Source organism: Anomaloglossus baeobatrachus, chromosome 1, assembly GCF_048569485.1.
Source record: "Anomaloglossus baeobatrachus isolate aAnoBae1 chromosome 1, aAnoBae1.hap1, whole genome shotgun sequence".
NCBI classification, from domain to species: Eukaryota; Metazoa; Chordata; class Amphibia; order Anura; family Aromobatidae; genus Anomaloglossus; species Anomaloglossus baeobatrachus.
In genome coordinates, this window is record NC_134353.1 from 693,284,658 (window position 1) to 693,719,383 (window position 434,726).

General features: G+C 48.0%; 2 protein-coding genes across 7 annotated transcripts; one reads left to right on the top strand and one right to left on the bottom strand.

The window, feature by feature from the left end:
* The first annotated feature begins 45,416 nt into the window (after positions 1-45,416).
* Positions 45,417-59,749, top strand: PRKAB1 (protein kinase AMP-activated non-catalytic subunit beta 1). Its single transcript, XM_075320230.1, has 7 exons — positions 45,417-45,591; positions 53,381-53,547; positions 54,390-54,483; positions 56,746-56,860; positions 57,159-57,292; positions 58,816-58,884; positions 58,960-59,749. The coding sequence occupies exons 1-7, from the start codon at positions 45,448-45,450 to the stop codon at positions 59,035-59,037; spliced, it is 801 nt and encodes a 266-aa protein (XP_075176345.1). The 5' UTR covers positions 45,417-45,447; the 3' UTR covers positions 59,038-59,749.
* Positions 59,750-72,398: 12,649 nt separating this feature from the next.
* CIT (citron rho-interacting serine/threonine kinase) lies at positions 72,399-376,398 on the bottom strand. 6 transcript variants are annotated; one of them, XM_075320246.1, is made up of 48 exons: positions 376,303-376,398; positions 371,602-371,749; positions 369,054-369,229; positions 343,921-344,022; positions 338,296-338,438; positions 334,934-335,027; positions 334,647-334,850; positions 334,394-334,547; positions 310,148-310,331; positions 307,677-307,782; positions 306,806-306,949; positions 276,319-276,438; positions 275,894-276,064; positions 253,886-253,939; positions 252,472-252,525; positions 240,086-240,226; positions 239,674-239,799; positions 239,229-239,324; positions 238,351-238,467; positions 237,708-237,817; positions 237,420-237,594; positions 222,843-223,040; positions 222,703-222,756; positions 201,941-202,138; positions 200,139-200,332; positions 199,309-199,356; positions 182,474-182,609; positions 162,874-162,978; positions 162,657-162,797; positions 162,472-162,579; positions 162,198-162,360; positions 160,342-160,506; positions 160,055-160,192; positions 159,751-159,931; positions 140,120-140,211; positions 139,856-139,960; positions 137,789-137,958; positions 131,998-132,078; positions 128,411-128,546; positions 119,952-120,091; positions 112,702-112,794; positions 109,578-109,686; positions 107,891-108,019; positions 107,709-107,789; positions 107,418-107,496; positions 107,161-107,340; positions 89,980-90,280; positions 72,399-73,420 (listed from the first exon to the last, which is right to left on the bottom strand). In XM_075320246.1, the coding sequence occupies exons 1-48, from the start codon at positions 376,396-376,398 to the stop codon at positions 73,397-73,399; spliced, it is 6,264 nt and encodes a 2,087-aa protein (XP_075176361.1). In that variant the 3' UTR covers positions 72,399-73,396. The 6 variants fall into 6 exon arrangements, with proteins under 6 accessions (XP_075176361.1, XP_075176380.1, XP_075176409.1 ...); XM_075320265.1 differs by lacking the exon at positions 199,309-199,356; XM_075320256.1 differs by lacking the exon at positions 72,399-73,420 and having other exon boundaries at positions 89,971-90,280.
* Positions 376,399-434,726: the final 58,328 nt, after the last annotated feature.

The following is a 434,726-nucleotide window of genomic DNA, read 5'->3' on the forward strand; positions in this document are numbered from 1 at the left end:
CTCAATATAATCCATTTATAGATAAATTATATCCCACAGTGAAAAGACAAGAACCAACTCGTAAAACAAAGGAAACATATTGCTTGGTCAACATAGAATACAAATCTACCATATGAGGCTATGTTAAAACTAGCCTTCAGGCTTAGTTTGGGCCTATGTTTCCAGGAGACCATAACAAGACAGCCTAAGAAATCCTTACTAGTAAAAAAAGAACAAATTAAAGGGTTTGTCCATGTTATCTTTATTTTAGCAAATGTTATGTGTACATGATTTTGTGGCACTTAGCAATACATAATTACTGGTTCTCCTCCTGTACTCGTTAGCGCAGCCTTTGTTAAAGGCTGCAGAGCTCTCTTGTAAACAAAATGGCTGCTGATTGAGGAGCATGTGACCAGGTAAAACCATAAGCCTCCTCCAATTATAACAGCTTTCTCATGTAAAGTGTTTTTTAATTGGACAAAGCTGTTAGATAGTTCTTGTAACATGCACCTTTGCCCGCAGCCATTTGTGTAGACAGGTGAGCTGTGAAATGTGTGACTAAGATAGGGTTAACAATTGAGGAGAACCTGCAGTATTTTTTTTCGTATTAGTAACTGCCACAAAATAATGTAACCAGTGGCATACTGCTAATAGCAGCAGATCAAGCACAAGTGGCCATTATGGGGCCCATGAGGTGGGGGAGACTGGTGCCAGCATTAGCATTTGGGCACTCCTTGCCCAGCATCACACTTTCCACTGATCGGAATTATGGATTCCAATATAGTTGAAAACATTGATAGAACAGAGAGCCGTCAGCTACCTCCTCCATCATTCTCCCTGTGTGTTTGACATCTCAGCGAGCACAATGATGTCACTGCATTGCGCTGGCTGCACAAAGCTGAACAGAGCTTCAGGTAGAGCAGAGTATATATTCATATATTCTTAATAAATGAGTACACTATGGGCCATTATACTATTTGGACCGCTATGTGGAGGAGGCATTATATTGTTTGGAGGGTTGGTAAGGTCCATTATACTCTTTGGAAGGCTATGTAGTGGCCATTATAATATTTGGAGGGATATGTGGGGGCCATTAAAATATTTGGAGGGCTATGTGGGGAAAATTATATGGTTAAAGGGCTATAGTAGGGCCGTTATTCAATGTGGGGGCCATTGCACTGTTTACAGGGCTTTTGGGAAGGCCATTATACTGTTTGGATTATTATAAGGGGGTCAATATAAGATTTGGAGGGTTATGTGAGTGCCATTATAATATTTGAAGGGCTATTTGGGGGCCATTATACAATGTAGAGACCATTATACTGTTTACAAAGTTGTGTTCTGTAGGGGTCATCATATGGTGCATGTGGAGGAATATAATGTGCTGGAATCATACTGTGGGGGCTACATTTGTTAGCTTCATCCTTTATGAGGGCCATAAAAGGAGTATCTTAATGCGTGGGAACACGAAGGGACTTTAATAGAACGAAAATGACTTTGTAAGGGTTGCAATGTTGTGAGATATGCTCTTTTGTGACCCCTCTACATATTATCATTTTTTTGTGGGAGACCAATTAAGACTTCTTCTATTGGTCCCCTTGATTTCTATGTATGACACTGCATACAACCCAACACATCCGGACAAAGATTTTAATAAGTCTTGTTGTGTGGACTCTGCCTTATACTCCCATTCATTGATATTATCCTTATCTTAAAATTCAAAGCCAGTATTAGATTTATTTTTAGCTACATAGAAGGGACTTTCCTAGGATAAGGTTTGCAAGCATATTCAGCCAAGTCATAAAAAATAAAAGAGCAGGTGACACAGAAAGAAAGTCTGCTGTAAAGAAGAAGGCATTGCCCCCTGAGTTATTCAAGAGGGGAAAATAAAATAAATTGGTATACCCTAAGATCTGTGTATCTGCACATGTATAGGAGGTTCCAGGATTGTACAAGATCAAAATTCTACATAAGAATCATGTTGTCTCAAATCAACCACACGCAAACATACAAGATGACAGGTGGGAGACAAGGCGCTCTATTACGCCACTATAGAAAACCATTTACTGAATTTCATACTTTTCAAACAGTGTCTCGAAACTTTTTAAAAAATCTGCTTAAGACAGAATAACTTTATATGAATGTCTAAGGAAAGAGCGTGAGATGTTCTTGTAAGTTTTCCCACTTGTTATGAACATGGACAGATGGTCAGGTTAAAGTGCTGGCCTCAGCTCGTACTTAGATTAGCAACCTGCCACTCGGTTCAAGACAGCTGCATTTTGCAAGGCTGCAGTGTTTCTGTATTCGGATATGTAACTCTAGATGGGGACTTCTAAATATACGTTTTTTCATTTCTCACTCGTAAAAGTGTTTTCATTTAAAAATACACAGTTAATGATGATAACACTTACAAAAACACAGGCTGTATGGACAAACTGAACTGTGATGATGTTACCTTCGCATATGACATAAAATCTGGAGGAGGAATTTAAAGATGTATAGAAAGGGGAGCTTTGTTAGATTCTTCCCTAGTATTCTGTTCAATGCATTCAAGACTATTCACTACAGCATCTCCTACTCCAGCTCAATTCATCAATTCTTAGAAAATCCCTGAATAGGACACCCATGCCATTACTTTCTATAAATGTGAATGCCATTGTTTCATTGGAAAAAACTGAAGCTGAGGGTGTGCTTGAAAAAGATGAGTCAACCAGTAATTGTCTATACATATGTAATCGCTGAAAAGGGTGAAGACATATAAAGTGAATACATACAAGAGAAGACATACAAAGAATGCAAAATGGGCATAGAATATAGAGACTATATGTGAAAATAATGCTGAAAGTTTATTTTAAAGGAGCTCCCTTTTTTATTTATTTTTTTTAGGGAATACCGGAAAAGTGTTTAACCCCTTCCTGACATTGAATGTACTGGGTACAGTTGTGATCACTGCCGGGTACTCGGCTTGGCTTATGTGACAGCCGATCCCCAGCTCTCACAGCCAGGGACAGTCCCCGCGCTGTCCCTGGCTGTTTAATCCCCTAAATTCCGCAAATGATATTTAGGAGATTGGGAAAGGGATTGCGCTCCTTCTCCCCTTCAATTGGTGCCACTGCAATGTAATCACAAGGGACTGATGGTTGCCATGGTGACCTGAGGTAGTCATGACGATCTACGAGGTCACCAAACTACGGAAAGCATCTGGGATCATGCCAGGAATATGATCCCAGGTGCTTCTGTCAGTATAATTTATTGCACTTATCGTGCCTTGCAATAGAGTATAGTTGTGATCAGAGTAACAAAAGGGAATGTCCCACTTAGAAACTAAGTAAAAAAGTATATTTGTGTACAAAAAAAAGTCCACATATTTGGTATCATCACGTTCATAACAACATGATCTATAAAACTGTAACACTAGTTAACCCCTTCAGGGAATGAAGTAAAAAAAATACATACAAAACTAGCAAAAACATGTCTTTCATCATACACTTGACAAAAAAGTAGAGTTAAATACCATCAAAAAGACATATAACAATAAATATTGTACCAATGAAAACAGCATCTTGTTCCGAAAAAAAAGAATCCACTATACAACTCTGTCAGCAACACAATAAAAAAGCTATAGCCCTCAGAATACAGCAATGCAAAAACATTTTTTTTCTAAAAAATAGTTTTTAACCCCATCACCCCTGGCCAATTTTCCGTATTTTTTTCGCTATCTTATTCCAAGAGCCGTAACTTGTTTATTTTTCAGTCAATCTTGCCATGTGAGGGCTTTGTTTTTGCGAAAAGAGTTGCACTTTTAAATTAAACCATACGTTTTAACATATAGTGTACTGAAAAATGGTGATAAAATTCCAAATGCGTACAAAAATGCAAAAACAAATGCGAATTCACGATTTGTTTTGAGATATTTTATTCACTGTTCACTATATGGTAAAAATAATGTGTTGGTGTGATGCCTCAGGTCAGTGCAAGTGTATAGGTTTACTTTTATCTAAGGGGTTAAAAAAGAAAAAATCAGAAGTTTGTCCAAAAAAAGTGGTGCACGTTTTGCCCCATTTTCCGTGACTCGTAGCATTCTCATTTTTAGAGATCTATTGCTCAGTGATGGCTTATTTTTTGCGTCTTGAGCTGAGGTTTTTAACTGTACCATTTTTGCGCAGATGCTATGTTTTGATCACCTATTATTGCATTTTGAGTAAAATTTGCGGCTACCAAAAAACTTAATTTTAGCATTTAGAATTTTTTTCCTCTACACCGTGTACCGATCAGATTAATTGATTTGATATTTTGATAGATTGGGCATTTCTGAACGCGGCGATACCAAATGTGTGTATACTTGTGATTTTTTTTTTAACCCTTTAATTTTCAATGGGGCAAAAAAGGGTGATTTAAACTTTTAGGTTTTTTTATTTAATTTTTCAAAACATTTTTTTTACTTTTTTTTTAAATTTGACTAGTCTCCCTAGATCGGGAGAAATGTTCATCTCTTCTAACCTACAGTACTCGGCTGCTGGTTACAGGACATGAGTCATGTGAGCTACAAGAGTCATCACATGACCCTGTGCTACCATAACAACCATCCGATCCACGTGATCACATCACGTGACTTCCGGTGGCGGGCGGTGAGTAAACATTTACCGTGATCGCCATTAAAATGGCGCTGTCACTTTTTGACAGCGCCATTTAAGGGGTTAACAGGTAAGGGTGAATAGCGATTCCACTCATGCCTGCAAGGCACACATGTCAGCTGTACAAATCAGCTGACATGTGCGCGGGTCCCCATCGGCTGCCCGCAATAGCCAGTGGGGATTAATACTATGACCGCTAGGATGTAACTTTACTGCCCGCGATCGTTAAGGGATTAAAAGCGGCAAAACATAAATGACTATATAAATGTGGTATCTCTGTATTCAAACTGAGCTGAAGAATAAAACTGTCTTATCCCTTTTTTGAAACGGTGAACGGAGTAACAAAAAAAACCCGAAAAACCAAACCATTTCTGAATTGCGCTTTCTTCATAATTCTACCTCACAAAAAAGCAGACTAGAAACCAATCAAAAAATAGCATGTGGCTCAAAATGGTACCTTAGAAACTCCAACTCACAACACAAAAAACAAGTACTCACATGACTCTATCGGCAGAAAAATAAAAACTATAGCCTTCAATATTTGGTGATGCAAAAAACCTTCATTTTGTAAAAAAGCATTTTTAGTGTATTAGTAGCCAAACCTAAAAATACTATATAAACCTGGTATCATTGTAGTTGTAATGATCTGAGGAATAAGGCCACCTAATTACTTATACCGCAAGGTGAACATCATAAAAAAATAAAGCCAATTCTTTAACTGTTGTTGATTTGTGTATTCTGTTTCTCAAAGATGGCAATACAGCACAGCTCACATTTATTCTGCGCTCTACGCTGAGTGCTTACACTGGGGATTACGTGTAAATCTCTGAAAAACATGATTCAGACAAAATTCCCAAAGGAACAGAGGAGGAGGCAGAGGAAGTCATTTTGAACTCCCATCTGGCTTGTGATTCGGCAGTGTCTATCATTTTATATGTGCACTAAAGTGCGGTCATCAACACTTTTGTTCAACTTTGAAAAAACAAACACCAAAGAGCAGAGGCCACATGGAGACAAGAGTAAAGGGTGCTTTACACGCTGCAACATAGCTAGCGATTGCTAGCGATGTCGCAAGCGATAGCACCCGCCCCAGTCGTTTGTGCGACATGTGGTGATTGCTGCCATAGCGAACAATATCGCTACGGCAGCGTCACACGCACATACCTGTTCCGCGACATCGCTGTTGCTGCCGAACAATCCCTCTTCGGGGGAGGTCCGTTGAGCGTCACAGCGGCGTCACAAAACGGACGCCCAATAGAAGAGGAGGGGAGGAGATGAGCGGTCGGAAAATGCCGCCCACCTCCTTCCTTCCTCCTTTCCGATGGACGCAGGTAGGATGACGTTCGTCGTTCCTGCGGTGTCACACACAGCGATGTGTGGTGCCGCAGGAAAGACGAACAACCTGTGGAATAAAACACAACACCAACGACATTATGATTTGGAGCGACATGTCAACGATCAACAATTTTTGCCGTGTTTGCGATAGTTGATCGTTGCTCCTAGCTGTCACAAGCTGTGATGTCGCTAACGACGCCGGATGTGCGTCACAAACATCGTGACCCCGATGATATATCGTTAGCGATGTCACAGCATGTAAAGCACCCTTAAATCTGCTGCCTCATAATAGTGAATGGATGCGTTGTGGGTTTCACCTGAATCACGTATTTCGGATATGTAGATGGAAACCCTGATGTAAGTGCTCAGCATAAAGCACAGGATGAATGTGAACTGATCCAAAATTGACACCAAATAGTATGCAACCCAACCCAGAAAAACACAAGTCCCCACTCAGGTCCATCATCTTTTAACGAAAATATAGGGGGCTTCCACATAACTGGCAGCACAAAGGCTCTAGAAAAATGCTATCCCCCATCCCCTTCAAAAAGAAATCATAAATCATATACTGTACATCACAACTGACACTGGGACTGATGTACATACATCACAGGAGGGTCTGGAGGCATATACATCACATAGGAGATGCTAGGACTGCTGTATATATATATATATATATATATATTACAGGAGATGCCCCAGCCCCTCTTGTGATGTATATGCCCCTAGCGTCTCCACTGTGATGTATATACCACCAGCCCCTCCTGTAATTTGTATGACACAGCCCCTCCTGTGATGTATATGCCCCAGCCCCTCATGTGATGTATATGCCCCCAGTGTCTCCTTTGATGTGTATACTCCAGCCCGCCTGTGATATATACATTACAGGAGACGCTGGGGGTATATACATTACAGGAGACAATGGGGCATATATAATCACAGGAGGGGCTGAGAGCATATACATTACTGGAGGGGCTGAGCATACACATCACTGGAGGGGTTGGGAGCATATACGTCACAAATGAGGCTGAGGGCATATACAGTCATATGATAAAGTTTGGGCACCCCTATTAATGTTAACCTTTTTTCTTTATAACACTTTGAGTTTTTGCAACAGCTATTTCAGTTTCATATATCTAATAACTGATGGACTGAGTAATATTTCTGGATTGAAATGAGGTTTATTATGCTAACAGAAAATGTGCAATCCACATTTAAACAAAATTTGACCAGTGCAAAAGTCAAAAGTATGGGCACCCTTATCAATTTCTTGATTTGAACACTCCTAACTAGTCCATCAGTTATTATTAGATATATGAAACTGAAATAGCTGTTGCAAAAACCCAAATTGTTATAAAGAAAAAAGGTTAACATTAATAATGGTGCCCAAACTTTTTCATATGACTGTATATAGCACCAAGGAGAGTGTTGGAGTGCTGCGTCATATGACAGCCTCCAAAATCAACCGGCCTCAACCAAACAGATATTTTGGGATGATGTAACTTCTGACTGTACATCGCTGGGAGGCATAGATATGGCTTTGGGGTACAGACAGCATTTGGGGGGAACATGCATGACTGCAGGGGCGCAGACAGCACTGGGGGGCACAGACAGCACTGGGGGGGCACAGACAGCACTGGGAGACACGGACAGCACTAGGGGGGGCACGAACAACACTAGGGGGAAAGGGGGAAACGGACAACACATGCAAAGCACAGACATCGCACCGGGGGCGCAGACAGCATGGGGGGAGCATGAGCATCACTGGGGGGCACAGCCCTGGGGTAGTGGGGGGAACACAGCCCTAGGGAAGAGGGGCAGCACACAACCCTGGGGGATAGGTGACACACAGCCCTGGGGGATAGGGGACACACAGCCCTGGTGGAGCGGGCACAGAGGGAGTGGGCACACGGCACCTGGGAAACGGGCACATAACACAGTTGGGAGCGGGCACAGCAGTGGGAGCGCGCACATTGGTAGCGGGCACACAGCACAGTGGGAGCGTGCACGGGGGAGCTGGCACGCAGCACAGGGGAGCAAGCATGGGGGAGCGAGCACGGGGGGAGTGCGCACACAACACAGTGGGAGTGTGTACAAGGGGAGCGGCCACACAGAACGGGAGATTGCTCACATATCACAGCGGGAGCAGGTACACAGAGTTGAAGCCGTGAAACTGCTGCTGGTCTTCTGTGGGACGGGGCGAAGAGTGCTAACCCCGCCCACAAAATAAGTCCTGAGCACACAGAAGTCTAAACTTTAGCTTTGCTCCTAAGACATTCCTTGGGGTGTACCCATTTTTTCAACATGGTCTGAAAATAATTTGATTGGAAATTTACTTATTTGCATGTGTAAAATAACATCTTGTTTGCAATCAATGCCACAAATTTGAGACAGTTATTTGTAGCATTTTATCCCATAGAAAATGTTGTGTTGAGCAATTTGTTGACTATTCATACTCGCTATGCTGTTAGCGAGTACTGTCTGCTACCACATATTTGTTCCGAGTAGCGGGCGCAATGTAAGTCAATGGGAAATACTTGCTAAGTAGCGAGTAACCCGAAAGCCATACTATTCGTGCGAGTAGCGAATAGTATGGCTTTCGGGTTACTCACTACTTAGCAAGTATTTCCCATTGACTTACATTGCGCTTGCTGCTCGTAACGAATATGCAGACAGTACTCTCTATAAGCATAGTGAGTACAAATAGTCAACTACTCGCTGAACACTATTGATTATGAAAGGAAATTAAAGATTTTCTGACAAATCTGTTGGGATGTACTTATTTATGTTGAGCACTGTATATGTAGCAATCAGTAATGAATAGGGGATAACTTACAAAAGACGTATAAACACTTTAGAAGGATTGTCCACTACGGAACCACCCCTTTTCAACGGACTCAAGGTGCATAATAAAGCCTTCAATATTCTGTTAGAGTGGACTTCTACTCTGATGGAATATGGAAGATTGCAGCAGATCAGTTGCCACTGGTTGACTGCAACAGTCCTGTTGCCTGGGGGTATACCACTGACATTTGAAGAACAATACAGTTCCCAGAGGTGTGTAGTTTTATTTCATCATACACTTTATGGCTGTTCAGAATGTGTTTTTCAGTCGTGGATAAACCTTTCAGCTATGTTCCACTGAATATTTTAATATTTTGAAAACACCACTACATCAAGTAAAGCCTAAAAGTGTTAAAACAATTAAAATAATGTTAACCATTCCATTATCATAAGTTACTTTATGATTAATGTGCTGCCATACAAGATGGTGTAATGACTGGCAACCACCTAGTGTAGAGTTAAAAGGATTAAAACTAAAACATGTCCAGTATCTTAAGACTCTAGTCTCAAATTCTGAAGCCAAGTATGCACTTGGGAAAGTAGCACTGTGCCATCAAATAGCAATAAAAGCTAAAGCTATCACTAATCCAATCAGTTATAAGCAATAACATGGGGAAATAGCAATTACTGTATATCAGCAATATTAGTCATTAAACAGCAGAACTTAACACAAGTTGTTTTATAGTCTCATAAATAAAGCTTAATAAGTGAATTGTAAAAACATATACTTCTGTGTCATATACAGTATATGGCCCTTATTTATGAAGAGTGAATAAAATACAAATTGTTCATGGCATCCAAAACTCAGATTTCATGTCTTAACCCCCTTCACAAAATGTGACGTAACTGTACGTCATGATCAGGAAGGGGTTCCCGCCCAGCAAAATGACTTACAGTTACATCATGGCCATCATGTGGGCACATAAGTTGTGCCCGCACACTCTTGCCAGCAGCTTGGCTTAAGTGATACCTAAGCTTTGGTTGTCACAGTCAGAGCCGATGGTCGCACCATTCCTGGCTGTTTGAACCCCCTAAGTGGTACTATTAATAGCGATCGCAGCATTTAGGAGGCCAGGGAGGAGGCTACCTCTCTCACCCGAACGGCACCCAGGTGACATAATTGAGGATTGCCAATGGTAGACATGGCAACTGGAGGTCAAATAATGACCTATGGGTCTTCCATCTACGTAGTGTGTTAGAAAATACCAGGAGCATTGTCAAAAGGCATTCTTACAGTGTAAAACCTCATTCACACATCAGTATTTTTGCATCAGTATTTGGATGCCAAAGCCAGGAATGGAACTTACAGAGAAAAACTATAATTGAAAGATTACCTGTTCTATGCTTTGGAGACACTCGTGGTTTTGCCATACAAATACTGATGAAACACTGATCAAAAATATTTACTTCTGAATGAGGCCTAAATCTGACAGGTGTAATGCACTGCAATGCAAGTGCATTGCAATGCATCATACCAGTGATCTGAGCAATTAGAGTCCCAAAGAGGGAAAGAAAGGAATTAAAAAAAAATAAAATCACAAAATAAAGAACAAAAAAAAAAATAAAAAAAATTATACCATATGTATATTTATGTAAAATAAAAAACAAAAAAAGTACACAACTTATATCGCAGCATCCAGAATTATTCAATCTATGAAACGCTCACACTACTTAAACACTTCAGTGAAAAATAAAAAATATGGAAAAACATATGCTTTTTCATCATACTGCTAGAAAAAAGTGCAATAAAACACAATCAAAAAGTCAAATGTAAATTAAAATGTTATTGCTGAAAATGTCATCTTTTTCCCAAACCACATGTCAGTAAAAATAAAAAAGCTATAGCTCTGAAAATATAGCGATGCAAAAAACATTTTTTTTTCTATCAAATTGATCTTTATTGTGTATAAGCAGCAAAACTTAAAAAAAAATATATAAATGTGGTATCGCTGTAATTATACAGACACAAAGAATTAAGCCATTGCATTACTTTTACCACACTGTGAAAGGCGTAAAAAAACATTCCTAAATTGCTGGTTTTTGTTCATTTGGCCTCCTAAAAATCAGAATAGAAAGCGATTAAAAAATGTTACGTGGCCAAAAATTATACAAATAACTACAACTCATCCCGCAAAAATCAAGCCCTCACATGACTCTGTAGGTAGAAATATAGACAAATTATAGCTCTGAAAATATGGCAATGCAAAAACATTTTTTGTGTGTAATAGTAGCTAGTTAAAAACCCATATAAATCTTTCATAGCTGAAAGATTCAACGATCGCAAAAAAGGTAAAAATCGTTGGTTTTGGAGAGGTCATTTATTTACCAAAAATCGTTGTATGTGCAGTAACGAGGTTGCTCCTTGTTCCTGCGGCAGCACACATCGCTATGTGTGACACCGCAGGAACGAGGAACATCTCCTTACCTGCGGGCGCTGGCAATGATGAAAGAAGGAGGTGGGCGGGATGCTACTTTCCGCTCATCTCCACCCCTCCGCTTCTATTGGGCGGCCGCTAAGTGACGTCGCTATGACGCCGAACGAACCGCCCCCTTAGAAAGGAGGCGGTTCGCCGGTCACAGCGACGTCGCTAGGCAGGTAAGTATGTGTGACTGTTCCTAGCAATGTTGTGCGCCACGGGCAGCGATGTGCCCGTGACGCACAACCAACGGGGGCGGGTACGCCCACTAGCGATCTCGCTAGCGAGATCGCAGCATGTAAAGTACCCTTTAGGCTTGGCTCACATTTATCCTGCACTTCACACTGAGGACTAAAGGCCCCGTCACACTCAACGACGTATCTAACGATATATCGCCGGGGTCACAGATTCCGTGATGCACATCCGTCATCGTTAGCGACGTCGTTGCGTGTGACACCAACGGACGGCCATTAACGATCAAAAATACTCACCTTATCGTTGATCGTTGACACGTCGTTCATTTTCATAAAATCGTTGATTGTTGAGGACACAGGTTGTTCGTCGTTCCCGAAGCAGCACACATCGCTACATGTCAAACCTTGGGAACAACAAACTACAGCTTACCTGCGGCCGCTGGCAATGAGGAAGGAAGAAGGTGGGCGGGATGTTACGGCTGCTTATCTCCGCCCCTCCGCTTCTATTGGGCGGCCGCTGTGACGCCGCACGAACCGCCCCATTAGAAAGGAGGCGGTTTGCTGGCAACAGCGACATCGCTAGGCAGGTAAGTCCGTGTGATGACTCCTAACAATATTGTGCACCACGGGCAGCGATTTGCCCGTAATGCACAAACGACGGGGGCGGGTGCTTTCACCAGTGATATCGCTAGCGATATCGCTGCGTGTAAAGCCCCCTTTACACTGGGGTTTCCATGTAAACCTCTAAATCATGTGATTGAAACAAGTCCCTTGGTGGAACATTCATTATAATGCGTCACAATGAGTCTTTTTGGACCCTCTCTGGCCTATGATCCAGCAGTGTCCGTCTTTTTAAATGTGCATAAAAGCATGGTCAACCACAGATTTGTGCATTTATGAAAAAGAAGAACACTGCTGAACAGAGGCTAGACAGAGTCCAAAGTAAAGGGTCCTTTACACGCTGCAATATCGGTACCGATATCGCTAGCGAGCATGCCCGCCCCCCGTCGGTTGTGCGTCACGTGCACATCGCTGCCCATGGCACACAACATCACTAGGAACAGTCACACATACTTACCTGCCTAGCGACGTAGCTGTGACCGGCGAACCGCCTCCTTTCTAAGGGGGCGGTTCGTTCGGTGTCATAGCGACGTCACTAAGCGGTCGCCCACTAGAAGCGGAGGGACGGAGATGAGTGGGACGTAACATCCTGCCCACCTCCTTCCTTCCTCATTGCCGGCGGCCGCAGGTAAGGAGATGTTCCACGTTCCTGCGGTGCCACACATAGCAATGCTTGCTGCCGCAGGAACGAGGAACAACCTTGTTACTGCACATACAAAGATTTTTGGTAAATAAACGACCTCTCCAAAACCAACGATTTTTACCTCATTTGCGATCGTTGAAGGTCGCTCATACGTGTCACACGCTGCGATTTCGCTAACGACGCCGGATGTGCGTCACAAACACCATGACCCCAACGATATATCGTTAGAGATGTCGCAGCGTGTAAATGGCCCTTAACTCTGCTGTCACATTATATTTGTTGAATTTCTCAGGGGTATCATTTGAATAACGTCATTTGGAGATTTAAGGCCACTTTACACGCTGCGATATCGTGACCGATATCGCTAGCGTGGGTACCTGCCCCCATCGGTTGTGCGACACGGGCAAATCGCTGCCCATGGTGCACAAAATCGCGCAGACCCGTCATACTAATTACCTGCCTAGCAACGTCGCTGTGACCGGCGAACCGCCTCCTTTCTAAGGGGGCGGTTTGTTCAGCGTCACAGCGACGTTACAGCAGCGTCACTGAACCGCCGCCCAATAGAAGCGGAGGGGCAGAGATGAGCGGGACGAACATCCCGCCCACCTCCTTCCTTCCGCATTGCGGGCGGGATGCAGGTAAGATGAGGTTCCTCGTTCCTGCGGTGTCACATGGAGCGATGTGTGCTGCCGCAGGAGCGACGAACTACATCGTTACTGCAGCCGCAACGATATTCAAGAATGGACCCCATGTCACCAATGAGTGATTTTGCACGATTTTGCGACGATGCAAAATCGTTCATATGTGTCACACGCAACGGCATCGCTAAAGCGACCGGATGTGCGTCACAAATTCCGTGACCCCAACGAGATCGCTTGAGCGATGTCGCAGCGTGTAAAGCGGCCTTTAGATGGAAACCATGATGGATGTGCTCGGTGTAAAGCACAGTATAAATGTGCTTCAAACTTTTATGTAAAATGTTTGCAATAAAAGCTTCAACTCAATCCAGAAAGAAAACAAGTCCCCAATCTTGGTCCATGATCTGTCAATGGAAATATATGCAGTTTTCACGTTACTGGTACCACAAAGACTCTGGAAAAGCGTAATGGCTCCCGCCAAAAAAAAGTCCAGCAAAATCTGCACTCTCAAATCCAAATGCCTCCCTCCATTCTGAGCCCCACAGTGTGCCTAAACCATATTTAGCATCCACGTATTTGGCATTTCTGTACCATTGAGAGCCCAGACATGAGCTGGCACAACGTACAATCGCTATAGTATACTGGAGAGTACAATGTAGGGGCACTACAATGGCAGATTTGCAATTTTCATTCAGCAAAATCCATTGTTGCTTGTTTCTGGAAAACTCCCATAAGGGGGCTTTACACTCTGCGACATCGCTAGCGTTCGCACCCACCCCCGTCGTTTGTGCGTCACAGGCAAATCGTTGCCCGTGGCGGAGTAACTCGCTACTTCCCGTCACACATACTTACCTTCCTAAGGCTATGTGCGCACGTTGCGTTCTATTCCGCAGCAAGTAAGTCACTGCATGTGCGTCTCAGAACTCAGCCGAAAAAGCTGCGTTCTGAGACGCATTCGGCAGAACGTAACGTGCGCACATTCCTGGAGAATTCATGTGTTCTGCATGCTTGCTCTGCCATAGACAGAGTGGAAAAAGCATCCAGAACGCACATTTTTGACAGTGCGGTCCCACTAGGCTCTGCAGCATCCCCATAGACTTTCAGCAGAGCCGAGTGGGACCGCACTGTCAAAAAGAGCATAGCTGGCTTTGAGACAGAGCCGCACGATCAGAATGAACTTGGATGAACTTCACCCGACTTTATTGTGATCGCGCGGCTCTGTGCGTGTGTCGCGGCTTGATTTGCGGTCACACGTGAAGGACTCACCTGTGATCGCAAATCCCCTGAGTGACTGCAGTGAGCCGCGTGATCAGCTGTGCTTTCACTCACGTTACTCGCAGCCACAGCTGCAGTCCTCCACCTGAGAGCGGTGGCCGCGAGTAACCTCAGTGACAGCACAGCTGATAGTGCGACTCACTTCAGTTGCTGCATGGAGCTCACAGGAGCGGCGGTGTTCTACTGCCGCTCCTGTCAGCTTCCAATGTAGCAGAGCTGAAAGCGTCGTGGGACCTTGCGTGGATTACGTTGGACCTGAAGGTGTTTTTGAGGGGTTAATAAAGTGGTGAAAGAGGGTGTTTTTTTGTCTTTCATTACAAATAAAGGATTTTTTGGATGTGTGTTTATTTTCTTTAACTTACAGGTTAATCATGGAAGGGATCTCGGGGAGACGCCTGCCCTGATTAACCTAGGACTTAGTGGCAGCTATGAGCTGCTGCCATTAACTCCTTATTACCCCGTTTGCCACCGCACCAGGGCAATTTGGGATGAGCCGGGTAAAGTCCCGGGACTGTTGCATCTAATGGATGCGGCAATTCCGGGCGGCTGCTGGCTGATATTGTTAGGCTGGGGGGCTCCCCATAACGTGGAGCTCCCCATCCTGAGAATACCATCCTTCAGCTGTGTGGCTTTACCCTGGCTAGTATCCAATATGGGGGGACCGCACGTCTGTTTTTTTTAATTATTTTTTTTTTTTTACTGCTCGATATAGACACGCCCACCGGCGGCTGTGATTGGTTGCAGTGAGAAAACTGTCACTCAGCGTGGGGGCGTGTCTGACTGCAACCAATCATAGGCGCTGGTGGGCAGGGGAAGCAGGGAATACGAGATGGATTAATGAGCGGCCGGCATTTTCAAAAGAGAAGCCGCCACAGTGTGAACGCCGTGCGGCACCGCGAAGGTGATCGTGGATCGGTGAGTATGAAAGAGGGGGTGAGAGGGAGAGACCAACATGGACAGAGAGAGAGATAGAGACATAGAGAGAGAAAGAGACCGACCGACAGAGAGAGAGAGACAGAAAGACCTGCCTTTGTTATTTAAAAAAAACATGTGGATCGCAACAATAATGCAGTGCAAACGCACTGCTTAACATTTTGGCAGTGTTTTTCTACAACTCATTGATTTCAATGGGTGTAGAATGCTGCAAAAATGGATAAAAGAATTGACATGCTGCTTTTCTAAACGCAGAGATTTTGTCAAATTTTTGACAATCAAAACGCTGCGTTTCAAAAAGCATCGTGCACACAGATTTTGCATGATTCTCATAGACTTTGCTGGGGAAGCACAATGCGTGCATTTTGTCAATGAGACAGTGCAGTTGTAAACGCACCCAAAACGCAGAAAAAAACGCCACGTGCGCACATGGCCTAACGACGTCGCTGTGGCCGGTGAATAGCCTCCTTTCTAAGGGGGCGGTTCGTGCGGCGTCACAGCGACATCACACTGCAAGCATCCAATTGAAGCGGAGGGGCGGAGAGCAGCCGCAGGAAATTCACGCCCATCTCGTTGCCGGAGGATGCAGGTACGGTGTTGTTCATCGTTCCTGGGGTGTCACACGTAGCGATGTGTGCTGCCTCAGGAACGATGAATAACCTGCATCCAGAACAAGGAACGATATTTGGGAAATTGACGACGTGTCAACGATCAACGATTTGGTGAGTATTTTAAATTGTTAGCAGTCGCTCGTATGTGTTACACGCAACGACGTCGCTAACAAGGCCGGATGTGCGTCACGAATTCCGTGACCCCAACAACATCTTGTTAGTGATGTCGTTGCGTGTAAAGCCCCCTATAGAGTCAAATCATCACTACACCTGTAGATAAGTTCCCAAAGGAGAGTGATTTCCAAAGTGCGGATATATGAGAGGGGTTCTACTGTACTGGCACCTGGGTGCCCTGTATATAGAGTCTGCAAATTTTTGCAAAACCTGTTCAGCAGAAATTTTGTGACAAAGTTTGCCATTTTTACCCATTTACTCATGTTTAAATCTGAGATTAAAACAACATTTTTGTAGTAAAAATGTAATTATTTTTTCTTCACTGCCCGATAGTATAAATTTATGTGACACACCTGTAGTGTCAATATGATCACTGCACCACTAGATGAATTCATTGAGAGATGTAGTTAGTAAAATTAGATAACTTACCTGTACTGTAGACAAATTACTCACCAAAAGCGCAGCTACAAAACAAAGCCAAAAAAAAGCAGCAAAACCTGCTTTTTGGAAGCAGCTTTTTTACTGCCAAGAGAGGTTTTGCTGCAGAAAAAAAGCAGCAAAAAAAGCAATCTAGGAACATACCTTAAATGTATATATAAAACTTTATTGCATGTCCGTTAAAATATTTCCATCATGAATTCAGGGGAAAATACAAGTAGGAGGACGCGTTTCGAACATTATAGTTCTTAATCTGTCTTTAATCAGAGACAGATTAAGAACTATAATGTTCGAAACGCGTCCTCCTACTTGTATTTTCCCCTGAATTCATGATGGAAATATTTTAACGGACATGCAAAAAAGTTTCAAGTTTTAACCTATTTCTGGATCTGGTTGCTGTAAAACATTTTTTCTTCAAGCCGTTGCTAGGAGTTTGCCTACCTCCCTTCCTTTGCACGGTCCGGATTTGATCTCAGAGCAGGTGAGCGGGGTCTCCCCCTCTTTTCTATGGTACTCTTAAATGTATATATGGTATTTTAAGAAAAAAAAATAACTTAAATTAACTAAACAAGTCAGTGGCTATGTCAAAAACTAATTGAATTCCATTGAGGCTGTTTGGTGGCATAACAAAAACTGCTATGTTCTACAACAGATCTGTCTAAAATTTAATTATAAGTAGTGCTGGACGGACTCGCAGATAACCAGGACCAGTGGACCTAACAGGATAAAAAAAAAAAATCCTGTTCCGGTCGGGAATTGATTTTCTCAGTGTTTGTGTTTATTTCTTTTAATTTATAGATCAGTAATCAGGGGGTTCTATAGATGCCTCCCATTATTAATCTAGTGCTTAGTGGCAGCTGTGAGCTGCCATTAACTACTTATTACCCCGATTGCCACCGCACCAGGGCAATTGGGAAGAGACGGGTAAAGTGTCACATCTAATGGGCGGCTGCAGGTTGCTATTTTTAAACTGCGGGAGCCCAATAAGCACAGGTCTCTCTAGCTTGAGAATACCAGCCCCCCGCAGCAGGGCTGTAGAGTCGGAGTCAAAGGAGTCGGAGTCGGAGCTCATTTTGGTGGAGTCGGAGTCGGTATAAAATGCAGCGACTCCGACTCCTAAAATATATAATAAATTGGGGACAGTAGTGCAATGCAGAATGTGCTGAATATTTTTTCATAGGAATTTGGGAAAGTTATGAAATGTCCTATAAATGTCTGTTCTATTCCTGATCTAAGGCTACATTCACACACAGCGTTTTTGCTGCGTTTTTTGAGGATACGTTTTTCAGCTGCAAAAACAGATCAGCTTTTTAAAAAACCGCATCATCTGAAAGGTTTCTGAGCTCATAAATAATGCTTTCAATAGCAAAAGCACATTAGAAAACCGCCAAACTGACATGCTCATTCTTTGTGAGGATCTGTTTTTGAGCACAAAAACGGATCCTCACAAAACGATGTGTCTGAATGTCCTATCTTGAAACCCATTGCCTTTGCTGGGATGCCCAGAGTCACTGCATTTCACTGAATTATTTTGCCATCAATGTTCGATATTTTTGTGACAAGAAAGAAAATTGTTACCAAGTCACTGGCAGTAAAAGATACTAAAGCTCATCACACCAGCCAGTTTCTACAGGCCTTAGTGGAAAAAGTTCTGCAAGATTACGGACTCAAAAAATAACAGGTTCTTACTATTGTAACGGACAATGCTTCAAACATGATAACTACAATTAAACTGATGAATGAGAGTAATGAACAACAGCTAGAAGAAAATTTAGGATTTATTATGTGTGAGATGGAAGGCCACAGTGCTGTTCATGTAACTGAGAAACAAACAGATATTACAACAGAAGAACAGCAAAATGATACTTTAGGATTAGATGATCTTGTTAAAGCTGCTTCAAAACACTTTTGTATTCATCACATGTGCTGTGTTCTGCACACGCAGCAGCTGGCAATAAGAGATAGTCTGCAAGAGGGACCCCGATTTCACAAATCCGGCTTTTCGCCGGTTTGGTGCATGTGGCGCACTCCAGTACAGTGTATACAGTACAGTGGCAGCGCGACAAACGCCGGTCACATGCTGTCATGTGACCCGGAAGTCGCGGCGCTGCCACTGTATTGTATCGTGCTCTACTGGCGTGCGTCGCTTCCGCCAAACCAGCGAAAAGCGGGATGTGTGAAACTGGGCGGACATGCTGGAAATCTGATTGGAAAAGTGAGGATATTGGTTATTACCGCCAGAACCCCTAAAATTGATTCCATCTTGAAGAGACGTGCTGGGAAAGGGGCAATTGTTGATCAAGCCACTCGGTGAGGCAGCACTTACTTAATTACTGAGCGATTGCTTGAACTAAAATAATTTCTTATAGATATGGTGAACCCTCAAGTAACCTTAAATGAAGGTGAATGGGCACAGGTGGCTGAATTGAAGGAATTGCTTAATCACCCATTTACTGTGACTAAAAAATTACAAGCTGAGGATTTAACTCCTGGCATTTTCATAAGGGAGTGTAAGAACTTGCTATTTTGCCTGTCCCAAAGAGGAGGTTTAATCCCAGATAGCATTTCTGCTTCAATGAAATGGAGAGAGACACAGCTATTGGAAAATAAAATCCTTCTGGAAGCTGTTTATGTGGACCCAAGTCATCGTATACTGCTTGAGGATCAACAGCTTACTAAAGGAAAATAAGCTTTGAGTGAGGTAGCAGTTAGGATGAGCGGCTACAGGACTGCCAGGCTCAAGAGGACTTGGGGCCTGACAGTGCTACTGCTGCCATATCTTCATTCTCATCAGATGAGGAGTTTAACTTTGACAAGTATTTGGATGACATGGAGCAGGCAAAGCGTTGCCGCAAGGAAAACGATTTCACTCCGTCTCCTATAGCAAGCAGAACTGTTTTTTGCCACTTACATAGTGTATTAGGCCTAAAACACACTTCCGCAAAAAAAACGTACGTGTCTTACGGTCCATTTTTCGGGTCCGTGTTTTTAGTTTTTTATGGGCGTTTCTCCGGTACGTATGACATCCGTGTTGATGGCGTATGCTGTCCGTGTGTGCGTGTGGAATGACCGCGTGTGCGTGTGGCATGAACGTGCATGTGTACGTGGAATGTCCGTGTTTGTGATGCACAATGTCGTTTATAGATGTCGGCTGACAGCAGACAGAGTTGCGCGATGAGAATGAACTCGGGTGAACTTCACCCGACTTCATTGTCATGCCGTGGCTCTGTCTGTGTCGCGTCCTGATTAGCGGTCACCTGTGCAGGATTCACCGGTGACCGCTAATCCCCTGAGTGACTGAAGTGAGCAGCCCTCTCTCATACTCACCGATCCCCGATCTCCGTTGCGGCGCTGCTCAGCTGTTAGAAAAACTCCGGCGGATTTAACTATTTTGAAAAAGCCGGCCGCTCATCAATCAATCTCGTATTCCCTGCTTTCCCCGCCCACAGGCGCCTGTGATTGGTTGCAGTCAGACACGCCCCCCACACTGAGTGACAGCTGTGTCACTGCACCCAATCACAGCAGCCGGTGGGCGTGTCTATACTGTGCAGTAAAATAAATAAATAAATAAATGAGTGTGGTCCCCCACAATTTTAATACCAGCCAGACAAAGCCATACGGCTGAAGGCTGGTATTCTCAGGATGGGGAGCCCCACGTTATGGGGAGCCCCCCAGCCTAGCAATATCAGTCAGCAGCCGCCCAGAATTGCCGCATACATTATATGCGACAGTTCTGGGACAGTACCGGGCTCTTTCCGATTTGCCCTGGTGCGTTGGCAATCGGGATAATAAGGAGTTAATGGCAGCAACCCATAGCTGCCACTAAATCCTAGATTAATCATGGCAGGCGTCTCCCCGAGATACCTTCCATGAGTAATCAGTAAGTTACAGTAAATAAACACACACACCCGAAAAAATCCTTTATTTGCAATAAAAAACACAAACACATACCCTCGTTCACCACTTTATTAAGCACGAAAAACCCCTCCATGTCCGCGTAATCCACGGAGGTTTAGCGTCGCATACAGCTCTGCTACATGGAGGTGACAGGAGCTGCAGAAGACTCCGCCGCTCCTGTCACTTCCACGCAGCAACTGAAGACAGCCGCGCGATCAGCTGAGCTGTCACTGAGGTAACTCGCGGCCACCGCTGGATCCTCCAACTGTGACAGCAAGTCGCCCGAGTGACAGCGATGTAGTTACAGGTGACTTGCTGTCACAGTTGGAGGATCCAGCGGTGGCCGCGAGTTACCTCAGTGACAGCTCAGCCGTATGGCTTTATCTGGCTGGTATTAAAATTGTGGGGGACCACACGCCGTGTTTTTTTAATTATTTATTTATTTTACTGCACAGTATAGACACGCCCACCGGCTGCTGTGATTGGTGCAGTGACACAGCTGTCACTCAGCGTGGGGGGCGTGTCTGACTGCAACCAATCACAGGCGCCTGTGGGTGGGGAAAGCAGGGAATACGAGATTGATTAATGAGCGGCCGGCTTTTTCAAAGTAATTGTTGCCGCGCATTCTCTGCACAGCTGTTCTTCGCAGCGCTGGTGATCGGGGAGCGGTAAGTATGAGCCGGGGGAAGAAACAGACCGAGCGCCAATGTAAGTATGACTGAGAACATCATGAAAAAAGGTAAGTAAATTGAATTTAACAAAAAAAAAAAAAACCAACATCGTTCGTTTAAAAACGCACACGGACGAAACGTGCTGAACACGGACATACTCCGTGTGCGGTCCGTGCAGGCACGGACCCATAGACTTTAGCGGGTCCGTGCCTGCGTGATGCCGGCCAAAAACGGACATGTTGTCCGTGTCGAAAAGCGCACACACGTACTTACCACACGAACACATATAACAATAATACACTATGTAAGTGGCAAAAAACAGTTTTCAACAAAAACATACTAAATAATAATATTTAGTATATTGCTTATATTTAAATGAAAAATTTATTGTAGTACAATGTGAACATTTAATCATTTTTATGATACAATAATCAAGATATTTAGATAGAGAGAAACATTGGACTGCACTCGGATGTTATCCCAGTGCAGTGCGATATACGCACAGGCTGACAATGGAGGAGATGGGGGGGATCAGGGCCGGCGTCAGCACGCGGCATACCCGGGCAAATGCCGGGGCCATGGAGAGCTGGGGGGGCCCACTCGGCCTCGTCAGTTCTGCTGCCCCCGGGCCGAGTTCCGGGGACAGCAGTCCTTGGCACTGGAAGCTGTGGCTGCCGGCCCTTTAAGGCCCTCAGACCACAGCGTTCACTGTGTTCTCCTGCATTGAGCATCATCTGTGGGCGGAGCTACCGCCCGGCGTCCTGCTCGGTCGCACAGATGAAGGAGTCACAGTGCCAGCCAGCGACCCCCAGCACATCGCTTCCCTCCAGCGCTGTGTGGGCCCCATCTGCACCGTGACCTGATCAGTATGTGGGACATCACTCCCTCCCCGCCCCTCCCTGTCCCCCCGTGCATGTGTGGGCCCCGCAGAGCCGCGTGTGTGGCCCCCGGAGCCGCGTGTGTGGGCCCCGCAGAGCCGCGTGTGTGGCCCCCGGAGCCGCGTGTGTGGGCCCCGCAGAGCCGCGTGTGTGGGCCCCGCAGAGCCGCGTGTGTGGGCCCCGCAGAGCCGCGTGTGTGGCCCCCGGAGCCGCGTGTGTGGGCCCCGCAGAGCCGCGTGTGTGGGCCCCGCAGAGCAAGGTGTGTGTTTGTATGTATGTATGTATATATGCAGCAGAGCAGTATGCGTGTCTATATGTATGTATATATTCAGAAGAGCAGTATGCGTGTCTGTATGTATGTATGTATATATGCAGCAGAGCAGTATGCGTGTCTATATGTATGTATATATGCAGAAGAGCAGTATGCGTGTCTGTATGTATGTATGTATATATGCAGCAGAGCAGTATGCGTGTCTATATGTATGTATGCATGCAGCAGAGCAGTATGCGTGTCTATATGTATATATGCAGCAGAGCAGTATGCGTGTCTATATGTATGTATGCATGCAGCAGAGCAGTATGCGTGTCTATATGTATATATGCAGAAGAGCAGTATGCGTGTCTATATGTATGTATATATGCAGCAGAGCAGTATGCGTGTCTATATGTATGTATATATGCAGCAGAGCAGTATGCGTGTCTGTATGTATGTATGTATATATGCAGCAGAGCAGTATGCGTGTCTATATGTATGTATATATGCAGCAGAGCAGTATGCGTTTCTATATGTATGTATATATGCAGCAGAGCAGTATGCGTGTCTATATGTATGTATATATGCAGCAGAGCAGTATGCGTGTCTGTATGTATGTATGTATATATGCAGCAGAGCAGTATGTGTGTCTATATGTATGTATATATGCAGCAGAGCAGTATGCGTGTCTGTATGTATGTATGTATATATATATGCAGCAGAGCAGTATGCGTGTCCTTATGTATGTATATATGCAGCAGAGCAGTATGCGTGTCTGTATGTATGTATGTATATATGCAGCAGAGCAGTATGCGTGTCTATATGTATGTATATATGCAGCAGAGCAGTATGCGTGTCTATATGTATGTATATATGCAGCAGAGCAGTATGCGTGTCTATGTATATATGCAGCAGAGCAGTATGCGTGTCTGTATGCATGTATGTATATATGCAGCAGAGCAGTATGCGTGTCTATATGTATATATATATGCAGCAGAGCAGTATGCGTGTCTGTATGTATGTATGTATATATGCAGCAGAGCAGTATGCGTGTCTGTATGTATGTATATATATATGCAGCAGAGCAGTATGCGTGTCTATATGTATGTATATATATATATGCAGCAGAGCAGTATGTGTGTCTGTATGTATGTATGCAGCAGAGCAGTGTGTGTCTGTCTATATGTATGTCTGCAGCAGAGCAGTGTGTGTGTGTGTCTGTATGTATGTATGCATGCATGCAGCAGAGCAGTATGTGTGTGTCTGTCTATATGTATGTATGTAGCAGAGCAGTGTGTCTGTGTCTGTCTATATGTATGTATGTATGCATGCAGAGCAGTATGTGTGTGTCTGTATGTATGTATGTAGCAGAGCAGTATGTGTGTGTCTGTATGTATGTAGCAGAGCAGTATGTGTGTGTCTGTATGTATGTATGTAGCAGAGCAGTATGTGTGTGTCTGTATGTATGTAGCAGAGCAGTATGTGTGTGTCTGTCTATATGTATGTATGCAGCATAGCAGTGTGTCTCTGTATGTATGCATGTATGATGTGTATCTATGTATGTCAGTGTATATGACTGTATAGATTTGTCTGTTTATATGTATTTTTGTGAGTTTGTCTTTAAATATGTATATGTACGTGTATGTATCTATGTATGTGTGTGTGTCTGCGTGTTTATGGGGCCCACTGGGACTCTTCCGCCCGGGGCCCACAAAAACCTGGAGCCGGCCCTGGGGGGGATTAACCCCTCCCTCTCCTCTGCAGCGCCTGCTCTCAGCTTCACATCTGTGACCCGATTGCAAGATCGGACCACAGTCGCATGACACTCGGCTCACGCTCGCAGCAGAAACTGAGCTGAGGGTCATTAACAAATCACATTTGATGCTCTCACATCGGATGCCCTAATGTGTCTGCAACCTTAGCAACAGTTACTGGAATAGTGATGAAGATCTCCAGTGCTGTGGCTCTATCGGGATAGGAATCTTTTAGTCCATTCTTGTATATGAACATAAGCAGATCTTCAGATGTAGCAGTTTTAATATTTGTGTTTAAATTCAGTGTGTGATTTTTAAAACTCTCCACTTCTAAGATTATTTCATCTTTATCAAGATCCTTTTGATATATCTGGGCTAATTTCATGGTCTGTTCCTTGAGCTCTTCTGTTGTTTATGAGTTAAATTGAGGTCTGGAGAGCACAGTCTGGGAAGACAGCCGTTAAGAGGAATCTACAACCCACCCCTATGTACACATCTTGAAACTTTCAGATGATAAAAAGCTCCTAGTATTTCCAAGTGAATTCTCACAACATATGGCCTTTATCACTCACTGCAAATCCAAGGGACTATGAGCCACAAAACTCTCCCTCTTCTATAAGACATACTGCAAAAGTGATTTATTTGAGAATACTAGTAAGGTCTTATATTCTGTGACCACCATAATCTATATACCCAGGGTGGATTTCCTCATTATCACTACCCCTGCACCAACAACTTTTAAGAGAAAATTATCTCTGAAAAACTAATTCTTCTTTGAATGGAGTGTGACTTGGCGTGAAGAAGGCCTATGTCTGGGCCGAAACGTCCCTTAGTCCCTCCCACTTGCATTATTTGTAAATAAATACACCAACATTTTTGCATAAGAAAAAACGAATCTGTTGATTTCTTTACTTCTACCTATCTTGATGAGAGTGCAGTGTTTTGAATTAAAATTCTATAGTCCGGACCTTGGTCCCCTCACTAGCACCTCAAACTACCCCTTACTTGTCACAGTGTTCACACCATTTATACTTTTAACATGGGTCATAGCAGTCAATGCCAAAATTAGAATCTCCATGAAATGAAACTATCAAATAGCATTCAGTTCCTCTTGTAGACAATGTGTTGTGCTGCTACAACAAGGTCGGGCATCTAAATCAATCAAGTGATCTTCAGTGGTCTTATTTGTAGTGGCGTCTGCAGTCTGTCTTGTTTCATGCTCCACCACAGTATTACTTTCTTGACTTTCATGCTCAGAGTTTCTTTTAACACTCACATTTCCTCTGTTTCCATCTAAAATATATCAAACATAAAAAATAAACAGTTGCAAGTCGAGTCACATTATTATAACTACAACAAACACCTACAATGTGATGGTCCTTTGGACCTATTATTTTTGCATTTTGATTCACTGCATGTTGTTTCTAGAAATGTATCAATAAAAATAGACTGGACATGAAAAACAGTCTCTGAATCAATGGGTTATGTTTAGAGTTATTACCTCTTAAAGCGACACTCATCAGAATTGTAAAATTTGGCCTAGTTAGGCAGGTGAAAACAGGCTTGGGGATGAAGGGGTTAAAGAAGGGGTTAAAGAGAATCTATCACTAGGATTTTGCTACCCCATTTGCGAGCAGCATGATGTAAAGGCAGAGATCCTGATAACAGCAATGTATCACTTACATGGCTATTGGTTCAGCTTTGATAAAATCATTTATACAGCCCCTAGCAAAAATTATGGACTCACCTGGCTCTGAGGATGTTCATTCAGTTGTTTACTTTTGTTTAAAAAAAAGCAGATCACAGACGTGGCACAAAACTAAAGTAATTTCAAATGGCAACTTTCTGGCTTTAAAAAACACAAAAAAAATCATGAAAACATAATGTGCTAGCCAGTAATGGTTACTTTTCTAGACCAAACAGGGGGAAAAATTATGGAATCACTCAATTATGAGGAAAAAATTATGGAATCACCCTGTAAATTTTCATTCCCAAAACGAATACCTGCATCAGATAAGATCTGCTTGTTAGTCTGCATCTAAAAAGGAGAGATCACACCTTGAAGAGCTGTTGCACCAAGTGGACTGACATGAATCATGGCTCCAACACAAGAGATCTCAATTGAAACAAAGGAGAGAATTATCAAACTCTTAAAAAAGGTTAAATTATTACGCAATGTTGCAAAAGATGTTGGTTGTTCACAGTCAGCTGTGTCTAAAATCTGGACCAAATACAAACAACATGGGAAGGTTGTTAAAGGCAAACATACTGGTAGACCAAGGAAGACATCAAAGCGTCAAGCCAGGAAACTTAAAGCAATATGTCTCCAAAGGAGGAAATTCACAACAAAACAAATATGGAACGAATGGGAGGAAACTGGAGTCAATGTCTGTGACCGAACTGTAAGAAACCGCCTAAAGGAAATGGGATTTACATACAGAAAAACTAAACAAAAGCCATCATTAATACCTAAAGAGAAAAAAACAAGGTTACAATGGGCTAAGGAAAAGCAATCGTGGACTGTGGATGACTGGATGAAATTCATAGTCAGTGATGAATCGCGAATCTGCATTGGGCAAGGTGATGATGCTAGAATTTTGTTTGGTGTTGTTCCAATGAGATTTATAAAGATGAGTGCCTGAAGAGAACAAGTAAATTTCCACAGTCATTGATGATATGGGGCTGCATGTCAGGTAAATGCACTGGTGAGATGGCTGTCATTACATCTTCAAAAAATGCCCACGTTTACATTGAAATTTTGGACACTTTTCTTATCCCATCAATTGAAAGGATGTGTGGGGATGATAAAATCATTGATCAAGATGATAATGCATCCTGCCATAGAGCAAAAACTGTGAAAACATTCCTTGAAAGAAGACACACAAGGTCTATGTCATGGCCTGAAAATAGTCCGGATCTCAATCTAATTGAAAATCTTTAGTGGAAGTTGAAGAAAATGGTCCATGACAAGGCTCCAACCTGCAAAGCTGATCTGGCAACAGCAATCAGAGAAAGTTGGAGCCAGATTGATGAAGAGTACTGTTTGTCACTCATTAAGTCCATGCCTCAGAGACTGCAAGCTGTTATAAAAGCCAAAGGTGGTGCAACAAAATACTAGTGATGTATTGGAGTGTTTTTTTGTTTGTTTTTCATGATTCCGTAATTTTTTCCTTATAATTGAGTGATTCCATAATTTTTTCCCCTGTTTGGTCTTGAAAGGTAACCGTTACTGGCTAGCACATTATGTTTTCATGATTTTTTTTGGTGTTTCTTAAAGCCAGAAAGTTGCCATTTGAAATTACTTTAGTTTTGTGCCATGTCTGTGATCTGCTTTTTTTAAACAAAAGTAAACAACTGAATGAACATCCTCAGAGCAAGGTGAGTCCATAATTTTTGCCAGGGGTTTTATTTGCAGAAGATCTACCAGTTCACTCAATGCTTACCTCTTTATTACACTGGCCACACCACTGATTGGCAGCCTTTTGTGTACACTGTGCACAGGCAAAAAGTTCAGTGATGGGGTAAAGTTATATAGAGCTTATGAATATGGAGGACTAAATGGCAGGTTTACTAATACTCTAGTGATAATTGCCACATTGTCGTGTCTGTAAAATTCTGTAAAAATAAAAAAAGAAATGCTACATATTAGTAGACACAATAAACAAAAAAATAGCAAACCCCAAATTATGTTATTTTTGGTTACCATACCTGTAAAAGGAAGAAAAAGGTAATACAATAACCATACTATAATTATTCCCACAGCACAGATGTGTATACAGTATATATATACATTTATATATATACAGTATATATATATATATATATATATATATATATATATATATATATATATATATATATTCCCACAGGTATATTTTCTCTGATGCTATTACTTTATCTGGTGTATCCTATGCACATGCAAACTCACAACACTTTGTTATAATAGTAAAGTATAACAAGTTTATACACTAACAAGTTAACGCTTAATTAACAATATAATATTAGTACATGTCAATCCATGTATAAATCAATATGAAAAGCATATACTAAATTATACACAATTACAATACAGGAAAACACAAGTAAATAATACCTTCACTAATGCACTATTAAACCCACACCAAATAATTTACCACCCACATTGGCTAAAACACTCACACCATTACAGCCCACCTAACACTATCCCTATATGGTTACAGGTAAAGTACAGAGGTTTTCATACTCAGCCATGCTTCCTGTTGGTCCCAGAGCAATAAATTCAGATACATGGTATATTTGTCTACCTACATATACTGTATATTATGTACCAACAATTCCTGTCACGATTTTCTGTACAGAGCATCTCACAGGCCTGAAGATGCTCTGCGGCGCTTACAGATCTGACAGTGTGTTGTGCAGAGCATCTTGTCTTTAGAGATGCTCTGTGACACTTACAGATCTGGCAGTGTGTCTATTCCTTGTGCAGAGCATCTTGCCCTTGAAAATTCTCTGTGGCGCCGTCCTTGATAATGAACCAGCAGCTTGGTCACTATACTGGAGTCCAGGTTGGTTCTGGAGGTGCTGGTTACTCAGCTGTTCCATCTTCCGGGTAATTGCTCAGGTTTCTTTACTGAGCATGCTCCCTAAACCTCTGCCAGTTGTATTCTCTGGCTCTGCTGTGTCGCCATACTTTGTGTGTCTGCTCGTGTGTCTGATCTTGGTATTCTGACCCCAGAGTGTTATTGGACTTCGCTCTGCCTGCTCCCTATTCCCATCATGCATTCCTATCTTGGACCCCGGACCATTATCTGACCACGTCTCTGCTTGCTCCCTTTTACTACTACGTGCTCTTCTGGTATTGTGACCCTCGGATTGTGCCCTGACTACGTCTCGGTTTACCCCTTCTGATTATACGTGACCTCCTGTTACCAGACCCCGGATCTCCTGACTATGATTCGGTTCATGTGAGCCCATAAGGTAGTGACAAGCATTACACTTCCCTTCTACAATACCTCTCTAAAAAAAGAAATAAAAAAATGAAGAAAATGATATGTAGTCCAAATTGGTAGTAATAAAATTATCACCTCGTCACACAAAAATCAAGACTTCAAACAGCTCAATTAACCCCTTCACGACCGCGGGCAGTAAAATTACGTCCTATTTTAACGTGACTTAACGACCAGGGACGTAATTTTACGGCCTAAACTTCATTTGATTGCCGTGGCCATAGCAACGGCTTTCAAATGATGTCCCCTGCTGTTTCTTACAGCAGGGGACCTTTGCCTGACCCCAGGGGGGGTGGCATCACCACCCCCCATAGGTGATCGATGTGATTGGCTGTTCAAATCTGAACCGCCAACCACATCGTTCGCACTAATTTCGGCAAAAATAATGCCCGAATTAGTGCGATACTGTGAGATCCTGCTATGATCTATTGTAGCAGCTACAGCAGATCATAGCCGGATCTCTAACATGTCGCCCCCAGCCCCTGCAGCACTGATTGGAGCGATCGTGCTATGACGCGCAATCGCTCCAATCAGTGTGCAGTGGGGCGGTCTGATCTGCGGGTGGCCGCCCTCCCCAGGCCTGTCCTGGTCTGGGGACCCTCCCCCAACATGTCTGCAGCGTGGAGTGGCTGGTACTTTTGGTACCATGCCCCCGCTGCTGCTGCCGCCGCCTCTGATGTCACCGCCGCTCCTGCTCCAATGGTAAGTATTCCGCTCCCTGCGCGCTCCCGTGAAGGCCCCTGCGTGCTCCCGTGAAGGCCCCTGCGCGCTCCTGTGAAGGCCCCTGCCCGTGCCCCCCCCCCCGATCTGCCCCCCTACGCCCCAATCTGCCCCCCGGCATCCCGATCTGCTACCCACGCGATCTGCCTGCTTCCTCTGTCATCTCAATTCTGCTTCCAAGGTTCCTTCCTTCTGCCTTTGCTTCTCCGCCCCCTCTGCCCCCCCCTCCTCCCCCCCCCCTCCCCATCCCCCTCTGCCCCCCCCCCGACGTCCTCTTACCTGCCTTCACGGGTCGTCCGAGGTCTTCACTGGCCCGATCACATCTGCCTCCATCGCTGGGTCCTTCTGCTGATCTGTCCAACGTCCTGCCTGCTGCTGGTGTAAAGCTGTCTATCTCACTGCCTTCTTGTTCCTCTGCAGCTCTTCTGGCCAGTGATCCTCTTGGTACTGTGAGTATAACTTTTTTTTTTTCTTGTATCCTGTCCATTTTTACACTTCATACGTTCGTGCGTCCCGCCAAACGCTGATCAGGGATGCAGATAACGGATCTGCATCCATGGTCAGTTTTTGGCGTGATTTTTTTCCGTATTCACGACGCTTTTTGTATCGCATCCGTCCGTGCGTCCCGCCGAGCGCTGATCAGGGATGCACATAACGGATCGGCATCCCTGCTCAATTTTTGGCGTGACTTTTTTCCGTATTTGCGATGCTTTTTGTATCGCATCCGTCCGTGCGTCCCGCCAAGCGCTGATCAGGGATGCACATAACGGATCTGCATCCCTGCTCAATTTTTGGCGTGACCTTTTTTTTTTCCGTATCCCCAACGCTTTTTGTATCTCATCCGACCGTGCGTCCTGCAGCGGCCGATCAGTGCACTGCGTCTGTGTGTTTGAAAAGTCAAATGGCGTTCCTTCTCTTCTGAACCCCACCATGTGCCCAAACAATTACTTTCCACCACATATGAGGTATCTGCGTACTCAGGAAAAATTGCACAATACGTTCTATGGCGCAGTTTTTCCTGATACCGTTGTAAAAAAAAAAAAGCTACCTGGTTGATACAAAAATTTTGTGGTTAAAAAAAAATAATATTTTTCACGGTTCAACGTTATCAACTTCTGTGGAGCCCCTGGGGGTACAAGGGGCTCACCAAACATCTAGATAAATTCCTTGAGGGGTCTAGTTCCGAAATGGGGTAATTTGTGGGGGAGCTCCACTCTTTAGGCACCATAGGGGGTCTCCAAACGTCACATGGCGTCCGCTAATGATTCCAACCAATTTTGCTGTCAAATGGCACTCCTTCTCTCCTGAGCCCCGCCATGCGCCCAAACAATTACTTTACACCACATATGAGGTATCTGCGTACTCAGGAGAAATTGCACAATACGTTTTATGGTGCATTTTTTCCAGATACCCTTGTGGAAAAAAAAGCTACCTGGTTCAAGTGACAGTTTTGTGGTGAAAAAAAAAAATTGTATTCATGGCTCAACATTATCAACTTCTGTGGAGCCCCTTAGGGCTCGCTAAACATCTAGATAAACTCCTTGAGGGGTCTAGTTTCCAAAATTGGGTCACTTATGGGGGAGCTCCACTGTTTAGGCACCATAGGGGGTCTCCAAAACGTGACATGGCGTCCGCTAATGATTCCAACCAATTTTGCTGTCAAATGGCGCTCCTTCTCTTCTGAGCCCCGCCATGCGCCCAAACAATTACTTTCCACCACATATAAGGTATCTGCGTACTCAGGAAAAAATGCACTATAAATTTTATGGTGAATTTTTTGCTGATACCCTTGTGAAAAAAAAACTATCTAGTTGAAGCAACAGTTTTGTGGTAAAAATTTTTTTTTTTCTTTTCATAGCTCAACGTTATAAACTTCTGTGAAGCCCCCAGGTGTTCAAAGTGCTCACCAAACATGTAGAAAAAATATTTGAGGGCTCTAGTTTCCAAAATGGGGTCATTTGTGGGGGAGCTCCACTGTTTAGGCACCTCAGGGGGTCTTCAAACCCGACATGGCGTCCCCTAATGAGTGCAGCTAATTTTACACTCAAAAATTCAAATGGCGCTCCTTGCCTTCCGAGCACTGCCGTGTGTCCAAACATTTGATTTCCACCACATATGAGGTATCTGCGTACTCAGGAGAAAATGCACAATACATTTTATGGTGCATTTTTTCCTGATACCCTTGTGGAAAAAAAGCTACCTAGTTGAAGCAACCGTTTTGTGGTAAAAAAAAAATGTTTTCTTTTCACGGCTCAACGTTCTAAACTTCTGTGAAGCCCCCAGGTGTTCAAAGTGCTCACCAAACATCTAGAAAAATTATTTGAGGGTTCTACTTTCCAAAATGGGGTCACTTGTGGGGGAGCTCCATTGTTTAGGCACCTCAGGGGCTCTTCAAACCCGACATGGCGTCCTCTAATGAGTGCAGCTAATTTTGCACTCAAAAATTCAAATGGCGCTCCTTGCCTTCCGAGCACTGCCGTGTGTCCAAACATTTGATTTCCACCACATATGAGGTATCTGCGTACTCAGGAGAAAATGCACAATACATTTTATGGTGCATTTTTTCCTGATACCCTTGTGGAAAAAAAAGCTACCTAGTTGAAGCAACCGTTTTGTGGTAAAAAAAAAAAAATTCTTTTCACAGCTCAACGTTATAAACTTCTGTGAAGCCCCCAGGTGTTCAAAGTGCTCACCAAACATCTAGAAAAATTATTTGAGGGCTCTAGTTTCCAAAATGGGGTCACTTGTGGGAGAGCTCCATTGTTTAGGCACCTCAGGGGGTCTTCAAACCTGACATGGCGTCCGCTAATGAGTGCAGCTAATTTTGCGTTCAAAAATTCAAATGGCGCTCCTTCCCTTCCGAGCTCCGCTGTGCGCCCAAACAATTGATTTTTACCACATATGAGGTATCAGCGTACTCAGGAGAAAATGCACAATAAATTGTAGGGTGCACTTTCTCTTTTCTCCCTTGTGAAAATGAAAATTTTATGGCTAAAGTAACATTTTTGTGTTAAAAAGTAAAATTTTCATTTTTTCCTTCCACATTGCTTTGATTCCTGTGAAGCACCTAAAGGGTTAATAAACTTCTTGGATGTGGTTTTGAGCAGAGTGAGGGGTGCAGTTTTTAGAATGGGGTCACTTTTGGGTATTTTCTGTCACCTAGGTCTCTCAAAGTCACTTCAAATGTGATGTGGTCCCTAAAAAAAATTATTTTCTAAATTTTGTTGGAAAAATGAGAAATCGCTGATGACTTTTGACCCCTCCTAACTTCCTAACGAAAAAAAATTTTGTTTCGAAAATTGCGCTGATGTAAAGTAGATAAGTGGGAAAGTTTATTTAGTAACTATTATGTGTGACATATCTCTCAGATTTATGGGCATAAATTTTCAAAGTTTGAAAATTGCAAAATTTTTGCAAAATTTCCTAAATTTTCACAAATAAACGCAAAAATTATCGGTTTAAATTTACCACTGACATGAAGTACAATATGTCACGAAAAAACAATCTCAGAATCGCCAGGATCCGTTGAAGCGTTCCAGAGTTATAACCTGTCAAAGTGACACTGGTCAGAATTGCAAAAAATGGCCCGGTCATTAGGGTGTTTTAGTGGCCGGGGGTGAAGGGGGTTAATATTGTTGGAAAAAAATTATGATATAGTGGGGATATCAGAGACATGGCTGGATGAGAGCTATGACTGGGCTGTTAATTTACAGGGTTATAGCCTATTCAGGAATGACCGTACAAATAAGCGAGGGGGAGGTGTGTGTCTATATGTAAAATCATCCTTAAAACCCATCCTGCGTGACAACATATGTGAGGGTACTGAGAATGTAGAGTCCCTATGGGTGGAGATAAGGGGGGGGAGAATGAATAATAAAATACTGATAGGGGTGTGTTATAAGACGCCGAATATTATGGAAGAGGTAGAGAATCTCCTCATGAAGCAAATTGATAAAGCAGCGAGTCTCGGAGAGGTAATTATTATGGGGGACATTAACTATCCTGATATAAATTGGGGAACAGAAACTTGCAGTTCCAGCAAAGGAAATAGATTTTTGATAACAATGAAAGATAATTACCTTTCACAAATGGTACAGGACCCCACAAGAGGGGGAGCACTACTAGACCTTGTACTAACCAATAGGCCAGACCGCATATTAAATATACAAGTTGGGGGTTACTTGGGGAATAGTGATCACAAAATAATAAGTTTTCATGTATTCTTTAGTAAGATGTATAGTAGAGGGGCTACAGGGACACTAAACTTCAGGAAAGCAAATTTTAAACGGTTGAGAGATGATCTTAGTGCAATAAACTGGGATGATGTACTAAGTAATAAAAGTACACAAAGCAAATGGGAGACTTTTATGAGCATCCTGAATAGGGCTTGTGCAGAAAATATATGCTATGGGAACAAACATGCTAGAAATAGGAGGAAACCCCTATGGCTAAATAGAGCTGTAAGGGAAGCAATAAAAGAAAAACAGAAAGCCTTAAAAGAATTAAAGAGGGTAGGTAGTGATGAGGCATTATATAATTATAGAAAATTAAATAAAATATGTAAAAAGCAAATTAAGTTAGCTAAGTTTGAGACAGAGAGACTCATTGCGAGAGAAAGTAAAAATAATCCTAAAATATTCTTTAACTACATAAACAGTAAAAAACGGAAAAGCGATAGTGTTGGCCCCCTTAAAAATAGTCTTGGTGAAATGGTTGAGGGGGATGAGGGTAAAGCCAACCTGCTGAATTACTTTTTTTCTACGGTTTTTATACAAGAAAATGCCATGGCAGATGACATGACCAGTGATACCATAAATTCACCCTTGAATATTACCTGTTTAAACCAGCAGGAAGTAAGCCGCCGCCTCAAAATCACTAAGGTTGACAAATCTCTGGGCCCGGATGGCATACACCCCAGAGTACTACAGCAATTGAGTTCTGTGATAGATAGACCATTATTTTTAATCTACACAGATTCCTTAATAACAGGGTCGGTACTGCAGGACTGGCGCATAGCAAATGTGGTGCCAATATTCAAAAAGGGGACAAAAACTGAGCTGGGAAATTATAGGCCGGTAAGTTTAACCTCTACAGTTGGTAAAATCCTTGAGGGTTTCTTGAGAGATGCTATACTGGAGTATCTCAAGAAAAATAACCTTATGACAGAGTATCAACATGGGTTTATGAGGGATCGATCCTGTCAAACTAATTTGATCAGCTTCTATGAAGAGGTAAGTTCAAGCCTGGACCAGGGAAATGCAGTGGATGTTGTGTATATGGACTTTTCAAAAGCTTTTGATACGGTGCCACACAAAAGGTTGGTACATAAAATGAGAATAATGGGGATAGGGGAAAATATGTGTAACTGGGTTAAAAACTGGCTCAGTGATAGGAAACAAAGGGTGGTTATTAATGGTACATACTCGGACTGGGTCTCAGTTCATAGTGGGGTACCACAGGGGTCAGTATTGGGCCCGCTTCTTTTCAACATATTTATTAATGACCTTGTTGGGGGCATGCAGAGTAGAATTTCAATATTTGCAGATGAAACTAAACTCTGCAGGGTAATCAATACAGAGGAGGATAATTTTATATTACAGGGACATTTATGTAAATTGGAGGATTGGGCTGAGAAGTGGCAATTGAAGTTTAATGTAGATAAATGTAAGGTCATGCACTTGGGTAGAGGAAATAAAATTTATAATTATGTACTTAATTGTAGAACACTGGGTAAAACAGACAGAAAAAGACGGGTGTGTGGGTGGATGGTAAAATTCACTTTAGTGGACAGTGTCAGGCAACTGCTGCCAGGGCTAATAATATAATGGGATGTATTAAAAGAGGTATAAGTGTTCATGAAAAAAATATAGTTCTACCTCTGTATAAGTCACTAGTGCGACCGCACTTAGAATACTGTGTACAATTCTGGTCACCGATATATAAGGACATAGCTGAACTGGAGAGGGTGCAGAGAAGAGCGACCAAGATTATTAGAGGAATGGGTGGGCTGCAATACCAAGACCGGTTATTAAACTTTGGGTTATTTTGTTTGGAAAAACGAAGGCTTAGAGGGGATCTAATCACAATGTATAAATATATGAGGGGACAGTACAGAGACCTTTCCAAAGATCTTTTTACACCTAGGCCTGCGACTGGAACACGGGGGCATCCGCTACGTCTTGAGGAAAGAAGGTTTAATCATAATCACAGACGAGGATTCTTTACTGTACGAGCAGTGAGACTATGCAACTCTCTGCCGCATGATGTTGTAATGAGTGATTCACTACTAACATTTAAGCAGAGCCTGGATGCCTTTCTTGAAAAATGTAATATTACCAGTTATGTATATTAGATTTTATGACAGGGTGTTGATCCAGGGAACTAGTCTGATTGCCGGATGTGGAGTCAGGAAGGATTTTTTTTCCCCATTGGAACTTGTTTGCCACATTGTTTTTTTTTTGCCTTCCTCTGGATCAACATGTTAGGCTACGGGTTGAACTAGATGGACTTAGGGCAGCTTTGCACGTTGCAACATCGCACGTGCGATCTCGGTGGGGTCAAATCGAAAGTGACGCACATCCGGTGTCACTTTCGACATTGTAGTGTGCAAATCCTAGATGATACGATTAACGAGCGCAAAAGCGTCGTTATCGTATCATCGGTGCAGGCTCCGACTTTTTCATAATTATGCTGCCGCGACAGGTCCGATGTTGTTCCTCGTTCCTGCGGCAGCACACATTGCTGTGTGTGAAGCCGCAGGAGCAAGGAACATCTCCTTACCTGCCGCCGGCGGCTATACGGAAGGAAGGAGGTGGGCGGGATGTTTACATCCTGCTCATCTCCGCCCCTCCGCCGCTATTGGCCGCCTGCCGTGTGACATCGCTATGACGCCGCACGACCCGCCCCCTTAGGAAGGAGGCGGGTCGCCGGCCAGAGCGACGGTCGCAGGGCAGGTGAGTGCATGTGAAGCTGGCGTAGCGATAATTTTCGCTACGCCAGCTATCACAAGATATCGTACCTGCGACGGGGGCGGGGACTATCGCGTGCGACATCGCAGCATCGGCTTGCGATGTCGCAACGTGCAAAGCCCGCCTTAGAGTTTCCCTTCAACCTTAAAAACTATGATATGATACTATGATGGAAAAATAAAAAACATCACATCTTGGAAAGAGGTGATATAAACCAAAAGTTTATTTTTTACAAATTTCTGAATATTTTTCACAAGTTAAACAAAAGAAAACCTATCCACATTTGCTATCACCATAACCAGACAGTCCTTAAAAGTCAGATTGCCGGGTTACTTTTACCGTACAATGAATGCCATAAAAACAAAATCCCAAAAATGATGGCAGAATTATATATTTTTCACCATCTCATCCCACTTGGAAATTTTTCTCTGTTTTTCAGTACGCTATAAGGTACAATGGACGGTGTCATGTAAAGGTAGAACTCCTGCTGCGAAATGTCATACAATAAGGCTGCTTTCACACATCCGGTTTGAGCCGTGCGGCTCAATCCGGCTGTGAAACCTATGCAACGGATGCGGTGAAAACACCGCATCCTTTGCATAAGTTTTTTACATGCGGCCCGTCCGGTTTTTGCCGCTTGCAGCATGCTACTGAGCATGCGCAGTGGCAAAAACCGCATGCGGCAGACGGATGCGGTTTTTGCCGCATCCGGTATCCATAGGGATGCATTGGGAAAAGTGCCGCATCGGCCGGATGCGGCGCGATGCGTTTTTTTTTGCCGCACAAAAAAAGTGCCAGGCAACGTTTCATCTGCTTGCCGCATCGGTAAATCTGCCGCATGTGTCAAGAACCAACAAAAGGCCATGCGGCACAATGCGGCACTAATTACAGTCTATGCAGGAAAAACGCAATCGGCAGCAAAAAAAAAAACGGTTGCGTTTTTCCTGCAAAGTGCCGGATTGTGCGGCATAGCAAAAATCGGAGGTGTGAAAGCAGCCTTAAGTAGACAGAAAAATTTAAAAAAAAAGTTATGGGTCTTGGAAGATGTAGAAGGAAAATTACAAACATAAAGATGAAAAGATGAAAATTCCCTGTGCAGGAAAGTGATAAAACATGATTTCAAGGCATGTTTATCTTGTTTATCTTCAGTTAGTCTATCTACACACCTACCATTAAAGGGGTGATTCACACATTTTTTTTATTTTCTCTATGAGTGTAACTTACTATTTCCTGTCTCTACTTAATTGGCTTCTATTTCCAGTTCTGGCACTGAGTGGCGCAATCCTGAACGCTCAGTGCCGGTCACATGACCCCCTGGTGCTGTGGCCGCTGGTATCCGCTGACATCCCGTCAAGTTCTGGGCTCTCAGACTTGACGTTACATCAGGGGTTGCCAGCGCCTCTCACACTGATTGACTGAGCTGTGGGCGGTGATTACCGTACGTCACAACCCAGCATCGAGGGGAGGATCCGTAGGATGGTACAGTGTGGGAGGTGAAGAGCGCTTAGCATCCAGCAGATTTGTGAGGTACGGGGTGTGAGTATGGAGTACAGGGAGGGTTTCTTCAGCTGACCCCCCCTGTTGCGCAAGTATCTGATCGCACTATCCAGCACAGCCGCCTGCTGTGCTCAGCTGTCAGGTAGTGTGATCCTGTACTCCCATGAGCAATACAGGTGATCGGACGCAGCAAGAGACTGACAAGTTGGTGACATGCAGCACAGAATGTGTCAGAACAAAGCATGTCACCAACTTGCTCTGCTCTGTCACCTGTCGTGCTGCATGTCACCAAGTTACTGCACACTGTGACTTGTTCTGCTGCATGGGACCAACTTTCTCCACTCTGTCACCTGCACAACAAGTCACAGAGTGGAGCAAGTTAGTGACATGCAGCACAGCATGTGACAGAGCACCTCTCTTCCCTCTCTCTTCCATCTCATCTCTTTTCCCTCTCTCTCTTCCCTCTCTCTCTCTTTTACCTCTCCCTCTCTTTTCCCTCTCTTCTCTGTTCACCCTCTCTTCTCTCTTTTCCCTGTCTCTCTTCCCTCTCTTTTTCTTCCTTCTCCCTCTCTTCCCTCCCTCTCCCTTCCCTCTTTCTCTCTCTTCCCTCTCGTTCTCATCCCTCTCCCCTCCCTCTCTTCTCTCTTTCCCCTCTCTTTTCCTCTCTTTCCTCTCTCTCTCTTCCCACTCTCTTTCTCTTCCCTCTCTCTCTCTCTCTCTCCCCGCTCGCTCTCTCCTGGCATGGTCAGTACAGAAATCTCTCTCTCAGACAGAAGACCAGGATCATGCAGGGGTGAGAGGGAGTAATAAAGATGGAGTCCCTAAGTGTGTCTGTGTATTTATTTCTAATAAAGTATTTTTTTTCTGTGTGATGTCTTTTTTTAACACTTTACTGGAGATTCTTAATGGCCAGGTCAAACTTGACCTGACATTAAGAATCTCGGGCTTTATACCAGCTGGTAAAATAAAGCTGGTATTAACCCCTTATTACCCAGCGTGCCATTCGGCACCAGGGCTGCTGGAAGAGTTGGATACAGCGCCAGAAGATGACACTTCGATTAAAGCGCCATTTTCTGGGGCAGTTGTGGACTGCAATTTGCAGTGGTGGGCCCAGAAAGCTTGGGCCACCCTGTTCTGAAAATTCCAATCTCCAACTCCCTAGTTGTACCTGATTGGACACAAAAAATGGGTGAAGCCCACGTTGTTGATTTTTTTTATTTTATTATTTCATGAAATTCATGAAATAATTAAAAAAAGGGCTTCCCTATATTTTGGGTTCCCAACCGGGTACAAATAGGCAGCTTGGGGTTGGGGGCAGCCCGTACCTGCCTGCTGTATCTGGCTAGCATACAAAAAATATGGCGAAGCCCATACATAATTTTCTTTTTTTTAGTTTTTGGGCAAAAAACTTAAAAAAAAGGGCATCCCTAGATTTTCCATTGCCAGTGAAGGTAACACCAAGCAGTGGGGGTTAGCAGCCAGTAGCTGCTTGGGTTACCATTAGCAATAGAAAATGCAGCGGCAGCCCATGCATTTTTTAAAACGTTACGTGTTTGGGGTTTTGTTTTTTTTATTATTTAATGAATTTTTAAAAAAAAAATCCACATGGGCTTCACCCATTGAGCACCCGAGCATTTTACTGCTCACTCATTCATCCCTACTCCTGACCACACAGCCAGTAGAACAAGTAATCAGATCAGCTGACTCCAGTGTCGGACGATTACTTGTTCTGTATCCCCCTGCATCCATCGCAGCGTGTGCGGGCTGTGAGATCAGGAGTTCAGCTGACTCCCGATCAGCTGACTCCAGTGCTGGCCGATAAATTCTGTGTCCTGCTGCATCCATCGCAGCAGGCATAAAAAGTAGAAGTAGAAGGATCTGGTAAAATAACAATTGCAGTTGCATGCATTGCACATTCAATGCACAGGATCCGGTCATATGCTGTTTGCGGTTTTTTTGCCTACAGGCAAAAAAACGCTGATGTGAAAGTAACCTGCAAAATGCATGCCACACAGATGATACAGACGACACATGTAGACTAGGAAAGAGGGGGAAAAAGTAATCTCATGACCCCATCATTTTTTTTCCCCCAGTTATTTATTTTTTTCACATGTTGCACCGGCTAATCATAATTTCTGTACACACACCACACACACACACTGTATATACACACAACACACACACACACACACACACACACACACACACACACACTCTATGAACTATATCAGAACAAGCAGAAGATAGACGCTTTCTTCCCCTGGTTGTGCAGATCTTGGAGCTGCTGCTGTCACTGATGTAATTTCTCTCAGTGCTTCCATAACATGCAGACACAGTGAAGACGGCATGGAGGAGTCTTTGGGTGGAGAGCTGAGTGGGTGTATTAGATACAGTCCTACAGCCCACGCAAAGAATTATGGAAGTTGTAGGAACTGAACCCAGGAAGTCAGGAGGGAGATTAACCCCTTCAGAGCTGGAGCCTACAATGAGGATGTGCTGCTAGAGCACGATAAAAGGTAATATTGCTGACATAACATAATAGATGTGTGGAGAGGCACATAATAGCAAGACGTATGAGAAAAAAATAATCAGTTTTGGTAACTGGACAACTTCTTTAAGGAGGGGTAACTGCCTAATGAAACACATTGCTACAGCATTAAAGAAATTAATCCATGAAAATTTTTCAAAAAAACCCCTTCGCTGTTTCAGCATTGATTTTCTGTTCCTATTGTAGCTATTGATTATTACTAGCTACAAATATCCTGTGTAAGCAGATTTGGTAATCTCTCATCGTACATTGGTCCAAGAGAGCAAATGATGTTTATATCATTAAAAGAAGATATTGTTAATCAGTTATTAATCCTCTTAGCAGATCAGCTCAAGTCAGAACTCTGCTTCCAGGATGATAATTCTTGTATTGATTCAGACTAATGAGATTTTAGTCCTTGCATGATTGTGTGACATAGACAACTGTGTTTTTCTTTTTGTGAAGGCATTTTTTTGAGATTAACACAAAATATGTGAGGAAAATGTAATATCATATTGGAGTTGCAGCTTTTTTTTTAATTTTTGGTACCATTACTTTTTTTAATCAAAAGTGTGGTTTGTTAAATTACACTATTTTCATTAATTACAAATGTAATACCGCGCCATATAATCTCTGATTTGTATAGGGCCATGTCATGATACCCATAGACTTGTAACGGCGACTAATACATCTCCTTATATATTTGATTTCATTCACAGGATGCTCCACCAGATGCCATATTATGCAATAATTTCTTAAAAATGATCTTTGCAGACCATTATATGGTGAACAATTGGGATATGTAAAGGCACACATACAAAACAGAGAAAAGGGTGCTGACTTAGCTCAACGTTTATTGCAGGCATGTGTGACCATCTCAACTCTCTCTTGGCAGATGATGTTTGGGGTGAAGGGATTTTAGTGCACAATCTTTTTGTTTGGCTTAGATGTGGAAAAATAAACACAGGATAAAAACATGTTTCTCGTGTGTTTTCGGACACGCATCGAAAATGCATGTAATCAGCACATAAGTCTATCAATAAAGCTTTGTCAAAACCAAATACCAAGAAGTATAAAAAACAAAGCTGCTTAGTTTAAAACATGACTTACCAACAGGAGACAAAGAAATGAGATTAAAAAACATAAAAAATGCATGTAATAAAACACAAGTGACCTAATTTAAAAAATATATGTAGAAATGGTGCAGAAATCCTGTAACATCAAAAACTCACCAAAAGCTCATTGGAATGTAACCTCGTGGTTCTATAGTATATGGGGACTCCAGTGAAAATGAAACACCCAACTGCAGAGCTGTAGACTTGACGGCAGCATCACAGACAATGCCAGACACTGGGAAGAGCAGCGAAGACTCGCCAATGGACCCGGGGAGGACGACTACAGTGCCATCTGTTATTTTTAATCCCTTAACGACCGCAGGCCGGAACATTACGTCCTAAGCCATATAGGTGTAATCACCTGCGGTTGCTGTGGGCAGCCGGCGGTGATTCCTGCACGGTAGCTGATTTGAACAGCTGACGTGTGCCTCACTGGCACGGGTGCATCAGTTCGCGTCTGTTAACCCCTTAAATCATACTGTGACAGAGCCATTTAAATGCCCGTCACGGTAAATCTTCACTCACCCGACTCCATCGTTGGCCCTGTGACGTGATCACTGTGAGCCGATGGTTGCCATGGTAGCACAGAGTCATGTGATGACTCTTGTAGCTCACATGACTCACTTCCTAGCTCACCCGGCCAAGTGCTGCCTGCAACAAGTGGTAAGTATGTGCCGCCCCGGCGCAGACCGGGGTGCTCGGATCCGGGGTGGTCGTGGTTCGAGGCGTCCAGACCCGGGCTCGGCTAACACTCTGATCCTTGGAAAGGGGATATTTACAGGGGAGAAGTTCGTGACGCCACCTGCGGGTTGCGGTAATGGGAGTACCACCGCTGCTGGAAGGAGTACCAGGGCAGATGGTGTGGAGCAGCAAGGTGTCAGTCCATCCACAGGTAGGGAAGGCCCCAGCCTCTGGGGATTTTTGGTGGGATGTTTGGGAGCACAGAGTGCAGGGGGGACCAGGTTACTCACTGTGGGTAGTCGTGGTGCAGGATGAGGATTATAAAGCAGACACTCACACTGAGGATAAACCAAAGGCTCTGTGCATCACAGTCTCTACAAGGGAGCCCGTCCAGGTGTCCGCTCCCACCGGTGTCACTTGATAGTCCAGACTCTGCCTCCATGCACAATTTTAGTTGTCTGTTGTGGCCCCTTGGCATGAAGCTGTTGGGGCCCCGCTACTTGTGTGTAGGGCAGCTGTGCTCTTGATGGCTGGCACTTGTGATTTCAATTGGGCTGTTTTTTATGGAGAACCCTATCCCCCGAGTTGTGGTGATGCCTTCAATCTCTGAGCTCTTAGGGAAGTTCATGAAGATACTCTCCCTCCCAGGTTAATTATCAGGATGGATAAACCTGATCCCGAACTAGGGCCCTGTACCCCGCCATGCTCGGTATCGGTCAGTTCATTTGGGGTTCTGATGCCGACAGTCCTCCTAGACTATGTCCGTCGCACCTTTTCCAATGTCACTGCCACCGGTCCCAGACTCCTGTGGTCCCAGACCACCGTCTGCGATCCAACCTTGGTCTCGCTCCCCGGGAGCTACTACTCCAGCTCCTCACTCTTTAAGGGCTACTACTGAACTCTCCTCCTCTTCAGCTCCCCCCAGGAGCTACCACTCCAGCTCCTCTCCTGCTGAGAGCTGACTCTAAACTGACTTCCTCCCTCCCACCAGTCTGCCTGACCCCTAGGTGGGTGGCCCTACTCCAGCTTGACCATCCCACTGGTGTGTCTGACAGGTTTGATGTGAGGTGTGGTTGGGATTTGTAGTGCTGATGGTGTGTGACACTGGTTATTGGTAACCTAGAACCATGGGGGTTGGGTCCTGCACCCTGGGAGACAGGATGCAGTTCCCTCTAGCACCCTGATACAGTCAGGGGCGCTGCAAGTATTTCTGGTGACCATAGCTGTGTAGCTGTGATCAACAGAAATGAATGAGCAATCAGACTGCTGATCTTTATAGTACTCTAGGGGAACAAGTAACATAAAAAAAAGTAAAAAAAAAAAGGTTCAAAAAATTTAAAAAAAGAAAAAAAACCTAAAAGTTAAAATCACACCATATTCGCCCCATTGAAAATTAAAGGGTTAAAAAAAAAATATACACACACATTTGGTATCACCGCGTTCATAAATGGCTAATCTATAAAAATATCAAATCAATTAATCTGATCAGTAAACGGCGTAGCGGGAAAAAAAAATTGAAATGCCCAAAATTACATTTTTTGGTCGTTGCAAATTTTTTGCAAAATGCAATAACAGGTGATCAAAACATACGATCTGCGCAAAAATGGTACCATTAAAAACGTCAGCTTGAGAAAATAAGCCATCACTGAGCCATAGATCCCAAAAAATGAGAATGTTATGGATCGCGGAAAATGGCGCAAAAAGTGCGCCCCTTTTCTTTTTCAAACTTCTGAATTTTTTTAACCTTTTAGATAAAAGTAAAGCTATACGTGTTTGGTGTCTATGAACTCGCACCGACCTGAGACGTCACACCGTCACATCAGTTTTACCATATAGTGAACACGGTGAATAAAATATCCCAAAAACAATCATGCAATCGCATTTTTTTCCCAATTTTTCCACACTTGGAATTTATTTGCCTTTTTCCAGTACACTATATGGTAAAACTTATGGTTTCATTTAAAAGTGGAACTCATCCCACAAACAACAAGCCCTTATATATGGCAAGATTGACAGAAAGCAAAAAACTCCGAAAAACTGAAAATCGGCCGGGGGTGAAGGGATTAAAACAAAATGCAGTGAGAGAATAGCTGGGACCGAGCCCGCGCTTTCGGCTAGTCAGACAGGAGGTCCCCAGTGGCTTCTCCCCTCCCACTGCCCTGACAGTCCTCTCCCTGCCTGCGTGTATAGGGCGAGACCTGGAGTCTAGGGAGCGGGCAGGAATCTACCAGGGACCCTCCTGTCTGACTGGCCTACAGGTGGTCTACAGCTATTGAGGTATAAAAGCTGCAGCGTTGCAGTCATGGCTGACATCGTACATTGTGTGCGTTACATGCTGCTCCTGTAGGTGTCAGTTGTCGAATTCGCTTTAAACTGAATAATCATTAGACGCCAACTGGTGTCTGGAGGTAAAACAATAATTACCATAGCAGTCATACATGACCTAAAAGATGGACTTTGGCACATTTCTCAGTACACAGTGTGCTGGTTGCCTGGATACAGAGCCATGTCCACCCCGGTGACTACTGAGGGCACACATAAGCATGGTGACTGTACACGTGACTGGAGCGCTGTCAGCTGCTGACGTCACCGCGCTAATATAAGACCGGCCAGCTCTGGCGCCCCCCGCACAGTCGCAGCGCAAGCATACCCAGCGGCAAAGAGGCGTGAACCGCACTGCGTTCCACCGCCTGCACCGGAAACCGGAGGCGGAAGCCGGCAGCACCATAAACAAAGTCCTCAGCGTAGTTTGTCCTGCTGAGAACATGGGGAACACCAGCAGCGAGCGACCTGGACCCCTGAAGGGGCGAAGGGACAGCGGCGGGGGCCCAACAAAGGGGGAGGACCGAGCCAAAATACTAATGGACAGTCCGGAGGACGCGGACATGTACCCGGCAGAGGAGAGCAAGGTGACAGCTGTGTGTGGGCAGCAGAGGCCTGGTGATGACAGCTGGTACCGGCCGACAGTGACAGGCACAGACAGCTGGCAGCCAGGGAGCTGATGTCCTGACCGCACACGGCGCTATGCTGGCACTATGGCTGCCAGGGGGCAATGCACCTAATTTGGGCAGCCTGGTCCTACTAGTAGCAGGGCAAAGTGCTCCACTATGGCTGCAAGGGGGCAATGCACCTAACTTGGGCAGCCTGGTCCTACTAGTAGCAGGGCAAAGTGCTCCACTATGGCTGTCAGTGGGCAATGCACCCAGTGTGGACAGCCTGGTCCTACTAGTAACCAACTGTGCCCCACTATGGCTGCCAGGAAGCAATGCACCCAGTGTGGACAGCCTGGTCCTACTAGTAACCAGCTATGCCAAATGCCCCACTATGGCTGCCAGGGAGCAATGCACCCAGTGTGGACAGCCTTGTCCTATTAGTAACCAACTGTGCCCCACTATGGCTGCCAAGAAGCAATGCACCCAGTGTGGACAGCCTGGTCCTACTAGTAGCAGGGCAAAATGCCCCACTATGGCTGCCAGGGGGCAATGCACCTAGTGTGGACAGCCTGGTCCTACTAGTAACCAGCTATGCCAAATGCCCCACTATGGCTGCCAGGGAGCAATGCACCTAGTGTGGAAGGCCTGGTCCTACTAGTAACCAGCTGTGCCCCACTATGGCTGCTAGGGGGCAAGGCACCTAGTGTGGGCTGCATGGTCCTAATAGTAGCCAGGTGGGCAAAGTTTCCCTGTGGCAGCTGCTGATCTGATTGTAGCAATGGCCTCAGTATAATGTACACTATATCGGGCCTGTGAGTCCTATGATGCTGCTATATTGAACAGCACAATCCAGTGTACTGCTCTGCACAGTATAAACCTGATGTTCATGCCTAGTGGAGACCAAGCTGGCATCTTTTGGGTTAATAGGGCTCCATGGATGTGTATAAAGAATGTCTCGGGAGATTAGCTCATATACTCTGCCAATGCGATGCCATTTGACTTTAGCCGTGAACCATACCTCAAAGAAGGAGATGGAATGGTGAAGTGGAGGACAATCCTCCATATACAGGATCCTGTATAAAACTTCCGATAAGGAGATAACAAGGTCTGTGGGTGGCACAATATCAAGAGTGTATGACTACATAAGTTGTACAACCGCTATAGGAAAACTACAATGGCGGAGAACTAGACTGCAAAATATACAGTTTATTGTGTGTAAGACCCGGACAATCTCACTAAACTCAGTCAAAATGGAACTTGTGGTATACAATAGAGGCAGGTGTGCTAACGCTCCACCCCAGTTGTAAGTCCCATGCACAATGTCTAGATATTGGAGATCTGTAAAGCATGAACCCATTAGAATCAAAATTATACCGACTGTATACAAGAGGCCAAAGCAGATAAGCAAACAGGGGAGTGGGGCATTTTGGCCCCACACTTTCACCTCTGGTTGGGACCGTCATCACTACCATTCTTTAACCAAATACTGTATGAGCCTAAAGGCCCTGTCACACACACAGATAAATCTGCGGCAGATCTGTGGTTGCAGTGAAATTGTGGACAATCAGTGTCAGGTTTGTGGCTGTGTACAAATGGAACAATATGTCCATGATTTCACTGCAACCACAGATCTGCCAAAGATGTATCTGTGTGTGACGGGGCCTTTAGGGCACGCTCACACGAGCGTGAAAAACGGACGAGTGCAATGCGAGAAAATCTTCCCCTGCACTCTGACCTATGTTAGTCAATGAGGGAGAGCAGTTGGTCATCTTTTCTCACATCCAGATTTTGGATGCGAGAAAAGTCGCAACATGCTGCGATTTTCTGCGAGAGCCGTATTCACTTGAATGGGTGCGAGAGAAACATCTCACTGCATTCGGATGTTATCCCAGTGCAGTGTGATATACGCACAGGCTCACAATGGAGTGGAGGAGATGGGGTGGATTTAACTCCTCACTCTCCTCCGCAGCGCCCGCCCTCAGTTTCACAATCATATGACACTCTGCTCAGGCTCTGCTGTGGGGGTCATTGGCATATCGCGTCCGTTGCTCTCGCATCGGATGCCATACGTTCGTGTGAGTCCAGCCTAAAAAAGTTTATCCTAGCTTGGGACGAAAGTCTGCAGGTATTTTAGAACTGTAGACTGCTAAATTGTGATAGTGTGCCTTGTAAACCCCATGTTCTTCAGGGGTGAGCTGAGGGTCATGACTTGTGTGCACAAGTGGCAACTAGACTCATCCAGCTTGTCCTTGTTATCTTCTATTGCGAGAAGCTGAACTCCTCTAGTTAGCACTTGTCTGCAAGTATGCAAATCGGATACATAAGGTCACATGACCAAGCAATATTTGGGTAATAGTGACAGTGTGTGCATCACACTCTGTAGTTATATAGGTGACAACAGATTTTTGCCCCAAAGTTGGACAACCTCTTTACAAACCTAGATAACCACTCCAGCGGAGTTTTTTTTGTTTTTTTTCCCTCCAGTCCTGGTGTGGTGTTTTTTAATTTAAGGTTCCTGCCCCTGGTCTTTTACTTACCCGATGACGTCTTCACATTTTACTAATGGCAATCTGTTCCCGTGGCACCATCTTATGACCACAACGTCGGACTGGCCAAAAGCCAGAAGTTACATCACAAGCTCTTAATGCAAGTCTGTGAGGCAGAATCGGGTTCTCATAGACTTGTATTGCGTTATGACCTCCGGCGTGCTCCATGAAACACTGGTGCAGTAGGCAGGTCAGAGACCGACAGGAGCCGTGCTGAGAACAGATGAAGACGTCGGCAGGGGACTAGATGAGTAGGATCAGGGAACTTGTTGGATTTAAAGCACCACTCCACCATTAAAATAAAAACCACTGGAGTGGTGCTTTCAATGGCTTCCATTACAGGAATGTAGGTGCTCCTGCCCCAGCGTTTGCTATGTAATGTGTAATGCTTGAGTTCTATAAATGTTACTTTAGCAGTGATACATTTGTCACTTTCAGGAGATATGCAGCTTAATATACATAAAGTTGAAACCAGAAGTTTCCATCCACTCTCTCTAAATACAATTCTGCAGGTTTTTCTCTACACTCTCTATAAAGACACATATGCATGTTTTCTCACTATCTCACATGAAATCAGAATAAACGTTTCCTGTTTTAGGTCAATTAGAAACCAAAATTATTTATATTTTCCAAGTGCCAGAATGAGAGTGTTTCAAGGCATTTTAGTACTTTATAATGGCAGTATATCCCCTAACAATCTGTCTAGATCAGGGGTGGGCAATTAATTTTCCCATGGGGCCGCATGAGAAATTGGGATTGGTTTAGAGGGCCGGACTAATATAATTAACTCAGTTCTACCCAATATACTACATTACTACACCCCCTCCATATACTACACCTGTATTAACCTACATCACTACACCCCCCATATACACCTGTATTATACTACACCCCCTCCATATACCTGTAATATACTACACCCCCATATACACCTGTATTATACTACACCACTATATAATACACCTCCGATATACTACATCATTACACCCCTATATACTACACCTGTAATATACTACATCACTACACCCCATATACTACACCTGTAATATACTACACCTCCATATAGTACACCTGTAATATACTACACCTCCATATAGCACACCTGTAATATACTACACCTCCATATAGTACACCTGTAATATACTACATCACTACACCCCATATACTACACCTGTAATATAGTACACCCCCATATAGTACACCTGTAATATACTACATCACTACACCCCTATATAGCACACCTGTAATATACTACACCTCCATATAGCACACCTGTAATATACTACACCCCCATATGTCACACACCCTGCTCCCCATACAACCTGCACCCCCCAGATCACACACACTACACCCCGATATGTCACACACCCTGCCCACATATCTCACCCTGCCTGTACCCCAACTTACCCCTCTCAAACACTCTGCACCCCTTCACATCCTTCTGTCAGTCTGCAGCCCTCATATGCCACTCACCCTGCAACTCCATCTTCCCTCATATGCCACTCACCCTGCAACTCCATCTTCCCTTATATGCCACTCACCCTGCAACTCCATCTTCCCACATATGCCACTCACCCTGCAACTCCATCTTCCCACATATGCCACTCACCCTGCAACTCCATCTTCCCACATATGCCACTCACCCTGCAACTCCATCTTCCCTCATATGCCACTCACCCTGCAGCCCCCCTCCCCCTCATGTCCCCTCTTTTCTCATTACCAGTCATCATGTGTCCACATCTCCTTCAGGATTTAGTATCTTTGCTTTCTGCCCGGCATCCTGTGTCTCCTCCCACACAGTCACATGGGCGTGACGTCATCGCAGGTCCTGCAGTGCAGGATGAATTATTCCGTCTGCTGTGCTGCTCCTTCTCCTGCCGGGCGGGAACTTTGAAATGACACACGCAGCGCAGTACTGACAACGTCCGAGCGCGCGCGTGTGTCACTGACAATTAGTGCCGGCAGGGAACAGAGGAAAGACTCCTGCGTTCCGCTGCCTGCACTTACTGTGCAGACCTGCAGGATCTCTCCCTGCTCGGAACGCTGCAGCCCGGCTCCACTGCATCGGCTGAAGACGGGCGGGCCGGTCACAGAGAGTAGGCGGGCCGGATGTGGCCCGCGGGCCGCCCCTTGCCCAGGTCTGGTCTAAATAGAAAATATGTGAATTCCATGAGTGGCCATGATTATATTAAAGGTAGTGATGAGCGAGCACTACCATACTCTGTACTGGTAACGACCAGTTGGATGTTTGGATGGGCGCAACTCAAGCATAATGGAAGTCAATGGGGAACTCTAGCATTTTTCCGGGAAATATTCCAGAACAGTGCTCAAGTTCCCCATTGACTTCCATTATACTCTCGGTACATGAGTCTCACCCATCCAAGCATTCAACTGTTCTTCACGAGACCAAAGCATGGCAGTGTGCACTCATCATAACTGAAAACCATCCTATGTAAATGCCTTGTTTTACTTATGTACCGATAATCTAATCGCTTATATTGTATTTTGCAATACCACAGTATTACAATACATTGGCTATAAAAAAGGCCCCTTGTTAAAATGTCATGTTAAAAATAGTCATTCCAAGAAGAATAATTTCAGAACTTTTTCCACCTTTGTCAGCCATAATCTGTACAAATCCATAAAAAAACAAATATATTTTTGGGTGGAAAAAAAAATATATAAAAAACTCAAATGTGGTTGCATAAATATGCACACCCTTAAACAAATACTTTGTTGATGTACCCTTTGAATTTCTGACCACAGTCAGCCTTTTTGGGTAGGAGTCACAGCACGGCACATCCAGAATTGGCAATCTTTGCCCCTTCTTCTTTGCAGTATCATCAAATCCATCAGATTGAGGGCATCTCCTGTGTACAGCGCCCTCTTCAGGTCACCCACTGATTTTCCTAATGGAGTTAGGCCCGGTCAGGAAAATCCTACTAAAACGGCTAAACTTTATATGGGGTTAGTGAAAATCCCTTTATGGAAGCTGTGTACTGACTGACATGAGTGTTAAAGGGAACCTGTCATCAGAAATTTAGCTATAAACCTAAAAGTTTCCCCCTCTGCAGCTCCTGGGCTGCATTCTAGCAAGGTTCTTGTACTTTTTGTGGCCCCTTTTAAACAAAATTAAATACTTTTATAAACTTGTATCTTTTGCTATGTAAATTTTGTAAATCGTCCATGGGGGCGGGCTCTCTGCTGACCGTTGCTGTTCCTCCAGCAGATTTACGCCGCCCCCCACGCTCCATTTCATCAATCAGGACGCCGCCCACTGCGCCCGAGGTGCCGCCCACGCCAGGATCGCTGGTGACGTGTGTCACAAGCACGAGATTATGGGCGGCGCTGTGATTGCATCGTAAGTGCCCACCCATAATCTCGTGGACGCGCTTTCCCCCACTGCCTCCAGCGTTCTGCGCAAGCGGTCGCCGGCCAAATGACCCAACGTCACCTCTTTCCCATCTTACCGTGCAGCAGGGCAAGATGGGAAAGAGGTGACGTCGGGTCATCTGGCCAGCAAGCGCTTGCGCAGAACGCTGGAGGAAGAGGGGAAAGTGCGGTCACGAGGTTATGGGCGGCACTTGCTGATGACACTCAGTGTCGCCCATAACCTCGTGCCTGCGCAAAACGTCACCAGCGGTCACACATGCACACAGTGCACAGTCCCGCTACAGTCGCACAGCGCATGCGCGGCCCCAGGGGCGGCGTCCTGAGATATGAAATTCAGTGTTGGGGGGCGGCGTAAATCTGCTGGAGGAACAGCAACGGTCAGCAGAGAGCCCGCCCCCATGGACGATTTACAAAATTTACATAGCAAAAGATACAAGTTTATAAAGTATTTATTTTGGTTTAAAAGGGGCCACAAAAAGTACAGGAACCTTGCTAGAATGCAGCCCAGGAGCTGCAGAGGGGGAAACTTTTAGGTTTATAGCTAAATTTCTGATGACAGGTTCCCTTTAAGGCTCGCTCACACTAGCATATAACACAGCACAGTGCCATCCAATATTTTCTTATATTTTTTTTTTTTCTCCTAATGCTGATTTGACATGAAAAAACAATCGCAGTGATTTTTATTTTTTTTTCCCATGGCAAAAACCTTGCATTTTAACAGGAATGTGTAGCATTATATCCACTGTATATAGTCAAAATATCTGACCTCGGATGTTGTAGTAACCTATTGGTACCCCTCAATCACATCACGGGGGCCCAATCAGAACTGGTATGAGCTTCAGAAATTATCAGCAGTGTTTCAATGGTTAACAGCCATGGCCAAAGATTGGCTCTGCCTGTGGCTGTTGGAGACGATCCTGGCTATATAATAGTCTGTGTCTGCTGTGTGTGGAGGGTTCTTAAGGCCCTGTCACACACAGATAAATCTACGGCAGATCTGTGGTTGCAGTGAAATTGTGGACCATCAGTGCCAGGTTTGTGGCTGTGTACAAATGGAACAATATGTCCATGATTTCACTGCAACCACACATCTGCCAAAGATTTATCTGTGTGTGACGGGGCCTTAAGCTCCTGTGCCCACCCAAACACATGTGCACCCCTTCAAAGAACATTTAATTCCCATCCTAATGTAGGGAGGGGTTAATCTATACTGCCTCAGAGCAATATAGGAGCTCCGTTTAAACTTGGTAGTGTGCTGACCACAAGCTGGTGGACTGTTTCCCATAGCAACAAGCAGAACTTTGAATTCAGCTCCGAACTATAAATGTGAGCACTAAATGTAACAATGTAACTGTAAATGGCTTGTAATATACTTACCCTAATTATTTTGCACCGTCACTTCCAGTTCTATTCAAATGAATTACGGTAGATAAATGTTGTCCATAGAGCGGTCATTTCATGAGTGTTGGCTTATCCCCGCTGTCCGACACGTAATGCTACTTTGTAAGCAGTCATTATTTTTATCTGCAAAATGAATGAATTTCTACAGCTGTATTGTAATAGCCTTATGTATTGGGCACTGTATTCTGCTCTTCGCTCTCCCGAGTCATCACTGATTGCCCTTCATGTTTATTCTCACCAGTGTCAGAGGTCATAAAACTGTGGCCTGAAGAGCTTATTTAATGATGGCTGTTAGGCTATGACTTTATTATAGAGCTACTTGTGCTTGTTTATGCTTAAGGAAGTAACCAGTGATCAAAGGGATAGATATAGTAATACCCATGTATGTGTCAGATATTCTGCTAAAACCGATGTTCTTGTTGCAGGCACCGCTGGAGAAGGACGAGTTTCTAGCGTGGCAGCATGACTTAGAAGTGAATGATAAAGCTCCGACACAGGCTCGGCCAACTGTGTTTCGCTGGACCGGCGGTGGGAAAGAAATTTACCTATCTGGGTCCTTTAATAATTGGGGGAAGATCCCTCTCATAAGAAGGTAAATCACTCACTATTAGATGTTCTCTTCCATTGGAGTATATCCCGTATGTAAATAGACAAAAAAATGGAGATTTGTTTTTTTTAGTCTATGGAACATTTGCACAAGCCCGGATAGAGAAGGCCACGGACACCTTGCATCATTTTTATGATTTTTTTTTTTTTCATAATAGTTGCATGTGTTTTGTGGTAACTTATTAATTTAATATTTAATAAAGTTTAGCTTGGATTCTAATGCTGAGACGGCTGCCAGTCAGTGTCAGGATGGCTGTACTGGCCTACCTCTATGACTGAAAGCCCAAGGCTCCTGGGAGGAGTGAAGTTAATGCCCTCCTGGCAGCGGAGCTCTGTGCGGGCACCAGGCAGCTTCAGAGCACTATTAACCTGTAGACTAACGCCAGCTCTACCCTCACCTACTCTATCCTCACCTATCCCTTGTAGACTGTGAGCCCTCGCGGGCAGGCACCTCTATCCTCCTGTACCAGTCTGTGCCTTGTATTGTTTGATTGTTCTTGTCCCTATTATGTATACCCCTTTCCACATGAAAAAGAGCCATGGAATTGATGGCGCTATAATAATAAATAATAATAAAAATATTTGCAGGTTAATAGCGTTTTATTACAGGTTCCGCTAAAGAATGTGTAGTAAAATAAACCTATTTAAATAGAAGCTTTTTAGAAATCCTTGTCATATATTGTGACGTTATTCGCACTAAGCTGGGCACTAACAATTGGATAATTGTGGTATTTTCCAATATGTAGAATGTTTTTTTCCATCCTTGTAATTTTGACTGCCGCTATAGAAATGTATTACTTCATCTAATTCGCCTTTACTATGTTCCAGCCACAACAACTTTGTAGCAATATTAGACCTGCCAGAAGGTGACCACCAGTACAAGTTTTTTGTTGATGGCCAGTGGACACATGACCCTGCTGAGGTAATTGCATAAAGTCCTTTCAGTTTAGACAAGTATAGCAGAACTATTGGTCAGTGCTTATACAATAAACGTTTGCTATGTTGTTTTTTGGGGTTTTTTTGCACTTGGGGTACTTGGAAAAGAATTCTAATGGCCATATGGACTATAAAGCTGACATCCGTAGCGTTTGTTTTAATGCTGACAGTACCTGCTCTGCAGATCTCCCCCCTCCCTTCTGGGACATCACATTACAGGTCAGGGGAGTGAGGCCTGCTCCTGGCTGCTAGTAATGGCCAGCTCCCTGATGACATCTCCTTCCATGCAGTCCGAGATCAGAGGGCATGGCAAGAGCCTATAGTTATTCCATCTGTGTTCTGCCTGCCCATGCACTCTTGCATCTTCTGTGCAAGCAGCTATCCAATGTCCCTGTGCTGAGATAATCTTGTATGTGCCCCTGCTATGTACTGTGTAATGGCCGTGTCTGACTGTACAGGAACATGGTCTGACTATACCACATCTCTTGGACTGGGGAGGACTCAAAAGAGAATAAACACATTACTGCACACAATCACAGCTGATTCTTTTGATGAGGTAAAACTTTTCCCTGCCTGTTTTAAATCAAAGAAATATTTGCGATTTCATGCTGTAATGTCTTTACTCTCTTGTGCCCTTTCCTGCCCAGGAGATGTGGTATGATCAAACTATGTCCCTGTACAGTCAGACACGGCCATTACACAGTACATAGAAGGGACACCTATATAAGATTCTCACCACGGGTTTTTTTTTTTTTTTTATTTTAAACATCCAATTGTGGAAATTATTATTCTAAGATCTATTGGTTTAAAATAAACTTTTTTTCATGTGAAAACCACTTTAAAGTGGCATTCTTATCTCCATGATTCTATCTTAATATGTATAATATATTAAAACATTAATAATAGTAGTAACTACCGCCAATTAGAAAGGTAGTATAGTTCTCTTGATTAGCTATGTCTCTTACCTAATGTGCAGGGCATTACGGTAGCTTAGGGTACTTTCACACTTGCGTTAATTACCTTGTGGCGCAATCTGCCCTTTTGGGAAAACAGCGGAATCCCATAGACTTGTATGGCTGACTGATTGTGCCAAAAGTACCTGTGTTGCTTCCGCTGGCCGACGCTGCGTTGCTTCCGCCGGGCGGAAGGAATGCAGAATGTAATTTTTTTTTAGCGGTGGAATCCTTTATTTTTCACTGCGCATGCTCATCTATTTTTTATTTTATTTATTTTTTTTTTTTTTTTAAATCACAGAAACTTTATTTTGTCTTTTGGTGGCCGAACGTTCAGCTGAGCGTCGGGCAGCCGGCTTTCGAGAGCGCTCGGCTGAGCGTCGGGCAGCCGGCTTTCGAGAGCGCTCGGCTGAGCGTCGGGCAGCCAGCTTTCGAGAGCGCTCGGCTGAGCGTCGGGCAGCCGGCTTTCGAGAGCGCTCGGCTGAGCGCCGGCTTTCGAGAGCGCTCGGCTGAGCGCCGGGCAGCCGGGTGATCAGCTGATCGTTCACAATAGTCTGCTGCCGGTAAAACTGTAAAGGAGAAAAAAAAAAAAAAAGCTTTCCGTTGTTTTGTACGATCCGTTGCATCCGTTGTGCCATGATATGCAACGCATCCGTTGTATTCGTCACACAACGCAATGCAACGGATGCCTTTCAACGTAAGTGTGAAACTAGCCTTCGTTATCCATGGTTACGACCACTCATTTAGTGACCGTTACCAGTGCTTGTAATTATGGATACCTAAGCTACTGTAATGCGCTGAGGTAAGAGATGGCTAATCAGGAGAATTACACTACACTTCTAATTGGAGGTATTTGCTTATTACATCTACTTCATATTAGGATTGGATCTTGTATAGGACTACCCCTTTACGGTCTCCTGCTCCTATACTATGCTGTGCACATGGACTGTGTAAAACATGATGGGTTCCCCATTTCATTATGGAGGTCCACCCCTCTAGAAGACTGATACAGACTGCGATTGTTGACTTAGAGGGGTGTCACTGTAACTAGTTTCTGTTCCCAGAGGACAGGTGGAGTGGACAAAGAGGGAGAGAAAGCTAAATATGCAAGCCATGTAGAGTAAGCTGACAGATGGTGAAACATTAGGCTAGTCAGTGCAAACTTGCCAAAATGAACCAAATATCTCCTACTGCATGAGCCTTTTTGATAGATTTGGCACATTTTAAGACCGTCTAATCATAAGAGATGTAGTAAATGGGCCCAAATGTTTGCTTTTTGTTTGTATCTTTTGTAGCCGGTAATAACTAGCCAGCTTGGCACAATAAACAATGTTATTACTGTGAAGAAAACAGACTTTGAAGTATTTGATGCCTTAATGGTGGATTCTCAGAAAGGCTCCGATGTATCAGGTAGGTCTCTTGTTATAAACACTAACAAATCCCATTTTCTTGTGTACCTGAGGAATCTTCTTTGTATATTACTACATATGAGTATTTGAAGTCCAGTGTTCTCATTTGTGGGGTTGTTTTTGTGTTGTGTTTTTTTTTTTTTGTTTTTTTTTTTTTTTTTAATAAAGAAAATTGGGCTGAGCACTGCTCTATAACATGCATTTAGCAAATTGCTTCTTTATTTATAATGCCCAATGAGTTTGACTTTTTCTGTTACCCAGTTTTTGTTCTCCTATTTATTTGGTTTCTGCTTCCCTAGAGCTGTCCAGCTCCCCGCCGGGTCCATATCTGCAAGATCCATATAGCTGCAAGCAAGAAGAACGCAACAAATCCCCTCCCATCCTCCCCCCTCATCTACTACAAGTTATCCTTAACAAAGACACTGGCATTTCTGTAAGTATGTCTTTTACCTATACTTTATATATTCATTTCAGTAATAAAATTCTTTGTTAAACACATTGAGAATGGATTGAGAATCTGTACTTGTTACCCTTACCTAAAATCATATCGTACAGTTAGACCCTAAAACGGTCAGGTAATGATTACAATTGCTGTGGCTGCCTACAGAATGTGTGAGACTTATCACAGCCTGGAAAATGGAATAGTTGCCCACGGGGATCATTTTATTGCCAAAGTCAAAATAAATAAATATACGCCCCAAATCACAGCATGCTTTATTCAGGCTCCATCACGTGCTGTTTTCATCATCAAGAAGAGTTTAAAGGGGTGGTATCATTCCAATTTCCTATCCTAATATGTACTAGGTGTAAATAATATTGTCAAATATCTCCAATTATAAATGTACTGTAGTTCTCCTGATATGACAATGTGTCTTTACTCATGTGCAGGGCACTGCAGCTTGGGTATCCATGGTTATGACCATAAGTAACTGTCACTGGATGAGTAGATAACACCATGGATACCTATGCTGCAATGCCCCACACATGAGGCAAGACACATGGCTATATCAGGAGAACTATACTACATTTCTAATCGGAGATATTTGCTAATAATAATAGGAATAATAAATTAATTATTATTATTACTACATATTGGGATAGGATTTTGGAGATGGCAGGTGCATGCTTAAAGGATTATTCCCATCAAACTGGCATACTCAAGAGTTAACCTAATGGGTGTTCAGGGTATAACCAGAAATTGGTGTACTCTAAAATTTATTTGACAGCATAAGGAATGCCCAGTTTGCTAGCCCATCTCCAGGAAGGAGTCTCTGTGGAATAGCCTTATATTTAAAGGATACAAGTGGGATTGGATTTTATTGGTGTAAAATATGTGGCTTAAGCAAATTGCTATGTGCCCACGGGGAAAGTGTCCGGTGGATTTGCTGCGGTCATTCTGCATTGAGGATACAGTACCATGGCTTCGGCACTACATCCTCAATACAGAACAAGTGCTGGAGTGATCGGTGAGTTCATAATTACCTCCATCACGCAGCACTTCACTCTCCGACTCCGGCCGTATCTGCACTGTGCAGAAGGTGGGCGGGCCTGAACTAGCTTCGGCTGTCACATGACCGGAGCTCGTGCAGACCCCGCCCACCTCCTTCCTGTTCCTGGCTTTACCACGCTCCTCTGCACCGGAGGAAGTGACTCCGGTGTGTGCTATTAAGGCAGGTAAGTATGGGGCCCTGCGGAGAAATCCGCAGGAATAATTCACATGTTGCAGATTTTTCGGCAGGGAAATTTGCATTATTTCCGCTGCGGAAAAAAACGCAGCATGGGCACAGCACTCCCCAAAATGCCATAGAAATGGCTGGGGAATTGCTGTACTGCGGATTTTTGAAAAAAAATCGCGGTAAATTCTGCAAATTTTCCGCAGGGTGGGCAACATAGCATTAGTGTTAGCAGCTCTGACTGCTGATTTATTTTTTTACCCTATATATCTCTATTTTCCAGTGTGATCCAGCTTTGCTTCCGGAACCAAACCATGTTATGTTAAATCACCTGTATGCCCTTTCCATCAAGGTAAATATATTTATACCAGTGTGTTGAAGATGCCCAGACAAGACAACTGTACATCTGTGTCTTTATCTCTTCCAGGATGGCGTGATGGTGCTAAGTGCTACTCACCGTTACAAGAAGAAATATGTCACCACATTGCTGTACAAGCCAATATGAGCTGCTTCTATAGACTATTCTTCTATTTACACCTTTTTTTCCAATTTATTTTTTTTAAAATATTAAATTTTTGAAAACTCCGATACACCTGTCACTATTGTGTTGAGCTGTGATAGTCCACAATCCAGATCTATTGACCGTAGTGGACATGGTTTTCCTAATTCTTCACACTTCACTGAGGAAAATGAAAGTATTGCCAAATAGTAGATAACTGTCGCCTGGCATGTAGGGCTTTTACTGGAATAATGGCCCTACAGATCGCCTCTGTCATTGTCACTCTACAAATTAAAAATCCAAAGACCTGTGTTCCATGTTAGATTTACTAGTACTCCTCCTATTAAACAAGAATAACCTTTTATGCAGGATACACTAAGGACACGTCCAGCCCCATGCATGTGTATCTGATTGTGTGCCGCAGGTCTATAATGCACAGGATAGAAATGTAATTCCTATTTTTTCTTCCATATACTTTGTTTTGCTGTACAGTGTATTTATCTATACTTAGGATTTTCTTTTAAAAGTGTATAAACATATAAAACACTTAGATGTTTGTAGTTTTGTGTGTACACATACTTTGACCCTTACTGGGCTTAGGCATTTAACCTTTTAATGATATAGCCTATTTAGGACGTATCAATGCAGCCTTACATATTTAAAAAAGAAAAAAAAGTTTCAGAATTTAAGTAAATTTGTGTTTTATTTTTTATTTAAATATTTGAACCCTTGAGGCCTCATTCACACATCAGTATTTTTGATCAGTATATGTATAACAAAAGGAAGGTCTCCAAAACAGAAAAAGTGTCAATGTTTCAATTCTAGTTTTCATCTGTGAGCTCCACGCCTGGCTTTGGCATACTAACACTGATGGGAAAAATAAGTGACTGAGGTCTAAAATAGAGGGGTCATATCACACAAAATGCCGTGGAAATTTTGCTTTGGAAAACCTGCGGCTTTAGCTGGATTTTCCAGATAAATCTGCAGGTTTTAGCATGTACAAACACTCCCCATGTTATCCTATGGGACATGTGGAGTGTCTGTGTCCACGTTGCGGAATGTGCGACTGCAGAAAATGTTGCGGATATCCCGCAGCCACACATCACTGCATGTCAATTATTCCTGCGGATGGTCCCATGCTTACCTGCCTTGATAGCAGACACCCGGTTACTTTCCCTCGGTGCACAGGAGGCTGGAGTGCTGTGGATCCATGGGCAGGAAGGAGGTGGTGGGTGGGGTCATGTGACAGCCAGACCTAGTTTAGGCCCGCCTACCTTCTCCTGCACAGTGTAGAGATGCTGACAGACGCCGGAGAGAAGTGCTGTGTGATGGAGGTAATTATATGAACTCCCTGATCATTGCAGCACTTGTTCTGCATTGAGGATGCAGTGCTGAAGCCATGGTACTGTTATCCTCAATGCAGAATTACCGCAGTATATCCCGCAACTAAACTGCAGCATTGAAACAAACAAAGTTGTGCTGCGGTTTTCTGGGAGCTTCTGCGGATATAACCACAGGACATGCCCCCGTGGGCACATAGCCTAAGATTTCTGCCCATACTCTTATACTTGCCCTCTGGCATCTTCATTATAATATAATTCCACAGCGCTTTTCATACAATGGCAACACTGTCCCCATTGGGGCTCACAATCTAAGTTCCCTATCAGTATAATTTTGGAGTGTGGGAGGAAACCGGAGAACTCCAAGGAAACCCATGCAAACACGAGGAGAACATACAAAATCCTTGCAGATGGTGTTCTTGGTGGGATTTGAGGTCAGGACCCCAGACCTTTTTACAGATACTGCTGTGATTTCACGATGCTGACAGCAACTTCTGCTTGGTCAGAAATTGTCACAAGCTGTCAATGCAAGTCTTGCATTGAATAGTCCCCTTCCAGCATGAAACACTTGAGCAGCCAGCAGGTGACAAACTGCAGAAGACTGTCCTGAGTGGCGCACATAGAAGGTGGCATGTAAGTATAAGAGTAGGGTCAAGAAACTTTTATTAAATGCATCACTCGAGCGGTTAAAGAAAAAAAACACACACTGGAGTGGTGCTTTAACCCCTTCCCAACACTGGACATATCTGTACATCCAAGTTCACGTCAACTCTGTATGATCTGATCAGCTGACATGTGTAGATAACAGGCATGGGTGAATCAGAGATTGAGATTTAATGCATAGTATTCCCCTGTGAAGTGATTGTGGGGTGCCAATGGGTTGTTATGACAATTGGGGTGGGGGTGAGAGGGGGATGTCAACTATTGACTTCTGTCAATGTCATGATGTAGTTCCTGTTAAAATAAACTGTCATTCATGGGGGATTACTCAGATATTTTAAAAACTACATTTCTCAAAGTATTCAAATAAATGAGTTTAAAGGGAACTTGTCACCAGTTTTTTCCCTATAAGCTGCAGCAACCACGAGTGGGCTCTTACAAAGAGCATTCTAACAGGCTGTATCTAAGAGCCTAGGCCGCTGTGTACAACATAAACACTTTATAATACTCGCCTAAACCGGTCGCTGCGGTGGATGTGGCTCAGAGGGGTGTCTTCGTCCTCTGGTGCTGGCGCTGCCTCTTTTGGCCATCTTTGTCGCCGCCTCAGTCATCGTCCTGAGGCCGCGGTGCATGATGCGTCCGACGTCATACACACTTCCTGGCATTCAGGTCCTGAGCAGGCGCACTTTGATCTGCCCTGAGCAGGTCAAATCAAAGTATTGTAGTGCAGGACCGGTGAGTGTGTATGACGTACGTACACACGTCATGCACTCAGGCTTCAGAAAGAGGACGAAGATGGCCAAAAGGCGGTGCCGGCACCCGAGGATGAAGATTCCCATCTGAGCCGCAGCAACCGGTTTATGTATTATAAAGTGTTTATGTTCTACACAGCGGCCTGGGCTCTTATATACAGCATGTTAGAATGCTGTATATAAGAGCCCACTGGTGGTGGCTGCAGCTTAGGCCCCTTTCACACGTCAGTGATTCTGGTACGTTTGTGCTCTTTTTTTTAAAACTTACCAGAATCACTGACATACGCAGACCCATTATAATCAATGGGTCTGCTCACACATCAGTGATTTTTCACTGAACGTGTCTCCATGCACCCTTGGCCGTGAGTCTGCACGGAGACATGTCAGTTTTTGTCTCGCATCTCTGATGACCCACGGACCACACTATGGTGTGATCCGTGACACACTTACAAGAAAATCACGGACATATTAACTATTCAAAATTTTCAACTTACCTTGCCTGCGATTCGCTCTGCAGCCTCCGCTCTCGGCAGCTCCTGCCTGGCTCATGAATATTCATGAAAGCAGGAACTGCCGCCCAGGAAGTAGGTGCTGAGAGTGGTGGGCGGACGCTTGAGACCAGAGGAGATCAGCAGCAGTGAAGGCAGCTGAGTAATGTCCATATGCAATCACGGATTGCACATGGACAAACCCATGTGTGCCGTGAATCACAGAACATGGAGGGACATGTGCGTGTTTTACATGTCAGTGAAGAACGTCAGTATTTTTCACTGCCGTGTGAAACGGGCCTTATAGGGTAAAAAAAAAACTGGTGACAGGTTTCCTTTAAGATTACATACATATTGATTGCTAAATTCATCATTTGTGGAGGGGGATTTTTTTTTTTTTTTGTCACTTTCCTTTTTCTTGTTATATTCACTGGTATTTTCTGGGCCAAATTCATCAAAATGGCACATGAATTTTGTGCAACATTAAAACGGGTCTTGATTCTCTAACAATTAGTGTCTTTTACAACCAAACCATTGCATGTTTTACAAAATTTGCTAACATTTCTGGTAGATAAAATCACTCAAGAAGAGGGACAAGTACATTTGCAACGTTTTGAAAAAATCGCAACTGATGAACCAGGTAAAAACATCTGGCAACCCAAACCTTGCCCACTGTGGCAAACAAAAAAACAAGACATACATACACCTAGGTTATACAATAGACTTTAGAAGAAGATACAAATAGATTAATTTGATACAAATAAAATAGTCTTTGCCCTGGTTTTTGCTTTTTAACAGATTGTTTTTGTTTTGCATGAAAACTGTGCAAATCTTCCTAGAAATATTAGTAGTTTATGCTCCAAATACTCGGTGTACATATTTCTTAATCCTTCAGGTGGTTCCCAGGAATTAATACAAACGCAAAATGACATTTTAAAGTATCTTTAATCCTGGTTTTCCTGTAAGACAGTAGGTAATGAGGGAGAAACTAAACTCTATATTTAATGCTCTGATTCTACATAAATATACTATATGTGGCCACAGTTTGCAACTTGACTCAAAACATACAGGCCTTGGAAATAGGGATATTATATAGATTTTGGGATTCATTTTTCTTAAAACATTTTCCTGGCACCGTTTTCACTTGACCTTGAGGTGCCAAAACTTAAAAATCCTCCAACGTATCCCATTTTGGTAACCACACTCCTGAGTGTTTCACCAGTGGTGTAGTCAGCGTTTTGACCCTCCTAATTGTGTTTTTTGATTTTTTTTTTTTCCCTCTCTAACGTTTATTTAGACGTAGGAAAATAAAACAAAAAAATATTTTCAAATTATTGTATAGATTGCAGTCACATTTTAAAATTTTCCTAAGGACAGTAGACTAAAAAGCACTCCTGAGCACATCCATACTGGCTTTTGGAGCAATGACCGTCGAACAGTGGAGACCCCAGTGTAACCTTATTTTGTAAACTACACCCTTCAAGCGGAAGATTTAGATGTTTAGAAAGTGTTTTGATACAATAATTCAGAATTTAATGCAAATTTAGAACTTTCTATAAAAGTTGTAAATAGGTCGTGCCCAAATTGTGCCACCAGAGCCACTTGCCTCATAAATTGTTAGGCACATGCTCCTGGCTGTGACAATAGCCCTCATTTGATCATAAGCTACTGCTTGGATTCACAGGAGAGCTCAGAACTGAAGGACCTAATTTGCAACAATGGTTAAAGGTGCAATGTCACATATAGTGGTGCTGGTACAGTGGAAGCTCTCAAAAATAGTGTTGAGCGAATCCGAACTGTAAAAATCCGGATCCGCACGGTTTCAGCGTCGTATCCGGGTCCGACCCGGACGCGGGAATCTGGCTACATGATGCGGATCTGGGGTTTTTTTTTTCTCTCAGATTATTAGAAGTCCGCTCAACTCTACTCAAGAAGTAAGCACATTTTGTAAATGGCACATCTCAAAGCTTTGATTTAAAGGAGCACGTTCTTAGAATGTTCAAATAAGATATTTTTTTTAATTGGATGCAAAAACAAATTACCTAATTTTTCCTCAGACATGCCAGATGTGTGGTCCGACTGTGTATTAGATACTTCCGCAGATGCGGTGGTAAAGTTGTGTACTAATTTCAAATGGAAATTTTGTGCAGTAACATTTTTGGTGTACAAGTTATGTAGTAAACATTTAAGCTATATTTAGGTATTAAAAGTTTTGACCTAAAATTTTATGGATGTGGGATTACAGTAAATAAATTGTGCAAAAAGAATTTTGGAAGCTACATGAAAAAGATCTAAATATAAAATTTCTGTCATCAGTTCTAAAACATTCCCACATGTAATGTCCTGGTTTGGAGGGGCACGTCACTCTGATGTGATATCTTTTATCATCTTACTTTTAAAAAAAACATACTTTGCAGCATTTTTTATTCTTTCTTTCTTTCTTTATGGTTTGGGGAGTTTCTCCTGAGTTTCCCTGGTACATTATGTATAGCCCAAAATATCAGGGCCTTTCTAGCGACTTTTTTATACCGCAGAAAATTTCCCTGCTGACCAGCATATCAAAATTGTACATATGGATTGTACCGTGTGATCTGCATGATTTATAGTGCTGGCCAAAAGTATTGGCGCCCCTGCAATTCTGTCAGATAATACTCAGTTTCTTCTTGAAAATGATTGCAATCACAAATTCTTTGGTATTATCTTCATTTATTTTGCTTGCAATGAAAAAACACAGAATGAAACAAAAATCAAATCATTGATCATTTCACACAACTCCAAAAATGGGCCAGACAAAAGTATTTGCACCCTAAGCCTAATACTTGGTTGCACAACCTTTAGCCAAAATAACTGCAAACAACCACTTCCGGTAACCATCAATGAATTTCTTACAATGCTCTGCTGGATTTTAGACCATTGTTCTTTGGCAAACTGCTCCAGGTCCCTGAGATTTGAAGGGTGCCTTCTCCAAACTGCCATTTTGAGATGCCTCCACAGGTGTTCTATGGGATTCAGGTCTGGACTCATTGCTGGCCACTTTAGTAGTGCATAGTGCTTTCTATCAAACCATTTTCTAGTGCTTTTTGAAGTGTGTTTTGGGTAATTGTCCTGGTGGAAGATCCAAGACCTCTGAGGAAAACCCAGCTTTCTCCCACTGGGCCCTACATTATGCTGCAAAATTTGTTGGTAGTCTTCAGACTTCATAATGCCATGCACACGGTCAAGCAGTCCAGTGCCAGAGGCAGCAAAGCAACCCCAAAACATCAGGGAACCTCCGCCATGTTTGACTGTAGGGACCGTGTTCTTTTCTTTGAATGCCTTTTTTTTTTTCCTGTAAACTATGTTGATGGCTTTTCCCAAAAAGCTCTACTTTTGTCTCATCTGACCAAAGAACATTATTCCAAAATGTTTTAGGCTTTCTCAGGTAAGTTTTGGCAAACTCCAGCCTGGCTTTTTTATGTCTCGGGGTAAGAAGTGGAGTCTTCCTGGGTATCCTACCATACAGTCCCTTTTCATTCAGACACCGACGGATAGTATGGGTTGACACTGTTGTACCCTCGAACTGCAGGGCAGCTTGAACTGGTTTGGATGTTAGTCGAGGTTCTTTATTCACCATCCGCACAATCTTGCGTTGAAATCTCACGTCAATTTTTCTTTTCCTTCCACATCTAGGGAGGTTAGCCACAGTGCCATGGGCTTTAAACTTCTTGATGACACTGCGCACCGTAGACACAGGAACTTTCAGGTCTTTGGAGATGGACTTGTAGCCTTGAGATTGCTCATGCTTCCTCACAATTTGGATTCTCAAGTCCTCAGACAATTCTTTGGTCTTCTTTCTTTTCTGCATGCTCAATGTGGTACACACAAGGACACAGGACAGAGGTTGAGTCAGCTTTAATCCATGTTAACTGGCTGCAAGTGTGATTTAGTTATTGCCAACACCTGTTAGGTGCCACAGGTAAGTTACAAGTGCTGTTAATTACACAAATTTGAAAAATCATGTGATGCTTATCTAACAGTGCCAATACTTTTGTCCACCCCATTTTTTATGTTTGGTGTGGAATTATATCCAATTTGGCTTTATGACAATTTTTTTTTTTCTTCATTGAAGACAAATTAAATGAAGATAATACCAAAGAATTTGTGATTGCAATCATTTTCAAGAAGAAACTGAGTATTATCTGGCAGAATTGCAGGGGTGCCAATACTTTTGGCCAGCACTGTACAAGCGCCTTATACCAGACTCTAGTATCTAATATTGTAATCCTGAATGCACAAAGGCTTGAGGTCTTCTGTGCTAGTACCCTGGATTAGGGTTATGAGTGGTTAAGCAAAGGATGTCTCAAACTTGTCCTGGAGACAACAGTACTTGGTATCTGCATAAAGAGGTTATCTACTACTTTTACATTGATGGCCTATCCTTAGGATAGGTTATCAATGTCTGTCTGGCTGGAGTCCAACACCCCGCACCCGTGCCGTTCAACTGTTGTCGGTGCTGGCAGCAGGTGACCAGAAATGCGCTTTTCTGGTGATACTCAATCTTCTGGTAGCGGCGGGTACTGCACATACTCTTCCTATTGATTGGAATAGTAGGCAGATGTGCAGTACGCGGCCATAACTGCTATCAACAGACAGTACAGCTCCATCAACAGACAGTACAGCTCCAGAACTGAGCATTTCCTGTTGCTGCCGCCACCACCAAAATCAAGAACAGCTGCAGAGGTGTTGGGTGTCGCATCCCGAACGATCAGACGTGGATAAACTATTCTAAGGATAGGCCATCAATGTAAAAGTAGTGGATCCCCTCTTCAATGTCCTGCTCTCACTCCTGGTAAGTCTTTGCCCTCACAGTGACCTAGGGTGGCTTTGGCAGAGCTGGTCAATAGCAATGGGCATGCCGGCCCATCAAATTCATCAATAGTGCTGGTGTTTTTTACTCCAGAAATGTTACTCTCTTCTTTGATTGTAGTAATAGTTCAGATGAGATGCAAGGAGGCGCACACTGGTGCGGACTTCAGAATATCTTAAGGAATCAGGGCTATTGTCTCTAAATTAATCCTTGGAATTGCCATGCAGTACATTGTTGAATATAATAAATCCTTGCTATAATAGACAAGTCTTGGTAAGCTTTTTAACCAGCCCTATATTGAGCAAAATGTTCCAAAATATCTGAATATCTACAACTGTAACATATCCACGTATGGGATTTAGCTTATATAGATGTGCGGTTTTGGGATAGAAATTACTATTTGGTTAGGCTGCCATTAGTTCAACTTGCTCATGTGTAAAACAGATTTGAAAAGTGTCTATTTCTTGGAACCGAGTATTGTCAATTTGAATATTTGGCCTTCCCAAAAAATTCAGGGAAATTAAACTGATCATTTGTTCAGGGATGGGGCCCAAATGGGTCTCTTTGGGCCGACAGTGATGTCTGGAGAAGCGTCATCAAGGTCTATTCACACTCAGGTAGCTGTGTATAGGTGTGTGTTTGCTGTTGTTAAAGCACAAACTCTCCAAACACAATTTGTGGTTATTGAAGATTCTGCTCCAAAAACTCAGTGTGAAGCACCTTGGCAATGAATTTCTGTAGATAAAATTTCAGTTGAACTTTAGAAAAAATCTTGCTACAAAAAATATTTGGTCTAATTTACAAATCGGACACAAAAATGATCAGTCACCATTCAGCCTCAATGATGCAACGGAATTTTTATATATTTTTTTCTATAGCTTTACAAGTAAAAACAAAGCGCGTATGAAAACCTGTAATAAAATCCTGCTTGAACAATCAATGACAGCGGTCAACGATCAGACTTGTGTATGCAAAAAATTAAAAAAAAACTTTTTATACACCTTTGAAAAGAATGCATAATCCCAAAAAAAACTGATGCAAGGGCATGAATTTGTATCACTAATAAAAGTAAACTACGCTTTCATTTTATAAAAAAACAAAAAACGAAGGAAAGTTCAATCAGGATGGTGGATTTTCAGCCTAGTATAGTGGGTGTCAATGTGATGACTGACAGAACTATCATAGCAATTGCAGGTGAGTGACATCTGTGAATTCCTCGGTAATTCAGATTGGCTGTTGTCCTGAACAGCAACCAATCAAAAGCCGGCTGTCGTGACTGTTTTATAAACAGCATGTGTAATGACTGACCAATCAGGGACTATTGTTCGGCAGGTGGCCGTTTAGCAGTTATGGCTGCCATCTCCCTGCCCGTGACAAAATAGTACTTTATTTGTAGGAAGTGGATAACAACTAGTAGTTCTGAAGTTAAACGAAAAACATGAAAATGAAATATTAAGACTTTTCTCTAATATATATCATTAGCACAGTGACATAGGTTTAACTTTCTCTTTTTTTTGGAAGATACCGGTTCTATGCAGGATCTGAATAAATAAATAAATCCTGTACTCCGATCTGGCCAGGATATCATAGGGACAGAGTAAATCATCGGTTTCTTCATTGAGTTGAGCGAAGTACAGACTGATTAATTTATCAATGCAATCCAATTGGTGAAGCATAAAGCGTGAGGGAATTTTTCACACGCCAGGAGCTTGTACTTTATTTCAAAATATTGTCAGTTATCACAATTTTATGAAATGCCTCTATGTATTATACAGCCGAGTTAAAGGAGGGGAGATCTACTGTAGCTGCTTCTACTGGGGTCCAGAAAAGGACATTTAGATGCATCTAAAGGGTAATCTGCAAAAGAAATAAAGAGCTGCTTTTACAGGGTTATTCTGCATCTCTCAGTATATAAACACAGTGCCCAGAGAGACCACAATGAACAGACACTGCCATGATTTATCTATTATTCTGCTTCTAGCTCCATCTGCTGTACCATAATAAACAGGAATCCATCATACATTATTGCTTATGTAACTACATTCCGCATAAAGAGAGTAACTCAGAAGTCACCCGTGTTCTCTTGCAACCTTCAGTAATATCCTTCAGTTCAGAAGCAGGAAGCCTCTCACTGCGTCAGAATTGTGATATTTTATACATACAGTGCCTACAAGTAGTATTCAACCCCCTACAGATTTAGCAGGTTTACACATTCGGAATTAACTTGGCATTGTGACATTTGGACTGTAGATCAGCCTGGAAGTGTGAAATGCACTGCAGCAAAAAAGAATGTTATTTCTTTTTTTTTTTTTTTTTTTTTTTTAAATTGTGAAAAGTTTATTCAGAGGGTCATTTATTATTCAACCCCTCAAACCACAAGAATTCTGTTTGGTTCCCCTAAAGTATTAAGGAGTATTTCAGCCACAAAGAACAATGAGCTTCACATGTTTGGATTAATTATCTCTTTTTCCAGCCTTTTCTGACTAGTTAAGACCCTCCCCAAACTTGTGAACAGCACTCATACTTGGTCAACATGGGAAAGACAAAGCAGCATTCCAAGGCCATCAGAGACAAGATCGTGGAGGGTCACAACGCTGGCAAGGGGTACAAAACCCTTTCCAAGGAGTTGGGCCTACCTCTCTCCACTGTTGGGAGCATCATCCGGAAGTGGAAGGCTTAAGGAACTACTGTTAGCCTTCCACGGCCTGGACAGCCTTTGAAAGTTTCCACCCGTGCCGAGGCCAGGCTTGTCCGAAGAGTCAAGGCTAACCCAAGGACAACAAGGAAGGAGCTCCGGGAAAATCTCATGGCAGTGGGGACATTGGTTTCAGTCAATACCATAAGTAACGTACTCCACCGCAATGGTCTCCGTTCCAGACGAGCCCGTAAGGTACCTTTACTTTCAAAGCGTCATGTCAAGGCTCGTCTACAGTTTGCTCATGATCACTTGGAGGACTCTGAGACAGACTGGTTCAAGGTTCTCTGGTCTGATGAGACCAAGATCGAGATCTTTGGTGCCAACCACACATGTGACGTTTGGAGACTGGATGGCACTGCATACGACCCCAAGAATACCATCCCTACAGTCAAGCATGGTGGTGGCAGCATCATGCTGTGGGGCTGTTTCTCAGCCTAGGGGCCTGGCCATCTGGTCCGCATCCATGGGAAGATGGATAGCACAGCCTTCCTGGAGATTTTGGCCAAGAACCTCCGCTCCTCCATCAAGGATCTTAAGATGGGTCGTCATTTCATCTTCCAACAAGACAACGACCCAAAGCACACAGCCAAGAAAACCAAGGCCTGGTTCAAGAGGGAAAAAATCAAGGTTTTGCAGTGGCCTAGTCAGTCTCCTGACCTTAACCCAATTGAAAACTTGTGGAAGGAGCTCAAGATTAAAGTCCACATGAGACACCCAAAGAACCTAGATAACTTGGAGAAGATCTGCATGGAGGAGTGGGCCAAGATAACTCCAGAGACCTGTGCCGGCCTGATCAGGTCTTATAAAAGACGATTATTAGCTGTAATTGCAAACAAGGGTTATTCCACAAAATATTAAACCTAGGGGTTGAATAATAATTGACCCACACTTTTATGTTGAAAATTTATTAAAATTTAACTGAGCAACATAACTTGTTGGTTTGTAAGATTTATGCATCTGTTGTTAAATCCTGCTCTTGTTTGAAGTTTGCAGGCTCTGACTTATTTGCATTTTATCAAACCTGCTAAATCTGCAGGGGGTTGAATACTACTTGTAGGCACTGTATATAAGTATATACATAATATACACATACATATACAGTATATACATACACCCAGAAACACACACCAATATCTTGCTGTTAAAGGGATCCTGTCACCAGGTTTTTCCCTTATATCCTGTGGCCACCACCAATAAGCTATTATATACAGTATTCTAGAATTTATACTCACCTAGGGGGTGGTCCAGTCCAATAGTTGTCACTGCTCTCGGGTCCAGCTGCGTCCTCCTTCCCAGCCCCATGTGGTTGACGCGTCCTACGTCATCCACACAGGTCGCCATTGCGCTCTTGTACACTTTGATCTGCCCTGCTCAAAGAATTGTAGCACGCATGATCGGGCGGTCTTTGACCTTTCTTCGCGCCTGCGCATTACAGTACTTTGCTCTGCAAGAGCAGATCAAAGTGCACATGCACACGAGCATAATGACATATCATCCACACGGGGCTAGGAAAGAGAACGGAGACTGCACATGATGGACGAGGCGCCGGATTCAGAGCAGTAACACTCATTGGACCCGACTGCCCCCAAGTGAGTACAATAAAGGTCTTTTTTATGTTCTACAGAGCGCCCTGGGTTCATATATACAGTTTTCTAGAATGCTGTATGTAAGAGCTTACTGGTGGTGGGCGAAGGTTATAAAGGAAAAATCTATCGACAGATTCCCTTTAAGTTTGATATTGTGAAAAAAGGTGGGGGAATGCTGTCAATCCATGTAAAAAAAAAAAATCTCACTCTTCGTTGTATATCTTACTTATTATGTTCAGTGCTCATGGTTGCTATAATGTTCAAGAACAAAGATTTCCTCTCGTCAATGTATGGGTGCAAGGTATACAGATCCAGTGGTCTCTATGTAAGAATTTGATGACATGGGTGTCCCTAACTTGTGTGGATTTTGAGAAAGTATATTTTGAGTGATGTAAGATGCACAATCAAAATCCATCCCCATTTACTTTTGCTGAGGACAACTTCTCCACATCTTAGCAGCATAGTTTGATAGTGAAAAGGCAGATTGTGCTTGTGAACCCATTAACCACATTGCACATTTTTGATATTTTTTTTTGCTTCAGTATCAACCTTGGTCCCTGAGTGTTCTCAGTGATTAGACTATTCTAAAGCTAAATGTGCATGATATCACAGAAATCTCGGCATTTTGGCAACTTAATGTATCATCCTGGCACAGATAAACATTTTCTATGCCAAACAGAAGATCTCTACTTCGTGATGCTGAATCATGGGAAATGAATGGCCAGATTAGAAATTTTCCATGTTGACGAAGTACCGATTTCTTAAATGTAAAACCCGTGCAGGACGTCTTTTCAGAAACCTCGAATATTTTCCCTCAGGCCAATTATTAATTTAAGTTAGTGCATTTATTCTTTTTTTTTTCTTAGCAAAGAGCAGCAAAGCATAATAAAAATCAAGCAATCCACACTTTACAATCACCCTGGACGCTCATACATCAATGGATAGGACTGCTGTCCTCGCCTGCTTGTGCCCTCCACACAATTCACAAAAGGCAAAATTCAAAAATGCACAATTTACCTTAAAAAAGTAGAAACATATTCAATTTTATGAATATAAACTTTGTGGTAAAGTATATACAATCCTCATTTATAGGTAAGGAAGCATTGGAAGGGACAGACATCTCCAGTAAATTTTGACAGGGCATTACCCAATTAATTCCATTAGCCTTACCCAATTAAACATATTGTTACATGGACTTCAATCAAGAGGCTTCCAAGGTGATCCATCTTTCATGCAGTTATGCATAATAGAGAAACAGAAATATATAGATACAGATATATGTACATATTCAAAGTCCAGCTTACCACATATACACATGTTATCAGAAGTGGGCAGATTACAAACTTTCTCAATCGAAAAATGAGAATCCAATATAAGATCTTGATCATTGACACCTAGAAAATATTTAGCACCTTTTCAGACAATTTTCCCCTGGCACATTAATGTGATGGTTTTAGAAAGCAAGTTTTGACTTGTAAGTGAGGTAGCAAAAGCGTTAGGAAGTAAGCAGAACAGAAACATCACATAGTAACTGGTGAATAAATACGGGTTTGTATAGTGCCATTGTGTGAAAGCATTGGCTTTGCTGTGCCGGTACCCATGATGCTAGAATTAATGCAGAGCTCCAGAAACAATACTTAGCATTATGTAAAGCGGAAAGGAGCTCTCGTCTCAAATGTTCAATTTACAACATTCATTTTTGCATTTAGCAAATGTAACCGAACCCTCTACATTGGTTGTATGTTGCAGAGGGGCAAAACTGACCTATTACTGTAACAAAAAACAACGAAAAATGCAGTATGGAGGAAGAAAAGGAAAACTTGCTAGAAGTATGAGAGGCAGAGCTGCAGTTGGTTAGTGATCTTCACATAGCACAAAAGAGTTCTGGTCTGCTACAAACAATCAGAATAGAAAAAGCATATGTCTGTGGAAACCAGACATAAAGACATTCCACCATATTGTGTCATTTATCTGTTGCTGGAGTGTCCTGGTCATTTACACTGAAGACTGGTCCCAAACCTGAAAAAACACAAAAGATGAGATGAGATTAGATGAGAATGTCAGATTTTATCTTCTTATTGGCCACCATAGACCAAATGTAGCCATAGACTAGGATTGGACAACAATGTAAAAAGGGGCTCTCCCATATAATCCTAAAAAAAAACCAAAACAAATTGAGCCACAAACTATTTATATGCACTTTGCAGATGTAGATTTTTCAAAGACAAGTTTATTTATTTTACTTACCGTATTTTTCCGCTTTATAAGACGCACCTGATTATAAGACGCACCCCCAAATTTGGTGAAGGAATAGAGAATTTTTTAATAAATGGGGTCCGTCTTATAATGCCAGTGTCCGTCTAACAAATCATATAGGGTATATGTCCTTCATAGCCCCCCCCATCCTAAAATTAGCCCCCTTAATCTGGATATGGCCACCTTATATTGACTATAGCCCCCTTGTGCTGGCACACGTCCCCCAGTGATGCCACATGTCCCCTATGGCTGGCCCACGTCCACTGTGGCTAGCCCACAACCCACTGTGGCTGGCACACGGCCCCCTGTGGCTGGCACACGGCCCCCTGTGGCTGGCACACGGCACCCTGTGGCTGGCACACGGCACCCTGTGTTAGATATCGCCCCCATGCTGCTGCTTTTAGTAAAATAAACGTTTTCCTTACCTTCTCCAGCACTGTCCTGTCTCGTGACTCCCTCCTTGGGGTTGAGCTCCGGCCTCCTGCATTTCCTGGTTCTCGGCGGTCATGTGATCGGCACGGCAGAGTGATATCATCTCTGCGTGCATGATCACAGCAGCAGGAGGGAGACCGGGAGATCAGCGCTGGAGGAGGTGAGTAAAGAGTGTTTTATTTTACTATGGGCAGCAGCATGGGGGCCATAGCTAACACAGGGGGGGCATGTGCGATCAAAGGAGGGCGCAGGCAGAAATAATATGCCCCGCTGCCCCAGCCCATCGCCACGGTGCGGTTTCAGCACCATGGTGATGGACAGCGGCTGTGCATATTATATGAGTGAGAGCAGGAGATCAAACGCTGCCGCCCGCAGCTATCACCAGCCCCCAGCAGAGCTCCAGAGCTGCCCCCACCTCCCCTGGACTCTGTAGTGTATGTATATATATATATATATATATATACACACGGGGGGGGGTGTATATTCGGATTATAAGACGCACCCCTTACTTTCCCCAAAAATTTGGGGGAACAAAAGTGCGTCTTATAAAGCGAAAAATACGGTACATAGTGCTAATTCCAGAGCACTTCATAGACATGATCACCACTGTCTCCATTGGGGCTCACAATCTAAATTCCCTATCAGTATGTCTTTGGAGCATGGGAGGAAACCAGAAAATCTGGAGGAAACCCACACAAACACGGGGAGAACATACAACCTCCTTGCACATGTTGCCCTTGGTTGAATTTGAACCAAGGACCCCAGTGCTGCAAGACTGCAGTGCTAACCACTGAGAAACCAGTGTTTGAGTTGAAACATAAATGAGGTTGTAGATCTGAAGCCTCTGTCACTTCAGCTCTATTCACCATCCAGCACTGGCTCCTCCTACTAGACTGATGGCTTCATTCCCTGGATTCACACGGCATAAAGGCTATCAGTAATGGAGGAACACGATGGCAATGCAAAGTTATTGCTGGATTGGTCTTTGAAAGAGCTAAACTGACATGTAAATAATTTGGGAAGTAAAATCCTACTGTTAGATTCCCTTTAACGTGCATGATAACCAACCCCATACCGCTGAATATACCCCATGACATACACAGTTCACAGACTAACTTAAGTTAGAGAATGGGATAAAATAGTCCCACCATCAGCGCCCAGTTAACACTTTTACATCTGGCAGCTGCCACTGAGCAGATATTAAAGACTTAAAAAACTAGGGGAGAATAAAGTATGTCCACTAATCTACTGTGGTCCACAGTGAGCCTGTTGGGGGTCCAGCATGACAGCTACCACTCACATGTTTGTCAACACATGCAGATAGACAGTTTAAAGATCAGCTGCTTCTAAATTACTGCCTACAAGGTGACTACATACAAAAAATATACAAAAACACAAAGCCACTGCACTTTTCCTGCTTTACCCATGGATCACACATTTACAGCAGGGGTTTTATATGTTTCTTTGACACTTTTTCATATTCACTCCCCCTGCTGACCAATACTGGGAATTGTAAAATGACAATTTAGTTGTTTTGCATCAGTCACAATCCGTTTTGTGACTGATGTGACTGATGCATTGGAGATTGTGGTACAACTGATGGGACGGATCCGTTAAAAAAACTGATCCGATATGAAATAGCAGATATACTTGGAGCTACCGTCTCTAGTAAAATTAGTGCCATACGCTAGTTACACAGACATGGCTTTGCGGGTCTTTTATAGAGCGTACATATCACCTCTGGTTCGGTCCAGAATGTCATCTACAATATACGCTTGCGTGTGGTCTGGAAAAAGCTACACTATACCATCAGTTTTGGAAATGCACGCAAATTTTGGAGCTGTGGAAACAAGCACATCTGAGAATTCAAAGCACATACAAGATTAAATTCCAGTTAACCCCTCAATTGGCCATCTTTAACATCCTAGGGGAGACTCAGCAAAGTATCCCCAGGGGAACAAAGGCGGCACTCTCTATTTGGGCAGCAGCCACTAGGAAAAGCATTTTACACCAACGGATAAACTCGAATCCCCCAACTATGGCATTGGATGACACTAAAATCAAACTTCTGTTTAAAATGGAGAGATTGGAGACACTGACAAACAAGGAAAAATTGACCAGGAAATTTTTTGAAACATGGAGTCCATACATCCAGACACTCCCCATAGACACTAAAAATAGCCTTAGATCACAATTTGAAAATACCTCATGGTACCTGCGAGAGGTCATTGGAGGGCACAACCCAATATCATAAAGATCTAGGTTTGGAGAGAGGACACGCAGAGGTGGGATGGGGGGAGGTCGGGAGGGGGATTGGTATTTGAGCAGATAAACTACAAAATTGCAGATAATGTAACATAATTATAATGTATTGTATTATATCATTATTGATTATATGTTTTTGTTATTAAAATCTAATAAAAAAGGTTAAAAAAAACAACTGATCCGTTGTGGCAGTTTGTACCAGAATCCAGCTGTGGCCGCGGGTAACCTGAGTGACGTCACCGCTGACAGCACGACTCACTTCAGTTGCTCAGTGGAGCTCACAGCGAGCGGCGGTGCTCTCCCGCTTCCGATGTAGCAGAGCTGAAAGCGTCGTGGGACCTCGTGTAGATTACGTCGGACCTAGAGTGGTATTTGGGGATTAATAAAATGGTGAAAAAGGGTGATTTGTCTAATTTCAAATAAAGGATTTTTCGGTGTTTGTTTTTATTTACTTTCACTACAGATTAATCATGGGGGGGTGTCTCAGACGCCTGACATGATTAACCTAGGACTTAGTGGCAGCTATGGACTGCCATTAACTCCTTATTACCCCAATTTCCACCCCACCAGGGCAATTCACCATGAGCCGGGTACACTCCCGGGACTGTCGCATCTAATGGATACGGCAATTTCGGGTGGCTGCTGGCTGATATTTCTTTATCGTTCCTTTGGGAGACCCAGATCATGGGTGTTTAGCTTCTGCCTCCGGAGGACACACAAAGTACTACACTTAAAAGTGTAACTCCTCCCTCTGAGCTTATACACCCCCTGGTAGCCAGTCCTAGCCAGTTTATTGCTTTGTGTCAGGAGGCATACATCCACACATGCATTCTCATCTGATTTGTTTGACTTTTGGAAAGAGTTTGAAGAAAAGCGGGTCCATGTCTGGACTCCCGGCATGTCCCTTCTCACCCCACTGTGTCGGCGGTGTTGTTAAGGTTGATTTACAAGGCTGCAGCCTTACATGCCGCGCTCCTTCACCATCCCTTCTGGGCTCTGGCTTGAAGTGGGAGCCAGCACGGTCTCCATGCCTGGCAGGAGTCCGGTCTCCATCCACAGCCCCTTGAGGATTCTGTTGGACCGGAGCACTCATCCCCAGAGACATGGCCCTGCGTCTCAGCAGCTAAGTACCTGAGACATTTACGTTGGGGGTCCCGGTTCTTTATTGTAAGGGGAGAGTATGCTGTATGTGATTGTTTTAACTTTTCTGGCGGGTTCTCTAGCTTTTGCCTGAGAACCGCGCCGATGGTGCCTGCTTGTCGGCCTCGCCGCTTAAATTTAGGCCCCGGCTTCGCCGGAGGCCTAGTTTCATTTTCCTGCCCTCGCATGTCACTCATGCAGAGAGACAGGTTCGGCTCCTCCCGGCGGCCGTTCTACACAGGGGAGGAACACTCCCCACTGCTGGGGCGTCCCTCCTTCCCTGCAGGTCTCTATAGCCCTCCAGTTCCCGCTCTTTTATAGGAACGCCCTCTTCTCAGGCAGAGTGCACTCTGCTCTGGGACATCCTGCATTCTGCATCTCTGCTGAGGTGCTGCGACTGGGGGACCGGGCTTCGGGATCTGGAGGGCACACAACACCGCGCTCAGCGTCTGGTAAGCCACAGCCGGTCTCCGGTTGTGGACCTCTGTATATTCTCCCTGGGGTTCATTCTCTGCAAAGCCCCCACTCCAGCAGCATGTCTCACACAAGGAGCAAGGCTCCAAAGCTTTATTCTGCATGCACTGCATGTAAGCTCCTGCTGCCTGAGCCGAGCACCTATCCACATTGTGATGTCTGCTCTAACTTGGCGGTGCCACAGCCTGGAGTCTCACCCCCAGTGGTCTCTCAGGCCGCTGCTGCACCTGTGACTGAACCCCCGGCCTGGGTAGAGTCCTTTTCTAGGTCCATATCCCAGTCATTTGCTGAGTCCATGGGACTTTTGTCCAGGACTTTGATGAATATGCAACAGCCTCCCTCACAGGGTGCCTCTAATACTCTTGACAGAGGACTCCTATCCTCTGACCTCCGTCCATCGCAGATCACGGAGGATTCATCATCTGATCCCAGACCCCGTCCTTCTAAGAGAAGGCGCAGGGTTTCCTCCCCCTCCCCATCCCACGGCTCTGTCTCAAGAGCTGACTCTCAAGATGAGGAGGATGCCCTCACTGGGGGCTCGGAGGCTATGTATCCCATCGATTTCTCTGAGGGTGACTCAGATCTTAGTGATTTGATTGCTTCTTTTAATTCTGTGCTGGATTTCAATCCGCCAGTGTCAGAGGAGCAACTCTCTTTGGCAGAAAAACATCAGTTTACCTCGCCTAAGAGAGTGAAGAGTGTGTTCTTTAACCACTCCAGTTTTCAGACCGCTGTGACCAAACCCAGGGCCTGCCCTGACAAACGCTTTCCAAAGCGTGGTTCTGATGACCGGTTTCCATTTCCACCTGAGGTGGTCATGGAGTGGTCTCACTCCCCAAAGGTAGACCCTCCGGTGTCTAGGCTATCAGCCCGAACCGTTGTGTCGGTGGCTGACGGCACCTCACTTAAGGATTCCACTGACCGTCAGATTGACCTTCTGGCCAAATCTGTGTATGAAGCTGCGGGGGCCGCGTTTTCCCCGACTTTTGCAGCAGTGTGGGCTCTCAAAGCCATCTCTGATTCTCTAGAGGAGATGGATTCCCTCACCAAGGAATCTATGCCTGAGATGGTTACCTTAACTGCTCAGGCTTCAGCTTTTTCATCTTATGCCATGTCTGCCATGCTAGAGGCTGCTCACCGCACTGCGGTGGCTTCAGCTAATTCTCTTGTTATCCGCAGGATTTTGTGGCTTCGAGAGTGGAAGGCAGATGCTTCTTCCAAGAAGTTTCTTGCTGGGCTCCCTTTTGCTGGTTCACGGCTGTTTGGTGAACAGCTGGATGAAATCATTAAAGAAGCTACTGGCGGGAAGAGTACTTCCATGCCACAAACCAAGACCAGGAAACCCGCCCAGGGTAGGAATCAATCGAGGTTTCGTTCCTTTCGTTCCTCCAACTGGTCATCCTCTAAGCCTTTCGCCTCGTCCGCTAACTCAGCCAAGGATCAGAAATCCAACTGGCGCCCAAAAGCGCGTCCGCAGAAGACCACAGGAGGTGCTGCCACTAAGGCAGCCTCCTCGTGACTCTCTGCCCGCTCCGGCAACGTCCTTAGTCGGTGGCAGGCTCTCCCACTTTGGCGACGCTTGGTTAAAGCAAGTCTCCGATCAGTGGGTGAGAGACATCATATCTCACGGCTACAGGATAGAATTCTCTTCCAGCCCTCCAAACAGATTTTTTCTCTCAACTCCCCCCTGCTCCAAGGCCGCCGCCTTCTCGCAGGCCGTGGCGTCCTTGCAGGCAAACGGAGTGACTGTCCCAGTTCCCGCTCAGGAACGGTTTAGAGGTTTTTACTCAAATCTCTTCCTAGTTCCAAAAAAGGATGGTACCTTCCGGCCCATCCTGGATCTCAAGCTTCTCAACAAGCATGTCCGGGTGTGGCATTTTCACATGGAGTCTCTGCGATCAGTCATTGCCTCTATGACCCAAGGGGAGTTCCTGGCGTCCATCGACATCAGAGATGCCTATCTGCATGTGCCAATCGCAGTGTCACATCAGCGTTGGTTACGTTTTGCGATAGGAGAGGATCATTTCCAATTCGTGGCTCTCCCCTTCGGGTTAGCCACGGCCCCTCGGGTATTCACCAAGGTCATGGCGGCAGTGATTGCGGTCCTGCACCTCCAGGGGTTAGCAGTGCTTCCTTATCTGGACGACCTTCTGGTCAAGGGTACATCCAGCGCAGACTGTCAGCGGAGTGTTTCGCTCACTCTCGCCACCCTAGCCCAATTCGGGTGGATTGTCAATCTTCCCAAATCCACTCTGACTCCGACCCAGAGTCTCACGTACCTAGGGATGCAGTTCGAGACTTTGCCGGCACTTGTGAAGTTGCCCTTAATCAAACAGCAGTCTCTCCGGCTAGCGGTGCGCTCTCTCCTGAGGCCCCGCCGTTATTCCCTCAGGTGCCTGATGCAGGTGCTGGGTCAAATGGTGGCCTCCATGGAGGCGGTTCCCTTTGCCCAGTTCCATCTGCGTCCTCTGCAGCTGGACATTCTCCGCTGTTGGTACAAGCGGCCTTCCTCCTTACAGAGGTTAGTGGCTCTGTCGCCACGGACCAGGAGCTCTCTTCAGTGATGGCTTCGACCCCTCTCCCTGTCCCAAGGGCGCTCCTTCCTGACTCCGTCCTGGGTGATTCTCACCACGGATGCCAGCCTATTCGGCTGGGGAGCGGTACATCTCCACCACAGAGCACAGGGCACTTGCACTCCGTCCGAGTCAGCCCTTTCAATCAATGTGCTGGAAACCAGAGCTGTGCTTCTAGCTCTCCTAGCCTTTCACCACCTGTTGGCGGGCAGGCACATTCGAGTCCAGTCAGACAACGCGACAGCGGTTGCCTACATCAATCACCAAGGCGGGACACGCAGCCGCCTGGCAATGTTGGAGGTCCAACGCATTCTTCAATGGGCAGAGGACTCCAAGTCCACCATATCCGCAGTCCACATTCCTGGCATAGAAAACTGGGAGGCAGATTATCTCAGCCGTCAATCCGTGGACGGTGGCGAGTGGTCCCTGCACCCGGCAGTGTTTCAGTCAATCTGCCGCAAGTGGGCACTCCGGACGTGGACCTAATGGCATCCCGTCACAACAACAAGGTTCCGGTTTACGTGGCTCGCTCCCACGATCCTCAGGCCTTCGCCGCGGACGCTCTGGTTCAAGACTGGTCCCAGTTTCCTCTGTCCTACGTGTTTCCCCCTCTAGCTCTCTTGCCCAGAGTCCTGCGCAAGATCAGAATGGAGGGCCGTCGAGTCATCCTCATTGCACCGGACTGGCCCAGGTGAGCTTGGTATCCGGACCTGCTCCAACTGTCCGTGGAGATGCCGTGGCATCTTCCGGACCGTCCAGACCTGCTCTCGCAAGGTCCGTTTTTCCACACGAATTCTGCGGCACTCAAATTGACGGCGTGGCTCTTGAGTCCTAGATTTTGACGGCTTCTGGTATTCCTCCTGAAGTCATCTCCACTATGACTCTGGCCCGTAAGTCTTCCTCCGTCAAGATCTATCACAGGACTTGGAAAATTTTCCTGTCCTGGTGTCGCTCTTCCGGCCATTCTCCTTGGCCATTCTCGTTGCCGACCCTTCTGTCTTTTTTACAGTCCGGTCTGCAGCTAGGACTGTCCCTCAACTCTCTCAAGGGACAAGTCTCAGCTCTATCAGTGCTGTTCCAGCGGCGTCTCGCCCAGCTGGCTCAGGTCCGCACCTTCATGCAAGGTGCGTCTCACATCATTCCGCCTTATCGGCGGCCCTTGGATCCCTGGGACCTTAACTTGGTCCTCACGGTATTGTAGAAACCCCCTTTCGAGCCCCTTAGGGAGGTTTCTTTGTATCGTCTTTCTCAAAAGGTGGCCTTTCTAGTTGCCATAACTTCTCTCAGGAGAGTCTGATTTGGCTGCGCTCTCCTCGGAGTCACCTTTTTTGGTTTTTCACCAAGACAAAGTAGTTCTCCGTCCGACCCCGGACTTTCTTCCTAAGGTGGTCTCTCCCTTCCACCTTAACCAGGATATTTCCTTGCCTTTCTTCTGTCCGGCCCCTGTTCATCGCTTTGAGAAAGCGCTGCATACTCTAGATCTGGTGCGTGCTCTCCGGATTTATGTGTCTCGCACCGCTGCGCTTAGGCGGTGCACCTCTCTTTTTGTGCTAACCACAGGGCGGCGCAAGGGTCTCTCTGCTTCTAAGCCGACCTTGGCCCGTTGGATTAGATCGACCATTTCGGACGCCTACCAGAGTACTCAGGTGCCTCCCCCGCCGGGGATCAAAGCACACTCGACCAGAGTTGTCGGTGCCTCTTGGGCTTTTAGGCACCACGCTACGGCTCAACAAGTCTGTCAGGCTGCCACTTGGACTAGCCTACATACCTTTTCGAAGCACTACCAAGTGCATGCTCATGCTTCGGCAGATGCGAGCTTGGGCAGACGCATCCTTCAGGCGGCTGTCGCCCATTTGTGAAGTTAGGCTCCGCCTACTTCTTAGTTTTTTCTGTTTATTCCCACCCAGGGACAGCTTTGGAACGTCCCATGCTCTCGGTCTCCCAAAGGAACGATAAAGAAAAAGAGAATTTTGTTACTTACCGTAAATTCTTTTTCTTATAGTTCCGTATTGGGAGACCCAGCTCCCCTCCCTGTTGCCTGTTGGCAATTTTCTTGTTCCGTGTGTTATCACCGACTGTTGTCGTGGACAGAGTCTCCGGTTGTTCCGGTTCTTACTCGGTTCTACTTGTGGGTGGCTATTCTCCTTCAGCTTTTGCACTAAACTGGCTAGGACTGGCTACCAGGGGGTGTATAAGCTCAGAGGGAGGAGCTACACTTTTAAGTGTAGTACTTTGTGTGTCCTCCAGAGGCAGAAGCTAAACACCCATGGTCTGGGTCTCCCAATACGGAACTATAAGAAAAAGAATTTACGGTAAGTAACAAAATTCTCTTTTTTTAGGCTGGGGGGCTCCCCAAAACGTGGGGCTCCCTAACCTGAGAATACCAGCCCTCAGCTGTGTGGCTTTACTTTCCCTGGTATCAAAGGGGGGACCACACGCTATTTTTTTTAATTAATTATTTATTTATTGTACTGCATGATATAGAGCCGCCCACCGGTGGCTGTGGTTGGTTTCAGTGAGACAGCGTGAGGGCGCGTCTGAATGCAACCAATCATAGGCGCCGGTGGGCAGGGGAAGCAGTGAATGCGAGATGGAATAATGAGCGGCCGGCGTTTTCAAAAGCAGGAATAGCTGCCGGAGCAGTGTGACAGCCGTGCAGCGCCATGCCGGTTATCGGTGAGTATGAGAGAGGGGGTGAGAGGGAGAGAACGACCGACAGAGAGACCGAGAGAGAGACCGACAGAGAGAGACCAACAGACAGAGAGATCAACCGACAGACAGAGAGAGAAAGATACATTATATTTTCTAACCAGAAAGGAATATACACATCTGAGCATGCTCTGTTGCTAAAAGACGGAACCGTCATCGAAATCCGTCATTTGACAGATTGGACGGATTCAGGCGCCCATAGGCTTCCATTATAACCAACGACGGATGACGATGGAATCCTGCGCACTGCGTTTTTACACGCTACAAAAAAAACGTTACATTCTGCGTTGCTTCCGCCTGGCGGTCAGTCATTCCATGACTAATCAGTCTCATAGCGGATGCAACAAAGGGCCATCAGTCGCAATCCATCCTTAATACAAGTCTATGGGGAAAAACCGGAATCCTGATAATATTTTGCAGGATACCATATTTCTTCAAGGCAACCGATTGTGACTGATGTAAAACAATGAAAGTGTGAAAGCAGCCTTACCAATGGGGAAAGAAAAAAAAGTTAAATATTTCCTAATTACATTAATAAATGGATGATGCATTGCTTTTAAAGGGGTCACCTGGGCTGAAAAAATAATGTGACAGGAACTGAGCCCACATCTTTGTCAGCAGATGATGGCTGTAATATTCAGCCATCATCTGCTTTCTTGGCCGCGAGTGGAGAGGAGCCCCACCCACGGCTGTTAACCTGTTAAATGCCAATTTAATTCCCTGACAGTGGCATTTACAGCTCAACAACTAAAAGTCATTTTTGTAATTGTGTTAATTGGGTTTTGTTAAAAATGGTCAAGTATGTCATATGTGTTACCGGCAATGTGTAAAAACAGGCATTCTATAGAATACCTAGGCAATGTATACAATGGGTCGTGAAAGTATGAAATACATCAGATGTTCATACATTTCCTAGTCATTCTATAGAATACATAAATGACAAACAGGCGGAGTGTAGAATACTACAGGGGTGGTCCATCCAAAAGTATGTGTCAGGAATGACACTTCTGATTCCTTTTTTTTTTTCCCAGCAAAGATATCCTGTTGTTCATTTTGCATTTCTTCTTTCGTGTTTTTGACTGTTTGCTACTAAAGATTAATAGTCAGGAATGACACTTCTGTTTCTTTGTGTTTTTCTCAGTAAAGATATCATTCATTTAGGATTTCTTCTTTCATTAGTGTTTTTTACTGTTTGTTACTTTTTTCTTTAGTTTTTTGACTATTTGTTACTAAAGACTTTTCCAATCTGGGCACCTAGACATTTTATGCAATGGCTAACTTTTCCAGCCTTGGCATTATATCAGACTTTGCCCTGAGCAGTTCTTGTCAATCTTAAATAATACCTAGACATTTTATGTAATGCCTAGGAAAAGTATAGAACAACACAGATATTTCATACCTTGCCTGAAAACGACAGGGATTGTATACATTGCCTAGATATTCTATAGAATGCCGGGTTTTCATACATTGCCTTTAATATATGCATATACTATCATATATTGTCAGCAGGGGTGTTTAGTTAAATGTCCAATCGGAGATAGCTTGATTTATAGTCCCTTCTCACTGCTCTCATTAACACTTAAAAAGTTGACTTCCATTTTATTTATTCCAGTTGTTTTATTTGGTTGTAATAGATGTCAGCCTAGATTTGCATTCAGCATAGCAGAGAGATACAGACTGGTCAGATTCACCGAACAGGACTGATCAGCCTACAGTGTATTGGAAAACATGTAGCATGAAAATTACAAATAGTTGAACAACAGCCTCATTTGAAATCAATTGTAGAAATTACCTCCAATGATGTCCATATCCGTAAATGAAGTGGAAAATAGACTGAACAATATGTAGCAATATAAAACATATTCCCAGCCATCTAATAGGAGAGGATCACAAAAGGATCAAGGTACTTAATGCTTCCATATAAAAATGTGAAAGTGCATCTTGAAAAAGAACTTTCATTATTTTTTTTCCCCCATTAAATGTGTGTATATGTGTATGGTGTGCAGTGTGATTGTATTAATATGCTCAACTACTGCCTCTTTCACAAGGAGATCCAGCGCTGTTCTGCTCCTCTTCAGAGGAACCTCACCACAAATTCAGACTATGCGGCTCACTGTGGTTACCACAGACTAATTTCAGGGACGTTGGTCCCCACGTGTTATCCCGGCCCCCGGCGACTTATCTTCCTGGTAGGTGCTCTGCCTTCTGGCTACACTTTGTATTATCTTGGTCTCTTTGGCCGCACTTACTCTTCTGAGCTTTTTCCTACCTGTGAGTCATTATAATTTTGATATGTCTGCCGTTACTCAGTAGAGACCTGTTCTCCTGAATCAATGCCTGGGACACGTGGGGTTTTCCCCTCCAGCACTAATTCACTTGGTCCTATATTATGTATGTATGCCTGTAATCTGATTTCCCTGCAGCATCAATAATAAAATAATTTTGTATATTCATAATTATGACTTGTGTGGGTATATTTGCTATTTGGCAAGTTTAAAGACTCTTCTTCTTTGGTTTTATGTGGCTCACTATGCTGTCTGTGTGAGCCAGAATTCTAATTTACAATGTACCCTATGGAGCCTGGTTCAGATGCTGATAGGCTTACAGTGTGTAAGCCACTTCTGAGTCACACAGAGCTTACTGTGACTTGGAGAGTCTGCAGAGCGATGATGTCACTGAAAAGAGGAGCAGAACGGTGATGGATCCTGGCGAAAGCGACTGTAGGCCAGAATATTAATACACTCACAGTACACACCATCCTTTAACTTCCTGACAGTGAGAAACACACCTGCCGCTACTGATTCATGACTAGAGCTGATCGAACGCCCAAAAATCCAGGACCGGCGGATCAGTGCCAGATTTTAAAAAGAGTCCGATCCGCTCCGGAATCCGGTGCCCATATAAGTCAATGGAGACCGGAATCCGGAGATTAAAAACGTTTGTGGAGGGGATCATTTTAAAGAAAAGCAATATCTGTACTCTGAAATGTCCTTACAAGCTGGATATCTGTCAGTCCTAATTATTGCATATGAGAAAACTGGCTACAAATGTCCCTTATTGCCATCTATGTATATTAGATTACCATTTGACCATCAAGTACAGAAGTATGGGCTTTATTGTAAGTATAGAAGTAAGCGCTTTATTGTAAGGATAGTAGTATGCGCTTTATTGTATGTATAGAATTGTGCTCTTTATTATAAGGATAGAAGTATGCACTTTATTGTAAGGATAGAAGTATGCACTTTATTGTAAGGATAGAAGTATGCGCTTTATTGTAAGGACGGAAGTATGCACTTTATTGTGAGGATGGAAGTATGCGCTTTATTGTGAGGATGGAAGTATGCGCTTTATTGTAAGGATAGAAGTATGCGCTTCATTGTAAGGATAGAAGTATGCGCTTTATTGTGAGGATGGAAGTATGCGCTTTATTGTAAGGATAGAAGTATGCCTTTTATTGTAAGGATGGAAGTATGCGCTTTATTGTGAGGATGGAAGTATGCGTTTTATTGTAAGGATGGAAGTATGCGCTTTATTGTAAGGATAGAATTATGCGCTTTATTGTAAGGATAGAATTATGCGCTTTATTGTAAGGATGGAAGTATGCACTTTATTGTATGAATAGAAGTATGCGCTTTATTGTAAGGCTAGTAGTATGCGCTTTATTGTAAGGATAGAAGTATGCGCTTTATTGTAAGGATAGAAGTATGTGCTTTATTGTAAGTACAGAAATATGTACTTTATTGTAAGCATAGAAGTGTGCACTTTATTGTAAGAATAGAAGTATGCGCTTTATTGTAAGGATAGAAGTATGCACTTTATTGAATGTATAGAAATGTGTGCTTTATTGTATGAATAAAAGTATGCGCTTTATTGTGTGTATAGAAATGTGTGCTTTATTGTATATATAGAAGTATGCGCTTTATTGTATATATAGAAGTATGAACTTTATTGTATATACAGTGCCTACAAGTAGTATTCAACCCCCTGCAGATTTAGCAGGTTTGATAAGATGCAAATAAGTCAGAGCCTGCAAACTTCAAACAAGAGCAGGATTTATTAACAGATGCATAAATCTTACAAACCAACAAGTTATGTTGCTCAGTTAAATTTTAATAAATTTTCAACATAAAAGTGTGGGTCAATTATTATTCAACCCCTAGGTTTAATATTTTGTGGAATAACCCTTGTTTGCAATTACAGCTAATAATCGTCTTTTATAAGACCTGATCAGGCCGGCACAGGTCTCTGGAGTTATCTTGGCCCACTCCTCGATGCAGATCTTCTCCAAGTTATCTAGGTTCTTTGGGTGTCTCATGTGGACTTTAATCTTGAGCTCCTTCCACAAGTTTTCAATTGGGTTAAGGTCAGGAGACTGACTAGGCCACTGCAACACCTTGATTTTTTCCCTCTTGAACCAGTCCTTGGTTTTCTTGGCTGTGTGCTTTGGGTCATTGTCTTGTTGGAAGATGAAATCACGACCCATCTTAAGATCCTTGATGGAGGAGCGGAGGTTCTTCGCCAAAATCTCCAGATAGGCCGTGCTATCCATCTTCCCATGGATGCGGACCAGATGGCCAGGCCCCTTGGCTGAGAAACAGCCCCACAGCATGATGCTGCCACCACCATGCTTGACTGTAGGGATGGTATTCTTGGGGTCGTATGCAGTGCCATCCAGTCTCCAAACGTCACGTGTGTGGTTGGCACCAAAGATCTCGATCTTGGTCTCATCAGACCAGAGAACCTTGAACCAGTCTGTCTCAGAGTCCTCCAAGTGATCATGAGCAAACTGTAGACGAGCCTTGACATGACGCTTTGAAAGTAAAGGTACCTTACGGGCTCGTCTGGAACGGAGACCATTGCGGTGGAGTACGTTACTTATGGTATTGACTGAAACCAATGTCCCCACTGCCATGAGATCTTCCCGGAGCTCCTTCCTTGTTGTCCTTGGGTTAGCCTTGACTCTTCGGACAAGCCTGGCCTCGGCACGGGTGGAAACTTTCAAAGGCTGTCCAGGCCGTGGAAGGCTAACAGTAGTTCCATAAGCCTTCCACTTCCGGATGATGCTCCCAACAGTGGAGACAGGTAGGCCCAACTCCTTTGAAAGGGTTTTGTACCCCTTGCCAGTCTTGTGACCCTCCACGATCTTGTCTCTGATGGCCTTGGAATGCTCCTTTGTCTTTCCCATGTTGATCAAGTATGAGTGCTGTTCACAAGTTTGGGGAGGGTCTTAATTAGTCAGAAAAGGCTGGAAAAAGAGATAATTAATCCAAACATGTGAAGCTCATTGTTCTTTGTGCCTGAAATACTTCTTAATACTTTAGGGGAACCAAACAGAATTCTTCTGGTTTGAGGGGTTGAATAATAAATGACCCTCTGAATAAACTTTTCACAATTTAAAAAAAAAAATAAAAAAAGAAATAACATTCTTTTTTGCTGCAGTGCATTTCACACTTCCAGGCTGATCTACAGTCCAAATGTCACAATGCCAAGTTAATTCCGAATGTGTACACCTGCTAAATCTGCAGGGGGTTTGAATACTACTTGTAGGCACTGTATAGAAGTATGCACTTTATTGTAGGTATAGAAGTATGCGCTTTATGTATATATAGAAGTATGCACTTTATTGTATATATAGAAGTATGCACTTTATTGTAGGTATAGAAGTATGCACTTTATGTATATATAGAAGTATGTGCTTTATTGTAGGTAGAGAAGTATGCGCTTTATGTATATATAGAAGTATGCGCTTTATTGTAAGTACAGAAGTATGTGCTTTATTGTATATATAGAAGTATGCGCTTTATTGTATATATAGAAGTATGCACTTTATTGTATATATAGAAGTATGCGCTTTATTGTATATATAGAAGTATGCGCTTTATTGTATATATAGAAGTATGCGCTTTATTGTATATATAGAAGCATGCACTTTATTGTATATATAGAAGTATGCGCTTTATTGTATATATAGAAGCATGCACTTTATTGTATATATAGAGGTATGCACTTTATTGTAGGTATAGAAGTATGCGCTTTATTGTATATATAGAAGTATGCGCTTTATTGTAAGTACAGAAGTATGTGCTTTATTGTATATATTGTATATATAGAAGTATGCACTTTATTGTATATATAGAAGTATGCGCTTTATTGTATATATAGAAGTATGCACTTTATTGTAGGTATAGAAGTATTCGCTTTATGTATATATAGAAGTATGCGCTTTATTGTAAGTACAGAAGTATGTGCTTTATTGTATATATAGAAGTATGCGCTTTATTTTATATATAGAAGTATGCACTTTATTGTAGGTATAGAAGTATGCGCTTTATTGTAGGTATAGAAGTATGCGTTTTATGTATATATAGAAGTATGCGCTTTATTGTAAGTACAGAAGTATGTACTTTATTGTATATATAGAAGTATGCGCTTTATTGTATATATAGAAGTATGCGCTTTAATGTATATATAGAAGTATGCGATTTATTGTATATATAGAGGTATGCACTTTATTGTAGGTACAGAAGTATGTGCTTTATTGTATATATAGAAGTATGCGCTTTATTGTAAGTACAGAAGTATGTGCTTTATTGTATATATAGAAGTATACGCTTTATTGTATATATAGAAGTATGCACTTTATTGTAGGTATAGAAGTATGTGCTTTATTGTATATATAGAAGTATGCGCTTTATTGTAAGTACAGAAGTATGTGCTTTATTAGAATACCTTATTGACTTGAGAAAGTGGAGTTCTTACACCTCCTGCAGGTACACGACCTCTGCTGCTATCTTCAAATAGTCTTCCAGGTGATCTTTCTCTTCTGGTGCTTAATAATCTTCCAGGAGACTTTTCTCTTTCCAGGGGTCGGCCCGGAGACTTGTCCCTGCGTATCTCTGTCCTTCCTTCTCGATAACGATGTGGTGTACTAGGTTCACGAACCAGACCTTGAACTTCCCCTGGTACAGGACTGGCTGCTATTCTTTTCGTTATATGATCATTGTAAGAAGGAGGGCCTCTCTTATTTGGACTGCCACACAAGAAAAAAAAATTGTTAGTTTACTTTAAATAGCTTTTTCAGAGAATTGCAAGGTACATATGGGATCACACAATTTACCTCACTATGGGACCCCCCCCACCGCCCTACCCCACGGCTCTCTAATTTATATCAATTGAAGGGGTTCAAGAACTGACGTCTAAGGGGGTGATTAGGTTCTCTCTTATTTTGATGGGCGATCTGTTTAAGAACGTCTCTCAATTGCAATGCGAATTTGGAATACCTCAATCTGAATTTTATAAATACCTCCAGCTACGGCATGATTATCAGGCAGTAGTGTTCATTCTTAGGCTATGTTCACACAGGACATTTTTACAGCGTTTTTTTCCTGACAAAAACCTGATCTTGTGGCAGGATGTCTCCTGGGAGTCATCTGCGATTTTGGTGCGGTCTTTGTACCGTTTTTTTCTGTGATATCAATACCGGCAGGGGTTCAAGAGTACCCGAATGCTGGGCTTAGTCGGGATCTGGCACTCGGGTAGTAAAAAAAAAAGTAGAAAGAAAAAAAAAGTAAAGCAAGTCCGCTATACTTACCAGTCTCTGGTAGATGCTAGAGTGTATGGGCTCCTTCCAGGTATGATGTCATTCAACAGGCCCCTATCACATAGGGGGCAGGGTGTCGAAGCATGATTGTAGTGGAAGGGAGAAAACATCACCAAGCTTACTAATCAAGCCATTCACACCCACTAACCCAGCTAGCCACGCCCATTAACCTGGAAGGAGCCCATACATGCTAGGCTCAACTGTATTTGCTCCCGCGGCCCCTCCTACGTCCGGAGCTGATCATTGGCCTCATGCATATTTACTGCTCCCACCCCCACCGGAGTCTGTGGGTCTATGATACAGTAAAAAATAAAAAAAAAAAAAAAAATGACGTAGGGTCTGCCCATATTTTGATACCCACCACATATAAAGCCCACTGCTACAAGCTGGAGCCCCCAGCCGTGCACTTATCTTTGCTGTGTTTCAAAATAAGGGGGACCCCATGCTGTTTTTTAATTATTTAAATAAATAATTAATTAAAAAAAACAGCATGTGGTCCCCCTCAATGTTGATACCCAGCCAAGATAAAACCCACAGCTGGGGGCTCATATTCTCAGGCTGGGGAGACCCAGCCTAAAAATATCAGCCTGCATCTATTAGATGCGACAATCCCAGCACTTTACCCGGCTCTTCCCGAATTAACCTTGTGTGGTGGCAATCGGGTTAATATCAGGGGTTAATCGCAGCTCATAGCTGCGATTAAGCCCTAGATTGGTAATGGCAGGCATCTGAGACATCCCCCATCACCAATCTGTAATAAATGAAAAAAAATAAACACAAACAACGAAAAAATCCTTTATTTGAAATAAAATACAAAAAGCCCCCTCTTTCACCACTTTATTAACCCCATAATCACCCCTGCAGGCCTGACGTAATCCACACGAGGTTCCATGGCGATTCAGCTCTGCTACATCTGAAGATCACAGCAAGAGCCATAGAACAGGACTGCCCGCTGTGAGCTCCAGAGAATGAATCACAATGAAGCACGATCAGCGGTCACTTCACTCAGGTGATTCCGGGTCACAGCTGGCGATACCTGTGACTGTAAATAGTCTAAGTGAGGTCACCGCTGAATGAGCAGCTCACTCATTCTCTACACTAGAACCGCAGAACAGGTCTGTGATTGGTTGCAGTTAGATGCTGGGAGTGCGTCTGACTGCAACCAATCACAGATGAAAGCAGTAAATATGGAATGAGCAGGGAAGTGGAGTAGCCGCAAGAGCATACAGCCACACCGGTGATTTGGTAAATATAGTGCGCCTACTACAATACCCCTATCCCCACCACCATTTTTAAGTGCCGGTCAGATACCCTGGATCAATTCCGGGCCTAACCGGGGTTTTTGTTAACCCGGTTAGACCCGCTAATCCAGGGTATCTGCAAGTCTACCTGTCACTAGGTTGAAAAACCATGGCAAAACGCTGAAAACAATTGACATGTTCATTCTTTTCAGAACAGAGCAAAACTGGAGGTATTTCACAAAACAGTCAGGAAAAAATCCTGACGTGTTTGTATGTGTGTGCATGAGATTTCAGAAATCTCATAGACTTTGCTGGGACTGTAAAAAGCAGCATTTTATTAGCATGGATTTGCATAAAACCAAGGCAAATCTGTAGCTAAAAAAACACTGCAAAAATGCCCAGTGTGAACATAGCCTTAATGGCAGTGTACCCAAAAATGTCATAATACAGAGGATAGCGTCCTCACATAGCTCCGCAGATCTGATCCCAGTACTCTACAGTGTCCCAATGGACCTGGTTTTAGACAGACATCCAATTTCTTCAAAAGAAAAGTGAAGGCCATTGGCAAGAAATTTTGGAGAGAGTTCCCCGTTGTTCCTAAGTGAATCCCACAGATTATCTCAGGTGTATGTGCTGCACTAAGAATATACAAAACTCCTGAATTCCTATTTGGCATAGGGCTCGATTAAATCCTTTCTGTACTTGATGTAAAGTACACTAAGCTAATCTGCTGCATATGATGTGGTCCTGTTCCAATCTGTAGCCCTTTTGGAAAATGGTGTTAATAGTTCTTAACACAGTGTATTCAATGAACATTCACCCTACACCTTGGTGTGTGTATTGGGGTATATTAAGGATCTACTGTATGTACAGATGATCATGGCACATCCTCCATGATGTTTACAGCCAGGAAGTAATAACAACCCAATATTGGATATCAGAACAGGCACTACAATTCCAGAATTTATAAATAAAGTTAACTGGCTATAGACCTTGGAAAGTGGTATATACTTGAAGAGAAATACCATTACTAAGTTTGAGAAGATATGGATTTTTTGGGTTAGTGGTTTGGGTTTAGCATCTAGAGAGTTACAGAGATATCATCTAGGTTTCTTCTGATCAATATTAATGTTTGATCTTACAGAAACGTGTGCATAGCATTAAATATTGTCTCTTCTGAGGGGCCCCTCTTAAATCAATTGTAATACTCTGAAATGAATGTAGGCACCTTCTGTTTATATATAAGACATTATCACTGGAAATTCTATTTTCTTTGTCGCTCCATTGGGAGACCCAGACAATTGGGGTGTATAGCTTCTGCCTCTGGAGGCCACACAAAGTATTACACTTTTAAAAAAGTGTAACCCCTCCCCTCTGCCTAGACACCCTCCCGTGGACCACGGGCTCCTCAGTTTTATGCTTTGTGTGGAAGGAGGCACACATCCACTCATGCATTCTCATACATAGTTATGTCGGATGGAAGAAAAGAGGACCCCGATGGGGTCCCCGGCATGTTCCCTTCTCACCCCACTATGTCGGCGGTGTTGTTAAGGTTGAGGTACGCATTGCGGGTACGGAGGCTGGAGCCACATGCCGTCTCCTTCACCATCCCTTATGCGGCTCTGGGAGAAGTGGGATCCTAAGCGGTCATCCATGAGCTGGGACCGTGCTCCATCCGCAGCCCCTGGTGGAACCTGCCGGATCGGAGCTTCTTCACCCCCAGGGACCGGGCCCTGCAACTGGAAGGTACTCTGTGTCCCCATGTGGGGACTGTACTGAGAGGGTCGCACCTTATCCCCGGAAGCCGCGGTAGTTCCGTCCGTTGTCTTTTCGGCGGACTTCCGCGCCGACCGTGCCTGCTTGTCGGGCACGGCCTTAAATTTAGTCCCCGGCTTCGCCGCGGCCTAGTCGCGAAAAATCCCGCCCCCGAGCCTGCCTGTCAGTGGTTAGGGCGGGATTGCCGACATGACGTCGGCTTTGAGGGCTGGAGCATCTTGCATGTTTCCCTCCCCCCTCGTTGACCACTGTGGGGACTCCAGATTCCCACTCTTTGCTAGCGCCGCCCCCCCTCCCTGAGAGCTCCGGCGGCCATTTTTTAGCATTCTGCCGGTGGATGCTACTCAGCAGCAAAGCTCTGCAGCTGGAGGACACACTCCGCTCGTTAGCGGTTGGTAAGCCACACCGGTCACCCGGTGCTGGTCCCCCTAGGGTGCCGGGATATATATATAATAGATATATATATCTGTTCGGAAAAGCTGTATACCCTTTTCCTATATACCCTCAGTGGTCACTCTCCTAAGAGACAACAGCATGTCGTCCACAAGGAGCAAAGCTACTAAGGCACAGATTTTTTTCGCTGCCTGTACCCCTTGTGGGGCTATGTTGCCTGCGGGATCCACCTACCCTCACTGTGATCAATGCTCGACTCCTGCCACGCTTGCTCAGCCGGAGCCTAGGGCACTTGTGGGCCCCTCGGCTCATGTAGATCCCCCTGCTCCCACTGAACAGGCTGCAGGGACAGAGTCACCGTCGTTGGCCTCTTTCGCTGAGAAACTCTCTTAGTCACTTTCTCAGTCCATTGCACAGTCTATGGACAAATGGTCATCTAAGCTCCTTGAGGCTTTGCAGTCCAGACCGGGCCCTTCACAGGCCCCGACCCCTGTTAGTTTGTCTCCTCCAGGCCCTTCTCAGTCCGCGCCGCAGCGCGCTCCCAGGATAGCCCCTAGGCCCAAGGCGGAGGACTCCTGCCTGGACCGCAGCCCCAGACCGGCTAAGCGGCCTCGCTGGGACTCTTCCCCGGCCTCCTCACGCTGCTCTGGATCCCAGCTTGAGGACTCTCAGGACGACGAGGCGGACGTGGGAGCTCAGGGCTCTGACCCTGACTTCGCCCTTAACCTTGATACCCCTGAGGGGGACGCCTTAGTAAATGATCTTATCTCGTCCATCAACCAGGTGTTGGATCTCTCACCACCGCCTCCTCCTGCAGAGGAGTCGGCTTCTCAGCAGGAGAAACACCAATTTCGATTCCCCAAACGTACGCGCAATACGTTTTTTGATCACTCTAACTTCAGGGACGCTGTCCAGAAGCCCAGAGCGGTTCCGGACAAGCGCTTTGCGCTCACTGACACGCGTTATCCCTTTCCACCTGAAGTCGTTAAGGGCTGGGCACACTCTCCCAAGGTGGATCCTCCAGTCTCTAGATTGGCTGCTAGGTCCGTTGTGTCTGTTGCCGATGGCTCATCCCTGAAGGATGCCACTGACAGACAGATAGATCTCTTGGTGAAGTCTATTTATGAGGCCACGGGCGCGTCTTTCGCTCCGGCCTTTGCGGCCGTGTGGGCTCTCCAAGCAATCTTGGCATGTCTGACTGAGATTAATGCTGTCACGCGGAACTCTGCTCCACGTTTCGTCCTTGACCTCTCAGGCATCAGCTTTTTCGTCCTACTCCATGAACGCCGTCCTGGACTCCGCTAGCCGTACGGCTGTAGCATCCGCTAACTCCGTGGCAGTCCGCAGGGCCATGTGGCTGCGCAAATGTAAAGCAGACTCTGCTTCCAAAAGGTTCTTAACTGGTTTGCCTTTTTCTGGCGACCGTTTGTTTGGCGAACGGTTGGATGAGATTATTAAGGAATCCTCGGGAAAGGACTCCTCCTTACCCCAGTCCAAACCTAAGAGACCTCAGCAGAGAAAAATCCAATCGAGGTTTCGGTCCTTTCATCCCTCTGCCAAGCCCCAATCCTCTTTGTCCAACCGGCCGGAGAAAGGCCAGAGGAATTCCTATGCGTGGCGGTCCAAGTCACGCCCCCAAAAGGCCGCAGGAGGCACTGCCTCCAAGACGGCCTCCTCATGACTCTCGGCCTCATCTAGCCACATCCTCGGTCGGTGGCAGGCTCTCCCGCTTTGGCGACGCCTGGTGGCCACACGTTCAAGACCGATGAGTGAGAGACATTCTGTCTCATGGTTACAGGATAGAGTTCAGCTCTCGACCTACGGCTCGTTTCTTCAGAACCTCCCCACCCCCGCACAGGCCGACGCACTTTTTCAGGCAGTGGACGCTCTAAAGATAGATGGAGTTGTGATTCCCGTTCCCCTTCAGGAACGTGGTCGCGGTTTTTACTCCAACTTGTTCGTGGTGCCAAAAAAGGACGGGTCATTCCGTCCCGTTCTGGACCTCAAGCTGCTCAACAGACATGTGAGAACCAGACGATTTCGGATGGAATCTCTCCGCTCGGTCATCGCCTCGATGTCACAAGGAGACTTCCTAGCATCGATCGACATCAAGGATGCTTATCTCCATGTGCCGATCGCACCCGAACATCAACGTTTCCTGCGTTTCGCCATCGGGGACGAACACCTCCAGTTCGTCGCATTGCCCTTCGGCCTGGCGACAGCCCCACGGGTTTTCACCAAAGTCATGGCATCCGTCGTGGCGGTCCTGCACTCTCAGGGCCACTTGGTGATCCCCTACTTGGACGATCTCCTAGTCAGGGCTCCTTCTCGGGTGGCGTGTCAACGAAGTCTTTCCGTCACTCTGGAGACTCTCCAGCAGTTCGGGTGGATCATCAATTTCCCGAAATCCAAGTTGACGCCGACCCAATCACTGACTTACCTCGGGATGGAGTTTCATACCCAGTCAGCGTTAGTCAAGCTACCGCGGGACAAACAGCTTTCTCTGCAAGCGGGGGTGCAATCACTTCTTCGGAGTCAGTCACACCCCTTAAGGCGCCTCATACACTTCCTGGGGAAGATGGTTGCAGCTATGGAAGCAGTGCCGTTCGCGCAATTCCATCTACGGCCACTCCAATGGGACATTCTTCGCAAATGGGACAAAAGTTCGGCTTCCCTCGACAAGAGCATCTCTCTTTCCCTTGCAACCAAAACATCACTTCAGTGGTGGCTCCTACCCACATCTCTGTCTCGGGGAAAATCCTTCCTACCTCCAACCTGGGCCGTGGTCACCACGGACGCGAGCCTGTCAGGTTGGGGAGCGGTTTTTCTCCACCACAGGGCTTAGGGAACCTAGAATCCAATAGAATCGTCCCTTCAGATCAATATCCTGGAGATAAGGGCAGTATATCTAGCCCTATTGGCTTTCCATCGGTGGCTGGAGGGCAGGAAGATCCGAATCCAGTCGGACAACGCCACTGCCGTCGCCTACATCAACCACCAAGGCGGCACTCGCAGTCGTCAAGCCTTCCAGGAAGTCCGGCGAATTCTGCAGTGGGTGGAAGTCACAGGCTCCACCATCTCCGCAGTTCACATCCCGGGCGTAGAAAACTGGGAAGCAGATTTTCTCAGTCGTCAGGGCATGGACGCGGGGGAATGGTCCCTTCACCCAGACGTGTTTCGAGAGATCTGTCGCCGCTGGGGAACGCCGGACGTCGACCTCATGGCGTCACGACACAACAACAAGGTCCCGGCCTTCATGGCTCGGTCTCAGGATCACAGAGCTCTGGCAGCGGACGCCTTGGTCCAGGATTGGTCGCAGTTTCGACTGCCATACGTGTTTCCCCCTCTGACGATGCTGCCCAGGGTACTACGCAAGATCCGGTCCGAATGCCGTCGTGCCATTCTCGTCGCTCCAGACTGGCCGAGGCGGTCGTGGTATCCGGATCTGTGGCATCTCACGGTGGGTCAACCGTGGGCACTTCCAGATCGCCCAGACTTGCTGTCACAAGGCCCGTTTTTCCATCTGAATTCTGTGGCCCTCAACCTGACTGTGTGGCCATTAAGTCCTGGCTCCTAGCGTCTTCAGGGTTATCTCAGGATGTCATTGCCACCATGAGACAAGCCAGGAAGCCTACGTCCGCCAAGATCTATTACAGGTCTTGGCAAATCTTCTTATCCTGGTGCTCTGATAACGGTTTTCCTCCATGGCCGTTTGCCTTACCCACATTCCTTTCATTCCTACAATCTGGAATGGACAAGGGTTTGTCCCTCGGCTCTCTCAAGGGCCAAGTTTCGGCGCTCTCCGTGTTTCTTCAAAAGCGTCTAGCCAGGCTTCCGCAGGTCCGCACGTTCCTGCAGGGGGTTTGCCACATGGTTCCACCTTACAAACGTCCGTTGGAACCTTGGGATCTTAACAGGGTCCTGACGGCTCTTCAAAAGCCGCCTTTTGAGCCGCTGCGGGATGTCTCTCTCTCCCGTCTTTCTCAGAAGGTGGCCTTCCTGGTGGCAGTCACATCACTTCGGAGAGTGTCTGAGCTTGCAGCGCTGTCATGCAAAGCTCCCTTCCTGGTTTTTCACCAGGATAAGGTGGTTCTGCGTCCTGTCCCGGAATTTCTCCCTAAGGTGGTATCCCCTTTTCATCTCAATCAGGATATCTCCTTGCCTTCCTTTTGCCCTAATCCAATTCACCAGTGTGAAAAGGATTTGCACTCTTTGGATCTAGTGAGAGCACTCCGGCTCTACGTGTCTCGCACGGCGCCCCTGCGCCGTTCAGACGCGCTCTTTGTCCTTGTCGCCGGCCAGCGCAAGGGCTCTAAGGCCTCCAAGTCAACCTTGGCTCGGTGGATCAAGGAACCGATTCTCAAGGCCTACCGTACTTCTGGGCTTCCGCTCCCTTCAGGGTTGAAAGCCCATTCTACCAGAGCCGTAGGTGCGTCCTGGGCATTGCGGCACTGGGCGACGGCTCAGTAGGTGTGTCAGGCAGCTACGTGGTCTAGTCTGCACACTTTCACGAAGCACTATCAAGTGCATACCTATGCTTCGGCAGACGCCAGTCTAGGTAGGCGAGTCCTCCAGGCGGCGGTTGCCCACCTGTAAGAGGGGGCCGTTTTCGGCTCTTTCTATTGAGGTATTGTTTTACCCACCCAGGGACTGCTCTTGGACGTCCCAATTGTCTGGGTCTCCCAATGGAGCGACAAAGAAAAAGGGAATTTTGTTTACTTACCGTAAATTCCTTTTCTTCTAGCTCCTATTGGGAGACCCAGCACCCACCCCTGTGCCCTTCGGGCTTGTTTTTCTTTTGTGTACACATGTTGTTGATGTTGATTTGTTCTTTGGGTTCATGGTCTTCAGTTCTCCGAACATCCTTCGGATTGAATTTACCCTAGACCAATTTATAAGTTTTCTCCTTCCTGCTTTTGCACCAAAACTGAGGAGCCCGTGGTCCACGGGAGGGTGTATAGGCAGAGGGGAGGGGTTACACTTTTTTAAAAGTGTAATACTTTGTGTGGCCTCCAGAGGCAGAAGCTATACAACGCAATTGTCTGGGTCTCACAATAGGAGCTAGAAGAAAAGGAATTTACGGTAAGTAAACAAAATTCCCTTTTTCTCCGAACTGTGAAATATCTTTTGTAATTGACATAGCATGTTGCTTTATGCTGGGGGAGGGGTTAGAACTAGGAGTTCTTGTGTTTTTTTATGTATTATCCTTAATTTTTGAAAATCTCAATAAAATAAGTGCGCGCACAAAAACAATTATGTAAATACATCCTTTTCTCCTTTTTCCTTGTTGTCCCTATAGGGGTTGAAGCTTTGACTAGACTGCTGCTCCTACAGGTGTCTTAGCACAACTTGAAAACTCCAGCTCTGAAAAGTCTATTTCGTAAACTCTGCCCTAAAGCAGTCCACTGGCGGTGTCAGAAAACCATTGGAACATATCTACACATTTGGAAATGTGAACAAAAATAATCCCTCGTAGTCCCACATTCAGGAGCTCTTCAATGAGATTTGTTGGGCCATGGTAGTATTCCCTAAACATATTTTCTTGTTACCAAGATCATTCTCTAGAAACCAATGGAGACACCTCAGGACTATAGCAAAATCTCCAACCCTACTTCTCTGGATGTCAACAACTCACCTTTTAATTACACTTTGGTCATCACAGCTGGCTTGAATGGACAAGCTATCCCACTTAGTGATGTATGTACCCACCAGTTTGGGAAACAATGCCAACCTTGGAGAGATTTTTCTGCAAACAAATCCTATAGCTTCAATTGGTCAAATTACATCTTCTCCGGTTTCTAAAGGCCGAGTCACACACAACGACTTACCAGCGATCCCGAAAACGATGCGACCTGATAGAAATCGCAGGTAAGTCGCTGGGAGGTCGCACAGTCAGATCTTACCAGCGATGCAGGAACGATACACGTCGCAGTAGCGACCTGTATAACGATCTCAGCAGTCACTGTGACCCTGTCACACAGTGTCAAACACAGCGATGTGTCTTGCCCAGCAGGACATCGCCTTTGAAGAAAATGGCCTGGACCATTCTGCAACGACTAGAGATCTCACAGCAGGGGCCTGATCGCTGGTAGGTGTCACACATAACAAGATCGCTAACAGGATCGCTACTGCATCACAGAAACCGTGACTCAGGTGCGATCTCGCTAGCGATCTCGTTATGTGTGACGGTACCTTTAGCCACACTCCCACATGTGCACAAACAATTCCCTTTTAGGCCCCTTTCACACATCAGTTTTTTGCTGTCAGTCACAATCCGTTGGCTCCACGTATCCATCGCAGATTGTGGGAAAACTGATGCGACTGATCCGTTTTTCGATGGATCCATCTGGCTGGCAAATTTGATTACTAAATAATAAATTGGAGCATGCTCAGCTAAAAAAAAAAAAAAAACTAAATCCGTCACCGGATTCTGTCATTTCATGGATTACGACAGATCCTGCGCCCATAGGCTTCTATTCTACCAAACGACGGACAGTGACAGATCCGTCGCCGTCAGATTTTTCGACGTAGACAAAAAACGTTACTTTGTCTGTTGTTTCCGAAAAACGGATGAAACGTGAGGCCATTCGTCACAATCCTTTGCTAATACAAGTCGATGAGAAAAAAACGGATCCAGCGGCATCAGTCACCGGATCAATTTTTTTCAAAATTCGACGGATTGTAACTGACGGCAAAGAAGGGAATTTTGTTACTTACCGTAAATTCCTTTTCTTCTAGCTCTTATTGGGAGACCCAGACGATTGGGGGTATAGCTACGCACTACACTAAAAAGTGCAAGGCCCCTCCCCTTCTGGCTATACCCCCCCGTGGTATCACGGGTACTCCAGTTTTAGTGCCAAAGCAAGAAGGAGGAAGCCAATAACTGGTTTAAACAAATTAACTCCGAGAAACATCGGAGAACCGAAAAAACCGTTCAACATGAACAACATGTGTACCCGCAAACCACAAAAAAATCCCGAAGGACAACAGGGCGGGTGCTGGGTCTCCCAATAAGAGCTAGAAGAAAAGGAATTTACGGTAAGTAACAAAATTCCCTTCTTCTTCAGCGCTCTATTGGGAGACCCAGACGATTGGGACGTCCAAAAGCTGTCCCTGGGTGGGTAAAGAAATACCTCATGTTAGAGCTGCAAAAAAACAGCCCTCCCCTACGGGGATGTCACTGCCGCCTGCAGGACTCTTCTACCTAAGCTGGCATCCGCCGAAGCATAGGTATGCACCTGATAATGCTTGGTGAAAGTGTGCAGACTGGACCAGGTTGCTGCCTGGCACACCTGTTGAGCCGAAGCCTGGTGTCGTAATGCCCAGGACGCACCCACGGCTCTGGTTGAGTGGGCTTTTAGCCCTGAAGGAACCGGAAGCCCCGCAGAGTGGTAGGCCTCTAGAATTGGTTCTTTGATCCATCGAGCCAGGGTGGCTTTAGAAGCCTGCAATCCCTTGCGCGGACCAGCGACAAGGACAAAAAGAGCATCGGAACGGCGCATGGGCGCCCTTCGGGAAATGTAGATTCTGAGTGCTCTCACCAGATCTAGCAAACGTAAGTCCTTTTCATACCGGTGAACCGGATGAGGGTAAAAGGAAGGCAAGGATATATCCTGATTAAGATGAAACGAGGATACGACCTTAGGGAGAAACTCCGGAATGGGGCGCAGCACTACCTTGTCCTGGTGGAACACCAGGAAAGGAGCCTTGGATGACAAAGCTGCCAGCTCAGACACTCGCCGAAGCGATGTGATCGCGACAAGAAACGCCACTTTCTGTGACAGGCGAGAAAAGGAAACGTCCTTTAGAGGCTCGAAGGGCGGCTTTTGCAGAGCAACAAGTACTCTGTTCAGATCCCATGGATCTAACGGCCGCTTGTACGGGGGCACAATATGACAGACCCCCTGTAGGAACGTGCGCACCTTAGGAAGACGTGCTAGACGCTTCTGAAAAAACACCGACAGTGCCGAGGGAGCTGAGCGACAAGCCCTTTTCCAACCCCGATTGCAGGAAGGAAAGAAAGGTGGGCAATGCAAATGGCCAAGGGGATACTCTCTGAGCAGAGCACCAAGATAAGAAAATCTTCCACGTTCTGTGGTAGATCTTAGCAGACGTTGACTTCCTAGCTTGTCTCATTGTGGCTACGACTCCTTGAGATAATCCTGCAGACGCTAGGATCCAGGACTCAATGGCCACACAGTCAGGTTCAGGGCCGCAGAATTCTGATGGAAAAACGGCCCTTGGGACAGTAAGTCTGGTCGGTCTGGCAGTGACCACGGTCGACCGACCGTGAGATGCCACAGATCCGGATACCACGATCTCCTCGGCCAGTCTGGGGCGACGAGTATGACGCGGCTGCAATCGGATCTGATCTTGCGTAACACTCTGGGCAAGAGTGCCAGAGGTGGAAAGACGTATGGGAGCCGGAACTGCGACCAATCTTGAACCAATGCGTCTGCCGCCAGAGCTCTTTGATCGCGCGACCTCGCCATGAATGCCGGAACCTTGTTGTTGTGCCGGGACGCCATTAGGTCGACGTCCGGCACTCCCCATCGGCGACAGATTTCCTGAAACACGTCCGGGTGAAGGGACCATTCCCCTGCGTCCATGCCCTGGCGACTGAGGAAGTCTGCTTCCCAGTTTTCTACGCCGGGGATGTGAACTGCGGATATGGTGGAGGCCGTGGCTTCCACCCACATCAGAATCCGCCGGACTTCCTGGAAGGCTTGCCGACTGCGTGTCCCCCCTTGGTGGTTGATGTATGCCACCGCTGTGGAGTTGTCCGACTGAATTCGGATCTGCCTTCCTTCCAGCCACTGCTGGAAGGCTAGTAGGGCAAGATACACTGCTCTGATTTCCAGAACATTGATCTGAAGGGTGGACTCCTGCGGAGTCCACGTCCCCTGAGCCCTGTGGTGGAGAAACACTGCTCCCCACCCTGACAGACTCGCATCTGTCGTGACCACTGCCCAGGATGGGGGCAGGAAGGATCTTCCCTGAGACAATGAGGTGGGAAGGAGCCACCATTGTAGAGAGTCCTTGGCCGTCTGGGAAAGAGAGACTTTCCTGTCCAGGGACGTTGACTTCCCGTCCCATTGGCGGAGAATGTCCCATTGAAGTGGGCGCAGATGAAACTGCGCAAAGGGAACTGCTTCCATGGCTGCCACCATCTTCCCGAGGAAGTGCATGAGGCGCCGTAAGGGGTGCGACTGGCCCTGAAGGAGGGATTGCACCCCTGTCTGTAGTGACCGCTGCTTGTTCAGCGGAAGCTTCACTCTCGCTGCTCGAGTATGGAACTCCATGCCAAGATACGTTAGTGACTGTGTCGGAGACAGATTCGACTTTGGAAAGTTGATGATCCATCCGAACGTCTGTAGAGTCTCCAGCGTAGCATGTAGACTGAGTTGGCATGCCTCTTGAGAGGGTGCCTTGACAAGTAGATCGTCTAGGTAAGGGATCACCGAGTGTCCCTGAGAGTGCAAGACCGCTACCACTGCCGCCATGACCTTGGTGAAAACCCGTGGGGCTGTCGCCAGACCGAATGGCAGAGCTACGAACTGAAGATGTTCGTTTCCTATCACAAAACGTAGAAAACGTTGATGTTCTGTAGCAATTGGCACATGGAGATAAGCATCTTTGATGTCTATTGAGGCAAGGAAGTCTCCTTGAGACATTGAGGCCACGACAGAGCGGAGGGTTTCCATCCGGAACCGCCTGGCGTGCACATGTTTGTTGAGCAGCTTTAGATCCAGAACAGGACGGAACGAGCCGTCCTTTTTTGGAACCACAAAGAGATTGGAGTAAAACCCTCTCCCTTGTTCCTGAGGCGGTACAGGAACCACTACTCCTTCCGCTCTTAGGGAGTCCACCGCCTGCAGCAGGGCATCTGCTCGGTCTGGATGTGGTGAGGTTCTGAAGAACCGAGCTGGAGGACGAGAACTGAACTCGATTCTGTACCCGCGAGACAAAATGTCTGTCACCCACCGGTCTTTGACCTGTGACATCCAAATGTCGGAAAAGCGGGAGAGCCTGCCCCCGACCGGAGATGCGGAGGGGGGGAGCTGGAAGTCATGAGGTAGCCGCTTTGGAAGCGGTTCCTCCGTTTGCTTTCTTGGGGCGCGCGTGAGCCCGCCAGGAATCTGAGCTTCTTTGCGTCCTCTGAGTCCCTTTGGACGAGGAGAATTGTGTCTTGCCCGAACCTCGAAAGGACTGAAACCTCTGCTGCCATTTTTTCTGCTGAGGTTTGCTTGATCTGGGCTGGGGCAAAGAAGAGTCTTTACCCTTGGACTGTTTAATGATGTCAGCCAATGGCTCGCCAAACAGTCTATCTCTAGATAAAGGCAGGCTGGTTAAACATTTTTTGGAACCAGCATCTGCTTTCCAGTCCTTTAACCACAAGGCTCTGCGCAAAACTACCGAATTGGCGGACGCCATTGAGGTGCGGCTGGTAGATTCTAGTACCGCATTGATAGCGTAAGACGCAAACGCGGACATCTGCGAGGTAAGGGACGCCACTTGCGGCACCGCTGGATGTAAGATAGCATCCACTTTTGCTAACCCTGCTGAAATAGCTTGGAGTGCCCATACGGCTGCGAATGCTGGAGCAAACGACGCGCCGATAGCTTCATAGACAGATTTTAACCAGAGGTCCATCTGTCTGTCATTGGCATGCTTAAGTGAAGCGCCATCCTCCACTGCAACTATGGATCTAGCTGCAAGTTTGGAAATCGGGGGGTCAACTTTAGGACACTGGGTCCAGCGCTTGACCACATCAGGGGGGAAAGGAAAACGTGTATCCTTAGAACGTTTAGAGAAACGCCTTTCTGGATGAGCGTCGTGTTTCTGGATTGATTCTCTGAAGTCAGAGTGATCCAAGAAAGCACTTAATTTACGCTTGGGATAGAGAAAACGAAACTTCTCCTGCTCTGCAGCTGCCTCCTCTGCAGAAGGGGCTGGGGGAGAAATATCCAACAGTCTATTGATGGCTGAGATAAGCTCGTTTACCATGGCGTCCCCATCCGGGGTATCCAGATTGAGAGGGGTTCCAGGATAAGACTCCTGATCACTCTCATCAGACGCATCACAGAGCGACTGATTGCGCTGAGACCCTGAGCAGTGTGATGACGTTGAGGGTCTTTCCCAGCGAGCTCGCTTAGGGTGGCTGGGGCTATCATCTGAGTCAAAATACTCAGCCTGTGAAGCTGGGGACCCCCTTGCAGTCTGGATTAAATCCAACTGAGGGGGATTAGAGGACAGAGACCTCGCCGTGTCCATAGACTGAGCCCCAGGCATGGATTGCAAAGTTTCAAGGATTTTTGCCATAGTCACAGACATATTATCAGCAAAAACTGCAAAGTCTGTCCCTGACACCGGGGCAGGACTTACAGGTGTCTCAGCCTGGGTCACTATCTCTCCTGACTCCGGCTGGCGAAGCAGCACCGGATCTGAGCATTGCACACAATGGGGGTCCTTGGAGCCTGCTGGTAGAGCAGCCCCACATGCAGCACACGCAGTGTACACAGCCCTAGCCTTGGCAGCCTTGCGTTTTGTGGATGACATGTTGCTGCCTCCTCAGAGCGATCTGGGTATACAGCCAGGAAGCGACCTCACAGTGCAAGCAATAAGGAAATATATATATATATGTCCAGTGACACAGTACACTAATACACACTGAGGCACTAGAGGGGCCAGCTGAAAAGCCGCTTACCGCCCGCTTAAGAGCGGGTGTGTGATCTCCAAAGCCCCCTAGTCCAGGTCTCCCAGAGCCCTGCGTCCTTCCTCCAGCCAGACATGCATGTAATGGCTGCCGGCGTCCTGAGAGAGGAGGGGGGGCGGGCCCTGGGCGTTCCTGGCTAAGAGCGGGAAGCCTGCTTCCCTCTGTGCCTAGTGAGAGGGCTGGAGCATGTAAATCAGGCTCCAGCCCTCGTCGCTGCCGTGAAACAGCGTCTCTCCCCTACCCTGATTGACAGGGTGGGGGCGGGAACGAATCGGAGCTGCCGGCGTCCTAGGCCGCAAAAGCCGGGGACTCGATTTATAAACGCCACCGCCGTAAAAGCGCGGTCGGCGTGTCCCCGGCGAACTAAAAGTCACAGCAGCGCCGCCGGTCCAGCGGGGGTCGGCGCTGCGTTCCCACAATACAGAAAAAAGTCCCCCAGTTAAACTGTAGGAACACTAGCTCTAGCGTTACGGTCCCCGGCGCACTACAACACCCAGCCAGCCCGGAGTGTGTCTGTGCCTGCCGGGGACACAGAGTACCTGTATGATGCAGGGCCTTGTCCCTGATGGTACTCCTGCTCGGCATCCACCAGGTGCTATGGGTCTGTGGATGGAGCCCGGCGTCAGAGCTTTGAGGCCGGCAGGATCCCACTTCCACAGAGCCCTACAAGGGGATGTGGAAGGAAAACAGCATGTGGGGCTCCAGCCCCTGTACCAGCAATAGGTACCTCAACCTTACAACACCATCTACGGGTGAGAAGGGAGCATGCTGGGGGCCCTATATGGGCCCTCTTTTCTTCCATCCGAAATAGTCAGCAGCTACTGCTGACTAAAATCTGTGGAGCTATGCATGGAATGTCTGACCTCCTTCGCACAAAGCTTGAAAACTGGAGTACCCGTGATACCACGGGGGGGTATAGCCAGAAGGGGAGGGGCCTTGCACTTTTTAGTGTAGTGCGTAGCTATACCCCCAATCGTCTGGGTCTCCCAATAGAGCGCTGAAGAAAAACTGATGTGTGAACGGAGTCTAGGTCATCAACCCACTCATCTGATAACCGCAGGCTAATCACAGTAAGGGACTGGACTCAAATTGAGGACAGCAAACTGAACTTATGCATCAAGTCCCATGAGGCTTTAGATGCTTGTGCTCTTTCTATATAGCTGTTGTAAGAAAAGAAAACCCACCTCCGTGTAGTGGAAGGGGCTCGATGGAGATCACTTGCATTGTCTTTCACCAGATTGCCCTTACAGCAGATCACTCGGAGTTTGTCCTGGTACACTGATGCCAAATAAATGGCGCCAGAAGAGATGGCTGGTCCCAAATAACGTGGGTTTGGAATATCCAAATGAGCCCTGGCTGGGGCACTGCAATATGAAATTATGATAGATTACAATGACACATTATTATTGAAATAATGTTTTGGATAAGGGAAAGGACTTACCCAAGAGCAGCGCGTCCCTGAATCTCCACAACTTCCAAGGAGTTAAAATGAGTCACAAATAAGTAAGGTTCCCGGTATGCTAAAAAGCAAACAAAAGAGAAAACCCGAATGCTTTAAAATTAAGAGGTTTTTTTCCTTTCGCAGGCTCCAGACAATGATTATTATGTGATAAATTCTAATGAAATCTAAGAAAATCATAGCAAAGCAGTAAATGCTACTAAGAATTCTGCTGTACTTTGTTTTTTACCAGCCTTCAAAACAAACCTATCAACACGTTACTAATAAACCTACCAAAAGCAAGAGGCAGTCGGCTCCATTTTAGATCATCAGTTCTACTCCGTCTTCCATACGAGTCGACAAAAACACCGAACTCTACAAGATGAAATTAAAGACTGTGTTTCTTCCATTCTAGAATACTCGCTGCACGATACGTCAAAAGTAATAAAAAAAAATATTAAAAATCAGGTTGTTACCATGGAAACACAGTAAGTACTCTTCCCTCTGTCCTGTGCTGTTCACCTGCATTATGGCAATAGGGAAACTATTGGATGAGGAGGCAAACACAGCAGAGGCCAAGGAATGGTCATTTTTATCCAGAAATTCTAGAGAAAAAAAAAAACAATAAAACAAAACCAGTGAATCAGTGTTTACATTAATATTGCTTTACATCAGATTGGATCACGGAGCTGCGGAATATGTTGGTGCTATTTAAGCAAGCATGATTGTAGGCCTCCCAGGTATTTTGACATAATATAAACTCACCCCTTATATGGTTTGAACTCTACATGAATAGTTTGCAAGTGTATCTTAAAGCACCATTACGACTGATCTTTTACATATATATTTCACGGCCTGAGTGGTACACTAATTTACGTTCCCTACCTGTACTAGAATACTTACGGCCGCCGTCTTTTGCCATTCTTGGCACCGCTCCGGTCCTGTACTGCCAATTGTGACTAGCTGGATTGCTCCAGTGTTTGCTGAGCTGCGGACCAAAAGCCCCTTTTCAATATAAATCAATGGAGCCAAAACGAGGCCATCATAGACTTCTAATCAGAACTTTTCACTGTTAGCTCTGACTTCTAGTCAGTCAAGAGCTACAATCAAAAAATGGCGGACCAGGACCAGAACGGCACCAGTAAGATCCGAAAATGGCAACTGATAAGTATGTTCTTTAATAGGGGCAGGAAACAGACATTAGGGATACCACTGTGGCGAAGAAATAAAAACTAAAAACACAAGTGGTGCATCGTCTAGAGTTGAGATTTTATATATGAATTATGTTACTAATACTAGTTACTATGAATCACTCTTTTTGTCATTTGTTATTCTAAGAACATTCTGTTCCAAAACCGGTTACCCTCAGACATTTCTGGACTCATTTAATTGAAGCACCACTCATGCAGCTTTTTATTTCAGGAGGTTTTTCTTAAATCTAAATCAGCTCCCCCCTGTATTACACTAAACTTCCAACATCTCCATCTGTTTTCAGCACACTCCAGTCGGTCTACAACACTTTGTGACCTGTCGGCAGCTCCGGTATTTCAAGGAGTGCATCAGACGTCACAAATCAATACAACTCTATATGAATCTTGTTCTGGCTCTCAGAGTTGTATTGGGCGCTTGTGACATAACTTCTAATTTCAAGCCTGGTTAGAAGTTACAGTTACAAGATGGCGCAGCGGGACCGGAGCACTTCCGAGAAAGGTGAAAACGTAGGGGATTTGCATTTCAAGAAACCTTGCCTTATAGCACACAAATAATCACATTATTGTTCCATAATCTCCATATGAAAAAGTATGCCTGCACACATACATATTAATTTGTTTAATTAGTGGCCAACATACGAAACCCTAGGCCAGTGTTTCCCAACCATGGACCACCAGAAGAGAGCACCTAAACTTTTACAGCCAGGATAGCTAATGGCTATACCTGCTTAAGGATGCAAGGCAAGAGTCAGGATTTGTAAAACACAATAATCTAAAAATGTGTTATCTTCTCCCCACGCCACTTTTTCTTGTGGTTGGTATAGGGCTACAGGATTCCCCAGATGTAAAAAGAATTATTCAGTAGGTCCCCCACCGTAATACGGTTGAAAACTAGCATTGTTGGAGTTAATTTACTTTGCAACTCTTAATTAGTCACCATGTAATTTCTCACCCTCCAGAGTGTATTGCTTCATCTCAATCTCATAGAATTTGTTGGTTCCAATAATGATACTGTAGCCAGTAAAATAGATACAACTGCAGGGCTCCGATGTCTCAATCTCCTGCATTATGACGAAATTAAAAATGTTAGGCAAGAATTGGTAAAGCAGTTGAAAAGGATACAAACTTTCTAAAAGTGTTTAAAAGCAGGGAATATGCACAAATTACTTTTGATCGCTGAAATATTTTGTCACTGCATCAGACGCCGGGCAATACACATGATCAGAAGTCCTGGCACTTCTGGTCATGTGTACTAGACCTCTTTGAAGCCGGGATGCGTACACCCGGCTTCATACTGCGCACTGCCCGGCGTCTCATGTGGTGACAACGGACACAAGTACATGTGTTACCGCTTATGATGTTAGGCAATGGCCATTGAATAGCATGTTAGCACGCCCCTGTGGGCGGATTAGTCGCGGGGATATAACGCCCCTGCGACTAGTCGCTGGCCTCATTAAAGCATATAAAAAATTCTGCTTTGAATTTAGCCAATTTCTGTCCTGCCTGACTACTGTCATGAATGAAGGCAGACTTATACCACATATACAAACAGGTTTGTAAAAATCTTAAAATTTATGTTCAATGAAGGAGCAGTTGTGTGAAATAGTTGTTTCTGGATTCTTCCCTATTTTAATAGAACCACTATAGTGGAATAGGTAAAGCGAGTTTGGAGTTTTTTTTAATCCCTTGATATAGAGTTATAACATTACACAAACACTGGTCCAAGGGACTGAAGATATACCTAATCCCATAGATTTTATTACTCCTTGGACCTCCCCTAATGTTTTAGTACTCCTTGGACCTCCCCTAATGTTTTAGTACTCCTTGGAACTCCCCTAATGTTTTAGTACTCTGGGACCTCTCCTAATGTTTTATTACTCCTTGGACCTCCCCTAATGTTTTAGTACTCCTTGGACCTCCCCTAATGTTTTAGTACTCCTTGGACCTCCCCTAATGTTTTAGTACTCCTTGGACCTCCCCTAATTTTTTAGTACTCCTTGGACCTCCCCTAATGTTTTAGTACTCCTTGGACCTCCCCTAATGTTTTAGTACTCCTTGGACCTCCCCTAATGTTTTAGTACTCCTTGGACCTCCCCTAATGTTTTAGTACTCCTTGGACCTCTCCTAATGTTTTAGTACTCCTTGGACCTCCCCTAATGTTTTAGTACTCCTTGGACCTCTCCTAATGTTTTAGTACTCCTTGGACCTCCCCTAATGTTTTAGTACTCTGGGACCTCTCCTAATGTTTTAGTACTCCTTGGACCTCCCCTAATGTTTTAGTACTCCTTGGACCTCCCCTAATGTTTTAGTACTCCTTGGACCTCCCCTAATGTTTTAGTACTCCTTGGACCTCCCCTAATGTTTTAGTACTCCTTGGACCTCCCCTAATGTTTTAGTACTCCTTGGACCTCCCCTAATGTTTTAGTACTCCTTGGACCTCCCCTAATGTTTTAGTACTCCTTGGACCTCCCCTAATGTTTTAGTACTCCTTGGACCTCTCCTAATGTTTTAGTACTCCTTGGACCTCCCCTAATGTTTTAGTACTCCTTGGACCTCTCCTAATGTTTTAGTACTCCTTGGACCTCCCCTAATGTTTTAGTACTCCTTGGACCTCCCCTAATTATTATTTTCTAAGTTTAACTCTTTATTATTTTGTAATTGTAGGGAGGGTACCATCTTTTACAAATTGACTTATATAATGTCACATATTACTTTCTGCATGTATTACATATCTGTTTTGATTATATTATCCTTTGCCACTCAGTTATTTTTTTTTTAAAAACGTATTGTTTCTTGTATTTAATTTGACACTTACAATACCTCCTCTTCAAGGGGTTTTATCACCAGGTTTTTGCTGCCTAATCGGAGATCATCATGATACTAGGGGCAGAGACTGTTTCCAGGGATGTCACTTACTGGGCGGTTTGCTGTAGTTTTTAGGAATCGTTGGCAAAATGCCCGTCAGAGGGTAAGGTGGAGGATGAGCAGGTCACAATGGCAACAAGGCTCTGTATAGCCCTTTCCTTCTCTTCTATTGATGTTACCTATTTATCGATTGTATTTTGGTGCATACATCTAGCGTATTTATCTTTGTTTAATTATTCATTATTTATTGTGCATTTGCACTTTATTAGTCCCACACATACATACATATGCATATAGATTCAATTTTTGGTAGGATAACTTTGTTATGTACTTTGCACTTTTTTATGGTCATTATATATGTACCAATATCAAGCATCAGTTGAAATTGTGAATGGATTTATCATCTAATTATTTATTTTGCACTATTTGCTAGGTCATTTTTATTGTATCTGAGCGCTATGCGCCTCCACCTCCATTTACAGCAGCGGCTGTAACCGTGCCACCACACTGGCAGCGGGTACAAGCATTAGATGTCAGTTCTGGGGCCGCAGTTCACTATATACAGAGTGGTGTCTGAAAGTGCACCTGTGCTACCCCTATGATAGAGAACCCAAGGCTGCTGGGAGGAATAAAGTTAATTTACTCCCGGCAGTATCGTTCTCTGTGTGGGCGCCAAGCAGCTTCAGAATGTTGTTAACGTGCAGACTCTCTTATATCTGTAGGATAATAGTGTTTGTTTTTTTACCTGACAGGTTCCTTTTAAATATTCTCGAAATTCTTCTGTTCTCAACAAAGACTAAATTCACATTTCTGTTCAGACATTGGGTTTCTGCATTACATTTAAAGGAACAGACTATTGTAATTCATGTGCATGATTCGCCTTCCGTTCTAAAGACTTACACAAAACAGAACCCTGACTGCCCTCATAATAATCACTGCTTCCCTTTACATCAGTAATGCAACAAATCTGTTTCTCCATCGGGTACCCAGAAACAGAATGTGCACACAAAAATGTGAACTTTGAAAGCGCCAACCTATCAATTTCCCCCGAGGGAGCATCCATTTTAATTTTAAAGTGATTGGTGCATGATCTAAAATGACTATATCCAAATATGGGATGATGATGATAATAATAATAATAATCTTTATATCTAATACCTCAAATACAAGAGGACACCAATAAGGGAGAGCAACATAAAATGAGCACATACCTTTCTTATGCAGAATTTGCTGAGGTTTTCGTTGTATCGCAATATCACGACTTTATTTAGCATGGCAGCACAAATGCATAATCCATTCTCAATCTAGAACAATACAGAAGTGTTACTAATATTACTTATATGCCTACATACATTTCTTCCTTAGTTTTCCATTAATAACTAGAGTTATATAGCAGGAGACTGATGGTATAATGGAGGCAACATTAACACACCTAATGACGTCCACGCTATAAATGTGGCCATGGTGTAATAGAGGAGGAAAAAAAAGCAAGACACCAATACCTGAGCAATACTTGGTTTTGCTCGGGTATTCGTGTCGCTCTCTGCTGCACCATACTATCCCATGGAAATATATCCTAAGTTTCTTCTAAGTTGCACATGTTCAATACTGATTGAAAATCCAAAAACCCAAATAAAGGAGTGTTCAAACAGTGTTTTTTTGCATCATGTTCCTTTCATATGAAAAACACAGAGTGTTTGCAGGAAAAACTCTGCTTACGTTGTGCAATTTTACCCTAGCACTGGACGCCAATATCAGGACATCTGAACCTGTCCTGAGTTTTATAATCTGGTGTGTCTTATAAATCAAAAAGAAGGGAATTTTGTTTACTTACCGTAAATTCCTTTTCTTCTAGCTCTAATTGGGAGACCCAGACAATTGGGGTGTATAGGCTATGCCTCCGGAGGCCGCACAAAGTATTACACTCAAAAGTGTTAAGCCCCTCCCCTTCTGCCTATACACCCCCCGTGCTCCCACGGGCTCCTCAGTTTTGGTGCAAAAGCAAGAAGGAGGAAAAAGAATTAAAAACTGGTTTAAAGTAACTTCAATCCGAAGGAATATCGGAGAACTGAAACCATTCAACATGAACAACATGTGTACACAAAAAAACAGGGGCGGGTGCTGGGTCTCCCAATTAGAGCTAGAAGAAAAGGAATTTACGGTAAGTAAACAAAATTCCCTTCTTCTTTGTCGCTCTATTGGGAGACCCAGACAATTGGGACGTCCAAAAGCAGTCCCTGGGTGGGTAAAATAATACCTCGTAAGAGAGCCGTAAAATGGCCCTTTCCTACAGGTGGGCAACCGCCGCCTGAAGGACTCGTCTACCTAGGCTGGCATCCGCCGAAGCATAGGTATGCACCTGATAGTGCTTCGTGAAAGTGTGCAGGCTCGACCAGGTAGCCGCCTGACACACCTGCTGAGCCGTAGCCTGGTGCCTCAAAGCCCAGGACGCGCCCACGGCTCTGGTAGAATGGGCCTTCAGCCCTGAGGGAACCGGAAGCCCAGCCGAACGGTAAGCTTCGATAATTGGCTCCTTGATCCACCGAGCCAGGGTTGATTTGGAAGCCTGTGACCCTTTACGCTGGCCAGCGACAAGGACAAAGAGTGCATCCGAGCGGCGCAGGGGCGCCGTACGAGAAATGTAGAGTCTGAGTGCTCTCACCAAATCTAACAAGTGCAAATCCTTTTCACATTGGTGAACTGGATGAGGATAAAAAGAAGGTAAGGAAATATCCTGATTGAGATGAAAGGGGGATACCACCTTAGGGAGAAATTCCGGAACCGGACGTAGAACCACCTTGTCCTGGTGAAACACCAGGAAAGGGGCTTGGCACGACAACGCTACTAGCCCAGACACTCTCCGAAGGGAAGTGACTGCTACTAGAAAAAACCACTTTCTGCGAAAGTCGTGAGAGGGAAATATCTCTCATTGGCTCGAATGGTGGTTTCTGAAGAACCATCAGCACCCTGTTTAGATCCCAGGGTTATAACTGCCGCTTGTAAGGTGGAACTATGTGACAAACCCCCTGCAGGAACGTGCGTACCTGTGGAAGTCTGGCTAGGCGCTTCTGGAAAAACACAGAGAGCGCTGAGACTTGTCCCTTAAGGGAGCCGAGCGACAAACCCTTTTCCAGTCCAGATTGAAGGAAGGACAGAAAAGTAGGTAATGCAAATGGCCAGGGAGAAAAACCCTGAGCAGAGCACGACAGAAAAATTTTCCACGTCCTGTGATAGATCTTGGCGGACGTTGGTTTCCTAGCCTGTCTCATAGTGGCAATGACGTCTTGAGATAACCCTGGAGACGCTAGGATCCAGGACTCAATGGCCACACAGTCAGGTTGAGGGCCGCAGAATTCAGATGGAAAAACGGCCCTTGAGATAGCAAGTCTGTTCGGTCTGGTAGTGCCCACGGTTGGCTGACCGTGAGATGCCACAGATCCGGGTACCACGACCTCCTCGGCCAGTCTGGAGCGACGAGGATGGCGCGGCGGCAGTCGGCCCTGATCTTGCGTAACACTCTGGGCAACAGTGCCAGCGGAGGAAACACATAAGGGAGCTGAAACTGCGACCAATCCTGAACTAAGGCGACTGCCGCCATAGCTCTGGGATCTTGAGACCGTGCCATGAACATTGGTACCTTGTTGTTGTGCCGGGACGCCATGAGGTCGACGTCCGGCACCCCCCAGTGGCAACAGATCTCCTGAAACACGTCCGGGTGAAGGGACCATTCCCCTGCGTCCATGCCCTGGCGACTGAGATAATCTGCTTCCCAGTTTTCCACGCCTGGGATGTGAACTGCGGATATGGTGGAGGCCGTGGCTCCCACCCACATCAAAATCCGCCGGACTTCCTGGAAGGCTTGCCGGCTGCGTGTGCCGCCTTGGTGGTTGATGTATGCCACCGCTGTGGAATTGTCCGACTGAATTCGGATCTGCTTGCCTTCCAGCCACTGCTGGAACGCTTTCAGGGCAAGATACACTGCCCGTATTTCCAGAACATTGATCTGAAGCGAGGACTCTTGCTGGGTCCACGTACCCTGAGCCCTGTGGTGGAGAAAAACCGCTCCCCACCCTGACAGACTCGCGTCCGTCGTGACTACTTCCCAGGATGGGGGTAGGAAGGATTTCCCCTTCGATAATGAAGTGGGAAGAAGCCACCACCGAAGGGAAGCTTTGGTCGCCTGAGAGAGGGAGACGGTCCTGTCGAGGGACGTCGACTACCTGTCCCATTTGCGTAGGATGTCCCATTGAAGGGGACGCAGGTGAAACTGCGCGAAAGGGACTGCCTCCATTGCTGCCCCCATCTTCCCCAGGAAGTGCATGAAGCGCCTCAAGGGGTGTGACTGGCCTTGAAGGAGAGATTGTACCCCTTTCTGTAGTGACTGCTGCTTGATCAGCGGAAGCTTCACTATCGCTGAGAGGGTATGAAACTCCATGCCAAGATACGTCAGTGATTGGGCCGGTGTCAGATTTGACTTTGAAAAATTGATGATCCACCCGAAACCCTGGAGAGTCTCCAGGGTAGCGTCGAGGCTGCGTTGGCATGCCTCTTGAGAGGTGCCTTGATTAGCAGATCGTCCAAGTACGGGATCACCGAGTAACCCTGCGAGTGTAGGAGCGCTACTACAGTAGCCATAACCTTGGTAAAAACCCGTGGGGCTGTTGCCAGGCCGAACGGCAGTGCCACGAGTTGCAGTTGTTCGTTTCCTATGGCGAAGCGCAAGAAGCGCTGGTGTTCTGGAGCAATCGGTACGTGGAGATAAGCATCTTTGATATCGATCGATGCAAGGAAATCTCCTTGGGACATTGAAGCGATGACGGAGCGGAGGGATTCCATCCTGAACCGTCTGGCTTTTACGTGTTTGTTGAGCAGTTTCAGGTCCAGGACCGGGCAGAAAGACCCGTCCTTCTTTGGGACTACAAACAAGTTGGAGTAAAAACCGTGGCTCTGTTGCTGGAGAGGAACAGGGACCACCACTCCTTCTACCTTCAGAGTGCCCAGCGCCTGCAGAAGAGCCTCGGCTCGCTCGGGAGGCGGGGATGACCTGAAGAATCGAGTCGGGGGACGAGAGGTGAACTCTATCTTGTAACCGTGAGACAGAATGTCTCTCACCCAGCGGTCTTTTATTTGTGGCAGCCAGGTGTCGCAAAAGCGGGAGAGCCTGCCACCGACCGAGGATGCTGCTAGAGGAGGTCGAAAGTCATGAGGAAGCCGCTTTGTTAGCGGCGCCTCCGGTGGTCTTTTTAGGACGTGACTTAGACCGCCATGCATCAGAGTTCCTTTGTTCTTTCTGAGACCTTTTGGACGAGGAGAATTGGGACCTGCCCTCGCCCCGAAAGGACCGAAACCTCGACTGCCCTCTCCTCTGTTGGGGTATGTTCTGTTTGGGCTGGGGTAAGGATGTATCCTTTCCCTTGGATTGTTTGATGATTTCATCCAAACGCTCGCCAAACAGCCTGTCGCCAGAAATTGGCAAACTGGTTAAGCGCTTTTTGGAAGCAGAATCTGCCTTCCATTCCCGTAGCCACAAGGCCCTGCGGAGTACCACCGAATTGGCGGCCGCAACCGCCGTACGGCTCGCAGAGTCCAGGACAGCATTAATAGCGTAAGACGCAAATGCCGAGGTCTGGGTGGTAATGGATGCCACTTGTGGCGCGGACGTGCATGTGGCTGCTTCAATTTGCGCTTGACCTGCTGAGATAGCTTGTAGCGCCCATACGGCTGCGAATGCTGGGGCAAAAGAAGCTCCGATAGCTTCATAGATGGATTTCAACCAGAGCTCCATCTGCCTGTCAGTGGCATCTTTGAGCGAGGCCCCATCTTCCACTGCAAGTATGGATCTAGCCGCCAGTCTGGAGATTGGAGGATCCACTTTGGGACACTGAGTCCAACCTTTAACCACGTCAGGGGAAAAAGGATACCGTGTATCCTTAAGGCGCTTAGAAAAAACGCTTATCTGGACAAGCATGGTGATTCTGGACTGCCTCTCTGAAATCAGAGTGGTCTAGAAACATACTCGGTGTACGTTTGGGGAACCTGAAACGGAATTTCTCCTGCTGAGAAGCTGACTCCTCCGCCGGAGGAGTTGAGGGAGAAATATCCAGCATTTGATTGATGGACGCAATAAGATCGTTCACTATGGCGTCCCCGTCTGGAGTATTAAGATTGAGAGCGCCCTCAGGATCAGAATCCTGATCAGCTGTCTCCGCATCATCAACCAGAGATTCCCCCCGCTGAGACCCTGAACAATATGATGTCGAGGGAAATTCTAAGCGAGCCCGCTTAGTCGGTCTGGGACTGGGGTCTAAGACAGAACCCTCAGCCTGGGGTGTATGAGATACCCCGGGAGGACATTGTTGGTCCAACTGAGGGGGGCCAGGGAACAATGATTCAACAGAGTCCCTTTGCTGAGATACCGGCCTGGACTGCAAGGCTTCTAGTATCTTAGCCATAGTCTCAGAGAGGTTTGCAAACTCAGTCCCCGTCACCTGGACAGTGTCAACAGGTGGCTCCCCCTGGGCCCCTCTTAGCAGAGGCTCTGGCTGAAGAAGTGCCACAGGGGCCGAACATTGTACACAATGAGGGTCAGTGGGACCTGCCGGCAGCGTACAAGCGGCGCAGGCAGCATAATAAGCCTGTATTTTGGCACCCCTGCCTTTGTGGGCGCCATGCTATTGTTTTCCCTGAGTAACACAATAGGGTATATAGCCAGAATGAACTGTGCTCATACAGTGAAAGAGTATACTATAAACAAATAATGTATCAATACACTACAGCACCATGGGGCTAGCACCAACAGGTGCTGCTTACCACCCGCTTTAAAGCGGTTGTGAGGCCACCAGAGACCGTGTCTGGGTCTCCCAGGGTTTGTCCCTCTCTGCAGCGTCGGAGGAGCTGACAGGAATGGCTGCGGCGTCCTGACGAGAGGAGGGAGCCGTGGGCGTGGCCGAGAAAGTGCGGGAACTGGTGCTCACACTGTGTACAGTGAGGGGGGTGGAGAATGGAAATCATACTCCAGCCATCAGTGCTGCTCGTTCCGTGCAGCGTCCCGCCCTTCCCCTGCCTGTCAGGGCTGGGGGCGGGAGAAAGGAAACTAGGCCGCAAGAAAGCCGGGGACTCGAGTATAAGCGTGGCCGCCGTAAAAGCGCGGCCCGCCGAAGTCCCCGGCGAACTACAAGTCCCAGCCGTGCCGCAGTTTCCCATGGCAGCGGCGGTTAGCGCGGTAGCCCCTACATATAAACACACTCAGCGACGCTGAGTGTGTAATGGCACAGTTTAACCCGGTCAGCGCCGCGGTCCCCGGTGCACTAGCACACCCAGCAAAGCTGAGGTGTTGCCGTGCGCGGTCCCCACAGGGATACAGAGTACCTTCAAGTAGCAGGGCCATGTCCCTGAACGGTACCCGGCTCCTATCCAGCAGGCTCCACAGGAGTTGTGGATGAAGCACGGTCTCAGTGCCTGGAGACCGATAGGATCCCACTTCGCCCAGAGCCCTGAGGGGGATGGGGAAGGAAAACAGCATGTGGGCTCCAGCCTCCGTACCCGCAATGGATACCTCAACCTTAACAACACCGCCGACAAGAGTGGGGTGAGAAGGGAGCATGCTGGGGGCCCTATATGGGCCCACTTTTCTTCCATCCGACCTGGTCAGCAGCTGCTGCTGACCAATCTGTGGAGCTATGTGTGCAGGTCTGCCTCCTTCGCACAAAGCAATAAAACTGAGGAGCCCGTGGGAGCACGGGGGGTGTATAGGCAGAAGGGGAGGGGCTTAACACTTGAGTGTAATACTTTGTGCGGCCTCCGGAGGCATAGCCTATACACCCCAATTGTCTGGGTCTCCCAATAGAGCGACAAAGAAATATGGTATATTATTATTCTTAGAAGTACTACAGATCTATACCACCTTCTAGCTCGTCTCCGGTAATTTTCATACTGTACACACTGTATGGAAACTTCTTTTATACATGACTGTTTCGACAGCAGCATGTTTAGTACCCCATCACTATTAAGATGTGCAAGTGGTTTGGCGTGTTATAAAGAAAAAAATAAATCTAGCAAAAAATTTCCTTCCACCACCATTAAAAATTTTTTTACAAGCAGGAGATATGGGCAAGTAGGTGTGATATTACTGCAGTGAGCATTTATACAGGAGGTGAAGGGTAGTAATAAACTGAAAAAAGGTACTGACTTCTAAAAATCTATCTATATAAAAAATAAAATGAAAAGATATTTAACTTGTATCGTTAGTATGGGGCTGATACAAAAAAAAAAACAACAAAAAAACCCACCTCACTGACCACCCTGATCCTTCAACAGGCGAAGTGCCCCACTCTCAGAGTTATAAGGGCATGTTTTTAGTCTTCTCCACTAGATTTAGTAATGTCAAGCTTGTACACACAAGATGACAAGGCAATTATATCGAAAAACATAAAAAAAGGTCCTATAAAAAATTGTCACTTACCTTTCCAGCAGCAAATAGATGACAGCCTTTAACAGCCTCAAACACTGTGAGAGCAACCTCTGGCTGTGCCGGCAGGTGGGCCTGGGCCAGAGACTGCTTCACTTTCTTCACATCAATTAAGCACAATGCACGCTCTTCTCCTACGAACAAATGGAACATTCAAGAGTTAAATAAGTTGCTGGTTATCGATACTTGCAACGCAAAACAAGTAATGGGAGTGGGGGATGCTTGTAGGGGTTTTTCACTACTTTAATAGTGATCATTTAACAGTTGGATGGGTGATCAATACCAATCCAATAGGGGTCTGACATCAAGCACCCCCAGTGATCAGCAACAGTCAGAGGCCGGATATAGGTACATGGAGAAGAACCGCATAATAGTAACCGGCAGCAGCCTCTAAACAGTGTATAAGAGAGGGTGCCCACAAAATACTTGACCTAACCACCCATTTACTAATGATGGTTGAGTCTGTTGGGGTTTTGTGTAGACAAGACTTCTTCTGTGTAGACAATTCATTTAACCTTGATTAGGTAACTATCCCTTCAAAAGGCAACCAGGTCTGTGAATTACAGATGGATACTGCCTTATAAATCAGGTGTAGACCCCCAGGAAATACTAAATTGATGGAACAGAAGACCGCAACTGGGCACTTGCAACAGCCGAAATTGAAGATGGACTCAATAAAAAGTCCATCTTTGGTCTGGGAGCATCTCTAACCTTAGTGCATCTGCTCCTTTCCTGTAGCAATTGGTTGTGACAGACAAGTAGAAAGCAAGTTATATACTACTTATATTGTGGTCTTTAATGGCAAAGTCTCATCACTTGTAATCAAAATCCAGTAAGTGCAGATTTTATTGACAGTTATCATGGTGACCAATTTAACAGTCAATAGCTGTGATCCTCATGTTGAGCAACCAAAGATACCATGTAGCCCTAGTGTTACTCTTGAGAGGGTTATCCAGGACTATTTAATTTCTATTTTATTATGGACTACCTGCTAATTACCTGTCTGTTGTGCCCGGCGCCAATCTCTGCTGACACAGAGCAGACAAAACGCTCCTGCTGGCGAGTCGGCGGCATCCTCTGACATCACGTCAAATTAAAAAGGTCCGTGGCGCCTCGGTCAGGTGTCTTAACACGGATAATAGCCAGATATCCTTCCGGGAAGGACCTAGCCAAGGAGTGGCTCTTAGTAGGAGACCACCATAACCACCATATTAAGTGGCCCTTTTAGTCAATATCCAACTCTTGACGAGTTTAAAGATATGACAAGGGAAATACCAAGGCCAGGTATCCATCCACAGACACCTGTTTCGTGGTATTGCCCCTCATCCGTGTGGAGTAGGATCCTGGCCAGATGGTAGCAATGCCTAGTAGACCAGCAAGACAAAACAATCTCTGATCTCAGGGAGACCAGCCAGAGAAAACATTGCCGGCAGCCAGCGAAGGCGCTCAACACAGTGAAATCCTAGGTGCATTGCCCCCTGGAAGTATGCAAATCAAAGAAGGGAATTTTGTTTACTTACCGTAAATTCCTTTTCTTCTAGCTCCAATTGGGAGACCCAGACAGTGGGTGTATAGCTACTGCCTCTGGAGGCCGCACAAAGAACTACACTTAAAAGTGTAAGGCCCCTCCCCTTCTGGCTATACACCCTCCCGTAGGAGTACGGATTCCTCAGTTTTAGTACCAAAGCAAGGAGGAGGAAAGCCAATAACAGTTTCAAAAACAAATTCAATCCGATAACAAGATCGGAGAACTTAAGAAACAACATGAACAACATGTGCACCCGAAAAACGAAACCCTAAGAACAAATAGGGCGGGTGCTGGGTCTCCCAATTGGAGCTAGAAGAAAAGGAATTTACGGTAAGTAAACAAAATTCCCTTCTTCTTTTTCGCTCCTAATTGGGAGACCCAGACAGTGGGACGTCCAAAAGCAGTCCCTGGGTGGGTAAAAAGATACCACATGAACGGGCTGTCAGACAGCCTCTTCCTACAGGTGGGCCACCGCCGCCTGAAGGACCTGTCTACCTAGGCTGGCATCTGCCGAAGCGTAGGTATGCACTTGATAGTGTTTGGTAAACGTGTGCAGACTCGACCAGGTAGCCGCCTGGCACACTTGCTGAGCCGTAGCCTGATGCCGCAATGCCCAGGACGCACCCACGGCTCTGGTAGAATGGGCCTTCAGTCCAGATGGAATCGGAAGCCCAGCAGAACGGTATGTGTGAAGAATTGGTTCCTTGATCCACCGCGCAAGGGTGGATTTGGAAGCTTGCGATCCCTTATGCTGACCAGCGACTAGGACAAAGAGCGCATCAGAACGGCGTAGAGGCGCCGTGCGAGAAATGTAAATCCTCAGTGCTCTCACCAGGTCCAACATATGTAAACCCTTTTCAAATTGGTGAACTGGATGCGGACACAAAGATGGCAAAGTGATATCCTGATTGAGATGAAAGGAAGAAACCACCTTGGGAGAAAACTCCGGAATTGGACGCAGTACTACCTTGTCTTGGTGAAACACCAGGAAGGGAGATTTGCAAGATAACGCCGCTAGCTCGGACACTCTTCGAAGAGACGTGACCGCCACAAGAAAAACTACTTTTTGAGAAAGCCGAGAAAGGGAAACCTCTTTCAAAGGCTCGAAAGGCGGCTTCTGGAGAGCAATGAGAACCTTGTTCAGATCCCAGGGTTCCAATGGCCGTTTGTAAGGAGGAACGATATGACAAACTCCTTGGAGAAAAGTGCGTACTTTAGAAAGCCGTGCCAAGCGCTTCTGAAAGAATACGGATAGCGCGGAGACTTGACCCTTAAGCGAGCTAAGCGACAAACCTTTTTCCAACCCAGACTGTAGGAAGGAAAGAAAAATTGGCAATGCAAATGGCCAGGGAGAAAACCCTTGAGCCAAGCACCACGCTAAGAATATCTTCCACGTCCTGTGATAGATCTTAGCTGAGGATGGTTTTCTAGCCTGTCTCATTGTGGCAACAACTTCATGAGATAAACCTGAGGCCGCTAGGATCCAGGACTCAATGGCCACACAGTCAGGTTCAGGGCCGCAGAATTCAGATGGAAAAACGGCCCTTGAGACAGCAAATCTGGACGGTTTGGTAGTGTCCACGGTTGGCCTACCGTGAGATGCCACAGATCCGGGTACCACGACCTTCTTGGCCAATCTGGAGCGACGAGTATGGCTCGATGGCAGTCGGACTTGATTTTCCGGAGAACTCTGGGTAACAATGCTAGAGGTGGGAACACATAGGGGAGTCGGAATTGCGACCAATCCTGAACCAAGGCGTCTGCCGCCAGCGCTCGGTGATCGTGAGACCGTGCCATGAAAACTGGGACCTTGTTGTTGTGCCGTGACGCCATCAGATCGACGTCCGGCGTCCCCCAGCGGCAACAGATCTGTTGAAACACGTCCGGGTGAAGGGACCATTCTCCTGCGTCCATGCCCTGGCGACTGAGAAAGTCTGCTTCCCAGTTTTCCACGCCTGGGATGTGAACTGCGGATATGGTGGACGCTCTGCTTTCCACCCACGTCAAAATCCGCTGGACTTCTTGAAAAGCTTGGCGACTGCGTGTTCCCCCTTGGTGGTTGATGTATGCCACCGCCGTGGAATTGTCCGACTGAATCCGAATCTGCTTGCCTTCCAGCCATTGTTGGAAGGCTCGCAGGGCAAGATAGATTGCTCTGATTTCCAGAACATTGATCTGCAGGGTGGACTCTTCCTGAGTCCACGTCCCCTGAGCCCTGTGGTGGAGAAACACCGCTCCCCACCCTGATAGGCTCGCATCCGTCGTGACCACTGCCCAGGACGGGGGAAGGAACGACTTTCCCTGTGACAATGAGGTGGGGAGAAGCCACCAACGCAGAGAGTCCTTGGCAGTTTGAGAGAGGGAGACAGTCCTGTCGAGGGACGTCGATTTCCCATCCCATTGGCGTAGAATGTCCCATTGTAGAGGGCGCAGATGAAACTGCGCGAACGGGACTGCCTCCATTGCTGCTACCATCTTTCCTAGGAAATGCATGAGGCGCCTCAGTGAGTGCGACTGGCTCTGAAGGAGAGATTGCACTCCAGTCCGTAGCGAGCACTGCTTGTCCAGTGGAAGCCTCACTATCGCTGAGAGAGTATGAAACTCCATGCCAAGATAAGTCAGAGATTGGGTCGGGGTTAGATGAGACTTTGGAAAGTTGATAATCCACCCGAAACTCTGGAGAGTGTCTAGTGCCACCTTCAGACTGTGTTGGCATGCCTCTTGAGAGGGTGCCTTTATAAGCAGGTCGTCTAGATACGGGATGACCGAGTGACCCTGCGAGTGCAGAACAGCTACTACTGCTGCCATGACTTTGGTGAAGACCCGGGGGGCTGTTGCCAGACCGAAAGGTAACGCTACGAACTGTAGGTGTTCGTCGTGTATGACGAAGCGTAGGAAACGCTGATGCTCTGGTGCAATCGGCACGTGGAGATACGCATCTTTGATGTCTATTGATGCTAGAAAATCTCCTTGAGACATTGAGGCTATGACGGAGCGTAGGGATTCCATCCGGAACCTCCTGACTTTTACGTGTCTGTTGAGCAACTTTAGATCCAGGACGGGTCGATACGATCCGTCCTTTTTTGGGACCACAAACAGATTGGAGTAAAAACCGTGACCTTGTTCCTGAAGAGGGACGGAGGTCACCACTCCTTCCGCCTTTAGAGCGGCCACCGCCTGCAACAGAGCATCGGCTCGGTCTGGTGGTGGAGAAGTTCTGAAGAAACGAGTTGGCGGACGAGAACTGAACTCTATCCTGTACCCGTGAGACAGAATATCCCTCACCCAACGGTCTTTGACGCGTGACAGCCAAATGTCGCCAAAGTGGGAAAGCCTCCCACCGACCGCGGGTGTGGGAATCGGAGACCGCAAGTCAGGAGGACGCCGTCTTGGCAACGGTTCCTCCGGCTGTCCTTTTTGGGCGTGACTGAGACCTCCAAGAATCTGAGCGTCTCTGGTCTTTTTGAGTCTTTTTTGACGAGGCGAATTGGGACCTGCCCGGTCCTCGAAAGGACCGATAACCAGACTGACCCTTCCTCTGTTGGGGTTTGTTTTGTCTGTGTTGCGGTAAGGATGAGTCCTTACCCTTGGAGTGTTTGATGATTTCATCCAAACGCTCTCCAAACAATCGGTCACGAGAAAAAGGCAAATTGGTTAAGCACTTCTTGGAATGAGAATCTGCTTTCCAATGTCTCAACCACAGGGCCCTACGCAAAACAACGGAGTTGGCTGATGCCACTGCCGTGCGGCTTGTAGCGTCAAGAACAGCATTAATCGCGTACGACGCGAATGCCGCCATTTGCGAGGTCAATGGTGCTACCTGCGGGGCAAATGCACGTGTGACTGAGTCGACTCGCGCAAGCCCGGCTGAGATAGCTTGGAGTGCCCATACGGCCGCAAAAGAAGGCGCTAATGACGCTCCAATCGCTTCATATATGGATTTCAGCCAGAGCTCCATCTGCCTGTCAGTGGCATCTTTAAGTGCCGCTCCATCTTCAACTGCAACCAAGGATCTAGCTGCAAGCCTGGAAATTGGAGGATCCACTTTTGGACACTGGGTCCAACCCTTGACCACCTCAGGGGGAAAAGGGTAGCGTGTATCTTTAAGCCGTTTAGGAAAACGCCTTTCAGGATAAGCGTGGGGTTTCTGGATTGCGTCTCTAAAGTCAGCGTGGTCCAGAAAAGTGCTTAATGTACGCTTAGGGTACCTGAAATGGATTCTCTCGTGCTGCGAAGCTGACTCCTCTACAAGAGGAGCTGGTGGGGAAATATTTAACATCTTATTAATGTTAAATATAAGATCATTAACTATGGCGTCACCATCTGGTGTATCTAGATTGAGAGCGGTCCCAGGATCAGAATCCTGATCAGTTACGTCCGCCTCATCACCCATAGATTCATCTCGCTGGGATCCTGACCATTGAGATGAATGTGAAGGCCCGTCATAGCGAGCCCGCTTAGGCTGCCCGGGGCCATCGTCCGAGTCAGAGTCTTCACCCTGAGGTGTATATGCCCGTCCCGGAGCTTGGAGCTGAGGGGGACCAGGGGGCAATGATTGCACAGTGTCCGTGGCCTGAAGTATAGGCCTAGCTCGCAATGTGTCAAGAATTTGTGACATAGTGAGAGACATTCTGTCAGCAAAAGCTGCAAACTCAGTTCCTGTCACCTGGACAGCATTCACAGGTGGTACACCCTGGGTCACGTCCAGCAGAGGTCCCGACTGTGCAAGCGCCGCAGGGGCCGAGCACTGCACACAATGGGGGTCCGTGGAGCCTGCTGGTAGAAAAGTCCCACATGCGGTGCAGGAAGCATATAATGTCTGTGCCTTGGCACCCTTGCGTTTTACGGACGACATGCTGCTGGCTCTCTGCAATGTGAGAGAGTCTATAGCCAAAGGGCGACCAGCGCTATGTAATACCAAGTATTTGTAGAAACAAAATACTAAGAATACTACTGGCACAAGAGGGGGTGAGCCCTGAGGGCTGCTTACCGCCCGCTGAATAGCGGGTAAGAGGCGCAGAATTCCTTGTCTGGGTCTCCCCGGCTCCCCTCTGCAGCTCAGCGTGTCAGCAGGAATGGCTGCCGGTGTCTGTGGAGAGGGGCGGTCCGTGGGAGTTCCCAAACAAAAGTGCGGGAAACAGTGTCCCCTCTGTGCCGATTGTGAGGGCTGGAGTATGTAAAAACGACTCAAGCCCTCGGCGCTGATGCACTGGCCAGCGTCCCGCCCCTCTCCTGACTGGCAGGTCTGGGGGCGGGAACGAACGGAAGCAGGCCGCAAAAAGCCGGGGACTCGAGTTATCAGCGCGGCCGCCGTAAAAGCGCGGGCCGCGCTGAAGTCCCCGGCGCACCACAAGTGCCAGCCGCGCCGCAGTCCCAGCGGCCGGCGTGACCGATTTCCAGAAGTGGCCAGCGTCCCGCCCCTCTCCTGACTGGCAGGTCTGGGGGCGGGAACGAACGGAAGCAGGCCGCAAAAGCCGGGGACTCGAGTTATCAGCGCGGCCGCCGTAAAAGCGCGGGCCGCGCTGAAGTCCCCGGCGCACCACAAGTGCCAGCCGCGCCGCAGTCCCAGCGGCCGGCGCGACCGATTCCCAGAAGTGTGCCTGCTTCAGCGAAGCTGAATGAGGCCATGGCACAAGCGCCGTAGCGCTGATGTCCCCCGGCGCACTACAACACCCAGCATGCTGCGGTGTGAGCGCCAAATGCACGGGGACACAGAGTACCTTGAGGAAGCAGGGCCATGTCCCTGATGTACTCCGCTCCATCCAGCATCTTCTCCAGGGGCTGTAGATGGAGCACGGTCTCAGTGCCTGGAGACCAGTAAATCCCACTTCACCCAGAGCCCTGTAAAAAGGGATGGGGAAGGAATCAGCATGTGGGCTCCTGCCGCCGTACCCGCAATGGGTACCTCAACCTTACAAACACCTCCGACATACAGTGGGGTGAGAAGGGAGCATGCTGGGAGCCCTGTATGGGCCCTCTTTTCTTCCATCCGACATAGTCAGCAGCTGCTGCTGACTAAAAACAATGGAGCTATGCGTGCGTGTCTGACCTCCTGCGCACAAAGCTAAAACTGAGGAATCCGTACTCCTACGGGAGGGTGTATAGCCAGAAGGGGAGGGGCCTTACACTTTTAAGTGTAGTTCTTTGTGCGGCCTCCAGAGGCAGTAGCTATACACCCACTGTCTGGGTCTCCCAATTAGGAGCGAAAAAGAAAAGGTCCGTGGAGCCTCTGTTAGGAGTCTCGACATGGAAAATAGCCAGATATCCCTCCGGGAAGGACCTAGCCAAGGAGTGGCTCTTTTTAGAAGACCACCATAACCATCATATTAAGTGGCCCTTTTAGTCAATATCTGGTTCTTGACGAGTTTAAAGATATGACATCACGTCGGCAGAGTAGCAACTTCTCTTACGCTCTGCTCTGTTGAAATGGGGCAGATGAGACACAGAAGCAGTCAGTGACCGCACTCAGCCAGCGCCAAGTAGAACCGGCTGGTCTTTAGCAGCTATCTGCCTGTTACTTTTTAGGCCTATGGTAAGAAAAAATCTGGATAACCCCTTTACTCAAAACATTGAAGATAAAACGGATCTGTCTCAAGATGTTAAAATACATACTGCATACATTAATAAATCTTAGACCTAGTGAGGCTGGTGCACTTACTTTGACAATCCATGCCTAAATGGCAAAATAATCCTATTAAGAATAATCTTTCAAAATAGATTATAAAACCATTCTGACAGAGCTTTTCAATGTAAGAACACCAGTCTCAACAGGTCTTTGAGCTTTATGTAATAAGTGCAGTTTGTATTGGGAACCTAAAAAGAATTGCAACCAGATTTGAGGATATTCTTTTTTTTTTTTCTATTTGGAAGGTAAATAGCAGGATCAAAAATCTTTACATATCTATTTTTTGAATTGTGCAGCTACCTGCTATAAGTAGGAGTTTCTCCAGCTCTTTCACGATATGAACTTGGAACACTGCCCCGACTCCAGGAATGTGAGTGAGAGAATTCTTTAACACATTCAGAGCATACAGGCCTTCCTCGGCTCCGACCAGAACTATCTGCATGAAAAGAAGAAAAGCACAGTCTATGATGTATAATGTATGTCAATATCTTTATATGTATGTAAATACGACTATATATGATATTAGTCTGATTGGTGTAGTATATGCAAGCAAGCCACAGAGTACATAAAACGGAGGTCAGAGAACACATAATACAGTGAGGTTACTGCTTTAGAAGAGAGTATAATGTACAGTATATCACAAGAGAGTCCTTTTTGATGGGTTAACACTGAAAATATGACACTTTGATACAATGTAAAGTAGTCAGTGTCCTGCTTTAAAACAATGTAGATAATTCAACACACAACCATTAATGTCTAAACCGCTGGCAACAAATGCAAATACACCCCTAAATGAAAATTGCCAATTTGTGACCATTTAGCAATTTTCTGGAACCATGTCCTGTGGTCTAATGAGATCAAAATACACTTATTCAGTTCAGATAGTTTCAAGTGTGTGTTGCGGTAACCAGGTGAGGAGTAGAAAGATAAGTGCTTGTTGCCTACAATCAAGCATGGTGGTGGGAGTGTCACGGTCAGGGGCTGCCGGCTGTGGGAAGCTACAGTTTATTGATGGATCTATGAATACCAATTTGTACTGGGACATAGTGAAGTAGAGCATGATTCCCCCCCCCCCCCCCCTTCGGACACTGGACCGCAGGACAATATTCCAACAGGATAACGACCACAAACACACCATGAAGATGACCACTGCCTTGCTAAAGAAACTGAAGGTAAAAGTGCTGAACTGGCCAAGCATGTCTCCATACCTAAACCCTATTGAGCATTTGTGGGGCATCCTCAAAAGGAAGGTGGAGAAGCACAAGGTCTCTAACATTCACAAGCTCTGTGATGGAAAGAGAAATAAAAGAGGATTCCAGTGGCTCCTGGGAAGTTCTAATGAAATCCATGCCCAAGAGAGTTAAGGTATTGCTTGAAAATAATAGTGGCCTCACAAAATATTATCACATTGGACACAATTTGGCCATTTTCACTTAGGGGTGTACTTACTTTTGTTGCCAGCGTTTTTTGCAATAATGGCTGTGTGTTCAGTTATTTAGAGGACACAAGAAATGTACACTGTTATACAAACTGTACACTGACTACTTTACATTGTATCAAAGTGTCATATCTTCAGTGTTGTCCCATGAAAAGATAGAATAGAATATGTACAAACTTGTGAGGGATGTACTTACTGTGTATATAAATATATATATACCATGTTTCCCCGAAAATAAGACCTCCCCCGAAAATAAGCCCTCCCAGGAGTTTTCAGGGAAGCTTTAATATAAGACATCCCCTGAAAATAAGACCTAGTCGCCGTCAATAATGAAGTGTCATGCAGCGGTGAAAAAGTTAAAAACACTGCAGGACACTTCATTATAGGCAGCCGGCACCTCCAGAAGAGAGAAGACAGAAGAAAGAAGACCCCCGATCATACTTACCAGACGCCGACCGGAAGCAGGTGAGCGCATCAAGGTATCAAGGTCCTGCAGCGGAACACACACACACACACACACACACACACACACACACACACTATAAATTGCATCCACACACTCACCACATCCAGCAATATCGCTTGCTTCTCAGCGGCGATACTGTGCATGCAGTGATCTTCCAGGACCTGCCAAGGATCACATGGCCGGAAGCATGTGGTATCTCCAGATTTTGTGAGTGTGTGCGCGCGTATGTGCGATATTGTGAGTGTGTGTGTGTGTGAGTGTATGCGATCAGATGTGTGTGTGTATGCTGTCTGATGTGTGAGAGTGTGTGTGTGTGTGTGTGTGAATGTATGCGATTGGATCTGTGAGTGTCGGCAGGAGGCCGAGGAGGACGGCGTGCAGCACATCTGCTGGGCCCACCCACCGGAGAGCACAGGGAGAAGTGATGTGTGTGCGATTGTGTGTGTGTGTGTGTATATATATGCTGTCTGATGTGTGACTGTGTTTTAATGTGTGAGTGTCGGCCAGACGCAGGGGAGCACAGCTGCAGGGAGATCATAGGGCGAACTGATGTGTGTGTGTGTGTGTGTGTGAGAGAGAGAGAGAGATCTGACGTGTGTGTGTGTGCGCGTGATCTGATGTCAGCTAGATGCAGGGGAGGCATGCAATGTACCTGCTGGGAGTTCACAGGAGGATCTGGGAGCCATACAGACGCCTGGGGCTGGTAAGTATGACGATCCTGGGATGGGGGGACCTGCTTTTTGTGGGGCAAAAAAAATATAAGACAGTGTCTTATTTTCGGAGAAACAGGGTGTGTGTGTGTGTGTGTGTGTGTGTGTGTGTGTATATATGTTACATCTCGTGGCTCTCCTCTTGCAAGGAATGAGGTGGTCCCCCATTCCTTGTCTGCCGCGAGCCCTCCTGCTCAGCAGCGCCAAAGGCCTGGGAGACTGCAGGAGTTTCCTCCTCCTAGATGCAGCAGAAGGGTGACACCTAGTGGTTTACTCCTTGTAAGGAATGGAGTGGTCTCCCATCCCTTGCCTGCCACGTGCCCTCCTGCTCGGCATCGCAGAGGGTCGGAGTGGTTGCACAGTGTGCAAAGGATAGATGCTCAGGGAAGCAGCAAGACTTCCCTTAGCTCTGCACATTGTGAAACCGAAGATCCCGCCTTTATGACCCAGAGGCAGGAGGTTGAGCATGTGCCCCACGTGACGTCTTCTGATTCGCTCACTGGTATCACACGGCCAGATAACGAGGCTGGTGATGTGCTGAATCCTGACTGGCCGGGCCAGGACGTCACAGATCATGATTGGGTCACATCCGTCTCGCGCCCGCCCTTGGCTGGAGCTACATCTCCTTAAAAACCCCTCCTGCCATCATGGCGGCGCGCGACCGTCCTTCTATGTTTGGATGTCTGGCAGCGTGCTGCCACGCCACTGTACAGACGTCATTGTATTTTGCAGGTCTCGCCCCTGCCTTGCTGCTCCGGCAGTATTCCGTTTAACAGGCTGTGTTCCTGTCCCAGGTGAGCTCCTTGAATCTCTGTCGGACTCACCTGGTTTCTGAAGCACACGTGCGTGGGCACCTCTGTGCTACCCTCGTGCCATATTCCTGTGACTCCCGCTGGCACACGTGCGTAGGCACCTCTGTGCGTCCCCGTGCAACAGGTACACCGAGTTGTGAGCCCCGTGCCATACAACCCTCACGGGTTAGGGCGGATAGGTGTACGCAGATCGTCTGTGACATTCCAGACGATCGCTAGCAGCAACCCGCTCACTCTTCTCCCACCATAGCAGCGGTCCCTTACACCGCACAGTGGACCTTGACCGGCGGAAGCTGTCCATATACCATCTTGGCACGCTTCCCCGGGTCCCCCTCGTAACATATATACACATTATATAAATATATATATATATATATATATATATATATATAGTTATTCCTTACTATAAGTGCATGATTTGTCTGGATCAGTGTGTCAGAAATGACTGGATTCACACCTACCTGCTCTGTTAGAGGTATAGTGCAGTTTATGTCCAGCCGATCCTCTCCTTCCAGTTTTAAAAGGGAATTTCCAAGCAATTTCTGTGATCGTAAAGGGAAATAAAGAGACATTAAGTCCACAGAATGCCATGATCTAAGTTTACATATATACTGTGCCTGTGTAATGCAAATAATATCATTCAAGAATGAAATTTAAAGAAAAAAAAAACTTCCATGCTACTTTCACATTAAATATTTCACCAATAGGGTGGGACACAAAGTGACAGTGACACATAAGGAGAGTGAGTAACGCAGCAGCTAGTGTAACGAGAGGTAACAAACACAACAGACTTGTTTCAAGACCATCTGTGTGATAATTACCTTTTCTACAAAACATGTCACCTCCAAAATACTCATCCTGATGTCATGAAAAGAGCAACATACAGTTACATACTAAACTTATACAAGGGGGGCAGCAATTAGAAACAATCACAAATCTATGCCGTCTAGATATACAGAGACTGTACAGTTGTGGCAGCCATTCAAATAATTGCTGCAGTGTAGGACATACTGCCGACAGTCTTTGTGCCGCCATAAAAATACTTCTCAGAGGCTTTATCGGGATAAGTGTGTTAGAGGGCAGTGTTTGACCTATTGTGTGGAGACTTAAAGTGTTAAACTGAGGTTTAGTCTGCACCACAAAAAAAGGGCCAATTTTTATTTTTTCCCCAAAAAGTACCAATTGTTAATGGGAAGTGTTTTATATTGCATCTTCATTTCCACTTATTGGAATAGCTGCCATACTAGACACATCAGATGGACAAGCAAAGGAATGGGAAAAACAGACTCCTTTCAGCCATTTCTGTGGCAGCTGAGTGAAATTAATTACAGCACTATTTTAGTGGTTTTATTTTATTTTTATTTTACCGCTGGAGTGTGGGCTTTAAATCTAAGTCCCCTGACCCGTCTCATACTCACTTGTCGCAGTCTTCATCTATTTCCAGTGTTACTCCGGTCGGTCTCTGTTGGTTTGTTACCTGTTGGCAGGTCCAGTGTTTCATGGAGAGCACTAGAGGTCACAAATCAATACAAGTCTATGAGAGCCTCATTCTGAATCTTATAGATCTATATTGAGTGCTTGAGACGTAACTACTGACTTCCGGACAGTCAGACGTTATGGGCACAAGATGGCGCTGCGGGACCGGAGTTATAAAAAATTTTAAAAAAAAAGTAGACGCTGCCAGAGGTTGAGTATCGGAACAGATCAGGGGACTTAGATTTAAAGCACCACTCCAAGGCTAAAATAAAAAATAAAAAACAACAATGCTGAAATGATGCTTTAATAACTACATCTTTCACATAAATTACGCCATGTACAAGGGGTGTTACGTGATTAGAGCTTTTGGTCCATGGGCTCTGTCTTATATTCATTAGCTTTGCCCTGCTGATTGTTTCTAAAGTTATACATTCTATACATTTGTCAGCAATTTCAGAATGTGAGAATATAATTTGATTACTAGACACACTTGATGTTCAGCAGTCAGTGTAGTGCCAAAACTCCTAGGGGGTGAAACAGCGGTCCTGCCTAACTGAAAAGCATGCATTATAGAACTAAGAAACTAGCTTTTACAACCAGACACACTGAAGGGAATCTATCAGCAGGTTTTTGCTACGTCATCTGAGAGCAACATAATATAGGCAAAGAGATTCTGAATCCAATGATGTATCACTTAGATTACTGGGTGCAGCCGTTCTGACATAATCAGAGCTTAGGTTTAGCAAAGCAGCAGAGCTGATCGAGCTGTCCTGCCCACACCAGGCTCTCAATAGAGATTGTACATTGATAGTGAGGTCTCAATCACAGGAGGAGCCGTGTCGGACTGCCCCTCCTCTGATTGAGACCTCCTGACTTTGTAGGCCAGTAATGATAATCAGCAGGTGATAAAGACTGTAGTTTAAGTAAACAGCACACAGCCTGATGAGAGGCATAGTTGACTGTTTTGGTTTTTTTTTAACTCCTACAGCATGCTGTTCTCAGGTTACATATCAAAAAGCTGCTGACAGATTCCATTTAGGACCTATGGACACCTTTTTTTGTTTTATTTCATGCTTTTAAACATTTTTTACTTTAGAAAGGCTCATCAATTAACCTTCATTAAAAGTACAATAATTGGCGATAAAAATAACAGGCTATAGAATATGCTTACATTTAATATTAAACTTTTTTTTTTTTGACATTTGTTTTTTGTTAATTTGCTGATTTTGTTTTCAATAAAGATAATTTGATTCCAGTTTTGGCTATTTACTCTATGTTCTTTATAGTTTTTTGTTAATATTAAACTTGTTGCCAGCTTTATGTTTATTTGAAAACATACAGTATAATGGAAATATGGGTGCAGCTTACTAATGCAGTATATAGTTCTAGTAAATCAGTGACGGTTTTACTTTGGTAAGCCAGCCGTCCTTGTTAGTACATCTTTCTCCATCTGCCATGTGCCCCTCCAATCCTGGACATGGCCACTGATGAAGGGGTATCTATTTTGACAGATCCAAAAACACCTCTATTGAAAAACACTGTGAATGGGAAAATAGAGCATGCGCAGTGTTCTTCAGTGGCGGGCACTGATAAAAGTGTCTGGTCACATGTCCCTCCATCTGTGACTTTGTCCAAGGTGGGCAGTCTATGAAGCTGGTGCTAACAGTGGGCATGTCTTCACAAAGCAGCTATCTTTTAGTATGCTGAACATATTCGGATTCCTAACGCAGTTAATGAAATGTTATAAGTGGCTCACCTCATACCCACATATTGCTTATACCACTGGAGCTTTTTCCAAATAACAGGAACATCTAATGTGCAGCACACAAACACTCAACTCCGTATATTTACATTTATGCAGAAAGTAATCAATTTATTGTTACTATGTTTCATAGATTACACCTATGTAAAATATTGACAAAAATAGAACGATTTTGTATAGAACTGAATTATACACTTTATTTCAACTGCACATCTAACCCACTACAGTGGATTATAACGCAGTACTTCCCCTCATACACCGTGCATACAGCATGGTGTGTGAGGCTCCCCATAGCTCAGTAACCCGGGGTTGTCATGGTGATGACCCAAGGTTACTATGGCACCGATCGGGAACCTGTGTTCGCATTCCTGGGACCCAATCGCTAGGGACAGGTAAGTGACCGTCTCCCTACCTCTTGAATGCTGTGATTGCACTGATCGCAGCATTCAGGGGGTTAAACTACCGGGTGCGGTGAGGGCACCGTTCCGGGCAGTGAGAGCCGAGTCCCGGCTGTAACATCACCCAGAGATCCAGCGGCGATCTCATGGTACAGCACCCGAACCCCCACGATAACCATGCCTAAAAAAGAATCAGAAACTGGTTATTTTTCATAACCAGCCAAGGTACAGCAGACAGCAGAGGGTTGTAGCCCGCAGCTGCTGCTGTTCCTGTGTAATCCCCCACCCCCCCCAAAAAAAAAACCACAGCTGGCCAAGCTGGCTATCCCTCTATCGAGCTAGTCTATTTTATTCTATATGTTCTTTCTTATTATCTATTCTATATGTTCTCTCCACCTATCTATTCTTTCTATCTAATTTTCTATCTATCCATTTATTCTAGCTATCCATCAAATATCCTATTCTATAATTTTTTTTCCTTTAAAAAATGCATTAACTAAAACACGGCAAAAACGCAGGAAAACGCATGCATTTTTACCGCGTTTTTTATGTCAAACGTAGTGTTTATAGTTGTTAACGTCTGCTAGAGGGTGCAGTTTTGCTGTCAAACCTAAAACGCAGCGTGCGCATTTTTTTTTCTTTAAAAAATAGATAAGGAATAAGCAATTTCTTGGAAATCTAGCCTGTTTTTGGACTTTTGAAAGTCCCGTATACTGTGGATTAGATCAATTTGTCCTGTGAGTATAGAGTATATCATCTCTGCAGAACAGTGAAAAAAAACACTGCTGGTGAGCAGTGGTGCCGAGACAACAAAGATGAAACAGTATAGGTACAATTGTTCTATTAACACATTCAATGTCTTTGGGCAAAGTGTAGGAAGGAATCATCAAGGTCTTCAATAGCTGCTTTGTGGCAACATGGGACCAATGAAATATTATCAGCCCCAAATCGTGCAGCTAGATGATCGACTAGTATGGTATGTTAATGGGAATCTGTCACCAGATTTTTGCCACCTAATGTGAAAGCAGCATAATGTAGAGACAGAGACCCTAATTCCAGCAATGTGTCACTTACTGGGCTGTTTAGTGTAGTTTTGATAAAATCACTGTTTAAGCAGTAGATTATCATTAGAGGGCTACTTGGCATTCTGCAGGTAGTCCAGCATATTCATGAGCTCTGTATAACTGCTAGATCTGCAGCAGAGAAAACATTGATTTTATCAAAATGACAGCAAACAGCGCAGTAAGTGACACATCGCTGGAATCAGGGTCCGAGACAAATGTACCACTAGTCCTAAAGGGACAAGGCTTAGAAGTTGGGTGGAATTTCCCCCATTCCAGAAGAAGTTCCTGCCGATACTGAGGGGAGCAGTGTGATCCACCATGCATCGACAGCTCAGTGGTTAGCACTTCCCTACAATACGTAAAACGTGTCGGCTGCAAGGTGGGTGAACATCAGCTATGTAATCTTTTATAACAAGTACTTACCTAATTGCTTTGTTACCTTATGATGATGTGTAATTAGCTGTAGTTATTTTGTGCTATATGGCCATGGGAATTGTATTCATGATGTGCAATACTGGTTAATGTGCAATACCTTATGTGCAATATTACTTGATGTGCAATATATAGATATTTAAAAGAGAGATATATTGATTCATAGTTCCCAGGGCGTCGGGCACTAAACATGATAAAGCGCTGGGGACACGGCGCTGACAGTGTCACTGAAAGCAAGTGTGAAACTTTCTTGTTCCTTGCCTTATTGAACTGGACACTGAATCGGCTGGATTATCAGGTGATTACGTAGCTGGGCACAGGAGGCGGGGGAGGGAGACTACGGAGTGTGTGGGAGGGGGTGGGGGAAGAGGGGGGAGGGAACTCATCGCACTATACCTACCCACTAAGCAGCAGGGCGGCATCATGCAGTGGCTGATTTGCATGTCAACAAGGTCCTGCCCCTGTTGACATGAAATGATCGGAAGCAGCAAAATTGCGGCAGGAGCGGTCACATGACCACTCTGAGCCGGGGGAGGGGGCTGTCAGCAGGGCAGGTAAGTGCTCTCTATCTACTTACCTGCCCCAATGTAGCCCAATAGGGAAAGAACAAAAAAAGGCAAAATAAGCCGGATAACCCCTTTAGGTTTTCCAGTCATGACTGTTGGTGAGGTTTCCAATGACCATTACAATGAAAATGTGTATCAGCGCAGAAACAAATATCTCCTACTATTCAAAAGATTGCCTGAAATTTGTTTAGTTTTTTAATCATAGGTAAAACAGATCCATGTGGAATATGTTGAATCGATCCAATCCATACATTTATTGATATGTTAACCTGTCTTGAGGGAAGTTACTGAGTAATCTGAAAGAGCATCAGTCTCACTAATAATTCCCTATTAACAACAGCAATATTAATCAGCGTTTTCCACAACTTTGAAGGCGGAATTGTCTTTAAACGTAGGGGCAGAATTTCATAGTGTTTTAGCTGGTAAATAAAATGACACAAATAATCATTCTAAACATGACAAACATGGCAAAAGTGGTAAGAACAAAAAATACATAAATGCACATATACATTTCTTTTTAAATGCTATTTTTTCATTGTGATTCTTTTACTTACAGCATCAGCTTCTGCTTTCTCTCTGGACACTCTCCCACCAGCAACCACCGACTCCAAGGCATTGACCCAGCGCTGCTTATCAGGAAAAGTAGGCGCTAACAAGTAAAGAGTGCGTCCCGGCCAGCAAGTAGTATGCGGGTGAGACTCCACCTTCATCACGTATGGCACATCTGTTAGAGCAGTGTAACAACTGTTAAACCACAAGCTGGTGTATGACCCAGGATTACAGGCCAGCGTAATATGCTTTCTACAAGTAGATTTACAATTCTTCTCTGGCTATAGCTGGACATTTTCAGAAAAAACTACCCTAAAGGCCACTTTACACATGGAGATAAATCTGTGGCAGATCTGTGGTTGCAGTGAAATTGTGGACAATCAGTGCCAGGTTTGTGGCTGTGTACAAATGGAACAATATGTCCATGATGTCACTGCAACCACAGATCTGCCAAAGATTTATCTCTGTGTGTAAAGTGGCCTTTAGGCTATGTGCCATGCCCATGGGTAGGTATGGCTGCAGGTTTCCCACAGCTGATCCCCGGAATCCGCGGCTATCCATAGCTGCAGGATTCCAGCGAAATAGCTGCGGTAAACCTGCGGACCTTCGTGAGACTTACCTGCGGAAGTCCCGGCCTCTATCTCCATAGTGGAGGGCCGGGATTACCACAGGTAATTCTGCAGGAATATTTGACATGCAGTTACGTGCGGCTGCGGGACATCCGCAGCATATTCCGCAGCCGCACATACCACAGCATGGACACAGTACTCCCCATGTCCCATAGGATAACATGGGGAGTGTCTGTACTTGCTGAAAAATGCAGATTTATCTAGAAAATCCAGATAAATACGCAGGCTTGCGTGACATAATATCATGTGAGCCCCAGGAGAATGAATACCGACACAACAGGAATGGCACCAGCATCAAGAGTTGAGTATAAGTGTTATATCTTATGAGGGACAAACATACTGCACCGCCCCTGGCGTGAAACACTTTAAATCCTACGATCAATAACGATTTAGAAGATTGATGGAGGGAGTGTGCTCGCTTTACCGAACCATCATTCAACCCCTGGGACGCGATCACAAGAACCTGATTGTTACAGCTAAAATAGTGGGAACCCTGAACAATATTTTGGTACACATCCAACTCTACGGTCCTTATCTCCTGTTACTATTGTAAAAATGAAAAATTTGGGGCTAAAGCATAATTTTTGTGGGAAATACATTTTTCATTTAATTGTTTCTACTCTGTTTTCATTGCGGTGAAGAACCTGAGGGTCAACAAACTTACAAAATGTGGTTTTGAATACCTTGATGGGTGCACTTTTTAAAAAGGCGTCACTTTTAGGCATTTTTTTTGACATATAGACTCCTAAAAGTCACTTCAAATCTGAAGTTGTCCCTAATTAAATAGAGTTTGTTGGAAAACTTGCTGATAAACTTTAAACCATTCTACTTTTTTAACAAAAAAAAAACTGATGTAAAGAAGACATGTGGTAAGTGTTATTATTTTTAGTGCTATGCCTATCTGTTTAAGGGTTCACTCACATCTGCGTATAAAAAAATGTGGTCCTATTTTCATACAAAAAAGTTGGACGAGTGCTATGCAAGTGTGCGATTATTTTCGCGCCTAGCATCCGTATGACATGCATTTTTTGTCTCATCAACTATTATTCTACTGTCAATTACAAGAGCACTTACAGTGTTCTTTGCTACACAATTGTCCTTTACCTGAAAAAAAAGGACGGCATACGAATGGTCTGTGTACCGTCTACTTTTTTCTCCACACATAGACTTACAAAATGTTTTAAGCGATTATTGCATGCTGCCATTTTTTCCGCAGGCCAAAGACAGCTGAGGAAAAAAAAAAATGCAGATCGGCACTACTTTACTGTTTAACACTGGTGCGAGTGCAATCTGATTTTTTTATTGTTTTATTATATATATGCAGATGTGAATGCTTACAGGCAGAAAAATTAACAAAAAATAGTGATTTATTTTTCAAAATTTTCATCAAATCAGATCTATAGATGATCTTCGGCACTTTAGTTTTAGATTTTAGTTCCTCACCTGATTTTGCAGTATTCACAAGTTCTGTGGATCCCACAGCTCCATGAACAGTTACATCACCATCAGGAAGACAGAGCTCAAACTCCTCCACAGGTCGCTGTCCTCCTGTGGACAAGAACTCAAAGAGTCAACTTAACTGAAAGACTAAATAGAACAGTAAGCCTGACCGGTGTATAGACAGTGTAAAGAATCGACGGCAGTGCCTTACATGTGAGAGATCAAACGCTCAGCATTCTTTATTAAAAAATGTAATCCAATGAATACCTTCTTTGACTTCATTATCGTGGATTAGTATCTTAGATCCCTCCAGCACAATGTATTTTCTGTCCCAACCTTGTTGCCCACGTTTGTTGTTCCTTAAAAAATGAAATTGCACATAAAAGAAAATGCTTAGATATCAAGGATAAGAACTTATATCTGTTTATTTAGCACACTGAAGACAAAATCAGAGAAAAACTCAACCAAGGCACAGATGTCTATTAGGCTCCTGCCAAAAGCAAGATCTAATAGGCTGTCTGTCAGTTTTACATTGACAGACAAAATGAAAACCAACATAAAAACAAAAACCTCATTCCAATATTATTCCTTTTTTTATGTTTATTTGGCCTCCATCCTCCCCCCAAAAAACAATAATGGTCAATAAATTGTATGTGTGGACTAGTCCGGCAAAAAACCCCATAAAAACAAGCCTTTGTACAGCTCCAATTATTAAAACGTAAGAATTGAAACGTGTCTTCAAATACAACCATTTAATAATTATCTAATAGGGAATGTGTAATTAGATTTTTGCTACCGTATGTAGTCTGACAGCTGCATGATGTAGGATCAGAGACCCTGATTCCAGTAAAGTTACATAGTTACTTAGGTTGAAAAAAGACCTAGGTCCATCTAGTTCAACCTTCCTCCACCAGTTCTACATTTGGTCACTAAGTCATTTATAACCAACAATGTTGTGTGTACTGAGGAAATCATCCAGCCCCTTTTTAAAAGCTGTTCTATATCTGCCATTACTACCACTTGTGGTAGGGCATTCCACAGTCTGACTGCTCTAACTGTAAAGAACCCTTTCCTATTTAGCTACCGGAATCGCTTTTCTTCCACTCGCAGTGTATGCCCCCTGGTCCTTAGTACTGTCTTTGGAAGAAATAAGTTATGTGCCAGTCCTTTATATTGTCCACACATGTATTTATACATATAAATGAGATCTCCTCTGAGACATCTTTTTTCTAAGCTAAACATATCTAACTTTTTCAACCTGTCATCACATGGGAGGCCTCCATTCCTTGTAGTAGTCTAGTTGCCCGCCTTTGAACTGACTAACTTCTGAATGTCCTTTTTAAAATGTGGAGCCCAAAACTGGATCCCATATTGCAGATGTAGCCTTACAAGTTTACTGGGTGCCGTAGTTGTGACAGAATTAAAGTTTCTCTGACGCCCTCATTGGAGGACACAGGACCACGGGTGTTATGCTGCCTATCCATAGGAGGACACTAAATAGATGCAAAAGCATAGCTCCTCCTCTGCAGTATACACCCCCTGGCCGGGCCAGGCAACCTCAGTTTTAGCTTAGTGTCTGTAGGAGGCACTTCCTTTCAAGGTTTGTTATTTTTTGAGAGCAACGGTTTCCTTTTGGGACCGATCTCCCACTACCATCAATGGGCGGGAACGTGGAGTATCGCCTCCACGTACCCCCTCCTGCGACGCTGGATCCTGGGCTGGACGACGGGTTCCACAGACACCGATTTTCCAAAGCCCAGGGTAGAGGCCTGTGCCTCTATAGCCCAATTCCTCAGCCCCTCTTTGCAGGCTCTGAGTTGAATATGGCACCGGTGTGACCGGACACAGCAGGCTGACTCTGCTATTTTCACTGCCTGGACGGAAGCAGTGTTTTAAGGTGAGATCCCCCCTGACTGGTTTAGCAGACAAAGGGAGAAAAGACACTGCAGGGAAGGCTCTCAGGACATTTAAGGAGGAGAGCCCCAAGGATCCTGCACACACAGTATTAACTTTTCTCTAGCTTGCTGGCTGGAGGAGGGGGGAAGTCACTCCTGTTTGCAGAAAGTCCTGCAGATAATTTCCAGGTGGCAGGGGGAGAGCCCAGGGCTCAGGGATTCACGCTGTTTTTGCGCTGTTTATTTGCTCTAACAGAAAAGCCGGCTGATAACCACCAGTGACAAGCTGTGTGCTCACTGGAGGGAGAGGGAGGAAAACTATCAGAAGCTCCCTTCCCGACGTTTTTTACTACCCACAGCAGGGGGGGGGCACACTGACTTCATCTTCGCGCTCTTTTAGCGCTAAGCGCCGCCCCCAGTGGGCGTGATAAGCCGTGCCCCCCCAGGAAAGGGTGCGAAGATCTCCATAAAGCTTAATCCTTCCTGAGGACAGGACCATCGGCTGATTCTGGTGAGGTGCTTGCTTCACTTGTAGCTCTGCTGAGCATTGCTCCCCCTCCTGGCATACTCCGATTAGGAACATGCAGAATTCTAAGGGAAATAAGAGTGCTAAGGCCCACATTATTCAGCCTGCACTGCCTGCCACGCTGAGCTACCACGTAAGCACACCTCTTCTCTCTACGAGTCCTGTGCCACTATAGCCCCCAAGACCCCCCCGCCACCACCACCGCAACCGCAGCCCAGAGCCTAGGGCTCCCATCCCACCGGAATGGGCACGGTTTCTGTCCCAATCCATGGAAAAACTGTCACAGAACCTGGTGCTGGCTATGCAATGTCGTCCTCCACACCCTTCTGGGTCCCTGGACGGAATGCAGCCTGAGGATACCCCTATGGAGGATCCTTCTGAGGTAATCCGGGCACAAGCTTCACCGGTTGCAGGGATCAGGAAAAGAGCACACGGCCGGGTGTCTCCAGCGGGCTCTCCCTCGGGAGCACACAGGGCAGGCTCTCACACACGCTCCATGGCTTCTGAAGAGCTGGAGGAGGGAGAATGCTGTTTGTACCAGGATGATTCCTTGATTCACCCTCTCCAGATGATCAAACTGCAATAGACTCCCTTATAGCAGCAATCAACCAAACTCTGCATGTGGAGGATCCCCCATCCACTACCACTGACCATGCGGTCTCATTGCCGCTGCGGCGGAGTACCTTATGCAGGCCTCCATGGACGCTGCTACCTGCGCAGCGTTTGCCGCCTCAAATACCATAGCCATCCGTAGACCTCTCTGGCTCCGACAATGGCGAGTGGACTCTGCCTCCAAGAAGTCTCTCACGGGCCTTACCTTTTTTCCAGACCAATTGTTTGGCAAACGTCTGGACAAGCTCATTTCTGACGCCACGGGAGGAAAGAGTACCTCCCTCCCCCAGCTGAAGACCAGGACGTCCTTCACCAGACATCCACAGTCCTCATTCCGCTCCTTTCGGAACTCATTTGGTTGGTCGACATCCCGTGCTGTCCCCGCCACCAGCCGCGGACTACGCAGGGACCGAAGTTCTCAGCTCTCCCTGAAACCCACTTCGTCATGGCAGCCTAGACCGAAACAGTCCAGGACTAGGGAGACTCGGCCACGACGTTTTCCTCCCTCATGACTCCTTCGACGCCCCGTAAGACACACTCATTGTAGGAGGTCGACTGCGGCTCTTTCATCACATCTGGGCTGCCGCCTCAGACGACAAATGGGTGCGAGACTTTGTGTCTTCCGGTTACCACATACAATTTCGGACCCGACCCCCGAGTCGGTTCTTTCTCTCAAACCCCCCAAAGACTCCAAAATGACGCAAAGCTTTTTTCTCAGCAATCCACTCGCTCCAAACAGCAGGAGTGATAATACCTGTCCCAGACGACGAGACGTTCGGGGGTTTTTATTCCAACCTCTTTGTGGTCCCCCATCCTGGACCTCAAACACCTAAACAAACATGTACACGTACGGAGATTCAGAATGGAGTCCCTAAGGTCCATTATTGCATCCATGGTCGGAGGGGAATTCCTCGCATCCATAGACATCAAGGACGCGTACCTGCACATACCCATCGCCCCAGATCACCAAAAGTTCCCCCGCTTCACAATTCAGGACTCCCACTTTCAATTCGTAGCTCTACCCTTCGGCCTTGCCACCCACCAAGGGTCTTCACTAAAGTCATGGCGGCCGCCATGAGCGTCCTTCACGCCAGGGGAGTAGTCGTTCTCCCTTACTTGGACGACCTCCTCATCAAGGCCCCCTCCTTCCGCGACTGCTCAACCAGCGTACAGATCACTGTGGACACCCTATCCCGCTTAGGGTGGCTAGTGAATCTGGACAAATCATCCCCGATCCCATCACGATCCATCACCTTCCTGGGCATGTCCCTGGACACCCGTCGGGGCTTGATCCTTCTCCCTCAGGACAAGGCGATCGCTCTTCAACGAGCGGTACGCTGCCTTCTACGTCCTCCGTCTCGCTCCATTCGATTCAGCATGAAAGTGCTCGGCAGGATGGTGGCGGCTATGGAAGCAGTACCCTTTGCTCAACTGCACCTCCGCCCACTGCAGCTAGCCCTTCTAGCGGCCTGGGACAAGAGCCCCTTCTCCCTGGACAGACATCTTCACCTGACACCTTCAGTCAGGTACGCACTCCGCTGGTGCCTTCGGTCCTCATCCCTATCGAAGGGGAGATCTTTTCTCCCAGTGAACTGGCTGGTCCTGACCACGGACGCCAGCCTCCTAGGCTGGGGAGCAGTGTACCGGCACCACACTGCTCAAGGACGTTGGACGCCCCAGGAGTCTTTCCTACCCATAAACATCCTGGAACTCCGCGCGATCTTCCTCGCGCTCAGAGCGTTCTGCCCTCTGCTAGCGGCTCGTCAGATTCAAATCCAATCTGACAATGCAACAGCTGTAGCCTATATCAATCGTCAGGGGGGCACCCGCAGCAACGCGGCTTATCTCGAGGCCCACAAGATCCTCAGCTGGGCCGAATCGACGGGGTCAGTGATATCAGTGGTAGTGTGGTACACATACCGGGGGTAGAGAACTGGGCAGCAGACTTTCTAAGTCGCCATGGCCTGGCCGCCGGAGAATGGTCTCTCCACCCAGATGTGTTTCTACACATCTGCACTCGCTGGGGCACACCAGACGTGGACCTAATGGCCTCAAGGTTGAATGCAAAGGTACCCGCTTTCATAGCCAGGTCACGCGACCCGCAGTCCATCGGCGCGGATGCTCTAGTCTGCTCCTGGCACCACTTCCGCCTGCCTTACATATTTCCACCTCTACCCCTACTGCCACGGGTAATCAGGAAGATCAAGGCAGAGGGAGTCCCGGTGATACTGATAGCACCGGACTGGCCCAGGCGCGCCTGGTACACCGAATTAGTACAAATGCTCGCAAGACGCACCGTGGCGCCTTCCAGACATCCCAGACTTGCTGACCCAAGGGCTCATTTCCCATCAGAACTCCAGAGCCCTGAAGCTGACTGCATGGCCATTGAGACCTGGGTATTAACAAGAGCGGGATTCTCCCCCGCAGTTATTTCCACCATGATCAGCGCCCGAAAGCCTGCTTCATCCCGCATTTACCACCGTACGTGGAAAATCTTCCTTTCATGGTGCAGGGAAACTAACGTCCAGCCTATGCCTCTGGCCATCCCCAGAATTCTCGACTTTCTACAGTCTGGCTTGCAAGCGGGGTTGGCTCTCAGTTCCCTTAAAGGGCAGGTCTCAGCGCTCTTAATCTTCTACCAATGCCGCCTGGCTCAAAAACCGCAAGTCAAGACCTTCCTCCAGGGCGTTTCCCGTCTAGTTCCCCCGTACAAACGGCCGCTGGAACCATGGGACCTCAACCTCGTTCTGGACGGTCTCCAGAGGTGTCCCTTGCTCTTCTGTCCTGGAAGGTAACATTCCTGGTGGCAATTACGTCCATCAGACGGGTTTCGGAGCTAGCAGCACTCTCTTGCCGCGAGCCTTTTCTGATCTTTCACCAGGACAAGGTGGTTCTGCGCCCCCTTCCAGATTTCCTTCCAAAGGTTCTTACCCCGTTTCATTTGAGCGAGGACATTGTTCTGCCTTCCTTTTGTCCACACCCGGTTCATAGGGTGGAAAAGTCTCTGCATTCGTTAGACCTCGTCAGAGCTCTCAGATATTACATATTCAGGACAGCCCCCTTTAAAAAAACGGACTCTTTGTTCGTCATTCCTGAGGGGCCTAAGAAGGGACAGGCAGCTTCAAAGGCGACTCTGGCTCGCTGGATTCGCTCTGCGATCCAGGAAGTCTACCGCTTGCAACTCAAGCCCATTCCTAGTGGGCTGCGGGCTCATTCCACGCGAGCAGTTGGCTCTTCGTGGGCCATTCGGCATCAGGCTTCAGTGGAACAGGTGTGTAAGGCTGCGACCTGGTCTAGCCTACATACGTTTTCAAAGTATTACAGCGTCCATACCCAGGTTTCAACTGAGGCAAATCTGGGTAGGAAAATTCTGCAAACGGCAGTAGAGCACCTCTCTCAGTAGGCGCTCCAGGCTGTTTGGGACTGGTTCCTAGTCCTTGGGTTGTGTTGTCTTCTTTTATTTTTCCCACCCATGGACTGCTTTAGGACATCCAATGGTCCTGTGTCCCCCAATGAGGTGTCAGAGAAAAACGGATTTTAATGTACTCACCGTAAAATCGTTTTCTCTTAGCCATCATTGGGGGACACAGCACCCACCCTGTTGCCCTGTTGGGCCTTGGTTCTCTCAGTACCTTATTTGGTTATGACTCTTCTTTTCTCATGTTCCTCTGTTGAGATAAGTTTTTACTGTTTTTTCTCCTACTCCTTGTGTACTAAAACTGAGGTTGCCTGGCCAGGGGGTGTATACTGCAGAAGAGGAGCTATGCTTTTGCATCTACTTAGTGTCCTCCTATGGATAGGCAGCATAACACCCGTGGTCCTGTGTCCCCCAAAGATGGCTAAGAGAAAACGATTTTACGGTGAGTACACAAAAGAAGGGAATTTTGTTTACTTACCGTAAATTCCTTTTCTTCTAGCTCCTATTGGGAGACCCAGACAATTGGGTGTATAGCTTCTGCCTCCGGAGGCCACACAAAGTATTACACTTTAAAAAGTGTAACCCCTCCCCTCTGCCTATACACCCTCCCGTGCATCACGGGCTCCTCAGTTTTGGTGCAAAAGCAGGAAGGAGGAAAGTTATAAATTGGTCTAAGGTAAATTCAATCCGAAGGATGTTCGGAGAACTGAAACCATGAACCAAAAGAACAATTCAACATGAACAACATGTGTACACAAAAGAACAACAGCCCGAAGGGAACAGGGGCAGGTGCTGGGTCTCCCAATAGGAGCTAGAAGAAAAGGAATTTACGGTAAGTAAACAAAATTCCCTTCTTCTTTGTCGCTCCATTGGGAGACCCAGACAATTGGGACGTCCAAAAGCAGTCCCTGGGTGGGTAAAAGAATACCCCAATAAAAAAAGCCGACAACGGCTCCCTCTTACAGGTGGGCAACCGCCGCCTGAAGGACTCGCCTACCTAGGCTGGCATCTGCCGAAGCATAGGCATGCACCTGATAGTGTTTCGTGAAAGTGTGCAGACTCGACCAGGTAGCCGCCTGACACACCTGCTGAGCCGTAGCCTGGTGCCGCAATGCCCAGGATGCACCCACGGCTCTGGTAGAATGGGCTTTCAGCCCTGCAGGAATCGGAAGCCCAGAAGAACGGTAGGCTTCAAGAATCGGTTCCTTGATCCACCGAGCCAAGGTTGACTTGGAAGCCTGCGACCCCTTACGCTGGCCAGCGAAAAGGACAAAGAGCGCATCAGAACGGCGCAGGGGCGCCGTGCGAGAAATGTAGAGCCGGAGTGCTCTCACTAGATCTAACAAATGCAACTCCTTTTCACATTGGTGAACTGGATGAGGACAAAAAGAAGGTAAGGAGATATCCTGATTGAGATGAAAAGGGGATACCACCTTAGGGAGAAATTCCGGGACCGGACGCAGAACCACCTTATCCTGGTGAAAAACCAGTAAGGGGGCTTTGCATGACAGCGCTGCCAACTCCGACACTTTACGGAGCGATGTGATTGCCACTAGAAAGACCACCTTCTGCGAAAGACGTGAAAGGGAGACATCCCGCAGTGGCTCGAAAGGTGGTTTCTGAAGAGCCTTTAGCGCTCTGTTAAAATCCCATGGTTCCAGCGGCCTCTTGTAAGGTGGGACTATGTGGCAAACTCCCTGCAGGAACGTGCGGACCTGCGGAAGCCTGGCTAGACGCTTTTGAAAAAATACGGGTAGCGCCGATACTTGTCCCTTGAGAGAGCCGAGAGACAACCCCTTGTCCATTCCGGATTGAAGGAAAGAAAGAAAAGTGGGTAAGGCAAACGGCCAGGGGGTAAAACCCTGATCAGAGCACCAGGATAAGAAGATCCTCCAAGTCCTATGATAGATCTTGGCGGACGTTGGTTTCCTGGTCTGTCTCATAGTGGCAATGACATCTTGAGATAAGCCTGAGGACGCTAGGAGCCAGGACTCAATGGCCACACAGTCAGGTTGAGGGCCGCAGAATTCAGATGGAAAAATGGCCCTTGAGACAGCAAGTCTGGTCGGTCTGGGAGTGCCCACGGTTGACCCACCGTGAGGTGCCACAGATCCGGGTACCACGACCTCCTCGGCCAGTCTGGAGCGACGAGGATGGCGCGGCGGCAGTCGGACTTGATCTTGCGTAACACTCTGGGCAGCATTGCCAGAGGAGGAAATACATAAGGCAGTCGAAACTGCGACCAATCCTGAACTTGAAGGGAGGACTCTGTCGGAGTCCAGGTTCCCTGAGCCCTGTGGTGGAGAAAAACCGCTCCCCACCCTGACAGACTCGCGTCCGTCGTGACCACAGCCCAGGATGGGGGCAGGAAGGATTTTCCCTTCGACAGAGAAGTGGGAAGAAGCCACCACTGAAGAGAGGTTTTGGCTGCCAGAGAAAGGGAGACGTTCCTGTCTAGGGACGTCGACCTCCTGTCCCATTTGCGGAGAATGTCCCATTGGAGTGGACGCAGATGAAACTGCGCGAAGGGGACTGCCTCCATCGCTGCCACCATCTCCCCCAGGAAGTGCATGAGGCGCCTCAAGGGGTGTGACTGGGCCCGAATGAGAGAGTGCACCCCAGCTTGCAGCGAACGCTGTTTGTCCAGCGGAAGCTTGACTATCGCTGAGAGAGTATGAAACTCCATCCCGAGGTAAGTCAGTGATTGGGCCGGAGTCAATTTTGACTTTCGGAAATTGATGATCCACCCGAACCTCTGGAGAGTCTCCAGAGCTACGGCCAGGCTGTGTTGACATGCCACCTGGGAGGGTGCCTTGACCAGGAGATCGTCTAAGTAAGGGATCACCGAGTGGCCCTGAGAGTGCAGGACTGCCACAACGGATGCCATGACCTTGGTGAAGACCCGTGGGGCTGTCGCCAGGCCGAAAGGCAGTGCCACAAACTGAAGGTGTTCGTCCCCAATGGCGAAACGCAGGAAGCGTTGATGCTCTGGTGCGATCGGCACATGGAGATAGGCATCCCTGATGTCGATTGATGCTAGGAAGTCTCCTTGTGACATCGAAGCGATGACAGAGCGGAGGGATTCTATGCGAAACCGTCTGGTTCTCACATGTCTGTTGAGCAATTTGAGGTCCAAAACGGGACGGAATGATCCGTCCTTCTTTGGCACCACGAACAGGTTGGAGTAAAAACCGCGACCACGTTCCTGAAGGGGAACGGGGATCACAACTCCTTCTGTCTTCAGAGTGTCCAACGCCTGAGTAAGTGCATCGGCTCGCTCGGGGGGCGGAGATGTTCTGAAGAAACGAGTCGGAGGACGAGAGCAAAACTCTATCCTGTAACCGTGAGACAGAATGTCTCTCACCCATCGGTCTTGGACATGTGGCCACCAGGCGTCGCCAAAGCGGGAGAGCCTGCCACCGACCGAGGATGCGGTTTGTGGAGGCTGAAAGTCATGAGGAGGCCGCCTTGGAGACGGTGCCTCCGGCGGTCTTTGGAGGACGTGACTTAGACCTCCATGCAGAAGAGTTCCTCTGGCTCTTCTGTGGCCTGTTGGACGAGAATGATTGGGATCTGGCTGAGGGCCGAAAGGACCGAAACCTCGCCTGAATTTTCCGTTGCTGAGGTCTTTTTGGCTTGGATTGGGGTAAGGACGAGTCCTTTCCCTTAGATTGCTTAATAATTTCATCCAATTGCTCGCCAAACAATCGGTCGCCAGAAAAAGGCAAACCGGTCAAGAACTTCTTGGAAGCAGAGTCTGCCTTCCATTCGCGTAGCCACATGGCCCTGCGGACTGCCACCGAATTGGCGGATGCTACCGCTGTACGGCTAGCAGAGTCCAGGACGGCGTTCATGGCGTAGGACGAAAAAGCCGACGCCTGAGAAGTCAAGGACGCTACTTGCGGAGCAGAGGTACTTGTGACCGTATTAATCTCAGACAGACAAGCTGAGATAGCTTGGAGTGCCCACACGGCTGCAAAGGCCGGGGCGAAAGACGCGCCTGTGGCTTCAAAGATGGATTTCATTAGGAGCTCTATCTGCCTGTCAGTGGCATCCTTGAGCGATGAACCGTCAGCCACTGCTACTACGGATCTAGATGCCAGTCTAGAGACTGGAGGATCCACCTTGGGACATTGAGCCCAACCCTTGACTACGTCAGAGAGGAAGGGGTAACGTGTGTCATTAAGGCGCTTAGAAAAGCGCTTGTCCGGAAAAGCTCTGTGCTTCTGGACAGCATCTCTGAAGTTAGAGTGATCGAAAAAAGCACTCCGTGTACGTTTGGGAAACCTAAACTGGTGTTTCTCCTGCTGTGAAGCCGACTCCTCCACAGGTAGAGGCGGGGGAGATAGATCTAGCACCTGGTTGATTGACGCTATAAGGTCATTTACTATGGCGTCCCCTTCAGGTGTATCAAGATTGAGAGCAACGTCAGGGTCAGAGCCCTGGGCTGCGACCTCTGCCTCATCCTCCAGAGAGTCCTCAAGCTGAGACCCCGAACAGCGTGATGAAGTCGGGGAAGATTCCCAGCGAGCCCGCTTAGCCGGTCTGGGACTGCGGTCTGTGCCGGAGTCCTCCACGTGATACCTAGGGGCCACCCCAGGAGCATGCTGCGGCGCAGACCGAGATGGGCCTGGGGGCGATGACCCCGCAGTGCCCGGGGCCTGTGTAAGGGCCGGTCTGGACTGTAAGGCTTCTAGTATCTTAGCAGACCATTTGTCCATAGACTGAGCCATGGATTGTGAAAGTGACTCAGAGAGTTTCTCAGCTAAAACTGCAAACTCTGTCCCTGCCGCCTGGACAGGGGAGGCCGGCGGTTCTACCTGGGCCGAGGGTCCCACCAGTGCCCGAGGCTCTGGCTGAGCGAGTGCCACAGGGCCCGAGCATTGCTCACAGTGAGGGTAGGTGGAACCTGCAGGTAGCATAGCCGCACAAGAGGTACAGGTTGCAAAATAACCCTGTGTCTTGGTACCCTTGCTCCTTGTGACCGACATGCTGTTCTCTCCTAGGAGAGTAATCTCTGAGGGTATATAGCCAAGGGCTAAACACTGCGGCCGAACCTAGAAAATGTATACAAATATAATATATATATATATACAGTTCGGCACCCTAGGGGGACCAGTACCGGGTGACCGGTGTGGCTTACCGACCGCCCAGAGCGGTGTGTGTCCACCAGATTCCCTGCCTTGGGTCTCCCAGAGCTGCAGCCAGAAGTCCTCCACCGGCAGAATGTGTTTAAAACATGGCTGCCGGCGTTCCAAGGGGAGGAGGGAGCCGTGGGCGTGATCAATAAAGTGCGGGAATCTGGTGCCCCAGAGTGATGAGTGAGGGGGGAGGAGGACACTAAAGTATGCTCCAGCCCTCACAGTCGACGTCAGGCCGACCGTCCCGCCCTTACTCCTGACTGGCAGGCCCGGGGGCGGGAGTTTAATGCATTAGGCCGCAAAAGCCGGGGACTAAATTTAATACCGCGGCCAGCAAGCAGGCGCGGTCGGCGCGGTAGTCCCGGTCGTCACACAAAAACAGCAGCCGCTGCAGCGTCTGAGACCAAGTGCTCCATGCACCGTCCCCAAGGGGACACAGAGTACCTTTATGATGCAGGGCCTGTCCCTGATGATACTCAGTCTCCTGTCCGTCAGAATCCCACAGGGGCTGCGGAGGGAGCCCGGCCCCAGTGCCTGGATGACCGGTTAGGATCCCACTTCTCCCAGAGCCTCTAAGGGATGGGGAAGGAAAACGGCATGTGGCTCCAGCCTTTGTACCCGCAATGGGTACCTCAACCTTAACAGCACCGCCGACTTAGTGGGGTGAGAAGGGAGCATGCCGGGGGCCCTGGGGCCCTCTTTTCTTCCATCCGATATAATCAGCAGCTGCTGCTGACTAAAATGTGGAGCTTGAGTGAATGTGTGCCTCCTTCAACACAAAGCACAAAACTGAGGAGCCCGTGATGCACGGGAGGGTGTATAGGCAGAGGGGAGGGGTTACACTTTTTAAAGTGTAATACTTTGTGTGGCCTCCGGAGGCAGAAGCTATACACCCAATTGTCTGGGTCTCCCAATGGAGCGACAAAGAAATCCGTTTTTTTTCTGCTGCAGGTTTTGCAGAATTTTGAACTAGTTATAATCTTGAATGATGAGCGAGTGTGGTCACCACTGCTCGATACTCGATCGAGCATCTGGGTGCTTGGATACACGCGTTATTCAGCTGAGTATTGCCAGTGCTCGGATGTTTCATTTGTGAAACATCGAATACAAAGTGCCGGCTCACTTAAGTGAATGATGGGACCCAACACCCCACTGAGAGTCACTTGCAGTGTCTGAATGGCTCTAATTGTGGGTAAGAATGTAGTAAATCGCCCTCCAAAAAAAACCCGCCCTCTCTTCCCTGGAAATGGGAGGATAGCCGGGCTGCTGAATTATTGACTTCCATTATACGCATTACTCGAGTTGAGCCCGTGAAAGTGTCCAACCTGCTCGACTCGAGTAAAGAGCATTCAAGCATCGCAGTGTTCACTCATCATTACGAGCACCGAGCATGGTAGTGCTCACTCATTACTAATAATCTCCTGCTAATTAAACACATAATTTATTGAAACATAAACACACAGCACAGTTAGTTACACATCCCTAGAATCTCAGATCTTACACCATACTGCTGTCATGTGATCTGGATCACTTGGCTCCACTCATCAAAAAAGAACCGGCTCTTTTGGATCCCTATTAATTTTGAGCTCAGTACATTTTTATTATTATTATTTATTACATCTATTTAAGATTAAATAAACGATGACGAAAGTCATCCCACCTGTGACCGTCACCCTGCCTACTTGCAGCAGGCCAATGAAATTGATGAGCAGGAGGGGTTTTATTCAGGTAGGCGGGGTTTTAGTCACCAAATACTGCTATTTTACCCCCAATTAGAGAGCTATTCAGAGACTTTAGCCCCGACAGGGGTGCTGGTTTCCATCGTTGCCAGCAGGAAGTCGGCTTTGACTTGGATCGGTCACTAATGACCCTTTACTAGTGCAGACAAATTCCCTTTAAAAAATAAAAAGTCTTAAGAAGACATTCACGGTACAAAGTTTATTCCATATCTTGAATGTTTGATAGATGCAGGTCCTACTTCTGGGACCTATTTATCTCCAGAGTAGGAGTCTCCCATCTATCCTAGCAAGGCAGCCATCTATCTCTGCATGTAGATACAAAATGAATGGAGATATGGCGGCACATTTCTTTACCTCACGCCATTCACTTCTATGCGAGTCACAAGGTCAGCTGGTCTTAAAGAGAACCTGATTGCGTATATATACTGCCCAAACCACAGACTGCATATATCAGACATCAGCCGTATAATTTCAATTATGTATTTTTGATGCTGCTGTACTTCAGAGAAATATGTATTTTAAAAGGAACCAAGCCACATGGGAGACAAGTTGAAGAGGCCAGTCGCTGGTGGCTTCTCTCTGCTCACTGCCAAATGACTGACAGGTCTGTCCTTATACACATATGCAGGGAGGGACGCATCATTCAATCAAGGGGAGATGGTGGGAAGAAGCTGCCGGGAATCGACCTGTCCAACTAATTTCCCATGCGGTTCTGTCCCTGAAAGGCTTTGAAAAAGAGAATTTTGTTTACTTACCGTAAATTCTTTTTCTTATATTTCCGTATTGGGAGACCCAGACAATGGGTGTTTAGCTTCTGCCTCCGGAGGACACACAAAGTACTACACTTAAAAGTGTAGCTCCTCCCTCTGAGCTTATACACCCCCTGGTGAGCAGACCCAGCCAGTTTAGTGCAAAAGCTGAAGGAGAATAGCCACCCACAAGTAGAACAGAACAAGAGCCGAAACAACCGGAGACTCTGTCCACGACAACAGCCGGTGATAACACGCGGAACAAGATATTGCCAACAGGAAACAGGGAGGGTGCTGGGTCTCCCAATACGGAACTATAAGAAAAAGAATTTACGGTAAGTAAACAAAATTCTCTTTTTCTTTATCGTTCCTATGGGAGTTCCAGACAATGGGACGTCTCAAAGCAGTCCATGGGTGGGAGTAAACAGAAAAACTAAGAAGTAGGCGGAGCCTAACTTCACAAATGGGCGACAGCCGCCTGAAGGATGCGTCTGCCCAAGCTCGCATCTGCCGAAGCATGAGCATGCACTTGGTAGTGCTTTGAAAAGGTATGCAGGCTAGTCCAAGTGGCAGCCTAACAGACTTGTTGAGCCGTAGCCTGGTGCCTGAAAGCCCAAGAGGCACCGACAGCTCTGGTCGAGTGTGCCTTGATCCCCGGCGGGGGAGGCACCTGAGAACACTGGTAGGCATCCGAAATGGTCGACCTAATCCAACGGGCTAAGGTCGGCTTAGAAGCAGAGAGGCCCTTGCGCCGACCTGTGGTTAGCACAAAAAGAGAAGTGCACCGCCTAAGAGCAGCAATGCGAGACACATAGATCCGGAGAGCACGCACCAGATCCAGAGTATGCAACGCTTTTTCAAAGCGATGAACAGGAGCCGGACAAAAGGAAGGTAGGGTAATGTCCTGGTTAAGGTGAAAAGGAGAGACCACCTTAGGAAGAAAGTCCGGAGTCGGACGGAGAACCACCTTGTCTTGATGAAAAACCAAAAAAGGTGACTCCGAAGAGAGCGCAGCCAAATCGGAGACTCTCCTGAGGGAAGTTATGGCCACTAGAAAGACCACCTTCTGTGAAAGACGAAACAAAGAAACCTCCCTAAGAGGCTCAAAGGGGGGTTTCTGCAAAACCGTGAGAACCAAATTGAGGTCCCAGGGATCCAAGGGCCGCCGGTAAGGTGGAATGATGTGAGACGCGCCCTGCATGAAGGTGCGGACCTGAGCCAGCCGGGCGATATGCCACTGGAACAGCACTGACAGAGCCGAGACTTGTCCCTTGAGAGAGTTGAGGGACAGTCCCAGCTGCAGACCAGACTGTAGAAAGGACAGAAGGGTCGGCAAGGAAAAAGGCCAAGGAGGATGGCCGGAAGAGCGACACCAGGACAGGAAAATTTTCCAAGTCCTGTGATAGATCTTGGCGGAGGAAGACTTACGGGCCCGAGTCATAGTGGAGATGACTTCAGGAGGGATACCAGAAGCCGTCAAGATCCAGGACTCAAGAGCCACGCCGTCAATCTGAGAGCCGCAGAATTCAGGCGGAAAAACGGACCTTGTGAGAGAAGGTCTGGACGGTCCGGAAGTTGCCACGGCACCTCTACGGACAGAAGGAGCAGGTCTGGGTACCAAGCTCGCCTGGGCCAGTTCGGAGCAATTAGAATGACTCGACGGCCCTCCACTCTGATCTTGCGCAGGACTCTGGGCAAGGGAGCTAGAGGGGGGAAACACGTAGGACAGACGAAACTGGGACCAGTCTTGAACCAGGGCGTCCGCGGCGAATGCCTGAGGATCGTGGGAGCGAGCCACGTAAACGGGAACTTTGTTGTTGTGACGGGATGCCATTAGGTCCACGTCCGGAGTGCCCCATTTGCGGCAGATTGACTGAAAAACTGCCGGGTGCAGGGACTACTCGCCACTGTCCACGATTTGACGGCTGAGATAATCTGCCTCCCAGTTTTCCACGCCTGGAATGTGGACTGCGGATATGGTGGACTTGGAGTCCTCCGCCCATTGAAGGATGCGCTGTACCTCCAACATCGCCAGGCGGCTGCGTGTCCCGCCTTGGTGATTGATGTAGGCAACCGCTGTCGCGTTGTCTGACTAGACTCGGATGTGTTTGCCCGCCAACAGGTGGTGAAAAGCTAGGAGAGCCAGAAGCACGGCTCTGGTTTCCAGCACATTGATCGAAAGGGCTGACTCGGACGGAGTCCAAGTGCCCTGCGCCCGGTGGTGGAGACATACCGCTCCCCAGCCGGTTAGACTGGCATCCGTGGTGAGGATCACCCAGGACGGGGCCAGAAAGGAGCGCCCCTGAGACAGAGAGAGGGGCCGAAGCCACCACTGAAGAGAGCTCCTGGTCTGTGGCGACAGAGCCACTAACCTGTGCAAGGAGGAAGGCCGCTTGTCCCAACAACGGAGAATGTCCAGCTGCAGGGGACGCAGATGGAACTGGGCAAAGGGAACAGCCTCCATTGACGCTACCATCTGACCCAGCACCTGCATCAGGCGCCTGAGGGAATAACGGCGGGGCCTCAGCAGAGAGCGCACCGCTAGCTGGAGAGACTGCTGTTTGACTAAGGGCAACTTCACAAGTGCCGGCAGAGTCTCGAACTGCATCCCTAGGTACGTGAGACTCTGGGTCGGAGTCAGAGTGGATTTGGGAAGATTGACAAGCCACCCGAATTGGGCTAGAGTGGCGAGAGTGAGCGAGACACACCGCTGACAGTCTACGCTGGATAAATCCTTGACTAGAAGGTCGTCCAGGTAAGGGATCACTGCCAACCCCTGTAGGTGCAGGAACGCAATCACTGCTGCCATGACCTTTGTGAATACCCGAGGAGCTGTGGCCAACCCGAAGGGGAGAGCCACGAATTGGAAATGTTCCTCTCCGATTGCAAAACGTAGCCAACACTGGTGTGAAACTGCAATTGGCACATGCAGATAGGCATCTCTGATGTCGATGGATGCCAGGAAATCCCCTTGGGTCATTGAGGCAATGACTGATCGCAGAGACTCCATGCGAAAATGCCGCACCTGAACATGCTTGTTGAGAAGCTTGAGATCCAGGATGGGCCGGAAGGAACCGTCCTTTTTGGGGACTAGGAAGAGATTTGAGTAGAAACCTCTGAACCGTTCCCGGGCGGGAACCGGTACAATTACTCCGTTGGCCTGCAAGGATGCCACGGCCTGAGAGAAGGCGGCGGCCTTGGAGCAGGGGGGAGTTGACAGAAAAAATCTGTTTGGCGGGCTGGAAGAGAATTCTATCCTGTAGCCATGGGAGATGATATCCCGCACCCACTGATCGGAGACGTGTTGAAACCACGCGTCGCCAAAGTGGGAGAGCCTGCCACCGACTAAGGATGTTGCTGGCGCGGACAGATAGTCACGAGGAGGCTGCCTTGGCGGCAGCACCTCCTGCGGTCTTTTGTGGACGCGCTTTTGGGCGCCAGTTGGATTTCTGGTCCTTGGCTGAGTTAGTGGACGAGGCCGAGGGCTTAGAGGACGACCAGTTGGAGTAACGAAAGGAACGAAACCTCGACTGATTCCTGCCCTGGACAGGTTTCCTGGTTTTGGTTTGTGGCATGGAAGTACTCTTCCCGCCAGTAGCTTCCTTAATAATTTCATCCAGCTGTTCACCGAACAGCCGGGACCCAGCAATAGGGAGTCCAGCAAGGTACTTCTTTGAAGAAGCATCTGCCTTCCACTCTCGAAGCCACAAGATCCTGCGGATAGCGAGGGAATTAGCCGAAGCCACCGCAGTGCGGTGAGAAGCCTCCAGCATGGCAGACATGGCATAGGATGAAAAAGCTGAAGCTTGGGAAGTTAAGGTAACCATTTCGGGCATAGATTCTCTGGTGAGGGAATGCATCTCCTCTAGAGAAGCAGAGATGGCTTTGAGAGCCCACACTGCTGCAAAAGTCGGGGAGAACGAGGCCCCTGCCGCTTCATATACAGATTTGGCCAGAAGGTCAATCTGGCGGTCAGTGGAATCCTTAAGAGAGGTGCCATCAGCCACCGATACAATGGTCCGGGCTGAGAGTCTAGACACCGGGGGATCTACCTTTGGGGAATGAGCCCACTCCTTGACCAAATCACTAACATCTGAGTCACTTTTGGACAGATCAATGGGGTACATGGAGTTAACCTCCGAGGCCCCCGTAAAGGCATCCTCCTCGTCCTGCGAGTCAGCTCCTGAATCAGAGCCGCGGGACGAGGAAGGAGAGGGAACCCTGCGTCTCTTCTTAGAAGGACGGGGTCTGGGACCAGATGATGAATCCTCTGTGAGCTCCGGTCCTGAGAGACCCCTAGCAGCAGAGGCACCCTGTGAAGGGGACTGATGCATGTTCAGCAAAGTCCTGGACAGAAGTCCCATGGACTCAGCAAAAGACTGGGAGATAGACCTAGAAAAGGATTCTACCCAAGCCGGGGGTTCAGCCACAGGAGCAGGAGCAGCCTGAGAGACCACTGGGGGTGAGACTCCAGGCTGAGGCACCGCCATGTTAGAGCAGGCATTACAATGTGGATAGGTGCTCGGTTCAGGCAGTAGGAGCTTACATGCAGTGCATACTGAATACAGCTTTGGAGCCTTGCTCCTCGTGTGAGACATGCTGCTGGAGTGGGGGCTCTGCCAGAGAATGAACCCCAGAGAGTATAATCAGAGGTCCACAACCGGAGACCGGTTGTGGCTTACCAGACCGCTGGAGCGGTGTTGTGTGCCCTCCAGATCCCGAAGCCCGGACCCCCAAGCACAGCACCTCAGCAGGGATGCTGCAGACCAGCGCTGCAATGACTGACAGTCATCGCAGGGAAAACACTGAGAAAATGGCCGCCGGAGCGAAGAGAGGGGGCGGGACTTGCTTGAGAGCGGGATCTGGAGGGCCATAGAGACCTACAGGGGAGGGGACATACACTGCAGTAAGGAGCGTCCCTCCCCTGTGCAGAACGGCCGCCGGGCGGAGCCGAGTCTTTCCCTCTGCATGAGTGACATGCGAGGGCAGTGAAAGCGAAACTAGGCCTCCGGCGAAGCCGGGGCCTAAATTTGAGCGGTGCGGCCGGCGCGCAGGCACCATCGGCGCGCTTCTCAGGCGAAAGCCAGAGAACCCGCCGGAAATGTCATAAAACACAATCAGCACACTCTTCCACAACAATAAAGTACAGGGACCCCAATATATAAACGTCTCAGGTACTTAGCTTGCTGAGACGCAGGGTTCCAAGTCCCTGGGGATGAGTGCTCCGTCCAGCAGGATCCTGAAGGGCTGCGGATGGAGACCGGTCTCCTGCCAAGCATGAAGAACCGTGTTGGCTCCCCCTTCAAGCCAGAGCCCAGGAGGGATGGTGAAGGAGCGCGGAATCTAAGGCTCCAGCCTTGGAATCAACCTTAACAACACCGCCGACACAGTGGGGTGAGAAGGGACATGCCGGGAGTCCAGACTTGGACCCGCTTTTCTTCAAACTCTTTCCAAAAATCAAAAAATCAGATGAGAATGCATGTGTGGATGTATGCCTCCTGAACACAAAGCAATAAACTGGCTAGATCTGGTTCTCCAGGGGGTGTATAAGCTCAGAGGGAGGAGCTACACTTTTGAGTGTAGTACTTTGTGTGTCCTCCGGAGGCAGAAGCTAAACACCCATTGTCTGGGTCTCCCATAGGAACGATAAAGAAAGTATAGTATACTCTGGCACTGCAGCATTTCAGAGCCAACGATACATAGCTGAAATGATACAGTCAGTGGATCGAGCAGAATATATCAGCTGTCAGGTCCTCATTAATTTCAGGACCACATCCCATTAGATGGATATTACAGTCAGCACTTGAGTGTGACATACCTTGGGATCTTCATCCAGCCTTCCAAGCGAAGAGTACCAGTCACGTCCTTCATTTGCATTCCAGGGGAATTCATCTTCTCTCTACAGAAGGCTTCGGTGAAATGTGTCGCATATTCTGCAGGGAGGCCACATGTAGCTGGGAGGCAGGAGGAACACTTTGGGTGACACATGACCTGACATTCTTATAGAAAAACAAATAAAAATGGATATTAAAAATTCTGCTCAGAAAGTGACGAGTGTGTTTATAAGCCCTTACCAATGTCACATGTGTTATGGTCATGTGAGATATTAAAATTCTTCTTACCTAAACACTTCGCTCCCTGGCGCCCAAAATGCACAGTGTCCAGGCATACAGAACATTTGGCTGCCCGCATAGTAAGACCAACGTTAAATCTGTGCGGAATATTATGATGCATTCGTTCTTTAAGGCGACGACTAAATTCTGCAGAAACCAAAATAAAAGAGGAAGTGGTTTTTGTCAATGATAAACGATATTTCAGTCAGTCCAAGTCAGATAAATCCAGCTGGAAAATAAGAGACTAGACAGTCGTCATGAGCAGCTACTGGCACATTTACTACACGCGTTTTCACCTTCAGGAGCAGAGGATTCTTTCCTACGACTGGACTGAGGAGCCAGTAAGCTGACAGCATTTGGCTGGTGCTCTGGAGACCTGACCAGTGCAGACATAATAATCTGCTGCCTTGCTGTTCCCGGTGTAGATGGAAGAGGATGATCAACCACTTTTAGATGTGCAGCTGCAAATTAGAGGAAAATGCATACTAAAACTCCATCCACAAAAATAAAACTATATGCAGTTATCAGAATATATGCTCTACAGACATATGAATAGGTAGACCTCTATAGGTATTAGAGACAGTTCAGTGACAACTTCACGGAATTTAAAGAAGTTTAAAACAGGAAATAAGCTACCGGGTTTCCTTGAAAATAAGCCCTACCCCGAAAATAAGCCCTAGCAGGAATTTTCAGCCTTTTCGGTGTAAAGGCCGCTTTACACGCTACGATTTATCTAACTATCTCATGAGCGACGTTACACACCCAGATCATAGTTAAGATTTGCCGAGATCGCACATAGGTCGTTTATTAGTGGTCACACGTAACGATCGTACAAGCGACACAAAATCGTTCAGCGATATATCGTTTGACCAAGGCCATCGTGTGGATGTTGTTCGTAGTTTGCAGGGTGTCAAACGTACCAATATGTCGGCTGTGATCCAAATGACGAATAATATTTTGAAAATGAACGACGTGTTAGCGATCAGCGATTTTCAACCTATTTGCGATTGTTCGGAGTCGCACGTAGGTATCTCACGCAATGCCGTCGCTAACGATGCCGGATGTGCATCACGGAAACCGTGACCCCGCCGACATATCGTCAGATAAATCGTAGCGTGTAACGCCGCCTTAAGGCTTAAATATAAACCCTACCCCAAAACTAAGCCCTAGTCACAGTTCACAAATGAAGTGTCCATGCAGCTAAAAAAGTTAAAGAATACTGCAGGACACTTCATTATAGAAAGAAGACACCCCCCAAAAGAGAGAAGAAAGAAGACCCCGCAATCATACTCACCTGACGCCGAACGGGAGGACCTACAGTGGAACGTATCAAGGACCTTCGGTGGAACGCACAACACATCAGATCACACACACACACACACATCAGATCACACACACCAGATTGCGTGCACAAACACACACCAGATCGCTCTCACACACACACAAACATATCAGATAGCACACACACATCAGATTGCACACCCATACATCAGAATGCTCGCACACACAAACAAATCAGATCGCACACACAATCACACATCGATGCGTTCCACCGTAGGTCCTCGCACTCCACTGCACTGCGTTCCAGGTGTCCCTGCCAGCTGGAAGCAATAGGTATCATCGTATGTTGTGTGTGAATGTGTGTGCGATCTGATGTGTGATTGTGTGTGCGATCTGATGTGTGTGTGATTTGACGTGTGTCTATATATGAGTGTGTGTGATCTGATGTATGCGAGTGTCTGTCAGAAGCAGGGGGGACAGCTGTGTAGTATACCTGCTAGGAGCGCCAACGAAGATCGCAGGAGAACCTGGGAGCACTGATGACGTTCGGGGTCTGGTAAGTATGATTCTCTTGGGAAGGAGGGTCTGCTTTTTTGGGGAGGTAAACGTACTCCCAATCCCGAAAATAAGCTCTAGTGCATTTTTCAGGGCAAAAAATATACGAGAGTGTCTTATTTTCAGGGAAACAAGGTAGCAGACCTCAGCCTGCATGTTTGGGAAAATTCCCGCTGAGACTCTGTTCTCTAATTTTCCTCTCTCCAGCCCTTACTTTGAGACAATGGCTTTGACCCCATTTGCTACGTTGGCTTTGGTTATACATTATGGAAGCTGAGAAAGCTCCTACTAATCAATGAGGAATGACCAGTCTTACCTTCCTCCCTGGCAGACCGCAACTCTATCCTTGTCTTTTGAAGTGCTTCTTCGAGTTCCGCTGATCGGGCCTTTTCTTTCTCTAGTGCCACCTTTAACTCATTGTACTGCAACGGTATCTGTGAGGTTTGATTGGGGTCATCCCTACGCCTGCCAAATAAACCCTGCAACACAGGCAACTATTTTTGTAAAAATACTTCAATTTGATAAAAAAACATCCTAAAAGTATATGTTTAGTGAATGTTTAGTGAAGGATATTGTACACAAATGCTCACCTTTTTCTTCTTAGATGGTTGATCCATTTTTGCTTGTAAGAAGTCAATGAGTTTAGTTTGTTGAGATATGGTGCCTTCCATCTTGACTTTTTCATGAGAGTAGAGAGCCTAAGGGATGAAATACCACATGTTTTCCACCAGAGGATTAACTATGATAGCCTCATACTACGCCACAAAATCCTTACCTGCATGTTCTCCAGCTGATATTCTAAATCACTTCTTTCTGTCTTCAGCAAGTCTGCTCGGTCCAAAGCTTCCTGAAGTCCTTGAGTCAAACGAAAGATGTGATTCTTTTGAAGGTCCATTTGTTGCTGAAGTTTAGCTTGCTGCTCACAGAAAACACAACATTTTAATAGTCTGAAAACTAAGTTTCAGAGATGCATACAGAGATAGGCCTCATACCTCTTCAAGGAGTCGCTGCTTCAATTCACGTTCAGTCTCAAGTTTCTGCTGCAAACTGCGTGCATTCATTTCCAGCATTGCGTGTTTCTTCTCCAGATCATTTAGCTGTGTGATTGATGAAATTGTTAGTTTTATTCTCTGAGTTTAAGAAAATACTTAAATTGATATATTAATGTTATTGGGGTGGCCATTCACATTAGATGAACCAGTCAACCATTTAATATGAGCATGAGTGATTTCAGCATGCTCCATCCTGGTGTGGAGGAATAGCAGTTGGCCGATGGCTATCCAATTTGTATGGCCACCTCCATATAGTGTAATTGTGTAATAAAATACAGTGAAAACATTGGTATAAGGTTTCCAGTATATTTACATAATTGGCGATATGTAGACATTGTTCAGTATCTCGGTGACGTTTTCCACAGTTACTTGGCTGCAGCCACCTGTGGGTCTGCACTCTTGGCCCATCTTATGTATTGTCATTTTAGAAACTAAGTAGAATCGGTGCTCTGATCTCCCCTACCGTGTTTTTCCAAAAATAAGACCTCCCCAAAAATAAACTCCAGCAGGAATTTTCAGCATTTTCGATGTAAGGCTTAAATATAAGCCCTACCCCGAAAGTAAGCCCTAGTCGCAGTTCAATAATGAGGTGTCCATGTAGCTAAAAAATTTAACGAATACTGCAGGACATTTCATTACAGAAAGCAGAAAACTCCAAAAGAGAAGAAAGAAGACCCCATGATCATACTCACCAGATGCCAAACGAGACGATCTGCAGTGGAACGCACACCCACATGCATCAGATCGCACACACGCTCACCACATCCGGCGATACCGATTGCTTTTGGCTGGCAGAGAAACCTGGAACACATGTGGTGGAACACATAGAGGATCTGCGAGTCATACATGTGTTCCACCGCAGGACCTTGCACTCCACTGCACTGCGTCCCAGGTTCCTCTGCTGGCTAGAAGCAATCTGTATCGCCAGATGTGCTGAGTGAGGGTGTGTGTGCAATCTGATGTGTGTCTGTGTATGAGTGTGATTGTGTATGAGATCTGATGTATGTGAGTGTCGGCCAGAAGCAGGGGAGAATCACGTACAGAATGACGTCCGGGTCTGGTATGATTCTCCTGGGGAGGGTGATCTGCTTTTGTATGGGGGGGGGGGATTAACTTACCCCCAAATATGTTTCCCCAAGAATAAGACCTACCCGAAAATAAGCCCCAGCACTTAGTTCGAGCAAAAAAATATATAAGACAGGGTATTATTTTTGGAAAAACACAGTAGTTGTAAAGAAATCTTGCTTAATGAGCGGTTTGATTTTGGCCCTTTGTCAGATAAAAAAATAATTTCTTGATAGGGACGCACAATGGCAACAAAGTTCAGATATAACTTTCCTTAAAAAAAAAAAAAGAACCACCTAATGCTATAAGCTCTAATGATTTCACTCTGTCAACGTAGCCAAAAGATTTCGCTCTATTTTAGCCTTTCTTCAGACTTGGGGCTGAGGGTGACAACAGGACTATCAAATAAATGCAACGGCGCTGTATACAAAAGTATTGACACATTGAAAGCATTTTTTAAAGAGGACCTTTACTGGAAAATAGTATGTAATAGTGGCTGCAGTGTGGAATATTTTTTATTGTTTTGCCTCTTCCTTGAAGAGATATTATCAAAGTATTTGGCCTGTAATAAGTTAATTTTCACTAATCCAAGTGGGTGTAATCAGAGTCCACACTGGGGCCGTGCAGGCAGCAACACAAAGGAAAGAAGATCATGCCCCCCCTCCCCCACCACCACCATTGCTTAGACCAATATTCTCAGTACGTGACATGTAATGATACAGATATAACCATAAGCAAAGAGATTTGAGTCTTTGACACAAAAGTTTTATGCAAAAATTATCAAACATGTTCTATTAATATTTTCCCACACATTTAAAAGGACACATACCAGTTTCAGTGTGATCAAACAACCTAGAAAGGGGTAACCCCAACCCTGGAGACATACATTATATGGTACAAATTCAGATCAATGAAAAAAGAGGTACATACAATCCTAGTAATGTAACTTGGCTAATGAAGGGAATTTTGTTTACTTACCGTAAATTCCTTTTCTTCTAGCTCTAATTGGGAGACCAAGACAATTGGGTGTATAGGCTATGCCTCCGGAGGCCGCACAAAGTATTACACTTAAAAGTGTTAAGCCCCTCCCCTTCTGCCTATACACCCCCCGTGCTCCCACGGGCTCCTCAGTTTTGGTGCAAAAGCAAGAAGGAGGAAAAAGAATTATAAACTGGTTTAAAGTAACTTCAATCCGAAGGAATATCGGAGAACTGAAACCATTCAACATGAACAACATGTGTACACAAAAAAACAGGGGCGGGTGCTGGGTCTCCCAATTAGAGCTAGAAGAAAAGGAATTTACGGTAAGTAAACAAAATTCCCTTCTTCTTTGTCGCTCTATTGGGAGACCCAGACAATTGGGACGTCCAAAAGCAGTCCCTGGGTGGGTAAAATAATACCTCGTAAGAGAGCCGTAAAACGGCCTCTTCCTACAGGTGGGCAACCGCCGCCTGAAGGACTCGTCGACCTAGGCTGGCATCCGCCGAAGCATAGGTATGCACCTGATAGTGCTTCGTGAAAGTGTGCAGGCTCGACCAGGTAGCCGCCTGACACACCTGCTGAGCCGTAGCCTGGTGCCTCAAAGCCCAGGACGCGCCCACGGCTCTGGTAGAATGGGCCTTCAGCCCTGAGGGAACCGGAAGCCCAGCCGAACGGTAAGCTTCGATAATTGGCTCCTTGATCCACCGAGCCAGGGTTGATTTGGAAGCCTGTGACCCTTTACGCTGGCCAGCGACAAGGACAAAGAGTGCATCCGAGCGGCGCAGGGGCGCCGAACGAGAAATGTAGAGTCTGAGTGCTCTCACCAGATCTAACAAGTGCAAATCCTTTTCACATTGGTGAACTGGATGAGGACAAAAAGAAGGTAAGGAGATATCCTGATTGAGATGAAAGGGGGATACCACCTTAGGGAGAAATTCCGGAACCGGACGCAGAACCACCTTGTCCTGGTGAAACACCAGGAAAGGGGCTTTGCATGACAGAGCTGCCAGCTCAGACACTCTCCGAAGTGAAGTGACTGCTACTAGGAAAACCACTTTCTGCGAAAGGCGTGAGAGAGAAATATCCCTCATTGGCTCGAATGGTGGTTTCTGAAGAACCATCAGCACCCTGTTCAGATCCCAGGGTTCTAACGGACGCTTGTAAGGAGGGACGATGTGACAAACCCCCTGCAGGAACGTGCGTACCTGTGGAAGTCTGGCTAGGCCCTTCTGGAAAAACACAGAGAGCGCTGAGACTTGTCCCTTAAGGGAGCTGAGCGACAAACCCTTTTCCAGTCCAGATTGAAGGAAGGAAAGAAAAGTGGGCAAGGCAAAAGGCCAGGGAGAAATACCCTGAGCAGAGCACCACGACAGGAAAATTTTCCACGTCCTGTGGTAGATCTTGGCGGACGTTGGTTTCCTAGCTTGTCTCATAGTGGCAATGACGTCTTGAGATAACCCTGAAGACGCTAGGATCCAGGACTCAATGGCCACACAGTCAGGTTGAGGGCTGCAGAATTCAGATGGAAAAACGGCCCTTGAGATAGCAAGTCTGGTCGGTCTGGTAGTGCCCACGGTTGGCCGACCGTGAGATGCCACAGATCCGGGTACCACGACCGCCTCGGCCAGTCTGGAGCGACGAGGATGACGCGGCGGCAGTCGGCCCTGATCTTGCGTAACACTCTGGGCAACAGTGCCAGCGGAGGAAACACATAAGGGAGCTGAAACTGCGACCAATCCTGAACTAAGGCGTCTGCCGCCAGAGCTCTGGGATCTTGAGACCGTGCCATGAACATTGGTACCTTGTTGTTGTGCCGGGACGCCATGAGGTCGACGTCCGGCACCCCCCAGCGGCAACAGATCTCCTGAAACACGTCCGGGTGAAGGGACCATTCCCCTGCGTCCATGCCCTGGCGACTGAGATAATCTGCTTCCCAGTTTTCCACGCCTGGGATGTGAACTGCAGAGATGGTGGAGGCCGTGGCTTCCACCCACATCAAAATCCGCCGGACTTCCTGGAAGGCTTGCCGACTGCGTGTGCCGCCTTGGTGGTTGATGTATGCCACCGCTGTGGAATTGTCCGACTGAATTCTGATCTGCTTGCCTTCCAGCCACTGCTGGAACGCTTTCAGGGCAAGATACACTGCCCGTATTTCCAGAACATTGATCTGAAGCGAGGACTCTTGCTGGGTCCACGTACCCTGAGCCCTGTGGTGGAGAAAAACCGCTCCCCACCCTGACAGACTCGCGTCCGTCGTGACCACCTCCCAGGATGGGGGTAGGAAGGATTTCCCTTTCGATAATGAAGTGGGAAGAAGCCACCACCGAAGGGAAGATTTGGTCGCCTGCGAGAGGGAGACGTTCCTGTCGAGGGACGTCGGCTTCCTGTCCCATTTGCGTAGGATGTCCCATTGAAGAGGACGCAGGTGAAACTGCGCGAAAGGAACTGCCTCCATTGCTGCCACCATCTTCCCCAGGAAGTGCATGAGGCGCCTCAAGGTGTGTGACCGACCTTGAAGGAGAGATTGTACCCCTGTCTGAAGTGACCGCTGCTTGATCAGCAGAAGCTTCACTATCGCTGAGAGGGTATGAAACTCCATGCCAAGGTATGTCAGCGATTGGGCCGGTGTCAGATTTGACTTTGAAAAATTGATGATCCACCCGAAACTCTGGAGAGTCTCCAGGGTAGCGTCGAGGCTGTGTTGGCATGCCTCTAGAGAGGGTGCCTTGATCAACAGATCATCCAAGTACGGGATCACCGAGTGACCCTGAGAGTGGAGGACCGCTACTACAGTAGCCATAACCTTGGTGAAAACCCGTGGGGCTGTTGCCAGGCCGAACGGCAGTGCCACGAACTGTAGGTGTTCGTTTCCTATGGCGAAGCGCAAGAAGCGCTGGTGCTCTGGAGCAATCGGTACGTGGAGATAAGCATCTTTGATATCGATCGATGCAAGGAAATCTCCCTGGGACATTGAGGCGATGACGGAGCGGAGGGATTCCATCCGGAACCGCCTGGTCTTTACGTGTTTGTTGAGAAGTTTCAGGTCCAGGACAGGTCGGAAAGACCCGTCCTTCTTTGGGACCACAAACAAGTTGGAGTAAAAACCGTGGCCCTGTTGCTGAAGAGGAACAGGGACCACCACTCCTTCTGCCTTCAGAGTGCCCAGCGCCTGCAGAAGAGCCTCGGCTCGCTCGGGAGGCGGGGATGACCTGAAGAATCGAGTCGGGGGACGAGAGGTGAACTCTATCTTGTAACCGTGAGACAGAATGTCTCTCACCCAACGGTCTTTTACCCGTGGCAGCCAGGTGTCGCAAAAGCGGGAGAGCCTGCCACCGACCGAGGATGCGGAGTGAGGATGTCGAAAGTCATGAGGAAGCCGCTTTGGTAGCGGCACCTCCGGTGGTCTTTTTAGGACGTGACTTAGACCGCCATGCATCAGAGTTCCTTTGATCTTTCTGAGGCCTTTTGGACGAGGAGAATTGAGACCTGCCCGCGCCCCGAAAGGACCGACACCTCGACTGCCCCTTCCTCTGTTGGGGTATGTTCGGTTTGGGCTGGGGTAAGGATGTATCCCTTCCCTTGGATTGTTTGCTGATTTCATCCAAACGCTCGCCAAACAATCGGCCGCCAGAAATTGGCAAACTGGTTAAGCGCTTTTTGGAAGCAGAATCTGCCTTCCATTCCCGTAGCCACAAGGCCCTGCGGAGTACCACCGAATTGGCGGCTGCAACCGCCGTACGGCTCGCAGAGTCCAGGACAGCATTAATAGCGTAAGACGCAAATGCCGACGTCTGAGTGGTTATGGACGCCACCTGTGGCGCGGACGTGCGTGTGGCTGCGTCAATTTGCGCTTGACCTGCTGAGATAGCTTGTAGCGCCCATACGGCTGCGAATGCTGGGGCAAAAGAAGCGCCGATAGCTTCATAGATGGATTTCAACCAGAGCTCCATCTGTCTGTCAGTGGCATCTTTGAGTGAAGCCCCATCTTCCACTGCACGTATGGATCTAGCTGCCAGTCTGGAGATTGGAGGATCCACTTTGGGACACTGAGCCCAACTTTTGACCACGTCAGGGGGAAAGGGATAACGTGTATCCTTAAGGCGATTAGAAAAACGCTTATCTGGACAAGCATGGTGATTCTGGACTGCCTCTCTGAAATCAGAGTGGTCCAGAAACATACTCGGTGTACGCTTGGGAAACCTGAAACGGAATTTCTCCTGCTGGGAAGCTGACTCCTCCACCGGAGGAGCTGAGGGAGAAATATCCAACATACGATTGATGGACGCAATAAGGTCGTTCACTATGGCGTCCCCGTCCGGAGTATCAAGATTGAGAGCGGCCTCAGGATCAGAATCCTGATCAGCTGTCTCCGCATCATCAACCAGAGATTCCCCCCTCTGAGACCCTGCACAATATGATGATGTCGAGGGAAAATCTAAGCGAGCTCGCTTAGTCGGTCTGGGGCTGGGGTCTGTGTCAGAACCCTCAGCCTGGGATCCATGAGATACCCCGGGAGGACATTGTTGGTCCAGCTGAGGTGGGCCAGGGAACAAAGATTCAACAGAGTCCCTGTGCTGAGATACCGGTCTGGACTGCAAGGCTTCTAGTATCTTAGCCATAGTCTCAGAGAGTTTTGCAAACTCCGTCCCTGTCACCTGAACAGTGTCAGCAGGTGGCTCCCCCTGGGCCCCCCCTAGCAGAGGCTCTGGCTGAGCAAGTGCCACAGAGGCCGAAGAGTGTACACAATGAGGGTCAGTGGAACCTGTCGGTAGCGGGGTCGTACATGCGGCGCAGGCAACATAATAAGCCTGTGTTTTGGCACCCCTGCCTTTCGTGGGCGCCATGCTATTATCTTCCCTGAGCAACACAATAGGGTATATAGCCAGAAATCAACTGTGCACTATACAGTGTAAAATAAACATATAATGTTACACTACTGCACAATGGGGCTAGCACCACAGGTGCTGCTTACCACCCGCTTAAAGCGGTTGTGAGGCCACCAGAGTCCCTGCCTGAGTCTCCCAGACTTTGTCCCCCTCTGCAGCATCCGAGGAGCTGACAGGAATGTCCTGAGGAGAGGAGGGAGCCGTGGGCGTGACCCAGAAAGAGCGGGAACTGGTGCCTGCACTGTGCACAGTGAGGGGAGTGGAGTATGTAAAGCATGCTCCAGCCCTCAGTGCTGCTCGTTCTGTGCAGCGTCCCGCCCTTCCCCTGCCTGTCAGGGCTGTGGGCGGGAGGAAAGGAAACTAGGCCGCAAAAAGCCGGGGACTCTAGTAATAAACGCGGCCGCCGTAAAAGCGCGGCCGGCGTGAAAGTCCCCGGCGCACTACAAGTCCCAGCCGCGCCGCAGTGTTTCCATGGCCGCGGCGGTCTAGTGCGGCAGTCCCTATACATAAACACACTCAGCAACGCTGAGTGTGTAATGGCACATATTAACCCGGTCAGCGCCGTGGTCCCCGGTGCACTAGCACACCCAGCAATGCTGGAGTGTTGCTGTGCGCGGTCCCCACGGGGACACAGAGTACCTCCAAGTAGCAGGGCCATGTCCCTGAACGATACCCGGCTCCTATCCAGCAGGCTCCACAGGAGTTGTGGATGAAGCACGGTCTCAGTGCCTGGAGACCGATAGGATCCCACTTCCACCAGAGCCCTGAGGGGGATGGGGAAGGAAAACAGCATGTGGGCTCCAGCCTCCATACCCGCAATGGATACCTCAACCTTACAACACCACCGACAAGAGTGGGGTGAGAAGGGAGCATGCTGGGGGCTCTATATGGGCCCACTTTTCTTCCATCCGACATGGTCAGCAGCTGCTGCTGACCAATCTGTGGAGCTGTGCGTGCGTGTCTGACCTCCTTCGCACAAAGCAAAAAACTGAGGAGCCCGTGGGAGCACGGGGGGTGTATAGGCAGAAGGGGAGGGGCTTAACACTTTTAAGTGTAATACTTTGTGCGGCCTCCGGAGGCATAGCCTATACACCCAAATGTCTGGGTCTCCCAATAGAGCGACAAAGAAAAATAATAATTAGACCCTCATAGTTATGGATGTTAAATAATCTATGATTGCAGAGCCCCAGATATATCAGTTCATCATAAAAGGTAAAAGTATTTCATGAACCAAAAACTTTGTATGTATGTATCTGTTCACCTATGCTTAAGGCAGGATAAATTCTACCTCCGCTTAGTAGAATGTGAGGGGAACCACCCACAAATACAGCTGAACAATATTGCCCACAATGTAATGGCAAGTATAGTCACAACATATAAAAATTGGTGCTGAAAAATAACCCCATTATATCATAGAGGTAACAATCTAGAGGGAAAAGAAGGGAATTTTGTTTACTTACCGTAAATTCCTTTTCTTCTAGCTCCAATTGGGAGACCCAGACAATTGGGTGTATAGGCTATGCCTCCGGAGGCCGCACAAAGTATTACACTAAAAGTGTAAAGCCCCTCCCCTTCTGCCTATACACCCCCCGTGCTCCCACGGGCTCCTCAGTTTTGGTGCAAAAGCAAGAAGGAGGAAAAAAATTATAAACTGGTTTAAAGTAAATTCAATCCGAAGGAATATCGGAGAACTGAAACCATTCAACATGAACAAAATGTGTACACAAAAAAACAGGGGCAGGTGCTGGGTCTCCCAATTGGAGCTAGAAGAAAAGGAATTTACGGTAAGTAAAAAAAAATTCCCTTCTTCTTTGTCGCTCCATTGGGAGACCCAGACAATTGGGACGTCCAAAAGCAGTCCCTGGGTGGGTAAATAATACCTCATAATAGAGCCGGAACGGCTCCATCCTACAGGTGGGCAACCGCCGCCTGAAGGACTCGCCTACCTAGGCTGGCATCTGCCGAAGCATAGGTATGCACCTGATAGTGTTTCGTGAAAGTGTGCAGGCTCGACCAGGTAGCCGCCTGACACACCTGCTGAGCCGTAGCCTGGTGCCTCAAAGACCAGGACGCACCCACGGCTCTGGTAGAATGGGCCTTCAGCCCTGAGGGAACCGGAAGCCCAGCAGAACGGTAAGCTTCGAGAATTGGTTCCTTGATCCACCGAGCCAGGGTTGATTTGGAAGCCTGTGACCCTTTACGCTGGCCAGCGACAAGGACAAAGAGTGCATCTGAGCGGCGCAGGGGCGCCGTACGAGAAATGTAGAGTCTGAGTGCTCTCACCAGATCTAACAAGTGCAAATCCTTTTCACATTGGTGAACTGGATGAGGACAAAAAGAGGGTAAGGAGATATCCTGATTGAGATGAAAGGGGGATACCACCTTAGGGAGAAATTCCGGAACCGGACGCAGAACCACCTTGTCCTGGTGAAACACCAGGAAGGGGGCTTTGCATGACAGAGCTGCCAGCTCAGACACTCTCTGAAGTGAAGTGACTGCTACAAGGAAAACCACTTTCTGCGAAAGGCGTGCGAGAGAAATATCCCTCATTGGCTCGAACGGTGGTTTCTGAAGAACCATCAGCATCCTGTTCAGATCCCAGGGTTCCAACGGACGTTTGTAAGGAGGGACGATGTGACAAACCCCCTGCAGGAACGTGCGTACCTGTGGAAGTCTGGCCAGGCGCTTCTGAAAAAACACAGAGAGCGCAGAGACTTGTCCCTTAAGGGAGCCGAGTGACAAACCCTTTTCCAATCCGGACTGAAGAAAGGACAGAAAAGTGGGCAATGCAAATGGCCAGGGAGAAAAACCCCCAGCAGAGCACCACGACAGGAATATTTTCCACGTCCTGTGGTAGATCTTGGCGGACGTTGGTTTCCTGGCCTGTCTCATAGTGGCAATGACCTCTTGAGATAATCCTGAAGACGCTAAGATCCAGGACTCAATGGCCACACAGTCAGGTTGAGGGCCGCAGAATTCAGATGGAAAAACGGCCCTTGAGACAGTAAGTCTGGTCGGTCTGGCAGTGCCCACGGTTGGCCGACCGTGAGATGCCACAGATCCGGGTACCACGACCTCCTCGGCCAGTCTGGAGCAACGAGGATGGCGCGGCGGCAGTCGGCCCTGATCTTGCGTAACACTCTGGGCAATAGTGCCAGCGGAGGAAACACATAAGGGAGTTGAAACTGCGACCAATCTTGAACTAAGGCGTCTGCCGCCAGAGCTCTGTGATCGTGAGAACGTGCCATGAATGCCGTGACCTTGTTGTTGTGCCGGGACGCCATTAGGTCGACGTCCGGCATCCCACAGCGGCAACAGATCTCCTGAAACACGTCCGGGTGAAGGGACCATTCCCCTGCGTCCATGCCCTGGCGGCTGAGAAAATCTGCTTCCCAGTTTTCCACGCCTGGGATGTGAACTGCGGAGATGGTGGAGGCCGTGGCTTCCACCCACATCAAAATCCGCCGGACTTCCTGAAAGGCTTGCCGACTGCGTGTCCCTCCTTGGTGGTTGATGTAAGCCACCGCGGTGGAGTTGTCCGACTGAATTCGGATCTGCTTGCCTTCCAGCCACTGCTGGAACGCTTTCAGGGCAAGATACACTGCCCTGATCTCCAGAACATTGATCTGAAGTGAGGACTCTTGCTGGGTCCACGCACCCTGAGCCCTGTGGTGGAGAAAGACCGCTCCCCACCCTGACAGACTCGCGTCCGTCGTGACCACCGCCCAGGATGGGGGTAGGAAGGATTTCCCCTTCGATAATGAAGTGGGAAGAAGCCACCACCGAAGGGAAGCTTTGGTTGCCTGAGAGAGGGAGACATTCCTGTCGAGGGACGTCGGCTTCCTGTCCCATTTGCGTAGGATGTCCCATTGAAGAGGACGCAGGTGAAACTGCGCGAAAGGGACTGCCTCCATTGCTGCCACCATCTTCCCCAGGAAGTGCATGAGGCGCCTCAAGGGGTGTGACTGACCTTGAAGGAGAGATTGCACCCCCGTCTGTAGTGAACGCTGCTTGTTCAGCGGAAGCTTCACTATCGCTGAGAGGGTATGAAACTCCATGCCAAGATATGTCAGCGATTGGGCCGGTGACAGATTTGACTTTGGAAAATTGATGATCCACCCGAAACTCTGGAGAGTCTCCAGAGTAGCGGTGAGGCTGTGCTGGCATGCCTCTTGAGAGGGAGCCTTGACCAGCAGATCGTCTAAGTAAGGGATCACCGAGTGACCCTGAGAGTGGAGGACCGCAACTACTGCAGCCATGACCTTGGTGAAAACCCGTGGGGCTGTCGCCAGGCCGAACGGCAGTGCCACGAACTGAAGGTGTTCGTCTCCTATGGCGAAGCGCAGGAAGTGCTGATGCTCTGGAGCAATCGGTACGTGGAGATAAGCATCTTTGATATCGATCGATGCAAGGAAATCTCCTTGGGACATTGAGGCGATGACGGAGCGGAGGGATTCCATCCGGAACCGCCTGGTCTTTACGTGTTTGTTGAGCAGTTTTAGGTCCAGGACAGGACGGAAAGACCCGTCCTTCTTTGGAACCACAAACAGGTTGGAGTAAAAACCGTGACCCTGTTGCTGAAGAGGAACAGGGACCACCACTCCTTGTGCCTTCAGAGTGCCCAGCGCCTGCAGAAGAGCATCGGCTCGCTCGGGAGGCGGAGATGTTCTGAAAAATCGAGTCGGAGGACGAGAGCTGAACTCTATCCTGTAACCGTGAGACAGAATGTCTCTCACCCAACGGTCTTTTACCTGTGGCAGCCAAATGTCGGAAAAGCGGGAGAGCCTGCCACCGACCGAGGATGCGGTGTGAGGAGGCCGTAAGTCATGAGGAAGCCGCCTTGGTAGCGGCACCTCCGGCGGTCTTTTTAGGGCGTGACTTAGACCGCCATAGATCGGAGTTCCTCTGATCCTTCTGAGGCCTTTTGGACGAGGAGAATTGGGACCTGCCCGTACCCCGAAAGGACCGAAACCTCGACTGTCCCCTCCTCTGTTGGGGTAATTTTGGTTTGGCCTGGGGTAAGGATGTTTCCTTTCCCTTGGATTGTTTGATGATTTCATCCAGCCTCTCACCAAACAAACGGTCGCCAGAAAATGGCAAACCGGTTAAGCACTTTTTGGAAGCCGAATCTGCCTTCCATTCCCGTAGCCACAAGGCCCTGCGGATTGCCACCGAATTGTCGGCTGCAACCGCCGTACGGCTCGCAGAGTCCAGGACAGCATTAATAGCGTAGGACGCAAATGCCGACGTTTGAGAAGTTATGGACGCCACTTGCGGCGCAGACGTACGTGTGAGTGCGTCAATTTGCGCTTGACCCGCTGAAATAGCTTGGAGTGCCCATACGGCTGCGAATGCTGGAGCAAAAGACGCGCCGATAGCTTCATAGATGGATTTCAACCAGAGCTCCATCTGTCTGTCAGTGGCATCCTTGAGCGAAGCCCCATCTCCAACTGCAACTATGGATCTAGCCGCCAGTCTGGAGATTGGAGGATCCACCTTGGGACACTGAGTCCAGCCCTTGACCACGTCAGGGGGGAAGGGATAACGTGTATCCTTAAGGCGCTTGGAAAAACGCTTATCTGGACAAACTCGGTGTTTCTGGACTGCCTCTCTGAAGTCGGAGTGATCCAGAAACATACTCGTTGTACGCTTGGGGAACCTGAAACGGAATTTCTCCTGCTGAGAGGCGGACTCCTCCACTGGAGGAGCCGAGGGAGAAATATCCAACATTTGATTTATGGACGCGATAAGATCATTCACTATGGCGTCACCATCAGGAGTATCAAGGTTGAGAGCGGCCTCAGGATCAGAATCCTGATCAGCTACCCCCGCTTCATCATACAGAGAGTCCTCCCTCTGAGACCCTGAACAATGTGATGAGGTCGAGGGGATTTCCCAGCGAGCTCGCTTAGGCGGTCTGGGGCTGCGGTCCGTGTCAGAGACCTCACCCTGGGATCTATGAGACACCCCGGGGGAACATTGTTGTTCCAACTGGGGGGAACATTGTTGTTCCAACTAAGGGGAACCAGGGGGCAATGATTCCACAGTGGCCATGGTCTGAGATACCGGTCTGGACTGCAAGGCTTCTAGAATCTTAGCCATAGTCTCAGAAAGTCTTTCAGTAAAAACTGTAAACTCCGTCCCTGTCACCTGGACAGTGTTAGCAGGTGGTTCCCCCTGGGCCCCCCTTAGCAGAGGCTCCGGCTGAGTAAGTGCCACAGGGGCCGAGCAGTGCACACAATGAGGGTCAGTGGGACCTGCCGGTAGCGAGGTCGTACATGCGGCGCAGGCAGCATAGTAAGCCTGTGTTTTGGCACCCCTGCTTCTTGTGGGCGCCATGCTGTTGTCTCCCCTGAGCAACACAATAGGGTATATAGCCAGAATCAACCGTGCACCATACAGTGTAAAGTATAGCCTATAAACATATAATCTATAACTACACTTCTGCACAAGTGGGGCCAGCACCTCAGGTGCTGCTTACCGCCCGCTTAAAGCGGTTATGTGGCCACCAGAATCCCTGCCTGGGTCTCCCAGAGCTTGTCTCCCCTCTGCAGCGTCAGAGGAGCTGACAGGAATGGCTGCCAGCGTCCTGAGGAGAGGAGGGAGCCGTGGGCGTGACCCAGAAAGTGCGGGAACTGGTGCCCCACTGTGCACAGTGAGGGGGGTGGAGTATGCAAAGCATGCTCCAGCCCTCAGTGCTGCCGTCCTGTACAGCGTCCCGCCCTTCCCCTGACTGGCAGGCCTGGGGGCGGGAGGAAAAAGAGACTAGGCCGCAAAAGCCGGGGACTCGAGTTATAAGCGTGGCCGCCGTATAAGCGCGGTCGGCGCGGAAGTCCCCTGGCGCACTAACAGTCCCAGCCGCGCCGCAGTGATAACAATGGCAGCGGCGGTCAGCGCGGTAGTCCCCATACACTAACACACTCAGCGACGCTGCAGTGTGTAATGGCACAAACGCGGTCAGCGCCGCGGTCCCCGGTGCACTAGCACGCCCAGCAATGCTGGAGTGTTGCTGTGCGCGGTCCCCACGGGGACACAGAGTACCTCAAAGTAGCAGGGCCATGTCCCTGAACGATACTCGGCTCCTATCCAGCAGAGTCCACAGGAGCTGTGGATGGAGCACGGTCTCAGTGCCTGGAGACCGATTAGGATCCCACTTCACCCAGAGCCCTAGGGGGGATGGGGAAGGAAAACAGCATGTGGGCTTCAGCCTCCGTACCCGCAATAGATACCTCAACCTTAACAACACCGCCGACAAGAGTGGGGTGAGAAGGGAGCATGCTGGGGGCCCTGTTAAGGGCCCTCTTTTCTTCCATCCGACATAGTCAGCAGCTGCTGCTGACAAGCTGTGGAGCTATGCGTGCATGTCTGCCTCCTTCGCACAAAGCAAAAAACTGAGGAGCCCGTGGGAGCACGGGGGGTGTATAGGCAGAAGGGGAGGGGCTTTACACTTTTAGTGTAATACTTTGTGCGGCCTCCGGAGGCATAGCCTATACACCCAATTGTCTGGGTCTCCCAATGGAGCGACAAAGAAAGAGTCAGGCTTTCATTTAACATATAAACAGAGCTGTGCTTATCATTAACTGCTATGAGGCATACTGACTGCTGCATGCACGGCTCATCATTGGGCGATCAGCCTCATACATGCTAATCATACAAAATAATGTGCTATACTACAAGGGACATCTATCATGCATGACCTTGTCAAATAAACAAGGTCATGCACCCTATGCGCATTTTTCACTGCGGCTTCTTCAGGGAACGGCATGTAATGATACAGCTCTGATCTCCTGGTCTAATCTCTTGCATGAGTCATTGTGGGGGAAAGGCAAGGGCAGCTGAGGTTAGCTGTGACACATTACAATCCCTTCTGTAAAAATCTAAGAGCTCACAGTGTCAGTGTCACACTTCTATCTATTGTGTTCAACTTGGAATTGCTCTGCAGTGAGATCAGGGCTGTTATTACATATCACACAGGAGTAACCTGCCTGTTCTGGACGCCTCTTGTGTGAGATATAATGACAGCCTGCTCTAATCTCAATGCAGAGCGATTAGACATTAAGCACAAAAAGCATAAGGGAGATACTGTGACTTTGAACTCTCATTTCCGGAAAGGCAGTGTGGGGAAGAGGCAGAAAAGCAAAGGTGACTATGCGATAAAAGGAGGAGCATTAATAGAAGAGTTTGTAATGCGACACAGTTAAACTCAGCTGCACTGCCCCATCTCCCACACTGACTCATGCAGCAGGTTAAACCAAGAAATCGGGACAGTTATGATTAGTCAGCAGCATGCAGAGGCAAGACACACATGCACCCAGGTAAAAACCATCTGATAGTACCCACTTGCACTTAATGAACATTATCATTAGGGGCCAAATACTTTGAAGGCTAATATCTCCACAACGGCAAGTTGAAGTATTAGTTAAGAAAAAAATCAGTTTTATTCTGCTCTACAGACCCTAATCTATCTTGTGTCCAGCTGAGCATGAAATATTTGGTGAAAGGTCCTTTTTAACTCATATTCACTTACTGTTGCATGAAAACAATTTTTAGTATATTTTAGACCATGTGGCTTCTACATTCTCTATAACTAACAGTACAAAGCGGTCTGCAGAATGAGTTAAAGGGGTACTCCGATCTTTTGATAAAAGTCTGCAGTCACTCTATAACTGCAGACTTTTGAATCCTGCCAGCACGTGGTGTGCATATAGTCAGGATTTATCAGTACTGCCGGTGAGAGCAAGTGATCACAAGTATGCGAGTCACATACTTCCAGTCACATTGCAACTAGACGTTCCCGACTTCTTTCAATTTATTACAGGTTAGCACGTGGCACAGCTGCAGTCCTCTGCTAAACTATTGTCTAAGCAGATTTATGACCACATCGAAGTTCAACTTTCAATGCGTTATATCAATTTGGAGAGATTGATAAGAACACAAGGCATACAAAGCCTGAGGAGCTCACTGACTGAATGATTGCTAACTAGGGCTGAGCAGATCCGGACTGTAAGAGTCCGGATCCACGCGGTTTCAATGATATCTAGGTGCCGTACCCGGGCGCGGGATTCCGGGTGCACGATCCGGATTCGGCAAATAAAGTAAAAATAAATAAAACATCAAAAAGGTGTCAGTTTCATACTTACCGAGACTCGGTGTCATGGCGGCATACTGCTTCCGGGTCGCGCATTCACTACCTGTACTGTGCACGCACTCACACAGCTTTCCGTGTTTTCCCCGCCCACCGGCCGTCCTCTCGTCTGTGATTGGTTGCAGGCTGACACGCCCCCCCCCAGCCTGTGACAGTCTCTGCTACGGTCATCGCTTATTGCGGCTCAGTCATAGGTTACACTCAGAGCTGGCAGTCTTCTCTATGGCTGCTCGCTCTGAGATGTAGCAGTGCTGGATGTGTCATCGTGGGACGTCGTGTGGATTACGGCGGACCTGGATGGCTGTGTTTGGGGGTTATTAAAGTGGTGAAGGAGGGCGCATTTTGTACTTTATTTCAAATAAAGGATTTTTCCCTGTGTCTTGTTTATTTACTGTTATTTACAGGTTGGTGATGCAGGTATCTGATAGACGCCTGTGCCATCGCAAACCTAGGGTTTAGTAGCAGCTGTGCGCCGCTATTAACCCCTGCTATTACCCCGATTGCCACCGCACTAGGGCAATCGAGAAGAGACGGTATTGCACCGGGATTGTCACATCTAATAGATGTGGCAATACCGGTCGGCTGCGGGCTGAGAATATACCAGCCCCCAGCCGGCATTATCATGGCTGGGGATGAAAACTGGGGGGACCGCATGTCGTTTTGGTTTTTTTTAAATTATTTATTTAAATAAAAAAAAAAAGCCGCATGAGAGGGACTCCCATGAGTCTGACATCGCAGCACAGCCACACACTTCTGACAGGAGCATGCATGTGTTTCTAGGTACATGCACCCTCATGCTCAGAGAATGGCAGGCTGTGTCGGGTGATGTCATGCTTGGCAGACCCGCACGAGTCTGACATCACCGGCACAGCAGCACTCTTCTGACTGGCGCGTGCATGTGTTTCTAGGTACATGCACGCTCATGTTCAGAGAACGACAGGCTGTAAAAAGAAAAAAAAATCCTGCCAGCAGGTGGAAATTTGGTGCAGACTATTTCAGCACCAAATGTGCACCTCCTGGCAAAAAACTGCGGCAATAATCACGGAAAAATAACCGCGGCAAAAACCGCAGCAAAAAAATGCGTCAAAACACCGCAGTTGTAGATTGGATGCAGGAATATAGTGTAAAAATTTCAGCAACAAATTTGCATCTCTTGGCCAAAAAAACTGCTATTTTTCTGCTAGGAGATGCAGGTCTGTGAACTCAGAGACCTCCACCTGAGGTCAGGTTACCTGCAATCACAGATGAAGGACCGTGGAAACCTCCAGCTGTGACCGCAAATGACCTGAGTGACGTCACCACTCAATGCACAGCTCATTCATTCTCTGGAGCTTACAGATAGCGGTCAGTCATGCCTCTCTCTGTGATATTCAAATGTAGCAGAGCTAAAGTGGCATGGGACCTCCTGTGGATTACGTCGGACCTGGAGGGGTGTGTTGGGAGTTAATAAAGTGGTGAAGGAGGGGGTGTTTGTACTTTATTTCAAATAAAGGATTTTTCTCTGTGTCTTGTGTATTTTTCATTTATTTACAGGTTGTGATGCAGGTATCTGATAGACGCCTGTGCTATCAGAACCTAGGGTCTAGTAGCAGCTGTGCGCCGCTATTAACCCCTTCTATTACCCCGATTGGTACCGCATCAGGCCACCGGGAAGAGCCAGTATCGCACTGGGATTGTCACATCTAATAGATGTGGCAATACCGGGTGGCTGCGGGCTGGAATACCAGCCCTCAGTCGGCGTTATCTTGGCTGAAGATGAAAATTAGGGGGAACCGCACGTCATTTTTGTTTTAAAATTTATTTAAATGAAAAAAAAAGGCTGCATGCGGTTTCACCGGAATCACACATGCGAGAGACTCGCGAGAGACTCGCGCGAGTCTGCCATGGCATCACCTGGCAAAGCCTTGCACGTGTGACTGAATATACAGCACAGATACAGCCCGACAGCTGGGGCTGCAGCTGCGAGCTTTATTTATACTGCCGATTGTTTATTTTTTACCACCATGCTGAAGGGCAGAAACTTGCACTGCTTTCCCCGCACATCGGCCATCCTGGCGTCTGTGATTGGTTGCAGTCAGCTGCCACGCTTCCACTCAGGGTGGGGGCGCGTCTAGCTACAACCAACTACACGCGCCGGTGGGTGGGCAAAACAATGAATATTGAATTGTCGGCTCCAGAAGGGAATAGCATGACCTGGAAGGAGTGTGAGTATGCCGCGCTCGCTCCTACCCACCTATCCCCTCCACAAATGTTTTTAACCTCCGGATTTTGGTCCCCATTGACTTATATGGGCACCAGATTCCGGAGCGGATCGGACTCTTTAAAATCTGGCAGTGATCCGCCGGTACCGAATTTTTGGACGTTCGATCAGCTCTATTGCTAACTCATTCTGCTGTTTACTGTGATTAGTGATGAGCGGACCCAAGGAAGTTTGGTTTGGCAAGTTCATCTCTGAACTCAAACTGTTTTGTTTTGGGGTTTTTTTTGTAAGGTCTGTTTGGTACGAACACGGGACCCCAGGTTCGCTCATCTCTAAGGCTGCTTTCACACTACGTCTCTTTAACATGCGTCCTGAACGTTTTTTAACGCAAAAACGGATCCAGTGCAAATGCGTTTTCAATTCAATGCATTTGCAATGGACTCGCGTTAACATGCGTTCACCTGCGTTTGCGTGCGTTATAGTGAGGATCCAGCGACTTGCAGTTTTTTAACATCTTTCAAAAACGCTACTCGTAGCGTTTTTGAGCTGCGTCCAACTTTTGCAAATTGCTGGATCCTGACTAAACAGCACGCAAACGCATGTGAACGCTGGCGTGCTGATAGGCAGGATCCTGCTTGCTCTACTGAGCATGCCCAGAAGCCAGCCTCCGTGATCAGTCTATCTCTCTCCTACCTCTCTGTCTCTCTCCCCCTCCCTCTCCCCCACCTGAGAGCTGCAGACACTCGTAACCAAGGTAAATATCGGGTAACCACTTAACTTAGTTACCCGATGTTTACGTTGGTAACGTGTGCAGGGAGCCCGGCTCCTAGCAGCTGCAGACGCTTGTAACCAAAGTAAATATCGGGTATCCAAGCAAGTATACCCGATGTTTACCTTGGTTACGAGCCTCGCAGCTGTCAGATGCCGGCTCCCAGTCTGGCACGTTTAGTTCCCCTCACTCCCGATCACATGACTCCAATGCCCGCCCCTAAACATCCAGTGACAGGATCCGGCAAAATAAGACATGCGTTTGCATGCATTTTTTGCTGTAAAAGCAGGATCCGCTTTTGCAGCAAAAAACCGTTCAGGACGCATGTTAAAAAGATGTAGTGTGAAAGCAGCCTAACTGTGATATACATAGGCTGCAGAAGTATATTAAACCCTATAGTAAAAATCATTTGTAGACAAAAATAATACATTTAAGTAACAAAATAAAGCTTCTAATCCTACCATCATACATAATTTCCAACATATGGTACTGACCTTATCGGATAGGCTCTCAGTCTTGAGTTTTTGATCTTTAAGCGCTTGTTGAAGAGCCAATATCTCTGCCTTATGTTCTTTAACTGCCAGTTCCACCATCTGACGAGATTCTGTACTGCGTTGGTCAGCCCGAGCTCTGGAAATACAGAGAAATAAGTACTACAAATCAATAGACCAAAGTTTCAGTGCATCATGACTGAACCTTGTGACCCATTTAGTTATAATTGCCTTCAGTAATGTTCACTAATAAACACATTAGGCTTGATTTATTAAAACTGGCATTTTCTGTGTCAGTCTCAATCAAGGCACCACTAGACTGAAATGTGTCTCAATTTGGCGGAGCTGGCTGGGACTGGCAAAAAAAGGAAAAAAAATGTTGAGAAACTGAGTTGCACAAAAATTAGGGATGTTTTATGCACGATAACTGGCAAAAACACCTTGATGACTCATGAGCTAAGTATAATAAAACATATTGCACATCGAAATAGTGCAAAAAATGATTTGTAAATGTTTGCCCCATACTTGATACTGTATTTTACAAGTGCTACTGTTGGAGACAATTTAAAACAACGATTTTTGGTTTGGATCTGAAAGCCATATGGGGACAATTGCTAATGTTGCTGGAATGACTGGAAATACATAGTCACTAATTGTATCAATATAAAAGGTCTTATTGAGCCATACATAATGACAAGTTTTATTCACATCTGTGGCCAAGGTGACTTTAAGTTTCAGCACAGAGATGATCTATGACCCTTCTTTTTTTTTCAATCACAATCATTTCTTGCATAATTTACTTTACTGGTCTGATGAGTGACCCAATTGGGGCAATGGTCCTAACTATAATGGTGGACTATGTGTATGACCTGGTTTGTACAGGTACAAAATGTATACCAGATCCTCCAAGTAAAGAGAATTGGGTTCTTTGGGCCGAAGAAACAAACCCAAAATACTACTTAGACACACATTGATTTATAAAAAAAAAAAGTGAAGGAAAAGTATAAAGGGAAAAGGAGCCTTGGTATAGGGGAGATCGTTCAGCTGTAACCGCTAGATGCAAGAGCTCCAGCAGCAGGGCTCCTGAATTCAGCTAAAGGCAGGGGACCTGCTTAAATAAAAGGGCACGACTAGATTAGGAGGATTTCTAGTAACATAGCTGCAAGTGAAAGCACAGAAACAAAAGCGACTTATAAAGATAGATCTTAATTAATTCCTAATTAGAAATAAATCTCCACAATAGTTTCCTTAAAGCAGACGATTTTTGAATACATAAAAGCCACCAGAATAAGATAATTAAGGACATATACAACAATTATGTAAGCAGATGACAATGGTGTTGATACATGACAAGTTATTGGGAACATAGCTTAAAAAATGGTTACAATTGCTAAAACGTGAAACAATTCATGGTGCATTAAAACAAAAAGTGGAAGGATGGAAGGATCTGTCCTTTGGGATACATTTCACTTTAAGATGTTCACAAAGGAGGGAAGATACAAAGAGGTAATTGGTAATAAGCAAGGCGCACTATGATGTGCCTTACTCAGGAGGAAGTGCAAAAGCTTCTTAAAAGATGAAGAACAATAAATCTCCCTGCCCAGATGGCACATGCCTGATTGGTTTCCAGCAATTAGGTTTTGTAATACATAACACCGTGACCCATGTTCCTTAAATTTAAGCACCCACTGATGGAAGTTCAAGAGATGCCTGGTATTAAAGGGGATGTCCCACAATTAAATATTCAATTTCTATGTTATATTATGAAAAAAAAATAAGTTTGAATCATTTTTCAATAATTCATCTGTCTCTAGATTTTATATAAATATATATTTAAGCATGTGTACATAAAATTTATCTAAATAAGTGTGTGTGTGTGTGTGTGTGTGTGTGTGTGTATATATATACAGTATATGTATATACATATATACACAGTATATCACAAAAGTGCAAACACCCTCACATACTTGTATATATTTTCTTATATCTTTCCATGAGGTAACACTGAAGATATGACACTGATACAATGTAAAGTAGTCAGTGTACACCTTGTATAAGGCTATGTGCGCACGTTGCGTAAATACATGCAGTTACGCTGCGCTTTGTAGCACAGCGTAACTGCATGCGTCCTGCGTCCCCTGCACAGTCTATGGAGATTGTGCAGGGGCCGTGCGCACGTGGCGTTTTAGAGCGCAGCGCTTCGGCTACTGCCGAAGCGCTGCGTTCTAAGAAGTGACATGTCACTTCTTTCCTGCGCTTTGCCGGCAGCCCCTGCTCTGTCTATGGCAGGAGCTGCAGGCAGAGCGCATGGAATCGGCTTTTTTTTTTTTTTCACTACGGACATTTCTGCAGCGATTTAAAGCGCACATGTGCTCTTCAGATCGCTGCAGAAATTTCTGCAGTGACTGTACGCAACGTGCGCACATAGCCTAACTGTGTAAATTTGGTGCCCTCTAAATAACTGAACACAGCCATTAATGGCTAAACTGGCTAAACCGCTGCCAACAAAAGTAAGTACATTTTTCCTGAACCGATGTCATTTGATTCATTGAAGTTCAACATGGCACAAAATTCTCTGAGGGTCTGAAAAAAGAAAGAATTGTTGCTCTACAAACAGATGGCTTAAGGCCCTGTCACACACACAGTGATAAATCTGCGGCAGATCTGTGGTTGCAGTGAAATTGTGGACAATCAGTGCCAGGTTTGTGGCTGTGTACAAATGGAACAATATGTCCATGATTTCACTGCAACCACAGATCTGCCAAAGATTTATCTCTGTGTGTAAAGTGGCCTTTAGGCTATAAGAAGATTGCCAACACCTGGAAAATGAGCTGCAGCATGGTGGCCGAGACCAAGAAAGACCACAAACAGATTGCTGAAGACAAGCAGACTAAGGACATGGATTACTAGAACTATGTCCTGTGGTCTGACGAGACAAAGATAAACTTATTTGGTTCACCTAGTATCAAGCGTGTGTGGCAACAACCAAGGGAGGAGTACAAAGACAAGTGCATCTTGCCTACAGTCAAACATGGTGGTGGGAGTGTCATGGTTTGAGGTTGCATGAGTGCTGCCGGCTGTGGGGAGCTACAGTTCATTGAGGGAAACACGAATGCCAACACGTACTGTGATATATTGAAGAACAGAATGATCCCCTCCCTTTGAAAACTGGGCCATAGAGCAGTATTCCAACATAACGCATATGTGGGGCATCCTCAAACGGTAGGTGGAAGAGCAAATGGTCTCTAACATACACCAGCTCCGTGATGTCATCATGTAAGAGGATCCTGTGAAGCTCTAGTGAACTCCATGCCCAAGAGAGTTAAGGCAGTGCTTGAAAATAATGGTGGCCACACAAAATATTGACACTTTGGACAAAATTTGACCATTTTCACTTTGGGCTGTACTCATTTTTGTTGCCAGCGGTGTAAACAATAATGGCTGTGTGTTGAGTTAGAGGGCACAGAAAATGTACACTATTATACAAGCTGTACACTGACTTCATTGTATCAAAGTGTAATATCTGTTGTGTTGTCCAATGAAAAGGTATAATAAAATACTTACAAAAATGTGACGTATGTATTCACTCTTGTGATATACTGTATATACACATTTATTTATTAACAACCCAAGTTTAAAAAAAAGTTGGGAAGCTATATAAAATGTAAAGAAAGCAAGAATGGGCAGCACAGTGGCTCAGTGGTTAGCACTGCAGTCTTGCAGCACTGGGGTCCTGGGTTCACATCCAAGAAGAACATTTGCAAGGAGTTTGTATGTTATCCTAGTGTTTGCATTGATTTCCTCCCATATTCCAAAGACATACTGATAGGAAATTTAGATTATGAGCGCCAATGGGGACAGTGATGATCATGTCTATAAAGCGCTGTGGAATCAATAGCACTATATAATTGAGTAAAATAAATGATATATGAATCGCTTATAACCATACTTTATTCACAACAAAGCATAGAACACATCAGAAGGTGAAAGATAGACAATATCCAATTTATTTGAAGAAAACAACAAGTCCCTAATGGCAGCAACACATCTCAAAAAAAGTTGTGAGAGTTAACAGAAGGCTGGAAAAGTAAGTAGTACCAATATAAAAAGGATCAAGAGTTAGTTAAGAATTAAGTCATATGATGGAGTCTAAATAAAGCATGTTAGATAGGCTCTATAGAGAGGCTCTTAGATAGAGTCTCTCAGAAGCAAAGATGGTTAGAGGGTCACTAATCTGTGAACAACTGCATCTTGTTGAGGAACTAAAAAAAAATAAAAAAATAAAAAGTTGGTCAACTTAAAATAGCAACGACTTTGAATATCCCACCATCTACAGAACATAATATCATAGGATTCAAAGATTTTGGAAAAATCCCATGTGCACAAGGGACAAGAGTAGATGCTATGCAGTACTGGATGTTTATGAGCTATGGGTCCATAGGCAGCTCTGCATTTACAAAAGCAAAGATTTGGAGGCGGCGCGCAATGTGAGCGGTTGTGTGTCCGATGAGCTATGTGCAGTGATCCTTATTTTATCCTAATATAGCCCTTATCTTTGCATGGTGGATGGATGAGGTATCAGGTACCCGATCAAGTCCTGCTACTGCCATCGGGTTCCCCGACACTACAAAGTCCAACATGAAGAGGGGAAAAGACAACTGAAGGTCAGGATCGTGAGGCACCAACCTAGGCTCCATAGCAAAAACAAGCCGGGTGGGTGAGCAGCAGAGGGAGGTTGCTGTCAGATTTGAAATTTGACAGAGTGGAGGGGGATAACGGCGAATAATAAGGGTTTCCTCTTGAGGCAGTCTTATTATGAAGAGGGAGAAAGGGAGGGCCATATGATAGCTATGATAACTAGGGCACAACAAAACCATTATCTGTTAGTGCCATAAAAAGTTAGTCTGGAAATTTATTGACCTCGCCCCCGGATATACTCGCCGTACCTCTAAGATGTGACCAAAGAGTTAAGTTCTTGATGGTTTTCTTTTCCCTCTCTCTCCCCCTCACGAATAGACTCCCAGTATTTACAGTAGATGACCCTCTTTCGTTGGAGGCATTGGACGAAGCAAAGGGTTCCTTATCAAATAAAAAATCCCCAGAAGAGGATGTACTCCCAGTGAAAAACTACAAAAAAAACAAAGTGAGCTCCTCCACCCACAATTGTTAGAGGTTTTTAATAAGGTATTACAAAAGGGTAGACTACCGCAATCAATGAATGAAGCCAACATTGTAGTAATCCCAAAAGAAGGGAAGAATCCGCTACTTCCGGAATCCTATTGCTCGATCACATTACTTAACCCTTTTCACGACTGGCTGATTTTGCGCTTTCCGTTTTTTTTTCGCCATTATTCTTCCGAGAGACGTAACTTTTTTATTCTTCAGTCAATATGGTCATGTGAGGGCTCATTTTTTGTGGAACAAGCTGTACTTTTAAATGAAACCATGAGCTTTACCATATAGTGTACTGGAAAACTGCAAACCATTCAAAATGCGGGAAAAATTGCAAAAAAAAAAAAAAATGCGATAGCACTATTGGTTTTGAAATATTTTATTCACTGTGTTCATTATATGGTAAAACTGATGTGTGGGTGTGATTCCTCAGGTTGGTACGAGATTGTAGACACCAAACATGTATAGCTTTACTTTTATCTAAGGGGGTTAAAAAAAAAAAAATTGTCCGAAAAAAGTGGCGTACATTTTACGTCATATCACGTGACCCATAGCGTTCTCAATTTTCGTGATCTATGGCTCAGTGATGGCTTATTGTTTCTGTCTCAGGCTCACGTTTTTAACGGTACCACTTTCACGCAGATGCTACATTTTGATCGACTGTTATTGCATTGTGGCGCCCAAAAAACGTAACTTTGGCATGGGAATTTTCTTGCCGCTACGCCGTTTAATAGTCTGATTGACTGATTTTACATTTTGATAAATCGGGCACTTCTGAACGCGGCGATACCAAATGTGTGTACATTTTTTTTATTTTTTTAACCCTTTAAATTTTCAATGGGGCGAAGGGGAGGTGATTTGAACTTTTTTTATTTTTAAAACTTTTTTTTTTATTTTACTAGGTCCCCTAGGGGGCTATATGGATCAGCTGTCTGATCGTTCTTCCATATCTGCTGATCACAGCTACACAGCTGTGAAAGCAGATATGCTCAGGTCCTCTCTCACCCAGCTCTCAGCCGTGTGAGACAAGAAGTGAGGCATGTGAGCTACAGGAGTCATCACATGACCCTGTGCTACCATGACAACCACTCGAAGTCACATGATCATGTCACGTGACTTCCAGTATCAGCAGTAAGTAAACGTTTACTGTGATCACGATTATAATGAAGCTGTCACTTATTGACAGTGCCATTTAAGGGGTTAAACGGCACGGGCGGATAACGATTCCGCTCGTACCTAGCAGGTACACATGTCAGCTGTATAAATCAGCTGAGATGTGCGCCGATCTTCCTCTGTTGCCAGCAGCAGCGGGAGATTAACACTATGACCGCTAGGACATAATTTTACCGCCCGCGGTCGTTAAGGGGTTAAAATTGACATGAAGAAAATGGTGATAACACTTATCATTCATAAAGATGAGGCTGGCTTTATGCTAAACTTGTCAGCGGCAGTTGATATTAGCAGACTATTTCCAAATCATCAACTTTCCGTTAAGAGTAGTGTTGAGCGGACCCGAACTGTAAAAATCCGGATCCGCGCGGTTTCAGTGTCCGATCCGGGTCTGATCCGGACCTGGGAATCCGGCTGCACGATCCGGATCCGTGTTCTTGTTTCTGTTCCTTCTTCTTCTGTTTCTTCTTCTTCTGTTCTCTCTCTCGTCCCCGGATTCCACTCCCCATTGACATATATGGGGCCGAACTCTGGATCAGATCCGGACTTCTTACTCTACCCGCCGGGTATCCGCCGGACCCGGATTTTTGACTATCCGCTCAGCTCTAGTTAAGAGTCAACAGTACGAGGGGCTGCTGATAAGTCTTTGGCTTTGTGATCTTTTTTTTGTTTCTATGGTAACGAATGTTACATCACATGAAAGCCTTATGTGTCTAATATATGTTTTCAAAATTTTGTGTTTGTTCCTTATGGCAATAGTGTTCTACGCACGCGGGAAAACAAAATGGCGGAGTCTAATGCGATATTTACAGCAAGTGAGAGAAGAGGAGTGATAAAATTCTTGTTTCTGCAAGGAAAGTCCACGAAGGATATTCATGGTGAGATGTCGCAGACATTGTTGGATCAATGCCCTTCATATTCCACAGTTAAGAACTGGGTTGCCAAATTTAAAATGGGCCACTTCAGCACCAATAATGAGGAACGTCCTGGACGACCAAGAGTGGTTGTTGTTCCAGAGATCGTCGATGCTGTGCACAACCTCACACTGGAGAATCAACGAATTTCAGCTAAAGCAATAAAGCATCATGGGGATTTCCCGTGAACGTGTTGGTGTCATTATTCATGAACATTTGGACATGAGGAAGCTATCTGCAAAGTGGGTCCCCAAATGTTTGACAACAGATCAGAGAAGCAGACGAGTGAAAACTTCCCGGTCCATTTGTCAGCATTTCGAGACTGATAAGAACTTACTAGATAGACTGGTCACTATGGATGAGACCTGGATGAATTTGTATGACCCTGAAAACAAGGAGCAGTCAAAAGAGTGGAGACACAGTGGCTATCCTCGTCCAAAGAAGTTCAAGGTGCAAAAATCTGCCACTAAGGTGATGGCGTCTGTGTTCTGGGATAAGGAGGGCATGCTGCTAGTGGACTGCCTTCAAAAGGGTTCCACCATCAATGCAAGGTATTACATTGAACTTTTGGACCAATTGAAGGTCCAAAGACTTATCAGCAGCCCCTCATATAAGGCAATAGCATCCATTGATGGAGCCAAGGGTTTTGAGTGGAAATAGGCCTGTCTACGGCATATATTATTTCATATGGGGTTTGTGGAGAAATTTATTTCATGGAATAGGCTTCTGTACTCTTGCTCATGAGGCAAAGATCCAGGTTAACAACTTTAAGTCAGAATAATCACGCTGCACAGAGGTCGAAGACACGGATGCTCTTGGTCCCCGCTGTTTGCCACTACTATGGAGTCGTTAGCTGTGGCGATCCATCTTTCTTCAGAAATTCAGGGTTTCCCATATTGGAAACATCAGGAAAAAATTGCATTATATGCAGATGATGGATAATTGGCCGGTATCGTTGGCTGCAGCCATGAACATTATTAACAAATATGGTTCTCTGTCTTATGACAGTGGGAAACAAACCTAATCAGTCAATAGCTGCAGGACAACTTAAAGATAATAAGTAAAAGCATTTTGGATTGCAAATCTCTTAACATTGAGCCCTAGCTAAATATTAAACTCAAACAACGGTGGTAGGGAGAGCAAATTTATTTAAGATGATCTTCATGCCACAAATTATTTATGAAATAATGCACCAATATGAGTCCCTCTATGGATTTTTCTTATAAGATGGGATTGGGTTGGGGTGAGATAGAGGTGGGATGGATTTCTTTATATTGTTTATTTTTTTTCTTTTCAGAAAATGTTTAATAAAAATGATTAAAAAAAAACTACAAAGATTTGGTGGTGCAAATCACTGCATTGGCTCAGGAATAATACCAGAATTTGTTGTCTGTGAATACAGTTCACAAACAATCCACAAATTGAAGTATTATACAAAGAAGAAGCCATGGTCTTAGGCAAATTGGAAAACTGTTCTGCGGTCAGATGAATCAAAGAAGGGAATTTTGTTTACTTACCGTAAATTCCTTTTCTTCTAGCTCCAATTGGGAGACCCAGACAATTGGGTGTATAGGCTATGCCTCCGGAGGCCGCACAAAGTATTACACTAAAAGTGTAAAGCCCCTCCCCTTCTGCCTATACACCCCCCGTGCTCCCACGGGCTCCTCAGTTTTGGTGCAAAAGCAAGAAGGAGGAAAAGAATTATAAACTGGTTTAAAGTAAAATCAATCCGAAGGAATATCGGAGAACTGAAACCATTCAACATGAACAACATGTGTACACACAAAAAAACAGGGGCGGGTGCTGGGTCTCCCAATTGGAGCTAGAAGAAAAGGAATTTACGGTAAGTAAACAAAATTCCCTTCTTCTTTGTCGCTCCATTGGGAGACCCAGACAATTGGGACGTCCAAAAGCAGTCCCTGGGTGGGTAAAATAATACCTCGTGATAGAGCCGTAAAACGGCCCCTTCCTACAGGTGGGCAACCGCCGCCTGAAGGACTCGTCTACCTAGGCTGGCATCCGCCGAAGCATAGGTATGCACCTGATAGTGTTTCGTGAAAGTGTGCAGGCTCGACCAGGTAGCCACCTGACACACCTGCTGAGCCGTAGCCTGGTGCCTCAAAGCCCAGGACGCACCCACGGCTCTGGTAGAATGGGCCTTCAGCCCTGAGGGAACCGGAAGCCCAGCAGAACGGTAAGCTTCGAGAATTGGTTCCTTGATCCACCGAGCCAGGGTTGATTTGGAAGCCTGTGACCCTTTACGCTGGCCAGCGACAAGGACAAAAAGTGCATCCGAGCGGCGCAGGGGCGCCATCCGAGAAATGTAGAGCCTGAGTGCTCTCACCAGATCTAACAAGTGCAAATCCTTTTCACATTGGTGAACCGGATGAGGACAAAAAGAAGGTAAGGAGATATCCTGATTGAGATGAAAGGGGGATACCACTTTAGGGAGAAATTCCGGAACCGGACGCAGAACCACCTTGTCCTGGTGAAACACCAGGAAAGGGGCTTTGCATGACAGCGCTGCTAGCTGAGACACTCTCCGAAGTGAAGTGACTGCTACTAGAAAAACCACTTTCTGCGAAAGGCGTGAGAGAGAAATATCTCTCATTGGCTCGAATGGTGGTTTCTGAAGAACCATCAGCACCCTGTTCAGATCCCAGGGTTCTAATGGCCGCTTGTAAGGAGGAACGATGTGACAAACCCCCTGCAGGAACGTGCGTACCTGTGGAAGTCTGGCTAGGCGCTTCTGGAAAAACACAGAGAGCGCTGAGACTTGTCCCTTAAGGGAGCCGAGCGACAAACCCTTTTCCAGTCCAGATTGAAGGAAGGACAGAAAAGTGGGCAAGGCAAAAGGCCAGGGAGAAAAACCCCGAGCAGAGCACCACGACAGGAAAATTTTCCACGTCCTGTGGTAGATCTTGGCGGACGTTGGTTTCCTAGCCTGTCTCATAGTGGCAATGACGTCTTGAGATAACCCTGAAGACGCTAGGATCCAGGACTCAATGGCCACACAGTCAGGTTGAGGGCCGCAGAATTCAGATGGAAAAACGGCCCTTGAGATAGCAAGTCTGGTCGGTCTGGTAGTGCCCATGGTTGGCCGACCGTGAGATGCCACAGATCCGGGTACCACGACCGCCTCGGCCAGTCTGGAGCGACGAGGATGACGCGGCGGCAGTCGGCCCTGATCTTGCGTAACACTCTGGGCAACAGTGCCAACGGAGGAAACACATAAGGGAGCTGAAACTGCGACCAATCCTGAACTAAGGCGTCTGCCGCCAGAGCTCTGGGATCTAGAGACCGTGCCATGAACGTCGGTACCTTGTTGTTGTGCCGGGACGCCATGAGGTCGACGTCCGGCACCCCCCAGCGGCAACAGATCTCCTGAAACACGTCCAGGTGAAGGGACCATACCCCTGCGTCCATGCCCTGGCGACTGAGATAATCTGCTTCCCAGTTTTCCACGCCTGGGATGTGAACTGCAGAGATGGTGGAGGCCGTGGCTTCCACCCACATCAAAATCCGCCGGACTTCCTGGAAGGCTTGCCGACTGCGTGTGCCGCCTTGGTGGTTGATGTATGCCACCGCTGTGGAATTGTCCGACTGAATTCGGATCTGCTTGCCTTCCAGCCACTGCTGGAACGCTTTCAGGGCAAGATACACTGCCCGTATTTCCAGAACATTGATCTGAAGCGAGGACTCTTGCTGGGTCCACGTACCCTGAGCCCTGTGGTGGAGAAAAACCGCTCCCCATCCTGACAGACTCGCGTCCGTCGTGACCACCTCCCAGGATGGGGGTAGGAAGGATTTCCCCTTCGATAATGAAGTGGGAAGAAGCCACCACCGAAGGGAAGCTTTGGTCGCCTGAGAGAGGGAGACGTTCCTGTCGAGGGACGTCGGCTTCCTGTCCCATTTGCGTAGGATGTCCCATTGAAGAGGACGCAGGTGAAACTGCGCGAAAGGGACTGCCTCCATTGCTGCCACCATCTTCCCCAGGAAGTGCATGAGGCGCCTCAAGGGGTGTGACTGGCCTTGAAGGAGAGATTGTACCCCTTTCTGTAGTGACCGCTGCTTGATCAGCGGAAGCTTCACTATCGCTGAGAGGGTATGAAACTCCATGCCAAGGTATGTCAGCGATTGGGCCGGTGTCAGATTTGACTTTGAAAAATTGATGATCCACCCGAAACTCTGGAGAGTCTCCAGGGTAGCGTCGAGGCTGTGTTGGCATGCCTCTTGAGAGGGTGCCTTGATCAACAGATCGTCCAAGTACGGGATCACCGAGTGACCCTGAGAGTGGAGGACCGCTACTACAGTAGCCATGACCTTGGTGAAAACCCGTGGGGCTGTTGCCAAGCCGAACGGCAGTGCCACGAACTGCAGGTGTTCGTTTTCTATGGCGAAGCGCAAGAAGCGCTGGTGCTCTGGAGCAATCGGTACGTGGAGATAAGCATCTTTGATATCGATCGATGCAAGGAAATCTCCTTGGGACATTGAGGCGATGACGGAGCGGAGGGATTCCATCCGGAACCGCCTGGTCTTTACGTGTTTGTTGAGAAGTTTCAGGTCCAGGACAGGACGGAAAGACCCGTCCTTCTTTGGGACCACAAACAAGTTGGAGTAAAAACCGTGGCCCTGTTGCTGAAGAGGACCAGCTCCTTCTGCCTTCAGAGTGCCCAGCGCCTGCAGAAGAGCCTCGGCTCGCTCGGGAGGCGGGGATGACCTGAAGAATCGAGTCGGGGGACGAGAGGTGAACTCTATTTTGTAACCGTGAGACAGAATGTCTCTCACCCAACGGTCTTTTACCCGTGGCAGCCAGGTGTCGCAAAAGCGGGAGAGCCTGCCACCGACCGAAGATGCGGAGTGAGGAGGCCGAAAGTCACGAGGAGGCCGCTTTGGTAGCGGCACCTCCGGTGGTCTTTTTAGGACGTGACTTAGACCGCCATGCATCAGAGTTCCTTTGATCTTTCTGAGGCCTTTTGGACGAGGAGAATTGGGACCTGCCTGCGCTCCGAAAGGACCGAAACCTCGACTGCCCCCTCCTCTGTTGGGGTATGTTCGGTTTGGGCTGGGGTAAGGATGTATCCTTTCCCTTGGATTGTTTGATGATTTCATCCAAACGCTCGCCAAACAATCGGTCGCCAGAAATTGGCAAACTGGTTAAGCGCTTTTTGGAAGCAGAATCTGCCTTCCATTCCCGTAGCCACAAGGCCCTGCGTAGTACCACCGAATTGGCGGCTGCAACCGCCGTACGGCTCGCAGAGTCCAGGACAGCATTAATAGCGTAAGACGCAAATGCCGACGTCTGAGTGGTTATGGACGCCACCTGTGGCGCGGACGTGCGTGTGGCTGCGTCAATTTGCGCTTGACCTGCTGAGATAGCTTGTAGCGCCCATACGGCTGCGAATGCTGGGGCAAAAGAAGCGCCGATAGCTTCATAGATGGATTTCAACCAGAGCTCCATCTGCCTGTCAGTGGCATCTTTGAGTGACGCCCCATCTTCCACTACAAGTATGGATCTAGCCGCCAGTCTGGAGATTGGAGGATCCACTTTGGGACACTGAGCCCAACTTTTGACCACGTCAGGGGGAAAGGGATAACGTGTATCCTTAAGGCGCTTAGAAAAACGCTTATCTGGACAAGCATGGTGATTCTGGACTGCCTCTCTGAAATCAGAGTGGTCCAGAAACATACTCGGTGTACGCTTGGGAAACCTGAAACGGAATTTCTCCTGCTGAGAAGCCGACTCCTCCGCCGGAGGAGCTGAGGGAGAAATATCCAGCATTAGATTGATGGACGCAATAAGATCGTTCACTATGGCGTCCCCGTCAGGAGTATCAAGATTGAGAGCGGCCTCAGGATCAGAATCCTGATCAACTGTCTCCGCTTCATCAACCAGAGATTCCCCCCTCTGAGACCCTGCACAATATGATGATGTCGAGGGAAATTATAAGCGAGCTCGCTTAGTCGGCCTGGGGCTGGGGTCTGTGTCAGAACCCTCAGCCTGGGACCCATGAGATACCCCGGGAGGACATTGTTGGTCCAACTGAGGTGGGCCAGGGAACAAAGATTCAACAGAGTCCCTGTGCTGAGATACCGGCCTGGACTGCAAGGCTTCTAGTATCTTAGCCATAGTCTCAGAGAGTTTTGCAAACTCCGTCCCCGTCACCTGGACAGTGTCAGCAGGTGGCTCCCCCTGGGCCCCTCTTAGCAGAGGCTCTGGCTGAGTAAGTGCCACAGGGGCCGAACAGTGCACACAATGAGGGTCAGTGGAACCTGCCGGTAGCGGGGTCGTACATGCGGCGCAGGCAGCATAAAAAGCCTGTGTTTTGGCACCCCTGCCTTTCGTGGGCGCCATGCTATTATCTTCCCTGAGCAACACAATAGGGTATATAGCCAGAAATCAACTGTGCACCATACAGTGTAAAATATATATACCATAAACATATAATGTTACACTACTGCACAATGGGGCTAGCACCACAGGTGCTGCTTACCACCCGCTTAAAGCGGTTGTGAGGCCACCAGAGTCCCTGCCTGGGTCTCCCAGACTTTGTCCCCCTCTGGAGCGTCCGAGGAGCTGACAGGAATGGCTGCCGGCGTCCTGAGGAGAGGAGGGAGCCGTGGGCGTGACCCAGAAAGTGCGGGAACTGGTGCCCGCACTGTGCACAGTGAGGAGGGTGGAGTATGCAAAGCATGCTCCAGCCCTCAGTGCTGCTCGTTCTGTGCAGCGTCCCGCCCTTCCCCTGCCTGTCAGGGCTGGGGGTGGGACGAAAGGAAACTAGGCCGCAAAAAGCCGGGGACTCTAGTAATAAACGCGGCCGCCGTAAAAGCGCGGCCGGCGTGGAAGTCCCCGGCGCACTACAAGTCCCAGCCGCGCCGCGGTGTTTCCATGGCAGCGGCGGTCAGTGCGGCAGTCCCTATACATAAACACACTCAGCAACGCTGAGTGTGTAATGGCACATATTAACCCGGTCAGCGCCGCGGTCCCCGGTGCACTAGCACACCCAGCAAAGCTGGAGTGTTGCTGTGCGCTGTCCCCACAGGGATACAGAGTACCTCCAAGTAGCAGGGCCATGTCCCTGAACGATACCCGGCTCCTATCCAGCAGGCTCCACAGGAGTTGTGGATGAAGCACGGTCTCAGTGCCTGGAGACCGATAGGATCCCACTTCACCCAGAGCCCTGAGGGGGATGGGGAAGGAAAAACAGCATGTGGGCTCCAGCCTCCGTACCCGCAATGGATACCTCAACCTTAACTACACCGCCGACAAGAGTGGGGTGAGAAGGGAGCATGCTGGGGGCCCTATATGGGCCCACTTTTCTTCCATCCGATATAGTCAGCAGCTGCTGCTGACCAATCTGTGGAGCTGTGCGTGCATGTCTGCCTCCTTCGCACAAAGCAAAAAACTGAGGAGCCCGTGGGAGCACGGGGGGTGTATAGGCAGAAGGGGAGGGGCTTTACACTTTTAGTGTAATACTTTGTGCAGCCTCCGGAGGCATAGCCTATACACCCAATTGTCTGGGTCTCCCAATGGAGCGACAAAGAAATTTTAAATTCTTTATAGGAACAATGGACAAGGTACCATGGGGACTCAGGAGGAGAAGGACCATCCAGCTTGTTATCAACATACAGTTGAAAATCCTGCATCTCTGATGGTATGGGGCTGCATTAGTGCCCATGGCATAAGCAGCTTACATATCTTGGAAAGGAATATCAACGCTGAGTATAATCTAGAGGTATCATATGCTCCATTCCATATATCTATTTCAGGGAAGGTCTTGCATATTTTAGCAAGATAATACTAAGGGCGCTCTCACACATCCGGCTTTTCGCCAGTTTGCCGCTTCCGGCACATGCCAGGACAGTGTATATAGTACAGTGGCAGCGCTGTAACTTCCGGGTCACATGCTCCGGTCACATGACAGCACGTGACCGGAGCTTGTCGCGCTGCCACTGTACTGTATACACTGTACCGGTGTGCGCCGGAACCGGCGAAAAGCCGGATGTGTGAGAGCGCCCTAAAACACATACTGCATCCATCACCACAGCAGACTTTGTTCAGGTGATGAGCAGGCTGCCTGTAGTCCAGACCTTCCACCAAAAAATCATTTGATGTGTAATGAAACAAAGATGACCCAGGACTATTGAGCTGCTAGAATCCTACATCAGACAAGAACGGGACAACATTTCTCACCCAGAACTTCAGCAACTGCTCTACTCGTTTTCCAGATGATCTAAAAAGAGGGAATGCTACACAATGGTAGATATGACCTGACCAAACATTTTTAAGATGTGTTGCTGCCATCAATTTCTAAATGGGTTTATTTTTTCAAATGAAATGAAAGAATATCTAAATTCCATCTTCTGATCTGTTTTCAGTTGTGAATAAAATGTGGCTCAAAGAGATGTACAAGTCATTGCATTCTTAACATTTTATACAGCATCCCAACAGTTTTGAAAACAGGGTTGAGTATGTACATAAATATTCCGTACCATGCAAAAGTTTTAGGCAGGTGTGGGATAAATGCTGCAAAGTAATAATGCTTTAAAAAAATGGAAGTGTAATAGTTTATTTTTATCAATTGACAAAATGCTAAGTGAATGAACAAATGAGAACTCTAATGTTGAGGTGTGTGTGATAATTCAGGTAATCTGACTAAGCTACTGGAAATTCTGAGCGGAAATAGAAGCTATACCATGGGCAGCTTTAATCACACAGACTAAAATATGATCAGACTGGTTGTCTTGTATACCAGTACCATTCTTTATACCAAGCATATTATTGCAGTACCTTATCCCAAGTATGCAAATGCAACATACAAGAATCACATTGGATTCCCAGTAAATTAGTGACATTTGATCAGTAAAATATCACATTTCTCCACATTCCTTCAAAACTGCCAAGAAAAACTTGTGAAGGAAATAGAACATGAATTTTCACAGAATCCAAATTTAGCTTATGTGATATACTGAATATCAATTTTGCCTTTCATCAGTGACGATCCACAAACGTTATGGCCTGTAATACAAGGTTTGTTCTCTTTCAATCCTATATACATATAGGTTTTGGTTATGCAGCTCTGTTTGTTGCACCTTTATGTATGACTAAAGCTCTATTAACTTCACGTTGAGTCTATGATTTAAATAAATATTTAATACAAAAGAGAACTAGTAACTATATAACATTCCAATCAGCTTCTAAAGGAACAAAGTGTAAGCATATAAAGTGGCAAAAAAAGACAAAATATATGTCTCAATTGCCAAACATCCTATGAATAGAGTTTTATCCGGTTTGGACAATTGGGAAACATAGGAACCACTGACAAAAAAAACCAAAAACTACAGAATCGGTTTGAATGGTCTGGATTGGATTTTTGCTAGTATTTCCTACATGATACTCTGAAATATCCATTTGTACATTTGATGATGATGTTAATGCTAAAATGGTAAAGTAAAACAACAGGAAGTCTTATGGTATGTATGAAAAGGTTGGCTCCAGGAACAGCAGTGCTGGTATCAAATAATAAAATGTAAATTCTGGTGTCCATTTTTTTTATAGAAAAAGGAAAAAAAGACAAGTACCTATTTAGCCCAGAGCCTGTAAGATGTTGTCTCTCCGCTTGGCGCCAACTGCGGTACAGAGCAGGAGACACTGAACGTTATGAGCCAATAATAACCTCACAGAATTATCATCTTCCTGCTTTTACAGTCTGAATACACATCACTTTCAATCCCGTCTGCTACTGAGTTGTGACTGCTAATAAATCAAAGAAGGCCACCAATAAAAGTCACTGGTCTAGACATATACGGATGTTAAAAGAAATCCCTGCCACCTAATCCACTTATTTTGACAGATAAAAGTAGCGAAGAAACCAAGCATGCATGAAAAATGCTCCCGTACCCGGTGTACACCCAACATTACAAGCCCAAACTGCAGCTATTAGTGTAAAAGAACGGATCAAGAAGCTAGTGACTCCTTGGGTTGGACATTGTAAAAAAACAAAAATATACCCCAGGATAACTGAAATAAGCATTTTACAACATATGCTCATGTTAAAGGGGTTGTCCAGCCACAAAGCAGGAAGTAGAGGGACCATCCGAATCCAGGAGAGCACTGGAAAACAATATTAACGGTAGGGGATTAGTTAGTATTACTTTTATTTTATTTTATACCCTCCAGCATTTGGGGGGAAAGTTTTGAGAAGCCGGAGAACCCCTTTGAGGTGTATGGAAGGTGCTTCGAATTCTAATAGCCTACGATGAACGGGAGCAGGATGTCACCAATGATGCAAACAAAGATCAGCACGTTTTCATAGAGATTATTGCGCTACAAATAAGCCGAATGTCCAGTGATACAAAGTCTATGCATAGCACAAACAGCAAGACTTAAGAGAGAAGTATTGAGGCTTTACCTGCCCTGCTTTTCAGTGTCCAGAAGTCTTTGCACTTCTCGGAGTCTACACTCAAACTGCGTCTTCTCGTCTTCTAGTGCACTCCTCCAGCTCTCCCACTGACGTTCCTTTTCTAAGAGCTCATCATTCAGTGCCTCTAGATCCATTACCTGCTCCTCCAGCATTGTGCATGTGGTTTTAAGAGCTTCCATGGTCTGTAACGATTACAGCACAACTTTTCAAATTATTTTCACAAATCCTAATTGATAAGGTAAAGGCCTTACTGTCTATGGGTGCCTATATGGTGTAAAAACCTAAAATAAAATGTGTGCTAAAACGGTGAAGTTATTATGGGAGGGTCCTTTGTTTGGGCCCTCATTATTTGGCTGTAGTAAAGGGCGGTTATCCTGCACATCTCTCTCTTTTTGTTGGATCGGATACCCTTTCTCCAAGAGCTCATTCTGTAGGGTTTTTTTTCACGTATGAGATAAATGATCCTACTTTCATCAATGATTTTGTTCTGTTTCATCTGGTTTTCTTGGATGACAAAAAAAAAAAAAATAAATAAATAATAATAAATAAAAAAAAAAATGTTTCTCCAGCTTCTCCTATCTAGCAGTCCTTGAAAACAGACAGCGCTCGAATGGCATCGGATTGCTGTCCAATTTTTTCGGACCCATAGACTTGCATTGCCAATTTTCATACAACACTTGTGTGAAAATATAAAATGCGATTTGTGTGGCTCAATGAGTCTGCAAAAAAAACAGACATGTTAACAGCCCCATAGACTATACTAAGTACGAGCTCTGTCCATTAAGAACACACATGGAACTCATACGCGAAAAACAGATTTCAGAATGTGCCCTAACAATGTAATGTTTTGTTTTCCCTGTGGTAGAAATAGCAAGGGTTCTCCATAGATTACTGCAAACCATTGGGGTCCCAAGAGAGCCAACACTTTAAAATTACATTATCACCTTTCCAGCAAGGAAAGATGGGGCTAAGTGGAGAACCCCTTTAAAAAGAAGCCGCAAATATTTTCTTGAAATATTACCCATAAAAGTATTTTTTGCTGCACATACAGTAATATTAGGCAGAAAGGTCCTAAGTGGTTTCTTTTCTAGTGAACTCCCAGTCTGTGCAGACAGAATAAAAGCTGCTACAAACACAGAAACAATGCCTTAGGCTAGAGACACACGGCATGAAAATCGGTGCGAGTGGAGTGCGATAAAACATTGCATTCCACTCGGACCAATATTAGCCTATGTGTCAGCGCACATGAGCGATTATTTTCTCAGCCCTAATCGGACTGTAATGCGATCCTTGTTTCTCTCGCATCCATTCAAGTGTATGGGGCGATAGAAAAATCGCACTGCACTCGCGGTACACCGGTTTACCGCGAGTGAAGGGCGAGAATGGCAATAGCCGGCTACGGAGAAGAGAGGGAGATAAATCCCTCCCCTCCTCAGTGCCAGCCCCCCCCCCCGCAGCTGAGGTCCGCTCACACGATCGGACCTCAGTCACAGGGACACTCGCATGACACTCGGCTCTGCTGTACTTCCAGCGTGAGCAGAGTGTCATGCGAGGGGATCGCCGTAATCCTCGTGTGGCCCAAGCCTTACACTAAATATCATCAACTTAAATTACAGGCAAAAAGTTTATAGATATTTCCATTTCTGATACAGAATGTACCATGTTTACGGCAGCACCTCGCTGTTAAGAATGACACCTTCCTATCACAAAAAATTAATATAAGGCAAAGTAAGAGAAGTAAATATGTGTTACTGCATTGTCCACGAAGCGAAGAAATGAGAAAACTCCACCTGTTTCTGACTAGTAAGCTGCATCTCCCGCTCCGTGATTTCTCTCCTTAGGTGGTCCACTTCACTCCGCAGTTGTATTATTTCCTCCGCAGCTCCAGAGACCTCATTCAGCTGTTTGGTTAAGTAGAAGTTTTGATTGTTCAGCTCGGCATTTTCTTCACTCATACGGTTCAGCTGATCTTCAAGGTCCGTAAGAACCTGCAGATAAAAGAGTATTCAGGGCTGTATCTCAGTGTGGCCACTAAATAAGAAGTTGGGCGTTTTTCCATTTGTCAAATCTTTACACTGCAGAAATATTTTTAGTGTTTCGCATAGATTTTTATAATAGAGACAAAAAAACGCTATGGAGATGCCCTCTTCTTCACAGATAACTACTTTCGTACATATGTGAAATGTGGAATGTTGGTGTCATGTGCAGAATCATTTAGCAGTTCTCTGAAATACACCACAGATTTCAAACTCAGAATAAAAGATGGATTTTACACATGCGCTTTGGATCATTTTTAAGTACGGTTACGAATTTGTTTAAAAACAAAAAAAAAGAGAATTTTGTTACTTACCGTAAATTCTTTTTCTTATAGTTCCGTCTTGGGAGACCCAGACCTTGGGTGTTTAGCTTCTGCCTCCGGAGGACACACAAAGTACTACACCTAAAAGTGTAGCTCCTCCCTCTGAGCCTATACACCCCCTGGTGAGCCAGTCACAGCCAGTTTAGTGCAAAAGCTGAAGGAGAATAGCCACCCACAAGTAGAACAGAGCAAGAGCCGGAACAACCGGAGACTCTGTCCACGACAACAGCCGGTGAAAACACGCGGAACAAGGAAATTGTCAACAGGTAACAGGGAGGGTGCTGGGTCTCCCAAGACGGAACTATAAGAAAAAGAATTTACGGTAAGTAAACAAAATTCTCTTTTTCTTTATCGTTCCTTTGGGAGACCCAGCCCTTGGGACGTTCCAAAGCAGTCCCTGGGTGGGAAATAAACAGAAAAACTAAGAAGTAGGCAGAACCTAACTTCACAAATGGGCGACCGCCGCCTGAAGGATGCGTCTGCCCAAGCTCGCATCTGCCGAAGCATGAGCATGCACTTGGTAGTGCTTCAAGAAGGTATGCAGGCTAGCCCAAGTGGCAGCCTGACAGACTTGTTGAGCCGTAGCCTGGTGCCTAAAAGCCCAAGAGGCACCGACAGCTCTGGTCGAGTGTGCTTTGATCCCCGGCGGGGGAGGCGCCTGCGTACTCTGGTAGGCGTCCGAGATGGTTGACCTAATCCAACGGGCTAAGGTCGGCTTAGAAGCAGGGAGGCCCTTGCGCCGACCTGTGGTTAGCACAAAAAGAAAAGTGCACCGCCTAAGCGCAGCGGTGCGAGACACATAGATCCGGAGAGCACGCACCAGATCTAGAGTATGTAGAGCTTTTTCAAAGCGATGAACAGGGGCCGGACAGAAGGAAGGTAAGGTAATGTCCTGGTTAAGGTGGAAAGGAGAGACCACCTTAGGATGGAAGTCCGGAGTCGGACGGAGAACCACCTTGTCTTGATGAAAGACTAAAAAAGGTGACTCCGAGGAGAGCGCAGCCAAATCAGAGACTCTCCTGAGAGAAGTTATGGCAACCAGAAAGGCCACTTTCTGTGAAAGACGGTACAAAGAAACCTCCCTAAGAGGCTCAAAGGGGGGTTTCTGCAAGACCGTGAGAACCAAGTTAAGGTCCCAGGGGTCCAAGGGCCGCCGGTAAGGCGGAATGATGTGAGACGCGCCCTGCATGAAGGTGCGGACCTGAGCCAGCCGAGCGAGACGCCGCTGGAACAGAACTGACAGAGCCGAAACTTGTCCCTTGAGAGAGTTGAGGGACAGTCCTAGCTGCAGACCGGACTGTAGAAAAGACAGAAGGGTCGGCAAGGAGAATGGCCAAGGAGGATGGCTGGTAGAGCGACACCAGGACAGGAAAATTTTCCAAGTCCTGTGATAGATCTTAGAGGAGGAAGACTTACGGGCCCGAGTCATAGTGGAGATGACTTCAGGGGGAATACCAGAAGCCGTCAAAATCAAGGACTCAAAAGCCACGCCATCAATTTGAGAGCCGCAGAATTTGGGCGGAAAAACGGACCTTGCGAGAGTAGGTCTGGACGGTCCGGGAGATGCCACGGTATCTCTACGGACAGTTGGAGCAGGTCCGGATACCAAGCTCGCCTGGGCCAGTCCGGTGCAATGAGGATGACTCGACGACCCTCCATTCTGATCTTGCGCAGGACTCTGGGCAAGAGAGCTAGAGGGGGAAACACGTAGGACAGACGAAACTGGGACCAGTCCTGAACCAGAGCGTCCGCGGCGAAGGCCTGAGGATCGTGGGAGCGAGCCACGTAAACAGGAACTTTGTTGTTGTGACGGGATGAAATTAGGTCCACGTCCAGAGTGCCCCATTTGCGGCCGATCGACTGAAATACTGCCGTGTGCAGGGACCACTCGCCACCGTCCACGCTTAGACGGCTGAGATAATCTGCCTCCCAGTTGTCCATGCCTGGGATGTGGACTGCGGATATGGTGGACCTGGAGTCCTCCGCCCATTGAAGAATGCGTTGTACCTCCATCATTGCCAGGCGGCTGCGTGTCCCGCCTTGATGGTTGATGTAGGCAACCGCTGTCGCGTTGTCTGACTGGACTCGAATGTGCCTGTCCGCCATCAGGTGGTGAAATGCTAGGAGAGCTAGAAGCACGGCTCTGGTTTCCAGCACATTGATTGAAAGGGCTGACTCGGACGGAGTCCAAGTGCCCTGTGCTCTGTGGTGGAGACATACCGCTCCCCAGCCGGATAGACTGGCATCCGTGGTGAGAATCACCCAGGACGGGGCCAGGAAGGAGCGCCCTTGGGACAGGGAGATGGGCCGAAGCCACCACTGAAGAGAGCTCTTGGTCCGTGGCGACAGAGCCACTGACTTGTGTAAGGAGGAAGGCCGCTTGTCCCAACAGCGGAGAATGTCCAGCTGCAGGGGGCGCAGATGGAACTGGGCAAAGGGAACAGCCTCCATGGACGCCACCATTTGACCCAGCACCTGCATCAGACGCCTGAGGGTATAACGGCGGGGCCTCAGGAGAGAGCGCACCGCCAACCGGAGTGACAGCTGTTTGCCTAAGGGCAACTTCACAAGTGCCGGCAGAGTCTCGAACTGCATCCCTAGGTACGTGAAACTCTGGGTCGGAGTCAGAGTGGATTTGGGAAGATTGACAAGCCACCCGAATTGAGCTAGAGTGGCGAGAGTGAGCGAGACACTCCGCTGACAGTCTGCGCTGGATGGAGCCTTGACTAGAAGGTCGTCCAGGTAGGAGAGCACTGCCAACCTCTGGAGGTGCAGAACTGCAATCACTGCTGCCATGACCTTGGTGAATACCTGAGGTGCCGTGGCTAACCCGAAGGGGAGAGCCACGAATTGGAAATGATCTTCTCCTATTGCAAAGCGTAGCCAACGCTGGTGTGAAACTGCAATTGGCACATGTAGATAGGCATCTCTGATGTCGATGGACGCCAGGAAATCCCCTTGGGTCATTGAGGCAATGACTGATCGCAGAGACTCCATGCGAAAGTGCCGCACCCGAACATGCTTGTTGAGAAGCTTGAGATCCAGGATGGGCCGTAAGGTACCGTCCTTTTTGGGAACCAGGAAGAGGTTGGAGTAAAAACCTCTGAACCGTTCCCGGGCGGGAACTGGTACAATTACTCCGTTGGCCTGCAAGGCTGCCATGGCCTGTGAGAAGGCGGCGGCCATGGAGCAGGGGGGAGTTGAGAGAAAAAATCTGTTTGGCGGGCTGGAAGAGAATTCTATCCTGTAGCCGTGAGAAATGATATCTCTCACCCACTGATCTGAGACCTGTTGAAACCAAGCGTCGCCAAAGTGGTAGAGCCTGCCACCGACTAAGGACGTTGTTGGAGCGGGCAGAGAGTCACGAGGAGGCTGCCTTAGTGGCAGGACCTCCTGCGGTCTTCTGTGGACGCGCTCTTGAGCGCCAGCTGGATTTCTGGTCCTTAGCTGAGTTAGTGGATGAGGCGGAGGGCTTAGAGAACGACCAGTTGGAGGAACGAAAGGAGCGAAACCTTGACTGAATCCTACCCTGGGCAGGTTTCCTGGTCTTGGTTTGTGGCATGGAAGTACTCTTCCCGCCAGTAGCCTCTTTAATAATTTCATCGGGCTGTTCACCGAACAGCCGGGAACCAGCAAAAGGGAGCCCAGCAAGGTACTTCTTTGAAGAAGTATCTGCCTTCCACTCTCGAAGCCACAAGATCCTGCAGATAACGAGGGAATTAGCCGAAGCCACCGCAGTGCGGTGAGAAGCCTCTAGCATGGCAGACATGGCATAAGAAGAAAAAGCTGAAGCTTGAGAAGTTAAGGCAACCATCTCGGGCATAGATTCCCTGATGAGGGAATGCATCTCCTCTAGAGAAGCAGAGATGGCTTTGAGGGCCCACACTGCTGCAAAAGTTGGGGAAAACGCGGCCCCCGCCGCTTCATACACGGATTTGGCCAGAAGGTCAATCTGACGGTCAGTGGCATCCTTAAGGGAAGTGCCATCAGCCACCGACACAACGGTCCAGGCTGAGAGCCTAGACACCGGAGGGTCTACCTTTGGGGAGTGAGCCCACTCCTTGACCACCTCAGGTGGAAAGGGAAAACGGTCATCAGAACCACGCTTTGGGAAGCGTTTGTCAGGACAGGCCCTGGATTTGGTCACAGCGGTCTAAAACTGGAGTGGTTAAAGAACACACTCTTTACTCTCTTAGGCGAGGTAAACTGGTGCTTTCCTGTCAGAGAGGGTTGCTCCTCTGATACTGGAGGGTTGAGATCCAGTACAGAATTAATGGAAGCAATCAAGTCACTAAATTCTGAGTCACCCTCGGAAAGATCAATGGGGCACATGGAGTTAGCCTCCGAGCCCCCTGTAAAGGCATCCTCCTCATCCTGCGAGTCCTCAACCCTTGAATCAGAGCCGCGGGATGAGGGGGGAGAGGAAACCCTGCAGCGCCTATTAGGAGGACGGGGTCTGTGCCCTGATGATGAATCCTCTGTGAGCTCCAGTGGACGGAGGTCAGAGGATAGGGATCCTAAAGGACCCTTAGAAAGAGCATTAGAGGCACCCTGTGAAGGGGGCTGATGCATATTCAGCAAAGTCCTGGACAGAAGTCCCATGGACTCAGCAAATGACTGGGAGATAGACCTAGAGAAGGACTCTACCCAGGCCGGGGGTTCAGCCACAGGTGCAGAAGTAGCTTGAGAGACCACTGGGGGTGAGACTCCAGGCTGAGGCACCTCCAAGTTAGAGCAGATATCACAATGTGGATAGGTGCTCGGTTCAGGCAGCAGGAGCTTACATGCAGCGCATGCAGTATAAAGCTTTGGAGCCTTGCTCCTCGTGTGAGACATGCTGCTGGAGTGGGAAAAACAGCTTCTACAAAGAGAATGAACCCCAGGGAGTATATTCAGAGGTCCACAACCAGAGACCGGCTGTGGCTTACCAGACCGCCGGAAGCGGTGTTGTGTGCCCTCCAGATCCCGAAGCCCGGACCCCCAATGCACAGCACCTCAGCAGGCATGCAGAGTGCAGGATGTCCCAGCGCAGAGTGAACCCTGTCCAAGAAAATGGCCGCCGGAGCGAAGAGAGGGGGCGGGACGGGGGCGTCCCTGTAGGAAAGCGGGATCTGGAGGGCCATAGAGGCCTGCAGGGGGGGGAAGTCACGCACAAGCAGTGAGGAGTGTCCCTCCCCTGTGCAGGACGGCCGCCGGGAGGAGCCGTGCCTGTCCCTCTGCATGAATGACATGCGAGGGCAGGTAACAGAAACTAGGCTTCCGGCGAAGCCGGGGCCTAAATTTGAGCAGCGAGGCCGACGCGCAGGCACCATCGGCGCGGATCTCGGGCGAAAAGCCAGAAGACCCGCCGGAAATGTCAAAACAAATACAGCAAACACACTCTCCCCACACAATAAAGGACAGGGACCCCCAACATATGAACATCTCAGGTACTTAGCTGCTGAGACGCAGGGCCAGGTCCCTGGGGATGAGTGCTCCGGTCCAGCAGGATCCTCAAGGGGCTGTGGACGGAGACCGCTCTCCTGCCAGGCATGGAGACCGTGCTGGCTCCCACTTCAATCCAGAGCCCAGGAGGGATGGTGAAGGAGCACGGCATGTAAGGCTCCAGCCTTGGAAATCAACCGTACAACACCAACGACACAGTGGGGTGAGAAGGGATATGCCGGGAGTCCAGACGTGGACCCGGACTTCTTCAATCTTTTTCCAAAAAAAAAAATCATATGAGAATGCATGTGTGGATGTATGTTCTCCTGAACACAAAGCGATAAACTGGCTGTGACTGGCTCACCAGGGGGTGTATAGGCTCAGAGGGAGGAGCTACACTTTTAGGTGTAGTACTTTGTGTGTCCTCCGGAGGCAGAAGCTAAACACCCAAAGTCTGGGTCTCCCAAAGGAACGTAAAAGAAATAGCAAATACGTTAAAAAAAAAAAAAAAAAACATTTTGGCAGAAAGAAGCAAATTATGAGACCAGCAAAGATGAGCAGCGGCTTGCAGGCTACATTCACATTGTGCTGCTTTGCTGGGGATTACCTATGCTAATGTATCAAGAGATTGCTAATGATTTTGTTAAAGAGTGGCATGAAATGTAATCATAACAAAAGAACACGCTAAAGAAAGAACGTTCTGGGACCAAGATAAGGAACCGCTGTGAAAAAGTGATCATGTCATTTATAAATGTGCACGTACTCCGCACTCCTGCATGTTGCAATACTGCACGAGCAAACAAAGAGGTCAACCAGTGATTAAGCAACTAAGGATAGGCTCTTTATAGGCATCAATCTGACGCTCGTAATCATTTTCCAAAGGATAGGCGATAAAATGTGCAATCAGTGGGTGACCCAATCACTAAGACAGGGCCCCAAGGGAATGGAGCGAACGTCAGGAGGATTAGGGATCAGGACTTCTGTTTTAGTGATTGTTGGGATATCAGCTGTGTGAAAATCCCTTAAAAAGGTAATCTGTACCAGCGTGATTGCATCTAAGTTTCTCTCACTCTCAAAAGCCGCTGAATTTCAGAGAAAACATAGTTTGAAAAGCCAGCCAAGGGCCATTGGAAGAGATGAGGGTAATTTAGAGTGGCCCCCAGCTATCTTCTCCCTGTCTTGCTTTAGGTGATTGACAGGTAAAGCCATATGTACATCGAAGAGCTGTGTCAATCACCTGGAGCAGTGCAGCCAGGAAGAAGAGGTACCAGACTAATCACGTCTTTCCTATAGACCCTGAGCTGCTTTTCAAACTATGTTTTCTCTGCAAAAAGTGTAAAATGAAGATCGGAAAATTCCACTTCTAAAATCCAAATTTTTTATTGAAGATCCATAGTAAAGATCCATTAAAACATAGCAAGAACACATCATCTCTGACGCGCTTCCAATTCTCAAATTACGCCCTCAGTCATAGAAATCTCATCAGAGATGATATGTTCTTGCTAAACAGAACATGTTTTAATGGATTTTTACTATGGACCTTCAATAAAGAATTTGGATTTTAGAAGTGGAATTACCCCATCTTCATTTTTCTCTTCATTTTGCATAATATACTGCGGACAGCGGTAAAGTGGGATACACAAAAAGAAGGGAATTTTGTTTACTTACCGTAAATTCCTTTTCTTCTAGCTCCTATTGGGAGACCCAGACAATTGAGACAATTGGGTGTATAGCTTCTGCCTCCGGAGGCCACACAAGAAGGGAATTTTGTTACTTACCGTAAATTCCTTTTCTTCTAGCTCTTATTGGGAGACCCAGACGATTGGGGTATAGCTACTGCCCTCCGGAGGCCACACAAAGCACTACACTAAAAAGTGCAAGGCCCCTCCCCCTCTGGCTATACCCCCCCGTGGTATCACGGGTTCTCCAGTTTTAGTGCCAAAGCAAGAAGGAGGAAGCCAATAACTGGTTTAAACAAATTAACTCCGAATAACGTCGGAGAACTGAAAAACCGTTCAACATGAACAACATGTGTACCCGCAAACAACCAAGAAATCCCGAAGGACAACAGGGCGGGTGCTGGGTCTCCCAATAAGAGCTAGAAGAAAAGGAATTTACGGTAAGTAACAAAATTCCCTTCTTCTTCAGCGCTCTATTGGGAGACCCAGACGATTGGGACGTCCAAAAGCTGTCCCTGGGTGGGTAAAGAGATACCTCATGTTAGAGCTGCAAAACAGCCCTCCCCTACGGGGATGTCACTGCCGCCTGCAGGACTCTTCTACCTAAGCTGGCATCCGCCGAAGCATAGGTATGCACCTGATAATGTTTGGTGAAAGTGTGCAGACTCGACCAGGTAGCTGCCTGGCACACCTGTTGAGCCGAAGCCTGGTGTCGTAGCGCCCAGGACGCACTCACGGCTCTGGTTGAATGGGCTTTCAGCCCTGAAAGAACCGGAAGCCCTGCAAAACGGTAGGCTTCCAGAATTGGTTCTTTGATCCATCGAGCCAGGGTGGCTTTAGAAGCCTGCAACCTCTTGCGCGTACCAGCGACAAGGGCATCGGAACGGCGTACAGGCGCCGTGCGTGAAATGTAGATTCTGAGTGCTCTCACCAGATCTAGCAAACGTAAATCATTCTCATACCGGTGAACCGGATGAGTGCAAAAGGACGGTAAGGAGATATCCTGATTAAGATGAAACGAGGATACTACCTTAGGGAGAAACTCCGGAATGATGCGCAGCACTACCTTGTCCTGGTGAAACACCAGGAAGGGAGCCTTGGATGACAGAGCTGCCAGCTCAGACACTCGCCGAAGCGATGTGATCGCAACGAGAAACGCCACCTTCTGTGACAGGCGAGAAAAGGAAACTTCCTTCAGAGGCTCGAAAGGCGGCTTCTGGAGAGCAACTAGAACCCTGTTCAGATCCCATGGATCCAACGGCCGCTTGTACGGGGGTACGATATGACAAACCCCCTGCGGGAACGTGCGCACCTTAGAAAGACGTGCTAGACGCTTCTGAAAAAACACGGATAGTGCTGAGACTTGCCCTTTGAGGGAGTCTAGCGACAAGCCCTTTTCTAACTCCTATTGTAGGAAGGAAAGAAAGATAGGCAATGCAAATGGCCAGGGAGACACTCCCTGAGTAGAGCACCAGATTAAGAAAACCTTCCACGTTCTGTGGTAGATCTTAGCAGACGTGGGCTTCCTAGCCTGTCTCATGGTGGCAACGACCCCTTGGGATAATCCTGAAGACGCTAGGATCCAGGACACACAAGCCACACAGTCAGGTCCAGGGCCGCAGAATTCCGATGGAGAAAACGGCCCTTGAGACAGTAAGTCTGGTCGGTCTGGTAGTGACCCCGGTCGGCCGACCGTGAGATGCCACAGATCCGGGTACCACGATCTCCTCGGCCAGTCTGGTGCGACGAGTATGACGCGGCTGCAATCGGATCTGATTTTTGCGCAGTACTCTGGGCAAGAGTGCCAGAGGTGGAAACACATATGTGAGCCGGAACTGCGACCAATCTTGCACTAAGGCGTCTGCCGCCAGAGCTCTGTGATCGCGCGATCGTGCCATAAATGCCGGGACCTTGTTGGTGTGCCGAGACGCCATTAGGTCGACGTCCGGCCCCCCCCAGCGGCAACAGATTTCCTGAAACACGTGCGGGTGAAGGGACCATTCCCCCGCGTCCATGCCCTGGCGACTGAGGAAGTCTGCTTCCCAGTTTTCTACGCCCGGGATGTGAACTGCGGATATGGTGGATGCTGTGTCCTCCACCCACATGAGGATTCGCCGGACTTCCTGGAAGGCTGCTGACTGCGTGTCCCTCCTTGGTGGTTGATGTATGCCACCGCTGTGGAGATGTCCGACTGGATTCGGATCTGCTCCCTTCTAGCCACTTTTGGAAAGCTAATAGGGTAAGATACCCTGCCCCGATTTCCAGCACATCGAACTGAAGGGTGGACTCCTGCTGAGTCCACGTCCCCTGAGCCATGTGGCGGAGACAAACTGCTCCCCACCCTGACAGACTCGTATCTGTCGTGACCACTGCCCAGGATGGGGGCTATGGCAATGAGGTGGGAATAAGCCACTATTGCAGAGAGTCCTCGGCCGTCAGGGAAAGGGAGACTTCCCGTCCAGGGAGGTTGACTGCCCATCCCATTGGCGGAGAATGTCCCATTGCCGTTGGCACAGATGAAACTGCGCAAAGAGAACTGCCTCGATGGCTGCCACCATCTTCCTTAGGAAGTGCATGAGGCGCCTTAAGGGGTGCGACTGGCCTTGAAGGAGAGACTGCACCTCTGTCCGCAGTGAACGCTGCTGGTTCAGCGGAAGCTTCACTATGGCTGATAGAGTATGAAACTCCATGCCGAGATACGTTAGTGATTGAGTCGGAGACAGATTTGACCTTGCCAAATTGATGATCCACCCGAAAGTCTGGAGAGTCTCCAGCGTAACATTCAGGCTGCGTTGGCATGCCTCGAGGGAGGTTGCTTTGACGAGTAGATCGTCCAAGTACGGAATCACCGGGTGTCCGTGAGAGTGCAAGACTGCTACCACTGCTGCCATGACCTTGGTGCCCACCCGTGGGGCTGTCGCCAGACTGAATGGCAGAGCTACGAACAGAAGATGTTCGTCTCCTATCACAAAACGTAGAAAACGTTGGTGCTCCGTAGCAATTGGCACGTGGAGATAGGCATCTTTGATGTCTGTTGAGGCAAGGAAGTCTCCTCGAGACATTGAGGCAATGACGGATCGGAGGGATCCCATCCGGAACCGCCTGGCGTTCGCATGCTCGTTGAGCAGTTTCAGAACCAGAACAGGACGGAAGGAACCGTCCATTTTTGGAGCCACAAAGAGATTGGAGTACAAACCCTCGCCCTCGTTCCTGAGGGGGGACAGGGATCACCACTCCTTCTGCTCTTAGAGCGTCCACCGCCTGCAGCAGGGCATCTGCTCGGTGGAGAGGTGGGGCCGTTCTGAAGAATGGAGTCGGAGGACGAGAACAGAACACTGTCCTGTGCACGTGAGCACAATGTCCGTCACCCACCGGTCTGTGACCTGTGGCAGCTAAATGTCGCCAAAGGCGGGGGAGTCTGCCATCAACCGCGGATGCGGAGAGAGAGAGAGAGAGCTGAGAGTCCTGAGGAGACCGCCTTGGTAGCGGTTCCTCCGACTGCCTTCCTTGGGCGAGATTGAGCCCGGCCGGAATCTGAGCCCGTCTGAGGTTTTGTAGCCCTTTTGCACGAGGACAATTGGGACCTGCCGGAGCTTGGGAAGGACCGAAACCTCGACTGTACTTTTAGGACAGCATTAACAGGGTAAGTCGCAGTGCAGACATTGCGGGGTTACGGACGCCTCTGCGGTACAGATGTCCCTGCTCAAGGTCAGCTGCGCAAGAACAGCAGAAAAGGTTAGGTTGCCAATACGGCTGTGGATGCCGGAGCAACCGACACGCCGATAGGCTCCTAGACAGATTTCAACCAGAGTCCATCTGTCTGTGAATGGCATCTTGAAGTGAAGCCCCATCTCCAGTGCAACTATGGCTCTATATGCAAGCCTGGAGATTGGAGAATCCACCTTTGGACCCTGGGTCCAGCGCTGACCACGTCAGGGGAAAAAAGGGATAACGTGTATCCTAAAAACGTTTGGAGAAGACGCTTATCTGGTAAGCGTGGTGTTCCTGGACTGCTTCTCTGAAGTCAGCGTGGCCAGAAAAATACTCAATATCTGCGTGAGACACTGAAAAGGAACTTCTCCTGTTCGTCTCCTATCTCCACTGGGGGAGCTGAGGGAGAAAGATCCAACCTTCCATTGATGGACGGTATAGGATCATTCCGTATGGCGTTACCACCCGGTGTATCCGGATTGAGAGCGATGTCAGTATCAAAGCCCTGAAGAGCTGCCTTTTGTTCAAGTAGATTGCCCATGGGTGCAAGTCTCTATATTATGACTACTCCGTCCCTGTCCATGGACAGGGTTGACAGGAAGTTTCTTTGGCCACAACTAGTAGAGCCCCGGCAGACGAAGTGCTAGAGACCCCGGCAGACGACGTGCTACAGGGGAGCATGCACACAATGGGACGGTGTCATGAACAGCATCCCATGTAGTAAAAACAGCACTGAAATCTGTGTTGCTTTTTAGCCGCTGCCGACTAGCTATCTAGAAGTATATAGCCAAGATTGGTGACCGTACATTGCAATGTATAGCATACAGGCATAAAGTACAAATGACCACTGCAGCACAAGCAATACAAGCAGCATAGAAGCCTGTGCCCTGGCACCCCTGCTCTTCTGCTGCTGTATACTAGTCATCTAGGGGAATATAGCCCAGAAGAGTGACCCTACAGTGCAATGTATAGCATACAAGCACAAGTACAAATGAACACTGCAGCACATGCAATCCAAGCAGCATAGAAGCCTGTGCCCTGGCACCTCTGCTCTTCTGCTGCTGTAGACTGGTCATCTAGGGGAATATAGCCCAGAAGAGTGACCATACAGTGCAATGTATAGCATACAAGCACAAGTACAAATGCACACTGCAGCCCATGCAATACAAGCAGCATAGAAAAAAACCTGTGCCCCAGCACCCTTGGTTTTCTGCTGCTGTAGTCTAGCCATTCCAGAAGAATATAGCTAAGACTAGCGACTGTACAGTGCAATGTATAGCATATCAGCATAAACACAAATGAACACCTCAGTCGTGCAAAACAAGCAGCCTAGAAAGCCTGTGCTTTAGCACACCTGCTTTCCTGCTGCTGATGTGTCGCTCCCCAAGCGGGCATATAGCGACCTATGTAGTTAAAAACAACACATGTATACACTGCAGTTATATCGTGGTCAGCACTATGTGTGCCTCTTACCGCCCGCCTATAAGCGGGTGTATGATCGCCACTGTCCTGCCTTGGTGCCCCGAGCTCTGCAGTAATGGCTGCCGGCTTCTTCCCCAGCTCGTGTGAGTAGGGGCGGGCCGTGGGCGTGCCCCCAAGGCAGAGCGGGAATCCGGCGTCCGACAGAGTGCAGTGAGAGGGCTGGAGCATGTAAAAAGGCTCCAGCCCTCGGCGCTGCTGATTGCTCAGCGCCTGTCCCCTTCCCTGAGTGACAGGGAGGGGGCGGGAACGAAGCGGCACTAGGCCGCAGAAGCCGGGGACTGGAGTTATAAGCGCCGCCGCCGTAAAAGCGCGGTCGGCGCCCAGTCCCCGGCGAACTACAAGTCCCAGCCGCGCCGCCGCTCCCGGAGCGTCCGGCGCGGTAGTTCCCAAAACACAAAGTCACTCAGCAAAGCTGCAGTGACTGTAACCCTTTACTGTCCCCGGCGCACTAGCACACCCAGCAAGTCTGGAGTGTGCTGTGCCTGTGTGTACGGGGACACAGAGTACCTGTAATGGTGCAGGGCCATGTCCCTGAACGGTACTCCAGCTCCGTATCCAGCAGGTTCAAATGGGTCTGTGGATGGAGCCCGGCGTCAGAGCTTTGAGGCCGGCAGGATCCCACTTCCTCAGAGCCCCTCAGGGGGATGTGGAAGGAAAGCAGCATGTGGGCTCCAGCCTCCGTACCAGCAATAGGTACCTCAACCTTACAACACCATCCAGGGGTGAGAAGGGAGCATGCTGGGAGCCCTATATGGGCCCTCTTTTCTTCCATCCGAAATAGTCAGCAGCTACTGCTGACTAAAATCTGTGGAGCTATGCGTGGATGTCTGACCTCCTTCGCACACAAAGCTAAAACTGGAGAACCCGTGATACCACGGGGGGGTATAGCCAGAGGGGGAGGGGCCTTGCACTTTTTAGTGTAGTGCTTTGTGTGGCCTCCGGAGGGCAGTAGCTATACCCCAATCGTCTGGGTCTCCCAATAGAGCGCTGAAGAAAGTATTACACTTTAAAAAGTGTAACCCCTCCCCTCTGCCTATACACCCCCCCGTGCATCACGGGCTCCTCAGTTTTGGTGCAAAAGCAGGAAGGAGGATACTTATAAATTGGTCTAAGGTAAATTCAATCCGAAGGATGTTCGGAGAACTGAAAACCATGAACCAAAAGAACAATTCAACATGAACAACATGTGTACACAAAAGAACAACAGCCCGAAGGGAACAGAGGCAGGTGCTGGGTCTCCCAATAGGAGCTAGAAGAAAAGGAATTTACGGTAAGTAAACAAAATTCCCTTCTTCTTTGTCGCTCCATTGGGAGACCCAGACAATTGGGACGTCCAAAAGCAGTCCCTGGGTGGGTAAAAGAATACCCTGAGAAAAAGAGCCAACAACGGCCCTCCTCTTACAGGTGGGCAACCGCCGCCTGAAGGACTAGCCTACCTAGACTGGCATCCGCCGAAGCATAGGTATGCACCTGATAGTGTTTCGTGAAAGTGTGCAGACTAGACTAGGTAGCTGCCTGACACACCTGCTGAGCCGTCGCCCGGTGCCGCAATGCCCAGGACGCACCCACGGCTCTGGTAGAATGGGCTTTCAGCCCTGAAGGAATCGGAAGCCAAGAAGAACGGTAGGCTTCAAAAATCGGTTCCTTGATCCACCGAGCCAAGGTTGACTTGGAAGCCTGCGACCCCTTACGCTGGCCAGCGACAAGGACAAAGAGCGCATCAGAACGGCGCAGTGGCGTCGTGCGAGACACGTAGATCCGGAGTGCTCTCACTAGATCTAACAAATGCAAATCCTTTTCACATTGGTGAATTGGATGAGGGCAAAATGAAGGTAAGGAAATATCCTGATTGAGATGAAAAGGGGACACCACTTTGGGGAGAAAGTCCGGGACCGGACGCAGAACCACCTTATCCTGGTGAAATACCAGGAAGGGGGCTTTGCATGACAGCGCTGCAAGCTCTGACACTCTTCGGAGTGATGTGACTGCCACTAGAAATGCCACCTTCTGCGAAAGACGTGATAGAGAGACATCCTTCAGCGGCTCGAAAGGTGGTTTCTGAAGAGCCCGCAGAACCCTGTTGAGATCCCAGGGTTCCAGTGGACGCTTGTAAGGTGGAACTATGTGGCAAGCTCCCTGCAGGAACGTGCGGACCTGCGGAAGCCTGGCTAGACGCTTTTGAAAGAACACGGAAAGCGCCGAGACTTGTCCCTTGAGAGAGCCGAGAGACAAACCCTTGTCCATTCCAGATTGAAGGAAGGAAAGAAACGTGGGTAAGGCAAACGGCCAGGGGGTAAACCCCTTATCAGAGCACCAGGCTAAGAAGATCCTCCAAGCCCTGTGATAGATCTTGGCTGACGTTGGTTTCCTGGCCTGCCTCATAGTGGCAATGACCTCTTGAGATAACCCTGAGGACGCTAGGAGCCAGGACTCAATGGCCACACAGTCAGGTTGAGGGCCGCAGAATTCAGATGGAAAAATGGCCCTTTAGACAGCAAGTCTGGTCGGTCTGGGAGCGCCCACGGTTGACCCACCGTGAGGTGCCACAAGTCCGGGTACCACGACCTCCTCGGCCAGTCTGGAGCGACGAGGATGGCGCGGCGGCAGTCGGACCTGATCTTGCGCAACACTCTGGGCAGCATTGCCAGAGGAGGGAATACATAAGGCAGTCTCAAACTGCGACCAATCCTGAACTAAGGCGTCCGCCGCCAGAGCTCTGTGATCCTGAGACCATGCCATGAATGCCGGGACTTTGTTGTTGTGCCGAGACGCCATTAGATCGACGTCCGGCGTTCCCCAGCGACAACAGATCTCTTGAAACACGTCCGGGTGGAGAGACCATTCCCCTGCGTCCATGCCCTGGCGACTGAGAAAGTCTGCTTCCCAGTTTTCTACGCCTGGGATGTGAACCGCGGAGATGGTGGAGGCTGTGGCCTCCGCCCACAGCAGAATCCGCCGAACTTCTTGGAAGGCTTGACGACTGCGAGTGCCGCCCTGGTGGTTGATGTACGCGACCGCCGTGGCGTTGTCCGACTGTATGCGGATCTGCCTGCCCTCCAGCCACCGATGGAACGCTTTTAGGGCTAAATACACTGCCCTTATTTCCAGAACATTGATCTGAAGGGAGGACTCTGTCGGAGACCAGGTTCCCTGAGCCTTGTGGTGGAGAAAAACCGCTCCCCACCCTGACAGACTCGCGTCCGTCGTGACCACAGCCCAGGATGGGGGCAGGAAAGATTTTCCCTTCGACAGGGAAGTGGGAAGAAGCCACCACTGAAGAGAGGTCTTGGCTGCCAGAGAAAGAGAGACGTTCCTGTCTAAGGATGTCGACCTCTTGTCCCATTTGCTGAGAATGTCCCATTGGAGTGGACGCAGATGAAACTGCGCAAAGGGAACTGCCTCCATTGCTGCCACCATCTTCCCCAGGAAGTGCATGAGGCGCTTCAAGGGGTGTGACTGGGCCCGAAGGAGAGATTGCACCCCTGTTTGCAGCGAACGCTGTTTGTCCAGCGCTAGCTTGACTATCGCTGAGAGAGTATGAAACTCCATCCCGTGGTAAGTCAGTGATTGGGTCGGAGTCAATTTTGACTTTGGGAAATTGATGATCCACCCGAACCTCTGGAGCGTCTCCAGAGCCACGGTCAGACTGTGTTGGCATGCCACCCGGGAGGGTGCCTTGACTAGGAGATCGTCTAAGTAAGGGATCACTGAGTGGCCCTGAGAATGTAGGACCGCCACCACGGATGCCATGACCTTGGTGAAGACCCGTGGGGCTGTCGCCAGGCCGAAAGGCAGTGCCACAAACTGAAGGTGTTCGTCCCCAATGGCGAAACGCAGGAAGCGTTGATGCTCTGGAGCGATCGGCACGTGGAGATAGGCATCCCTGATGTCGATTGATGCCAGGAAGTCTCCTTGGGACATCGAAGCGATGACAGAGCGGAGGGACTCACATGTCTGTTGAGCAATTTGAGGTCCAAAACGGGACGGAATGAACCGTCCTTTTTTGGTACCACGAACAGGTTCGAGTAAAAGCCGCAACCATGTTCCTGAAGGGGAACGGGGATCACAACTCCTTCTGTCTTCAGAGTGTCCACCGCCTGAAAAAGTGCAACGGTTCGCTCGGGGGGCGGAGATGTTCTGAAAAAACGAGTCGGAGGACGAGAGCTGAACTCTATCCTGTAACCGTGAGACAGAATGTCCCTCACCCATCGGTCTTGGACATGTGGCCACCAGGCGTCGCAAAAGCGGGAGAGCCTGCCACCGACCGAGGATGCGGTTTGGGGAGGCCGAAAGTCATGAGGAGGCCGCCTTGGAGACGGTGCCTCCGGCGGTCTTTGGAGGACGTGACTTAGACCGCCATGCAGAAGAGTTTCTCTGGCTCTTCTGTGGCCTGTTGGATGATGAGGATTGGGACCTGGCTGAGGGCCGAAAGGACCGAAACCTCGCTTGAATTTTTCGTTGCTGAGGTCTCTTTGGTTTGGGCTGGGGTAAGGACGAGTCCTTTCCCTTGGATTGCTTAATAATTTCATCCAATTGTTCGCCAAACAATCGGTCACCAGAAAAGGGCAAACCGGTCAAGAACTTCTTGGAAGCAGAGTCTGCCTTCCATTCGCGTAGCCACATGGCCCTGCGGACTGCCACCGAATTGGCGGATGCTACCGCTGTATGGCTAGCCGAGTCCAGGACAGCATTCATGGCGTAGGATGAAAATACCGACGCCTGAGACGTTAAAGACGCTACTTGCGGAGCAGAGGTACGGGTGACCGCATTAATCTCAGACAGACAAGCTGAGATAGCCTGGAGTGCCCACACTGCTGCAAAGGCTGGGGCAAAGGACGCGCCTATGGCTTCATAGATGGATTTCATTAGGAGCTCTATCTGCCTGTCCGTGGCATCCTTGAGCGTTGAACCGTCAGCCACTGCTACTACGGATCTAGCCGCCAGTCGAGAGACTGGAGGATCCACCTTGGGACATTGAGCCCAACCCTTAACTACGTCAGGGGGGAAGGGGTAACGTGTGTCATTAAGGCGCTTAGTAAAGCGCTTGTCCGGGAAAGCCCTGTGCTTCTGGACAGCATCTTTGAACTTCGAGTGATCGAAGAAAAAACTCCGAGTACGTTTGGGAAACCTAAATTGGTGTTTCTCCTGCTGTGCTGCCGACTCCTCTATAGGTAGAGCTGGGGGAGAAAGATCTAGCACCTGGTTGATGGACGCTATAAGGTCATTTACTATGGCGTCCCCTTCAGGTGTATCAAGATTGAGAGCAACGTCAGGGTCAGAGTCCTGGGCTGCGACCTCCGCCTCATGCTCTAGAGAGTCCTCAAGCTGAGACCCCGAACAGCGTGATGAAGTCGGGGAAGATTCTAAGCGAGCCCGCTTAGCCGGTCTGGGACTGCGGTCCGTGCCGGAGTCCTCCACGTAATAACTAGAGGCCACCCCAGGAGCACGCTTCGTCGCAGACCGAGAGGGGCCTGGGGGCGATCCCGCAGTGCCCGGGGCCTGTGTAAGGGCCGGTCTGGGCTGCAAAGCTTCTAGTATCTTAGCAGACCATTTGTCCATAGACTGAGCCATGGATTGTGAAAGTGACTCAGAGAGTTTCTCAGCAAAAGCTGCAAACTCTGTCCCTGCCGCCTGGACAGGGGAAGCCGGCGGTTCTACCTGGGCCGAGGGTCCCACCAGTGCCCCAGGCTCCGGCTGAGCGAGTGCCACATGGCCCGAGCATTGCTCACAGTGAGGGTAGGTGGAACCTGCAGGTAGCATAGCCGCACAAGAGGTACAGGTTGCAAAATAACCCTGTGTCTTGGCACCCTTGCTCCTTGTGAACGACATGCTGTAGTCTCCCAGGAGAGTGATCACTGAGGGATATATAGCCACAAGCTAACAGTACAGCCGAACCGAGAAAATGTATACAATATAATATATATATATACAGTTCAGCACTCTAGGGGGCCCAGCACCGGTGGGAAGAGGCCACCTGGCTTACCGACCGCTCAAGCAGTGTGTGGCCACCAGATTCCCTGCCTCGGGTCTCCCAGAGGTGCTGCCAGAAGTCCTCCACCGGCAGAATGTGCTTAAAACATGGCCGTCGGCGTTCACAGGGGAGGAGGGAGCCGTGGGCGTAACCACAAAAGTGCGGGAATCTGGTGCCCCAGAGTGAATAGTGAGGGGGGCGGAGGACAGCCAAGTGTGCTCCAGCCCTCACTGTCGGCGTCAGACCGACCGTCCCGCCCTTCCCCCTGACTGGCAGGCCCGGGGGCGGGAGTTTAAGGCACTAGGCCGCAAAAGCCGGGGACTAAAGTTAAAAACCGCGGCCGGCAAGCAGGCGCGGTCGGCGCGGTAGTCCCGGTCTCATACCAACAGCGCAGTCGCTGCAGCGTCTGAGGTCAAGGTGTTCCAAACACCGTCCCCAAGGGGACACAGAGTACCTGTAGATGCAGGGCCCTGTCCCTGATGATACTCAGTCTCCTGTCCGACAGAATCCCACAGGGGCTGCGGAGGGAGCCCGGTCCCAGTGCCTGGATGACCGGATAGGATCCCACTTCTCCCAGAGCCCCTAAGGGATGGGGAAGGAAAACGGCATGTGGCTCCGGCCTGTGTACCCGCAATGGGTACCTCAACCTTAACAACACCGCCGACTTAGTGGGGTGAGAAGGGAGCATGCCGGGAGCCCTGTTAGGGCCCTCTTTTCTTCCATCCGATATAATCAGCAGCTGCTGCTGACTAAAAATGGGAGCATGAGTGCATGTGTGCCTCCTTCAACACAAAGCATAAAACTGAGGAGCCCGTGATGCACGGGGGGGTGTATAGGCAGAGGGGAGGGGTTACACTTTTTAAAGTGTAATACTTTGTGTGGCCTCCGGAGGCAGAAGCTATACACCCAATTGTCTTAATTGTCTGGGTCTCCCAATGGAGCGACAAAGAAAAAAACTACTAATAACCTCATACAAGGTGGTGAGTACATTCACATTTGTGTTCTCTGAGACGCCCCGGTGTTTTACAGTAAAATATACTAGGTTGCAATTGTGTGTTCAGGCAGCATGACTAGTTACAGTTTCGCTTTAAAACTAAAAAAAAAAAAAACACAAAAAAAACCCAAACACACAGGGTACTTATCGAGAACAATTAAACTGTCCGTGCACCAGAAAATAAAAACTGGGACACATAGTAAATTTATAGGATGGCAAATCAGCTCCCATTTTCAGAGAATTCACAGAACTGGGGTAAAAAGGTTCAAAATGTGTGTGCCAAATTCATCCAACAATTGTTTAAAGGGAACCTGCCATGTGAAAAAAAATGCTATTAACCTGCAGATATGGGGTTAATCTGCAGGTTAATAGAGTTCTGACACCCTGCGGCCATTGCATTGGAAACCCTGCTGCTTTTAGTCATAGACGTGCGACCGCAGCAGTTTCCGTCACCATTGCGGCAATGACTGACAGCCGGATCTGCACTGATGCAATGTTGAGCTGGCTGTCAGTTAGTGACAAGAGTTTGGTTACAGCCGCCGTTCACTATGCACTGACAGAAACAGGGCCAGCCATGCATCTATGACTGAAAGGCCAAGGCTGCCAGGAGACATAAAAATTATTTCCTCCCGGCAGCGGAGTGTGGTGGCTGCACGACATCTAGATGCCATTAACCTGCAGACTAAGCCCAATATCTGCAGGTTAATAGGGGTTTTTTTTCATAAAAGGTTCCCTTTAATACCAGAATACTGCCATAGCAGTTAAGACATATATTCCCCTGGGTTTAGTGTTTCCATTAACAGGTAAATATGGCTGCCTTTAAAATAAAATAAAAAAAGTATGTTTTGATACTGCTATAATTGAGCCATCACAATACAGTTATAAAGTTTAGTCATTAATAGAAGAGATCACTTAAAATGATCACCACTCACTGAGCAGCTGTCCCGTAAGGTATCAAATTTGCGCTGGATCTCATCTCTGTGCGACTGAAAAGGGGGAAAAAAATGAATTACAAAGTTATATTGAATTTTCCAGTAAATTAAAAGCCATCACGTCTGGGGGTTTATTGTACCCTTAAGGCTTGTATTTCCTCCTCAGCTTCTGCAGTGGTGTCCTCTAATTCAGTTTTTGCTTGGTGCAGCTGGCTTTCTAGAGCAGAACGTGCTGACTGTAAAGAGGCAATTTGGGATTCCCTTTCCTGTAAAGTCAGCTGCAGCTCGGTTAACTGCCTCTTCAACTCAAGCTTCTGCTCTTCATGTTCCAGACTAATCTACATGAGAAAGTAGAATTATCATCAGACGTGTAAGACACAACATGCTTCTTACATCAGTACTGGGGAAATAGTAGATTGCGATAGTCGAAATTAGCGACAGCAAAGTAACGAACCCTAAAACTCTTCCGCAAAGTCATTCTGACACAAGGCCTTGCCTTTTTCACCGGGCATTTTTACGCCTTCGTTCAATATTCCATATCTTCCAAGAGCCAAAACTTTTATGTGATGGTTTATTTGTTTAGTGTTTTTTGCGGGATGAGTTGTAGTTTTGAATGACACAATTCATTTTACCATGCAGTGTACTGGAAAACGGGGAACAAATTCTAAAGTATTCATTGTGCGGCGAAAATGACTTAACGTGATTCTCCAAGTCACTAAAATTACTGCGATATCAAACATAGTTTTATTTAAGTTGTGAAAAAAAACTTGCAAAAAAAAGAAAAGAAAAACGATTGTGTCGCCATGTTCCGAGACCTGTTTTCATAGTTTATGACTTTTTTTTTCTCTCTATGTGGCATATAACCATCAGATTAATTAATTTTGATAGGATAGACTTTTATGAACACAGGAATACTAAATATTTTTTTTTTTTATTTTAATTATTTTATTTTAACATATGGAATTTTTTTTTTTTTTTATTTCTGTTAGAGAATTTTAACCAGTGATCACCCTATCGCTTATTCCTAATGAAATACTTTAGTATTATTAAATCATGGTCTCCTATGAATGCCAGACAGACGTTGGTCTTCACTGGAGCATCGGTAGGTCAGGCATGAATGGGGGGTGTTCAGCAGATTCCCGGCTGTCAGAGCAGCCCATCGACAATCCACAATTCTGTTGCAAAGGAGGCCGATGGGATTCTAGAAGGACGCACCTCCCGATATGTGTGCACTAAATGCTGCTGCCAGAGACTGAGGTTATATCTGCCAGCAATGATGCATTCTCAACTCCTGCGCCTGCATTAAATGAGGACACCTGACATATGATGTTCATGTATGTCATATTTCAGTAAAGGATTAATGGCAGTGTATCATCATGACAAATCTGCTTTAATATTTTATCAAATGGAGAAGCAAATTATAGTACATTTGTATATCTCCTAAAGCTGGACATACAGTACATAGGACACATGGCGGACGAAGGTCCATTCATCAGCTATCTAGCATAAATCACTCATATGTATGCGTACTCAGCTCAGTTGACCATGCATGTATTTTCTATGGGGAGAGAGGAAATAGTAAACTGCAAAACACCAGTGAAAGTGGCTTATAGTCCCTAAAAAAAGGACAAAAAGTATCAGGCATTGAATTTCCAAGCCCCCTATGCTTCTTTCTCTCTTTCTCTCCTGACATCATTTGTCGGAGAGTCGGGAGGCCCACATACACATCAGAGAAAGCATATGTTTCCTCTGGAGTACAGGACTCATAACTGTTTTTTGCAGTATTCCCGCTTTGCAGCTGGTGTACAAATGGCATAATAATGTTTTGTGCATTTTCATATAAGGCTAGAGCCACACGAGCGCAAAAGCATTGGAAGCGATATGCTAATGATGCTCGGCTCGGGGTCTGCTGCGAGCGTTAGCTGAGTGTCATTATACTGTGATCTGTTCCTGCAATCAGATCACAGCTGTGGAAAAGAGGGAGTGAGCTGTGGAGGAGAGAGGGATTGATCTCGCCATCTCTTCCATTGTCAGCCTGTGCGTATATTGCACTGCATTTGGATGTCATTCGAGTGCAGCCCAATGTTTCACTCGCACCCATAGACTTGCATGAGTGAATATGGCTCTCGCATACACTTGTAGCATGCTGCAATTGCTTTCTCTGTGCGATTTCCCCTGAGAAAAAAAATTGCAAATGGGAACTGCCTGGTAGAGCAACATTGCTCCAAATGGAATATGATTTTTATTGCATTCCAGTCTTCCGATTTTACTTGCCGTGTGTCCTAGGCCTAATGGCTCAGTTCAGGAGACATGCCATGATTCTATGATGCCAGTATACATCCTACTCTAGTGACAGATCCGATTTAATTGAAAAAGGAAACTTATAAATAAGAGAACAGTATAAGCAGCAGCTCAGACAAGAGCAAAAAAAATGGAATCAGATCACTACAACTTAATTCCTATAAAAGACTTGTATTCAACAATGGTAATAACACTAAAAAGCAAATTTTTTTACATGAGATCTCACTGTTTGCTGGAAAAAGAAGAAGGGAATTTTGTTTACTTACCGTAAATTCCTTTTCTTCTAGCTCCTATTGGGAGACCCAGACAATTGGGTGTATAGCTTCTGCCTCCGGAGGCCACACAAAGTATTACACTTTAAAAGTGTAACCCCTCCCCTCTGCTATACACCCTCCTGTGCATCACGGGCTCCTCAGTTTTTGTGCAAAAGCAGGAAGGAGGAAACTTATAAATTGGTCTAAGGTAAATTCAATCCGAAGGATGTTCGGAGAACTGAAAACCATGAACCAAAAGAACAATTCAACATGAACAACATGTGTACACAAAAGAACAACAGCCCGAAGGGAACAGGGGCGGGTGCTGGGTCTCCCAATAGGAGCTAGAAGAAAAGGAATTTACGGTAAGTAAACAAAATTCCCTTTTCTTTGTCGCTCCATTGGGAGACCCAGACAATTGGGACGTCCAAAAGCAGTCCCTGGGTGGGTAAAAGAATACCTCGATAAAAAGAGCCGAAACGACCCCCTCTTACAGGTGGGCAACCGCCGCCTGAAGGACTCGCCTACCTAGACTGGCGTCTGCCGAAGCATAGGTATGCACCTGATAGTGTTTCGTGAAAGTGTGAAGACTAGACCAGGTAGCTGCCTGACACACCTGCTGAGCCGTAGCCCGGTGCCGCAATGCCCAGGACGCACCCACGGCTCTGGTAGAATGGGCTTTCAGCCCCGAAGGAAGCGGAAGCCCAGAAGAACAATAGGCTTCAAGAATCGGTTCCTTGATCCACCGAGCCAAGGTTGACTTGGAAGCCTGCGAACCCTTACGCTGGCCAGCGACAAGGACAAAGAGCGCATCTGAACGGCGCAGGGGCGCCGTGCGAGACACGTAGAACCGGAGTGCTCTCACTAGATCTAATGAGTGCAAATCCTTTTCACATTGGTGAATTGGATTAGGGCAAAATGAAGATAAGGAGATATCCTGATTGAGATGAAAAGGAGATACCACCTTAGGGAGAAATTCCGGAACAGGACGCAGAACCACCTTATCCTGGTGAAAAACCAGGAAGGGGGCTTTGCATGACAAAGCTGCCAGCTCCGACACTCTACGGAGTGATGTAACTGCCACTAGAAATGCCACCTTCTGCGAAAGACGTGATAAAGAGACATCCCGCAGCGGCTCGAAAGGTGGTTTCTGAAGAGCCGTTAGCACCCTGTTAAGATCCCAGGGTTCCAGCGGACGCTTGTAAGGTGGGACTATGTGGCAAACTCCCTGCAGGAACGCGCGGACCTGCGGAAGCCTGACCAGACGCTTTTGAAAAAATACGGATAGCGCCGAGACTTGTCCCTTGAGAGAACCGAGTGACAAACCCTTGTCCATTCCGGATTGAAGGAATGAAAGAAAAGTGGGTAAGGCAAAAGGCCAGGGAGTAAAACCATTATCAGAACACCAGGATAAGAAGATCCTCCAAGACCTGTAATAGATCTTGGCGGACGTTGGTTTCCTGGCCTGTCTCATGGTGGCAATGACATCCTGAGATAACCCTGAAGACGCTAGGAGCCAGGACTCAATGGCCAACACAGTCAGGTTGAGGGCCGCAGAATTCAGATGGAAAAACGGCCCTTGTGACAGCAAGTCTGGGCGGTCTGGAAGCGCCCACGGTTGACCCACCGTGAGATGCCACAGATCCGGGTACCACGACCGCCTCGGCCAATCTGGAGCGACGAGAATGGCGCGACGGCAGTCGGACCTGATCTTGCGCAACACTCTGGGCACCATCGCCAGAGGAGGAAATACATAAGGCAGTCGAAACTGCGACCAATCCTGAACTAATGCGTCCGCCGCCAGAGCTCTGTGATCTTGAGACCGGGCCATGAATGCCGGGACTTTGTGGTTGTGCTGTGACGCCATAAGATCGACGTCCGGCGTTCCCCAGCGGCGACAGATCTCTCGAAACACGTCTGGGTGAAGAGACCATTCCCCCGCGTCCATGCCCTGACGACTGAGAAAATCTGCTTCCCAGTTTTCTACGCCCGGGATGTGAACTGCGGAGATGGTGGAGGCTGTGGCTTCCACCCACAGCAGAATCCGCCGGACTTCCTGGAAGGCTTGACGACTGCGAGTGCCGCCTTGGTGGTTGATGTATGCGACGGCAGTGGCGTTGTCCGACTGGATACGGATCTGCCTGCCCTCCAGCCACCGATGAAAGGCCAATAGGGCTAGATACACTGCCCTTATCTCCAGAATATTGATCTGAAGGGATGACTCTACCGGAGTCCAGGTTCCCTGAGCCCTGTGGTGGAGGAAAACCGCTCCCCACCCTGACAGGCTCGCGTCCGTGGTGACCACAGCCCAGGTTGGGGGTAGGAAGGATTTTCCTTGCGATAGAGAATTGGGAAGGAGCCACCACAGAAGGGACGTCTTGGTTGCAAGGGAAGAAGGGAATTTTGTTACTTACCGTAAATTCCTTTTCTTCTAGCTCCTATTGGGAGACCCAGACGATTGGGTGTATAGCTACTGCCTCCGGAGGCCACACAAAGCATTACACTAAAAAGTGTAAGGCCCCTCCCCTTCTGGCTATACACCCCCAGTGGGATCACTGGCTCACCAGTTTTAGTGCAAAAGCAAGAAGGAGGAAAGCCAATAACTTGGTTAAACAAATTCACTCCGAGTAACATCGGAGAACTGAAAAACCGTTCAACATGAACAACATGTGTACCCGAAAAAAACCCAAAAATCCCGAAGGACAACAGGGCGGGTGCTGGGTCTCCCAATAGGAGCTAGAAGAAAAGGAATTTACGGTAAGTAACAAAATTCCCTTCTTCTTCGGCGCTCCATTGGGAGACCCAGACGATTGGGACGTCCAAAAGCTGTCCCTGGGTGGGTAAAGAAATACCTCATGTTAGAGCTGCGAAGACAGCCCTCCCCTACGGGGAGGCAACTGCCGCCTGCAGGACTCTTCTACCTAGGCTGGCGTCCGCCGAAGCATAGGTATGCACCTGATAATGTTTGGTGAAAGTGTGCAGACTCGACCAGGAAGCTGCCTGGCACACCTGTTGAGCCGTAGCCTGGTGTCGCAATGCCCAGGACGCACCCATGGCTCTGGTAGAATGGGCCTTCAGCCCTGATGGAACCGGAAGCCCAGCAGAACGGTAGGCTTCAAGAATTGGTTCTTTGATCCATCGAGCCAGGGTGGCCTTAGAAGCCTGCGACCCTTTGCGCTTACCAGCGACAAGGACAAAGAGTGCGTCCGAACGGCGCAGGGGCGCCGTGCGGGAAATGTAGATTCTGAGTGCTCTCACCAGATCTAACAAATGTAAATCCTTCTCATACCGATGAACTGCATGAGGACAAAACGAAGGCAAAGAGATATCCTGATTAAGATGAAAAGAGGATACCACCTTCGGGAGAAACTCCTGAATGGGGCGCAGCACTACCTTGTCCTGGTGGAAGACCAGGAAGGGAGCCTTGGAAGACAGCGCTGCTAGCTCAGACACTCTCCGAAGAGATGTGATCGCTACCAGAAAAGCCACTTTCTGTGATAGTCTAGAAAGTGAAACCTCCCTCAGAGGCTCGAAGGGCGGCTTCTGGAGGGCAACTAGTACCCTGTTCAGATCCCATGGATCTAACGGCCGCTTGTACGGGGGTACAATATGACAAACCCCCTGCAGGAACGTGCGCACCTTAGGAAGTCGTGCTAGACGCTTCTGAAAAAAGACGGATAGCGCCGAGACTTGCCCTTTAAGGGAGCCGAGCGACAAACCTTTTTCTAACCCAGATTGCAGGAAAGAAAGAAAGGTAGGCAATGCATATGGCCAGGGAGACACTCCCTGAGCAGAGCACCAGGATAAGAATATCCTCCACGTTCTGTGGTAGATCTTAGCGGACGTGGGCTTCCTAGCCTGTGTCATGGTGGCAACGACCCCTTGGGATAATCCTGAAGACCCTAGGATCCAGGACTCAATGGCCACACAGTCAGGTTCAGGGCCGCAGAATTCCGATGGAAAAAACGGCCCTTGGGACAGTAAGTCTGGTCGGTCTGGTAGTGCCCACGGTTGGCCGACCGTGAGATGCCACAGATCCGGATACCACGCCCTCCTTGGCCAGTCTGGGGCGACGAGTATGACGCGGCTGCAGTCGGATCTGATCTTGCGTAGCACTCTGGGCAAGAGTGCCAGAGGTGGAAACACATAAGGGAGCCGGAACTGCGACCAATCTTGCACTAAGGCGTCTGCCGCCAGAGCTCTGTGATCGCGGGACCGTGCTATGAAGGTTGGGACCTTGTTGTTGTGCCTGGACGCCATTAGGTCGACGTCCGGCCTTCCCCAGCGGCTACAGATTTCCTGAAACACGTCCGGGTGAAGGGACCATTCCCCTGCGTCCATGCCCTGGCGGCTGAGGAAGTCTGCTTCCCAGTTTTCTACGCCGGGGATGTGAACTGCGGATACGGTGGAGGCTGTGGCTTCCACCCACATCATAATCCGCCGGACTTTCTGGAAGGCTTGCCGACTGCGTGTCCCCCCTTGGTGATTGATGTATGCCACCGCTGTGGAGTTGTCCGATTGAATTCGGATCTGCTTCCCTTCCAGCCACTGTTGGAAGGCTAGTAGGGCAAGATACACTGCTCTGATTTCCAGAACATTGATCTGAAGGGTGGACTCCTGCTGAGTCCACGTACCCTGAGCCCTGTGGTGGAGAAACACTGCTCCCCACCCTGACAGACTCGCGTCTGTCGTGACTACCGCCCAAGACGGTGGTAGGAAGGATCTTCCCTGTGATAATGAGGTGGGAAGAAGCCACCATTGCAGAGAGTCCTTGGCCGTCTGTGAAAGGGATACTTTCCTGTTCAGGGATGTTGACTTCCCGTCCCATTGGCGGAGAATGTCCCAATAAAGAGGACGCAGATGAAACTGCGCAAACGGAACCGCCTGCATTGCCGCCACCATCTTCCCGAGGAAGTGCATGAGGCGTCTTAAGGAGTGCGACTGACCGTAACGGAGAGTCTGCACCCCGGTCTGTAGTGACCGCTGCTTGTCCAGCGGAAGCTTCACTAGCGCTGAGAGGGTATGAAACACCATGCCAAGATACGTTAGTGATTGGGTCGGTGACAGGTTTGACTTTGAGAAGTTGATGATCCACCCGACCGTCTGGAGAGTCTCTAGCGCAACATTCAGGCTGAGTTGGCATGCCTCTTGAGAGGGTGCCTTGACAAGTAGATCGTCCAAGTAAGGGATCACAGAGTGTCCCTGTGAGTGCAAGACTGCTACCACTGCCGCCATGACCTTGGTGAACACCCGTGGGGCTGTCGCCAGACCAAATGGCAGAGCTACGAACTGGAGATGTTCGTCTCCTATCACAAACGTAGAAAACGTTGGTGCTCTGTAGCAATCGGCACGTGGAGATAAGCATCTTTGATGTCTATTGATGCTAGGAAATTTCCTTGAGACATCGAGGCAATGACGGAGCGGAGGGTTTCATCCGGAGCCGCCTGGCCTCCACGTGCTTGTTGAGCAGTTTTGGGTCCAGAACGGAACGGAAAGACCCGTCCTTTTTTGGCACCACAACCAGATTGGAGGAAAACCGTGTCTTGTTCCTGAAGAGGAACAGGGATTACCACTCCTTCTGCCTGCAGAAGAGCATCGGCTCGGTGGGGAGGTGGGGACGTTCTGAAGAATCGAGTCGGAGGACGAGAACAGAACTCTGTCCTGTGCACGTGGGCACAATGTCCCTCACCCACCGGTCTGTGACCTGTGGCAGCTAAATGTCGCCAAGGCGAGCGAGTCTGCCATCAACCGCGGATGCGGAGAGATGAGAGAGCTGAGAGTCATGAGGAGACCGCCTTGGTAGCGGTTCCTCCGGCTGCCTTCCTTGGGCGTGATTGAGCCCCCGGAAGCTGAGCCCCTCTGAGGCTTTTCAGCTCTTTTGGACGAGGACAATTGGGACCTGCCCGAGCTTGGGAAGGACCGAAACCTCGACTGTCCTTCCAGGACAGCATCATTAGGGTAAGTCGCAATGCAGACATTGCGAGGTTACGGACGCCCCTGCGGCACAAATGTACATATGCTCAAGACCAGCTGTGCAAGAACAGCTGAAAAGCTTAGGGTTCCCATACGGCTGTAAATGCCGGAGCAACCGACACGCCGATAGCCTCATAGACAGATTTCAACCAGAGTCCATCTGTCTGGCATCTTTAAGTGAAGTCCCATCTCCACTGCAACTATGCTCTAGCCGCAAGCCTGGAGATTGGAGAATCCACCCTTGGACCCTGGGTCCCGCGCTTGACCACGTCAGGGGGAAAAGGATAACGTGTATCCTTAATACGTTTGGAGAAAACGCTTATCTGGTAAGCGTGGTGTTCCTGGACTGCTTCTCTGAAGTCAGCGTGGCCAGAAAAATACTCAATATACGTTTGAGCTACTGAAATGGGACTTCTCCTGCTGTGAAGCTGACTCCTCCGCTGGGGGAGCTGAGGGAGAAAGATCCAACATTCCATTGATGGACGCTATAGGATCATTCCTTATGGCGTCACCATCCGGTGTATCCGGATTGAGAGCGGTGTCAGGATCAAAGTCCTGATGAGCTACGTCTGCCTCATCATACAGAGAGCCTCCTGGGACCCCCCCGGAGCACCGATTTTATTCCAAATGAGGGTGGCCAGGGAGCAATGATCCAGATTGCCCATGGCCTGTCCGGACTGCAAGTCTCTATCCCATTGCAACTCCATCCCTGTCCTTGGACAGGGTTGACAGGTGGTTCCTTTGGCCACGTCTAGTAGAGACCCCGGCTGACCAAGTGCTACAGGGGAGCATTGCACACAATGGGGTTCAGTGCCGTGGAACAGTATCACATGCAGTAAAAACAGCATCGAAAGCCTGTGTTGCTTATATGCTGCTGCCGGCTAGCCATCTAGGATATAGAGCCAAGAATGGCGACCGTACAGTGCAATGTATAGCATACAAGCATAAAGTACAAATGAACACTGCAGCACATGCAATACAAGCAGCATAGAAAGCCTGTGCCTTGGCACCCCTGCTTTTCTGCTGCTGTAGACTAGCCATCTAGGGGAATATAGCCCAGAATAGCGACCATACAGTGCAATGTATAACATACAAGCATAAGTACAAATGAACACTGCAACCCCTGCAATACAAGCAGCATAGAAAAAACCTGTGCCTCAGCACCCTTGCTTTTCTGCTGCTGTAGTCTAGTCATTCTAGGCGAAAATAGCCCAGACTAGCGACCGTACAGTGCAGTGTATAGCATACAAGCATAAATACACATGAACATTTCAGTACATGCAATACAAGCAGCATGGAAAGCCTGTGCCTTAGCACCCTTGCTTTCCTGCTGCTGATGTGTCGCCATCTAAGAGGGCATATAGCCAAAAATAGCGACCTATGCAGTGTAAGCATAAAACACAAATGGACAACTGCGGTATTTAGTGGGTTCAGCACTTCAGGTGCCGCTTACCGCCCGCCTATAAGCGGGTGTGTGGTCGCCCTAGTCCTGTGCCTGGTTGCCCAGAGTCCGATCTCTCAGCTCGGACTGCAGGAATGGCTGCCGGCGTCCTTCTCCAGCTCGTGTGGGTAGAGGCGGGCCGTGGGCGTGCCCCCAAGTCAGAGCGGGAAACCGGCGTCCCACAGTGTCCAGTGAGAGGGCTGGAGCATGTAAATAAGGCTCCAGCCCTCGGCGCTGCTGATTGTACAGCGTCTCTCCCCTACCCTGATTGACAGGGTGGGGGCGGGAACGAAGCGGAGCTAGGCCGCAAAAGCCGGGGACTGGATTTATAAGCGCCGCCGCCGTAAAAGCGCGGTCGGCGCTAAGTCCCCGGCGCACTACAAGTCCCAGCCGCGCCGCCGCTCCCGGAGCGTCCGGCGCGGTAGTTCCCCATACATAAAGTCACTCAGCTAGGCTGCAGTGACTGTAACCCTTTACTGTCCCCGGCGCACTAGCACACCCAGCAAGTCTGGAGTGTGCTGTGCCTGTGTGTACGGGGACACAGAGTACCTGAATGGTGCAGGGCCATGTCCCTGAACGGTACCCAGCTCCGTATCCAGCAGGTTCAATGGGTCTGTGGATGGAGCCCGGCCTCAGGGCTTTGGGGCCGGTAAGATCCCACTTCCTCAGAGCCCCTCAGGGGGATTGGGAAGGAAAACAGCATGTGGGCTCCAGCCGCCGTACCAGCAATAGGTACCTCAACCTTACAAACCACCAGCGGGGTGAGAAGGGAGCATGCTGGGGGCCCTATATGGGCCCTCTTTTCTTCCATCCGATATAGTCAGCAGCTATTGCTGACTAAACAGTGGAGCTATGCGTGGATGTCTGACCTCCTTCGCACAAAGCAGAAAACTGGTGAGCCAGTGATCCCACTGGGGGTGTATAGCCAGAAGGGGAGGGGCCTTACACTTTTTAGTGTAATGCTTTGTGTGGCCTCCGGAGGCAGTAGCTATACACCCAATCGTCTGGGTCTCCCAATGGAGCGCCGAAGAAAGCGAGACGTTCCTGTCGAGGGAAGTCGACCTCCTGTCCCATTTGCGGAGAATGTCCCACTGGAGTGGCCGCAGATGGAATTGCGCGAAGGGCACTGCCTCCATCGCTGCCACCATCTTCCCCAGGAAGTGCATGAGGCGCCTTAAGGGGTGACTGACCCAGAAGAAGTGATTGCACCCCTGCCTGCAGAGAAAGCCGTTTGTCCAGCGGTAGCTTGACTACCGCTGACTGTGTATGAAACTCCATCCCGAGGTAAGTCAGTGATTGGGTCGGTGTCAACTTGGATTTTGGGAAGTTGATGATCCACCCGAACTGCTGGAGAGTCGCCAGAGCTACGGTAAGGCTGTTTTGACACGCCACCTGAGAAGGTGCCCTGACTAGGAGATCGTCTAAGTAGGGAATCACCGAGTGGTCCTGAGAGTGTAGGACCGCCACAACGGATGCCATGACCTTGGTGAACACCCGTGGGGCTGTCGCTAGGCCGAAAGGCAATGCCACGAACTGAAGGTGTTCGTCCCCGATGGCGAAACGCAAGAAGCGTTGATGTTCGGGTGCGATCGGCACATGGAGATAAGCATCCTTGATGTCGATCGATGGTAGGAAGTCTCCTTGTGACATCGATGCGATGACCGAGCGGAGAGATTACATCCGAAACCGTCTGGTGCTCACATGTCTGTTGAGTAGTTTGAGGTCCAGAACGGGACGGAATGAACCGTCCTTCTTTGGCACCACGAACAAGTTGGAGTAAAAGCCGCGACCATGTTCCTGAGGGGGAACAGGGATCACAACTCCTCCTGTCTTCAGAGCGTCCACCGCCTGAAAAAGTGCGTCGGCCCGATCGGGGGGCGGAGAGGTTCTGAAGAAACGAGTCGGAGGACGAGATCTGAACTCTATCCTGTAACCGTGAGACAGAATGTCTCTCACCCATCGATCTTGAACATGTGGCCACCAGGCGTCGCAAAAGCGGGAGAGCCTGCCACCGACCGAGGATGCGGTTCGGGGATGCCGAGAGTCATGAAGAGGCCGCCTTGGAGGCATTGCCTCCGGCGGCTTTTTGGGGGCGTGACTTAGCCCGCCACGCATAGGAGTTCCTCTGGCCTTTCTCCGGCCTGCTGGACGAAGAGGATTGGGGCTTGGCGGAGGGACGAAAGGACCGAAACCTCGATTGTATTTTCCGTTGCTGAGGTCTCTTAGGTTTGGATTGGGGTAAGGATGAGTCCTTTCCCTTGGATTCCTTAATAATCTCATCCAAACGTTCGCCAAACAATCGGTCGCCAGAAAACGGCAAACCGGTTAAAAATCTCTTGGAAGCCGAGTCTGCCTTCCATTCGCGCAGCCACATGGCCCTGCGGACTGCCACAGAATTAGCGAATGCCACCGCTGTACGGATAGCAGAGTCTAGGACTGCGTTCATGGCGTAGGAAGAAAAAGCTGACGCCTGAGAAGTCAAAGACGCAACCTGCGGAGCAGAATTACGTGTGACCGCATTAATCTCAGCCAGACAAGCTGAGATAGCTTGGAGTGCCCACACGGCTGCAAAAGCCGGGGCAAAAGACGCGCCCGTGGCTTCATAGATGGATTTCACCAGGAGCTCTATCTGCCTGTCAGTGGCATCTTTTAGCGATGAGCCATCTGCAACCGATACCACAGATCTAGCCGCCAATCTAGAGACTGGAGGATCCACCTTGGGACATTGAGCCCAACCCTTAACTACGTCAGAGGGGAAGGGGTAACGTGTGTCAGTAAGGCGCTTAGTAAAGCGCTTGTCCGGAACCGCTCTGGGCTTCTGGACAGCATCTCTGAAGTTAGAGTGATCGAAAAACGCACTCCGTGTACGTTTAGGGAACCAAAACTGGTGTTTCTCCTGCTGAGAAGTCGACTCCTCTACAGGTGGAGGCGGGGGAGATAGATCTAACACCTGGTTGATGGACGACATAAGGTCATTTACTAAGGCGTCCCCTTCAGGTGTATCAAGATTGAGAGCAACGTCAGGGTCAGAGCCCTGAGCTGCGACATCCGCCTCGTCCTCCAGAGAGTCCTCAAGCTGGGACCCCGAGCAGCGTGAAGAAGTCGGGGAAGATTCCCAGCGAGCCCGCTTAGCCGGTCTGGGAGTGTGGTCCGGGCAGGAGTCCTCCACGTGAGACCTAGGGCCCCCCCTGGGAGCGCGCTGCGGCGCGGACCGAGAGGGGCCTGGAGGCGACGATCCAACAGGGCCCGGGGCCTGTGTAAGGACCGGTCTGGACTGCAAAGCTTCTAGCAGCTTGGCAGACCATTTGTCCATAGACTGAGCCATGGATTGTGAAAGTGACTCAGAGAGTTTCTCAGCAAAAACGGCAAACTCTGTCCCTGCCGCCTGGACAGGGGGAGCAGGGGGGTCTACCTGAGCCGAGGGGCCCACTAGTGACCGAGGCTCCGGCTGAGCAAGCAAAACAGGGGTCGAGCATTGCTCACAGTGAGGGTAGGTGGAACCCGCAGGTAACATAGCCGCACAAGAGGTACAGGTCGCAAAAAAACCCTGTGCCTTAGCACCCTTGCTCCTTGTGGACGACATGCTGTTGTCTCCTAGGAGAGTGATAACTGAGGGTATATGGGAAAGGGTATATAGCCCGACCGAACAGAAGTATATATATATATATAATACGTAACTATTCCGGCACCCTAAGGGGACCAGCACCGGGTGACCGGTGTGGCTTACCGACCGCTAAAAAGCGGAGTGTGTGTCCTCCAGATTCCCTTCCTTAGGCCTCCCAGAGTTGCAGAGCTCTTTCCTGGTAATCCTCCACCGGCAGAATGCCAAAAAAATGGCTGCCGGAGCTCTCTGGGGAGGAGTGGAGCCGTGGGCGGCGCTAGAAAAGTGCGGGAATCTGGGGTCCCCACAGTGATCAGTGAGGGGGGAGGAAACATACAGGATGCTCCGGCCCTCACATCCGACGTCAGGTCGGCAGTCCTGCCCTTACCCCTGACAGGCAGGCCCGGGGGCGGGAGTTTTGCTACTAGGCCGCAATGAAGCCGGGGACTAAATTTAAGACCGCGGCCGACAAGCAGGCGCGGTCGGCGCGGAAGTCCGCCGGTCTTCACAAATCAGCAGCTGCTGCAGCGTCCGGGAAGAAGGCGCTCCATGCACAGCCCCCATGGGGACACAGAGTACCTTAGCGATGCAGGGCCCGGTCCCTGAGGATGAATAGACTCCTGTCCGGCAGATTCCCACAGGGGCTGCGGAGGGAGCACGGTCCCATGTAAATGGATGACCGGTCAGGATCCCACTTCTCCCAGAGCCGCTAAGGGATGGTGAAGGAAAACGGCATGAGGCTCCGGCCTTTGTACCCGCAATGGGTACCTCAACCTTAACAGCACCGCCGACGTAGTGGGGTGAGAAGGGAACATGCCGGGGGCCCCGTGGGGGCCCACTTTTCTTCCAACCGATATAACTAATATGAGAATGTATGAGTGGATGTGTGCCTCCTTCCACACAAAGCATAAAACTGAGGAGCCCGTGATGCACGGGAGGGTGTATAGGCAGAGGGGAGGGGTTACACTTTTTAAAGTGTAATACTTTGTGTGGCCTCCGGAGGCAGAAGCTATACACCCAATTGTCTGGGTCTCCCAATGGAGCGACAAAGAAACATCTGTTAGAAAGCTAGTGACAACTTTTTAAAATCATTAAACTCAGATTTACAGTTGACCACAAGATATGAATTCCGTAATATTTTCCTTACTTCTCGTAATCTTGTCTCTAGTTCCAGGAGTCGGTTCTTATCAGTGTGGTCCTGGTTATTAATCCGCTCTAATTGTTCTTCAAGCTTCTGGTTCTGGGCCTCGATTTTTCCAGCCTGAGTCTCTAGGTAAAATTTTTGCTGCCTTAGTTCGGATATCATCTCCTCCTGGGCTTTCCTAAAAGCACAAATAAAGACCAAATTTGGAAAACACGACAAACCATTTCCGGTATTGAACCAGCATGTGCTTTTGGCTCAGCCAAACACGAGCCTGGTACATCAGATACTCACATATTTCTCTGAGTGAATAAGCTGCTATTTGCTGCTAGTTTATTAGCTTCGGACAGTTCTGCTAATCTTTGTTCTAAAGACTTGATCTTTGACTCCAAAGCATTGATCATCTGGAAGATGTAAGGAATCATAAATTACCCATTTAACATTAGCTGAATGGTTTTTCGGATAAAGCCCATTTTAAAGGCTTTTGTACACATGGCACCCTTTACAGGCGGATTCCGCAAGCAGCAAAAAGTGCTCCATAAAACGAACATAAAACACAACAATGTAAAAACAACACACATGTTCAATCTTATCTCAATTCTTTTAACCACTGCAGGGTTCGGAAACCCTGAAATGGTTAAAGGAAATGACTTTATTCTATGGGCGGTTTACGCTGGGAAGCTGCGTCTCTCTATACTTAACAGTATAAAGTAAGTGACGCCTGCTGCGAAGCACCACAAGAACCGCGGCAAAGCCACATCAGGAAAACAACATTTTTTTGGACCAGGCTTCACCTGGGAAAACTAAGCAGCTGCACCAGCATCTACGACTGTGTGAACATAACCTAATTGGTACTAGTCTCTTTTTTTCACATTTAATTTATCAAATGTTTAATATTTTTACATAATAAGCATAAAAACATTTCTGTAGCACATACTGCTTTCTGTTCACTTAGGATTCTGCTCTTCTCACACATTTCTTCCTCATTTTTGACACGCAACTGCTCAAGAGATTCATTTTCCTCCAAATCCTTCTTAATTTGTGCTTCAAGACTCTATAAACGTTAAAAAGAAAAAACAAACCACTAGTTAACAATACATAGACAACTAAATAAATGTGTCAAAGGCATATAAGTACAAATGAATGGATAGTAAGATGTTTAAAGGGAACCTTTCACCAGTTTTTTGCTCCCCCATCTAAGTGCAGCATAATGTAGAGACTGAGACCCTGATTCCAGTGATGTGTCACTTACTGAGCTGCTTGCGGTCATTTTGCTAGAATCACTGTTTTCTCTTCTGCAGATCTAACAGTTCTCTGAATACTGAGCTCTGTATAATCCTGCCTATACCACTGATTGGCTAATCTCTGTGTACACTATGCATAGGCAGAAAGCTGCCAATCAGTGGTGTTGGTGGGGTTATATAGAGCTTATGAATATGCTAGACTTTCTGGCAGCAGGTTTACTAGCCCTCTATCAATAATTTCCTAATAATAAAACAGTTTGTTATCAAAACTACACTAAGCTGCCCAATAAGTGACATCACTGGAATCAGGGTCTCTGTCTCTACATTATACTGCTCTCAGATTAGGTAGCAAAAACCTGGTGACAGATTCCCTTTAAGGCTTAGTTCAAAACAAGAACAGTAGAAGTAAGGTTTAATATTGACAGCTGCAAAGAAACGGTAGGTTGGTTTATCAGTTGTCATTGTGTTTATTATTTCTTGCAGGTTTTAGGGACGGGAGTTTATCTTATGCATTTATTCTTTTTAGCTTTTAAGACATAACTAAAAGTTATTGATAGAAAGATTTATTTACTCTGACTTTATCCTCATAGACTTGTTCGTTTTGCTTCAGATGAACATCCAAATGTTGGGCTCCCATTTGGGCCTCTCTGTATTTTTCTTCAAGTTCCTAGGGAAGAATACATACACAAACGGTTCAACCAGTACAAAGTAAAAAGAGTTCATACTCTAAAGCTGGCCACACACATTAGATTGAAGTAGGTTAATAGTTAAGCAACTGGTCAACATACTAGGTTCAATGACACATGGTGACGATGTATCAAGAAGGTTCTTTCCATAAAAGAACTTTCACATCCAAGTGACTATTAAACAGAAATATTAAACAGAAATGCCAGTGTATCACCAGTTGGTAAAAATGTTCTTTTTTGGTAAATTTCACCCAGTGAACACTGGACAAAATCATCTGTTTTGATCAATTATAGATAATGTGCATGGCCACCTTAAGGCTCTGACTATACCATTATTTTATCAGCCATCTGTTGAATTTGTTGAGATTTGGTCTGAATGTCTTCCTTTAACTTGTTTTCTCTGCGCTCCACATTCTCCAGTCTCCTAACCTGGTTTTCCAAGGAATGACGTTTCTCCTAAAATCGAAAACACAATTACAGGTTGTGAAGCAGATCCTGCACACAAGGACAAATGTGGTCCCTAAAAATGCTCGACATCCTACAGAGAAATAAGGAAAAATAAATGAGGTCTACCAACCAAATAATCACTTCCAATACCAATAGCATATGTAATATGAGCCTTTAAATTTTATGACATTCTGAGGATCCGGACACCAATCTCTATATTAAAAAAAAAAAAAAAAAAAAAAAAAAGGACTTTGGGAAAGAGAAAGTAAAACAAATCAATGGACAAAGGACCCACCTCAGCCTCAAGCAATTTTTTCTTTATTCCGTCATTTGAATCCTCGCGATTTTTAAGCTTCTCCAGATCTTTCTCTGCTCGTTCTTTAGCCTGACGGATGTTTTGGAGTAGTTCAGTAGCTTCAGAACTGGCCTTTACTGCCTGGGGACACAGAAAATATTGACTGAAACAAACTACACAACGTTTCATGGCTTCGAATAGGAGCAAAACCACTGTGTGCAATGAGATCTGTAACCTTGCTGTTGGGAAAGAAGACATAGTGATTGGACGTCAATACAAAGATCAACTAACATTTTTCTCCTTACTATACATGTCAAATGTACTGTATATATTTTCAGATAGAAATAATTTCTGTACCTGGCATTCATTAAAAATGTTACCACCTCCTGAAGGCCGCTACATTATTTTGGAAGCTTCACTTTGCACCTGTCCTCTAAATCTTGGTGATATTTAGGCCCCAAATTCCACTCAAATGCTGTTTCTGCAGTTTATGGCACAGTTGAAAAAATGGGTGCTCAATAAGGATTCAAACCCATCAATAAAAAAGAAGAACTTGGCACTCCAAATATGGAATTTTTTTCACAGGCAGTCCAGAAAAATTATAATGTTTCAACCCCTATATTTGGGTCTTCATCAGACACCATAGATTCTTGTACAGGATATGGCTTTAAGATGGAGAAACTCTCAAACGTCACTATGAGAATTAAAAAAAAAAAAAAAGACTGCTGTGATGGTGCACTGTAGTAAAGCGTCTTACACTGTTAGGCTATGTGCCCACAAGAGATTGCTCCTGCGGATTTTGCCGCGGAAAACCTAAGTATTTAACTGGATTTTCCAGATAAATCCGGAGGTTTCAGCAAGTACAGACACTCCCCATGTTATCCTATGGGACATGGGGAGTGTCTGTGTCCATGCTGTGAAATGTGGGACTGCGGAATATGCTGCGGATGTCCCGCAGCCGCACATAACTGCATGTCAATTATTCCTGCGGATTTACCTGCGGAAATCCCGGCGCTCCACTATGGAGATAGAGGCCGGGACTTCCACAGGTAATCCGCCGGAATGTCCGCAGGTTTACCGCAGATATTTTGCTGGAATCCAGCAGCTAAAAATAGCTGCGGATTCCGGCGAGCAGCGCGGGAAACCTGCAATTACCTGCGGATATATCCGCAGGTGCAAGCTCCCATGGGCACATAGCCTTAGAGGGAACTCCTCCGTTAGGTTCTTGAGATAATATGAAACCTCAAACACTACAATTCTCCTCATATGGAAGACTTTAATCTCCAACTCTCTGATTTTCGGATTTCATGATCAGGCTTTCACTAAGGGAAAAATTGTCATTCTCCATGTCTCTGCTAGTGACCAAATTCCATTAAGAGATTAGATCTTAGATACTATACGATCCAATAGCGTGGTTCAGTAGCACACCAGTCACTTTAAAACTAAAAGTGCCATCCAAACTGGTCATTGGAGACTCAATGAGTTTTTAATAAATCCTTGAGAGACTCCTTAGGTAACCTGAGGCCGGTGTCCACATGGAGTAATGAGGAAAAAGAAGGTGAAGAACCAGCATCATATAAAATTCAGAGTTTCTTTTTTATTTCATCATTTAAAATCAGGGGAAAAAAGAGGGATACACCACCTCCAATAAAAACGTAACTCACAAGACGCGTTTGGAACACAGTGTTCTTGATCACTTTTTTCCCCTGATTTTAAATAATGAAATAAAGAAGAAACTCTGAATTTTATATGATGCTGGTTCGTCACCTTCTTTTTTCCTCATTACTCCATGTGGACCCCAGCCACAGGTTTCCTTACACCTGCTTACTGGAACCCGCTGGGCCTTTCTGGACTTCTGAAGTGGTGAGCCGATACATAAACACTATTTTCATTTCTCTTTAGGTAACCACCTTAAAATGAAAATCACTTTGATCAAAATAAGGGGTTTTGTTACATCACTGGGTATGCTTCAGGAACTAAATGAAGGGAATTTTGTTTACTTACCGTAAATTCCTTTTCTTCTAGCTCCAATTGGGAGACCCAGACAATTGGGTGTATAGCTATGCCTCCGGAGGCCGCACAAAGTATTACACTAAAAGTGTAAAGCCCCTCCCCTTCTGCCTATACACCCCCCGTGCTCCCACGGGCTCCTCAGTTTTGGTGCAAAAGCAAGAAGGAGGAAAAAATTATAAACTGGTTTAAAGTAAATTCAATCCGAAGGAATATCGGAGAACTGAAACCATTCAACATGAACAACATGTGTACACAAAAAAACAGGGGCGGGTGCTGGGTCTCCCAATTGGAGCTAGAAGAAAAGGAATTTACGGTAAGTAAACAAAATTCCCTTCTTCTTTGTCGCTCCATTGGGAGACCCAGACAAATGGGACGTCCAAAAGCAGTCCCTGGGTGGGTAAAATAATACCTCGTAATAGAGCCGTAAAACGGCCCCTTCCTACAGGTGGGCAACCGCCGCCTGAAGGACTCGTCTACCTAGGCTGGCATCTGCCGAAGCATAGGTATGCACCTGATAGTGTTTCGTGAAAGTGTGCAGGCTCGACCAGGTAGCCGCCTGACACACCTGCTGAGCCGTAGCCTGGTGCCTCAAAGCCCAGGATGCACCCACGGCTCTGGTAGAATGGGCCTTCAGCCCTGAGGGAACCGGAAGCCCAGCAGAACGGTAAGCTTCGAGAATTGGTTCCTTGATCCACCGAGCCAGGGTTGATTTGGAAGCCTGTGACCCTTTACGCTGGCCAGCGACAAGGACAAAGAGTGCATCCGAGCGGCGCAGGGGCGCCGTATGAGAAATGTAGAGTCTGAGTGCTCTCACCAGATCTAACAAGTGCAAATCCTTTTCACATTGGTGAACTGGATGAGGACAAAAAGAGGGTAAGGAGATATCCTGATTGAGATGAAAGGGGGATACCACCTTAGGGAGAAATTCCGGAACCGGACGCAGAACCACCTTGTCCTGGTGAAACACCAGGAAAGGGGCTTTGCACGACAACGCTGCTAGCTCAGACACTCTCCGAAGTGAAGTGACTGCTACTAGGAAAACCACTTTCTGCGAAAGGCGTGAGAGAGAAATATCTCTCATTGGCTCGAATGGTGGTTTCTGAAGAACCATCAGCACCCTGTTCAGATCCCAGGGTTCTAACGGACGCTTGTAAGGAGAGACGATGTGACAAACCCCCTGCAGGAACGTGCGTACCTGTGGAAGTCTGGCTAGGCGCTTCTGGAAAAACACAGAGAGCGCTGAGACTTGTCCCTAAAGGGAGCCGAGCGACAAACCCTTTTCCAGTCCAGATTGAAGGAAGGACAGAAAAGTGGGCAAGGCAAATGGCCAGGGAGAAAAACCCTGAGCAGAGCACCACGACAGGAAAATTTTCCACGTCCTGTGGTAGATCTTGGCGGACGTTGGTTTCCTAGCCTGTCTCATAGTGGCAATGACCTCTTGAGATAATCCTGAAGACGCTAGGATCCAGGACTCAATGGCCACACAGTCAGGTTGAGGGCCGCAGAATTTCAGATGGAAAAACGGCCCTTGAGACAGCAAGTCTGGTCGGTCTGGTAGTGCCCACGGTTGGCCGACCGTGAGATGCCACAGATCCGGGTACCACGACCTCCTCGGCCAGTCTGGAGCGACGAGGATGACGCGGCGGCAGTCGGCCCTGATCTTGCGTAACACTCTGGGCAACAGTGCCAGCGGAGGAAACACATAAGGGAGTTGTCCGACTGAATTCGGATCTGCTTGCCTTCCAGCCACTGCTGGAACGCTTTTAGGGCCAGATACACTGCCCTGATCTTCAGAACATTGATCTGAAGCGAGGACTCTTGCTGAGTCCACGTACCCTGAGCCCTGTGGTGGAGAAAAACTGCTCCCCACCCTGACAGACTCGCGTCCGTCGTGACCACCGCCCAGGATGGGGGTAGGAAGGATTTCCCCTTCGATAAAGAAGTGGGAAGAAGCCACCACCGAAGGGAAGCTTTGGTTGCCTGAGAGAGGCAGACGTTCCTGTCGAGGGACGTCGGTTTCCTGTCCCATTTGCGTAGGATGTCCCATTGAAGAGGACGCAGGTGAAACTGCGCGAAAGGGACTGCCTCCATTGCTGCCACCATCTTCCCCAGGAAGTGCATGAGGCGCCTCAAGGGGTGTGACTGACCTTGAAGGAGAGATTGCACCCCCGTCTGTAGTGAACGCTGCTTGTTCAGCGGAAGCTTCACTATCGCTGAGAGGGTATGAAACTCCATGCCAAGATATGTCAGCGATTGGGCCGGTGTCAGATTTGACTTTGGAAAATTGATGATCCACCCGAAACTCTGGAGAGTCTCCAGAGTAGTGTCGAGGCTGTGCTGGCATGCCTCTTGGGAGGGAGCCTTGACCAGCAGATCGTCTAAGTAAGGGATCACCGAGTGACCCTGGCAGTGGAGGACCGCGACTACTGTAGCCATGACCTTGGTGAAAACCCGGGGGGCTGTCGCCAGGCCGAACGGCAGTGCCACGAACTGGAGATGTTCGTCTCCTATGGCGAAGCGCAGGAAGCGCTGATGCTCTGGAGCAATCGGAACGTGAAGATAAGCATCTTTGATATCGATCGATGCAAGGAAATCTCCTTGGGACATTGAGGCGATGACGGAGCGGAGGGATTCCATCCGGAACCGCCTGGTCTTTACGTGTTTGTTGAGCAGTTTTAGGTCCAGGACAGGACGGAAAGACCCGTCCTTCTTTGGAACCACAAACAGGTTGGAGTAAAAACCGTGACCCTGTTGCTGAAGAGGAACAGGGATCACCACTCCTTCTACCTTCAGAGTGTCCAACGCCTGCAGAAGAGCATCGGCTCTTTCGGGGGGCGGAGATGTTCTGAAGAATCGAGTCGGAGGACGAGAGCTGAACTCTATCCTGTAACCGTGAGACAGAATGTCTCTCACCCATCGGTCTTTTACCTGTGGCAGCCAGGTGTCGCAAAAGCGGGATAGCCTGCCACCGACCAAGGATGCGGTGTGAGGAGGCCGAAAGTCATGAGGAAGCCGCCTTGGTAGCGGCACCTCCGGCGGTCTTTTTAGGGCGTGACTTAGACCGCCATGAATCGGAGTTCCTCTGATCCTTCTGAGGCCTTTTGGACGAGGAGAATTGGGCTCTGCCCGTACCCTGAAAGGACCGAAACCTCGACTGTCCCCTCCTCTGTTGGGGTAATTTTGGTTTGGCCTGGGGTAAGGAAGTTTCCTTTCCCTTGGATTGTTTTATGATTTCATCCAATCTCTCACCAAACAAACGGTCGCCAGAAAATGGCAAACCGATTAAGCACTTTTTGGCAATCGAATCTGCCTTCCATTCCCGTAGCCACAAGGCCCTGCGTAATGCCACCGAATTGTCGGCTGCAACCGCCGTACGGCTCGCAGAGTCCAGGATAGCATTAATAGCGTAGGACGCAATGCCGACGTTTGAGAGGTTATGGAAGCCACTTGCGGCGCAGACGTACGTGTGAGTGCGTCAATTTGGGCTTGACCCGCTGAGATAGCTTGGAGTGCCCATACTGCTGCGAATGCTGGAGCGAAAGACGCGCCGATAGCCTCATAGATGGATTTCAACCAGAGCTCCATCTGTCTGGCAGTGGCATCCTTGAGTGAAGCCCCATCTTCAACTGCAACTATGGATCTAGCCGCCAGTCTGGAGATTGGAGGATCCACCTTGGGACACTGAGTCCAGCCCTTGACCACGTCAGGGGGGAAGGGATAACGTGTATCCTTAAGGCGCTTGGAAAAACGCTTATCTGGACAAACTCGGTGTTTCTGGACTGCGTCTCTGAAGTCGGAGTGATCCAGAAACATACTCGCTGTACGCTTGGGGAACCTGAAACGGAACTTCTCCTGCTGAGAAGCTGACTCCTCTGCCGGAGGAGCTGAGGGAGAAATATCCAACATCTTATTTATGGACGCAATAAGATCATTCACTATGGCGTCCCCATCAGGAGTATCAAGGTTGAGAGCGGCCTCAGGATCAGAATCCTGATAAGCTACCTCCGCTTCATCATACAGAGAGTCATCTCTCTGAGACCCTGAACAATGTGATGAGGTCGAGGGGATTTCCAAGCGAGCTCGCTTAGGCGGTCTGGGACTGCGGTCCGTGTCAGAGACCTCACCCTGGGATCTATGAGACACTCCGGGGAGACATTGTTGTTCCAACTGAGGGGGACTAGGGGGCAGTGATTCCACAGTGCCCATGGTCTGAGATACCGGTCTGGACTGCAAAGCTTCTAGTATTTTAGCCATAGTCTCAGAAAGTCTGTCAGTAAAAACTGCAAACTCCGTCCCTGTCACCTGGACAGTGTTAGCTGGTTGTTCCCCCTGGGCCACCCTTAGCAGAGGCTCCGGCTGAGTAAGTGCCACAGGGGCCGAACAGTGCATACAATGAGGGTCAGTGGAACCTGCCGGTAGCGAGGTTGTACATGCGGCGCAGGCAGCATAGTAAGCCTGTGTTTTGGCACCCCTGCTTCTTGTGGGCACCATAATGTTGTCTCCTTTGAGCAACACAACAGGGTATATAGCCAGAAATCAACTGTGCACCATACAGTGTAAAGTATAGCCTGTAAACATATAAACTATAATCACACTTCTGCACAAGTGGGGCCAGCACCTCAGGTGCTGCTTACCGCCCGCTTAAAGCGGTTGTGTGGCCACCAGAATCCCTGCCTGGGTCCCCCAGAGTTTGTCTCCCCTCTGCAGCGTCCTAGGAGCTGACAGGAATGGCTGCCGGCGTCCTGAGGAGAGGAGGGAGCCGTGGGCGTGACCCAGAAAGTGCGGGAGCTGGTGCCTCACTGTGCACAGTGAGGGGGGTGGAGTATGCAAAGCATGCTCCAGCCCTCAGTGCTGCCGTGCTGTACAGCGTCCCGCCCTACCCCTGACTGGCAGGGCTGGGGGCGGGAAGAGAGAGAGACTAGGCCCAAAAGCCGGGGACTCGAGTTATAAGCGCGGCCGCCGTATAAGCGCGGCCGGCGCAGAGTCTCCGGCGCACTAACAGTCCCAGCCGCGCCTCAGTAAAAACAATGGCAGCGGCGGTCAGCGCGGTAGTCCCCATACACAAACACACTCAGCGACGCTGCAGTGTATAATGGCACAAACGCGGTCAGCGCCGCGGTCCCCGGTGCACTAGCACACCCAGCAATGCTGGAGTGTTGCTGTGCGCGGTCCCCACGGGGACACAGAGTACCTTAAAGTAGCAGGGCCATGTCCCTGAACGATACCCGGCTCCTATCCAGCAGGCTCCTCAGGAGTTGTGGATGAAGCACGGTCTCAGTGCCTGGAGACCGATAGGATCCCACTTCACCCAGAGCCCTAAGGGGGATGGGGAAGGAAAACAGCATGTGGGCTCCAGCCTCCGTACCCGCAATGGATACCTCAACCTTAACAACACCGCCGACAAGAGTGGGGTGAGAAGGGAGCATGCTGGGGGCTCTATATGGGCCCACTTTTCTTCCATCCGACATAGTCAGCAGCTGCTGCTGACCAATCTGTGGAGCTGTGCGTGCATGTCTGCCTCCTTCGCACAAAGCATAAAAACTGAGGAGCCCGTGGGAGCACGGGGGGTGTATAGGCAGAAGGGGAGGGGCTTTACACTTTTAGTGTAATACTTTGTGCGGCCTCCGGAGGCATAGCCTATACACCCATTTGTCTGGGTCTCCCAATGGAGCGACAAAGAAAAGGCGGTTATGCATGGTCACTGTATTGCAGGGAGTCCTGGCTTAACAAAAAGGACGCAAATAGGAGAAGGGCGATTCTACTATCACAATTATGGATGCTAGAGACCAAAATTGCTACTAATCTCATTTTTACCACACTCCAGGCAGTTAAGGGGTTAACTTAAAAAATTAGCTCTACAGAAAAATTGACAAACTGTTGCTGTAGTCTACAAAAAGGTTAAATAGAGCACACACCATCTTAGCTTAACTACTTTAAGCACAAATTGTAAGCATCACCACTCAAACCCTAAAGAACACATCTAGTCACCTACTCTATCACCCATCTGAGCTCTCTTTCACTAATAATACTCCAAACTATACAATATGCCCTATACTTTACCAATCGATGCCTGTAAAATACTCTGCTATATGATTATCAGTCCCGGCTTGACCTCCCCAAATTGCAAGCCAAAGGTGTGGCTTCCTTGAATACGTCTACCTCTAAAGATGACGACTTAACTAATCTAGAACGCCTTACTATACGGAAAACCCCAGGCCCAGATGGTTTTAATTTTCTATATTATAAAACCTATTCCGGTTTCAGGTTACAAAACAAAATACATACCTTACAAACAAAACTTCCAATTGCAATGAAAAGCAAAAACCTCAGATCCAAATCCAACAGAGCCTACTGCACAATTTACAAGACTTTAAAGGATCAGATGCTAACTTGTTGATGTTAGATACTGTTGGATACTTCGGAGGTGTTGTGGAGTTCATGCTTCGACTTATTCATACTATTTTGGGAGCAGAGAGGGGTGATCTATATATTAAACACATGGCTTAAAGGGAACCGGTCATCAGAAATTTAGCTATAAAGCTAAAAGTTCCCCCCCCTGCAGCTCCTGGGCTGCATTCTAGGAAGCTTCCTATACTTCTTGTGGCCCCTTTTAGACCAAAATAAACACTTTGTAAACTTGTACCTTTTCTAATGCAAATTTCGTAAATCTTCCATGGGGGCGGGCTGCCTGGGGTCCGTTGCTGTCCTCCAGCAGATTTACGCCCCCCCCCCGAACGCTGAATTTCAAAGCTCAGGACGCCGCCCCTGGGTGCCCGTGGTCCCGCGCATGCGCTGTTCCACTGTAGCGGTGCCGTGCACTGTGTGCACATGTGACCGCTGGTGACGCTTTGCGTGGGCACAAGGTTATGGGCGGCGCTGTGAGTGTCATCAGCAAGTGCCGCCCATAACCTCGTGACTGCACTTTCCCCTATTACTCCAGCGTTATGCGCAAACGCTCGCTGGCCAGATGACCGGACGTCACCTCTTTCCCATCCTGCTCAGCAGCAGGTGACGTCCGGTCATCTGGCCAGCGAGCGCTTGCGCATAACGCTGGAGTAATAGGGGAAAGTGCGGTCACGAGGTTATGGGCGGCACTTGCTGATGACACTCACAGCGCCGCCCATAACCTCGTGCCCGCGCAAAGCGTCACCAGCGGTCACACGTGCACACAGTGCACGGCACCGCTACAGTGGAACAGCGCATGCGCGAGACCACGGGCACCCAGGGGCGGCATCCTGAGCTTTGAAATTCAGCGTTCGGGGGCGGCGTAAATCTGCTGGAGGACAGCAACGGACCCCAGGCAGCCCGCCCCCATGGAAGATTTACGAAATTTGCATAAGAAAAGGTACATTTTTACTAAGTGTTTATTTTAGTATAAAAGGGGCCACAAGAACTATAGGAAGCTTCCTAGAATGCAGCCCAGGAGCTGCAGAGGGGGAAACTTTTAGCTTTATAGCTAAATTTCTGATGACAGGTTCACTTTAAATATTATGTGTAGTCAGTGTGTCTATATACCGTATTTTTCGCTTTATAAGATGCACCTGATTATAAGACGCAACCCCAAATTTGGTGAAGGAAAAGAGAAGAAAAAAATGTTAATGTTAAATGGGGTCCGTCTTATAATGCCAGTGTCCGTCTAACAAATCATATAGGGTATATGTGCCTCATAGCCCCCCCATCCTAAAATTAGCCCCCTTAATCTGGATATGGCCCCCTTGTATTGAATATAGCCCCCTTGTGCTGGCACACGTCCCTCATTGATGGCACACGTCCCCCTGTGCTGGCACACATCCCCTATTGCTGGCACACATACCCTACAGCTGGCACACGTCTCCTATAGATGGCACACGTCTCCTACAGCTGGCACACGTCTCCTATAGATGGCACACGTCTCCTATAGATGGCACACGTCTCCTATAGATGGCACACGTCTCCTATAGATGGCACACGTCTCCTATAGATGGCACACGTCTCCTATAGATGGCACACGTCTCCTATAGATGGCACACGTCTCCTATAGATGGCACACGTCTCCTATAGATGGCACACGTCTCCTATAGATGGCACACGTCTCCTATAGATGGCACACGTCTCCTATAGATGGCACACGTCTCCTATAGATGGCACACGTCTCCTATAGATGGCACACGTCTCCTATAGATGGCACACGTCTCCTATAGATGGCACACGTCTCCTATAGATGGCACACGTCTCCTATAGATGGCACACGTCTCCTATAGATGGCACACGTCTCCTATAGATGGCACACGTCTCCTATAGATGGCACACGTCTCCTATAGATGGCACACGTCTCCTATAGATGGCACACGTCTCCTATAGATGGCACACGTCTCCTATAGATGGCACACGTCTCCTATAGATGGCACACGTCTCCTATAGATGGCACACGTCTCCTATAGATGGCACACGTCTCCTATAGATGGCACACGTCTCCTATAGATGGCACACGTCTCCTATAGATGGCACACGTCTCCTATAGATGGCACACGTCTCCTATAGATGGCACACGTCTCCTATAGATGGCACACGTCTCCTATAGATGGCACACGTCTCCTATAGATGGCACACGTCTCCTATAGATGGCACACGTCTCCTATAGATGGCACACGTCTCCTATAGATGGCACACGTCTCCTATATATGGCACACGTCTCCTATATATGGCACACGTCTCCTATATATGGCACACGTCTCCTATATATGGCACACGTCTCCTATATATGGCACACGTCTCCTATATATGGCACACGTCTCCTATATATGGCACACGTCTCCTATATATGGCACACGTCTCCTATATATGGCACACGTCTCCTATATATGGCACACGTCTCCTATATATGGCACACGTCTCCTATATATGGCACACGTCTCCTATATATGGCACACGTCTCCTATATATGGCACACGTCTCCTATATATGGCACACGTCTCCTATATATGGCACACGTCTCCTATATATGGCACACGTCTCCTATATATGGCACACGTCTCCTATATATGGCACACGTCTCCTATATATGGCACACGTCTCCTATATATGGCACACGTCTCCTATATATGGCACACGTCTCCTATATATGGCACACGTCTCCTATATATGGCACACGTCTCCTATATATGGCACACGTCTCCTATATATGGCACACGTCTCCTATATATGGCACACGTCTCCTATATATGGCACACGTCTCCTATATATGGCACACGTCTCCTATATATGGCACACGTCTCCTATATATGGCACACGTCTCCTATATATGGCACACGTCTCCTATATATGGCACATGTCCCCCTGTGCTACCCATGGCTCCGATGGATGGCACACATCCCCCTGTGCTGCCCATGGCCCCCTATGGATTGCACACGTTCCCCTGTGCTGCTCATGGCCCCCTATGGATGGCACATGTCCCACTGTGTTTGACATGGCCCCCATGCTGCTGCCCATAGTAAAATAAAAAACTCTTTACTTACCTTCTCCAGCGCTGTCCTCCCGTGTCCCCCTCCGTGCTGCTGAGCTCCTCCACTTCCTGCTTCTCGGAGCCGGTCATGTGATCAGCACAGCAGAGTGACATCATCTCTGCGTGCCTGATCACAGCGGCAGCAGGGAGACCGGGGGGACACTGTGAGATCAGCACTAGAGGAGATAAGTAAAGCTTTTTTAGTTTAGGAAGGGCAGCAGCATGGGGGCCATATCTAACACGGGGGGGCATGTGCCATCAAAGAGGGGCGCAGGCACATATAATATGAGCAGCTCCCCCAGCCCATCACGGTTTCAGCACCACTGTGATGGACAGTGGCAGTGCATATTATATGAGTGGAAGCAGGAGATCTCCCGCTGCCTCCTGCAGCCTTCACCAGCCTGCCTCAGCCCCCAGCACCGCTCAAGAGCTGCCCCCACCTACCCTGGGCCCTGCAGTATATAATACGTATATTCGGATTATAAGACGCACCCCCTACTTTTCCCCAAAATTTGGGGGAACAAAAATGTGTCTTATAATGGGAAAAACACAGTACATATAAACACCAGGGACCCGATTCATTAAGGTGTTTACCCCAGAAAACTGGTGTGAAACACTCTGAAAAGTAGCAACATTGTTTGCTCAATAAATAAAAGTGAGGAAAATTGTGTGAGTTTTGGCATTTTTGGCATCTCAGCCCACACTGGTGGAACTGGGGAGGGGCACGGCGGGACAGGGAATGGCTATGCCACCCATCAAACTTATCAAAGGTAGAAAAGTTTCTTATGCAAGAAATGTGAAACCGGAGTAAGATTTCTTAATTATACTGTCTGTCAGTCTGTAACCACACAACGTCTTATAATGGCATCTGGCAGTATCAAACATAACTTACTTTAGTAAGCTTCTCCTGCAGCTCCTGAATTTTGATCAGTTGCTCGGCATTGATCTAGTGATAGAAATGAGAACAAATTAGTAACTGAGCTGTGGAGGAGAGCACAGGCATTGCACGCTATTCAGTAGATATTATTTTCACTTTCAGCTTCAGAAATTAACTTTTCAAATGTTCATATCAAAACTCTAAATTGCAAGTTAATAAAATAGTAGCTGTTATAAGAATAGGTAAAGGAAGCAAATATACAAAATCCGTGATGGGTTGGTCTCAAGACCGAAAGGATCAAAGCTAGAACATCAATAAAGGAATATACGCGCAGCAGAAAGATCCGCTTACAGGAGCAGTAGTATATTGGAAAAGTGTTACTTAGGAGTAGTTAGGACAAATGAAGGGGGCCACATTAGTCGCAGAAAACTCCTTTAACGCTATCAACAACTAGAAATAGAAAATCACAATGCTCTAAGGGATATTTCAAACTACTGAACAATCATGCCTGATTGTCTTAATGCCTCACTGGAAACAAAGAAGCGAAAGCCAGATATCAAAAATTTAAATTAAAAGCTCACTATTTAGTAATACCAAAATACACCAAATACACCAAAATAGTATATCTATATGGCCTAAGACACACATCGAGAAAACCGGTGCAAGTGGAGTGTGATAAAAAAATCAAATTCCACCAATATTAGGCTGTGTGTCAGCGCAAATGAGCGATTATTTTCTCAGCCCTAATCGGACCGAGAAAACAATCGCAGCATGCTGCGAATGTAATGCAATTATTGTTTCTCTCACACCCATTGAAGTCAATGGGGCGAGAGAAAAATCGCACTGCACTCACAGTACACCGGTGTACCGCGAGTGCAGAGCGAGAATGGCAATAGCTGGCTACGGAGGAGAGAGGGAGATAAATCACTCCCTCCCCTCCAGCGTGCCGTCCCACCTCCCGCAGCTGAGGTCCGCTCGCACGAACGGACCTCAGTCGCACAGACATTCGCATGACACTCAGCTCTTCTGTACTGCCTGCGTGAGCCGAGTGCCATGCGAGGATCGCAGTAGTGCCCCGTGTGGCCCCAGCCTATTAAAGTGGATCAGTCTACAGATTTCAGAATTCAAACTAAATATATTATCAAATCATCCAGACCTAGTTGGGTTAGTGTAACCATGCCTGTATAATACTTAAAATAAATTAACAACTTAAAGATTTCAGCTAAAATTGGACTTGTAAAATGCTCACTATAATATCAGGAAGGAAAACTTTAAAAAAAGATAATACAGCAATTCTAAAATAAACTTTGAAAGTAAACACACCAGCCTCATCAGATCCACGATTTATTTCATAACGCATTTGGTTTGTATTGTTAAATCTTGGTGACAGATTCAATGGATGAAGATGGATAAAAAACAACACATTTACCTTCTCCAATTTAGTATGTAATTCTCCGACTTCAGCTTTCCCATGATCTTTAGCCTGCATATAATGAAAATAGATAAGAATGGTTACAAATTTGCTTTTCTTTAAGTCTTTTGAAGGGGGTGAACACCGACCACCCTGATGCGAGACAGACCAATGAAAGGAAAGCAGCACAAAGAAGGGAATTTTGTTTACTTACCGTAAACTCCTTTTCTTCTAGCTCCTATTGGGAGACCCCAGACAATTGGGTGTATAGCTTCTGCCTCCGGAGGCCACACAAAGCATTACACTTTAAAAAGTGTAACCCCTCCCCTCTGCCTATACACCCTCCCGTGCATCACGGGCTCCTCAGTTTGGGTGCAAAAGCAGGAAGGAGGAAACTTATAAATTGGTCTAAGGTAAATTCAATCCGAAGGATGTTCGGAGAACTGAACCATGAACCAAAAGAACAATTCAACATGAACAACATGTGTACACAAAAGAACAACAGCCCGAAAGGAACAGGGGCGGGTGCTGGGTCTCCCAATAGGAGCTAGAAGAAAAGGAATTTACGGTAAGTAAACAAAATTCCCTTCTTCTTTGTCGCTCCATTGGGAGACCCAGACAATTGGGACGTCCAAAAGCAGTCCCTGGGTGGGTAAAAGAATACCTCGATAAAAAGAGCCGAAAACGGCCCCTTCTTACAGGTGGGCAACCGCCGCCTGAAGGACTCGCCTACCTAGACTGGCATCTGCCGAAGCATAGGTATGCACCTGATAGTGTTTCGTGAAAGTGTGCAGACTAGACCAGGTAGCCGCCTGACACACCTGCTGAGCCGTAGCCTGGTGCCGCAATGCCCAGGATGCACCCACGGCTCTTGTAGAATGGGCTTTTAGCCCTGAAGGAATCGGAAGCCCAGAAGAACGGTAGGCTTCAAGAATCGGTTCCTTGATCCACCGAGCCAAGGTTGACCTGGAAGCCTGCGAACCCTTACGCTGGCCAGCGAAAAGGACAAAGAGCGCATCTGAACGGCGCAGGGGCGCCGTGCGAGAAATGTAGAGCCGGAGTGCTCTCACCAGATCTAGCAAGTGCAAATCCTTTTCACATTGGTGAACTGGATGAGGGCAAAATGAAGGTAAGGAGATATCCTGATTGAGATGAAAAGGGGATACCACCTTAGGGAGAAATTCCGGGACCGGACGCAGAACCACCTTATCCTGGTGAAAAACCAGGAAGGGGGCTTTGCATGACAGCGCTGCCAACTCCGACACTCTACGGAGCGATGTAACTGCCACTAGAAATGCCACCTTCTGCGAAAGACGTGATAGAGAGACATCCCGCAGTGGCTCGAAAGGTGGTTTCTGAAGAGCCTTTAGCACTCTGTTAAGATCCCATGGTTCCAGCGGACGCTTGTAAGGTGGGACTATGTGGCAAACTCCCTGCAGGAACGTGCGGACCTGCGGAAGCCTGGCTAGACGCTTTTGAAAAAACACGGAAAGCGCCGATACTTGTCCCTTGAGAGAACCGAGCGACAAACCCTTGTCCATTCCTGATTGAAGGAAGGAAAGAAAAGTGGGCAAGGTAAATGGCCAGGGGGAAAAACCCTGATCAGAGCACCAGGATAAAAAGATCCTCCAAGTTCTGTAATAGATCTTGGCGGACGTTGGTTTCCTGGCCTGTCTCATAGTGGCAATGACATCTTGAGATAACCCTGAAGACGCTAAGAGCCAGGACTCAATGGCCACACAGTCAGGTTGAGGGCCGCAGAATTCAGATGGAAAAATGGCCCTTGAGACAGCAAGTCTGGGCGGTCTGGGAGTGCCCACGGTTGACCCACCGTGAGGTGCCACAGATCCGGGTACCACGAACTCCTCGGCCAGTCTGGAGCGACGAGGATCGCGCGGCGGCAGTCGGACCTGATTTTGCGTAACACTCTGGGCAGCATTGCTAGAGGAGGAAATACATAAGGCAGTCGAAACTGCGACCAATCCTGAACTAATGCGTCCGCCGCCAGAGCTCTGTGATCTTGAGACCGTGCCATGAATGCCGGGACTTTGTTGTTGTGCCGAGACGCCATGAGGTCGACGTCCGGCGTTCCCCAGCGGCAACAGATCTCTTGAAACACGTCCGGGTGAAGAGACCATTCCCCTGCGTCCATGCCCTGGCGACTGAGAAAGTCTGCTTCCCAGTTTTCTACGCCCGGGATGTGAACTGCGGAGATGGTGGATGCTGTGGCCTCCGCCCACAGCAGAATCCGCCGAACTTCTTGGAAGGCTTGACGACTGCGTGTGCCGCCCTGGTGGTTGATGTACGCAACCGCCGTGGCGTTGTCCGACTGTATGCGGATCTGCCTGCCCTCCAGCCACCGATGGAATGCCTTTAGGGCTAGATACACTGCCCTTATCTCCAGAACATTGATCTGAAGGGAGGACTCTGTCGGAGTCCAGGTTCCCTGAGCCCTGTGGTGGAGAAAAACCGCTCCCCACCCTGACAGACTCGCGTCCGTCGTGACCACAGCCCAGGATGGGGGCAGGAAGGATTTTCCCCTCGACAAAGAAGTGGGAAGAAGCCACCACTGAAGAGAGGTTTTGGCTGTCAATGAAAGCGAGACGTTCCTGTCTAGGGACGTCGACCTCCTGTCCCATTTGCGGAGAATGTCCCATTGAAGTGGACGCAGATGAAACTGCGCAAAGGGAACTGCCTCCATAGCTGCCACCATCTTCCCTAGGAAGTGCATGAGGCGCCGCAAGGGGTGTGACTGGGCCCGAAGAAGAGAGTGCACCCCTGTCTGCAGCGAACGCTGTTTGTCCAGCGGAAGCTTGACTATTGCTGAGAGAGTATGAAACTCCATCCCGAGGTACGTCAGTGATTGGGTCGGTGTCAATTTTGACTTTGGGAAATTGATGATCCACCCGAACCTCTGGAGAGTCTCCAGAGCAATGGTCAGGCTGTGTTGGCATGCCGCCCGGGAGGGTGCCTTGACTAGGAGATCGTCTAAGTAAGGGATCACCGAGTGGCCCTGAGAGTGTAGGACCGCCACAACGGATGCCATGACCTTGGTGAAGACTCGTGGGGCTGTCGCCAGGCCGAAAGGCAGTACCACAAACTGAAGGTGTTCGTCCCCGATGGCGAAAACGCAGGAAGCGTTGATGCTCGGGTGCAATCGGCACAAGGAGATAAGCATCCCTGATGTCGATTGATGCTAGGAAGTCTCCTTGTGACATCGAAGCGATGACCGAGCGGAGAGATTCCATGCGAAACCGTCTGGTTCTCACGTGTCTGTTGAACAGTTTGAGGTCCAGAACAGGACGGAATGATCCGTCCTTTTTTGGCACCACGAACAAGTTGGAGTAAAAGCCGCGACCACGTTCTTGAAGGGGAACGGGGATCACAACTCCTTCTGTCCTCAGAGTGTTCACCGCCTGAACAAGTGCATCGGCTCGCTCGGGGGGCGGAGATGTTCTGAAGAAACGAGTCGGAGGACGAGAGCTGAGCTCTATCCTGTAACCGTGAGACAGAATGTCTCTCACCCATCGGTCTTGGACATGTGGCCACCAGGCGTCGCAAAAGCGGGAGAGCCTGCCACCGACCGAGGATGCGGTTTGTGGAGGCCGAAAGTCATGAGGAGGCCGCCTTGGAGACGGTGCCTCCGGCGGTCTTTGGAGGACGTGACTTAGATCGCCATGCATAAGAGTTCCTCTGGCCCTTCTGAGGCCTGTTGGACGTGGAGGATTGGGACTTGGCTGAGGGCCGAAAGGACCGAAACCTCGACTGAATCTTTCGTTGCTGTGGTCTGTTTGGCTTGGACTGGGGTAAGGACGAATCCTTTCCCTTGGATTGCTTAATAATTTCATCCAATTGCTCGCCAAACAAACGGTCGCCAGAAAATGGCAAACCGGTTAAGAACTTCTTGGAAGCAGAGTCTGCCTTCCATTCGCGTAGCCACATGGCCCTGCGGACTGCCACCGAATTGGCGGACGCTACCGCTGTACGGCTCGCAGAGTCCAGGACGGCATTCATGGCGTAGGATGAAAAAAACGAAGCCTGAGAAGTCAAAGACGCAACTTGCGGAGCAGAGGTACGTGTGACCGCATTAATCTCAGATAGACAAGCTGATATAGCCTGGAGTGCCCACACACTGCTGCAAAGGCTGGGGCAAAAGACGCGCCTATGGCTTCATAGATGGATTTCATCAGGAGTTCTATCTGCCTGTCAGTGGCATCTTTGAGCGATGAACCATCTGCCACTGATACTACGGATCTAGCCGCCAGTCTAGAGACTGGAGGATCCACCTTGGGACATTGAGCCCAACCCTTAACTACGTCAGCAGGAAAAGGGTAGCGTGTGTCATTAAGACGCTTAGAAAAGCGCTTGTCCGGAAATGCTCTGTGCTTCTGGACAGCATCTCTGAAGTTAGAGTGATCGAAGAACGCACTCCGTGTACGTTTAGGAAACCTAAACTGGTGTTTCTCCTGCTGTGAAGCTGACTCCTCTATCAGTGGAGTTGGAGGAGAAAGTTCTAGCACCTGGTTGATGGACGCTATAAGATCATTTACTATGGCGTCCCCTTCCGGTGTATCAAGATTGAGAGCAACGTCAGGGTCAGAGCCCTGAGCTGCGACCTCCGCTTCATCCTCCAGAGAGTCCTCAAGCTGAGACCCCGAACAGCGTGATGAAGTCGGGGAAGGTTCCCAGCGAGCCCGCTTAGCCGGTCTGGGACTGCGGTCCGTGTCGGAGTCCTCCCCGTGAGACTCAGGTGTCACCCCAGGAGCACGCTGCTGCGCAGACCGAGAGGGGCCTGGAGGCGATGAACTCACAGTGCCCGAGGCCTGTGTAAGGACCGATCTGGACTGCAAAGCTTCTAGTATCTTAGCAGACCATCTGTCCATAGACTGAGCCATGGATTGTGACAGCGACTCAGAGAGTTTCTCAGCCAAAGCTGCAAACTCTGTCCCTGCCACCTGGACAGTGGAGGCCGGGGGTTCTACCTGAGCCGAGGGCCCCACCAGTGCCCGAGGCTCCGGCTGAGCGAATGCAACAGGGGCCGAGCATTGCTCACAGTGTGGGTAGGTGGAACCTGCAGGTAACATAGCCGCACAGGAGGTACAGGTTGCAAAATAACCCTGTGTCTTGGCACCCTTGCTCTTTGCGGACGACATGCTGTTGTCTCCTCTGAGAGTGATCACTGAGGGTATATAGCCAAAAGCAAAAACAATGCGGCCGAACAGAGAAAATGTATACAGATATATATATATAAATATATACACTTCGGCACCCTGGGGGGACCAGCACCGGTGACCGGTGTGGCTTACCGACCGCCCAAAGCGGTTGTGTGTCCACCAGATTCCCTGCCTTGGGCCTCCCAGAGCTGCAGAGCTCTTCCTGAAATCCTCCACCGGCAGAATGATTGTAAAAATGGCTGTCGGAGCTCTCAGGGGAGGAGGGGGCCGTGGGCGGCGACTAATAAAGTGCGGGAATCTGGTGCCCCACAGTGATCAGTGAGGGGGGAGAAGGACACCAAAGTATGCTCCAGCCCTCACTGTCGACGTCAGGTCGACCGTCCCGCCCTTACCCCTGACTGGCAGGCCCGGGGGCGGGAGATATGGTACTAGGCCGCAGAAGCCGGGGACTAAATTTAATACCGCGGCCGACAAACAGGCACGGTCGGCGCAGTAGTCCCGGCCGTCCTAAAAATACAGCAGCCGCCGCAGTGTCAGTGACACGAGCGCTCCATACACCGTCCCCAAGGGGACACAGAGTACCTTTTGGATGCAGGGCCTGTCCCTGATGATATTAAGTCTCCTGTCCGGCAGATTCCCACAGGGGCTGCGGAGGGAGCCTGGTCCCAGTGCCTGGATGACCGGTTAGGATCCCACTTCTCCCAAAGCCTCTAAGGGATGGGGAAGGAAAACGGCATGTGGCTCCAGCCTCTGTACCCGCAATGGGTACCGCAACCTTAACAGCACCGCCGACTTAGTGGGGTGAGAAGGGAGCATGCCGGGGGCCCTGGGGCCCTCTTTTCTTCCATCCGATATAATCAGCAGCTGCTGCTGACTAAAATGTGGAGCTTGAGTGAATGTGTGCCTCCTTCAACACAAAGCACAAAACTGAGGAGCCCGTGATGCACGGGAGGGTGTATAGGCAGAGGGGAGGGGTTACACTTTTTAAAGTGTAATACTTTGTGTGGCCTCCGGAGGCAGAAGCTATACACCCAATTGTCTGGGTCTCCCAATGGAGCGACAAAGAAAAAAAATTATAAGGTTATGTTTGCACATTGTACTTTTGCAGGGGGTTTTTTTGCTGTGTTTTTATTTTTTAATGCAAATTAAAGTTTTTACAGCACCTGCAAAGCTATGGGATTTCAGAAATTTTATGCACACGACTGATTGACTGAATTGGAAAACTGCTGTTTTTTAAAACTGCAGCATGTCAATTCATTCAGCGTGTTTGCGGGTTTTTTTATCATAGAAAGCAATGAGGAAATGCAAAAAAAAGTGCAAAAAACACAACCATGCGTTCTTGCTACTTTTTTGGTGAAGAAAAATTAAGACCTACCCTAAAAATAAGCCTCAGCGGGATTTATTTTTAGACCTTTTTGGATTATGCTTAAAATATAAGCCAAACTCCAAACATAAGCCCTAATAAGTACCCAGAAATAGGGCATGGACAACCCTTTCAGGATATGTAACTTTTTTTGGTGTACGTTGTGCCATTGTGTTGCTATAAATCCCAAAGCTTATAGTCACATGCTAGCTAATGTAATGAATATTCACCCCTCTTCCGACCCATAATCCGGCCCACCCCTCAGACAGTGTCAGTGATTTGAACTTGTGGTAAGGCTGCTTTCACACATCCGGTTTTTACCGTCAGGCACAATCCGGCAAAATGCGGATAAAACGGATCTGTTTTATTCCCCATTGACTTGTATTAGCGCCGGATTGTGCCGGATGGCCTTGCGTTGCATGCGGCGTCCGGCTGCCGGAAAGGATGCAGCATGGAATGTTTGTTGACAACGGCAAAAAAACGGACCACGCCGGATCCGGCATCGTCCAGCATGTTGTATAATGGAAGTCGGATTCGGCGTCATCCGTCATATGACGGAATCCGACGATGGATTGCGGTTTTTTTTAAACTGAGCATGCTCAGTATTACAACGGATCCGTCGAAAAAACGGAAGAAACGGTTGAAAAAAACTGATGCGACGGATCCGTTTTTTCGACAGATCAATCGCATCAGTTTTTCTACCAGATTGTGCCTGATGGCAAAAAACTAATGTGTGAAAGTAGCATAACAGTAAATGAGTATTCACCCCTTTCTCCATCCATAATCCCACACACTCCTGTGTTGGCGTCAGTGATTGGAACGTCTGTTAACGAAAAAGAAGGGAATTTTGTTTACTTACCGTAAATTCCTTTTCTTCTAGCTCCAATTGGGAGACCCAGACAATTGGGTGTATAGCTATTGCCTCTGGAGGCCACACAAAGTATTACACTTAAAAGTGTAAGGCCCCTCCCCTTCTGGCTATACACCCCCAGTGGGATCACTGGCTCACCAGTTTTAGTGCCAAAGCAAGAAGGAGGAAAGCCAATAACTGGTTTAAAGACCAATTCAATCCGAGGAAACATCGGAGAACTGAACCATACCACATGAACAACATGTGTACCCGAAAAAACAGAAAAACCCCGAGAAAACAGGGCGGGTGCTGGGTCTCCCAATTGGAGCTAGAAGAAAAGGAATTTACGGTAAGTAAACAAAATTCCCTTCTTCTTTGTCGCTCCATTGGGAGACCCAGACAATTGGGATGTCCAAAAGCAATCCCTGGGTGGGTAAAAGAATACCTCATGATAGGGCCGTCAAACGGCCCTCTCCTACAGGTGGCCAACCGCCGCCTGAATGACTTATCTACCTAGGCTGGCGTCTGCCGAAGCGTAGGTATGCATCTGATAATGCTTGGTAAAAGTAAGTAGACTCGACCAGGTGGGTGCCTGACACACCTGCTGAGCCGTAGCCTGGTGCCGTAATGCCCAGGATGCACCCACGGCTCTGGTAGAATGGGCCTTCGGCCTTGAGAGAACCAGAAGCCCAGTAGAACTGTAGGTTTCAAGAATTGGTTCCTCGAGCCCCCGAGCAAGGGTGGATCTGGAAGCTTGCGACTGTTTACGCCGACCAGCGACAAGGACAAAGAGTGCATCCGGGTGGCGCAGGAGCGCCATGCGGGAAGTAGAACCTGAGTGCTCTCACCAGAACCAACAGATGCAAATCTTTCTGAAATTGATGGACTGGACGAGGACACAAAGAAGGTGAGGTGATATCCTGATTGATATGAAAATGGGATACCACCTTAGGGAGAAATTCCGGAACCGGACGCAGAACTACCCTGTCCTGGTGAAGGACCAGGAAGGGAGTTTGTATGAGAGCGTTGCTAGCTCGGAAACTCTCCTAAGAGACGAGACCGTTACTAGAAGGCCACTTCCCGTGAAAAACGGGAAGGGAGACATCCTTCAAAGGCTCGAAAGGCGGCATCTGGAGAGCAATTAGAACCTTGTTCAGATCTCAGGGCTCTAACGGCCGCTTGTACGGAGTGCTGAGAAGACAAACTCCCCGTAGGAACGTGCGTACCTGAGGAAGTCGTCGTTTCTGAAAAAATACAGATAGCGCTGAGACTTGTCCCTAAAGGGAACTGAGCGACAACCCATTTTCCTACCTAGATTGCAGGAAGGAAGGAAACATAGACGATGCAACCGGCCAGGGAGAAACACCCTGCGCCGAGCACCGAGATAAGAACATCTTCCACGTCCTGTGGTCAATCTTGGCGGACGTTGGTATGCTAGCCTGTCTCATGGTGGCAACCACGTCCTGAGGTAATCCTGACGACACTAGGTTCCAGGACTCAATGCCACACCATCCGGTTGAGGGCCGTAGAATTCAAATGGAAGAATGGCCCTTGAGACAGCCAGTCTGATTGGTCTGGTAGTGCCCCCGGTTAGCCTACCGTGAGGCACCACAGAACCGAGTACCACAACATCCTCGGCCAATTTGTAGCGACGAGGATGGCGCGGCCGCAGTCGGTCTTGATCTAGCGCAGTACTCTGGGCAACAATGCCAGAGGTGGCACCTAAGGTAGCTGGAACTGCGACCAATGCTGAACTAAGGCGTTTGCCGCCAGAGCTCGATGATTGTGAAACCGTGCCATGAAGCTGGCACATTGTTGTTGTGCCGTGACGCCATTAGATCGACGTCCGGCCTCTGTCAGCGGCGCCAGATCTCCTGAAACCCGTCCGGGTGAGGAGACCATACTCTTTCAGCCACACCTCAGCGACTTAGGAAGTCAGCTGCCTAGTTTCCACACTTGGGATGTGAATTGTGGATATGGTGGATGCCGTGTCTTCCACCCACATCAGAACCTGCCGGACTTCCTGGAAGGCTTGCCGGTTGCGCGTTCTACCTTGGTGGTTGATGTATGCCACCGCTGTGGAGCTGTCCGACTGAAGTCGGATATGCTTGCTTTCCAGCCGCTGTTGGAAGGATTGTAGGGCAAGATACACTGCTCTGTGTTCAAGAACATTGATCTGAAGAGTGGACTCTTGCTGAGTCCACGTACCCTGAGCGCTGTAGTGGAGAAAAACTGCTCCCCACCCTGATAGACTCGCGTCTGTCGTAACTATCGCCCAGGACGGGGATAGGAAGGACCTTCTTTTTGACCAAGAGGTGAGAAGAAGCCACCACCGTAGAGATTCCTTGGCCGCCTGAGAAAGAACGACGACTCTGTTGAGGGACGTCGACTCCTCGTCCCATTGGCGGAGAATGTCCCATTGTAGTGGACGCAGTAAAACTGCGCGAAAGGAACTGCCTCCATTGCTACCATCTTACGTAGGAAGTGCATGAGGCGTCTCAATGTGTGCGACTGGTTCTTAAAGAAGAGCTTGCAGCCCGTAGTGAATGCTGTTTGTCTAGCGGCAGCTTCACTATCGCTGAGAGAGTAAGAAACTCTATGCCTAGATATGTTATCGATAGGGTCGGGGTCGGATCTGACTTTAAAAAGTTGATGATCCACCCAAAACTCTAGAGAGTCTCCAGCGCAACGTTCGGGCAGTGTTGGCATGTTTCCTAAGAGAGTGCCTTGACAAGTAGATCGTCTAAATACGGGACCACAGAGTGACCCTGAGAGTGCAGGACTGTGACTACTGCTGCCCTGACCTTGGCGAAGACCAGTTGGACTGTCGCTAGCCGGAAGGTAGAGCTACGAACAGAGGGTGTTCGTCTCCTATAACGAAGCGTAGAAACGCTAGTGCTCTGGATCAATCGGCACGTGTGGATAAGCATCCTTGATGCCTAATGATGCTAGGAAATATCCTTGGGACCTTGAGGCGATGACATGGCGGAGGGATTCCATCCGGAACCGCCTGGTGTCCACGAGCTTGCTGAGCATTTTTAGATCCAGAACGGGACGGAACGGCCCGTTGTTATAGGTACCGCAAAGAATTTGGGGTAAAAACCGTGACCTTGTTCCTGAAGAGGAACGGGGGTCATCACTCTTTCTGCCTATAGAGTGCACCCTGTTTGCAGAAGAGCAGCGGCCCGGCCGGGAGGTGGAGAAATTCTGAAGAATCGAGTTGGAGGACGAGAAGTGAGCTCTATCCTGTACCCGTGAGACAGAATGTCTCACACTCAATGGTCATTGACCTATGGCAGCTAAATATCGCCAAGGCGGGAGAGCCTGCTACCGACCGAGGCCGCAAGTCATGAGGAAGCCGCCTTGGAAGCGGGTTTTCAGACTGTCGCTTTTTTGGGCGAGACTGAGCCCGCTAAGAATCTTAGCTCCTCTGATCCTTTTGAGTCCACATTGGACGAGGAAAAATGGGACCTGCCCGAGCCTCGAAAAGGCCGAAAACCCCGACTGCCTCTTGCTCTGTTGGGGTTTGTTGTGTCCGGGCTGAGGAAAGGATGAATCCTTACCCCTGGACTGTTTGATGGTTACATCCACCGCTCACCAAACAGTCGGTCAGCAGAAAAAGGCAACTGGTTAGGCAACCTTTTTTGGAAGCAGAATCTGCCTTCCATTCACTTAACGATCAGACCAGGCTCTGCTTAAAAACACGGAGTAGCGGAGGCTGCCGCCGCACGGTTCGCAGAGTCCAGGACAACCTGAATCGCGTAAGAAACAAATGCAGACATTTGAGAGGTTAAGGATGCCACCTGCGGCACAGATGTACGTGTAACCGTGTCAATCTGTGTAAGACAAGCTGAAATAGCTTGGAGTGCCCCAAGGGAGAGAATGCCGGAGCCAACGGTGCGCCGACAGCCTCATAGATGGCTTTCGACCAGAGATCCATCTGTCTGTCAGTGGCATCTTTGAGTTTGCAGTTCCATCTCCCACTGCAACTATGGATCTAGCTACAAGCCTGGAGATTGGAGGATGCCGCTCGGGACATTGAGACCAGTCCTTGACCAAGTCAGGGGACAGGGATAACGTGTATCCTAAGCCGTTTGGAGAAGCGCATATCTGGATAAGCGTGGTGTTCCTGGACTGCCTCTCTGAAGGCAGAGTGGTCCAGAAAAATACGTGAAGCTGACTCCTCCACTGGAGGAGCTGTGAGAAATAACCCACATTCTATAGATGGACGCTATAAGATTATTTACTATGGCGTCACAATCAGGTGTATCCAGATTGAGAGCGGTCTCAGGATCAGAATCCTGAGCCGCTACTTCCGCCTCATTACACAGCGAGTCCTTCTGTTAGGACCCTGATGACTGTCTGGGACTGACGTCCGTGCAGAGCCGTGACTCTGGGATGCGTGTGACATTCCCGGAGCTGTTAGTTATTCACACTGAGGGGGGCCATGGATCAATGATTCAACAGTGCCCATATTGTGAGAGACATGTCCGGACTGCTAGGCTTCTAGTATCATAGCCATAGTCTCAGAAAAACTGTCAGTAAATACTGCAGACACCGTCCTCATCCCCTGGCCATTAGTGCATACAATGGGAGTCTATGTACCTGCCGGCCGTATAGCCGTACATGCTGTACCAGCTGTATAGAAAAACATGTGGTTCTGCACCTTTGTTTTACACAGAGAATATGCTGATAACTCCTCCGCATAATCCAGGAGGGTATATACAACGTGCGACCAAACAGTGCAATGTATATAGTACAAGCATATCTATAAGTGCACTTCTGCACTAGTGGGGTTAGCACCACAGGTGCTGCTTAACGCCTGTCACAGCGATTGTGTGACTATCAGAATGCCAGGGTCTTCCACACTTGTCTCTGTATCGTACAGAAACTGACACTAATGGCTGCCGGTGTCCTTGTAGAGAAGGAAGCCGTGGGCGTGCCTGAGAAAGTGCGGGAATCCGGATTCACAGTGCACACAGTGAGAGGGGTGGAGTATGCAAAACATACTCCAGCTCTCAGCTCTGCTCTATGCAGCGTCACGCCCCTACCCTGACTGTCAGGGCTGTGGGCGGTAACGAAGGGAGACTAGGCCCAGAAGCCGGGGACTCGAGGTAACAGCGCGGCCGCCGTAAAAGCGCGGGCCGCGCTGAAGTCCCCGGCGCACCACAAGTGCCAGCCGCGCCGCAGTCCCAGCGGCCGGCGCGACCGATTCATAGAAGCGGCCAGCGTCCCGCCCCTCTCCTGACTGGCAGGTCTGGGGGCGGGAACGAACGGAAGCAGGCCGCAAAAGCCGGGGACTCTAGTTATCAGCGCGGCCGCCGTAAAAGCGCGGGCCGCGCTGAAGTCCCCGGCGCACCACAAGTGCCAGCCGCGCCGCTGCCAGCGGCCGGCGCGAGCGATTCCTGGAAGTGGCCAGCGTCCCGCCCCTCTCCTGACTGGCAGGTCTGGGGGCGGGAACGAACGGAAGCAGGCCGCAAAAGCCGGGGACTCTAGTTATCAGCGCGGCCGCCGTAAAAGCGCAGGCCGCGCTGAAGTCCCCGGCGCACTACAAGTGCCAGCCGCGCCGCAGTCCCAGCGGCCGGCGCGACCAATTCCCATAAGTGAGCCTGCTTCAGCAAAGCTGAATGAGGCCATGGCACAGGCGCCGCAGCGCTGATGTCCCCCGGCGCACTACAACACCCAGCATGCTGCGGTGTGAGCGCCAAATGCACGGGGACACAGAGTACCTTGAGGAAGCAGGGCCATGTCCCTGATGTACTCCGCTCCATCCAGCATCTTCTCCAGGGGCTGTAGATGGAGTACGGTCTCAGTGCCTGGAGACCGGTAAATCCCACTTCACCCAGAGCCCTGTAAAAAGGGATGGGGAAGGAATCAGCATGTGGGCTCCTGCCGCCGTACCCGCAATGGGTACCTCAACCTTACAAACACCTCCGACATACAGTGGGGTGAGAAGGGAGCATGCTGGGGACACTATATGTGTCCTCTTTTCTTCCATCCGACATAGTCAGCAGCTGCTGCTGACTAAAAAGTGGAGCTATGCGTGGATGTGTTGCCTCCTTCGCACAAAGCACAAAACTGGTGAGCCAGTGATCCCACTGGGGGTGTATAGCCAGAAGGGGAGGGGCCTTACACTTTTAAGTGTAATACTTTGTGTGGCCTCCAGAGGCAATAGCTATACACCCAATTGTCTGGGTCTCCCAATGGAGCGACAAAGAAATGAATATTCACCTCGTTCCTGCCCAGCCCTCTGTGCAGTGTGTCAGTGGTTCACTCAGACGGTGTTATTACTAACCAAGGATCACAGTGCAATGCTCACACAGGCTGGCAACGCTCTTCACTCGAGCATGACAACGACATAGAAATACATGCTGAAAAGCTTGGGTCAAAAGACACATCGGCCAGTGTGAGCATTGCACTGTGATGCTTGGGCAGTAATACGACAGTCTGTGTTCATCACTGATGCCGACACAGAAGGGCTTGCAGGGAAGGAAAATATTTTGTTTTGGGTTTTTTGGTTTTTTTTTATTAACAAGAGCCATTCCCCGACACCAGGCACAGAGGGGTGGGCGGAAGAAGGGGGTGAATATTGTTTTTTTCATTAACAAAAGTACTGACCATTGATGCCGGCAGAGGGGAGCTGAATTATGGCCAGGGCAAGGGTTCAATAATCATTAACAGGCGATCTAGTCACTGCCACCAATACAAAATATAAGACAAACCCCGAAAATAAGTCCTAGTGCATCTTTTGAAGGCAAATATAATATAAGACATGGGGTATATTAAATATGTACTGTAGACAAATAACACATAGAATCTGAACCAAAAAAAAACAGCAAAAAATGCAACTAAATCTAAAAAAACCCTGCTTTTTTAAGCAGTTGCTTTTACTGCCAAGAGTGCAGGTGTTCCCTGCAGAAAAATGGAGCAAAAAAGCAATGTGTGAACATAGCTTAACTGTTGCTTCGAGAGATCTTGCAGCAGAATGTCTGCCTCTAGCCCTCCATTTGCCTCTCCTCGGCATAGAATCTTATGAGCAGCAGCAATCATCTATTATCCCAGTAATGGGGAATTCTGTAGTTACCGAGGACAGCTTATCCACTGAAGGTCAGATTTTACCCATTAATTAAAAGTGAATGATCAGTCCAGGATGAGGAAGAGGCAGATTTCTCTCATAATATACATTGCAAAGTTTCTTCGTGCCCTTGTACTACTGATTCATATAAAAAAAATAAAAAAAAAATAAGATGGTTACTATTTAAGAGACATATGTGCTCTTTTCGCATAAATATCATAAAATAAATGTATATTCATATAATATTGAAATAGTTACATACAGTCATGGCCATAAGTGTTGGCACCCTTGAAATTGTTGCAGAAAATGAAGTCTTTCTCCCATAAAATTATTACAATTATTACAATTACAGGTTTTGTCGTACACGGTTTGTCTATTGGAACAACACAAAAAAAAAAAAAAAAGACGAAAAAAAAATTCATATTGGACATGATTTAATAGAAAACCATAAAAATAGACCAGGTAAATTTGTTGGCACCTTTCCAAAGAAGGGAATTTTGTTTACTTACCGTAAATTCCTTTTCTTCTAGCTCCAATTGGGAGACCCAGACAATTGGGTGTATAGGCTATGCCTCCGGAGGCCGCACAAAGTATTACACTTAAAAGTGTTAAGCCCCTCCCCTTCTGCCTATACACCCCCCGTGCTCCCACGGGCTCCTCAGTTTTGGTGCAAAAGCAAGAAGGAGGAAAAAGAATTATAAACTGGTTTAAAGTAACTTCAATCCGAAGGAATATCGGAGAACTGAAACCATTCAACATGAACAACATGTGTACACAAAAAAACAGGGGCGGGCGCTGGGTCTCCCAATTGGAGCTAGAAGAAAAGGAATTTACGGTAAGTAAACAAAATTCCCTTCTTCTTTGTCGCTCCATTGGGAGACCCAGACAATTGGGACGTCCAAAAGCAGTCCCTGGGTGGGTAAAATAATACCTCGTAATAGAGCCGTAAAACGGCCCCTTCCTACAGGTGGGCAACCGCCGCCTGAAGGACTCGTCTACCTAGGCTGGCATCCGCCGAAGCATAGGTATGCACCTAATAGTGTTTCGTGAAAGTGTGCAGGCTCGACCAGGTAGCCGCCTGACACACCTGCTGAGCCGTAGCCTGGTGCCTCAAAGCCCAGGACGCGCCCACGGCTCTGGTAGAATGGGCCTTCAGCCCTGAGGGAACCGGAAGCCCAGCCGAACGGTAGGCTTCGAGAATTGGCTCCTTGATCCACCGAGCCAAGGTTGATTTGGAAGCCTGTGACCCTTTACGCTGGCCAGCGACAAGGACAAAGAGTGCATCCGAGCGGCGCAGGGGCGCCGCACGAGAAATGTAGAGTCTGAGTGCTCTCACCAGATCTAACAAGTGCAAATCCTTTTCACATTGGTGAACTGGATGAGGACAAAAAGAAGGTAAGGAGATATCCTGATTGAGATGAAAGGGGGATACCACCTTAGGGAGAAATTCCGGAACCGGACGCAGAACCACCTTGTCCTGGTGAAACACCAGGAAATGGGCTTTGCATGACAGCGCTGCTACCTCAGACACTCTCCGAAGTGAAGTGACTGCTACTAGAAAAACCCCTTTCTGCGAAAGGCGTGAGAGAGAAATATCTCTCATTGGCTCGAATGGTGGTTTCTGAAGAACCATCAGCACCCTGTTCAGATCCCAGGGTTCTAACGGCCGCTTGTAAGGAGGAACGATGTGACAAACCCCCTGCAGGAACGTGCGTACCTGTGGAAGTCTGGCTAGGCGCTTCTGGAAAAACACAGAGAGCGCTGAGACTTGTCCCTTAAGGGAGCCGAGCGACAAACCCTTTTCCAGTCCAGATTGAAGGAAGGACAGAAAAGTGGGCAAGGCAAAAGGCCAGGGAGAAAAACCCTGAGCAGAGCACCACGACAGGAAAATTTTCCACGTCCTGTGGTAGATCTTGGCGGACGTTGGTTTCCTAGCCTGTCTCATAGTGGCAATGACGTCTTGAGATAACCCTGAAGACGCTAGGATCCAGGACTCAATGGCCACACAGTCAGGTTGAGGGCCGCAGAATTCAGATGGAAAAACGGCCCTTGAGATAGCAAGTCTGGTCGGTCTGGTAGTGCCCATGGTTGGCCGACCGTGAGATGCCACAGATCCGGGTACCACGACCGCCTCGGCCAGTCTGGAGCGACGAGGATGACGCGGCGGCAGTCGGCCCTGATCTTGCGTAACACTCTGGGCAACAGTGCCAGCGGAGGAAACACATAAGGGAGCTGAAACTGCGACCAATCCTGAACTAAGGCGTCTGCCGCCAGAGCTCTGGGATCTTGAGACCGTGCCATGAACGTCGGTACCTTGTTGTTGTGCCGGGACGCCATGAGGTCGACGTCCGGCACCCCCCAGCGGCAACAGATCTCCTGAAACACGTCCGGGTGAAGGGACTATTCCCCTGCGTCCATGCCCTGGCGACTGAGATAATCTGCTTCCCAGTTTTCCACGCCTGGAATGTGAACTGCAGAGATGGTGGAGGCCGTGGCTTCCACCCACATCAAAATCCGCCGGAGTTCCTGGAAGGCTTGCCGACTGCGTGTGCCGCCTTGGTGGTTGATGTATGCCACCGCTGTGGAATTGTCCGACTGAATTCTGATCTGCTTGCCTTCCAGCCACTGCTGGAACGCTTTCAGGGCAAGATACACTGCCCGTATTTCCAGAACATTGATCTGAAGCGAGGACTCTTGCTGGGTCCACGTACCCTGAGCCCTGTGGTGGAGAAAAACCGTTCCCCACCCTGACAGACTCGCGTCCGTCGTGACCACCTCCCAGGATGGGGGTAGGAAGGATTTCCCCTTCGATAATGAAGTGGGAAGAAGCCACCACCGAAGGGAAGCTTTGGTCGCCTGAGAGAGGGAGACGTTCCTGTCGAGGGACGTCGGCTTCCTGTCCCATTTGCGTAGGATGTCCCATTGAAGAGGACGCAGGTGAAACTGCGCGAAAGGAACTGCCTCCATTGCTGCCACCATCTTCCCGAGGAAGTGCATGAGGCGCCTCAAGGGGTGTGACTGGCCTTGAAGGAGAGATTGTACCCCTGTCTGTAGTGACCGCTGCTTGATCAGCGGAAGCTTCACTATCGCTGAGAGGGTATGAAACTCCATGCCAAGGTATGTGAGCGATTAGGCCGGTGTCAGATTTGACTTTGGAAAATTGATGATCCACCCTAAACTCTGGAGAGTCTCCAGGGTAGCGTCGAGGCTGTGTTGGCATGCCTCTTGAGAGGGTGCCTTGATCAGGAGATCGTCCAAGTAAGGGATCACCGAGTGACCCTGAGAGTGGAGGACCGCTACTACAGTAGCCATAACCTTGGTGAAAACCCGTGGGGCTGTTGCCAGGCCGAACGGCAGTGCCACGAACTGCAGGTGTTCGTTTTCTATGGCGAAGCGCAAGAAGCGCTGGTGCTCTGGAGCAATCGGTACGTGGAGATAAGCATCTTTGATATCGATCGATGCAAGGAAATCTCCTTGGGACATTGAGGCGATGACGGAGCGGAGGGATTCCATCCGGAACCGCCTGGTCTTTACGTGTTTGTTGAGAAGTTTCAGGTCCAGGACAGGACGGAAAGACCCGTCCTTCTTTGGGACCACAAACAAGTTGGAGTAAAAACCGTGGCCCTGTTGCTGAAGAGGAACAGGGACCACCACTCCTTCTGCCTTCAGAGTGCCCAGCGCCTGCAGAAGAGCCTCGGCTCGCTCGGGAGGCGGGGATGACCTGAAGAATCGAGTCGGGGGACGAGAGGTGAACTCTATCTTGTAACCGTGAGACAGAATGTCTCTCACCCAACGGTCTTTTACCCGTGGCAGCCAGGCGTCGCAAAAGCGGGAGAGCCTGCCACCGACCGAAGATGCGGAGTGAGGAGGCCGAAAGTCATGAGGAAGCCGCTTTGGTAGCGGCACCTCCGGTGGCCTTTTTAGGACGTGACTTAGACCGCCATGCGTCAGAGTTCCTTTGATCTTTCTGAGGCCTTTTGGACGAGGAGAATTGGGACCTGCCCGCGCCCCGAAAGGACCGAAACCTCGACTGCCCCTTCCTCTGTTGGGGTATGTTCGGTTTGGGCTGGGGTAAGGATGTATCCTTTCCCTTGGATTGTTTGATGATTTCATCCAAACGCTCGCCAAACAATCGGTCGCCAGAAATTGGCAAACTGGTTAAGCGCTTTTTGGAAACAGAATCTGCCTTCCATTCCCGTAGCCACAAGGCCCTGCGGAGTACCACCGAATTGGCGGCTGCAACCGCCGTACGGCTCGCAGAGTCCAGGACAGCATTAATAGCGTAAGACGCAAATGCCGACGTCTGAGTGGTTATGGACGCCACCTGTGGCGCGGACGTGCGTGTGGCTGCGTCAATTTGCGCTTGACCTGCTGAGATAGCTTGTAGCGCCCATACGGCTGCGAACGCTGGGGCAAAAGAAGTGCCGATAGCTTCATAGATGGATTTCAACCAGAGCTCCATCTGCCTGTCAGTGGCATCTTTGAGTGAAGCCCCATCTTCCACTGCAAGTATGGATCTAGCTGCCAGTCTGGAGATTGGAGGATCCACTTTGGGACACTGAGCCCAACCTTTGACCACGTCAGGGGGAAAAGGATAACGTGTATCCTTAAGGCGCTTAGAAAAACGCTTATCTGGACAAGCATGGTGATTCTGGACTGCCTCTCTGAAATCAGAGTGGTCCAGAAACATATTCGGTGTACGCTTGGGAAACCTGAAACGGAATTTCTCCTGCTGAGAAGCTGACTCCTCCACCGGAGGAGCTGAGGGAGAAATATCCAACATACGATTGATGGACGCAATAAGATCGTTCACTATGGCGTCCCCGTCCGGAGTATCAAGATTGAGAGCGGCCTCAGGATCAGAATCCTGATCAGCTGTCTCCGCGTCATCAACCAGAGATTCCCCCCTCTGAGACCCTGCACAATATGATGATGTGGAGGGAAAATCTAAGCGAGCTCGCTTAGTCGGTCTGGGGCTGGGGTCTGTGTCAGAACCCTCAGCCTGGGATCCATGAGATACCCCGGGAGGACATTGTTGGTCCAGCTGAGGTGGGCCAGGGAACAAAGATTCAACAGAGTCCCTGTGCTGAAATACCGGCCTGGACTGCAAGGCTTCTAGTATCTTAGCCATAGTCTCAGAGAGTTTTGCAAACTCCGTCCCCGTCACCTGAACAGTGTTAGCAGGTGGCTCCCCCTGGGCCCCTCTTAGCAGAGGCTCCGGCTGAGTAAGTGCCACAGGGGCCGAACAGTGCACACAATGAGGGTCAGTGGAACCTGCCGGTAGCGGGGTCGTACATGCGGCGCAGGCAACATAATAAGCCTGTGTTTTGGCACCCCTGCCTTTCGTGGGCGCCATGCTATTATCTTCCCTGAGTAACACAATAGGGTATATAGCCAGAAATCAACTGTGCACCATACAGTGTAAAACATATATACCATAAACATATAATGTTACACTACTGCACAATGGGGCTAGCACCACAGGTGCTGCTTACCACCCGCCTAAAGCGGTTGTGAGGCCACCAGAGTCCCTGCCTGGGTCTCCCAGACTTTGTCCCCCTCTGCTGCATCCGAGGAGCTGACAGGAATGGCTGCCGGCGTCCTGAGGAGAGGAGGGAGCCGTGGGCGTGACCCAGAAAGTGCGGGAACTGGTGCCCGCACTGTGCACAGTGAGGGGGGTGGAGTATGCAAAGCATGCTCCAGCCCTCAGTGCTGCTCGTTCTGTGCAGCGTCCCGCCCTTCCCCTGCCTGTCAGGGCTGTGGGCGGGAGGAAAGGAAACTAGGCCGCAAAAAGCCGGGGACTCTAGTAATAAACGCGGCCGCCGTAAAAGCGCGGCCGGCGTGAAAGTCCCCGGCACACTACAAGTCCCAGCCGCGCCGCAGTGTTTCCATGGCCGCGGCGGTCAGTGCGGCAGTCCCTATACATAAACACACTCAGCAACGCTGAGTGTGTAATGGCACATATTAACCCGGTCAGCGCCGTGGTCCCCGGTGCACTAGCACACCCAGCAAAGCTGGAGTGTTGCTGTGCGCGGTCCCCACCGGGATACAGAGTACCTCCAAGTAGCAGGGCCATGTCCCTGAACGATACCCGGCTCCTATCCAGCAGGCTCCACAGGAGTTGTGGATGAAGCGCGGTCTCAGTGCCTGGAGACCGATAGGATCCCACTTCCACCAGAGCCCTAAGGGGGATGGGGAAGGAAAAAACAGCATGTGGGCTCCAGCCTCCGTACCCGCAATGGATACCTCAACCTTACAACACCACCGACAAGAGTGGGGTGAGAAGGGAGCATGCTGGGGGCTCTATATGGGCCCACTTTTCTTCCATCCGACATGATCAGCAGCTGCTGCTGACCAATCTGTGGAGCTGTGCGTGCGTGTCTGACCTCCTTCGCACAAAGCAAAAAACTGAGGAGCCCGTGGGAGCACGGGGGGTGTATAGGCAGAAGGGGAGGGGCTTAACACTTTTAAGTGTAATACTTTGTGCGGCCTCCGGAGGCATAGCCTATACACCCAATTGTCTGGGTCTCCCAATGGAGCGACAAAGAAATTGACAATGACCCCAAACATACTTCAAGAAGCACCTAGAGGTGGCTGGAAACAAAGCACTGGAGCGTTCTGAAGTGGCCAGCAATAGGGTAGGATTTAAAGGGGTGGTTTCACTACACAGCATAGTGGCCACACATCAACGTAAAAGAAGTAATGAAGGCTTGTTTCGAACACCTTGTTTAGTCAATTGTGCCTCTGAGCAGCGCTATTGCGTCCGCTCATCCCCAGCAGGTGACCCCCTCTGGGCTCCATGAACTCTGAGATCCGGTGATTTCACATCAACGTTCAGTTGACCGGACATCACTGAGGTCGGCCCAAGTCTCCCTGAGTGACTGGGCTGTAGGCGGAGTCTCACCGCTAGTCACAGCCCAGCATCACTCCTGCTTGCTGCGCTCTGCAGCAAAGGAGATAGCACACGAGATGCTGGGTTGTGACGAGCGGTGAAACTTCGCCCACAGCCCAGTCACTCAGGAAGACTGAGGCCAGCCTCAATGATGTAGGATCAACTGGAGGTTGACGTGACATCACCGGATCTCAGAGGTCATGGAATAGCACACTATTGACTAAACAAGAACCTTGTTTATGAGCTTTACATCGACGTGTGGCCACTATGCTGAGTAGTGAACCACTCCTTTAATTCCCATTGAACACCTGTGGAGAGATCTTAAAATTGCTGTTTAGAGAAGGGACCCTTCAAATATGAGACCTGGAGCAGTTTGCAAAAGATGAATGGGCTAAAACTGCAGGTGAGATCTTTAAAAAGCTTATTGATGGTGATTGATTGCAACTATTTATTCCAATGGATGTGCAACCAAATATTAAGTTGAGGGTGCCAACAATTTTCAGGTTTTGCGTGTTGTTCCAATACACACACAAGAAATAAATGTGTATATGTAACAAAACATTTGTAATTGCAATAATTTTCTATGAGAAATAATCATTTTCTGGAACAATTTCAAGGGTGCTAACAATTTCGACCAAGATTGTATTATGCAGAACTGAAAAGCTGCATTACTTTCTGAAGCTTCTGCTGACATTCTGTAGCTCTGCGCTTAAATTCTTCTGCTGACGATCGTGACTCCCTTAATTCTGTCTCGTACAGGTCGCTACGATTTCGAGCAGCTGAGAGGTCTTCTTCTAACTGCTGCATCATCAACTTCATCTCCTCCAGCTGGGCTTGAAACTCCTGAAGAGAGCGACATCAACCAGTAAATAGCAATTCGTTCTTCACCACAAATTAACTATATCCTTTCACAATATGGCATAATTAAATCATCCAGGACAGGCTAGATACATTCACATTGAAAGTTACAGAGAATTTCTGGAATATGCAAAGTTCAGCTAAAGAATAAGTTAGAAAAGGATTGATACATCAAGGCAACATTAGAATCCCCTACCCAGAAGGCTTCCAAACTAATTAGCAGAGAGGACAGAGCTTACCTGCTCCTTAATATCTTGCAGCTTCCGGCTCTGTTCTCGGATATCATGAAGGAGCTGCAGAGCCTTGTCATCCTCCTGGGAGACCTCCATCCGGGCCTGCTCTAGGCTGCGCTTTAAACTCTGTAGCATGGAACATTTTAAATGGAGAAATATTTGATTAGTAGTGCAGAGACGTAAGATCTCTTCCCGACATTAGAAACTAATGGGAGTAGAGAGGTTGGGAACAGGATGCTAGCTTATCGACAAAACCCATCAAAGCAAGATTAGAGAAGTTTACTTCAAAGCAAGTAAGAGCAGTAAGTTATGCCTCACCCATCCTCAACATGGACCGAACCGCTATTAGTGCTACATGCACATTTTTGGCAAGTAGGTAGTGCCAATAAACACCACTTGTCTTTTTCAGACCATTTAGATGCATGGATAGTGCATCAAACTCAAGCTTCACTTGGGTATAGGAAAACTCAGTGCCTCAGTGATTAGTACTGCTGCTTTGCAGCAATGGGGTCCTGGGTTCAGAACTCGCCAAAAACAACATCTACAAGGAGGGTTTGTATGGTCTCCCCATGTTTGAGTGGGTTCTATCCGGGACTCTGGTTTCCTCCCACACTCCAAAGACATACTGATAGGGAAATTACATTGTGAGCCCCAATGCGGACAGTGACGATAATTAGAGATCAGCAAACCTGAAGTTCAGAGTTTGGTACAAACACAGAATTTTCCAAAAAAACAAAGCTCTGGTGCGGGTGATATAGGAATGCAAACCACTCGCCTGAGCATCGCTGTGCTTGGATATACTTAGTGCTCAGCCTAGTGCAAGCTGCTTGCAGTGACCAGCTCACACTGGGAGTAACAACATTGTGATCAGATGTAGTGTGCAAACAAAAACAAAAAAAAAATGTAAAAAAGTGGATGAAATCCCTCCCCCTTCTTTCCCCCGGAAGCGATCTGTTTAATGCTGGCGGCATGTGGGTGGAGACCCGAACTGCCAATCACTTTCCTGCACAAAAATGAGCTTGCTAGGATTTTCGTGTGGATTTTTTTTTCTGAACATGTTGATGGGGTCTTGAAAACCCCTTAAATTTTTTTGTACTGTAAATGGAAACAGGTTTGAGATGTGGAATCTCCTTCACAAATTTGGATTGCGTGAACATAGCGTCAGCGTCAAAAAGTTGTGGACCACCCCTCTATAGTTATCTATCTCAGTAGAATGTGGTCCTGTGACCCTGTTCGATAATTCACATTGGCATGCTGCCTCAGAAATAGACATCAAAGTCTATAGGAGTTATACGGAGGATCAAGTAAGAAGCGGAGCATGAGCTTACTTGGTAAGCAGAATTGGTGGACTGCAAGAATGGACTTTATACTGTCAAGTAACAGCAGCCAAAATTAAAGAATGCATCTGTAGTGCCACACTAAGGACATGTGCACACGTTCAATATTTATTTGTAGAAACTTCTGCATTATTTCTGTATTTCTTGGCAGGAAAAACTCACAGCAAAAATGTGCATTTTCAATTAGTTTTTCAAACTGAAGTCAATGGGTACAAAAACGCTGTAAGAATTGACATGCTGAGAATACTCAACATGTGCGCTACACTCCAGGATTCTCATGGACTTTGCTGGTGTGGTACCCCTGCAGCTTCAGGCGCCGCAGGGTATCTCGGATACGCCGGTAAGGCTGCTTTCACACATCCGGTTTGAGCCATGCAGCTCAATCCGGCTGTTAAGCCTATGCAACGGATGCGGTGAAAACATAAGTTTTTTACATGCGGCCGGTCCGGTTTTTGCCACTTGCGGCATGCTACTGAGCATGCACAGTGGCAAAAACCGCATGCGGCGGCCGGATGCGGGTTTTGCCGCATCGCGCCGCATCCGGCCGCCATAGGCATGCATTGAAAAATGTGCCGCATCGGCCGAATGCGGCGCAATGCGGGTTTTTTTGCCGCACGAAAAAAACGTGCCAGGCAACGTTCCATCCGGCCGCCGCATCGGCTAAATCTGCCGCATGAGGCAAAAACCGGATGGAACGCAAGCCCATGCGGCACAATGCGGCACTAATTAAAGTCTATGCAGAAAAAACGCAACCGGCAGCATAAAAAAAACGGTTGCGATTTTCCTGCAAAGTGCCGGATTGTGCCACATTGCAGAAACCGGAGGTGTGAAAGCAGCGTAAACCAGCACAACACATCACTCGGGAGCTTTGTCACTAGGACTGGGCAAGGGTAGGTGCCAGGGGTGGCCATCATGAGGTATGCGACCTCTGGCCCACTAGTTCAGCAAACTGGGAGGCAGGGCACCTGGAGGGGAAGTGAGGCGCTATCTCACACAGCAGTTAGGTTACTTCAGGCGCAGCAAGCACCAGGTCAGACTCAGGAAGAGACGTCGCAAGACACTGCACAGAAAGGGGCCCGTGGTCAGGAGCTGGAGGCTCGACACGGGTTTTTAGGAAGAAGGGGGATCCTAGGGTTCGTGGCGAGTTCAGCAGTCACTCGTGACCCGTTCCACGGCCCAGCAGCTGGGGTGGAGGGAAGACCACTGGAAAGGACACACAGACGGAAACACCGGCCTTGACCTCTGAACTATCCGGGATCGGCTGAAGCCCATCACAGCGGGATACGGCACTCCGACGGTGTTGTGACTTCAGTGAGTAAAGAACTTGAACTGCACCCGGCGCTCCCATCATCAAGCTCCTGCGCCATAGGAGACTACTACTCCCAACATCCTCCCTGGGGCCTGAGCTCTACCTGTGGAGAGCTGCAACACCCAAGCTGCGTCACCATCTGGCCCAGAAGAGAGACTTCTCGCAGTGGCGACTAATAACTGAGCGCATACCACAGGTGGCGTCAGGAATAACTACTCCCATCATCCCCACCTCATCTTTATTGACACCGCTGGGGTCACGAAACCGGGCCAGGCCGCTGTGACAACCCAAACCAACACCAGCCACTGGCATAGGTGTTTGATTGCAGTTTTGTGGCAAATCTGCACTCAAAAAACGCATAAAAGGAAACGCGATAAAAACGCAATGTATTTCGGGTTTCACTCACATCTGAGCGTATTTAAGAAAGAAAAAAAAACACCAATTTTCATCCAGAAAAGTTGGACAAGTGAAATCTGGTGTTCCGTATGTCATGCGAGTGTGATTTTTTTCTCTCTTATCATCTGTATGTCATCCGTATGCAATAAGTTTTTGTTTCTTAGCAACTATTATTCTACAATCACTTATAGGACCATGTAGTGTTCTAGGCTACAGAATGGTAATGTATCCATAAAAAACAGATGGTCCGTGTACTGTCCGATTTTTCTCTCACACCCATAAACATTGGCGGGTCCTGACCATTTTACCAAACCATACACAGCAGGCTGTGATTTTTTTCCTTGAGCCATAAACAGCTGAGGTAAAAAAATGGCAGATCAGCACTGACTCGTTGAATAACATCAGAGTGAGTGCAATCGGATTTTTTTAATCGGATTGCACTCGGCGTAGTTATACACAGATGTGAACTCTGAATCTACTGCTCTCTGTATCCAATATTCCAGGCTGAAGAGAAGCTTTTTGTGGTGAATATTTGTCACCTATGATCACAACTTTATGTGACATTTCTCCAGTTGTAAGAAGCCCCAGCAGCATTTCCACACATGTATGAGAAGCAGCTTTCTACTTCACTGCTCCTTTGTAGCAAGTCTACAGCCCCTGGACCCACATATCTTCTGTGCGCTGAAGAGAGCTGTCATCTCTAATCATATCAGACATGTACATCATTCCAGATAATGTGACACTGCAAATACACATGTAGAGTTGTGTAGAGAAGACGCAGCAGGACGCTGCCATCAGGTAAAGCGTGCCGCGTTACAATGTGCACCCAATCGAAGACTCCATGTCACCCGCTCCACTTATAGATTGGGAAATTCTATTTACAGCAATTCTCTAATATACACCTATTAGGTGAATCACTGCTTTACAAGTGGGAGTAATAGAGCTAACAGGGTAGAGGAAAATCAGATTCCCTGCGGTTGGTCTACAAAATACAGGCATCTCTGATTACTTTTACATTCTGCAGAAAGCATATGTAAGAGAATTACTGTACATGCAGAAAAAACTCCATGGGATAACAGCGAACAGAGGGGCATAGGAGGAGCCATGGAAGAGATTATTCACATTCAATATGTTCTCTGCTTCCATTGTTCATAGAGAATACATGCTAGTCCTTCTCATCACTCCAAGCACACAGCCATTCCCATCTACAACCCCATACAGAAAAACTGTACAAAATAGATCTCTGGTTTTAGCATGTGTCCCTTTATCCTATGGTGCCCACTCCTACTTGCGCCTAGTCACTATATAACGCCGAACGACTTCTTGTATCCAAAGCCGAGCCATTGCGGGCACAGTGGTATGTGTACATCAACATAGCACTGCACACAGGCCGGCCATCACCCCTGCCCACCCTCACTAGCGTCATGTTGAGAGAGGGGAGAGGAGCCGCAGGTCCACGACACAAGGGTCAAGATGAGGGAAGTCAGCAGCGTGCGGACATTGTGTGACCTGAAGATGGCTGCGCATGTATGCAGGCAGCTGACTGGTGCTCTGTGGTGCAGGGCACGGGCTGTATGGGCCAGGGTTGTGGGATGTAGGGGTTGGTGTCTACACTGGCAATTGCGGGGTCTCCGTGGAGGCTGCACAGTGCTGTTTGATTAAAGAGGTTGGCAGTGGTGTCTCACAGCAGGACGTCCATGCAACAGCAGGTGGAGGATCTCCTAAAGCAGGTACAGCAGTGTGGGGGCTGGCTGAGGTCACTGAGCCGACCACAAGGGTGTGTGCTGCTGTTCTCTATCTGCATTTTCATTCGTTCACTATAGAATGCTGAACGTGTCCTTCTGTCCCAAGCTGGGATAGAACTGTTTGACAGATGCATGCGCAGTGCTATGTGCACGTTGTAGTTGAATTCTTCAATAAAATGTCGCCGGAGTCAGCGCATGTGAATATCTCCAGTCACCAGTTTGTTTCAGATGATATTCGCAGACATGGTGTCTTGAATAAAATGTCGCCGGAGTTGGTGGTATGCACTCGTGCTGACTTCGGACCCATTTTAATGAAGAAGTCAACTACAACATGAACATAGCACTGCACACGCACCGACCATAGGGATAATGGTGGCGGTCTAGGCACAAAATTTAAATAAAGTTGCAGAAAGCATCCATAAAAAAGATATAAAAAAACCACTCCACCCACAAAGTCCCAAACCACTGTTAAATCATTAACACCCAAGAGTAGAACGGGTTCAATAGCTAGTCTATAATATGTTAAATTATTATTTTGTATGTTGTTGCCATTTCTTTATTTCACCCCACACTTATTGGAATAAACAAAATATATTGCCTTGTGTGCCTCCTCTAATAAGGAGTACGGATTTACCCAAAATTTTATGTTAAGTCCAAAGTAAAAAAAAAACACATAGTATTGAAAGATCATAAGAATGGCTTTGCTCCTTAAAGAAGTCTTGGCACTTGTTCAGAGTGCAGGTGTGTAATAAGAGGAAATGTAAGGGGAAAGAGTGGAAAGTATAACAGGAGCCTGAAAATGCACTGGTGACCGGGCTGCAGCTCCACTGTAAGGCCGGTTTCACACCTGCGTTAAGAGCAATCCGCCGCTATGGAGAATAGCGCAGTCCGTTAACGCACTGCACTATTCTCCATAGACTTGTATTGACAACGCACTGTAACGCAAGTGTCTGCGTTGCATCCGCTGGGTGGAAGGAACGCTGCATGTAGCGTTTTTGTGTCGTTAAATTATCGCACCTTGACGTATTCCTTTAGTATCCGCCAAGGTGTGTAATGATAGTCTATGGCGGTGGATTCCGCCGCAATGCACAAAGAGGTGGAATCCGCTGACTGTTCCCGTCACATTCTACTGAGCATGCTCAGCATGTCCAGCAGAACGATCTGAATAGTTTAAAATCACTCCTCGTCTCTCTCCCCCCTCTCTCATACTCACCGATCACGGGCGCTGCACGGCTGTCACAAAGCTCCGGCGGCTTTTCCTCTTTTGAAAATGCCAGCCGCTCATTAATCCATCTCGTATTCCCTGCTTTCCCCGCCCACCGGCGCCTATGATTGATTGCAGTCAGACCCGCCCCCACGCTGAGTGACAGCTGTCTCACTGCAACCAATCACAGCTGCCGGTGGGCGGGTCTATATCGTGCAGTAAAATAAATAAATAATTTAAAAATAAACGGCATGCGTTTCCCCCCAATTTTGATACCAGCCAAGATAAAGCCGCACGGCTGAAGGCTGGTATTCTCAGGATGGGGAGCCCCATGTTATGGGAGCCCCCCAGCCTAACAATATCAGCCAGCAGCTGCCTGGAATTGCTGCATCTATTAGATGCGACAATCCTGGAACTCTACCCGGCTCATCCCGAATTGCCCTGGTGCGGTGGCAATCGGGGTAATAAGGAGTTAAATGGCAGCTTATAGCTGCCACTAAGTCCTAGGTTAATCATGGCAGGCGTCCATGATTAACCTGTAAGTGAAAGTAAATAAACACAAACACCTGAAAAAATCCTTTATTTGGAATAAAAGACAAAAAACACCCTCTTTCCCCACTTTATTAATCCCCAAATACCCCTCCAGGTCCGGTGTAATCCACACTAGGTCCCGCGACGCTTTCAGCTCTGCTACATGAAGCTGACAGGAGCGGCAGTAGAACACGACCGCTCCTGTGAGCTCCACGCAGAAACTGAAGTGAGCCGCGTGGTCAGCTGTGCCCTCATTCAGGTGACCCGCAGACACAGCTCTCGGGTGGAGGACTGCAGCTGTGGCCTCGGGTCACCTGAGTGATGGCACAGCTGATCGCGCGGCTCACTGCAGTCACTCAGGGGATTTGCGGTCACCTCTCTCTCTCTCCTCCCGACCGCAAATCTCCTTTCCCGGCGAAACATTTAAAAAAAATAAAAAAAAAAACGCAAAACGTTCTTTTAAAGCAATCCGTTACGTTTTTATTAGCACACTATTTGCAACGCATCCGTCACATGCGTCACACAACGCACTGTGACGGATGCATCACAACGCAAGTGTGAAACCGGCCTAACATTGCAGACAATGATGACATCTTCCACTTAAAAGATTAGTGAAGGTGGGGATTCCTGCACAATAAATGTACCAGACATGAGGAGCGAAAAGCGTACGCAGATGCAGAAGTTATATACCGTAATTATATACAGTAATCTTAAAGATGTGCTATCAAATAATACTGATGACTTATCCTGATCTGTTGTCATTTGCTCCAGCAGCCACTGGATGAAAGCACTTATGGAGCAAATAAACTAAGCATATAGTGGCCGCGGCTGGGTACTGCAGAACAGTTCCTATTCTATTGATGAGCTGCTCTACAGTACCTGGCAGCAGTGGCTTCACATAGAATGCTTTCCAGATCAGCTTAGTGTTTACATATGACAGAGTATGCAAATGCTAATCAGTGGGGGTTAAAGACAAACATCAATCAGATACTGATTATCTATCCTACAGATACATCATCAATATTATTTGATCAGACAATTCCTTTAACTAAAGGTACCGTCACACTAAAGGCCCCTTTACACACTGAAACTTTCTAGCGATCCCACCAGCGATCCCAACCTGGCCGGGATCGCTACAAAGTCTCTGGTGAGCTGTCAAACAGGCAAACCTGGCCAACGATGCAACAGCAATCCGGACCTGCAGAACGACCTAGCTAGTCATTGGGGACGTTGTAAAGCAGCTTTTTGAAAGGGAAGTCGCTAACGAAGTCGCTGTAAAGTCCCCTTTACACACTAAAACTTTGCTGCACAGCGGGAAATAAAGGACCAAAGAATGGTCCTGAACGATTTGTAGCGATCACAACTTCACAGCAGGGGCCAGGTCGCTGATGTGTTTCACACACTGCAATGTCGCTGGGGAGGTCGCTATAACGTCACAAAACCGGTGACGTTACAGCGATGTCGTTTGCGATGTTGCAGTGTGTAAAGCCACCTTAAGCGACGCTCCAGCGATCACACCAGCAACCTGACCTGGCAGGGATCGCTGGAGCATCGCTACATGGGTTGCTGGTGAGCTGTCACACAGGCAGATCTCACCAGCAACCAGTGACCAGCTCCCAGCGACGCGTGGAAGCGATGCTGCGCTTGGTAACTAAGGTAAATATCGGGTAACCAACCCGATATTTACCTTGGTTACCAGCGCACACCGCTTAGCGCTGGCTCCCTGCACTCCTAGCCAGAATACACATCGGGTTAATTACCCGATGTGTAGTCTGGCTATGTGTGCAGGGAGCCGACACTGACAGCGGCGACGCTGGTAATGAAGGTAAATATAGGGTAACCAAGGAAAGGGCTTCTTGGTTACCCAATATTTACATTGGTTACCAACGTCCGCAAAAGCCGTCTCCCTGCTCCCTGCACATTCAGTTGTTGCTCGGTCGCTGTCACACACAGCGATGTGTGCTTCACTGCAGGAGAGCAATAACTAAAAAATGGTCCAGGACATTCAGCAACAACCAGCGACCTCACAAAAGTCGTGCCTCAGCAGCGATGTTGCTAGCGATGTTGCTTAGTGAGACGTGGCCTTAAGTGCATCATGTTATCCCGACAGGTCATCACATTACCTGTTATAACTGTCAGAACAAGTAATATTGTGCTGTTTAGATAACAATCGAGAAGATGTAATTCCTCTACCTGTTCTCCATATCATAGATGGACAGCCAATCTCAAGCATTTGTCAGACAGCCACAAGGGGCCAGGGACCATTCAGTACTTGTGAATACAGGATACTCAAAAGTATACCATGTTTCCCCAAAAATAAGACCTACTCTGAAAATAAGCCCTAGCATCATATTGCAGTGTGCTTGAAATATAAGCGCTACTCGAAAAATAAGACCTAATTACAGACAGGGTCGGTGCTAGGGGGAGTCAAACTTTGCAATTTCTCAGGGCCCCACTCTCTTAGGGACCCCAGCTGTTGTATTCCGAGGTTCAGATTGTTTAAGGACCTTTGTGATGACTTCATTGATGGAACCAAATTTCTCTTAATTGCAGAAGTCTAATAGAACTGAACAAGAGGCAGACTGGTATGTAAGACTGGGATTAGAGGGAGAGAGAGATAACTGGGAATTTTACAGGGCCCCCAGCGTTTATATCATGATGATAACACTGCTTTAGGTCCTTTGTGCCATCACATCATGTGACTAGTTTGTCAGAAAAGGTCTTCGCAATTGCAGGACCCTAAAGAGGAGACAGGCGTGTGTGTGTGTGTGTGTGTGTGTGTGTGTGTGTGTGTGTGTGTGTGTGTGTGTGTGTGTGTGTGTGTGTGTGTGTGTATGTGTGTGTATGTGTGTATGTGTGTGTGTGTGTGTGAGTGAGAATGGATAGATGATAAATCAGAAGTAAATAGATAATAAAAAAGAGGTAGGTAGATAGATAGATACAGTGGAACATCGATTAACGAGTAACCCAGTTAGCGAGTATTCCGCTTAACGAGCAAAGCTTGCTGTAAATTTGTAACTCCGTTTATGAGAAAGCTTTGCCGTAGGAGCAAATACTCACCGCGCACACTTCTGGTTCCATACATCCACCGCGCTCTGACACGCTCTTACAGTCCGCACAAACACGCACAAACACACACATATTATGCTCACCTTACCTTCTGTTCCATTACCGGCCTCTCGGTTCTTGTAGTTCGCCGCTACAGGATGTGTATCGGTAACCATCGCGACGAGGTAGGAACTTCCGCTGTCAGCCGCTACTCAAAGGCAGCGCGCTGACCAATCAGAGGCAAGCGGTTCATGCCTTTGACGTCAGCGCTCTGGCAGCGGAAGTTCCGGCATCGGTCGCGATGGTTACCCGATACACATCCTGTACCGGCGAACTACAGGAACCAGGAGGCTGGTGATGGAACGGAAGGTAAGGTGAGCATATGTGTGTGCGTGCGTGTGGAATGACACAATAGGGGACCAAGATGGGACATTGAACAAGTTGTGTAACGAATTGTCTGCATTGCAATAATTTTCTATGGGAAATCTTGCTTTGCTAGACGAGTAACTTGGTTAACAAGCACACTCCCAGAACAGATTGTTCTTGTTAACCAAGGTTCCACTGTATATACGAGATAGATAGTTAGACAGAGAGACAGACAGACAGGTTCCACACAGGGTTTGGAGAGTTACCGTATGTTGATGTTCCAGAATGTGATATGGCTTTATTTGAATAAATGTTGATTTTTATTTTGTTCAAGAATAAATGTTGATTGTTGTTCATGGAAAAAAAAATAAGACATCCCCTGAAAATAAGCCCTAGTGCATCTTTTGGAGAAAAAAATAATATAAGACCCAGTCTTATTTTGGGGAAACATTGTAGCAGAGCATGAAGTACCTGCTGCTGAGCTCCATGGAGCCAGACTACTGCGTCATCTCTCTTTCTGTGTGCCAATGGTAAAACCCCCTTTAGCACTTTTAGTTTTTGAACATTTCAGGAGCCAAGCAACTCTATGCCGAGGCAAGTGCTGATCTTCTGATTGTGCCCTGCTGCATTGTTACTATCATCTTTAAAGGCCCCGTCACACTAAGCAACATCGCTAGCAACATCGCTGCTAACGAACAACTTTTGTGACGTTGCTAGCGATGTTGCTGTGTGTGACATCCAGCAACAACCTGGCCCCTGCTGTGAGGTCGTTGGTTGTTGCTGAATGTCCTGGGCCATTTTTTAGTTGTTGCTCTCCCGCTGTGAAGCACAGATCGCTGTGTGTGACAGCGAGACAGCAACAACTAAATGTGCAGGCAGCAGGAGCCGGCTTCTGCGGAGGCTGGTAACCAATGTAAACATCGGGTAACCAAGAAACCCTGTCCTTGGTTACCCGATATTTACCTTTGTTACCAGCCTCTGCCGCTCTCACTGTCAGTGCCGGCTCCTGCTCTGTGCACATGTAGCTGCAGGACACATCGGGTTAATTAACCCGATGTGTGCTGTAGCCAGGAGAGCAGGGAGCCAGCGCTAAGCAGTGTGCGCTGCTCCCTGCTCTGTGCACATTTAGCTGCAGCACACATCGGGTAATTAACCCGATGTGTGCTGTAAGTAGGAGAGCAAGGAGCCAGCGCTAAGCGGTGTGCGCTGCTCCCTGCTATGTGCACATGTAGCTGCAGCACACATTGGGTAATTAACACGATGTGTGCTGTAACTAGGAGAGCAGGGAGCCAGCGCTCAGTGTGCGCTGCTCCCTGTTCTCTGCACGTGTAGCTCCGTGCACTGGTAACCAAGGTAAATATCGGGTTGGTTACCCGATATTTACCTTGGTTACCAAGCGCAGCATCTTCCACGCGGCGCTGGGGGCTGGTCACTGGTTGCTGGTGAGCTCACCAGCAACTCGTGTAGCGTCGCTCCAGCGATCCCTGCCAGGTCAGGTTGCTGGTGGGATCGCTGGAGTTTCGCAGTGTGACATCTCACCAGCAACCTCCTAGCAACTTACCAGCGATCCCTATCGTTGTTGGGATCGCTGGTAAGTTGCTTAGTGTGACTGGACCTTAACCCTTTGCCTCCACAGCCAATTATTTTTATGTTTACATTTTCCCCTCCCGTTCTTCTAAGAGCCATAACTATATTTTTCAGTCAACGCAGCCATATCACGGCTTGTTGTTTTGTTTTGTTTTTTTAACAGAGTTGTACTTTTGAATGATAACATTCAACTAACCATACAATGTACCTAAAGACAGGGGAAAAAATTCCAAGTGGGACGAAATGGTGAAAAATAGGCAATTTCACCATTATTTTTTGGATTTCATTTGATTCTCCTGGTTAGTACAAATATGGAGATCCCAAATTTAATTATTTTTATTTTAGTGGGGAGTATTACATTCAGAAGTTTGTCAAAATAAATAAAAATTGGCTTGTGTCGCCATTTCTCAAGACTTTTTTATTTCTCCATTGATGGAGCTGTGTAAGGGCCTGTTTTTTTGCATGCGCGCTCATGGTTTTATTGATACCAGTTTGAGGGTTATACTGACGAGCAAAAGGATAACAGTGTTTTAAACTTTTGACTTTCAGGCTCAATATCTTACCATTCACTACAGCTTTGCGCATAAGACTACTTTCATTTTAGACGTCTTGGCTATCTCATACAGACATTTGACTTGCAACTATTTAGCCTATGATCAGTTATGCAGATTCTTCTTATGCCACTACATTGTTACTGTTTTGCTCCTAAAATATTTTTATTTTATTTTATTATTTTGTTAGTATTTTGTAAATCCACCTTTGGCTTTCAACACTGCCTGAATCCTTCTAGGCATGCATGGGATGAAGCATGTATCAACTGAAATCTGATCCCAGGTGTCTCCTACACGTTCCCAACGTTGGTGCATACTGGTTGACTGACTTGTAGATGTATACAGCTTTTTCTTCACTTCTACCCACAAGTGTTCATTTGGGTTGAGGTCTGGGAACTGTGGGGGGACGATCCAACACCTCTACTTCATCGTCATTGAACCATTTCTTTGCCAATCTCGACGTATCCTTCGGGTCGATGTCCTGCTGGAACACTATGTCGTCCTTTTCATACCCATAGTACTTAAGTGTACAAAGTAACTTGTCTTGTAGGATACTCACATATATATTTCAGCATTGAGACCACCATCAATCCTGGTCAAGTATCCAACACCTTTGCCTTGGAAACAACACCATATCAGGCTTTCTCCACCGAACTCAACAGTTGCATCAATTTCTCGATTAGTTAGCCCTATTTTCCTTTTTTTTTCCCAGATCCATTTGCACCCATCACAGCCTAGTCTATTGAATTTTGCCTCATCGCTCCAAATCACCCATATCCAATCTTATACTGTCAACTTTTCTTACTTTATTGCAAACTTGAGCCAACGCTTCTTACGATATTGAAGTAGATGCTTCACCTTTCCATACTTGGGTAACGTGCGTGGACGTCTGTGATCTCACAATTATGAAGCATATGAGCCACCCCCTTCTTTCAGATTTGTCACTTCAGGACTGATAGACTTTGTGATGAGGCAACTTGTTGACTCCTATATTTTAGCTGGACGTCCACTTGGCTTTTGAATGGATGGACGGACTTCAATTCTTATTCTTCCAACTGTCATGGCACTCATATGATGAAGCATGGTAATATTCTTGGCTGAAAGATGGCAATCGATGAGCTGGATGATGCGTTTTCTCTTTTCTTCGGAAATCAACTTCATGGCTGCTCCTTGATTCTAACCATTCGCTTCAGAATCAAACTAATAACACACTGAGCTATTATGGAATGTAATAACAGGTTGTAATTTGTAGTATACAGGAAGAAAAAAAATTGTAATGCAGTGACATGACAAGAATCTGTATAACTAATCATATGTTATAGTTGTGTGCCGCCCTCGTGGAAGCAGCCGAGCTGCTCGGATCCGGGTTCGAGGGTCTCCGGACCCGGGGGTCATGCGGCCACTCAAGTGAAAGGGGGGTATTTACAGGGGAGTTATAGTTCGTGACGCCACCCGTGGTGTGTGGTAATTGGGAGTACCACCGCTGCCATTGGGAGTACCCAGGGGTGATGGAGCGGGGGTAGCAAGGTGTTTTGTAACCCTCCATGGGTAGGGGGTGCCCTGGGCCTCAGTGAGGGGTGCCGTGGGGTGCAGGGGTCACTCTCGTACTCACTCCGTTCATAAGCAGACACGGACAACCGGGTAAACCAAGTCTCTGGGTACCGCTGCCGCTGAGGGGAGCTCGTCCGGGTCCCGTCCCCATGTGGTGCTGCCTGGTGATCCGTGACCTGCCTCCTGGCACTTAGTTTGACTTCAACTTGATGGCCCGGCAGCATGGAACTAGCCGGGCCCCGCTCCCTTCTATGGCTAAGTATGGGAGCTTGCTCTCAGAGCTCACGCTTGGGATTTTCTGGACCGTTTTGGTTGGAAAGTCCTATCCCCCTCGTTGCGCTAATGCCCCAATTCTGGAGCGGGTGGTAACAGATCGTAAACGCTCCGTTCTCCTCAGGTGAATTGTCGGGTTGCCTGAAGCTACTCCCCGACCTAGGGTCCGTGTACCCTGTCGTGCCTTCGGTCCCGGACCGGTGATACTGCTAGGCTGCCGGCTGCCCTCCTCGACAGCTCCGAGCACCTCGCCACAATCCCCTGCGACCGGGGGTCCGACTCCTCTAGGCCCAGACCACAGTCTGCAACCTAGGCAGTTACTTCAGGAGTCACCACTCCCGACTTCCTCTGAGCTCCTCTCAGCTCGAGGGCTACTTCCAACTCCCTCTCCACTCACAGACAGACTAACTACACTCTTAACCTCCCCTCCCTGACCCCCCAGGTGGGCAACTCTATTCCACTCAAGCCGTCCACTGGTGTGTCAGGTGGGTGTGGTGCAGGGTGTCTCTAGGGTTTGATTTGCTGTTGGAGGCAACACCACTTAAGTAGGGACCCAGAACCAAGAGGGAGGCGGAATACTGCACGGAAGGGCAGCTTGTGCAGTACCCTGTGACGACCTGATAGTCCAGGGGCGTCAGAGTTGTAAGTCAACTTTATGCATGAGATAGCCAACATGATTGTCTACCAAATGCAAGTAGTCTCACACTCAAAGCTATAGTGGACGGTGAGATATGGAGTCTGAAAGTCAAAAGTTCAAAACATTATTACCCTTTTGCTCGTCACTGTATATGTTTTGATCAATTTTTGTTTTATTTTTAGGGTGGTGTTTATGGATTAATTTTATATTTTCATAAAACAAATTTTTTAGGAACATGGCAATGCCAAATATGTTAATCTCTAATTTTAAAGGGGGAAAGAGGAAAAAGGGGTGGTGAGTGATTCAAATTTAATTATTTTTTATTCATTTTTAAAAACTATTTTTAGTGATCATCTGGTTGCTTATACTGCAAAACTAAATTATTGCAGTACATAGTGAAACTCACGGTCTCCTAGGAAGATCAGCCTGAGCAGAGTTGAGCTTTACAAAAGTATCAAGATGGCAACTAAGAAAATGATCAGGACACTGGCTGTAATTGTAACATTTCGGCGCACTACACACCACATCGTAATGGGGGCCAATGGATGCTGGTGAGCAATATTTAAATAATGCTGACAGAGATTGTAGATCTATAACACATGAAATCCTCTTAGGAAATAAGTGTCAAGTGACTTATTTCAGTCAGAATCACAGAAGATTAGCAACATTGAATAGCCATGGAGTTAATCCTCAAGCTAATCATAATTGATATGCAAATGAGGATGTAGATTTGACATCTCTGTCACTCCAGCTCTATACCCAGCCCCGTGCCTCCACCTCCTGCTTGACTGGCTGCCTCTAAGCTTTGTCACTTCAGGTAAAGGAGCTGTCAGTGAAGTAGGAGAAGGTGGTGCTGGGAGTGCGGAAAAGAGCTGGAGTGACAGAAGTTTCAGATCTACAACCTCATTTGCACATCAATTGAATCACTGATTTCTATTTAATGGACTAACAGACTAGCCCTATAGAAGTATTGCATTGCTGGACTGGTCTTTGAAAGAGCTACTTGCACAAATTAATAGTATGAAGTGTTAAATCCTATTTACAGATTCTTCTTAATCTAATATATAAAGGTGTGTGTGTGTGTGTGTGTGTGTGTATGTCCGCTAAAGGAATCCGCACCGTCGCATTTACAATCACGAAATTTTGCACAGACACCCCATGCGACTTAGGGAACGTCAGACTATGTTTGAGCGGGAAAATTTAAGCCCGCACTTTACACTTACTCTCCAAAAATCCTGCCTCTATTAAACTGAATGGAGGTTGGAGCTACAGGCTATAAATAGCAACTGTCAGTGGTTGCTATAGGAACAAAATAAACTGTTAATATAAGAAGCTTATGTGTGAGGTAATTAGATGTCGGTGGGGAGACGGATAGAGAGAAAGACAGAAAAAGACAGACAGACAGACACAGACAGGGAAAGAGACAGACAGACGGGGAAAGAGACAGAGACAGACGGGGAAAGAGACAGAGACAGACGGGGAAAGAGACATAGATGGCCAAAGAGAGACCTGGATAGAGACAGCCCCGGGGAAAAGAGACAGCCCCGGGGAAAAGAGACAGCCCCGGGGAAAAGAGACAGCCCCGGGGAAAAGAGACAGCCCCGGGGAAAAGAGACAGCCCCGGGGAAAAGAGACAGCCCCGGGGAAAAGAGACAGCCCCGGGGAAAAGAGACAGCCCCGGGGAAAAGAGACAGCCCCGGGGAAAAGAGACAGCCCCGAGGAAAAGAGAAAGACCGGGGAAAGAGACAGACCGGGGAAAAAGAAAGACCGAGGAAAGAGACAGGTGGGCAAAGAGACAGCCCTGCAAAGAGAGGCCCCCCGATGAAGCACAACGCGACGCGTGTCGGGGCCCCTGGACTGAATCTACCAGCTGGGATCTTTACTATGGATGAGCGAGATCTACTTTTATGTTACTGCATTTAATTTGCCCTCTAGTGGTTGGTATCATATTATCCATCATACAATTACTTATGTAGTGCACACTGGATATCATACTACGTATATCTTTACCTCTGTTAGGATATGTAGCTATGTAGGATTATATACATGGTTTGGTCACTTATTGACATGGCCTTCTCCTAATATATGTGGCATAGTGCAATATTATTAATTTGACTAGACATTTATATCTGCACTTTTTTGTTCAACCACTTTTTCCATGGGCCTGTACAATATATAGACTTATTGATCTGTGATCCTAGATTTACCTTTATATCCCGTGGTACATGCTTGCCCTCTTTCCTGCACATTATCTTCCCCTCTCTATATTCTCGTTACATTTATATTTTGGACTTATAATGATTGTTCAATAAAGATAATTTTTTATTCACATTCCTGGAATATGACTCAGTTTTTTCTGATACATTGCATGTTTTGGAGTTGCCATTTAAAATTGTACTTAACAATTGTGTACCAGATGATATTGTTCTCTTTAATATAACCTGCCGTAATACTGAGCAGAGATCAGCCACTGATGAGCATGCCAATGGGCAGGCAGCTAGGATAAATGTCTGGTTAACCCCTTACCGGCATTGGACGTACTTGGTATGTCATGATTGTCAGTGTCTTAACGACACATGACTTACCCAATACGTCATGGCGATTGCGGAAGTTCAGGAAACCTGCCTGTCACTGCCAGGAGTGATGCCAGCAGTTTACCCTCCTAAATTCTGCGATCACAGCATTCAGGTGGCAGGGAGAGGGGTAGCGCTCCTCTCCCAAGTAATCGGGTCCCTGTAATGTGATCACAGGGACCCGATCGATGCCATGGCAACCCTAGGTCGTCACAATAGCGCCCCCCAGGTTACCCTGTTTTGGAAAGCCTCGCATACCATACCAGATGCATGGTATGTGAGGCAGTCAGTGCTGCGAGTAGAGCACTGACCGATATAATCCACTGCAGTGATCGTGCATTGTAGTGGATTATACCAGTGATCAGACCACTGAAAGTTAGTGTCCTATAAACAAACTAAGTATAAATACATTAATAAAAAAAAAAAATTTGTAAAAAAAAATGTGAAAATAACGATCAAAAAAACAATTCCAATAAGCAAGTAAATAGTAATTTTTTGTTTTTCTTTTTAAAAAACAAAGGACAGATATTTGGTTCTGCTGCATCCATACCAACCCGATCTTTAAAACTGTCACAATAGTTAACTTCAGTGCTTCAGTGAATACGGGGTAAAAGAAAAAAGTCTTTTCATCATACAGCTGACAAAAAAAGTGGAATAAAATGTGATCAAAAAGTCATATATAAATAAAAATGGTACTGCTGAAAACGTCATCTTGTCCCGCAAAAAACAAGCCTCCATACAGCTCCATCAGCAAAAAAATAAAAAAGCTATAGCTTTAAGAATACAGCAATGCAAACATTTTTTTCTATAAAATAGTTTTTGTGCTGTAAAAGCAGCAAAACATAAAAAAAAACTATATAAATGTGGTATCACTGTAATCATAAAAACCCAAAGAATAAAGCTGTCTTATCACTTTTATGGCACGGCGAAAAAGGAAAAAAAATTATTACACGATTGCCGTTTCTTCATATTTCTGTCTCACAAAAAGTGGAATAAAAAGCAATCAAAAAATATTATGTGGCCCAAAATGGTACCAATGAAAACTGCAACTCATCCTGCAAAAAATAAACCCTCACATGTCAGCAGAAAATTTTTTAAAAATTGTAGCCTTTAAAATTCAGTGACAAAAGCAAACAAACCTTTAATTTGTATAAAAAAAAAAATAAAAACACTTTAATTGTACTGACTGGAGAAATAAAACCGCCTAATCACTAATACTGGAAGGTGATCAGTGTACAAAATAAATAAATGAAGCCAATTCTTCAACTGCTGTTGATTTGTTCATTCTGCCTCCCAAACATTGCAGTACGGCACAGCTCATATTTATCCAGCGCTCTATGCTGAGCACTTACACCAGAAAGTATGTGTACATTTTTTAAAAAAAATGTGATTGAGATAAAATTCCCAATGGAAAATTCACTATAAAGGCAGAGGGAGTCACTTTAAACTATCTGCTGGCCTGTGATCTGGAGGTGTACATCTTTTTAAGAGTCTTTTTGACATGCACAAGAGTGCGGGTATCGTCAATGTTTGTTCACCTTTGAAAAGACGGACACATCTGAAGAGAGCAGTCCGGAGTAACTCTGCTGCCTCATTATAGTGACTGGATCTGATGGGGGTTTCACCTGAAACATGTATTTCGGAGATGTAGATGGAAACCCTAATGTAATTGCTCAGCAAAGAACAGAGGATAAATGGGAACTGATCCAAAATGTTCTGTACCCAAATTCGCCATCAAATAGCATTTAACTCAACCCACAAAAACACAAGTCCCTACTCAGGTCCGTCATCTGATAACAGAAATATAGGGGGCTTCCACATTACTGGTAACACAAAGGTTCATGATAAAAACACTAAATCCAGCAAAATCTACACTCCCAAATTCAAATACCCCCTCCCTTTTGAGTCCCACAATGTGCCTAAACTACAGTTAGTGTCCACATGTTTTGCATTATTTTAGTGAGAAGAGCCTGCATAATTTAAGGGGTGCAGGTTTCCAGAAGCACGAGCTGGGCACAATGTACTGGGCATGACAAGGGCTTATTAACAATTTTTTATTCTACCACATTCACTGCATTTGACACCATGGGTGTATTCCAGAGAATAAATCGTCACTACACCCGTATATCAATTCCCAGAGGGGTGTAATTTTCAAAATATGGTTACTTGAGAGGGCTTCTGTTGTTCTGTCAATTAGTGGCTCTGTAAATGGAGTCGGCAAACTGTTCTAGGAAAATCTGTGTTCAAAAAAATCAAATGGCGTTCCTCCCCTACCCAAGCCCTGCGGTGCGGGCAAACTGTACATGTGGGGTATTGCCATATTCAGGAGAAATTGTGTAACACATTATGGGCCTTATTTACCTACTACTCCCTTGTGAACATTGGAAACCTAGGGTTAATACAACATTTTATTGGTAAAAATGTATTTATTTATTTTTCACCGCTCAATATCAGATTTCGTGACATGGCTGTGGAGTCAATATTTTCACTGCACCCCGACACAAAGATTGCAAAAGATTGCATTACAACATTGCAACTAATCATTGGAAGTACAGAGGAGAAAATAAGTATTTTATGTTCTGCCGTTTTTCCACGATTTCCCGCCTACAGAGAATGGAGACATCTGTAATTTTTATTGTACATACACTTCAACTGTGACAGACAGAATCCCCCAAAAATATCCAGAAAATCCCATTGTATGATTTTGAAACAATTAATTTGCATTTTATTGCATGAAATAAGGGATTGATAGTCTACCAACCAGCAAGAATTCTGTCTCCCACAGACCTGAGATCAACTCCACTCGTCAGGTTTAGAGGAAGAAGAAGGATGAGTACAACCCCAAGGACACAGTTCCAACTGTGAAACATGGAGGAGGAAACATCATACTTTGGGGAGCTTTTCTGAAAAGGGAACAGGAAGACTGCACTGTATTGAAGTGAGGATTGATGTATCATGAGATTTTGGTCATCAACCTCTTTAGGCCCCTTTACACACTGCAACATCGCAAACGACATCGCTGTAACGTCACCGGTTTTGTGACGTAATAGCGACCTCATCCAGCGACATTGCAGTGTGTGAAACACATCAGCGACCTGGCTCCTGCTGTGAAGTTGCTGATCACTACACATCTCTCAGGACCATTCTTTGGTCCTTTGTTTCCCGCTGTGCAGCATGATCGCTAGAAAGTCTCAGTGTGTAAAGGGGCCTTTACATCGACTTCGTTAGCGACTTCCCTTTCAAAACGCTGCTTTACAACGTCCCCAATGACTAGCTAAATCGTTCTGCAGGTCTGTATCGCTGTTGCGTCGTTTTCCAGGTATGCCTGTTTGACAGCTCACCAGCGACTCACCGGAGACTTTGTAGCGATCCCGACCAGGTTGGGATCGCTGGTGGGATCGCTAAAAAGTCTCAGTGTGTAAAGGGGCCTTTTCTCTCAGTAAGAGCATTGAAGATGAGTCATGGATGGGTCTTCCAGCATGACTATGACCCAAAACACACAGCCAGACGTTGGTCTGTGCCTGGTAGGAGCTGGAACCCCGGTCGCAGGGGATTGTGTCAAGGGACACGGACTGCCAAGGAGGGCAGCCGGCGGCCTTGAGCTATCACCGGGCAGGGGCCAGGGCACGACGGGGTACATGGACCCTAGGCCGGAAAGTAGCTTCACGCGTTCCGGTTATTAACCCGACGGGGGTGAAGACTTCAAGATTCATCCCCAACCCACTCCAAAATCGGGGTACTAGCGCATCGATGGGATAGGACTTTCCCAATACAGTCCAAAGAAATCCTACGCGTGAACCCTGAGAGCAAGCTCACTCCGTTAGCCATACGGGTGAGCGGGACCCAAAGAGTTTTACACTTGAGGGTCCAAATAGAGACAAAGGTGCCAAGGAAAGGGCCATAGGCAAACAGCAACACCAAGGGCACGGACCCAAGCGTGCTACCTCCAAGCTGCAGTGGTGCTCAGAACTCTGGTTTACAAGCTGTCGGTGTTGTTATTACTGGACTGAGTGAGTACACTGAAAAACCCTTTTCCTATCCCCAACGGCACCCCAAGCACCAATCATCCAACGGGCCCCGGGACACGAACCACCTACCAACAAAGGGGTTAAACATCCTGCTGCTACACCATTGTCACCGTGCTCCCCAATAGCAGTGGTGGTCCCTCACATTACCACGCACCATGGGTGGCATCACGAACTTCCTAATCCCCTTGTACACACTCCCCTTCTTTTAATTCGAGTGTCCGCGCGAACCCCTCGGGTCCGGAGACCCCTCGAGCCACCGCGGCTCCGGATCAGAGCAGCTCGGCCGCTGGCACGGGGACGGTACAGCTTAGTAATTGCAGTGACCTCCACATATGCCAAGCCATTGTACCATTGTTGGTGTTACCATTCAATATAAGATGGATTCTTGCATAGGTTCATGCAAGACCAATTAACCATTTTGGGTGCAATGTTGAACACGAAGCCTACACAAAGGACTATGTAAATTTGCTGCAACTGTTCTACCGTGTTATGGACTATGCCCATCCAGTGTAAGAATAGCTGCCAAGCATTATACCTTGTCTATACTGTAGCCAAAAAGCTTATACACCACTTGAAGATCCCTGTACTTCATTGTGATAAATATATACTTGCCTCCATCAAAAACCGTTTTAGTGCATGACACCCTATTTTGTCAATGTTGAACCAGATCTTAATTTTGGTGATAGTTTGAAATGGGAGATGTAAAAATATATCTTACTCCATTATACCATGAACTTGTAATATGTATACAATATACAGGGTGGTGCAAAAGTAGGTGGACAGTATGTGTAATAGGGTTATCAAACATGGTGTAAAGTGAAACTGACACAGTTGCCCTTAGCAACCAATCAGATTCCACCTTTCATTTTCCAAAGAGTCTGTGAAGAATGAAAAGTGGAGTCTAGAAGAGCATGGTAGGAAGAGCATGGAGCCGGCAGCTACACCCCGAGCTCCACGACTGGATACAAGCAAGTATCAGAGAGCTGGCAGGTAGGAAGAGCATGGAGCCGGCAGCTACGCCCCGAGCTCCACGACTGGATACAAGCAAGTATCAGAGAGCTGGCAGGTAGGAAGAGCATGGAGCCGGCAGCTAAGCCCAGAGCTCCACGACTGGATAAAAGCAAGTATCAGAGAGCTGGCAGGTAGGAAGAGCATGGAGCCGGCAGCTACGCCCCGAGCTCCACGACTGGATACAAGCAAGTATCAGAGAGCTGGCAGGTAGGAAGAGCATGGAGCCGGCATCTACGCCCCGAGCTCCACGACTGGATACAAGCAAGTATCAGAGAGCTGGCAGGTAGGAAGAGCATGGAGCCGGCAGCTACGCCCCGAGCTCCACGACTGGATACAAGCAAGTATCAGGGGGCTGGCAGGTAGGAAGAGCATGGAGCCGGCATCTACGCCCCGAGCTCCACGACTGGATACAAGCAAGTATCAGAGAGCTGGCAGGTAGGAAGAGCATGGAGACGGCAGCTACGCCCTGAGCTCCACGACTGGATACAAGCAAGTATCAGAGAGCTGGCAGGTAGGAAGAGCATGGAGCCGGCAGCTACGCCCTGAGCTCCAAGACTGGATACAAGCAAGTATCAGAGAGCTGGCAGGTAGGAAGAGCATGGAGCCGGCAGCTACGCCCCGAGCTTCACGACTGGATACAAGCAAGTATCAGAGAGCTGGCAGGTAGGAAGAGCATGGAGCCGGCAGCTACGCCCCGAGCTCCACGACCGGATACAAAAAAGTATCAGGGGGCTGGCAGGTAGGAAGAGCATGGAGCCGGCAGCTACGTCCCGAGCTCCACGACTGGATACAAGCAAGTATCAGAGAGCTGGCAGGTAGGAAGAGCATGGAGCCGGCAGCTACGCCCTGAGCTCCACGACTGGATACAAGCAAGTATCAGAGAGCTGGCAGGTAGGAAGAGCATGGAGCCGGCATCTACGCCCCGAGCTCCACGACTGGATACAAGCAAGTATCAGAGAGCTGGCAGGTAGGAAGAGCATGGAGCCGGCAGCTACGCCCCGAGCTCCACGACTGGATACAAGCAAGTATCAGAGAGCTGGAAGGTAGGAAGAGCATGGAGCCGGCAGCTACGCCCCGAGCTCCACGACTGGATACAAGCAAGTATCAGAGAGCTGGCAGGTAGGAAGAGCATGGAGCCGGCAGCTACGCCCCGAGCTCCACGACTGGATACAAGCAAGTATCAGAGAGCTGGCAGGTAGGAAGAGCATGGAGCCGGCAGCTACGCCCCGAGCTCCACGACTGGATACAAGCAAGTATCAGAGAGCTGGCAGGTAGGAAGAGCATGGAGCCGGCAGCTACGCCCCGAGCTCCACGACTGGATACAAGCAAGTATCAGAGAGCTGGCAGGTAGGAAGAGCATGGAGCCGGCAGCTACGCCCAGAGCTCCACGACTGGATACAAGCAAGTATCAGAGAGCTGGCAGGTAGGAAGAGCATGGAGCCGGCATCTACGCCCCGAGCTCCACGACTGGATACAAGCAAGTATCAGAGAGCTGGCAGGTAGGAAGAGCATGGAGCCGGCAGCTACGCCCCGAGCTCCACGACTGGATACAAGCAAGTATCAGGGGGCTGGCAGGTAGGAAGAGCATGGAGCCGGCATCTACGCCCCGAGCTCCACGACTGGATACAAGCAAGTATCAGAGAGCTGGCAGGTAGGAAGAGCATGGAGCCGGCAGCTACGCCCTGAGCTCCACGACTGGATACAAGCAAGTATCAGAGAGCTGGCAGGTAGGAAGAGCATGGAGCCGGCAGCTACGCCCCGAGCTTCACGACTGGATACAAGCAAGTATCAGAGAGCTGGCAGGTAGGAAGAGCATGGAGCCGGCAGCTACGCCCCGAGCTCCACGACCGGATACAAAAAAGTATCAGGGGGCTGGCAGGTAGGAAGAGCATGGAGCCGGCAGCTACGTCCCGAGCTCCACGACTGGATACAAGCAAGTATCAGAGAGCTGGCAGGTAGGAAGAGCATGGAGCCGGCAGCTACGCCCTGAGCTCCACGACTGGATACAAGCAAGTATCAGAGAGCTGGCAGGTAGGAAGAGCATGGAGCCGGCATCTACGCCCCGAGCTCCACGACTGGATACAAGCAAGTATCAGAGAGCTGGCAGGTAGGAAGAGCATGGAGCCGGCAGCTACGCCCCGAGCTCCACGACTGGATACAAGCAAGTATCAGAGAGCTGGCAGGTAGGAAGAGCATGGAGCCGGCAGCTACGCCCCGAGCTCCACGACTGGATACAAGCAAGTATCAGAGAGCTGGCAGGTAGGAAGAGCATGGAGCCGGCAGCTACGCCCCGAGCTCCACGACTGGATACAAGCAAGTATCAGAGAGCTGGCAGGTAGGAAGAGCATGGAGCCGGCAGCTACGCCCCGAGCTCCACGACTGGATACAAGCAAGTATCAGGGGGCTGGCAGGTAGGAAGAGCATGGAGTCGGCAGCTACGCCCCGAGCTCCACGACTGGATACAAGCAAGTATCAGAGAGCTGGCAGGTAGGAAGAGCATGGAGCCGGCAGCTACGCCCTGAGCTCCACGACTGGATACAAGCAAGTATCAGAGAGCTGGCAGGTAGGAAGAGCATGGAGCCGGCATCTACGCCCCGAGCTCCACGACTGGATACAAGCAAGTATCAGAGAGCTGGCAGGTAGGAAGAGCATGGAGCCGGCAGCTACGCCCCGAGCTCCACGACTGGATACAAGCAAGTATCAGAGAGCTGGCAGGTAGGAAGAGCATGGAGCCGGCAGCTACGCCCTGAGTTCCACGACTGGATACAAGCAAGTATCAGAGAGCTGGCAGGTAGGAAGAGCATGGAGCCGGCAGCTACGCCCTGAGTTCCAAGACTGGATACAAGCAAGTATCAGGGGGCTGGCAGGTAGGAAGAGCATGGAGCCGGCAGCTACGCCCTGAGCTCCACGACTGGTACAAGCAAGTATCAGAGAGCTGGCAGGTAGGAAGAGCATGGAGCCGGCAGCTACGCCCTGAGCTCCACGACTGGATACAAGCAAGTATCAGAGAGCTGGCAGGTAGGAAGAGCATGGAGCCGGCAGCTACGCCCTGAGCTCCAAGACTGGATACAAGCAAGTATCAGAGAGCTGGCAGATAGGAAGAGCATGGAGCCGGCAGCTACGCCCCGAGCTCCACGACTGGATACAAGCAAGTATCAGAGAGCTAGCAGGTAGGAAGAGCATGGAGCCGGCAGCTACACCCTGAGCTCCAAGACTGGATACAAGCAAGTATCAGAGAGCTGGCAGGTAGGAAGGAGCATGGAGCCGGCAGCTACACCCTGAGCTCCAAGACTGGATACAAGCAAGTATCAGAGAGCTGGCAGATAGGAAGAGCATGGAGCCGGCAGCTACGCCCCGAGCTCCACGACTGGATACAAGCAAGTATCAGAGAGCTAGCAGGTAGGAAGAGCATGGAGCCGGCAGCTACGCCCCGAGCTCCACGACTGGATACAAGCAAGTATCAGAGAGCTGGCAGGTAGGAAGAGCATGGACCCGGCAGCTACGCCCCGAGCTTCACGACTGGATACAAGCAAGTATCAGAGAGCTGGCAGGTAGGAAGAGCATGGAGCCGGCAGCTACGCCCCGAGCTCCACGACCGGATACAAAAAAGTATCAGGGGGCTGGCAGGTAGGAAGAGCATGGAGCCAGAGGACACACTCCCCTGTTCTCTGCTACAGCACGGGGCTTTACATTGTTCCTTGACATAACGTCCCATACGAGCAGCTACTATTTTATTGATTTACAAGTGATCTAAAGATCCTTGAACTGCAGTGGCCAGCTCAGCTTCATAGTGTATGAGGGCAAGGACAGTACAAACATTTTGATCACCCCTGAGTACCCCTTTAAGCCTTGGGCCAATTGAAAACTCCCCCACTGTTAGATATTTATGCTTATAAATCTTAATCAGGGACACAATAAGCAGAGGTCTTCAACTTGTGGCTCAGGAGCGACATGTCTCTCATGGGCCCATGTCAAGTGACTCTCTGTAGCCTGTCTGCTTGGTGCATTATCATTAGGTCTACCAACAGCTACGAGAAGGTCTCCAAATAGTGATTTTTTTGGAGTAGACCTGCACAGTTAGGATGATACTGCCAGTTAAAGGTATGCTTGAAGCTGGATGTAACAGTGTGGTGACTGTGCTTGATGCAAGAATACCAAATATAGAGTAAAGTGAGAATCCCCAGATGTATGTATGACTCCTATATGGGAGGAGAGGACAAGGTTTTGATGTGCCTTCTCTGGTAAAGCTTTGGTTGTCCTTATACTAGTAATGGGGGGCTATGGGTGTCACGACTGAGGAAGGGGGGCGCTGGATGTGGCTCACAATCATCTCTCAGTACTGAATGTGGCTCTCAAGGTAAGAAAGGTTGGGGACTACTGTGCTAGAACAATAAAACAGGATAACTGAAGAAAGCTAATGAATGGGAATTTTTAACTCTATAACAATATTTGTAATGCTGCATATCTTTAATTGAATATTAGCTAATCTTTTCATTATATTTGAGATCTTTTTTAAGAATAGGTTTCTAATATAAGAACCTGAGCTATTGTCATACATGGAGTAGGCAGCTGCAGGAATTAAACATTACATCTCCCACAGAGTGTGGACTGCAGTTGGCCAATAATGTCTGTACTCTGCAATCTGTTCCTGGAGGTGCATAGGCAGCATTGCTCAAGCCAGTCACAATCTTCTACTGATCATAAGTAGATCATTTGCTGTATCCCCATAAACTAATATTTTTTAACCTATGCCTCAATTATTATGGAGATTGAAATAAAATGCCACAGATGAAACAAAAGGGGTGAAAGATAGATCTCCGCTCGTTCTATTTTGACTTATAATACTATTGATCCTTTTACTTTCCCTGCAATCCATGGAAAAGAAGATGGACCAATGTCTTCCCAATGGAGTGAATATTATGAGGATCATGTATGTCCAACTGAGCAATGCAGGGCAGAATTAGGCCACACTCACAGCTCAGTTTAGTGAGTATTTTACATCAGTATTTGTAAGCCCAGAATCAGAAGAAGAAGTATAACAAAAAAATTTTCCCCACTCATTTTTACTGATACTGATATGAAATACTGACATATGGCACGACCTTACACTATGTTAGAAAAGTAACATGTGACATCAAATAAAAATTAGGCTTCTTTCTTGAGTCATACAGCACTACAGATTGTTACATGGGTTACCCTAAAGGGAATCTGTCACGAGGTTTTTGCTACCTCTACATCTGAGAGAAGCATAATGCAGGAAAAGAGACCCTGATTCCAACAATGTGTCACTTAGTTTAAAGGGTTCAGCAGTTGTTACACAATCAGTATTCTTAGATATAGAGAGCTTAGAAAGGTAACCCCGCCCACACCACAGCTGTATATGAACATTGTATAGCAACAGTGAGCTGCTTATCAGAGGAGGGGGTGTGGTCAGACAACTTGGTACAAGGCAGCTAGTCACAGCAATGATAATGTTCTATTAATAAAACCTTCACTGTAAGTAAACAAGAACACACAGCTTAATAAATGAAACATCGCTTAAATATGTGTTTCAGCTCCAACCTCCTGCGGTCTTCAGTTTGCATACCAAATACCTGCTGACAGATTTGCTTTAATAAACAATATAGAAAATACTCCAACTGCCAACCGGATTTCCCATAGAAACTCATGACTGGCTTACAGAGCAGTGCTGGGTGGTCAAACTGCCATAATTGTAAATAAAATAGGATATAATTTAGGTAGAATTTTCTTCCCAAATCCAAAAGAGTATTCAATCCAACTTACAACTGTTCAAACTATACGACTATGAGATACCCCAGTAATTGTCTATTAAGCAAGTAAAGGTATCCAAACACCTGAATGATGAATGTTGGCTAACCTGCTGATTTCAGCAACCAGGTCATGTGGATGGTAATTCTTCAACTCCCACAACAGCAGATGACAGATGAATGAGAAAAGAGTTGGGCATATTGATCTTCAACATGCTCAATACTTCCATTCTTATGCGATATAGGCTGTTGGCAGGTGTCTGGCAGCAGATTACTTTCCCTTCCACATGCATGTTCGACTGGGAAAGTAGCTACTAGACTGTATGACAAGCTTAGGCTGCTTTCACACCTCCGGTTTTAGCAGAGCTGGCCAATCCGGCTCTAAAACCTATGCAACGGATGCGGCGACAAAACCGCATCCTTTGCATACGTTTTTGACATGCGGCCCGTCCGGTCTTTGCCGCTTGCGGCACACTACTGAGCATGCGCAGTGGAAAAAAACCTGCAAGCGGCGGCCGGATGCGGTGTTTTCCGCAGGACGCGGCTTGCGGCGTCCATAGGCATGCATTGCAAATCGTGCCACATCGGCCGGATGCGGCGCGATGCGGTTTTTTTTGCCGGACAAAAAAAAAAACCGTGCCAGGCAACGTTCCATCCGGCCGCCGCATCGGCTAAATCTGCCGCATGCGGCAAAAACCGGACCGAACGCAAGCCCGTGCGGCACAATCCGGCACTAATGAAAGTCTATGCAAAAAAAACGCAACCGGCGGCAAAAAAAAAACGGTTGCGGTTTTTCTGCAAAGCGCCGGATTGTGCCGCACAGGAAAAACCGGATGTGTGAAAGCAGCCTAAATAATAATTATCCTGAATTGTTGCACTATTACACTTATTAGGAAAATTAGGTGGATATGCCCAGCTCAATCCAAATAGAATAAAATAAGAACATTGTTTCAAACATGTAAAAGCATAGAGGAGTGGTGAGTGGATAGGGATCATCAACAAGATGAAAACATTAAATAGATAACACATACAGCGCCCCATTCTTCAAATCTTTTACACAAGTATGTGACGTAAAAAGCTTTGTAAAGTCACAAATTTGCCACAATTCGATACTGCACTAAAATTATGCAACTACCTTGTGCCTTTTTAGTCCAACTTCAACAATATGGGCAGAACTGGGGTAAATGGGGGTGGGGTGACGGATGCTTGTCAAATTCATAACGAGCAGCGGTGCTGACAGCGTCACAAATATCAAGTCAGCAGATAATCGAGTAGGATTTGTGGTGATGCGCACACAGAGGTGAATGCCCGATGTCCGGGGCTACCAATTCATGAAGAGGAATAGGGCTCTTCATGAATCAGGAACATCTGAGTCCTGATAACGCCAGTCTTGATGAAACGGGTCCATAGTGTTGGATACGTGTTAATGATCAGTATCCAATCCCCTCTCTTCTATTTACTGTATAATCCATTGTGGGTTTTAAATGTTTGAAATAAATTGCTAATTTTAACCTACCGTATTTTTCGGATCATAAGACACACCTTTCTTCCCAAAAAATTGGAAAATGTTGAAATGAGGAAAATGAGGAGTGCATCTTTATAATCCGAATGCACCTTACTGGGAGGTAATAGAGAGGGGTCGCAGGAGGCAGACGCTACACTAGGGCCTGCGGGGCGCTGTGCTGGGGCCTGCAGAGGCATCCTGAAAATGTCAGCAGTGCGAGGTTCAAATAATGGCACCCGGAGGCGGCGCATGCACATATGGATCTCTCAGCTCAAGATCTCATCTGCGCACGTGCCACCTTCAGCCCATTAATCTCCCAGCAGTGAATTTAAGGAAAATAGCGCCTGGAGGTGGCACATTTGCAGATGGGATCTTGGCTTGTCATTGAGTTGATAGCTCAATCTGCGTACGTGCCAACTCCGGCCGCCATTTCTTTGAATTCTGCAACACCGACAGTTTCTGGAAGTTGCCTACCTGACAGCATATGGGACACCCACCGGCCGCACCACCAGCAGCATCAACCTGCTCCACCACAACCCCTGCCTCTTGTGACCCCGCTCCACCACCGCTGCCATTCCCCCCCGGTAAGAGACCACCAGATTGTAAGACGGACTCCTTTTTTTCTCTAAATTTGGAGTGCGTCCTATAATTTGGGGTGTGTCTTATAAAGCGAAAAATAAGGTATTTAGATTGAGCCGGACATCCCACCTCCTTTTCCAGTTGATCACCGCCTTGCTACAGGCTTCTATTCTAGGCGTTCCAAAATTGGAAACATAGGTTACTGGCGATTTCATTTCTCACGATTATCTTACAAAAACGTTTTAGTAAATACTGCACAGATGTATCTCGAATCTCAGACAAGTGTCATTACCATTCTAGAATAAAATATTTGGGGTATTTTTTTCCATAGAAACCAATAACTGGAGAGTACTTTGAAATACATGTACAACTAAGGAGAACTTGGAGCGCCACATTATTACTTGTTATTTGTTGTCAATTAGAAACCTTCTGATTCGTAGACTATAACAACAGAGCAGATAGTATCCCTAAGGATGAATAGGATTTGATGCTCACGCTGCATTCTGTGATGTAGGTTGCCAGGTCTTGCTCCAGGAGAGATCTCTGTGTTTCAGATGCTTTTAATTCAACTTCTTTTTGGCTGAGTACAGCCTCCACCTCAGACACCCGACGATGTAGTCGAGTCATTTCTTGCTCCATCTGTAATATACATAAAAATGCAAAGGATTTATACAGCTGACGGTAGGCAAGTCCGTCTATATATAAGACCTATTTATTGCCACAACTAGTGCCCAAATTAGTCAGCGTGAGCTCACTTCTTCTAATGGTGGGCTCACAAAGTCATCCACAGGCTGGCTGTTCACATTTACACACAGTCCGATGAAAAAGCCCACAGCACGCAGCTCTCCGGTAAGATAGTCATTTTCACCTGTTTATGTCCCGTCAGTATTATCCCAAATCCAGATCTGATGACAAGATGGTTTGCCTCATCATTATCACATATATTGTGAATAAAAAATAGGGGTCCTTCAGAAGGTGTCCAGTATAAAGGGGTAATCACATTCCGGCCATTTTCTTTGGGCAGGACCATAGGTTGTAAAGAAAAGGTAACATAATATGAATTACACGCGTACAGTAGGAAAGTCTATCTTTCTTAAACCGCCACATAAGTATCTGATTATTATATCCATTGACGAAGTCAGCTGTCCTTGTCTCCTACACTTGGCTTAAGATGGGAGCTCCAGTGTAGTCAGTCGCGACTTGTACGACTAATAGGACTGTTAATCTGTGAGAACATCTTTATGACAGACGCTTGTCGCTCAAGTGCGCTATGACCCAAAAGATAAAACCACTCTCTTGATCCCCAGGATCGCACTGGAAGTAAATTTCTGCTGCAAACAGGGAGGCCAAGTGTTGATTTAAATACCTTGTGGCATTTGTCCTGTGTATCCTGCAGCTCTTTGCTCTTGTGAAATAACTTCTTCTCCATGGAGCTTGCCTTGGCTGGAGAGTCCAAGCCAGACACAAGGGACCTGAATAACAGATGATACAACATTGTAAAAAGGTAGCCTATAAACACACATTTATTAGAAATTTACCTACACAAAGACAATATTTCTTCATGGAATGCACTGAACCATCTAGAAGGCGACATTGTTTTTCAGGCACCGAAGACCATTTCTTAATTCGGTTGAATAACACTTTTCGTGGATCTCCTGCTAACATCTCATTTCCTTACCACTCCTACACCTCCAGTAATCATCTGCCGCACATAGAAATGATAAACGCAACCATTGCCAGCGTCATCCTCCATCAATTACTCATGTCTCGGGCTGCACAAATCTTGGTCATCATGACATCACACTGCCCTTCATATGAAGCAAGAATAATTTATAATTCCTTCCTCCAACCTAGAATATCACCTAAGTGCATTCAACAATAAAGCACTGATATCCGGCAGCACGCATGAAGTGAAAAGGATGCTAAAAGCCAAAATCTCTGCCATGAATCAAATAGCCATAAATGATATTAATGATCTTAGATTTTCCATGGCTTTCTCTTATGGGCCAACAGGCGCTCCTACCAGGGGCTCATGTAATAAGGATCACCAAAACAATGAGGGAAATTAGAACCTATGATAATATCTAAAGACAAGAAAAAACTGAGGGATTTAGATACTGAGCCCCTATGAGGACAGCAACTGATGACAATGTCTATATATCGCTGCTGTATATAAGAAAGCATAGTAGATAAATAAAAATAATTGTTCACTAACTTGATCAAAATTAAGTGCTCACTACAGGTTAGATGTCCAGGCATTGGGCCTATCGTACAGAAAGGGTAATGTTGGAAAGTCAATGTGTATTACCTATATAGGCAAGTAAGATTATGGAAGTGATCCACCACAAGCACCTTACCCATGGCGGAGGATATTAGGCTCGAGCCTAAGGATTTAGACAGTTCTGGGAGTTTTACATGCAACAACCCTAGGCCATACAGCAATGGTTCTCTATTTGGGTACACAAAATCTAATAATACAAATTATTAAATCCCTAAAAATGTGGTCAAGAAAAGCCTTACACCAGCGTTCCCCAACTCCACACCTCAAGATCCCCCAACAGATCATGTTATTAGTATTGCCCACGTGATAATTCCAACATCTGTGTAATACTAGAGAAATCCTTAAAACATGATCTCTTGGTGGCTCCTGAGGACTGGAGTTGGGGACACTTGCCTTACTAAAATATTACATGTGATATTAATATGTCAATCTTTGTCAACCTGACATTGTTAATGATTTTAAAAGCCAAAACCAGTTGTGACAAAAAATTAATGTAATGTGCACCGCGGGCACAATAAATACAGTACAAAACCAATTTCCAATATTGGGATGGAGAAGGCCCGGGCCACTCCACAATATCAGGATCCCGTGAGTTTTGGGAGTCATTTCTATCACATCACTTCAGACATCATTTGTCTTTTTGCTTAAAGCCCCACTCCAGCGGTTTTTATTTTTTTATTATACTGCTGGAGTGGTGCTTTAATATTTCCAAATTTTATCAGCTGTTTGTTGGATATGGAAATGGCTACAGATTTGTTACAAAACATCATTTGTGCCATTATGCAGGTGTATGTTTGCTTAAGCTTCAAATATTGGGTCAGGCAAGACAAATCTGTGCCATCCATCTCCAAGACTTCTCAAAATAGAAGGGTAATTTAGAATGGAGCTCACGGATACATAAACGGCGATTGCATAACAGCAGCCAGGTTATTAAAGTGCTCCTGATACAATGTAGATGTGTCACACTTCCACTGCTGCAGGAACTATGCAGATAAATCTGCTGGTATGGAATAGCAAACACTCTTCAGAGAAGCCTTGATGTCCTTTCATCTTAAAGGTGTTCCAACCTGAATATTCAAGGATTAGCACCACGGCTTCAGCACATCCAGGAAGATCTGACTGTTTCATCCTGACATGTTTACCAGGGTCAGACGGAAACAGCGGATCCACCCTTTCTAGCTAAAGTTTGCAGAGAGCATTCCCATTTTACTAATGAAATAAATGTAGAGTACTTTAATGCTAGTCTGCAGAAGCCAGCGTGATGTGCCAGCAGGTCAGCAGCCAGACTACATGGATACATTCATTTATGCCGTAGCCTGTTGATTTTCAAGGATTAGTACATTTCTTTCTAGAAGGTATCAGAATAGACTTGGATCCAGCTGAGTAAGGTAGCCTTATCAGTCTGTACATGAGAAAAGGGAAGAAACCATCGCGATGTATACGTATTCATGTCAGCAGGAGTAGCGTGATGCAGATAGCATACAAACAGCACTGCAGGTCACAGGAACCTGCATTCTCCAGCCAAGTCAGGACACTCACACATTCGTTTTACTTACTCAGATTTGGTGAATGCGCCAAGAGCCTTGATGTATGAAAATCCCACAAACGGCAGCCCTTCGCCCGAGAACCCTGCAGCGCTCAAGTGGCCCGAAGAGGGTAAAGCCCGTACATTCTTCTCCGGTTCGTCAAAATTTGAGGTGTCATCGTCAGACTTTAATGTAGGAACGAACGGAGGAGGAGCTGGTCAGAATGAGAGAAATGAGGATTACAACCCAGGAACCCGCTTCATTAGCTGCACCAGCACTGCAGCTTGTGCTCTCTCAGGAACTGGCAGACTGAGTCACTGCTATGAAATCTATTACAGCAACAAGATATTAACCCCTCCGTCCCCTCCGAGCAAGAACATCCCCCTTTTCTGAGATTACTAGAGTTCCGGGCTCATTTCACCTGCTAGAACAAGTAGCCATTAACGATGGTCAATGCCACCCCTTCAGGGGGGCACGCAGTTAGAAGGATGTGTGCCCTGCTTTCTCATCACATTCAACCATCATGCTGATGGGATGACGGTATCGGTGCAAGGGGGAAGCTAAAATATTCAGAGGATGTGCAAGTGGACGGATGCCGGGGAATGGCTCAAACCTTTCTATTTTACAGCTGCTTTGAGATGCATGGTTAGCTGGAGCCGTCTTCAGAAGGGGCATTATGGTTACAGAAAAGCGCTGCCCTTCTCAACAGTCCATCACCCAGCTACTGAGAAAGCAGGCATTGTGATATTGAAGATCCTCCCGGTTCCAATACTGTTACCATGGATCCAGAATAAATCTCCTCTGGGCCAATAGGATATGGGAAAGGGAAAAAAATATCCCACTCTACTGTCATCGAGCAGTGTATTCCAAAGCAAGCCGTTAGCGAAAAAAAACATATGTGGCACATGAACGATACAGTAATTCAGCTGTGCAAACTGCCAGCATGACTGCAATATCACAGACTGCCGAATCTGCCTAAATAATGCAATTAGGGGTGAATTATTTAATACACATAGCAGACACTTCTTGCCAGTTCACACGGCGGCTTAGGATACTGCCTGGGAAAAGCAAAGCCTTGGTTGCCCATTTCTTTTTTTCCTAGGGTCACACAGGCCGTGGAATGCAGCTTCTCACTTCTGCACAGTGAGCAGGAACAATGAGGGCGAGGGGCAGCCAACAGGGCAATTTAAATGACAAAAAAGGCCACTGGTTGCCAAACAGCCTCCTATACCTACACTCGAGGCTACAATCAGGTACGAGGAGCACATCTAATGAGAGTCATTTACAGATTTATTATCAATCCCAATCAGCAATGACAGAATGGGAATAATGTGATACTCTCCATTAGAAAAATATGATGACATTCAAAATTAAAATAAATAAATAACAGAAAGCCATATATACTTGTGTACACTGACACCTTCATGTGTGGAGCTGCCATCCAATGAGATGAGAATACACGATTATATATTTATTTCCGCCTACACACTGAAGCAGGCCTTGATATTTGCAGGTGTCAAACCTTCCACATACCGTACACTGAGCACAAACCACGAATCTATTATATTGGAAGGCTTCAGATAAAAATACAGTCATTTTCTCCAAGGTCTATGGAAGCTCTACGCTGCAGTGCAGAGATGTATCACTTTCCACATTAGTCTGCCCATACATACCATGGCTATTTATTATATTATACAAGAAGATTTCGGGAGATTAATGGTTAATGTTACCAATGCTGGACATTTCCAGTATAGGGTCAGCGCTGGCATTCAGGTCCAGATCTATAGTACGCGGATGGCAGAGAGGAAGCACAAGGTGCAGCATAGACGCATGGTGGCGGGGAGGGTGTACCCACGGTGGGGGCATTATGGGGCAATGTAATTGCTAGTGGTGGCGCCATGGTGCATTTTAAAATGGAAAGTAAATAGGTGTATTAGTGGAACACCAAGTGCATTCAGGGCTACTTTTTGGGGTATCTGGTGCCGAGGTTATAATATTAACAATTAAACTAAAAAAAAAAAAAAATTTTTTATACATACACACGTCGTCAGAATTGTGGTACCTCTCGTTTATTGAAAGAAAAACCCACAATGGTCACAGAAATAACTTGAATCTGACAAAAGTAAAAATAAATTAAAAAAAATCGATGAAAATGAACAAATGAAAGTCAGACATTGCTTTTGAACCATGCTTCCACAGAATTTTTTTAAAAAAATAAAACTCATGAAATAGGACTGGACATAAATGATGGTACCCCTGACAATAATGTGACAAAAGGGACATGTTAAATCAAGGTGTGTCCACTAATTAGCATCACAGGTGTCTACAATCTTGTAGTCAGTCAGTGGGCCTCTATATAGGGCTACAGATACTCACTGTGCTGTTTGGTGATATGGTGTATACCACATTCAACATGAACTAGAGGAATTGAAGGAAAGAGTTGTCTCAGGAGATTAGAAAGAAAATTATACACAAGAATGTTAAAGGTTATAAGACCATCTCTAAGCAGCTTGATGCTCCTGTGACTACAGTTCCACATATTATTCAGAGATTTAAGATCCATGAGACTGTAGCTAACGTCCCTGGACGTGACTGCAGGAGGAAAAAATTGATGAAAAATCAAAGACGGATAATACGAATGGTAACAAAAGAGCCCAGAAAAACCTATAAAGAGATTAAAGGTGAACTGCAAGCTCAAGGAAAATCAGTGTCAGATGGCACTATTCGGCATTGTTTGAGCCAAAGTGGACTTAAAGGGAGACGACCAAGGAGGACACCAATGTTTAAAAAAAATAATCATTAAAAAAAAAAAACAGACTGGAATTTGCCATACTACATGTTGACAAGCCACAAAGCTTCTGGGAGAATGTCCTATGGACAGATGAGACAAAAATGGAACTTTTTGGCAAGGCACATCAGATCTATGTTCACAGACGGAAAAATGAAGCATATCAAGAAAAGAACACTGTCCCTATTGTGAAACATGGAGGAGGCTGTGTTATGTTCTGGGGCTGCTTTGTTGCATCTGGCACTGGGTGTCTTGAATCTGTGAAGAGTACAATGAAATCTCAAGTCTATCAAATGATTCTAGAGAAATGTGCTGCCCAGTTTCAGAAAGCTTGGTCTCAGTCGCAGGTCATGGGTCTTGCAACGGGATAATGACCCAAAACACCCAGCTAAAAACACCTATGAATGGCTAAGAGGAAAATATTGGAGTATTCTGAAGTGGCGTTCTATGAGCCCTGACCTAAATCCTATTGAGCATCTATGGAAAGAGCTGAAACATGGCGTCTGGAAAAGGCAACCTAACACGAGACAAATGGAGCAGTTTGCTCTTGAGGAGTGGCCAAAATACCTGTCGAGAGGTGCAGAAGTATCATTGACAGTTACAGGAATCGTTTGATTGCAGTGATTGCCTCAAAAGGTTGTGCAACAAAATATTAAGTTAAGGAGGGGTACCATCATCAGTCCAGGCCGATTTCATGAGTTTTATCTTTTTAAAAATTCCGTGGAAGCAAAAAAGCAATGTCTGACTTTCATTTGTTCATTGTCAAAGATTCTTTAATTTATGACTACTTTTGTCAGATTCAAATTATTTTTTCTGTGTCCATTGTGTTTTTTTTTTTATTATTATTAATCGAGGGGTACCAACAAACTTGACCACATGTGTGTGTGTGTGTGTGTGTGTGTGTGTGTGTGTGTGTGTATACACACATATATTATATATATTGGTAGGGGGGCTCCCTATAACGTGGGGCGCCCCATCCTGAGAATACTAGCCCTCAGCCATGTGGCTTTACCTCGACTGGTATCAAAATTGGGCGGGACCGAACGCATTTTTTTTTTTTTTAATTGATTTATTTTACTGTACAATATACACCTGCCCACCGGCAGCTGTGATTGGTTGCTGTGAGACAGCTGTCACTCATCGAGGGGGCGGGTCTGCCTGCAACCGATCACAGCCACCAGTGAGCAGGGAAGGAGTGAATATGTTATTAGCCTAATGAGCGGCCAGCTCTGGAAGATCAAAGAGCTGCCACGGCAGCAGTGTGACAGCCGCCCAGTGATTGGTGAGTATGAAGCGCTAGCGTCTACTCCTCTGCACCTGATTCTGGTCCCCATAGACTTTATATGGGGAGCAGTATCTGGCCAAATACCACTGATCAATCCCCACCGACCCGGAGTCTAGTCAGAAAAACCCACCAAAACGCATGTTAAAATGACAACTTGCGTTTTTCATTGCAGTTTTCCACACCTAATTGAATTCAATGGGTAAAAAATGCAGTGAAAAACGCAAAAAAGAATTGACATGCTGCATCTTTGTGGTCACTACAAAAACACAGCTAAAAAAACTGCAATATGCGGACAGCAAAAATGAAATCTCAGACTTTGCTGGGGAAGGAAAGACGTGCAGATTTTAGAGCAAAAATGCACCCAAAAAACGCGCAAAAACAAAAAAAAAAAAAAAACGCAGCTTGCGCACATAGGCTAATAGTCATTTCAATGACTCTATAAAATGTAATGCTGATTGCTCACACGCCATAGCCTGTGGTGCTCAGCAGGGGATCCCGGAATGCTTCCTTCCATATGTATCCCTTCTTTGTAGTCTGCATTTATTGAAAATATTTGGATCAACCAAAGTTCAGACTGCTAAAACTTTAAAGTGACAAAGTCTATGGTGAAGATGGGTAAAATCCATCCATCATAAATATACTGCAGTGCAAAGGATGAAATGTAAAATCCAACAACAAATCAGCAACATATATAGGTGAAAATCTGAATAGGGCGTTTATAAATCCTATTCATTAGCATTGTACGGGCTAAATTTCTGGAATGTAAAGGGTTACTCCAGCACCTTTTAGGCTATATTTTAGACTCCTTTTCGTGGAGCTTTTACCAAAATATGTGTTAATTGGACACCATTAAATGTGGTATGTACAGACTCATTTTCACATCAGGAGGTAAACAGCACTGCTGATATAGCGCCCCTGAACCCATCAGTGTTCTACAAGGTTCTGCATCCCCACAAGGATCCACCTACCCCCTTAGGGACCCAGAACCCCAGGACCGGTAACAACAAAAACCCAGGTAATTCCAGTTTTCCCCGACAATTCCCCATACAATGGTACTTAGCTAGGATGGGACCAATTGATGGCCGCCTAGAGGTGGAGCCACTCCAGTCCACTAGTTGACCAGGTGGGAGGGGCAGACTGTGGAGAGAGAGAAGATAGGAAGTCAGTAGTCAGAACTGCAGTGACAATAGTGAGTTGAGTAGTGACTGTAGAGGTGTGAGGGTGGAAGAAAAGTGACATTCTGACTCGGGTTAACGATGCCCTGGTACCCAGGAGAAGTGGTTGCCGGTGGAGTACTCCCGGAACTACGCACCGACGGGGTACAGGACCCTAGGACAGGAAAGAGCTTCAAGCCGACTTGTTAACACCTGCACAGCAAGGGGACCATCAAGGACCTTGCTGACCCTAAAGAATCCGAAGACTCAGTAGCAAAGGGAGAACCCTGGACAGGACCAGAGACTCCAACCCCACAGGGTTCACGCTGCCGTCAGTCGGACAGAAGTGGACAAACTACAGAACGGGGACCCCCAGTGTTCTATACCACGGGGACCCACTTACCAAAGACAGGTGCAGGGGAAGAAGGTACCAAAGAAACCAGACTGGCACTGGGACGAAGGGGACCTGGAGGCGAAAAAAGCCAGCCTCGAGCCCCCAGTTACCATCTCAAGAAAGTGAGTAAACCAGTTGCACTGAATACATGTGTGGACTCGCTTCTTCTGATGCCCACCGCACCATACACCCGCTGTGGAAAAACCCTACTTGCGGAGGGACTACCATACTAGCTACCAATACCATCAGCCCCAGTAGAGACATTCTGCAGCGGCGGATCCCTACATTTAGCCGCAACACTGCAAGTGGCGTCAAGTATAAACTGTATTCAACAATCCCCTGTAAATATCCCCACAACAAAAAGAGCACAGGACACGGAACCGGGTAACGGCCACCACTGTGACATTCCCCAGACGTACACTGCCTGGAACAGAGTACCCCATATCCCTGGGTGCTACATCGACATTCTGAAAATGGGCACACGGTTGGCCTCGTGGTCAGCAGGTATAATCATATAGGTGTACGATACCTGCTGGCCATCACCCACACCTTTCACCTCCCAATACGGAAGTGATGGCTCCGGATAGAAATCTATCCAGTGAAATGCACCATGCAAATTAGGAAAGCCACATATGAGCAACCTGCATCTAGTAAACTGCCGAGACAACAGTAATAAGAGAAGCAACATGAACAAGGCAAAGTGATGGGTACAGCTGATTTCTGATCCGAAAATGTATAAATTGGAAATTCACATACTATCCACTCAATAAGGTGACTGCCTGCTTTCTGAATCATGTCACCACAGCTAAGAAAAGTGAGAAGGAAAACCGGACATATGGACCTCATGTGACAGGAAGGGTCTGACCCCTAGGACCCTCACTTTATTCACTGGATTGGGCCAGACCTGCAGTAGGGCTGTGTATAGAGAAGACTTCTGCGATACACACAACTTTGCTTCTATTGATAAGCCATGGCAATTATGATATGACACACAAGCAGAAAATATTTATTCCCACAAAAGGTTTTAAACTTCTGTTCTCCAGGTACCGTATATGGTACAGTATTCAAATGAAAGGATTTTATTTCTTAATGGAGGATCATGTAGCCCTGCCCAAGGTGCTCCGAACACCTCATTTGAATAGGGACATAAAGAATGTTTTCTCTAGAATGATACAGTTTTGTAACCTAAAGCTATGGCTCCTCTCAGCGCCCAGTCCCCAAAAGGATCTGCTTACTATGATATGGATTCTGGAGCTGACAGACTCCCTGTAATACAAGTACAGTAAAGCGAATGATACTGGCAAATCAATGACAAAGATGTTTACTGTTAACCATGGTTGATTTTCTTGATCCTTACAAAGCAATGCTACCTAGGAAACTGCACATTTAGTGACATGACTACCACAATGACTCAGTTTTCTGCACAACCTCGTGCAAGTAATTCTTCATACATTAACACTAGAATAGACAAAGATTTTTGGTTATAAATGACCAGACAAGTAACAATATTGCAGATGGAGTGGTTACCTGCCAAACTTTACTTGTTCTGCTAAAATATTTTACATCCTCAGCCTAGCAAGTTTGTTAAATTCAAGTGGTAATCTTCCATTGCAAGAAAGGGTTGCGCACATCGAATAACGTCTGTCACTAGGGAAGACTCTACAGACTGTACATACTATGTCTGCCCAGCTTGTGTAAATCCTGCAGATTGAGCAGGCTTTGACTCTAAGGGGATGTCCGAGACTGGAGATGAGCGGAACCATGGAAGTTTGGATTCACACAGACTTCAGTTCAGGACCCAGACTTGAACCCAGACACCTAACCCCATATAACACAAAGGAGACCCAAATTGTAAATTGCTCATAGTAAAGGCTAGGGGGCTGCAAAAGGAAGCAAAATGGGAGTAAGAGCAGGATAATTACCCTGCAAACATGTGGATAGGGAATATAAAACAAACAAACAAAAAAAGATGTGGGGTTCCCATTATTTTTAATAACCAACACAGGTAAAACAGACAACTGCAGGCTGCAGCACTCAGCTACCAGTTTAAAGGAGTTGTCCGACATAAACTCAAAAATTTTTAGTAAGCTAATCTGTGCTGTATTGTCATATAAAACACCCCTACATTGTTATTTTTTGTTTTCTATCTTTTGTTCCTCTTGAATTATGACTTTATTCTGTGCAGCTTCTTGTTTCCATTCAGCTCCAGCAAACATGACCACTTCCTGTGCAAAACCTCCCAGTCACAGCTGTCACCACCCACCCCGGTGTCCAGCCCCACCCCGGTGTCCAGCCCCACCCCGGTGTCCAGCCCCACCCTCTGCACACACATTCCAGGTCAGTATATTCTGCCCCAACACCTGACCTGGTATCACTACAGCATTGCAAATAACAGCCCCACATTGGGCTCTGCACCGCACACGCACACATATGGCTCTGCACCGCACACCACATATGGCTCTGCACCGCACACCACATCGGGCTCTGCAACCCACCCCACATCGGGCTCTGCACCACACCCCACATCGGGCTCTGCACCACACACCACATCGGGCTCTGCACCACACACCACATCGGGCTCTGCACCCCCCACCACATCGGGCTCTGCACCCCCCACCACATCGGGCTCTGCACCCCCCACCACATCGGGCTCTGCACCCCCCACCACATCAAGCTCTGCACCCCCCACCACATCGGGCTCTGCACCCCCCACCACATCGGGCTCTGCACCGCACACCACATCGGGCTCTGCACCGCACACCACATCGGGCTCTGCACCGCACACCACATCGGGCTCTGCATCGCACACCACATCGGGCTCTGCACCGCACACCACATCGGGCTCTGCTCCCCACACCACATCGGGCTCTGCTCCCCACACCACATCGGGCTCTGCACCCCACACCACATCGGGCTCTGCACCCCACACCACATCGGGCTCTGCACCCCACACCACATCGGGCTCTGCACCCCACACCACATCGGGCTCTGCACCCCACACCACTTCGGGCTCTGCACCCCACACCACATCGGGCTCTGCACCCCACACATCGGGCTCTGCACCCCACACCACATCGGGCTCTGCACCCCACACCACATCGGGCTCTGCACCCCACACACCACATCGGGCTCTGCACACCACGCCACATCGGGCTCTGCACACCACACCACATCGGGCTCTGCACACCTCATACCACATCGGGCTCTGCACATCACATCGGGCTCTGTTCCCCACACCACATCGGGCTCTGGACCGCACACCACATCGGGCTCTGCACCGCACACCACATCGGGCTCTGCACCGCACACCACATCGGGCTCTGCACCGCACACCACATCGGGCTCTGCACCGCACACCACATCGGGCTCTGCACCGCACACCACATCGGGCTCTGCACCGCACACCACATCGGGCTCTGCACCGCACACCACATCGGGCTCTGCACCGCACACCACATCGGGCTCTGCACCGCACACCACATCGGGCTCTGCACCGCACACCACATCGGGCTCTGCACCGCACACCACATCGGGCTCTGCACCGCACACCACATCGGGCTCTGCTCCGCACACCACATAGGGCTCTGCTCCCCACACCACATCGGGCTCTGCTTCCCACACCACAACGGGCTCTGCTCCCCACACCACATCGGGCTCTGCTCCGCACACCACATCGGGCTCTGCACCGCACACCACATCGGGCTCTGCTCCCCACACGCACATTGGGCTCTGCTCCCCACACGCACATCGGACTCTGCACCACACACGCACACAGAGCTCTGGACCACACATACACACAGGGCTCTTCACCACACACAGGGCTCTGCACCGCACACACACAGGGCTCTGCACCGCACACACACACACACACACACACACACACACACACACGGCGCTCTGTACCGACCCCCCTACCCCCATAGGGAACACATGTAGGGAATACATACTTAACGCTCCCCGGTCCCCGCCGCTCCTGCACGTTCGTCCGCTGTCTGTGCTCTGGACAAATCAGCACAGTAGTGACGTCACCGCTGTCCTGAACTGTCAGACACAGACTGCACGGACAGTGCAGAGCTTGATAGGGTGTGCGGTGCAGAGCCCGATGTGGTGTGGGGTGCAGAGCCCGATGTGGTGTGGGGTGCAGAGCCCGATGTGGGGTGTGGTGCAGAGCCCGATATGGGGTGGGGTGCAGAGCCCGATTTGGTGTGGGGTGCAGAGCCCGATGTGGTGTGGGGTGCAGAGCCTGATGTGGTGTGGGGTCCAGATTCCGATGTGGGGCTGTTATTTGCAATGCTGTAGTGATAACAGGTCAGGTGCTGTGGAAGAATACTGACAGGGAATGTGTGTGCAGGGGGCGGGCAGGGGAAGAGGCTGGACACTGGGGAGGGTCTGGACAGTGAGGGCGGGCGGTGCCAGCTGTGACTGGGAGGTTTAGCACAGGAAGTGGTCAGTTTGCTAGAGCTAAATGTAACAAAGAGCTGCAGAGAATAAAGGGTGAATTCAAGAGGAACAAAAGTTAGAAAACAAAAAATAACAATGTAGGGGTGTTTTATATGACAATACAGCAGATTAGCTTACCAAAAATTTTTGAGTTTATGTCGGACAACTCCTTTAAGGCCTGTTTCAAACGTCAGTGAAAAAAAGGGAATTTTGTTTACTTACCGTAAATTCCTTTTCTTCTAGCTCCTATTGGGAGACCCAGACAATTGGGTGTATAGCTTCTGCCTCCGGAGGCCACACAAAGTATTACACTTTTAAAAAAGTGTAACCCCTCCCCTCTGCCTATACACCCTCCCATGGATCACGGGCTCCTCAGTTTTGGTGCAAAAGCAGGAAGGAGAAAACTTATAAATTGGTCTAGGGTAAATTCAATCCGAAGGATGTTCGGAGAACTGAAAACCATGAACCATAAGAACAAATCAACATCAACAACATGTGTACACAAAAGAACAACCAGCCCGAAGGGCACAGGGGTGGGTGCTGGGTCTCCCAATAGGAGCTAGAAGAAAAGGAATTTACGGTAAGTAAACAAAATTCCCTTTTTCTTTGTCGCTCCATTGGGAGACCCAGACAATTGGGACGTCCAAGAGCAGTCCCTGGGTGGGTAAAAGAATACCTCAAGAAAAGAAGCCGAAAAACGGCCCCCTCTTACAGGTGGGCAACCGCCGCCTGGAGGACTCGCCTACCTAGACTGGCGTCTGCCGAAGCATAGGCATGCACTTGATAGTGCTTCGTGAAAGTGTGCAGACTAGACCACGTAGCTGCCTGACACACCTGCTGAGCCGTCGCCCGGTGCCGCAAAGCCCAGGACGCACCCACGGCTCTGGTAGAATGGGCTTTCAACCCTGAAGGAAAAGGAAGCCCAGAAGAACGGTAGGCTTCGAGAATCGGTTCCTTGATCCACCGAGCCAAGGTTGACTTGGAGGCCTGAGAGCCCTTACGCTGGCCAGCGACAAGGAGAAAGAGCGCATCTGAACGGCGCAGGGGCGCCGTGCGAGACACGTAGAGCCGGAGTGCTCTCACTAGATCCAAAGACTGAAAATCCTTTTCACACTGGTGAATTGGATTAGGGCAAAAGGAAGGCAAGGAGATATCCTGATTTAGATGAAAAGGGGATACCACCTTAGGGAGAAAGTCCGGGACAGGACGCAGAACCACCTTATCCTGGTGGAAAACCAGGAAGGGGGCTTTGCATGACAGCGCTGCAAGCTCAGACACTCTCCGAAGTGATGTGACTGCCACCAGGAAGGCCACCTTCTGAGAAAGACGGGAGAGAAAGACATCTCGCAGCGGCTCAAAAGGCGGCTTTTGAAGAGCCGTCAGAACCCTGTTAAGATCCCAAGGTTCCAACGGACGTTTGTAAGGTGGGACCATGTGGCAAACCCCCTGCAGGAACGTGCGGACCTGCGGAAGCCTGGCTAGACGCTTTTGAAAAAACACGGAGAGCGCCGACACTTGGCCCTTGAGAGAGCCGAGGGACAAACCCTTGTCCATTCCAGATTGTAGGAATGAAAGAAATGTGGGTAAAGCAAACGGCCATGGAGGAAAACCGTTATCAGAGCACCAGGATAAGAAGATTTGCCAAGACCTGTAATAGATTTTGGCGGACGTTGGCTTCCTGGCTTGTCTCATGGTGGCAATGACATCCTGAGATAACCCTAAAGACGCTAGGAGCCAGGACTCAATGGCCACACAGTCAGGTTGAGGGCCACAGAATTCAGGTGGAAAAACGGCCCTTGTGACAGCAAGTCTGGGCGGTCTGGAAGCGCCCACGGTTGACCCACCGTGAGATGCCACAGATCCGGATACCACGACCGCCTCGGCCAGTCTGGAGCGACGAGAATGGCGCGACGGCAGTCGGACCGGATCTTGCGTAGTACTCTGGGCAGCATCGCCAGAGGGGGAAACACATATGGCAGTCGAAACTGCGACCAATCCTGGACCAGAGCGTCCGCTGGCAGAGCTCTGTGATCCTGAGACCGTGCCATGAAGGCCGGGACCTTGTTGTTGTGTCGTGACGCCATAAGATCGACGTCCGGCGTTCCCCAGCGGCGACAGATCTCTCGAAACACGTCTGGGTGAAGAGACCATTCCCCCGCGTCCATGCCCTGACGACTGAGAAAATCTGCTTCCCAGTTTTCCACGCCCGGGATGTGAACTGCGGAGATGGTGGAGCCTGTGACTTCCACCCACTGCAGAATCCGCCCGACTTCCTGGAAGGCTTGACGACTGCGAGTGCCGCCTTGGTGGTTGATGTAGGCGACGGCAGTGGCGTTGTCCGACTGGATTCGGATCTGCCTGCCCTCCAGCCACCAATGGAAAGCCAATAGGGCTAGATATACTGCCCTTATCTCCAGAATATTGATCTGAAGGGACGATTCTATTGGAGTCCAGGTTCCTTGAGCCCTGTGGTGGAGAAAAACCGCTCCCCAACCTGACAGGCTCGTGTCCGTGGTGACCACGGCCCAGGTTGGAGGGAGGAAGGATTTTCCCCGAGACAGAGATGTGGGTAGGAGCCACCACTGAAGTGATGTTTTGGCTGCAAGTGAGAGAGAGAGATGTTCTTGTCGAGGGAAGCCGAACTCTTGTCCCATTTGCGAAGAATGTCCCATTGGAGTGGCTGTAGATGGAATTGCGCGAACGGCACTGCCTCCATAGCTGCAACCATCTTCCCCAGGAAGTGCATGAGGCGCCTTAAGGGGTGTGACTGACTCCGAAGAAGTGACTGCACCCCCGCCTGCAGAGCAAGCTGTTTGTCCCGCGGGAGCTTGACTAACGCTGGCTGGGTATGAAACTCCATCCCGAGGTAAGTCAGTGATTGTGTCGGCGTCAACTTGGATTTCGGGAAATTGATGATCCACCCGAACTGCTGGAGAGTCGCCAGAGTGACGGTAAGACTTCGTTGACACGCCACCCTGACCTGGCCCTGACTAGGAGATCATCCAAGTATGGGATCACCGAGTGGCCCTGAGAGTGCAGGACCGCAACGACGGATGCCATGACTTTGGTGAAGACCCGTGGGGCTGTCGCCAGGCCGAAGGGCAATGCGACGAACTGGAGGTGTTCGTCCCCGATGGCGAAACGCAGGAAACATTGATGTTCGGGTGCGATCGGCACATGGAGATACGCATCCTTGATGTCGATCGATGCTAGGAAGTCTCCTTGTGACATCGAGGCGATGACCGAGCGGAGAGATTCCATCCGAAACCGTCTGGTTCTCACATGTCTGTTGAGCAGCTTGAGGTCCAGAACGGGACGGAATGACCCGTCCTTTTTTGGCACCACGAACAAGTTGGAGTAAAATCCGTGACCACGTTCCTGAAGGGGAACGGGAATCACAACTCCTTCCATCTTTAGAGAGTGTCCACTGCCTGAAAAAGTGCATCGGCCTGTGCGGGGGGTGGAGAGGTTCTGAAAAAAACGAGCCGTAGGTCGAGAGCTGAACTCTATCCTGTAACCATGAGACAGAATGTCTCTCACCCATCGGTCTTGAACGTGTGGCCACCAGGCGTCTCCAAAGCGGGAGAGCCTGCCACCGACCGAGGATGTGGCTAGATGAGGCCGAGAGTCATGAGGAGGCCGTCTTGGAGGCAGTGCTTCCTGCGGCCTTTTGGGGGCGTGACTTAGACTGCCACGCATAGGAGTTCCTCTGGCCTTTCTCCGGCCGGTTGGACGAAGAGGATTGGGCGAAAATGCTGATGCCTGAGAGGTCAAGGAAGACACATGCGGAGCAGAATTCCGCGTGACAGCATTAATCTCAGTCAGACATGCTGAGATTGCTTGGAGAGCCCACACAGCCGCAAAGGCCGGGGCAAAAGACGCGCCCGTGGCCTCATAAATAGACTTCACCAAGAGCTCTATCTGTCTCTCAGTGGCATCCTTCAGGGATGAGCCATCGGCAACCGACACAACTGACCTAGCAGCCAATCTAGAGACTGGAGGATCCACCTTGGGAGAGTGTGCCCAGCCCTTCGCGACTTCAGCTGGAAAGGGATAACGCGTGTCAGTGTGCCGTTCAGCAAAGCGCTTGTCCGGGACCGCTCCGGGCTTCTGGACAGCGTCCCTGAAGTTAGAGTGATCAAAAAACGTATCGCGCGTACGTTTGGGGAATCGAAACTGGTGTTTCTCCTGCTGAGAAGCCGACTCCTCTGCAGGAGGAGGTGGTGGTGAGAGATCCAGCACCTGGTTGATGGACGAGATAAGATCATTTACTAATGCGTCCCCCTCAGGGGTATCAAGGTTAAGGGCGAAGTCAGGGTCAGAGCCCTGAGCTCCCACGTCCGCCTCGTCTTCCTGAGAGTCCTCAAACTGGGATCCAGAGCAGCGTGAGGCGGCCGGGGAAGAATCCCAGCGAGACCGCTTAGCAGGTCTGGGGCTGTGATCCGGGCAGGAGTCCTCCGCCTGGGACCTAGGGGCTATCCTGGCAGCGCGCTGCGGCGCGGACCGAGAAGGACCTGGAGGAGACAAACTAACAGGGACCGGGGCCTGTGAAGAGCCCGGTCTGGACTGCAATGCCTCAAGCAGCTTAGATGACCATTTGTCCATAGACTGAGCAATGGATTGAGAAAGTGACAGAGAGTTTCTCAGCGAAAGAGGCCAACGCCGGTGACTCTGCCCCTGCAGCCTGCTCAGAGGGAGCAGGGGGATCTACCTGAGCCGAGGGGCCCACCATTGCCCTAGGCTCCGGCTGAGCAAGCGTGGCAGGAGTCGAGCATTGATCACAGTGAGGGTAGGTGGATCCCGCAGGCAACATAGCCCCACAAGAGGTACAGGCCGCAAAAAAAATCTGTGCCTTAGTAGCTTTGCTCCTTGTGGACGACATGCTGATGTCTCTTAGGAGAGTGACCACTGAGGGTATATGGGAAAAGGGTATACCGCCTTTCCTAACATATCTATATCTATATATATCTATATCTATATATCTATCTATACATATATATATCTATATATCTATACATATATATATATCTACTAGAAGGTGGCCCGATTCTACGCATCGGGTATTCTAGAATTTACGTATTGTGTAGTTCATGTATGATTTTTGTTATATATATATATATATATATATATATATATATATATATATTATATATATATATATATATATATTATATATATATATATATATATATATATATATATAGATGTTGTTGTGTGTAGTTACCAAGTGTTTGTGTAGGGGCTGTACATGTTCTGGATGTTGTCTGGGTGTGATGGGGGGTGAGAGCGGTGTTGTTTGTGTGTTGCGTTGTTTGTGGAGCGCTGTGTGTCTGTAGCGTTGTGTGTGTGTTGTGCAGTTTGTGTGTGTGTGGTGTGTTTTGGGGGGAGGTATGTTTTGTGCAATGTGCGTGTTGTGCGGTATGTGCGTATATTTGTGTGTGCAGCGTTGTCTGTGTGTGTGGGTGTCTGTGTAGGGCAGTTGTTTGTGGTTCCCAGTGTGTGGTGTGGTGTGTTGTGCAGTGCGCGCGCGCGCATGTGTGTGTGTTGGGGGGAGGTGTGCACTTCCCATCGTGCTCCATCCCCCATGCAGCGCACTCCCCATCGTGCTCCATCCCGTATGCTGCGCACCCCCCATCGTGCTCCATCTCCCATCCTGCGCACTCTCAAACGTGCTCCATCCGCCATGCTGCGCACTTCCAAACGTGCTCCATCCGCCATGCAGCGCACTCCCCATCGTGCTCCATCCCCCATGCTGCGCACTCCCAAACGTGCTCCATCCGCCATGCTGCGCACTCCCCATCGTGCTCCATCTCCCATGCTGCGCACTCCCAAACGTGCTCCATCCGCCATGCTGCGCACTCCCAAACGTGCTCTATCCCCCATGCTGCGCACTCCCAAACGTGCTCCATCCGCCATGCTGCGCACTCCCAAACGTGCTCCATCCCCTATGCTGCGCACCCCCCATCGTGCTCCATCTCCCATCCTGCGCACTCCCAAACGTGCTCCATTCGCCATGCTGCGCACTCCCAAACGTGCTCCATCCGCCATGCTGCGCACTCCCAAACGTGCTCCATCCGCCATGCTGCGCACTCCCCATCGTGCTCCATCCCCCATGCTGCGCACTCCCAAACGTGCTCCATCCGCCATGCTGCGCACTCCCCATCGTGCTCCATCTCCCATGCTGCGCACTCCCAAACGTGCTCCATCCGCCATGCTGCGCACTCCCAAACGTGGTCCATCCGCCATGCTGCGCACTCCCAAACGTGCTCCATCCGCCATACTCCGCACTCCCCATCGTGCTGCATCCTCCATGCTGCGCACTCCCAAACGTGCTCCATCCGCCATACTCCGCACTCCCCATCGTGCTGCATCCCCCATGCTGCGCACTCCCAAACGTGCTCCATCCGCCATGCTGCGCATTTCCAAACGTGCTCCATCCGCCATGCTGCGCACTCCCAAACGTGCTCCATCCGCCATGCTGCGCACTCCCAAACGTGCTCCATCCGCCATGCTGCGCACTCCCAAACGTGCTCCATCCGCCATGCTGCGCACTCCCAAACGTGCTCCATCCGCCATGCTGCGCACTCCCAAAGGTGCTCCATCCGCCATGCTGCGCCAGCATCAGCCTCTCTACCTGCAGCATCAGCCTCTCTCCTCCCAGCATCAGCCTCTCTGTCCCCAGCATCAGCCTCTCTGTCCCCAGCATCAGCCTCTCTGTCTCCAGCATCAGCCTCTCTGTCTCCAGCATCAGCCTCTCTGTCTCCAGCATCAGCCTCTCTGTCTCCAGCATCAGCCTCTCTGTCTCCAGCATCAGCCTCTCTGTCTCCAGCATCAGCCTCTCTGTCTCCAGCATCAGCCTCTCTGTCTCCAGCATCAGCCTCTCTGTCTCCAGCATCAGCCTCTCTGTCCCCAGCATCAGCCTCTCTGTCCCCAGCATCAGCCTCTCTGTCCCCAGCATCAGCCTCTCTGTCGCCAGCATCAGCCTCTCTGTCGCCAGCATCAGCCTCTCTGTCGCCAGCATCAGCCTCTCTGTCCCCAGCATCAGCCTCTCTGTCCCCAGCATCAGCCTCTCTGTCCCCAGCATCAGCCTCTCTGTCCCCAGCATCAGCCTCTCTGTCCCCAGCATCAGCCTCTCTGTCCCCAGCATCAGCCTCTCTGTCCCCAGCATCAGCCTCTCTGTCCCCAGCATCAGCCTCTCTGTCCCCAGCATCAGCCTCTCTGTCCCCAGCATCAGCCTCTCTGTCTCCAGCATCAGCCTCTCTGTCCCCAGCATCAGCCTCTCTGTCCCCAGCATCAGCCTCTGTCCCCAGCATCAGCTTCTCTGTCCCCAGCATCAGCCTCCCGCAGCATCAGCCTCTCTGTCCCCAGCATCAGCTTCTCTGTCCCCAGCATCAGCCTCTCTGTCCCCAGCATCAGCCTCTCTGTCCCCAGCATCAGCCTCTCTGTCCCCAGCATCAGCTTCTCTGTCCCCAGCATCAGCCTCTCCGTCTCCAGCATCAGCCTCCCCATCCCAGCCTTCCCCAGGATCAGCCTCTGTCCTCTCAGCCTCCTCCAGCACGCCGTGCTCCTCTGCCGACACTCACAGATCCGATCGCATCCACTCACACACACCCACACACACCCACCCGATCGCATCCACTCACACACACCCGATCGCATCCACTCACACACACCCGATTGCATCCACTCACACACACCCGATCGCATCCACTCACACACACCCGATCGCATACACTCACACACAAAGACACACACACTGACGATATTGCACATACGCGCTGATACTCACAACATCCGGGGATATCACATGCTTCTGGCCATGTGATCCCCCGGCAGGTCCTGGAAGCTCACAACTGCACAGTATCGCCGCCGAGAAGCAAGCGATATCCCAGGATGTTGTGAGTATGTGGATGCGATGTGATGTGTGAGGTGTGTGTGAGTGTGATCTGATTTGTGTGTGTGTGTGTGTGTGTGTGTGTGTGTGTGTGTGCTGTTATGTGTGTGTATGTTCCGCAGCTGCAGGACCTTGATGTGTGGATGCGATGTGATGTGTGTGTGAGGTGTGTGTGAGAGTGAGTGTGAGCCGGTGTACACTGGTAACTATGATACACATCGGGTAACTAAGGGACCTTAGTTACCCGATGTTTATAATGGTTACCAGCTTTCACGGCCTCCGTCAAGATCCCAGCATCGCAAGTTTATGTCTGGCGCTGCCGGGATCCTGACGGAGCCGGTGTAGAAGCAAGCGATATCCCAGCATGTTGTGATGTGTGAGGTGTGTGTGAGAGTGAGTGTGAGAGTGAGTGTGATCTGATGTGTGTGTGTACTCACCTGGGAATCGGAGCTCCCTGTCAGTTGGGCCAGAGCGAGCGTGCATTGCGTGAGGGGGGCGGGGCCTGCAGAGAGCCGTGGCGAGAGGCCAATCCGTGTGGGGGGGCGGGGCCATGGCGAGCCCAGCGGCCAATCAGCTTTGTGTCACCGTAAGGACACAATTTCGGAGCATGACAGACAGACAGATAGACAGACAGACAGAATAAGGCAATTATATATATAGATACATATATATATATATATATATATATATATATATCCCGGCACCTTAGGGGTTAGGGGAGACCAGCACCGGGTGACCGGTGTGGCTTACAAACCGCTCACTAGCGGAGTGTGTCCTCCAGATTCCCTGTCGTGGATCCCCCGGAGCTGCAGAGCCTTGCTGCTGAATAGCATCCACCAGCAGAATGTTAAAAATGGCTGCCGGAGCTCTCAGGGGGGGAGTGGAGCCGAGGGCGGCGCTAGCAGAGAGCGGGAATCTGGAGTCCCCAAGTGGTCAATGAGGGGGGAGGGAGACATGCAGGATGCTCCAGCCATCAAGGCCGACGTCATGTCGGCAATCCCGCCCTCACCCCTGACAGGCAGACTCGGAGGCAGGATTTTTCGGACTAGGCCGCGGCAAAGCCGGGGGCTAAATTTAAGGCCGCGGCCGACAAGCAGGCACGGTCGGCGCAGAGGTCCGCCGAAAAGATAACGGACGGAACCACCGCGGCTTCCGGGGGGAATGTGCGACCCCTGTACAGTCCCCACATGAGGATACAGAGTACCTTCAAGTTGCAGGGCCCGGTCCCTGGGGATGAATAAGCTCCGGTCCGGCAGGTTCCACCAGGGGCTGCGGATGGAGCACGGTCCCAGCACATGGATGACCGCATAGGATCCCACTTCTCCCAGAGCCGCATAAGGGATGGTGAAGGAGACGGCATGTGGCTCCAGCCTCCGTACCCGCAATGGATACCTCAACCTTAACAACACCGCCGACTTAGTGGGGTGAGAAGGGAACATGCCGGGGACCCCATTGGGGACCTCTTTTCTTCCATCCGACATAACTATGTATGAGAATGCATGAGTGGATGTGTGCCTCCTTCCACACAAAACATAAAACTGAGGAGCCCGTGATCCACGGGAGGGTGTATAGGCAGAGGGGAGGGGTTACACTTTTTTAAAAGTGTAATACTTTGTGTGGCCTCCAGAGGCAGAAGCTATACACCCAATTGTCTGGGTCTCCCAATGGAGCGACAAAGAAACACAGACGTTCTTCAATGGCGTGTAAAACACGCACATGTCCCTCCGTGTGCCGTGATTCACGGCACACGTGGGTTGTCTAAGTGCAATCCGGGCTCCGTTCTCCATGGTCCGTGATTGCACATAGAGATTAACTCACCTGTGCCCGCTCCCGCTCTCCATGGCGCTGATCGCTCCCGCGGTGCAGCATCCGGCCGGCGCTGACCTCCGCAGCAGCTGCTTCCGGGTCGGCTGTGTCGTGCATTCATGAATATGCACGACAGTAATGAGACGGCTCAGAAGCAGCAGGCAGAACAGGCTGCAGAGAGCGTCGCTGGAGCCGGGTGAGTAAAAATGATTTTTATTTTACATGCACGTTTTTTTCTGGCACGTGTTTCATGGATCACACCACTGCGTGGGACATCAGTGATGCCAGAAAAAAATGGACATGTCTCCGTGCGGCAATCACGGACACGCCGCACGGAGACACAGTCAGTGAAAAATCACTGATGTGTGATGATACCCATTGATTATAATGGGTCTGCAAATGTCAGTGATTCTGGTACGTAGAAAAAAAAGCACAAACGTACCAGAATCACTGACGTGTGAAGGGGGCCTAAAGCAAAGAGAGTGTTGCGGGCGGGGGCCAGACCGTAGCTAAGGGGCTGCTCGGGGATGCTCGGATCCGGGGCTTTACTGTGGCTCAAGTGGGATCCGGACCCGGGCTCGAGCAGCGGTCCGCCGCCCACAAGTGAAAAAGGGAATATTTACAAGGGAGATTATCTGTGACGCCACCCACAGTGTGTGGTGAGGTGTGGCACCACCGCTGCTGTTGTGTGGGGCACCCGGGGGCGATGGGATGGCAGCTGGATGTTAACCCCTCCATGGGTAGGGATGGATGCCCCAGGGCCCAGCGTATTGTGAGCGGTTGCAGGGAGCAGTCTTTAGGTGGCAGGAAATAGGGAACTTAAGCCTGCTTTACACGAGTTGACCGATCGTGTGATTTCACGATCGATCGTACCCGCCCCCGTCGTTTGTGCGGCGTCATGGGCAAATCACTGCCCGTGGCGCACAAACTCGTTTAACCCCCGTCACACGGACTTACCTTCCGGACGACCTCGCTGTGGGCGACGAACGCCCACTTCCTGAAGTGGGAGGGACGTTTGGCGTCACAGCAACGTCACACGGCAGCCGGCTAATAGAAGCGGAGGGGCGGAGATGAGCGGCATGTACACATCTCGCCCACCTCCTTCCTTCCACATAGCCGGCGGGTGCCGCGGGACGCAGGTAAGCTGTGTTCATCGTTCCCGTAGTGTCACACGGAGCAACGTGTGATGCCACGGAAACGATGAACTGGCGGCGCCATTTTAATTAAACAATTTTATGAAACCTAGCGACGAGTACACGACTCACGATTTGTGAGCGATACTGCATCGCTAGGAGGTGTCACATGAGACGACGTCGTGTACAATGCCGGAGTGCGTCACGAAAACCGTGACCCCCAACGATGCATCGCACAATCGGTCGTCTCGTGTAAAGCCTGCATTACAGTTGGTAGTCGTGGTGCTGGATGAGGCTGTACTGATGTGGAGGGTCAGTAAACACAGAGTTCTTTTGTAAACCAAACTGCCGGTGTCCGGGAGCCGTGGGCGAGTAGTGTTCGTGTTCCACACACGGTGCAATGAGCAGGGGCTCCTTCGTAGTCTGCTTAGCTCCTCTGGTTTGAATGGGCAGTCAACTCTCCTGCACTAGTCCGGGTTCCCGTTCACGATGCCAGCGGGCCACTACCCTGCCCCGGTCCACTTTGGGTCCTCTCCTAATGCCCGAGTTGTTCCCGCAGTCCAGAGGCTCCAACCCCTGACCGCTCTGCTCCTTTTTGTACAGACTCCTTCGGCACACAGCTTGCTCTTTTCCTTTCTCTCCAGCAGCCCATGAAACGCACTCCTCACTGCTCTGCCTCTCTCCTACAACTCAACTCGACTCCTCCCCCCCTGCTCTCTTCACTTCCTACCCTGGGTGGGGGGAGGGCGGCTGCTCATATGCACCATGTGGGGGTGTGTGTGGAATTACCAAGGAGGATGCAATCTTCTGTGACTACCTGGCTAGGCCAGGGCGTCACGTTAGCATCATGAAGACCAAGGAACACAACAGGCAGGTCCGTGATACTGTTGTGGAGAAGTTTAAAGCCGGATTTGGTTACAAACAGATTTCCACAACTTGAAACATCCCAAGAAGCACTGTGCAAGCGATCATATTGAAATGGAAGGAGTATCATACCACTGCAAATCTACCAAGACCCGGCCGTCCCTCAAATATTTAATCTCAAACAAGGAAAAGACTGATCAGAGATGCAGCCAAGAGGCCCTTGATCACTCTGGATGAACTGCAGAGATCTACAGCTGAGGTGGGAGAGTCTATCCATAGGACAACAATCAGTCATACACTGCACAAATCTGCCTTTATGGAAGAGTGGCAAGAAGAAACCATTTCTCAAACATATCCATGAAAAGTGTTGTTTAAAGTTTTCCAAAAGCCACCTGGGGAAACACCAAAGGGTCGGAATAAGGTGCTCTGGTCAGATGAAACCAAAATTGAACTATTTGGGCACAATGCCGAACGATATGTTTGGCGTAAAAGCAACACTGCTCATCACCCTGAACACACCATCCCCACTGTCAAGCATGGTGGTGGCATGGTTTGGGCCTGCTTTTCTTCAGCAGGGACAGGGAAGTTGGTTAAAATTGATGGGGAAATGGATGTAGCCAAATACAGGACCATTCTTGAAGTATACCTGTTGAAGTTTACAAAAGACCCGAGACTGGGACGGAGATTTGTCTTCCAACAAGACAATGATCCCAAACATAAAGCAAAATCTACAATGGAATGGTTCACAAATAAACGTATCCAGGTGTTAGAATGGTCAAGTCAAAACCTGAATCGAATCGAGAATCTGTGGAAAGAGCTGAAAACTGCTGTTCACAAACGCTCTCCATCCAACCTCACTCAGCTCGAGCTATTTGCAAAGGAAGAATGGGCAAGAATTTTAGTCTTTCGATGTGCAAAACTGATAGACACATACCCCAAGCAACTTGCCCTGTAATCGCAGCAAAAGGAGGCGCTACAAAGTATTAACTTAAAGGGACGAATAATATTGCACGCCCCAATTTTCAGTTTATTATTTTTTTTAAAAAAGTATAAAATAAGCAATAAACATCGTTCAACTTCACAATTGTGTCCCACTTGTTGTTGATTCTTCACCATAACATTAGCATTTTTATCTTTATGTTTGAAGCCTGAAATGCAGAAAAAGGTTGAAAAATTCAAAGGGGCTGAATACTTTCTCAAGGCACTGTATGTATGTATGTATGTGTGTATGTATATATTATATATCTATACATACACACATTTTTTTATTTTTCTTTCAATGATTTAAATAGTTATAAAAAAAAAAAAAAAAACCCAGTATGGGGTCCCACTATTTTTGATAACCAGCTAAGGTAAAGCAGACAGCTGATATTATTAGATTGGGAACATCCATGGTTATTTGGCCCTTCGCAGCCTAAAAACAGCTGCCTACAGCCGCCCCAGAAGTGACACATCTATTAGATGCCAATTCTGGTGCTTTGCCCAGCTGTTCAGGTGACAATTGGGGCTATGGGGTACTCGGTCCCGGGCCGTGTATGTACAGGGATGCTGTGTCACGGTTGTATAATGGCTGATGCCTGGTTACGTGACCTTGGGGACGCTTTTTAAAAGGGGTATAGATACAGGGGAGTGAAAGAGTTTGCATTGTGACGCCACTTGATGTTCTGGTTATGGTCGATGTTCTGTTCCGGTCCCTGACTCAATCTTTACTGCTAGTACCCCCGGTTTCTTTAGGTCAGTGAGGTCCGTGATGGTCCCCTCACTGTGTAGGTATTTGTCAGGTAGCCTGAAGCTGTCACCTGACCTAGGGCCCTGTGCCCTGTTCATGCTCTGGTTCCAGAGGTACCCGGCTGTACCGTCCCTGGCAACCAATCTCCTTGCCACTTGGGTCACCGTTACATGACCCCGTCTGAAGACACGTCCGTCACCTTCAACTGTCACTACCGGACTCTCCTGTCTGAGTGTCTGTTTTTCCCCTCCCACCGGGCTGCCTTCTAGTGGACTAGACTGGCTCCATCTCTGGGCGGCCATCCATTGGGTTCCGGACTAGTCAATCATCTCTAATGGGGAGTGGGAAACTGGGGATGTTATGTGTTTTGTTGGTACTGGCACTGGGCTTCCAGGTCCCTGGGGGTAGGCCCTGCATCTAGGTCTAAATGCAGTACCTAGTAGTGCCCTGAGGGGTTCAGGGGCGCTACAGTAATATTTGCCCACCTCTCAGTGTCTGTGTCAGTGATAGTAAATGATTGAAGATTTTCACTATCACTGACCTCGGTGCCGAGAGGTGGGCAGGATTCTGGGCGTGGGAAGCAGTGAATATTCATTTTCTTAATATCAGACACACATGATCACCCCACTCCTGCTGCCACCAGCTTCCTGCAGCAGTTACCCTGCCCCACTCTATTTTTTCCACACCTGCCTAAAACACACAGACATACATTATATATATATATATATACATATATATATATATATATATATATATATATATATATATATATATTTATTAAGCACTCACTGTTTCGGATATTGTCCCAATCAGTGGTTGCAAAAAATGAATGGCAGCACAGATCTTGATATTTCAATCGCTCCCTTTGTCCACAAAGTAAACTTTGGATAAGATCTAGAAAATGTTTGCTGATTTTGGGTTCATCTGGAAACTTTAGGAAACGCTGGAAGAAAAAAAAGAAAAAAAAAAACAATTAAAAGATGGAAAAGGTAATAGCATTTGATAAACATATCCAATAAAACAATTTAAAACATTTAGTAACCTGAAAGTTCATGATGTTGTTAAATGTTTTTGTAGTTGTTCCTTCTGTAAATGGAGATTTTCCATAAAACATTTCATAGGCAATGATGCCTAGAGACCACCAGTCACATTCTGGACCATAAGCAGCTTTTCCATCCCCGTTCATCACCATGAGCACTTCTGGAGCCATATAATCTGGTGTACCAATAGGCAGCAGTGCACTATTCTGAAATGCAAGGCATGACACGTCATAGGGCAGCTAAGTACAGAGATCAGATTGTTACGGCTCAAGGAAGCCAGTGCACTTACCACTTTATTTGACGTCAGCCTTGCTGCAGACCCAAAATCTACGAGTTTAATGTGTCCAGTCCGATCAATGAGAATATTCTCAGGTTTGATATCTCTAATTGAATAAGACATAACATTTACTGTTATATTTATATATAGAAATATATTTTATATATATATATATATATATATATATATATATATATATATATATATATATATATATATATATATATATATACATACATATATATATATACACACATACATATATATATATATATATACACATACATATATATATATATATATATACACATACATACATACATATATATATATATATATATATACACATACATACATATAATATATATATATATATATATATATACACATACACCTACATATATATATATATATGTTATATTAATTGATAACAATTAATGTTATCACACAGGATTATCAAATGACTGTTTACTGTATTAAATAACATCAGCTCTGGCAGCTGCATTAAAAAAAAAAAAAAAAACCGGTCACCAGGTTTTTGCTATGTAATCAGAGAGCAGTATGATGTGGGGCTGAGATGCTGATTCCAGTAATATATTACTTGCTGGTCGACATGTCATTTTGATGCAATCAGTTTTCTCTGTTGCAGGACTTGCAGATCTAGCAGTGCTCATAATGCTGAACCCTGTATAACCCCGCCAACACCACTGATAGGCGGCTTTCTGTTTATACAGTGCATTGCAATAAAGCTGCTAATCTGTGGTAGGGTGGGGATACATAAAGCAGTTGACAGAAGCACAACACAGCCTGTCCTGTAGTGATAATCTTCTGCTGATAAAACACTGAGATGATTTTATTGAAACAGCAACAGTCTACTAAGTGATACATTTATGGAATCAGGCTATCAGTCCCTAAATCATGCTGCTCTCAGAATACATAAAACTTGCTGACAGATTCCTTTTAAAGGCAAGTTTTATTAGTATCCATGAATGTGACCGCCACAAAATAAAATAGTGGCGCCAAAAAGACATGGTGCATTCCTAATGCTACAATCTTGAACCTAGTGATCGGATGGGGTCAGAGAGATTAGACCCATCCAATCTTGCATTTATGGCTTATCCTAGCAAAGTTATAAATGCCTTTTATGGGAACAGGGCGGGCACGAGTCTGAGCTGCTAGCAGGAATCAGATATCTCATCCTATAAGTCAGATGGACTGAATTGGACTTTCCAATTTTTAGGATATGGAGCTGTATGAGGGCTTATTTTTTTGCACCAGGAGCCGATGTTTTCATTGATACTACTTCGGGATATATATGACATCTTCATCACCTGTTTCCGCGGCCAAAAAACTACAGTTGTGGTCTTTTTATTTTTTCGTTACGCCGTTTACCAAATCAGATTAATTAGTTTTATATTTTGATAGATTGGACTTTTACGATCGCAGTGAGACCAAATATGTATTTTGGGTTTTTTCTTTTTTTTCCAAACATTTTTGTTTACTTTTTACTATATGTAATAGTCCACTTAGAGGACTTGAACCTGCAACAGTCTGATCACTTTTGCTATACACAGCTGTGCATAAATGTGACGCCCTGGCAAGACAGACACACCAGTGGGCGTGACCAGGTGGTTGGACACGCCCTCCCAGGGGTCTAGACAGCCCGGGGCGGGAAAACAGCAGTTAGTCTAGTTTGTAGTTCAAGTTGAGAGGAGCCAAGTGTAGCTCCAGCAGAGGAGTTCAAATTGAACTGTACCAGGGTAGGAGCACTGGTACCTTGGCTAGGTGGCAGACGGTGGTCTCCGTCAGCAGGAGACGGGAAGACGGCTCGGCAGAACCGAGGTGGACCGGGACAGGGTTGTAGCCCGCCGGTACCGACACGGTGAACCAACCCGGAAACCGGAGCACAAAGGGGGGACCCTGAAGCCAGGACCGGAAACAAGCGGACTGGTTAATTAACTGATTGAGGCCAGGACTAGAGGTTCTGTCCCACCCAATGTCCCTCATAGAAGACAACAGCCCACCGATAGGGATAAGAGGTCAGCGCCAGGGCCTATAGATCCCACAGGCCAGCGTCTGCGAGCACGGCTCCTTAGGCCACATCCAGTCGGGAGCGGACTCCTGAGTTCCAGACTAGGAAATCCAAATACACAAAGTCAGTGCAGAGGAAAAGGATAGAGACCACCAGCCTGGGTGGGGGACCCGAATGCAACAGGCCACAGCACCTTGGTGTACCAAAGACTTGTGTGATTAATTGACTATGAGTAATCAATCACCCCCTCGCCGTCGCTATACCCTGCACCAGAGTCACTGGGTCCCGGGGGCAACCCTCCCTACCCACGGAGAGGTTAACATCCAGCTGCCATTACATCTTCCCCAGGTGCCCCATAACAGCAGCGGTGGTGTCCCAATTCACCATACACCGTGGGTGGCGTCACAAACTTAATACGGCCTAGCCCATACATCTACGTCCCCCCATTTTATTCGCCGTGTCCGCGAGACCCCCGGGTCCGGAGACCCTCGAGCCACCACCCCAGAAGGCCCGCACCCGAGCAGCGGCGGGTGCTGGCACGGGGGCAGCACATAAGCACTGGTGTATATTAGAAGAAATCACAGTCTCCTATGAATGTCGGCCATGGGCTGGTTTTCACAGGAGTACTGTGATGACAGACACAGAAGATTCCTGGCTGTCATCCCAAGACATTTGTCGTTGCGTCCACACAGATGAAGGGTCAGAAGAGCATGATTCCCTGCCGTCGCATGTTAAATGCTATTGTCAGAGATAACAGCAGCAGGAGGAGCTTCATTCCACCATCTATTAGAGGCAGATGAAGGATGAATAGGGCTAAGTTCACATGTCCAGTAATCATCCGTTAGAAGGATCCAGCAACAATCCGTTGGCCAAAGAGTTGTGCAAACTTTCTAGCCTTTTTTAAAAAAAATGGTATTTTTGCAGGATCCATTTTTTTTTAACATGGGAGTTTATCTTGCTCACTGCACACTATTCTAACAGGGATAACAGTTGTCTATTCTGCCAATCAGCACAAATCCCTGAGAATAGGTTATAACTGGCTTTCTCCAGACAACCCCCTTAACAGAAAAACATTAATTTACTAAAAAAATGACCTATATTAAAAGGATAGCTGTCAGCAGATTTAGGTACCAGCTTTATTTCCTCTGTATACAGGCATTATAATGTGTTTATAAAAAAAAAAAAAATTGTGAACAGATTGAACTCCTTCCCCTGTAGAAAGCAGTATGTAACGAGCAGATTGCCCCCATTATGTTATTGGGTAAACCAATACGTAGATGAAGCACTGAACTAAACAACTGCTCGTTCCCAATAAACTGTCCCCCTTTCCCGCGTTACTCACCGGTGGACATATCCCAGCTGGTGAACACTGTAAATTGCAAGGACCATTTCTGCCAAATAAAACTGGGCCATACTTTCATCAAACTGGTCATCATAGCGGTTCAATAAAGAGAGCAAGTCTCCTCCGGGCTGGTACTGCATAACCTGTAGAATATTCACAAGATTACAGACAGTCAATTTCTGCTTATATAATCAACCCCTTCACTACTGGGCAACTTTCCGTTATTTAGTTTTTTTCATCCCCTTCTTCAAAAAGCCAAAACTTTTTCATTTTCCATTAATATGCTTTTTTTTTTTTTTTTGCAGGGCGAGTCGTACTTTTGAATGACATTTATTTTACCATATATTGTACTGAAGAAAATAAAAAGTGAAGTGTGATGAAAAACAAAGTGCAATTCTACATTGTTTTGGTTTTTTTTTATTTACTTATGATCTCTATACGGAAAAACTGACCTGCATTAGTATTCTCCAGGTCAGGAGGAGTTTATAGATATCAAACATGTATCATTTTTTAAATTTAAATTGTGAAAACCAATTGTAAAACTTATAAATAAAATAATTGTTAATCTATATATATAATTGCCTTATTCTGTCTGTCTTGCTCCAAAAATTGTGTCCTTACGATGACACAAAGCTGAATGGCCGCTGGGCTCGCCAGGGCCCCGCCCCCCCGCACGGATTGGCCGCTCGCTCAGACTGCGCCCCCACACGGATTGGCCGGCCGCTCGCCCAGGCTCCGCCCCTCCCACAGATTGGCCTCTCGCCCCGGCACCCTGCAGGCATTGGCAACTCGGCCACGCCCCGCCCCCCTCACGCAATGCACGCTAGCTCTGGCCCCGCCACCCCCCACGCATTCCCCGAACCGACACGGTCACGGAGCCACGAAAACCAGGTGAGTACTGTACCCCCGGGAGCCCACATCAGCGTACGCCGCCAAACCAGCCGACACATACCCTCGCATTGCTGGGGCTGGCCGGTGTATGCTTGTGTGGGCTCCCGTGCGAGCGGGGGACGAGATACGCTGGTAACCATGGTACCATAGTTACCAGCGCATCAAGGTCCTGCAGCGGCGGAACATACACACACGCACACACATACACACATCAGATCACACTCACTCTCACACACACATCACACACACATCACATCGCATCCACACACTCAGAAAATCCTGGGATATCGCTTGCTTCTCGGCGGCGATACTGTGCTGTGAGCTTCCAGGACCTGCCGGAGGATCACATGGCCAGAAGCATGTGGTATCTCCGGATGTTGTGAGTGTGAGCGCGTATGTGCAATATCGTCAATGTGTGTGTGCGTGAGTGTATGCGATCGGGTGTGCGTGAGTGTATGCGATCGGGTGTGTGTGAGTGTATGCGATCGGGTGTGTGTGAGTGTATGCGATCGGGTGTGTGTGTGTGTGTGTGTATGCGATCGGATCTGTGAGTGTCGGCAGAGGAGTACGGCGTGCTGGAGGAGGCTGGGAGGAGAGAGGATGATCCTGGGGAAGCTGGGATGGGGAGGCTGAGAGAAGAGAGGCTGATGCTGGGGGAGGCTGAGGCTGGGGTAGGCTGGGAGGAGAGAGGCTGATGCTGGGGACCGAAAAGGCTGATGCTGGGAGGAGAGAGGCTGATGCTGGGGGAGGCTGAGGCTGGGGTAGGATGGGAGGAGAGAGGCTGATGCTGGGAAGAGAGAGGCTGATGCTGGGAGGAGAGAGGCTGATGCTGGGGGAGGCTGATGCTGGGGGAGGCTGGGGTAGGCTGGGAGGAGAGAGGCTGATGCTAGGGACAGAAAAGGCTGATGCTGGGAGGAGAGAGGCTGATGCTGGGGGAGGCTGAGGCTGGGGTAGGCTGGGAGGAGAGAGGCTGATGATGGGAGGAGAGAGGCTGATGCAGGGAGGAGAGAGGCTGATGCTGGGAGGAGAGAGGCTGATGCTGGGAGGAGAGAGGCTGATGCTGGGAGGAGAGAGGCTGATGCTGGGGGAGGCTGAGGCTGGGGTAGGCTGGGAGGAGAGAGGCTGATGCTGGGAGGAGAGAGGCTGATGCTGGGAGGAGAGAGGCTGATGCTAGGGACAGAAAAGACTGATGCTGGGAGGAGAGAGGCTGATGCTGGGGACAGAAAAGGCTGATGCTGGGAGGAGAGAGGCTGATGCTGGGATGAGAGAGGCTGATGCTGGGGACAGAGAGGCTGATGCTGGGGACAGAGAGGCTGATGCTGGGGACAGAGAGGCTGATGCTGGGGACAGAGAGGCTGATGCTGCGGGTAGAGAGGCTGATGCTGGTGCAGCATGGGGGATGGAGCACGATGGGGGGTGCGCAGCATGGGGGATGGAGCACGTTTGGGAGTGCGCAGCATGGCGGATGAACCACGTTTGTGAGTGCGCAGCATGGCGGATGGAGCACGTTTGGGAGTGCGCAGCATGGCGGATGGACCACGTTTTGGAGTGCGCGGCATGGCGGATGGAGCACGTTTGGGAGTGCGCAGCATGGCGGATGGACCACGTTTGGGAGTGCGCAGCATGGCGGATGGACCACGTTTGGGAGTGCGCAGCATGGCGGATGGAGCACGTTTGGGAGTGCGCAGCATGGCGGATGGAGCACGTTTGGGAGTGCGCAGCATGGCGGATGGAGCACGATGGGGAGTGCGCTGCATGGGGGATGGAGCACGATGGGGACTGCGGAGTATGGCGGATGGAGCACGTTTGGGAGTGCGCAGCATGGCGGATGGAGCACGTTTGGGAGTGCGCAGCATGGCGGATGGAGCACGTTTGGGAGTGCGCAGCATGGCGGATGGAGCACGTTTGGGAGTGCGCAGCATGGGAGATGGAGCACGATGGGGGGTGCGCAGCATAGGGGATGGAGCACGATGGGGAGTGCGCTGCATGGGGGATGGAGCACGATGGGGAGTGTGCTGCATGGGGGATGGAGCACGATGGGGAGTACGCTGCATGGGGGATGGAGCACGATGGGAAGTGCACACAACCCCCCAACACACACACATACACACACGCGCGCGCACTGCACAACACACCACACACACACACTGGGAACCACAAACAACTGCCCTACACAGACACCCACACACACAGACAACGCTGCACACACACAACACCCAACACACAAACACCGCGGCACACACAAATATACGCACATACCGCACAACACACACATTGCACAAAACATACCTCCCCCCAAAACACACACACGCACCCCACACCCACACAAACCGCGCAACACACACAGACACACAGCGCTCCACAAACAACGCAACACCCAGACAACACCGCTCTCACCCCCCGTCACACCCAGACAACACCCAGAACATGTACAGCGCCCTACACAAACACTTGGTAACTACACACAACATCTATATATGAAATCATACATGAACTACACAATACGTAAATTCTACAATACCCGATGCGTAGAATCGGGCCACCTTCTAGTAAAGTAAATAATTACTTGTGTCGCCAATATCTGAGTCCCGTAACTTTTTCATTCACCGGGATCTGCAGCTGTGTGATGGCTTTTTTTTGGGCGGCCCTGAGCTGATCATTATGGGGAAGATACGATGTTCTGATTGCCTCTTATTGCATTTTATTGCAATAACCAAAATAACAAAATTCTGGCATTTATATTCTTTTTCTCGTTACACGATTTACCAATCGGATTAACCGAATTTATTCTGTTTTGGACAACTCGCATTTTTGTAAATATTTTCTTATATCGTTTCATGGGACAGCACTGAAGATATGACACTTTGATATAATGTAAAGTAGTGAGTGTACACCTTGTATAACAGTGTAAATTTGGTGCCCTCTAAATAACTCAACACACAGCCATTAATATCAAAACTGCTGGCAACAAAAGTTAATACACCCCTAAATAAAAATGCCCAATTAGCCATTTTCCCTCCTTGGTGTCATATGACTCAGTAGTGTTGCAAGGTCTCAGGTGAATGTGGAGCAGGTGTGGTAAATTTGGTGTTCTCTCTCACACACTCTCTCATACTGGTCACTGGAAATTCAAATGGCACCCCATGGTAAAGAATTTTCTGAGGATCTTTGGAAATAAAGAAAAAAAAAAAAGAATTGTTGCTCTCCATACAGATGACCTAGGAGGCTATAATAAGATTTCCAACACCCTGAACCTGAACTGCAGCACGGTGGCCAAAAGAAGTTGAGTGCATGTGCTCAGCATCATATCCAGAGGTTGTCTTTTCAGAATAGATGTATGAGTACTGCCAGCTTTGCTGCAGAGGTTACAGGGGTGGGTGGTCAGCCTGTCAGTGTTCAGACCATACACACACACACACTACATCACATTGGTATATATGGCTGGCTGACGTCCCAGAAAAAAGCCTTTTCTAAAGATGATGCACAAGAAAGTCCGTAGTTTGCTGGAGATGAGCAGACTTAGAACGTGGATGACTGGAATCAGGTCCTATGGTCTGATGAGACCAAGATAAACTTATTTGGCTCAGATGGTGTCAAGCATGTGTGGCAGCAACCAGGTGAGGAGTACAAAGACAAGTGTATCTTCCCTACAGTTCAACATGGTGATGGGAATATCATGGGCTGGGGCTATTTATTTTATTTTATTACTGTATTTAATAGTCCCCTTGGGGCTGGTGTCTATTAAAAGGAAAGACTGACAGTGTAATTTAACTGGTTAAATCTCTGACCACTCATGGCTACTAAATGCACTCAATGGCTGATTAAATCAGCCGTCGTGTGCAAGGGAACATGGGGCCCGGCGTGCGATCAGGGACATGACTGTTGACGTACATGTACGTCAAAAGTCCTGAAAGAGGTTAAGTTGCATAAAGGCTATGTCCACACGCTGCAGTTTTATGTTCACCACAAAACTGCACCCTGTGGTCACAAAATTGCACCCTGTGGCTCAAGAGTGGATGCGTTTTCTGATGCGGGTTTTTTTCACCAATGGGCGAAAAACTCAGGGAAAAACAGAAAAAGAATTGACATGCTGCAGTTTTGTGGTCACCACAAAACTGCTGCTATAAAAAAATAAAAAAACATTGCAAAACTGCAGTGTGTGCATGGGGCCAAAAATTGCATTATATAAAAAGGAAAACATAATTATCGTGTAAGAAAGAGCAAAAATAATAACCTTCATTGAGTAGACAAAGCAGTTTCTGTGATTTTGGCCTCGGGCAAACTGTACTGCACTTCTCCGGAATAACTGCCAGGCCATATCCAACAAATGTGCCATAAAAGACTTTGGCTGGAGAAGCCATTTCCACAAACATTATCTTGCAATGTTCCTGTTTATGCAATGGCAGCCCCTTGGCATTCTCGTGAGCAGCTCCTTAATCACCTGGAATGGCTTTACAACAGCCTTGAAGGAGAAGTGACATCATCCCAAAATATCTGTTTGGTTGAGGCCGGTTGATTTTGGAGGCTGTCATATGACGCAGCACTCCAACACTCACCTTGGTGCTATATAAGTCATGCATCATTATAGTGTTTAATAGCATATGTTTGGTAGTCATCCAACATATACTGAATTAAACTATTTGTTTCTAAATAAGGTGTTTAATCTTTTAACACTTTTGAGATTCTGCACGATCATGTGCTGTTGCATTTGTATTCATTTGACAAATTACTTACTAGATAAAGATGTTCCCTATCCTGGAAGGCATAATGTAGGGCCGGTATCCATGGGCTATTATGGTTACTTAATATATTACGTTCTTCTTCAAAGAAAGAAACCTAAACAAACGGAGACAAATAAATATCATTAAAACCTGAAATATTTCATTTTGACCTCATCATTATACAACTTTTGATGGCACTATAAACATCTACAAAGATCTATTTCATGTGATTTTCCAATTATACACATTTGCTGCAGATAAAAAGCTATGAACAAGGCCTTCAAGCCTGTCATTTTTTGATATTAACCCCTTAGTGACGGAGCTAATTTTCACCTTAATGACCAGACCAAATTTTGCAATTCTGACCAGTGTCACTTCATGAGGTTATAACTCTGGAACGCTTCAACGGATCCCGGTGATTCTGAGATTGTTTTTTCGTCACATATTGGACTTCATGTTAGTACCAAATTTAGGACAATATTTTTTGCGTTTATTGAAGAAAAAAATTGAATATTGGCAAAAATTTTGAAAATTTAGCAATTTTCAACTTTTGAATTTTTATACCGTTAAACCAGAGATTTCTGTGACACAAAATAGTTAATAAATAACATTTCCCACATGTCTACTTTACATCAGCACAATTTTGGAAACAAAATTTTTTTTTGTTAGGAAGTTAGAGGGGTTCAAAGTTTATCAGCAATTTCTCATTTTTACATCAAAATTTACAAAACCATTTTTTTAGGGACCACATCACATTTGAAGTGACTTCAATAGGCCTAGATGACAGAAAATACCCAAAAGTGACACCATTATAAAAACTGCACCCCCCAAAGTACTCAAAACCACATTCAAGAAGTTTATTAACCCTTCAGGTGCTTCACATGAACAAAAGCAATGTGGAATGAAAAAAAGCAAAAATTAAATTTTACCTAAAAATGTTGCTCTAACCCAAATTTATTCACTTTTAGAAGAACTAACACAACAAAATGGACCCCACAACTTGTTCCCCACTTTCTTATGAGTGCGCCGATACCCCACATGTGGTCAGAAACCTCTGTTTGGACAAATGGGAGGGCTCGGAACAGAAGGAGCAATATTTGAATTTTGGAAAGCAAATTTGGCTGAAATAGATTGCGAGCACCATGTTGCATTTACAGGTCCGCTAAAGGTACCTAAACAGAAGAAATCCCTCACAAGTGACACCATTTTGGAAACTAGACCCCTCAAGGCTTCTATCTAGGGGTATAGTGAGCATTTTAGATCCACAGGTACTTCACAGATTTTGTTAACGTTACGTTGTCATATTGAAAATTTTAATAATTTTCTCAAAAATGTTGCTTTAGCATCAATTTTCTCACTTTTTCAAGAGGTAATTCCAAAAATTTGACCGCAAGGTTTGTTAACCACTTTTTTATGAGCGCGGTGATACCTCACATGTGGTCTGAAACCTTTGTTTGGACAAATGGGAGGGCTTGGAACGAAAGGAGCAATATTTGAATTTTGGAAAGGAAATTTGGCTGAAAAAGATTGCGGGCACCATGTCACATTTGGAGGACCCCTAAGGTACCTAAACAGCAGAAACCCCACACAAGTGACCCCATTTTGGAAACTAGGCCCCTCAAGGAATTTATCTAGATGTTTGGTGAGTACCCTGAACCCCCAGGTGCTTCACAGAATTTTATAACGTTGAGCCATGAAAAAAAAAAAAAAAAAAATTTTACCACAAAATTGTTATTTCAACCAGGTAGCTTTTTTTTTTACAAGAGTAAAAGGAAAAAATTCAGCATAACATTTATTGTGCAATTTCTCCTGAGTTTGGCGATACCTTATATGTGGTGGAAATCAACTGTTTGGGCGCATGGCAGGGCTCGGAAGGGAAGGAGTGCCATTTGACTGCAAAATTGGCTGGAATCAATAGCGGACGCCAGGTTGCATTTGGAGAGCCCCTGAGGTGCCTAAACAGTGGAGGTCCCCCACAAGTGACTCCATTCTGGAAACAAGACACCTCAAGGCTTTTATCTAGGTGTATAGTGAGCAGTATGAATCCACGAATACTTCACAGAATTTGATAAGCTTAGGTTGCCATATTGAAAATTTTCATTTTTTTCACAAAAATGTTGCTTCAGCATCAAATTTCTCACTTTTTCAAGAGACAACAACAAACCGTGGACCCAACAGGTTGTTATCCAATGTCTTATGAGCACAGGGATACCCCACATGTGGCCAAAAACCTCTGTTTGGATAAATGGGAGGGCTTGGAATGGAAGCAGCACCATTTGAATTCTGGAAAAGTTGAAATAAATTGCGGGCACCATGTCACATTAGCAGGGCCCCTTGGGTACCTATACATTAGAAACCCCCACAAGTGACCCCATTTTGGAAACTGGATTTTATTCAGGAGTATAATAAGCATTTTGAATCCACAGGTACTTCACAAAAATGTTGCTGTAGCAACCAATGTCTCACTTTTAGGCTATGTGGCCATGAGCCAGCGACACGGCGTCTAGTACACAGTGTCAGCCTCCTGCAGAGATGTGAGTGTTGTCCACGGGAGAACGCAGCTGCCCATGCCCACGATTTGGGTTCAGGCCGCTGTGGAGCTCTATGCTACCTGCAGAGAACACTCATCTCCGCAGCATAAATTGACATGCTGAGGCTCGGGAAGCTGCGCCACAGGTCAGTTTATGTGGCGGAGAAAAGAAGCACATTGGGCAAGCACATTGGGCATGGGATTTCTAAAAATCCTTCCACTGTGCTTCTACTGCACAATGCAGCGTTATGGACGCAGGGAAAACACTCTGCGCCCAAAACGCTGCAAATCCCGATTGTGGGCATCCAGCCTAAAATGCTACAATGGATGAATGGATACATGTCAAACATATATAACGTCCCACCCCCCTGCATATTCTAAGCTGGCGCCCTTTAGTGCCTTTCATGTGGCACTAAAGGGTGCCTAGCCTTGTATTTAGCCCCCCAAAAAAATAATAATTAAAATAAACGACGTGGGGTCCCCCCCATTTTTTATAGCCAGCTAGGGTAAAGCAGACAGCTGTAGCCTGCAAACCACAGCTGACAGCTTCACCTTGTCTGGTGATCAATTTGGAGGGCTCCCCAGGCGTTTTTTTAAAAAAAAAAAAAAACGTGGGGTCCCCCCCAAATTAGATCACCAGCCAAGGTGAAGCGGACAGCTGGGGTCTGGTATTCTCAGGGTGGGAAGAGCCATGGTTATTGGACTCTTCCCAGCCTAAAAATATCAGGCCGCAGCCGCCCCAGAAGTGGCGCATCCATTAGATGCGCCAATCCTGGCGCTTCGCCCCAGCTCATCCCGCGCCCTGGTGCGGTGGCAGACGGGGTAATATATGGGGTTGATACCAGCTGTAATGTCACCTGGCATCAAGCCCTGGGGTTAGTGATGTCACGGCATCTAAACAGATACCCGACATCACTAACCCAGTCAAGTAATAGACAAAAAAAAAAGACAAAAAAAAAATTTATTTGAAAAAAAAACTCCCCGAAACATTCCTCTTTCCCCAATTTATTGAAAATAAAGAAATTACGGTCGCTGTAATCCGCTGTAATCCGTGAGGTCCCACGCCGACTCTGGATCTTCTAGAATATGGGGGGGCACGTTCAGGGAACGTATCCCCCATTTTCTGGAAGAGCAAGCTCTCCATGAGCAGTGTGGGTGCAGTAATCTGAGAATACTGCACTCACACTGCCCCGGTCCAACTTAGGGCAGAGTGACCTGCAGTAACCTCATTCCAGAATATGAGGGGCACGCTCACAGAACGTACCCCCCATTTTCTGGAACAGCAGTCTCTCCATGTGAGGACCACACTCCTCACATGGAGAGACTGCTGATTACTGCACTCACTCTCCCCCGGTCCACAGTGGAGCAGCCTGTGCATCAGCGACGTCAGCGTCCCTGCAAGACTGACGTCGCTGATGCACAGGCTGCTCCACTGTGGACCGGGGGAGGAATCCAGCTGACAGCCGCTGTCTGCGCATGCGCCGTCAGCATTCAAGAAGGAGGCGGCGTGATCGCGGGACGGATCACCAGACAGGTAACGTATGACCGGGGGCTCGGGGGCTGGGGGGGGGTGATGGGGGGTGACCTAGTGGGACCTGGGGGGACCTGGGGACACCTTTCTGCCGCATGTGACGTGTCACATGCGGCAGAAAGAGCAGAATGAATGCGGGGGAGGGGGGGTGGCTCTGGAGACCCGGAGGGGGCTCCGGTGACCAGAGGGCTCCGGTGGACCGGAGGAGGGGTCAGGGGGAGGACATTTCCCTCCGATCTGAAATGTTTGATCATTTCAGATCGGAGGGAAATGAATGCAGAGCCGGCGGCGGCAGTTTTCAGCGCGCGTCGGCGCCATCTTGCACGCTCCCGAGGGGGGCTCTGAAGAACTGGAGGGGGCTCCAGGGACCAAAGAGCTCCGGTGTACCGGAGGAGAGGTCAGGAGGGGGACATTTCCCTCCGATCTGAAATGTTTGATCATTTCAGATCGGAGGGAAATGAATGCAGAGGCGGCGGCGGCGGGAGTTTTCAGCGCGCGTCGGCGCCATCTTGGATTTTCCGGAGGGGGGGGGGTTGGATGGATTTCTCCGGTACCGGGGGCTTTGGGGGCACTAAGGGCTCACATTTATTTCTCATCTGACATGTTTGATCACGTCAGATGAGAAATAAATAAATTTTACCAGCCATTTTTTTTTTTTATGTTGTCGCCGGTATACGGTGTATACCGGCGATCGCATTAACGGGGTGCATACAAAACACCCCGATTCATAATCTGGGGGGTCTCAGCTACCCCCGGTAGCTGAAACCCCCGAGATTTTTCGTCACTGGGGGGCGCTACAGGGTTTTTCCGGCCTGACGTCTCAAGACGTCGGAACAGAATAAGTACCCTGTTTTTCCGACGTCTTGAGACGTTAGGCCGTCGCTATGGGGTTAATATTTGATATTATTGTGACATCACACAGATCCTGCACACCATTTCTTCCCTGCTGATCTCCAGAGCCCAGCATTAGAGAAATGGTGTGCATCTCCTAGCAGAAAAACATGTTTTTTTTGCCAAGAGATGCAGATTTGGTGCTAAAATTTATACACCATATTTCTGCACCAAATCTGCATCTTCTGGCAAAGAAAACCAATAAAAATACACCAAACCAAAACACCATGGGGTTTTGACGTGATAGATGCAAATTTGGTGCAAAAATATGGTGTATAAAATTTCAGCAGCAAATCTGCATCTCTTGGCAAAAAAATGTACAAAAACGTTTTTTTCATGCCGCTTCAAAGTACAAATTTGGTGCTAAAATGTCTGGATGTCTGCACCAAATTTGCACCTCCTGGGAGAATAAAAAAACCCACACCAAAACGGCGTGAAAAACGTTTTTTGTGGGTTTTTTGCCAAGAAATGCAGTTTTGTTGCTGAAATTTTATACATTATATTCCTGCATCAAATATGCATCTCGTGGCAGATTTGTATTTTTTAGCTATAAGATGCAGATTAGGTGCAGGAATATGGTGTATAACCTTCAGCAACAAATCTGCATTTCTTGGCAAAAAAAAATATGCGTGTTTTTTTTTTGCCAGGATATGCAGGTCTGTGAACTCACCTGAGTTTAACGAGGTCACCTGAGGTCAGTTTACTTGCGGTCAAAGCTGGAGTACCTTGGGAACCTCAAGCTGTGAGCGCAAATAAACTGAGTGAAGTCAGCGCTCATCACTGCCGCTCAGTCTCTACCTGATCCACAGTGTACAGTCATGTTCTGTGCCCGTGCGCTGTGCATTCAGTATGTATGTAGCAGAGCCGGCAACATTGTGGGACCTCGTGGATTACGTCAGAACTGAGTGTTTGGGGTTACTAAAGGGGTAAAAGAGGGTGTTTTTTTTGTATTTTATTTCAAATAAAGGATCCTTTTGGTGTTTGTGTGTGTGACGGGGGTTGGGGGGTCTCAGACGTCTCCCATTACTAATCTAGGGCTTAGTGGCAGCTGTGAGCTGTCATTAACACCTTATTACCCGGATTGCCACTGCGAATCGTGATGAGCTGAGTAAAGTGCCAAGATTGGCACATCTAAATCGATGTGACAATTCTGCGCAGCTACATGCTGCTATTTTTAGGCTGGAGGGCCCAAAAACCATGGGCTTGCCCAGCCTGAGTCTGACTGCAACCAATCACAGATGCTGGGACTGCCAGTGGGTGGAATAAGACTCAGGCAGACATGTCAGTTGGCGGCTTTCTCATAGGGAACACAAAAGCACTCGGTGGAGCGAAGGGCTCCTGTGTATGGGAGCATCAGATGAGATTGTTCGGACGACAGCCATCTAAGGTGTATGGCAAGCCTTAGTTCACTTGAATGGGACTAAGCTGCAACACCAGGAACAGTTATTACGGTATATAGAAGAATGTTGATGTGCCTTTTTTAAACAATTAAAGAGGAACGCCGCAGCCCATTCATTATGCCGATGACAGGAGTCAAATGCTGACCAAATCCAGAAATATTTGGAGAGTGACAATTTTGGATATTTTAGCTGGTTACCAAAACATATTTACGATACAGTAATATAAATCAATATTGGCCTAAAGTGTAGACTCTCAGCTTTGATTTGAGAATATTCACATCCTAGTTGGAGTGATGGTTTAGGAATTACAGCTCTTTAATATGTAGCCGCCTCTTTTCAAGAGACCAAAAGTAATTGGACAATTATGTCAAAAACTCAAATTGGCGGCATAGGCTATTCCCTCATTAACCCATCATTGATTAAACAAATAAAAGAGCTGGAGTTGATTCCAGGTGTGGCATTTGCATTTGGAAGCAGTTGCTGTGAACCCACAACATGCGGTCAAAGGAACTCTCAATGGAAGAGAAAAAAACAATTCATCAGAGATAGCAGAAATGTTAGGTGTGCCAAATCAACTGCTTAGTACATTATGGGGGGGTGGAAAAGCGCACTGGTGAGCTTGGGAGCTCAAAAAGGCCTGGACGTCCACGAAAGACAACAGTGGTGGATGATTGCAAAATCCTTTCCATAGTGAAGAAAAAAACCTTCAGAGCATAGATCCTAGTGAAAAACACACTCCAAGAAGTAGGTGTTTCAGTTTAGTCTATCATAAAGAGAAGACTTTCTGAGTGCAAACACAGAGGCTTCACCAGAAGGTGCAAACCATTAATCAGCCTTAAAAATAGAGAAGCCAGAATAAATTGCCAAAAAAACATCTAAAAGAAGCTAGCGCAGTTCTGGAAAAGTATTCTATGGACAGATGAATCTAAGATCAATGTGTACCAGAATGATGGGAAGATGAAAGTATGGAGAAAGCTTGGAACAGTTCATGATCCAAAGTACACCACATCCTCTGTAACACAGGGTGCAGGCAGTGTGATGGCCGGGCATGCATGGCTTCCAATGGCACTGGGTCACTAACATTTATTAATGAGATGAATGAAGACCGAAGCAGCCAGATGAATACTGAAGTGCACAGGGGTATAGTTTTTGCTCAGATTCAACCAAATGCAGCAAGGTTGATTGGACGGTGCTTGACAGTACAGATGGAGCATAACCCAAAACATACTGAGAAAGCAAAGAAGTGGAATATTCTGCAATGTCCGAGTCAATCAACGGAGCTCAACCCCATTGAGCATGTATTTCTCATTCTTAGGACAAAACTTAAGGCAGAAAGAGCCACAAACAAACTACTACTGAAGTCAGCTGCACTAAAGGCCTGACAAAGCAAGAATCCCAGGGTTTTGTGATGTCCATGGCTTCCAGACTTCAGGCAGTCATTGCCTGCAAAGGATTTTCTACAAAGTATTAAAACTGAACATTTTACTTATGGTAATATAAATGTGTACACTTACGTTTGAGCCCCTGAAGTGAGGAGGTTTTGTAGAAAAATAATTGCAATCCCTAAGCATTTCACAGGATATTTTTATTCAACCCCTTTAACTAAACCTGAAAGTCTCCACTTCAATTGCATCTCCGTTGTTTCATTTTAAATCAAAAATAGTGGCATGCAGAGCCCAAATCAAGAAGATCTGGTCGCTGTCCAAATATTTCTAGACCTGACTGTATATCAATAGTCATAGTCAATAGTCATAGAATAAGCCATAAAGATATACTTCTTGGAGACTTTATTTAAAAATATGCACTTCTTTCCAAATGTATTGTAAGGCCTTGTGCGCACTGGGAAATGGAATTTTCTTGAGAAAATTCCGCATGTTCTCAAAGATTACCGCACCCGCGGTAAAAAACCGCAGGAAACCGCACCCGAAAACCGCATGCGGTTTGCTGCGGTTTTACCGCGGTATTATTCGCGGTATTGCCGCGGTTTTGCCGCGTGCGGGTTGGGATGTGCTTTATTGCATTCAATGCAATAAAGCACATTGAAGGAAAAAAAAAAAAAAAAAAGTCATTTAATTCTGATAGTAGATAGACAGAAGAATAGATAGAGGGATAGATAGATAGACAGACAGATAGATAGATAGATGACAGATCGCTGCATTTCCCACGGTCGGCAGTGAGTTCACATTACCGGCCGTGGGAAATGACCGGTACTTACCTCTGCTGTCTGCTGCTTTCATTCAGCGCTGTGTCTGTGACAGTCGCGGCTGGATGTAAGCAGCGCAGGACCTGTGGATTACGCAATAAATGCAATAAAGCACATCCCAACCCGCACGCGGCAAAACCGCGGCGGCAATACCGCGAATAATACCGCGGTAAAACCGCAGCAAACCGCGGCAAACCGCTTGCGGTTTTCGGGTGCGGTTTCCCGCGGTTTTTTACCGCGGGTGCGGTAATCTTTGAGAGCATGCGGAATTTTCTCAAGAAAATTCCATTTCCCAGTGCGCACATGGCCTAAAAGTAAAACAAAAAAAAGAGCAGCAGAGCCTTTTTATAAAGAAGGTGCCGCTGCATCTTCCATCTTCAGGAGTGCACCACTTCCCTGCTTTCCAGCTTCCTACTCATCGGGGGTGCAGTGCTCTCCTGATGATTGACACTTCAGACCAGCGGCATTACTGCGCCACTGGCCTGAAACGTGCCCTCTCCGATGCTGCAATCAGTAGCAGATTTACCACTGTGGTATTGGAGCAGTGCAGGGGACATGAGGCTTAAAAAAAATATCCAGCTGTTCTTAAAAAAGCACTCTATTTTTACTTATTAAATGTGTGTATATATACATGTAATGTAGTGTGAGCGTATTAATATGCTCCCCTGCGCTTTCCAGTGTCCAGCACGATTCATCTTCTCTTCCCAGTGACATCATAGCTCTTAAGACTACACGGTCCATTCTATGAGTCAGACATCTCTTCTACAATGAAAGCCTATGGAGCCTTAGGCTCTGTGCGCACTAGACCGTTTTACCCGCGGATTTACCCGCGGATTTGCCGCGGAAATTTCTTGAGAAATGTCTGCAATCTTTGTGCAGACATTTCCCAGCAAATTCTATATGAAAAAAAAATAGCTGTGCGCACTGTGCGGATTTTTCTCAAGAAATTTCCTTGAGAAGAATTTCTCGAGAAAATTTCTTGAGAAAATGAGCATGTCCATTATTTCCGCAGTACCCTGCGGATTTCGGCAGTACAGCCTGCAAAATCCGCAGGGAACCACCCGCGGGAAAATCGCGGCAATTTCGCGGCTAATCCGCGGCAAATCCGCATGCGGATTTTTTCCGGAGGTCCGGAAATCTTTCACTCCCAGAAGTTTCTCAAGAAATTTTATTGAGAAACTTCACATTTCTAGTGCACACATAGCCTTATTCTATCGCTCCATAGGCTTATATTGTAAAAGCCACTTCCAGATCACCCACAACACAGTTACCCGGAGAGTCTCCATAGGGGGTGACGTCACTGAGAAGGGAAGAACAGCACTAAACACCAGAAGGAGCAGCAATAGAGGAGTATATTAATATACTCTCACTACATGAATATATACACACACATTTATGAGGAGACAATCCCTTTACGGCTATGTGCGCACGTTGCGTTCTCTGCAGTGTGGAAAAGAACGCACCCTCTGGCAGACTGGACACTGCGTTTATAAAATAAAACGCATCCACAACGCATGCATTTTGGATGCTTTTTCCATGCGTTTTGGATGCATTTTTGACAGTACGTTCCCCCGGCAATTCAGCTCTGCTACATGCCGGCTGACAGCAGACACAGACAGAGTCGCGCGATGAGAATGAACTCGGGTGAACTTCACCCGACTTCATTGTCATACCGCGGCTCTGTCTGTGTGTGGCGTCCCGATTATCATCTTCACCACACACATCCCGACATTACCGCTTACATTACCGCACACATCCCGACATTACCGCCTACATCATAACCGCACACATCCCGACATTACCGCCTACATCACTGCACGCATCCCGACATTACCGCTTACATCACCGCACACATTCCGAGATTACTGCCTACATCACCGCACACATCCCGACACTACCGCCTACATCACCGCACACATCCCGACATTACCGCTTACATCACCGCACACTTCCCGACATTACTGCCTACATCCCGACATTACCGCCGATATCCCCGCACACATCCCGACATTACCGCCGACATCCCCGCACACATCCCGACATTACCGGCCACATCCAGACATTACCGCCGACATCCCCGCACACATCCCGACATTACCGCCTACATCCCGACATTACCGCCGACATCCCCGCACACATCCCGACATTACCGCCTACATCCCGACATACATCCCGACACTACAGCCCTCATCATCACCGCACACACACACACACACACTTCAGTTTCTGCGTGGAGCTCACAGGGGCGGCGGTGTTCTACTGCCGCTCCTGTCAGCTTCATGTAGCAGAACTGGATGCGTCGCGGGACCTCTGGATTATGCCGGACCTGGAGGGGTATTTGGGGATTTTAATAAAGTGGTGAAAGAGGGTGTTGTTTTTTTTGTCTTTTATTCCAAATAAAGGATTTTTTCGGGTGTATGTCCTTATTTACTTTTACTTACAGGTTAATTATGGAAGGTATCTCGGGGAGACACCTGTCATGATTAACTTAGGACTTAGTGGCAGCTATGGGCCGCACCAGGGCAATTCGGGATGAGCCGGGTAAAGTCCCGGGACTGTCGCATCTAATGGATGCGGCAATTCCGGGCGGCTCCTGGCTGATATTGTTAGGCTGGGGGGCTCCCCATAACGTGGCGCTCCCCATCCTGAGAATACCAGCCTTCAGCCGTGTGGCTTTATCTTGGCTGGTATCAAAATTGGGGGGACCGCACGTTGTTTTTTTATTTATTTATTTTACTGCACGATATAGACCCGCCCACCTGCTGCTGTGATTGGTTGCAGTGAGACAGCTGTCACTCAGCGTGGGGCGTGTCTGACTGCAACCAATCATAGGCGCCGGTGGGTGGGGAAAGCAGGGAATACAAGATTGAATAATGAGCGGCCGGCATTTTTAAAAGAGGAAAAGCCGCCGGAGCTTTGTGACAACCGTGCAGCGCCGCGCCGGGGATCAGTAAGTATGAGAGAGGGGGAGAGACTGACCGACGGACAGAGAGAGGGACAGACAGACCGAGAGACCGACCGACAGAGAGAAAGAGAGACAGACAGAGCGACCAACTGACAGAGAAAGAGACCGACAGACAGAGGGAGATTCACCGACATCCACAGACAGAAATTGACCGACATTGACAAAGACTGAAAAGACCTGCGTTTTGCTTGTCAAAAAAGCATGCGGAACACAACAAAAAAATGACATTTTTGTGTACTCACCGTAAAATGTCTTCCTTGGAGCCTTTCATTGGGGGAGACAAACAGTGGGTATTATGATGTCTCCAGGGAGGCGTGACACTAGATTTGCAAAAGTGTAAGCTCCTCCCCCCACAGCATATACCCTAGCTAGGCAGGAAACTAGCTCAGTTTGGTGTAAAAGCAGTAGGAGAAGGGCAACCAAAACCACAAGGGTGGGAGCTGTGTCCCCCAATGAAAGGCTCCAAGGAAGACATTTTACGGTGAGTACACAAAAATGTCATTTCCTTTCTCGCCTTTTCATTGGGGGACACAGACAGTGGGACGTCCCAAAGCAGTCCCTGGGTGGGAGCTGAACTATTAACAGTGTATAACATCAGACTAAGAGCTGACTAATGACTGCAACTGCAGTGAACTCATATCAAAACACTGTCAAAAAACCGAGCAGTGTTCACTTATAAATGGGCCACTGCCGCCTGAAGGACTTGTCTTCCAAGTGCAGCATCCGCGGAAGCATGCGTATGCACTCTGTAGAGTTTTGTAAACGTGTGCACACTGGACCAGGTAGCGGCCTTGAAAAGTTGGGCCGCCGAAGCCTGATGGCGGATAGTCCAGGAAGCACCCACTGCTCGCGTAGAGTGGGCTCGCACAGATTGAGGAGGAACAACACCTCGTGCTTTGTAAGCCTCACAGATGGCAGTCCTAATCCATCGAGAAATCGTGGATTTAGAAGCCTGATTGCCCTTTTTGTGTCCTTCTGAGAGGACGAAGAGGGCATCGGACTGTTCTGGAGAAGTAGATCCGCAGAGCCCTGACAAGATCTAGAGTGTGAAGGGCTTTTTCAAAGGAGTGGACCGGGGCCGGGCAGAATGACGGCAACACAATTTCATCGTTTAAGTGGAAAGAAGATACGACCTTCGGGAGAAAAGCGGGGGAAGGCCGAAGGACCACCTTATCATGATGGAATATCAGGTAAGGTGAGCGACAGGAAAGAGCCGCTAGTTCTGACACTCGCCTGATAGAGGTAATGGCGACTAAAAAGGCAACCTTCCAGGACAGTCGTTGAAGAGAGATTTCTCTCAGAGGTTCGAAGGGAGGAATCTGAAGAGCTCCGAGAACCAGATTCAGATCCCAGGGATCTAAGGGGTGGCGATAAGGAGGGACCAAATGACTACCCCTTGAAGAAAGGTACGGACCTGAGGGCGAGAAGCCAGCTGCTTCTGGAAAAATATTGACAAGACAGAAACTTGTCCTTTAAGGGTACGGAGAGCTAGTCCCGAGTCCAGACCGTCTTGCAGAAAGGCAAGAACATTAGGGATTGAAAAGGGTAGGGGCGACCGATTATGACGGTCACAACAGGAAAGATAGGTCTTCCAGGTCCTGTAGTAGATACTGGCGGAGGAGGACTTTCAAGCATTAAGCATGGTATGAACTACCTTAGAGGAAAGACCTGATTTGGCTAGAATCAAGGATTCAAGCGCCACGCCGTCAAATGCAGCTGTGCTGTATTCTGGTGGAATATTGGACCTTGCGACAGAAGATCCGGGTGGTCGGGAAGACACCAGGGAGTGTCGTCGAGCAGTTGGAGAAGCTCTGGGTACCAGGCTCTCCTGGGCCAGTCCAGGGCCACGAGGATCACCGGGATTCCCTCCGCTTTGATTTTCTTGATTACTCTTGGAATGAGAGGAAACGGAGGGAAGATGTAGGGTAGGCGGAACTGCGCCCACGGAAAGACTAGGGCGTCGGAGCCGATCGCTAGCGGGTCTCTCGACCGGGATATGAAGGGACGTATTTTGGCATTCATCCGAGACGCCATGAGGTCCACATCTGGGAGTCCCCAACGAAAAGTGATCTGATAGAACACTTCATCGTGGAGGGACCATTCCCCTGCCGCTAGACCTTGCCTGCTGAGAAAGTCTGCGGCCCAGTTGTCTACCCCTGGGATATGGACAGCTGAAATAATGGGGATGTGCTTCTCTGCCCATAGAAGAATCCTGGATACTTCCTTCATCGCTGCCTTGCTGCGAGTTCCTCCCTGACGGTTGATGTAAGTCACGGCCGTGGCATTGTCTGACTGGATCCGAACAGGGAGGCCCAATAGTAAGGGTTGAAAATTCTGAAGGGCCAAAAATATGGCTCTGATCTCCAGAACATTGATGTGCAGGGAGCGCTCGGAAGGAGACCAGCGTCCGTGAACAGTGTGGTGGAGAAACACCACCCCCCAGCCTATCAGGCTGGCATCCGTCGTGACTACTTGCCAGTGGACCGGGCGGAAGGACTTCCCTTGAGATAGGGAAGAGGCTTGAGTCCACCAGACGAGGGAGCTGAGCGCAGCCCAAGATAGGCGGACTGACCGGTCTAGGGAAGCTGGATTCTTGTCCCAGGAGGATAGAAGATCCAGTTGTAGAGGGCACAGATGGAATTGGGCAAAGGACACGGCTTCTATGACCGCCACCATCTTGCCTAACACTCTCATTCCATTCCGAAGGGATGTGTGATGGCGAGAGCGGAGGGATTGGGCGGCCCGGATCAGGGAAGACCTCTTGTCTTCTGGAAGAAAAACCCGGGACTGAGCCGTGTCTATCAGCATACCTAAAAAAGTGATGCGCTGATGAGGAATGAGGGATGACTTGTTGAAGTTGATAAGCCACCCTAGCCTTGACAGCAGGTCTAGGCAAATCTGCACGCTTTCTGAGCAAACTTGAAGAGAGCTCCCTTTGACAAGAAGGTCGTTTAAATAGGGAACAACCAGGACGCCTCTGAGGTGTAAAATGGACATGACGGCCGCCATGACCTTTGTAAAGACCCGAGGCGCAGTGGCCAGCCCAAAGGGGAGGGCCCTGAATTGGAAATGACGGTGTCCTATGAGAAAGCGATGGAACCGTTGATGAGAGACACATATGGGAATGTGTAAATAAGCATCTTGAACGCCTATGGAAGCTAGGAATTCTCCAGGTTCCATGGCGGCTAGCACTGCTCTCAATGATTCCATTCGGAAAGTCCGAATCCGTACGAATTTGTTCAGCCGTTTGAGGTCCAAGATAGGGCGGACAGAGCCATCTTTTTTGGGAACGACAAAAAGGTTTGAATAGAAACCTTTGCCGCGCTGTTCCAGGGGCACTGTAATGATAACATTTGCTTTCTGTAAAGAGGCTATGGCCTGAAATAAGGCCTGGCTTTGCGTTTTAAAACTTGGGAATACGCGAACGCAGAAACCTGTTGGACGGCAGGGAATGGAAATCGATCTTGTAACCTGAGGTGACGATTTCTCGAACCCAAGCATCGTGAGTGTGGTCTAGTCAGATATCCCGAAAAAGCAGAAGCCGCCCTCCAACAGGAGTCGGATCTGAGGGATACCTGGCGTCATGCTGAGGGGCCCTGTACAGAGCAAGGTCCTTTGGGTTTAGGTTGCTTGGAGTGGGAACGCCAGGAAGAGCCCCTTGAGGGACCGGATCTTCGATCTGAGCGTTGGGACGATCCTTGGGCTGATGGTTTTTGGGGGGCAGGCCGAAAGGACTGTCTGCGCCAAGGAGATTTTTTAAAATTCCTGGATACAAGCCGCTTTTGAGGTAGAATGGTACTTTTACCACCCGTCGTCTCAGATATGAGTTTGTCCAAGGATTCTCCAAACAGACGCAGGCCCTGGAAGGGGAGTGTGGACAGGGATTTCTTGAAGGCACTGTCCGCATTCCATATTTTTAGCCAAAGGACTCTGCGGGCAAAGACAGCATTGGCCGCCGATAGGGCTGACAAACTAGCTGCATCTAGGGAGCCATGAAGAAAATAAGAGACTAGAGAGAACAAATCAAGGATCTCAAAAGCCTCCGGGGGAATATTACAAGAGCGAAGCATCCTGTGTAGGTTCTTGCTCCACACCCCCAGAGCTCTCGCGACCCATGTTAAGGCAAACAGGGGGCGAAGAGAGGAGCCTGAAGCATGGAAAATAGATTTGACCGCAGCATCAACTGCGCGGTCGGACGAGTCCTTGAGAGACGCGTTGTCTGAAACAGACATGACCGTGTGTTTAGCCAGTCTGGATACTGGCGGATCCACAACGGGGGGTACTGACCAGGGCTTAACCATTTCAGAGGAAAAGGGATAAGCGAATGAAGAGAAGGGTTTTTTATTAAACCTTCTATCAGGGTGATCCCACCGTTTAGATATAATTTGCCGAAAAACCGGATCCTGAGCAAAGGATTTAGGAGGCTTCTTGGCCCGCTTGATTGCCGACTGAGAAGTTGGGTCAGGAGGCTGATCAGAGATCGACAGAGTGATTGACAGAGAGTGATTGACAGAGAGTGATTGACAGCCGAAATTAGTGTGTCTTCTATATGCCTAGACTCAGAAAGGACATCTGAATCAGAGTCTTGAGAATCGTGACTACTAAAGGTCATGGAACCTCGGTCAGACTGACTATCGTCCGAGTCGGATGAGGCGTAGAGGTCGTAATGGCGCCATTTGGAAACAGCCTTTTTACGTTCTGGGGAAGAAGGACCAGACGAAGCAGGCGGGCTGTGGGAGTCTGAGGATGGCTGGGATATCTGAGCGGCAAGGTCATCTAACCTTTTAGACATTAGAAGAGCCCATGCAGGCATTACGTCATCAGACGGGGGTGCTGCCTGGCCGGTGGCCGAAGCAGAATCCAAAGACTGCACGGCATCCTGGTCCGGCAACGGGGTCTGTTGTGACACGGTAGTAGGGGCATCGCAGCCCCGGCATAGTGGATAGCTTCGGCCATTAGAAAACGAGCGTCCACAGGTGGGACAGGCATAGTACAGATCCGTAGAGAACGCCTGGGAAGCAGGCACACACCGCTAGAGAGACAGCGATATACCGCTGAGCAGAGCGGTGTATAGTGCTGCAGAAGTGCAGAGCCAAGGAGGCGATCTCACCCGTGTCTCTGGCAGCATGGAGGAGTGAAACGGCCCCCGGAGGCTGATTGATCCCAGGGCTGGGACTAACGTGACGGCCAATCAGAAGGAGTGCCACTGCGACTGAGGGAGCGGCCTCCAGAGCAGTGAGAGGGGGCATAGCTAGAATGCAGGCCGGGGGCTAAATTAACGAGGCTCCCCGGGATCACGGCCTGCAAGGCACCCCGGTATTGCCCCATAATCAAAAATAGAATGATTAAGAAAAAACAAAATAAAAAAAAAAAACTAAAAACAAAATAAGCTGGCCTAAGACACCTTGTAGAGCTCAGGTCAGACATGTCAGCCTCCCTGCTGACACTAGAAAAAAACTGAGCTAGTTTCCTGTCTAGCTAGGGTATATGCTGTGGGGGGAGGAGCTAACACTTTTTCAAATCTAGTGTCACGCCTCCCTGGAGACATCATAATACCCACTGTCTGTGTCCCCCAATGAAAAGGCGAGAAAGGAATGCAGTCCAAATGCATTTTGGTTGCGTTCTGACCCACATCATTGATTTCAATGGGTGGAGAACGCAGCTACAACACACAAAAGAAGTGACATGCTGCTTTTTTTTCCACAGCGATTTTGGGCATCCAAATGGGCGTTTACAAACGCAGTTTTTGCATTGATTTTTCGACTTTCTCATAGACTTTGCTGAAGAAGCTGAACGCATGCAGTTACGCTGCAGTTCAAAACGCAGCGTTTCCGCGGAAAAAGCGCAACTTGCGCACATAGCCTAACTAAAGCTAATGTTGAGAATAACTCCCTAAGTGAAAGTCCCAAATCACAGCCCCTTTTAGAGATTAACCCCTTAACTGGCTGATTTTGCGCTTTCCGGGTTTTGTTTTTTTCGCCATTCTTCTTCGGAGAGATGTAACTTTTTTATTTTTCAGTCAATATGGTGAGGGCTCGTTTTTTGCAGAAAAAAAATGTACTTTGAAATGAAACCATGAGTTCTACTATATAGTGTACTGCAAAAAAGCAAAACAAAAATTCCCAAAAAATGTGATTGCACTGTCTTTGAGATATTTTATTCACTGTGTTCACTATATGGTAAAGAAGGGAATTTTGTTTACTTACCGTAAATTCCTTTTCTTCTAGCTCCTATTGGGAGACCCAGACAATTGGGTGTATAGCTTCTGCCTCCGGAGGCCACACAAAGTATTACACTTTAAAAAGTGTAACCCCTCCCCTCTGCCTATACACCCCCCGTGCATCACGGGCTCCTCAGTTTTGGTGCAAAAGCAGGAAGGAGGAAACTTATAAATTGGTCTAAGGTAAATTCAATCCGAAGGATGTTCGGAGAACTGAAAACCATGAACCAAAAGAACAATTCAACATGAACAACATGTGTACACAAAAGAACAAACAGCCCGAAGGGAACAGGGGCGGGTGCTGGGTCTCCCAATAGGAGCTAGAAGAAAAGGAATTTACGGTAAGTAAACAAAATTCCCTTCTTCTTTGTCGCTCCATTGGGAGACCCAGACAATTGGGACGTCCAAAAGCAGTCCCTGGGTGGGTAAAAGAATACCTCGATAAAAAAGAGCCGAAAACGACCCCCTCTTACAGGTGGGCAACCGCCGCCTGAAGGACTCGCCTACCTAGACTGGCGTCTGCCGAAGCATTAGTATGCACTTGATAGTGTTTCGTGAAAGTGTGCAGACTAGACCAGGTAGCTGCCTGACACACCTGTTGAGCCGTAGCCCGGTGCCGCAATGCCCAGGACGCACCCACGGCTCTGGTAGAATGGGCTTTCAGCCCCAAAGGAAGCGGAAGCCCAGAAGAACGGTAGGCTTCAAGAATCGGTTCCTTGATCCACCGAGCCAAGGTTGACTTGGAAGCCTGCGAACCCTTACGCTGGCCAGCGACAAGGACAAAGAGCGCATCTGAACAGGGCAGGGGCGCCGTGCGAGACACGTAGAGCCGGAGTGCTCTCACCAGATCTAATGAGTGCAAATCCTTTTCACATTGGTGAATTGGATTAGGGCAAAATGAAGGTAAGGAGATATCCTGATTGAGATGAAAAGGAGATACCACCTTAGGGAGAAATTCCGGAACAGGACGCAGAACCACCTTATCCTGGTGAAAAACCAGGAAGGGGGCTTTGCATGACAGCGTTGCCAGCTCCGACACTCTACGGAGCGATGTAACTGCCACTAGAAATGCCACCTTCTGCGAAAGACGTGATAAAGAGGCATCCCGCAGCGGCTCGAAAGGTGGTTTCTGAAGAGCCGTTAGCACCCTGTTAAGGTCCCAGGGTTCCAGCGGATGCTTGTAAGGTGGGACTATGTGGCAAACTCCCTGCAGGAACGTGCGGACCTGCGGAAGCCTGGCTAGACGCTTTTGAAAAAATACGGATAGCGCCGATACTTGTCCCTTGAGAGAGCCGAGAGACAAACCCTTGTCCATTCCGGATTGGAGGAATGAAAGAAAAGTGGGTAAGGCAAAGGGCCAGGGAGTAAAACCATTATCAGAGCACCAGGATAAGAAGATCCTCCAAGACCTGTGATAGATCTTGGCGGACGTTGGTTTCCTGGCCTGTCTCATGGTGGCAATGACATCTTGAGATAACCCTGAGGACGCTAGGAGCCAGGACTCAATGGCCACACAGTCAGGTTGAGGGCCACAGAATTCAGATGGAAAAACGGCCCTTGTGACAGCAAGTCTGGGCGGTCTGGGAGCGCCCACGGTTGACCCACCGTGAGATGCCACAGATCCGGGTACCACGACCGCCTCGGCCAATCTGGGGCGACGAGAATGGCGCGACGACAGTCGGACCTGATTTTGCGCAGCACTCTGGGCAGCATCGCCAGAGGAGGAAATACATAAGGCAGTCGAAACTGCGACCAATCCTGAACTAATGCGTCCGCCGCCAGAGCTCTGTGATCTTGAGACCGGGCCATGAATGCCGGGACTTTGTTGTTGTGCCGTGACGCCATGAGATCGACGTCCGGCGTTCCCCAGCGGCGACAGATCTCTCGAAACACGTCTGGGTGAAGAGACCATTCCCCCGCGTCCATGCCCTGACGACTGAGAAAATCTGCTTCCCAGTTTTCTACGCCCGGGATGTGAACTGCGGAGATGGTGGAGGCTGTGGCTTCCACCCACTGCAGAATCCGTCGGACTTCCTGGAAGGCTTGACGACTGCGAGTGCCTCCTTGGTGGTTGATGTATGCGACGGCAGTGGCGTTGTCAGACTGGATACGGATCTGTCTGCCCTCCAGCCACCGATGAAAAGCCAATAGGGCTAGATACACTGCCCTTATCTCCAGAATATTGATCTGAAGGGATGACTATCGGAGTCCAGGTTCCCTGAGCCCTGTGGTGGAGAATAACCGCCCCCCACCCTGACAGGCTCGCGTCCGTGGTGACCACAGCCCAGGTTGGGGGTAGGAAGGATTTTCCCTGCGACAGAGAGTTGGGAAGGAGCCACCACTGAAGTGACGTCTTGGTTGCAAGGGAGAGAGAGACGTTCCTGTCGAGGGAAGTCGACCTCCTGTCCCATTTGCGGAGAATGTCCCACTGGAGTGGCCGCAGATGGAATTGCGCGAAGGGCACTGCCTCCATCGCTGCCACCATCTTCCCCAGGAAGTGCATGAGGCGCCTTAAGGGGTGAGACTGACCCCGAAGAAGAGATTGCACCCCTGCCTGCAGAGAAAGCTGTTTGTCCAGCGGTAGCATGACTACCGCTGACTGAGTATGAAACTCCATCCCGAGGTAAGTCAGTGATTGGGTCGGTGTCAACTTGGATTTTGGGAAGTTGATGATCCACCCGAACTGCTGGAGAGTCGCCAGAGCGACGGTAAGGCTGTTTTGACACGCCATCTGAGAGGGTGCCCTGACCAGAAGATCGTCTAAGTAGGGAATCATCGAGTGGCCCTGAGAGTGTAGGACCGCCACAACAGATGCCATGACCTTGGTGAACACCCGTGGGGCTGTCGCCAGGCCGAAAAGCAATGCCACGAACTGAAGGTGTTCGTCCCCGATGGCGAAACGCAACAAGCGTTGATGTTCGGGTGTGATCGGCACATGGAGATAAGCATCCTTGATGTCGATCGATGCTAGGAAGTCTCCTTGTGACATCGATGCGATGACCGAGCGGAGAGATTCCATCCGAAACCGTCTGATGCTCACATGTCTGTTGAGTAGTTTGAGGTCCAGAACGGGACGGAACGAACCGTCCTTCTTTGGCACCACGAACAAGTTGGAGTAAAAGCCGCGACCATGTTCCTGGGGGGGGGAACAGGGATCACAACTCCTTCTGTCTTCAGCGCGTCCACCGCCTGAAAAAGTGCATCGGCCCGCGCGGGGGGCGGAGAGGTTCTGAAGAAACGAGTCGGGGGACGCCTCTTGGAAGCCGAGTCTGCCTTCCATTCGCGCAGCCACATGGCCCTGCGGACTACAACAGAATTAGCGGATGCCACCGCTGTGCGGCTAGCAGAGTCTAGAACTGCGTTCATGGCGTAGGAAGAAAAAACTGACGCCTGAGAAGTCAAAGACGCAACCTACGGAGCAGAATTACGTGTGACCGCATTAATCTCAGCCAGACAAGCTGAGATAGCTTGGAGTGCCCACACGGCTGCAAAAGCCGGGGCAAAAGACGCGCCCGTGGCTTCATAGATGGATTTCACCAGGAGCTCTATCTGCCTGTCAGTGGCATCTTTTAGTGATGAGCCATCTGCAACCGATACCACAGATCTAGCCGCCCATCTAGAGACTGGAGGATCCACCTTGAGACATTGAGCCCAACCCTTAACAACGTCAGAGGGGAAGGGGTAACGTGTGTCAGTAAGGCGCTTAGTAAAGCGCTTGTCCGGAACCGCTCTGGGCTTCTGGACAGCATCTCTGAAGTTAGAGTGATCGAAAAACGCACTCCGTGTACGTTTAGGGAACCGAAACTGGTGTTTCTCCTGCTGAGAAGTCGACTCCTCTACAGGTGGAGGCGGGGGAGATATATCTAACACCTGGTTGATGGACGAGATAAGGTCATTTACTATGGCGTCCCCTTCAGGTGTATCAAGATTGAGAGCAACGTCAGGGTCAGAGCCCTGAGCTGCAACGTCCGCCTCGTCCTCCAGAGAGTCCTCAAGCTGGGAACCCGAGCAGCGTGAAGAAGTCGGGGAAGATTCCCAGCGAGCCCGCTTAGCCGGTCTGGGACTGTGGTCCGGGCAGGAGTCCTCCACGTGAGACCTAGGGCCCCCCCTGGGAGCGCGCTGCGGCGCGGACAGAGAGGGGCCTGGAGGGGACGATCCAACAGGGCCCGGGGCCTGTGTAAGGACCGGTCTGGACTGCAAAGCTTCAAGCAGCTTGGCAGACCATTTGTCCATAGACTGAGCCATGGATTGTGAAAGTGACTCAGAGAGTTTCTCAGCAAAAACGGCAAACTCTGTCCCTGCCGCCTGGACAGGGGGAGCAGGGGGGTCTACCTGAGCCGAGGGGCCCACTAGTGACCGAGGCTCCGGCTGAGCAAGCAAAACAGGGGTCGAGCATTGCTCACAGTGAGGGTAGGTGGAAACCGCAGGTAACATAGCCGCACAAGAGGTACAGGTCGCAAAATAACCCTGTGCCTTGGCACCCTTGCTCCTTGTGGACGACATGCTGTTGTCTCCTAGGAGAGTGATCACTGAGGGTATATGGGAAAAGGTATATAGCCCGACCGAACAGAAATATATATTATATATATATATATATATATATATATATATATATATATATATATATATATATATATATATATATAGTATCTATTCCGGCACCCTAAGGGGACCAGCACCGGGTGACCGGTGTGGCTTACCGACCGCTAAAAAGCGGAGCGTGTGTCCTCCAGATTCCCTGCCTTAGGTCTCCCAGAGTTGCAGAGCTCTTTCCTGGAAATCCTCCACCGGCAGAATGTCAAAAAAATGGCTGCCGGAGCTCTCTGGGGAGGAGTGGAGCCGTGGGCGGCGCTAGAAAAGTGCGGGAATCTGGGGTCCCCACAGTGATCAGTGAGGGGGGAGGAAACATACAGGATGCTCCGGCCCTCACATCCGACGTCAGGTCGGCAGTCCCGCCCTTACCCCTGACAGACAGGCCCGGGGGCGGGAGTTTTGCTACTAGGCCGCAATGAAGCCGGGGACTAAATTTAAGACCGCGGCCGACAAGCAGGCGCGGTCGGCGCGGAAGTCCGCCGGTCTTCACAAATCAGCAGCTGCTGCAGCGTCCGGGATAAAGGCGCTCCATGCACAGCCCTCATGGGGACACAGAGTACCTTAGAGATGCAGGGCCCGGTCCCTGAGGATAAATAGACTCCTGTCCGGCAGATTCCCACAGGGGCTGCGGAGGGAGCACGGTCCCAGTAACTGGATGACCGGTCAGGATCCCACTTCTCCCAGAGCCGCTAAGGGATGGTGAAGGAAAACGGCATGAGGCTCCGGCCTTTGTACCCGCAATGGGTACCTCAACCTTAACAGCACCGCCGACGTAGTGGGGTGAGAAGGGAACATGCCGGGGGCCCCGTGGGGGCCCACTTTTCTTCCAACCTATATAACTAATATGAGAATGCATGAGTGGATGTGTGCCTCCTTCCACACAAAGCATAAAACTGAGGAGCCCGTGATGCACGGGAGGGTGTATAGGCAGAGGGGAGGGGTTACACTTTTTAAAGTGTAATACTTTGTGTGGCCTCCGGAGGCAGAAGCTATACACCCAATTGTCTGGGTCTCCCAATGGAGCGACAAAGAAATTGTGTTTTTGCTGCTATGCCGTTTACAGATCAGATTAATTGATTTTATATTTTGATAGATTTGGTATTTCTGAACGTGGCGATACCAAATGTATGTGTGACGCCCTGGCAAAACCAGGTAGTCACAGATAGGAAACACACAGCCGACCTGAAACCCGAGCCACCCTTCCCCCAGGTGTTTAGACAGCCCGGGGCGGGAAAACAGGCAGATAAGTTTGTAGTTCAAGTTGAGATGAGTGTGGGCTGGAGCTAGGGGTAGCTCCAGCAGAGGAGGTTCAAGTTGAATGGTACCAGGGTTGGAGCCCTGGTGCCTTTGGCTAGGTGGCAGACGGTGGTCTCTGTCAGCAGGAGACGGGAAGACCGGTCGGCAGAACCAAGGTGGACCGGGACAGGGTTGTAGCCCACCGGTACAGACACGGGGAACCGACCAAAAAACCGGAGCACAAAGGGGGGTACTCGGACCCTGAAGCCAGGACCGGAAACCAGCGGACTGGTTAATGAACAGATTGAGGCCAGGACTAGAGGTCCTGTCCCACCCAAAGTCCCTCATAGAAAACAACAGCCAACCGATAGGCATAGGAGGTCACCGCCAGGGCCCATAGATCCCACGGGCCAGCGTCTGCGGGCACGACTCCTTAGGCCACATCCAGCCGGGAGCAGACTCCTGAGTTTCAGACTAGGAAGTCCACCTTACACAAAGTCAGTGCAGAGGAAAAGGACAGTGACCACCAGCCTGGGTGGGGGACCTGAATGCAACCGGCTGCGGCGGCCGGCCACCAGCACCTTTGGTTTACCGAAAGACTTGTGTGATTCATTTACTGTGAGTAACCAAACACCCCCCTGCTTGCTCAGACACGCCGGCCCTTGCCATCGCCATACCCTGCACAAAGACACCGGGTTCCAGGGCAACCCACTCCTACCCACGGAGGGGTTCACATCCAGCTGCCACTACATCTCCCTCGGGTGTCCCACAACAGCAGCGGTGGTGTCCCACCTCACCACACACTGTGGGTGGCGTCACAAACTTAATACGGCCTAGCCCGTACATCTACGTCCCCCTTTTTATTCGGCGTGTCCGCGAGACCCCCGGGTCCGGAGACCCTCGAGCCACCCTCTTAGAAGGTCCGGATCCGAGCAGCAGCGGCTGCTGGCACGGGGGCGGCACATATGTATTTTTTAACCCCTTAATTTTCAATGGGGCGAAAGGGGGGTGATTTGAACTTTTAGGGGTTTTTTTTATTTTATTTTTTTCTTCTTCAAAACGTTTTTTAAACTTTTTTTTATATTTTAATAGTCTCCCTAGGGGGATATAAGGATTAGTTTTCTGATCGTTCATTTATTTCTCCCAATTACAGCACCATCTCTCAGATTAAGAGAAATTATCATGTCTTCTAAACTGCAGTACTTGGCTGCTGGTTAAAGGACCTGAGTCAAGTGAGCTACAGGAGTCATCATATGACCCTGTGCTACCATGACAACCATCGGATCCACGTGATCACGTCACGGGACTTCCGGTGGCGGCCTGTGAGTATTTGATTACCGCGATCGCCGTTAAAATGGCGCTGTCACATCTTGACAGCACCATTTAAGGGGTTAACAGGTATGGGTGGATAGCGATTCCACTCGTACCTGCGAGGCACACGTCAGCTTTAGAAATCAGCTGACATTGCACGGATCCCCGCCTGCAGCAGCAGGTGGGGGAATAACACTATGACCACAGGGACGTAATATTACTGCCCGTGGTTGTTAAGAGGTTAAAAGAAAAAAGTTTCAAAAAACCTGTTCTTGTGCAAGAAGTGCTTTCTTCTTCATCACTTTCATAGCATATATGTCTCCAGTAGGCTTCTCCTTGACGACATGTACATCTGCAAAGTGACCTCGTCCGATTACATCCTTTACTTCAAAATCCTTAATGTTGGGTTGGAGTTCACGCAACTCAGCAATAGTTTCCGAATCTGGGTAAAGAATTCAAATATATACACTGATCAGCCATAATATTAAAACACTAGGAAGATTAAATGCTATCTTGTGAGAATGGTACATGTCAAATAGGTGAATAAAATTAGGCAGCAATTAAATAATCAGTTCTTGAAGTTGATGTAATGAAAGGTGAAAAAATATGCAAGAACCTGAGCAATTTGACAAAGGCTACATGACTGGGTCATAAACGCGCCAAAACATTTTGGCTTATGAGATGTACCTGGTATCCAGCGCACAGTACCTAGCAAAAGGGTTTCAAGAAAGGACAACCAGTGAACTAGTAACAAGGTCATGGGCAACCAACACACTTTGAGAAGTGAAAGGAGCAAAGGATATCCAACAAAAAAGCTACTGTAGCACAGGCAGCTAAAAGGGTTCATGCTGGCTATGGCAAAAAGGAGTAAAAACAGAATGCATTACATTTTGCAGTGTTTCTGCCTGCATAGCTGCAGACCGTGCCAGTGCTGAACTCTCTACACAGATGAAAGCACACACAATGGACCAATGAGCATCAAATATGACCCTGAAATGAAGGAAGGTGGTGGGCTCAATCTGATGAGTAAGACCAATCAGCGGAGGTAGTGTGATTGTTTGGGCAACGTTCTGGTGGGAGACCTTGGTTCCTGGCATTTACATGGGTGGTACGTTGACATATACCACCTACCTAAACATTGTTGCAGGCCAAGTATGTCCTTTCACAGAAATGATAATAATAATAATTTTATTCATTTATATAGCGCTATTAATTCCACAGCGCTTTACATACATTGGCAACACTGTCCCCATTGGGGTTCACAATCTAGAGTCCCTATTTTTATGTCTTTGGAGTATGGGAGGAAACCAGAGAACCCGAGGAAACCTACGCAAACACGGGGAGAACATACAAACTCCTTGCAGTTGGTGTCCTTGGTGGGATTTGAATGCAGTGCTAACCACTGAGCCACCGTGCCGCCCAATGATAATGGCATTGACTTCTCATCACATCACCATCCGATCAAGCACTTTTGGGATGTGCTGCAAAACTAAGTACTAAGATTTGCCCTAGATCACTGATCCATTTACATGTAGAATGAGTGTATAGATAAAGGATAATTACTATATAGACCGGAGGCATGAGGAGGGGCTGGGGAATCACAGACAGGGAGGAGAAGATCCAGTGTACAATTCAGTCCCTGTGTACTGAAATCTAATTAGCAGAAAACTTCAAACTTCAAATGCTGAGTAAAGAAGAAAAACAAATTGGATTTCTTCACTAAAGAAATCAAATTAATGAGTATTACAGCCCCATTACAGTGCCATTACAGCCATGGCTTTACAAAATCAGACGGACATGCTCACTTTAAAGATAGAGGGCCAAATCCAGCTAAGCCATGTAGTCATCAGCTTCTATATAAAAAGCGTAATGCAATATGAAGCCATAAAGCGGCTGTACCGGCTATCCTCTGCTCAAATGTTCCATTAACTTCTTTAGTAAAATCAACTTTATTTTTTGTAAAGTGAATTAACTCTTTCCTTATATATTGAACTGAATTTCTGTCATTATGCAATGTTCAGCCCCCTGCCACACACTCTAGGAACCTGTTTGTGATGTAATTCTCGGCTCAAGTGATCTTTACACATCTTTTTACTTTTCCATAAAAGGGATTTCACAACCTTTACGTGATCCATATATCTGAATGGAGCTGAGGATGACTGTATTAGGCTCCATTGCATTCTCTGTTTAGGACGGGCAGGGTTAGCAGAGGATAGCATTTGACTTATATTGGCAATCCCATAGACAATTAATGGAACGAAGGTCAGCTATGCGAGTCCTGTTCTCGGGATCGCTGAGGTTCCAGGCGATCACTAAGTTCATATACTATGGAAGATGATTGAGAACTGGGAAAAGCCAGCAACCATCTTGGAAAAACTCTGAAGCTATATTGTGAAAAATCAATAAAAAACATACAGTGGATAAAAAGCTCAGCGTGTAGACCCTTGTCTACACACTGAGCTTTTTATCCACAATATGTTTTTTATGGATTTTTCACAATAAAGCTTCAGAGTTTTTCCAAGATGGTTGCTGGCTTTTTCCACTGCTCTTGTTCATCGGTACTACACCAGGATCTGGCCTGATGTGCCTGGCACCATCCACCATTTGGGATACATATAGGTCTAGGTGAGCTGTGATTACATTATTCTTTTTGTTTATGGAAGATGATAACTTACTATTTGGGAAAACCCCTTTAACAGTTTATAAAAGCTGAGCTCTGATTAGTTGCTATAAAGTAACAAGATCTATTTCCCGGTTAGACAATTTTAATAAATGAGACTAAAGTAATTAAAAAGGAAACTGAAGTAAACTTACATTTTTTGACAAAGTTAGACACATGTTTAATCCTCATTAATGCTGGATTGTTACATTCTTCAAAGAGGACAAATAAGGAATCCAGAAGTCCTTCCCTCGTGAGAGGACACAGTTGTTGTTGCAAAGGAAACTGACTTGATGATTTTCCCTAGAAACAAATATAACTCAATAAACAACAGCAGCATATAATAGTACTGTAGGGTTAGAGGCTGCCCGATGTAGATTCAGCCTGGAAACCTGCCTTTCAGAACAGCTTTTTTTTTAGGGGACCTGTCAGTCAATGTTAGCTGCCAAAATCAGGAGCATGGAGAATCAGAGCCTGACTATACGTTGCAGGTACACCCGATTGCCTGCCTTTAGAGAAAAAGCTAGGCTTTACAGAGAGCACAGATTTTAGCAGAGGACACCCATGCGTTACTTTTAGTACAGCACCATAAAAACATAGGGGCTGAATCATTACAACTGGCGCTGAGGATATACAGTACCAGGCTACGGCCATTATATAAATGACAGAGCTGTGCAGTTCTACAACTGAGCCCCATCTGGCAGCATCGCACACACACGATCAGCGAAGGTTGCGAATGTCACACCCCCACTGAACAATTACCGGTATTGAGGACCTACACTGATGGCCATCAATGTAAAAGGCCGGGACAAACCCTTTAAGTGACGTGAATGAATTAGGCGCATAATACTCCAGCGAGCCCATTCATTAAGACTGGCATGTGCAAGTCAAGTGTTTATAAATCGGTCTAAATGTTTTTATGGTGCTGTAGAAGGAGTAAGGCTGGGTTCAGCGATAGCGACAGCGACGTCGCTGTTACGTCACCATTTTCTGTGACGTAACAGCGACCTTGTGTGTCGCTGTTATGATCGCTGCTTAGCTGTCAAACACAGCGACGCAGCAGCGATCATAACGTCGCTACATGTGCAGAGAGTAGGGAGCCGCGCACACTGCTTAGCGCTGGCTCCCTGCTCTCCTAGCTACAGTATACATCGGGTTACTTAACCCGATGTGTACTGCAGCTACATGTCACAGTGCAGAGAGCAGGGAGCCGCGCACACTGCTTAGCGCTGGCTCCTTGCTCTCCTAGCTACAGTACACATCAGGTTAATTAACCCGATGTGTACTGCAGCTACATGTGCAGAGAGCAGGAGCCGGCAGCACAGGCAGCGTGAGAGCGGCCGAGGCTGGTAACGAAGGTAAATATCGGGTAACCACCTTGGTTACCCGATGTTTACCCTGGTTACAGCTTACCGCAGCTGCCAGATGCTGGCTCCTGCTCCCTGCTCGCTTCATTTCGTCGCTCTCTCGCTGTCACACACAGCGATCTGTGCGTCACAGCGGGAGAGCAACAATAAAAAAACGAACCAGGGCTGTGTGTAACGAGCAGCGATCTCACAGCAGGGGCCAGATCGCTGCTCAGTGTCACACACAGCGAGATCGCTAATGAGGTCACTGCTGCGTCACAAAAACCGTGACTCAGCAGCGATCTCAGCAGCAATCTCGCTGTGTGTGAAGCACCCCTAAGGCACAGGTGTCCTAGGCCATCAACACAATAGCCCAGACAACCCCTTTAATGAATTAGGAGCTTCCCTTAATCGGCATGCACTGCCACTAGAAATGTACTGCAGTCAGAGAAGAATAAACCTTATGTTCCAGTAAGCCTGCCATACACGATTTATACCCCACTCATCTGCCGATTAACATTATATCTGCAGTTAGAGTTTTTGAGGTGACAAGTTCCCTTTCAATATCTGGAAAAGTTTGGATCTTATATGCATTTTTGACAAAGTATTTGTAAAATCACATAGGATGTCCAATGAATGCATCTGTTTGCATCAATTTTGAGTGCCACCGGCTTTCTACATTGATGCTACATGGATTGAGGAATCCTTCAGCAGAGCAGCATACAGATTGAAAGATCATATTGTATCAAAACATACCGCGCGCTTTCTATGCGTGATTTATACATATATCGCCGTTTTTTTCTACATCTTCAGAGTCATAAGTATTTTCACTTCAATGTTATTAAAGGGAACAAGTCACTATATTCGTGCAGTCATAATCGAGGCCAGCATGACACAATGAGACAAAAAAGACAGGAGCAGGGTCACAGGTGTCAGGAGCCAGAGCTAACAGTGTGCGCGCTAATAAAGGAAATTAATATTTACTTTTCCTCATGCGCATAATCCCGCCCTCATCTCTGCAATGAAGCTCGCGCTGAAAGGTGGGCAGGATTATGGGCATGGGGAGCAGTAAATATTCATTTTGTTTAATAACAGGCACGTGTGATCAGTCAGCCGCCGGCTTCCGGCAGCAGCTGGATGATTACGTGTGTCCGCTATTAAGAGAATGAATATTCACTGCTGCCCCCACCCATAATACTGGGTGTAGGGAGCAATGAATATTCCATCAGCTGACATCAGCTTGCAACAGAGCGCACAGCATTAACATCATGGGCTGCGCTGCTTACACGCTGAAGTCACTTGCCGGCATCAAGAGGACACTACGCATCGAGGGAGCAGAGGGATGGTGAGTATGATCATTTAATTTATTTATGTGTGTGGCGTGATGGGAGGAATATATACCAGGGTGGGGATCATACATACCAGAATGGGCCCAGGATGAGGAAAAAATACACCAGGATGGAGAGCATACATAACAGGATGATCCCAAAATGAGGGCCATATATACCAGTATGGGGATCATGTAAACCAGGATGGGTCAAGGATGGGTAACACATATACCGGGATCAGAGACACATAATACAGTACAGACCAAAGGTTTGGATACACCACCTCATTCAAAGAGTTTTCTTTATTTTCATGACTCAGAAAATTGTAGATTCACATTGAAGGCATCAAAACTATGAATTAACACATGTGGAATGAAATACTTAACAAAAAAGTGTGAAACAACTGAAAATATGTCTTATATTCTAGGTTCTTCAAAGTAGCCACCTTTTGCTTTGATTGCTGCCTTGCACACTCTTGGCATTCTCTTGATGAGCTTCAAGATGTAGTCACCGGAAATGGTTTTCACTTCACAGGTGTGCCCTGTCAGGTTTAATAAGTGGGATTTCTTGCCTTATAAACGAGGTTGGGACCATCAGTTGTGTTGTGGAAAAGTCTAGTGGATACACAGCTGGTAGTCCTACTGAATAGACTGTTAGAATTTGTATTATGGCAAGAAAAAAGCAGCTAAGTAAAGAAAAACAAGTGGCCATCATTACTTTAAGAAATTAAAGTCAGTCAGTCCGAAAAATTGGGAAAACTTTGAAAGTGTCCCCAAGTGCAGTGACAAAAACCATCAAACGCTACAAAGAAACTGGCTCACATGAGGACCGCCCCAGGAAAGGAAGGCCAAGAGTTACCTCTGCTGCGGAGGATAAGTTTATCCGAGTCACCAGCCTCAGAAATCGCAGGTTAACGCAGCTCAGGTTAGAGACCAGGTCAATGCCACACAGAGTTCTAGCAGCAGACATCTCTAGAACAACTGTTAAGAGGAGACTTTGTGCAGCAGGCCTTCATGGTAAAATATCTGCTAGGAAACCACTGCTAAGGACAGGCAACAAGCAGAAGAGACTTGCTTGGGCTAAAGAATACAAGGAATGGACATTAGACCAGTGGAAATCTTTGCTTTGGTCTGATCAGTCCAAATTTGAGATATTTGGATCCAACCACCGTGTCTTTGTGCGACGCAGAAAAGGTGAACGGATGGACTCTACATGCCTGGTTTAAACCGGGAAGCATGGAGGAGGAGATGTGATGGTGTGGGGGTGCTTTGCTCGTGACACTGTTGGGGATTTATTCAAAATTGAAGGCATACTGAACCAGCATGGCTACCATAGCATCTTGCAGCGGCATGCTATTCTATCTGGTTTGCATTTAGTTGGACCATCATTTATTTTTCAACAGGACAATGACCCCAAACACACCTCCAGGCTGTGTAAGGGCTATTTGACTAAGAAGGAGAGTGATTGGGTGCTACGCCAGATGACCTGGCCTCCAGTCACCAGACCAGAACCCAATCGAGATGGTTTGGGGTGAGCTGGACCGCAGAATGAAGGCAAAAGGGCCAACAAGTGCTAAGCATCTCTGGGAACTCCTTCAAGCCTGTTGTAAGACCATTTCCGGTAACTACCTCTTGAAGCTAATCAAGAGAATGCCAAGAGTGTGCAAAGCAGTAATCAAAGCAAAAGGTGGCTACTTTGAAGAACTTAGAATATAAGACATATTTTCAGTTGTTTCACACTTTTTTGTTAGGTATTTCATTCCACATGTGTTAATTCATAGTTTTGATGCCTTCAATGTGAATCTACAATTTTCAGAGTCATGAAAATAAAGAAAACTCTTTGAATGAGAAGGTGTGTCCACACTTTTGGTCTGTACTATACCTGGAAAAGGTATATGGGGGACATTAGTACAAAATTGGGGGACATTACCCCCATAGCAGTGTCAGCAGCAGATCTCACCAGAATAGTGCATCATGTCATGACATTTTTTTGCGTCAAATTTTTTTTCTATTTTCCTCTAAAACCTAGGGCCATCTTATGGTCTGGTGCACCTTATAATCAGAAATGTGCGGTATATGCTCGTTTGCATGAGCCCTAGGAGAAGAGATAACTTATTGCAATTTTGGAAAAACTTTTACTTTGCAGAAGATACTAAAAGAAATTAGATATACAAAAGAAACACCTGTAAAAAGTTATGGAGTCGTGTAGCTCTGCTGGTGAGAGGCTCAGATGACAGACTGTCTGCTCCACCGCGGATTCCAACTTTGAACTTCAACATTTCTAGTACAAAAAAATATAAATATATTAGAAAATAACTGTGTATATTATTACAGGTAAAATATATCTTACGTGTTAGCCGGTAGATATAAAAAAAAAAATGTTTAATAGAACAGAGTTCTCAGTCATTGATACCTTTTAATGGGTAACTGAAAATATGGTAATAAATAGCAAGCTTTCAAGACTACTCAGGTCTAATCAGGCATGATATAACACAACATCTGAACAGTCACATATTTATACACAACAAGACATAGAATAGTGCAGTAAATAAGACAAGTTATGTGAAGCAGAACTATCAGTATGGGAAGGGGACAAACAATTATGGCAGTAAATACTGGCATAATGTTCATAGAGAAGGAGTGTGAAAGTTTCATTGTCCTCTGATTGAGATCTGGTCCAGGGTTGTGATGCCACCAAATGCTACGAGGAGTATGTTTCTTAATTGAAACTAAACAGAACGGATGTACAACGGTTAGGCCGACTGAGCAGAAAGGGTTTACACCTTCCGGGCCGACTGAGCAGAAAGGGTTTACACCTTCCGGGCCGACTGAGCAGAAAGGGTTTACACCTTCCGGGCCGACTGAGCAGAAAGGGTTTACACCTTCCGGGCCGACTGAGCAGAAAGGGTTTACACCTGCCGGGCCGACTGAGCAGAAAGGGTTTACACCTGCCGGGCCGACTGAGCAGAAAGGGTTTACACCTGCCGGGCCGACTGAGCAGAAAGGGTTTACACCTGCCGGGCCGACTGAGCAGAAAGGGTTTACACCTGCCGGGCCGACTGAGCAGAAAGGGTTTACACCTGCCGGGCCGACTGAGCAGAAAGGGTTTACACCTGCCGGGCCGACTGAGCAGAAAGGGTTTACACCTGCCGGGCCGACTGAGCAGAAAGGGTTTACACCTGCCGGGCCGACTGAGCAGAAAGGGTTTACACCTGCCGGGCCGACTGAGCAGAAAGGGTTTACACCTGCCGGGCCGACTGAGCAGAAAGGGTTTACACCTGCCGGGCCGACTGAGCAGAAAGGGTTTACACCTGCCGGGCCGACTGAGCAGAAAGGGTTTACACCTGCCGGGCCGACTGAGCAGAAAGGGTTTACACCTGCCGGGCCGACTGAGCAGAAAGGGTTTACACCTGCCGGGCCGACTGAGCAGAAAGGGTTTACACCTGCCGGGCCGACTGAGCAGAAAGGGTTTACACCTGCCGGGCCGACTGAGCAGAAAGGGTTTACACCTGCCGGGCCGACTGAGCAGAAAGGGTTTACACCTGCCGGGCCGACTGAGCAGAAAGGGTTTACACCTGCCGGGCCGACTGAGCAGAAAGGGTTTACACCTGCCGGGCCGACTGAGCAGAAAGGGTTTACACCTGCCGGGCCGACTGAGCAGAAAGGGTTTACACCTGCCGGGCCGACTGAGCAGAAAGGGTTTACACCTGCCGGGCCGACTGAGCAGAAAGGGTTTACACCTGCCGGGCCGACTGAGCAGAAAGGGTTTACACCTGCCGGGCCGACTGAGCAGAAAGGGTTTACACCTGCCGGGCCGACTGAGCAGAAAGGGTTTACACCTGCCGGGCCGACTGAGCAGAAAGGGGTTACACCTGCCGGGCCGACTGAGCAGAAAGGGGTTACACCTGCCGGGCCGACTGAGCAGAAAGGGGTTACACCTGCCGGGCCGACTGAGCAGAAAGGGGTTACACCTGCCGGGCCGACTGAGCAGAAAGGGGTTACACCTGCCGGGCCGACTGAGCAGAAAGGGGTTACACCTGCCGGGCCGACTGAGCAGAAAGGGGTTACACCTGCCGGGCCGACTGAGCAGAAAGGGGTTACACCTGCCGGGCCGACTGAGCAGAAAGGGGTTACACCTGCCGGGCCGACTGAGCAGAAAGGGGTTACACCTGCCGGGCCGACTGAGCAGAAAGGGGTTACACCTGCCGGGCCGACTGAGCAGAAAGGGGTTACACCTGCCGGGCCGACTGAGCAGAAAGGGGTTACACCTGCCGGGCCGACTGAGCAGAAAGGGGTTACACCTGCCGGGCCGACTGAGCAGAAAGGGGTTACACCTGCCGGGCCGACTGAGCAGAAAGGGGTTACACCTGCCGGGCCGACTGAGCAGAAAGGGGTTACACCTGCAGGGCCGACTGAGCAGAAAGGGGTTACACCTGCAGGGCCGACTGAGCAGAAAGGGGTTACACCTGCAGGGCCGACTGAGCAGAAAGGGGTTACACCTGCAGGGCCGACTGAGCAGAAAGGGGTTACACCTGCAGGGCCGACTGAGCAGAAAGGGGTTACACCTGCAGGGCCGACTGAGCAGAAAGGGGTTACACCTGCAGGGCCGACTGAGCAGAAAGGGGTTACACCTGCAGGGCCGACTGAGCAGAAAGGGGTTACACCTGCAGGGCCGACTGAGCAGAAAGGGGTTACACCTGCAGGGCCGACTGAGCAGAAAGGGGTTACACCTGCAGGGCCGACTGAGCAGAAAGGGGTTACACCTGCAGGGCCGACTGAGCAGAAAGGGGTTACACCTGCCGGGCCGACTGAGCAGAAAGGGGTTACACCTGCAGGGCCGACTGAGCAGAAAGGGGTTACACCTGCAGGGCCGACTGAGCAGAAAGGGGTTACACCTGCAGGGCCGACTGAGCAGAAAGGGGTTACACCTGCAAGGCCGACTGAGCAGAAAGGGGTTACACCTGCAGGGCCGACTGAGCAGAAAGGGGTTACACCTGCAGGGCCGACTGAGCAGAAAGGGGTTACACCTGCAGGGCCGACTGAGCAGAAAGGGTTTACACCTGCTTGACCGACTGAGCAGAATTGGTTGCAACTTTCAGGCAGACTTAGTAGAAAGAGTTTACACCTGTCAGGCAGACTGAGCAGAAAAAGTTTACACCTTTCAGGCAGACTGAGAAGAAGGGTTTTCAACTGTCAGGCTGAGTAAACAGATCAGTTAAGGTTATTTATGATGCCACTCCACAGTCTGACAGAAACCTGCACTAACATCACTCAGAGACATCCGTCTCGACCAGTATTCCTTCATACTGCAACCCGTCCCAACCAAAGCCAAATTCAGTTTGCAGCCTAACATATGTGACGGAGGCCACATGGAACAACTTCTACAAGAATCACTTTAAGTTGTATACTCTAACTGCTAGGATGTTCTCTCTGCCTGCTTCTGATGAACTGCAAAAGGCTCAAGAAAAAGGTCTTGTGTGAGCTCTTCATGTATTCACAGTCTCAATACTATGAATAATCATCTGCTGGTTCTTTAGTGGCTCCTGATGTGCCAAATCTTATTGGCTTGCACAATAGTAGGAATCAGTCTGGCGTCTGTGTATAAGAGGCTCCAAGTAGTAGGAATGACTTATTTAGTATGTGTAATGTCTAACTCGAACAGAAAAATGTCATATTTAATATTGGGACAATGTCCACACATCAGAGAGAAGTAATGTGAAATGTCACTGTACCCAATAGTGAGCAGACTCTGATGCTGATCTTGTGAGCCACATGTTTCTCTTAGAAAGTGTTGCGATCCACATCCAGAATACCCTCACAATAGTGACACCCAAAGCCCCTATAACCGGTATTATGGACAGTCAAAGCTTTCCCACATAAAGCATACTCCTAGATCTGGGAATTCAGATCTGCTCTTCCGTGCAAGACTACTGACAAAATCCACCATCTGGAGACCGTCTCCTCATAACTGTTTGCTAGACCTGACAAACAGCCGAGAGCCACACATCATGGGCCTGCGAGCCAAATGTGGTTCCTGAGCTACATTTTGGGGACCTCTGTATTATATATCAAAGGAATGAGGTTACCGGAGACAGGACGACAACTGCATCTCCGATTCTAACTAAAAGAATCTTCTATATACAGCTGCAATATGTAAGCAGCAAACTGTAGGGAGAGTCATAAGACATCCACTTGTAACCCGTTAAAGGGACCCACCCACCAGGATTTTGCTATATGAAGTAAAGGTGTGCCACCCCCGTGTCAGAAGCCGGGCTGCTCGGATCCCGATCCGCGGTGGCTCGAGGGGCGTTCGGACCCGGGGGTCGCACAGCCACTCGAAGGAAGGGGGTATTTACAGGGGATGGTGTATTGAGAGTTTGTGACGCCACCCGTGGTGTGTGGTAAGGTGGAGTACCACCACTGCAGTTGGGAGTATCCGGTGGCGATGGAGTAGGCAGCCAGGTGTTTAACTCCTTCACGGGTAGGGGGAATGCCCCAGGACTCAGTTATGGGAACAGAGATGTGCCGATGGGGAGGTAAGGGTCACTTGCGTACTCACTCAGTCTAATAACGCTGACACCGACAACTTTAGTAAACCAAAGTTTTGGACACTGCTGCCGCTGAGCGGGGAGCACGTTTGGATCCAGTTTCTGCTGGTGTTGCCTGCTGATCTGTGACCTTTCCCTTGGCACTTTGTTCTCTTCTAGTTGGTCACTATAGCATGAAACTAAATCGGGTCCCGCTCCCCAGTGTGGCTAACTGAGGGAGCTTGCTCTCAGGGTTCACGCTTGGGATTTCCTGGACCGTATGTGTGGAAAGTCCTAGACCATGACCCTGTCCCAGTCGGCTACCCGGTACCCGGAGCTGGTGCTAGTGTGCCGCGAATACCGGGTGCAGCAGTGGGAGACCATAGCGGAGGCCACCGAAGGAGAAACAGCAGCGACCACTGAGGCAGAAGCTGCAGTCGGAGCACAAGAGGAGCGCCGACTACCATCACCAGAGCTCCTGCCGCTGCCTGCCCTAGAGTGGGTGACCCGGAAGATTCAGATATTGATGACTCGGAGGAGGAGGTAGGCCGAGCGATGCCCAGAGTAACAGCAGCACCCCTCGCCCCCACCTCACCAGAACACCTGGCCCCCGCCGCAGAGCGCTCACACCACAGAGAAGAGGCAACCGAGTAGAGGGAGTGGGCCCGTGCACCCCAAAGAGACCAGGAATTTGAGTGGGCACCCCCGGGTGGCATGAACGTTATTGAGGAGCAGATGTGGGCGGATGCCCTAGCCCACGAGTGGTTGGCCGGGCCGCAGACAGTGGGCTTCTTGGACCAGTGCACCGAGGGGTGGGTGATCGACTTACACTCGACTCAGATATGGGTTCATCGCTGAAGATGGGACGGGGCATGAGGTCTACGTGAATAGGGCCATGATCAAGCGGTACACCTGCCCGCCCGCCTGCGAACCCTGCGTCTGGGGAGCGATTGATCTTCAAGAAATTATATTGTGAAAAGGGGTGGTACGCGGTGGGAGTCACACGTCCAAACACCCCCGAACAGGTCCAACGGTGCGAAGAGGAGGCAGAGAGGGAGAGAGAAGAGAAGCAATGCCCTGCCAAGGCGGCCGCCACAGCGGAGGAGCAAAGGCCAAGGCTGCTGCTAAGAAAAACAACCGTGAGGCCAGAAGAGGCCTAACTAAAGACCAAGGGACCAAGACGACCAGAGAAAATGCCACTGGGCCATCCCAGTTACCTTCACTACCAGCCCGACCACTTGCCCCTGCTGTAGGAGCCAGTCCGCCACCTCAGGCGACAGCGAGTCCTACTGTGGTTACTACGGAGAACCACGGCACCCAGCACATTACCCAGCTTTTCACGAGCCAGATGATGATGGAGGAAAGCTCCTTGGATCCTGAAGAGAAGCAAGACCGAATGGCTAATCTGAGTGCACCCTGGAATTGGAAGAGACCATTATCCCCTCATTCCTACGAGGCCTGGATGAAGAGCTTGGAAGAAAAAGGAAAGCTGCCGTAAAGAAAGAGAAGAAAATCCCAGTGTCTCTTTGAGATGGCTGCCTTGTTGCTGGGGTCCAGTTGCAGGAGTGACCCCTAGCAGCTGCTGTTTAAGTTGAAGGCGGAAGAGTCTTGTTGGGCTGAACGTATTGCTCATGCGACCGGAAAGGCCAGAAACGTTTTTTAGAGAAGGATGTTGTGATGCCCCTCGTGGCCGGAAAGGCCAGAAGAGTTTATGTTGGAGGGATGTTACAATGCCCCTCATGGCCAAGAGCGGCCTGAACTTTACTTCTGTCTTTTTTGTTTTATCCGCCATCCAAGCTTGCACACATTGCGCCACCCACTGCTGGATTCAAGGGACTGTGAGCCTTGGAGCTGAAAGAGGACTTTGCCTTCGGTCTAAGACTCACCCTGCAGATCTCATCTATTCCGTCCCGTTGTTCTGTGGATCATGTCCTGCCACGGACTTGGTCTGATCCTTTTTATGGATATAGCCCATTCCCACATGTCTCTGCCATGGACTTTGCCCCTTCTTCCTCCAACCCTGATAGACTGTGTCCAGCACGTTGGAAACTGAAACAGGACATTGGTGTAGTATATGTTAGACCTCCAGAATTTTTTGGAAGCTTTTATACATTTTAAGTTTTTAGCCCCACTGCCGCAGCAAGTGAGAGATACTGGGACTGTACCTTTGGACTCGTAGGGTCATTAGTGTTTGGCTTTCGGGCCAGTGGTTGATAATAATTGGACTGCTTTTCTATTTCCCCAGAGGGCCGTTCAGGACTGCAGTTGCTGGGGAGGACAAGCATTTTAATGTGTCAGAATTTTATTGTTGTGTTGAGATGTTTTTGTCTTGTAGGCCACCACATAGCCGGGGACGGCTATAATTAAAGAGGGTGGGGTGACCTGACCCCTGCAAGCCTAGCTGAAGACCGGTGATTTTATATTGTGAAATCTTATACTGTGACTGTATTAATTGGTTTTACTTGTTATGAAAACAATGCACATGGAGAATAGTGGGTATGTCACAGTCCCACCAGCTACCACTAGATGGCGACGCGCTCCCCAAGTTTGGCCAGGAGTGTTAGATAGATAGGTATAGTGGTGGGGTTGCTAGGATAGCTCGGCCCACTGTTGCAAAAAAAGGAGGAAGGGAGGTAAAAGGACAGGGAGATGCAGAGATAGTGAGAAGAAGAGGAGAGCTATTCAGACGGAGCGGTTCCTTCCTGGGTGCGAGTAAAGAGTGCTCCTGCGGACAACTGGGCAGGCGTGACGTGCACGGATGCAAAGCGTGGGGTCTAGTCTTAGGAACAGCCACCATGACCACGGATTTTGGGGACTTCTGAAGTGGGACTGCAGTGAAAAGGGCCAGTGCTCCAGGAAGCGGGTGGGACTCTGTGACAGCCGTGCTAGTAAAGATGGTATGGAAATGTGACGCCCCTGGACTATTCAGGCCGTCACAGGGTACTGCACAAACTGTCCTACCTGTGCAGTATTCAACCCCCCATGGTTCTGGGTCTCTATCCTGCAGTGCTGCCTCCATCAACATTCACAAATCCTAGATATACTTTGCACCACACCTGTCAGGCACACCAGTGGGCTGCTTAAGCAGGATTCGGGCCGCCCACCTAGGGGTCAGACAGGGAAGTGGGAGGTGTCAAGATCAGTTAGTTGAATAGTGACCCTCGAGCTGTGAGGAGCTCTGAGGAAGCTGGGAGTTGGAGCTCCCAGGGGAGATGAAAACTAGGTCGCAGACGGTGGTCTGGAGCTAGAGGAGTCGGACCCCCGGTCGCAGGGGATTGAGGCTAGGTGCCTGGGACCTGTCAAGGAAGATGGTCAGCAGCCTGGTCCCATCACCGGTCCGGGACCGAAGGCACGACAGGGTACACGGATCCTAGGTCAGGGAGAAGTTTCAGGCAACCCGGCAATTAACATGATGAGAACGGGGCCTTTATGGAATGTTCCCACCAGCTCAGAGATCGGGGGCACTAGCGCAACGAGAAGGATAGGGCTTTCCTAGCAAGCAGCCCACTGAAATCCCAAGCGTGAGCTCCTGAGAGCAGGCTACTTCACTTAGCCACAGTGGGGAGCGGGGCCCGGATAGCTCCAAGCACAACAGACAATGTAAAACTTAGTGCCAGGAGGCAGGTTACAGACCACCAGCAGCACTGCAGGGGATGGGACCCGGACGAGCTCCCCTTGAGAGGCAGTGGTGTTCAGAGACTTGGTTTACCCTGTTGTCAGCGTCTGCTTCATTGCTGAGTGAGTACCCGACAGACCCCTGCACTGCGTCCCCACATCCCCATCCAGAGTCCCGGGACCTGATATTTTTAGGCTGGGGAAAGCCTAATAACCATGGGTCTCCCCAGTCTGAGAATACCAGCCCCAGCTGTGAGGATTTATTTTGGCTGGGTATTAAAATTAGGGGAACCATACGCCGCTTTTTTTTCTTTTTTAAATCATTTATTTACTTTACTGTACGATATAAACCCACCTAGCGGCATCTGCGATTGGTTGCAGTCAGATAGCTGTCACTCAGCGTGGGGGCAGGTCTGACTGTAACCAATCACAGATACCGGTGGTTGAGAAAAGCAGTGAATATGTATGAGCCTAATGAGCGGCTCCGAAAGAAGAATGAGAGGCAGCGGGAGCAGCGTGATAGCCACGTCAGTGATCATAAAGCGCTTGGAGAGAGAGACAGAGACTGAATTTCTCCTGGAACAATGTGGGTGACCTGCGTTATTGTCACAAAAACACAAGTAAAACACATGCAAAACGCACAAATTTGGTAGCATACATTTTTCATCCCCTATTGATTTCAATGGCTGACAAAACGTGACAAAAACGAAAAAAGAACGAACATGCTTTTTTTTGTCAAAAGGCTTTGACAAATAAACTGCAGACAAAAAAAATTGCAGCGTGCGTACAGTGAATCTGAATTATCATAGACTTTGCTGGAAAGTCAAAAGTCAGTACTTGCTGACAAAAAAACTGCACCAAAAAACGTGACAAAAACGCAGCATGGGCAAATAGCCTAAGGACTGGTGTCACTGTGGAAGGCGAGTATCCATGGTTTATTTTTTCAATGGGCCCTGAAGTGATTAAGCAGAGGTTGTCGCATATTGCATATTAGAGTTCCTGTCCCTGTATGGTGCACAGATGGAGTACAGCTTGGCAGCCGGCCTGATCTAATAGTATGGGCGTCACCTAATAGGCTGCGGGTTTGGGACTGTGCATCTGCATGTGTGAACAGTGCTCTATGCAAGCCATCAGTGTGCAGTTTTATCATCCAGCAATCGCCCCCTCCATTTTTTTGGAAGTATGTGATTTTCTCCTCCTGCACCTGTGATGCATCCACTAGTGGGGGCTTAGCTCTATCCTGCTAGAGTACCAGTCTTTGGCCTGGGCGCTTCACAACTGCAGCCCTATCTTTGCTGTAAGTAATGCTTAATTTTTGGAGGATATTTATTCCTCTTTTTGTTGCCATTTTTTTATTTGTACTGTACATCACAGCGTTTTGAACGCAGCTGAAACGCGCTGCATCCAAAATGCTGCAAACACTGATCGTGGGCACACAGCCTAATAAGAGGGAACATAGGAAAGGTGAGGAGAATTTTTTTTTATTGCTTATTACTTAAGAATGGGCACAATATTACAGGGCACAAGGATGGGCACAATACTACTTAGCACAATACTACAAGGACGAGCACCTTACTACAGGGCACAAGGATGAGCACAATACTAATGGGCACAATACCACAAGGATAAGCACAATACTAGTGGGCACAAGGATGAGCACAATAGTACTGGGAACAAGGATGGGCACAATACCACAAGGATGAGCACAATACTAGTGGGCACAATACAAGGATGAGCACCTTATTACAGGGCACAATACTACAAGGATTAGCGCCTTACTACAGCGCACCAGGCTGGGCACAATACAACTGGGCAAAATACTACAAGGATGAGCACAATACTAGAGGGCACATGGATGGGCACAATAACACAAGGATGGGCACAATATCAGAAGGATGGGCACAATACAAGGATGGGCACAATGCTACAGGGCACAAAGATTGGCACACTATTAAAAGGATGGGCACAATACTACAGGGGACAAGGATGAGCACAATACTACACTACACAAGGATGAGCACAATGCCACAGGGGACAAGGATGGGCACAATACTACAAGGATGAGCACCTTACAACAGGGAACACGGATGGGGAACATTACTACAAGGTGTTGGCTAAGATTACTATATGATGCTGCTAATTGTAAAACAATATTACAAGGGGATAAAATGTAAAAAATAATTCAAAATAAAGCATGAAAAAAAATGTTGCCATTAAAAATGCTTTTTTATATATAAACTTAACTAAACAAAAAGTGCATGGTTGTTATAATAAACAAGCAAAAAATGTTCAAAAAAAGTGATCCAAAGGTGTATAGAAAAAAACCATGGAATCATTAAAAAAATGTGTCACTTTGACCTGCAAAGAATGCGACCCCTCTCAATTTTTTTTTCTATGTGCGGCCCATACACCCAGCTGAGTTTGAGACCCGAAAGAGCGAGAGCCAGAGCCAGAGCGAGAGCCAGAGCCAGAGCGAGAGCCAGAGCCAGAGCGAGAGCCAGAGCCAGAGCGAGAGCCAGAGCCAGAGCCAGAGCCAGAGCCAGAGCCAGAGCCAGAGCCAGAGCCAGAGCCAGAGCCAGAGCCAGAGCCAGAGCCAGAGCGAGAGACAGAGCCAGAGCGAGAGACAGAGCCAGAGCGAGAGACAGAGCCAGAGCGAGAGACAGAGCCAGAGCGAGAGACAGAGCCAGAGCCAGAGCGAGAGACAGAGCCAGAGCGAGAGACAGAGCCAGAGCGAGAGACAGAGCCAGAGCGAGAGACAGAGCCAGAGCGAGAGACAGAGCCAGAGCGAGAGACAGAGCCAGAGCGAGAGACAGAGCCAGAGCGAGAGACAGAGCCAGAGCGAGAGACAGAGCCAGAGCGAGAGACAGAGCCAGAGCGAGAGACAGAGCCAGAGCGAGAGACAGAGCCAGAGCGAGAGCCAGAGCCAGAGCGAGAGCCAGAGCCAGAGCGAGAGACAGAGCCAGAGCCAGAGCCAGAGCGAGAGACAGAGCCAGAGCCAGAGCGAGAGACAGAGCGAGAGCCAGAGCGAGAGACAGAGCCAGAGCCAGAGCGAGAGCCAGAGCCAGAGCGAGAGACAGAGCCAGAGCGAGAGCCAGAGCCAGAGCGAGAGACAGAGCCAGAGCGAGAGACAGAGCCAGAGCGAGAGACAGAGCCAGAGCGAGAGACAGAGCCAGAGCGAGAGACAGAGCCAGAGCGAGAGACAGAGCCAGAGCGAGAGACAGAGCCAGAGCGAGAGACAGAGCCAGAGCGAGAGCCAGAGCCAGAGCGAGAGCCAGAGCCAGAGCGAGAGCCAGAGCCAGAGCGAGAGCCAGAGCCAGAGCGAGAGCCAGAGCCAGAGCCAGAGCCAGAGCCAGAGCGAGAGCCAGAGCCAGAGCGAGAGCCAGAGCCAGAGCGAGAGCCAGAGCCAGAGCGAGAGCCAGAGCCAGAGCGAGAGCCAGAGCCAGAGCGAGAGACAGAGCCAGAGCGAGAGACAGAGCCAGAGCGAGAGACAGAGCCAGAGCGAGAGACAGAGCCAGAGCGAGAGACAGAGCCAGAGCGAGAGCCAGAGCCAGAGCGAGAGCCAGAGCCAGAGCGAGAGCCAGAGCCAGAGCGAGAGCCAGAGCCAGAGCCAGAGCCAGAGCGAGAGCCAGAGCCAGAGACAGAGCGAGAGCCAGAGCGAGAGACAGAGCCAGAGCCAGAGCGAGAGACAGAGCCAGAGCGAGAGACAGAGCCAGAGCGAGAGACAGAGCCAGAGCGAGAGACAGAGCCAGAGCGAGAGCCAGAGCCAGAGCGAGAGCCAGAGCCAGAGCGAGAGCCAGAGCCAGAGCGAGAGCCAGAGCCAGAGCGAGAGCCAGAGCCAGAGCGAGAGCCAGAGCCAGAGCGAGAGCCAGAGCCAGAGCGAGAGCCAGAGCCAGAGCGAGAGCCAGAGCCAGAGCGAGAGCCAGAGCCAGAGCGAGAGCCAGAGCCAGAGCGAGAGCCAGAGCCAGAGCGAGAGCCAGAGCCAGAGCGAGAGCCAGAGCCAGAGCGAGAGCCAGAGCCAGAGCGAGAGCCAGAGCCAGAGCGAGAGCCAGAGCCAGAGCGAGAGCCAGAGCCAGAGCGAGAGCCAGAGCCAGAGCGAGAGCCAGAGCCAGAGCGAGAGCCAGAGCCAGAGCGAGAGCCAGAGCCAGAGCGAGAGCCAGAGCGAGAGCCAGAGCCAGAGCGAGAGCCAGAGCCAGAGCGAGAGCCAGAGCCAGAGCGAGAGCCAGAGCCAGAGCGAGAGCCAGAGCCAGAGCGAGAGCCAGAGCCAGAGCGAGAGCCAGAGCCAGAGCGAGAGCCAGAGCCAGAGCGAGAGCCAGAGCCAGAGCGAGAGCCAGAGCCAGAGCGAGAGCCAGAGCCAGAGCGAGAGCCAGAGCCAGAGCGAGAGCCAGAGCCAGAGCGAGAGCCAGAGCCAGAGCGAGAGCCAGAGCCAGAGCGAGAGCCAGAGCCAGAGCGAGAGCCAGAGCCAGAGCGAGAGCCAGAGCCAGAGCGAGAGCCAGAGCCAGAGCGAGAGCCAGAGCCAGAGCGAGAGCCAGAGCCAGAGCGAGAGCCAGAGCCAGAGCGAGAGACAGAGCCAGAGCGAGAGACAGAGCCAGAGCGAGAGACAGAGCCAGAGCGAGAGACAGAGCCAGAGCGAGAGACAGAGCCAGAGCGAGAGACAGAGCCAGAGCGAGAGACAGAGCCAGAGCGAGAGACAGAGCCAGAGCGAGAGACAGAGCCAGAGCGAGAGACAGAGCCAGAGCGAGAGACAGAGCCAGAGCGAGAGACAGAGCCAGAGCGAGAGACAGAGCCAGAGCGAGAGACAGAGCCAGAGCGAGAGACAGAGCCAGAGCGAGAGACAGTGCCAGAGCGAGAGACAGAGCCAGAGCGAGAGACAGAGCCAGAGCGAGAGACAGAGCCAGAGCGAGAGACAGAGCCAGAGCGAGAGACAGAGCCAGAGCGAGAGACAGAGCCAGAGCGAGAGACAGAGCCAGAGCGAGAGACAGAGCCAGAGCGAGAGACAGAGCCAGAGCGAGAGACAGAGCCAGAGCGAGAGACAGAGCCAGAGCGAGAGACAGAGCCAGAGCGAGAGACAGAGCCAGAGCGAGAGACAGAGCCAGAGCGAGAGACAGAGCCAGAGCGAGAGACAGAGCCAGAGCGAGAGACAGAGCCAGAGCGAGAGACAGAGCCAGAGCGAGAGACAGAGCCAGAGCGAGAGACAGAGCCAGAGCGAGAGACAGAGCCAGAGCGAGAGACAGAGCCAGAGCGAGAGACAGAGCCAGAGCGAGAGACAGAGCCAGAGCGAGAGACAGAGCCAGAGCGAGAGACAGAGCCAGAGCGAGAGACAGAGCCAGAGCGAGAGACAGAGCCAGAGCGAGAGACAGAGCCAGAGCGAGAGACAGAGCCAGAGCGAGAGACAGAGCCAGAGCGAGAGACAGAGCCAGAGCGAGAGACAGAGCCAGAGCGAGAGACAGAGCCAGAGCGAGAGACAGAGCCAGAGCGAGAGACAGAGCCAGAGCGAGAGACAGAGCCAGAGCGAGAGACAGAGCCAGAGCGAGAGACAGAGCCAGAGCGAGAGACAGAGCCAGAGCGAGAGACAGAGCCAGAGCGAGAGACAGAGCCAGAGCGAGAGACAGAGCCAGAGCGAGAGACAGAGCCAGAGCGAGAGACAGAGCCAGAGCGAGAGACAGAGCCAGAGCGAGAGACAGAGCCAGAGCGAGAGACAGAGCCAGAGCGAGAGACAGAGCCAGAGCGAGAGACAGAGCCAGAGCGAGAGACAGAGCCAGAGCGAGAGACAGAGCCAGAGCGAGAGACAGAGCCAGAGCGAGAGACAGAGCCAGAGCGAGAGACAGAGCCAGAGCGAGAGACAGAGCCAGAGCGAGAGACAGAGCCAGAGCGAGAGACAGAGCCAGAGCGAGAGACAGAGCCAGAGCGAGAGACAGAGCCAGAGCGAGAGACAGAGCCAGAGCGAGAGACAGAGCCAGAGCGAGAGACAGAGCCAGAGCGAGAGACAGAGCCAGAGCGAGAGACAGAGCCAGAGCGAGAGACAGAGCCAGAGCGAGAGACAGAGCCAGAGCGAGAGACAGAGCCAGAGCGAGAGACAGAGCCAGAGCGAGAGACAGAGCCAGAGCGAGAGACAGAGCCAGAGCGAGAGACAGAGCCAGAGCGAGAGACAGAGCCAGAGCGAGAGACAGAGCCAGAGCGAGAGACAGAGCCAGAGCGAGAGACAGAGCCAGAGCGAGAGACAGAGCCAGAGCGAGAGACAGAGCCAGAGCGAGAGACAGAGCCAGAGCGAGAGACAGAGCCAGAGCGAGAGACAGAGCCAGAGCGAGAGACAGAGCCAGAGCGAGAGACAGAGCCAGAGCGAGAGACAGAGCCAGAGCGAGAGACAGAGCCAGAGCGAGAGACAGAGCCAGAGCGAGAGACAGAGCCAGAGCGAGAGACAGAGCCAGAGCGAGAGACAGAGCCAGAGCGAGAGACAGAGCCAGAGCGAGAGACAGAGCCAGAGCGAGAGACAGAGCCAAAGCGAGAGACAGAGCCAAAGCGAGAGACAGAGCCAGAGCGAGAGACAGAGCCAGAGCGAGAGACAGAGAGAGACAGAGAGAGACAGAGAGAGAAAGAGAGAGAAGAGAGAGAGAAAGAGAGAGAAAGAGAGAGAAAGAGAGTTTGATTATCCAAAACAGAAGGGATCCCTAGCTTATTTTTTTATTTGAATAAATAATTTTAAAAAATGGTGTGGGATCCCTCCAGTATTGAATTTGGGGCTAAAAACAAGGCTAAACTTCCTTTCGTGCATGAAAGGCACTAAAGGGTGCAAGCTTACAATAATCATGGGGGTGGGACATTATATAAGTGTGGCGCCCCTGACCTGGTCAGGCGCCACTGAGTACTGCACTCAGGCTGAGAGTACAAACATGTAATCCCAAAGGCTGACTAGGGTGTGTACGCACAAACACATAGTAACCATGACACACACACAGCATAGAGGGGACCCCTGGGTAGACCCAGGAGGGGGCGTAGCCCTCGCGTCTCAGGGTAATTTCACACTTGCGCTCAGCGGAGTCCGTCACTATGGAGAATAGCGCAGTCCGTTAACGCACTGCGCTATTCTCCATAGACTTGTATGGATGACGCACTGTAAAATGCAAGTGTCAGCGTTGTATCCGCTGGACGACGCAGCGTCGTTATTTTGATGCTGCGCCGGGCGGAAGGAACGCTGCATGTAACGTTTTTTTGAGCAGCGCAATCCGTAGGATTTCACTGCGCATGCTTTTTTTTTTTTTTTAAATCACAAACTTTATTTTGTCTCTCGGTGGCCGAACGTTCAGCTGAGCGCCCGGCCGCCGGCATGTGAGAGCGCTCAGCTGAGTGACCCCGGCCGCCGGCATGTGCCCGGCAGAAGAGCAGCCCTCACACTGGCAGTGCCCAGCAGAAGAGCTGCCCTCACACTGGCAGTGCCCAGCAGAAAAGCAGCCCTCACACTGGCAGTGCCCAGCAGAAAAGCAGCCCTCACACTGGCAGTGCCCAGCAGAAGAGCTGCCCTCACACTGGCAGTGCCCAGCACACCTCACACTGGCAGTGCCCAGCAGAAGAGCTGCCCTCACACTGGCAGTGCCCAGCAGAAGAGCTGCCCTCACACTGGCAGTGCCCAGCACACCTCACACTGGCAGTGCCCGGCAGAAGAGCTGCCCTTAAACTGGCAGTGCCCGGCACACCTCACACTGGCAGTAGCCGGCAGAAGAGCTGCCCTCACACTATCAGTACCCTGCACACCTCACACTGGCAGTGCCCGGCAGAAGAGCTGCCCTCACACTAGCAGTACCCGGCACACCTCACACTGGCAGTGCCCGGCAGAAGAGCTGCCCTCACACTAGCAGTACCCGGCACACTTAACACTGGCAGTACCCGGCAGAAGAGCTGCCCTCACATTGGCAGTGCCCAGCACACCTCACACTGGCAGTGCCCAGCAGAAGAGCTGCCCTCACACTGGCAGTACCCAGCAGAAGAGCTGCCCTCACACTGGCAGTGCCCAGCACACCTCACACTGGCAGTGCCCGGCAGAAAAGCTGCCCTCAAACTGGCAGTGCCCGGCACACCTCACACTGGCAGTACCCGGCAGAAGAGCTGCCCTCACACTAGCAGTACCCGGCACACCTCACACTGGCAGTGCCCGGCAGAAGAGCTGCCCTCACACTAGCAGTACCCGGCACACCTCACACTGGCAGTGCCCAGCAGAAGAGTTGCCCTCACACTAGCAGTACCCGACACACCTCACACTGGCAGTGCCCAGCAGAAGAGCAGCCTTCACACTGGCAGTGCCCAACAGAAGAGCTGCCCTCACACTAGCAGTACCCGGCACACCTCACACTAGCAGTACCCGGCACACCTCACACTGGCAGTGCCCGGCAGAAGAGCTGCCCTCACACTAGCAGTGCCCGGCAGAAGAGCTGACCTCATACTGGCAGTGCCCGGCACACCTCACACTGGCAGTGCCCGGCAGAAGAGCTGAACTCACACTGGCAGTGCCCGGCACACCTCACACTGGCACTGCCCAGCAGAAGAGCTGCCCTCACACTAGCAGTACCCGGCACACCTCACACTGGCAGTGCCCTGCAGAAGAGCTGCCCTCACACTAGCAGTACCCGCCACACCTCACACTGGCAGTGCCCGGCAGAAGAGCTGCCCTCACACTGGCAGTGCCCGGCAGAAGAGCTGCCCTCACACTGGCAGTGCCCGGCGGAAGAGCTGCCCTCACACTGGCAGTGCCCGGCAGAAGAGCTGCCCTCACACTGGCAGTGCCCGGCAGAAGAGTAGCCCTCACACTGGCAGTGCCCGGCACACCTCACACTGGCAGTGCCCGACAGAAGAGCTGCCCTCACACTGGCAGTGCCCGGCAGAAGAGCTGCCCTCACACTGGCAGTGCCCGGCAGAAGAGTTGCCCTCACACTGGCAGTGCCCGGCACACCTCACACTGGCAGTGCCCGGCAGAAGAGCTGCCCTCACACTGGCAGTGCCCAGCAGAAGAGCTGCCCTCACACTGGCAGTGCCCGGCAGAAGAGTTGCCCTCACACTGGCAGTGCCCGGCAGAAGAGTTGCCCTCACACTGGCAGTGCCCAGCACACCTCACACTGGCAGTGCCTGGCAGAAGAGCTGACCTCACACTGGCAGTGCCCGGCAGAAGAGCTGACCTCACACTGGCAGTGCCCAGCACACCTCACACTGGCAGTGCCTGGCAGAAGAGCTGACCTCACACTGGCAGTGCCCGGCAGAAGAGCTGACCTCATACTGGCAGTGCCCGGCACACCTCACACTGGCAGTGCCCGGCAGAAGAGCTGACCTCACACTGGCAGTGCCAGGCAGAAGAGCAGCCCTCACACTAGCAGTACCCGGCACACCTCACACTGGCAGTGCCCGGCAGAAGAGCAGCCCTCACACTAGCAGTACCCGGCACACCTCACACTGGCAGTGCCCGGCAGAAGAGCTGACCTCCCACTGGCAGTGCCCGGCAGAAGAGCAGCCCTCACACTGGCAGTGCCCGGCAGAAGAGCTGCCCTCACACTAGCAGTGCCCGGCAGAAGAGCTGACCTCCCACTGGCAGTGCCCGGCAGAAGAGCAGCCCTCACACTGGCAGTGCCCGGCACACCATTAACATTGACAGTCACTGACTCACCAGACTCCGCTCCTTACCGCCATTAAATTCAAACAAAATATGATCCGTGTGACGTCACTTCCGGGGGCGGTGCCGGGGCGGCTGCCCTCACAGGACGCGCAGTACCTGGATCCTAGACGCAGCAGTTCTATGTTCCGCGCTTAGTGTTTGCCTCCTTCTCATAGGATAAACATTGTAGCGTCTTACCGCAGCTGCCGGCACCACTGACGACTGACTCCGCCATGATTTCCCATAAGAAGCATGTCCTTTCCAGCCTCACAGACCCTCCTCTCACTTCCAGCTTCTGGCGCCCTCTAGTGGTTTTTTTTGCACGCACCACACAGGGACCAACTGTCATTGAGTGCTGATCTTCCCGTGCATAGGAGCAGTGACCTGTGCACACAATGGCGGTGACAGCTGCTGGGTGCTGCTCCGGGCCCTGAGACTCCTGCCTTCTCCTTTGTTTGTTTGGTTTTAAGACATCAAGACATGGAACATGTTTATGCCTTTTCCTGTGTTTGGTAAAAATAAAGGAAGGAAAGGAAAATTCAAATAAATGAAATATATATATATATACAGCTCAAAAAAATAAAGGGAACACTAAAATACCATTTTGTTGTTTAAGTGTTTCCTTTATTTTTTTGAGCAGTATATACACACAAAAAAATCTATGAAAAGGACCGAATGAAAGACCATCTCCAAGCAGCTTGATGTTCCTGTGACTATAGATCCACATATTCAGAAATTTAAGATCCATGGGACTGTAGCCAACCTCCCTGTACGTGGCCGCAGGAGGAAAATTGATGACAAATCAAAAAGACGGATAATACGAATGATAACAAAAGAGCCCAGAAAAACTTCTAAAGAGATTAAAGGTGAATTTCAAGCTCAAGGAACATCAGTGTCAGATCGCACCATCCGTCGTTGTTTGAGCCAAAGTGGACTTCATGGGAGACGACCAAGGAGGACTCCATTGTTGAAAAAAACAAATCATAAAAAAGCCAGACTGTCCTAATGACAGATGAGACAAAAATTTAACTTTTTGGCAAAGTACATCAGCTCTATGTTCACAGATTGAAAAATGAAGCATATCAAGAAAAGAACACTGTGCCTACTGTGAAACATGGAGGAGGCTTAGTAATGTTCTGGGTCTGCTTTGCTACATCTGGTACAGGGTGTCTTGAATCTGTGCAGCGTACAATGAAATCTCAAGACTATCAAGGGATTCTAGAGAGAAATGTGCTGCCCAGTGTCAGAAAGCTTGGTCTCAGTTGCAGGTCATGGGTCTTGCAACAGGATAATAACCCAAAACACACAGCTAAAAACACCCAAGAATGGCTAAAAGGAAAACCTTGGACTTCTGAAGTGGCCTTCTATGAGCCCTGACCTAAATCCTATTGAGCATCTTTGGAAAGAGCTGAAACATGCCATCTGAAAAAGACAACCTTCAAACACGAGACAACTGGAGCAGTTTGCTCTTGAGGAGTGGCCAAAATACCTGTCGAGAAATGCAGAAGTCTCATTGACAGTTACAGGAATCGTTTGATTGCAGTGATTGCCTCAAAAGGTTGTGCAACAAAATATTAAAAGGAACCTGTCACCACTTTTTTGGCGTATAAGATGCAGCCACCACCAGTGGGCTCTTATATACATTCTAAAATGCTGTATATAAGAGCCTAGGCCGGGGGTATAACATAAAAAAAACACTTTATAACACTTACCTAACGGTCGCACGGTGGGCCTTATGAGCGTCTCCGTTGTCCGGTGCCGGCGCCTCCTCTTTCGACCATCTTCGTCCTCTTTCTGAAGCCTGTGTGCATGACACCTCTACGTCATACACACTCGCTGGTCCAGCGCAGGCGCACTACAATACTTTGATCTGCCCTGCTCAGGACCTGAATGCCAGCGAGTGTGGATGACGTCGGACCCGGCGTGCACCGCGGCTAGAGAAGAAGGAGCACAAAGATGGCCAAAAGAGGCGGCGCCGGCACAGGACCACAGAGACGCCCATTAGGCTGTGTCCTCACTTTCCGTTTCCACCTGCGTTTCAGCTGCTTTTTAGGTCCGTTTTGCCAAAATGCATGCGTTTTGAATTTCCAGCAAAGTCTATGGAAAATGTGGATTTCTTGTCCGCACTTTACGTTTCCAAACGCAGCGTTTAAATTGCATAATTTTGTGCAAAAACTCTGCGTTCAAAAAAGCAGCATGTCAATTGTTTTTGCCATTTGCGCTGCGTTTTGCTAACATCGAAGTCAATGAGAAGTAGCAAAAATCAAGCCACATCAAAGTTCCAGCGTTTTACATGCTTTTTAGCTGCAGAAACAATGTGTTTTGGACTACCAAAATAATGGAATTATATGTCCCTTTACACACACACACATAGTCCGACAATTAAATTTATGAAAAATATAAATTTATTGATATTTTATCCATATTTAGTATAAAATCGCTATAATTATATTAAATATCGCTCTTTTCGTTATGATTTAATAAATTATGTGTGTATTCTTTTTTCCCCCCTTTTTTCATAGTGTTTGCATGTTAAAACTTTATTTAGTAGTGTCTTTGTAATCAAAACGCATCTAAGTTTAAGCAATGAAAAAGTATGTAAAAAGCGCTAAAAATGCGGCAAAAACGCAGTAAATACGCATGCGTATTTACCGCATTTTGATGGTCAAAAGCAACTTTGGCAAAAGCAATTTGTGCCAAAACATGCGTTTTGAACTGCAACTACGACAACGCAAAGTGTGGACATAGCCTAAGACCCACAGTGCGACCGTTAGGTAAGTGTTATAAAGTGTTTTTTATGTTATACCCCCGGCTTGGGCTCTTATATACAGCATGTTAGAATGACCACGTATATATATATATATATATATATATATATATATATATATATATATATAGATAGATAGATAGATAGATAGATAGATAGATATACACACAGTGCCTTGTGAGTATTCACCTACTTAGTATTTATCGCATTTTGTTACCTCGCACACTGGAATTTCACTTTTTTTTTGTGTGTGTGTTCTCATCAGTTCATGTAAAGAGCATGCCTACAGCTGTGAGCGTTTGGTTTTCTTTTTATTGTGAAGTGCACAGCTAATAGGACCAAATAACTGAAAACTTCAATGTGCATAACTATTCACCCCCTAAAGTCAGTAGTTTGTGCAGCCTACTTTTGCGGCAATTACAGCTGCAAGTCGCTTTGGATAAGTCTCTATGAGCTTTCAACTTCTTGCCACCGGGATTTGTGCCCATTCCTTAAGGCAAAACTGCTCCTGCTCCTCCAAGTTAGATGGTTTCCTCTGGTGAACAGCAATCTTCAAGTCTGACCACAAATTCTCAATTGGAGTAAGGTCTGGGCTTTGACCAGGCCACTCCAATACATTCACACGTTTCCCCTAAAACCACTTAAGTGTTGCTTTAGCAGTATGCTTTGGTTTATTGTCTTGTTGGAAGGTGAACCTTCAACCTAGTCTCAAATCACTGACAGGTGAAACAGGTTTTGCTCCAGAATATCCCTGCATTTTGCACCAACCATCTTCCCCTCAACTCGGATCATTTTCCCTGTTCCTGCTGCCAAACACATCCCCACAGCATGATGCTGAAACCACCATGTTTCAATGTGTTAAGACAGGATATTTCAAACAGACTGCTTGTAATCTGGACAGCATAGGAGTAAACTCTATCACCAGCAACAACCTGCCTCCATTAAAGTCAATGGAGTTGCGAGCTACAGGTTATTCATAGGAGCTATAATTGGTTGCTATAGGAACAAAATAAATTGTTAGTATAAGAAGCCTATGAGTGAGGTAATATGATATCGGTGAAGAGACGGATAGAGAGACAGAAAGGGAAAGAGACAGACAGGGAAAGAAGCAGAGAGAGAGACAGACAGGGTAAGAGATAGACAGGGCAAGAGACAGACAGGGAAAGAGACAGACAAGTAAAGAGATGGGGAAAGAGACAGAGACAGATGGGGAAAGAGACAGATGGGGAAAGAGACAGACAGGGAAAGAGACAAAGAGATAGAGAAAGACAGACAGACACAGACAGACACAGAGATAGAGACAGACAGACACAGAGAGACAGACAGAGATAGACAGACAGACGCAGAGATAGAGACAGACAGAGATAGACACAGACAGACAGAGACAGACTGACAGAGACTGGGAGAGAGACAGAGAGACAATTACTATCCCAGGCAATGCCTGGGTACTACAGCTATATATATATATATATATATATATATATATATATATATATACATATATATATGTATACAGTGCCTACAAGTAGTATTCAACCCTCTGCAGATTTAGCAGGTTTGATAAGATGCAAATAAGTTAGAGCCTGCAAACTTCAAACGAGCAGGATTTATTAACAGATGCATAAATCTTACAAACCAACAAGTTATGTTGCTCAGTTAAATTTTAATAAATTTTCAACATAAAAGTGTGGGTCAATTATTATTCAACCCCTAGGTTTAATATTTTGTGGAATAACCCTTGTTTGCAATTACAGCTAATAATCGTCTTTTGTAAGACCTGATCAGGCCGGCACAGGTCTCTGGAGTTATCTTGGCACACTCCTCCATGCAGATCTTCTCCAAGTTATCTAGGTTCTTTGGGTGTCTCATGTGGACTTTAATCTTGAGCTCCTTCCACAAGTTTTCAATTAGGTTAAGGTCAGGAGACTGACTAGGCCACTGCAACACCTTGATTTTTTTCCCTCTTGAACCAGGCCTTGGTTTTCTTGGCTGTGTGCTTTGGGTCATTGTCTTGTTGGAAGATGAAATGACGACCCATCTTAAGATCCTTGATGGAGGAGCGGAGGTTCTTGGCCAAAATCTCCAGGTAGGCCGTGCTATCCATCTTCCCATGGATGCGGACCAGATGGCCAGGCCCCTTGGCTGAGAAACAGCCCCACAGCATGATGCTGCCACCACCATGCTTGACTGTAGGGATGGTATTCTTGGGGTCGTATGCAGTGCCATCCAGTCTCCAAACGTCACGTGTGTGGTTGGCACCAAAGATTTCGATCTTGGTCTCATCAGACCAGAGAACCTTGAACCAGTCTGTCTCAGAGTCCTCCAAGTGATCATGAGCAAACTGTAGACGAGCCTTGACATGACGCTTTGAAAGTAAAGGTACCTTACGGGCTCGTCTGGAACGGAGACCATTGCGGTGGAGTACGTTACTTATGGTATTGACTGAAACTAATGTCCCAACTGCCATGAGATCTTCCCGGAGCTCCTTCCTTGTTGTCCTTGGGTTAGCCTTGACTCTTCGGACAAGCCTGGCCTCGGCACGGGAGGAAACTTTCAAAGGCTGTCCAGGCCGTGGAAGGCTAACAATAGTTCCATAAGCCTTCCACTTCTGGATGATGCTCCCAACACTGGAGACAGGTAGGCCCAACTCCTTGGAAAGGGTTTTGTACCCCTTGCCAGCCTTGTGACCCTCCACGATCTTGTCTCTGATGGCCTTGGAATGCTCCTTTGTCTTTCCCATGTTGACCATGTATGAGTGCTGTTCACAAGTTTGGGGAGGGTCTTAACCCCTTAACGACCGCGGGCCGTAAAATTACGTCCTAAATGACATAATCTTACTGCCCGCGGTCCTCCGGCGGCAGCATGCCGCGATCGGCACACATCTCAGCTGATTTTCACAGCTGAGATGTGTGCCTGCTAGGCACGAGCAGAATCGTTATCTGCTCGTGCCGATTAACCCCTTATATGGCGCTGTCAATACATGACAGCGCCATTATAAGCGCGATCGCGGTAAAGTTTTTACTTACCGCCGAAACCGGAAGTCACGTGACGCGATCACGTGACTCCCGATAGTTGTCATGGTAGCACAGGGTCATGTGATGACTCCTGTACTACACCTGACTTAGTTTCACTTTCGCTGTGCCCGGGGCACAGCAAAAGAGAAAGAGAGCGTATCTGCTGTTTACAGCCTTGCAGCTGTGATCAGCAGATACTGCAGAGCGATCGGAATGCTGATCGCAATAGCCCCCTAGGGGGACTAGTAAAATAAAAAAAAAAAGTTAAAAAATAAGTTTTAAAAAATTAAAAAAAAACAAAAAAACCTAAAAGTTCAAATCACCCCCCATTCGCCCCATTGAAAATTAAAGGGTTAAAAAAATAAAAAATATACACACATTTGGTATCGCCGCGTTCAGAAACGCCCGATCTATCAAAATATAAAATCAATTAATCTGATCAGTAAACGGCGTAGCGGCAAAAAAATTCCAAACGCCAAAACGACGTTTTTTTGTCGCCACAACTTTTGCGCAAAATGCAATAAGAGGCGATCAAAACGTAGCATCTGCGCAAAAATGGTACCGTTAAAAACGTCAGCTCGAGACGCAAAAAATAAGCCGTCATTGAGCCTAAGATCCCGAAAAATGAGAACGCTACGGGTCACGGAATATGGCGTAAAACGTGCGCCACTTTTTTCGGACAAACTTCCGATTTTTTTTTAACCCCTTATATAAAAGTAAACCTATACATGTTTGGTGTCTACGAACTCGCACTGACCTGAGGCATCACACCCACACATCAGTTTTACCATATAGTGAACACAGTGAATAAAATATCTCAAAAACCATAGTGCTATCGCACTTTTTTTGCAATTTTTCAGCATTTGGAATTTTTTTGCCATTTTCTAGTACACTATATGGGAAAGCTGATGGTTTCATTTAAAAGTACAGCTCGTTCCGCAAAAAATGAGCCCTCACATGACCATATTGACTGAAAAATAAAAAAGTTACGTCTCTCAGAAAAAGAATGGCGAAAAAAAAAAACGGAAAGCGAAAAATCGGCCGGTCGTGAAGGGGTTAATTAGTCAGAAAAGGCTGGAAAAAGAGATAATTAATCCAAACATGTGAAGCTCATTGTTCTTTGTGCCTGAAATACTTCTTAATACTTTAGGGGAACCAAACAGAATTCTGGTGGTTTGAGGGGTTGAATAATAAATGACCCTCTGAATAAACTTTTCTCAATTTAAAAAAAAAAATAAAAAAGAAATAACATTCTTTTTTGCTGCAGTGCATTTCACACTTCCAGGCTGATCTACAGTCCAAATGTCACAATGCCAAGTTATTCCGAATGTGTAAACCAGCTAAATCTGCAGGGGGTTGAATACTACTTGTAGGCACTGTATATAAATATACAGTACAGACCAAAAGTTTGGACACACCTTCTCATCTCTAAAACAACTGTTAAGAGGAGACTTTGTGCAGCAGGCCTTCATGGTAAAATAGCTGCTAGGAAACCACTGCTAAGGACAGGCAACAAGCAGAAGAGACCTGTTTGGGCTAAAAAAACACAAGGAATGGACATTAGACCAGTGGAAATCTGTGCTTTGGTCTGATGAGTCCAAATTTGAGATCTTTGGATCCAACCACCGTGTCTTTGCAGAAAAGGTGAACGGATGGACTCTACATGGCTGGTTCCAATCGTGAAGCATAGACGAGGAGGTGTGATGGTGTGGGGGTGCTTTGCTGCTGACACTGTTGGGGATTTATTCAAAATTGAAGGCATACTGAACCAGCATGGCTACCACAGCATCTTGCAGCGGCGTGCTATTCCATCCGGTTTGCATTTCGTTGGACCATCATTTATTTTTCAACAGGACAATGACCCCAAACACACCTCCAGGCTTTGTAAGGGCTGTTTGACTAAGGAAAGTGATGGGGTGCTACGCCAGATGACCTGGTCTCCACAGTCACCAGACCTGAACCCAATCGAGATGGTTTGGGGTGAGCTGGACCGCAGAGTGAAGGCAAAAGGGCCAACAAGTGCTAAGCATATCTTGGGAACTCCTTCAAGACTATTGGAAGACCATTTCCGGTGACTACCTCTTGAAGCTCATCAATGCCAAGAGTGTGCAAAGCAGTAATCAAAGCAAAAGGTGGCTACTTTGAAGAACCTAGAATATAAGACATATTTTCAGTTGTTTCACACTTTTTTAAGTATTTAATTCCACATGTTTTCATTCATAGTCTTGATGCCTTCAATGTGAATCTACAATTTTCAGAGTCCTGAAAATAAAGAAAACTCTTTGAATGAGATGGAGTGTCCAAACTTTTGGTCTGTACTGTATATATATATATATATATATATATATATATATATATATACACATACAATATATGTTACCGGCAATGTGTAAAAACAGGCATTCTATAGAATACCTAGGCAATGTATACAATGCCGGAAATGGGTCGTCAAAGTATGACATATATCAGATGTTCATACATTTCCTAGTCCTTCTATAGAATACCTAAATGACAAACAGGCGGAGTGTAGAACACTACAGGGGTGGTCCGTCCAAAAGTAGGTGGACAGCAGCAGCAGATCTGTGAAACTGGCTCGGTTGCCCTTAGCATTAGCAACCAATCAGATTCCACCTTTCAATTTCCAAAAAGTCTGTGAGGAATGAAAAGTGGAATCTGATCGGTTGCTAAGGGCTGAAAAGTGGAATCTGGTTGGTTGCTAAGGGCAACTGAGCCAATTTCACACATCTGCTGCCTGTCCATCTACTACTTTTGGACGGACCACCCTGTATGCTTTCTGGAATGAAGTAGTGGACTTGCTGTGCCGTCACAGCAGTCTTGAGGCGTATGTGCAAGACTAAGGGGTACTTTGCACGCTGCGACATCGCAAGCCGATGCTGCGATGCCGAGCGCGATAGTCCCCGTCCTCGTCGCAGCTGCGATATCATTGTGATAGCTGCCGTAGCGAATATTATCGCTACGGCAGCTTCACATGCACTCACCTGCCGTGCGACGTCGCTCTGGCCAGCGAACCGCCTCCTTATTAAGGGGGCGGGTCGTGCGGCGTCACTGCGACGTCACATGGCAGACGGCCAATAGGAGCAGAGGGGCGAAGATGAGCGGGATGTAAACATCCCGCCCACCTCCTTCCTTCGCATAGCCGACGGGAGCCGCGGTGACGCAGGTAGGAGATATTCCTCGCTCCTGTGACTTTACACACAGCGATGTGTGCTGCCGCAGAAGCGAGGAACAACATCGGACCGTTGCGTCAGCGTAATTATGGAATTCGCCGACGCTGCACCGATGATACGATTACAACGCTTTTGCGATCGTTAATCATATCATCTAGGATTTACACACTACGATGTCGAGAGCGACGCATGAAGTGTGTCACTTTCGACATGACCCCACCGACATCACACCTGCGATGTCGTAGTGTGCAAAGCCTGTCTAAGGCTATGTGCGCACTTTCCGCTTTCACCTGCGTTTCAGGTGCGTTTAGGGTTCGTTTTGAACTGCAGCATTTTTGTGCCCACATGCATGCGTTTTGGTTTTCCATTAAAGACAATGAGAATTTATGATTTCTTATCCGCACTTTGCGTTTCAAAACGCATCTCAAAATTTGCATAAGTTTGGTCAAAAACCATGCGTTCAGAAAAGGACCCTGTCAATTGTTTTTGCCATTTGTGGTGCGTTTTGTTAACATTGAAGTCAATGAGAAGTAGCAAAACGCAGGTAAAATCAAAATTCCAGCGTCTTACCTGCTTTTTCAGTGCAGAAAACATGCATTTTGGACTACCAAAACGCATACTTTTTGGAAATCAAAATAATGATTTGATATGTCCCTTTAAATACATAGTCCGACAATAAAAGGGAACCAAACATCAGGTTTTTCGTCTGTAAGGTGCAGTACTGGCACTATCATGCACAGTGTTTACATGCCATCAGGGTGCAGCTCGGGTGTTTAGGCAGCGAAATCCAACTTTATAAAGTTTGAAAAATCGTGCACTTTTTGATTGACGTGTGTACCTCTTTCCTAATGTTATACACGTGTTTCCCCGCACCCCCCCCTCCCCCCGCTGCCTGTTCCTCCCTCTCTCCGGTTGTATTTAAATTTCCCTCTTCAGTAACATGACATCGGAGTTGGCGCCTGCGCATAGCGCTTATCTCCTGCGCCATGTTTCTGAAGCCCGCAGTACCGTGCAGCCGTGTGCACGAGAGGTCGGCGCATGGGCCCTCACTTCTTCAGATCCCGTTGTGACCGCGGGAGCGCGCACGGTTACAACAGGACTGGAGATCAGCTGACAGGAGGACGCGATTAGCTGCAGCTACGACACCAGCACAGCAGCCGCCTAGTACACTGGGGCTCAAGTGAGGTGAGTTCACAATGCTGTGTGTGTGCCCCTGCGTTGACCTGGGCTCACCTTCTGAATGCCAGGTCACCGCAGGAAAACACTCACAGCTATGTGTCTGTGCTATGTTTGTGTAGTGTGTGTGTGTGTCTGTGCTATGTGTGTGATTCTGTGCAGTGTGTGTGTGCAGTGTGTGTGTGTGTGCAGTGTGTGCGCAGTGTGAAGTGTGTGTGTGTGCGCACGCTGTGTGGTGTGTGTGTGTATGCACGCTGTGTGGTGTGTGTGTGTGTGTGTGTGAACGCCAGGTGTGTGTGCACGCTGTGTGGTGTGTGTGTGTGAGCACGCTGTGTGATGTGTGTGTGTGTGTGCATGCTGTGTGGTGTGTGCGCATGGTGTGTGTGTGCGCACACTGTGTGGTGTGTGTGTGTGTGCGCATGGTGTGTGTGTGTACGCATGGGGTGTGTGCGCACGCTGTGTGTGTGCACGATGTGTGTTCATGCTGTGTGGTGTGTGTGTGTGTGTGCACGCTGTGTGGTGTGTGTGTGTATGTGTGCGCACTCTGTGTGTGTGCACACGCTGTGCGGTGTGTGTGTGCGCACGCTGTGTGGTGCGTGTGTGCGCACGCTGTGTGGTGTGTGTGTGCGCACGCTGTGTGGTGTGTATGTGTGTGTGTGTGGGCGCACGCTGTGTGGTGTGCGTGTGCGCACACTGTGTGTGCGCACGCTGTGTGGTGTGTGTGCGCATGCTGTGTGATGTGTGTGTGCGCGCGCTGTGTGTGGTGTGTGTGTGCGCATGCTGTGTGTGTGTGCGCACGCTGTGTGGTGTGTGCGCACGCTGTGTGCTGTGTGTGTGTGCGCACGCTGTGTGGTGTGTGTGTGTGTGCGCACACTGTGTGTGTGTGTGCGCACGCTGTGTGGTGTGTGTGCGTATGCTGTGTGGTGTGTGTGTGCCCCCACTGTGTGTGTGTGTGCGCACGCTGTGTGGTGTGTGTGTGTGTGCGCACGCTGTGTGGTGTGTGTGTGTCCTGAATCCAGGCCTGGCATTACTGGAGTTTCCTCCGGTAGCCAGTCCAACGCTGCACTGAAGTGTGTATTTTTTTCTTCAGATGATATTGGATCCAGATTGGATGGCGCGGGACCCTTGACCCAGGATTACTGCGGAGAGGGGTTCTTTATTTCAATAAAGATGGAGTCACTAATTGTGTTGTTTTATTTCTAATAAAAATATTTTTCTGTTGTTTTTTTTTTTTATCTTTACTAGAAATTCATGGTGGCCATGTCTAATATTGGCGAGTCACCATGAATTTCGGGCTTATGGCTAGCTGATAATACACACCTAGCCCTAACCCCATTATTACCCAGTGAGCCACTCGGCTTCAGGGCAGCTGGAAGAGTTGGATACAGCGCCAGAAGATGGCGCTTCTATGAAAGCACCATTTTCTGGGGTGGCTGCGGACTGCAATTAGCAGCAGGGGTGCCCAGAAAGTTTGGGCACTCTGCACTGCGGATTCCAATCCCCAGCTGCCTAGTTGTACCTGGCTGGACTCAAAAATTGGGCGGAGCCCATGTCATTTTTTTTTATTATTTCATGAAATTCATGAAATAATAAAAAAAAAAAGGGCTTCCCTATATTTTTTAGTTCCCAGCCGGGTACAAATAGGCAGCTGGGGGTTGGGGGCAGCCCGTAGCTGCCTGCTGTACTTGGCTAGTATACAAAAATATGGTGAAACCCACGTCATTTTTTTTGGGGGGGGGGGAATCCTGCATACAGTCCTAGATGGAGGATGCCGAGCCTTGTAGTTTGGCAGCTGCTGTCTGCTCTCCTGCATACACTAGTGGATGGAGTATGCTGAGCCTTGTAGTTCTGCTCCCCCTGCCTCTCCCTCCAGCATACAGTCCTCCATATAGTAATGTGCTCCATATAGTCGTCCGTATAATCTAATGCACCTCATAGTCCTACATAGATTATAAAGCGCACCATAATACTAAGTGTCTGAAAACTACTACATGGGGGCAACAGAACCTATTCCCAAAAAACAAAACAATTACGGTAATTATTTTAAAATGTTTGTTTTTTTAATTTAAACAAAGGTATTGAAATTTTGAGAAAATATAAAAGAACTTGAGCAGCTTTGTAGACAAATAACTCAATGGCTATGACAGCACGCTGCCTCTTTTTTACCTGTGGTCACAGAAACACAGCTTCTGACCAAAAAAAAAATGAAAGATCAAGATTTTGGCCGCGTTTTTGCCGCAACTTTTTCAATTAAGGCTAAAACATGCGTTTACAACTGCATGTAGGACGACGAAAAGTGCGCACATAGCCTAAAGGGTGCTTTACACGCTGCGACATAGCAAGCGATAGCTAGCAATATCGTGCGCGATAGCACCCACCTACGTCGCTGTTTCATCATGGGGGTGATCGCTGCCGTAGCGAACAATATCGCTACGGCAGCGTCACACGCACATACCTGCTTAGCGACGTCGCTTGAGACACCGAACCATCTCTCCTTTAGGCCTAAAACACACATCCGTGAAAACCACGTCCGTGTAAAACGGGCCGTTTTTCGGGTCCGTTTTCCGTTTTTTAGGTCCGTTTTTATGGTATGTGTGGCCTGCGTATGTATCCCGTATGCTAGCCGTATGTGTGTGTGAAATGTCCGTGTGTGCGTGTGAAACTTAACTGACATGTGTTTGTGTTGTCCCTGTGGAATATCCGTGTGTGATGCAAAATGTCGTTTACTACATGTCGGCAGACAGCAGACAGAGTAGCGGGATGAGAATGAACTCGGGTGAACTTCACCCGACTTCATTGTCATGCCGCGGCTCTGTCTGTGCCGTGTACTGATTAGCGGTCACCGGCGAAGGATTCACCGGTGACCGCTAATCCCCCGAGTGACTGAAGTGTCCCCCCCTCTCTCATACTCACCGATCCCCGATCACCGGCGCTGCACGGCATTCACACTGCTCCAGCGGCTTTTTCTAATTTGAAAAAGCCAGCCGCTCATTAAACAATCTCGTATTCTCTGCTTTCCCCGCCCACCGGCGCCTATGATTGGTTGCAGTGAGACACGCCCCCACGCCCCCACTGCACCCAATCACAGCAGCCGGTGGGCGTGTCACTATGGAGTATAGAAATAAATAAATAAATAATTAAAAAAAACCGGCGTGCGGTTCCCCCCAAATTTAATACCAGCCAGATAAAGCCATACGGCTGAAGGCTGGTATTCTCAGGATGGGGAGCTCCACGTTATGGGGAGCCCCCCAGCCTAACAATATCAGTCAGCAGCCGCCCAGAATGGCCGCATACATTAGATGCGACAGTTCTGGGACAGTACCCGGCTCTTCCCGATTTGCCCTGGTGCGTTGGCAAATCGGGGTAATAAGGAGTTATTGGCAGCCCATAGCTGCCAATAAGTCCTAGATTAATCATGTCAGGCATCTCCCGGAGAAACCTTCCATGATTAATCTGTAAATTACAGTTAAAAAACACACACACCCGAAAAATCCTTTATTAGAAATAAAAAACACTAACAAAGTCCCTCATCACCAATTTATTAACCCCGACAAAGCCCTCCATGTCCGGCGTAATCCACGGACCTCCAGCTCTGCTACATGCAGGTGACAGGAGCTGCAGAAGACACCGCCGCTCCTGTCACCTCCACGCAGCTAATGAAGGCAATAGCGCGATCAGCTGAGCTGTCACTGAGGTTACCTGGATCCAGCGGTGGCCGCGGGTAACCTCAGTGACAACTCAGCTGATCGCGCTACTCACCGCCGCTCCGGTCAGCTCCACGCAGCAACTGAGGTGAGTACCGCGATCAGCTGAGCTGTCACTGAGGTTACCCGTGGCCACCGCTGGATCCAGGTTACCTCAGTGTCAGCTCAGCAGATCGCGCTATTGCCTTCATTAGCTGCGTGGAGGTGACAGGAGCAGCGGTGTATTCTGCAGCTCCTGTCACCTGCATGTAGCAGAGCTGGAGGTCCGTGGATTACGCCGGACATGGAGGGTTTTGTCGGGGTTAATAAATTGGTGATGAGGGACTTTGTTAGTGTTTTTTATTTCTAATAAATTATTTTTTCGGGTGTGTGTGTGTTTTTTAAATGTCACTTACAGATTAATCATGGAAGGTATCTCGGGGAGACGCCTGACATGATTAATCTAGGACTTATTGGCAGCTATGGGCTGCCAATAACTCCTTATTACCCCGATTTGCCAACGCACCAGGGCAAATCGGGAAGAGCCGGGTACAGTCCCAGAACTGTCGCATCTAATGTATGCGGCAATTCTGGGCGTCTGCTGACTGATATTGTTAGGCTGGGGGGCTTCCCATAACGTGGGGCTCCCCATCCTGAGAATACCAGCCTTCAACCGTATGGCTTTATCTGGCTGTTATTAAAATTGGGGAGGACCGCACGCCGTTTTTTTTAATTATTTATTTATTTATTTTACTGCACAGTATAGACACGCCCACCGGCTGCTGTGATTGGGTGCAGTGAGACAGCTGTCACTCAGCGTGGTGGGCGTGTGTGACTGCAACCAATCACAGGCGCCGGTGGGCGGGTAAAGCAGGGAATACGAGATTGATTAATGGGCGGCCGGCTTTTTCAAAATAGTAAAAGCCGCCGAAGTTTTTATAACAGCCGTGCAGCGCCGCGCCGGAGATCGGGGAACGGTAAGTATGAGAGAGGGGGGGAACTGACCGACAGACAGCGAGAGGGACAGATAAGACAGAGAGACCGACCGACAGACATAGAGACCGACCGACGGACTGAGGGAGAGAACGAAACAGAAAAAGAAAAAAGACTGACATCACATGAAAAAAGCACAAAACGTACAGGGAGCAAACAGAGATGCGTCCGTGTCACTCGGACGTGCGCACAGACCCATTGACTTTCATTGGGTCCGTGCTGCGTGTTGCGTGCAGAAAACGGACATGCTGCCATGCAAAACGCACACAGGTACGGATCACGGACACGGACAAACGGACATGCATCAAAAACGCACGTGGAGCTTTTATCATACAATAACATTGGTGCATGTTTGGCCGTGTCTCCAGTATACACGGAAACGGACCAAACACGCACGTGTTTCACGGATGTGTGTTTCAGGCCTTAAGGCCCGTTTCAGACGTCAGTGAAAAACAGTGACGTTTTTCACTGGCGTGTAAAACACGCACATGTCCCTGCGTGTGCCGTGATTCACGGCACACGTGGGTTGTCTAAGTGCAATCCGGGCTCCGTTCTCCGTGGCCCGTGATTGCACTTAGAAAACTACTCACCTGTGCGCGCTCCCGCTGTCCTTGGTGCTGATCGCTCCCGCGGTGCAGCATCCGGCCGGCGGTGACCCCCGAAGCAGCTGCTTCCGGGTCGGCTGTGTCGCGCATAATGAATATGCACGACAATAATCAGCCGGCTCAGAAGCACCAGGCTGCACGGGCTGCAGAGGACATCGCTGGACGCCGGGTGAGTAAAAATTATTTTTATTTTAAAAGCACGTTTTTTTCTGGCACATGTTTCACGGACCACACCACTGTGTGGTCCGTGGAACATCAGTGATGCCAAAAAAAAATGGATATGTCTCCGTGCGGCAATCACGCACACGCGGGTACGCCGCACAGAGACACGTGCAGTGAAAAATCACTGACGTGTGAGCAGACCCATTGATTATAATGGGTCTGCGTATGTCAGTGATTCTGGTACGTTTAAAAAAAAGCACAAACGTACCAGAATCACTGACGTGTGAAAGGGGCCCAAGGGGGAGGTTTGTTCGGCATCACAGTGACGTCACTAAGCGGCCGCCCAATAGCAGAGGAGGGGCGGAGATGAGCGGCTGTAACATACCCCCCACCTCCTTCCTTCCTCATTCCCAGTGGACGCAGGTAAGGAGATGTTCGTCGTTCCTGCGGTGTTACACATAGCGATGTGTGATGCCACAGGAACGACGAACAACCAGCTGCATACATCACCAACGATATTATGATAAGGAGCGACATGACAACGATCAACGATTTTTGACATTTTTGTGATCGTTGATCGTCGCTTCTTTTAATCACACACAACGATATTGCTAACAGCGCCGAATGTGCGTCACGAACACCGTGACCCCGACGATATATCGTTAGCGATATCGTTGTGTTTAACCCCTTCAGCCCCGGGGCACTTTCCGTTTTTGCGTTTTTGTTTTTTGCTCCCCTTCTTCCAAGAGCCATAACTTTTTTATTTTTCAGTCAATCTTGCCATATCAGGGTTTGTTTTTTGCAGGACAAGTTGTACTTTTAAATGAAACCATAAGTTTTACCATATGGTGTACTTGAAAACAGCAAAAAATTCCAAATGCAGAAAAATTGCAAAAAAAAGTGTGATGGCACAATAGTTTTTGGGATGTTTTATTCACGGTGTTCACTATATGGTAAAACTGATGTGTGGGTATGATGCCTGAGGTTTGTGCGAGTTTGTAGACACCAAACATGTATAGGTTTACTTGTATCTAAGGGGTTAAAAAAAATTCACAAGTTTGTCCAATAAAAGTGGCGCACGTTTTGCACCATTTTCCGAAACACGTAGCGTTCTTATTTTTTGGGATCTTTGGCTCAGTGACGGCTTTTTTTTTTTTTTTTTTTCCAATTTAAAATTTTATTGAGTTTATAATAAAAAAAATAACAAGAAAATATACATCCATGTTTTGACAAATGAGATAAATCAAAGGTCTAGACGACACAACACAGTCGTAGACCTGAAGGCAGAATATAAATGATTAGCATAGTACATGGGAATTCAATTTAAACCATGAGAGAAAGAAAAAGAAATACTGAAACAGAAAGGGAAGGAAAAGAAGAGCAGCGGTCATGATATTTAGAGAAAGAGGGATAGGTCAGCAAAAGAAGAAGAAATAGAGGAAGAAAAAGTGTGTCGGCCGGGTCTGATACATAGTCCGTTGGACCAAAATTTGTTGGATGGGTGGAGAATGATAGCACGGGGAAAAGGGCCAGAGTACCCAGTCACCGGAGATTAAATTAGGTCAAGAAATTTTTCGCCAGACAGGAATGATTCCCACTGAAACCATTTAGTGGCTATCCCTACCGTCTGACCATGTGACTGGGCCATCACCATCTCCATGCGGTGAATCACATTCACTTCCAGACGGCTTATTTTTTGCGTCTCGAGCTGACGTTTCTAATGGTACCATTTTTGCGCAGATGCTACTTTTTGATCGCCTGTTATTGCATTTTGCGTAAAACTTGCAGCGACCAAAAAACGTAATTTTGGCGTTTGGAATTTTTTTGCCACTACGCCGTTTACCAATCAGATTAATTGATTTTATATTTTGATAGATCGGGCATTTCTGAACGCGGCGATACCAAATATGTGTATATTTATTTATTTTTTAACCCTTTAATTTTCAATGGGGGTAAAGGTGGGTGATTTGAACTTTTAGGTTTTTGTTTTTTTTTTATTTTTTAAAACTTTTTTTTAACTTTTTTTTATTTTACTAGTCCCCCTAGGGGGCTATAGCGATCAGCAATCCGATCGCTATTATCTATCTGCTGATCACAGCTATACAGCTGTAAACAGCAGATACAGTCACTTTCTTTTTCCCTCTGCTCTCGGCCGAGGGAAAACGAAAGTGAAACATCATAGCTGCAGGCGTCATCACATGACCCTGTGCTACGATGGCAACCACCGATAGTCACGTGATCACACACGTGACTTCCGGTGGGGGTGGCGGTAAGTAAAAAACATGGCCGCGCGCATTTAGATCTTGCTGCCAGACTTTGGCAGCAAGATTTAAGGGGTTAATGGCCGCGGGTGGAAGCGATTCCACCCGCGGCTAGCAGGCACACATGTCAGCTGTTGAAAACAGCTGATATGTGTGCCGACCGCCGCCTGCCCGCGGGAGGGGGCGGGGCTTAACGGGACACGCTTCATGACGGATATATCCATCCATGGTCGTGAAGGGGTTAAAGTACCCTTAAGTGCCAAACTAACAAATGCCTTTGCGTAAAAAAAAATGAAGTGCAATTCAAAAAGCCATTCTAGCCTCCCGTGATGCAACAAATAGTCAGGAGTGACACTTCTGATTCTTTTTTTTGTTTCCCAACAAAGATATTCTGTTGTTCATGTTGCATTTCTTCTTTCATGTTTTTGACTGTTTGTTACTAAAGACTAATAGTCAGGAATGACACTTCTGTTTCTTTGTATTTTTCCCAGTAAAGATATCCTGTTGTTCATTTAGGATTTCTTCTTTCATTAGTGTTTTTTACTGTTTGTTACTTCTTTCATTAGTTTTTTGACTATTTGTTACTAAAGACTTTTCCAATCTGGGCATTATATCAGACTTTGCCCTGAGCAGTTCTTGTCATTCTTTATAATACCTAGACATTTTATGTAATGGCTAACTTTTCCAATCTGGGCACCTAGACATTTTAAGTAATGGCTAACTTTTCCAATCTGAGCACCTAGACATTTTATGTAATGGCTAACTTTTCCAATCTGAGCACCTAGACATTTTATGTAATGGCTAACTTTTCCAATCTGGGCATTATATCAGACTTTGCCTGAGCAGTTCTTGTCATTCTTTATAATACCTAGACATTTTATGTAATGTCTAGAAAAAGTATAGAACAACGCAGATATTTCATACCTTGCCTGAAAACGACAGGGATTGTATACATTGCCTAGGTATTCTATAGAATACCGAATTTTCATACATTGCCTGTAACATATATATATAGGGAGAGAGGATAAGGATTTGCAGCTGAACTGCCAAGATATCCACAGGATCCACAAGGGAAAGAGTTATCCCTATCGGAGACGATACATAGAACTAAGAAGAAAGAATTAAATATCAAGAAGCAGTTTGTGCAGCAAAGCGCAGCGACTTTCTGCAGCCAGACAACACAGCAGTGGCGGACATACCGCCAGTACAGCCAGTGCAACTGCCCCGAGCCTGGAGGTTCAGGGGGCCCTTGCTGGCCAGTTAATAATGAGAGCAATCTGACCTGTTGTTCGGAGCTCAAATTATATGGCCCTCATAGCATCCTCCCCACCCCACAATTCATTATATGGCCTTCATAGTATCCTCCCCACCCCACAATTCATAATATGGCCCTGATAACCTCCTTCCAACCCACAATTCATTATGTGACCTTCATAGGGTCCTCCCCACCACACAATTCATGAGATGGTCCTGATAATCTCGCAGTATGGTGGATTTTTTTTGTTCAGGAGACAAATGTATATACACAATATATGTGACCTTGTTATTTTCAGGGCTGTGGTGATCAGTGTGACAAGAAGAGTTGTGGCTGGAAGATGGGACATGAAGGTCTGACCAGAAAAAAAACAACAGAAAATTAATCAGATAAGACGTCAGCGGTAAGTAACTTTATGAAAATCTTTATTTTGTAATGTATGATTTGGGGTAATGCTGTTATATGTTTAATCCCTTTGGCCACATTCTCACATTCCTGCGACATTTCTATGTGTTACCAGACTTTTTTATCAGACAGCACACGGACTCCTAGAGTTTCATAGATCCATTCACAAATCCGTGAAAATCACAGAAGCGAGAAGTGCTGTTCTGGTCTGATTATAAAGAATAGCACATACTCCATGGGTCTGTGTGCTGTCCGAGAAAAAAATTCAGGTAGCACACTGACACTGCACACAGATGCAGGAATGTAGTCTTATTATGTATAACAGTGTCCTTTAGTATTTAGTGTGCTCACTATGAAAAGCGTCATCCATAACCCCTTCACAACCGGCCGATTTTTTGCTTTCCGTTTTTTTTCCGCCATTCTTCTTCTGAGAGACGTAACTTTTTTATTTTTCAGTCAATATGGTCATGTGAGGGCTCAGTTTTTGTGGAACGAGTTGTACTTTTAAATGAAACCATAAGTTTTACCATATAGTGTACTGGAAAATGGCAAAAAAATTCCAAATGCGGAAAAATTGCAAAAAAGTGCGATAGCACTATTGTTTTTGAGATATTTTATTCGCTGTGTTAACTATATGGTAAAAGTGATGTGTGGGTGTGATGCCTCAGGTCACTGCAAATTCGTAGACACCAAACATGTATAGGTTTACTTTTATATAAGTGATTAAAAAAAATCAGAAGTTTGTCCGAAAAAAGTGACGCACGTCTTACGCCATATTCTGTGACCCGTAGCGTTCTAATTTTTTGGGATCTATGGCTCAGTGATGGCTTATTTTTTGTGTCTCTGGCTGCCATTTTTAACTGTAGCATTTTTGCGCAGATACTACGTTTTGATCGCCTGTTATTGCATTTTGTGCAAAATTTGTGGCGACCAAAAAACGTAATTTTGGCGTTTGGAATATTTTTGCCGCTACGTCATATACTGATCAGATTAATTGATTTTATATTTTGATAGATTGGGCGTTTCTGAACGCGACGATACAAAATATGTGTATATTTTTTATTTTTTTAACCCTTTAATTTTCAATGGAGCGAAAGGGGGGTGATTTGAACTTTTAGGTTTTTTCCATTTTTTTTTTACTTTTTTTTAACTTTTTTTTTTTATTTTACTAGTCCCCCTAGGGGGCTATATGGATTAACATTCCGATCGCTCTGCCATATCTGTTGATCACAGCTATACAGTTGTAAACAGCAGATATGCTCATTTTCTGCCTCACCCAGCTCCGGGCCAGGTGAAACCAAAAGTAATTCATGTGAGCTACAGGAGTCATCAAATAACCCTGTGCTACCATGACAACCACCGGAAGATACATGATCACATCATGTGACTTCCAGTATCGGCCGGTAAGTAAATGTTTACCACCGATGCAGTTATAATGGCACTGTCACATATTGACAGCGCCATTTAAGGGGTTAAACAACACGAGCAGATAACGATTCTGCTCGTGCCTGGCAGGCACACATCTCAGCTGTGAAAATCATCTGAGATGTGTGCCGATGGCGGTAAGCTGCCGGCAGCAGACCGCGGGCAGTAACACTATGACCGCTAGGACGTAATATTACTGCCCGCGGTTGTTAAGGGGTTAATTACACAGTTTCCCCTTTTAGTATGTATAACACTGTCCCTTATTAGCATCCTCGCTAATTATGCATGGCGCTGTCCCTTATTATATAGTGTCTTCTCTTGTTATGTATAGCATCATCTCTTATATAGAAAAAAAAATTCCAAATGCGGAAAAATTGCAAAAAAGTGCGATAGCACTATTGTTTTTGAGATATTTTACTCGCTGTGTTAACTATATGGTAAAAGTGATGTGTGGGTGTGATGCCTCAGGTCAGTGCGGCGAGTTTGTAGACACCAAACATGCATAGGTTTACTTTTATATAAGAGATTAAAAAAAATCAGAAGTTTGTCCGAAAAAAGTGGCGCACGTCTTACGCCATATTCTGTGACCCGTAGCGTTCTCATTTTTTGGGATCTATGGCTCAGTGATGGCTTATTTTTTGTGTCTCCAGCTGCCATTTTTAACTGTACCATTTTTGCGCAGGTACTACGTTTTGATCGCCTGTTATTGGATTTTGTGCAAAATTTGTGCCGACCAAAAAACGTAATTTTGGCGTTTGGAATTTTTTTGCCGCTACGCCATATACTGATCAGATTAATTGATTTTATATTTTGATAGATCGGGCGTTTCTGAACGCGGCGATACAAAATATGTGTATATTTTTTATTTTTTTAACCCTTTAATTTTCAATGGAGCGAAAGGGGGGTGATTTGAACTTTTAGGTTTTTTTCACTTTTTTTTCACTTTTTTTTTAACTTTTTTTTTATTTTACTAGTCCCCCTAGGGGGCTATATGGATTAACAATCCGATCGCTCTGCCATATCTGTTGATCAGAGCTATACAGTTGTAAACAGCAGATATGCTCATTTTCTGCCTCACCCAGCTCCGGGCCAGGTGAAACCAAAAGTAATTCATGTGAGCTACAGGAGTCATCAAATAACCCTGTGCTACCATGACAACCACCGGAAGAAACGTGATCACGTCATGTGACTTCCAGTATCGGCCGGTAAGTAAATGTTTACCGCCGATGCCGTTATAATGGCACTGTCACATATTGACAGCGCCATTTAAGGGGTTAAACGACACGAGCAGATAACGATACTCCTCGTGCCTGGCAGGCACACATCTCAGCTGTGAAAATCATCTCAGATGTGTGCCGATCGCGGCAAGCTGCCGGCAGCAGACCGCGGGCAGTAACACTATGACCGTTAGGACGTAATATTACTGCCCGCAGTTGTTAAGGGGTTAAATACACAGTTTCCCTTTTTAGTATGTATTAGGCTATGTGCGCACGTTGCGTAAATACATGCAGTTACGCTGCGCTTTGTAGCGCAGCATAACTGCATGCGTCCTGCGTCCCCTGCACAGTCTATGGAGATTGTGCAGGGGCCGTGCGCACGTGGCGTTTTAGAGCGCAGCGCTTCGGCTACTGCCGAAGCGCTGCGTTCTAAGAAGTGACATGTCACTTCTTTCCTGCGCTTTGCCGGCAGCTCCTGCTCTGTCTATGGGAGGAGCTGCAGGCAGAGCGCATGGAATCGGCTTTCACTACGGACATTTCTGCAGCGATTTAAAGCGCACATGTGCTCTTCAGATCGCTGCAGAAATTTCTGCAGTGACTGTACGCAACGTGCGCACATAGCCTAACACTGTCCCTTATTAGCATCCTCGCTAATTATGCATGGCGCTGTCCCTTATTATATAGTGTTTTCTCTTGTTATGTATAGCATCATCTCTAAGGGGGGGCCCAGGCACAATTTCTTGCACAGGGGCCCCAAGCTGCCAGTGTCCACCCCTGCATCACAGGGTTGTCTGTCAACCATTACACACTCGTATACTAATACAGCCTGGTGCAGACTGCCATAATACATCCTGGTGCAGACTGCTGTAGAGGAATAAGGGACAGGCTCACCCCTGCATCTGTACCCGGAACACTATGCCCTGTTTGGTAACTGTACAGTGTAATGGTAAAGTGTTAATCCTTGTGTAAAACTGCCACCAAGTGGCAGTGCTACAGCACGAACGTACTGGCACCTGGGTGGGGAGGGGGAGGCGGACAGGGACTATATAAGGGAGCACTAGTGAGAGAGTAAGAAGGAGAGTCCCCGGGAAGATGAATTAGTGAGAACCCCCAAGTGGAAGATTTTGACCCTATGACAGGCTGTGCTGTGACCTGTTGTTCCCCCTGCACGCACGACTACTACCAATGCCTGCCCCGTGCCCTCCACCACATTTTGGTATAGTTGGCAGGATGGACTCTCGTGACTTGTCCCTGCCCGCACGGTAGGGAGAAGAGAAAGTACCCCTGATCGTGCGCAGCTGAGAGGAAGCAAGATGGCGGCGATTGTCAGAGAACAGCAATGAGTCCTGCATGGGCGGAGCAACGGTGCAGTCGTGCTAAACAGCGGCCCACCCTCTGGAGATACAGTGACTGTCGATCAACCCAGTGGGATGAGCCCTGAGAGAAAACCCCACCTGCAGCTACAGTACAGGATGCAGCGGGTGGGATGAAAAGGAGAAAGTTGGGTGTGGTTTAAAGAAAAGACTGCACCTGCGGAGGAGTGGCCGGGTATAGTGAGATTCCCTCCTGTACCCCAGAAATCAGAAGGAGACAGAGGAGCTGAAAGAGTGAAGCAGAAACACAAGATGGAGAGCAAGCAAGAGAGAAGACCTGAGCCGTTGAAGGACAAGAGGCCCGTTGGATGTCCTACCGCAACTGTTGAAGTGGACAGAGTGCCTGGGAGGCTCAGCAGAGGAGGCAGGAGGCACTGAAGCCCGGGAGCTTACAAGTACAAGGACTGTACCCCTCCCCTGGTAAAAGTGAAGCTGCCGGCCTCCCTGGCTCTGCAAGGACACCAGCGTGTGGGGGAGTACAGGAGGTCTCCACGGCAACGGCAGTCCTGGGAATCTCCCAAGGGGACAACACCGCGGTGCACCAAAATTTGGGAGGCCAGGACTAAGCTAAAGATGTTGGCTTATGGGCACGGTTGCCCTATTGTTGTGGTTAAGTGCTGTTTCAGTTCTGTTGCTGTACATCCCTGGACTGCCAGCCTCAAGGAATGGGAAAGTTGCTGAGCTGGACAGCGACAGGATGGTTTCCTAGTTTGCAACCTTCAAGGTGGTGCCCAGGGAGAAGGACTTGCTCCCTGAGATCTTACAAATGATCCTTTACGGTTTCGGTTGATTTTTGCGGTTTTTGTTTTTGATGCGGTTTTGGCGGGGCTATATGCCCGGAAGAAAATTTTTGCCTCTTAGGGTCAGTTATTGTTACCGCGTTATTTATTAAAAATGTCACTGCGTGAAATTGTCTGTGAAATAGTGTATGATTGTATATATATTGGGGAGATACATTTGAAGTTAGTGTGTGTATCAGTGATAGGCTTTACAGGACCCAGGAGCGGAGGCGGTGACCTGGACCTCTGGAGCAGCTTTTGTAGCCTGTTCGGTAAACGTGGGGTGTCTGTTGGGTGGTGGGCAAATATATGTGTGCTGGCCCTGTGTACTTGGACGAGACGGCCTAACTTAAGGGGGAAGTGTAGGGGGGTTAAGGGTTAGGCCCACTCCTGCATTTGTACACGACACACTATGCCGTGTTTGATAACTGTAAAGTGTAATGGTAACGTGTAAATCCTTGTGTAAAACTGCCACCTGGTGGCAGTGCTACAGCACAAATGTACTGGCACCTGGGTGGGGAGGTGGAGGACAGGGACTATATAAGAGAGAACTAGTGAGAGAGTGAGGAGGAGAGTCCCTATGAAGATGAATTAGTGAGAACCCCCAAGTACAAGATTATGACCCTATGGGTCACCCCCGCGACTGCGGCACGCGGGATCTGGTCCAGTTTGGAGAACCGAGTCCCCCAAGGAGAGGGGTATAGTCAGACGGTAGGGGGCCTGGCGTCGGTATCTTCTTGGTGAAACTCAACAAATTCCACACTCACGGAAAGGTCAGTGCGCCTTCAGGCAGAAGGGTATGTCTGGATTCCCTGGGCACAGTTGGGATAGCCGGTTCGGTGGCGGACCCCCATTCCTGGTGCTAGAATGTATTGTAGTCTGGAAGGAGAGGCCTGGAGGTGACATAGGGTACCCTGGTGCCAGTAGTCTGGAAGGAGAGGCCTGGAGATGACATAGGGTACCCAGGTGCCAGTGATATGGACTGTTGTTAAATTATGTAAAGCATGGAATAGTGGATGGAACCCCCATGGGATAAGACCTGGACCGAGTTGATGCGGATGGTACCAGAAAATAAAGTTGGTCTGTTTAAGACACGAGATTGAGTCTGGACTTTATTTTCTGAAGAAAAGTGAAAGTGTGTCACCTGAGACTGTTACGACGTTCTCCTGTTAATGACAGGCTGTGATGTGACCTATTAAAACTGGAAAAATCAACACATTACAATCATACATCTTCCCACATCGGGAGGTACGGTTTCTAAAACTTTAAACCGTTCTGCCACCCCACACCTGCGGAGCAGATGGCCTCCTCCTGAACTTGAGGGCGTTCAACAGGGCTGACAGTCCATAAAACAGTCAACTTTTAACTTGTGGGTAGCCATCCATGCTCCACTACCACTACCGCTGCCGACACTCCCAGTACGGGGCACGGGTTCCGTGCTCTGCCTCCTGCTCAGAAGCCAGGCCCACTTGGATGCCCTCGGCGCCGGCTACAACCGGCCTCGCTAACTGCCGAGGGCTCCCTCTCTCACTGGCCTGCTCCTCCTCTCTGCAGGTGCACTCCGGCTGCTCCACAGCCGTGACGGGGTACCTGGGAGCGGCTGGCGCCACATCTGGGGCAGACTTCCAATCGGGTGCCACCTCCGTTGTGGCCGGGCGGACTGCCGGAGCCGACGTCATCACCGTGGCGGCTGGGCGGACTGCCGGAGCCGGGTAAGATGTCATCGGGGTTGCGGCTACTGCTTGTCCAGGAACGGAATTAGGCAAAGTCCTGGCGTCCCTGCCTTTACAGTCCTGGTCACATGAACTGCGGTTCCTTCCTCCTGCTCCCCCTTGGTACTCGGGAGCAGTCCTTCCAGCAACTTTTAAAGTTTTCCTTTCGCTTCCGGTCCTCCGGAGCTTCACTTCCGCCCGCGTTCTCAGGGGGCGGAGCCTCTTTTTCGCGCCCACCGCTTGGGGAAGAAGGCGCTGGGCGGGAGATTTTCGCGCCCAAAATGGCGGCAAAGATGGCAACTTTCAAAATTTTTGCAGCGGATCACCACTGACAGTCCAGAATAAGGCGCACTTCCTCCAGGTAACTGGATGGGTTCGATCCTGTTCGTGACGCCAAATGTGTCGCCCGGGGACCAGGGGTACTCAGATCCGGGCCACGGGGTCACTTCTGTGGGTATCACGGTGGCGTGACCCGGTCTGTGATCCCAGGCTCCACAGTAAAAGGGGGGGATTTGGTAAGGGAGATTGTCCGTGACGCCACCCACGGTTGTGGTGATTGTGGACACCAACGCTGCGATGAAGGTGCGGGACTCCCGGGAACGGTGTTGGGATGCAGCTTAGGATGCTAACCCCTCCGTGGGTAGGGGCAGTTGGTCCCGGGGCCCGTTCGGGGATAAGCAGGGAACAGGGCGCAGTGCTGTGGTGCGGTGCCTGAGGGCACGGGCGTACTCACAAGTAGTTCACACAGAGTCACTGGTAACTAGGAATTGCCGGTGTCCGCAGCCTTCGGTACGGCGGTGTTAGAGTCCCACACACGGTGCAGCAGCTCCTGTTGTTCTTTCCCTGCAGCCAGGTGCCTTTCTCTCCATTCTCTTCCTCTTTCTCCTCAGCCGGGAACGGGGAATACACTCCCCTGCAGTGATCCGGGTCACCCAGGTACCGGGGGGCCACTACCCTGCCCGGCTACCTCTGGCCCCTTCCTCACTCACAGCCTGTCCCGGCCCTCTCGGAGCACGCTTCACCATCAGCCTGGGAGCTACAACTCCAGACTCCTCTTCTGTCTGCCTCTCCAAACACTCTGCTTTTCTCTTACCCTGGGGGATGTGGTTTGTCCTGCTGCATCGGTGTGGGATCAGGTTACCAAGGAGGATTAACTCTTTCTGTGACAACCTGGCTTTGCCAGGGCGTCACACATACCGCCCCTATACAGCCTGGTGCTTACTGCTCTTATACAGCCTGGTGCATACTGCCATAATACATCCTGCAGCATACTACCCTAATCCAGCCTGGTGCATACTGCCCTAATACAGCTTGGTACATACTGACCTAACAGCCTGTTGAATACTGCTTTAATTCAGACTAGTGCAGACTGCCCTAATACAGCCTGGTGCAAAGTTCCCTAACAGAACCTGGGAACATAGCGCCCTAATTGAACCTGGTAGAGAGTGACTTAGCAGAGCCTGGTGCAGAGTGCCCTAACAGAGCCTGGTACAAAGTGCCCTAACAGAGCCTGGTGCAGAGTGCCCTAACAGAGCCTGGTGCAGAGTGCCCTAACAGAGCCTGGTACAAAGTGCCCTAACAGAGCCTGGTACAAAGTGCCCTAACAGAGCCTGGTGCAGAGTGCCCTAACAGAGCCTGGTGCAGGGTACTATAATAGAGCCTGGTACAGGATGTCGTAACAGAACCTGGTGTTCATTCACAAGATTATCAGGCCAGTCGTCCACACATGGTTCGGAGGGTGGGTTACTTCTCCAACAATGACCAGATACAAAACTATCCAGCCTGGGGGCAGTTTTGGAGGAGGAGGAGGAACCATGTTCACAGCAGGTTGGCACTCAAAGCAGGTCATGGGTATCACTGGAGCATGGTTGGGGGTATACAGAGGACACAGTCGATACACCTCCCACCAATGATAGCTTGTACTAAGCAGCCTCTGAGCAGGCTATCACACATGAGAGAATAGATGCTCATGTGTGTAATGATCGCCGAGTGACCCGGATTGTTACCAGTGCTGATTGCAAGTTGGCCACCCTCATAATCATGGCCCCAGTTTCGACAAGAAACAAAATTGAAGCAGAGTCCTATTCCGTTATTCCAAGCTGGAGTATTCAGGCGTGGCTGCCTGTTTTGAACAATAATTTTTTCAAAGTAAACGCTTCTTGCCTCCGGAACACTCAGGCAACAGAATCGGGGAGGTGCCCCAATGCAAGGGGGCTGTTGCTGGCTTCGCGATGGACCAACAGCTTGGTACCAAATCCAACTAGGAGGTTTTTAACTTCAGCAGCTGTAGTGTGTGCTTCTGGAGCCAAAATGTTGGCTCTGTGGGAGAACTTTGCAAACGGCTATGTGGGTGAACTCTCAAAACAGGTTCTGTAGGGGTATTTTTAATATTGTTGCTTTGTGGGGGAACTCTTCCAATTTTCACTGTTTTGGTAAACTGTGAAAACAGGTTCTGTAGGGGCATGTTTAACATTAGTGATTTGTGGGGTTGTAATGCCGATGTACCGATGCTACATAGCACCGATGTCCCTGCACTCTCCTCTCCCCTCACCCAGCAGGGATACCAATGCTGTTACATCCTTGGCCACCTGCTTCTCCTTGTGGGAGTGTTCGTTTTGCACGATTCCCTGCTCTGCTGCACGGCCAACCTCGTATTGCGTAGTCTTCTGTTCGCCGGTGTGGCCGCCCATGGGTCGCGTAGTCCTCTGCACTCCTGCACAGCCATCCGCATGTGTCCCGGTCCCCTGCTCCTCCGCATGGCTGCCAACATGTTGTTTGGTCCTCTGCTCTCCTGCAGTGCTGCCTGCGCTCTCAAGGGGTTTCTGGTCTGTAGCCTAGGGTGAACTCACTCCCCGCCTCTGAAAGGGGCCATGTGCACACCTTGAAAATGTGTCCCCAGCTTATCGCTGGGAAGCACCAGGTATTTAAGCATACCTCCCAACTTTTAAAGAAGGGAAAGAGGGACAAAGTTTGTGGCGCGCAACGCGCGCCGCGGCAATTTTTAGGCCACGCCCCCTAACCACACCCATTTTACAAACGGCTACACCCATATCCACTCCCCATCTACACCCATCCAGCAAACTGAAACTGCAGAAGCTGTCCGTGATCGCTCTGAGCCACCACAGATCAGCAATGTGCAGAACAGGCAGGGAGTTAACTACAGGGTGTGCAGGCGGCTAGGACCCAGGAGGAGAGCTGAACAGGGTGTGCAGGCAGCTAGGACCCAGGAGGAGAGCTAAACAGGGTGTGCAGGCAGCTAGGACCCAGGAGGAGAGCTAAACAGGGTGTGCAGGCAGCTAGGACCCAGGAGAAGAGCTGAACAGGGTGTGCAGGCAGCTAGGACCCAGGAGAAGAGCTGAACAGGGTGTGCAGGCAGCTAGGACCCAGGAGAAGAGCTGATCAGGGTGTGCAGGCAGCTAGGACCCAGGAGGCGGGCTGAACAGGGTGTGCAGGCAGCTAGGACCTAGGAGAGCTGAACAGGGTGTGCAGGCAGCTAGGACCCAGGAGGAGAGCTGAACAGGGTGTGCAGGCAGCTAGGACCCAGGAGAAGAGCTGAACAAGGTATGCAGGCAGCTAGGACCCAGGAGAAGAGCTGAACAGGGTGTGCAGGCAGCTAGGACCCAGGAGAAGAGCTGAACAGGGTGTGCAGGCAGCTAGGACCCAGGAGAAGAGCTGAACAGGGTATGCAGGCAGCTAAGACCCAGGAGGAGAGCTGAACAGGGTATGCAGGCAGCTAGGACCCAGGAGGAGAGCTGAACAGGGTGTACAGGCAGCTAGGACGCAGGAGGAGGGCTGAACAGGGTGTGCAGGCAGCTAGGACCTAGGAGAGCTGAACAGGGTGTGCAGCTAAGGGTATGTTCACACATCAGGTTTTTGCTGTGCTGCACAATCCGGCGCCTTGCGGGAAAAACGCATCTGTTTTTTTTTTTGCCGCCGGGTGTGGTTTTTCCTCATAGACTTTTATTAGCGCCGGATTGTGCCGCATGTACTTGCGTTTGATCCGGTTTTTGCCTGATGCGGCAAAAAACGTCACTCCGGCGGCCGCACAGGACGCAGAGAGGAACGTTTTTTGCCAGCGGCAAAAAATTGCATAGCTCCGGGTGCGGCGCTGTGCGGCATGGTGCATAATGAAAGCGAGCTGGATTCGGTGTCATGCTTCAAACGCCGGAAGCATGTACCGTATCCGGTTTTTACTTCTGAGCATGCCCAGAAGTGATATAAATTCATTGCTTGTCAGAAAATCAATCAATCACTCACTCTCAAACTCTCTCACTCACTGACTGACTCACTGACTCATTCACTCACTCTCACCCACTCACCGATCACCGGCGCGGCGCTGCACGGCTGTCACACTGCTCCGGCGGCTTCTCCTGATTTGAAAATGCCGGCCGCTCATTATTCAATCTCGTATTCTCTGCTTTCCCCGCACACCGGCGCCTATGATTAGTTGCAGGCAGACACGCCCCCACGCTGAGTGACAGCTGCCTCACTGCAACCAATCACAGCAGCCGGTGGGCGGGTCTATATTGTGCAGTAAAATAAATAAATAATTAAAAGAAAAACGGTGTGCGGTTCCCCCCCAATTTTGATACCAGCCAAGATAAAGCCACACGGCTGAAGGCTGGTATTCTCAGGATGGGGAGCTCTATGTTATGGGGAGCCCCCCAGCCTAAAAATATCAGCCAGCAGCCGCCCGGAATTCCCGCATCCATTAGATGCGACAGTCCAGGGACTCTACCCGGCTCTTCCTGAATTGCCCTGGTTCGGTGGCAATCGGGTTAATAAGGGGTTAATCATGGCAGGCGTCTATGAGACACCCCCAATGATTAACCTGTAAGTGAAAGTAAATAAACACATACACCCAAAAAAATCCTTTATTTGGAATAAAAGACAAAAAAACACCCTTTTTCACCATTTTATTAAAATCCCCAAATACCCCTCCAGGTCCGACGTAATCCACAGAGGTCCCGCGACGCTCTCAGCTCTACTACATGAAGCTGACAGGAAGGGCAGTAGAACACCGCCTCTCTCTATCAGCTTCACGCAGCAACTGAAGGGAGTCGCGCTGTCAGAGGTGACGTCACTGAGGTAATGCTGGGTTGTGTGCGGTGAAGATGCGTGCAGGGTAGTGCCGGCGTGTGCGGTGATAATGCGTGCAGTAGTGCAGGGGTGTGCGGTGATGATGCGTGTGAGGTAGTGCCTGACTGTGCGGTGATGATGCGTGCTGGGTAGTGCTGGCGTGTGCGGTGATGATGCGTGTGAGGTAGTGCTGGTGTTTGTGCAGTGATGGTGGGGGTCTCTGTCTCTCTCTCAGCATAACAAAAAAAAACAAAAAACGGATCCGTCGCATCAGTTTTTTCACAATCTGAGACGGATCCGTTGCATCAGGCACAAACCGGATTGTGCCTGATTGGAAAAAACTGATGTGTGAACTTAGCCTAAGGCTGCTTTCACACATCCGGTTTTTGCCGTGCGGCACAATACGGCGCTCTGCAGGATAAACGCAACCGTTTTTTTTTTGCCGCCGGTTGCGGTTTTTCCTGCATAGACTTACATTAGTGCCGTACTGTGCCGCATGGGCTTGCGTTCGGTCCGTTTTTTGCCGCATGCGGCAGATTTAGCCGATGCGGCGGCCGGATGGAACGGTACCTGGCATGTTTTTTTGTCCAACAAAAAAAAACGCATCGCGCCGCATCCGGCCGATGCGGCGCGATTTGCAATGCATGCCTATGGACGCCGCATGCGGTTTTTTCCACTGCGCATGCTCAGTAGCCTGCCGCAAGCGGCAAAAAACGGACGGGCCGCATGTAAAAAACTTATGCAAAGGATGCGGTTTTGTCGCCGCATCCGTTGCATAGGTTTTAGAGCCGGAATGGCCGGCTCTGCAAAACCGGTGGTGTGAACTTAGCCTAAGGGCGGATTTGCACACTACGACATCGCAGGTGCGATGTCAGTGGCGTCAAATTGAAAGTGACGCACATGCGGCATCGCATGCGACATCGTAGTGTGTAAAGCCTAGATGATACGATTAACGAGCGCAAAATCGTCGTAATCGTATCATCGGTGCAGCGTCGGCGTAATCCATAATTACGCTGACGCGACGGTCCGATGTTGTTCCTCGTTCCTGCGGCAGCACACATCGTAATGTTACCAGATTACACTGACAGGCTACACGTCCAGCAGCGAGGGAGGAAAATGAGGGGTGACAGCGGTGGCTCTGTGCGGGCGGGCGGCTGTGCGGACTGCGGTGGCTGGCTGTGCGGTGAGTGTCCCAGTCTGTCCGCAGTCCCGGTTTAAATGATGGCGCCTGGAGCGGCACGAGCGCAGATGGCGCTCTCATCCAAGAGCTCCATCTGCGCACGCGCTGCCTCCCGGCGCCATCATTTGAAACCGGGACCGCAGACAGACTGGGACACTCATCGCACAGCCAGCCACCACAGTCCGCACAGCCGCCCGCCCACACAGTGTGGCAGCCAGCAGGCCGCCCACCTGCACAGAGAGGTAGCCGGGACAGAGAGGCACCCGGCCGCCGACACCGACAGCACCCGGCCGCTCGCACCCAGCGACACGCAACCTGGCCACCGCATGCAGCGACACGCACCTGGCCACCCGCACACAGAGCTTGCACAGACAGCTACCCCCCCACGGTATGCTATATTCGGATTTTAAGACGCACCCCACATTTTCGCGCCCCCTGGGCTGTCCAGATCACAGCAGAGGGAGGAGATCAGCGCCATCATTGTGGAGCTCACAGCCATGCTGTTTGCTCCAGTTTACCCCTGTCAACCGCCGGGATGTGTGAGTATGGGGCGCCGGGCTGCCTCCCCTCCCCCCGCCGTTACCGTCTCCAATGACACTTCCTACCCTCGCTCTATCCAGCCCTGCTCTCCCCCGCCGCCGCTGCTTCCCGCGTACATGCAGCAGAGCTGTGTGTGTCTGTGTGCATGTGCATGCAGAGCATGTGAGTTCTGGCGCCCCTCCCACTACCACCGCCGATACTACCATCTCCAATGCTCCAATGACACCCCCTTCATTCTCCTTGCTGCAGCCACTGCAGGCGTGCATGCAAAGCAGTGCGTGAGTACCGGCGCCTCTCCCCCGCCACCGCTGCTACCTTCTCCAATGACACCCTTCGCTCCCCCCCCACCGTACCGTGTATCTAATCCTATCCTGTGTGATACTGTCTACTGAGCTGTGTATCTAATCCTCTCCTGTGTTATACTGCCTGCTGAGCTGTGTATCTAAGCCTCTCCTGTGTGATACTGTCTGCTGAGCTGTGTATCTAATCCTCTTCTGTGTTATACTGCCTGCTTAGCTGTGTACCTAATCATCTCCTGTGTGATACTGCCTGCTGAGCTGTGTACCTAATCCTCTCCTGTGTGATACTGTCTGCTGAGCTGTGCATCTAATCCTATCCTGTGTGATATTGTCTGCTGAGCTGTGTATCTAATCCTATCCTGTGTGATACTGTCTTCTGAGCTGTGTATCTAATCCTATCCTGTGTGATACTGTCTCCTGAGCCGTGTATCTAATTCTGTCCTGTGTGGTACCGTCTGCTGAACTGGGTATCTAATCCTATCCTATGTGATACTCCTGCTGTTCTTCGTGACACTTTAGACATTTCTGGTCACCAGCAAAATGGCTCCGCACTGTGTCCCTACATTTCATTCTCTTCTATCCTTTGGAAACACCCAGGTTGGGAGGGGGCTGTGACATCACACACAGGAGAGCAGATTCTGCCCACTTTACCGCAGCTGTAATCCAGCCTAATTCTACAGTGGGACTTCTGTAGGATTTCAGAAGCTGCTCCCCCTTGTGTTTAACAGTGGAATATATCAAACTTTTTAATTTTTTTTTATATTTTGCTCAATTAAAAACAAATAATATCTAAACAAAACATTAAAACATTAATACTTTACATTTTTTTCAGTTATTGAAATTTCTTTTTTTTGGGCGACACCTTCCCTTTAAGCTAATCTGGGCTGTATTGTCATCTTAAACACCCCTACATATTTTTTGTTTTGTTTTCTAACTTTTGTTCCTCTTGAATTATCACTTTATTCTCTGCACCCACCTTTTTACCTGCAAGCAAATATGAAATCTTCCTATGCCAAACCTCACAGTCACAGCTGGCACCGCCCGGCCTCACTGTCCAAACCCGCCTTCTGCCCGCCCTCTGCACACTCATTGGCTGTCAGTATTCTACCCAGCACTGACCTCTCATCACTACAGTATTGGAATTAACAGCCCCACATAGGACTCTGCACCCCACCACATAGGGCTCTGCACTCCACCACATAGGGCTCTGCACTCCACCACATAGGGCTCTGCACCCCACCACATAGGGCTCTGCAGGCCCCACATAGCGATCTGCACCCCACACACATCGCTCTGCACACCCCCCCACACATCGTTCTGCAGCCGCCCCCCACACATTGCTCTGCAGCCAATTATAGCCCCCTCCATGTAGGGAATAAATAAATACCTCTTCTCGGTCCCCGCCACTGTTCCTCGTTCGTCCGCTGTCTGTGCTCTGGCCATATCAGCACAGTAGTGATTTCACCACAGTACTGAACTGTCAGAGAGCACAGACAGCGGGACAGTGATGAGAAGCAGTGCAGCACTCCCTCTCACCAGTGCTTTCAAATGTATTGGCATCTGTGAGGCCGATACATTTGAACTTGCGATCCTGAGCAGGGGGCCCGGTGCTGGTGGTGACACCGTGGGCTGCTGCCGCTAGGCTCCTCCCTCAGCTCACAGGCCCCACAGCAGTGGCATGGGAGGTTGCGGGCAGAGTACAGAATGTGGGGAGGGTGCAGGGAAGGGGGTCTGGGACGCCACGCACTGTACCTGCCTAGCAGGGCGGCTACATGATGTCGGCTGTGATGCCCGTCTACAAGGCGAGTGTGCCGCCCCTGCAGCAGATAGAACCGCTCAGATCCAGGGGTGGTGATCATTCGTGGCTCGAGGGTCTCCGAATTTGGGGGCTTAGGGGCCACACTCAAATGGAAAGGGAGTATTTACAGGGGATTTGGTATAGTTTGTGATGCCACCCGTGGTGTACGGTAATTGGGAGTACTGCTACTGCCGTTGGGAGTACCCGGGGTGATAGAATGGGGCAGCTAGGTGACGTTGCCCTCCACGGGTAGGGGTAGGCCCCGGGACTCTGGTGGGATGATGTGGGGGTGCAGTGCAGGGGTCAGTCGGGTACTCACTCAGCAATGAAGCAGACGCTGACAACAGGGTAAACCAAGTTTCTGAACGCCATTGCCTCTTGAGGGGAGCTCGTCCGGGTCCCGTCCCCTACAGTACTGACGGTGGTCCGTAACCTGCCTCCTGGCACTAAGTTTTAAATTGTCCATTGTGGCCCAGTAGCTTGGAGCTCTCCGGGCCCCGCTCCCCACTGTGGCTAAGTGAAAGACCCTGCTCTCAGAAGCTCACGCTTGGGATTTCAGTGGGCTGCTTGCTAGGAAAGCCCTATCCCCCTCATTGCGCTAGTGCCCCTGATCTCTGAGCTGGTGGGAACAGTCCATAAAGGCCCTGTCCTCCGCAAGTTAATTGCCGGGTTGCCTGAATCTTCTACCCAACCTAGGGTCCGTGTACCCCGTCGTGCCTTCGGTCCCGGACCAGTGATAGGACCAGGCTGCTGACCATCCTCCTTGAAAGGTCCCAGGCACCTACCCTCAATCCCCTGCGACCGGGTGTTCGACTCCTCTAGGTCCAGACCACCGTCTACAACCTAGTTTACTTCTCCCCTAGGAGCTCCAACTCCCAGCTTCCTCAGAGGTCCTCACAGCTCAAGGGCTACCACTCAACTGACTTGACACCTCCCACCTCCCTGCCTGACCCTTAGGTAGGCGGCCCTATTCCTGCTTAAGCAGTTCACTGGTGTGCCTGACAGGTGTGGTGCAAGGTGTATCTAGGATTTGTGAATGCTGGTAGAAGCAGCACTGCAGGATAGAGACCCAGAACCATGGGGGGGTTGAATACTGCATGAGGAGGGCAGTTTGTGCAGTACCCTGTGACGACCTGAATAGTCCAGGGGCAACACGAGCATAAGCTCTCGCCCCTGTCGGCGTGACATCACAGGAAGTAGGAAAATCCCGGCAGCAGCCGTCATATGACCACTCTGAGCCAGGGGAGTGGGGCTGACAGCTGGGCAGGTAGGTAGCTACTATCTACTTACCTGCCTCAATGTAGCCCAATATTGAAATAATAAAAAAAAGCAAAATAACTCGGATAACCCCTTTAAGTCTTGTTTGCTAGAGGGATCAAATACTTATTTCTCTCTGCAAAATGCAAATAAATTTATTTAATTTATACAATGTGATTTTCTGGATTTTATTTTGGATATTCTATCTCTCACTGTTAAAATTAACCTACCCTTAAAATTATAGACTGTTAATTTCTTTGTCAGTGGTCAAACTTACAAAATCAGCAAGGGGCCAAATAATTATTTCCTTAACTGTAGATAAAAGTAAAACTATACATGTTTGGTATCTATGACCTGGGGAATCATAATGCCAGGTTAGTTTAACCAAATAGTGAACATGGTAAGTAAAAAAAACAAACAAAAAAACAATCATGCACTTGCACTTTTTTGCAATTTCACTGCACTTGTATTTTTTTCCAGTTTTCCAGTACAATATGGGGTAGAATTAATGGTGTCGTTCAAAAGTACAACTCGTCTCTCGAAAAGAGAGTGCCACTCCGACTCAGACGCCAGCAAGGTGGAGGTGGGGTACTGGTATGGGCTGGTATCATCAAAGATGAACCTGTGGGACTTTTTCGGGTTGAGGATGGAATGAAGCTCAACTCCCAGACCTACTACCAGTTTCTGGAAGACAACTTCTTCAAGCAGTGCTACAGGAAGAAGTTGGTATGGTTCAAGAAAAACATGATTTTCATGCAGGACAATGCTCCATCACATGCATCCAACTACTCCACAGCGTGGCTGTCCAGTAAAGGTCTAAAAGATGAAAAAATCATGACATGGCCCCCTTGTTCACCTGAATTGAACCCCATACAGAACCTGTGGTCCCTCATAAAATGTGAGATCTACAGGGAGGGAAAACAGTACACCTCTCCTAACAGTGTCTGGGAGGCTGTGGTGACTGCTGCACGCAATGTTGATCATAAACAGATCAAGCAACTGACAGAATCTATGGATGGTAGGCTGTTGAGTGTCATCATAAAGAAAGGTGGCTATGTTGGTCACTAATGTTTTTGGGGTTGTGTTTTTGCATGTCAGAAATGTTTATTTCTAAATTTTGTGCAGTTACATTGGTTTACCTGGTGAAAATAAACAAGTGAGATTGCAATATATTTGTTTTTTATTAAGTTGCCTAATAATTCTGCACAGTAATAGTTACCTGCACAAACAGATATCCTCCTAAGATAGCCAAATATATATATAAAAAAACCCACTCCAACCTCCAAACATATTAAGCTTTGATATTTAAGAGTCTTTTGGGATGATTGAGAACATAGTTGTTGATCAATAATAAAAAAAATCCTCTAAAATACAGCTTGCCTAATAATTCTGCACACGGTGTATATAAGAGCCCAGGCCGCTGTGTAAAACATAAAATTTCTTTATAATACTCACCTAAACAGTCTGTTCGGTCCAGAATGGTCAGATGGGTGTCTCTGTTCTCCAGGTGCGGTGCCTCCTCTTTCGGCCATCTTTGTCCTCCTTCTTCTGAAGCCTGGGTGCATGACGCGTACTACGTCATTCCCACAGGCCGGCATTGAGGTCCTGCGCAGGGCAGATCAAAGTATTGTAGTGCGCTTGAGCAGGACCTCAATGCCGGCCTGTATGAATGACATAGTACATGTCATGCACCCAGGCTTCAGAAGAAGGAGGTCAAAAATGGCCAAAAGAGGAGGCGCCGCATCTGGAGAACGGAGACAACCATCTGACCATTCTGCACCGAACCAACCGCTTAGGTGAGTATTATAAAGTCATTTTTATAATAAGATTGTGTGAGTTTGCTCCTACTTCCACTCCAAGTGGAACCCGCCCCCAGGTGGCTGGCTTCAGTGACCAGGGAAATCCCATGCCTTGTGATGGCCACCCCCCTACCTACCCTGAGCCATACCCCCTGTGGGAAGGCTCCTAAGCTTTATGTAACGTGTGTTACATATTGCACCTTAAATAAAGTACAATACTCTGTGGCAACTGGAGCCTCAGGAGCGCCACATTTTCATATAGTTTTTTGACTCTAGCACTCTAGTAGTGCCACTCCTTATCAAATGTAATACACTGTTTTGTGAGTCCCTTCTTACCGTCTCTTCCACTGTGTATCAGACAGCCCCCAGGGGCAATTTTTGGGTCCACCTTTGCAGATAGTGCATTGGCTCTAGCACTCTAGGAATACCACTCATTATCAATGGTAACAATGTTTTCTGAGGTCCTTTCACCATCTCTTCCACTGTGTATCAGAGAGCCACCAGGGGTAATATTTGGGTTTTCCCTTGCACATAGTGCATTGGCTCTAGCACTCTAGGAGTGCCACTCGTTATCAATGGTAACACAATGTTTTGTAAGGCCCTCCTCACCGTCTCTTCCACTGTGTATCAGAGAGCCCCCAGGGTCATTTTTGGGTCCGCCCTTGCATTGGCTCACTGGTGACTTTACACTGTATTTATTGTTTACAGACCTCAAATAAATCTGTGGTTTATGAGTTCTATTTTACTGACACTGGTTGAACTCAGGTGTAACAAACATGCCCTGAATGTAGCATACAGAGAGGGATCATGCAATGGTGACATTGCACAGTATTTATTGTTCACAGACCCTAAATGAATCTGTTGATTCTGAGCTCCATTTTACTCAACCTGGCTTGGGCATTGGGAGGGATAATGGATAAGAAATATGCAGTATGGAAACTCAGGGTTGTGGATTCCTCCCAAAAGTATGAGAGAGGGTTGCCTCAAATGTATGAGAGAGGGCTCTCTGATGGGCCTTCAAAGGTTGAGGGCCACATGATGAGTTTGTGGATATGGTGGAAAAAGAGAAGGAGGCCCCCCAAAAAAGTAAGATCCACAGGCTCTATCTTGTGCGCAGTGTGTCCAAAGGCTGCAGTGCTAACCACTGAGCCACCGTGCTGCCCTACCAAAAGTATGACAGAGGGAACCCCCATATAAATGAATGAGGGCCACCTGATGGCCCTCCAAAAATTATGTTTGAGGGCGGTGACACGCACGCACCAGGGTCTGGGGGCACTCGTTACCGGGCCGCGGTTATGCTCTGGGATGTCACGGCAGCAGGGCCCGGCTCAGTGACCCCGGCGGTGACCTCGGCAATGGCTGATGATGGTGGGAATTATATTTACAAGGGAGTTGTTGTTACGCCTCCTGTGGTATGCAGCCAGATATGTGCCGCTGCTGCTGTTCAGTTCCATTGGGGCCGGTGGTGATGCAGCTGAGTTGGTAAAGCTCTCCATAGGTAGAGCTGGGCCCCAGGGCTGTTGGGAGTAGTAGTCTTTACAAATGCTGGAGGGACTTAACGTTGAAGTGCAGGACTGAGGACGCTGGTAATAACTGGACAACACAGGGGCCGTAGTTTCCTTTACTTTTACTCGGTAGTAGATGGTACAGGCCTGGGAGACTGGACCAGCTGGTAATGAAGGTTCGGTCAGCGTAGAAGCAATTAAGGGCATCCACCTAGCCGGATGGATTCAGAGGCCTTCCTTCTTGCACTGTAATGTGTGGGTCGCTGCGGCTTGAAGCTACACTAGAACCCTCTTCCTTGTGACGGTTCTGGTTCTCACCCGTATGGCAGGCACGCAGGCCTTTTACTGGTGCCGCTTCGCTGATCATGGCTCCTGGCTCTACTATGCTGCTGTGCCCCGGGCACTCTGTGGGCCAGAAGACCTGCAGTCTCCTGCCCTCCGGATTCAGCTGTGGGGGCTTAGGTACCCACGTAACCTCAGACTCCGGTGTCCGGTACTCTGCGCTCGGCCCTGAGGAAACTATGGCACAACTCCCTTCTCAGCGACCGTCTTCTCTCCACTCATGACTTGTTCTGTCCTGCTTAGCTTCACTTTTGTGTGTGTGTGTGTGTGTGTGTGTTACTAACCCTTACAACTAGGCCAGAATGCATAGGGAAGCTCCCCATGAACTGGGTGTTCGAGCTCCCCCTTCTGTTCTGGAGTTAGGAAAGGGTTGACTGCAGAATCTACCTAGCATGGGGACCCCCCTCCTTCCTTCCAGGCATACCATCACGCCCTGTGAGGAAGGCAACGCTACTGTAGCAACCAGACCACTAGGGTGCCACAGCTGCATGATTAGTCTGTGGATATGGTGGAGATAGAGGAGGCCAAACAATAAATAAAAGTAAGACCCAGTGCACAGTGTTGTCAGAGACTGCAGTGCTAACCACTGAGCCATGGTGCTGCCCTTTCAAATGTATAAGAGAGGGCCCTCCCAAATGTATGAGTGAGAGCTGCCTGATGGCGCTTCAAAAATTATGGTTTAGGGCCTCATGATGACTTTGTGGGTATGGTGGAGGAGGAGGAGGCCAAAAAATTAAAGATCCACAGATGCCAGTTTATGTGCAGTGTGTAGAGTTAGTGTAGGGGGAGCTTTTGTCATTGAAGGATTTTTGGGCTGCATTTTTATACCTGCTGGTACAATAATCAACCAAACACTCCTAATTACAATCCAGTTTAGAGTGGATTAATAGAGCTACTCGTCAATTAAACAGGAGGTGCCTGACTATGCCACACACACCACATGCCCAGATATAGTAGTGAAATGTTACTATTATATTTCCCGGTGAAATTTTTTTTCAGGATTAAAAGCAATGAGAAAAA

Coding starts and splice junctions, on each gene's coding strand:
- PRKAB1 (XM_075320230.1), top strand. CDS start 45,448: ATGGGGAACACCAGCAGCGAGCGACCTGGACCCCTGAAGGGGCGAAGG. Junction 53,548..54,389: donor AAGATCCCTCTCATAAGAAG/GTAAATCACTCA, acceptor ACTATGTTCCAG/CCACAACAACTTTGTAGCAA. Junction 57,293..58,815: donor ACAAAGACACTGGCATTTCT/GTAAGTATGTCT, acceptor TCTATTTTCCAG/TGTGATCCAGCTTTGCTTCC.
- CIT (XM_075320246.1), bottom strand. CDS start 376,398: ATGTTGAAGTTCAAAGTTGGAATCCGCGGTGGAGCAGACAGTCTGTCA. Junction 369,230..371,601: donor GTCTAACTTTGTCAAAAAAT/GTAAGTTTACTT, acceptor TTCTTTACCCAG/ATTCGGAAACTATTGCTGAG. Junction 90,281..107,160: donor GCCCCTTCCACTACACGGAG/GTGGGTTTTCTT, acceptor CTTGTGTGGCAG/TCCAAATAAGAGAGGCCCTC.